This window comes from Heloderma suspectum, chromosome 2 (assembly GCF_057233095.1).
Source record: "Heloderma suspectum isolate Gila_16-S chromosome 2, 16-S_ref, whole genome shotgun sequence".
Classification (NCBI taxonomy): Eukaryota; Metazoa; Chordata; class Lepidosauria; order Squamata; family Helodermatidae; genus Heloderma; species Heloderma suspectum.
In genome coordinates, this window is record NC_139459.1 from 136,705,853 (window position 1) to 137,282,568 (window position 576,716).

Genomic DNA, 576,716 nt, shown 5'->3' on the forward strand with positions numbered 1-576,716 from the left:
GTGAGGAAAGGAGGTGGTCTCTCACAATCCACTTCCTGCCCTGGCACATATATCACTATGTATCACACAAAAGAAATGCAAGATGTCTGATGAGGCTTTACAAGTAGCTGAGGAAAGAAGGGAAGGAAAAAGCAAGGGAGAAAGGGGAAGATATACCCAACTGAATGCAGAGTTCCAGAGAATCGCAAGGAGAGACAAGAAGGCCTTCTTAAATGAACAATGCAAAGAAATCAAAGAAAACAATAGAATGGGAAAGACTAGAGATCTCTTCAAGAAAATCGTAGATATCAAGGGAACGTTTTGTGCAAAGATGGGCATGATAAAGGACAAAGAAGGCAGGGACCTAACAGAAGCAGATGAGATTAAGAAGAGGTGGAAAGAACACACAGAAGAACTATACAGGAAAGATCTTAATGTCCCTGATAGCCATGATAGTGCGGTCACTGAACTTGAGCCGGACATCCTAGAAAGTGAAGTCAAGTGGGCCTTAGGAAGCATTACTAACAACAAAGCTAGCAGAGATGACAGTATTCCAGCTGAGCTATTTAAGATCCTAAAAGATGATGCTGTTAAAGTGCTGCACTCAATATGCCAACAAATTTGGAACACTCAACAATGGCCACAAGACTGGAAAAGGTCAGTTTACATTCCAATTCCAAAGAAGGGCAACGCCAAAGAGTGTTCAAACTACCGTACAATTGCGCTCATTTCACATGCCAGCAAGGTTATGCTCAAAATCCTACAAGCTAGGCTTCAGCAGTATGTGAACCGAGAACTACCGGAAGTACAAGCGGGGTTTCGAAGAGGCAGAGAAACTAGAGATCAAATCGCCAACCTTCGCTGGATCATGGAGAAAGCAAGAGAATTCCAGAAAAACGTCTATTTCTGCTTCATTGCCTACGATAAAGCGTTTGATTGTGTGGATCACAACAAACTATGGCAAATTCTGAAAGAGATGGGAGTACCAGACCACCTTACCTGTCTCCTGAGAAACCTGTATGAGGGTCAAGAAGCAACAGTAAGAACCAGACATGGAACAACCGATTGGTTCAAAATTGGGAAAGGAGTATGACAAGGCTGTATATTGTCGCCCTGCTTATTTAACTTATATGCAGAGCACATCATGAGAAATGCTGGGTTGGATGAATCACAGGTCAGAATTAAGATTGCTGGGAGAATTATCAACAACCTCAGATACGCAGACGATACCACCCAAATGGCAGAAAGCAAAGAGGATCTAAAGAGCCTTTTGTTGAGGGTGAAAGCGGAGAGTGCAAAAGCTGGTTTGAAACTTAACTAGGGATGTACGAAAGGTACTTACCTTTCCGCGGATTATGCTGATGCTGGGGGGGAGGTGTTCCATCCCTCCCCCCGGAATCCTGGCCGGGGGGGGAGGCCCTCCATTCCTCCCCCCCAGAATCCTGGCTGGCCGGCTCCGCTCTGCAGAGATTCTGCGGAGCTGCCGGCCGGCTCCGCCAGCAGCCGGACATCCAGCCACTGGCTAGCAGGGACGCAAATGGCAGCGGCTGTAGCCGCCGCCGTTTGCATCCCTGCAGTCAGCTGTGATAGGCTATGTAAATGTTTACGTAGCCTATCATGGCTGATTAAAAAAAACAACAACAACACGCGTATGCAAATGGGCAAATGCCCATGGGCGCTGCCATTTGCATTCCTTATTTTGGCACGTCTTAGTCTACGTAAACATTTACGTAGACTAAGACGGCGAAAATAAGGGGAACACAAATAGTGCATTCCCCTTATTTTCACCGTCTTAGTCTACGTAAATGTTTACGTAGACTAAGACGTGCCAAAATAAGGAATGCAAATGGCGGCGCCCATTGGCGCCGCCTTTTGAGTACGCGCTTTTTGGGGTTATTTTTTTTATCAGCCGTGATAGGCTACGTAAACATTTACGTAGCCTGTCACGGTGTTTTTTTAAAATCTAGCCATGATAGGCTACGTACATCTTTACGTAGCCTATCACTTTTTTTGTTTTTGTTTTTGTTTTACCTGGAAATGGTGGCGGCGGCAGCCAGTCGGAAGACCGGCCACCGCAGCCGCTGCCGCCGAACCGCCGCCGGAGCCGCCGCCAGGATGATCCGCCTAAGGTAAGTCCCATCCCGGGGGGGCAGGGGGCCGTTCCGCCACTGATTTCGGGGGGCCGAATGCGCTGGCATTCGGCCTCCCCGAGATCCATGGTGGAACTTTCATACATCCCTAAACTTAACATTAAAAAAACTAAAATCATGGCATCTGGCCCCATCACTTCCTGGCATATAGAAGGGGAAGAAATGGAAGCAGTGACAGATTTTATTTTCTCGGGCTCCAAGATCACCGCAGACGGTGACTGTAGCCATGAAATTAAAAGACGCTTGCTCCTTGGGAGGAAAGCTATGGCAAACCTAGACAGCATAGTAAGAAGCAGAGACATCACCTTGCCGACAAAGGTTCGTATAATCAAAGCTATGGTTTTCCCAGTAGCAACGTATGGCTGTGAGAGCTGGACTATAAGGAAAGCTGAGCGCCGAAGAATCGATGCTTTCGAACTGTGGTGCTGGAGAAGACTCTTATGAGTCCCCTGGACTGCAAGGAGGTCAAATCAGTCCATCCTAAAGGAAATCAACCCTGACTGCTCATTGGAAGGACAGATACTGAAGCTGAAGCTCAAATATTTTGGTCACCTATCACCGATGCAATGAATATGGACTTGAGCACACTCCAGGAGAGAGCGCAGGACAGGAAGGCCTGGCGTGCTATGGTCCATGGGGTCACGAAGAGTCGGACACGACTGAACAACAACAACAATCACACAAATAAAATAAATCCTTTTTTATGCATCCCCCATCTTCTAGAAATCTAGGGCAGTGTTTCCCAAACTTTTGAGGTGTTCTGATTCTGTTTAGAGTAAACATGCTGTAGTATTCTCTGCTGGAGGGCAACATTCATTCATACATTCATTTATTTATTTTCTTAATCGCCCATCTGGCCGGTCACCCGGCCACTCTGGGCGATGTACAACAATACAACAATCAGAAACAATAAAATTAAGCATTAAAACATCATTTTCTAAAAATATGCTAGCCCACCCCAAATGCCTGTCTGAACAACCATGTTTTCAATGCATGGCGGTAGCTCATTAAAGAGGGGGCATGGCGGAGTTCTCTAGGGAGGGAGTTCCACAGAGTGGGGGCCACCACAGAGAAGGCCCTCTCCCTTGTCCTCACCAGCCTAGCTGTCTTGGCTGATGGGACAGAGAGAAGGCCATCCGAGGCTGGTCTTGTTGAGCAGCCTGTCTGGTATTGCTGGCACTCCTTGAGATAGGCTGGGCCGGAACTGTATAGGGTTTTAAAAGTCAAAGCCAGCACCTTGAATTTGGCCTGGAAAACAACTGGTAGCCAGTTAGGGATGGCGGAGAATTTCTCTCTGAATCTTCGGGGGGCCGAGCACCAACGCATTCGGCCCCCCGAAATTGGCGGTGAAATTCTCCGCCCCCCGCCCCCCCCTGGGATGGGACTTACCTTTGGCGAATGTCCCTCCCGGCGGCGGGTCCCGGCGGCGGTTCGTCGGCCTTTCGTTGGGGGCGGGTGCAGCAGCCGGTCTTCCGACCGGATGCCGCCACCGCCATTACAAAGTGTAAAAAAAACCCCCAAACCCCGTGATAGGCTATGTAACGATTAACGTAGCCTATCACGGCTAGATTTCCAAAGTGAGCTGTGATAGGCTACGTAAATCGTTACGTAGCCTATCACGGGTGACTTTGGGGGGGGGGAAAAGCGCATACGCAAATGGCGGCGCTCTATGGGCGCTGCCATTTGCGTTCCTTATTTGGTCCAGGTAGTCTACGTAACGATTTACGTAGCCTATCACGGCTGACTTTGGAAATCTAGCCGGGATAGGCTACGTTAATCGTTACGTAGCCTATCACGGGTTGTTTTTTTGTTGTTGTTTTTTTACGCTTTGTTTCGCGGCCGGGGAGACGGGGCGCTTCTCCCCGGCCTGAACTTTGGCCGGGCGAGGCGGGAAGCCTCCCCCCCCGGCCTGAATTTTGGCCGGGCGAGGCGGGACGCCTCCCCCCCCTCGCCTGAACTTCAGGGGGAGAAGCGAAGCGCCTCCCCCGCACCACGAAGCACCCCTGCGAAAAGGTAAGTGACCTTCGTACATTCCTATAGCCAGTACAACTCCTTCAGCATCGGAGTGATGTGATCACGCCTGTGGCTGCCTTTAATCAGGCAAGCTGCTGCATCCTGCACCAGTTGCAGCTTCCGAACCATCTTCAAGGGTATCCCTACATAGACCGCATTACAGTAGTCTAGATGAGAGGAGATCAGGGCATGTACTACTGATGGGAGCAGATGGTCGGGGCACACGTAGGGGCACAGACACCGTATCAGATGGAGTTGGTACAGCGCTGCCTGGCTCACAGCTGACACCTGAGCCTCATGGACTTTCTGAATAGAAGAGCCTCCTGTATCCATAGAGGCTCTCTACCTGATTCAGAATACTGGAAAATCAACTTTCTAAATTGTGTAAAGAGCCTCCATGGATACAGGAAAATGGCCCTCCATGAGTTCAGGGTGATGAATTGAGATGGGGTTGAACTTACCTTGAAGGATCAGGTTTGTAGTCTGGGGGTACTCCTCAAACCATCTTTGTCACTGGAAGTTCAGGTGGACTTGATTACTAGGAGTGCCTTTTACCAGCTTCGGTTGGTACGCCAGCTTTGGCCTAGGGGTGTATGGATTACTTACCCCATTCCGCTAGGGCCATCCACTGGGGGAGGGAGGCGATCTGTCCCTCCCCCCCGGAATCCTCCCCAGCCAGCTCCACCCCACGGGGATCCCGCAGAGCCGCCAGCCGGGGCCGCCTGCAGCCAGACTTCTGTCCGCTGCTGGGCTGTGGCCGCCATTTGCGTCCCTGCAGTAGCCATGATAGGCTATGTATATATTTACATAGCCTATCACGGCAAAAGGCAGGAACACAAATTGCAGCCGCTACACCATTTGCGTCCCTGCCTTTTGCCATGATAGGCTACGTAAATATATACGTAGCCTATCACGGCTACCGCAGGGATGCAAATGGCGGCCACTACGCCATTTGCATCCCTGCATTAGCCGTGATCGGCTACGTATATATTTACGTAGCCTATCATGGCAAAAGGCAGGGACGCAAATAGCGTCCCTGCGTTAGCCATGATAGGCTACGTAAATACTTATGCAGCCTATCACGGCTAAAGTACAGAGGAAATGGCGGCCGCAGTCCGGGGCAGCCATTTGCAGGGCAGCGGACGGCTGACAAAGGTAGGCTCTGTCCCGGAGGGATTCCACAGGGTGGCGAAGGGGGGGAGTAGTCCGTTCCGCCACGGACTCCAGGGGGATGGATTCTAAAGAATCCGGCCTCACTGGAGTCCGTGGTGGAATTCTCTAACATCCCTACATTGGCCTTACCTGGATAGGGATAGTCTGGCCACAGTGATCCATGCATTGATAACTCAAGACTGGATTACTGAAATGCACTCTGTGTGGGAGTTTCCCTTGAAACTGGCAGCTAGTGCAGAATTTGGCAGTTAGGTTGCCGAATGGGGCAACTTAATGTGAGCATGTTATGCCTTAAAAAACTGACTGGCTGCCAATATCTTACTGAACCAGGTTCAAGGTGATGTAATTGACATATAAGGCTCTAAACAACTTGGGACTAGACTCCCTGAGGGAGCACCTTCTCCCATATCAACCTGCCCCCATTCACCGAGATTGAGAGATCAGGGAAGGTTTACCATGTATGTCCTCTTTTTAGGAGAACTGTCCTCTATTTGAAGGGTTGCCACAGGACAACCCTTTATTTTAAGGTCTGCTCTGTCCAATCTTGGTTTAAACATAAAGAACATAAGGGGGAAATTCTGTAATTTTTATGTTTTTATTGCATTTTAATGTATTGTTTTAATCAATTTTAATTGATTCTGTAAGCCACCTTGAGTGCCATTTTTTGGTAGAAACGTGGGGTACTAATAAAATTAATTAATTAATTAATTAATTAATTAATTAATAAACAAACTGTTGCCCATCAACAGTTAGTACCTGGATAGCAGACTGAACAGGCAGGCATGCAGGTCATCTGGTCACAGTCTTCCACACTGTGATGAGATGTACTGTATTTTATAATAATTATTTCTTAATTTGGGTCTTGTCACCATCCTTCAACCTCCTGCTTTGCAATCAACACACTCCAGGATACCAGGTTCAGGCTCACTACTTTATTAGTTAAGGACCAGCTTCCTTACAAATGCAAATTCTAGGAAACTCTCAGACTGCAATGAAAACAGCTAATCCACGCAATTATGAATATCAATAGAGGAGCCAGAAGTGGAAGTTAGAGAAGTTGCCAGCAGTCTGAACAAGAACTTCTTGGCCAGACTAGCTTTGCAGGGATGCCCCTCCCTTAGTGTGGCTCCCTCCTACATAGGCTTTCATGCGTAGCCAGCCTGGTGGAGCGTCTGAGCTCCGCCTCTAACTTTTCCTGCTTCGCTCTGCGACGGACCCTAGCATCCCTCAAGTCACACCCCTCACTCTCCTCCTCTGAGACTGGGGTTCACATGGAGGAGGAAAGGGGGGCCCATTCAGGCTGAGCTATCTGTGAGTCAAGGTCTTGGAAAGAAGGCCTTGCCATATCTGAGCTTACTAGGGAGGGAGCCTCCCCCTGTTCTGACTGTTCACATTCTGAATCTGAGCTGCTATCTCCACACACTCAGGTTCATTCCTGACAGACCTATACATATACCTTAGCATGTGCAAATTGCGTTTTGTTCTCTTTTTGGTGATGTGTTTACTCTTTTTTGGCGATTCATAAGTGGCTACCCTAAATGAGGGCCTCCTGGTTTTCCTGGCACCTGCATAGGTACATCTGACAGCAACCAGGGGAGAGCCTTTTCTCTCGTGGTGCCCCGCCTTTGGAATTCTCTCCCCACTTCAGTATGACAGGCATCACTGTTGATGGTGATTTGGCACCTGTTGAAAATGCATCAGTTTACCCAGGCATTTGCTGATTTTAATATCTTTGTTGTTGTTGTTCAGTTGTTCAGTCGTGTCTGACTCTTCGTGACCCCATGGACCATAGCACACCAGGCTTTCCTGTCCTGCGCTCTCTCCCGGAGTGTGATCAAGTTCATATCCATTGCATCGGTGATGCTATCTAGCCATCTCATCCTCTGCCGTCCCCTTCTCCTTTTGCCTTCAATCTTTCCCAGCATCAGTGTCTTTTCCAGAGAGTTTTCTCTTCGCATTAGGTGGCCAAAATATTTGAGCTTCAGCTTCAGTATCTGTCCTTCCAATGAGCACTCAGGGTTGATTTCCTTTAGGATTGACTGGTTTGACCTCCTTGCAGTCCAGGGGACTCGTAAGAGTCTTCTCCAGCACCACAGTTCGAAAGCATCAATTCTTCGGTGCTCAGCCTTCCTTATAGTCCAGCTCTCACAGCCATACATTACTACTGGGAAAACCATCTAGCTTAGTATAATTTTAATTTGTTTTTATCATTGTATTTTATTTTAGTTGTTGTTTTAATTAATTTTGCTTACCACTCTGTGATTTGACCATGAAGGGCAGGATATAAATATTTAAAATAATAAATATATAAATAAATGGGATAGCCTTCTTTGGGTTATGGTGATGCTTTTGGCATTTCCTGCCCTGACCCTGTCAGCTATATAGCACAGGTGGCATCAGGGAATCCTGATGCATCCTTTCTCCCTACCTGAGAATGATGTCACTCCCCACATAGAGGCAGAAAGAGAGGGAATCCATCAGGGTTGGCCCTACCATTAAGCATAGTGCGGCAGTCGCCTCAGGTGGCAGATGCTAGGAGGCAACAGCAAGCTATTGGAGGAGAGACTTGTATACCATGTGGCTCTGCTCCCCCCCCACTTCTAGTTAGCCTACTGCCTTCAGGTGCAGTAGAAGACACTGTCCCATCATCAGTGTCAAAGACAGATTCATCTGCCTGTCCAGTTGGCTTTTTGTACATGGAATTGGAGGGAAGGAATCTTGTTCTTCACCTCAGGCAGCAAAATAGCTCGGGCCAGCCCTGGAATCAATGCCGAATGTGGCCACTCCACTCTGAGGGTCATAGAATAGTTAGTAGATGGGTTCAACATCTTGGTATCTTTTTTAAAGGGACCTACCCTCCCTTGCAACACACTAGTGTAGCCCAAACACACAGTTTGGAAATCACTGGCCTGAGGTTTAGGGAACTTTACAGCCTAACAGCTCTAAAGCTGGGATCTTTCATACAATGTCTGGTTTTTGTCTCTCTAGAAAGCATTTCCATGGCAATGCAATGATTATATTAAACTAAGAGGCCCTGAGGCCTGATTCACCAAAGGCACATCCAATCCAATCTCTACCTTCTTAGTAGGTTGACTTCATTAACAGGCCCACCTATCTCTGAAGTTCTCTCACTCTGTGATCACTTTAATCACAGATCACCCTGAACTTGAAGTTGTTTCTCTTGGCATTTCACTCATCGTACTGTTCTCTCTTTTTTTTTTTTCCAGAGTACCTAAATATATTAGCACTGTACAGAGCTGACAAAATGAATTCTGACAAAAGATAATTGCATGAACCCTTTGTAGTCAAGTACTTAAAATGTCTCGACATTGTCAGTTTTTATTTGAGTCAAATCTGAGAGTCGAAGCAGTTCTATCATAGCAGGACAAGTAGGGAAGGACATGGCAAAACCAGGGCTTTTCTCTAAATTGTGAAGATGGCTCATAGACTCATTGATATTTATTACAGAAAAAAGGCAGGTGACTCAAAACTCAGAGCACTTTCTGGAGATGTACCAGCATAAAGTCTGAAACGTATTAATGGAACATTATAGAAAATGTCACTGTACACTTAGAGCAGGGGCGTTGAATATTTTTCAGCCTGAGGGCCAAACCCAATTTCATAGAAGCTTGCCGGGGTGCATTCCAGTCGTGTGTGGGGCTGAAGGCAAAAGGGGCAGGCCCCCAAATACCAGAAATACCAAAAATGCTAGCATGGTTTATCCTAAAGCTCTTACTGCCAGGAATTAAGCCTTAGCAGAGGCATTTCAGTCCTTTAGAATGGGGAAAAAACTGCATGAAAGACTTTTCAGGGGAAAGGGGGTGGGGGTGGCCATCTAGGGAACCCCAGAGGGATGACCCCTGCATGGCTGGATTTGGCCCATGGGCCTGATGTTCAACATACCTGGCCTAGGGGCTGTCCTCATGAGGGATTTGCTGCGAATTGGGAGCATTTCAAGGTCATTTACAGCAGATGACATCATGGCCAATCTGTAGCCCCCCCAGAGACTTCCAGTGGAAAAGCCAGATTTTCTGAGACTACTTTTACTCTGTTTTATTTCTTTAATTTGTGTTCTCCATGGTTCTGGTGCTGTGTGCCCCTATCCTCCGCATTTACTTCAGCATGATAGCCCTGCCTAGGGGTGCGTCTTTCAGCTGGCTGTGACCTCACTAAGCCTTTCCAGTCTTCAGAAACACCCTGCACTCCCATTTCACCAGTAATTAGCCTCTGTGATTATGCACTTCTCTGATGTTTGCATTGCTTCACCACTGTTGTGTTAAATCACATCTCCAATATGTGTAAAGTTGCATCTTTGCTGTTATGTAAGTCACTTCTCTGATTTGGCGAGGTCTCCAGAGCCTGTGATTGCAAGCAGGGAGAAAGTGCCCAGAGAAGGAGAAAGGCAGGGTGTGTGTGTAGAAGCAATAACTCTGCAACAGTTTGCTGGAATGGGGTGAAATGGGGGGGTGGTCTCAGCAGGAGACTTCAGATGCTGCACTCAAGTAGCAGGTATTTTGGCTTCTTCAGGGGAATCTGCCACACATGGGGGAAAATAAGTTGCTCTCCATTCATAATAATTCAGTAGCAGGTGGGAGCCTAGAAATGGGCTGGGAAACAAACCTCTCTCATTGGTTGAGCAGCCCCTGACAGTTTGATGATGGTCAGTTCTAGTCCCCCTCACTCCACCCAAGAGTGTTCCTTTCAAGCGCTGTGTTACCCCTGAAAACTGGATTTTAATGATACAGTACACTTGGCTTATCTTGCTTTGTATGTCCCTGATGGACCAAAGCCAATTCCATGAAAATCCAGATAATAGTCCAGCGCACTTCTCATTCCATTATCGTGAAGATCCCCTCGCCCCACCCCCACCAAAACTTCTTAATTTGCTATCATGGTTGGTGGTATTCATAAGAACACACGGTATACCAGGTCTGACTATTTGACCATCTAGCCTCAAACTGTCTCTTGTTGTGACTGGTAGTAGTAGCTCTCCAGTCTCAAGCAGAGAAGAGTCTTCCTGCTACCTAATCCTTTTAAAAGTACTGATGCCAGGGACTGAACCCAAGACATTCTGCAAACAAAACATGTACTCTGCCACTTAGCTATAGACCATCCCCATCATAATCTACAGTCTCCTGGGATTAGAAAATAATGACCCATGGTAATCTAGGTAACCTTGTTGTATATCAGCCTGGTCCTTGCTTACATAGTCCAAGAGCTAACAAAACCAACTGAAAAGGAATTGTTCTTGGCCAAGTTTTACCTGTTGTTACTATTTGTTGTCGCAATCTGTTAGAATAGTATGTAGCATGCCTGGAACTTAGCTAAAGAGAGAATTTTAGACTTCATTCATATATTGCCAGAATAGTGTGGGAGATGCTTCTCTGTGGCCTGACCAAACACTGCTCCAAGACAACAACATTTGTAAGAAGGAACCGCACAGCTATGGTTCCTTCCCGTACTTTCATGCCTGCACCTTGTTGACTGCTCAAATGCTTAGTTTTATTCATCTGCATGTGGGGAAGAAGCTCAGAAATAAAACAAGAGTTAGAGCTGTAGCAACTAACCAGTTAGAATAAAGAGGTGCCCCCAATTAATTAGTAGGTTTTTTAAAGAAAAGATAGCATTTTTAATATGTTTACAAAAACACCATCTTAAAAGAGGCATTCTCTTCTCTCTCCTCTCAGACAGGAGAAATGCCTCTTCTAAGATGATGGCTGCTATAACACGTATGTGCATCATCTAAAAACAAAGAAAGTATGCTTCTTGCTTCAGAAATATTGTTTTTACGCATATGCAAATTTATGCAAATTTATTCAATTGATCAATCTGCTAAAACTAGTATGATTAATTGATTAACATTTCTTTTAATGGGTTGCAACCCATTAGGATGATGAATTATAGTTGCAGAACACAAAGACTAAATTGACCAGGCTACTCAGAGCAATTGTGGTGGTTGTTTCTTTCCCTACTATTTACGCAAATGGGTGTGAATTTATATATTCTTTGTTCTCTCAGTTCAGAAGTATAGATTTAAGCAGTGCTATTCCTTAGTGACATCTTCTGTCAGATTTAGTCACTTTATTAACCTTATTCTCCCAATCCCACCTCCATTTAACTGTTAACATAATGCACTCCAAATGTAATTTAGCAACCGCACACAACTTAAAATGTAGAATATAATTTGCTTCCCTCCCTCTTAGGGACCTCTATGTATAAAGCAAATGAACCTGGGCTTGCAGTTACATAAAGTTAGTTTTACTAGAAAGTGTGTGTGTGTGTGGGGGGAGAAATCAGGATAAGTAGTCAGTTAAGCAAATCCCCCCACCCGCCCTGCCATCAAAAATTACAAACCCTAATGGGCTCAGTCAAAGATACTCCATTTCCAGTTGAAAGAGCTAGAAATTTGTCAACCAGACATAATTAGAACTTGATGAAGTGCCATGTTAGAACAGCATAGCGCATATAAAGATGTGGCCTCGATATAAAACCTTCCTCGCCCTTTTAATGCCGAATCCCCTCTGCAGCGTTGAATGTATATAGATAGCAGCTGGGACTCAAGCAAGAGGAAAGAACAGTATGACAGAAACATGCCCAATGGTAATTCCAGGCCTAACCCAAAAAGAAGGAAAATCTATGGAAAGGCATTCAGGCTGAAACACTAAGAAATCATTAGTGAGCCAGGTCCATTGACAATGACAAAAGAGATTTAGGGATGGGGCAGAATTATTGGCATTTGCTTAAATTTGCCAATTTCAGCTACATTGGGGACAGAGGATGTGTGCTGGAAAACGTGCAGGGGAAAATACAATTCAAAGGATGCACTCAGGCGCAGGCTGACAGGTAACGAAAGCCTGGCCAAATACAGATTGCCCTACAATTTATTTCTGCCTTCCAGGGACCTACTGCATTGGACTCATCAGCCTATACGTGGCAGGTGGCCAAAGATTAGCTTGGAAAGTCCAGCAGGCTCTTGGCTGCAGACCTAGGGGAGATGCCCATGTCCAAAGCAAGGCTTGTGAAACTGCCCTCTGATGTTAGTGGAGTTGCTGTAGTTTGTTATTCCTCCCCATTAGGCTGCATTTAGTCCTGCTGCTGAGACATTAGAGCGGGGTAAAAATTACCCGTAATGACAACTTCTTATTGATCCTCCAACACCAGCAAACAATGCTGGATTATTATTGTTGTTGAGAATCCTACCTACTTGTGCCAGTTATTTTTCTATCAAATAAAGCTAGAACTCACCTGCTGCATTTGTTATTATTCCTGTTTAGAGGCTTATTATTATTATACTCAAAACAGCTCTCACTTAAGGAGCTATATGACTATATAAAGCTGCCTTATACTGTTAGTCCATCTTGCCCCATGTTGTTTGTTCCATCTGGCAACAACCCTCCAGGTCTCAGGCCAGGGTTCGTCCTGGCGTACTTGAGATTCTTTGAATTGACATAACAGAGACTGAGCCTGAGACCTTCTGCATGTGGTCCACCACAGAGCTGTGCCCCCTCCTTCCAAAAATCTTTGGATGTGAACCCAAGCCACAAGGTCATAAACTGAAGGCAATTACCAGAGGGCAAGCTACATTGGTCAGTCACAGCAAAATCAACAAAGGTGCCAGAAAACTCTTTGGTTTTTGAAGGAAATTGGTGCATCCAAACCACTGCACCATAGCTACTGGGAACTGCTATGAGCAATTGTTTGGGTAGGAACAAACTCCCCTAGTCCCGGGAAAGGTTTTCTCTGAGGTTTGATTGGCCTGGGAGGCAAAGCATCAATCTATACCCACCCAGTCAATCAGCACAGGCCAATTAGCTGTGTGATAATATACTATGTGACAATATACTCCTGAATATATTTTGCCTGGTGCATACTCATTGCAGTTGGTAAGAGGTTCATGAGTGTACAACATTCCCAAATATAATAACATGAATTTTAAGCATGCTGGTATACCGTGAACACCATTGTACTCCTCGCCACCCCTCTTTACGAGTGTGTGCCCACATAGGTAAAGCATGAGACATAAAGTAGCCTTCAGTTGTACACAATGCTGCTGATAATTCCATCTGTTAGAATATAAAAATTGCCTTACTGGATCAAACCATCTAGCAGCCAGGCAGATGCCTCTGGGAACTCAAAAGAAGGACATGAAGGAACTGGCTATCCCATCATTTATTTCTGGCACTTCATACTCAGGAGATACATTGCTTCTGAAGAATCTGAACATGTAGGTCCCATTCAACTATCATGGCTAGCAGTTGTTGCTTGACCCATTCTCCATGAATTAATTTGGTTTTTAGCCTTCTGTGCTCATGATCATCACCTTGTGGTAATGAATTACATTATTAGGTGTTTTGTGTGTATACTTCCTTTTGTGTGTCCTAAACCTACAACCGGTCAGTTTTATAAGATGACTCTTAGGTTCTGCTATTATGAGTGGGAAGAGGAAAAAAAAAACACCTCTGTCCATAACACCATATGCCTCTGTTATCCTCTACCCCATCCCCAATCATCTCCCTGCCCCCCACTTAAAAATGTAGCCTCTCGTTTTAGGAGATAAGGTCCAGCTCTTTGATCACTGGCTATCCTGATCCTCCTGTACATGTTTGCTCAGAAGTAAATCCCACTTGATACAATGAGTCTGATTTCCAAATAAGTGTGCAAACGATTGCAGCCTTAATTACCATTTTTGGTGTCCTTTTAAAAGATAGTTTGGCCAGATGCAAGCTAAGGGCAGACAAATGGATGGAGAGAAAGGGAGCACCACAGAGAACAAATGTGAAAAAGATCCAGAAACTTTCCAAGGGCCATGCAAAGAATCTGTGGCAAAGTTTGACAACCACTTTGGACCAGTTGTACTTCTACAGTATATCATGATGAAAGCCCAAAAGGTTTTCATGGACATGTAGCCAAAAGGCTACATGGACGTTTTTAAAGCAGTTTGAGATCTAGGAAGAAGGGTGCATTAGGAGCCACACACACACACACACACACACACACAGGCTCATTATGAGGTCTCTGCTACTTCTCATTACTGTTCCACAATTGGGAAGGGGATCATCTATTCATATGTTCCCACTAATTGTCTTATTTCTACAATGGTCTGTACTTTAACAAAATCTGAAACATTTAATGAGCAATATAATCTCTTTTTTACAAAATATGTCACTTTTGTTCCTCTTTAATCAGCAAAATGACTGCTTGCCCTTTCTCCCCCACCCCCAACCAATGATTGTAATTCATTCCCTTTGTTTCATTTCTAGAAGGCAGAGAAGTAGGACTGGGTATCTAAAAATGCACCAGCATTGTTCATCCATTTTCCCCCTAGCTCTTGAGCTCATCCAGAAATTAAGCAGGTTATTGTAATCTACAAAACAAGAAAAGAAAAACTCCTTGAGCCTTTCTTGCTGTTGAAAAGATTTGTAACATTGATGGAAGTGTTCTTTCTTTCCCACCAATGAAGAATAGGTCCTCCTTTCTGAATTTATCTGGGGTATTTTTTCTTATTTTTTTCTTTTGTTAATTTTCTTAAAACATTTTTTGGAGTATGTTATTATTTAGAAATGAAAATTGGTGATGATATATGGAATGATTGTCCTAATTACAGGCACAGTTCTAGGAGGATTCCCCAGCTCATAATGACCTCGTAGCTTTGCTTGGTATGAACCAAGGTAGTGGCTATGTCCACTGGATAAATTATTTGCCTAAATCAGGAGTGCACAACCTTTTTGACCCTGAGAACCAATGTGTTGCTGGCTTGGGGGTCAGGGGCCACACACATGTACACACACGCACAGATTGCGCGTTCCTTGCTGCAGCTACTAAGATCACAAGGGGAGGGAATTCATCAGGGGAAGAGGTCAGGGCTGTAATTAAGGCTGAGCTATGGGTTGTGCACCCCTGTCCTAAATTATGGAGAATATAGGAGAATCCAGATTAGGAATATGTTTCCAATTGCCAGGCCATAGGCACCATGGAACAACAGGCTGCAGGAACTAGGAGATGGAAGTCCAAAGCCAATCTTGCATTTAGGGATGTCAGAGAATTCCGCCACGGATCTCGGTGAGGCCGAATGCCAGTGCATTTGGCCCCCCAAAATCCATGGCGGAATGACCTGCCACCCCCCCGCCCCCCCATGGATCCCCCCCGGGACACAACTTACCTGGGGCGGATGTTCCAGACGGCAGCAGCTCTGGCGGCGGCTTCAGTGGTGGCTTCGGCGGCAGCAGCAGCTGGTCTTCTGACCGGCTGCAGCCGCCGCCATTTGCAGTCTGGTCGTTTGTGTGTTTGTTTGTTTTTACATAGACGTAATAGGCTACGTAAAGACTTATGTAGCCTATCATGTCTGGGTTAAAAAAAAAAACGCGTATGCAAATGGTGGCGGTAACGGCCACCGCTATTTGCGTTCCTTACTTTTTGCCGTCTTAGTCTACGTAAATATTTACGTAGACTATTATGGCAAAAATAAAGGGGAACGCAAATAGCGTAGCAGGCGCTATTTGCGTTCCCTTTTATTTTCGCCATAATAGTCTACGTAAATATTTACATAGACTAAGACGGCGAAAAATAAGGAACGCGAATGGCAGCGGCCGTAGCCGCCACCATTTGCGTACTTTTTTTTTTACCCAGACGTGATAGGCTACATAAGTCTTTACGTAGCCTATCATGTTTGAATACAGGGACGCAAACGGTGGCGGCTACAGCAGCCGCCATTTGCGTCCCTGCTACCCAGTGGCCGGATGCGGAGCGGAGCGGAGCTGGCCAGGCAGGACTCCGGGGGGAGGGATGGAGGGCCTCCCCCCCACCACGAAGCAGATTCACGAAAAGGTAAGTGACATTCGTACATCCCTACTTGCATTAGAAATCAGATATTAGAACTCAGGAGTCAGACACAATAGATACTGTTTGGTCAGGAAAAAAACGGGCCTGACCTGAAACCTTTATAGTCCTTCCAAGTCAGGGAGCGCCAGTGGCTAGCCTGGGTGGGCAAGACCAGTCCAGAGCCTTGGAACATTGCACTACCCAGGAAGAACCCTGACCTACAGCCCTGATGGCTCACCACATGAAGCAGTAGTGCAGTAGTCCCTGGCTCTGAGCCATAGCAGCTCCTAACAGATCCCAAAGCCTTAGTCAAATAACCACATGATCTATATTATTCCCATGGTCTTTCTATGAGAGTTTTTCTACAAGAGACTGTTAATCAATGATTAATCCACTGTATCTACTTTCGGTTTCATCGCAGAATCGAGATCCAAGCACTACACGACAAGCGTTTCTTTTCCTGCTTTTCTGCTACATAACCTCTAGGTGGCACTGTGGTGTAGCAGAATAGTGCAAATACACAAAAGGAAATTATGTTTTTTTTCACTTTCATAATTAAATGCCGAATTTTCTCTGCTCCAAAAAAACTCGCCGAAAGTGCTGGTTAGACACAGAAGTGAAACTGGAGGGTCACGACGTCATCTAAAGAACCCGTAAACAACGGGTTATAAGGGTGAATAAGGAATGATGAGTGCATGATAAATGCCTCATGTAGAAAAGCCTTGAGTCCCTGACCCACTCACTTTGAGCACTCTGTTCAGAGTGTCATCTTCTAAAGAAACTAGAACTATGGCTTTTCATAATAGTCTCAGGGGGGTGTTGCTGTGCTTAGCTTTTCACCAAAAAAAGAAGCAAGGCTCACCTTTTCCTCATGGGCATTTGGTGGCTGAAAAAGGAAAGGTGGCACAATCAGAAAGGTGGCACATGACGGGCACACATTCTGTAACCCAACCCCACTTGTAGGTTCTCATGTCATCCAAACCCAGTGAGGGTGAGTTGTTGGCATGGATAACAAACCACCCAGAACCCATGGGCTGTTTTAGGGTTATGGGTGGTTTGTTAACCATGCCAACAACCCAACCTCTCCAGGTTTGGACAACACAAGAACCTACGAGCAGGGGTTGGGTTACAGAATGGGCGCCTGGCACATGCCACACAACCCTTGGTGGCTCAAATTGATCGTGTGAACCTATCTTTTTACCCACTGTTCTTCATCTACTATTTCTTCTGCTGTTATTTTCTCTGATGAAGAACTCAGAAAAAGTGTGGCATAATTAATTACTTAAAATCACATCTTGTTTCCAGGGTCTATGAGGTCCAAAAGAGATGTGACACAGAAAATGCATGACTGAAATTCCTGATTATTATTTGTTTAACTTAAAAATAGTCACAGAGAGGGGGCTGAGTTGGATTGGAGCAGCAATGTTCAGGAAGGGGTGCTTAACCATTTCCTCCACTGCCATTTTCCAGATGAAAATCACTCCCAAATTTGCTATTAGCCCCACTGGGGGAAAAGACAGTCACAAAACACATATCTGCTCTGTTTTGGTCCCCCCCCCCCCAATAGTAGCTTCAAAGGAAGGGGCAATTTATTTGTTTATTTATTTTACAGAAAAACAGTTCAGCAGGAAAGAGTTCAAGACACCCCCTCCCCAGCACTGCTGCCACAATCCAATATGTGCCCGCCTTTACTTTTACTTTTGTTTTTAAGTAGGGAGAATCACAGATCTTCTGCAACATGTCTGTTTTGCTGCAAAAAAACCCCATCCTTAGGTCTTGTTTTCACACAATGTTGCAATATTAGTACACAGAAGTAGGATTTTCAGTCCAACAGTGATCATAAAACAGTGATATATTGTCTTGACATAATACAAGCCTGATAATACCTAACACCATCAGCCCAATAATTCAAAATCTATAGCTTTCATTGTTAGCTTGTTTCGTTGTCTAACTAATTACATTATTTTATTAATGTTTAATAATAAGAACACATATTATTTATCTAGTACCTTAGAGCATTCAGAGCTTTCCCCATATACTACCTTAGTAAGCTTCTTTCATTCAATTTACCCTAGACTTTCCTCCAACAATTTAAACTTAGTTCATTCCCATTTCATGCTTGTAAAGAAAAACTGGAGCAGGGACTAGTGTAAAGTAATTACTCTCATTTCAATCATAATTTAAATTATAATATAAAACCAGAGGAAGGGATCTGGGCTGATGTAGGACAGGGCTGTAAGCTGCAATCATTTTAGTTAGTAGATTAATCAAGTAAAGCTTTGTTAATTAATCAGCATGGGCCCCTTTTAATCAGTTGGGTGGCCAGTTAAGAGCTCAGTTGTGACTTGTTGTGAGGCTATTTTGGTTTTGGTGTGTTACTGACAGAGGAAATGAAACAATGATTTTGCTTATTAAATTTTCAGTTATCTTGCTTTTCCTTCAAAAGGTATTATATTGAGGTTAAATCACATAATTGTTTAATCAATAATTTGGTTAAGTGGCAGATGTTTAATCAAGTAAAACCTTTTAATTTGTTGATAGCCATAGTTGGTGGTATGATTTCCAGTTTTGGAAAGTTGGATCATCTCTTGATCTCTGGAGAAAACACCAACCTTCTCATTGTCCTCCCACGCAGGCAGTCCTAGTAACATTAATTAGGGTGCAAACCTATGCATGTTTAGGATTGCACCCTTAAGGTTTCAATCCTATACATACTTATCTGGGATTAAATCCCATTGAATTCAATGGAAGTTACTTCTGAATATATAGGACTGCACTGGCCAAATAAGTTTTGCATTCAGGAATCTTGGTTCTTATAACCCATGTCCTCCCTGGTCAGAAACACGATGGAAGATGCAGACTGCAACAGAAGTAATTATGGTATAATTTTAAGAATGGAATTTTTTCTAAAGTTCTATATTTTGGTAGCTAGACAATTGTCTATTATGGGTTTTAGAGTCTGAAGAAATCCAGCATGTTTGCACGGATCTCTTAAAATGGTTTAAAACTGTTAATTACTTAAATAGTGCCTTAAATATTCGATCGGGGGGGTGGAAAACTTTTTTCTGTAGAGGTCCACATTCCCTCAGCAATAATCTGTTGGGGGGATGCAGAACATAAGAAGAGCTGTATTGGATCAGAAGCCCTATCTAGTCCAGCTTTCTGTTCCCACAGTGGCCAACCAGATGCCTATGGGAAGCCCATAGACAGGACATGAGCGCAATAGCACCCTCCCACTCGTGTTCCCCAGTAACTAGTATTCAGAGGCATACTGCCTCTGATACTGGAGGTAATATACTCATCATCACTAGTAACCCATTAATAGCCTTATCCTCAATGAATGTGAGTACAGAGAAATGACTATCTCTCTAAACATTTGAGAACTTGCCATCATCCTATGAAACAGACTGGTGGCAGTTTCTCCACAAGCAAAAAGACATAATGCATAATTAATATATGGAATTTATTGCCATGAGATGCCATCATGCCCAGTAACTTGGGTGGATTTGAACCATTATTTAACAAACTCATGGAGGATAGGTCTACCAAAGACTAGCAATCATGATAACAAAAAATGGAATCTCCGTAGTCAGAGAAAGTACACTTCTGAACACTGGACATGAACACAGGAAATGCTACCTCCATCATGTCTGGTCTTTGAGCTTCACAGGTGCATTTCACTCATCCTTGTTGAGGACAGCACACTGAAGGGTTAAATAGATTTTTGGTTCGTTTCAGCACACACTGTCGACTGTTTAGTGATAGACAGAACTGCAGTGTTGTCCCTTGAGTTTAATATTTGATCTATTAATGATTTATGGGTAAAGGATTGTTGAGGTGAAATCATAAACAAAATGCTTATGTTGTTGGGAATGATGATGATGTTTTAAATAGAATATTGTTCATGGTTTCCTACCAAGTGGTGGGAAACTGTTTCCTTGTTAGTTCAAAACACAGCCACAAAGTTTTTGACTGGAATTGGTCAGTGGGAACTGACCAGAATAGCAGAGGCTGTGTTGTATGGGGCTGCAGTGGAATGTCATTGGCTTCTAGTCTATTTGAGAGCAAAATTAAAAGTCCCGGTGCTTACCTTTAAAGCCTTATGTGGCTTAGAACCCAGATAATGGAAGGAATACCTGCTACCACTCTCCAAATATTGAGGTCAACTCTGATGGCTCGTGTTCATGAAACGGATTTGTAAGAATGGGTTTTTAATATGTTGGTTTTGTTGTATTTGCATTTTATCTGGTTTTTGAAAAGCACTCTGGAAGCAATACTGAAGGACAATATAGGTTTGTAAGGCTTTTGTAACGTCTGTTTATTTACAAATACACAAGTAGGAGCAAGTGGAAAGCAAGCAGACACATAGACAGGTAGTGCTAGAATCAGTTCAGTAACGCAATAGGGCATCCTTGCAGAATCAGCAAGGCTGATTCCTGCCTGCCAAACCAATCCTACATGCATTTTTTTCTTCATTGGCTAGAATCAGTAATTGCTCTTTAACTTCTCCTCAAAAGAGTACAAGCCTGTTTCAGCTACACCCACACAGGTGGGTGGAAAATCATAGCTAGTTGGTGTAAACTGCCCATTCCTTTTCACTGCCAAGCCAAAGGTAAAGAAAGAATTTGAACAGCAGGAGAAAATGACCCCCTATGCTTTGAAAAATGGTTTTGATGCTGTCTTCCATTGTTATAAAAACACAATGGGTTGCATTCAGTGGGCTGTATTCAGGTGCCTTCTGCTTGTATAACGGATCTTTCCCTTTCCTTCCACCCCCTGCAGCATCCTGTACCCCCATTAAATAAAACCTCTCCAGAGGTTCGCAGGACCTTCCTGAACAGCAGGGGTTGTATTGTATGAGGTTTCTGCAGAAGGGGGAATCACCCCAAATTGGGTGGAGTCTGCTAGTGCAAGGTTCCTCTGTCCAATTTTGAGTGATTCCCTTTCCCACTGTAGCACCTGCTGTTCAGGAGGCCACCTGACCCTCAAGAGGATTTTCTGGGGTTACAGGAAGCTGCAGGAGGGAGGGAAGGAAGAAGAAAGAGCAGCTGCCCAAGCTGCCTTCCGCTCCCACAACCACTGGATGAATTCATTCAAAATTCATTGTCAACTGTTTTGTTTTGAAACCGTTCCACAATTTATTTAAGATAAGCATGTCTAATTGTAGCTGCCAGGCATTTTTCCTTGGCATCTTGCTATAGGAAACTTCAGTCAAATCTGACTTTGTACCTAATACTGTGGTCTTCATCACTTAACACAGGAGTCCCCATTGGATTTAAGACAGTGAAGCATTAACGAAATGAAATATATATTTAAATACATACAGTAACATGTGATTTGTTGGGGGCATTTCTCGAACTGACAAGTTACACAAGTCATGGCTGCGAAGCCCACAGGGAACTCTCCAAACTCAAGCAGCCAGCAGTTTCTAATCACTCCTATCATTAGCATTTTAGTGAAGAGATTTTTTTTTTTAGACAAATCTTGACTGTGAAGAAAGATGGCATTTGTTAACGCAAGCAATCCTGCACATTTAAGAATGAAGATGTAGAAGATGGAGGTGGTTTGACAGCACTTTCTGTGCTCTCCATGCACACATATAGTTTTTCTGTCCTGGGGAGAGGTGTTTTTTTTTGTTTTTTTGCAGGGGCAGGGGAGGTTCTACAACGTGGTCTGCAGCGTGATTCAGTTTGAACCAGTGAAAAGCCATCCATGGTTGGTTCATATTGGCAAATATTTATGATATCAGCAACTCACATCTGCCCAATCCCCACAGCAGTTTTGTGAATTCTTTTTCTGCAAGATGAAAGGAAGTCATATAGATATGTAACACTTTAAAAAACAAGGTGGACAGCCCACCTGATCCACGACAATTGGGGCAAGGCTGAGGGCTGATACAGCTACTTGGCATGGGAAGCTAGTTGCCAATCCAGCATTCAACTTGCTGTTGTGTACGTCTGTTACACAAGTTGTAAACCTGGATTCCCACCGCACTGTGGATGCTCTTGGAAGGCTACAACAGTCTTCCCCCTAATCCTTCATTTCTTTTCATCATACTAGGTGATGCAGTACATTGAATCAGCATCACACAGTTGTTTTGCAACCTTCTGAGGATAATGCATTAGGGAGGCATGGGTGAGTGGCAGCCCACGTAACATCTAATTAGGCAAGATACTATTTCTCAGCCTGCAGGTGTAACATGGGTTTAATAATACTAGCCTACCGCACAGGGTTATTGTAAGGGCTCCTGAGAGAATGTATATGAAGTATTTGGAATAATTAGAAAAAGGATATAGAAATACTAAATATTATTATTATCGCACCAAGGAGGGATTATTTAGGGACTTTAAACAGCAGTTGAGGTAGTGGCACAAGAATGGGCACGGCATCCAAAATCCATCTCTTGACATGAGCATTCCCATCAATTTAAGATCATGAATGCAAAACAGTGGGGGAGGATGCACACAGAATTATGATGGTGATGCTAATAATATTATCAGAGCCACACAGAAAAGCAGTCTTTGGAGCCCAGGAGCAACCCACTGCAAAAGGGGATACAGAGATATAAAGATAATAATATTAATATTAATAATAATAATAATATCCCCAGAGACACACATAAAAACATCCAAAATGCTGGGAGGGATGGCCAGCAGTTTCTGAGCATCCAAAAATATATCTCTTTATATAAGCATCCTCCTCTCCAAACTCCCCAAAAGCAACAGCAAGAAGGACACACAGTATGAAAAAAAAAATCCATCTTATAAATGCCTACTCTGAAGCCGGGACTGGATTACTCAGAAGTAAGCATGTCCGCAAGTTCTGACTGCATCAAAAATTCACCCACCTCACAAGCAACCACAAGCAGATTTTTTTAAAAAAAGAAAAGAAAGGCCACCATTGCCAACTCAGGTTTAAAAAGAGGGGTGGCACATGTTCTAGACTACAACTCCCACCAACTAGCACAAAAGGGCTTGTGGGGGGGGGAAGGCCATCAAATAGCACAAAGTGGCTTGGGGGGAAAATAAAATGATCCCCCCAAGCAGCAGAAATGGCTTCAAAATATCTTTAACCCAGCAATAAACAGCAAGGCCCCCAGCCCCGAATAAAAGCAAGTAAAGAACACACACACACACACACACACACACACGCAAATAAGGCTGCATATATACACATTCCTGGGAGTACACCCTGTTGTATTCAGTGGGGCGTGCTTCTGAGTAGACATGCATAGGATTGCACTGTAAATGTAAGTTGCATATGGCTATGCAGCTGCATCAAGTGCTGAAATGCACTGAATTGCACTGCTTCCCCCCCATCCCTGCCTGGAGGGACCGCCACTGCCTCTAGCGGGTGCTCTTGGAAGTCTCATTAGTCGCTCATCCACCATGGCATTTGCTTTGGGTGAGTCTCATGAGACTCCTGGTGTGTGCCCCTGCTGACATCATGCTGACGTCATCTGTCCCCACCACCCCTCAGACTTCCTTGCTCCCTCTGAGCTTAGCTGCAATTCTCACAGTAGTGCAGAGGAAATGAATTTTCCCAGCAACACTATTTTGTTCCCTGTTGTAATGCAAAGTATTTTGGGATGTCGTGGTCTTGAACAGGCAATTAAGACCCATTAGCTTTACAAGCCCCTTCATGGATCACTGCCTTGTGGTGAAGGGGCTTGCGTAACTCAGTGAAGCCATAAGCTATGCCATGCAAGGCCACCCAAGACAGACAGGTCATGGTGGAGAGTTCTGACAAAATGTGGTCCACTGCAGAAGGAAATGGCAACCCACTCCAGTATTCTTGCCAAGAAAACCCAATGGAACGTATCACAAGGCTAAAAGATATGACGCCGGAAGATGAGCCCCTCAGGTCGGAAGGTGTCCAATAAACTACTGGGGAAGAGCAGAGGGAATTTCCAAGTAGCACCAGAAGGAGTGAAGCAGCTGGGCCAAAGCCGAAAGGACACTCAGCTGTGGATGTGTCTGGTGGTGAAAAGAAAGTCCGATGCTGTAAAGACCAATATTGTTTAGGAACCTGGAATGTAAGATCAATACATCAAGGTAAGCTGGAGATGGTCAAACATGAGATGGCAAGATTGAACATCAACATCTTGGGAATCAGCGAACTAAAATGGACAAGCATGGCCAAATTTAATTCAGGTGACCATTATATCTACTACTGTGGGCAAGAATCCCTTAGAAGAAATGGAGTAGCACTCATAGTCAACAAAAGGGTGGGAAAAGCAGTACTGGGGTACAATCTCAAAAACAATACAATGATCTCAGTACGAATCCAAGGCAAACCATTCAACATCACAGTAATTCAAGTCTATGACCCAACCACTGAGGCCGAAGAAGCTGAGGTTGATCGGTTCTATGAAGACCTACAGCACCTTCTAGAACTAACACCAAAAAAAGATGTCCTTTTCATAATAGGGGATTGGAATGCCAAAGTAGGAAGTCAAGAAATAACTGGGATAACAAGCAAGCATGGCCTTGGTGTACAAAATGAAGCAGGACAAAGGCTAATAGAGTTTTGCCAAGAGAACACGCTGATCATAGCAAACACTCTTTTCCAACAGCACAAGAGGTGACTCTACACATGGACATCACCAGATGGTCAATATCGAAATCAGATTGATTATGTCCTTTGCAGCCAAAGATGGAGAAGCTCTATACAGTCAGTAAAAACAAGACCTGGAGCTGACTGTGGCTCAGATCCTGAGCTGCTTATTGCAAAATTTCGGCTTAAATTGAAGAACATAGGGAAAACCACTACACCATTCAGGTATGACCTAAATTATAACCCTTATGAATATACAGTGGAAGTGAGGAATAGATTTAAGGGATTAGACCTGATAGACAGAGTGCCTGAGGAACTATGGACGGAGGTCCGTAACATTGTTCAAGAGGCAGCAACGAAATCCATCCCAAAGAAAAAGAAATGCAAGAAAGCCAAGTGGCTGTCTGATGAGGCTTTACAAGTAGCTGAGGAAAGAAGGGAAGCGAAAAGGAAGGGAGAAGGGGGAAGATATATCCAAGTGAATGCAGAGTTCCAGAGAATAGCAAGGAGAGACAAGAAGGCCTTCTTAAATGAACAATGCAAAGAAATCGAGGAAAACAATAGAATGGGAAAGACTAGGGATCTTTTCAAGAAAATCGGAGATATCAAGGGAATGTTTTGTGCAAAGATGGGCATGACAAAGGACAAAGAAGGCAGGGACCTAACAGAAGCAGATGAGATTAAGAAGAGGTGGAAAGAACACACAGAAGAACTATACAGGAAAGATCTTAATGTCCCTGATAGCCATGATAGTGTGGTCACTGAACTTAAGCCGGACATCCTCGAGTGAAGTCAATAGGGATGTCAGAGAATTCCGCCACGGATCTCAGGGAGGCCGAATGCCAGTGCATTCGGCCCCCCGAAATCTGTGGCGGAACGGCCTGCTACCCCCCCGCCCCCCCGCGGATCCCCCCTGGGACGAGACTTACCTGGGGCAGATCTTCCGGGTGGCGGCGGCTCCGGCGGCGGCTCCGGCGGCAGCTCCAGCAGCGGCGGATGGTCTTCCGACCGGCTGCCGCCGCTGCTACTTCCAGGCTTCTGGAAAAAAAAAAAAAGACGTGATAGGCTACGTAAAGATTTACGTAGCCTATTATGGCTAGGTTTAAAAAAAAGAAAGAAAAAAAAGACGTGATAGGCTACGTAAATCTTTACATAGCCTATCATGGTTGGGGGTGGGTTTAAAAAAAAAACACGTGTATGCAAAAATTTACATAGGCTAAAACGGTGAATCAAAAAGGGACGCAAATAGCGCCCGCTACGCTATTTGTGTTCCCCTTGATTTTCGCCGTCATAGTCTACGTAAATATTTACGTAAATTAAGATGGTAAAAAGAAGGAACGCAAATGGCAGCGGCCGTAGCCACCGCCATTTGCGTACGTGGTTGTTGTTGTTATTTTTACCCAGAGCCTTCCACGGCCAGAAATCACAGCCGGCCATTCGAGGATTCCGGGGGGAGAAACGGAGCACCTCCCCCCCCAGCCAGGATTCCGGGCGGAGGGACGGAACACCTCCCCCCCCCACCATCAGCATAATCCACGAAAGGTAAGTCACTTTCGTACATCCCTAGAAGTCAAGTGGGCCTTAGGAAGCATTACTAACAACAAAGCTAGAGGAGATGACAGTATTCCAGCTGAGCTATTTAAAATCCTAAAACATGATGCTGTTAAAGTGCTGCACTCAATATGCCAACAAATGTGGACACTCAACAGTGGCCACAAGACTGGAAAAGGTCAGTTTACATTCCAATTCCAAAGAAGGGCAACACCAAAGAGTGTTCAAACTACCGCACAATTGCGCTCATTTCACATGCCAGCAAGGTGATGCTCAAAATCCTACAAGCTCGGCTTCAGCAGTATGTGAACCAAGAACTACCGGAAGTACAAGTGGGGTTTCGAAGAGGCAGAGGAACTAGAGATCAAATCGCCAACATTCGCTGCATCATGGAGAAAGCAAGAGAATTCCAGAAAAACGTCTATTTCTGCTTCATTGACTACGTTAAAGCCTTTGATTGTGTGGATCACAACAAACTGTGGCAAATTCTGAAAGAGATGGGAGTACCAGACCACCTTACCTGTCTCCTGAGAAACCTGTACGAGGGTCAAGTAGCAACAGTAAGAACCGGACATGGAACAACCGATTGGTTCAAAATTGGGAAAGGGGTATGACAAGGCTGCATATTGTCGCCCTGCTTATTTAATTTCTATGCAGAGTACATCATGAGAAACGCCGGTTTGGATGAATCACAGGTCGGAATTAAGAGTGCTGGGAGAATTATCAACAACGTCAGATACGCAGACGATACCACCCTAATGGCAGAAAGCGAAGACGATCTAAACAGCCTCTTGTTGAGGGTGAAAGCGGAGAGTGCAAAAGCTGGTTTGAAACTCAACATTAAAAAAACGAAGATCATGGCATCTGGCCCCATCACTTCCTGGCATATAGTAGGGGAAGAAATGGAAGCAGTGACAGATTTTATTTTCTTGGGCTCCAAGATCACTGCAGATGGTGACTGTAGCCATAAAATTAAAAGATGCTTGCTCCTTGGGAGGAAAGCTATGGCAAACCAAGACAGCATAGTAAGAAGCAGAGACATCACCTTGCCGACAAAAGTTCTTATAATCAAAGCTATGGTTTTCCCAGTAGTTACGTATGGCTGTGAGAGCTGGACTATAAGGAAGGCTGAGCACCGAAGAATCGATGCTTTCGAACTGTGGTGCTGGAGAAGACTCTTACGAGTCCCCTGGACTGCAAGGAGGTCAAATCAGTCAATCCTAAAGGAAATCAACCCTGAGTGCTCATTGGAAGGACAGATACTGAAGCTGAAGCTCAAATTTTTTGGCCAACTAATGCGAAGAGAAAACTCACTGGAAAAGACCCTGATGCTGGGAAAAACTGAAGGCAAAAGGAGAAGGGGATGGCAGAGGATGAGATGGCTAGATAGCATCACCGATGCAATGAATATGAACTTGAGCACACTCCGGGAGAGAGTGGAGGACAGGAAGGCCTGGACTGCTATGGTCCATGGGGTCACGAAGAGTCGGACACGACTGAATGACTGAACAACAACAGCTTTACAAGAGATCTGCTCCTGGTAGAGATTCAGTATGCTAGAACTGGCTTCTTGAGATGGATCAACACAGCACCATGAATGTTTGTACTCTCCTTAGTAGTGTGGCTGTGGAGGCTCTTATGAAGAGTACCTGCACTTCCAAATTTACCACTACACTACTGCTTTGTGCCCACCATTTGAACTGCTGGTTTTGCTCATGAATCCCTTCAAATCTAATGTGAAAAAAACCTACACATGTGTGGAACAATCACCATATTAGCACTGTACATATTTGTAAGTATTATCATGTGTCCAATACCAATAGATATCTGGCTTGGCCTTAGAAACATCATTCTTTCCTAGGCTTTCATTATTTCCTATTAATCAACATCAGAACTTTGAGATGGTTCTGACTTAATGCTTTGATTTCCCTTGGCATGAAAGACTTGATTTATTTTTTATCAGTATAGTTTTCATAAGGACTTCTGTAATGTGAATATTTGAAATTTGTGCCACCTGTTCCTAATGTGGGCCAGAACTCGAGAGTCAAGAAGCTGGAAGGTGACTCAAAAATATTTGGCCCAGTTCCTAATAGTCTCAAATAGGAGTTCCATACAGCCACATAGATTGGCTGATTCAGATTGGGAGATCCTTGCAGCCAGGAAGGAAGGTGGCAGCAGCCAGTAAGATAGGTTGGGCCTGTCCTATGCCACAGAGACCCAGGGCTCCAAAGCAAAATTCCAGGGCCCAGGCCATAGTGGGGCCCACCTTCTCCTGCTGATTAAGGAGGAAAGGGATGGGAAAGCATCCTAAATGTCCCTGGAAAGCCCACAAGCAGGAGCTTCCAAGAATTTTCAGCTAAAGCAAAACTTGAGGCGAATTGCTCAGTGGGAGCAATCTATGGGGGAGTTAAACAAACTTTTGAAAGTTTGCAAAGTTTCTTAGTATGTGTTCAGAGGTGGAAGAGTTTGGACATCTATAAGTTAGCTTTTTAATGATGTATTCATTTTATTTTTAAAATGTATAAATTGTCCTTCATCCAGGAATGATCCCAGGGTGATGAACATAATGTTATCAAACAAAAGCAAATACCATATAATGCAAGGGTGGGGAATCTCTCTCAGTCTGAGGGCCAAATTCAATTTCAGAGAAGTTCTCAGGGACTGCATTCAGTAGTGGGCAGGGCCAAAGGCAAAAGGGCCAAAAATGCAAAACAAAACAAAAAAACAGTATATTGTAGCTTTAAGCTCTTACTGCCAGTCACTAAACCTTAGGAGAGGCTTTTAAACATTTTTAGAATGGGGAAAAAACTGCACAAAAGCTGGGAAACCAGAAAACAATTAGTGATTGGGAGAAAGGGGGCAGGGCCAGGGGAAGAGGTAGCCCCTTTTGGGGAATGCCAGAGGGCCAAATTGGGACCCCAGAAGGGCTGGATTTGGCCCCTGGGGCTGAGGTTCCTCACCCCTGATATAATAGCAACAATAACATTACAAAATAAGAGGCATAAAAACTAATCAACAGGCAAACCGGCAATGAATCCATTAAAAAGTTTTTTTTAAATGCCTGGGTGAAAAGAAACATTTTGATTTGGCACTGAAAAGCAAGTAAGTGAGTTTTGTTTCACACATATGGCTCTTCCCTGCTTTTGTCATTTTCAAACATGAGACTCAAAGCAATACTTCCTTCATCAATAGGTTTGTATAATGCCTGCATTGTGCAGAATGTTCATTTGCATTACAAATGTTTCTCTTCCATGTTCTCTACTGCACTAACAAGGTTCATAGAAATGGCATGGGAAAATATCAAAGGCAATTTTATTCTTGCTTATGAAAATATTCTTTCTCTCTTCATTGCATTTAGTCAATGTTTCTGATGAAAAACAAACAAAAAACAAAAATCCCAACCACCACTAGACTCTTACTGTGCAAGCAAGAAAGGAAACAGTTCTTCCATGCTCATACAAGGGCTTCCAGTCCTATAACAGGAAATTCTTTTGAAGCATGAGAGTGTAAACATGGGGAATACACGCACCAGTAGCTGCCAGTCTGACTGTGCCTGAGCTGGCTGGACATGTTTGCAAGAGAATATATTTTTACTGATTTTTTTTTTAAGGCAAAAGGGGGGAAGACCTTTTCTCCTCTGCCAGTCTGTTCATACCCAGCATTTCATTCACCCTTGAACAGAAGGGAGAAAGATTTTGGAAGAGAAAGTAAAAATGGGAATATTTTGCACAGAGTGGTCCAAAACAAAGCAAGCACACCTACAGAATACAGTTCAGAATATCTACGCTGATTCCCCCCCCCCCCCCAATAAGGAGAGAGAGAAAAAACAGCAAAACTTCCAAGGGGTTATTTATTTACCAGGAATGCAAGGCGGCCTGATGAGAGCGAGTGATGCTGAGTGTCACTTGCATTGTTGCCCACTGATAGGCTACCACTGACAGGGTAAGCCTGACAACATGACATGCACTGTGCTAGCCAGCTCTGGGGGTCAGCATGAGCTTAGGGATGGGTGGCCAACCAGGAAATCAGAGCTGAGAGATAGAGTTTGGGGATTCTGATCCCTCTGGGGTAGTGAGTAAAAAGCTCTGCTGACTGCCACACACCTCCTCGTGGCTGATCCATGGAGAGAGCGTCTGTAGGTTTCAGTTCCAGAGGTATGGGATGGCTGCCCCTCTGGGACCAAAGAACATTGCTGTGAAAGCAAAGAGACCTGGGGGAGAGAAAAGAGGGACACCTCTTGCCAGGACAAGGAGAGACTCCAGGGGATGAGAGCAGCAAAACAAATTATTGACTGAACTAGCACCTTTTATCCATTCCATAAAGGAGCCGCTTTGTGACAGAAACTAAGGGGTTGCTCTCAAGGTACCTAGAAACTGGGGCTCTGTACTAAAAGAATTTAAAATTCTGTTCCAAGGCAATTTCAAGAATGCATTCTGCATATCAGTTATGCAATTGCAGCAAATATGTATAATTTATTTTATTTTGCCTAATTTGTTCTGGATTTGCTAGTCATGGGAAGGGAAAAGGATCCATGCAGACAAATTAAACCACAATCCCAGCCACTGAAATTCTTATTCTAGCATTGCCTACTAGGGATGGTGGAGAATTCTGCCATGGACTCCAATGAGGACTCCCCCAGAGTCTGTGGCGGAATCGACCACTCCCCTCCGCCACTCCGCAAAATTCTCCCCGGACGGACCCCACCTGCCGCCGGCTGGTCCAGTCCATCCGCTGCCCTGGTCTGCGGCCGCAAATGGCATCTGGCATAGCGGATGCCATTTGCGTCCCTGCTTTAGCCGTGATAGGCTACGTAAATATTTAAGTAGCCTATCACGGCAAAGAGCAGGGACACAAATGGCGTCCGCTACGCCATTTGGGTTGCTACTCTTTTCATGACAGGCTACGTAAACATTTACATAGCCTGTCCCGGCTAAAGCAGGGATGCAAATGGCATCCGCTACGCCAGACACCATTTGTGGCCACAGACTGGCAGCGGACGGAAGTCCGGCTGCGGATGGGCCCGGCCGGAGGCTCTGCAGACTCGCTGCAGAGCAGAGCCGGCTAGGGAGGATTCTGGGGGGAGCAACTGATCGCCTCCCCCCCCTTGCGGACGCCCCGGACCAGAACAGTGAGTGGGGTTCATACACCCCTATTGCCTACACACTTTCAGGCATATGTTCACAGCCATAAGGGCTAGCAACTTGGGCTTCCATCCCCTTCAAATGGAAATACTGCCCCAGTATCACATCCTTTATTTGTGCATCCAAGAACCACAGCATACAGAGAGCCTTGGTAGCCAATACAGTAGGGAGGTTAGAGTGTTAGACTAGGACTGGGAAGACCCGAGTTCAATCCTACTCAGTCATGAAGTTCACAGGGTGGTCTTGGGTCAGTCACTGTCTCTCAGCCTAATTTACCTACCAGGTTTGTTATGAGGATAAAATGGGGGGGGGGGTGCTTGAAGAAAAGATGGGATCTAAAGGAATTAAATAGTCCTCTCCTCTTTTTCCAACTTTTTTTTCCAGCTGTAGATGTTTATAGTGAGTTGGATCAGACTGAGTCACACTTACAATGAGTCATGGCTAACTCAATCCCTGATTTAAGCCATCTACCACTAACTGCCCTGTGGGAAGGATCCTGATGACTTGCTATGCTTTGATATTGTTTATTGAGATTTTATTAATGTATTTTGATGTTACTCCGAAACCACTTGGGAAGTGTTTGCATCCTAAATATAATATACATATAAAGTGATGCACGTTGAAGCAAAAAAATCCCAAATCAATTATAACTTGATGGGGCCTGAGCTAGCGGTGACCAACCAAGAAAGGGATCTTGGGGTTGTGGTGGACAGCTCAATAAAAATGTCAGGCCAGTGTGCGGCCATTGTAAAAAAAGGCAAACTCCATTTTAGGCATAATTAGAAAGAATTGAGAATAACACTGCCAGTATCATACTACCCTTATACAAATCTATGGTGCGACCACACTTGGAATATTGTGTACAGTTCTGGTCACCACACCTAAAAAAGGATATTGTATTGCTGAAAAAAGTGCAGAAAAAGGCAACTAAAATGATCAAGGGGCTGGAGCATCTCCCCTACGAGGAAGGTTACAACAGCTGGGATTGTTTAGCTTAGAAAAAAGGAGGTTAAGGGGAGACATGATAGAGGTCTACAAAATTATGCATGGTGTGGAGAATGTGGATAGGGAGACATTTTTTCCCCTCTCTCATAATACTAGAACTTGGGGTGATCCCATGAAGCTAACTGGTGGCCAATTAAGGACAGATAAAAGAAGTACCTCTTCACACAGCACATAGTTAAACCATGGAATTCTCTTCCACAAGATGTAGTGATGATCACCACTTTGGATGGCATTAAAAGAGGACTGGACAAATTCATGGAGAAGAAGGCTATCAATGGCTACTAGTCTCGAAGGCCATGTGCCACCTCCAGTATCAGAGGCAGTATGCCTATGTACACCAGTTGCTGGGGTACATGAGTGGGAGGGTGCTGTTGTGCTCGTGTCCTGCTTGTGGTTTCCTGGTCGACAGCTGGTTGGCCACTGTGTGAACAGAATACTGGACTGAATGGACCCTTGGTCTGATCCAGCATGGCTCTTCTTATGTTCTTATGGTAAATATAAAAATAGAACTGAAATAATATTCATGAATATTTAAAATCTGCAGCATTTTCCAGTATTATCACACAAACTTTAAATGTGAAGTTTTGAATTTCTATTTGCATTCTGAATCTGAATTTTTACCTCAGAATTGGACATCTGAGTGCTTTAAAAATGTCAGTATCCCGTGATTGTTTTTGCAAGTAAAAGCAAGGAACTCTAAGGGTGCTTTTACATTAAGCAAAAAACCCGCAAACCCCCACATCCTTTCTGGAGCTTCCTGCTTTTGGTTTCTTTGCGGAATTCAGAAGGGCTTCTTTACACCGCAGCCACGTGGTTTGAACTGAGGGAGTCCCTCCCTCTCTCCCTGGCATGCGTGCAAAGTGTGTGTGTGGGGGGGGGAGTCTTGTTTTTGTAGCTCAACTTCGGCTGTACTGTTTTCTCGCAGCCCCCAGGAAATCTCTGACTTCTTCTGAGTAGAGAAAATACCACGGTATAAGTCTGAAAATCTGGGCACACATACTTGGGAGTAAGCCCCACTTAACTTAATAGGGTGCTCTGAAACAAGAGAGGACATTGCTGCGGAGCTTGGTGGGGTGGGGGATCAAATGTATCTCCCTTGGTTGCAGGGAGGCATTTTACCCTCTTCTCCCTCCAACTGAGAAATGCAGAGGCAGGAACACAATCCGCAAGCAATTCTTGCCCTTGCGCCTGTCAAATCTGCTTGAGTCTCCTTCCCTGCAACCCTGCTCCCATCCTCAATGCCTTCATCATTCTGACTGCACCCCCAGCAACCGAAAACAAACGCCCACAGCAGGCGGACAGCGGTTCCTTCCGCTATGAGAGAATTTCACATGGAGGTCACGGTGCTCCTGTTCGTGGGCTAGGAAAAATACCACATTTTTTGCGTTTGGGGAAAAGACGGGATAGGCTGGGGAAAATGGTGGGAGACACCCTGTGACAGAGCCATCTCAACAGCAGGATAAAAGCTCCGTGTGATGAACCCCTAAGTGTAGCTGAGGGAAACCACATACAAACTGTCTGATGTTACCACAGTGTACATGGAGCCACTTGGTAAGATCATTGCGGCATCCTGCTAAGTGCAGGGGAGAATTTTTATCATTCCCTTGTTTCTCATTGGGTACAGAATCATGGTAAAATTCTCACTACTACTGGACAGGACATTACAGATGCTCAGCTTAGCAAATATTTACGTTCATGCCATAAGTAACCCCTTTGCTTGTTAAAACAATTTGCTTTGTACTCCGCTCCTTTCCTGAGGAGACTGAGGGGGAATACAGATAACTATTTACTATCTGCTTTCCCCTTCAGAAAAGGGCTGGAGTACTAACTCACACTTTAACAACCAAATTCTAACTTTAACAAGCAAAGGTGAGGTTATGTAAAGTAGAGCTGCTAAAACTGAAAAAAAACCTGAGGTAACTTTGAAGGTTCCTCCAGCTCAGGTAAAACATATGATGGAATGACCTCCTCAGAGAGGCTTGCCTCATGCCTACGTCGTAGCCTTTGGGGTGCCATGTGAATACTTTTTTTTACTCTCCCAGGCTTTTTGGCCCTTCAGGGCAATATCCAGTGGGACTATTCTGCCTCCATTGCTTCCATTGTGCTCGCAGGAAATGAGCCCAGAAATGAGCGGAAACACTTATTTCTAGATAGGGACAGGTCAGAGGAGGTCCCGTCTGTGAGCTCTGCTAACCTGCCCCATTACAGAAATGAGAGTTTCTGCTCATTTGGGGTTATTTTTGGAAGCACAAAAGCCCCATTTCACAAGTAGTCACTCCAGTGAGCGCACAGGCACAGTGGGATAGTGCCCAGTGTTTTTTTTAAAACCGTGTTAGTGCTTTTTAGGTCTTGCACTGCTGCTGGTTTTACTTTGCTTGTTTGTTTGTTTTTAAGGTTTTTAGTTTTCATTATACTTTATTACTTTTTAAATATTGTATGGTTTTAAGTTTTATTTTCTGAACTGCACAGAGAGCTTCAGCTATTGGGCACATTAGAAATGTAATAAACAAACAAACAAACAAAGGAATTTTGTCAAGTTCACTAAAATGTCTCAGAGGAATTTCTTTCCCATCCTTACATTGCCACAGAAATTCACCTACAGCAAAATTCAAGATGAATATAGAATATACTGCTCGCACGCAAATTCACCTACAGCAAAATTCAAGATGAATATAGAATATACTGCTCACACGTTCTCTCTCTTCACTCACACACTCACACACATGCACACACACACAGTCTGAGGAACTCTGAGTGAACCATAAAAGAGAATCGATGATAAGACTAGTGAAATTCCTCAGAGGGATTTTCATGCATCTGTGATGGAATAAGAAAAACAGGAGAGGGGAAAAACTTTTCAGTATTTGCTTCGCTCCACCACCATGCTTTTTCCACCATAGGCCAAACTTCTGTGCTCCTCTACAGCTGCCCTATGCAGACTCTGACAGGAGAAAGGCTGTGAGCTGACAGTGCTTAAGAGAGAGAAAGTGGGGGTAGGGGAACGAGCGCAGATAGCTCCAATCCCCCTCTTGAAGCTGATAATTAATAAATGAAATGCCCTGGGACTCCACTAAAGCTTCTTTAGATGACATATCTGTCGTGAGCTCGGCAAAGCATTAAATGGCCATTTTCTGACAGAATGACTTCACTGCCTTGGTGCTTCCTTGACTTTGTGGAGAATATTTTCCCCCTTTTCTTTTTCATTTTTTTTATTGCCTCTCTTTCTCTCTCTCTCCCTCTCTCTTTGGCTTATTCTTTCTCTCTCTCTTGCTTTCTCTTTCGCTCTCTCTCTCCCTGGTTGACGGCTCTAGTTCATTTCTGCCTGTTTAATTGGGCCCCGGATGAATTTACTCGACAGGGCCATTCATCATGTGGCAGCCGCTGGCGGACGAGCCCAGGGGGAGTGAGGCTGACAGCTCCGGCAGCCTCGGATACTGCCTGACTCTGGGAAGTTCACATATTTGGGCATTAGTGCAGCTATTAGTTTAACAAGCTTCGTTTATCCTTGTCACTACCACTTCAGCTTCCCATGTAATCATTTGAAATGTAGATTACTGCTAGACAAATGGGACAGAGCAAGAGTATGCAGGAGGGGAAAAAGTGACATGGATTGCTTGTTACAAGCTGTTTTTTTTAAAAACCCACTCCTCTTAATTCCATTCCAACGTGAGCTCTTTGATTAACTTAATATTCACATTATTTCTATGGTAAGTGGTTTGCCACCTGTGTATGGCCCCAGTTTCAAAATTGGGTTGTCTTGAACGAAAATGATACTTTACGCATCCAGTCCATTGTCCAAAGGAGACAGTAGGAGACAGTAGACAGCATACCCAGAGATTGTTCTAATCTCTTGCTTTTAGTAAACATAGCTTGCATTTTCAAGAGGAAGACGCCAGTGGTATCACTTTATACAAGCCAACAAATCTGATGGGATATTTTGAGGGCACCAGGTTGGGGAAGTCTGGTCTAACCACGACACCACATTGGTCTTTTCTGCACCTTGATGGGACACCTTGAGGGCACCAGGTTGGGACATCTAATGGGATATTTTTCCATCATGTGCATAAGGAGTGAGGTGCATCTTTGCCAAATTCAGAACCATGTTCTTGTTCTCCTCCTGTTGTGCACAGGAGGAACACTTATTTTTTTCTTTTGCACTTCTATCAATGACTAACTAGCATTTTATATTACCAAGTGGCACCAGCTATAATCTTCCTCCAGAGTGCAATCAGAGGTCCTGTGATAAAGATATGTATGCTGTTTGTATGACTTTTTGGACTTCTCTTGAACAGTGTTGGTAACATCACTGATTATAAGGCACAACCCTATCCATACAGTTTTGGAAGAGTTTATAACAGATGATATAAGTATTATAAAGTAATATGGATAGTTTACCTATCTGACAATCATGAGGCTCAGCCAGGTGATCAGCTAACCCACAGGAGTCTCATGTGATTTGGTTAGCTGACCTACAGAAGCATCATGGTAGGTAGGCTTTAGCTTCAGTCAGGGTGGCAGGTTAGATAAATGATATAAAAAGGGGAACATTTTGCTTGAAATCGGATTAGCAGACAGGAGAATTCTCAGACATGAATTTATTTATCTAATAAATTTATATTCTGTTTTTACTCTGGAGTCATCAAAGCGGTTCAAAACATTATTAAAATGCAATGGCTACAAAAAAACCAAATGCTCAAAGCAAATAAAGGACCTATGTATAAGATTTTTTGCATTTCTTGTGCACAAATATATAAGAATTCAGTGCTAATAGTGCTAATTGTAGGCTACACAATAGTTTGTAGCATGAGCATTATGCAGCAATATGTAGGAGAATGTGTGGGATCACTGGGGAGAAGGTGGGTTTTCCTTGCTTTGCTGCTATTGTTTCCACAACCAGGTTTTGTTTTGTTGTGGGGATGGCGGGGCCCTATGGCAAAGGAGAGTTCTGGCTAAGATGTAGAGCTTAAAGTGCTGCAGAAGGCTAGAGGTGCTCTCCATACACATGAGAATTCTGAACAAAATGATAAATTCGAGACTCTGATATGAGTATTCCAAATTGATAATCAGGCAATATTGGGCTTGGGCCAACCAATCCTAGCCGCTCAATCAGATGGCCTCTTTCAGATGAGGAAGGAGATGCCAGTGAGGTAACTCCATAATTGGACTCCTGTTCTAAGGCCCTTTTGCATAGCTGCCTAAGAAGGAGGTGAGACGTTTAGAGAAGGAATCCCCTTGGCAAGCTTCACAATAAATATATAGCAGAACTCCACAAAGGGACTGGCAACAGTCCCCCATGTAGATTGTGGCTGTTTGGTATGTTATATCAGGATTCTGTTCTCTGAAATCCTTTATTTAGAAGTACCCTGAGATTATGGTTGGACATTCTCTACTGCTGACAGTCTGTGTGTGGTGGTAGGGCATGAAAGACACATAAAGATGCATTCTTTGTGGCTGCTCCTTTCCTGGAGTCAAAATCCCTTCTCCTGGAGGTACCCAGAAGTTTGAGCGTCTTTTGGAAGCTTTCTAAGGCTGCTACTATCTTGAACATAGTCACTGGAAGAAAGCTTCATTGTGGTACATTTAGTTCCAAATAAATGTGCTCAGGATACTTTTTTCCCAGTTGCTTTTCAGTGGCTGAAATTAAGGTTATAAGCAAGTTGGGTTTTTAATATTTGTTATGTTTTATTGATTTTATTTGTTTGAAAGGGCTCTTTTTATATTTTGGCCAATCCAAGCTCCCCAAGTAGGAAAAAATAAATTGTGGCAGGTGGCATTGTTTGCTTCCGATAGGTTCATGTTTTTTCCAGACTGCAATTTTGCGAGAGCAAGAAGCGTGTTTTCATAAACAGGAAATGATAATGAAAAATATCACCCTCTGTCTATCAGCCCCTCTCTCTGTCAAACCAGATAATATAACACAAAAAGAAAACAATTTAATAATTTCCAGAATTATCTTTTAAAAATAATCATGTATAACTTTTCAAGTAATATCTAATAACTAAGAAGATAAGAAGAGCCATGCTGGATCAGACCAAGGGTCCATCTAGTCCAGCATTCTGTTCACACAGTGGCCAACCAGCTGTTGACCAGGAACCCACAAGCAGGGCATGAGTGCAACAGAACCTTCCTGCCCATGTTCCCCAGCAACTGGTGTATATAGGCTCACTGCCTCTAGTACTGGAGGTAGAACATAGTAATCAAGACTAGTAGCCATTGATAGCCTTTTCCTCCAGGAATTTGTTCAACTCTATTGCAATATACTGAGATGGTGAAACCTTTCACAGGCCTAGGTGTCAGGTTTACCACTATAAATCATTCAAAAAGACAGGTACCTATATTGTACCAGGATCCCACCCCCACCTCTGCAGCTATTAGAAGCTTGGGGCAGGGGGGGATCTCAATCAGGGAAGGATTTTAAAAACCTCACCAAGTGCTGCAGGCCAAGTCCATTTCCACTCACCTCCAGCTGCTTTTAAGGGGTGGGAGAAGTTGGGAGCGCCACTCATCCATCTCCTGCATCATGGCTGCCTTTACACTAAAGAAAAGTCCTGCAGTCCTCCTGTTGTGGAGTCTTCCCATGTTTACAGCAGGCTCCCAGACAGTGACCACAATTGCTGAGAGGGGAAGTTTTTAATTTTCAAGGTTCCATAGAGATCAATGAAACATCTAGTGGCTGTTTTAATAGCATAACAATCCAACTTAAATAGACAGTTCAGTATTTCTGGATCTTTTTGAGACAGAATAACCAGGAAATACCTCTGGATGTGCCCTGGAGATTGACGATGTCATGAAAAGATCCCGCAAACTTCCATGAGTGAGCAATCTCAATAGCAGGTTAAAAGCTCCATGTGAAGAAGCCCCATGTCTCAGCCGGCCCAGCCCAAGACATTTTGTTATGTGAGACGGAGGGCAAGATGGCTCCCCTGCCTCTGTTCCATCTACAGAAGCTGAATAAACTGGCAGTTGAATCTTACCTCAGCCCTGGTGAGGGTACAGGATCCTCCATCGTACCTGAGAGCAGCAGGCTAGCTTGGGGGAGGAGGGGGGACAGGCACATACAATGTTGTGGCAAACTCTACATTGCACACACAACTCTGTCCTCTGCCACCACTCCATCTCCCCAGAACCTGCCGCCTGAAGCAATCACCTCATTCTGCTCATTGGTATGGTTAACCCTACTTCTTACTGATGATGTGGCACTCACTGAGGTGATAAACCTGAGTCTGGGCTGTGCCACTTCAGACTGCAGGTTACTCTGATATACTCTTCTGGAGGGTGGGGAGAGGGGAGATTCCACCACATAGAAAACTAGTATGTCAGGGAGAAGTTTTCTAAGCTAACATTCTATGTAGAAATATTTTTGTGTGTGTACAGGGTAGAAGCATTCAGTCACATGAGCACCCATCTGCAGTCTGAAATGCTACAGCCAGCCAAGTTTTCCACCTCTGTGAGATCACAATGAGTGGCTGAGCATGATGTCATAGACAGACCTAGCAGAAGAGAGGAGCTTAGGGACAAGGAGTCCAGTGGTGGACTTGCTGGAGCAAGGGAGGATAGCAGGAAGTGGGCTAAGAAACTAGGACTGTGGAAAAGGTAGGTGAAGAAGTCCATTATGTTTTTTAGTGAGGAACTGGAGGGGGAATTTTTTTTCCTCTGTCTTTTCCTGCATTGGTTATTTTGTGCATGTGTTAGGCTGCAGACATGTTTGTGAATGTGCACAAAATTTCAGAGAGGGGTGGGCATGGAGGCGGCTGCTGTTGCAGCAGTGGACAGATTGCTTTTCAGCCCACCTGTGGCAGTGGGCTGATAGAAGTGGGGGCATGCAACTTGTTCGAGCCTGCTTGTCCCTAGCATTGGCAGCAGGCCGGCAGCAGTCTGGATGCTTGCCCCAGCATGCTACCTGCTCTGATTCATCCAGCTATCTGCCAGGCTCTCTCCCTGCTTACTGGTAATCCCAACGTGCACACACTGACATGGTCCCAGCAGCAATTCAGAAGGCAGAAGAACCTATTGCAAGTTCAAGGATTGCTGTCCGTCCCACCATACATCATTGGCTGTCCTTCCCTCATCAATGGGAAGGGGGAAATTTCATCCCCACCTTAACTGTGGACCCTTCATATTCTTCTATACAAGTTAATTGTGACCTTTTATTTACATGGGAAAGAAAATTAATATGGTCTGTCATATTGTGTGGGCAGTCTGTCCCTTTGTGACCAATATTTGTATGAGTATAGAAAATATAAACCCAGATATTCAGAACCAGATTCTTGCTGGTGCATGAAGTTGACTTCCAATGGACCTACATTTATTTACACTACTCAGCAACCTTGTGCTGTATCTTTCATGGTTTATTCTAGTCACTCACTGAAATGTCAGTCACGGTGCCCAACTTTTGCGGCTGTTGGGGTGAATCGGTGAGTCACAGCCTTTTATCTTTGTGACCACTGGTCATGTCGGGTCTGTGTTTTGCAGGCACATAACTTTGCAAACCTTACTTCATTTCCCTAGTGAAATGCACTCTGTCATAAGCTGAGATGGATATTATTTCTTCTTCTTAGGAGAGGCACCACATCATGATATTAAAACTAAAACCTTTGTTTTCTTGCCTTGTTTCTTTTCTGTATTTGTGAAGCTTCCTGTGGAATAGAGGTCATACCTTTTCAGGGACTGTTCATATTGGTCTATATCTTTTATGAAAGCAGAACTGTTTGAACAAGCTTCAGTAAGGCTTGCATTTTCTTTCGAAAGTGTGTGTGTGTATGTGTGTGTAAGAGGTAAAGGGGGACTGTAGAGGCAGTAAAGTGTACCAACAAGTGTGTATGTGTGTGTGTGTGTGTGTGTGCGCGCGCGCGTGTGTGTGTGTGTAAATTTGCAATATATATATAGGCACAGAATTTTGTTTTTCAAGAACATATACAGCCCTGCTTATTATCCAGTTTTAGTTTTCACCCTGCATATGAGAAAGAAACCAAATAATAATGCCTACTCCCTTGTTATCTATCTGTCTATCTATTTATCATCTATCTATCTATCAATCTATCTATCTACACACACACACACACACATTAGTGGCAAAACCTACGGTGGGTCGTGACTTATGGTTGAACTGAACACACAAAAGCTGGGAAACCATTTGTTCAACCATAACAGCAGCCCTCTTTCAAACCACAATGCACCTTGGGCAAAGAGACAGCACATGTATGGCAAGTGACAAAGGGCAGGAGCTCGGACCTGTGAGATATTATGCATGCCAAGTCAGAGTTGCCCCCTCATGCCTGAGTGAAAACTGCTGAGGGAAAGCCAGCAGTACAGGGGTTAACAGTTTGGCACCCATAACCTCCACCCCATATCCCACTTCCCTTTGTTCCACCACCCCCTACTCTGTGTGACTGTCAGCATTGAAGGGGATAACAGCTTGAGTGCTGGTTGGCAGAGAGGAAGACGGGATGTCATACCGGACAGAGAAAAGAAAGCCGGCGCCCAGTACAACAAAAAGTTAACAGTTTGGGCCCCATTGGGCTGCAGCAGCACAGCAAGGGCAAACAGCCCCCTCCCTGCAAAATACCCCCACCCCATTTCTACCTGCCTACAGGAGTGCGGGAGTTAATGTCAGGCAGCTCCAGACACTAGCTACAAATGGTATGGGCTCATTGTTTATGTTAATAGGCTATCTGTGGCTGAGGATACATTTGTAGTGGCTTATAATTAGCTGGGGATGCATTTTCAGCTACAATGTACCAACCAGTTGTTGAAGCCTCTTAGCTACTACAATGAGTATTGCCCCAGCAATACTATATGCTGCTAGCAGCTTCTGCTAATGGCAGAAGATTGGGAGAGTTGGGAAAAACAGGGGGAGGGACAAGAAGTATAAGCTATAGCGGCTGTTAATCCCTGCAGTAGTGGTACAGCCCAATGGGGGGAGGGGCAAACTGTTAACCCATTCACTGCTGGTCGCTGGCTTTCTCTCTATATGCCAACTCCCTCTTTGCTAGCCAGTACTCATGCTGATAACCCCTTCACTGCTACAGGACTATAGGCAGCTTGATCTTCAGCTACAGAGAAGGCTAGAGAAGCAGACACTCAGAGATGCTTAATCAGCATGAAATGAGGCAGCGACTCTGACTTGGCCGGCATAATATCTCACAGATCCGAGCACTCAAGCTGCTGACTCACTGATATCACAGGTTTTGTTAGGAAAGTTTTTAAGACACGTCATCAGTGCCCCCCTCCTGCTTCTCTCCTGCCTCCCCACAAGTATTGCAGCACAGATTTAAGAGCACAAAGGGGTGTGGAGACTCTGGTGATTATCAACACTAGAGTTGAAAGAGAAGATTTCCCCACATTTAGAGCATTTCTATATTTTACATGTCATCCTAGAGTGTACAGTGGCTATGAAAACTGGCAGGCCAAAAGACTGGGGGCAGGGAAGCAGGGCACAAATGGTGGTCAGAAGAAGTCTGTGGTGGGCAGGAGTGGACTGTGGCAGCTGAGTGTGAGGAGTTCACAGCTTCCCAGCTCTTCCTAGTGTCTGGCTACCAATATGCCAGAAGTGGCAAGAGGACACATCTGCTGTGGTTCACCCTGGAATACCAGGCACCAGCCGCAATTCAGAAGGCCAGAGAAGTTATGAAGTCTGGGAGCAGAGAAGTTGGGTACAAGTGGTGGTCAAAGAAGAATGTCTGTCGTGGGCAACCAAAGACTTTCAGAAGCCTTGTCTGTGACTAGTATGCTTTCCAGTATCATCAAATTATCATACTGATTAAAACCTGCCTGGTCACTCTTCCCATCACCTCTTCATGCAAAGCACCATGTAACAGCAGTCTGTTATTTCTTAGCCAGAAATAGAAGGTATGCATCTTTTAAATGTATCAGTAGTTGCTTGCGCATAGATAGGTGGGTGTCATTACACACTAGCCAGCACCCATCTGCTTGCTTGCACCAGGTAACGTAGTGACCACATCTGGCTGTTTGCCCAAGATGAAACATTACTGCCAGGGTGGTAAACAGTGTGCCTCCAATGGACAGCTTGTTGCTGTTAAAGTTGTTTATGGGGGCACATTCTTTCTGGCCTTGAACACTGAAGATACACAGCAACACAACTAAATTTGGGGACACATTAGCTAGCAGCAATGTAGAGAGGACCCCCCCACTACATTGTGTGTATCTATCCCCAAATGATGCTGATTGATACAAGTGGCTGAATGCCATTGTGGGTACTATGGGAGAATAGGTGAACAGGCACAGTTGTTTTTGTAGGGTTGGCTGGTGGACATTTGGGCAAGAAGAACATGTCTTCACCCATGCAGTGTTGCAGTGGATGAGTGGTTCCATATCACAGCCTTGACTTTTCAAAGCATCCACCAGGGCCAGGAAAAGCTGGAAAGCCTCCTGCTGCTCAGGCAGAGTAAACAGTTGTTGGCCTAAGCAGTTGTCCACCAGCTGCCTGAAGGTGGTTGATGACAATATTGATGATGCATTGTTTGCAAAAGCAATGGTCATCACCTCAAGGCTTTGCAGTAGAAGTGAAGGATAAGGAAAAGTTGTACCAGGTAGGGACACATCCACATTGCCTAAAGCATGGCATTATTGTAGCAGTCAACCACCCTTCCGCAGAGGTGGGGCACAGCCCCTTTAAGTCCCTCTCCCTGCCTTAAACCTTGATTAATTGATCTGGACCAAGCTGCTCTACCATGGGGCTCTGGCCTCCTGCCAGAGCTCAGCGTGAACATTCCAAAGCCTCTAACCGACTTCCCTCAATACAAACAAATAGGGTTGGGGGGGAGCTCATATCTCCCCCAATCCTTGACCGATCTTGCTGGATTTTGACCTCACTGCTAGTTGGCCCATTCTCTCCCAGACTGGAAAATTTGGCAGCTTTCCATCCACATTTCACATCATGGGGATTGGTCATGCCTTTTCACTCTTTTTTCTTGAATTTTCACACTATTTTTTTTTCTACCATAGCCTATGCACAAGAAGAACTCCCCATGGACCTATATCTCAAAGGGCAATGCTAACTTCCATCCATGAGGCCCTATATGGGGGAAAAATGCTAATCCTTTTTCCCTATAACATCCCATAATGAGCTTTGTTATCTACCAAATGTAGCTAATCTGCTAGCACGTCACCATAGCTATCTACATGCAAAAAGTGGGGCAGATCAGACAAGGGGGAGCTTAGCTATGCCCCCTAAACTGACTTTTTGCCCCATGGGAAAAACATGCAAAATGGTGTTCCCAACCATATGTGTGTATGTGTAATATAAATAAAATAAGGGAGTAATAGTAATAAGGGAATAAGCATTGTTACTTGATTTCTTTCTCGTATGCAGGCTGAAAACTAAATTTGTCTTGGGTGAGTAGGCAGGCAGTTGGGTGACTTGGGCAAGCAGACAGGTAGATGGGGAGCTTTGGCTGATGGGTGGACTTTGGCTGGTGAGCGGGTGGAGACTTTGGCAGGCTGGGGACATGGCGGTGGCAGGGGCCCAATGGCAGCACTATGCCAAGGGCCCACTGGAATCTGGTGTTGGCTCTGCGCCGGCCCTGCCAACATGTATAGTAACTACAAAGGTCTCTTTCTTTGCAGTTGAGAACTTTACTTTTTCAGAGTTCTTGATCATGCAGAAAAAGGCCTATGTGCATACATCTGTACACATGTGTGTGCTCTATGCAGACATTAAGTAGAATGTGTGGAGGTCAGAACCAGAAGCTATCCAGCTTCTCCCCTCCATGCATTTAACATAATATGGGAACAGGGTTAGAGTAAATGAATACAACATACAGCAGAAAGAGAAGAGCCTTCAGACATGTATATTGGGGGGGGGGGAGAGCCCAAGCACTGATCATTAGTGTGAAAAGGGGCGTTACGTTACACATACACAGAAGTGCCCCTGTTATAATCTGTGAGATATTGAAAGGTGTACACATTTGCATGAAGAGCGGACCTATTCTTGTGCATTTTGGCCTGAACCTTGACTACAAAGGGCTTAGATTAGATTCAGCATGCACTGAAAATGTGAGTTGGTGAGAAGGGAGTCCATCTTTTTTCACTCCTTAACCACCCTGGTTGTAAGAATGACAAGATGGTTGAAGCATACCAAGGTGTAACTAATTTTTGTTGAATAATCTTAACTTAGCGTCTCACCCTTTTTTCAGTGCTGTCCTACCATCCTTTACTGTCTTTTGAAATCACCTGCTCACAGCTAAGTGTTCTTGATCCCTTGGATTGCATGAGCTTGTGCTGTGTGGCCACTAGAGGCCACCATGGGATGTATCACACTACAAACATAGGGGTCTTTGTCCTTTGCTCTCTTGCTGAGATCGGGGGGGGGGGGAGGGGACAGACGGTGTGTGTGGGCAGGGAGCAGCCTGGAAAATCACAAGGAAAAAGAGTCGTGCCAAGAGCTGCAAAGGCAGGAAGACTCAGTACTGGATACTCTTGGTGTAAGCAACTATCTCCTGCCTTTACTTTCAGTATAAAAGCTGTGGCTCCCCACACCTTTAAAATTGTATCATAATCATCATCATCATCCCACTTTTAGATCTAAATACATCCACAGCAGCTTACAAAATAAGATCCAACAATACAATAAAGTTACATTTTTAAAAAACCCAGCCAAATAACAAACAATATAATAGCAGCAGCGAGAATAAACCAGGTTGTCAGAACACAATTAGTTTGAAGCAGCAGATCATTTAATGCTAAGAGCTTGTTGGAATAAAGCAAAAAAGAGAGGGGGCATTTCAAATTTTGGCACCACCACTGAAGAAGCCATGTTTTTGTAACCACCTGCCTAATCTCCAACATTAAAAGGCCAGAGAGTAGGACTTCAGAAGATAATCTTAAAACTCAGACAGGCTTGTACTGGAGAAGATGGATCTTGAGATAACCTGGTCTGAGATCATTTAGTACAAGGTCAACACTCCGCACTTTAAATGGACCTGGAAACAAATAAGTAACCAATGTAGAAGATACAAGATTATATGCACCAATTGTCAGGCCCCAACTAAGGGCCGATCTACACTTACGGGTTTTTTTGCTTCCAATGAGGTTTCACCACCCATCTTTTACACTACGCAGTACCCACCTCGAATTGGAACTGGAATTTCCCACTTCCGTCCTCCCGCTTTCAATACCCTGATATCCCAGTATTTCCCCTTAATGTGCTCTGATTTTCCGCCTTCGCTACTGTATCTGGTCGTACTCCCCTCCCCTGCCTGTCCATATACGGCAGTGTTTGTATTTCCCTCCTGTCCAATCACAGCTCTTGACGGCCCCATGTCATCTTCCAGCTACTGATCACATAGCTTCCTCACACTCAATGTTTCCTCAGCAACAAGCAAAGGGGATGTGCACGCGCTTGTCTGATCTCGGAAGCTCAGCAAGGTCGGTCCTGGTCAGTGCTTGGATGGGCGACCACCTGGGAATCAGGTTTCCTGCACTGAGCAGGGGGTTGTTCTATCCCTTCAAATGAGACTAAGTTTTACCCCCTCCTACCCCCCGCTCCAGATTTTTTTTAAAAATTAAGACGTTATCTTCGAACAATCGTGGCTTCTCCGCAACATTTTTTTTCCTAATTCAGGCATGATCTTCAAAGATTCGAAGATGTGAAGCCATTTGCGTCCCTTTGCCTTACCATGATAGGCTACGTAAAGATTTACGTAGCCTATCACGGTAAAGACCAGGGACGCAAATGGTGTCTGCTACGCCATTTGCTTCCCTTTACCTTACCATGATAGGCTATGTAGCCTATCACGATAAGGCAAAGGGACGCAAATGGCGTAGTGGACGCCATTTGCGTCCCTGCTCTTTACCATGATAGGCTACGTAAAGATTTACGTAGCCTATCATGGTAAGGCAAAGGGGCGCAAATGGCGTCCGCTACGCCGTACACCATTTGCGTCCGAAGACCGCCACGGATGGACCTGGCTGGACCTGGACCCGGCGGTGTCAGGTAAGATCCGGCCAGGTCGGACTACGCAGGGTGGCGGGGTGGGGAGGTCCGTTCCACCACAGACTCCAGGGAGGCAGATTCCAAGAATCCCCCCCCCCCGGAGTCCGTGGTGGAATTCTCCGCCATCCCTAGGTTTGTCAGAGTAGATCTCCAAACACATGACATAGGTTAAACTACCAGAGGAAGGTGATAGCCATGTGTCCTGGGGAGGCCTCTCCAGCCTTGGCAGAAGGCTTGGTTAATCAGGCTGGCCTGTCAAAAATTCAGCATAAGGAAACATCCAAGCCGGATACTGATAGACTGCTTCTTGTTCCAGCCTCACTCCTCCACAATACTTCCAACAAATGGGGAGGGCTTTCCTAAGCTTCCCAATGATAAGAGGGCTTAAAAGGCATTAAGGGAACAGTTTGAGGGTTCCCTTTTCACATTTGAGAGTTTCAGCTACCAACTGGCTCTTCACTATAACCCTATAGTTGTGGGGAAGCTTGACTTCAGTGGTGTCCATTAAGAACAAAGCCTTCAATGGCAGTGTCTGCAAGATCTCTTTTGCTGCAGCGTCTTTGCCCAATTTATTAAATGCAGCTTTAAGCTGGGGCACTAGCATCAAACACTGTGGCAAGACTTTTGGCTCTAGGCCCCAGCTCCCAGGCCAAGATGCCAATGGCCCAGTTTTCTGGAAGGAAACAATCGCTTAGAATAGAGAACAAAGAAAGAGAAATATAAATCCAAAAGCCTTCTTATTATTTTCATCCCCTTGAACAGGATTACAAGGCTAGGGGCTCCAAGAACCAAAGCCACCAAGCCAAACTTTTTCTCCTTCTTGAGCAGACCAAGAATATCAAGAAACCCCACTCCAAATGACTCCAGGGAGATGTTCCCCAACAGTCCCATGGTTGGGAATAATCTACTCCACTTTGCAGACATATAGTTTGTAATGATGGAGGACACCTGGGTGAGAGGTACCATTTCTCAGGTTATGCCTGAAATTTTCCAGGTCGCTGAGAGAGAAGTTAATTGCCTCCCTGAGGCCAGGGCTCAGGACAAGAATCAAAAAATGCTGGCAGCCATCCATCATCTGTTGGAAATCTGCATAACCGAATCTGATTCCCTGTCTCAGAGGCCATCTGGGGTATTTTCTGTATTGTTCACAACACCCAAGAAGAATGGAGAGACATGAGCGATACTGGACCTCAAATGACAGAACAGATTTTTCTGAAAGAGAAAAATTCCACATGGAGACTGCCAAATCCATCATGACAGTGATTGGGACTCCGGTGTACTTCCTGTAGCTGAAGCCTACCTGACTGGTGACACTGCTTTTGGACATCTTTGATGCAAGGAAGGCCCTCCTAGCAATGGACTGGGAATATGAAATTCTACAAACAGGTTCCAAAATGTCGCAGGGCACATTCTTAACATCCAGGAACACTTCCCCTCAGAGTCAAGAGGCTGGTTATATTTCCAAAGAAGAAGGAACTTTCTAACTCCCAAAGATATTGGTTGAAAAGCCATCAATAGATAAAACGGATACTGCAAAACATAATATAACTATATGTACAGAAATGAAAAACTTGCTAATATTTGTCAAAACGAAAGTTAGGATTTGGGAATCCCCACGACTTGAACTTTCTATTAATCCCAATAGGAGGCAGGAGATTAGTAGGAAAAATGCCCTCTTGCCATGTCCTGGAATGAAAATTCACAGTGAAGTAAAATTTCTCTGGCATTCCTTCTTAGTGATGTTTAAGGAAAGTTGGCTTCTAAGGGAGGTGTTCAAGGGAGCCCTAATTGCACTGAAAGTCCCAATAATTCCTTCTTAGATGTCTGATCATTTCCAAAATATATATCTCCTTTCTTTCTGCTTCAAGGCGTTCTTTTGCTGCCCCCCGCCATCTCTTAACATTCAAATTCTAATTACCAGACTGGACTTTACAAGTAGAACATAAATAACATTACATAGATAATTAAGATGTATCGTTAATTGGAGCTGGTTTCAATGTGCTAATTACATAATTCAGCTGTCTGTTAAATAGCTTTTCCAGTGTGAAAATTACCCATTTATGGGTTATGCTTCTGGGTGTATCACACTGCCCTTTACTCAATAAAATGAGTCAACATTTCAGGTATAAGTTCACCTTGTTGAGTTAACTTGTTGTCACTTTGTTGAGCAAAAGACTTTGGAAGTGATTTCCACAATCAAAATCTGCCACTTATAGCTCCAAAATAGGAAAGGTAATCTGCACCATAGAGTTGCCAGTTTTTTTCCTGGGAGAACTCCTGTACCTTTAAAATCCAGTGATTCCCACTCCCCCCCCCCCCGCCCACAGCCCATAACTTCCTTGCCCATGGAAAAAGACTCAAATATTGAATCCTTTCCCATTGTTCAATCATTAAAGGCACAGCAGCCCTACCAGAAATAAAGATGGTAACTGACTGTATTGCACTAACTTCTGTTAGCAGCTTTTTGCCACATAAAATGAAAAAAATAGTCCCAGCTGATCACAGAGTAAAGTCACAAATGTAATGGTCATTGCAAATATAGAAAATTCTCTAAATTCAGGGGTCCCCAACACAGCCCCTACAGGCACCTGTGCACCCGTAGGGACCTTCAACAGTGCCCACAAACCTCTCCACTCCTTCCCCCCTTCAAAAATCTATTTTAAATTCTAAAACCTTGAAAAACATTAAGACACCAGGTTCTCCTTCCTGTTCCTGAACCTGCTTCTGATCAACTGTCTGGTGGGCAGGAAGAGAAGGAAAGAGTTGCTTCCTGGCCCCTCCCAATCTCCTGCCCACACTTACTTTTCCCCTTTGCATGTCTCTCTCCCACTCTCACTCACTCAGTTTCTAGCCTTGCTATTCCTGTCCTCCCCACCTCTTTACCTTGCTGTTTCTCCCCAGCCTAGCCTCTAGCCTTGCTCCTTCTCTTGCTATTTCTCCCTCCCTGTTACTCTTTCTCTCCCTCTCACCCCACTCTCTCACTCTTTCTTCCTCCTCCCAACCCCTAATTTTCCTCTTTTTCTCACCCTTCCCAGCCACTTCTCTCATTCTACACACACGCACACGCATGCACGCACACGTGCACACACACACACACACAGAACCTTCTCAGATGAGGGCTCTGATGGCAGAGGAGGAGATAGAAGCACCAGGTGAGTAACTGAGTCTGAGGTTGAAGTAAGGAAAACCTTTTCTTTCCTTTGGGGCTGGGGAATGGTGTGTGGACAGGATGAGCAGAGCAATCCTATGTAGGCCTACTCAGAAGTAATTCCCATTGAATTCCATGTAAGCATGCATAGGATTGGAACTTCAGTGGGTATTTTGTTGAGCTTCTGGGGGTTCATATATGTGGAATGGCCTTAGAGTTCAAACCCTTCCTCTGCTGGTACTCAGTTTCTTGGGTGAATTACTTGTCTTTTGGCTAGCCAGGCCCCAATGGCAGTCATTATGTGACTAGCCACATCCTCCACAGCAGTTACTTAAATTCCCAAATTTGCCCATGGGTCCAAAAAGGTTGGGGACCCCTACTGTAATGTAACATTCTTCCTTCTCAGAAGAATATATATGTATGGTGGGGCAACATTACATTGAAGCAGCAGCTAACGCTTAGCATTTCCATAGTGCACTTTGACTGTTCAAAGTGCTTCAAATGCTCTGCTCCCTTTCTCCTTCCCCCTGCTTGCAGGCTCCCCGCTGCTACCATATTATGAATAGAGAGCAACTAATTTTCCTCGTGTGTTCAGATTTCCCTGAAGACACTAGAATCCCTAGTCCTCCAGTGCAGCATCTGAGAACTCCCCCCACCCCAATTTCACCACATCCCAGCAATCTGCTGTGGAGTTATTGCCCCCCCCCCATTTCCCCCCATGTGTGCACTTTTGCCTACTGCTTCCAACCTCCCCGCTTTCTCCCTTTCTCCTTCCCCCCTGCTTGCAATGAGAAGGAAAGATCGTAACTGGGATAAAGCAGAGAAGAGACTTTACATAACAACAGAGAAACTACAGGACATCAAAGAAGCACAACATCACACTAGCGATTTAAGAGAGCAACAGAGAAGCAAAAGAGCTCTTTAGGGCTAGTTACTAAAGTTAGCCTTTAACCCTTTCACTGCAGGGGAGTGAGATGTATTTTTTACTTCTGAGTAAACATGCACATAAGGTGGGCCAGGGGAGAGATGTTAAGGATTGAAAGCAGGCTACCTAAAGTGATTGAGTGTCCCCACTACTGCGGTAGTGTGAGGGGTCGCTGCTGCACTCCTGGGGATTCTCTCAATGGGAATGGGAAAAACGACTTCCATTGGGGAGACAGGAGGGAATGGGCAAAGTCCCCCAGGAAAGAACTACTACACCTGATGGTTTCAGCACCTCAAGTAAAATGAAATCAATATGTCTGCACATTTAGTCCTGTTGCTATTGAGCTATTGCGCTTTTAGAGGGAAAATATTTTTTTTAAAATTGGGTGGGGAGGGTCGGACATAGGTGGAGGAGGGGCGCTAACACACATGCTGGCCAGAGAAAGTAGAAGGAGTGGAACAAGGTGAGAGTGGGAGGGAGGGGACAGGCTTTCTAAATGATGACATGGATGAGACTCCACCAGTAGCCACCCAAACAATTCACAGTAAACTGCTGTGTGACCTGCTAGGAGCCCCAGGCTAGCTTTGGGATAATCCGGGTTTTCAAGCCCCATGTGTCCCCAAATGGAGCAGGTTCGACTCCAGTAAAAAGCACAGCAAAGTGGAGAGCAAACGAAACCTGTCGCCGTGGAGATTCCCCCCTCCCCCAGGAGAGCCTCCAGCTATCCTTTCCTGGTTAGTCACCACCAGTTCAGAACCTAATCAGTATAAGTTAGCGGGGGGGGGGGGTATTGCTCCAATGTCCATCACTTTACAGGGTATTTAAATTGAACCTCATTTGTTATTTTGTTGCACATTCACCCAGATTAGAGAGAACCTTTTGAAGCTCTTCACGGTCCCCTTTGATTTTCACTACCTTGTATATGTTGAGATCATCTGATCTGGCTGCATCCTTGAACATGCTCCTTTTTGTAGGGTGGTCTCTTTGCAACATATCATTGCAGGTCCCACTTGAGACCATCTGAAACTCAGCCATTTCATTGCTCACCCCCTAACTCTGTTATTTAACATCAACTTGAGTACCTCTTACTTAAAAAGTGATTAATAAATTCTGCAAAGAATAATTAAATATAATATATTAAGGTTCTTTTTCTGGAATTTAATCTTGGATAAATCTAAAAATAGCCCTTCAAACCTTGACAAAAATGTGCCCCTCACTTCTGAAATCTGAAATATTGCTCCCGCATATTGTGCTTCCAGTGTCATTCAAAGGTGGCCTGTCAGTTATTAATTTAATTCTAAACTCTAATTGAACCTTAATGAATGAGGTTGGGTCTTTTCCTGCTTAGAAAGACTGACTTGAATTCAAAATATGACCTGGGATTTTGCACAGGCCTTATGCCTATATTACTGAGTGTGAAATGTTTCAAAAATCTTTTAAGCATTGCTGGGAAAATCTGAAGGCATTTTTGTTGGATAAGGGAGGTCTATGAATGTTAGAATTAATTAACTAAAATGACCAAGGAAGTCTCTTGCAAGTTTAGTTGAAACAATCTATACCAGGGAATAATAGTTCAGGTCATGGTTTGAACTCAGGTTATTAAGGGTTAGGGCTGCATTGTTCTCCATAGTTTTGTTTTGTTTTTCATTTCATAGCAAAGCTACATTTTTCACAAGTACATGAAATATTTCCTAGAAGATAAGGATACAAAAAAGAAAAAAGCTTTGTTACATTTTGGGAAATCAGACGAGCCCTTTGAGAGCAACAGGACCAATCTTGCAGCTGGATCTTCTATATCTTGTTTAGCTGCAATGTACTAACAGTGACTTAGACCACAGCAACCAAAACTGAATCCAGTACCTGGCGAATGGGAAGAGCTGCCTGGCTGTGCTCCACTTTGCCAAGCCAAGCCCCTATTCTTTTCAGTATTACATGTATTGATGTATTAATATTATGTAGTTTTTATCCCGCTGTTCCTATCCAAATAGGCACATCAAACAACTAACTGAGCAGTCATGTGCATGTGCATCTGCATGTCTACTCAGAAGTAAGCCCCATTTAGTTCAATTGGATTTTTTCCTTAGGTAAATGTGTATAGGATCTCAGCCTAAAAAAAATTTTAATTGAAAAAAATGGGTGCTTAATTCCATCTCTTGTCACGCTTCTGGCATCATACAGAACCCAGAGCAGTCTTATGCAGGTGGGAGTCCTTTCAATGGGTCCCTTTAAGTTCTAAGGGATTATATAAATGGGCCATAAATGCAATAGTTGTTGTTGTTCAGTCGTTCAGTCGTGTCCGACTCTTCGTGACCCCATGGACCATAGCACGCCAGGCCTTCCTGTCCTGCGCTCTCTCCCGGAGCGTGCTCAAGTTCATATTCATTGCATCCGTGATGCTATCTAGCCATCTCATCCTCTGCCGTCCCCTTCTCCTTTTGCCTTCAGTCTTTCCCAGCATCAGGGTCTTTTCCAGGGAGTTTTCTCTTCGCATTAGGTGGCCAAAATATTGGAGCTTCAGCTTCATTATCTGTCCTTCCAATGAGCACTCAGGGTTGATTTCCTTTAGGATGGACTGATTTGACCTCCTTGCAGTCCAGGGCACTCGTAAGAGTCTTCTCCAGCACCACAGTTCGAAAGCATCAATTCTTCGGTGCTCAGCCTTCCTTATAGTCCAGCTCTCACAGCCATACATTACTACTGGGAAAACCATAGCTTTGATTAGACGGACCTTTGTCGGCAAGGTGATGTCTCTGCTTCTTACTACGCTGTCTAGGTTTGCCATAGCTTTCCTCCCAAGGAGCAAGCGTCTTTTAATTTCATGGCTACAGTCACCGTCTGTGGTGATCTTGGAGCCCAAGAAAGTAAAATCTGTCACTGCTTCCATTTCTTCCCCTTCTATATGCCAGGAAGTGATAGGGCCAGATGCCATGATCTTAGTTTTTTTAATGTTGAGTTTCAAACCAGCTTTTGCACTCTCCTCTTTCACCCTCAACAAGAGGCTCTTGAGATCCTCTTCGCTTTCTGCCATTAGGGTGGTATCGTCTGCATATCGGAGGTTGTTGATAATTCTCCCGGCAATCTTAATTCCGATCTCTGATTCATCCAACCCGGCATTTCTCATGATGTACTCTGCATATAAGTTAAATAAGCAGGGTGACAATATGCATCCTTGTCGTACTCCTTTCCCAATTTTGAACCAAGCGGTTGTTCCATCTCTGGTTCTTACTGTTGCTTCTTGACCCTCGTACAGGTTTCTCAGGAGACAGGTAAGGTGGTCTGGTACTCCCATCACTTTAAGAATTTGCCACAGTTTGTTGTGATCCACACAATCAAAGGCTTTAGCGTAGTCAATGAAGCAGAAATAGACGTTTTTCTGGAATTCTCTTGCTTTCTCCATGATGCAGCGAATGTTGGCGATTTGATCTCTAGTTCCTCTGCCTCTTCTAAACCCAGCGTGTACTTCCGGTAGTTCTCGGTTCGCATACTGCTGAAGCCTAGCTTGTAGGATTTTGAGCATCACCTTGCTGGCATGTGAAATGAGCGCAATTGTGCGGTAGTTTGAACACTCTTTGGCGCTGCCCTTCTTTGGAATTGGAATGTAAACTGACCTTTTCCAGTCTTGTGGCCACTGTTGAGTGTTCCAGATTTGTTGGCATATTGAATGCAGCACTTTAACAGCATCATCTTTTAGGATTTTAAATAGCTCGGCTGGAATACTGTCATCTCCGCTAGCTTTGTTGTTACTAATGCTTCCTAAGGCCCACTTGACTTCACTCTCTAGGATGTCCGGCTCAAGTTCAGTGACCGCACTCTCATGGCTATCAGGGACATTCAAATCTTTCCTGTATAGTTCTTCTGTGTATTCTTGCCACCTCTTCTTAATCTCATCTGCTTCTGTTAGGTCCCTGCCTTCTTTGTCCTTTATCATGCCCGTCTTTGCACAAAACGTTCCCTTGAGATCTCCAATTTTCTTGAAGAGATCTCTAGTCTTTCCCATTCTGTTGTTTTCCTCGATTTCTTTGCATTGTTCATTTAAGAAGGCCTTCTTGTCTCTCCTTGCTATTCTCTGGAACTCTGCATTCAGTTGGGTATATCTTCCCCTTTCTCCCTTGCTTTTCGCTTCCCTTCTTTCGTGAGCTACTTGTAAAGCCTCATCAGACAGCCACTTGGCTTTCTTGCATTTCTTTTTCTTTGGGACGGATTTCGTTGCTGCCTCCTGAACAATGTTACGGACCTCCGTCCATAGTTCCTCAGGCACTCTTTCTATCAGGTCTAATCCCTGAAATCTATTCCTCACTTCCACTGTATATTCATCAGGGATATGATTTAGGTCATACCTGAACGGTTTAGTGGTTTTCCCGACGTTCTTCAATTTAAGCCGAAATTTTGCAAGAAGCAGCTCATGATCTGAGCCACAGTCAGCTCCAGGTCTTGTTTTTACTGACTGTATGGAGCTTCTCCATCTTTGGCTGCAAAGGACATAATCAATCTGATTTCGATATTGACCATCTGGTGACATCCATGTGTAGAGTCGCCTCTTGTGCTGTTGGAAAAGAGTGTTTGCTATGATCAGCATGTTCTCTTGGCAAAACTCTATTAGCTTTTGTCCTGCTTCATTTTGTACACCAAGGCCATGCCTGCCTGTTATCCCGGTGATTTCTTGACTTCCTACTTTAGCATTCCAATCCCCTATGATGAAGAGGACATCTTTTTTTGGTGTTAGTTCTAGAAGGTGTTGTAGGTCTTCATAGAACCGATCAACCTCAGCTTCTTTGGCCTCAGTGGTTGGGGCATAGACTTGAATTACTGTGATGTTGAATGGTTTGCCTTGGATTCATACTGAGATCATTCTATCATTTTTAAGATTGTACCCCAGTACTGCTTTTCCCACCCTTTTGTTGACTATGAGTGCTACTCCATTTCTTCGAAGGGATTCTTGCCCACAATAGTAGATATGATGGTCACCTGAATTAAATTCGCCCATGCCTGTCCATTTTAGTTCGCTGATTCCCAAGATGTCGATGTTCAATCTTGCCATCTCATGTTTGACCACCTCCAGCTTACCTTGATTCATTGATCTGACATTCCAGGTTCCTAAACAATATTGTTCTTTACAGCATCGGATTTTCTTTTCACCGCCAGACACATCCACAGCTGAGTGTCCTTTCGGGTTTGGCCCAGCCGCTTCACTCTTTCTGGCGCTACTTGGAAATACCCTCTGCTCTTCCCCAGTAGCATATTGGACACCTTCCGACCTGAGGGGCTCATCTTCCGGCGTCATATCTTTTAGCCTTGTGATACGTTCCATGGGGTTTTCTTGGCAAGAATACTGGAGTGGGTTGCCATTTCCTTCTCCAGTGGACCACATTTTGTCAGAACTCTCTGCCATGACCTGTCCGTCTTGGGTGGCCCTGCACGGCATAGCTTATGGCTTCACTGGGTTACGCAAGCCCCTTCGCCACAACAAGGCAGTGATCCATGAAGGGGAAAATGTAGTTCCAAATGCAATAGTAGTTCCATTTTTTTATGTTGTATGGAAAGTCACTATGAGATCTTTGGTTATAAATGGGTTATACATTTTTAAATAAATGAATGAAGGCCAAACCTGCAGATTTACATCTATCCAGAAACTCAGGTTCATCAAGGGCAGGGTGCAGTCTTAGTTCCTGCCACAGTGTTATCCCTGGATTTACTTTCTTTCTACAATTGCCATGGAAAAAAGGGAAGTTCTTCTGTGAGTCTGAAATGTCCTTCTCTTCACCATGCCCATATTAATTAAATTTATTATTTATATTCCTCCAATGTAAAAACATTCCATTGTTTCTGAGAATGGCAGACATTTTGCTTTTTAAAAATATTTTAATTATATTTTAATTAAACCAGTTGTGAAATATTAAAACAGAAGACAAAATAGGTAATAGTGAGTTCATTTCTACATAGGTGATTCATAGTTACATTTGGCCAAGTCACTAAGGGCGCAATCCTATGGCTGCTAGTCAGTGGCTAGACGGCCATAGGATAGGTCAGTTCCCAGGAACCGACCTTGGAGCCTGCACTCTGAGGTCGGTTCCCGGAGTACCAACCCCCACCCTGCACTGGATAGGCGGTCGCCCCTAGGGGCTGGAGTCGACCGCAGATCCACATAGGATTGTTCCCTCCAATAGTAAAATAGTTCATGTAGACAGGCTTCTAAATATGACCCTCCATATCTTTCTATGTGACACAGGTGGTCATGTCTCACTATCTATATTTCAGTGATGATGCTGAAACAAAACCAGGTGGGGACAAATGAGTCTGTTTCCTGTTGTCTTCTTTGTGCCCTTAACTTATTACTGAGTTTTTCAGCTAAGATAATATTCCACATATACCTTTGTTTAATTGACGGGGGTACATTTGTTTTCCAGTTCTGTGGGATAACTTGGCAAGCTGCCTCTATTATAAACAGAATTACTTCTTTATATGGTAGGTTTTTGTTTTTCCCAGCAAAGAGGGAAAATAGGGCAGGTTTGGGGTCCATTTTCACATTTGCTTTGCCAATTAATTACTTACATTCATGAAAAACTTTTGACCATAATTGTTGGCTCTCTCTGCATTCCCACTACATATGATAGTGCATTCCAGTACTATCGCACTTTTGCCAGCACTTAAGATTGGTGGAGTTATATATTTGAGACAATGTTAACAGCATCAAGTAATATCATAGTCCTACTTTTATGGAATTTTCTCTTATCTTTGCCGACACTGACTTCATAGTTTTTTATGCCAAATCTACCCCGTGCTCTTTTCCCCCTATTGCCTTAAGGGCATCAGTATTCCCCATTGTTTCTGCTATTAGTAGCTTTTTTTTTTTTTTTAGTGGTGATTCCCTTATCATTCAAGCTAACAATTAATTGCTCAAAGCTGGTCAAAGGTCTAGTAGCTTAGGATCTCAGTGTGGATTAGAACTGAAGTAGAAAACTTGGTGAATTTGGAGCCAGTTGTATGGTATATTTCCCTGATGTTCAGTGATTTGTGGGCCTGTCTTTGGATTAACTCTGGAATGTAGGTCTTTTAGTCTGTATAGGTTATTATTTTTCCATAATTTGTAGTCCTGGAATGTATCGGTCGAAGAACAGAAGGTGTGTCAGAAATGGAGTTAGAGATGAGATGGGAGGTGTGTGTGGGGGGGTAATCTTGTTTCCTACTTTTTCCAGATCATTAATGTCAATTGAAGAAATTGATTTTGTATTTCCTGTATAATTTGTGGGATGGCAGACATTTTACTAGGCTAGCACACCTATAAAATCATATAATAATTCCATAAACCAGCACAAGCCATAAAACAATGGGCAGTCTTACAGGAATGTCTGTCTTGATTAAATTGTTATAATTTGCCTATGGAAGGTGTGCAATGTGGGCCTTTGTTAGATCGCTTTGGAAGAGACTCCACAGTCCCCTCACTACAAAGAAAGCCTTGCTCCACTCATCCGCAGATATCAACTGTAGGAAGATGAAAAAAAAAAAAAAAAGCTTGACCTCCACATCTTAACATTTTGGTTAATAGGAAAATAGCCTCTGCAGTTCTGAGATGCCTGAAATGTGCATAGGATACCATACCAAGGGGACAGAGACTTCCTGTGGGATCCAAATGTATCTAAGGATTGCCTCCTACCACATGAGCTGGCTCACTACGTTCATAATTTGAGGCCCTCCTCCAGATCCCCCCACCATCTGAAATTATGTGGGGGGCAGGGTAGTTTAGCACCTCACTTATAGAATGCCCTCCCCAGGGAGGTTTGCATCACCTGTGATGTAATTCCAGCACCAGGCAAAGATGTTTTAAATTCACTCAGGCATTCCAGCATGCATTGTGACTTGGTTTTAACACTGGTTTTATCAGGTCTTAGGAATTTTTAGTGCTGCCTTTGTTTTAAGCCTACTTAAGTTGTGATTTTTATAAATTGTTTTAGCATTTTTATTGTATACTGCCTTGACAGTTTTGAAGTGTAGCCTAAACGTTTATTAAATAAACAAACAAACTGGGTTGAAGAGCACACCGCCATAAGTACATGGAAATTGTCATGCTGTCTGTGGTGTACCCACCCTTTCGCCACTTGTCATTATTATCTCATCACCACTCCTCATGAAAATCTCCACAGCATCCATTACAAATTCTAACTCTAGAATTCTTAATACTTTTATATTCCCTTAACCTCTTCCTTTAGGGAAAACCAGAGAGCGAATGCATGAGGAAGGGATACAACCATAATAACCTCGAAATCCACTACAGAGGTGTTTTTCTCCTACTGCTGAAAAAAACCTCCTTTCTTTTACAAACCTTTAAAACTGTCTCTGCCACCATTCTCCTCTTAGCTAGGAGAGAACCTTCAGTTTCTCTCTGTGTGTGTGTGTGTGGCTCTAGCTTATTACATTCTTATTATCATCAAATCTTTTCCCTGCCATTAACGAGACCAAGAATGACATGGTTTGTATTAAGATAAAAATTAAACCTTATTTTAAAAGGATGAGATGTTTCAAGTTAGTTAATATAACATGTGGGAAAGAGTGGTTGCTTCACATTTTATTAAATCTTTCCCTACTCTACCCCATCTAATAATAGACTTAAAAATAATAATTAATCCTCCCTCCACCTCCCAGGGAATCTATCCACCCCCAAAGCTAGAGCCCGGAGTCCTTCTTAACCCTCAGGCTGCCAAACTTATTTATTTATTTATTTATTAAATTTATTAATCGCCCATCTGACTGGTCACCCAGCCACTCTGGGCGATGTACAACCCACCATAAAACAATTTAAAACAATAAAATTTTACCATAAATTTTTTTTAAAAAAAATACCCTAACCCACCCCAAATGCCTGCCTGAACAACCACGTTTTTAATGCACGACGGAAGCTCATTAAAGAGGGGGCATGACGGAGTTCCCTAGGGAGGGAGTTCCACAGAGTGGGGGCCACCACAGAAAAGGCCCTCTCCCTCGTCCCCACCAGTCTAGCTGTCCTGGCTGATGGGACAGAGAGAAGGCCATCTGAGGCTGATCTTGTTAAGCGGCCTGTCTGGTGTTGCTGGAGGCGCTCCTTAAGATAGGCTGGGCCGGAACCATATAGGGTTTTAAAGGTCAAAACCAACACCTTGAATTTGGCCCGGAAAACAACTGGTAACCAGTGCAACTCCTTCAGCACTGGAGTGATGTGATCTCGCCGGCGGCTGCCTTTAATCAGGCGAGCCGCCGCGTTCTGTACCAGCTGCAGCTTCCGAACCATCTTCAAGGGTAACCCCACGTAGAGCGCATTACAGTAGTCTAAACGAGAGGAGACCAGGGCATGTACTACCGATGGGAGCAGATGGTCGGGAAGGAAGGGGCGCAGCCGCCGTATCAGATGGAGTTGATACAGCGCTGTCCGGCTCACAGCTGACACCTGAGCCTCCATGGACAGCTGGGAGTCCAAAATGACCCCCAGGCTGCAGACCTGGTCTTTCAAGGGTAGCCGTACCCCATTCAACACCAGGTCAACATCCCCCAGCCTCCTCTTGTCTCCCACCAAAAGTACCTCGGTCTTGTCAGGGTTGAGCTTCAGCTCATTCTTCCCCATCCAGCCACTCACCGTCTCCAGACATTTGGACAGGGATTCTATGGCCAACCTTGGTGAAGATTTGAATGAGAGGTAGAGCTGCGTGTCATCCGCATATTGATGACACTGCACCCCAAACCTCCTGATGATGGTCCCCAACGGCTTCACATAGATGTTAAATAGCATCGGGGAGAGGATGGAACCCTGTGGCACCCCACAAGTAAGTGGCCACGGGTCCGAAACCTCCTCTCCCAGTGCTACCCTCTGGTACCTGCCGGAGAGGAAGGACCAGAACCACCGCAATACAGTGTCGCCAATGCCCAACCCCTCCAGGCGGTCCAGGAGGATACCGTGGTCAACGTAATCCTATCTTCTTACTCAAGACAAAACCCAGCTCCTGTTATTCTCCTTCTCTCCCAACAGTAAAACCTGACAGCCAATCAGGAGACAGTATTTACATTCTTACACATTCCAATTCCCCCCTCTCCACTACTTACCAAAGCCTTAAAGATACAAGACATGTTATAATACATCAACCGTGCAAACAGACATTATAATAGACAATTAAACCATAAAACAGTATACCGTTTCATCACACTGTCTGACTATTAAATTGAAGGGCAGAAAGACAAAGCAGCACCCCTAACCTTTAAACCAGGAGTGCAGAACCTCTGGACCTTCAGAGATCCCCCCCATGGTTCCCCAGAAGGCCATGCCCCTTCCCCCAATCACTGATCATTTGGTGTTTTCCTGGCTTTTGTGTAGTTTTGTCCCTATTGTAAAAGCTTGAAATGCTTCTCTTAAGGCTTAGTTACTGCCTGGTAGTTATAGCTTTAAGCTAAAATATGCTGGTATTTGGGGGGGCTTGGCCCCACCCCTTTTACCTTCATCCCCACTCACCACAGGAATTTGGCCCGCAAGAACTGCGCCAAAATAGCATTTGGCCCTCAGGCTGAAAGAGGTTCTGCACACCTATTTTAAACTGTCTTTCCCTGGAGAGCCTTGGAGTTATGTTTTTGTGAAGACTTTCTATTGGCAATCTGCAGAGCTGCTATTCCTAACCATTCCTTGGAGGACTGAACAGTTGCTTTTAGATATAGGTTTTGTGCCTCATCTTGTCTAATATTCATCCTCAAGGATTTCAGTGGTGGTTATGTACCAAGGTAAAACACAATTCCTGAAATGCTTATGATGTCTTAGCTTTCTACTCTCGTTTGGGGGCATTGTAACTTATTCATGAAATTGTCTCCCCATTTCCACACTCCTGGTGTCTCCATGTACGCTCGCCAGTCCATTGCTTGGCTGAGAAACTCCCATAGTGGATAAGTCACTGCATCAAAAGCCATAACTTTCCAGTTTCACTTTGCTACCTTTCCCCCAGGCTCTGTGGCTTGTCTACAGGTTATTCTTGATGTATTCTAAGTAATGACACACCGTTCGGAAACCAACGAATCGTGAATCAAAGCTGCTGGTTACTTTCATAAAAGAGACATTAGAAACCCAAAACATAAAGATCATTTTATCTTTATTAACAGTTTAATGCATATGAGAAAGCTATTTGACATTTTTTATACCTCAAACTCTTTTCTTCATGCATTGCTGAGCAGACTGCACCAGAGTTCATCCACTTAAATCCATTTAATAACTCAGTAGATTCTCTGTCAGGCTACAAGTTGATGCCAGTATATGGCTGTACTTAACTAGCTCAAGCACCCCATCCAAACCTTGCATTACATTCAAACATTACTGCTAATAATGAAACCGTAATTGGGGTTGCCATTAGATCAAGGCAAAAGTTTCCAAACCCATATTTATTAACATTTCTGTTGTTTCAACATGCAAACACTAGCAAAATTCTCATCACCATGATAGATAGGTGGGAGTGATAGTAGAGGAGGAACAAGCTATATATTGATGGAGCCTATTGGGAGGAGGGGCAAGTGTCTGTGCGCATAGTCTTTCTTAGATGGGGCTGTGCTGAGTTTTGTCCCTCTCATCTCAATCATAACGCAAATAGCAGCTCATTTAATTTGGCCCATAGAACAATGTGAACCACTGCAGACCAAGCTCACACCTTTTTGCACAGACTCGTGGGTTCACCTGCCTACTGGTGTCTGGGACCTTGGTCTTGGTTACTCCCTAGAAGATGTCACTAGATTGTAACAAAGAGACAGAACCCAGGAACTAGCAAAAAGGCCCATCATTATGATAAGCGGAAGGTAGGGATGGGAAAACGTCCTGTTTATTGCAGAGAATCCTGTGCTCTACAAAGACATACACACACCGAGGTCCCTCTCAGCAGAGGCTGGTCCAGCCAGTGTCCAGGCTGGTGGAGTTTGGCATACCTCAAAAAGTAAGGCAGCACCTTACTTTCCCCCTTAAAAGTGAATTGCAGCTATTTGCTTATATGAGAGAAAGTTAAAGGAGTATTCTGAGCCAAGCCTTTGGGCTGGGGCTAAACCAGCTTCCTTCTCTTTATGACTCCAGTTTTTGGGAGGAGCAGATCAGAAACCTATGGAAAGTTTCCCACCCGCAAACCATAGTAGCTAGGGGCACTCACTTTGTGATTTGGGCTCACCACATAAAGGTTTTTTCCTGCTTCAAATCACAATGAAGGAGGTGGGTGGAAAACTTGCCACAGGGATGTGAATATCATGTTTCGCTCAGACCTTGGTCTTCCAAAATAGCTTAAACTTTCAGCAGATTCAACCAAACAGATAGTTCTACCCCGCAGACAGTTTAAAAAAAAACAACACCCAACAGGTACACAAAAGTGGGGAGAAATTTTAGTGTGAACCCAGCAGGGTAGGTGGTGAGCTGGAAGCTGTCTGAGATTACTCCTGCATGTTTTCCAACTGTCCCAGTCATGTAAATCAGAGGTGGGCAACTTGTGGCCCTCCAGATGCTTTGGCCTACAACTCCCATCAGGACTAGCCAGCATGGTCAATACTGAGGGATGATGGGAGTTGTAGACCAAAACATCTGGAGGGCCACAAGTTACCCACACTGAATTGTAAATGGTGACTGGCTCACCACCTGTTAGTTCAACTAACTTTTTTCAACTAACTAAAAGTTAGTTGAACTAACTTTTCCCCATGCAGTGTACATAGTCACATGGATACATAAACTGGCCTACTAGTTACTGCCTATACTGTCTGCTGCTGCTAGGTCAGTACTCCAGCAGGCACACAGCAAAATCACTGTTCGAGCCAATGAGAATCTCTACACCAGGTTAAAATCCTGCATTTAAAACGGGACTTTCTGCTTCCGTTTTAAATGCAGGGTCACAACAACTCCCTTTTTCACATGCTTCCTTTTTCCCCTCCCCTTTCCCCCTCCTCCTCCATATCTTTTATTGATATTGCTCCTCTTCTTGCCACTTTTCCTCTTTTCACAGAGGGAACTCAATGGGGTAATTTGATAGCTCATTATCTGCGTTTTTATCTATTTAAAAATGGAAGAAAGGGCATTTAATGCAGGAGTCGCCCTGGAGGATCACAGCGTCATCTAAAGAGCCTGCAAACTTCCATGAGAGAGCCATCTCAACTGCAGGATAAAAGCTCCATGTGAAGAAAGCCAATGTCTCTCCATCAAAGGAGTATGTATCAAGTAAACATAGACAGCAGATCAGCAACATTGGACTCTTCAAACTGTCGCAGAACCTCATCACGGTTAAAATATCTATTTAAAAGATTTTTTTTTAAATTAAATACTTAAGTCCCATAAGGAAAGTAGTCATAATACTCATCCTGAATTGCCTTTTTCTAAAGATCAAAAAGATTTGTGTATGTCTTGTTTATTTATTTATTATTGTATGCTCCTCTCCATTTATTACATTTATTCTTTTATACTCATCTCCATGGCTCACATCAGATAACAAAATAAACATTTCAAGAATGAATGGCAACATATCGATACACAATTATTACAGACATAAGAATTGTAATAATCAAATAGAAAAGTTATTTTCTTCTGACAGCTAAATATTGCTGAATGACAACAACAGTGACATCACAAGGAAGAATATTTTTAGCACCTCCCTCTGTTGCTGGTAACACAAGTGGTCTTCTGTGACATCAGCTGCCATGATACATGGAAGTCTTGGTTTGGTCCCTCTCTCCTTCCTGATGTCCTTGTGTGGCAGCAGCACAGATGGCTATGACTATGAAGTATGATGGTAGATGTACTGCTATAGATGTACTGATCCACAATACACTGTTGGCACAATATTGTCACCATTTGAACACATTCAGTGGGTCCTGAGCTGGGAACTGAGAGCTGTTAGGCAGGGATCAGGCCTGTGCACCTCCTCCACCTGCCTCTGGCCACAGGAGAGAACTGCAGGGAGATCAGCTGGAACAGCAAGAAAGGCCAGAGCCCTGATCGAAAAATGCTCCCAAGTCTGGGGGTGTGCGATTGTACAAGAGATTCTAGGATGTAGTTTGAGAGACAAGGTTAAGTGTGCCACCCTCTCTCTACACGTCCCAGAGTTCAATTCCTTCTGGCATTTCCTAAGCACAGGCAAAATGCACCAACACACTCTGGCAGCTCAGCTAACTGCAGCACGAGGGAAGGGCAAGCATCATAACAGGACAATGATAGTGATGGGATTTACAGGCCCCAGGATAGATGTGAGTAAATGAGTTAGTGCATAGAAGTGATGCAAGATACCAGGAAGAAGGAACAGTGTCTTAACGGTACTTGGCAGTGCACTCACTGATCATTCATACCAGCTGAATTAAGGTGTTGCAGTGTATCCCTGCCCCATAAGAGGAGTGCTCTTGAACAGGCTTGAACAGGCAAGAAGCTTGAACAGGCGAATTCCCGCTTCTCTTTTCTCCCTCTGCCCCGCCCCCCCTGCCCAGCAGACACCTTAACATTCTATATGTCATGATAAGAACTCACAGGTTCTTATCAGGCAGTTGTGGATGGCTGCGTTAAAATTTCTCTTTTTGAAAACATTTACAGACATATATACTTCTACATATTTAGGGAGTCCCCCAAATATATAGCAACCACTACCTTAATCTTGGGTGGCCTCATTAGCTTCCAAGATGATAGGCACCTGAGACCACCTGAGTTTGCTTTAGGGGGAATGATACATACATGCCATACTGTCACATGTGGCTATAGGTACAAACCAGGAAGCCAGAAACACAAGGAGCTTAAACAAAGGGAACTAAATGAAGCTAAGGGACACCAATAATCTGACATTTCCTTCAAACTGACAAAGGAGTGCGAGTGCATCTGTGTGCATGTGGGTTACAAGTTTGACCTGGGCCTAGAAAATTGCTGTTTGAGCGCTTCCTTGCTCCACCACCAATTTGGAGCTGGTTCAAACTCATTATCTAAGCACAATGCCATGCTTGCTGGATTGGCCATTCATAAGATCGAGCCCATAATGGTCTGTAAGAAGAATTCCTGCATCCGTTTGCTCCAGATCTTTCAGCAGCTCTCTCGCATGAGGCATTCTCATGCTTAAAAGCACAGCAACTGATAATGTTGTTGTTACTTTAGCTTCCTGCTAGGGTATTCCCTGGTTTTCCTTGGCGCTAGACAGATTTCAGGCTGAAGGAGCACAGCAAGGAACCAGATTTTCAGATTTACAAGACAAGCTTCTTCTTTTCCTGAATGAATATCCACTGTTTCATAAATGTACATGGGAGATCCTCATTGTAATGTCTTGTTTTCAAATGCCTCTCTGGGACTTTGTTTATTCAAATAACATCCTTACAAATTATTAGCACAAAAAAAAAAACACCACTTTGCATTTTCTTGGATGTGTTATCCTATTAGGCAAAGTATCGTTCTGTATGTTTATAACTTACACAATTACTGTTCTTGATTAACAGCTAAAACTGATGAGTTGGCCTTTCACGAAGCCGTAAGCAAAGTCAGCCAAGCAGAAAATATAAGGAAAGGGAAAACAATTAAAAGTTATTTTAGTTGTTATGTCGGAGTTGATTGTTGTATTTACATATTCCTCCCCCCATAAAACGTGAAAATCTTTGTTGCGTATAACGTGCTGTTTTATAAATGGCATTATTTTGCAGTAATATTAGAAACCTCAGATTTATTACATTCATTTTGGATTAGCAAACATCATGCGTGTGATGTATTAAAGCATGTATTAAATTCATGAAATACATAAATTTAGTACAGTATAGTATGACTGTCTCTAGTCTTCACAACTGTAGAACTAACAGCGCAAATAAGGAGCAGCAGCTAGTGTTAGCTGGATAGAATAAGCATGCATGTGGAACTACTCCAGCAAGAACAAAATTTATGAAATGTGTTACACGGTTTTGCAGACCTGCAACTGGAATATTTAAAACATACCACAGGGATGATTAATCACATCAACAAAAGGACAGCGAGAGTTTTGCAAATGCTATTACACAGTACTGGCTCTCTAAAAACACTTAATTCTGCAGAAGGTTATAAATTGGTGCTCAAGTTTAATGGAATTTAAAGATCCAACCAACTTCTTCTCATTTAAATTTTTATTGATTATGTTGCAAAGGTGATATAACACACTGAAAATCATCTCAGCATCAGCATGTGCTTCCTGCTAAATAAACATGTGGCAAGAAAGGTAGTTGCTCCTATCAACAGGGTGTTAATTGGCGAGTGAAATGGTCTTGGGATTCAATCAGAAGACCAGAATATTGTCCTTTGCTGTCTTGGCTGTGTCCTCTGGCAGGGCTCACAGCATAATGTGTGTGCCTCAGTTTCTATCAGCAAGAATTATTTTTCTCCACACACTGATATGTTGCTGGGATCAACTCTTCAGCATTCAAGCAACCATGGTCCTGAAGTGAGCAATCTAGATCTTCTTGGTATAGAACAGAATTGGGCAATTTCAGGCTTACAGGCACTTTGTTTTTTATTAGAACTCTGAGTCACACCACCCAGAGCCTGGTGCAAAAAACATATACTTGGAACCAAAGGGTTCTGAGTCCAGGAATTTCTGAGTACCAGAATTTAACAGAACAGTCCTTCCACACACAAAACCACTCCAGGTTACCCCAAGCTTTCTTAATTTCTGAAGTATAATTTAGAGTGGTGGTGGTGAACCTTTTTATCGCTACTATTGCTAAACAATTCAGAGTCAGGAATTCTTGCCAAACTACTGAAAATCACTCATCGATCTACTAGATCCAGATCCCCTTCTGCCTATCCCTGGTATAGAGCAGGGCTTTTTAAAGAGTACTGATGGACATCAAATGTGGAGTTGGAAAGCTGAGAGATGTGCAGTTGGAAAAATGGGGAAAATTAGACATGTTATGCATATGTGTTTATTAAAAACTTAAACTACAGGCAAAGTCAGGGATGGCATGTAACACAGATTATATAAGGGTAGAATGCACTCCGTTTCCATACCTGAAGCAAATTGCCCAAACCATATTAAAACAAGTTCTTCTTTTTGGCCGAACCCCTTCTTCACCTTCACCTTTGAGCAAGTAACACTTCATCACATCCTTGTCAATACGCTAAAAGTACTCCTGTTCTTGTGCCTTAGACCTGTCTTATACCCTATGTTCTTTCTTCTGCAACCAATGCAAACAGCTGGTCTGGGGTCTCAGTCAGCCAATGGTGGCATATTATAATGGATATACAGATACAGGTTTTCTGTTTCCACAGACAGTCAGGCCCTGCTTTTACTTTTGAGCACAACGCTTGAGCTTATGAGCCTCTTGATGTTGGTGCTATAGGGTTTGGGGTGAGAACACAGGCGAAGACCGTAGCGATTTTCTTGTTATTTGGTGACCATGCAAAGAATATGACTTCATCCCGCAAAGCCATGGTGCGCACACTCTCAATACACCTTTTCCTCGTGTATATCCCTCCCGCTACAAAAAGCATAACTGATGGGCTGACACGCCCACACCTCCATTATAATTGTGGTGACTAGGACTTGTGATAAAATGGTCAGTGTCCCTGTAAAATATGTTGAAGTTTCTGTTTACATTTACTGTTTTGGTATACTAGGGGTTAATGAGAACTGGGCTCTTCACAAAAATGGCTGCTTAAAAACTACATAGTTATTGTCTGTAATAAGGAATAACACTGTCTGGAATAAGTTCCAGGGCACAAACTTACTTACAAATGTATATCTGACTGTTCTTCAGAAGGCTTTCTGCCTCCTGGCCTACCTAATTCAGTACGTAAAGCCTTCCACTCTGTTGGGCCTAGTAACAGAGGCCTTGTCTCAGGCTCAGCCAGTCTGGGAATCTCTCTGAGCTTGACCTGCAGTTGCTATAAACTGAGAGATTAGAAGGTTGGAGACGGAAGGATGAAGAACGTGCAGGCCCTACACAAAATGCTGGAAGGAGAATAGGGGGCCCGCCCTGTGATATTTTTTCCAAGCTGCCTGCTGACAGAGAGAACTAACTGTCCAGCCACGGCTAGGTTCTGCTGAAGGGTTGAGCAAGGAGAAGTTACTCAAGAGCTGAGGAGAATGGTGGCCGCTGGAGACAGTTTTTGGAGTTCCTTGCTGGATAAGACAAGCACAAGTCGGGGTCTTTGTCTGTCTCTGTACTAGGATGCTTTTAGACAGGGTTGAAAGTGGGGGGAGTGGTTATCCTGCTTTCATGTAACCCATATGTATGCCTCTTACCCCTGAACCCATAGACACCCAAACAAGAATACCATATAGTATCAGGAATCGACCTGTTTCCTTTGTGAGTCAACAGCAGCCAGTATTGCAAGTCTGCAGACCCTATTGAACGCAGTGTAAAATGGACCAGTTTACATCACCCAGTGCCGGCACCAGGTTTTTGAGTGTCCATGTGCAAGATAACCTCAATGGCCCACCTCCCTCAGTCTATCTTCTCGCTGCTATTATGACCAGTTTCTATTGCTCCTCATTCTCTTTCTCATCTGCTACCACTTGCTTGCTTGACATGCGGAGAGCCAATGTGCAAGTAGGCCGTGGTATCTACTGCTTCTCACCACCACCACCACTGTTGCCTGGGTCAGAGTGAGAGTCAGGTGAACAAGCAGGTTGCAATGATGAAGAGAAGTGACTCAAGGGGACTCTTGTCAGTGACCCCCCCCTTTGGTGTGGGCATTTGGCAGGTGTCTACCCTTGACACCAGCCCTGATGCTACCAGCTGAGTTGTGCTTAACAGACGGTCTTGATGAAAACTGGAGAAGGTGGGAGCAGAAGGTTCAGCTGTACTTAACAGTCACCAAAACAACCACTCAGCCTGAAAATTTTGGAATTGCCCTTATGCTTTCTTTCACTGCATTGGGGACAGGGCATTGGAATGGAAATGTGCAACATCCTGAGCATACAAAAGCCCTGCAGGAGCTTCAGATCTTTCAAGGACAGCATGGCCAATTGCACATCATCAAAAAAGAGGACGCACATCACTAAGAAAAAAGAGGGCAAGAGGACATAGATCTCCATAATATTTACATATGCTAATGTATATGTATACACATACATTTTGAAATAATTGCTGTAGTTAAAATAGAAATACGCTCAGCTGTCCAGGTGCCAATTGTTGATGGACAATGTCAAGGCCCTTGCTTCTCCCTGCTGTTTTTTGTCCTTTTTTTTTTTTTTAACTTTAAGTCCGACTTGGAGTGGACAGGCCATCAAACAGAAGATGCCTTCCAATAGAGGATGGTCCTCGTTAAAGTGGGATACATGATCACCCTATCAAGAATTATTGTCCACCTAGAAAAAAAATGTTTTTCTAATTTTGGCAGCACAAATTTGGTGAGGCAACAGGAATTGATTCATACATGAATTGTCACTGTTCAGTAGATAAGAAGTACTAACTCTTATGGAGAAACCACCACTGATACAAAATGGAAGCAAGGAGCAAAGCACACTTTGTGTTTGGTGGCCTTTATTTCTTTTTAGTGTGGTGTGTCTGACAGGGCATTTGTGCAGTTGGAAAAATGCTTTAAAAAGCCCCTGGTATGGAGGATAAATTATTTATGCAAATACACAAACTATCAGTCTCATGTTGAACCTGTCATGTTTTGGAATAAGGACAATGTGGATCAAAGAGGTGGGTTCAGTTTCAACTCTAATGATGCCTGATAGCTGGCACTTGGAATTTTAAAAGTTGTAGAGCAACTTTGAACCCAGCATTCCCAAGATCCTGGCAGCTAAAGGCCAAATTACGCAAGACATTTAAGATCTGATCACAGATTTCCTGATATTTTCATTGTTATCTTAAAATGGCAAATCGCAGCAGCAGTGTGGAAGGGGTTTAATCCTCCCCCACCCACACCACTTTCCTGATCTAAATTGCTCTTCCAATGCTGCTATTATCTGTGTAGTGGGGAAAATATGGGTAAATGTGAACACTAAAAGACTTGTAGCCTAGTCCTACTTGCAATTAAGCTCCATTTACTTCAGTGTTATTGACTCCCAAGTGTGTGGAGGACAGCAGCCTCAGTCCAATAAAATGCTTTTATATTTAACTCCAAAGGAGGGCCGATCTACATTGCGCCTGCTATTGCAACAAACCATTGTGGTTTTAATATTGTGGTTTTAATGTTCTGTATATTTTAAATTGTTTTATTGTATGCTGTTTGGTTTTAATTTTTGTGAACCGCCCAGAGAGCTTCGGCTATTGGGCGGTATAGAAATGAAATAAATAAATAAATAAATAAATAAATAAATAAAAACAAATTCGGTGTCCTGTCGGGTTAAACGCTCTCACATTAAAATGTGATTATCCACACTCAGCCATTTTCCTCGTTGTGGTGCTTCATCGAATGCGCGAGCTCAGTTCACACTCTAGTGCGGTGCTGTTTTCCTGCTCTTAAAGACGGCAGCTCTCACTGGAGGATCAGAAACTCTTCCTGTTTCTGCTGATTCTACGCCCACCGCGTGGCAGTGGCGCAGGAGAGGCTTGTCGTTTTCCACATGTTTTCCTGGCCTTGGGGAAAACGACCAGCTTGTCCCTTGCTGCCGCCGCTGTAGCAGGTGGGGATGGAGGGAAGAAGGAGGCACCTATCCTCTTCTCCCCCACCACCTGCTGGAGGCCAGGGCGAGTGGCTGGGGGATGTCTGCCAATGCTCTTTTCCCCCGCCAGACCTTGACAGCCAGTGCAAGGAAGAGGGGCAGTGGCGGCGGCACCCAGTGCTCGCTTGGGGCGGGGGCTGCTGGCATCTTCGAAGATTCAAAGCTTCACGTCGGCCCAGTCGGTAGTTGGATGGGCGACCGCCTGGGAATCAGGCTTCCTGCATTGAGCAGGGGGTTGTTCTATCCCTTCAAATGAGATTAAGTTTTACCCCCTTCTATCCCCCACTACAGCTTTTTTAAAAAAAATTCTTCATTATCTTCGAAGAATCGTGGCTTCTCCACGATTTTTTTTTTTCTAATTCAGGCAAGATCTTTGAAGATTTGAAAATTCGAAGATCTGAAGCTCCTTCCCACCCCAAGCTCAGATGAGTTTTTTGCTGAAAATCCCCCCCCCACACACACACACCATGTTAATTGCCCTCAGAGGTGCTTTTTGCACTTGGGATGGAAGTAGCAGCTGGGAGGGATTTTCAGTGGGGGGGAAGGGGTTAAATCTCATCCCCATGTCCCATGTTCCTCATCTGGATCAGGGTCCCAAATGGCTGTTTTTCTGGGGTGGGGGGAAGTGGCCAGTTCTAAGCCTGCTTTCAAAATGCATGCTTAACATATCGTTTGTTTGACCTTAAGATTTCAAACAAATTTCAAATGAAATCTCTCTCTCTCTCTCTCTCTCTCTCTCTCTCTCTCAAAGTCTCCACTTTAACAAGTAGTTAAAGATGAGAACATGGGATAGGAACAAGAGTTTTCGCAAATGTTGACTGTTTCAAGTCTTCCTAAAGTCAAGTCATGTGTTGAAGTGCATTCCCCACTAGACCTGGAACCTTGTCAGATGAGGTAATTTGTTAGGGATCTGTCTAGCATGTTTGTTCTTAAGAATCCATGCTGGTTAGTACCAACCATCCCATTTTCTTAGAGCTTTTCTAGATGAGGCTGTTAACCTGCTGTGAGCATTTCTTTGTTGTTGTTGTTCAGTCGTTCAGTCGTGTCCGACTCTTCGTGACCCCATGGACCATAGCACGCCAGGCCTTCCTGTCCTGTGCTCTCTCCCGGAGCGTGCTCAAGTTCATATTCATTGCATCCGTGATGCTATCTAGCCATCTCATCCTCTGCCGTCCCCTTCTCCTTTTGCCTTCAGTCTTTCCCAGCATCAGGGTCTTTTCCAGAGAGTTTTCTCTTCGCATTAGGTGGCCAAAATATTTCAGCTTCAGCTTCAGTATCTGTCCTTCCAATGAGCACTCAGGGTTGATTTCCTTTAGGATGGACTGATTTGACCTAAAATCTCTCATCTTTACCGGGGTTTCTGCTTCCGGATTCCTTGCGAGATTGAGACTGACTCCTTTTCACGTGGTTTCATCTGGGGTTTTTCTTTCTAGGCAAGTTCTGTATGTTTCATTATATAGCCACTAGTTGGTGCTGCAATATACTGCAATTCCAGAAATTCACCAGAAATTTATCATGCTTTGAAGTCTCTTACTGCATTTTCCCCACGGAGAATTGAGATGCTATAATGGCCAGAAAGGACGGGAGGGGCCCTGGAGGTTGACAAGATGGTGTAAAGGACCCACAAAAAACCGTGAGTGACCAGTCACAAGCGCACAATAAAAGCCTCTTTTAGAAATGCTCTGTATCTTCTGGTTTTGTTGCAGAATTAAAATTGGATCTCTACACAACAAGCTTTTCCTTTCCTGCCTTTCCGTACTTTCTACTGCATAACCTCTAGGCATTACTGTGGTATAGCGGAATAAAGCAATTACACTAGTGGGGACTTGCACTTTGTTTCGGGATGAAAAAGAATAGTGCATTTTTCCCACTCCAAAAACCACTAAAGTGCTATTAAAAAACAGAAGTGAAACTGGAGGGTCACACATCATCTAAAGCACACGTGAGAATGACAAGCACACAATAAAAGCCTTGTGGAGCAAAGCTTGAAGAGATGCTTAAGGAACAGATACTTCATAAACTGTTCTAAAAATTTAAGTGACAATTTAAACCAAGTTGATGGCTCATTAACTCTCTCATCTTATGTATCTCCTGTCTCATCTCTTTGGTACCTAACTGGTTTCCATTCATATTTTTCTATAATCAGTAGTGGCTTCAGAATTTGACACCCTAAATCTTAAATGAATGACTTGGAAGTAAATCCCATTGTTTCTAACAGTGCTTACTTCTGAACAAATGTTTTTAGATTCTTTGCATCCTTTGGCTAGGTTCTTATTAGCAACGTAACTTTGAACATTATTATTTATTGTGCGTTGGATTAGAAATCATCAGGAATTACATCTTAGAAATTATGGCTTCAGCTGAATTTCCGCACCTGCCCGAAAGCAACACTGAGTGACCTCAGACTACTGCTGAAAAGGGATTTTTCCATTTCTGCCATGCTTAATCAAATTTGGGTTGGATTGAAAAGCTAAATTTCCACTGGGCATTCAATATGTTTAGGACTATCAAAAGGCTTTGCAGTGTCAGATCGAGTATGTTTCATGGTAATATTTTGTTTTAAATTCCAGTAGTTTGCCTCCTAGCCTCCTTTGACAGTTCACAGTATCGTGGACTTTGCATAGGTAATTGTATTGCCATTTTTTTATTGTGTACATGCGTGAATAATAGAACAAATTTAACAGTGCCTGCTGTCTCCCATGACCCTCTTGGAAATGAAATGTGCCATCTCAAGGGTTTTATCCCAGAATACATTTTTTTTCTTTTTGTATTAACAAATGCAGACTCGCTTGAAGAAACACAGTATTTAAACTTGAATTCTAGTCATGATTTAACGTGGCTTGTTCTCTCTCTCTCCTCCTCTCTCTCTCTTTCTTTCTCTCTCTCTCTCTACATACATATATAGAGAGATGGATGGATGGATGTAGATCACATATCTTTTGTATGGAGGGAAATTAAGGAATGTTTACATCATGTAGAAGTGATATGTCTCAACATGCCAAGGTTCAACTGTATACTTATAGTGAATAGGCTTGTCAGGACTCTGGTCCTTGCCTGAAGTCTCCAGTCTCGCCCTGAGTCTCTGGGCAGGAGGGGAGGGGCTGGAATCTCTGGGTGAGAGCTCTCTGCTGGCTGTTGGGGTCCCCCCCCCGAACAGGAGGAGGAGGACATGATGGAAGGGAATGGAGGGCGGGTGAGAAGTGGTGGCGGCAGCTCCTCTCCATCCTCCTCCTGTGTGGTCCCCTCAGACAGCATCCACAGTGTGTACCCTCCTCTCACTAGCCCAATCTTGGCGGCGGGGAGGGCAACCTGGGATTGTTCGGTTGGCCAGGCAGGTATTGTGAGGTGGCAGAGTGGGAAGGAGAGAGAGAAAGAGGAAAGAAAAGACCGGGAAAGGAGTGAAAATAGGGAAGAGGGAGAAAAAGGCAAGAGTGGGGGGAAGAAAAGTGGCCGGGTAGCCGGCCAGATGGGCGGCTAATAAATCTAATAATCTAATAAATAAAAATGATATAATAAACTGGGGAAGACATGACAAGAGAGAGAAAATGGCCAGGAGGAGGCCCAGGAACGTGACCCTGCAAAGATCGTTTTGAAAGACTGCTGAGCACCAGCACTTGTTTTTTCAGGGACATAGCCTAGCATGTTGTGGTTGTTATTGTTGCTGTAGTTGTTGTGGTTGTGAGAGAATACACTTGACATTATTTGCTTGTGTGTGCCAAGTGCTTTTAAATGATAGGATATATACAGCAATCTTATGTAGGTGTACTTAGAAGTAAGGCTCATTGAATTCAATGGGACTTACTCCCATGTAAGCATGTGTATGTGTGTGAGAAGTGCCCCCCCCCCCTTGCTTTCAGTGTTGGAGAAGCCAACTCTGCTAGAAATTGTGTTATCTGTGTTATTACTATGGATACATTTGCGGGGGGGGGGTTGAACTTTTTGCAAATTTGGGCCTGGAATCCATTTTGTTTTGCTATGTAATGCATCTGAGTCACATGGTGAACATGTGGTTTTAAAAATCCTTTCTTCCTTTTGGTGGTGCAAGTTAACACATATTCCTGGCTAAATTCCTCCTGTTTAATGTTTGCTGGGCCACACTTTAACCCCCCCCCACACACACACACAACCCTGTGATTATGTAATCCAAACTCTCTCACTTACAGTTATTGACTCTTAACTGCCTGCTGCCTCAGTTTACCTATGTGTGAAATGGGTTTCCTGGTCTCCCATCTCCCTTTAATTTAAATCTTGGAGAAGTGGGCTCGTCTTCAAATGCCTTTCTCTGTATTGTGACATATTCTGGATAAATTGGGGTGTTTTTTAATCCACTTAAAAAATAATGCCTACTCTCTGTTGGTTCTGTGAACTTAGGATGCTGCTATTATGTAACCCAACTCACTCACTCTCTTGCAGTCATTGACTTTAATTGCCTGCTGCCTCAGTTTGCCTGTGTGTGAAATGGGTTTCTTCCTCCACCCCCAGCCCTCATTGCTTTCAATAATTGGGCTCTGCCACAAATTGCTTTCTCTATGTTGTAATTCTGGAGAAATGTGGGAGGATGGTGGTGGTGGGTTGAACTGTGTAACAAAAGGCTTGTGTATAGCAAAATAAGTGCCCTTGGATCCACTTCTGGTGACCCCCTGTGATATCACCAGGGCCTGCCCCTTGTGACATCACCAGGGGCTGTCCCTAAGTCTCAGGTTTGGGCCCTGAAATATCAGGGCCTGCAACGTTCCAGACCTGGCAACCCTAGTAGTGAAATATTATATACTAAAAAAGCTGGTGTGTGCAACTGCAGATTTTGCTTGTAGCAAAAACTCTTGCATGGCACAGGGCTCAACTGGCTTCAGTTATAAGAGAGAGATGCAGCTAATTTGATTGAGAAAGAAGATTTTTGTTTTTTCATGAGAATTGCCTTGCTGGATCAGATCAGAGTGAAAGGTCTATTCAGCAGTTCAAAGTTCAGCAGTCTGTTTTGAACAGCAGCTACCCGGATCCTTCTGGGAGCTCACAAACAGAGCATTAAGGAGATTGCCATCCCCTGTCATTTGACTAGAATATCTGCATATCTGCCTCTGTACATGGAGGTTCCATTTTGCTAATAACTGTCAATAGATATCAGTAACAACAACACTTAATGTTTGTATAACATTTCCAAGTGTTCAAAGTGCTTGCTTCACATGCGTTACATAGTTGCGTCCAAGCGTTTAAAGTGCTTCACATGCATTATCTAGTTGCAATCCTTATGACCTCATAATGTTGTTGTTGTTGTTGTTGTTGTTGTTTTCCCCCATATTGCAGATGGGGGGGCGGGACTAAGCTGAATGACTTGGCTAAGGCCACCTAGTGAGTTCATGGCAGAGGTGAGATTTGAACCAGGGACTTCCTGATTCTCAGCCCAGTCTCTTAACTGCTACACTAACCTAGTTCTCTTTGAATTTGTTCAGTCCTTTTAAAAGGCCATCTATAAGTCAACAGACATACAAGAATACACTGTTGTTCCATGTGCTAATTAACCAGGAATAATACCTAGTTCCCTACCAACTAATGAGTAGAATCTCAACTATAGCTGCAACGACAACATCATATTGCATGCCAAGGGTAGGGAAAGCCACCTTCTTATGTTCTAGCAGTAGTAGAGATTGCATATACAGAGGTAGACTTTTGAGCTACCTAGTTGTAAATACAAAGGTTGCCTCTTGGACTTGGTATTATAGCTACAAAGGTGTATGACTTAACCAGTTGTATCCAGCGTAGGCCTCCTTCTGGTTTCTGGTCCAAAAGAGGTTGGGGGAGCAATCTTCTTTGATTACCTCCTCCCCCGCTGTCCACCATCTCCCCCAAAATCTGCTCTGGGGGGTTGGGGGACTATCCAGAACAGTGGGGGATGCAGAGGGAGGGGGAATTGGCAAAGATTGCCTCTCCCTACTTCTGCTGGTAGGAGCGTTCTGAGTGGAGCTCCACTCTGGGGCTGCTGTTCCTGGCACAATAAAGCTGGATCCAGCAGCAGTGCGCCTGATGAAAAAGCACTTAGTTCGTTCTGCTCTCAGTTTTCTTTGAAAGTGGATGGATATCACAGGCATTTATATTATAGATCAAGGGTGATTTCCACATCCCATTGAGGTCAATCTTACCATTGATTTTAATAATCTGTGTTGTCCTGTTCTCTTTGGACCAAGCCTGGACATGATATTTAGTTACCAGTGTCCTAGAAAGTGTGTTGATCCCCCCCCCCACCCCCGGCTCTTTTGCCTTAGCTTTTCTTTCAGACCTGATCAATATTCAAGAGATTGTGTGCCTCTAATGTTCCCAGACAGGGACGCTAAACTTATTACACTTTTCACCTTTTATAGTCATCTAATCAGAATTATTTTTAGTCAATGATTTGAAAACCCTCATCCCAGAAGTGGGCAAGTCACTGAGCCAAGCAATCCCCTGCCTTCTGGTTTTATTTATCAACCTTTGTCATTAGGGCATGCCGGGCACGTAGAGACAAGAAAGAAGAGAGACTTCCAGGGATTGCGGGGTGTGTGTGTGTAGGGAAATGATTTTGCATAATGGAAATAAAGTATTAATCTGTCATATGGTAAATAGGGATGTGCAGGCTTGGTGAGGCTTCAAAATAGCCACTTAAACATGGGAGATTTGGGAAGACCTAAGTTAATCAGAATGCAGAAATCTATGAAGAAAAGAAATGTATGTGAAGATAGGGTTCCATCATCACTTCACCAGGGACAATTCAGTGTTGAGTCCAGCGTTCTTAAGCCTATTGATTCCAGTGGGCTTTAGCTTGTTTAACCTTTGTTAGTGTCATCTTGGGTACTCCTTCCAAACTATAATTCAGGCTAGGTGCGCATGGAGAGTGTTAGCTTTTCATTATTTACTTGGTGGCCACTTACACTGTATTATATGCATTTTCCTTTTAAAAAAAAAAATCTGGTCCTTCTGCTGGATACTCAGTATGGCAGGTATTGGATATAGAAAAAAAAGATAAATAATTCCTTTATATTGTTGTAATCTTGGGGGGCTGGCAAATCTACTGGGCAGGTTTAGCCCAGGCATACCCTTAGTCAGGGAAAATAGAGGTTACATGTTGCCATGTGAACTAAATAGTCAGGCAGTTGGTTCTTGATACAGGACCATGGGGGAAGTACTTGGAATAGGGGGAAAGATTAGAAAAGGAGGCAGATCTTTCCCTTCCCCCGCCCTCTGCTGACAATGTAGTAATCTAGGATATATGCAGACTGCAGTTTGAAGCAGGCTGAGAAAGACAGAGAAAGCTGAGCTTTGGACTGTATAAGCGACCTGTCTTTTAGGGTGCTGGCTCTTTGCTAGAGCAGGGGCAGGGGCAGGGAGCAGAGGGCCACATTGCCTAGGGGCAAAATGGTTGGGTGTTACATACCCGCAGTGGGTGGGGCGAAAACATCTACACTCACTGCATTCTCACACATAGACATCTCATTTATACACATACAGGACATTACACATGCAGCAAACTGCCCATGGAGGGAGAGAGCTATCTCTTACCCGCTATGCAACTCACGTAACTTCTGTGCTGTGCAATGTGAAAAAACTCCCTTTCTCACCACATTGCATGATGGAACGGCAGTGTGCTGCCCATGGATGGAGAGATTGCTATCTCACCGTCCTTCCATTCTTGGGGCTTGAAACTTTTTCTATATCGTAAGTATGTAGTGCATTTACTGGTGTCTATGGCTGTGTTGTCTAATGGAGATGTTCCTTGTGCTGGTTGATTAAATATTGGCTCCTCATCATTAGACACAGCTTTGGGTTCAGGGCCTTTGTGGAAGTCTAAATCCGCTAGTTCCAGGTCACCCGTGTCTTACTGTCTTCTTGTAGGGATGGACCTTGTGGTTGCGTCTGAGCAACTGTCCATTCTCTGTCTATATCATCTATGACCTCCTAGGCTGTTGTGTAGTCTCCGTTATTAAAGAGTTTATAGGAAGGACCTCTCAGAGCGAGATATTATTTGGGCAAGATTGCCCACACTGATGCCACTGAAAAACACACATGGGGAGGAAGGAGGGAAGGAGGAAGCGGCGGTGATGCATCCTCCCGTCTCAGGCAGCATGACATTTTGTGCCAGCACTGGTGGGCACCAAAGAATTTCACTCCTATCTGCAGCAGAAAAGTGGCTGGTGGGGCTCCTTGCAGGAGCTGCCTATCCAGTGCCTTGCTCTAAGCAGCCGCAAACAGCAAAAAACAAAACAAACTTGCAAGGAGTAGCAGCAGAGTCCTCGGGGGGGGGGGAGGTTGCATCCCCAGCAGTGGATGGGGTGCACAATTCACTGCCACCTGAGGCAAGGGTTTCCACCCGAGGGATGCTACGTGAGGCAACCCTGTCTCAGGGGAGGGATGGCTCTGGTGGCTGTATGTTAGTCCTTAGCTTGCCTATCTATCTAAACATACACACAATCACGTGCCTGACCCAAATGTTGGCTGTAGTATTATGTGAGCTGTAGTCCAACATGTCTGGAGGTCACCAGGTTGGGGAAGGCTGATGTAAGCAATCAATGGCATAACAATGAGTAAGAAAAACCATACAACTGGGTAAAAGTTAATAGGAGCAGCATCTGTTGATACAAGAACAACAGCTAAAAATACAATGCTTGACATTTGAAAGAGAGTTTTCATTTATCAAAATCGTGTGTGTGTGTGTGTGTGTGTGCGTGTGTAATTCTCACATTTTGATTACAAGATTGGAGTTTTGAGACCTCCAAAGTGTTACTTAAATTTTGAACTTTCAACGTTTGATAGATTGTGAATGTGTGCAAAATTTAATACATGTAAAGCTCACACCTGTGCCTTCGTTACTTTGTAAAAAAACAACAAGCTTGTGTTTATCTGCTTGATTTTTCTTCAGTAACTAAAATGTATTGCTTATATCTTAAGAGTGGACCATTAGTCTTGGACTTCTAAACTAACAAATTATTTTTTCCACCCAATTTACCCAGGACTTGAAGGCATGGAACGCCTTTGGAGGCAAATGAGAAGAGTGCTTCCTTTGTACACAACCCAACCCCTTGTACCACTTGCCCATTCTAAGTCACATTATGTCTCATTAATTGGACATTCTAGAATCATGTGCTTGCATAAGCTATATGTAAATGAGCAGGGCCTTAATGTGTCCGTTAATGAAATAGATACACTAGGAAATTAAAGGAGGGTTTGTTTAACTTAGTTTAATTTAAAGGCCACTTAACACACTGAGCATTAATGATGCAGTGTGCTGTAAATGTATCTTTTCTGTTTTTCAACATTGCTGAAGGAGAGGCTGCATTGCACATAGAGAATTTGCACATATAGACTGTAGATATCATTGACATGGTAACACTAACAAACACTGATGTTGAGTTACTCTAAATTACAATGCTACGTCTTTGGAAGGCACTGCCATATACCCTGTGACATCCCCTTTTTTCTTTTATCATAAGTGATATCCCCCTTTTTCTTGAATTTTTCTCACACACCACACCATTTTGAGGCATCATTCGCACAGTAAGAGCCTGGCTACCTTATAGCATACCTAGCTTGTTTTGGGATCTACTTTTTAAATGTTTTGAAAAATCATTTCAAATTTCTAGAGTTGATATCTGCTCAATCACCTAATAAATAAGGAAATATTAAGCTAGCAATTTTGTTTTTCCAGCCCTAATCAACATAAACAAAATGTTGAACAGATCACTTGGCTGTTTTGAGTGTGCTCTCTATTTTTCTTAGTTGTTACATTTAGTCTAGACCCTGGGCTGGATAGTATCGGTTGCACTCCATCATTGATTTTGGAGTCTTAAAAAATCCATAAACAGTTTTTTTTCACCCATATGTATTTCTAGTCCACTATGTCCAGGTGGATAAAAATTGCTTGGAAGCAAACATTCAGAATTTTAAACTGCTCAACCAAAAAGGTGAGTAGGTGAGATTACAGGAAATGTTTGGGCAAGAAAGGTTTATAAAATTGCACAAATTCAGAATGCTTTTTGCGGTGATCTTAGATGAGTGTACAGCAGATTTGACAAAATAATTTCAGAATTTAATACTTGCAATTTTCAAGTAATACTGCAGTTAGATAGAACCACATATTTAGGCCCATATTTCTCTTCTTCTTCATCATCATCATCGTATTATTATTATTACAACAACGATGACAACATTTATATCCTGTCTTTTTTCCTCTTGCCAGGAACCCAAGGCAGATTACACGGTCCTCTCCATTTTATCCTCACAACAATCCTGTGGGCACATTTGGCAATATAAGAAACTGTCCTGGGCACAACCACAAAATGGCTGTCATGAAAGGTGTGGCTAGTCACAAAGGACAGGTAACCTGCCCAAAAGACTGAGGTGCAGCTCAGAAACATTCATGGGAAATGAAGATGGCAGCAGCTGGGGGCCCTCACTTTGCTCTGAAGCAATCCCAGCTACTCCTAAGAAAACTGTTACTTTATTTTTAAAAAATTGGGAGGGGTGGGGTGCCTTGGTGGGTGGCAAAGGAGGTGTCCAGGGATGCACTAGTACCCGCAGACATCATGTTGCCTACCCCTGTTACAGACATCTTCTCAACTGCCTCTCCTCTTGTGGCATTCCATGTTCGGTGTGTATTTTTGGATTGGAGCCATTCTTGTACCCAACTTTTTATGAGCAGGATTGTAGAATCAGTTAAAGATATAGGTATTATGGTCATTAAATGGTCTCTAGTCTGCTGTTTTTATAGCAGCTAAGTGCATAGTCATGTGGTTTCTTCTGCTAATGTGCCTTTGGCAAGAATGTATTTCCTAGAAGATACTGGCGTCTCCTTAAAATGAATAATTGGTGTTCAGTACACAGTCTGATCAATATGCGTTATTGTTTATATACTCTACTGCATTATCGCTGAATAAGCAACAGGGTAGAATCATTGTTAGTATCAAAGGAATATATAAACTGAAAGACCATATGTAAATAATTGAACCTAATCACCATCCAAATTACAAAATGGAAAAGACTGGCTACAAATTTGACTGTTTTATTTTTAATTTGTATAGATTTCCACAATGCAGTACACAGCTCAAAACTCTGTATTCAGTAGACCAATATGCCAAAACTGTGTTGACCAGCCTCTAAAAAATGACAATGTGTAGAGTTGAAATGAATTTGATCCCTCAAATTATCTTCTGCTTCTGCTCCTTCTCTGAATATGTGAATATTCACCAAATATTTGATACCTGTATTTGACATCCAAAGAGATTTAATTTTAAAAATTGATATTTGACAGTTTAATAGCCCCATTTTTTATAGTTGACATGTACGGGTATTTTCATATCTGAGAATATTTGATAGATGGCATGCAACAGTGCTTAGTATTTGGCAATACTAAAAAAAACCTAGTGGAAATTTTATTTGATATTTGTCAAAATCAAAACAATCAAGAGACCCTCAACCAGTTATCAGGCAGAAGTTGGAGTAGTGATGTAATTAATCACTGAACACCATGATGCAGTTAAAATGATTTAAAAAAAATTAACATAGGAAAAGCTAATCTTAAAAGTCATTCAGAAGTCTTCCTTGCTGGGCAATGTGGGGGAAGGGTGCCCTCTGTAGGTATCCAATAACAAACAAGGCTTGGATCCTAGGTTGCTTCTCCATTCACATTAGGGAGGAAGCTACCACCCTCCTCCATCTACTGCTCCCTGCATGACATCCTATGCTATTCCTAACAGTCCCCTATTCCCCAAGCAGATTTTCAGGTACCATAACAGAGAATAGAGTGGCAGGAAAGTCCTGCTTTCAGAATGTGAACACAGAAGAAAAGTTAAAGTCCAAGCCATTTCTTTTATTGATGGCTGGTTTAATCCTTCTTTGTTGTTTTGCCTATTCTGTTTTCTGTTTTAATTGGTTGCCTTTGTTACTTGTTGTAGTTCTATTGCTATTTATTGTTATATGGCATTTAAATGTATTTTTCATTATTGTTTTATATTATATTGACTTATTATTTTGTTAGCCACCTTGAATGCCTTGAGCTGAAAGGTGGGATATAAATCTGACAATAAATAAATCTGTAACAAAGCATTGTTAAGGCAACCATCTTTCAACATCAAGTGAAAGATGAACATTTATTTAAAATATTTATATCCTGCTTTTTTGTCTTACAATAGGCTTCTAGGGCAGATGACAATAAGCAAACCTTAATACATAAATACGTAGGGTTTTTTTTTAAGGCAGTGGTGACTAATGGGCCCTATACTTGTTACCTTGAGTTTCAGGGAGAGTCACCCTCGCTTGTGCCACTCTACCCATTCCAGCAACAGAAGTTAACCAAACATATTTGGAAGGAAGTTTTCAAAGCCTCTGTCTTAATTTGGGCAGCCTCTGCTTAGGATCTTATGAGAAGATACTTATTTTTATCATACACTAGCTGATATACCTGGCGTTGCCCGGGATGTAATTTTGTTATAGGCACTATTTGTTAGAAACCCATTAAGGTAGGTTTATGCTTCTCGGAAAGGCTCCATAAGAAAGGTGAAAAGGAAAATTGAGGAGATTTTTTGTTTATTTATTTTTTTTTAATTCTTATAAAGAGCACACAACACAATTTTCGCTTATTGTTACAAACTAATTCTGGAAGGTATAACTGTACGTGGGAAGAACATGGAGATTCCCGAGCAGCATGATGGGCGACATGATGCGACAGTGCCAACAACTATGGACCTAAAGTTAAATATTAGGAAAGTAGAAGTTCATTGTAAGGCTTGTTTATAAACAACATTTGTTGTTTTTCCAGTTGGAGCAATGATATACAACTGATTCAGGGAACCCACTCTAGAACACGCAACATATAACTGCCCATGGGAGAAACATGGAGAATAAAGCCCTAAGTCTCCACTCCACTGTGTCACCCCAGCCCCTCAGACAGGTGAGCACACACCGCACCACATTTCACTAGGGATGTAAGAAAGTCACTTACCTTTTCGAAGGGTGACATTCGTGGGGGGGGGAGGCGCTCCGTCCCTACCCCTGAAATTCTGGCCGGGGGGGGAGGCGCTCCGTCCCTCCCCCCCAAAATTCTGGCCAGCCAGCTCCGCTCCACAGGAATTCTGCGGAGCCACCAGCCGGCTCCGCCAGCGGCCGGGCATCCAGCCGCTGGCTAGCAGGGACGCAAATGGCCACCGCCGTTTGCGCCCCTGCAGTCAGCCGTGATAGGCTACGTAAATGTTTACGTAGCCTATGACGGCTGATTTAAACAAAAAAACGCACTTATGCAAATGGTGGCGCCCATGGGCGCCGCCATTTGCGTTCCTTATTTTGGCACGTCTTAGTCTACGTAAACATTTACGTAGATTAAGACGGCGAAAATAAGGGGAACGCAAATAACGTAGCGTCTACGCTATTTGCGTTCCCCTTATTTTCACCGTCTTAGTCTACGTAAATGTTTACGAAGACTAAGATGTGCCAAAATAAGGAATGCAAATGGCGGCGCCCATGGGCGCCGCCATTTGCATACGCGCATTTTTTTGTGTTTTTTTTAATCAGCCATGATAGGCTACGTAAACATTTACGTAGCCTATCGCGGTGTATTTTAAAAATCTAGCCATGATAGGTTATGTAAATCTTTACATAGTCTATCACGTTTTTGTTTTTTAAATTGGAAATGGCGGCGGTGGCAGCCAGTCGGAAGACTGGCCGCCGCTGCCGCCAAACTGCCGCCGGACCGCCGCCGCAGCCGCTGCCGCCAGGAAGATCCGCCCAAGGTAAGTCCCGTCCCGGGGGGGGCAGGGGGGGCAGACCGTTCTGCCACCAATTTCAGGGGGCCGAATGCGCTGGCATTCGGCCTCCCCGAGATCCGTGGCGGAATTCTCTGACATCCCTACATTTCACATTAGTCTTAATCACACACTACTAACAGATACATCTGGCATTGAAAGGGGTAAAGATATTTAACACTAACTTGCTTCCTTGCTGGATATTGCAGGAACAGGGGAGAGAAACTAAATGTTCTCCACAGGCAGAAAAGAAACCACGAGTGAAGGGGAGGGAACAAACGGCAGCCAGCCAATCCAAGGTGAAGGAAGTCAGAGTGAATGCGAGAGAGACCAATAGAATGAAAGATGGCCAATAGGGTGACTCATAGTTCATAGAAATCAGAAACCTGGCCTGTACCATGACTTAGAGGGTGTACTTGTTAGTAAGGGAAAGTATAAACAAAGTAATAATGTAACCCGGTGTCTCCTGTCATACACTCTGGCAAGTGAGAATGTGAAGTAAAAGGGGCAGCAACTGTAGGGCCCAAATGGCAGGCTCAGCGGGCCTCCACAGTGTGATTACACTCAGGGCAGCTCCCCCTTATGCCCTGCGTCAAACCACCTTTAGACAAAGGGTTGGATTGAAACTTTTCATTCCATTCATGGATAGAGTTTCTGTTCACAGAAGGACCCACTGGATCCCAAAGTCTCCAAAGCATAGCTAATAAAAAATATTAAAAACAATATTATAATTACATAAAAACACAGCTAGTAAAATCTAATTACCAGATTAACCAGACCGGCAGCACATTAACCAGACCAGCAGAAACAGACAACTGAAGCAATCATAGTAATCCAAACGCCCTTAGGAAGAGGGCTATATTGGGTTGACATCTAAAAACCAGTAAGGAAAGAGCAAGGTGAATTTCCTCAGGAAGGGTGTTTCAGAACTTTAGTGCCAGCACAGAAAAGGCCCTGTCCCACATCACAAAACACTCCAATGAAGATCACTGCTGTAACATAGAGCCAAACTATACAGAATATTATTCATGTGGTTTGATCTGGTGTGCATGATTTTTTTAAAACTTAAATTGCCAGCCTGGAGGGAAAACTGGGACCATGATATGGGGGGGGTGCCTAATCCAACCTGTTGACGCTGCCACAGGTCCGATTGGAATGAGGCCCCCTGCACCTACTTTTTGCAATGGGAGGAAAGCTCCTATTGGGGCCAATGGGACCTTCCCCCCCTTGTGAATAGTATGAATAGTATCCCAATCATGACCATGGTAGGGGATAAAAGGTTAAAGCACCCTTCCCTCCACGCCATGGTCCCAGTTTGTTTCCCCACCCACATGCCAGAAATTTTGGTTTAAAAAATCATGATACCAGGCCAAACTACATGACTAACATCATATCTAGTTTGGCCTATGGTGTGCTTGTTATATGAGAACCAGTTTATCTTAGATTATGAGGACCTTTGTACTGGAGCCATTTTCTTGCATCATTATTATTGGTTCTATTTATTTATTTATTAGATTTATATACCGCCCAACTGACAAATGCCCCCAGAGGCTGTTTACAACCATAGAACCAACCAACAACAACAAAAACAAAGGAACAAAAATATTAAACATTAAAAACATTTGAAAATTTAAAAACATTGAGGAGCCAGCAGTAAAATTAATCATCAAGCAACAGATTAAAGATTAACCGTCTGCTTAAAGAGGAAGGTCTTTACCTGGCATGTATACATTGAAGATGCCAGGTAGTTCTCCCCAAGAAGGACATTCCACAGGTGGGGGGCCACTACAGAGAAGGCTCTTTCCCTGATAGCCACCCATTGCACCATTTTGGATGGTGACACCCAGAGAAGAGGTTCTGAAGGTGATCTTAGCAGTCAGGCAGGAACATATGTGAGAAGGCACTTCTTCAGGTAGACTGGTCCTACACCATTTAGGGCTTTAAAGGTCTCCACCATCGCTTTGAATCGGGCCCAGAAACTGACTGGCAACCAATGCAGTTGACACAGCACTGGAATAATATGTTCAAAATGGCCAGTCCCAGTAAGCTGCCTTGCTGCTCTGTTCTGTATTAACTGTTTCCAGACGGTCTTCAGAGGTAGCCCCTTGTGTAATGCATTGCAATAATCCATGCAGGAGCAGTGCATGAATAAAGACAGTTTGCTACCTGTAACTGTAGTTCTTAACGGGGTCATCTGTGCATTCACACATATGGGCTCTGCACCTGTGCAGGGCCTTGATTTGAGAAACTTTTATATCTGAGGAATTTTGGCAGGAACCCTTTCCCCACCATCCCAGTGCGCATGTCCCTAGTAGGGATGGCGGAGAATTCCGCCACCGACTCCAGTGAGGCCGGATTCTTAAGAAATGGATTCTCCATTCCCCTGGAGTCCATGGCAGAATGGCGCAATCCCCCCCGCCACCCCGCGAAGCCTGCGCGGACCGGATCCTACGTGCTTCCAGTGGGTCCCTGCTTTAGCTGTGATAGGCTACGTAAGTATTTACGTAGCCTATCACGGCCCAAGCAGGGACGCAAATGGCATCCCCTATGCAGGACGCCATTTGCATCCGCAGCAGCCCAGCAGCGGACGGAGGATGGAGTGGCTGGCTCCACTCCCTCGCTGCAGAGTGGAGCCAGCTGGGCAGGATTCGGGGGGGGAGGAACGGATCGCCTCCCCCCCTAGCGGACCTCCGGCGGACCCAGGTAAGTGGGGTTTCGTACACCCCTAGTCCCTAGTGGGTTCCCACTTATTCCCCCCGTTCCTCAAGACCGCTGTTGTAGCCTCAGAACTGAGAAGAAATATCTTCGGTACCCAACATCGAACTCAAGTATGACACTGAAGAGGGGATTGTGGGTGAGTTGTGTGAATGCACAGATGACCACTAGAAGAACTACAGTTATAGGTAAGCAACCTGTCTTTCTTCTTCGTGGTCTCTGTGCATCACACGTATGGGTGAGTAGCAAGGTAACTTACAAGGTGGTGGGTCGGTGTCCTATTAGAATACAAGGCTTCTCCACATGGGGCTTTTATCCTGCAACTGAAATTGGTACTTCACAGAAGTTTGCAGGTTTACATGATGACGTCAACCTCTGGTGCCCCTCTCATGCTTTCCAAGCATTTTCATGGCTTAATTTGAAACGGAAATAATGTAGTAACAAAATGCCGGTTTCAGTCTGTTTCCATTTGTCCATGAAAAGAGGAAGTCCTGCAATAAGAGGAGCTATACCACAGCGCCATCTAGTGGCTGTATAAATGAAACATAGAACTTGCAGATAAAGGGGAAAAGTGGGGGGAGGGAAGCACATATAAAGGGCTGATCTTAATCCTGCAAAGAATCCGGAAGCAGAAGCCCCAGTAAAATTGTGAAATAAAAAGCCTTTGTGTGGAGAAGTCCACAGATGAAAGGATGGCACGACCCAAAACAGAGTCAGCTCTAGCCCAAACATCCAGTCTGTAGTGTATAACAGATAGTGTAGACCAGGTTGCAGCACAGTTCAGGGATCGCAACCCCTCTGTCGAATGCGACTGACATTGCTGCTGTTCAAGTAGAGTGAGCTTGGACTGGGCAGACAATTTGAGTCCAGCCAGCTCATATGATGGTCTTTACGACCCAGGACACAAGACATGGAGTCAAAAGCAGCTGACTCTTATGCTTGCCACCATAACAGTTAAACAGGCAAGGTGAGAGTCAGAATTGTCCAGTCCTTGACTTATAGAAGGCCAAAGCGCAGCACATATCAAGCATGTGTGAGGTTGACTCCAGAGGTGTAGACGGGAAAGTAAAGAACACAGGCAGAATAATATCCTGGCTTAAATGAAAATCCAACATGACTTTGGCAAGAAGGTGGGGTCAGGTCTGTGGACCACCTTGTCTCAGTGAAAGGTGAGGTAAGACTGGTCTACTCTGAGCGCACAGAGTTCACTGGCTTGGCGTGTGGATGTAATAGCCACGAAAAATGCCACTTTCCAAGAAAGGAGGTGTAGGTCTGTAGTCGCTAGGGGTGCACGAAAGCCACTTACCTGGTCTCGCAGCTTGCTTCGCGGTGGGGGGGAGGCGCTTCGCTGCTCCCCCCGAAGTTCAGGCCGGGGGGGGAGGCTTCCCTCCTCGCCCGGCCGAAATTCAGGCCGGGGGGGAGGCTTCCTGCCTCGCCTGGCCGAAATTCAGGCCAGGGAGGAGGCGCCTCGCCTCGCCCGGCCGCGAAATAAAAAGTTAAAACAAAAACAAAAACGCCCCCGTGATAGGCTACGTGACGGTTAACATAGCCTATCACGGCTAGATCTGCAAAGTCAGCCGTGATAGGCTACGTTAATTGTCACGTAGCCTATCACGGGTGACTTTAAAAAAAAAAAAAAGCGCGTACACAAATGGCGGCCCCCATAGGGAGCCGCCATTCGCGTTCCTTATTTGGTCACTGTAGTCTACGTAAAGATTTGCGTAGACTACGGCGAAAATAAGGGCAACGCAAATAGCTATTTGCGTTGCCCTTATTTTCGCCGTAGTCTACGTAAATCTTTACGTAGACTACAGCGACCAAATAAGGAACGCGAATGGCGGCTCCCTATGGGGGCCGCCATTAGCCGTACACGCTTTTTTTTTTTTTTTTTAAGTCACCCGTGATAGGCTACGTGACGATTAACGTAGCCTATCACGGCTGACTTTGCAAATCTAGCCGTGATAGGCTACGTTAATCGTCACGTAGCCTATCACAGGGGCGTTTGTTTTTTTTTTACTTTTATTGGAATGGCGGCGGCGACAGCCGGTCGAAAGACCGGCTGCTGCCTCTGCCCCTGTCGAAGACCTGCCGAACCGCCGCCGGGACCCGTCACCGGGAGGGACATTCGGGAAAGGTAAGTCCCATCCCGGCGGGGGGGCGGAGAATTTCTCCCCGAAACTACTTCGGGGGGCCGAATATGTTGGCACTTGGCCCCCCGAAGTTTCGGGGAGAAATTCTCCCCCATCCCTAGAGTGGTTCAAAGGGCTTGGATGAAAATGCTTTAACCATTACAGAGAGGATCCAGCTCCGTACCATACAGCCAACTGGTGGTACCAGATTCCTGATCCCTTTCAAGAATCTCTTCACTGTCGGATGCGAAAAAACTGAAAACCCTTCAACAGGAGGGTGAAATGTGGAGACAGCAGGCAGATAAACTCTTAGAGATGACAGTTTGAGTACTTTCTCAAAGAGGGATAGGAGAAATTGGAGAATTTGGTGCATGGAGCACCTCAACGGGTGGAAACCGTGATCCTGAGCAAAGTCGTCTGTCCTGATCTTTGCCAGGACCTTTGTGATCAATGGGAACGGAAGGAAGGGGTAATACAACACTCCCATCCATGTGAATGAAAGCATCTCCCAATGAACCCGTCTGATGTCCTGCCTGGCTGCAAAAGGTTTGGCAAACAGCATTATGCTGCTGCGTGACAAAAAAATCTACTTCTGGTGTGCTCCATCACTGAAAAAATGTCCTCAAGACCGATCTGTCCATCTCCCATTCATGGGAGGTTGACTTGGTCCGACTGACTTGGTCGTCCAAAACATTGTCCACTGTACAACATGGATTGCAACCAGTCCAATCAGACGAGGTGAACATCACAGAAAGAGCTTGAGCATTAGGGCGAGGAGTGGAAGCGATCTCGTACCCCCTTCCTTGTTCAGGTACGTGACAACTGTCGTGTTGTCCGAGGTGACCTGGACCACCCTGCCCACCAGATCCAGCTCAAATGCCTGAAGAGCCTTTTTCACCACCCTGAGCAGTAAGAAGTTGATATGTTGTGTTGCCTCCGTGGCCAACCATTGTCCGTGGACTCACGAGGCCCGAACAATGAGCTCCCCATCCCGAGAGCACAGTCCGTAGTCTCCACTCAAGATGGCGAGGGTTGAATAGGGGTGTACGAACCCCGCTCACCGGTCCGGTTTGGGGCGTCTGCAGGGGGGAAAGGTGATCTGTCCCTCCACCCGGAATCCTCCCTGGCCAGCTCCGCTCCGTGGCGAGTCCGCAGAGCCACCAGCCAGGCCCTTCTGCAGCCGGACTTCTGCCCTCTGCCGGTCTGCGGACGCAGATGGCATCCGGCGTAGCAGATGCCATTTGCATCCCTGCTCTTTTCGTGACAGGCTACATAAAAATGTATGTAGCCTACCATGGCAAACAGCAGGGACGCAAATGGCGTCCACTACGCCATTTGCGTCCCTGCTCTTGCTGTGATAGGCTATGTAAATATTTACGTAGCCTATCACGGCAAAAGCAGAGATGCAAATGGTGTCCACTACACCAAACGCCATTTGTGTCCACAGTCTGGCAGCGGATGGCTGCGGACTGAAGAGGACGGACCCGGCCGGTGGCAGGTAGGGTCCGTCCCGACAGAACTTCGTGGGGTGGCGGGGGTGAGTAGTCCGGGGGGGGGCAGATTCTAAAGAATCCGGCCTCATTGGAGTCTGTGGCGGATTTCTCCACCATCCCTAGGGTTGAAGGAAAGGACGCACTTGATCCCGAGTAAAGTCATCTGATTTCTTTGAAGTCTTCTTCTTAGATCCTGAAGAGGCCAATTTGCCTGTTCAGAAGCTTTAGCCTTCTTGGTTAGCTTCTTAAAGACCAAACTGGAGTGGAAGGATCTTGTGTATTTGGAGGAGTGCCACACTGAGGGGAGGACATCCCTGACACTGGATCAGGCTCCTGCATGGCAAGCAAGTCTCCTGGCGGGGAGGTTGGCTTCTCTGCCATGCCCTTTGGTTCCTCCGCCACTTCCAATCCTCGCTTCCACTGAGCAGTTTTTAGCCAGAGCAGTTTTGTCTCGCCTGCTTTGAAAAAGCTTGGCGATGGAGACAAGCCTCAACAACATGGCCTTCTCTGATGCAAAAGAAGACAAAGAGAGTGTCTGTCAGTCGGTGATAACTTGCCTCCACAACGGACACACTTCCTAAACAGCGGCCTAAGGGCCATGCGCCTGTGAGGACAATTGCAAGATCATGAAAAACAAATATAAATCAAAACAATGCAGAAGAATAAAGATACAAAACTTTGATAGAAAGAAGGAAGAAAGAATAAAACCTCCGCATTTGAACTGAATGCAGGAGGAGTTCTCTCACAAGGCTGCCACAATGGCGATCGAAACAGAACTGAGGCAATAAGTGGGAACCTGCTAGGGACATGCACACTAGGATGGTGGGGGAGGGGTTCCCGCCAAAATTACTCCGCTGTAGAAGTTTCCTGAATCAATTCAATAGAATCCGGCCTCATTGGGGTCCGTGGAGGATTTCTCCAACATCCCTACTTGGGCCTCAAGTGACGGAGCTGGATCTACAAGCATCCCCAGACTACAGACTTGCTCCTTCTGAGGGAGTGCAACCCCATTTAGAACAGGTTGAATGCCACTTAACTGGACAGATGAACCACCTACAAACAGAACCTTCATCGTGTCTGGATTGAGTCTCAGTTTATTGGCTCCCATCCAGCCCATTACCAAGTCCAGTCACCAGTTCAGGATAGTCACTCCTTCGCCTGCATTTGATGAAAAGGAGAGGTAGAGTTGGGTAACATCACATTGATGACACTTCCCTCCAGACAATGTCTCCCAGCGGTTTCATGTAGATGTCAAAAAGCATGGGGGACAAATTAGAGCCCTGAGGGATGCCACAAAGGCGTCTCCACAAGGCAGAACTATAGCCGCCCAGCACTGTGTTCTGGAACTGGCCATCCATATAGGAGCAGTACCATTGTAATAGTGCCTCCAACTCACAATTCAGACAGCCTTCCCAGAAGGATACCATGGTCGATGGTATTGAATGCCACTGAGAGAACCATCAGAGACACACTCCCCCTGTCTTTCTTCCAGCAACGGTCATCCCACAGGGTGACCAAGACAGTCTCCACCCCAAAACCAGGCCTAAAACCTGGGTCCAGATAATCCTAGGCAGCTAGGTGCACCTTCTGCTCTACTGTTTCATCTCACTGAGAAGAATGGAATTCTTTCCAGAACATGGCTGAAATTTGTTCAGGCCCTTTTAGCCAGCCTGACAATGGCTAGCACAGTCTAAAGCATCTGAATTTCACATTTTGTGGCAGAGTTCCATATTCAGAAGTGAAATTCAAATGTCTAATTTCACATTTGGAATGGCAACATTTGAAATTGTGATGAAGTTTGAATACTCGTTTCAGCTCGATTAGAGCTGAATTGGCCCTTGCATGGTTTTAGAAGCAAGATATGCAAAGGCCTGGAATTTAAATTTCTTCCTGTGTCTTCAGCAGCTGATTGGCAGAAAAGACTACAAGAAATGCAACATCTAGCCTGAAGGCAGCTCTTTAAGGAATGCCCCCCCTGCTGCACAGCTGTTAAGGGCTGCCAGAAATCTCTTAGATTCAGCGCAGCCCTCACCAGTAAACCAGACTAGAAGAGAAATGTATGTGATAAAGGCAGCCTGGACTAAGTCCTGATCCAAAACTTACAGTTACAGTTGCATGAAGCTGCTTTCCATGCAGCCTATCAAGATTTAGCCACACTAGTTCAACCTCCCCCCAAAAAGGGGAAAGAGACATCACCTACGTTCCCTGTACAGGGATGGGCCAAACCTTCCCCTCTGGTCATTAGATTTTCACATGCTGCTAGCGTTGTTGTTTTTTTTTTGCTACTTCTCTCTGCTCGTCTTTGTTTCCAGGGGGTAGCCATTTTAGTTAGAGTCGCATGGCTTATTATGGCATACGTTTCCGTGGACTTCAGCCCACTTCGTCAGATGCATCAAGCATCTGATGAACTCTAAAAGCTTACGTCATTCATAATACATTTGCTAGTCTTTAGGGTGCCACAAGACTTTGTTGTTCTTGTCTTAGTTGTGGTAATATAATTAACACAGAGAGCATGATATACATTGGCACCACCCCTAGCAGTAATGCTTAGCACCATTTGCCATGTGAATGGGCCCAAGTGCTATGGGCTGAGGGCAAGGAAACTTACTATGCAATGGGCCCAATTCACAAGGTGAGTGCTGCAAAACATGATGGCTGAAGTGTAAAGAACATGCAAAACATGATGGCTGAAATGTAAAGAACATGCAAAACATGATGGCTGAAGTGTAAAGAACATGGCACAGGAATGCTTGTCCTGATGGTGACAGTAATGTGTAGCCTGACTCACCATCTCCTCAGTGTACCTTTGTTCTAAAGAGCCACAAAGACAAATAAGTAACTATCAGACAGGTCATACGTATGACCTTTTTTTTCCTCTCTAGATCTGCAGTGCTTGTAGTTTGCAAATGTGCTTATTATTTTAAAGATGTATTGGGTCCAGAAAAAAAGGTATTGTTTTTACTTGCCTCTTCTTTTTCATGGTTTTATGTTGCTTTCAATTATAGAAGCCTACTGGAGTACAAACATTCTTTTCTTCATTGCAGTTTTGCATTCATGCAAAGTTTGAATGACAGTGCCCAGGCATATTAGCCAATACCAATTTGTATGGAAACTTCCATTAAAGGCATATTTGCATGTCTGAAGGGCATCCAACAATGAATGGAGCGGCATGGGACTTAACACCTAACGGGAGGAAAATGGCCTCCACACCTCAGGCAGAAACGTTATTGGGTATTTTAATCTGATGTGATACCTCCAACTGCTCTAAAAGGCAATTCAAATAGAGTGTGGGGGAGGTTTTTTTTTATTAGGAGAGGAAACAGACTGAACACAGCAGAACCGATAGACATCTCCACTCATACATTTTGCCTGACAGAAATATATCTGAAGTATAAAAATTATAGTCTGAAATGGGAATCTCAATTACCTGCAGAGCTTCAGTACAGTGCAGCTCTTCATATCAGGACTTGAAAATTAACTCTCAGTGTCTCAGTTTATTAGGGTGTGATAAATCTCATTTTAGGGCCTGACCAGTTCAAGCATGAGAAAGAAGATGGAATGTCACCAGTTTGCTCTGTGTTTGTTCATTGCCTAAAGTGGGGCCACATGAGCGTAGTTATACCTAAGATATAATTGGGGGCTATTCTGTGTAAATGTGCCTGTGAATTCTTGGCTTTGGTAAATAATACATAATTTATCTGATGGATTTCACAGTTCTTTTACCTCAATAGTGGCCCATGAAGAAGTATTTTTCTTGTTTTCAAAATGCCTTAGAAAGGTGGAGTATGATTCCAAGTAATTAATGGAAGGTCTTGATATTTCACATCAAGGGGCACCATTTCAATCACCTTCCATTACCTGTTACAGCCAAGTCTCCACAATATGGAGTAATGGTAGAGTGTATACAGAGAGTATTTTCGAATGCATCATTCACTCAAATGAATGGACTCTGGCTGGTATGAAGGTTGATAAGCTGTGGGATGCAATATTTATAATTTTCTCTTGGTTCACCCTGTGGTTCATATTGTGAACTCATTATCAGGATCAGCAGGTATCAACAGATCAGAGGGTTTGTTGTGAAAGCATTCTGGTGATTTGGGCACAACATGAGTGTATTTGGATATCCAGCTGACAATCACCTGTTCTCTTAATATATAACTAACAAGAGTGCCCATAAATGTGTCAGGTTGAGTGTCTTGCGACTTCTTCCTGATGCATTTGCTCCCCTCTTGATGTGTCTCAGTCTTGGAATCGCCTTCTTTAACTGTGATGTCTATGTTATGATTACTCTACTTCTCTTAATGCCATTGATTGATCTGTTCTGATCTCATATAGATTCTGTGTTGGTAGGGATATGATGGCCTATCTAGCTTCCATTGGCTTCTCTGACATCACAGCAGGACTGGGCAATTTGGGGTCAGAATGTGAATGTAGTAAATTAAAACCGGACAGCGCAATCTTATACATATCTACTCAGAAGTAAGTCCCATTGTGTTAAATGCTGCTTCCCTCCAAGTAAGTGGGTAGAGGATTGCAGCCTTAATCTATGGCAGTGCTCCATGGTCTTTCAAATGATACATTGCTGGGGCAGATTGGTCAGGCAGTATTGGAGCTTTTCTCTGGAAATGGGCAGTCACCATCTGCGGTTTATGTTTTTTGCTGATCATGACCACATGCTTGTTGTGGAGGTTTATACAGTCAGAATTTGGCTTTCCATGAGCATTGTACAGCTCGTGCTAAAAACTGCCTGTTTTCAACAAATACGTAAGTCCAGAAATCATATATGCTAGGTTATGAGGCGAAGAGAAGAGGGACTGGGGGCAGGGAGGAATACCCCAACGCCTGGCAGCTGGAGCAATATGCTTTGAAAAGGGGCAGAGAGATGGAGGGCAGCAGGAAGCAGCCATTTTAACAGTAGGGGGAAATGTGGTGGGAGGCAGGAGGGTCATTATAGGGGAAGAGATCGCAATAGCATGTTGGTTGCTCTTCACAGAGCCTGAGTGGCCTTGGTGACGATCCCCCTGGGTCCATAGCAGGCCTTCTCTATAGTGGCACCCACCTTCTGGGAAAAAAAACCCTCACGTAGTTCAGGAGGCAGAAAATGTACCATCTTTTAAACACCTCCTGAAAACACACCCTTTCACACAGGCTTTCCCTGGACTGTTACTGCTGCTGGGCTTTACTTCGGCTTTACACAATACTTTTAAACCTTTAAACATTTTATATTATGGCTTGTTAAGTTGTATTTTAGGGTTTTTAGTTGAGTAAGGTAAGAGCCTCAACTATTGGGCAGTATAAAAATGTAATAAATAAATAAATAAAATAAGTAATGTTGTTCAATGTCAAGTCAGTGAACGGGAAAACAACAGTCATGCAGGACTTGAACCTGGGTGAGCATACTGTTAGATAAAAAGTTCTTGCTTTCGGTTTAGAAGAAAAGGATGCCAGGCAGGCAGCAGTGGATCCAACACTATTTTATTGAACGTTTTGCAAAACGGGTGCAGAGCAGTCTGGACCCCGAGACACGTGTGCAAAAGCCTTTTATACCTTATCACTTCTATTGTTCTTGCCAGTAACCAATGAAACAGTCAGTATCAGCTTACCAAGTCAATAGCCAATAAACAGTCAGTATCAGCTTACCAAGCCGTTAGTCATGAGCGCGTCATTATGGTTCTCCTTTTGGCTTCGCCCACATTTTTCCCGCCACTCGGGCTCCTACGTAACTGAGGCGCCAACGGTTATGGAGTCTCTTTTTCTTAACAATTCCCTCCTTTAAGTCCTTACTCACGTCTTAAAGCGTTTAAAACGGAGCCTCTTTATTGGTACAATAAAGCAAGAGCATCTGTTTTGACAGAGCGGTTTCTATCAATCGCTGGGATAAGCCTCTAACACAGGGGATAATGCAACAACCAAATAATACCAGAACTCCTACTACCACTACAAGCGAGATAAGGATTGAGGCTGCTAGGTGTTTCCATTTTCCAAACCACTTTTCTAACCAGGCGGCCACGGGGTTGTTAATCCCCGAATTCTCGGCTAATTCTTCAGACAAGGCGTTGAGGCCCTGCAAAGCCCTTGTTACCGTGCCATCTGGGGCAGTGTTGTTAGGGATGAAGGTGCAACACCGTCCACCTAGCATGACACAAACCCCCCCTTTTTCTGCTAACATCATATCAAGAACATGCCGATTTTCCCAAGCCATTTGGCTGGTGGCATCTAGCTGCTCAGCCAATCCTTTTACAGCATCTCGAGTATAGTTTATAAATCTCTGTTGATTATAATAAACATAATTGATCCAATCTACATTTTTGTTAATGGTCACCCACCAAAACAGGGTAGATTCAAATCCTGTAGCAATTTGATTTCTTCCTTTGAACTCGTCTGGCACTCCCCTTGGTACTCCTATGGAGTCAATGTATATTTGATCATCAAAAGGGGTTACTGATCGTTTCTGCCGGGGTTGGCTAGTCTTCTCTGCTGGATGATATGCAATTGAAAAGGGGACTGCCAACTGAACTAACCCACAAGCTCCGGACCAATTGGAGGGCAATACCTCATACAACTCTAGACCACCACAATACCACCAGAGATCAGCCCGTGGGACTGAAAGGGAATTATTCCTAAAGCGGGTGGAATTAACACATCTTATTTTACTCGTCAGGTTCCCTATACGCCCCTCTGTGTCTGCAAGGTTTCGGTGTATGCATCCGGTATGGTTTCTTCTTTGCAAGAAGACTGTGGAAGGTCTGACGCGATCCTTTAATTTGAGTGGGGGGTATAATTTATTGAGGGTTTGGCATTCCTCCTCTCCCCATGCATCAGGGTGTTGGAACAAATGGATCATGCAGGTGAGGAGGGAAGGAGTGTCCCACCCCAGAGGAAAAGGCAGCACTTTTGCTACTGATCTTCCTGTGGCACAAACAAAACAGTCAGACTTATTTAAGGACTTGGCTGTATACTTTATCCACTCTAACCACACATTATCAGTTTCCTCTGTTATTGGGATTCCTAACCTGGTTCTCCAGGGACGCCTCTCTTTCTCGGGGATCTGTACCAGAAGTGGTTTGAGGGGTGTAGGTGTGACATTTCGGGGTTTTATCTTAAAGCTGTCAAGCCCAAGTCCTTGAGGTATCACCATCCATGTTAATATTTCTTTGACTAACATTACCAACACCACCCACAATACTTGCTTCATATTACAAGTTTTTTGTAATTCAAACCCGAGCTTTTCCCAGATGTTGTGACTTGTATATTACAGGTGATTGTGGCTCCTGGATGGCTTCTTCGCCTGTGTCCCTGGCAGCTTCCGGAGGGGTGCCAGGGAGCAAAGGACCGTTGCCCATGTCCTTCAGTTCTTTCCAGGTGACAGAAGGAAGCAAGGGTCGCCTAAATGGCTTTATCCGGCTGCAATGTGTCCATTTGCTAGAACCCACAAGCTTTACACACGAGTGGCTGATTGGTCCCACCAAATAAGGCCCCTCCCACCCTTCCTTTAAAGCTTCTTTATTCCACTTTTTCAGCAACACCTCGTCTCCCGTCTGGAAGAGATGGATAGGTGCATCTAACGGCAATCTCTGGAACGGAACGGAATAAGCTCGTAGCTGTGAAAGAACAGACGGTAGAGAAGTCAACTGATCCCTTAGCATCTGATCACCCATCTCCCACTTGACTTCCTCCCTCCTTCCGCAGTGTACCCGAGGCGGGAACCCAAACATCAGTTCGAAGGGGGACAATTTTATGTCCTTTCTTGGCATCCTTTGAAGCTTCGTTAAAGCTATTGGCAGAGCCTCAACCCAAGTGAGCTTCACCCCTCGTTGGAGTTTGGTTAAAGTCTCCTTGAGGCTCCGATTGATTCTTTCAACTTGTCCACTTGCCTGGGGCCTCCAGGGGCAATGTAAATGCCACTCTACTCCCAGAGCCTGTGCCAGTCCCCGTGTAATAACTGAGGTGAAGTGTGAGCCCTGATCGGACTCTATAACTTCGGGCAGGGAGAACCGGGGCACCACCTCCTGTAACAATTTAGCAACAACAGTTTTAGCTTGGCAGTTCCTACATGGAAACGCCTCTACCCACCCTGTCATTTGACACACTATTACAAGCAAATACCTGTAACCCCTACATGGTGGCATTTCAGCAAAATCAATCTGCACCCTCTGGAAAGGATAGTAGGCCCATGGTCGCCCTCCTTTTGGAGGAGGGGGTGCCCTGGGAGGGTTGGTTTTCTGGCAGACTTCACAGGTTGCGGCCAGTCAGTGGGCGCATACAGTTATGCCAGGGGAGACAAACAGCCTCTTGCAATAGTCAATCATGGCTGATGCCCCAGGGTGGCCAAGAGAATGGTGAACTTGTTCTAGAACAACCCTCTGCAGGGTCTGTGGAAGAAGCAGTCTTCCATCTGTCATCTGGATCCATCCGTCATCGCAGGGACTTATTCCGTGTTCTTGTGCCATCTGTAACTCAGCAGGGGAGTATGTGGGGCGCTCTTTTCTTTTGGGTAGAATGAGGAATGTTCCTTGGATTCCCTCTCTGGCTGCTCTTTTTGCGGCCTCATCTGCCTTCTGGTTTCCCTGTCTCCATTTTTCCTCTTTTTCTTTCCCATGGGCTCGGACGTGGACAACAGCCACTTGTGAGGGTAGCTGGAGGGCATCCAGAAGATCCACTATTAGGCCTCCATTAGCCACTGGAGATCCGTTTGCTGTAAGGAATCCACTCTCTTTCCACAGTTGCCCATGAGCATGCACAACGGCTACATGGTATTTTTGCTATTGGTATAGATATTTACTCGCTTTCCCTTGCTGGCTTGCAGGGCTCTTGTCAGGGCTACCAGTTCAGCGGATTGGGCGGAGAAATGAGGAGGCAACCTTTCCTCATGCACATTCTCGTCTAGAGTAACGACGGCTGCTCCTGTGTAGCGCCTTCCATCCAGCATATAGCTAGACCCATCTACAAACAGGTCTCTGGCTCCCTCTATTGGTTCATCCTCAAGGTCCGGTCGGCCTTTGGTGTCTAGGTCTAATACTTCAAGGCAGTCATGATCTGGGAGTCCCGATCCGTTTGTGCCCAGTAATGTTGGCAGTAGTGTGGCGATATTAAAGCTAGAGCAAGCCTTAAAAGTGAGGTTTTCATTTGTTAGTAAACCTATTTCATATCGGGAATGCCGGGCCGGGTTGAGAAATTTGCTTCCTCCTCCTGATCCCAAAATTTGTGGCACCCCATGCGGCACCCAAACTTCAATGGGTCCTCCCATCGTCATTTTCTCGGCCTCGGTACAGATCAGAGCTGTTGCCGCCACTGCTCTCAGGCAACTTGGCCATCCTCGTGCTACGACATCTAGGACCTTGGAATAATATCCCATTGGTCTCCAAGAGGGCCCTTTTCGCTGGCAAAGCACTCCCGAAGCTATGCCCTTATTTTCATGCACATAAAGTCTAAATGGCCAGCTGGGATTTGGTATGGCCAGTGCAGGTGGTGACACAAGAGCAGCTTTAAGACTGAGGAAAGACTTATTCATTTCCTTAGTCCATTTCCATTTATCCAGTCTATCTTTCTGCAGCGCCTCATACAGCGGCCGCGCTGTCTCCCCATAGTTTGCTATCCATAGTCGGCAGAATCCGGTCAGCCCCAGGTAGGCCCTCAATTCGCGGGGGGACTTAGGGACAGGAGTGTCACGGATGACTTCGACTCTTTCTTGCCCTAGGCTCCGAGTCCCTTTAGTTAAGTGGTAGCCTAGGAATTTTACAGTTGGTTGGGCCAACTGTACTTTTTCTTTTGACACTTTATAAACCCCCCTCCGCTAGATGGTTGAGGAGGGAAACCGTCCCACTCAGGCACGCATTCTTGGCCTTGGCTGAAATCAAGAGGTCGTCACAGTACTGGAGGAGATGCACCTCTGGGTGCTGCTGGACCCAGGGTTCGAGATCCTTTTGGAGCTGCTGGCCAAAGACTACCGGTGAGAGATTCAGCCCCTGAGGGATTACTGTCCATGTTAACTGAACTTTTGACTCCCCCTCTGGGCTCTCCCATTCAAAGGCGAACAAAGGCCTTGAATCAGGGTGGAGGGGGATGCTGAAAAAGGCGTCTTTTAGGTCTATGACAGTGAACCAGGCGTGCTCTTCCGGAATTCCTACAAGGAGGGTGTGTGGGTTGGGGACCACAGGATGGGGGGCCTCAATTTGCTGATTAATGAGCCGGAGGTCTTGCACTAAGCGAAAGCCCTTGCCCCCCCCTTTTGACACAGCCAGGATGGGCGTGTTATAAGGGACATTATCTCAATGAGCCGGCCTTCTTCTCGGAGCTTTGTTATTACTAGTTGTAGGCCCTCCTTTCCTTGACGGGAAAGGGGATACTGTTTCACATGAACAGGCCTTGCTCCCACCTTGAGGGGAATTTTGTATGGTGCTGCCAACTTGGCACGAGAGGCCCCTCCAATCCCGGCCCAAGCTAGAGGGTTGACTCTGTTTTCTATTAGGCTCCAGTCCTCGGTGGCCTCTGGGGTGGATTCTTCTGCAACCTTCAAAAGGGCCATTTGGTAGTTACTACTCTGCTGTTTAGGGAGCCGTATCTCCATCCTTCCGTCAGGAGTAAAAGCAATCTCAATTTGGAGTTTAATCAATAAGTCCCTTCCTAGCAATGCCACCGGACAGGAGGCGGTACAGACAAATGCATGTTCTATGTGTGTTTTCCCAACCTTGGTGAACAGGGTATGAGAGAGGGGCACTTGGGTTGCCCTTCCCTCGACCCCCATTATGGTGGTGAACCCCCCACCTCCCCTTGGGGGCTCACTGAGGGGGAGGACAGACAGGGCGGCCCCTGTGTCCACAAGGGCTTTGTAGGAGCGGCCCCCAACCTTTATTTTGACCATGGGGTCCCGTCTTGCCTCAGAGACAGCTAAGAGGGGGCCGGGCCCCGGTCTGTCCTAATCTCTTTCTTGTTCATACAGAACTCTCTCTGCTCCTCCCGTATTTTCCCCTCTCTCTTTCTGCTTCAAAGCCTCACAATCACGCTTCCAGTGCCCCATTTTCTTACAGAAGGCACATTGATCTTTCCCCAGGGGAGATCCCTTCCTTCCCCCTTTCCTCCCCTTTCTAGCTCCCTCTTTGTCGGGTCTAAGAACCGCAGCAAGGAGTTTGGCCTGCCTCTTGTCTTTTTCTTTTCCTTCTTCCTCTTCTCGCCTCTCATAAACCTTTTGAGCTACCTCAACTAAAACTCCTAGGTCACCTGCCAACCCTCCTTCAACTTTTTGCAACTTCTTTCTGATGTCCTGGCAGCTATTTCCCACGAACTGAGTCATGAGGATCCTTAAATTATTTGGATCATTCAAGTCAATGTCAGTATATTTAGCGAAGGCTTCCCTCAGCCTTTGGAGGAACACGGCAGGAGGTTCGTTTTTGTCTTGCTTTAGAGTCAGGACTTTTTGCAAATTGGGGGCCCTTCTCGCGGCTTGCTTCATACCTGCTAAAATGAGCTGAAAATAGTCAGCATGTAAGCATCTATGTGCCGCTGTGGCCACCCCCCAATTGGGTCGCCCTGTGGGCAGAACCTCCGCCATCTCCTCCTCAGTTGCCTGGGGATTTTTCTCCCTATACTTGGCTCGTGCCCCCACAAGGATGGTTGGCTTTTGGCTGAGGAAACAGGTGTTCAATAGCATTTGTGTATCGTCCCATGTGGGGTTGTGAGTAAGCCTCACATTCTCCATCAGAGACAGGAGTGGCCCGGGATCCTCTTCAAAGGAGGGGTTAAATTGTTTCCAATTATACAAATCAGATGTCGTGAATGGGACATAAACAAACATCGTCCCTTGAGGATATTGGGTGGTAGGGTCGGGGACTTCTCTGATGGGGAAGGTGAACTTCACCGGTGGTTGGGGGTCCTTTCGCAGGTTATAGTTAGGTCCCCCTTTTGCTTCTCTTTGTAGGACCTCCAATCTTTCCTCTAGGGAATGTAGACGATCTTGGAGAGTGTCCCGGCATTCAACTAGAGGGGTGGGGTCCTCTGGTACTATTTCGTGAGAGGGGTCCTTCTCGGGGGCATCTAACCGCTGGGCGGGCCCCTCAGGAGAAGGTGGTGGTTGCAACGGGCGTGGTCTCCCTGCGACAGCTGTCCTGTAGGGAGGAGGAAGCAATAGGTCCTCCGGTGCCGTGGCCACGACCCTAGGTGGTCCTTCTTTTGGTGTCTTCCTTTTGACCACCATGGGAAGGGCAAGGGACATGCATTCAACAACCCATGGAGCGGGCCTGCCACCAAGGGGCACACAAGTTGCCCACGAATCAATATAAGGGAACTGGTCCCAACTTCCCCTCTGTGCTACTGTTGTTCGCACATCAGATACCAAGGTTGGGTCAAAAGACCCCTCGGGTGACCATTTGGGTTCTAATATTGGCCATTCCCGGGTGCAAAAAAAGACAAGACGATCCTTTGTCATCTTAGTTCCATAATCCTGCGTAAAACGTGACCAATTGCGCAAACAACACTCCAAGGGCGTATGGGACTTCTTTGCAGACTTAGATTGGGGCCCGCCCATGATGGTGGGAATTTCAATCAGCAATTCTTGCGCTTCGCCCTCCTCTGACCCAGCCCATCTCCGGGGTAGAGAAATGCAGATTGGGGCTCCCCACTCGCTTCGCCCATAGGCGTCTCACACAATCACAAACACACCACCGTCCCACGTTTATCCCCTAATGTAAGCTGTTTCACTTACCCCAAAAGCCTCTTCTGTCCTGCCCGCAGCTGCATCCAGCTGCCTATTAATCCACTGCCGGTGCCTAAAAGGAGTGATCACGTCTCCCTCTTCCTCTGGCGTTGGTCCCCAAGCGCCTCCACCGCCGCCGTCATGAGGAGAAGGCAGTGTAAAACAACCGCCTGTGGCCACTTCTCCTCCGCGGCCCCTCGGCTCAGCGCGAAGGGGACGCGCCCCGAAGTAGGATCCGAGTCACGGCACCAAATTGTTAGATAAAAAGTTCTTGCTTTCGGTTTAGAAGAAAAGGATGCCAGGCAGGCAGCAGTGGATCCAACACTATTTTATTGAACGTTTTGCAAAACGGGTGCAGAGCAGTCTGGACCCCGAGACACGTGTGCAAAAACCTTTTATACCATATCACTTCTATTGTTCTTGCCAGTAACCAATGAAACAGTCAGTATCAGCTTACCAAGCCGTTAGTCATGAGCGCGTCATTATGGTTCTCCTTTTGGCTTCGCCCACATTTTTCCCGCCACTCGGGCTCCTACGTAACTGAGGCGCCAACGGTTATGGAGTCTCTTTTTTTCTAACAATACTGACCTGAGTTGTATCACAGAGACCTGGTTGGATGACACAGGGAGGAAGGGATGAATCTCACCCAGTTTTGCTCACCTGGGTTCTCTGTGCAGCAGCCAGCAAGATCTGGGGAGAGGGCAAGCAGTGGAGTTGCAGTGGTCTGTCATGATTCTGCCCCCCTGACCAGGTGCCCCATCCCACAGTCTTCCAGTTTTGAGTATGTGTATCTAAAGGTGGGTGTTTGAGACAGAATAGGGATTCTACTGATGTACTGTCCACTCTGCTGCCCAGCATTCTCCATTCCCGAGCTAGCCTGGGTGGTCTCTGAGATGGTGCTGGAGTCTACCCAGCTTGTTGTACTGGGGGACTTCAACATACATGCTGAGGACTCAGGACTTCATGGCTTCTATGGCAGCTAATGGTGTCTAGCCTCACTCATTCAGCAGGGCACACTCTGGATCTGGTTTTCTGTTCTGGATGGGATGATAGTGATCCGGGTGTGGAGGAACTTTCAATAGTTCTGTTGTCATGGACAGATCACTGCATGGTGGCCGTTAGATTTACCAGGTCTTGGAGCCTCTGCAGGGGTGGGGGACCAATCCAAATGGTCCATGCCAGGAAAGCAATGGATCCAACTGGTTTCTTGACAGCTCTTGGGGATTTTTCTGTCACCTCGGTAGGCAATTCTGTCAAAGTCTTGGCTAACATCTGGAATGGGGAAATGGCCTGGGCAGTTGACTCCACAGCAGCTATTGAATAGCTCCTGACCATGCTCTCCCACTCAGAAGAGCCATATAAGTTCATTGCTTTTCAAGGGAGTTGGTGGTGGTGAAGTGGAATGCTGGCCAGAGCAATGTTTGTGGAAAATTCAGAATGAGTCTATCCAAACATGGGCTAGAACCCATTTGAAGGCCTACTCCATGGTGGTGAGCAAATTATATGTCTGTACCACCATTGCGTTTGGACAAAGTCATCCAACAGAGCTTTGTTTGGGTGGTCAAAGGCCTATTATATTTTGGCCCATGAGAAGAAAATTATAGCTTATTCAATAAGCCCTTTTGTGACCAATTTGCATGATACTTTGTAGATAAAATCACTTGTATCTGTGCCAGTTTGGATGTCACTGTTAGTGTAGGTCCAGTTGATGTAACTTAGGCCCCTGCTTGTCCAGTTATACTTATAATAGATAATATTCAAGTTATACAGCCCAAGGATGTGGACAGGATCCTTGGAGAGCTGAGCCCTAATACAAGTGTGCCTGACCCTTCCTGGTTTATAAAAGCAGCTGGGGGAGACTGGCCAAGTGGATAGTGGTAGTGGTGGAATACCTCATTATAACAAGTTGTGATTTATGATGCCTAAGAGAGACTGTGGTGAGACTTTTCTTTTTTAAAAAACCTTCCCTGAACCCCACTGCATTGGATAATTTCCCGCCAGTCTCCAGTATGCCATGTTTGGACAAAGTGTTTCAGCATGTGGTAGCATCTCATATCCAGGTATTTCTGGATGAAGTGGATAATCAAGATCCATTTCAGTCTGGCTTCAGGCCTGGTTATGGGACAGACACTGCTTTGGTCGCCTTAGTTGTTGATCTACACTGGGAACTGGACAGGGAAAGTGTGTCCATTTTGCTTTCACTGGACTCACTGCCATCAACCATGGTATTGTTTTTGGACCGCCTGGCTTGAATGGCATTTCGAGGCACCATTTTACGGGTGATTTCAGAAGGTAAAACTCCTTGTGGGGGGAACTACTCCTGTTCAATGCCATGGCCATTGGCCCATGGTGTCCCTCAAGGCTCTATCTTGTTCCCCATACTATTTAACGTATATATGAAATCAGTGGGAGGGATCATCCAGAGTTTGGTGTTTCAGTGCTACCAGTATTTTGATTACTTTCACTTCTCTCTCTCCTTTCCATCTCAATCCAAGGAAGCTGTCCTGAATCTGATGTCAGTAATGGACTCGATGAGGGTAAACAAACTGAAGCTGAATCCAGACAAGACAGAGGTGTTCCTGGTCAGTTGAAAGACAGATCAAGGAATAAGGGATTCAACCTGAATTGGATAGGGTTACGCTCCTTTTGAAGACTGAGACTTGTAGTTTGGGTATACTCCTGGATTCAGCCCTGAACCTGGATGCCCAGGTTTCGGTGGTGGCCAGGAGTGCTTTTGCACAGCTAGGACTGGTGCACCAAATGCACCCATTCTTGGAAATGTCAGACACATGGTGTTGCATGCCTTCGTTACACCTCATTTTGGACGACTGTGGTATACTATTTGGGGCTGCATTGAAAAGAGTTTGGAAACTTCAGCTGGCCCAGAATGCTGCAGCCAGACTACTCCCTGGGGTCGGTCACAGGGAGCATGCGCCTCCCATGCTATGACAGTGTCACTGGCTAATGGTCTATCTAGGGGCACAAATCAAAGTGCTGGTTATGACCTATAAAGTCCTGTACGACTTGGAACCAGGCTATTTGAAAGACTGCATTCTCCCATTTGAGTCTGCCTGGATTTTACAATCCTTGGGGGAGGTCTTGTTCTCTGTCCTGCCATAATCAGAGGTTTGTTTGGTGGGAGCACAAGAGAGGGCCTTGTTGGTGACTGGTCCCAAGGTCTGGTGGAATCCTCTGCCAAGGGAAGCCAGGCCAGGCTCCATCTTTGTTGTCCTTCTGGCAGCCAGACATTCTTATTCAGACAAGCTTTTGGCCTTTAAGTTGACTGTCAGTTTGTTGAAATACGATTTAACTAGTGGGTACTGTTTATTTCTTAATTTTATTGATGTGTTTGTTCCATTTACACTTTGATTATAATTTTGTATTTTATTTTTAGCTGCATTGAGCATCATTTGTGGTGAAAAGTTGGGGTATACATGTAATTAATAAATAAAGCCACATTTTATGTAAATGTTTAAATGGATATTTTCATCAAATGTTTTTTGGTCACAGTCCACCTGAAACTGCTCTGCTGAAAGCACTGTGCAAATGAAACAGCATTACACAAAGAAAAAATGTTGCTCTTGCATAGCTCCCTCATGCCAATGAGGGTATGGAGGAGCCATACCCAGTTAGGGATGGCAGAGAATTCCGCCACGGATCACGGTGAGGCCAAATGCCAGTGCATTCGGCCCCCCGAACTCTGTGAGATTCCATGGGGAGGGATGGAACGCCTCCCCCCCCACCATCAACATAATCCACGAACAGGTAAGTGACTTTCGTACATCCCTATACCCAGTGGATTGTACCCTTTCATGACTAAAGTTGGTGGATGGATAAATTGGAATGAGGCTACTATAAGGTGCACCCTTTGAGTCATAAATACATGTAAAGGGTACCCTTCTGGTACGTTACCTGCACAGTTAATTTATAAGAGAAGCACAGGCTGCTAGGTTTTCCTTTGCTTTGAGAGAGAGGGACAGAACTGCTAGCTTTCGGGGGAAAAGGCCAATAATGTATAACAGTACTCCCCCTCCCTTACTTCTAGGCAGTCAACTTTGAATAATCAGTTTATTCATAATTCAATAAGAATAAATAATTAATTCTTCATTAACTAAAGCTTTTGTATAATAACAGATGTTTTATGTTAAAGTTAATATTATTAATTACAGATTTGGCTAGTGGAACTTCTTGAAAAAAATCGTCCAAGCTGACTTGGACACAGTCTAGGAGGCTGGATATGATACTCTCTCCTTTGGGGCTCATAGGGTACAACTGCTTCCTTTCTTTAGACTTATGTTACCCCTTGATTAAAGCTTGAGAGGAGCTGTGAGGATGTGTCCAGGAACAGATTGCGCGGGAAGGAGGAGTGCTCCAACTGGGCCAGCACTTTATCAACAGCAGCAGTGCCCAGACCACTGTGGAAACAGCTCTTCAAAATGAGCTTTTAAAAAATCCACCACCTTTATGCATAACCAAAGTTCTGATTGTACTGAGACAGATGAAGAACTTGGGCCGATCTACATTTTGATCGCTAGCGCAAAGAAGTCGGTAGAAATTCAATCGCATTAAAACGTGATTATTCACACTCACTGTGTTTCGGTACTTCCTTGAAACTGTAACCTTGATTCATACTGTTCAATTGGCAAGTCTTCAATGTGGTAGAAGTGGGCGGATTGCGGAAGAGGAGCAGTCTCTTTTTACTGGTTCTCCCAATTCCCAGCCCTCTCCCCCTCCTTCCTTGTTCTACGGACCTCAGCATTAACTGTTTCAGCACCTGGCCCCATTGATTTTTTTTCCTGCCAGCTAGGGATGGCGGAGAATTCTGCCATGGACTCCAATGAGGCTGGATTCTTCAGAATCCGGCCCCCCCGAGTCCGTGGCAGAACGGACCACTCCCCTCCGCCACCCCACGAAATTCTCCCCAGAGGGACCCTACCTGCCGCCAGCTGGTCCGGTCCGTCCGCTGCCGCAAATGGCATCCGGCGTAGCAGACGCCATTTCCGTCCCTGCTTAAGTTGTGATAGGCTATGTAAATATTTACGTATATTCTCTTTTTGTGATAGGCTACGTAAATATTTATGTAGCCTATCACAGCTAAAGCAGAGATGCAAATGGCGTCCGTGATGCCGGACGCCATTTGCGGCCGCAGACCAGCAATGGATGGAACTCTGGCTGTGGATGGGCCCGGACAGCGGCTCCGCGGACTCGCCACGGAGCAGAGCAGACCAGGGAGGATTCCGGGAGGAGGGAGGACCACCTCCCCCCCCACTGCGGATGCCCTGGACCGGACCGGTGAGTGGGGTTCATACACCCCTACTGCCAGCTTAACTCTCCGAAACTTCAGTCCTTTGGAGGGACTGCTCCTTCTGTGTGCCGTATTTTTTTTGCATGATATGAAGATCAGAATCTGTTCGAGGCTGGCTGTATTTTTAGCTGTCAGTCTTCCCTATTTTCTCCGTGTGTGTGTGTGTGTGTGCGCGCGCGCGCCTCTGCCTGTATACGTGAGACCCAGTGAATCCTCTCTGGAATGAAATTGGACAATATTGCTTCTGCTCTGGGTTACCTAGGGATGTACGAAAGGTACTTACCTTTCCGTGAATTATGCTGATGCTGGGGGGGAGGCGTTCCGTCCCTCCCCCCGGAATCCTGGCTGGGGGGGGGCGCTCCATTCCTCCCCCCCGGAATCCTGGCCGGCCAGCTCTGCTTCGCAGGGATTCTGCGGAGCCGCCGGCCAGCTCCGCCAGCAGCCGGACATCCAGCCGCTGGCTAACAGGGACGCAAATGGCAGCGGCCGTAGCCGCCGCCGTTTCCGTCCCTGCAGTCAGCCGTGATAGGCTATGTAAATGTTTATGTAGCCTATCATGGCTGATTTAAAAAAAAACACACACGCGCGTACGCAAATGGTGGCGCCCATGGGCGCCGCCATTTGCGTTCCTTATTTTGGCACGTCTTAGTCTACGTAAACATTTACGTAGACTAAGACGGCGAAAATAACGGGAACGCGAATAGCGTAGATGCTACGCTATTTGCGTTCTCCTTATTTTCGCCGTCTTAGTCTACGTAAATGATTACGTAGACTAAGACGTGCCAAAATAAGGAACGCAAATGGCGGCGCCCATGGGCGCCGCCATTTGCATATATACGTTTTTGTTTGTTTTTAATCAGCCGTGATAGGCTACGTAAACATTTACGTAGCCTATCATGGTGTTTTTTTAAAATCTAGCCGTGATAGGCTACGTAAATCTTTACGTAGCCTATCACTTTTTTTGTTTTTTGTGTTTTTTTACCTGGAAATGGCGGCGGCGGCAGCCAGTCGGAAGACCGACCACTGCTGCCGAACCGCCGCCGGAGCCGCCGCCGCCAGGAAGATCCACCTAAGGTAAGTCCCATCCTGGGAGGGGCCGGGGGGCCGTCCCATCACCGATTTCGGGGGGCCAAATGCGCTGGCATTCGGCCTCCCCAAGATCCATGGCGGAACTTTCGTACATCCCTAGGGTTACCCTGGCAGAGGTGGCCAAGAAGGTGCAGTTCCTGGAATTTCATATCCTTTCATGGGCATTCCGGAAAGGTTGATTGCTGGGCGGTTGCCTGCAGAGAGGAAAACCACCCATTGACATCATTCTTGCTTTCAGTCTAATACACACTTACTCGAGAGTAACTCTCATTGAAATCAATAGGACTTATTTTTGAGTAGACATGCACAGGCTGTAAATTCGCTGTAAATTCCACAAGGTTTCTCCGAGATCCCACTGAACACAGCAATGCTTAGTTCTGAGTAAACACATTGGCTGTAAGCACATTGAGTAAACACATTGGGAAGAAAGTAAAACAAGGATCCATGCAATCAAAACGGGATCCTCATTATTTCATATGATTTTTAAAGGAGAGACCCCCCCCGCAAACCACCATGTGTGCAGCCGCAGCCCCAAAGCAGGGATTCCCAGTGATCCTCATGATTTTAACAAGACACATACCCCCAAACACCATCCTATCACAGAGCACACCTGCCTCCGTGGACTGAAGTTGAAAAATATGGCTCTTCCACCAGCCTAAAATCCTACATTTAAAATGGGGTTTTCTGCTTGTTTTAAATGCAGTATCATAACTGACTGCCTTTACACATGCTCCCTTCCCCCTACTTCCCCCCTTCTCCCAGTAGCGTAACTTCTGCTGTACTGTTTTCTCGCAGCCCCAATCCTGGGCACTTACTAGGGAGTAAGCCACATAGAACTCAATGGGACGTACTTCTGAGTAGACATAAGATCACCCTGTAACTCTGCATCCCTCCAGTAAGCCCAGTTGAACCTAATAGGGCGCTCTGAAACAATAGAGGACGTCGCTTCTGCGCTTGGTGGGGTGAAGGATCAGATGTGTCTCCCTTCATTGCAAGGAGGCATTTTACCCTCTTCTCCCTCTGACTGAGAAATGCAGAGGCAGGAGACGCTCGGGTTTCTGGGGGGAGGTCTTTGAAGCTTCGAAGAATGCCCTGTTTTTGTTCCCCGCTCATGAGATGACGCTGAAATTGTCCACAGACATTTCTATTGATGTTAGTCCGTGAACAGTGATGACTGTCTGCCTGGATGTGTGAGTATGTCTGTCCTAGGGGTGGACGAAAGTCACTTACCTGCCCTCGAAGCTTGTTCGCGGTGGGGGGGAGATGCTTCGCTGCTCCCCCCGCAAAGTTCAGGCCGGGGGGGGAGGCTTCCCGCCTCGCCCGGCCGAAACTCAGGCCTGGGGGGAGGCTTCCCGCCTCGCCCGGCCGAAATTCAGGCCGGGGAGGAGGCGCCTCGCCTCGCCCGGCCGCGAACTCAAAAGTTGTGGTTTTTTTTTAAACGCCCCCATGATAGGCTACGTGACGATTAACGTAGCCTATCACGGCTAGATCTGCAAAGTCAGCTATGATAGGCTACGTTAATCGTCACGTAGCCTATCACGGGTGACTTAAAAAAAAAAAAAGGGCATACGCAAATGGCGGCCCCTATAGGGAGCCACCATTCGTGTTCCTTATTTGGTCGCTGTAGTCTACGTAAAGATTTACGTAGACTACAGCGAAAATAAGGGCAACGCAAATAGCGTTGCCCTTATTTTCGCCGTAGTCTACGTAAATCTTTACGTAGACTACAGCGACCAAATAAGGAACGGGAATGGCGGCTCCCTATGGGGGCCACCATTATCCGTACGCGCTTTTTTTTTTTTTTTTAAGTCACCTGTGATAGGCTACGTGACGATTAACGTAGCCTATCACGGCTGACTTTGCAGATCTAGCCGTGATAGGCTACGTTAATCGTCACGTAGCCTATCACGGGGGCGTTTTCTTTTTTCTTTTATTGGAATGGCGGGGGCGGCAGCCGGTCGAAAGACCGGCTGCCGCTCCCGCCCCGGACAAACACCCGCCGAACCGCCGGCTGGACCCACCGCCGGGAGGGACATTCGGCAAAGGTAAGTCCCGTCCCGGGGGGGGTGCGGGGGGCGGGGGGGCGGAGGATTTCTCCCCGAAACTTGTTCGGGGGGCCGAACACGTTGGCGCTCGGCCCCCCGAAGTTTCGGGGAGAAATTATCCGCCATCCCTAGTCTGTCCTGCTGCGAGCATGTGAGGGGATTGCTAGTGTGGGCAGGCTATGCTTCTTCAAAGATTCGAAGTTAACCCCTTAATTTAAAAAATAAATAAATAAGCCAAAGCCTGGGATAGAAGGAGGTAAAAGTTAGTGTAATTTGAAGGGAGAGAACAACCCCCTGCTCAGTGCAGGAAGCCTGATTCCCAGACAGTCTCCCATCTAAGTTCTGACCAGGGCTGACCCTGCCGAGCTTCCCAGATCAGACAAGAGCAGGCACCTCCAGCCCTTTGCTTGTTACTGAGAAAACTTCCAGTGCTGAGGAAGCTATGTGATCAGTAGCAGGAAGACCAGATGGGGGCATCTAGAGCAGTGATTGGACAGGAGGGAAATACAAACACAGCCGTATATGGACAAGTGTGGGAGGGGACTACGACCTAATAAGGTAATGAACACAGAAGAGCAGAGCACATTAAGGGGAAATACCGGGATATCAGGGTATTGAAAGCGAGAGCAGAGAAGTGGGAAATTCCAGTCCCAATTCGAGGCAGGTCCTGTGTAGCATGAAAGACGAGCGGTGAAACCTTATTGGAAGCGGAAAAAAACTTACGTGTAGATTGGCCCTCCATCAATAGAAAGCAAGTTTGCTCCGTCATCTAATTCAGCAGCACAAATACAGCTGAATACATGGGGATTCAAACCCAGAATTTTAAGACCTAAGCAGTCAAAGCCCTCTGCTTGGGTGGACGAATCTCTCTCATTTCTCGCTTTCTCTCGCATTTGAATTGTTTAAAATCTCAAGCGCTTTCCTTCCTGTTTATCAAGAAATCTGCAAATTTTGGGAGGTTCTTGTCAAAGGATGAACCAAATACATTTCTCACCCATCCCTAAGGCTAAGTCTAGCAATGGCTGCTAGTCAGTGGGGGCTAGTGGCTCTGATGTCAGTGGGCTGGTGAATCTGCCCCACTGACATCGCCACACAGGCCAAGGAGCTTCACCCCTTGGATAACTCTCGTTAGAGTTTTGACTGGTTCTGACTGAATCCTGGAGCAGATTCACTGCCCCCCTGACATCGGAGCCACCATCCTCCACTGGACTTAGGTGTCTGGAGACAAATAAAGACTTTTTTTAAACCCTTCATTTGCAGCCTGAACACGGAAGAGCAGAGCACATGAATGGGGAATACCAAGATATCAGGGTATTGAAAGCGGTAGCTGGGAGGTGGGAAATTGTGGCTCCAATACGAAGCGGGTACGGCGTAATGTGAAACACGGGGGACGAAACCTGATTGGAAGCGTAAAAAACCCTAAGTGTAGATCGGCCCCCTATCAGTCACAGCTACATAAATTTGGCTGCAGGTCCAGAAGCTCTGAGGCAGATGTCTTTCCTAGATCTGCTATTGCTCACTCTCCTAAGTAGCAACTGCTCTTCCCTGAGAGGTATAGGCAGGAGAATGCAGCCACCAAATAAAAGGGTGAACTGCTACTATTGAAAGTATGTGGTGACTGTGTGAAGCTGGCATTTGGAATATACACGCTGGCTGTGCCTGGCACTGCAGGCCTTACAAGGGCTTCAGATCCAATGGTTGAGCTAGGATCAAGAGAAGAGTAGTTCTGTCTACTGCACCAACCCTGTTCACTCTTGTCTAAAATCAAAGCAACATTAGATTATTTGAACTTAAAAAATTACTTTTATTTTTGGAACCAATAAAATTATGGTAAATATTTACAAATAATTATCTCACATAAAGGTTACATAAAATCAAAATGTTCACAAGTAACAGTCACTCTCATGAAAAGACACACAGATATTGAAACTACGCCAATCTTATTGCATGTTTCTTCAACTAATCTAAAATAAAATGTTTGCAGTCAACCATTTAACTTAGAATAAAAATCACAAAGTCCAGTATTGACAAGATAATTCAGAACCAAAGCAAAAAAGAAACCAACTCCTTCCCCCAAATGCCCCTCCCCCTTTGACCCACATCCTAAACACCCACCCAGCTCCAAAAACAAAACAAAACCCCAAAACAAAAAATAAAACAAAACAAAATGTTCGACATCTTTGGCAAATTGGCACTGCTGTCATTACATTCAAATATTATTACACACAAAAGCAACACACAGCACTAAGAAAAAAACACCAAGATTTCAAGTCAGTTCTTTTCCTACTAGAAAAAAAAGAATACAAAACATACACATTTTAAGAAGCAATTTTATCTGTGTGGAGACAGATTCATCTCCTACGTTCAAAGGCAATTCAATTGTATTTTTATGTATGTGTTTTTTGTTACTTATTTATTTTGTCTTTTTTTGTTGGTTTTGAAAAGTAAGCTTCTAAACAGCCATCAGAGACTTTGGTGAATACAATCGACATTTATTTCTTTGATGCTGGATATCAAAGGAGTCTGTCTTTGAGAAAAATTAGCATTCACTCAGAAAGGAATTCTGTTTGCAATATAACATGTTTCTGTAGTTTCAAAGGCCACTATAAAGTGACAAACCAGGACAGTGTTTTTTTCCAATATAAAGCTGAGCAAAACAAAAACAAAGATCTAACTAAAGTTTGTTCATGCATTATATTTTTGCAGAATGCATTCCAGAGGAAAATTAGATGTATTCCATATTAGTTACCATCTGTTTACATTGGCCAGGATCCAAAGCAGAGTGCAACTAGTTCCACCCCCAAGTGGACTCTGGGCTCATGTTTCTTAAACAGCAGCCTCCAATGCAACTTTTGAAACTGAGGGAATTTTCGAAAGCAATTTATGATATGACATACATGTCTGCTGTTCAGTGGAAAGGTTCCACATGGCAGGTGCACCTAAAGTAGTTCTTTGGATCCTGCCATCCTGGGCATTACAGTTAGACCTGCATTACTTTTACTTGTCACAGGTGAATTCCTTCTATGGACTGCTTAGAAATAGGCCTACAACAATCTAGATCAGCCTTCCCCCAACCTGGTGCCTTCCAGATATGTTAGACTACAACTCCCAGCATGACTGGCTAGGGGATGCTGGGAGTTGTAGTCCAACACATCTGGAAGGCACCAGGTTGGGGGAGGCTGATCTAAATACCTCCTGATACAAAAAACAAGGAGTAAAAATTTGTGCATGCAAGCCCCAAGTACCCATTGATTGATTTTGCCTTACAAGGAAGGCAGAGTGGAATTACAAAGATTGGCAGTGTAGCTGCATGCTTGACAAACTGACTTGGAAACCACTGACCATAATAGACTTTGGACCACTTCCTGCAGAAATGTGCACACGTGCATGCACGCACACACTGGCCATAAAAATACTCTGTAATTTATATCAGCATTCTCCAGCTTGGTGTCCTCCAGATGTTCTGGGCTACAACATTCTTGTCCATTGGCCATGTTGGCTGGGGCTGCTGGGTGCTGAAGTCCAAAACATCTAGAAGGCACCAGGTTGGGAACGGCTTGTCTATATTGTCTTGGCTGTTCTGCTGAACACAGTGTACACAGTAGTATTCATAAAGGAATAGTGGGTAAAGAAAGCAGCATGATCTGACAACCAAGCTAACTGAGACTTCAAAGATATTTCTGGTGCTGTGTGTCACATGGTATATTTTATCTGGTTTTGTCATATTAAGCCATATTAATGCCAGCTGTAAAATGATATTAAGTGATCCTATTAAAACTTCGTATGTTTTTTGATTTTCAGTTAACATTGAGGTGTCTTCTTGTATATATAGCAATTAAAATTGGGTACTGATTACTCAGAATGTTTAGCTTGCCACTTCCACAATAAAATAGTTGCCTTAGTTGCAGTTTGACCTGCAAATGAGTATGCCCATTTATAGCTTCCTTTCTGTTCCACTTTAAAGGGAATGGAAAAAAGTATGAATCAAAAATCTACTATGCAAAAATCAGACTGTTCTTGGTGTAACGTATGTCAAGTGGGTCCACAGATACTTATGTTCAAGCCAATCCTTAATCAGAGCAGCTGTACCTTTTAATAGAGTAGGGCGTATTTTAAATGCTCTTTGCCGGTTTTGAGTGGGCTAAAGCAAGAGAAACCCCTGATGTACAGTTTCTCCCTATGGTTTGGACACTGATGAAGTGATACTGGTTATTTTGCTATTAAACTAGGAACCAAACTAATTTCCTTTGCCTAGAACCAAGTTACTTACTTTTTTCTCAAAACATAAAGTTTAACATTTGAAACCAATTTAATATTGGCTATAATATCTTCATAGAACACGCAAGATGGAATTGAGAATTCAAATTCTAAATACATAGCTTGAAAACTGTCAATATTTTTAATAAAGGAGTCCTAGCCAGGGTAAAGGATCCTAGAGAAAATGTAAAAATATGACTATAGAATAGGAAATATACATTTTTATCTCAGAGTAATAATGGGTTAGATCCAGAATTAGTCATATTTAGAGTAGACCCATTGGACAATATCCAATGGGACTGGTGCACTCCTGCTGATTGTGTTGCACCAGTAGGACTCACCGCTTGCACAATGGAGAGTTAGTGCTTCATAATGGAACCTTGAAACCCTGGTGCACGCTCAGCCCATTGAAATTAATGGGGCTCAAGTCAGGCATGACTAACTTAATCTCCCTTGATTTCAGTGAGTCTACTCTAAGAATGACTAAGTCTGGATCCAACCTATTATATTTAAACTAGCTCAACTGGAAAAAGTTTTGAGGTCAGGAAAGGAGATTAAAAAAAAAAACCTCAAAAGAACTGGAGATGCTTCAGATAAGCATCCACTCTTTTTAGGGCTTATCAAAATAGAGTCACACCTCCAAATCTTTTGAGAGTGTCCAATCAGTTTTCAACAGACGTAAATTATTGCTACCACCACTAAACCATGTACTTCCCAGTTAAAGCTGGAGGGACATGCCCAGAGTAAGTGGTTTTAGAATGGGAGCTATTTGCCACTAACTTTCCTTCCATTAGCAATAGGACTCCTTTAATAATGTTCTTGCTAAACTCAGGACATTATTCTCCCGTATCTGGTGAGCATGGAAGAGCACTCTGTGGCTAATTGCCTGTAAAGCATCCCTAGAAGGGTCTTGGAGAAGAAAATTGTCCTCTCCATCACATTGTTAAGTGAGGGGATGCAGGACTTCTATTAAAACCCCCAATAGGCACAATTTCTAGATCTTTAGCTGATCTGTATTGACCTCACTAATGTGAGTGTAGAATCTTGAGATAAAACCACATAGGGTGCTTCCAGAGGAGGCTTTTATTATGCAATTGCCCCACCTCATTCATGGAATTTTACCGGTATGTGTGTGTGTGTGTCCAGATCTCAATGTCTTCCACTTGTAATCCTCCCATATTTTCCCACAAAAAATAATTAAGGAAGGGAAGACAGAATAGCTGCACAATGTCTTTTGATTAGTAGTGCCAACAGAGTCTTGTGGCAGCTAAAAGGCAGACAAATATATTATGGCATAAGCATAATAAATGGCATAAGCATGGATTCTAGTCTATCAAAATTTATGCCATAATACTTTTATGTGCACTTACCCAGAGGTAAGTCAATCACACATACATGCATAGTTGTGCTAACTCTGCTCACAAGAGGATAAAGCTGGTTGCTGCCAAATGAAGTGCCGAGCAGCAGGAGGAGGGGCAGAGCACACTGTGAGGAGCAGCTGGGTTTTTCGTCACTCTGGCCAGGCAGCTCTCTGGCCCTTTCCGACAAAACAAGCATAAGCCACTCTTCCGGGTTTGGATGTTACGACAAGCCACTCTGAAAACAAGCCACTCTGAACAACCCAACAACATGGGCTCTCAGGGTGGCTTGTGCTGCACGGTTAACAAACTACACTGAGAAAACCGCACCAGATTCAGACATCAAGAGAAGCCACCCTGAAACTTACAAGGATGATAATCCACCATGGGTTGTCATGTCGTGTGAACCGGTTCTCTGAGTAGGATCACTAGAGTCAATCTGGGTCCTCAGGGGCTGCATAAGTAAGGCTCTTCCTGACCCACCAAGACTTGTTTAAAAAAGGTAAAGGTGTCCCCAACCAGTCGTGTCCGACTCTAGGGTGCGGTGCTCATCCCCGTTTCTAAGCCAAAGAGCCAGCGCTGTCCGAAGACCCTTCCGTGGTCATGTGGCCAGCATGACTGAACACCGAGGTGCACGGAACGCTGTTACCTTTCCCGCCGAGGCGGTACCTATTTATCTACTTGCAATTTCTTGCTTTCGAACTGCTAGGTTGGCAGAAGCTGGGACTGAAGACGGGAGCTCACTCCGTCACGCAGCACTTGGGTCTCGAACTGCTGTCCTGCCGACCTTCCAGTCTGCAGTTCAGCATCTTAACCACTAAGCCACCGCTGCCCCAAGACTTGTTTAGACATTACTATTTCGGTGTGCAAAATGCTGAAAATCTCTTAGTTGGGGCACCTTGTGGAAGTAGTAATGTTTAAATGTTCCTTATCCCTTGTGTTTCTCAGTCACATGCAAAGTATGCATGCCAACATCACAGATGCAATGAATAAGGAACATTTTTAACATTGCCAGACAGAATAGGTAAGGACTTTTTGGCAGCCTGCACATGGGAACAGCAATGTCTTCAGTTGGCCCTCAGAAACTACAAAACAGTGGCAAGGGAGGAAAAGGTTCTTGGCCTGCTCTGTAGAGGAGAGGCTGCCTGTGTGGGCTATGAACACTTTAACAGTTGTGGCATTAAACAGCTGTTCATGGACACAGTGTGGGTGCCTGGTACAGGAATACTTCTTTCACTGCTAATCTATGGCTTGAAATTTACCAGTTTGGGCTAGAAATTGATTAGCCTTTTTCTTTCCATATGTTGAGAAAGTAATGGAGGGAGTTTTAGTGTGAAGTATGCAGAGCTGGGTCACTCCAACCCTACTAAGATTTCTGCTATAAATCCTCCTATAAATATTACAGTGTTGTAGACTTTTCATTCTGACCAAATGCTCATGACATGCACCTGCTGATAAAGCATGCATAATCAATTTTACCTACACAGAAGATTGGCACAAGGGGGACTGCTTAGGCACTTCTAATGAGACCAAAGGTTTGGGGGTGAAGCAGGAGTTTAATGGAATCTGGTCCTTTCTCTGGCCCAATGGCACCCAGAATCATTCCCTATCTTATATTGGCCATAACCCACCAGGAATTTATTTTGAGCAAGTTTCATTTATTTAAAGAGGTTTACATAGAAGGTCCCAGAAAATTGTGCCCAGAAAAGCAATTTCTTTCAGCATCAAGCAACATGCTTGCTATAAAGATAAACTAAACTTCGTATGACTCCTCACTGGTCATACAGTTTGAATTGGCCAGTTCAACCAAATCTCCACTTGATATCCATATAAAACTTTATGCTAGAAAATAACAGCAGTGGCTAAAGTTCTTCATGTCCTACAATTCCAGGTATGTAGTCTTTCTTTCTAATTTAAAGAAGAGCATGAGCTAGTAGAACTTTTAAAGCTTTAAAGCCCATTTGAGTTTTGGTCCTTCTTCGCCAGTCAAAATACAGTGTGTTTTTCACAAATATAGGATTACTGTGGTGCTGGTAAGTATGGAGAAACATGCATTTCTTTATTTGTTTTGCTACCAGAAGCAACTGGGAAACTAACATTATTATATGCCACATCCCATTTTTTGTGACATGCTGTTAGAACTGAAGAAAAATACTTTCCCATTTGGTTACAGATGAGGCTCTTACGTTTATTTTCTTGTCCTTTGTTTCACACAAACACACTGAAAATTGGGTAAAATTGTGTTTCTCCTCAGCTACAAAACTGAATGGTCACACAAAGGTTTGTAGATCAGTTCTCTTTCCAGCCAGGAATGTCTATGTAACATGCCAGGACCAAAGACATATCCCCATGTAAGCTTTTGAAATTGGAAATGTTACTAGTGTTTTGTAAGTTAGACTTTCATTAATTCCATATAGTGATGGAATGCTGTACATTAAGCCCTCTTTAACTTTGTTACTGTAAAGAGACTTGTGCCCCTTTTACATATTGTGATTCTTAAATAGTGATCTAGCAGGTTGCAGTCTATTATGGAAACAAGGAATCAGGTAGTGAATGATTTATATAGGCTGAACATTTTACATTAGATGGAAAATGCAGGAGGTATATCTATTGCTGACATACCTACCTCTGGATGATATACCAGAGTGCCTTTTAGGGGCATTCCTCAAGAGCTCTTCCATCTCATGGTTCTGCAACATTTCTATGAACCCTCAAAAGCTAAAAGTTAATCTACTGATTATCATTGCTTCGTATATTAGGTTTGTTTTACCTATTCCTATGATTTAAAGGATCAGCCTGTTATGATCAGCCAAAGGAAGGTTTTCTTCAATAGCTTCTATGAAAAGAAATATGCAAAAAAGGTCTTGAATTGTATTTTACAGGCTAAGGGCCAAGCCAGATATTCAGTGGAGCCCTGCAGATCTGCCAAATGTCTAAAGAGTTGTGGTGGGAGAACCTGATTTGGGGAGGGAAAGAAGCAGGTGGGGAGGGGTGCTTATCCCTTCACCCATTATTCTCTGCTAAATTCCCCACCACCACCACCACCACCTTTCTCCCATATTGGCTAGCATACATCTGGGAACTTTGTCTATGGAAAAGTGGTAGTGGGAGGGCAGTTCAGGGAAGAAGTGGTGGATGGAGGAAGGGTTAAGCATACCCCCCCCATGAAGTTCTCCCTTACTATGCTCACTCTTCCCCTGAAGCTTTTCAGATATTCAGCGGACCCAGGTTCCCAAGTCAAACTTCTAATTTCACCCTAACAGTTTTAAGCAGGGCTCAACAACTGCCGCTTGTCCTCAAAAATATGTATTGTGTTTATGCCTAAGCAGCAGTACAAAATCCTGCAATGCTGAGCACCTCTTAAATGTGAAAAACAAAAATATTAAAATATTTGTACAAGAATATTTTTATATATAGGATACTCAATTTGGGCAGGCATGTGAAACCTTTACTAACAGCACTCAGTTTTTATTCCATTGGCTTTTATGAGAAAAGGGCACTCTTCTGTCATTTTCATTTTGTTTAGACAGACCGTCATTAGTCATACGATATTTTTTTTTAAAAAAATGATGGATAAAATGGACAGTTCTTTGAGTTAAGAGAATTTTATGACATCAGTAGTGATTGATGCCCATCTTTTCCTATCATTTGTAAACTTCATTCTGTACGTATGGGGTGCATAGAACATTTAACAAAATGTCACAGGACTATTAATACTCTTTTGGGGTATGAGATTGAGAATCTTCACAATTAATGGAGCAAGCTTATTCCTAGTGAAATTATACTGCTCCAGTGGCTCATGTTATTTTAGAGGTGCCTGGAAAAATGTCTTCCTTTAGCTCTGTAAGTATCTGAAATTGCATGACTTCCATCACAACCTGATTTTAGAAACCAGAATTCTATAAGCCCTTTCACACTTTATACTTGTGAAGAAACTTCATGCGATTAAAGGAGCAGCAGGTCCACGTTGCTGGCTCTGACTGTGTGATTGCACGGCTCTCTGCTCCCCCACTCCTCAAATGTTGATGTATTGACCATGGATGTCTGCATAGGGAAGGCATACATGTGTAGACTTCCATGGGAGTGCAGGGTTCCTCCCTACAGATGTCCACAGTCAATGCACAGATGGAAGGGTTGGAGAGCCACATGACCTTGGGCCTCTGTCCCTTTAAATTGTGTGAAGAGGTCTTTTGTGTGGTTTTATGGTATTCCCAAAATCCACCTTGGAAGATACACAACTACTTCAATTTCTACATGTAATCGTCTAGTGTACATAAGGCTTAGTTTATTTGGAATTCCTTCTTTGATATTTAGCTGAACTTAAACCAGAGAGCATGTACCAGAACTAATTGTATTACAAATAAGCATAAATTAATATTCAGCAGTTACATTGGCACTAACTGTCCGTGTCTGTCATTTGCTCACAAGTTCAATACCAACATATGGAGCACAAATGATGGTTAGATTAGGATTATGTATCTAGAAAGAACATCAGCCCCAGAAATAGCCACAATGAATGTTAACCTGGTTCAGAGTTGTTTTAAAGCTTACTGAATTCTTGGAGTCAGTGCACCAGTATCAAAACACATTTTCCAATGCGCTTTAAGCTCATCATTTGATCCTTGTTGCAGTTTTTATGCTAAACCACCCTATAGTAACACAAAGAAGCAAGTTATTTACATTGGTGCTTTGCCATTTTGAGCAGACAATTTTTTCCCCCTTAATGCCCCCTCCCTAAGATAAACCCCAACTTATACGGTCCCTGTTGGAATCACATATCCTGTTACAATGCACATTAAAGAGAGACATCCACTGGACGACTGCTCAACATTTAGAACTGTTCCTGTTCCCCTGAGATGTCTAGGAGAACCAGAGACAGCTAGTCAGTCCAGAAGCAAGACAGTATGTAACGCACAGCTACTGCACCTTGCAAACCACAGGGAATGTTAACAAAACCAATTCTTTGCTCTGTTTTTATGGGAGATTCATTTAAGGTCACTAGCATTTCATTAATTAAAAATAGTAAGTAATAAGCAGTTCACCTAGCTGAATAAACAACATTCCAATCATTGCATGGGTTTGTATGGACTATTTTCTTTTATCCTTCCTTGTAGTCTGACTTTTGCAGTTGCATTCTAGGTGATTCCAGTGGTGTCATCCAGCATGATATGTTAAATAAGTGCTTCTTGGTTCCTTGTGTCAGTGACGATCGTAAGCAGCAGCAGCTGCTGGGGGCGCTGCTCCACGAGCTGCAGCACTGTAATAGTAAGGAGACCCTAGAAGAGAAGAGATGCCACTGTGTAAAAGCTTCAGAAGTGTTATTCAGCATCAAGCAAATGAAGGAGTTAAAGAAATAGCCATAGAACTGTTGATCTGACACCCCCCACAGCGTCTTGTCCACCCCCTGCAATTACACTTTATTTAGGCAACCTAACAGATTAGTACATGTTATTCAGATTAGAATGTGCCATGAGGTGCAGTGTGCCAGAAACACTATCCTTACAGGATAGATAATATCATTACTGTACCAAACCCAGTTAATAAGTTGCATATCAATAATCCCCCCTTTCCTAGAGTCTAGACCAGCTGGCATACCAACCCAGAAAGTATGGACTGATTTAAATCAAGACAATTTAAATTACCCAAGAGAAAACACTAATTTAGACCACTGATTTAAATCAACTTTTCCATAAATCAACTAAATACTTTATACTACCTAGGAGGATACACTTTAACTATATAAAATATATCGCAATACTTGTGCTATTTTTTTAAAAAATAGGTTCCTTATTTAATAGACAAGTTATTGTTTCTCATGATTTGTGTCAAACTCTTTTCAAGATAGTAGGTAAAAGTTCCTTTTTTAAAAATTCAAAACATGAATTATTTCTCTGTATACAAATGGAAAGACACTGAGCAAGACCAATTATTGTAGATAATGTGCCCAGAACATTTCAGAAGAAAAGGCAAGTTGTTTCTCAGCAAAGCATTTCATGGGAAGTTAGTGTTCATTCTGTGTGGCTGGTATGTAGTCATAAACATTCATAATTGGATAGCCGAGCAATGCATAGTACTAGGGTAGTTAGAGAACATCAACTAGGAGAGTGGTATCACCCAAGTAGACACAGAGAGAAACAAGATGGCCTCTCCTGGAGCCAGCAGACAGATCCCCAAAGAGTTGCTATTCCTCCAGCCCTACTGTCAAGTTCATAATAGCACAGTATCGGTTGGATCCAGACTTAGTCATACTTAAAGTAGACCCACTGAAATCAGTGGGACTTACATTAGCCATGACTAAAAGAAATCTAAAAGGCCACATGACCTTTTCAGGCCTTCCCTTCCCACTGCAGCCCCTCATACCACCCGGGAAATGGTTCCTGGGAGTTTGAGGGAGCCCGAAAAGGGGCATCTGATGCAGCACAAGAAACTGTACTGGAAAGGGAAATACCCATGCATGTATAGGTGCATGAGGCTCTTTGGATGATAGCCTATTTTTTATTTAAAATCTTTATATCCTGCCCTTCTTTGTAAAACTCTGGTGACTTCTATTAATTAAATTCATGATGCTTCAAACCTCTAGAAGCTTCCACATGCATATTTCTAGCTGCAAGAGGAAATGCATGCAGAAATGGGAACTGTATTCTAATACCTAGTTTTGAGTAAAGAGGCCTTCTAAATTCAAAGGAAATTATTGTCCTCTGGAGCCTTGTTCTGAAGCTAGGCAGACCTGGCAATGTATTCAGTTTTTAAACAGTTTGCAAAGTAAACTGTTCTGTAGAATTTTACCTTTGCTTGAGACCCACGATGAAAAATAATTACCTTAATAAAATAATATAAATACTTAGCATTTATAGAACTTCAGAGTGTTCAGTAATCCTTACAACAACCATATAAGGTAGGTTAGTATTATTATCTCCATATGGCAGAAGTGAGTGGAGGGCTAAAGCTGCAAAGGAATAGCTTGTCTAAAATTATCTAGTGAATTCATGGCAGAGGTTAGACTTATTGTGGGTCCATAGTTCAGTGCACTTAACCCCTTTCACCCCATTGGCCCTACACACCTATACTCATGGCCTTCACACAAACACCACCTGATCTCGGTGGGAGTTTTCAACTCACTATTAGTGCACATGTTAGTAGTCTCGGGTGTGGCTAAGGATCAACAAAAAGTGGAGAGCAGGAGCACAACTTGTCAAACATGTATGTACATAAATACAAGCTCTGAATCTTCTTATTCTCTGCTAAATCATGCAATGGATTTTGAATGTGATGTTGGAATATCAGAAATGCAAATGCTTTTTTAGTTCAGTTTGTGTCAGAACCTTAAACTTTTGCCCAAAGTCAGTTAGTTTTACCAACATTTATAAAGTGCACTTGTCCCCAGATGCTGTTTTTCTTGTTTCTTTTGGACGTATGCAGAGACTGAAAAAAAGTCATGAAATTTTATTAACCTGAACTTATAAGACTGAGGGGTGGGGGACAGCTCTTACAGGGAACTAATTTTTATGCTTCTTCAGTGATGCAGTGAACAGCAAGAAGGAGAAAAGCAGCCGCAACATCTTTGAAACAATAAAACAAGCTTGCAGATATTATACCCACTTGCCTAGAAGTTGATGGCAAGCAGGAACTATCTCCAGGTGACCAGAAAAGATGCTTTTGTAAATTGGAAGAGAGTTATGCTGCTGATGTTTTCCTTTCAGGCCTGCCACTATGCCACAAATTACCAATTTAGGTATGCATAAGTAGGTGGGTTGGTAAAAAAAAAAAACATTTGTATGTTAGTAGCTTTCATGGTCTTCTTTGTAAGACTGCAATAAAGCTAATAAATAGGGACACTAGTACACTTAAAATTAAGCATTTGATACATATTTACCATATGAATGCATTAATGGTACTGTTCTATTTCATTTCAATCTTTCAAGGGAAAAGAACACTGTCGTATTTAAGAATGTTTTATTACCAATAGTGTAATATTAATACAGTGAAGATATATCAACAGTTTTTCTTACTGGTTGCTCCCCAGCTTCAGAATTGAGTATCTTATGGATGCAACTGGGTTTGCAGGGCTGAGTCCTCTGGCTAGACAGACAGGTGTAACAAACATCAACTAACCCTCAAGTTCATAGTCATTGAAAGGTCTAATCAAGTCAGGATCCATGCTAATGGGAAAATTGACAATATCTGAACTCAAGGTGAATAAACAACGAGTATCAAACTAGCATATAGAAAAGCTAGCGAGACCGGTTCCTAGCAATGTGCAAACTGGATTAGACCATTCAGGGATACAGGCAGACTGCGTTTCAGGATGAGGGCAACCATCCAAGATATAAGTCAAACAAGTTTCAGGAAACAGCAAACAAATTCCAAGATCCAGGCACATGTTCATAAGATCAAGGTAACAGAGAATCAAACAGAATCAACCGGGGGAGCAAAAACAGCTCAAACACAATAAGAATTCCGCTTTTTGGAGGGTACTTTTGCTGTAGAAGTATTTGATACAGAACCGGCTCAGACAGCCATGCTGCAAACTTGCCAATGAGCAACAGGCAGCTGAGTAGCAAACTGGCCATCATGCAACTGGTGAGGTCGATGCAGCAGAGTTATCAGGGCAGAATATTAGAGCAAAGGGACTCATTCCTGTCACTAATGTTCACGATTTTTCCATTTAGGAAAACAGTGACTGAGACATTTTGACTAGAGCCCTTCTCTCTTATGTTCTAGCTTTTCACATGCAGTGACCTTTTGCCATGGGAGAGAATATGCCAGCCCCTATGAGCATTTTTAAATGGCACAATTCTGGGAAGACTTTGTATGACATCGTTTTTCTGAGCTATGAATTGTCTCTCAGAAGTAGACAATCAGCATGAGAGCTAAATCAGACATAGTTTATTAAATCCCTCTCAGTACAAATGAAAGATGCCATAGATCATAAGATCATTATACTGTTGGTTTAAAAATTACTTAAACTCTCTCAAAAGCCTGTTTCCCATAAAACTGTATACATCTTCTCCATACAGGAAAAGCAGTGAAATTGCTAACAAGCAAAATCTTCCATGTCACAGAGGCCTCTACTGACAGCTTTAAAGGAGGAGAAACAGGGAGAAATCAATACTGTAGTGACAGACATCATGGAGAAGCCACAAAGTTCAAGACATGTGTAAGGGACCAATATTTCAAACAGATGAGTGTGTTGAAGGAGACTAGAAGCACCATTGCATGGCACTGATGAAAAAGTCTTTCAATATATTATTTAAGGGGAGGCAATTGGCAGATATTTCAAAATAGGCAAGACCTTTCATCAGATGCCTTGCTTGCCACAGTGGGGTCAAGAGTAAATAAGTAACATATTTCTAAGTATTCCTTGAGAATTTCTGTATTAATCTAATATATGGTCATTGGGAATATTCTGAGGTTTCCCTGAATGAACTGCAACCTCAGAAACCAATGCAGCAACACAACACTTTCTCCAGAAGGAGAGCTGTGTTAATTTGCTGCGGCAAAAACAATAACGTTCCTGTGGTACCTTAAAGATGAACAAAGCTATTGTGGCATACATTTTGTGAGCTAGAAACTGACTTCATAAGATGTGTGAAGTGGTTCAGATACCTGCCAAAGTAGTCTTTTATCCACAAAAATGTACACAACATGACTTTTTAATTTTAAGGTTCCACCAGACTATATCTTGCAGTGGTTGTATTTGCTGAAGCTTATATTGCTAACCTTGCCTTAATCTTGAGTTAAAACATTTCATGACAATTGGCTGTGTCTTCTGAGCACATACATACATAGGCTTCGATCCAGCATCTTCGTTCTGCCAGCAGAAGGATACTCTTTGCATAATGGAACTTCCACAACCTCTTCTCCCCCCTGCAGCCCCTCACACACCCTCCAAATCTACTCTGGAGGTTTGGGGGTCCTCCAGAGGAGATCTAAAGAGTGTGTGAGAAGCTGCAGTAGGAAGGAAAGGACGTGGAAGTCCTGCTCCACAGGCAGTATCCTTGGGCTGTTGGAACAACAGTGCAGAATCCAACCCATCGTGAACTAGTCACATGGTCATTGTAAGAAAAAAGAAATATAAAATTAATGTGTATAATTGTTGCAGCAGCCAGAATTCGCTGAACATTAACATTTAGGTTGCCAGACCAGAATTGCTGAAACATTTCTTACAACTTGTGGAGGGGCCACTGTGTGCATGGAAGCACTGCTTCATAATTGAAAACACACACAGAATTCCACTATGCATGAAAAAAGAGGAAATTCACTAAACTATCTTCTATACATGTAACTCAGTACAGTTCCTAAATGGCACAGAAAACATACCAGTGTTCTATGCAGATGGAACGCCTTGTGAATGTGGCTGTGTGCACTACACCAATGGGCTGTCTCTAGTCTTGGGGCTCATGAACTCTCCTCACTGATCAAGTGATGATTTACATTTGATGACTTACATGTATGTTTGAATGAGCCACCGTAGATTAACCACCACAAATAGAACTTTCATATCCAGTTTCAACTCACAGTATTTTCCAATGAGACAGTTCACATGTTCAGCAGGGAATCACCAACGGATGAAAGATCAAGTGCACATGAGCAAACCAGCTCTCAGAAGTGGATTGCTATTTGCTTCTTTGGTTGGATGTGAATGTCTATCCATCTTTTGCCTATGTCCCTCAGCTTCCACACCCAAAAGTATTTGTATGAATTTGTATGAATTACAAATACAAATGAATTTTGAGACATATGTTGCTCTGGATCAGGGCCAGAAAGTTTTCAGCAATATTAGAAAAAAGTAAAATGATCAAAGACCTAGCTATACTGACAGTATTAAAAACTTGATTTTTAAAAAAATCAAAGCTCGGTTAACTGCTATTTTTCCTTATTCTCCAAACTTGACCTTCTATTCCATTTCTTATAATGTGATTTTTTTAACATAATCTGACTGCTGTAATATAATTTTTCTCTGTAGTTCCCTGGCAGCATTTTATATATCTCTTGGGCAATACTTTTTTTTTCCAATTCACACTTCTGTGGTGAAATCAAAAAGGCCTATATTTAAAGTGAAAAATGAAAACATCACATTGCAAAACATTCATTCTTTTCCCCTGTCATTACACTCTCCTCTAGAATAAACTTGTCCATTCTTCTGTCATTTTTTCCTTTCTAATTCATATTATCATCAATTTATTTCTTGACACAGTCATTTCTGGCTCATACTTGTTCTCTAATCCTTTCATAGAAACCCACAGAAGTACTGATTCTAATCCTAATTGACTGGTTCCAAACCCTTTCACCTCATATGAAGCCATGCCAATACTGTCAATCTTGTGACCCTGTCCTCTGTAGCAACATATATATATATATATATATATATATATATATATATATATATATAAAAAATCAGGTGTATCCATAAGGGAACCCTGTCAGGCTCACTTACATTTCACAATGTGCACAAATCACATCAGTTCAGAAGAGAGAACAGTGCATCAAACAAGATCCGCCATGATCAACATCAAATCGAAAGTAATGAGTGAAAATGGTAAAGAAGTTATTACAACAAACCAGCATGAAATTGAATCATTTTTCTTCATTAGACCGTGTTGCTATTATCCACTTTTAGCATGTTTGTATTAAGTAGACTTTAAACACGCAAGCTCGCTAGGCTTCAGTGACTGAAACCTCCTGGGGTGTGTGTGTGTGTGTGTGTGTGTGCGCGCGCGCGTCTCTGTGTGTTCATACAAACCAAGGCAGCCATTATGATATCAATGCTTGTACTCCAGACACACTTTCTCAAAGATTTCTACATTTACAGCTGTGTCAAGGATTCCTCATTTATAAAAGCTAGACATTAGAAACCTGCAGAACTATAAACTGCATCTGATAAAGTGGGCAGTGTCCACAAAATTTTATGCCAGAATAAATGTGTTTAGTCTTTAAGGTGCCACAAAACTCTTTGTTATATAAACTGGAGGTACGTGAAGAACTAATAATTGTTATTTATTATTTCTGAAGTACCAGGTGTGTCTGGTGCTGTACAAATGTAGACATGGAATCAAGCCCTTGCTTGAAAGGGTCTTACAATCTGGACTACACAGAGAGGAAGCAAAGCACAGGAAGAAATAGGTTAAAATGCATGTATAATTTCAGCAAAAGCACATGTATAATTTAAGGCTAAATTCAAATTTCTGTGTTTGAACCAGTAGACCTGACTGTTTCAAGCAAAGTTAGTAGCAGAAGTCCCTTAGGTTTCAGTGAGCCTCTCCTTATTGGAATCTAAAATATATGAGCCTGTGAGTTATGACACATGGCAGGTGCCAGTCAGGTCATTTAAGAAGCCACAGGAAGGCGCTCATATACCACTTTGATTAGTTACAGTCAGGTTCTGAATAGTACAAAGAGAACTATTATGCTGAGATTACTGACATCAGTAACATTATTTATGTCACCTTTACAGGTTCCTATAATTGATGTGCTTATCAGATGAAATTCCAAATAGTGAAGTGAGCAAATGCATATCAAAAGTCTGATTAGATCACTTTAGTTTGATCCATCCTTCTGGTTATCATAGCCCTCAAGCATGGCATTCAGAAGAAGTTGGGGAGTAAACAATGCTGTTGGAATCTATCAGACCAGTTAGAAAAGGTGCTGGAACACAGAAAGATATACAAAAATATCTCTGGGCTATGAAATAAATTTTCGGGGTGGAGGATGGCTTTGATCAACTGTTTCACTAATTAGTGGCAAGGCTACAATGATCAGAAAAGAAGATCCATAATATAAAGGCTGGAAGTTGGTATAGCATTTGCCCTAAAACAAAATATTTGTTATTAGGGAAATCTTTTTAATGAAATGTCCCACAATTAAAAGATAATCAATATAATGTAATTAATCTTCAATTTATATATAATTGACTGGACTTGTTTTCTTTATACTAGTCGTATTATATATACATCCAACACTGATTATATCTTCTTCATTTTACAACCTTTTTATTGTAGAAAAACAGTAACGAATAGAAATGAAAATGAAAACTTTTTGTGCTTGTTGCTGAGACTGGAGAATAGAAATTAAGGTTCCTTTAGAAATGAGATGATATTGATCTGCCCCATCTGTACACCAATGGTCCTCCAACAAGGTCACAGTAGCAGATATAAATTACTTCTTCTGTCTTCTCAACCATGTAAAATAGGTTGGGCTTAAGGTTGTCATGTTCTAGTTCTCCAAATCTGGGCAACCTAATCTCTATATGATGCAACCTATTTGCTAGTTATGCAAAACATGTGGTAGGTTGGGAAAGGGTTAAGTAACCCTCGCCCCTGATTTCCTACTCCAAACCACCAGTTTTGAAGTTGCTTTATAGGATTGCTGGGTTTTCTTAAGTTTTGGATGTATTTGAACCCTCAACGACTAAATAAAAATTAAAGCAATAATATATTGTAAAAAGTCTAAGGCTGCAATCCTATGCACACTTTCCTGAGAGTAAACCCCTTTCAACACAGTGGGCCTTAATTCTGAATAAACATATATCGGATTGTGTTGTTAGTCTAATAAATTAATCCTCAAAAGGCTGCAGTATCCTTGATAATCTGATATTTGGTATTGAGTATGGTGTTTCCTTTTTTCTGTCGATCTTAACACTTTTAGTGGCATTTTAATCTCTGATTCTGATACCACTGTAAAAAAAGAATTGAGGGCGTAATCCTATAGAGATAGATGGAAGTTGGAGGTGACTACCTAACCTATGCAGGGTGGAAGTAGCACAGAGGAAAGGATTCCCTCCATGCTGCAGCCGCCCTGCACTTTGCCTTAGATGCATGATTTCACATGTCTAAATGCAGCTTCAGGGAGGGGGTGTGAACAGCTGGAGACCACATAGGAAGCTGTCTAAAAACAGCTTCTATGGTCTCCTCCCATCCCTGCCCCCAGGAATGACCCATTTTCACCCCGCCATGCTCCGTGTTATGTGCACGGAGGCAGCAGCAGTGTGGTTCTCTCTGCCCTGGCTACAAGGAGGAAGGGGTGGAGAGCACCGTTTCCCGGCTACGAGCTCGTAGCGCTATCTACGAGCTCATAGCTGGGAAAATGAAAAATCTTATCTCCCCCAGAAGCTGCCTAGGGGGCATAGGATTGTTCTCTAAGTTACTTTGTGCCTGCAAACCAGCCCCTAGAATATTTTAGAACATAAACTATTTCTCTTCCTTGAATGCTGTACTTTAGGGTTGAGGGTTAGAGCATCAAGGGGGGATAAAATCTGGGATGAAGAGGGAAGCAGAAACAGTGGGTCTGCGGATTAGGATCATGAGGTTAGAATCTAACCCTAGGATATAGGGTTAGAAGAAGGGAGGTGGGTTTACCTTGGGCATCTGAAAGAGGCCTAATTTGGAGATCCACAGGAGGGGTCTCTCCCTGCCTTTCTTGCAAATGATAAAACATGGATCCAGGAAGCCTAGTTTCTTCTAACTTTAACTGAAAACACTTATGAAAAGATGGCTTCATAATTGCAGGACCTTTCCTTCAAAATTGACACAGTGGCATAACCTGCTTTAGGATACTTGGCAGGGATGAAACAATGGTTGACCACTGATAAGCACCATAAACTTTTGCCCACAGGAAGGCAAGTTGGGGGTATGTGTGAAACAAAGGTCAGACATAAACTTTCAGACTACAGTTTAATCTCTTGCATTCCTAGCTCTGTGACAAAAATAAACCCATTTATCACTACAGAGATAGCAAAAGTTAAGAGGGAGACACTGCTCGGTTTAAGGAGTGATTGGTAAAGTCACATGATGCTTTGTTGCTGGGGCAAAAGTTCAATGTGTATGTGACTGCATACAGGTGAATGGAGTATAAGGCTTCTACATGTAATTAAGTGCTGGGAGAGCATCTGAGAGGGGGCAATTGAATTAAATTGACCTTTGGTGTGAGTAGGGATGTCAGAGAATTCCGTGATGGATCTTGGTGAGGCTGAATGCCAGTGCATTCGGCCCCCTGAAATCCATCGTGGAACAGCCTGCCACCCCCCCGCCCCCCACGGATCCCCCCCGGGACAAGACTTACCTGGGGCGGATGTTCCGGATGGCGGCGACTCCAGCGGTGGCTTCGGCGGCAGCAGCTGGTCTTCCGAATGGCTGCCGCCACCGCCGCCATTTGCAGTCTGTGTCTTCCCCCCCCCCCCATAGACGAGATAGGCTACGTAAAGACTTACATAGCCTATTAGGTCTGGGTTTTAAAAAAAAACAAAACGCGTACGCAAATGGCGGCGGCTATGGCCACCGCCATTTGCGTTCCTTATTTTTCGTGTCTTAGTCTATGTCAATATTTACATAGACTAAGACGAAAAGAAAGGTGAACACAAATAGCGCCCACTACGCTATTTGCGTTCCCCTTTCTGTTCTTCGTCTTAGTCTACGTAAATATTGACGTAGACTAAGACAGCGAAAAATAAGGAATGCAAATGGCGGCGGCCATAGCCGCCACCATTTGTGTATGCGTTTTGTTGTTGTTGTTACCCAGAGCCCTCCGTGGCCTGAAATCCGGCTGCGGACGGCCCTGGCATGGGCCTGGCCGGCGGCTCCACAGAGCCGCTGCGGAGCACAGCCGGCCGTCGAGGATTCCCGGGGGGAGGACCGGATCGCCTCCCCCCCCATCGAGGATTCCGGGGGGAGCGACGGAACGCCTCCCCCCCCATGAACAGAATCCGCAAAAAGGTAAGTCATTTTCGTACATCCCTAGGTGCGACCTAAGGTGTGTTATTGTGCGGACTATTTTTTGCCTGGAAAGCCAAACCAACCAGTGTCAGAAAGTGACCAGATTGGGTATAGTAGTGAATTAGGGATGTCAGAGAATTCCGCCACAGATCTCGGTGAGGCCGAATGCCAGTGCATTTGGTCCCCCGAACTCCGTGGCGGAACGGCCTGCCCCCCCGCGCCCCTGCGGATCCCCCCCGGGACGAGACTTACCTGGGGCGGATGTTCCAGACGGCAGCAGCTCCAGCGGCGGCTTCGGCGGCGGCGGTGCCTGGTCTTCCGACTGGCTGCCGCTGCTGCCACCATTTGCAGTCTGTTCCCCCCGCCCCCCAGTCGTGATAGGCTACGTAAAGACTTACGTAGACTATCACGTCTGGGTTAAAAAAAAAAATAACATGTACGCAAATGGCAGCGGCTACGGCCGCCGCCATTTCCGTTCCTTATTTTTGGCCATCTTAGTCTACGTAAATATTTACGTTGAGTAAGACGGTGAAAATAAAGGGGAACGCAAATAGCATCTGCTATGCTATTTGCGTTCCCCTTTCTTGTCTTCATCTTAGACTACGTAAATATTTACGTAGACTAAGACGACCAAAAATAAGGAACGCAAATGTCCGTGGAGTGGAGCCAGCCGGAGAGAATTTCGGGGGGAGGGACAGAGCACCTCCCCCCCACCGCGAATGTCACCTTTCGAAAAGGTAAGTGACTTTCGTACATCCCTAGAAAAAACAGACAGGCTGGAAGACTGGATGACAATGGATTACACTGCAGAGTCGTCCTACGGTACTTTCTCTCCACCTCACCCCCAAACAATACAACATGGGGCTACTTGAAGGACTGATGTAACCCGTGCACTCTCTACCACAGTGCCACCTCCCTACAATACAATGTGGGTAAAATATGGATTCAGTATCCACTATGCTCTGTGGTGTAATGGTTAGAGCAGCCTTTCCCAACCTGGTGCCCTCCAGATGTGAGGGACCACAACTCCTATCAGTCCCAGCCAGGCCAAACTGGCTGGGACTGATAGAAGTTGCAATCCAACACATCTGGAAGGCACGAGATTGTGGTAGCCTGGGTTACAATGCTGGACTAAGATTGGGGAGATCCAGGCTCAAATCCACATTCAGCCATGATGTCCACTGAGTGACTTTAAACCAGTCAGTACAGCTCAGCCTAACCTACTTATTTATTACTAGTGTACATCCCGTGTCACCATAGGGGCTAGTAATCTGAGTCTGAGAATGATTGGATAAACATATATGTGCCCATTTCTCTTGTGACTGGAAGAACTTCACACTTTTAAAATAAATGTACTACAATAAACCAGAAAAGGTGAAAACCAAAAAAAGATGTTCCTTTTAAAAGATTGTTTACTATTTATTGATGTTTGAGGTCAAAAACAAGTGATATGAGATTCTTCTCTCTCTTCTCCCTCTGGTGTCCTTGCAACTCTTTCTCCTCAGCTTCTCTTCCTCCTCCTCTATCATCAGCTGACTTTTCTTCAGCCCCTTTGCTAACATTCTGTGCCTGTCCTTTCATTGGCCCAGCACTGCCTACCTTTTGTTTTGGAGTAGATGTGCTACTGCCCAATCACAGCTACACTAAAATCCTAATATCTCAACTCTTTTCTATGGGCAGCAATTAACTTCTGAACAGGTATTAGGAAAATGCCTTTTCAAAAAGTTGTTAGCGTGTACATGTATCCACTAGAGCTTTTCTAGTTTCACCCCCTCCCATAGGATACATGTATGTAAATGAATACACATGACAGAAATGTCCCCATAACTGTCTATCCAAATACTATTTGTTGCTGAATGTATTTGAGTTAGGGATGTCAGAGAATTCCGCGACGGATCTTGGTGAGGCCGAATGCCAGTGCATTCGGCCCCCCGAAATGCATTGCGGAATGGCCTGCCATCCCCCTGCCCCCTCCAGATCCCCCCCAGGACAAGACTTACGTGCGGCGGATGTTCCGGACGGCAGCAGCTCCAGCGGTGGCTTTGGTGGTGGCAGCGGCGGCAGCTGGTCTTCCAAACGGCTGCCGCCACCGCCGCCATTTGCAGTCTGTGTCTTCCCCCCCCCATAGAGGTGATAGGCTACGTAAAGACTTACATAGCCAATCACGTCTGGGTTTTAAAAAAAAAAACGCGTATGCAAATGGCGGCGGCTATGCCTGCCGCTGTTTGCGTTCCTTATTTTTCGCCGTCTTAGTCTACGTCAATATTTACGTAGACTAGGACGAAGAAAAGAAAGGGGAACACAAATAGCGCCCACTACGCTATTTGCGTTCCCCTTAGGGATGGGGGAGAATTTCTCCCCGAAACTTCGGGGGGCCGAGTGCCAACGTGTTCGGCCCCCCGAAGTAGTTTCGGGGAGAAATTCTCCGCACCCCCCCTCCCCCCGCACCCCCCCGGGACAGGACTTACCTTTCCTGAATGTCCCTCCCGGCGGCGGGTCCCGGCGGCGGTTCATCAGGTCTTCGACAGGGGCAGAGGCAGCAGCCGGTCTTTTGACCGGCTGCAGCCGCCGCCATTCCAATAAAAGTAAAAAAAAAAAAACGCCCCCGTGATAGGCTACGTGACGATTAACGTAGCCTGTCACGGCTAGATTTGCAAAGTCAGCCGTGATAGGCTACGTAAATCGTCACGTAGCCTATCACGGGTGACTTTAAAAAAAAAAATGCGCGTACGGCTAATGGCGGCCCCCATAGGGAGCCGCCATTCACGTTCCTTATTTGGTCGCTGTAGTCTACGTAAAGATATACATAGACTACAGCGACCAAATAAGGAACGCGAATGGCGGCTCCCTATGGGGGCCGCCATTTGCGTACGCGCTTTTTTTTTTTTTTTAAGTCACCCATGATAGGCTACGTGACAATTAACGTAGCCTATCACGGCTGACTTTGCAGATCTAGCCGTGATAGGCTACGTTAATCGTCACATAGCCTATCACGGGGGCGTTTTTTTGTTTTTTGTTTTACTTTTTATTTCGCGGCCGGGCGAGGCGCCTCCTCCCCGGCCTGAATTTCGGCCGGGCGAGGCGGGAAGCCTCCCCCCCCCGGCCTGAACTTCGGGGGGGGCAGCGAAGCGCCTCCCCCCCACCACGAAGCAAGCTGCGAGACCAGGTAAGTGGCTTTCGTGCTCCCCTAGTTCCCCTTTATTTTCTTTGTCTTAGTCTATGTAAATATTGACGTAGACTAAGACAGCGAAAAATAAGGAATGCAAATGGCGACGGCTGTAGCCGCCGCCATTTGCGTACGCATTTTGTTGTTGTTACCCAGAGCCCTCCGCGGCCGGAAATCTGGCTGCAGACGGCCCTGGCCTGGGCCTGGCTGGGTGCTCTGCAGAGCCGCCGTGGAGCACAGCCGGCCGTCGAGGATTCCGGGGGGGAGGACCGGATCGCCTCCCCCCTGTCAAGGATTCCAGGGGGAGGGACAGAACGCCTCCTCCCCCACCATGAACTGAATCCGCGAAAAGGTAAGTGACTTTTGTACATCCCTAATTTGAGTTGCAGCTATTCTTTGGGTACAACCAGATTCATTTTGGGATTAGCCACACATTAATATGATTCATTTAAAAATATAAAATTCGTTTTGGTGGTCTCTATGCATCACACATATGGGCTCTACTCCTGCGCGGAGCCTTGATCTGGGAAGCTTCTATAGCTGAGAAGATTTTTGTTGGGAACTCCTCCCCCACCATCCAGTGCACAAGTCCCTAGCAGGTTCCTGCTTATTCCCTCAGTTCTCTTTCGACCCCCATTGTGTGCACCTCATAGGGAAAGTTCTCTTGTTGCATTTGTTTGACAAAAAGGCTGAGTTTTTTCTTCTTTCTTTTCCTCCTTACTATAAAGGATTTCTGTCCCCTTATAATTTTATTTTGCGACTCTCGCAATCGCTCTCAGAAGCGTATGGCCCTCAGGGCTAGGGATGTACGAAAGTGACTTACCTTTCGCGGATTATGTTGATGGGGGGGGGAAGCGTTCTGTCCCTCCCCCCGGAATCCTGGCCGGGGGGGGAGGTGCTCCATTCCTCCCCCCCAGAATCCTCGAACGGCCGACTGTGCTCCGCAGCAGCTCCACAGAGCAGCCGGCCAGGCCCGGCCAGGCCAGAGCCGTCCGCAGCCGGATTTCCGGCCGCGGAGGGCTCTGGGTAAAAACAAAATCAACGTGTACACAAATGACAGCAGCTATGGCCGCCGCCATTTGCATTCCTCCTTTTTACTGTCTTAATCTACGTAAATATTTACGTAGACTATGATGGCGAAAATCAAGGGGAACGCAAATAGCGTAGCAGGCGCCATTTCCGTCCCCTTTTGATTCCCCGTTTTAGCCTACGTAAATATTTACGTAGGCTAAAACGGTGAATGAAAAAGGGACGCAAATAGCGCCTGCTACGCTATTTACGTTCCTCTTGATTTTCGCCATCATAATCTACGTAAATATTTACGTAGATTAAGATGGCCAAAAAGAAGGAATGCAAATGGTGGCGGCCGTCGCCGCCGCCATTTGCATACGCATTTTTTTTTAACCCACCCCCAACCATGATAGGCTACATAAAGATTTACGTAGCCTATCACGTCTTTTTTTCTTTTTTTTTAAACCTAGCCATGATAGGCTACATAAATCTTTACGTAGCCTATCACGTCTCCCCCCCCCCCCCACAAGCCTGGAAATGGCGGCAGCGGCAGCCGGTCGGAAGACCGGCCGCCGCCGCCAGCGGAGCCGCCGGCGGAGCCGCTGTGGAAGATCCGCCCCAGGTAAGTCTCGTCCCGGGGGGGATCCGCGGGGGGGGCGGGGGGTGGCAGGCCGTTCCGCCACGGAGTTCGGGGGGCCGAATGCACTGGCATTCGGCCTCACCGAGATCCATGGCGGAATTCTCTGACATCCCTACTCAGGGCACCTTTCCAAAAGTACAAGTACTGTGGGGCAAAACTGCCATCCACAGACGGGCACTCTCTGTGCCTGTTCTGCCTTGGTAAAGGGCACCTCACTGAGGCTTGTCCTCACTGTAAAGCCTTCTCGAAGGAAGCAAGCAAGAAGACCCAGGTCAGATTGGCTGAAAACCGCACTTTGAAAAAGGGTGCTGGAATCAGTAGAGGTGCCAAAAGATATGGCAAACCTGCCAATTTCTCCCTGACACAATCCTCCTGCTGCACAGGAGCTTGCTCCAGTGTTGGGCTCATCATCCCCTCGGGTATCCACCGAATACCCGAGGTCCCCCTCCCATGCCTCCCATGGTAGACCACTGGCACTTACACTGGCAAAAAGACTACCAAAAAAGTCAAAAGTCTCTAAGTAGGCGGGTCTAACTCCTTCCCACTCTAAAAAGAAGAAGAAAAAGACTTCTAAATAGTCGTGTGATTCTGCTCGGGATTAAGCATCAGGACCTTCGGGCCTATCCGACTCTGCACAAGTGTCTAAATATGATGAAGAAAATATACAGCAGGCAGAGAAGAGTCTTCAGACATGTGTAATGGATGGGGAGCCATCGAAGTGATTCTTAGTAGATTTTATCTGTAAAACTTCTGGAGGGTGTGGCACACAGCACAGCTACAACCTTCCTTCACAATGTTCTAGTTTTATTATTTGCAGGGAGTTTTACATGGGGGACCATTTTTAAAATGGGACATAACTCACAGTCCAAAGTCTTACAGTCAACTCTACCACCTCAGGTTTCTCCCACATCATTGTGCTGCTTGTGTCTGCTGTCAGTCATCAAGTGCTAAATAATCAAGTGATGTACATGCACAAGAGAAACAGCCCTAAAATATGCCCTTCAATCCTTTGGTAACCTCATGGCTTGATACTGCAATCCGTTCTATGTGGGGCTATGAATTTCACATACATACTTGAAACTGGCATTGAGTACAGAAACCAAAACTATAAAAGAAAACAGCTTCTGTTTTTGGCTGTGAGCAACAACAGACCCTTAGCTATAGCATAGTAAAGGGCAATTTGAATTTTGTACTGTAAAAAGCGGTGTGACACAGAATGCTATAGCCCATCAATTACTCCCAAAGGATTTGTTTAAGGGCAAGAAATGTGATGGGTAGAGCTTAGGTGGCTCAATTACTTAGGGACTCAATTACTTAAAACAAAGAAACTGAATTTTAAAAAATGACAAAAATTCAAAATTATTTCTCTGCTAGAGGTCGCACATAACAACCTTGCCATCCATAAATCTGGAAGTCTCTAAGGCACAATATCTCTCTGCTAGAGAGGTGACAATTAATTGGTATTTTACTTACCTCATCCACATAGATTATGCAGGAGAATTCTAATCACCATGTGCTACACATATGTAAGGTCAGGGTGGGCCAGACTTTGACAGTGGTGTAAAATGGATGTTGCTTATCCTCCTTATTAAAGGGAGGGAGGGAGTATACTACTCAGGGATTTGGTATAGCAGAAATCAGGGGTCTGCAAAGAGATTTTCCAGAACCAATGGGATTCTGCCTTAAAATTGTATGTCTCTAGAACATGCCATGCATACTCCGGGACCTAGATTTGTAAGAAAAAGCAAAATAAAAGAGGAGAGGGGCAGAACCTAGAAAAAAAAGGCTATCAGCTTAGAAATACAGAAGCCAAGCTGCTTTCTTTAATTGTAGTATCATCATGGATGCTGAAGAATAGGTGGTAAGAATATATTGAGAGTCTGATATGAAGAAATATATCTTTGTTCTAAGCAAAAATGTTTGTGCATGGTCTATTGTCCCCACTTTCTTTACCCCTCCCATGTGCAGATAGTTCTGCAATTAAAAAAAAAATGAAAACAAGATAGTAAACACTGCGGGCATAACATGCAGCAAAAGCGAGACACAGCCAATAGTTGTTAAGGGAGGTGAAAGTGGTTTGAGAAAGGCTTCAGCTTCCCCGTAGGCACATTTCTTTTGTTCCCCTGACAACTATGGTCAAGCAGCTTTGCATTGTTTTGTATTCTATCGTGTATCAGAAGTGAAAGCAAGATGAGTACACAAGCCATGAATAGCGGTCACTCTCAAACTGCCTTCATCTCTCTGAATAACCAGTGGCTGGGTTTACACATCATACTAAACCATACTTTAGTGTTCTCAGGACAAGCCATAGCAACCTTTGAGCTCATGTGCTCCCCCTTCCTCCTCCAGTGCAGCCACAAGGAGTCTGGATGCTTTCAGGTTCATTTTAAATTAACCACAGTTTGTTGTGATGTCTGAATGCAGAAAAAATGTGGTTAATCTTAACTACAGTTTGTTCATAACCATGAGTTATGAAGCTGGCCTGTTTCAACAAACCATAGTTAAGATTAACCACAATTTCACATTCAGACATAACCCTAAGATGCAGTTAATCTCAGGGATGGCGGAGAATTTCTCCATGAATCTTCGGGAGGCCGCGTGCCGACACATTCAGCCCCCCGAAATTGGTGGGGAAATTCTCCGCCGCCCCCCCGCCCCCCCCGGGATGGGACTTACCTTCAGTGAATGTCCCTCTTGGCGGCGGGTCCCAGCGGCAGTTTGGTGGGGGCGGGGGCGGCGGCTGGTCTCCCGACCGGCTGCCGCCACCGCCATTACAAAATAAAAAAGTAAAGTTAAAAAAACACACACACCCGTGATAGGCTACGTGACGATTTACGTAGCCTATCACGGCTAGATTTCCAAAGTCAGCCGTGATAGGCTACGTAAATCGTCACGTAGCCTATCACGGCTGACTTTGAAAATCTAGCCGTGATGGGCTACGTAAATCGTCACGTAGCCTATCACGGGGGTGCGTGTGTGTGTTTTTTCTGTACTTTTTTTTTTTGCGCCCGGGGAGACGGGGCTCTGCTCCCCGGCCTGAATTTCGCTGGCGAGGGATGGGGCGCCTCCCTCCCCGGCCTGAATTTCGGCCAGGCGAGGCGGGGTGCCTCCTCCCCTCGCCTGAACTTCGGGGGGAGAAGCGAAGCGCCTCCCCCCACCGCGAAGCAAGCTGCGGGACGAGGTAAGTCCCTTTCGTCCATCCCTAGTTAATCTAAAACAAAAGCAGAAGCTTCTGATCTCTTGTCTATACTGGAGGAGGGGGAGGGAGCCCACGATCCCAAGGCTTGCTGTCACTCGTTCTCATAATACTAAACCATGGCTTAGCATTATGTGCAAAACAGCCATGGTCTGTTCTGTCCCCATCCCTTACAGCATTATAATAAACAAACACTTCAATTTTAAACAGAGTTACTTGGAAGTAAATTCAGTTGAAATCAGGAAGACTTCTGATTAAAGTTTAAACATGTTGAGGAATACGCTGTAAGTTATTTAAAGTTCCAGTCTACATACCCTGATGTATAATAGTTTGAACTTGGCAATCTTACATATTGTTGCTTACTATAAATATACAAGGTTGTTCAGCTATACAAAAGTGATTCCAGAAAGTGACCCCGGCTGCTTCTAATGGCAAATAAAGCATAGTATCACATGCTTTGTACTGTAATTGCACTAATGCCTTTAGACGCATTACTTACTTGCTCTTATTTATTTATTTAATCATTTCTGAGTCACCTTTCAGCCCAGAAAATTTTAGAATATCACAAACAACAAAGTTAAAAGCAGGAGAAGAACAACCTTAAAAACACAGAGTGGAGCTAATACATTTAAAGTCACTCTAAAGCCAAGCAGAACAAAAATATTTTAACAGCCCACTTAGAAGTAAACAAAGAAGGTGACAGTCTGACCTCCTTAGGGAGAGAATTCTGCAATTGTGGTGCCACCACAGAGAAGGCCCTGTCCCATGTTCCCACCAACTTCTGGTGGTGGGACATACAGAAGGACCTCCGAAGCAGATCTTAAACTCCTCATAGAGGAGGAGGTGGTCTTTCAGATATCCTGTCCCCAAACCAGTCAGGACTTTATAGGTAAGGACCACCACCTTGAATTTTCCCAGAAACAAATTGGCAGCCAGTGCAGTTGATGAAAGACCACTGTAATATTGTCAACAAAGCATGTGCCAGAAAGCAATCTGGCCACCACACTTTGCTCTAGTTGCAGTTTCCAGACACTCTTCAAGGGCAGTCCCATGTAGAGCACGTAGCAGTAATTTAAATGAGAGGTGATTAAAGCATGATCACTGTAGCCAGATCTGCCTTTCTCCAGGAAGTAGCGCGAATGGCACACCAGTCAAAGGTGGGCAAAGAAGTTCCTGGTCACAGCAGCCACATGTCCTTCCAGGACCAATTCTGGGTGCAAAGGTAACCCCAAACTGTGAACCTGATCCTTCAGAGGGAGTTACAATCCGTCCTGAACAGGCTAACCCCTGAATCCTGGATTAGCTTGTCTACTGACCAACAGGACTGAGCCTCAATATGTTAACCCACATCCAATCCATCAATGCATCCAGATTAACAGTTCAGGAATTCCACTGCTGCCTTGGCAGCGGCTGACAGAGAGAGAGAGCTGGGTATCATCAGTATACTGATGAGATACAACCCCAAAACTTAAGGTGACCTCTCCCATGTAGATGTAGAAAAACATACTGGATATAATTGAGCCCAAGGAATTCAATAGGCCAGTGGTCACAGGGCCAAGCAATATCACCACCTTCTGGGAGTGCTCAGCCTCAGTCAGATAAGGTCAGAACCACTGCAACACAGTGCTCCCAAGTCCCATATTAACCAAACACTTCAAAAGGATACCACGGTTGATGGTACTGAATGGTATCGAATGAGAAGGACGCACACACACTCCCATCTAGTTCCTGGCATACGTCATCTACCAACGTGAACAAGGCCATTTCTGTCCCACAGCACAGCCTGAACCTGGATTGGGCGTGTAAATCGCACCATTCTAAGTCACTTTAAAGAACATACTTCCAGGTTGGGGGTGGGGGGTGGAGTGAATGTCATCTGACTGGCAGGGGCTGCTCAACCAATAAGAGATGCTTCCCCCCATCCAAGCTCTCCCCTAACCTTTCTCCTTTGATAAATTCTCCTTCTGTGTCTTGATAATCTCAGTAACTTGGAGTGTACATTTTGGGAACAAGCCTCATGGAGTACAATGGGAGTTACTTCCAAGTAGACACTAATGGGTTTGTTGTGGGAAAGAGAGCAGGAAACAGAGGGATGGGAAACCAGCCCCCATTGTAACCCGATGCCACGCAGGATCTCTATAACGAAGGTGTGAAGGAGTTACTTCCTAAGGCAATAAACCAAACAACGGAGAATCGGAGACTTGAGATTCCGCTTTAAAGCATTTAGGGAATTTCTCCTTTAAACTGTGCCATTTCAATTGAGGGGGATCTATGTACATTCTGATGTGGGCTTTCAGGGGACATGCCTCATTGAGCACAATGGGAGTTACTTCTGAGTAGACACTAACTGGTTTGTGCAGAGATGGGAAACACACAGGAAACACCCCGAGGTCATTGACCGAGGTCATGGTGAAAGGCACACCCCTGGGCAGGGCTAGCATACCCAAAATAAATGCGGGGCTTGGGGCACACACAGCAACTATACCAGGGAGAACCCGACTTAAGGAAAAGAATCGGACTTTAAGCAGTCTCAGGAAATCCGATTTTTCCCTGATAAGCTCCGGTGTGGCTGCTGGATGGCCACAACGTCATGTATCCCTAATGACCTCAACATGCAGCTGGCTCAGAGTAAATCGCTGGTGGAGACCCCCCCCTGGAGTTGACTCACCACTACTTATTTTAGGATGTTGTTCAGACATGGAGCTAAAAGGCAGAAAAGGCTCAAATCTGGCTCACTTCGATGCTTTTTTTTTTTTTTACTTGGTGTTGATGTTAATTTTTATGAGACAGTTTGAACTAAGTTACCCATTCTTTTGGCTAAAGATGACAGCATTTTTGTTTGCATAGCCAGTGTATGGATGAACATCACCCTACTCAGCTTTCCCATTTATAAGCCAGTTTGGCAGTCCCACGGTTGCTCTCCTGCTTTTTGGACAGTGCTGCCGCTCCAATTGTAAGGGGGCGAGGGGAACTTACCTAGCAATCCAGGATTAGGAAATCTCCAAGAATCGTTGTATGTTGAATACTGTGGGTGGCTGTATGGACTTCCAGAAAACTCACTCCCTGAATTAAAGAGAAAGAGAAGCACAAGATATTTTAAGTTTTAATAATCATGATGAAAGTACAAAATATTATTTTCTATGAAATGGAAAGACATATGCTTATTTTTATGTTGTGGTAACCTCAAGGAAGAACCATATAGCTCAAAATGTGCAAGTCTTTTTAAAGTAAAAGTGCCTTTCGATGCCACCTTTGTATGTAATTCCTGTTTTTTATACGTGTACAACAGTCTCATTCCTGGATTCTTAGAGTACCAATCTAGGAAAGACATGGTATTCCCCCTTTTTTGGGTTTTTAAAAAAGGAAACTGACAGAAGATACTAGCCATGTTTAGACAACATACATGTGTGGAATGAATCTGTGGAGTGGGAGGAATCATACCCACTGGACCCTCCCATGACCATAATGCTTTCAACATAACTTCTAAACAGTGTTTAAGCTCTGTCTGCATTATCTGTATCCTGCATTTTCAGGACTTGCATGTATACTTGATGAAATATAGTGTGCTGTAAGGGACTAGTTCACACAGTAATTTTTCATGGATTTTTCTCCATACAAATCATCCTCATGTGCACAATTACAAAGAAAAGTATTGTGTGTGACACAGAAGAATATGGATGTGATTTGCAGCAATTTCTGCAGTTGTGATGGCACCAAAAATGACTGTGTGAACTCACTTTTGGTCTGTACTGACAGAAATAACCAACACTGGGAGAGTAAAACTATGTGAAAGCACAAAAACATGGCATGTTAAAATTATTAGTTCTCTACATGACAGATAATATGGGATCTGAACATGACAGGGAGAAGGTGCAAGAAAAGCCATTCCTCTTCTTTCCATCTATGGATATCACCAACCTACTGCCCTTTGTGTGTGGGGCGGGGTGTATATGTGTGTGTGTGTGTGTGTGTGTGTATATATATATATATATATATATATGTGTGTGTGTGTGTATGTATGTGTGTGTGTGTATGTGTGTGTGTGTATATATATATACATATATATATATATATATATATATATATCAGAAAAAGAGAGAAAGCTGAGATTTATGTATTAGTGTTCACTGTGACTCTTATGTGGTCCTTACTGGGGTTTCTTAATTCCTTGTAACCAATCTGGATAGTGAGCCCTGGAAAAGTCTAATGCCTTATGCCTGTGGTGTTAAAAACTATTAGAACACATACATAGAGATGCTGTCTTTAACTATAACTGTGGCTTTATTTGGATTCACCAGGACAGTGGTATTAGGAAAGAGACTCAAAGCAGTCCCTCTGTGGATTTACAGCTATCTGACTGTAGACATCTTCTTCCTACAATGACGACATGGCATATATACCTTAACCATGCCCACCCCCGACAGATGCAGCCTACCAGGAGGGCTGGTATCACCCAGGCCAGTACAATTAGGACAAAAGGAAGGGAGCTAACCTAATAAAAAGACAAGCTTTTAGATGAGCCCAGGGAAACCTGAAGGGTTTATCCTGGAAGGCTGTAGTAAGAGAGGTTTTTAACATAATCTCTGGGAACTGTACTTAGACTAGGGAGAAGAAGAAATCAACATGACAATGAGGAAATAAAGCACTTATCAATACTTAATACTAAAGTGGTTAAAGTATCTGCTTTTGGTGTGCATGTAATTTTAATTATGGAATATTACCCAACACCACTCAAACCTGATCATTTTTTTTTTTACTATTTCTCAATTATAAATTTGGCTAATACTGAATCAGCATTGCTTCCCCACCCCTGAAAACAATAAGAGCTAATGTATATGTTCATTAGCTAAGATGGTACAGTCCTCTCACAGGATCTCAGTTTAATATGGGGAATTGCTTGGTTGGAAGCATTCCCATATGTCCCTTTCTGAAATGGAAGAATTTGACATAGAGCATGATGTTCATGTGGGGGAACTTCAAAACAAGCAACTCCCCATCCCCACATGAACATTGAGGTGGTACAGTCCCATAAGAGAAGCATACCACTTCATCAGGAGAATGTGAGTCCTGTTGCACATGTTATGTTGGTTTCTACTGAACATGAAGATTATGTAGGCTACCACACAGGCAAGGCTGGTTGTAGCTATCCCAGCAAAATAGCTCTGGCGGGTGGGGGGTGGGGGTACACCAGGAGCTGGTATAGTTAAATCAGATGGAACTCCTTAAGACCGGCTTCAAACAAAGGAAGGAACCACACTTTATGGAAAACAGACCTCTAAATCAGCTCTTACTTTCTTTTAAATAATAAGGCACTTTTAAACAGGAACATCTAAATAAATCTGTAATATGCCCCTGAATAAACCAAATTTAAACTTTACTTCACTCTTAGGAATGTTTCAGTTAGCAAAACTGCACATCTAACTCCCTGTCCTTGCAGCTGAGACTGCTTGTTCAACCCAAACTCCATCTCCTTTCCCATGAGCTTTTATCATGCCTCCAATTCCCTCCTCATCTGAGATCACTAGTGACTCCCTCAGACCCCTTAACACAGTCTCTGTCCCATTGGCAGTTGTCTTTGGTAGTAAAGCCTATGGGACAGCAAGATGTTTATTCAGTGTATGGAGGAGTGACATGCTTATCTCCTTATGTAGAATGTTTAGGGAACACTGCCTCCTCATGGTGTTTATTATATAAGAGTTGACTGAGCATAAAGATACATTTTATTGAGTTTCTCCCTTGGCCACACAGTGACCCAGATATCTACATTGCTAGGATTTTATTATTAACATTATATATTTTAATTGGATTTTGTCCAACAACAACAACAACTTTTAGCACTAACAGTGCCCTGTATTATGGGTGTGCTTCAGATTTGGCCAAATCCCGCATCCTGAACCAAATCAGGTTGATTCAGACAGATTTGGGAGATGTCCGAATTGAAGTGGGGCTCCTCTAAAGTGGACCAAATCTAAACCCTCCTGAAGCGTCATTAGCAATTCAGCTTCCCTGGGACACAGAGACACAGACAGTGTGTCTGCAAAAATTGATACATTTCTCCCCCAGCTCTCCATGTAATTAAAACGCCAGGGTAGGGAGAAGGAGAAGAAGGAATGTAGCTTTGTGACTGGTGCGTCTAATCACAGTGAATGGTTTTACCAGGGCCCTCCAATCCCAGTGCTTTCGGGCAGTAATATATAGCAAGACTATTTCAGTGTTCCCTGATCTTTGCTAGTTCTCTCTCCAAGGAGCAGGTAGATTAAAAGGTTTAATAAAGTCTGCAGGACCTAAGAGGGTATACCGTAGGGTGCTTATTTGGAAAATATTGGCTGTTCATGTCCTTCTGCCTCTACTACTGTATGCTCCACACACCCGACCTGTCTAACTTTCTGTGATTTTGGTGCCAATTAAGCAGAAAACAAACATGCTTTATAACTGTTTTTCACTCATCATAATTCCCTAGCCCTTCTGAAAGTTTGCAGACTTCTTACTAAAGGACATCTCTACAATGTATGTCATTTTTCATACAATTTGCCACACACACACCCCTGCACGCGTGTGCGCACACGCACACACACACACACAAAGCAGAGGGTGGGGGAAGGAGAAACAATTCACTTCTGCCACCCAAAATTTGAAGACTCCCCTTCCACAAAAACTGCTACACCAATTTTGCTGGTTTCTTGGCTAAAGTGTACATGTATGTGTACATCAGTTTCATAACGATTGCCCACAAATAACACAGAGAAATCTTTTTTTAAAAGCCCAAACTGTAAAGGCTGCTGTTCCACAAAACGCCCTGCACCTATTCTTCGGAAACCTGGCAGGCATGATCCTTGCAGAAGGGGCAACTATGTTCAAAAATTTCATCCAATTCTGTTGAAGACAAAATAAATTATAGTCATTTGTTGATTTCCAATGATAATCAATGGGAGAATCAGATTTGGTTGGCCTCCAAATCAGTCTGAGGTGAATCAGGCTGTTTTTCGAATCACTGAATTGGGATTTGAACTGACTCTTGTGGTCAGTGCATACCCCTAAGTATATATAACATACACTATTAAGATCTATTAGTTCATATATTAGATATGGCCAATTTCTATATTCTTGGAGGCCACTCTGTTCTCCAGGCAGTGGTTGGAGGTCCAGACATATATTTTGCCACACAAACTGCCCATCCCTCATGAGTGGTCAGGCTGCCTAATAAACCTGACTGCATCTAACAGTAAGGCCATCTCAGTTAAAGAGCACACGTGTTCTGACATCATCAGAGAATTGCACACAAAATCCAAAAAGACAGTTGTGAGACTAAGACGTTACAAGCAGGGCTGGCGTCAAACGTAGGCATGGTTGGGGACCTGCTGAGGGCCCACTGATAAGACACCCCCTCTGCTGGAGTTGCTCCTCCTCTTTACCTTGTTCACCTGGTTCTCATTGTGCAACAGACAACAGTGGTGGAGAGAACAGGAGCAGTAGATGCCGCGGCCTATTTGCTAGGGATGGCGGATAATTTCTCCCCGAAACTTCGGGGGGCCGAGCACCAACGTGTTCGGCCCCCCGAACAAGTTTCGGGGAGAAATCCTCCGCCCCCCCGCCCCCCCCCGGGACGGGACTTACCTTCACCGAATGTCCCTCCCGGTGGCTGGTCCGGCCGGCGGTTCGGCGGGTGTTCGAGCAAGGTGGGAGCGGCAGCCGGTCTTTCGACCGGCTGCCGCCGCCGCCATTGATATGAAAGAAAAAAAAAACGCCCCCTGATAGGCTACGCGATGATTAACGTAGCCTATCACGGCTAGATTTGCAAAGTCAGCCGTGATAGGCTACGTCAATCGTCACGTAGCCTATCACGGGTGACTTAAAAAAAAAAAAAAAGTGTGTACGGATAATGGCGGCCCCCATAGGGAGCCGCCATTCCCCTTCCGTATTTGGTTGCTGTAGTCTACGTAAAGATTTACGTAGACTACGGAGAAAATAAGGGCAATGCTATTTGCGTTGCCCTTATTTTCGCCGTAGTCTACGTAAACATTTACGTAGACCACAGCGACTAAATAAGGAACGCGAATGGCGGCTCCCTATGGGGGCCGCCATTAGCGTACGCGCTTTTTTTTTTTTTTTAAGTCACCCGTGATAGGCTACGTGACGATTGACGTAGCCTATCACGGCTGACTTTGCAGATCTAACCGTGATAGGCTACGTGAATCATCGCGTAGCCTATCAGGGGGCGTTTTTGTTTTTGTTTTTAACTTTCGCGTTCACGGCCGGGTGAGGCGAGGCGCCTCCTCCCCGGCCTGAATTTCGGCCGGGCGAGGCGGGAAGCCTCCCCCCCAGCCTGAATTTCGGCCGGGGCAAGGCGGGAAGCCTCCCCCCCCGGCCTGAACTTCACGGGGGGACCAGCGAAGCGCCTCCCCCCCACCGCGAACGTCCTTCGAGGACAGGTAAGTGACTTTCGTCCACCCCTACTATTTGCTCACTGGCCCTTTGCCTGTGGAGCAAGCAAGTGGTAGCGATGATGAGAAAGAGGACGAAGTGCAAGGGCATCTGGTGACAATGGCAGTGAGAAGGTCGACTCACTGAAGGAGGGGGCTCATTGAGGGTGTCTTGCCTAAGGGCCCTCCGAAACCTGGAGTCAGCACTGGTTACAGGGACTGTAAAGCTCCTGCTGACCCATGGCTTCCTCACACATATCCCTGGCAATGTCTACCAAAAGAAACATATGATGTGATGTTATTGCCCTCTACATTCCCTGACTCCATTCTGATTCATCGGCTGCTGCTTGCAGGAAGCAGGGAAAAGCTGAATAAAGAGACATCACAGCACATGTTCCTTTTGCTAAATTTTAGATGGGTGACACATGGGATAACATCTAGTGAGGCAGAAAGTTAAAAGTATTTTTCTTTCCCTTTTGTGTGAAACTGTAGGCTAATTTTTAATACACCTTGAGTAAAATCTGTAAGGACTGCGAGGGCCATATAATATTGCTTCAAGAGCAGGATGCAACACCAAAGGCCACTGCCAGTAGGCTATACCTGCCACTGTAATCAGAACATAGAAAGTTATTAACTGAGAAATACATAACGCAACACACACACACAAAGAGGAAAGGTGTATACTTTTGTTCAGCAGCAACAGTTATGACACAAGGTGGTAGAATATGGTGTGCTATGCTAATGGCATATAGCATTTTCCCTTGCTATAGCTACTCAGGTATTTGCTTCTATCCTAAGCAAGGTTTAAAGAACGACAGTCTACAAATACAATAACTGTTATTTTAAAATGTTACCTCAACATCTTTAATATGCATAATCATTAGATATACACACATACAAAGCCTATATAACACAAGTAGGACTGATGCAGCACACAAAGAGAATTAGCTGTGGCAATATATGGGCCAATTTGCTAATTATTGACTCCTCAGTGAGCCTGGAACAGGAAAGAAGAGGACAGGAACATTATTCTAGCTCTCCAGTAAAATTAGGACACGGTGACAAGGAATGGACGATCAGAGTGAAAGCGTGTCTTATAGTGCAATCCTATACATATCTACTCAAAGTAAGCCCCATTGAGTTTGAAGGATTGCAGCCTACATTTCCCTAAATGGTAACAAATAAAGTTATCTAATAATATTAATACCTAAAGTGCAATGCTTTTCCTCATGGACCTGCATGTTCCTTGCCCCAGCTCTGCACATAGCAAGGAACTTCTTGGAGGAGTTATTCCATCACCATATGGTTTGGAAAAAATCCTCAGAGTTCACTGGGGTCATGAGCTCTCATTTTCCTGGCTCAGGTGAATCTCCCCACATTCTTGCAGCTGGCTAAGCAGGTATAGCCAACACTGCCATTTCCCTGCCTGTGTGTTGTTAAGCAGGAAGAGACTGCACTTTTCCTAACATTAATCAACACTCCTGCACAAGTATCAATGCAGCTGACATTTCATTCCCTGATTTTCTTCCCAATACCACCTCCACCTCTACTCCTTTCCTTGCTGTTCCCCCCCCAACTCTCAACCCACTCCCCTCCCCCCTCTCTCTCTCTCTCTCTCTCTCTCACACACACACACACACACATCTCCAGGCCTCTCCGGGGGACGCTCTGCTGCCTGACAGGCTGAGGCTTCCAATTCTCTGTTTTTTATGCCTCAGTGGTCAGGGTGTCAGGCTCCTACAGTACAGACCAGCCAAGAGCTAGAGGAGTCACTGAATACCATCAGTTCGGTGACAGTATCGCTCGCTTCATCCCACATACTCTGCATATCCATCAGCCATGCAAAAGGAGGGGGGAGAAGCAAGCAAGAAACAGAGGGGGTTGAAAGGGAGTAAGAGAAAAGCCACCCGCCCTGCTATTAGCATCACAGGCCTTGGACAGACAAATGGAGCAAGAGTACAGTGAAACTAAACGAGATGAATGAACGCTGCATGAGTGCCTCGTGATTTCCACCAGATACTCCTGCACCCATCAGATATACTTCTTGACAGCGCTGTTTAATGATCAGTCCAGTCAAAAGCAATACTATGCATCACCTGCCCAGGGGAGTTGTGTGTACTTGTCTGGGGGGGGGGGAGGGGGGAGGCAAACGATTAGGAAGATGAAATATTTTGTAAAATGATAGTTCAATACATTGTTTTTTTATGATTACACAGCAAAACCCTTCATTAAGACTGCTCCTCTTTAAAGATGATCACATCATGCAACTACGTTTCAGAAATATGCTGTCTTCAGCCAACAAGACACTAAGAAATGGGACAATGATTTCAATTGTTCATGTCTCATGACCCTAGAAAATACTTTAATATGTTTTCCATAGAAAGGTCAAGATTTATTATTACTGTTATTCAGGACTATTGACCCAGCAGACAGCATGCCGGACTTAGTATGGAGCTTCTCCCTGCACAGAGAAAGGGACTCAGCTGGGATTTGCAAGAGCTGGCTCCTGCAATCCCAGGCTGAGTCAGGTTCCTCCTGCCTGTGCCACTCGTGTCCCAATCAGGGTGCGAGCACCGCGGCAAGAGGTGCGAGGAATCCCCAGCTTATCTCTGATCGGAGGTAACAGAGGGATTCCCCTTTGTGCCGCTTACCTGCAGAGGGTGGGGTTTGGGGAAGGGAGGGGCCCACAGAGGGTGCTCAACCCTCCACAGGCCAGATTGGGCCCAGTGTGGGCCAGATTAGGCCCATGGGCCGGAGGTTGCCCTCCCCTGAGGTAGGGTTAGGAAAGACTCCTGCCTGAAACCCTGGAGGGCTGCTGCCAGTCAGTGCTGACAATACTGGGCTAGATGGACCCAGGGTCTGACTCACTGTAAAGCAGCTTCCTATGTTCCTATCTCTTTCTCTGGCCAAATTCAAAAACTGCAACTGTTGCTTTTTTCAGCCCTCGTTGCTGTACCGTTTTAGCCCTAAACCTAAGGAAGAAGGAATTGACCTGCACTCTAGCTTCTAAAAATTTAAATTGATAATCGGTTCTCAACAACCAAGTGCTTTTAGATGTCCAGCAATATACGAAGACTCGTTATTTATTCACACAGCAAAATGAAACAGATTAGCTATGACAATAATGAGGCTACTCTTTGCATTACACATATAGGTTATCAAGATCCTTAGTAGTAAATTGTACATATAGATAAATGCTGCTAATAGTAACATAATATTATCCTCATTGACTGCAGAGACCAATTTGGTATGGCAACTCCCATTTCTTACACAAGGATGCCAAAACAATCCACACAGCAATTCTTGGAAATCAGTTCTCTACATATTATAAGGGACTGGGAGAAAATATAGGATGAGGCACCAATTAAAAGTGTAACTTAACTGTATTTTGGATCAACTGCAGTTTCCCAACACTCTTCACTGGCAGCCCCATGTAGATCACATTACAGAATCCAATCTTGATTTTATCATGATATTATCATGGCAGCCAAATTCTTGCTATCACCTGGTACAGTAACTCGAAATGGAAAAAGGTACTCCTGACCACAGATGCCTCCTAAGCACCAAGTAATAGAGATGGGTCTAGGAGAACTCCAAACTGTGACCTTGATCATTCAGGGATCTGAATTCCTCATCCATTTCAGGTGTTCAGTCACCTATCCACAGATCGACTAGATGGTTCACAACCACATATCATTCTGGACTGAGCTTCAGTATACTAGCCCTGATTTATTTATTTATTTACAATATTGCTATGCCACCCCAAAACCAAAGACTACAGACAGTTGTTCAGGGATCTTACTGCTTCACCAAGGTTTGAGAAGGGTACCACCACAGAGAAGGACCAATATCTGGCTTTCCTCATCCAGTGTTTCTGAACACACTTGCATAGAGTTCATTCCATATAGCAAATTGGAAACTAGCTGAGAATTCCCAGGAACTACAGGATCTTTCAGCCACTTTCAGACTTTTAAAAAAGAGATATTACCATGGCCTCTTTTAATGTACCAGGGACTACTCCTTCCATTAAGTAGGCATTTACTAGAACCCAGGTAAAATTGGCCAGTCTCTCCTGGCAACTGGAAAGTAGCCAGGAAGGGTAAAGTTCTAGAGCAGAAATGGCTGTAAGGACCTTATGTACACTGCTGAAACTCATCTAACCAACTGTAATCACAGGAGGTTTTGAACACCTCTAATATTGATACACTCAAAATGGAGTCCAAGTTAGAATAGATGCAAGCAAGTTCCAGTCCATGTTTGGTTGGACTCATATTCAGCTTTTTTCCACCTGTGCTCTAGTCATGCCCTTGGAGTTTTATTGCCCACAGCTCACAGTTGTACCGAGGTGCAATTGGAGCTCCAATTTGTGAGAAAGGATGACGAGGAGCAATCATGTCAATAATCTTGGTCCTCTCCTTATTCCACAGATCAACCATGATGATGATAAGACAGCCAGTGATATCCATTGAAAACTCCCTGAGGACATTTTGGAAACCAGATGGATTCATTATGTTATAAGAGAAGACAATTGCAACAGGTCCCCCATTATTTCAGGATCTATAAGCAGCTGAGATACAGAACCTAACCAGGAAATGGTTTGACCAGATGCTGGACTAGATGGTCCCTTGGTCTGATCCAGCATGGCTCTTCTTATGTTTTTATGACCATGGCAAAAGAATCATCTGAATCTCCTCCATTTCCAGCCTTATCTATGCAGAAGAGAAAATCAAGCATATGGTCCCTGATGTGTATGGGACTAAATATACATTGAGATAGGCTATAGAAGCCATACAGGTCCCATCAGAGCAACCTCAAAATAAATGCTGTAATCCCCCAGAACCAAGAACTTGGGAGATTTCAGCACTGGATCAGGTCCCACTTTTGTCAGTTCAGCCAGGGAGCCTGTTAGGCTAAAGACCACAGTAAATATCACCGATACATGCACTCAGCATAGGCAGCCCAAGGATAGGTAGCCTAGTGAGGAAGCATCTCAATAAATCACAGTGATTCCTCTCCCCATCCCTCCTCCCTATCTGTTGCAGTACTGAGAACTCAGGCAGGCACATTTGGGACAGGACAGAAGCCCTTTTATTTCCTTAGTTTTAACTTTATCTCACTTTTTAATGTTTCATTAATTTGTTTTCTTGATTTCCAGCTTATTCCCCCTTCCCCCACACAATTTACTGCAGTTTACTCCTCCATCCCCCATCCTCCCTCTCATCCATTCACTTACTTTGATCAATGACTGTAACAGGAGCAGCACCACTGACAGTTCCCTTGATATGGCTGCTCTATGATGCAGGAGGGCGACAGAGCCTTCTCCTCCACCATAGGGACAGGGGAGAGTGCATACCAGAGCATCTCTCCTAGGAGAAACGGCACCATGACCTGGTTCGCACACCATGGTGAGCCACGGTGGATTTTTATCATGGGTGGTTGCAGGGTGGCTTAGCGTCACATCTGAACCCAGAGTGATTTTTCCGCCATGAGTCATTTTTTGCAAACAATCCACCCGGAGAACCCATGGCTTGTAGTAGGGCTGCTTAGGGTGGTTTGTTCTCAGGGTGTCTTGCTGTGAATCCAAACCCAACAGGGCAATTTTATCATAGGCTGTCGAGAATGGCTGGAGAGCTGCCTGGCAAGAGCAGCAAAAACCCATGCTGCTGCTCACAATCTTGCTAGTGCCAGTGCCATTCTCCCTCATCCCTTCTCAGCACCCACTGCCCCAGGATGGATTTTTTCCCATAGAAATCTTGAAGAAAGGGCACCAGAGAGTGTTGTGAATGCGTTTGCATTTATTTCTTTTTCAGTCTTGCACAAATGCACAGGAGTGAATGTCCACTGCTGGGAATTTTGCATAACTTTCCCCTCCACTTTATTGTTCTGCCATGGAATTTGCATATTTTTAGCAATCTGCCTCACTTCTCTGCCTTGAAATTTGCATATCTTTACCCATTCAGTCCCTGCTCTGCCTTGAAATTTGCATACGTTTAGCACTCCCACATACTGCTCTGTCACCCTCATGTATGTCTTACCAATGGAGACCAGCAGAGGGAAGGGACAAGAATGGGGGGAGGGGAGCCGAAAGCGGCTGGTTGCTGCAGGAGAGAATAAGTTTTTGGGGTGGGTGTTATTACTTCAGTAGAACGTGAAGCAGCCTTTTAAAAAAGAGGTGTTCGCTAGGAAGGGAAACGCCGAAATGGAGGATGAAATTGATAAGGGCATTGACAAGATGGGGATATCAATATGCTTGGCTAAATAGTGGACAGGCGGTCTTGCGCTCTTGTGCACTTCCATAGGACCCCGAAATTTTTTTTTGAAAAAATGTAAATGTGGTCCCACATTCATAAGGGCTCAGAAAATTATTTCCTTTTTGAGATCTGATGCAAGGGGGTGGGGGAGTTTCGCTCCAGAAGCACTGAAGGGGATGATGAAATTGACAAGGAAATTGACAAGAGGGGGGATATGGCTATGCTGCACTCAGTGCAGTCCTGCACAGTTGCACAAGAACCCTAAATAAATAAAATGTTTCCAAACACGTTCCCTGCTCATAAGGCCTCAGAAACATAAATCCCTTAGGTGATCCGATGCAGGATGCGAGGGGGGGGGTTCCCCTCATGAGCTGGCAACCCAGCGGACTAATTGCAGAAAGCACGCTGACACAGGGAACAAGGAAACTAGGATTTTTACCACAGAGGCCCCTGGGATATGTGCCAGCAGTGACCTGGAGGACTGAGAGGGATTGAAGGAGAAACAAGTCACAGCAAAGCCACCCACCATAGCTTCTTCTCAGGGTGGCTTAGTGTGACCTGCAAACTCACTCCATGTCTCTTACAGTGACAGAGTTTCCAGTCGCAAGGAGAGGAACACAGGAGGAAAGAGTGGTGGCTGTGGTAGAACACTGTGATTATTGATGGGGGGGAGTAGTAATGGGAGGGAGCAGGAGCAAAAAGGGAGTGGAAAGAGAAGAGACATGCAGAGGTTTAAGAAACACCACAGCTATGCTGCAGGGGAAGCCCACTGCAAACATATTTTTCTGTGGTGCTTATGGTGGCGGCAGAGGAACACATCCCCCCCCACACACACACATGCAAGAATGGCCATCAAGGGGTTCATGAAGCCTGCGGGACATCTGTTGTCCACCCCAGATCTAGCATCAGGCCCCGGATGTTAGCTGTTTTACTAGATACTGACTTGGCATTTAATAAGATTGTAATCAAGGAAGACACAGAGCTAGCAGAGTTAGGGATGGACTCTGTTATCCTGTTGCACTCATTGCTCTTATTTAAAATATGTTAAAAGAGTGGATTTCCCCCCCGATTTTTAGTCTATACCGGTGGAAATTCTAGCAATCTGCCTCCACATCCCTTTTACAAAAATAAATAATTAAATTACATTAGAAAGATAACAATACAGAACAGTAGTAGTAGTGGTGGTGATGATGATGATGATGATGATATCAAAACAGGAGAAAAAATTGCCTCTATTTGTCGTAAGAGAAGATTCCTGGTATTTCAAGAAAGGAGGAATTATGATAGTGGTTATATTAACTACATAAGCAGTCATACAAAATAATTAACATATACTCACAACCCTTGAGCAACGTTAGTAAGATTGAGAGCGTTACATTGCATCTAAAACAAAATTTTACAGATACAAAATCTGTATTTATTCTTTTCAAAATCAGAAATGTATTTTACAATTTGGCAGCGTTGCTTTCCAGGAGCCATTAAAAAAAACACAAATCTCAACCTTTGTTAATTAAGACATCTTAAATATTAACTTGACAAAGTATCTATAACTAAGTTCCACAAATGAACAGACTTTTTTTTTTTTTGGTATTCAGTCTTTAATGTTTCCTTTTTTTGAGGAACATGGCTCATAAATTTCTTCCAGTAACAATCATTAGCTAGGGTGTTAAGATATGCTTGACTGCATGGAGAACAGGACTAAATACTACATTCAGCAAACAAAGTGTACTGAAGCAGTTTGCATTTTACATGTTCCCATTATGAAATCGCAGTTAAAACACACAGCTTTGAAATCTATTACTAAAAAAGTACTGTTTGCAAGAGGACTCAAATACAAAGAAGGGAAATTCACTGAATAAACTAAAAGGCCACATAGTTCTTCTGCTTAAGAATCTTTCACTGCAACTGATAATCTGAACAAGATTTTTAATATGACCATTTGTACCACAGGAAACTCTAGGTCAGATACACGTTTATGAGCAACTGTAGTGCAAGTTTTAAAAAGGAAGAAGAAATAGCCATTCAATACTACAAGAATGCAAAGTCATGACGCTCCAACATTTGAATGATGCAAGTTGTAACCTAAGTCTAAAATTGAGGATGGACGTGGGGTTAGACTGCATATTCTTTATATGCAGCACTCTCCTACTACTATCTTTCTCTCCAAACAATCCTCCACACGTACACATTCTAATTCCAGCCTTTAACAGACTTATAGTAGCTACAAAATTACCACAATTGTGTCAGATTTGTTGCTAAAGTCTAATTGTTTACATAATTTATGTCCTGATTTCCCTATTATCAGACGCCTCAAAGCTGTTTACAATTAAAGCAATGAACTATCTATAATGTTATATCTTCCAACATGAATCCCATCAATAAAACAACTATACAAATATCTGTGTAAGTGCATGCATGTTCTTGATAACTGGGACATCAAGTGGCACTTTACGTATGTCAATGAATATAGACTACTTGCAGTGCAAGCTACTTAGAAGTAAGCAACGGGGCTTACTCCCAAGGGTATTGCAGCTTAACATCAAATGGTAAATGTAAGGCCATTTGCTGGGTCCAGGAGCTTGTAAATTTCTCACTGAGGAAGGAGATGTCCCAATCTCCGTCAAGAAGCAGTAGTATGAATGACCACTCCTGAAGAAGCCTTCCTTGGACCCAGAAGAGTTGGACATATATAAGCCAGTGGCTAATGTCCCTTTCTTGGGTGCCAGTCACTTTCATGGATAAAGTGATTGCCAGCGACTTTTGGGGTAAAACTGATTTTCTAGATCCACTTCAGACTCTGTTTAAGCCTGGTTTTGGTACTGAAATATCCTTGGTGAATCTGTGGGATGACCTTTACTACAAGAAAAAAGGGGTGGCGGGGGTGGGGGGAAATGTGCCTCTATTGATTCTCCTGGAACTCTGCAGCTTTCAGTACCATCAACCAAAGTATCCTTCTGGAGAGGTTGTCCAATTCGGGTGTGGCCGGCGCTGATCTTCATTCATTCTACTCATACTTGGATGGCTGTCTCCAGAAGGTGGTGCTGGGGGATTTCTTCTCATCTCCATGGACAGCCAGTGTGGCTGTTCACATGTAACAACAACCCATCAGTTTAAGAACCAGCGGGCTGTTGTGTAAGAGTAGGTGCGCTGCCTGCACAGCCCTGCCTCTTCCACTTTATCGTGCAACCCACAATCAGCTCCTTCATAAGTTGTGCAATATGACATATGAGCCTGGACTGCTGGGTTGTTCAGGGGCTAAACAACACAGTGGTTAACCCAACAACAAACCATGATTTAACCGCTGGGTTGTTTTGCTCCAGGTTCACACATCACACTGCACAACCTACGAAGAAGCCAATCGGTGTGCGGTAAAGCGAAAGAGGCGGGTGCACTGCAGGCAGTGTACCCACTTGTGCATGACAACCCAATGGCTTTTAAACTGATGGGTTGTCATTATGTGCAAACCAGGTCAGTGTGGTGTAGTTCTAGTCCCCACTTGGCCATGAAGCTCACTGGGTGACTTTGGGCCAGTCACTGATGCTTTGCCTAACCTACCTCACAGGGTTGTTGTTAGGATAAAATGGAGAGGAAGAGAACCATGGAAGCTACCTTGGGTTCCTTGGAAGAAAGCTCAGATATAAATGTAACAAATCAATAATAAATATAAATTATTTATTTATTTATATTTATTTATTACATTTATATCCTGCCATTTTCCCTCTTTTTAAGAAACCCAAGGCGGCGTACATAATCCTCCTCCTCTCCATTTTATCCTCACAACAACAACCCTGTGAGGTAGGTTGGGCTGAGAATCTGTGACTGGCCCAAAGTCACCCAGTGAGCTTCCATGGCCGAGTGGGGACTAGAACCCCGATCTCCCGACTCCCAGTCCAACACTCTAGCCACTACACCACCCTGGCTCTAAATGTATAATAAATAAATAAATAAATTACACACTAAATGCATGATAAATAAATAAATTCATGCTTTGTGGGCCCACAGGGTTCAGTCTTATCCCCCATGCTATTTAATATTACATGAACCACAGAATGGGGTAATCTGGGAATTGGAAATGCAGAAGCATCACTATGTACGGATGACACGCAGCTCTACCTCTCGTTCAAATCTTCACCAAGGTTAGCCATAGAATCCCTGCCCAAATGTCTGGAGACGGTGAGTGGCTGGATGGGGAGGAATAAGCTGAAGCTGAACCCTGACAAGACCGAGGTACTTTTGGTGGGAGACAAAAGAGGAGGTTGGGGGATGTTGACTTGGTGTTGAATGTGGTACAGCTACCCTTGAAAGACCAGATCCGCAGCTTGGGGGTCATCTTAGACTCCCAGCTGTCCATGGAGGCTCAGGTGTCAGCTGTGAGCCGGACAGCGCTGTACCAACTCCCATGTGATACGGCAGCTGCGCCCCTACCTTCCTGACCATCTGCTCCCATCGGTAGTACATGCCTTGGTCTACTCTCTTTTAGACTACTGTAATGCACTCTACTCTAAACGAAAGTAGACCAAATGCGCTCTACCCCTTCATGGATCACTGCTTTGTTGTGGTGAAGGGGCTTGCATAACTCAGTGAAGCCATAAGCTATGCCGTGCAGGGCCACCCAAGACGGACAGGTCATGGCAGAGAGTTCTGACAAAATGTGGTCCACTGGAGAAGGAAATGGCAACCCACTCCAGTATTCTTGCCAAGAAAACCCCATGGAACATATCACAAGGCTAGAAGAGATGACGCCAGAAGATGAGCCCCTCAGGTTGGAAGGTGACCAATATACTACTGGGGAAGAGCAGAGGGAATTTCCAAGTAGCGCCAGAAAGAGTGAAGCGGCTGGGCCAAAGCCGAAAGGACACTCAGCTGTGGATGTGTCTGGTGGTGAAAAGAAAATCCGATGCTGTAAAGAACAATATTGTTTAGGAACCTGGAATGTCAGATCAATGAATCAAGGTAAGCTGGAGGTGGTCAAACATGAGATGGCAAGATTGAACATCGACATCTTGGGAATCAGCGAACTAAAATGGACAAGCATGGGCGAATTTAATACAGGTGACCATCATATCTACTACTGTGGGCAAGAATCCCTTAGAAGAAATGGAGTAGCACTCATAGTCAATAAAAGGGTGGGAAAAGCGGTACTGGGGTACAATCTTAAAAACAATAGAATGATCTCAGTACGAATCCAAGGCAAACCATTCAACATCACAGGAATTCAAGTCTATGGCCCAACCACTGAGGCCGAAGAAGCTGAGGTTGATCGGTTTTATGAAGACCTACAACACCTTCTAGAACTAACACCAAAAAAAGATGTCCTCTTCATCATAGGGGATTGGAATGCTAAAGTAGGAAGTCAAGTAATCACCGGGATAACAGGCAAGCATGGCCTTGGTGTACAAAATGAAGCAGGAAAAAGGCTAATAGAGTTTTGCCAAGAGAACACGCTGATCATAGCAAACACTCTTTTCCAACAGCACAAGAGACGACTCTACACATGGACATCACCAGATGGTCAATATCAAAATCAGATTGATTATGTCCTTTGCAGCCAAAGATGGAGAAGCTCTATACAGTCAGTAAAAACAAGACTAGGGATGTACGAAAGTGACTTACCTTTCCGCGGATTATGTTGATGGTGGGGGGGAGGCGTTCCGTCCCTCCCCCGGAATCCTGGCCGGGGGGGGAGGCCCTCCATTCCTCCCCCCAGGAATCCTGGCCGGCCGGCTGTGCTCCGCAGCGATTCTGCGGAGCCACTGGCCAGCTCCGCCAGCAGCTGGACATCCGGCCGCTGGCTAGCAGGGACGCAAATGGCGGCGGCCGTAGCCACTGCCGTTTGCGTCCCTGCAGTCAGCCGTGATAGGCTACGTAAATGTTTACGTAGCCTATCACGGCTGATTTTTTAAAAAAACAAAAAACGCGCATACGCAAATGGCGGCGGCCATGGCCACCGCCACTTGCGTTCTTTATTTTGGCATGTGTTAGTCTACGTAAACATTTATGTAGACTAAGACAGCGAAAATAAGGGGAACACAAATAGCGTAGCGTCTACGCTATTTGCGTTCCCCTTATTTTCGCCGTCTTAGTCTACGTAAATGCTTACGTAGACTAAGACGTGCCAAAATAAGGAATGAAAATGGCGGCGGCCATGGCCGCCACCATTTGCGTACGTGCGTTTTGTTGTTGTTTTTTTTAAAGTCAGCCGTGATAGGCTACGTAAACATTTACGTAGCCTATCACAGTGTTTTTTTAAAATCTAGCTGTGATAGGCTACGTAAATCTTTACGTAGCCTATCACATTTTTTTGTTTTTGTTTTTTTTTTAACTGGAAATGGTGGCAGCGGCAGCCGGTCAGAAGACCGGCCGCCATGGCCACCACCGCCGAACTGCTGCCGCCGCCAGGAAGATCCACCCAAGGTAAGTCCCATCCCGGGGGGGGGGGGCATTCCACCACCGATTTCAGGGGGCCGAATGCGCTGGCATTCGGCCTCCCCGAGATCCATGGTGGAACTTTCGTACATCCCTAAACAAGACCTGGAGCTGCCTGTGGCTCAGATCATGAGCGGCTTCTTGCAAAATTTTGGCTTAAATTGAAGAATGTAGGGAAAACCACTAAACCATTCAGGTATGACCTAAATCATATCCCTGATGAATATACAGTGGAGGTGAGGAATAGATTTCAGGGATTAGACCTGATAGACAGAGTGCCTGAGGAACTATGGACGGAGGTCCGTAACATTGTTCAGGAGGCAGAAACTCAATCCATCCCAAAGAAAAAGAAATGTAAGAAAGCAAAGTGGCTGTCTGATGAGGCTTTACAAGTAGCTGAGGAAAGAAGGGAAGCAAAAAGCAAGGGAGAAAGGGGAAGATATACCCAACTGAATGCAGAGTTCCAGAGAATAGCAAGGAGAGACAAGGAGGCCTTCTTAAATGAACAATGCAAAGAAATCGAGGAAAACAACAGAATGGGAAAGACTAGAGATCTCTTCAAGAAAATTGAAGATCTCAAGGGAACGTTTTGTGCAAAGACGGGCATGATAAAGGACAAAGAAGGCAGGGACCTAACAGAAGCAGATGAGATTAAGAAGAGGTGGAAAGAATAGAACATACAGAAGAACTATACAGGAAAGATCTTAATGTCCCTGATAGCCATGATACTGCAGTCACTGAACTTGAGCCGGACATCCTAGAGACTGAAGTCAAGTGGGCCTTAGGAAGCATTACTAACAACAAAGCTAGCGGAGATGACAGTATTCCAGCTGAGCTATTTAAAATCCTAAAAGATGATGCTGTTAAAGTGCTGCACTCAATATGCCAACAAATTTGGAACACTCAGCAGTGGCCACAAGACTGGAAAAGGTCAGTTTACATTCCAATTCCAAAGAAGGGCAACGCCAAAGAGTGTTCAAACTACCGTACAATTGCGCTCATTTCACATGCCAGCAAGGTGATGCTCAAAATCCTACAAGCTAGGCTGCAGCAATATGCGAACCGAGAACTATCAGAAGTACAAGCTGGGTTTCGAAGAGGCAGAGGAACTAGAGATCAAATCGCCAACGTTCGCTGGATCATGGAGAAAGCAAGAGAATTCCAGAAAAACGTCTATTTCTGCTTCATTGACTATGCTAAAGCCTTTGATTGTGTGGATCACAACAAACTGTGGCAAATTCTGAAAGAGATGGGGGTACCAGACCACCTTACCTGTCTCCTGAGAAACCTGTACAAGGGTCAAGAAGCAACAGTAAGAACCAGACATGGAACAACCGATTGGTTCAAAATTGGGAAAGATGTACAAGAAGGCTGCATATTGTCGCCCTGCTTATTTAATTTATATGCAGAGTACATCATGAGAAATGCCAGGTTGGATGAATCAGAGGTCGGACAGATTTTATTTTCTTGGGCTCCAAGATCACCGCAGATGGTGACTGTAGCCATGAAATTAAAAGACGCTTGCTCCTTGGGAGGAAAGCTATGGCAAACCTAGACAGCATAGTAAGAAGCAGAGACATCACCTTGCTGACAAAGGTCCGTCTAATCAAAGCTATGGTTTTCCCAGTAGTAACGTATGGCTGTGAGAGCTGGACTATAAGGAAGGCTGGGCGCCGAAGAATCTGTGAATTTGAACTGTGGTGCTGGAGAAGACTCTTACGAGTCCCCTGGACTGCAAGGAGATCAAATCAGTCCATCCTAAAGGAAATCAGCCCTGACTGCTCATTAGAAGGACAGATACTGAAGCTGAAGCTCAAATATTTTGGCCACCTAATGAGAAGAGAAAACTCCCTGGAAAAGACCCTGATGCTGGGAAAGACTGAAGGCAAAAGGAGAAGGGGATGGCAGAGGATGAGATGGCGAGATAGCATCACTGATGCAATGAATATGGACTTGAGCACGCTGCAGGAGAGAGCGCAGGACAGGAAGGCCTGGTGTGCTATGGTCCATGGGGTCACGAAGAGTCGGACACGACTGAACGGCTGAACAACAATGCACTCTACGTGGGGTTATCCTTGAAGACGGTTCGGAAGCTGCAGCTGGTACAGAACGCAGCAGCTCACCTGATTAAAGGCAGCCACCAGCAAGATCACATCACTCCAGTGCTGAAGGAGCTGCACTGGCTACCAGTTGTTTTCTGGGCCAAATTCAAGGTGTTGGTTTTGACCTTTAAAACCCTATATGGTTCCAGCCCAGCCTATCTTAAAGAGCACCTCCAGAAACACCAGACAGGCAGCTTAACAAGATCAGCCTTGGATGGCCTTCTCTCTGTCACATCAGCCAGGACAGCTAGACTGGTGAGGATGAAGGAGACAGCCTTCTCTGTGGTGGCCCCACTCTGTGGAACTCCCTCCCTAGGGAACTCCACCATGCCCCCCTGTTTAATGAGCTTCTGCCATGCATTAAAAACGTGGTTGTTCAGGCAGGCATTGGGGGGGGGGTAGGGTTTTTTTTTTAAATATGATGTTTTTAATGTAGAATTTTATTGTTTTAAACTGTTTCTATTATTGTACATCGCCCAGAGTGGCTGGGTGACCAGCCAGATGGGCGATTAATGCATTTTATAAATAAATAATAAATAAATAAATGTAGATGACACCCAGCTCTACTTCTCTTTTTCATCAAACCCAGGTCAGGCAGTAGAAATGCTAAGTCAATGCCTGGCCTCAGTAATGGACTGGATGATCTACACAATCTAGCCCCTGCATCACATAATATTACCCAAAACTGTAATCTCACCATTCTGGAATTAAATTTAGGCCCTATTATTTTGGGTTGGAGCAAGACTCCACCCTTAGGCTTTAGTCCACAGTTTCTTTCTGTTTCTGCCTAGTGTATTCCAGCAATAAAGTATCACTTTTCTTCTTCTACAACTAAAATGAGTAGGAGTTTTATTTATATATTAAAAAGAATTCCTATGCAAAACACACCAAAATTTAAGTGAATATTAAAGCAGATAAATAGTACCTTAAAGGTCAATTCTAGCCAAGAGATTCTGCGACTCAGGAGAATATCTTCCCCCACGTAATGTCCTATCCCACATATTGTTAATAAAGATAACTGATTTGCCAAGTAGTCTTGCCACTTCATAAGGCCTCCAACCATTACCACACATTAGAATGTGTGGCACAAAAAAATCATAACACGTTTTCATTAATACAGACAACCAGGAAACCTTACCACTTACTGAAGTGCTTATCTGTATTAGGATGCAGACTGATAGTATTGAGACCAGGGTTTCACCCACAAAGCTGAACATTTGTGAAGGTTTATACAGAAAGAGATGCCCCCTAATATCCAAATCACATTTTTTTATATAAATAATCTCTAGAACTTCAAATTATGCTTGAAATGAAGACAGGGCAGCTGAAGTATGGAGTTAGATGTTCCTGGCACCCTCTCCTGGCAGGAATTGAGCCACAGCATTCTGCACCATACAGTTTTCTGGATAATCTCCAAAGGAATGTTCATATAAAATGTTTTATAATAATCAGTCATGAAGGTTACTAAAGCATGAATGATGGTGGCAAAACCGCAGGAAGGAGAGGTGCTCCTTCCTGACAATGCTCCAGAAAGAAGAGATGGCAAAGCAGATGTAAATAATAAAAAGCACTGCTATCCACTGCTGCTAACTGGGTCTAGGAATACTCCCATGCTGTCTTTCAATGAGCGAGTGATCCCATCTATCCATTAGCAAGTCCAGCACTGTCACACGAACAGCACAATCCTATACATTTTTACTCAGAATTCCTGCTACGTTCGGTGGGACTTACTTTTAGATGCGCATAGGATTGCAGTCTTTAGTTTCATTAATTCCTTTTCATCCAGTCCATCATGACCCCCAGATACCAATTTAGGACCTCAGTCATTGCATGTACATCAGATGCACATGAAAAATAGAGTTGGATGTCAGTCAGTAAGGTTCTCCAAATCTTCTTAGAATCTCTTACAGCACGTTAATGCAGATATTATGTTATATGGGCCGAGGAAATTCTTCATGGAACACCAGCAAATAATTCCCATGAAGTAGAACAACTGGAGCCATACCTTTTAGTGTCAGCTGGAGAGGAAGGAGCAAATCCACCAGATTTCAGAGTCAATCCAGTAAAGTGTTGTTGTTGAAGATGCTGGATTCCACTGAGAAGTCCAGAAGGACCAACAGGTAATTTCTAGACACCATGACCACTAAAGTAACTTCTGCCCCAAACTCAACCTAATATCGGAAATGTGTTTATACTGCAGTATATGTGTTACTCTTACCTTCCATTATGATATATCTAAATGAAAAACGCTGCCAATCCAACTGATTTCACTAACATATCTTTGCTCCCTAATACCTCTCTGTAGTCACTGTCTGCAGCTCTTGGAGACTAGGTGCCAGTTACTTGCGTGGATAAAAGCAACTTTCTCCTCCATCCCCCCACCTTCCTTATTCTTTGAAGGTTTTTGTTTTGTTCTGATTTGATTTCACTTTTGAAGGTAAACTTTTTAGTATGGCAATAACCCAACACAATAGATGACAGAAAAAGCATCCCCTCCCTTCTCAGTATATTTCTGTCCATTTCCTCCTCAAAAACCTAATCCAGGTTGTAACTGAGGATATGAACAGAGAAATTATTCTCATTTTGGTAAAGATGGTGGGTTAGAATACATTTACCAGTTTCCCAATTAACATCTATACTCAGAATATATAGATTGTGCTTAGTAACAACACCGGCCCCACCCCCTGTCCAAAAAAGCCTAACATTCTTTTCCTTCCGCATTTATTCCCCAAATCTTTCCTCTAATGCCGGAGTGGACACCTTGTGGCCCTCCAGATGTTTTGGCCTATAACTCCCAGCACCCTCACCATTGGCTATGCTCCCTAAAGCTACTGGGTTGCTGTATGCCAAAACATCTGGAGGGTCACAAGTTGCCCACCCCTGCTCTCATGAGACAAGCATGCAAAAGAAATAGTATATTATAAAGCCAGGATGCAGCAGTGTCAGTTCAGGTGGGTACACATGGGTTAGACTTGATCGCCTAACATCTGCAAATCAATTCAGACTGAGTTGGTTTTGACCTGAGCAGGGAGAGGTTAAAAGAATTGTAAAAACAGAAGCAAGACTTTTAAGTGTTTTTCTTTTGTTTTCAATAAAGTAATATTTTTTATTTTAAATTGCCAATGTTTGGCAGAAGAGAGAGCCTACTGATTCCATTTTAAGACGATGGCCGGCCTGGCAGCTGCTATACAATGACAATTTGTGATAACCATGCGTTCAATCATACCTAATAACACGGAAAGGAAGATCACCAATAATACTACTAAACTTCTATGTAGTGCTTGACAATGCCCTTCTTATACGTTATCTTGCTGAAATCTTTACATAAAAACTGCAAAATAGGTTGGCACTGTTATTCCCACATTATGGATGGGAGGGCTGAGGCTCAGGGGCTTGGCTAAGGCTGCATTCCTATACACCAGCCTTCCCCAAAGCCACCCAGCAAGCTTCATGATCCTAGTGGGGATTTAAACTCAGATCTCCCAAGTCCCAATCCAACACTCTAATCACTACACCACACTATGCATAGGATTTCACTCTAAGGCACCTAGTAAGTTCACAGTGAAGGCAAGATTTGAATCCTCCCTGCCTTTGCCACCTCTTCCCCTTTCTAGGCTCCCTGTGTCTCTTCCATGTTCCCCAGTTCTAGTTCCATTCTTCCCTTCCTCTGATCCCTCCACCAAAACTGCCTGTTCCTTCTTTCCTTCCAGCCTTCCCCTCTACTTTCCATCCTAATCTTCTTCCCTGCCCCTTTCCTCTTCCTCCTCTAGGGTTGGTGGAGAATTTCTCCCCGAAACTTTGGGGGGCCGAGCGCCAACATGTTCAGCCCCCCAAACAAGTTTCGGGGAGAAATTCTCCGCACACCCCCGCACACCCCCGGGACAGGACTTACCTTTGGTGAATGTCCCTCCCGGCGGCGGGTCCGGCCGGCGGTTCGGCGGGTGTTCGTCCGGGGCGGGAGCGGCTTTCGACCGGCTGCCGCCCCCGCCATTCCAATAAAAGAAAAAAAAAACGCCCCCGTGATAGGCTATGTGACGATTAACGTAGCCTATCACGGCTAGATTTGCAAAGTCAGCCGTGATAGGCGACGTAAATCGTCACGTAGCCTATCACGGGTGACTTAAAAAAAAAAAAGCGTGTACAGATAATGGCGGCCCCCATAGGGAGCCGCCATTCCCGTTCCTTATTTGGTCACTGTAGTCTACGTAAAGATTTACGTAGACTACGGAGAAAATAAGGGCAACGCTATTTGCATTGCCCTTATTTTCGCCGTAGTCTACGTAAATCTTTACGTAGACTACAGCAACCAAATAAGGAACGCGAATGGCGGCTCCCTATGGGGGCCGCCATTTGCGTACGCGCTTTTTTTTTTTTAAAGTCACCCGTGATAGGCTACGTGATGATTAACGTAGCCTATCACGGCTGACTTTGCAGATCTAGCCGTGATAGGCTACGTTAATTGTCACGTAGCCTATCACAGGGGCGTTTTTTTTTTAAAAATTAACTTTTTAGTTCGCGGCCGGGCAAGGTGAGGCGAGGCGCCTCCTCCCCGGCCTGAATTTTGGCCGGGCAAGGCGGGAAGCCTCCCCCCCGGCCTGAATTTCGGCCGGGCGAGGCAGGAAGCCTCCCCCCCCGGCCTGAACTTCGCGGGGGGAGCAGCGAAGCGCCTCCCCCCCACCGCAAAAAGCTTCGAGGACAGGTAAGTGACTTTCGTCCATCCCTATCCTCCTCAGCCCCACTCTCCAGCCATCCCTCAACCCACAACCCACCCAGCATTTTGAGCCCTTCCCCCAATGGAATGATGCACCACATTATTTTATTTTGAATTTAATTTATGGAGGTAATGATGATTGATGAATGGGGTAATTAACTGAAGGAGAATTCATTACATTTTGGAGCAAGAACTAGGTGGGGATTGGTAAATTAATTGGTGGTGACACTGTAAATTGCCCATGGCTTGCTTGTGGATTAGCACTCTTGTCAAATTTTTGAAACTCCATTTTGGTGCAAATGTTGCCATTTTTAGTGTGTGTGTGAGTAAGTGAGAGAGAGAGAGAGAGAGAGAGAGAGAGAGAGAGAACTGCCAGCCACTCTCTCTTTTTTGCATTTTTTCACACGATTGCGAATTAATTTTAACTAAAGGGAACCTACTGATTTGTGATGAACTGGGGCAGCGTGCAAATTAATGGAAGGATTTATTTTATTTGTGGGGATTTGGATGAGAAATTAATTGGCTAGCTTTGCCTTCTGTGAAATTTAAGTAATCTTAGTAATTATTTCTAAATTTGCACATATAGAGTTAAATTAGCAAATTTTATGCATATTTGTATCCTTATGGGCCTAGACCCCAAATCTTTTAAGTGCCTAGCAACAGCCTTGGGCAGACATGTTAGTTATCCTTTCATCTAGAAAACTAATGCATTTCCAACCTTATTGTTCTTTGTCACAACATACTTTTTGTTGAACTCAGTGGTATTTAATTTTAATATAGCAGTTTGAAAGCAAAAATCCTTTACACTTATACCAATTCCAGATGTAAAGTCCTCTTCTCTCCCTGAAAATACTTACTTGAGATATTTCATAAATATGTCCAAGGCAACATTAAAATTTTATTGTAGGCAGCACAGGTCGAGAACAGTACAGCAGCTTCACAGCAAGGTTTGTCTGCCTTAACCCACAATTCATTAGTCACTGGTATGTAATTGTTGTTTCTTACAGTTATGTAGCAAAAGGGTAGAATTATAAAAATTGCAAGTTTCTAAGTTATCTGAATTTTGGAGGGTGTGCAGGGGTACTTCCACACTGGAAGTGGAAGAATCAGTGCTTGTCAAAATTCTTCAATTGCCACCTCAAAGTTCAGTTCACCTTGTTCTAGTAGTTCCAGAATATGAGCATGTTTGTTTGTTTTGTTTTTCTGAAAAAAGTCTGACTTTTTTCAGAAATCAGAAGTGCAATCTCCACAAGTGTAGATGCCCTAGCACTATTTCCAGCGTGGGGTTTTGATGTGGATGGTGACATATCAAGCATGGATTTTTTACCCATCAGTATACTGGGGGTTTTATCCATCATTATAATGTTGGGGCACTCTTTCATTTAAGTGGTATTTCACATGGTATTTCATGAATATTTTAATATTTAAAAAATATGGCCAGAAAAGCCTTTTAGCACTAATTGAAAGACTGACTGATTAAAAACCCTAAACAGGGTGATAAGATGACATCCATAACAAAGTTTTGATGAATGTGTGCTTAGCTTCAAATGGCTGCTCAATTGAATTGGACTTTTCCCATCCACAGCAGCTATGTCACATTGTGTGGGTAGAATATAGTGGGATGTACACATAGAAAAAGTGCAGTCTCCCAATAGTGTGGAAAGTCAATTACAGTTCTTACAATTACGTAGCTTACAACAGAAGAGCAAAGATTGGGTAGCACTCAGAGCTACCTGTTCGGAAGCTACCCAGGTTTGTACAGTTGGTAAAATATAAAATAATCTACCCGCTGCTTATTATGTCATTCAGCAATTACCAAGGAAATTGATGAACACTATACAATCAGAGATTATTATTTTGAAGGCACATTGTCCATATGGAAGCTACTAATCGTACTTAGTATTTATATAGTGCTTTGTGTTTTATAGTGTTTTATTGTTTATAACTACTGTAAATTGCTTTAGGATTATTTTTTTAATGGCAAATGGTACATAAACATTTTAAATAAAATAATACTCAAACACCTTTATATACATTATCCCGGGGCCAAACTAGACATGACAGTAATGGTGTAAATGCATGCATGTGTGTGTTTTTGAAAATAGCAGCCCCAAGGAAGCCTGAAGAGCCTCCCCTCCCCACTCACAAATGGTCTAAAGGTTGGTCAGGGTTTCCCCACAGCTGCTATTTAGATAATAAAAGGATCATAGAATAGTGGGGTTGGAAGGGGCCTACAAGACCATCGAGTCCAACCCCCTGCTCAATGCAGGAATCTAACTCAAAGCATCCCTGACAGATGGCTGTCCAGCCTCATCTTGAATGCCTCCAGTGTGGGAGAGCCCACCACCTCCCTAGGTAAGTGGTTCCATTGTCGTATTGCTCTAACCATCAGGAAGTTTTTCCTGAGGTTCAGCCCGAAATTGGCTTCCTGCAACTTGAGCCCATTATTCCGTGTCCTGCACTCTGGGATGATCGAGAAGAAAGCCTGGCCTTCTTCTCTGCGACAACCTTTCAAATACTTGAAGAGCGCTATCATATCTCCCCTCAGTCTTCTCTTCTCAAGGCTAAACATGCCCAGTTCTTTCAGTCTCTCCTCCTCATAGGGCTTTGTTTCCAGTCCCCTGATCATCTTTGTTGCCCTCCTCTGAACCCTCTCCAGTTTGTCTGCATCCTTCTTAAAGTGTGATGCCCAGAACTGGACACAGTGCTCCAGATGAGGCCGCCTAACCAGTGCTGAGTAGAAGGGAACTAGTACTTCCTGAGATTTGGAAGCTATGCTTCTATTAATGCAGCCCAAAATAGCATTTGCCTTTTTTGCAGCCCCATCACATTGTTGGCTCATATTCATATTTGCGTTCCTTATTTTGGCACGTCTTAGTCTATGTAAACATTTAGACGCTACGCTATTTGCGTTCCCCTTATTTTCGCCGTCTTAGTCTACGTAAATGTTTAGATAGACTAAGACGTGCCAAAATAAGGAATGCAAATGGCGGCACCAATGGGCGCCGCCATTTGCATACACGCGGGGGGGTTGTTTTGTTTTTAATCAGCTGTGATAGGCTGATTTATTAATCAGCCGCCGCCATTTGCGTCCCTGCTAGCCAGCGGCTGGATGTCCAGCTGCTGGCAGAGCCGCCCAGCAGCTCTGCAGAATCGCTGCGGAGCACAGCCGGCCGGCCAGGATTCCGGGGGGGGGAGGAACGGTGCGCCTCCCCCCCCGGCGAGGATTCCGGGGGGAGAGATGGAACGCCTCCCCCCCAACCATCAACATAATCCCCGTAAGGTAAGTGATTTTCGTACATCCCTAGAATTCAGTTTCTGGAGTGGAAGTTCTTGCTCTCCCTCTCATGGTCTGGACAAAAATAATCTCTTGGAAGCTGCTATTTACATTTCAAGGGGAGCTTCCATTGACACCAAAGGAAATTCTCCTTGAAATGGAAATAGAAGCCTCGGGAGTAGGGAGACAGGGAAGGAGAGAAAGAATTAACCCCCATCCGCCATGATCTGAAGGCTGCTCAGGGTTCCCCATCACGGCTTCTATATACATAACAAAAAACATGCACATTAACTGCACTCACACCATTAGCGTAGCATCTAGCTTGCCCTTAGTCATCCTTGTAACAGCCCTGTAAGGCCAGTCCATATTCCCATAATGAAGATGGGGGTGGGGAGCTGAGGGCAAGAGCCTAAAGCCACCCAGCAAATTCATTACTAAGATGAGATATCAAGGACCAGGGGTTTTCCAGGTCATGCTTCAGCTGCTTTATAACAGTGCTGAGGGGATGTGGCTTTCAGACATGTTTGAGACTCAGATCTTCTCCCTTCAGAAATTAAGCACTATATTGGTTAGCAGTTTGCAATGATGCCTGATGACCACTGCATCTATCCTGTTTCATGCAATCTATCCTGTTTCATGCACATTCAAGTGGAAAGCAGAGGGATACAGCTGTTGCCAATCTCCAGCTGTTTTGCTTTTGTTGTTTTTGTTGTTGTTTGGTGGAGATCAGGTTTCTTTACTTCTCAGGAAGAAGTAAAGCCAAGAAAAATACTATGGCCTATAATGATTAGGGTTAGTAAACTGATTGAGGGTTCTTCCAGACACAGCTTTTATTGTAGTATTTTGCACTGCCTTATTCATGGAATTTAATGGGAGGTCCAGATGACACCATCTTCCATTTGTAGCCCTCTAGTTTTTTCCTACCATTTCTTCTGTCTTTTTTCTTACCAGAAAACATCCATTAAGGAAGAAAAGATAGAATAGCTACACGATGCCCTTTGATTCTTAGTGCTAGGAGCTCTCTGTTTCGAAGCACCCCAAGTAAAGTCCCCCCCTACAAATGTCATATTTCAAAATAAGGACTGTGTAGAATTATGATGTGCCTTGAATATTTTTCCCTTAATTCCTAGGACCAGACTAGCAAGGGGAAATTTCCTATGATAAATTTATGATTAGGACTTTATGAAATTCTGTCAATGATGATGAAGAATCTAAGGCTGGGCTCCATGGTAACAATCTCTATTTCCAAGATTCTTCTTAATGAATGTACAAGATTAAATATTAAATGCATTTGTGCTGCTTTGTTTCACCAGTGTTTTCAATTTATTTTTTGGTTGCAGAAAAGAGTGGGTTAGTTGGAAGAAAGATGAATGCAAGGAAATTTGTACAATGAGCAACTAGACTTTTTAGTGGTCATGTTTATGAGGAGAAAGGCCAAAGTTGAGAGACTGGGGTTGACCAGGTTAGTGCTAGGGCTACACAGAATTATTTCTTTGATAAACTCAAGCCAAAACAAAATAAGGGGCTAGATGAGACAAGGTCTATAAGAGTCAAGGATCCTCTGCAACCAAGGCCAGAAAAGTGTTCTGGATTTGAAGCCAGGGTATCCAAGCAATGAAGGGCAGAAAGTGGTCCAAAGGCTTGAGCAGGAGGAACATAAGAGGCGGGAACATAAACCAAGATCAGTTGCAGCAGCACTATGAAGATCTATGAAATGTCATGTTCATATTGTCCATTAACGAGGCAGAAGATAGAGCTTAAGGGGGAGCAATTATAAAAAAGTGGATTACTATAACCTTTTTTGGTATGCTAAACGCTAAATATCTTGTGTCCAGCCCTTTCCCCTGTTATGCTAATAGGCTCAGACCTCAAATGTTTTTGCATCAGAATATTTAGAGTGGCAAAAAGATCTAGAATGTTTATCATTTTCAAATGGAATTTGTGGCTTCAAAGAATCATAGAATAGTAGGTTTGGAAGGGGCCTATAAGACCATCAAGTTCAACCCCCAATGGACTATGGAATATTTAGGTCTACTCTGCATACATCTTGAGTCTATATATGACAGCACTGAAGAAAGCATTGTCTAATGTACCTTGTTTCATGGTGGGGGTATCTTGGATTAAATACTGGTGATTTAACACTACACCTTGAGACCACCATGTCTTAAGATCATATAATACTAGCTAAAGGCCTAAGAGTTGGGGAAGCAAACTTAAAAAAAAAAAAAGATTAGTATTTCAGATGATATTCTACATAGGAAGGTCAATGCTAATGATTACACTGATGTATAATAGTAGTAAGGGCATTTACTCACCAAAGCCCAATTCTAGGTGTCTTTTGGAAGGTGATGTAAAACCATCTTATTTAAATTGGGTTGTGATGGTCAGGGATTGCATAGGTTAGGGCAAGGTGAGGTTTAATGTAATTGGGAGTTTTATGATTAAGATAAAATCCATGTAACCCTGCCCACTCCAGCCCCTTGGGATAAAATGCGCTATAAATCAAGTTAGACAGACTTATTCTGTTTTCTTACTCTGCTTTGATAGCAACAGGACAATGTTCCAGGTAACTCATTTATTTGTAAAATTTACAAGTTTGTTGAGGCATAGTCTAAGTGTTTAATAATGGACCACATCTTAAATTTGAATGTATTACAATAAATTCATCTGCAAATTAGGAACTGAGAATTTTTCTCCCTCTGATCTTCCTCTTCCAGGAAGACCACCTTGTTTGTTTACTCTGCCTAGAATGCTATAGCCACTACATTTACACTACATGAATACAGTTGCCACAAAAGAGGGGCCCAATTATGTGTGATATAATAATAAATTATTGTAAACACAGGGTTTCATCTGTCAGCACTAAACACCTATGAATGGGAAGTCTTTTTGCAGTGCACACTGTGGCTTTGCTTGAAAATCAGTATTTGAATATAAAAATTCTTTGATACACTACCTTGCTCCCACAGGCAATGTTTCAAACAAATTGTTTGGGGAGCACCAAGAGACCTATGTTCCCTGCTACAGGCCTTTGATGGGCCATGGAAAGTTTGGGTTATTGGGTCTGCTAGAAAAAGCTGGCCTCCTGGCCCTTTCTCCCCCTTCCCCTCCAGCATAGCTTCCTCACTGCTACCAGTTGACGTGACTGATTTATTTGACTGAAGCTGGCCAAACTGTCACTCAAAAAGTGCCCCCTTGGTGCCTCCTCTGGCTAGAACTACTTGAGGGTGGGATTGCATAAACCGCTCCTGTCAGGGATTTCAAATGGAAACAAGCCACTGAATGTGAATCTGACAGCTCAAGTACTGAATTAGGGCTATTTGCATGCTAATTTTCACCGTGCTTAACTCACTGGCAGACCTAGAGCGAGGAGCAGTCGCCGCATGTTTGGAACAATGCTTGACTGATCTAGCTGCGTTAACGAGCAAATTATGGTAATTTTGTTATTACAAATGCATAGAAATTTCCAAAGAGTGGAGCAATACAATATGTTTTTCTCTCCTCCTCCCCATTTCTAAATACGGAGGCTTTTGTTTATACACACTTTGCCTTGCTTACTTATGTTTAGATATGCATAATGTTTCACTTTAAAAGGGAAGGGGGAGAAATGAGGGTATAGAGCAAAGAAAAGTAGACTAGCTCTTCTGTACACATTGCCAAGTCATGGCATGGTGTATATCAGCACAGGTCTACTGGAGTCGAAATAGAACTACGCTAGTTTATACCAGCTGAGAATCCACCTCATTAAAAATAATACCGCTTGAGAAAGATGGAATCGCATCGTCCTGCCTATTCCTACAAAAGAAAGTTTAAAAACCAATAAAATGTGGGGACATTATGACTAAATGCAGTATGATCAAGATTCTACAAAGATATGTTAATTATGTCCCTGGATTGCCAAAATAAGGAAATATCAAGAAAACTAAATGTTTTCTCACAGTAATATAGATTATTGTTTCCTACAACAAGGTAGCCAGATTGTATGGACTACCTAAGAAGAAATGCTGACCTATTCATATAATAATTAGTAAAGGAAGTTGTCAGGAGAGTAATTCTGATTTAAGAAGCTTACAACTGCATGTTAGTCATGTCACCCACAACTTTTCCTCATTGATTGATTGATTTAAAATATTTATATCCTGCCTCTGAACTATAGTTTCTGAGGTGGCTCACAGCATTAAATAGAAGCAATGCCAACTATAAAGCACAAACACACTCAAATAATTTAAAGTTAAAACATCAATAGCAAACCCAGTTTTTTTTTTAAAAAACCAGCCAAATCAAAAACAGTGTAATCCTGTACCAGGGAGTACACCCCGCTGGGCCCAATGGGACTTACATCTTTCTTTCTTTTTTTAATCTATTTAAAAATATTAAATAGATTAAAAAATCTATTTTTTGTTTTTACAAATAAAATAAACACTACCAACAATATAATCAAAACCTTCAGTTTCCAACATTACAGTATTCTAAAAAAAGAAAAGAAAGGGAGGATAGCAAAAGGAGGGGGGGGGAGAAAAAAGAAAAAACAGAATTATATTAAACTTCAATAAAAACAAACCAAATATTCAAACAGTCTTATAGCACAGAAATAGAAGCAAACAATCCATTTCCATTAGCCATAAATTACTATTCAGTTAACACGTATTAATAAACATTAAAAGTTTAACCAGCAAGGAACAGCAACAACAATAATCCCATAGTGATATTAATAGTAATAATACTAATAAAAAAGGGGGGGGGAGACCAATGGGACTTAATTCTGAGTAGACATGTATAGAATTACACCGAAGAGTCATTCAATGCATCATATGCATGGGGAAACAATAGCATCTTCAGCTGACGTCTGAATGCCATCAAAGAGGGTCCCAGACAAATAGACAGTGGGAGGGTGTTCCACTGACAAAACACAACAATTGAAAAAACCTTGCCCCTAGCCACCACCACCTCACCTCAAAAGATGGGGTACTCTGTGATGAGCCTAAGATGAAGAACTGTCCAGTCGGGTAGGTTTATATGGGAGCAGGTCTTATCTTAGAGGTAAGTTACACGTGATATTACATGGGTATTTGCATTTTGATGCCAACAGGGGATTTCCTCCCAAACTGGTTTCAGAAGAGGGATTCTCCTCAGGACCACAGCAACTTAGCAGAGCAAAGGTTTAAATTAGGGCTGTGCACTGCTTCGGCCTGAATCCCGGGTCACTTTGAGCACCTTCCGAGGTGAAGTAGAGGGGGCACGAAGTGACCCGGAGAGGATCGTGGGCTCTCTGAAGCTCCTCAATGCACTTTGTAGCTTCAGCACCCCTGGCCCAGCCATGCCAGCGCCTCCAGTTCCTTACCTGAGAGCCACCCATCGCCACCTCCGTCGCCACTGCTGCCTCCAGCGCCACACCACCGCCATCGCTACCACCAGACGTTGCCATTTTAAAATGGCAACTCCCTCCAATAAGAGCTGGCGTGCGTCCAGACCGCTGGAGCTGGCAGCAGCGATGACAATGGTGGCAGAGGCCACAGAGGCAGAGGTGGTGATGGAGAAGGAGGCAGCGGCAGCAACAGAAGAGGAGGAGGAGGAAAGCAGCAGAGAAGGTGGCAGGAAGGTAAGGAGCTGGGGTTCGTGCAGGGTCTCCAGGGGGTCTCGAAGTGGGATTCAGCTATCCGAATCCTGCTTCAGGTTCGGGGCTGAGTTGGGTTGGGGGGCCCCCAAATCAGCCCGAGCCAAATCGGGCCCACCTCCAAAGCCACAAATCAGCTTCCAAGTCAGTTCGGGGGTCCCTGCACAGCCCTAGTTTAAATGGACTCTCCAGGCATTCTCTGATCCTGTTAATTATCACCCTGTCCCCTCCACAGCTGATCCAATTTGCATTTTTTTAAAAAGACGTGCATGTTAAATGCAAGAATGCAAAGATGCATTTAACATCACCTATAGTTAGGCCCTCACTTACGAAGCATGCCGTACACATTTGGAAAAAAGTTCCAAAATATGTTTGTGACTAAAAGGACATTTTTTAGAATTATTATGTAAAAGCAGCAGTACAGTTTCCAAGTGCTTGTGGTACTTAATTACTTTTCCTCGAGGCTGTGGACTGCAGTTTCACAAAGCTTCATCTGTGTCAGCCACCTCTGGTCTTGAACTGGGAATCATGTGGGCCAGGCACCAGTTCACTAGATGCTGTCAAGCACCACTGACCTGAACTACCAGACGATTATATCGCCTGCTGCTTCCCGCTCATCCCAGCCTGCCACATGCCTTAACCACAGGCAGTCAACCACAACACCCCCCTCTCCAGACTCAAACATCGCCCTTGCCTGCTTCAGATCCCCTGCAGCCTTTTCAGCCACCAGGAGGACCATTTCCTACAGAGACTCAGGTACTGAGCCCCTGACATCATATTATCATTTTCTGTAATCTTAATAAATGAGGGTGTGCATCCCACATGAAAACTGCAACACAGGGTACAAATATTTTCTCCACAATAAGTGCACAGAAAGCCATTGCGTACTCCTGATCAGTGTCCTTTCTACTCACAGCAAAACAACAGAAAACCCTCACTCGCACTGCCAGTTGTTTAGAGAGTGGTAGAGCTCAGGCCAAAAGCTTATTGCTGTCTATGTAGTACCCCCACTATGTAGACAGTTGCATGAGCAAATGGATTGAACTTGCCTATTTGTGCAAACATATTCAGATTTCAGGATAGAGCAGATCAATATCCACTATCTCCATTAGGGCTTGAATTCAGGGCCCAATTCCATGGCACAGCAGCTGGGGGGGGGGGTGATCAGTGACAGCGCATGATGGGGGTAGCAGCAGAAAATAGCTTCAGTGTCATCACCTGGCACCTGCTGATGCTGCACAACATGTTTTAAAAACCAAATAGCCAGGCTTGCGCACTGCACAGCAAAGCGCCTGCCCTGGCTCCAGCTGCCATCTTCATTTCCCCAGAATGCATCTATGCCCCGAGTCCCCTTGGAGACCAACCCTATGCCCACCTAAATGTTTAAAAAGAAAAGAAACAAGGAATTGCTTCCCTCTGCCACCTGGTTAGTTGCATGGGAGATGAAAAACGGAGTGACCAGACTGGTGGGGGAGGGGGAGGGAGAAGGTAAGGTGGCATCAGTGCAGCAGCCAGGGCAGGGGGTCCCTGGAGGGAACCTTGCCCAGTGTCCCCTCAATCCTGACAGTGCTGCTGCCAGTATCCAGAGGTGCATTCCCAGAAATGGCTGTATTTTCCCCATTTAAAGTGCAAATGAATTAATAAGTGCCTCAAGCATTCTAGCTACAACTCTATGACATGGTGAGCAACCTGCCAATCCCTCCTGTATCACATAAGAATGTAAGAAGAACCATCCTGGACCAGACAAAAGGCCTACCTAGTGCAGTATTCTGGCCCCACAATGTGTATGGGAAGCCCCCAAGCAGCACATGAGCACAATAGCACCCTCTTGCTCATGTTCCTTAGCAACTGGTATTCACAGGCATACGGCCTCTGGCACTGGAGGTAATATATATATCACATGCTGCTGCTTGTTCCACAGACAGTAGACTAAAGGCAAAACCCACACCAAGGCACTGCTTATGCATTTTCATGATCGCTAGTGCTACATCAAACTTTGGACTAGACTTCTGACACATTGGCTGGCCACCATTAATTTAGGGGTACTCAGAGTGCTTAGTATTTGTAAACATCAGACCAGATGTCAAAGATCCAAAGGCTCAGAGCTAATGCCATATCTCTGGCTTTTAATCCATCATCCCTCACCATTCACTATGCTGGCTAGGGCTGATGGGAGTTGTAGGCTAAAACTTCTGGATGACCACAAGTTGCCCACCCCTACTTTAAATGGGCCCACAGAGGTTCATGTCAGGTGCTGAGTACCTTTATCTGTCAGGATAAATTCACACATTCCATTCAAGTGACAGCAAGTAATAAGCTAATAAGCACGGTCCCAATTGTTGGGTAATCCTCATGATGCAAAAGAGATGATGACCCCTGAAAACTTAGTATAGCTGTTTATTTGTGTCCAGCACTCTTTCCATGGAACTCAGGACAGCAGACATAGGGTTATCCTATTTTATACTTACAACAACCTTGAGATGTAGGTCATGCTAAGAGATTGTCCAAGGCTACCCAATAAGCAGAGATTTGACGTCCACATTTTATCCACTCCACCACACTGTTTCACATGCTCACATTTTGAAACAACTATGGTTATATGAATCTCATAGTGCACATCCTAACCCTTGGCATAGCAAAAAGAACCCTACCTCAGTCCTAAAACTGTCCCATAAAAGCCAGCTGAATTATTCAAGGTACAATGAAATAACCAGAGCACCTTTAGGATTGCCTTCTCCAAGGCAGTTTATCCCCCAGCTACTAGATAATGGGGGTTGGGGACAGGGAGGAATGATGGTCATGCCCTGGTTATCAGCTTCCAGTGGGATTTGGCTGGCCAGTGTAAGAGACAAAATGCTAAATTTAGATGGACCTTGGTCTGATCCAGCAAGGCAATCCTTATGTTCCTTATATGTACACTCCAAAAGCTACTAGCACGCCACTTTATGGCAATACATATGCCTTGACCATGAATTTTCTGTTCTTATTCTTAATAGAAAATCTATCTGGAGCAAATGAGAAAGAGAGGAATACAGCTTGCACAGTTAGTGTTCAGAGCCTGTAAAATGTTGCCTTGCCGCAGCACAATGTAAGCTCCCACCACAAGTGTTGAAAAACCATTTGTCACACTATCAGTTTATGAAGCAGAGCTGGGACAGAGAACAGTTGGAATGAAAAAAGCAAGCGTCTCCTTCCACTCATCTCTGTGTAATTCTAAATTCAATAAACTCACACCAGTGTAAAAGTTATGCAAGTCAGGAGGAAAATAAAACACTGGCTCTGAACCAACCACTGCCTCTCCAACCACTAGGAGTCTGCCCTAGCTCCTGCAGCTGAAAAGCATAAGCTGAGTTTACTTCCTAGGCCTCTTGGAAGGTTTAAAACTATTTAATGCTAGCTCTAATTTCAAACTTTTGATATTATGTTTGTGCTCAAGTATGCAAAAAGAGAGCAATCGAGCTTAGTTTCTTTTCTGGAAGTAGCTTGAGAGTTGAGAATATGACCTGGTTTGCATGTAAAGACAAGTATGGGTTGAGTATGGGTTGTTGAATCCTGGGTTGTTGTTACATGTGAACCTGGAACTATGGGTTAACTATAGGTTGTTAACCGTGAAAAACCCATGAAGAGAACCCATGGTTTGTGGTTGGGGTATGAATTCTGGGGGTTTTTTAACTCTGGGTTGTTACATGTGAACCCAGAACCATTGGTTGTTCATGGGTCTTTTCACGAGGCTACAGAGGCAGCAGACAAGAGTGGTAAAAAGACAAGAACAGCCAGTCTACACACCAGTACTACAGTGCCGCAAAGGCATTTGGGATACAGGGACGGAGCAGGCGAGGGAGGAAGGAATCGAACAACTGAGGAATTGAAAAAAGCGATATGTGCTTTGCGCAATCGTCTGGCAGACAAATCATGCATAAACTCTGGGTAAGGCAACAACCCATAGACCTGGTTCACACAACATGACAAGCCAGAGTATGGTCTGAGTATGGGTTGAGTGTGGGTTGCCATTGAACCAAGAGTTGTTGTTGAACCATGGGTTGTTGTGTTGTGTGAACTAACCATGCTAACAAACCATGTTTGTTAACCACAAACAACCCTCAGTTCACAACACAACAACAAACCATGGGTTCTCTTCGTGGGTTGTTTGTGGTTAACAAACTATGGTTTGTTAGTGCAGCTGGGTTCACACAACATAGTAACCCACAATTCAACAACAATCCATGGTTCAACAACAACCCACACTCAACCTGTACTCTGGCTTGTCATGTTGTGTGAACCCTGCCTTTCCCTGGGTTGTTTACCTGTGAACCAGGTCTATATATCTTTGCAGGTTTAACCAGGTTGTAGGCTTAAATTGCCTCTCTCGCTCTATTTATGTGAACACTCTGATCATTGTTAACGCAGAAGAGAAGCATTTGTAATTTGAATGAGCTTTCTAGCTAACATACATTTTCTATTCGCATTAGAAACCCTTTGAAGCAAGAACTGGGTGTTTCCCAGCACTACGAATCAGAAGGCATTGTGCAGCTATTCCATCTTTTCCTCCTTAACAGATTTTCTTTGGTAGGAAAAAAGACAGAAGCAGCAATGGGAAAACACAGGAGGTTTACAACTGAATGACGTATGGTCTCCATGTAAGATTCCATGAATTAGACAGGGTGATTTCATAATAAATGCCTTGTCTGGAAGCACCCACTGTTTTAAGCCTCATGTGAAAATTCTTGGAGTTTCTCAACAGAACAAATCTAACCATGAAAGCAATTCTTTTCCTTGATTGCTATTATCAAGCACAAAATTTTTCTTCCTTAAAACCCTGCAACTGTACACGTGTTACTATGTGGCCTTTTGAATGCTTTGTGCTTGCGACCCAGAAACTCAAACAAAAGGGTATTAGAATGTATCTACTGTATTTTTAAGTGAACCCTAGGTTTGAATTTGATCATTTTCAGATCCCTTTAGTCGGGTAATTGCACACATAGACTTCTTATAAAGGAAATTCATTTGTTCAGGGTCACTGCATGGTTTTTCATTAAAAACAAATTACCAATGTTCAGAAAGGACATCTGGGTTTCCAGAGTCCCATTAATGACTATATTTTCAGCATCACTATCCCGGACGGTCTATCCTTTCCTGTCACCCTCTGTTTAGAGCCCCGAGAGGACAATGAGAATGACAGTCGAGTGAAAGGCAAAGCATGAGGGATGAGGCCAAAACCTCAACCCCCAGGGAAGGGAAGAAGGTGCAAGTGAAATAAAAAAAAAAAAAAATCCAGAGGGTAACAGGGGCCATTGTCTGAGCTTTTCCAATACAAGAACCAGAACAAATATTTAAATGAACAAGCATGATTATTTAAGCATAAGCTTATTCCAATTCAATTACAAGACAGTACAAGCCCTCTGGGCAAGGCAAGATAGATGCCTAGAAAGTTTCCAAACTAAAGTAACAACTAGTCAAAACATTTTACTTTTGCACATGTCATTCCTTCATCAAAAGTAACATCTAGAAAGCAACCTGCATGGTGTGATCCTACGAGACACAGAATGCATACGTAGTACTTTGACAGAAATGGCAATGGATAGTGTTTGTGTCCAGTGTGAGAGAGTGTGAACTGAGCGTTTGCATGTATACACAGAGCACCCACTATGGGGACTGTGCTTAAATAATACATATTAAAACAACAGGGAGCTCTACTAAAGCTGTTCAGTCGCTGCTGACTGAAGGGCAGTAACATTAAAGAACATGGAAAATGCTGTGAGCAATATCCGGCTTTGCTGTTGCTGTCATCATGAAGTATCACATTTCTTTGGAAACCAACAGTAAAATATACAGTTCACTCTTCATACTGGACACATTCATGTAAATTTATTAATTTCTGACTCTTGATGGGTCAGAAAACTGTAGGAAGCTCAGTCACACTCTATATTTTAAGTACATTCTTTGAAATCATCTTAGATGTATACCTAACTTATGTAATGTGGGAAAGGGCCCTAACTCTCTACTTAGCCCTAGGTATAATAAAATACTCAAGTCTGAATTGAACTGTGCTAATTTATTATTTGTACACACTTTATCCATATATCATGTCCTGTCTCTTGCTTCTCAGTGAGATTAGAATCCAAGAGGACACATTCTCCTGCTCTAGACCTATTGGCTCCCATTTCCCCAACAAAAAATCCAAGGTACAAGTGCTTCAAAATTCTAGGAATCTACTATATCTTCCCCACTATTCACATAAATGGTACCTTAAAATTATGTTTGATGCAATAATTTAAAAAATATTAAAGGAAAATGTGAAATATTTTTCCAATTTTATCAAGAAATCAAAACATTTTATTAAGCAATCAAAACTGGGAACATGTCTCCCCTGTGTTGTTCTCAGTTTCCTTTTCAGGGGCACCAGAACTTTTGTTATATTGTTAGACAGGTCTAAAATGTTGCTAGAATATGGATGGTAGTGTGACCCTATTGATTCTCCCACACTTCTCAGATGTACTCTGTACCACTGACCATGATATCCTTCCAGGTTGCCTTGTTGGGATGGAGCTGGGAAGTCAATGCACCTCAGTGGTTCTGATTGTTCCTGGTCAGTCAATGCACTGGGAGAGGGAGACAGTTGTTCTGTACCATGGCCGTTTGTTGTGTGGGGTGCCACAAGGTTCCATCTACATGAAACGTCTGGGTAAGATCACCCAGAGGTTGGGGTTTGGGTGTATCACTATGGAGAAAACATCCAGCTCTTCCTCTCTTTTTAGTTGCTAATGTCCTACTTACACATTCAGGCTGGATTACTGCAATGGTCTCTATATGAGACTGCTTTTAAAGACAGTTTGGAAAGTGCAACTGCTTCAAAATGTAGCTGCAAGAATGTTGACTGGAGCCTGGTGATGGGACCATATACCTCCAATTTATACCAGCTACCAGCTGGTTGCCTATTTGTTTCCAGGCCCGATTTAAAGTGCTGGTATTAACTTTTAAAGTCCTTACATGGCCTGGGATCAGGATACTTCAAGAACCACCTTCTCCCAAATTATTATTAATGGTTTATTGAGTAATTGATTCATATTTATTTACTGTACTTTTAAACCGCCCAATAACCCAGGCTCTCTGGTCAGTGTACAATGCATTAAAAACATAAAATACAAACATGAAAACAAAAAATAAAACAGCAGAGAATAAAACCAAGACAAAACCAGCAGCAAATAATAAAATCTTATCAGCGCATAAAACCAAAGTAGCCAGCCTAAAACTAACTGCAACGGTCTTGCTCTTTGTCCTGTCACAACTGGAGGTTCAACTTGGAGGTGTATGGGACAGGGCTTTTTTGGTGGTAGCTGCAAAACTTTGGAAACTCAATCATGAGATCCCCTTTCTGTTTGTTCAGACAGGCATTCAATCCATAGTGATCTGCTGTCTTAAAATTAGTTTAATCTAATTATATTGCCTCATTATTGTATTATTGATTCAGTTGGAATTCTGATATTGTGTTTTTAATCTGATTTACCGCTTTGTATTTTTTAAGTGTTTGTTAATCACTTTGGGCAGATCTTTGTGGAAAAGTGGGTTATGAATGTAAGAAATAACAACAGTGATTTTGACGGTGTTGTTTTCACCAGGAATGTTAAAGCAGAGTAGCTGCCTTAAAACATTTTAGAAATTCCAGTCTGTCTTTATATCTTGAAGCACAGTATCAAATCTGTGGTCTGCAGCACAGATAAGAAGCTGAACAGTAATGGTGCTCTATAAACTACATTGTTTAGAAAAACTCTGCAGCTAATATGTATGTATTAATACTGTTTCAATTAATCAGTAATGAGAACTGAACTTTAAATAATTATACAATTATGCAACATATATTGCATCTTTTCTTGCTGTGCTTCTCCTCCAGTGTCCCACTGCTATCTCCCCTCTCCCACCATTCGCTGTGCTGCAAACAGAGAATTCTACTTGCTCTCGCCAGTGGGAGGTGCATGAAAACTATCTGCTATAATTACTGCGAGCATATCAAAATAACTGGAAAAAGTAGCTTAATCCTATTTCAGTCATATACATTTACTAAAAGGACAAACTATGAGCATGAATCTGTCAAAGTTAAACACAGTGAAGTTCCATCCATTTATGTATGTATTTAGAGTCTGTCCTTTCTCCAAGGAGCTTAGAGCAGCATACATGGAGTTCCCCCAGTCTGAATTATATTTTCACAACAATTCTGTGAGGTAGATTCAGCTGAGAGAGTGACTGGTCCAAGGTCACAAAGTGAGTGTCATGGCTGAATTGGAATTTGAACTTTGCTCTCCTCAGTCCTAGTCTAACATGCTAACCCATACAAAGAATTATTTAATTCTTCCATTGAAATCAAGGGTACAAACAGTGTAATCTTATGCATGACTACTCAAAAATTAAATCCCACTGAATATAATGGAGCTCACTCCCACGAAAATGGGTATAGGATTACAGCCTTAAACATAACTAACTGTGGCTGAATCCTACCAAATATATACTTTCATTTCACATAAAAAACCTGTTATCATGTTTCTCAGAAGCTGTAAACAGCAGATGAAAGCATTTATGTAGAAGAAAAATGGTAAAAATAGAATCCAGACCCTATATCTATTGGCAGCACAGAGTTAACTCTTCTTAAGCCCCTGGTTCAGTAGTTAGTAAGATTAGTAATGTAGGCTGCAATTTTACACATACTTACCTATGAGTAAGCACCATTAAACTCAATGGGGCTTACTTCTGAGTAGACATGCAAAGGATTGCACCTAGTTGTTTTCAGGCTGTTTAATAGTTATTTCTTGATTTTTTTACTTTCTGATTTTATCTTACTATACTGTATTTATTTTATTTTATGTATGTATATCTATTTTACTTACAACATTTATAAACTGCTCTACATCGGAAAAAATTCCTGAACAGTGAACAGTAATAAAACATATCAAAATACAAAAGAATACAAACACCTGAGGACTATTGGCATATTCTGCAATACCTATGTCTATTTACAAGATTGACCATAGGTGTGGACAAGGCTTAAACTTGTTTTTTAAAACCAAGCCAACTTAAAATAATGGTATCATTAATGTGCTTGCTCTCCAATTTCAATATGCTAATCCTACAGGAAATACACTGACAACACAGTTGATACTCTATTAGTAGGTACTATGAAAAATTATTCTGGTGTAATAGGACATAAGCTCTATTCAGACATCATATCTAACAACATATAAACAGTTGGTACTATTGGATTAGATCCAGATTTTGCAACTGGGCTGGTGGAAGCAGATTTTACCACTCCCTTCTCCCCACAACAGCCCCCTCCAGCCTCCTGAAAATGCTACACAGAGGGTTGGAATGGGGTGAGCTGTGGTGCAGGGGGAGGGCAGATCCCTGAAAATCTGGCAGGGACACCTTCCATGAGCAGAGCCTTTCTGTCCATGAAAGACAGATCCTGGATCCAACCCAGTATATTTTCTTTATTTATTGTGAGAGTTTTACGTCTGAAAATCAGCATATAAATTTTCAAACAAACAACGTATCTACAAAAGTCTGTACACATGTAGGCTCTATTCAGGACTCAGGAGTAACGACGAACATGTAGGTGGGGCAAGCAGGCGTAGACGTTAAACGGTAAACCTGCCTTTCAGATGTACATTCTACATGGAAATGTTGTCTGAACAGGCCTGTCGCTTTGCCTATTGGATATTTTGTCACTGACTGATCATTCAACTTTTCTCCAGTTCTCCCACCAACAAAATGGATGATGTTAGCATGATAAATATATGCACCTTTTGCACAAAATGTACAAAAGGAATACATGAACCTATGTTTATAGGGTGAGCTACTTTTCAGAACTGCAGCTTGATTCCCAAACAATAGCACTAGTGAATGGGGTCTAATTCAGTGGAGCAGTTTATATCTGTCCTCAAGGAACACTTTCCTAGTCAGTTTCTGTTAAGCAACCCCTATTCATGTGTCATGGAGTAGACCACTTGTATTTTGCAGGATATTTTGGAAAGCATTCTAAGGTGTGCTGTCATTATCTGGGTGGGGTACTCTAAGCCAGTGTGTCAGAGTATTTCTACATGAGGCTTTTATTGCACACTCATGATTGGTCACTCACAGAAGTTTGTGGGTCCTTTACATGACATCATCAACTTCCAAGGCGTCTCCCATGCTTTCTGATTTTTATTTCATTTTTTAAAAGATTGGAGATAACCCGATAAGGAACATTAATCTGATATCAGCTGTGTGTAATTACGGAGCTGCGCTATAACCACAGCACCATCTAGTGGCTGTAAAATGAAACATATAGAACTTGCCAAGAAAGGAATTCCCCAATTCAAAGCATATGTCTGCCCATGTAAAGGAATTGATCTTAATCCTGCAAAGAATCCAGAAACAGAAGCCCCAGTAAGGATTTTAGCCTCATGTGGTGAAGCTTTTAGAATGTCCCCAATCCCTTGCCTTTTTTCTTTTCTTTTTTGGAGTGAGTTGCAAGGTAATGTCAGCAACAATGGAAAAACTTTCCACTATTACAAGTCTTCTAGGAACCCATGATAAGCTTTCAAGGACCACTAGATTTCCTCAGAACATAGTCTGAAAACCGATGGTTTAGAGCGCAGCATTCCTATCCTTGTTATCTCTTCTGCTACACATTCTATGTTTTAAAGACAACTTATCCCATCTATGTATTCTGATGGAACTACTAGCATAACTGATGTGCAGAGGCAAATCTATTGCTTTGTTCTTTATGGTTCATTGAATTAATCTCTTTGACCATTCTTGCCTTCTGTGTTCACAGTAAAAGGCAAAAAGCATACAAAATGTGGAACATTTCTGTGGGACATATTCAGTGATTCCATAAAAAATGCATCCTCAAACCTTGTTAACCTGTAATAGAACTCATGCTTTTACATATCCATCCATGAAATGGTTTGACAGTTTGTGTCAAAAAAAAAAAAAAAAAGGAATTGCGGAGAATAGAATACCAGGCCTGAAAGTGATCTGAAGATTAACTAAAGCTACTCCCTGGCTTTAAGGAAGAATCATCCATAAATTAACCCACATCTATACCACACATTAATCCATGCACCAACACCATACAGCTCAACCCACATCTTCTAAGATATAATGTACTGCAAGAACAGAAAGGAGTAAACCAATGATAGACAATGGCTTGTTGGATCTGTATGCAATCGATGCAAACATTCTTCCCTGTATGAAGATAACAAAGGGCCAGTTCACACTTGGAGGCAACAGTAAGGAGTTTGCTTTCCTGAAGCTTCATACCACAATGCTTCAATAACGTGTGGATGAAGGAACTATGTAGGTGGAGCCAAAGACATGGTTCTTTTCCATCCACATGTCACACACACACACCGTACACACACAACCAATGTTCACACAGGAATGAATCACATAGTTGATTTTCCCTGCCCATTTGGTTCCTTCATGAACATGTTATGGGAGGAGCTATGAAATCACCTTTTATGCTACTGCCATTAAGTGTGAATCAGCCTTAGACCCAGTTTCTATGTTACCTCTAAAACATAGCTGCTACTGCAGAACTGTTTTCCTGAGGATGCCTCCCACAGTCACAAAGATAGTACATAAAAGTACTAACCACGTTGCTACTTTCCATGCCAGCAGCAGAGGCTCCGGTGGAAGTGCAGAGCTAGAACGGGAAGCATCCACATGATCTAGGCAACTCATGTTAGATGCACTATTTCAAATTACTTACAAGAATTGTCAATGCTGAATCAGCTAGAGGATCCTTCTGTCTCCAAAAGTGGCCTGCTAGAAGCCCTAGGAAGCTCACAGGCAGAGGAAGACAGAGACAGACATTCCCTGTTGTTTGCCATCCAAACAACATCAGAAATATTTCCAATAGCCCTGCTTGCCTTTCTGGAATCAGGGAAATTCATTTATTTGTTATACTTGCATCTCACTTTTCCTTTAGAAAGCACAGGGCTCCCAGTGATACAGCCAACCATGAGAGCGAACCATGGGGAGCCTTTTCGTGGGAGCAGCTAAACTACACAGAAGTAACATATATTCTCTGCCTACATCCTGAGTGTGAAGCAAAACAAAAAGGAAGCTGTCATCTGTCCAGAGGCTTAGCACAAATCCCAACAAGTAATTGAGCAGACAAAAAAACCCTGTTCCTGATTGTCTATAATAGGTCCACTCTATCATCCAGTTAGGAAATCTAATATGGAGTACCTTAAATGAGAGAAATCCCCACAAATACATATACATTTAGAGGCACATATGTAATGATACAAGCCCGAGTATAATTTGAAGTAGGTACTCTAAATCCAGTCTTGGTACTATGAGCTGCCTAGCCACTGATGTATAGTTTTATAGTTCATGTACTAATTCAGATTCATGTAGTATGTATAGCATACTAAACTCTCTGCTTATTGGATCACACTACACATTTCATATTCTTTCCTGATTATATGCCTTAGAGGGACAATTTAGACAATTTAGACATTCTGATCCTGAACGGAGGCAGCAGGAATGGCAATGGTACATTACTCATGGCAATGGTACATTCAGGAGAGCAATGTTTGAGAAATCCTGATAGAATGCACAGTTCTTAGCCTGTGTAATGGCTGCATGCCAGCACCACTGCTGCCAGAAGAATGCAGTGCTGGCATACAGCTACAACACACAGCAGGGACTGTGCATACAATAACACTCTTGCAGCATTGTCATGAGTAAAAGCTTTCCTATGGCCTCCACAGCAATGAGAAAACATCTGAAATGGCACCATTGGCCCATGAAGATGCCATGATGCCCATCAGCTCTTGATAATGTACACCAGATCAATGTCATGGCTACTTGTTTTAGCTTATGTGTTATATTTTGGACATGGGGGGGGGGGTTTCTATCAAAAGTTTTCAATACTAATCTAGCTTCTCATCACCTGGCTATGGCACACATCTGGTTCCAAGCCAGCTGCCTCCCAATTCTGACCTGCTTGATACAAATCCTGCTTTCAAGTTACCTAGCACATGCATTATGACTCCTCTCCTCTGGTGAATAGTAAACAAGCTGAAAAGCTGTAGTGTATGTATCAACAGCTGCCCACTGCAGCACGTTTCAGAATAAGACCAGGCTGTAGTGTACTACAGTGTCAAAAAACATGAACCAAAAACTTCCTTACTCATTTCTTACCTTGTATTTCTTCCTCCTATGTTAGTTAATTATAGCCATAATTCATGGCTAATTATTAAAGGATTTATCATAACCACTTTTTTTGCATATGCTCTGAAAATTATTACCAGAGATCAGTATGTCTAGAAGTGAGTCTCTGAGAACTGGTGAAATGAATTCTCCTTGTATAAATGTCAGGACAGAATAATTCAGTCATATCAGAGTACAAACACTGATGTGTGTGCGTAATAAAGCTGATCTGTTGGCTGTTTCAGAGCCAAATCATAAAAGACTGCATGCATTCATAAGAGGCCTCTGAAACTGGCCCTCCAAATGATAAGCCACAAGAGAGGATCAAGAAATTATTTGGGATGCTAGTTAGCAAAACCTAGTTTAAAAGAGCAGGAGGGCTTAACAAGAACTGCAGATAACCTTCACCTTTCTAGACCAGAAGGTTGTTGTTAATGGAAGAATTGAAGGAAACATGGAACATAATCTATGTGGATGCATGTTGTTAAAAAAGGAGTCTGTTATGTACAGAAATCAGAACAATAGAGTCTGAATCACTAAACTGAATCACTAAACTGAATCACTATAGTTCATCTTAAGTTTTTTGAAATAGTACACTATTTTTGTCCTCTGAATACTCTATCCAAATTTTCCAAGGACAATGGGCTGCAGACCTGTAATTCATTGACAAATCTGATCACTCCATTCAGGGTTTTAAATAAGGATGGGTGGTTCTCTCAATGCAAAAAATAATTGGTTACAGTTCAGAGAAATCCTATATACTAATCACAAACTCATATCTGAGTGTGGATCCTTATGTTGCCAATATGGCATCATCCACACACAAGAGGGAGGTATCAAGGCTCAGGGAAACCCCAAGCTGCAGAAGCACAAAAACTCTTAAAAAAACAAACAAACACCTATCTGGAAGAATCCAAAAACAGCCCAAATGAGAAATTAGTATGCTCAGTGGACATGGAATGCTGACTATTAGGTGGGGGGCCGGGACCGTCAGATGGTAAACTGTTGAGAAGGGGGAATGGAATGCAGTGTCTTGGAAAAGGGCATGGCTGACTGTCTGGAACTCTAAACAGGAACATTCCACATTGCAACATTTTTCTGCAGGTCCAACTTGTACATGACTAACTCCAAATGCCTCTTTTGGTTTTAACACCTTAACAGCACTCCACCATGCTGGATGGTGGAGTTGGATGGCCAACTATTTTTAAAACCCAGGAAAGTTTCAAAGGCACTTTACAATGTCACAGAGGAGTGGAATGTTATTAAAAGTAGAAACGACCAGTCACTGAACAACAACTAGGACAAGGGTGGGAAAATCCCAGCTTGCAGGCCAGATTTGGCTCACAATGCCTCCCCACCTGGCTTGTGGAAGCCCCTTCCCCTCTTCAAAGACCTGCCCCCTCTCCAAAGCTCCCACCCTTCTCAGCAAGGCTTCATGCTCCTGGAGCACCTTGTAGAAGTGGCTCCCAAGGAAGCCAGCATGGACACCTTGGAGTTCAATTCTTGAATTAGCAGTTCCCTCTTTGCTACTGCAGAAATAAGAGGGAGCTGCTCTGGCTGTGTGTGTGTGTGTGTGTGTGTGTTGTGTGTGTGTGTGTGTGTGTGTATGGGATGTGTAGGTGTATGGGTATGCATGTGCATGTGCGTGCGTGCGAATGGGTGTTTAGGGTGTGTGTGAAAGGTGTATCTGTGTGTGTATGCATGGTGTGTATCTGCACGTGTGTCTGCGCGTGTGTATGCGTGTGTGCGCGAGAATGGCTGTTTAGGTGTGTATGTATGCATGTGTGTGAAAGGTGTATCTGTGTGCATATGAATGGAGGGTGTGAATGGGTGTTTAGGGGTGTGTGTGTGTGTATGAATAGGGGTGGTGCCTCTAAACGAGGGACCAGCATCTAATATCTAATATCATCAGTTGATATCTGCCCAATTCCATCTGCATGAATTATTAAGGTCTGGTAATAGAAGGTGCTGAATGTCTTTAAAAAAAAAGGATGCTAAAAACTTTTTCAACTCTACCCAACTTCAGAAACATTTGAAAGCCCTGCACCTGGCAGAGGGCACTTCCAATGACAATACCCAGCCTGACAACGCTGTGAGAAAAACAGACTGGAAAATGGTTGACTTCTTTTAAAGAAGATATAATAAAGACCAAAGGTGAACATCAGGGAACATTAGGTGATTCACTGGGGACATTAATGGCTAAGATCTCATGTGTGAAAAGCCTTGGATGAGATCATTTGCAGACACCCATATTAAGCAGCGTAATTTCAAAGTGTGAGATTCCACAGACGCAACTGTGAGAAATGCTTATAGCTAAGTTAATTAAAATGATTCACATGACAAAAGTGCAGGAAGCGAGGTAACTCTGAGAGTAACCTTATGTATTTTATCATGTGTATCCAACAGTCATGCAGCAAGGATAGACCCTTCCTTTCCTACATGTTTTGACTGAATCAGTTCTCATACTCTCCAATTCACAATTCCAGTTCAGCCAATGTGCCCAGATTTAAGTCTCCCACTAACTTCAAACAGAGCTAAATCAGCTTGAACTCAAGTAGCTTAGCTGAGTTATAGATCAGCATCACAGGCAAAATGACAGAGTTGGAGAGAAAAGTGGTTGTTTAATTTGCCTTTTTTACATTTCTTCTTTCTTTCAGCACCATAACTAACTCTGCTTGCTGGCATGGAAAAGGAGCACAAAGGAACTACTTGGCTTTGCTGTTAAAAGACTGCTGCTTCTTTTCTTTTTTTTTATGAAAACTCACCAGGCACCATCCCTGTCAGCGTTGGAGCAGAGTAGCTGCCCTGTCCAGCAGGGGGGACGTGCGGAGGGTATCCAGGGAGGGTTGTGCTTGCCAAATCACGACCTGAAGAATCAAGCCAACAAATCACCATGTGAGCATTCACAACAACTAGACATGTTTTTACATTTCCCTTAACACTCAGAACACAGGCCATGCATTTGTCATAACTGTACTGCGAATACCAAAGTGGGATGTTTTCCCCCCAGCTTTAGCTTTGGCAGGAATAAGGAAGATTTCCCTTTCTTTATAAGCTGCCGCAAAGTAAAAGACAGAGAGCAATGGCAAACAGCGCTGCAAACAGGTCAGCCGCAAGCCAGCTTTGAACTCCACTTGTTCCATACTTACTCTCAAGTTTCTTTGCAACTCTAATTTGACAAGCTGATTGAGCTTAAAAGCAAAGGATTATTTTTAAAAAATGTGATGTGGGGATTCTTTTAAAATTATTTCAGTGTATTGATACAAAGAGAAAAAGAAATAGAAAACAAATCTTCTTAAACAGAAATAGAAGGGCTGAATGCAGGATGACCTGAATATGGGATACAACTGCGAGCTTTCCCAATAACTCATTCCAGAAGAACTGGTATGTGTGGTGGGTGGGTTTGACAGGCACCATCACTGACCTATTGAATAAAAGGCTATCATGTTGTATAAAACAAATCTGCTTCAATCTGTTCTTCTGAGGATCTGAGCTGATACGTTAACTTTTCTGACAGGGCTATGTGCTACACTCTTTGACATATTCAACATGCTACTAATGCAATATGACACTTTTTTTGTGAAGCAGGTCCTTTTGTGGACCATCAACTAATAATAATAGAGCCAATTTGGGGTCAGGAGACAAAGTTTATGAACTTCCCAAAGAGCTTCAGCTACTGGGCAGTATAGAAGTAAAATAAATATATACATATGCACATACATACGTACATACATACATTGTCCAAAACATTTAGTACAATTTCACATTCCTGCCAGATATGATAAAATGAACCCTTTTCTTGGCACCCCCTCCAGCATTCTAGTTTGGTTAAACGATTAACACAATGCATTCTCAGTGGGGTGTGGTACTAACAGTACAAGGTTTTCAATATGTTTTCCCTGTTTGGGGACAGGGAGAGGATTTCAGTGACAGAAACTAAACAATCTGAAGAGCTCTCTAGTAAGAAGGTCTATTTAAATATGCACAAGAACTGTAGGAGAGAGTCTGAGAATTCATTACATAGATATATCTGTACAAATTCTGTAAGTATTCATTTTCAAGAAAGGACATACAGATGAGAACTGTCTCTAAACATCCACTGGTTGTGGACATCCATTGCCTGTTTGTGAATGGATAAATTCATTTGAAAAATATGCATATATTAGGTTGTTGTGCAAGAAAGTAGATAAGTAAAAATGAAAAAGGTGATAGGGAGCTCACAAGTTGCTTTCATGTCATTCATATTCAATAAGAACTTCCTTTATAATGTGACTAGGCTGTTAATACATACTAGGTAAGTTATGTCCCACTGAACATGCCTTGGAAAAGTGACCTCGTGCTGGGCCAATCTGGGTATTGTTTTGGGAATATAATGTGAAATATTGCTTCTGTTTCCCAGGGCTTCTCCACACCGGGCTTTTTATCCCTCACCGTTACTGGGACTTCTGCTTCTGGATTTTTTGCAGGATTACGAGCAGCTCCTTTACACAGGCAGACACATGGTTTGAATCTAGGAAAGTCCTTCCTCCGTATGTTCTATGTTTCTATATGTTTCATTTTACAGCCACTAGATGGCGCTGTGGTAATAACCCTTTACCATCATTAGCCAATAGAACAGATTGACATCCCTTGTTGCTTTATCCCAATCTTTTTGAAAGCGGGATAAAGGGGGGAAAGGGCAGGAGACATCCTGGAGGTTCACGATATCATGCAGAGGACTCACAAACCTCCGTGAGTGGCCAATCATGAGCGTGCAATAAATCGCTCATGTAAAAATGCTCCCAGAAATGTGTACAGTGGTTAATGATGATTACAGATGTTTATTGATCAAATAATTTTGAACTGTGAGAGTCAAGGAGATTACAAAGATTCCCACTTCTTTTTACATGAGTGACCTGCTCCTCCACCCCACCCCAGGAAGTAGATTTTGTGCTATGGTTTGTATGCTTTTAAAACAAATGTTGATTTAATAGGGAAGCACAACCCCCCCCCCCAATCACAAATTTTACAATTTCAAAAGTTTTCAATATTATCATGTTTACCCTTCATCCACTAGGGATCCCAGAGTGGTGCACACCACAGTTAAAAATAAACAAATCCAATATAAAACCATACAATTACAAATTAAAAGGCAAAAAAGCAACAACAATTTTTCAACCAGCAAACAACCCCCCACACACACAAATCAACTAATTTTTTTAAATTACATTAAATTAAAATATTAAAATGTTAATGTTCTAAAATGTTGAAATGCCAGGGCAAAAAAGGAACATCTTAATTTGGCACCGAAAAGGAATCAAAGTCAGTATCAATTGTAACCCCTTTATCATCCTCAAGTCGGGGTGCCACCACAGAGAAGGCCCTCTCCTTTGTAAATGCATAGTGTATTTCTCCCACTGATGGTACTTGGAGAAGGGTCTCCTCTGAAGATCTTAATCCCAGGGTGGAATAGTATGGGAGGAGGCATCCTTCAGGTATTTGGGCCTCAAGCTGTTTAGGGTTTTAAAAGTGATACCAGCACCTTGAATTGGACTCAGTAGCTAATACAGACCCAATGTAAGAATTAAGAAGTGGTGTAATATGACTTCATCATGATATACCAATTAAGAATAATGGCTGATTAATTTTGCACATGTTGAAGCTTCCGAACTGTTTTTAAGGGCAGCCCCACATATAACGCATTACAATAACCCAACCTGCATGTTACCAGAGCATGAATCACTGTGGCAAAGCTATCCCTATCCAGGAAAGGCCACAGCTGCTGAACCAGCCAATGCTGGTAAAAAGGTCCTCCAAGCCACTGTCAGGGTGGACACTGAGCCCATAGAATCCCAGAGTAGTTCTGATTCTGAGGAAGAGCAGTCGCTCCTGGGAGAGGAGCGCGCTCCTTTTTCCCAGGGCCAACAGCTGATGGAGATTCCTCCCACCAGCATTCCTAGCTTAGATAGCAGTCCAGGGAGTGACAGAGCGTGGGAAGTAGACTTGATGGACACATGACGCCGACGCAGAGAGCGGCGCCAAATGGAGGGCGCAGAAAGGAAGCATAGTGCCCAGTTGGCGCGCAAACAACGGCTGCGCCCAGAGGATCCAAGGGAAAAGGGGAGGGACTCTCCCTAGTCCTTAAGTTCAGGGGTCTGCCAGTAATTCCCTTTCAAACGGGGACCAACTGTTCCAACTTAGGGCATAGGTATTCTGCTGCTCATATCTAGTTGCTACCGGTAGAGTTGTTAAGTTGTAAAAGAGGAATAAAGCTTTGAAAAGAATCCCTTTGTCTGTGTCTGGACTTGGCTACTGGATTAGACTGAGAGAGGCCTCCAAGGAGCCCTTGACAGCCACCATGGCCACTTGTGACTCTAGTAACAATACTGGATCAGGAAGCACCCCAAGCTGCACACCTGCTCCTTTAGGGGGAGCACAATCTCACCCAGAACAAGTTGAACACCAACTTCCAAGACCTCAGAACCACCAACCCACAGGGCCCCCTTGTCTTGAATCTTGTCTGGATTCAGTTCCAGTTTATTGGCCCTCATCCATCCCATTACCAAGTCCAGACAGCAGTTCAGCACCTCCACGGTCTAACCTGATTCAGAAGACACACAGAAACAAAACTGGGTGTCATCAGCATATTGATGACACCTCACTCCAAATCCCTGGATGACCTCATTCAGTGGCTTCTTATAGATGTTAAAGAACATGGGGGGGATGGCACCTTGAAGAGCCTACAACCCAGATGACATGGGGTAGAGCAGAAGACCCCCAATACTACCTTGTGAAACTGACATGTAGGTAAGAGTGGAACTACCACATCACCATGGCCCCCATCCCCAACCTGCAGAACCAGTCCAGCAAGGTACCATGGCTGAAGGTATCAAACAATAGGGTCACACTTTCCCTGTCTCTGTCCATCAGGGCAACCAAAGCTGTTTCTGTGCCAAGCCCCAATGGCCCAACCTAAACCCAGATTGAAATGGGTCTAGATAATCCATTTCATCCAAAAGAGGCTGGAGCTGAACCACCACCACCACCCCTTTGGGTTTTGTTGTTTATTCGATCAGTCTCTTCCGACTCTTCATGACTTCATGGACCAGCCCACGCCAGAGCTTCCTGTCATCTTCTAAGTCCAGTGAGGCTTTCTTAAGAAGTGGCCTCACAACTGTCTGCTTCAAGGCAGTCAGGAACTTTCCCTCTCTCAGTGAGGCATTAATAACCTCCTGGACCCATATTATTAACCCATCATGTATATAAACAGTGTTTAATTTCTAGAAAAAGAGATGCCAGTGTTCAAGCAATACCCAGAGATCTGGCAGCTCTTCCCCCTAACCCATGATGTGTGGGGACTCTCTATAGTTACTCAGTGGTGAAGGAAATGTACTCTGCCCTGGCTCAAAAGTGCTTATATTTATTCTTACTTCATATGTACCAAGGATAACTATGGCAATGAAAACAGATTGCTGAGGCTGAGCCCTGAAACAAATTAAGCTCTGCTTATCAACTCCCTTTGATCTAAAATATGTAATTAGCAAAAGCTGACACTTCTATTATTTTGATTTGACTACTGATTTGCTAGTTTTCTATGTATGCAAGGAAATGATGATTTCACACCATATCTGGGTTTTGGCAGAAGTGCTCCCCAGTCCCTGTGTGACTCTCATCAAACAGGAAAGCAAGAGATGGAATGGCACCTTGGCACAGAATCAGAATTCTTAATGCTGTGTAGAATCAGTGAAATGTAAGATGAAAAGATTATGGCTGAAACGTAACTATGATGGAGATATCCACCAAATAGAAAAAGATATTCAACACATTCAGGAAATGACAACTGAGAAGCATACTAAAATATGAGTACAATCAAAGTAAGGAAAATAAGTAACATTACAATTTGAAGGAAGAAAATACTGGGTTGGATCCAGACTAAATTTGTTGTACTTGAGTTCCATTGAAATAAATATGAAAAGTTCATTTTTTAAATTAATTGACAGATTTCAATGGGAAATGTGCTTAGCAGTCTTGAGCCAACCCACTGCAACCTGTTAACATCTGTGGAAAATTGATTTTTCAGAGGCATTTGGCTGAGTCCTCTGGCAAAAGCTCAAATGAAGGTCTAATATAATACTTTGGCATTAATACCAATAGTAGAAACCCAAAACGCACAAGTTGACCATTATAGCTCCATCTTCTAGATACATGAAGCCATATTAGTTAATGTAAGGACCAATCTACATATTTAGCAAGAGCATATGGTACAGACCTTCCGGAACTGTACCACTTCAGAAGGCAGGAGAGGCACTGCATGTTTGAGTGCTCCTGCATCAAAACAAAACTCCCTGGCCAAAGGAGGCTAGGGTGTCACTGGGCCGGTTTGCATGATCGCCATGGGTTAAACAAGCTGCAGTGGTTTGTTTAAGCCACGGCATGTGCCAGGTGCCATTTGCCTAATCACCAGCCCAGGCGTGGCTTGTCGTGTCAGCTGAACCCATGCAGGATGGCTTTTTGGATGGGGAAGCAACCCTCACATAACCCAACAATAGCTCACAGGTTATTTGAGGGTTGTTTCCCCCTCCAACAAGCCATACCAGCTGGGAGGGTGTTTATGCAAATGGCACCTGGCATCATGACTTGTTTAACCTACAGTGATCATATCAGCAAGATAAGCTCTAGTCTAAACTTCTTGACAAGGTGATTTTTTTTTCAATGTGCAATGAGTTTTGGGGGGAGGGTTGAAAATTCAGATATTATATCCCAACCACCCCACTTTCTGAAGTGATGCAGCCACAACAGTGCTGTAGCACATGCTTTTCCCCTGAATATTTAGATTGGCTCTTTAGACAATACAGCTTTAGACAACTGCTTGGCTCTTATTTAATAAAATGCTTAGGAAATCATTGCAGTTTATAAACGCTTTTATTGGGGGGAAAGGTCAAGTACTAAAGGTTTTTGTTTAAGCTAATACAGCAAGGAATAGCAAGAACCTGATCATAATGAAATCAGGAAAAAAAATAAGCCGCAGATGCAAAGAGATTTTATATGGAGTAGACTTCTAATGAACCGATGAACTGATATTTGCTTTGCAATGTTTATGCTACTACACTCACTGGCGCTAGGATTCCCAGTGTATTACAACAATAATGACAATAAATTATTCCATACAGGCATACCTATAGTTTCAGAGGCAATCAGCAAGGGTAGGCTTTAAATCAGCCAACCAATCAGCAATGACCTTCCTCCCTGGCATGTGCTGTTAGTAACTACCTGCCATGTTGCTGATGATGGCTTGACTGAATGCCTTTTTTGAAGGTCTACATAGGTGAGAATGATCCTACACACTTTCCCCCTCACTTCTAAAACTGAACACTTCACAGGTATTAAATATTAGCAACTGAATAACTATAACACATTTTTATAGTAATTTGTTTTCTTTCTTTTTTAATACCAGTTGTCCAGAAAACAAAGGGGGTGGCGGAAAACATATTTTGAGACATGCAAGAAACAGAAAGTAAAATCAAGTTATCAAGCACGCATGACATATATGCTCCAGCAACTGCAGTCACTTCTCAATACTTTCCAGACATAATTCAAGGTTCTAGTTTTGATGTATAAAACCCTTAACAGCATCAGCCCACACATACCTCAGAAACAGGCCAGATGCAAAAGAGGACAAGGCACCTACACTTTTAATAGTTATGCAGAAGAGGGAATCTCAGTAGGTATAATTTGTCATGCAAGCTCTTCTGCATAAAAATATCCCTCTTCCTCACAATTATTATAGACACAAGAGCCCTGTCCTCTTCTGCATATGGCCACCCTGACCCTACTCATAGATCACCTTCTCTCTTATGCTCCGTTGCAATGTTTATGACTCCCAAGATAAGAATTCCTCTTGATCATTCTAGCCAGGAACTGGAACTAAGTACAAGCTGTAGAAGTGCATAAAGATGCATTAGCTAGACCATAATTGGAGTAGAAGGCTCTTCTTCTAGAGGACTGTCAAAGTATGAGCAGGACTGCCTTCTGGAAGTACTGTAAGACTTTCTTAGCCAGGCAGCTTGTAATGTCCAGGTGTGGGTTAATTTAAGGTTGACAGATACAGACATACATACAGATAAGTGGGATCTGCAACAAAACCCACCCTCTGAGAGGAGTGTGGCTATTCTGGGGACCAGACAGAGGAGCTTTGTAGTGCATCTGTCAATGGGGCTGTAGGTTTCACGAGTGGGGAAGAGGGCAGCAGGGGAGGGGGGACCTACACCGCCCCAGCCTTCTCCTGCTGTGCTATATAGTGCTAATTGAAGCTTGGGAAGAGAAAGGACAAAAATGAACTAATTTGTTAAAAATAATCTTAATGACTTTTCCATGAAAAAGTGCTAGCAGAACCTGGGCTGGTTTCAGAAGGTTTAATCACATTTGTTTTCGATCAGCCACATTTCTATCTCTGCCTAAGCTTTACTGTTTGGCACTGTTAATCATAACAAACAGTTATGGTTCTTTCACCAACTTGTCAAACTTCTACTAAAAATTATCTGGTGACAGGGTTTTTTTCCTTACGATGTCAGCAGGATTTATGTACTTAATGAAAAGAACAGGTAGACATATGTTTCGTATATATGCCTATATAAGTACACCACCACTTCTTACCCATCCCACACACACTCATTTTTAAACAACTGTAAACTGTATCTTTAATCTTTACACACTTTATGGTCCCCAGTCATTCATATGCATATATATATATATATATATATGCCTTGTGCCTCACGTATTTCAAAAACTAATACATCCCCTCAGATGTCTCAAATTGAGTGTTCTCTTGGTATCTACAAATATAGCACCGTTCTGATCAACTTTTCAACAGCAGATTTAAAAGATCCAGAATACTAGAGGTAAAATACTGGAAAGTGCTAATAGGTAGAGAAGAAGCCAGCCTCAGCACAGGAAGTATAAATAGTAATATAATAGGAATAGGGGGTAACCTTTATTTAGGAAAACAGAAAATGGAAAAATAGGGATAGCTTTATCTCCTTGTTTGATTGTCCATAAACAACTTCACAACACAAACACCACTGAGGTGGTTAGCTTTTATTTGTGCCCTCCCTTCACTGTGACCAGCCAAGATAGTAAACCAGACTACATGACCAATGGAACTGCATGATCCGGCTCTTGCTTAAAGGCACTGAGTCAGACTGCAAGATTCTGCTGATCATGTAGATCTGTTCACTGTAATATACACCATCAGGTGATGACCACACATTCAATGCTGCATCTGCCAGATTTGATAATATTCTTTCCCCTATATATGAATACAGTTTTGAATTAAAGTATTTAGATTTACATTTATAATTAAATATGTAATTAATTATAGTTATTTAATTAATACACTGTTTTCTGGTGACTTTATTGTAACCTGCTTTGAGCAATATGGAGAGGTGAGGTAGAAATGTTATAAATAACTAAAATGAATCCATCTCATTTTCTCAAATTGCCTGCACTCAGCAGGAATAGCCGTTAGTAAGCAAATTATGGAATTAGGAGATTTATTTTAACGCAAAGGCATAATTATGAACTTAGATAATTATGCATCCATGTTTGAAACTTTTGGCCTTAGGGTGCAATGAAGTTTTGTTGCATCCACTACGAGGCTGGCTGTCCTTAAGAGACTATTCAGCTGCAGTTTATAAACCCTGATCTCTCTCTCTCTCTCTCTCTCTCTCTTCACTATATCATAGTAAGGGGTAAACTTAACACCTGGAACCCTTTTCAAATTAGATACCTTTGTTAGCTATCCAAGTTTGAAACTATAGAGTTTGGATATTAGCTTGCAAGAACACATAGGCCTTAACTACTTATTTAATGAACAGAGAATGAAGAAACAGATAGTGTTCTCCTTTTACTGCCCCTATAGCCAAAGGGATTGTCCAGATGAGACCCAGAGAAGGTTGAAATGTGGAAAGGATAGTGACCAGTGCTGAAGTCATACATGTATGTGAACTTTATCTGGCAATTGCAATCATGTTGTGGGGAGGGCTGAGTGCCAGCAGACATCCCCCCCCCCCCGCCCAAGATTCTTCATATGACATCAGGGGGGCTAATAGTGTGGATTTCTCCCAGCAAATTTTTTTCTGTCTCCCTGCATTCTAATCCTGGTCAAAGAGCAGGTGGGGACATTGCTTTTGATGTGGTTTACATTTAAACTGTAAAACCTCATAAACTAAAATTGCATAAGAGCAATTTATTCCACAGTGAAAGGCCTGTTATTAACGCGAACCCCAACAGTGGTCCCTATGTTAAACGTTTTAAACATTTCAGCATGAGCAACAGACAACCCTTGCATTACTGCACCATTCCGGCAATTTAAAGCTTAACAATATTTCACTGGTGCAAGTGACGGTCACTCATTAATGGAAGGGTAAAGTTCTTAGAAAGCTGGATGATAGGCAATCAAGATACACTGAGAAAGAGACTATAGGAAACAGCATAATGCCGCTGCCCCGGTCTCCTCCCCTCCCTGCCCCGCCCACAAGAACACCCCCTTTTCCCCTCTCTCCACAATCCATTTTCTGGGGGGCATAGGACTGCTCCCTTAATAACCCAATTGTATTATTGTTCTTTACAAAACTTTCTCTCATTGATGGGTAATGCCTGCACATATTTAAAAAAGCAATCACATAAAAAGCTGTAGACTAATGCCAGGTTACCTGAAGAATCGTCTCCTCCCATATATACCTGCCTGGATCCTAAGACTGCCAGCAGTCCTTCTCCAGGAGTCCCCACCAAAGGAAGAGAAGCGGGTGGCTACTAAGAAGAGGGCCTTTTCTGTTGTGGCACCCCGGTTGTGGAATGAGCTTCTCAAAGAGGCTTGCCTGGCACCTACGTTGTGCACTTTTCAGCAACAAGTAAAGACATTTGTATTTTCCCAGGCATTTTAGTCTTTCAGTTTCAGTTGTTTTAAATCTATTATTTATTTATTTATTTATTTATTTCATTTCTATACCGCCCAATAGCCGAAGCTCTCTGGGCGGTTCACAAAAATTAAATCCAAGCAACACACAATAAAACAATTTAAAATATACAGAACATTAAAACCACAATATAACAATACAACCACAATAAAACCTAGCAGCAGTGCAGGAGTTTAAAATACAGATTTAAAACAGCAAAGATAAAAATTTAGAAAGCTAAAATGCTAAAATGCCTGGGAAAATAAAAAGGTCTTCACCTGGCGCCGAAAGGAATACAATGTAGGCGCCAGGCGAACCTCACTAGGGAGCTCATTCCAGAGCCGGGGTGCCACAGCAGAAAAAGCCCTCCTCCTAGTAGCCACCCGCCTCACTTCCTTTGGCAGGGGCTCACGGAGAAGGGCCGCTGATGATGATCTTAAGGTCTGGGCAGGCACATATGGGAGGAGGCGATCCTTCAGGTAACCTGGCCCCAAGCCGTTAAGAGCTTTGAATGTTAACACCAGCACTTTGAATCGGGCCCGGAAATGGACTGGCAGCCAGTGCAGCTGGAAAAGTACTGGCGTAATATGAGCTCGCAGGCCAGTCCCTGTTAACAATCTTGCTGCCCTATTTTGGACCAGCTGCAGTTTCCGGACCGTTTTCAAAGGCAGCCCCACGTATAACGCATTGCAGTAATCCAGACGAGAAGTTATCAGAGCATGGATAACTGTAGCAAGGCTATCTCTGTCCAGATAAGGGCGTAGTTGGTATACCAGCCTAAGCTGATAAAAAGTGCTCCGTGCCACTGAGTTCACCTGTGCCTCAAGTGACAGTTCTGGATCCAAGAGCACCCCCAAACTACGAACGTGATCCTTTAGGGGGAGTGCAACCCCCTCCAGAACAGGTTGAATATCACCTAGCCGGGCAGACGAACCACCCACTAACAATACCTCCGTCTTGCCTGGATTGAAGTAAATCTATTACTGTATGTTAAATCTTTGCACTGCTGCTAGATTTTATTTTGGTTTTTATTTTTATTTTATACTGTAGTTCAAAATTGTAAAAATTGTATATTGTATTTTATTGTGCATTTAATTGTTGTGAACCACTTTTGCTTTGGCTATTGCGTGGTATAGAAATATAATAAATAAATAAATAAATTGTAAATCATAAATGTGCAAATCCACTTTAAGAATGCAGTTGAACCCTGATACATTGGCTGCTATGCTAGTGTATTTTTATTGCAAGCTGTCTAGACAGGAACTGTGTAACTTCAACGGGTTGTATCCAATGGTGAGATTCTACTTGCACAAGGCCTGTGCAAACCCCATCTTATCCTTCAACCTGCGGAAACCCCATTTTATCCTTGCACAAGTTCAAATCCAGTATTTTGATTCCATTTGCACAAACAATTGTGTGAGCTTGTAACTAATTCATGTTTGTAGATTAATGACCAGTTTGTAATTAAACCCTTCACTTTTATTACCATAGGGCACCAACGATTTTTTTCACTTTATCTACCTGATTGCCAATAACAGTATGAAAGAAAGGAATCCACAAAAGATGTAATTAATTACTGCAAAAGATACATTAGAAAATGAAGGGGGTGCAGGTGGTGGAGGGCTGCAAAACCACTTACTTACCCATGCTTCAATTTCTTATTCTGCTCTTCCACAAAACAAGGACTTTTTGCTCCAGTCCTAAACTATACTAGACACATTATACTCAAATACATCCCCCCACCCCGTATAGACAGTCAAAGCAGGAACAATGCCATATCACCTCTTGTACTTTTTTCACTAGTGTTATGTTGGATACAACCCTGTGTTCGGAACAATCCTCATCATACTGCCAGTGCTAAATAAATACAGTGGAGGAGGAGGAGCAGTCAGAGCACTGAATTAGTTACAAACTGGTCCTTAATCTACAATCATAAATTAGTTGCAAGCTAAACTTATTCTGTAATCATTGAGAACATAGGATCCAATCAGAAGTCAAATCCACTGAGCATGGCTTAGTCCTGAGATGTTCCACTAGATTGGGTGGGAGGGATAAAAATCAATTGCTAAATTATTACCTATTAGCAGCCCCTAATTGGCTGAGAACTGGGAGTTGAACCAACAGTTGGCTAACAATGTTGGCCCTTATTTTTTCATTAAAACTTAAAACAGAAAGGGGGAGGGCTGCAGCATAGGATTCAGGGGAAATTCATTGACTCCATCTCCATAAGCTCCAGGAGCTCAGTAACAAAGGAATGTAAAACAGATCACAGGAGCCTGTGGAGTTTGTAATATCATAGTTTAAAAATGCCAACCGACAGTTCTTAGAGTTGCCCAATCTCACTGGGGAGGAAAATATGACCTTATGTCAACTCAAACAGGGCTGACTGTATGTCACTGTCAGTGACTGAGGGAACATATACAGCTCACTCTTGTCTATTGGTAACAAGAATATTGTCTACTGTTAGCACTGAGCCCTCCAGAAAATTGATTAGCTGACAAATGGCAGTTTATATTTTGCTGATAATCAACTGCTTTTGACCTTCTGTGGAAAGACAAGGATGTTTTTACTGTTCTTCTACTGTCTTTCATATTAAAGTTAATAAAGGGATTTTTCTTTTCTAGGCACTTGTGTTGGTTTTTGTTTCGTTTTTTAAAAATCGATTGACATATCCTACGCAAGCCACACATGTATGTACATGAGGGCTACAGAAGCTGCTCAGGTGAGTACCACTCTGTACTCCTGGTTGCTGTGTGCTTGCCACATTCTTATGCAACTCCCATTCTTTCCAGCGGAGCTTGGACAAACTTTGGTGGATTATATCCCCTTTCAATCTTACAGAATGACAGAGTTGGAAGGGGCCATTTAGGCCATTGAGTCAGGGTGGATCGATTTAAATCAAGGCGATTTAAATTAATAATTTAAATCAGCAAGGAAAAGTTCAATTTAAATCACTGATTTAATCAAATTTCCCATTGAAACGTTTTCATATATTTCCTGAACAATGGTGAAGTTCTGACCATTAAGCCATGTTAATTTACAACTAAATAGAGTTGTATTTTCATTTCACATGCCAGCAAGGTGATGCTCAAAATCCTACAAGCTAGGCTTCAGCAGTATGCGAACGGAGAACTACCGGAAGTACAAGCTGGGTTTAGAAGAGGCAGAGGAACTAGAGATCAAATCGCCAACATTCGCTGCATCATGGAGAAAGCAAGAGAATTCCAGAAAAACGTCTATTTCTGCTTCATTGACTACGCTAAAGCCTTTGATTGTGTGGATCACAACAAACTGTGGCAAATTCTGAAAGTGATGGGAGTACCAGACCACCTTACCCGTCTCCTGAGAAACCTGTACGAGGGTCAAGAAGCAACAGTAAGAACCAGACATGGAACAACCGATTGGTTCAAAATTGGGAAAGGAGTACGACAAGGCTGCATATTGTCACCCTGCTTATTTAACTTATATGCAGAGTACATCATGAGAAATGCCGGGTTGGATGAATCAGAGGTCGGAATTAAGATTGCTGGGAGAATTATCAACAACCTCCGATATGCAGACGATACCACCCTAATGGCAGAAAGCGAAGAGGATCTCAAGAGCCTCTTGTTGAGGGTGAAAGAGGAGAGTGCAAAAGCTGGTTTGAAACTCAACATTAAAAAAACTAAGATCATGTCATCTGGCCCTATCACTTCCTGGCATATAGAAGGGGAAGAAATGGAAGCAGTGACAGATTTTACTTTCTTGGGCTCCAAGATCACCACAGACGGTGACTGTAGCCATGAAATTAAAAGACGCTTGCTCCTTGGGAGGAAAGCTATGGCAAACCTAGACAGCATAGTAAGAAGCAGAGACATCACCTTGCCGACAAAGGTCCGTCTAATCAAAGCTATGGTTTTCCCAGTAGTAATGTATGGCTGTGAGAGCTGGACTATAAGGAAGGCTGAGCACCGAAGAATTGATGCTTTCGAACTGTGGTGCTGGAGAAGACTCTTACGAGTGCCCTGGACTGCAAGGAGGTCAAATCAGTCCATCCTAAAGGAAATCAACCCTGAGTGCTCATTGGAAGGACAGATAATGAAGCTGAAGCTCCAATATTTTGGCCACCTAATGCGAAGAGAAAACTCCCTGGAAAAGACCCTGATGCTGGGAAAGACTGAAGGCAAAAGGAGAAGGGGACGGCAGAGGATGAGATGGCTTGATAGCATCATGGATGCAATGAATATGAACTTGAGCACGCTCCGGGAGAGAGCGCAGGACAGGAAGGCCTGGCGTGCTATGGTCCATGGGGTCACGAAGGGTTGGACACGACTGAACGACTGAACAACAACAAGAGTTGTATTTATACTGTTTCATTCTTGCAAGCAGACTTTGCATATCTTCTCTATTTTATACACACACACACACACACACGTTTACATATAAGGCCTTTGATTTCTAGTTTTATTCTTGGATGTGATGTTATAATTACCAATAACATATATCCAAGTGAGTTTTAAATAACAGCATGCATAGTAGCATATAAACAACATAATCCTAGGCATATCTATTCAAAAGTAAGCCCCTTGAATTCAGTGGGTCTTCCCAGGTTAGTGTGTACAGGACTGCATCTTAAATGTTGCTAATATGTATTCAAGGTAAATGTATTACTCTTTAATGGTTATGATCAGTAAACAGAGAAAGAGTACCGAACAGTTGATGTTATAATGGCTCTGGAATAAGAATATTGGTTAGATAGTGAGGAGAAGAGAAAAAATCAGGAACTATCACAGTTGAATGAGAAAATATGCAGTGCATAGAGAATTATATATTCCTTGAAAAAAATATATAACTCAAACTATCTCACATGAAAACTTTTCACATCTACTGTTGCCCCCAGAATGTTTATATAACTCACAGACCTTTACTAAAATCTCAAGAATGCCCCCTTTTTATCACGGTTCTTCAGAGCGAATGTATATAAAACAAGTCTGAAAACCTGATGCGTCTTAAAGTCTCAGATGGCAGAAGACAAATAAAGAACACCCATAATGGTTACATATTCAAATCCCAACACATAATTAACAACGGCTGACATTATTTTAAGTATTTGAGTTTATTAGGACCAAGGAGTTTGGTCAACCAAGACACTGATTCTAGGATTGCTACTAGGTTCGCAGATGGATAGCTCTAGGAAATAGTGGTGAAATATGCACAGAAACTAGCTTCTTTCGGGCACAATCCTATGCATGTTTAGACAGAAAAACATCCTGCAAGTCCAAGCATTCCCCAGCCAGCCATGCTGGCTGGGGAATGCTGGGTGTTGTAGGACTTTTTTCTTTCTAAACATGTGTAGGATTGCACCCTTAGTGTATATATCTTCTAGCCCCTAACAGTAAAACAATATATCAGTTATTGCCAGGATCAGCTCCACATAAGAAGACAAATGGCAGTACAGAAGATATACAATGTTTTTACCAACTATGGCTGAGAATGGTACTTAATACATTAGGGGTCAACTGAAGGTCACTGGGCCAAATCTGCCCCTCTGAGATATACTGACTGGGCTTGCAGTTACCAGCATACGATCAAAAGGGTTTTGGAGAAACAATTGTCTGTGATAACTGGACTTGCTGGCAGCCTACTTCAGAGGTAGGGTTTGAGTTACTGGCCCACCATGCCTTGCACAACTCTCAGTGGCCCTCCAGCAAAATGCCGATCAAGTCTGAACATTCATATAGGCTTGATGAAATCATTATTTAATATTTATTTATTCATATTACTCCTAGACCAGGGGTCCTCAAACCCCGGGCCACGGACCGGGACCAGTCCGTCGCCTGTTAGGAACCAGGCCATACAGCAGGAGGTGAGCATAGGGGTGTGCAAAACCCCCTTACCTTGGGTCCGCGGGGGCGGGGAGGCAATCCATCCTTCCCCCCCGGAATCCTCGCCGGCCCCGGCCAGCTCCGCTCCGCAGCGAGTCCGCAGAGCTGCCGGCCAGCTCTGGCCACTGGCGGACTTCCGGCTGCTGGGACACAAATGGCATCCGCATAGCGGACGCCATTTGCATCCCTGTTCTTCAAGTAATAGGCTACATAAATCTTTACCTAGCCTATTACTGCAAAGTAATAAATGTAATGCGCTTGAATCATCCCAAAACCATCCCCCCTGGTCCGTGGAAAAATTGTCTGCCACGAAACCGGTCCCTGGTGCCAAAAAGGTTGGGGACCACTGTCCTAGACCATCTTTCTAGACCAATCAAGGTGGTTTACAAAAGGACCAAAACATAAAACCCATAATCAGATAAAACATAGTCAAACCATAAAACAACATTGAAAACCATAACAACAATTTTAAAAGCCAAGTTAAAAAGATGCATCTTGACCCTCTTCCTGAACACTGAGATGGGGGACCCATCGCAGCTTCAAAGGGAGCATGTTCCAGACTTTGGGAACAACTCAGGAGAAAGCCCTTTCCCTAGTGCCCAGCAAGTGGGGCTCTATAAGTGAGGGTGTCTTCACATGGCTCTCTCTCCTGTTAATCTTAATAAATGAACAGGTTCATATCAAGATAGGTGGTCCGTCAAATAGCCAGGCCCTCTGTTATTTAGAGCTTCAAAGGTTAACACCAACACCTTGAATTGAGTCTGGAAAACAATTGGCGACCAGTGCAGTTCTTTCAGTATTGGGATGATATGATCATGATATCATGAACCGATAAGTAGCCTACCTAATGCATTTTGCACCAACTGAAGATTCCAGATGCTCTTCAAGGGTAGCCCCACGAGGTGCACATTGCAATAGTCTTAACTGTGACCTAACTAAGGCAAGGATAATTGTTGCCAGGTTAATATAACTGTTGCCAGGTTAATATAAAACATGCAAAGTAGCTGCAGAACTGTAGGTAATCACAGGTAGCTAGTGAAGCTCTTGATGCTTCACTTCATTCTAGACTACCTGAACAAGATTTTGTCACTACAAATCTTCCATTGAAAGAGTCTTAAATAGTCTTAAAAGAGTCTTAACAAGGAGTATTTTTTTTTAAGGATGGTTACAATAGTACAGAAATTCTGTGGGTTGCACCAAATATAGAGGAGGAAATGCTGGAACTCTTTTCTATATATAGCAAAAATTAGAAACTCAATAATATTTAAAAATATTAATTAACACTACATTTACATTTTGATCATCTGTGGTATAATTCAATCAGTTGATTGTTCATACAAATCAGACTCACAGGAACAAGATGGAAAACAGCTAAGATTGTACAACAAAGGTTTGTGCTATGACTGTCATTTGATCCGAATCTTTAAAGAAAAACTCTTTACCAATACGGAAGGAGGAAAATGTCAAACTACATTCAGACTGGTTATTTTCTGATACCTGGCCTACAATAATATTAGTTATTTACCATGCCAAAATACTGCAAACTGATTACGCAATAATCTGAAAGCCACTATGAATTTTTTTAAAAATTACAAGTCTCTAACAAAGTAGATTTGACATTTGAAAAGAGTGACCATAATGCCAAATGTAATTTAAGGGTGCAATCCTATGCATGTTTAGACAGAAAAAAGTCCTACAACTCCCAGCATTCCCCAGCCAGCCACTCAATTAAAAACACAACAATAACAGAACTCAAAATTATATCCTGTCTCTCTGCCAAAAATGGCACTCAAGGCAGCAATATAATAAAATACAGATTAAAAACAAATTCTTAATTAAAACATAACATAAAAGCAAATTAAAAACACAACAATAAAATAAATAGCACCCAACCAATTAAAAGCCCCTTCAGCAACAGACCAACTTACATCCCAAAGGTTTACCTGAATAAAACTGTCTTTGCCTGCATGCAGCACTATACCTCAGCAGGGAGTTCCAGAGCCTGGGAGCAGCCACCAAGAAGGCCCTCATGTGCATCCCCACCAAATGTGCCTCCGATGGTAGCATGACTGAGAGAAAGGCCTCCCCTGAAGATCTTAACACCCAGGCAGGCTCATATGGGAGAAGGCAATCTTTCAGGTAGCCTGGTCCCGAGTTGTATAGGGCTTTGTCATAATCAGCAGTTTAAATTGTTCCTGGAGCAAGACCAGTAGCCAGTGCTGTAATAACAAAGGAGTCATGTGCTCCCTGTAACCAGCTCCAGTCAACAGTATGGCCCAGTTGAAGTTTCTAAACACTTTAGGACACATAGGATTGCACTGTAAGTAGGGGTGGATGAAAGTCACTTACCTGTCCTCGAAGGACGTTCGCGGTGGGGGGGAGGCGCTTCGCTGGTGAAAAAAAAAAAAAAAAGCGCGTATGCTAATGGCGGCCCCCATAGGGAGCAGCCATTCGCGTTCCTTATTTAGTCGCTGTAGTCTACGTAAATGTTTACGTAGACTACGGCGAAAATAAGGGCAACGCAAATAGCGTTGCCCTTATTTTCGCCGTAGTCTATGTAAATCTTTATGTAGACTACAGCGACCAAATAAGGAAGGGGAATGGCGGCTCCCTATGGGGGCCGCCATTATCCGTACACACTTTTTTTTTTTTTTAAGTCACCCGTGATAGGCTACGTGACGATTCACGTAGCCTATCACGGCTGACTTTGCAAATCTAGCCGTGATAGGCTACGTGAATCGTCACGTAGCCTATCAGGGGGCGTTTTTTTTTTCTTTGATTGCAATGGCGGCAGCGGCAGCCGGTCGAAAGACCGGCTGCCGCTCCTGCCTCGCTCGAACACCCGCTGAACCGCCGGCCGGACCAGCCACCGGGAGGGACATTCGATGAAGGTAAGTCCCGTCCCGGGGGGGTTGCGGGGGGCGGGGGGGTTCGGAGGATTTCTCCCCGAAACTTGTTCGGGGGGCCGAACACGTTGGCGCTTGGCCCCCCGAAGTTTCGGGGAGAAATTCTCCGCCAACCCTAACTGTAAGGATGCTAACAGCTGTGTACGACATTTAGCTCCTTCTGTGATAAGCATGTGAACTATGTAATATAATTGTTGTTTGCTATGCCTTAACCATGCTTGTTAGCTGATGCACAACACAAGGAGCTGAAAAATGATGTGGAACTGTCCTGGTTCTTGTCTTCCTTGGTTTTCCAGGGGAGGTCTGCACCAGCGATTTACTCCGAGCTGGCTGTGTTTGGAGGTTGTTAGGGATACATGACATTGTGGCCATCCAGCAGCCACCCCGGAGCTTATCACAGAAAAGCCGGATTTCCTGAGACTGCTTAAAGTCAGATTTTTTTCCTTAAGTCAGGTTCTCCGCGGTATAGTTATTGTGTGCCCCAACCCCTGCATTTACCTTGGGTATGCTAGCCCTGCCCAGGTGTGTGTCCTTCACTGTCACCCCAGTCAAGGGGTGTTTCCTGTCCCTGTGTTTCCCATCCCTGTGTTTCCCAGCACAAACCAATTAGTGTTTACTCAGAAGTAATGCCCATTGTGGTCAATGAGGCTTGTCCCCTGATTGTGCACACAAGCATTTACAGAGAACCCCCTCAATTGAAATAGCACATTTTAAAGCACTAATTCGCTACATGCTGTAAAGCGCTTTCCCGAAGCTGCGATTCTCCATTGTTATCGCCTTCAGAAGTAACTGATTCACACATTCGTTCCTGTGTAGCATTGGGTTAGAAAGGGGGCTGGTTCCCCATCCCTGTCTTTCCCAGCACAAACATGTGTGTGTGAACTCAGAAGTAACTCCCATTGTGGTCAATGGGGCTTGTCCTCTGAATGCACACTCCTGAAGTTACTGAGATTCCCATGAATCAAAATAATGCATTTAGATAGCCTCAATGTCAAAGCTTCAAAGCTTCGATTGATCTCAGCAGGGCAGTGAGAACACTGTATTCCTATAATGATTGTTTATTTAAGGAAGGAAGTAATGTGGGGGGAGCGGGGAGAAGGAGAGTGATTTTTGTCAAGACACAGGAGGAAACCTCAGGATTTTATCGAAGAAGAAAGGGGGGGAGAGTCTGGGTGGGGGGGAAGCCTCTCTTATTTATTGAGCAGCCCCTGCCAGTCAGATGATGTTCACTCCAACCCCCACCCCCACCACACCTGGAAGTATGTTCTGTGAAGTGACTTATACTGGTGTGGTGCACTAGCTTGTGGAGGCCTGCGCAGACACAAACACACCAAAGCCGATCCCTTGAAAAAATCTGGGTAATCCTCCATTTGCTTGTCCTTCCGTTGTCATGGAAAACCCCTCCAGGAGTTGGAAACTTGGATTATAGGTCCATATCTTACCATTATCAGAAAAACCACTGTGGTGTTTGTTTGTGAAACCCTAGAAAAGTAGGAACATGATCTAAGCAAAGTAACGCACTTACCTTGATTTCAATGGGACAACTTTAAGCATGTGCTTAAAGCTCTCACATTGAAATTAATAGGACAGTGAAATGCTTAACTTTGGTTGGATTGTGCCCTTTGTCTCACCATTGAAATAACAATTTCTTGAAAAACAGCCCATAATGCACTACCAGAAGAACATAAATGCAGGAATTTGCATTCTAATAAGTGCCTGCAACACTCTGGATATAATGATTTAAATCCAAAAATCCAAAAACTGCACCAAGCAAAGAAAAGAAATCCAGAAGACCAATGATATATGTGTACACCCTTACGCCTCTGAAAGAATTAAAAAAAGGAAATATATTTATATAATGGTCTGTCCTTCCTGAAAATACTGAAAAGTTCTGAGGGTTCATTTGCAGCCTGAGATAAACATCAGGAAATTATGTGCTCTATTTAAACTATGTTTTATATATTTCCTCTCAAATAACCTGAATGACCACTGTCACAAAACATGGTTACTATACTAGATGGACCACTGACCTGACCTGCCCAGGCTGTCCCTATGGGTTACAATCCTGCACACAGAGGGTACTTGACTTTGATGGGATTTAGGCTACAATCCTAGGCAGTCATTCCTGGGAATACACACAATTGATCTTAGTGGTATTTACTTCTGAGTGGACATGCATAGTTAAAATGTTGCACAGGTTTTCTAAAAAAATTTCAGGAGAAAAAATCAGTATTATTTAAATATACCAAAGCACACGGAGACATAAAAGCTAGGACAATGGGAGGTTTTCTGTGCTTTGCTTATATACAACTTCCTTCTCACTAAAAAGTGCCTTTCTGGGTGTATCTTTGTATACTAATGGGTGAAAATGTGAATCCAATTAACTTCAAATTTAGCTCATAATGAACTTATCTCATTTTGCTACCAGCTCAGCTCTCATCCATGGCAGTAATTAACCACTGGGGGTTGTCACTCCCAGACACATGACACAGAAAGAGTCCCCCCACGCTGAAGTGCTTCAAACCCTTGCAGAATTCATTACACTGACAGTGTGAAAACCCTTCACTTTTAATACCATAGGGCACCAACAATTTTTTTCACTTTATCTACCTGATTGCCAATAACAGTATGAAAGAAGGGAATCCACAAGAGATGTAATTAATTACTGCAAAAGATACATTAGAAAATGAAGGGGGGTGCAGGTGGTAGTTAGGAGGGCTGCAAAACCAGTTACTTACCCATGCTTCAATTTCTTATTCTGCTCTTCCACAAAACAAGGACTTTTTGCTCCAGTCCTAAACTATACTAGACGCATTATACTCAAATACATCTCCCCCCAGTATAGACAGTTAATTGTTAATGTGAGAATTCATTCTCTTCTTCGCAGAGACGGGTGAAATTACAAAAGAGGAGTCATGGTGAGCAGATACAACAGTGAATTGGGTTAATATACTAACCTCTCCTCCCTAGAGAACACAGTTCAGATTTAGAATAGGTCACACATAAAAATGATTTTGATTGTCACAGATTAATCCCTAGTGGGTGTTTGTGCAACTCACAACCATCACAAGGTTGTCAGCTTCTGAAAGAACCTGGTTTGATGAACCTTCGTGCTCCTACTATGTATTCAGAACCAATAAAACTTACAGCTTTACAGCAGAGACATGAACTACGGTAGTAATGCAGTGTTCAAGAGGCCTCACTTAGATGCCACTTCACAATCTATTTTGCGTCTTTCCTTTCCCATCCCACAAAAATAGATGCAGGGGTTGAGCTGGGGTTCAGGCTTGAGAAGCAGAATGGTGCCCCGTGCAGGAATACCAACTGCCATTGCTATGTCTTGATCTTCAAGGGGGATCGTGCACTGTGTAGTGTTTTATGTACTTCCTAGTCCCCTTGAAAACAAGTGCAGGGGCCAAGCTGGGTTCAAACTTAAAACTTAGAATTGTGTCCTGAACATGTGTACTAACTTTCATTCCTATTATCTCAGGATTCAACTGAGTTATGGCATTACAAACAAATAAACTTGTGGATGCAATGACAAACTAGAGAGTTAAATGAAAGGCCCCACTGAAATACCTAAATTTGGACATGTCTGCTTGAGACAAGAAGCTTTTTTTCCCCTGAGGCAAAAGATCCCTGCATTGTTTGGCCCTCACCAGTCCTGCGGACACCATTGTCAGCCATGTAGATAAATGGTGGATTTATACTAGTCAAAGCCCTTAGTGCATGCAGTTGGTTAGGGGGAGGGGAGCTAACTGAATGCATCCAACCCCATAATTAAATGCTTGCGCAGAGATGCCTCAGGTTCATATTCAGTTATGGATCGATAAACGCCACAGAATTAATCCCACAGTTGTGGAGTACATAAAAATATTGGAGGTTCTCTATAAAATACTTACATGCACACAGACACCATGCAGTACAACATCTGGAACATGTATGTCTTTTCTTCAGCCAGTTGTTCCCTTTATTCAGCACCATATGTCATGCAGAATAGGAACCTAGGCTAACAGAAAGCTAACAGTACAATCCCATATAATCTACTCAGAATTAAATCCCATTGTTTCCAATGGAACTTACTTCGAGGTAAGTGTATACACCTAAGGCTGCAATCCTACACTGATACACCTTGGAGTATGACCCACTGAAATTAATGGTGCTTGCTTCTGAAGGGGTGTGAATTATGAGCTGGAAATCGTACACTCACTAACTGACCTTCGCAAGCCACTGTCTCTCAGCCTCAGCCACTTTCCCTGCAAAATGGGACAATAATAAGGTTTCTTGAAGGAATATAAAGTGCAGGATATAGTAGTAGTAGTAGTAGAAGAAGAAGTAACAAAAACAACAACAACAACAATAATTAACAACAACAGGTACCAGTTTGGCTACATAAGGATCCACACTCAGACAATGAGTTCACTATTGGTATATATGATGACAGGAACAACTAGATTAAAGGGTATGTGGGACTGTACTAAACAACATTCCAGGATGCGCCTATCTGTCAAGCAAGCTACACTATGCCTTTTTGTCAACCAAAATACAGATACAAATACAACTTATTTCACTCTCATCCATCCTCATCCCACCTTGCCTCTGAAATTGGGCTTCTAGTTGTGACTAGACTAATAATGTTTTAAAGGTTCTTCCAGTTGGAAACATAGCCACTGCTCACCCTTTTAATAATACGGATAACAATCAGTCAGTGAGTTGCAAAACATTTGAAAAGAAGCTTGGTATACTGTATTCCATGCCTGCAAAACTTGCAATGCACCATTGAGACATATGAACATATGAAGCTCCCAAATCAAAGCAGCCCATTTGTCCATCTAGCCCAATATTGTCAGCCGTTCTCCATAGTCTCAGAGGAAGTCTTTCCAAGCCCTGCCACCTGGGATGCTTTAAGTGGAGATGTTGTGAACTGAACTTGTGGCCCTACATATGCAAACCATCAGCACTACTTCTGACTTGCATCCCCTCCCCAGTCACAGCCAAGACCACTGACTATTAATTGTGCGCTATGGTGTGATCAACAATCCCCGTGTTCCAGTCAAACCGCAAAAACTCAGATGTTTACTGAACACCTGTGCACTGCCGTACATGGCCTGTGATAATCATTTGGCTTGTGGGGAAACACGAGTTGCACATACTTGAATTAATGCTACCTCTGCTTCTTTGTTTATACTATGTTCCTGACTCCTGCTGTTCCCTTGTGAGCATTAGAGAGTTGAGACACTTTTTAAAACATTGGACACAATCCAGCCAAACATAATCCCTTTTAATTCTCATTGATGTAAATAGAAGAGAGAATAAACCCACGTTTATGCTCTTTCCAACTGAAATCATTAGAATCTAAGCACTTTTAACTTTGGCTGGATTGCGCGTATTCTCTCTTTCTGTTAAATACTCCTTCTTTATATTTTCCTAAGATCATCAATTTAGCCTTGGAAAATTCTCAGCCCCATGTATCTCCTTCTGGCTGTTATAAATTTATCTGATATTAATCCAGTATAGTGTACAATCTCATTTTCTTCTTCCTATAAAAAGATGACATATTGTTCCGTTGCTTATGCTTCTCTTTTTATTATAGTTCCTTAAAATATATGTTATAGGATCCATTATTTCTATTTTCGTGGGGGGGAGGGGAACAGCGCCATAATCCAGCAAGTGATTACTTTCTGGCAGAAACAGGGTTCTATCATGTGCATATCAACCAGGTTGCACATGAAAGAAGCTACTGCAAGGACAGAAGGTTTTCCCTCAAAGCAGCAATTGGGACTGCATGAACAGTATTCAATCCACAGCAAAAAGCTGAATATCTGCCAGGGTGCTTATAGGTTCACTCCAATCCAGACATTCCTTCTCCCCCATGACAACATTTGCACTATGAGAGCTAACAGCGCTGGCCATATGTTTGGTGAGGAAGGGCTCTATCAGGGTAGGCATTGTGACCTCTATCATGGTCAAGATGCGACTGCATCTTCAAATTCTTCACCGTTATTGTGCCATTTTAAGGCAGAAATGGTGATATTTGTTTTTCCAGAGAAAATATCAAACTTTGATTCAATGTTTCCTAGAGAAACAGAAACCCACAAATGTGGAAATGTAACACCCACATTTGCATTACTCAATAGCAATATTTTTGTTGTGGTTCTTTTAAATATTCACTACAACCCATCACTGTTTGACTGAATATACTTAACAAATGGATCACATACCCCAATTTCTAAGTTCCATGAAATAGTGTATAACATTTTTGAGTAATGTAATATATGTATATGGCTGCACTTAATGGCTGGGAGCTGATTTTGAAAGTAATGTTTATTATGCAATCAGATCAATGCCCCAATAGAGAAACATGTCTGAAATTATTAGGTTTCTATCATAGCAACCTTACTACTAATCAAACATATATCTAAAGAGATTTTGAGAACTTTGGTTATCTTATTTTATAAAATGGGAAAATAGTCCCCTAATTTTCAAATCTGGAATGGGATATTGGACAATAATAATGGCTGGAAAAGGTACAAAACGCTGGGAGCAGACAAGGTCCAGCAAAAGAATCCAAAAGGGCCTAAGTTCCAGGAAAGCAGCCAGCCAAGAGGAGTACAAGATCCAGGACAAGGGTGTCAAGGAGATCCAGCAACAAAGGCAGCAAGGGCCAACACAGAATTCTGCTAGGAGCCAGGCTAACAGAGAAAACTACATGGATCAATCATTGCTTCTTTCATACTTCCTTCCATTATAGTATTAGTATGTATAAGTATTAGTATAGTATTAGTATAGTATGAGTCCCAGTATTGGGGAAAAGGTGGGATATAAATATAAATATAATAATTATAATTATTATAATAATAATATAATATTGCACTTCAGAATATGACCAGTGAACCATGCCACCATCATGTTCCACAGCCTCAAGCACACTCAAGCACAGAGAAGGGCACAGTTGGGAGGAGGCACCTACTGAAGAGTTGACATATACCCCACTCCAAATCCTTCCAGGCCAGACAATGTTGCTTTACCAGACTCCTTGGATTCAGAAGACTAATTCCCAGGGCAGCCCCTGTCACGTCCACACTAGCAACCAACAGCTGCACAAGGTAGCAGCCCTTTTAGGGCACAGAAGCTCCTCAGGGGGCAGGGCCAACAATAGTACTAATCTGGCTAGCCTTCATAAGACCTCAGAAGGCCGATGCACCTTGCTGCAGCAACAACTTTCCTTCTATGGGTGAGAACATCAGCCAGGTTTTTCACAGTGCTCCGTCCAAGGTCTTGACTGCTTCTGTCTTTTCTAAGCCAGACCCTGCTGTACTTGCCTTTACCTGACCTTACTGGATGTGACTCTGCCTTACCTACTTTGACTTAATACTACTGAAAGCGACTCTACCTCGCCTGCTCTCAGATTAAGAAAAACTGGCTATTTGCAAGACAGCTCATTGGAAGGCTTGGGCTGCCCTTTAGGGCGATCTGGGCTGCCAGTTCCTGAGTCCATGTCTGACAGGAGGGCCTCTTCTGCACTGGAATACCTCATCTCATCAATGCCAGACTGGATTTCAGGGCTTCCGTCAAGGAGGGTAACTAATCTCGCTGGGCCAGTGATGTGGTAGCACCTTCATCTGAGTTGCTAATTGGGGCCACGACACACCATCTTAAGGCCAAACCACAGGTTTTTTGTGTTTTTTTCTAAAAATGCAACAGTGAAGACTGAACTCTGCAGCAACAGATACACATGGGGGGGATTTTTAAGCCTTCCCCCCTCCTGCATTTTTGGTACTAAAAATCTCTCCCAACAGGGAAAGTATAATGGTTGCCCATATTTCCCCCCTGAAGGGACAAAAGCAATTTAAGCATTGATTTCAGTGGAGAAACTGCCAGAGATAAAAGGGGTTAAGAAGCTTCTCCCCCCACATGAGTGTTCCACTGCAAATTACAGCCTCTGCAGTTCATTGTGGGTGAGGTGGGGGATCTGGAAAAAACAGCATGGGATGGAGCATTACATTTAGTTTGGCCCTCAGACTCAGGATGGTTCATTATATCCCACATGCACAAGGGGATATGTTCCCTGTAATAAGCCCAAATGAAACACACAGCTAGAAACTCTGCCGAAGTGGATGAGTAGAAGGGACAATTTTGGCAGGTGAAGGAGCCTGCCATGCAGAAACAAGTCTAGGGGTCTTATTAATTCATAACTAACATTCTTTAAGAAGAAAGCACAGGTGGAACAGCTAGATGTATTCCAAACAACCTGTTAAAAATCTGCTTGATAATGCTCTTAGTAAAATATTTGTCTCTACAAACAAAACTACAGGGGATCACTTCCACTTGGAATCAGTTTCTATTGCAAAACTGATTTTGGTTCCAAGAGTAGCATTCCCCCCACCCCCCAACCAAGTTAAGAGCAAATCATTATTGCAAATATTCCTGTTTCCAAATCAAAAGCAAAGCAAGGGTGAGAACGATTGTAGGAGATCAAATCAAATAAAAAATGCCAAAATGAACTTGTCAAATTGTCCATGATTTTTTTCCTTTACACATTGCCCAGCAAATATGTACGGGCATCAGATCTAGTGTACCATGCTTACAATGATCAGCTACTTCCACTGCACCTAATTAGGAGAGAGATAAAACAGTGGTAACACACAGATCAGCTGTAATGATTTTGTTAGCTCGATTATTCTTCTGACAATTAGGTCCGGCTGCCATGGCCTCACAGGAATGTCAAAGTCCTCTTTCTACAAAGCAGGTAATGTCACAGGTGTGACCGTGAAATCAATAATGAGGCATAGCTCTTTGCAGAGGGCATCCAGGTCAGACAGAACAGCCCTTAAATTAAACATTGATAAGCAGAACACAATTATCCATCATGTTTAAGTGCCTGCGTGAAATTAGCAGCCAGGGAATGGGAGCAGTGGGGGAAAGATTAGCAGAGGATGTGTTGAAATGCACAGTGCCCACTGTTTGTCTCTGAGAGTAGGATTGGTATCTGCTGTCTAAAGCCGTAAAATTCAAATTATGAATACTGCTGAAATCATGGCCCAGATGTTGCTTTGTTTATTCCTTTTCTTGCTATAAAACAGCAACACCAAGGTGCAGAGACCGATATTTTACAGCTACCAGTCACGCTTCCCATACACAAAAATATAAGGCAGCATGGGTCAAACATTTGTCACTGAAAGCAAGATGACAGAGAGTAAAACTGAGTCTCCAAACCAATTTACATTGGTGCTTAGTTGGTTCAATGCCCAATGTGGGAATATAGTCAAACCGTTTAGCTTAAATGCGTGTTTTTGTTTAACTTAAATTATTTTACTGGAATCTAAGATAAGTGGAAGAAAAATGGTTGAAACTGAAATGTATCCATACTACTGTTTCACTAAATTGGCTTTTCATTACCATTTAAGCAAGCTCTAAAGATTTGGGTCTTAAAGTTTTTATAGTGGGATCCCACAACTTCATCCCATAAAGCAGTAAGAAGTAAAAGAGTAGAAACTGCTATTGCGACTAAATATTACATAGAAGTAGTAGAAAGGAAGGAATCATTAATTTAGTCAGTGAACTATTATAATAGCCATAAAGGTCTATTTAACAAACAGAAAGCAAACAGAGATTTTCATTATTTTATCAACAGTATGTCCATTCCTTTATACCCCTCCCACATCCTTCATGCTCAATATAGTCTCTGCCTATCCCACCCCCACTCCAGTTATAATAAAATGAAGATATGATTTGGTATTCATACCAATTTAAGTCAGGATTGGTAGAACCAATTTCTGCTTCAGAGCAGTTTTTGAGACCCCTGAGTAAATTCACTTCAATCTGCCCAGATTCCAGAGTAGACTGCACAATGGATTTCACAATCCAGCCTATCTCTGATATGGGCTGAAAGTCAGTGTGGTGTAGTGCTTAGAATGTTGGGTTGGGACTGGAAAGACGTGGGTTCAAGCCCCTGCTTGGCCATGAAGCTCACCGGGTGACTTTGGGCCAGTCACTTACTCTCATCCCAACCTACCTCACAGGATTGTTGTGAGGATAAAATGGAGAGGAGGAGGACCATATACGCCCCCGTGGATTCCTTGGAAGAAAGGTAGGATATAAATGTAACAAATTACATTAAATTTAAAATGTGGTATTCTGAATAGCCTCCAAACATGCAGGAATAGCATCAGCAGTGTGATGACATCAATGAACCCACTATCTGTTGGAGGGCTCTGTGCTTGTGTGATAAAGCCTAGCCCCTCTGTGCTCCTGGCCAAACATGATCCCAAATCCAAAGTGAATTTAGAATGCCCTGGAATTCAAGTAGTCAGCATCTAACAATTCATCCCAAGAATCCAATTTCTTTTGTGTTCATCATCAGATATAAAATTGCATCTGTTCACTGTCTTCTTCTGTGTGTGTGTGTGTGTGTGTGTGTGTGTAGTAAATAGCTTATTCTCGGCAACGTAATCCAAAAGAGGAAAGCCAAATAGGCCAGGGTTGGCCACATAAGTGGTGGATCCCATCCCCAAGAAAACTTTATTTGGTCCCACTAGACCTAGCAAAAATGTGAAGTCTTTGGCACACACTCTTGGCAACTAAGCATAGGTAGTTGTAATTGAAATAAACACATATTGTTCTCCTGTTTACCCTGTCTCTATTTTTCCTTCCCTGTCTTGAATTATGCACTGTAAGTCCCTCAGGGCAGGGACTTGCCTTCTCTGTAAAACGCCGCACACAGTGATGGAGCTTTATAAAGGAATGAAGGAGTGAATAATTAATAAATAAGGAAAAGGAACGGTGAGTCTGCACGTGTTCTATTGCCATTCTGCTTTTTAAAAGGATCTTTTCAGAAACACATTCATTCCTCATCTCCCCTCATTAATGAGTCAATGACTTCTGAGCCCCCACCCACAGAAAGTAGTGACCCTGCCCACAGAATGCAAGAGTTGGCCATCCATGAAACAAGTCACTGACAAAGAAAGTGCATGAACATGAATAAGGAAGGTTAGCAGCCATAACTAAGTTTACTTCAGCACCTGCACAGTGTTTTGCACTATTGCTGCTAAAGTGCCATACTACGCTTGGAAAGTGGAACACAGCTGTCCAGTTCTCCAAGCTGCCAAAGAAAATCTTCTGACTCACTTCTAAAGAATCCAGGTGCGTTGGTTTCACTAGAGCTAAGAGTTGTTGTAGTTAACGTAATCTCATGAATGGCTGATGCTGACTTGGGCTGGATTCTAGTACCAATAATGGTACAAAGGAACTAACTGTTTCCTTCCAGAGGAACATAGGGAACTGCCTTGTACTCGAGTCAGGCCGCTGGTCCATTTAGCTCAGCATTGTCTACACTGACTGGCAATGGCTCTTCAGAGTTTCAGACAGAAATCTTTCCCAGCCCTATCTGGTGATGCTGGGGAGTGAACCCGGGACCTTTTACATGGCTCTTCAGATCTCTTCATGGCTCTTCATGGCTCTTCATGGCTCTTCAATGGCTCTTCAGAGTTTCAGACAGAAATCTTTCCCAGCCCTATCTGGTGATGCTGGGGAGTGAACCCGGGACCTTTTACATGCCAAGCATGTGCTCTGCCACTGAGCTCACACACCGAGAAACTTAAGCCTGATACATGAAGCCATTTTGTCATAGGATCAAACACTTAGAAGTGAGTTAAAGATGTACAAAACCAACAATAATATTTTCTTCCTCCATAACAGATTAGAAACAAGGCACTGTAGGACCAAGACAGTTTTATTTAAACTGTCCTCAACCATCTTTCCATTGCCCCATCTACATGGGGGATTTACTCTAGTACTATTGCGCCTCACTGACAATCATGGCGCATGATGTTACCTCCTCCCCACAGCAACTGTGTGTTTTCTGGCCATAACAGCTGCGTTTTTGCAAAGTCACTTTGGGAAGGATTTTCTCACTGTGACGGCTTCAGTGCCGTTTGGGTATCTGTGTGACCTCAACTAGCAGTGTTGCCTTTGGCACCGGCTGGGGGAAGCAGCGCTGATAGGAAGAAGGGAAAGTTGTGTCATATCCAGAGGCATGGACCTGCACATGCTTTGTTTTTCCCCAAATGAGCCTTAAAATCAACACATTGTTCTGGGATGGGTTTTGTTCCTTTGAAACCTCCACTTCTGTCCTGAAAACAGCCTGCTAAAGGTGTCTACTCAGAAGTAATTCCCATTGACTTCCACTGCACTTACTCAGCAAGAGCCAAGAGGGGGGTTGGGAAGCCCACTGTTTTGAATCTCCACTTTTCCGGAGCAGCGGAGGAGTGCAGCTTCTCATATGTTAATGGTTAACATGCTTTCTTTTTCCCCAAATGAGCCTGTGCTTGTGGATGACTTCTTTTCTTTTGAAATCTCCACTTCTGCCCTGAAAACAGCCCACTAAACATGTCTACTCAGAAGTAATTCCCATTGACTTTCACTGCACTTACTCAGCACGGAGCTGAGTTTTTTTTAAAAGAAGCTTGTTGATGCCATGAGACTCCGCCCACATATGCCCAAACTAATGCCATTTCTTCTCTGCCACACAAAAGCGGTGTCCCCCCCCCTTTTTTGGGTATACGCCACTTTAAATGGCTGTGTGTGCCACGGGAGGAGCAAATCTGATTTTATGAAAACCTGTTTTCTTAATTGAATCCCATTGGAAAGCATCTCCATGTAGATGGGCCCCGGATTAATATGTTCAATGCCATTTACAATTTAAGAAGAAAGCTCATGGATGATATGATATTGCAGAGAAGGTAAAGGAGTTCTCTGTCTCCTCTCTAGAAAACCTTTGGTGTCAATTACATCGAACTACAATTTTGCGCAATTTCAGAAGGGAATTCTTTCCTGTACATTGGTGTTTTGCTTGGCAATCTGTGTTAGGTTTGAACTGATATCAGGAGTTACCATCACAGGCAAAAAACAACTCAACAACAATATGTCTATTTACTTGAGAGACCCATTTGCCTACTCCTGTCATGGAGACATGTTGAAAACTGAAACAAAAGGAAGCCTTCAAAAATGAATAACTGGTCTCACCATGAATGGTGAGCTTAAGCACCACAAAATTATCTTCTTTGTACAAGGTAGGTTATGTTCATCTTTGAGTTTTGCAATCAAGAATGAAATGAAAATTTAATCTAACGAATAACCTCCAAACAGATATAAAATATTAATAACAGGAGCAAACTCATGGGGAAGGGGCATTTTCTGCTTTCATGCAACGTGTACCGTTTATTTCATATCTACTTCCATTTCAGTATTGAACTGCCCTGATGCACCTCACCACCACTGCCAAATTAAAGATGGTTTTTTTCACCCCATTATTTTTGAAATGTACTGCAGCCAGCATGCTATATGCAGTGAATGGAAGAACTAGGAGAATTAAAACCACGCAATGAAACAGCTTTTTGACGGATAAAGCTATGGAAATTTTAGGCTCCATTTACTTCTCAATCTAATTTTGCCCTCTGATGCACATTATGCCCGAAATGGGATCTCATGTGGTTTGATCAGTGCTCTTAACGCGTGCCGGAGCAACACATTCTCTCTATTGTTGTTTCTTTTCAGTGGCACAGCAATACTTTTAATAAGAGCAGCTCAGCAGGCACTTAAAGGACATCTCCCTAGTATCTCTCTGCCAGTATTAGCAACTGTGAGGATTATAAAGACAACCTTCCATTTGGAATATCAACTTTCAAGTTTTCTATGATACCGATCCAATTAATATGATTGCAGTTACAGGGATATTCTGGGCCGATTAATTAAACTAAAAAAAATATTGACCAACTCAAATCTCACCTTCTATACAAATTATTCAGAATGGACATCCAAGGTATTTGTATCTAATTATGAATATTCCATATTTCTAACATTTTTGGAGCCAACTCACCGCTTAAATGCAAGATGAGAGAGACAGAAGCCTGATAATCACTTTTGCTAGATTTCTCTATAGTCCAGTAAAAATAAGGCTGAACTTTAAAAAGGAATAGGGTTTTTTTGAGAAACTAATTAGACTATCATAAGAAATAACATATTAAAAGTTGCGATGTCCAGCTCAATGCAAAATGGGATTTTCATCACCAGTTGTTGTTGCAAATGGCTGAAAAGTAAGTCACTTGTCACTGTAATCTCTGCTTCTATAGCATAAGTGGGTCATGTCCTGCTCCCCTGCCCTCCCCCCCATTTCTTTTGTAAAGAACTTTTGAAACATTTAAATAGGATCTTTGGTTTCTCTTCTATCAGTACAATCATGAACAAAACCTAATACTTCTACCCTAAAGCTAATCTTGTAAATTTCTGTTGCCATATCAACATTAATTAACACTTGTTGATGCTAACAGCCACTGTCATAATTTTCTGGCATAGCATGTCCATCCCAATGCTTTGTTTTGACAGAAGACACCATCAAGCATGTTGCTTCTATGCCAATAATAGCCAATATGGATAGAAATGAGTAAGGAACTGTAAGTGTGTGAATCTTGGTCAATCTCAGCCTCACTGAGACTATCAGTTTTTAAGGTCAAGTTTGTTCCTGCACAAGCCTGTGATTTTACAGATATAGATACAGATATCTGTACAGACAATTGTACATACATTTTGTGCACATTTTTCCTAATGTACAAATATTTTGTGTGCATTTTTTAAACATACACATTTTTCCCCGGGTACTTTACATTGCTGAAATGCAGTTTTGTGCATACTTATTTCAAATATATGCATTTTGTGCACACTTTCCCCTAATATGCTCATTTTTTGTGTGTACATTTTACCTGAGATGAGCTGCATCAGAAAGCTTGCAAAAATGTGAGTTTCTGTACTGAACTCTGCCTCGGCTCCCTGAAAGGCTCTGGAGGTGTGAATATGGTAAATCTGTTTTAAAAATTGAATAAAGCAAATTTCTCACCCAACCCTGCAATTGGGGTGGGGGATCAACCTGTCCCTTCTGACCCAATTGTGTGAGATGAGAGGCAACTGTAACCCTGATTGCAACTTTCATGCATCTGACAAAGCGAGCTGCAATCTACAAAAGCATATATCACAATACATTTGTTGGGTTGCTTCCACACAAGGTGTTTATTGCAGACCCGCCACACTTTTGTTTGCTCACTTTTTACAGGACATTTGCATGACATCATCACCAAATTGTTGTCCTTCTGTGTTTTCCCTGTCATTTTTCCATCTTTTCTCAGACTGCAGAAAATTTGACGTTGTTGTTGTTGTTGTTGTTGCAAAGAACAGACCAGTAGTGCAATCTCCATAGACATAGACCACCTTAGGGTGACACTTCCATCTTTTTTAAGAGGCATGTGTGGCATGTGTGCACTGATTTATTGGGCAGGTAAACCTATCACTACACATCCATACCTTGATACATCTTCACTCTTACATTTCTGAAGGGCACCATTTTAACTATATTTTTTAAATAATATTTCAATTTCTGCTTCTTCACCTACATATTTTTAGATTATTAAAGTAATCACACACTAGTGCTTAAATTAAGAAGTGTTATAGTGCAATTTTTTAACATTATATTAACATTCTGCCTCTCTGGTTAGTGCCATTTTATCACAGTATTTATTTGGCAGGAGGTGGAGTTAACATGATGATCTTTTTCTTTTTACTTTTAAAAGATTTTTGAAGTAATTGTACAATAATGTTGCAATTTAAAAACTGTTTTAATGCAATTTTGAAAAATGATTTTAAAAACTGATTGAAAAAAAGTAAAGAAAAATGGTGTGCTTCAGTGAATTGTCCCTTCCATGTCCACATAGCTATATGTCATGCCCATTAGTGTGAACTGGGCATACTGGAATGTACACGCATTGAGGGTGCAGCCCTATTGTTTATACCCTGGATACTGGTAAGCCTCCAAACTTGGTGGCTTACTAGTATCCAATGCAGAGCTTGGATACTTATGAGTATCCAATGCAGAGTATCCAATGCAGAACTCGGAGGCTTACGAGTATCCAGCGCAGAGCACAAGGTGTGACAGCTGGGAATAGTTTGTACCCCAACTTCCCCAATCCCTTCCCCTCCCTACCCACCAGCATGCCTCCTTTCCTACCTCTTCGAGCTTGTGTTGATGAGCTCATAGAGGCAGCTGGAGCAGTTCTCTCCAGGCCAGCTGGGAGGGGGCAGAGAGCGCGGACTCCTGGGTCCAAAGTTGGAGCACCGTCTCTGGCCTCAGATCCAGGAATCCGAAACATCCTATGCCGCCGCGCACCCCCCCCCCCGATGCTGTCTAGAGGCCATAGGATTGCTCTCTAAAAGCGCTTTACCTCCTGAAGTGTGGAAAGTCAATTGTAATTCTACATGCAGCTTACAGTGGAAGAGCAACAGTTGGGTAACAGTACCAGCGCACCAGTCTGGAAGCTCCCTCAGTCTTTAATGTGCTGCAGCCTGCTCATTTTGTTCCATATATAGAACTCAGTGATAGAGAAGTCACTGAGAACAAAGCAACCTGTTATCTCAGTAGGATGACAATGGTTTCTATTTCTTGGTCATGCTAGAGTAAGAAGTGGCTCTGAGAGAGTGGGGAGGGAGGGACAGCAAAAGAGATATTTCTTCTGTTCTTACCTAAGGACTTGATCCAGAGCTTCAGTATGCTAGACACACTAAAAACATTACATACATTATTCTGGCTATTAGATCATTTGATAAAGCGCATTATTGTTATTTTTAACTTTGCTTTGAGTACTCCTTACACAAAGTACTAGTTACTTTACCTTCACTGGGGACAACATTTTTGGACAGGGAGGAAGGGGACTGTGAAGGAATAAATCTTCAAAATTATAAATTAGCATAAGGAACTCACCAAAGAAATATTCTATAATACAGACACAGAGTCAGAATTATGAACCAGGAAGGTATATTATAAGTCAATGATTAAAATAACAACAAAAGCCTTGGGAATGAAAACTTCAATTGGTTTATGTCACAGAGGAGTTAATCCCATGTTAAATTTCCTATTTCACAAAAATCAATATTTATGATCTGCATCTCTGGAATTAATTTGGAATGGAGAGACCTCAGAATTCAGGATAATTTTAAATGCAATGAACAGGGGTTTTAATATTAGGGTTTGGAAAGATTATACTTAGCCCTAAGCTTTAACATCTGATTTGAATATGTGATGGTACTGCCTCGAGAATTATTGCTAGGCCACCACACATGAGTCCATTCCCTCTGATAATCACCAAATGCCTGTTTGCTATTTGGTCAGCAAAAATTAGAAGGTGACACAATGAAAAAAAAATGGTTATTACTAATTTTAGTTTTTTCCAACATAGTTGGAAAATGAGTGCAGAAGAAGAAAGAGTGGGAGCACAATGTCACACTTCAAAGCTTGTCTTAGATTTTAATCCATGATTTAAGGCACAATCCTAAGTAAGTTTAGACAGAAAAAAGTCCTACAGCTCCCAGCCAATCATGCTCATTGTGGAATGCTGGGAGTTGTAGGACTTTTTCTGTCTAAACTTGCTTAGGATTGCACCCTTAATTGGTTATCCTTTTATCTGGTAAGTTTGGGCTCTATTGATTTACAGTGACCAAACAAGTTATAGATTTTATCACGAAGTGGGTGATAAACTTTAGTCATTTCCTATAGAGAAGCTAAACAGTTAAAGAAGGCCTCTTCTGCAACTTAAATCACTCTATTCTAATGACACTATTTCTTTCCAAAAATACCAAAATTCAGTGGCTGCCTCTATCCTTTCTGCCTGACACAAACAGTTGCCACATGCCAGGAAAGCCTATTTTTCACCTGGTTTGCTGTTCTGCGTATTGTTACTTGACCATCTTCTGACATACGTATGTTAGAGTTTCTTCTAACATACATAAGGATTTGAAATCAAACTTATGGATAATACTTAGCACTGGCATACTGCTTCACAGTGGTCAAAGCAGTTCATATCAGTTATCTTATCAATCCTTATAATGACCCTGAAAGGTAGGCCAATACTATTCTCTCTAATATATTTATATTTGTCTTTTCATTAGTTTTTGTAAACTGCCCTGGGAACACTGAATTGCAGTGTAGAAATATTTTAAATCAATCAGTCAATATTTTCAATTGTGAGTGGGATGCAGTGAGATAAGTTATATTGTCTATATTGCACAACGTCTTTCAGCCAAAGGGCCAAATTCCATTTTGGAGAAGTTCTTGGGCCAAAGGTGAAAGGGGTGAGGCCAAAATACCAAAAAATACCAGCCTATTTTAGTTTAAGGCTTGCTGCCAGTACTAAATCATAGGAGAGCCATTTTAACCTCTTAGAATGGGGAAAAAACTACACAAAAGCCAGGAAACCACCACTAAATGATTGGTGGTTGGGGGGATGGGGATGGGGCCAGGAGAAGAGGGCACAGCCATAAGAAGAACCCTGGAGAGCTAGATTGGGACCCCAGGCCTAGGGTTCTGTGCCCCTGCCTAAGGCAACCGAGCTCATAGCTGAGTCTCCATTGGAACCAGGGACTAGCTAGTACACAGCTCAGTCTCTTACAGAGCAGTCCTTCAGGGGCCAGCAAGGAATAGCCAGTAGTGCAAAAGCCACCATATCCAAGCGCTGCTGGGCTCATACCAGCCAGGACAAAGATGTTGGAGTGGGGTGGGGGACAGATATTTTCCTTTTCACTACGCCAGCTGTAGGGCTCGTTTAGTTTTATTCCTATTTTGGGGGCGTGCTAGGGGAACAAGGGGGCTTTGGATCCAAGGCCTCCTTTGATCTGCCCAGAGTGAATCCCTTTGCTTCTCCCTAATGCCATCAGAGCTCTGACAGTGAAGGGACAATAGCAGCAAAGGTTTCTGCTGCAGCAGCGAGGAGGCTTCTGGCAACAGACCTCCTCCTTCAACTGTGGACCTCCCTCCTAGGGACCCTAGGATTGTGCCAGTAGCCTCTTTACTTCACAACCTCTCTGAATATTTTTAAGTTGTCTTGAGTAATTGTTCATCTCCCGACCCAATTATTTCATTGAGTTTTTCACAGTACACAAAACAATGTATTATATATCACCTTTCTTATCAAACTCATTGCAGTTCACAACTAAAATAATAAGCAATATCATTACAATAAAAACACAACATGCATTTTTTAATGTTTGAAAAAAGATCAGTGAAGGTAGCGGACAAGCAAAAAAGGAGACAAGAAGAAAACTTTGCAAGCAAAGGTTGCAATTCTATACAGCCACAGCGCAAGCAAAGGAAAACCGTGTATCTCTCGATTCACTTATACTTTTGATTCACTTATAATTTGGTAGAATTATAAGTAAACCAGTAATTTGGTTTAAGTATAGATAATCAAATACAAAGACTGTTCTTCAAGCCCTGTAAACAAATATGGTGTAAACTGTGTAGTAGGTCTCACTGCAGATTATGAGCTGTAAAATTTCTATTCTGTAGCATCTGTCTTTCCTACATTATACCAAACATGGGTCGCGTGTGTGTGCGTGTGCATGCGTGCATGTGTGAAACTGGTTTACAGCCTAATGCAACTCTCAGTGTTGAAGGGGTCACTTTCCCACCCCCACCCCTGCCTGAATCTGTAATTTGGGGATTACTGACAGCTCACCCAACCTGCAACATAGTAAGGGATGGAATGCACTCAGTTCAATCCATGGAATATTTCTGTTACAAATTCCACACATTTCAGAGAAGCTTGAACTGTATTCCCATCTAGGATTGCCAGTCAGTCTGGCTCCAGGATACTTTGGCTCTGTTCTAGGTTCCAGTACTTTCAGAATCAAACATAACAGCAGTGGGGAGGAGCAGAGCCTTCTCTGTGGTAGGACATTCTCTGCCTAAAGAGGCCTGCCTGACCAGTTTGCTGAGTTCATTCAAGGAAAACTTGACAATGTTTCTGTTTAGGAAGGTATTTGATTGATTTGGCTGTTCCTTCTTTATGTAATGGGCCTAGTTTGGTAGTTGTTTTGGTGTTTACAGTTTAAATGTTCCCCCCCCCCAATCATTTTATATTTGTTTTAATCTGTTGCTAGCTGATTTAAAGTTACTTTCCATCATTAGAGCATCGCAAAATGTTCACATCGGAATGACCTACTAATTAGTGCTGTACTTATGTCTGTGACATGAACTGTACAGTCCTTATAGCACTGCTTGAGTTGAAGAAATTCCACATGGGCATTGCAATTTGAAATCCCAGTATCAGGGGCATCGTTAAAAAAGGTCCACCTGGGCACAGGCCCCGGATCTTTTGAGCTGTCCTAATTGCCTTTTTTTTTTTTTTACATTTTCCCATTGACTTGCATTGGAAAACAAAAACAGCCATGCCTGTTTAAGTTTGTATGATAAATACATGAAATCTGGAGGCTTGGTAGCCCCCATGGAACTGATTGAATCTGCCAAATATCAGGCAGTTGGGTCCAGTGGCTTTTGTGCTAGCCACAGGTAAAATTTGCTATTTTCAAGAAAATCTGTCAAAGCAAAGAGCTATAATTTTTATTCTTCCACATACATGCATGGAATTGGGGGACCTGGCAGCCACTATGGAGGTGACTGAGCCTGACAAAGTTCAGACAGTTAGGTCCAGTGGCTTTTGTGCCAGACACAGGTAAAATTTGCTATTTTCAAGAAAATCTGTCAAAGTAAAGAGCTATACATTTTTTGTGCTTCCACATAAATTCATGGAATTTGGGGACCTAGCAAGTCCTATGGAGCTGACAGAACCTACAAAATTTCAGACAGTTAGGTCCAGTGGCTTTTGCACTAGCCATGCATAAATTTTCTTTTTCTCAAAGTCTAAAACAAAAAGTAAAAACTGTCAAGTCACCCAGGGGATCAGAGATCCTAATCAGAAGGTGTTTAAAGTGACCATTAGGAGGTCATTATCCCTAATCTCCCCCTTCATGGATCACTGCCTTGTTGTGGCGAAGGGGCTTGCGTAACTCAATGAAGCCATAAGCTATGCCGTGCAGGGCCACCCAAGACGGACAGGTCATGGCAGAGAGTTCTGACAAAATGTGGTCCACTGGAGAAGGAAATGGCAACCCACTCCAGTATTCTTGCCAAGAAAACCCCATGGAACGTATCACAAGGCTAAAAGATATGACACCGGAAGATGAGCCCCTCAGGTCGGAAGGTGTCCAATATGCTACTGGGGAAGAGCAGAGGGTATTTCCAAGTAGCGCCAGAAAGAGTGAAGTGGCTGGGCCAAACCCGAAAGGACACTCAGCTGTGGATGTGTCTGGCGGTGAAAAGAAAATCCGATGCTGTAAAGAACAATATTGTTTAGGAACCTGGAATGTCAGATCAATGAATCAAGGTAAGCTGGAGGTGGTCAAACATGAGATGGCAAGACTGAACATCGACATCTTGGGAATCAGTGAACTAAAATGGACAGGCATGGGCGAATTTAATTCAGGTGACTATCATATCTACTATTGTGGGCAAGAATCCCTTAGAAGAAATGGAGTAGCACTCATAGTCAACAAAAGGGTGGGAAAAGCAGTACTGGGGTACAACCTTAAAAATGATAGAATGATCTCAGTACGAATCCAAGGCAAACCATTCAACATCACAGTAATTCAAGTCTATGCCCCAACCACTGAGGCCGAAGAAGCTGAGGTTGATCGGTTCTATGAAGACCTACAACACCTTCTAGAACTAACACCAAAAAAAGATGTCCTCTTCATCATAGGGGATTGGAATGCTAAAGTAGGAAGTCAAGAAATCACCGGGATAACAGGCAGGCATGGCCTTGGTGTACAAAATGAAGCAGGACAAAAGCTAATAGAGTTTTGCCAAGAGAACATGCTGATCATAGCAAACACTCTTTTCCAACAGCACAAGAGGCGACTCTACACATGGACATCACCAGATGGTCAATATCGAAATCAGATTGATTATGTCCTTTGCAGCCAAAGATGGAGAAGCTCCATACAGTCAGTAAAAACAAGACCTGGAGCTGACTGTGGCTCAGATCATGAGCTGCTTCTTGCAAAATTTCGGCTTAAATTGAAGAACGTCGGGAAAACCACTAAACCGTTCAGGTATGACCTAAATCATATCCCTGATGAATATACAGTGGAGGTGAGGAATAGATTTCAGGGATTAGACCGGATAGACAGAGTGCCTGAGGAACTATGGACGGAGGTCCGTAACATTGTTCAGGAGGCAGCAACGAAATCCATCCCAAAGAAAAAGAAATGCAAGAAAGCAAAGTGGCTGTCTGATGAGGCTTTACAAGTAGCTCACGAAAGAAGGGAAGCGAAAAGCAAAGGAGAAAGGGGAAGATATACCCAACTGAATGCAGAGTTCCAGAGAATAGCAAGGAGAGACAAGAAGGCCTTCTTAAATGAACAATACAAAGAAATCGAGGAAAACAACAGAATGGGAAAGACTAGAGATCTCTTCAAGAAAATTGGAGATCTCAAGGGAACGTTTTGTGCAAAGACGGGCATGATCAAGGACAAAGAAGGCAGGGACCTAACAGAAGCAGATGAGATTAAGAAGAAGTGGCAAGAATACACAGAAGAACTCTACAGGAAAGATCTGAATGTCCCTGATAGCCATGAGAGTGCGGTCACTGAACTTGAGCCGGACATCCTAGAGAGTGAAGTCAAGTGGGCCTTAGGAAGCATTAGTAACAACATAGCTAGCGGAGATGACAGTATTCCAGCCGAGCTATTTAAAATCCTAAAAGATGATGCTGTTAAAGTGCTGCATTCAATATGCCAACAAATCTGGAACACTCAACAGTGGCCACAAGACTGGAAAAGGTCAGTTTACATTCCAATTCCAAAGAAGGGCAGCGCCAAAGAGTGTTCAAACTACCGCACAATTGCGCTCATTTCACATGCCAGCAAGGTGATGCTCAAAATCCTACAAGCTAGGCTTCAGCAGTATGTGAACCGAGAACTACCGGAAGTACAAGCTGGGTTTAGAAGAGGCAGAGGAACTAGAGATCAAATCGCAAACATTCGCTGCATCATGGAGAAAGCAAGAGTATTCCAGAAAAACGTCTATTTCTGCTTCATTGACTACGCTAAAGCCTTTGATTGTGTGGATCACAACAAACTGTGGAAAAATTCTTAAAGTGATGGGAGTACCAGACCACCTTACCTGTCTCCTGAGAAACCTGTACGAGGGTCAAGAAGCAACAGTAAGAACCGGACATGGAACAACCGACTGGTTCAAAATTGGGAAAGGAGTACGACAAGGCTGCATATTGTCACCCTGCTTATTTAACTTATATGCAGAGTACATCATGAGAAATGCTGGGTTGGATGAATCAGAGGTCGGAATTAAGATTGCTGGGAGAATTATTAACAACCTCCGATATGCAGACGATACCACCCTAATGCAGAAAGCGAAGAGGATCTCAAGAGCCTCTTGTTGAGGGTGTAAGAGGAGAGTGCAAAAGCTGGTTTGAAACTCAACATTAAAAAAACGAAGATCATGGCATCTGGCCCCATCACTTCCTGGCATATAGAAGGGGAAGAAATGGAAGCAGTGACAGATTTTACTTTCTTGGGCTCCAAGATCACCGCAGACGGTGACTGTAGCCATGAAATTAAAAGACGCTTGCTCCTTGGGAGGAAAGCTATGGCCAACCTAGACAGCATAGTAAGAAGCAGAGACATCACCTTGCCGACAAAGGTCCGTCTAATCAAAGCTATGGTTTTCCCAGTAGTAATGTATGGCTGTGAGAGCTGGACTATAAGGAAGGCTGAGCGCCGAAGAATTGATGCTTTTGAACTGTGGTGCTGGAGAAGACTCTTACGAGTGCCCTGGACTGCAAGGAGGTCAAATCAGTCCATCCTAAAGGAAATCAACCCTGAGTGCTCATTGGAAGGACAGATAATGAAGCTGAAGCTCCAATATTTTGGCCACCTAATGCGAAGAGAAAACTCCCTGGAAAAGACCCTGATGCTGGGGAAGACTGAAGGCAAAAGGAGAAGGGGACAGCAGAGGATGAGATGGCTAGATAGCATCACGGATGCAATGAATATGAACTTGAGCACGCTCCGGGAGAGAGCGCAGGACAGGAAGGCCTGGCGTGCTATGGTCCATGGGGTCACGAAGAGTCGGACACGACTGAACGACTGAACAACAACATCCCTAATCTCTGGTGTAGGGGTTTCTTGAGGTGCGAAACACCTCTCTCCCCCTATGTTTCTTTTCTCCTCTTACATGCCCACTGTTGGGAGCTTGCCTGCAATGAAATTTTGAAGAGGGAGACAGAAGGGAAGAAAGAGCTCCATGTGAAATACTGGTATTTCACACAGCATCTGATTTTACTGCCCCAAACTGGAACCTTTGGATTCTGCAGAAGTTTAGTAGCTTCAGTATAGCGAAGGATCCAATCAGTCTTCACAAACTTCTTTCTCCCCCTCCACTTTAATTTATCCTAAATAGCTGTAGGACTCAAATAATTCCAAAGGGAGAGTTAGGACTATGTGGCATCATGATCGAGAAACTGCTGGGGCTTTTAAATAGGTTCTACAGTTTTACAAAAACTAGAAAAAGCCCTCAGCCACCTCAACTCATAAAGTTCATTTAAGTACGTGCACTTCTTACAAACCCTCCACAGCCTCCTAAATTTCTCTGAAGTACCACCTCTCTGAAAGGAGCCTCTTGGCTTAGGGAATTCTCTCTACCCCCCACCCCCGCACACATTTCCAATCACCATTCTTCTTTTCTTCTTCCTTTCCCTATCCTGTTCTTTCTTTCTTTTCTTTATTCCACCCACAGCATATCTTGGGGAATTCTTAAAGAGAATTCTCTTTGGTGGGCAAGAGAAGTTCTGAACTGTATTTGACTTTATACAAACAGACAAGAGGGTTGGTTTTTCTCCTTCTCACTCAAGCCTTTGAGAAAAGTGGGTTCACATGGATGCAGAGAAACAAAACTGGGGCCATTTTGTTGTCCAACAATAGGAAGGGCTGTAGCTCTGCGGTAGAGCACCTGCTTGGCATGCAGAAGGGCCCAGGTTCGATCCCCGGCAGCTCCAGGTAGGGCTACAAAAGAATCCTGCCTGAAACCCTGGAGAGCCGGTGCTGCCAGTCAGTGTCGACAATACTGGGCTAAATGGACCTAGGGTCTGACTCAGTATAAGGCAGCTTCCTTTCATGTTCCTATGAACGGAAAGCTTTAATAAAAATAGGAGTTTTTGGTTTGTTTTTTAAGTGGAGGGGAGATAAATATTGCTAATTTATGCAATCCTGTGTATGCCTACTCAGAAGCCCCATTATGTTTAATGAGGCTTATCCTCAGGAAAGTGTGCATAGGATTCCAGCACAAGTTACTTTTGCAGGGAAGTTTGCACCTTGATGTTCTGCATATTTACTTAGAAATAAGTCCTGAGTTGTGAGCATGGTACTGCAGCCTTAATACAGTGCCTACCCAATTCTCTGTAATGAATTGACTACCCTTTCAACTCAGTCCTATGCATGTTTTGTCATTTGTGGATTTGGGGGGGGGGGTTGCATGAACTCTAGCTTCAGTGGTGAGGGAAAGGCACTTAGTGCAAGTTCAGAGTTTCTCCATCACTTAGCCCTAGTTTTGAAAAGAGACTCATTGGTTGAATCCTGGTGAAGTCTTGGCACAAATGAAGTTATGGGGAGGAAGATACAGTGAGACCTTGTGCATAACAAGGAGGAGGCAGAGAGGAGTTGCATAAGACAAGACATCTGTTTTTATGAAGAGTTGCTGGAGGATGGTAGGATGAGGAGGGATGGTTGCATGGAGGGGAATAGAATTGGTAGGGGGAGAATGTAAGTGCTCAGTGGTGAAAGAAAAACATTCTGCACATGCTCAGAGACACTCTCTATTTAAGAAATAAGAAGAACTGTGTTGCATCACACCAAGGTCTATCTAGTCCAGCATTCTGTTCACACAGTGGCCAACCAGATGCCCATTGGAAACCCACAAGCAGGACATGAGTGCAAGAGCACCTTCCCACCCATGTTCCCCTGCTGCTAACATTGGTGAAATGTAAATAAATTCTAGTCATTCTAAATTAGAATGCATATATCCTTCAGAAACTTTGCACGTTTCTTGCCTGGGGGACACCTCTAATGACCTGTGCATTTTCTTACAAATTTACCCAAAAGCTATTGGGGAAGGGGTGAATCGAAGGGAACCACTCCCTCCTCCAAACTGGAGAACTCCCCTTCCATGTGAACTGCTGCACCTATCCTTCTGAAACTTTGCTGTTTCTTACTTAGGGACAACTGTAAGCTGTCTGTAATTTTCAGAACAATGGTCCACAACAAACATAGGGAGGTAAGTATGTCTTCTTTTGGAGACCTCAAAATGTCAAGGCCACCCTTGCACAAAAACCCATGTGGCTATCATTCTGAAATTTGGCAGACATGATCTCCTCTGATGGGGCAATGAATCCTGAAATTTTTATCCAATTCTTCCAAGGAATAAAAAAACATTATTGGCAGTTCCCTTTAAAAGAAAAAATAAACCCTGAACCTATTTTTCTGACATTGGGCAGGTGTAATCCCCTTCTAGGGGGTTACTGTGCCTGAAATTATCCAGTTCTGACCAAGAGAAAAAAGTTACAGTTTATTTTCTAATTTCCCATGATAGTCAACAGGAAGCATAAAGACTCGTTTTTGCAAACCTTGACTCAGGTTTGGTGCTGAGCTGAAGTGGTCCGACTACAAATTGGCCAGAGCAGAAGTGGGATGTTTTCCAAAATGCTGAATAGGGGTCTGAGTTGAAGTGGGGTGGGGGGGTCAGTGCACACTTCTTATGTATGTAATCTATACACACACGCAAGCACACTGCATGCATGCACCACACACACACACACACACACACACACATTAGACGCGCACTTAGACTCGTATGTGTGTGTGTGTGTGTGCGCGCACGTACAAATTTGTGTTATGAGCCTTTGCTGTGCCCCGGATCTTTTAAGACCCTAGCAACGCCCCTGCCCAGTGTAATCACCCATTTCATGTGATCCCTGCCCTGCCTCTCACCACTACTCTCTACCTTTCCTCTTGAGCATCTGGTAGAAATTTTGGCTGTTGGAGACTCCCATGCTTTTAAATTACAGCCTGAACGCTACCCTCTGATGAGTATAATAGTGACAGTCAAGCAAAGAGCTGTGAAAAGGGAGAATCTATAAAAGTTTAATGAAGATAGGGGTGAAGGGAGGGGTGGTTGGCCAGAGCAGTTTGTTCTGCTGGAGAGTGGGTGACGTCAGGATTTATAACTGTATTAAACGCCATGACAGTGAGCCATGATAAATCAGTTCCCCCTTCTTCCCAAATCACAGACAATAAAAGCTTTGGCAGTGAAAGTCATTCATCATCATAAAGACTGGAGACGTTCTAGTCATCAATTTCACTCACATCCCTAATACTCTGGAGAGGAGTGCAGGAGTCGGGGGGTGGGGGCTGGGGAAGGAAAAATAACATGGAGAAAGACTGAACAGGAATAATTATAAAGGTCAAAAGAAAGAATCCCTCCAGGAAGCAAGTTTGTATTTTGGCAGACAGAAAGACTACAGCCCTGACACTTGAAGAGTGTTATTCCTGTAAACCCATGCTGTATCCCTTGGCCGAGCATTCACAGACCAAGTAAGACAGACAGGTAAAGAGATGGGGGAACACAAAATGCCTTCTTCCATAGGAACCCCCTTGACCACGGGGATCTTTTGCAAAGGTGCTGCTCTGTGTTCATCTCTTAAGATCCAACCTGCTTACCCCACCCATTCAAAACAGCACACATTGCTTGCTCTACAGGGGCTGGTATAGCCCTCTCCTTCCAGGCTGCTGGACATGTACCATGGTGGCCAGGCCATTCACTCCAAGAGAAGATCCTTCCATATTTCCTCTAAGGTCATCCAACAGCTCACAGGAACATAAGAAGCTGCCTTATATGGAATCAGACCATAGGTCCATCTAGCTCAGTGCTGACTACACTGACTGGCAGTGGCTCTCCAGGGTCTCAAGCTCTATCTGGAGACGCCAGTGGTTGAACCTAAGACCTTCTGCATGCGGATCATGTGCTGTACCACGTAACTATGGCTTGCTGTTCCTTGGTCCCTGCACCTTACTCTTCGCTTGCTTCCCTGGAACTAGTCCAGGCAGGGACCTGGGAATGAAGGGGTCCTGGGGAAGTGTGGAAGGGCCTCCGTTTGGAGTAAATGACCTGGTCATGGTGATAAGTGCCCAGTAGTACAGGTGTAGTCCAAGGGGAGAAGGGTGAGCTATACTGGGCTCATATGGGAGGCTCCATATGCTGATCTATCAGTGCAAGGTGTATAGGATTGTGCCCTTAAGGAGGTTCACACATTGACGGTGCAGGATGATGCCCCTCTGCCTTGGCAGCACAGTCAGAAATACCCTTTGTAGAGATACCACCTTGCTCCAGCTTTAGTGAGCCCTAGGAAAATGGTGGCAATCCATCTGTTCTGCCAGGAGTCTGGAGATGTTATGAGTTAAAGCTACTGCTACTGCTTTTGATTTTAAACTGTTTTTTTTTTTAAGGTTTTATTGTGTGTTTTTATACATTACTTTGTCCATTACTGTGGGCATTTCAAAATGGGGAAAGTGTTTTAGAAATATCCTCCCAGCTGGACATGCGCCTAAAACCCCTAGGCTTCTAGACAGGAGCCTTCCCACATGACCCAGCTCTTTCCTGCTTTTACCTGCACATGGGATTGTAGTTCACTTTCCACATCACAGCAAGTATAGTGCTTTTCTTTTGGTGCTTACATCCTGCTATGAGTGCCAGTGTGATGGAGTGGTTAGAGTGTTTGACTGGGAATCAGGAGACCTGGGTTCTAGTCCCCACTCAGCCATGAAGCTCACTGGGTGACTTTGGGCCAGTCAATGGGCCAGTTCACATGTCTCGACGGCAAATCATAATTAACAACTCAAGAGTTAACCCAACAAGAAATCATAGGTTAACTCTGGATTGTTTAATCATAAACAACCCAGAGTGTCCAGGTTCAGTCATCATGCTAACAACCTACGAATGGGGCATTTGTAGATTGTTTATTCAAACCAGAAACAGCTCACACAGTCCATACATCCCTGCAAATCATGGGCTGAACTATTTGATGTGTGAACTAGGTCAGTGATACTCAGCCTAACCTACCTCATAGGGTTGTTGTGAAGATAAAATGGAAAGGGGAAGGATCATGTATGCTACTTTGGGCTCCTTGAAGGAAAAAAGGTGGGATATACATGTAACAAATAAAAATAAATGTCCTGTCCACACTGCTCCAAAGCTCAGAGCAACTGTGGGGATGATCCCCAATCCATTCTCAGAATCAAGATTGGGAGAAAGTCTAGGTGTTGTTTGGCCTCTGCATTTCTAAAGCAACTCAGAGATACAGGGCCAAACTGACAAGCTGCCAACACACTTTCCATCTCCAGAACAGGAAAGTAGGGCAGCTGCTTTTCTGAGACTTATTTGGCAGCTGCGTTTCTGAGGCACCTGGAACACCTCAAAGGAGCAAGGCCAAACCAACAGGCCCCTGCCAACCTAACCAGGGGTCAGCAAATTTTGGCTGGCTTTGGTGGACAAACCAATAATTTGTTCTTGCCAGGGTCCTGGCCCTTCTCCAGGAAATGAGGTCTTGTTTCTGACTGTAGCTCCAAAACTCACTATGGGAGGTCAGGAACAATCTCCTACTTCCCTCTCTAGTTCCAAGCTCGGAGATGAGGAGGAGGTGGGGGACCATTTCTAGCCCGTTTCAAGCTGGAGAGAGGAATGGAGATAATCTCGAAAACTGCACTGCACTGCAAAGGACCTCAGAAGCCCAGCACAATTGTGGAGATGCTTCCTCCTTACTCATGTGAGCTCCAGTCAGAAGAGGAAGGCTGAGGCTTAAAGCATACAGCAGAACAAGCCCCAGCTACACTCTCAAGCTCCAAAGGCTGGCCAGTGTCATTTTGGCTCTGTACCTCCCAGGTGCTCCAAGCAAGTGTGCTGCCACCCTCTGGTAACCATGACAATCTCCAGCCTTTCTTCCAGGCTTGGAGCTCTGAAAGGGCGGAGATCATCCCTGCGGTTTCTGTGGGCTTCCAGAGGCCTCACAAGTGCAACACAATTACAGGGACAATCCCTGCTTCCATCATTGGGAGGACGATTGGAGTTCATCACCAAAAGATGGTGGCACAGCCACCATGGTAAGCAAAATTGTGAAACTGTGTAATTCTATACATTAAGAGCAAATTCATTCTCCAAGTGTGGATCCTTATGTATTTGTTTATTTTATTATTTCTTTATGTATTAGATTTGTATACTGCCCAACCCGCAAATGCCCTTGGGGGCTTTACAATCACAAAACAAAATAATAACAGCAGCAGCTCAATATAACCACACACAAAAAGCAATAAAAGCATCAGAATAATACAATACTGAACATTAAAAAAACATTTTTAAATATTAAAAACATTCAGGAACCAGCAGTACAATTAATAATCGGAGCAATGGATTAAGGCCTGCTTGCTTAAAGAGGAAGGGGTTAAACTGGTGTCTAAATGTACACTACAAGGACGCCAGATGCATCTTCCTGGAAAGGGCATTCACCACTACAGAGAAGGCTCTTTCCCTAGTAGCCACCCACTGCACTATTTTGAGTGATGGTATCCAGAGAAGAGCCTCTGAAGATGATCTTATCAATGTTCCATAGCAGGAACATATGGGAGAAGGCGCTCCTTCAGGCATGTAGCCAAAACAGCACCATCCACACATATAAGGAAGGTATCAGTAGGCTTGGGGGGACCCCAAGGATTGCAGAAGTACCACACACACACAAAAAAAAACACTTTAGGGAAAACAACCTAAGGGAGGGGAAAAAAAACCTGCTCAATGAGGATCAAGCATACTCAGTGGGCATGGAAAGCTGAGTGTCTGCTGGGGAGGAAACTGGAAAACCAGGTGAGAGGAGGAATGGAACTGAGTATCCTGGAAAAGGGCACAGCTGGCTGGGATCCTGAACAGGAGCACTCCACACTACAAAATATTGTTGCACATCCCACTTGTAACAACAATACCATACATTGCTTATGAGACAAAAACTGTGTGTGTGTGTGTGTGTGTCTGTGTGTGTGTATTGGGGGGAGGGGGACAAAGACAAAACAAGGGGAAGATTTAATATAGAAAGCTGTCCTCTTTGAAGGTGCTAGTTAAGCCACTGTGGATCCTGTATTGTTGCACCCTGAGACTTAGCCATTAGGTCACTTTGCTCACAGTTCCCTGCCATGATTCCTGACCATATGCAAGATTCACAAAATCTATGTACAAATAATAAGGCAAAGAACCTCCTACTGCATTGATCATATGATTGCCTGGCCTCTGAAATATTCATTTTTTTCTACTTTCTAAGCAGACTACAGTAAAGGCGTTTACTTATGCATGAAACTGTCAGTCCTCGGGAAGCTACAAATAGCAGAGAGCATCAGACCATCATGACCCCCCTCAGAAAAAAATGATTATTGGGAGCACATTAGCCTTATTTTCTGATCTCTCATCATACATATTTAAAGTTAAGTCCCTTCCTTAAAGCTCCATGATAAATAAAAGATCTTCAAAACCTCCAGCATGGGGATCTTGATAAACAATTCTGCTCTCTAAGAAACTGTAACTCCCTCTTCCAAAGGGAGCTCTACTATGTGTGGAAGAGGTTTGTTTATCCTAACCTGTAGAAAAGCCTTCTTCAATCTGCTGCCAGATGGGATTGGACTACAACCCCCATCATCCCTAGGCCACACTGGCTGGGAATGACACTGGTTGTAGTCCAATATATCCGGAGGACACCAGTTTGTGGAAGGCTGCTATAGAATAAACTCCCTTAGACCTCACCAACTTTTGATCCAGGTGGTAAGGAGTGTAGCTCAGTGGTAGACACTGGGCAAGACAGATGAAGAGTCTGATATGTATAAGGAATTCTACTGATGGTCCAAACTCAGCACACTTTTAAAAACCTGACTCAAAGTAAAGTTTGTTACCCTGTATGTTAGTGTACTCCTGTCTAATGTGCTCTGTAGGCTGTGCTCTTACAGACTACAGACGTGGTTCAGCAGTTCCTATGTGGTCACTCATTCTGCAAAGATACTCATAATCTTTATTATTGTAAAGATTATGTGTATCTTTGCAGACATGACTTGCTCGAGGTAGGCAGCCCAATCCACAGTTCGGGGTACTGGGAAGACCCAGGACAGCAGAATACAGTGAGAATGGTCCTGGAGGGCAAAGGCTGCAGAGCTTTCAGACCCCCCCCCACACACACACACACACACAGAGGGAGAATACCAGCATAGGTGGGGTTTCTAGAAGGGTGGTCAGGCACAAGGTTTGCGGGACCATGGACAGATCCTGGAGCATGAGCAACTTACTCCAGTAGAGTCTTGGCTCTAACTGAGGCCTTATATCCACCCAGGCCTTACTACTCTCGCCAGGCCCCACTCCTTGCTGAGGAGTAGAATTCCTTAAAGGGTCACCCCTCAGATATGGAGGCAAGTACTCCATTGCTTCTCCATCACCTCCTGCCTGGTGTACTTCCTCTGCCATCTTTGGGGAGCAAGAGGTGCCTGGCGTGGTGGAGCTCAGGAGAAGCTGCCTCTGGAAGTCCGGGTTCCAGGAGCTTGGACTCAGTCTCGGGAACTGGGTCTCACCCTGATACAGGTGGCAAGGATTTGCCTGGCTCTCCCTTCCATATCTGAGTCATGGCAGCTGCTCGAGGCCAGGTCTACCCTGCTGGATTGTCCTATGTCCACACACTAATCCCGTTTTGTTTTGCTAAAACAATACGGGTAAGACTGTTGCTAAGGAGAGTGAAAACTGTGCTAACTGAATTCTACATTGCTCCTCTCTGTCAAAGAGGGAGAGAGGGAGCTGGATTTCTAACCCCTGCAATAACTACCCATTGCTATGGATCTCCAGTAACAAAGCACACTAAAATGTCTATGACTTCTGGACCCTAGGGCAAATATTGTTAGCAACAATGTGTCATTTTTCATTTCTTTGACTGCAAGTTCATGTCTTTTGTGAGTGTCAATAAACTTAACCTCTTGGGAGTGCTCAAATTACAGGGGGGGGGGGCATCCCCTAAGTCACTGTTTTAGAAGGCTACAGGTAGGCCGTGATTTGGCCTCGCACTTCTATTCAAAGGCCATCCCAAGCATCCGCTTGGGTTGCTTGGTGGTTCGGCCTGCCTTGCTGATAGTCATACTTATACGCTCAATGAATCCTGGACCATGCAGTGATCACAAAGATATATTGCCGATACTCAGCAATATACTCTGTGGATGCTAATCAGCTGGGCTGTAGGGGAAAGACCACTGTTCCAGTGCTGCTGTTAGCAGCGCTGGGACAGCAATCCCAATCGGAGTCATGGGTGGTGGTGGGGGGTGGATGAGGTTGTGGCACTAAGCCAAATCCCTCCGCGCACATGTGTGTTCATGCGTATGTGCAGCCCGGACTCACCACCCAGCATGACGTGCAGCCCTCAGGGCCAAAAAGGTCTCCACATTGACAAGAGCATTCTTGACAGCAGTGCCCCAACCCTGTACATCACAAGGCTCAGAAGTCAGCTGCAGCCCCCGGGGAATTTTAAATGGAAAACCTGTGGCCACACAAGGCCCATCAATGGTGGGGATGAGATAGTGTCTTTGTTATGTTGTGTTGCTCCCTTTCTCCCAGGATCCAGTGGTGTGCAGTGGAGCTGGCACCAGGTTCTTCCAGCCAGACTGCACAGCTGCTTGGAACTCCCTCCCTGAGATACGCTGGGGGAGTGAAAGCCATATGCACTGTTGCTGCTGTTAGAGAAGTAAGAACAGCAGTCAAATGGTGCTTGAGAATGCTGGAGGCTATGCTAAACCTAAAGACAGTTTGTTCAGGATTGTCGCCATGTGCCTCTGTATTACAGAGATACAGGCACCTTCTTGCATTGTGGCCGAGGAGAGGGAGTGTGACAATGATGATCAAAATATTTGCAAGTTTATTGTCACTGTAATACATCTTACCTGACATTCCCCTCTGAGCCAAACATTCTTGCTACCGCCATAATAAAATTGTTATTTTCTTTTTTTATGTAGTGGCATGCAAACTTTCTGCAGCTCTAAGATGGCATGCCAACATAGCTTTTCTTTTTATTCTATAGTGTGTTTATTATTGCATCTTCTGTCTCTATCCAACTAGATTTCTTCATTTAAAAATCATTAAAAGGTAGAATGTCAGCGTGCTAGTTTATGATACAATCCTTCCAATGGACGTGTTGAACTTTAATTATAAGATAGGTCACTATTTAGTGGCTCAATTTTGAACCAGCTCCAGTATGTTACTTAGGACTTAGTCAGAGGTGCCCTTTCATTTAGTGTGCCCCAGAAAGTAATTAGTTCTGTTGTCAATAAATTGCCTTTCTTAACAGATTAAAGTCACAGCAGAACATAGTTATTATTTGGGCAATTGAATTTGCCCATTATTACTTTCCAGTGTAGGAATTAAAAAAAAACAAAAAACTCTCCCATTGCTGTCATCACTGGGATTTTTTATTGTTCTCTTGATCTATAGGCTCACTATTAAATATTGTTCTTATGATTCAGCGTCTGTATGCCTATTTTTTTTCTGTGTATAGACCTTTTTATCCAGAAATTCTATTTCAAGGAAACTTTGGAAACTTTAACCTTTTGTGCTTTGCTACTCTTTTATATCAGAAACTATCACTCAGTGATAATTTCTTTATTAGCTAGATATTTTCTTTCTACATTACCTTTATTTCCAGCCCAGGGAATCTAAGACAGATTTATCTTGTGCCACAGAAGGAAGGTTGTCAAAAGCTCGGTGACCTGCAATCCTCTGCTCCTCCCATATTGCTCCATCCTATGGCCTACCTGCCCCCATGAGTACACCTGGCCCTTCTGGTGCAGAAGCTGAGCCATTAAGCTCATACCACAAACTTCAAAAGGTTGCCAGTGCAATGCATCAGAGTCAGGTGCTTTACCCTTGACAGACGTCATCAATGGCAGTGAACCAAATGTCCAAGACACTTTGCCTGACTGATAACCTCACCACAACTCTATATTTTTACCCATTCTTCTACCTTCTTTGAAATGTGGAAAAAATAAGCATAAGAGGTTGTCATTGTTTTTAAAAAGTGCCCAGATAATTAGGAGCGCGGAAGTGCCTGGTGAGTTGTCTCCTAGTTCACCACCAGAGTCCTCACAGCCAGAGCAATTGTTAACCACATCCTGCATGTTATGGCCCCGCTGGAGGAGCCACCCCTATCAGGAAACATGGGGGAGCCTGGGCCCTCAGGGGAGAGGACCATGGGTTCGTCCCCACAGGAAGAGGGGAGTTTGCCTTCTGAGATGGAGGCTGAGCAACCACCCAGTCCCCAAGAGCATAATCACTTCAAGAGGCAGACCGGTGGGACTCCTTTAAGAAGTACTCAACTCCAAAGGGAGACTCCCTCAGGAGGAGGGGACTCCTTGGGAGCAAAGCCTGTAATGAATTGTAGCTGAGCCCTCAGTGGTGCTCCGGAGGCTCTGGTAATATAAGTCTGAAATCAGTCTAGCCATTGCTGGAAGCAACATTGTTTCTTCAGCTCCAGTATCTTGTTACCTGTTATGCCTTCCCCTGATGCCACGGTCTCAGAGGAAAAACCTGATTTAGCACCTAGTCAAGGTATGGAATGTCAGGGTGCTGGGAATTCATCTCTTCCTGGTTTCACAGAAGAGTGCAGTCAGGGAAAGGTAGTTACTCCTTCTCAACTATAGCAAAAACTAGCCTGGGAAAAAACACCCAAGTAGCCACTTATCAAAGAACATTCATTGATAAGCAGCCAAAAGTCAGATTTGGCCAAGAAAAAGGCAGGCTCAAGGCTGTCTCCTAGGCAACATCAACAGCTGAAAAGGAAAGAGGAATGACACCCAGTTAGACGGAGTTCTCAACTCCAGGCTAAGCTTTCCTGGAGGGCTAGATTGACAAGTGAGGAATTCTAGTAGCCCAGATAAAAAATAGAATAAAAAATATTTTTTTTAAAAAAAGTAATTCTAGTAGCCCCGCCCCCACATAAAAGCAGGAACAAAGGCAAAGGGTACAACATCACAGTACCGGACGTTCCTTTGCTTGGAGTACTCCTGAACCCTGACCTAATGCATGCTTTAATCCCATGCCTTTGGACCCTGTCTTGGAATATACCACTGGACTTTTAAGACCCTGTTTCTGGTTCCTGTTTGGATAATCTGAATTTATTTGAACTTGGACTCACTAAGAACTCTGATTTGTGGACTCTTGTGGGGTGCCTTTGTCCTGCTGTCATAAAGGAGTTATTTAACAAGTGTTTCATTACTGGTGTTTTGAGGGAGCCGGTTCTGACATTACCCTAACCTTGACTTGTGTTTGGACCTCTATGCTACTATTTGCCTGCTAAACTGGCTTTCCAACTGTATTCATCCCTGTATTTGCATAGCAAAGCTGGACTTAGTTGTAGCAGGGCACTGCAAGCGTGACAGGTGCAATCAAACATGACATTCTGACATGGTACAATCCATATGGAGTACTAGGCACACACTCCTTAAGGAAGGTGATACTCCATTAGTAGGCGGATGACAGCACAATCCTATACATATTCATTCAGAAGTAGGTCCCATTGAGTTCAATGGGACTTATTCCCAGATAACTTGCAGTCAGCTCTACCTTACAAAAAGCTATGTAGAGTAGAGCTGAACAACTGTGTCAGTGACATTGATCATATCAGAAATACATCAAGGCATGCAGTCACTTTCCTGTCCTTATCTGCACATTCCTTTCTGCTTCCTGGAAGATCGCTTGTTTGTGGCAATCCTCCATCCATTGCACCTGGGGTATGGAGAATAGTCATATGTAAGTGGCTTTGCTTGGGGGAAAAGGGCAGTAATAATGGCATCTTTGCCATGAGCTAGGGTTACACAGCTGCCTTGGGCAGTGGATTTGGGGCATGCTATTATGGGCAGCTAATGTCTGTGTGATTATCAGTATCTGGCCTGCTTGACATGTCTGATGCAATTTTAAAGCTACAAAATTCCATTTGGGAGAGAGGATGGCATGGCAGCCTGCAGGGTCAATCATCCTGTTGTCAATGTGAATGCCACACATATTTTCCCATATATCTAGGCTTATCTAGTCAGGATTACTGGGCTGCCTAGAGGTCAGATAGTCATGCGGCTGTGAGTGTGGGGACGTGGGAGACCTCTTTCCCCTCCTTGCTGAGAAACTGATCTACAGTAAGTGCAAAATGGGCATTGCTACCTGAAAGAGGTGCACTCACCTACTTCCTATGCCTATTACCCTGGTGGCATGGAGGCTTGGTTTGCTTACCAAGGTGGGTGGTTTTACCTTTAAAAAATAAGGTAGGGGCAATGTGTTAGAGTAATCTTTTGCTTTCATTTTACCTTGCCTACATAGCAACAGCATGGGTTTCCCGCAGCTGAGCCAAAACTGAGCAGCTGAAAAACACTCCATGTGAGGGCTTCTATCTTGCGTCTTAGACATGCCTTAAACAAAGGACTATGGTAATGTATCTGCAAGCTCTCAAATCTAGTATAATCCTTCACATCTTGAAGTCAAACTACCTAGAAGTTATTGTTTTGTTTTGTTTTATGTTATCTAGAGTAGCTTTCAGCAATATTCTGGTGGTGTTCTAAATAGAGGTTAGTCTAGAATAAATGCTTCAAGGTGTCTCCCACATGGTTTATCAATCCCAGAAACTGGTGACAACCACAGTATTAGCCCTTGTTCCCAGATTCTGGACAGGAATCAGTGGTAGCCTTTGGTAGGGACAAACGTGTCACAATAAGGCAAGTCCAGATTATTGTACAGTTGCACTCTAGAATGCTCAATAGTAAATAACAAGTCTTCCATGCCTTGCAATAGTTTTGCCTCTCTTCGGTTGAGATGGAGAACTGGCAGGAAAGGCAGGCAAAAGTGCAGTTTTTACTCTATGCCATGAAGATCGTGGTAGATCTATGCTAGATCTTCATGGCTTGTAACCCACCAAGCTGAATGCAGCTATGTATGTATTGTGGACCTGCACATGCTTGACAATCCCCATGTTTTTGGAATCCTAGAGCCAAGAGCAAAATGAGGTTTATCAAGCCATGGGTGGGCTGCCACACATGGCGGGTGGGCTGCGTTCAGAGTGAACTGTTGTGCTCCTGCCCAGGTGTTTGTGCCGCTTTTGGTATCCATGCTGCAATTTTACCACCCAGGGTGTGAACTGACTTCCAAGAGCAGTTCTCATTGGGCTATAAGGCAGCAAAAAAAAAACCCCCCACACACACACTGGGCACCCTATACCTTTTCTAATGGAGAGACAAGAACACTTAAGACACTTGTTTTTTGAGACTGACTAGTGTTTGAAGAGAGTTGATGTGCCTCTCTCCCAAGTCCTTAACATGACAGGCCCTATTCAGAGTGACACATAGATTACTGAAAAATTCATCTGCACTTTTATCTATTAAGTACAGAGAGCAAGAGCTGTAAATCTGGCATTGTGCTGCTCCTGGAGAAGGCATCTGCTAATACCCAAGTGTACAGATCAACACTGTACAGTATTATAGTAAGATTATGATATTTTGGCATCATTCAAATGCCCTGAACGGGCTGTTTATCAAAGGAGCAATTTTGTGGTCCTACACACTTTGCAAATCATAGCAATCAGCAATAATCTGCCCAATTTTTCTTTACAATCTTAGCATTAATAAAAGGTTTCAGCACCTTGATTTTTCAGAGTGGAAAATCAAGACTTAATATTCATAGTGATTTGCTGTCATTGTCAGAGGCTATGGCAACTATACCCAAATCCAGTCCTGGAGTGTGTGGGTTCTCCCTGAGCCCACAGGTAGGGCCAAGATTGTAGCTGTAGAAAGTGATAGAGGAAGAGCTGGAGAGTAGCAGGCAGACGGTACTGCTCTGTTGACTAGGCAAAGCCAGAAGACCAGACTCCTAATAGTCAACCTAGAGCAGAGGTGGGCAACTTGTGGCCCCCTGGATGTTTTGGCCTAGAACTCCCACATCCCTCACCATTAGCTATGCTTGCTAGGGCTGATGGATGCTGTAGGCCAAAACATCTACAGGGTTACAAGTTGCCCACCCGTGATCTAGAGACTTCATACTGCCTCTTAATTGCAAGGGCTGATTTTCCGTACCCCTCTTCCTTTTTGTGCTTGAACATGGCTTTGAGGCCAAATATAAAGCAGAATTTTATAGAGACAATCAAGCTATAGTTGCCATCTTTAAATTGCCTGTTAAGGCATTGTTTTATCACCTGCATATATTTTAAAATCTATGTAATTGCCAAGCATCTAAGGGCCAAACCAGATGGAATATATTGCATGGTCACAATTTGTTTAATTTTATATTTTTAAATAGCAACTGGAGGGGAGGGTAAAGATTGGGACTGCGGTGTGTGTGTGATGGGGCGGGTAATTCTGTCTTCCCATGCTGAGCTCCCAATGACTCAGGAGGGAAGCTTCCATTGGCACTAATGGCAGCTTGCATTTTAGGGGGAATAACAGCTGGGGAAGTGGGGAGATTTTCACTGGGACCTCAGTGTGAGGGAAAAGGTGAGGAAAAAGCACATACTCTGCACCCTGTGGGCCTTGACACTGATACTACCACCTTTTACATTTTTTAAAAAAATTAACTAGACAAATCAATTGCATCCATGCAATTAACGTCACATCTAGTTTGGCCCCTAACCAAACTGTAAGAGGACAGTGGTTTGTTATATCATATTATATTAGGTTTCTCCATAATAAATATGGTATATTTTCTACATTGTTCCTTTTCTTTCAGATAACTGATTTTGTTTGTTTGTGTTTATGATTTTATCACCATCTGTTTTATCATAAAAAAGTAAATATAAACCAGACATCTTATCCCACTCTTACCATCACTGTCTCCTACCATCAATGATCTTTAGAAAACAAAGTAAGTGCCAGCCCAAAAGCTTGATTGGGGCCCATCATCCCGGAAGTGCACACAAAGGTGCTCTGTTGCCTACCCAAGAGCCAACACTGGCAGCTTCTCATAAGCCATCTCTGCCAAAACAGTCAGACTAGGGATGGCGGAGAATTTCTCCCCGAAACTTCAGGGGACCGAGCGCCAACGTGTTCGGCCCCCCGAACAAGTTTCGGGGAGAAATTCTCCACACACACCCGCCCCCCGCACCCCCCCCGGGACGGGACTTACCTTTGCCGAATGTCCCTCCCTGTGACGGGTCTGGCCGGCGGTTCGGCGGGTGTTCGTCCAGGGCGGGAGCGGCAGCCGGTCTTTCGACCGGCTGCCACCGCCGCCATTGCAATAAAAGAAAAAAAAAAAAAAACGCCCCCATGATAGGCTACGTGACGATTAACGTAGCCTATCATGGCTAGATCTGCAAAGTCAGCCGTGATAGGCTACGTAAATCGTCACGTAGCCTATCACGGGTGACTTAAAAAAAAAAAGCGCGTACGGATAATGGTGGCCCCCATAGGGAGCCGCCATTCCCGTTCCTTATTTGGTCGCTGTAGTCTACGTAAAGATTTACATAGACTACGGCGAAAATAAGGGCAACACTATTTGCGTTGCCCTTATTTTCGCCGTAGTCTACGTAAAGATTTACGTAGACTACAGCGACCAAATAAGGAACGCGAATGGCGGCTCCCTATGGGGGCCGCCATTTGCGTACGCTTTTTTTTTTTTAAGTCACCCATGATAGGCTACGTGACGATTAACGTAGCCTATCACTGCTGACTTTGCAGATCTAGCCGTGATAGGCTACGTTAATCGTCACGTAGCCTATCACGGGGGCGTTTTTTTTTAAAAAAAAAAACTTTTGAGTTCGCGGCCAGGTGAGGCGAGGCGCCTCCTCCCCGGCCTGAATTTCGGCCGGGCGAGGCGGGAAGCCTCCCCCCCCCCCGGCCTGAACTTTGCGGGGGGAGCAGTGAAGCGCCTCCCCCCCACCGCGAACAAGCTTCGAGGACAGGTAAGTGACTTTCGTCCACCCCTAAGTCAGACAGAAGGAGAGGACCAAGTCTGGACCAGTCACGAAGCTTCTCACCTGTAAGCCAACATGGTTGCCTAGTGCTTGACAGAATCCCCTCACTCTCTATATTTACACAAAAATCCATGGTTTTCTCTCCTTATTAAGAACTCTCCCAGGATGATCTTCTGAAAGGCTGGTGATGTTTTGCTTGAAGGATGACTCATCCTATTTCACTGGGAAGGTTACAAGTTTCTTATTTCAATGCAAATTGGGGGGAAACTATGTTGGTCCCATTTTAAAATATATTGTTTTTATCTAATTTCAATGCAAATTAATCAGTTGTTTCTTTTTTTCTTTTTTGTATAAAAACTTGTATTGGTCTGTGACCGTAATAAAGAAGTCAGTTCAAAAATCCATGGTTCTGTGTGCTAGCAAAGGACAGAACTATATATTATGCATGGTTTTTCAAAATGTAGTCACTGAGGCTGCAGCTTAAAAGGGAGATCAGTGTGAGGGGAGAGGGGCTTCTTAACCCTCTCCCTTTGGGCTTTTTTCCTACCCAAATGTTCCACGAAGATATATCTTTTCCCCAGCAGAGGTAAAAGCAGCTTGAGCTGTGGGTGTGATTTTCAGCAAGAAAATAGATCAGGGAGAGAGAATACCACTGACAGGTATCGCTTCCTTCTCATCCACGTGGGAACAAATGATACCGCCAAGCAGAGCTACAAGGAAATCATGTCAGACTTTGAAGCTTTGGGAAGGAAACTCAAGAACTTTGGGGCCCAGATAGTTTTCTCATCCATCCTTCCAGTAGTTAGAAGAGGGACAGAAAGGGAAAGAAAAATACTCTGGGTGAATGTCTGGCTACGAAGGTGGTGCTGGCGTTAGAGATTTGGATTCTGGGACCACGGGCTATACTTCCTGGAAGATGGACTGTTAATCATAGAATCACAGAATAGTAGGGTTGGAAGGGGCCTACAAGGCCATCGAGTCCAACCCCCTGCTCAATGCAGGAATCCAAGTCAGAGCATCAATGTTGGCAAGGGATGGGTTGCACCTCACAAAGACTGGGAAGAATGTGTTTGGCCACAGCATGAAGAACTTCATCAGGAGGGCTTTAAGCTGAATCCTACGGGGAAGGGAGATGTAATGTTGGGGGTAACAATGGACGTAGGCGCATGCACTACAACAGAGAGAACAGCTCTGATAGCGTCCAATAATAGTCTTCAGACACATGTAGGAAGAAAGCCAGACTATGAAGCACATGGGCTTTGATGTCTATATACTAATGCCCAGAGTATGGGAAACAAACAGAACGAACTTGAACTCTTTAATACAGGAGGGAAATCATGACCTGATAGGTGTAACTGAGACTTGGTGGGATGACTCCCATGACTGGAATACAGCGATTGAAGGATATAACTTGTTCAAAAAGAACAGGAGGAACAGAAAGGGAGGTGGAGTTGCACTATATGTTAAAAATACATATCTCTCCACAGAAATGCAGGAGGATGAGCTTGGTAGCCCCATCGAGAGCATCTGGATCAAAATAAATGGAGCAAAGAATAAAAGGAACATGGTGGTTGGAGTCTACTACCAGCCACCCAGTTAAGGAGAAGACAATGATGAAACTTTTGAAAAGCAAATTGCCAGTGTTTCAAGGAAGCATGATGTAGTAGTAATGGGGGACTTCAATTTCACCGATATTTGTTGGGAGACAAATTCTGCAAAACATGGCCCCTCCAAGAGATTCCTGACTTGTGTTGCTGATAATTTCCTCCTACAGTAAGTAGAGGAAGGAACTAGAGGATCGGCTATCCTTGACTTGATCCTAACCAACAGAGATGTCTTAGTGGATAAAGTAGCAGTTACGGGAACTCTGGGGGAAAGTGACCATGTTATACTTGAGTTCTTGGTTCTAAAGGAAGCAAAAGCCGAGCGTAGCCAAATGCGTACCCTGGATTTTAGGAAAGCCAATTTTAATAAACTCAGAACAATGATAAGTAACATCCCATGGCAAGTGACTCTAATGAGAAAAGGAGTCCAAGATGGGTGGGAGTTTTTAAAAAAGGAAAGGCACCATTCTAACAATTCCAAAAAGAAAAAAAGGCGGAAGACAACAGAAGAAGCCAATGTGGCTTCACAAAAAGCTTAGAGATGACCTGAAAATAAAAAAGGACACATATAGGAAATGGAAGGAAGGCCAAGAGATAAAGGAAGAGTAAAAGGAGGTAGCACAAAATTGCAGGGATGGCATCAGGAAGGCTAAAGCTGAAGTTAGCGAGGGATGCTAAAAGCAACAACAAGGTTTTCTTCAGATATGTGCATAGTAAAAGACAGAGGAAAGAAATGGTGGTTCAGCTATTAAATAAGAATGGCAAAATGATAACAGAAGACAAGGAAAAGGCAGAAGTGCTCAATTCCTACTTTGGCTCAGTCTTCTCCCAAAAGAGGGTCTATGAGCCCCCTGGCAAAGGCGAAGTACAGGCTGAAGGGGCAGGATTGCAGCTTGAGATCGATAGGCATATGGTCAAGGAACACCTAATTACTTTGAATGAGTTCAAATCTCCAGGGCCAGATGAACTACATCCTAGAGTAGTAAAGGAACTGGCAGAAGAACTCTCAGAACCACTGTCTATTATCTTTGAGAAATCATGGAGGACAGGTGAAGTGCCAGATGATTGGAGTGGGGGCAATGTTGTCCCTATCTTCAAAAAGGGTAAAAAGGAGGAACCTGGGAACTACAGACCAGCCAATCTGACATCAATCCCTGGGAAAATTCTGGAGCAGATGATAAAGCAAACAGTCTGTAAGTACCTTGAAAACAATGCAGTGGTTACTCAAAGCCAACATGGATTTGTCAAGAACAAATTCTGCCAGACAAATCTGATCTCATTTTTTGATCAAGTAACCTCCCTTGTGGACTATGGGAATGCTGTGGACATCATATACCTCGACTTCAGCAAAGCTTTCAACAAAGTGCCCCATGATATCCTGATTAGCAAACTAGCTCAAAGTGGGCTAGAGGAAACAACTATCAGGTGGATCCAGAGTTGGCTACAGAATCGGACTCAAAGAGTGCTTATCAATGGGATCTTCTCAAACTGGGGAGAGGTAATGAGCAGGGTACCACAGGGCTCAGTCCTGGGCCCAGTGCTCTTCAACATTTTTATTAATGACTTGGATGAGCAGGTGCAGGGAATGCTGATCAAATTTGCAGATGACACAAAATTGGGCGGGATAGCTAATACCCTGGAAGACAGAAACAGAATTCAAAGTGATCTTGATAAGCTGGAGTGCTGGGCAGAAAACAACAGAATGACATTTAATAGGGACAAATGCCAAGTTCTGCACTTAGGAAAAAGAAACCAAATGCACAGTTACAAGATGGGGGATACGTGGCTCAACAACACTACAAGCGAGAAGGATCTTCGAATTGTTGTAGATCACAAGCTGAATATGAGCCAACATAGGGGACACCATTTGCATTCCCGTTTTAGCTGTCATAGGCTACGTAAATATTTACATAGGCTATCACGGATAAAACGGGAACGCAAATGGCGTAGGGGACGCCATTTGCGTCCCTGCTTTAGCCGTGATAGGCTACGTAAATATTTACGTAGCCTATCACAGGCTACCATAGGGACGCAAATGGCGTCCCCTACTCAGGACGCCATTTGTATGTGCAGCAGCCCAGCAGTGGCTGGAGGCCCTGCTGCGGGTTGGCCTGGCCGGCGGCTCTGCGGTCTGGCCGCAGAGCGGAGCCGGCCAGGCAGGATTCCAGGGGGGAGGAACAGATCGCCCCCCCCGTTGAGGATTCCAGGGGGAGGAATGGATCACCTCCCCCCACCTGCGGAACCCGGCAGAGCCAGGTAAGCGGGATTTCGTACACCCCTAATGCAGACAAACTGGAGAGGGTTCAGAGGAGAGGAGGGCAACAAAGATGATCAGGGGACTGGAAACAAAGCCCTATGAGGAGAGACTGAAGGAACTGGGCAAATTTAGCCTTGAGAAGAGAAGACTGAGGGGAGAGATGATAGCGCTCTTCAAGTACTTGAAAGGTTGTCACAGACAGAAAGGCCAGGATCTCTTCTCGATCATCCCAGAGTGCAGGGCATGGAATAATAGGCTCAAGTTACAGGAAACCAGATTCCAGCGGAACATCAGGAAAAAATTCCTGACTGTTAGAGCAACACAACAATGGAACCAATTACCTAGGGAGGTGGTGGGCTCTCCCACACTGGAGGAATTCAAGATGAGGCTGGACAGCCATCTGTCAGGGATGCTTTGACTTAGATTCCTGCATTGAGCAGGGGGCTGGACTCGATGGTCTTATAGGCCCCTTCCAACCCTACTATTCTGTGAGTCTATGATTCTATGAATTCCTTCTCCCCTGCACCAATCTCCCACTTCAAAGTGCCGCCTCAGTGACTGCATGATAAAAACAAAAAACACTCCAAAAAAGAATCACAGCTAGTTACACTCACAAACTATAGACCAAATATAGTCTCTGTACTTCAATCACTATGCCAAGTTAAGAGTTTTATCTTATACAAATATGAAGTGAACCCCCACTGTTCCTTCTCAGATACCATACCTCCCCCATCTCCATACTGGGTCTGGGTTGTTGCTTTTTGTTTTGTCTTTCTTTTCCTATCCTTGGCTCATTTAACCCAATATACTTTGAAGGCTATGGTAGCTGGAATGAGTGTTGTGTTTTTATTGTTATTCTAGAATTGGTGGGAGCAGATGGAAATAAGAGAATTTAAGTGTGTGTACAGAAATCATAAACTTAAAATTAAAAATAGCATAAACATGGTTATTTCTCATTCTTTTCTTTTTCCATTCTTTCCTTCACTTTCACATCTCATTTTCAATTTGATGCAAAATGAATTTAGCTATTTTGGATCATCATCCAAAAATGGGTCATAAAAGGTAGGTCAAATAAGGTGGTCTAGCTAAAAGATAAATAGCCCTTTCTTACCTCCTCTGGCATCAATCCCAGAGGGGTTGAAAGGAGCAGAGCACTATCTGTTAGTTAAACTTTTTTTTCTTCTCCTTTCATCATGACTAGAATGAAGAAGAGGTAAAGTGGAAAAAGCAGTTATGATGATACGGAATGAACCTGTTTGTGAAAGCCATGAAGGAAAAAAAAGCATTTACCAGAGGCAAGTGGTATAAATTGTTTTACTACCACACGTGATCCTCTTCTGTGAAAATTGTACATTCTGCTTTGATATTTTCCATCATACTGCCAGTCCCATATAAATTAGAAGTGTGCAGCAACCACAAGATTTGACTCAAACCCCCATTTGGTGCTTTGGGAAATGACACAATTCTTCTTGAACAGATTCAGGGCCCACCTGCTTCAATTCAGGTATTGAACCCAAGTTGAGATTTGGAAATCCAAAGCTTTGTGCCTCCCGCTGACTATCATGGAAAATTAAAAGCAGCTATAACATGTTTTCTATTCTGTCAGAATAGGATGCCATTAGGAGAGGATTATTCTTGCCAAATTTCTGAGAAATAGGTGCAGTAGTTTTTGTTCTATACACCATTATATTTTGACTTTTAAAAGTGAACTCCTGATAACTTTTTTATTTCTTGGCAGAATCGGATGAAATTTGCAGGGACAGTTCCCCCTTCTGAAGGAATCAAGTCTGCCAAGTTTCTGATGAATAATTACAGGGATTTTTGTGCAAGAGAAGCCTTTACATTTTGAGGGTATCCCAAAAAAGGGTGTGCTTATCCCCCCCAAAGTTCTTTGTGGACCACTCTTCTGAAAATGACAGACTGCATAAAGGTGGCCCTAAGTAAGAAAACTCCAAAGTTTCAGAATGATGGATGCAGCAGTTTATGTGGAAGTCCTCAAAGTGTGTGTGTGTGTGTGTGTGCGCGCGCGCGCGTGTGTGTGCAGGGGGTGGGGTTTTCTTCCCCAAAAATGGCACAAATCATAGAACTGTCTCCAGGCAAGAAACCTGCAATGTTTCAGAAGGATAGATGCAGGAGCGAAAGAGTTATGAAGATTGAAAACCAATTCAAGGCTTTTTTCATAGTGAAGCTTTTTTAATAGCAAAGGTATAGTGAAGCAAGGATGGACCTTTTCATAGTGACCTTTCATCTCATCTTTGCCTTCCCCCTAAGCACAATAATTGGAGGTCCCCTGGTAAAACACGCCCTAGGATTAGAAGGTGGGCCTGCCAACACTCCACTCCATTCTAGGTTGTTCACCAAATTGTCTCTCTACTGCTCCAGTGCCTGCTGAGGGCCCAGTTACTCCTTGCTCAGCTTTCGATGTCTATACTTGCCTTCCATCCCTTCTGATTCAATAGCAGTGATAGAACTTGGACTGGTAGGAAGAGAATGGGTGGAGACAAGAGGAGAAGACAGCGCAAGCTGAACTGTGCCAAGCTAATATGTCGGGGCATGGAAGAAGTAAAAGTCAGGCTGGAAATGTAGAAGCAGGAGCCATACGGGGCAAGAAAAGTAGTTGCTGGGGAGAGTGGTGAAAATGGAGGAACTGGGGCCAGGGGTGGGAAATCAATGGAAAGAAGCATTGATTTCTTTCCTTTTCCTTTTCTCTTTCTTCCTTTTTTTTCCCCCCTTTCCATTGCTTTCTCCTGCTTATTTTCTTCTTTATTTACCTTCAGTTTTCCCCCCTCCTCCATTTACTCTTTCCTACTTAGTACGGAGGACTATTCAGTCGACTGAACCCCTACCTGAAGGCTAAAATGGTACAGTCCAGACACAGATTAACCACCTCAGTAAACACCAGGACCATGTGATTACTTAATGCTGTAGTCATCAAATGCACACAACATGAACATTCCAAGTATACTATAGTATATTTTCCATGGAAGCTTATAAAACGGAAAGAGAAAGGGCATGGCCTGGTCATATTATGTAAGTTGTCTTGAACAGCTGGGAACAGTGGGTAGACATGTTTTCATAAATCAAATGGCACTTTATCTACTCAAGTTAAATATATGAAACTTGGGGACCTCTCTGCTGACATGGAGGGGACCCCACCTGCCAAATTTCAGACAGTTTGGCCCAGTACTCTTTGTGCTAGGTGCAGCTGAACTTTTGAGTTTTTCCACAAAAACTCTCAAAGCAAAGAGCTATACCTCTCAGTGCCACACCGCCACTGCCCCTGCCTGCCCGGCTGTCTATGGCCATATTTCCATGACAACTGAAGGAGACGCTAATGGAAGAGTACTGGATTTTAATTTAAAAGGAATCAGCTTTGCTGCAATGTGGTCCATGTAGGGCTCCATGAGCAGGTTCTCTGCACCAGTAAAAATCACTTCACAGAACATTCTACCTGGTGGGGGTGGGTGTTAGAATGAATGTCGCGTGACTGGCAGGGGCTGCTGAACCAATAAGAGAGGCTCCCCCCCTCCCCCTTTCCCCTGAAAGTCCAGATGCACCTGCATTTCAGGAGCAAGCCTCATTGACTACAATGGGAGTTACTTCTGAGTAGACAGACATATGCTTCTGCTAGGAAAGAGAGCAGTAAACACAAAGGGGACTGGGTAAAACAAGGATCAAAAAACCCAAAAAGGGATCCTCCTGATTTCATATTATTTTTAAAGGGGAGACCCACAAAACCACCATGCAGGCACAAAGCACATCTGCCTCCACAGACAGAAGCAGAATAATCATGGATCCTCCACTCATGGGTACAGCCATGGTGGAAAAATTAGGGATGTCAGAGAATTTCTCCACGAATCTCGGGGAGGCCGAATGCCAGCGCATTCGGCCCCCCGAAATTGGTGGCGAAACGGTCTGCCCCCCCGCGCCCCCCGGGACGGGACTTACCTTGTGCGAATGTCCCTGGCGGCGGCGGCGGCGGCGGCTCCGGCGGCGGTGGATGGTCTTCTGACTGGCTGCTGCCACCGCCATTTCCAAGTTAAAAAAAAAAAAAAAACCGTGATAGGCTACGTAAAGATTTAAGTAGCCTATCACGGCTAGATTTTTAAAAAACACCGTGATAGGCTACGTAAATGTTTACGTAGCCTATCACGGCTGAGTGAAAAAAAAAACAACAACTGCGCATACGCAAATGGCGGCGTCCATGGGCGCCGCCATTTGCATACGCGTGGCTGTTGTTGTGGTTTTTCACTCAGCCGTGATAGGCTACGTAAACATTTACATAGCCTATCACGGCTGACTGCAGGGACGCAAATGGCGGCGGCTACGGCCGCCGCCATTTGCATCCCGGCCGGCCAGGATTTGCGGCGGGAGGGACAGGGTGCCTCCCCCCCGGCCAGAATTTCGGGGGGGAGGGACGGGGTGCCTCCTCCCACCGCGAATCAAGTTTCGGGTTCAGGTAAGGGACTTTCACATATCCCGAAAAAAATGGATTTGAGGCAGGGATCCTTAGGGATCCTCCTGATTTTTACAAGAAAGATACCCCCAAGCACCGTCATATCACAGAGCACATCTATGCCCATGGACTGAGTGACAAAAAACATAGATTAGGGGGCTTCATAGCACCATCATGTTATAAAGCCACGGATAAGATGCCCAATTTAATATGGACCCTCTGAATTTTTACACTGGGTCCCCCCTGCCCACCCACCCCCCATTAAAGCACAGAACCCATCTTTGTCCAAGTATGCACACTAAAAATTGCAGATCTGCTGCTTCCCAACAGATCCCAGACCTTCTGTTTCACCTCAAATGGTGTGAAAAATCATATGAAATCAAGAGGATCCTTGCCTCGGATCCCTGTTTTTGCGCCATACCTGTGCCCACAAGTGGTGGATCCATGATTTTTCTGCTTCAGTCTGTGGAGGCAAATGTGCTCTGTGATTGGATGGTGGCTTGGGAAGCCTCCCCTTTAAAAACCATATGAAATCATGAGGATCCCTTTTTGATTTCATGGATCCTTGCTTTACTTTCTTCCAACACAAAGACAGAAACCAGCCCCCGTTTTAACCCTCAGGATCTCTATAATGAAGGAGCGCTGTGCCTTGTCAATTGAGGGGGTAAATTGCTGGTGGAAACACCCCCAAGGACTGCTAGCAGTCTCCTGCTCATGAGGAGACAGCTAGTAAGCAGCGGGCATGTGTGCCTCACCTCCTCCTCCTGCCTGGGCAATTCACTGCGCTTTTTGCTTCTAAGTCTATGCGCACATAGACTTCCAATCGCCGTGTTTTTTAAGAACATGGCAATCATGGCAGAAGCGGAGGAACCAGCGAGCAGAGCAGGGGCTGGGGGGGGCACTTTCTCACTTCTCATATCCCTAAGTAACACCACCAGAATGATCTCTTATAGAATCAAAGAATAGTAGGGTTGGAAGGGGCCTACAAGGCAATCAAGTCCAACCTCCTGTCTCTGAAACGCAGCCGTTTTTCTCCAGTTATTCAATCTTCCCCCTTCCTCCACCACTGTCTCTGATTGGAGATTGCTGGGTTATGTTCAGCCCTGTTTTGACAACTAGAGTTTCCATTTGCCAAAGCTCCCCCCAACCCTCCTCAACCCTTTGCTGAACTTTCTGAAGTTGATACTTCTGGCATCAGGCTCTCTGGGTTGCTCAGAACTAGGGATGCTGGAGAAATTCCAGACGGACTAAAATGAGCTCGGATTTCTAAGAATCTGACCTGCGGAATCTACTGTGGAGCGCCCCACTCAGGCCATGCAGAGTCCGTGGACTTTCGGATGATTTTTTTACTTTCCCGAAATTTACGCATATAAATCCATAGAAAAATACATAAGTTTCTGCTGAGGAAACGTTGAATGGAATGGGGGAAAATACACTAAATGTTATGTACTAGGGTAAATTATGTAAATATTTACGTAAATACATAAATATTTACACAATTATATCTGTATTTTTCCACATTATGAAAAAAATATTCGCATCCATTTGTGGGTGGATGATGGAACACAAGGCGCCTGACAATCCGCGGAACATAGACAGAGCGGATTTTACACAGTCCATCCATCCCTACTCAGAACGCATCACCAAGTTGGACGAAGCGCTTCTTACAGAAGCTGCTTCGCTCTGGGGTGCTTTGTTGCTATTCTGCTCCACCTCATACCACATGGAGGCACCTCCAAAACAGCCCGCTTTAACTCATTATTCGGGCTTCGGACTGAAGCGGTGCACAGTCCTAAATACTATGGTTTATGTCATAATGATATCAAAGAAACAACAGGGTCATTCTCCCCTGTTCTTGGTGAATGTTATCCACCAGTGCAATTGAAGGAGTTTACATCCAAAACTAAGCCTGAAGCCACATTCAGAAGTACTGCCAGAAATCAATAATTCAAGGGGCTGTCTTCACGAGCAATTTAGTGTGAAGTTAGAGCAATCTGAATTCCTTCATGACAGATGACCTCATCACCAATCTGCTGCCAACCAGCCACTTCCCTCTTGAAAAGCCACATTTTCTTAAACTCCTTTTACTCCAACTTTTTTACTAAAAGCAGCTCCCTGGAGGTATTACCACACTGTGCCATGTCCCTCTCCCCCCTCCATTAAATCTTGGGCATGCCTCTGTGACCTGGCAGTGATGTGGTCAAGGGGATGGGACACCCCCCATTCCCTCTTGTTTTCCCAATGTAAGTAGTTTTTCCCATTGAAAAAATCTCCAGGAGCACAGCAGCGACCCCTCACATTACTGCAGTAGTGGGGACACTCATTCACTTTAGCTAGCCTGCTTTTATTCTTTAACATATCCCCCTTCTGTGTACGTTTACTCAGAAGTAAGAAGTAAATCTTGCTCCCCTGCAGTAAAAGGGTTAAAGGCTAACTTTAGTAACTCGCCCTAAAGCACTCTTTCATTTCTTCGATGCTCTCTTAAATCAATATTGTGATGCTGTGCTTCTTTGATGTTTCATAATTTCTCTGATGTAAAGTCATTTTTCTGTTGTTATGTAAAGTCCCTTCTCTACTTTATTGTAGTAACGATCTTTTGGGTTTATGGGAGATTCTCATCGTGAGCAAGGAGAAGGTGAAAGGGGGGTTGGAAGCATTAACTCTGGGGCAGAGTGCTGGAATGGGGCAAAATTGGGGGGTCTGAGCTGCTCTCAAAGGGATTCTTTAGATGCTGCTCTTGAGAATTGGGGAATTTGGCTTCTCAAGGCAAAAGTGCACACACGGGGGAAAATGGGGTGGGAGCAATAACTTTGCCACAGATTGCTGGAATGGGGCAAAATTGGGGTGGGTGGGAATTCCCATGGGGTGCCTTCAGATGCTGCACTCAAGAACTGGGGATTTTAGCTTCTTCAGGGAAATATGCTCACATGGGAAAAAATTAGTTGCCCTCCATTCATAATAATGTAGTAGCAGGGTGGAGCCTGGACAGGGGCAGGAAACAAGCCTCTCTCATTGGTTGAGCAGCCCCTGCCAGGTTGATAACATTCAGTTCCACTCCCCCCACCCCACCCGGAAGTATGTTCCTTTCAAGCACCATGTGACCCCTGAAAACTGAATGTTAAAGGTATGCTATGCTCAGCTTATCTTGCTTCACATGTCCCTGATGGACCAAAGCTGATTCCATGAAAACCCAGGTAATATTCCAACATGCTTCTCATTCTGTTGTCGTGAAGATCCCCCCCTCTCCAAGTGTGAGTATCTCTTCAGCATCTTCTACAAAAAAGACTAATGCCAGCATTTCATTTGGCTTCTTTTCAGTTTCCCTGTTTTCCTTCCCTGTTCCTTTTACACCTTTCTTATTTACCAGCCCTGCTGCTTTTCTGGGTGGCTTCCTCCTTCTGACATATGTAAATAATTGTAATTGGTAGTTTTATATATATTTAGCTATTTGGTCTGCAACTTTATTTTTGGCCTGCCTTACTGTGTTGCCTGCACTTATCCTTTTTTTTTTATTTTCTTCACCTGGACTTGACTTCTACTTCACTAGTTACAAGGATACATATGAACTGTTTACATTTACCTCCTGTGTATCCTATTAATATACAAAATAAATTACAGTTATTCTGGTAAATAATATTTGTATTACTCATGTATGCTTCCATACAGAGAGCAGTACATCTTTCCCCGATAATATATTGTACTGTAGGTGTCTGGGCACCAGGGGTAGACGCATTCACCTAAGAGTCCTTAGAGAATTAAGATGTGAAATTATTGATCTTTTTAACTAAAATGTAAATGTATAATTTATCACTAAAACCAGTCTCCTTACCAGAGAACTGGAAAATAGCTTATACAACACCAATTTCTAAAAAAGAATCTATGAGGGAGATCCAGGAAATTAAAAATCACCACCACCAGTTATATCACTTTGGGGCCGGGTACAGTGAACAGGCTATACTTCAGTTTGAACTGAAGTTGTAAATGAAATATGGTAGGTAACTGGGTCCTCCTTATAAAGCCCATAGAAGGTAATCAAACATGACTGACATTCACCCATTCCTCCCCCTTCCAGGCTTGATATGACATTTTCAAGGGGACTCTGCTCCCAGCTTTATGCTTGTTCTTCTGTATGTGTATTGTGCTATGCACAAAGCCTGTCATAATGAGTTTAAATGCTTTCTCTTAAGGCCAGGGCTGTGGGCAGTCATAGCCCAGTTGAGACCTCGTCTGTGTTCACAGTTCTGCCGCCGATGGCTCCCAAGGTCAGTTGCTGGCACAGGATGTGCAGCAGGCAAAGAGTACTGTTCTGTTGACCAAGCAAGGACCTGGTCAATCTAGAGACGTCATATAGCCTGTGAATTACAGGGACCAATGTTGCACAAGGCAGCACATCCCTGATCCCTTCTGTGCCGTGAGAAGAGGCCTATGCGCACACAGTCTGAGTTATGTTCACTAAGCTGGGTCCCAGCACAATGCCATGTCAGGTTCTTTGTTCAAGCCCTAGAATTCCTGGCTCTCCCAAAGTAAGCAGCATCTGCATTGCTGCAGCCAAAGGTGGGTCATGATATTTTGATCCTCTCCTAAATCCTATAACTGATTATGGCTATGTCATTCTGTTTTTTAAAGGTACGCACCCTAGGGATGCTCAAAGATTTCATTTGATCCCCAGTTCAAAGCAATCCAATCTATTCTATACCTCCGAGGCTAATGTGCAGATCAGAATGCAGTTCTCCTTTGGATTTTTCACTCTCCTGAATGTTGCAATGCAACTCTCGGCTCATAAAATGTACTAAAATGTGTGTTTGAGGATAAAATACTTTTAGAAATGAAAACTTTGAAAGAAAACATCTTTAGAGATCTTTAGAAATGCATATTTTGTGAGAAAATATATTTTAAAATTACAGGAAATACGAATTTTCATGCAAATTTCTTTTAATCACAGATGAATATAGAAACAGAAAGGGATGGACTTATGAATGAACACATAAAAAACTGACAGGGCATGGAAATTGACTGAGTCATACCTCCCTAGTATGCATGCACACATAACGTTTAATTTCTTATTAATGAAAATGTAACATGGGAAACACAAACTTGTTTCCCTGCCTCTGGATCCATTTCTAGAGATTTGCCCTGTTAAGTATCTTGTCTAGAAAACAGTTTTCTCATTTTATGGCTGGGAACCCAAGAGGCTCACATGCTCGTTCAACCATTTCCATGCATCCATCAGTTATCCCCAAATTTTCCTTCCCTGATACACCTCCATGTATGACGCTGGAGGCTGCCACTTCTCTAACTTTCTGGAGCAGCTTGGGAAAGCTACACTGTAATATGCAGCAGAATCTGACAATACTTTGCCACTTTGGAGTGTATAGACAGGCAATCATATGTTTGAGTGCTTCCTCAGAGGAAAAAAGATTCCCTGCACAACCTACCCCCCACAGCCAGATCAAGCAAAAGAGTTCTACCCCAGAACCATTTTTCATGGGGCAGCTTTCAACTCAACCCTGAAGTGGTGCAAGGCAGGAAAACCTGCTGAACATATCATTGTGTAGATTGGCTCAACCACTCATGTAACCAGGGTACTGAGCTTAGCGCAGCTAGTTGCAGGAAAGGGTGCTCAGGAAAGGGAGATGTTTTACATCTGCAAAGGCTCCTGAAAAAAGAAGTGGCCTGGTTCATCAGTCTGAACACCCACTGTAAAAACCCAAACCCTCAAAGCTGTTCTGAAGGCTTTCCTTCATGCTGGTTAGAACTCTGTGATGTAGAGTCTACATCTGATCCCACTGAAATGAAATATGATTGTATTGCTCCTTTTTGCTAGATCACTTGGCACTCTCATCCACTCATTTCTGGGTACTGTTAATACAAAGTGACTCTCCAACCAGGTTCAGTCAGAGTTGCCTGTGGATTTGTCAGTCTGCCCTCTGTGCCTTATTGGAGAGGCGAGCAAAGGTGTCAATTTCAGTGCCACTTTGTCCTCTCAAAGTGATAGCGACCAAGCTGAAGTCAGCACAGCAGAGCAGAGAAAATGCATCTGCAGGTAATTAGTAACAATCAGGGGCTGCTCAGGAAATGCTGACTACAGCAGTAATGAGCTGGGCACATGTCATTGGCTTGCAAATGGAGAGCACGCTTATGAACCGTGGCAGCAGGCAGTAAGAGCAAGGATTTTTTTTAACTTAATATTTAATGTGGCATAAAAACGATGGAGAGAAATCAACTAGTTCTCTAATCAGATGTTCAGCTAGTGGTCCATAACCACAAGCAGTGGATGAAGCAGTATAGAAAAGTGTCATCAAAATTTCCTTTTACCATAATTTAGGTCTATTTTTATGGACATGCTGATGTGAATGCCAATGTCTAAACAGTACTTTTTCATTCAAATGATATTACTACAGATCAGATCTGCAAATCTGCTAGGAAATGCAAACCCCAGACAGACACCACAGCTGCACTGAGGATCTTTTACATTATTATTTCTCAATGCTGCTTTCCTACTCTAGCCAAGGGCTTCAAAATAAGAACAATGAAACACTGTGGCCATAATTCTCTTATCTGCATGGTTCTCAGCCTATTTTGCATTGATTAAACTATTTTATGAGTTGGCTTAAGAACTCAGGACTCACAATACAAACTAGACGTAGGTCAGTTTGTGAATGGAAGCCAAGCTCTGTCCCTAGACATTCTCATAAAAACTGCTGAAGCTTGAACTGCAGATCTCAGCCCTATCAAAAGAACCAGATTAGTTTTCTTGGCCACAATAAAACCCATTTCTCAAACTCTCTTCATCCCAGAATATGGGGGCTTTTAAGCATTTTGCACATTAATATCCTGCTGGGTGTTGAATCGTGGAACACTAAGGAATTCGGTGGTTTTATTTTCATGAAACAGAACTATTTCCTCTATTCAGTCAATGACTTCTGGTGCCATTTACAGTTCATTTGTAATTTTTAAAAAATGCACAATACAACTTTTGGGTCTCCCACACAAAATGAGGATGTTCTAACGTATATGTTTATGACATTGAAAGATACAGTATTCTAGTCAAAGTTCATATAGCTCCAAAATTTAGCTAGAGATAGCAAATTTCAGATTTTAAGCAGGTTCAGTTATGCATCTAGAGCAGGGTGGGCTGACCAATCTTGTGTGGTCAATGTGCAGTTTCTTGCCTTCTTTTTTTCGTACTAGAATCCCCATGGTCCACCAATGAGCTTTAAACTTACAAATAAGAGTCCATATTTATGTTCTTCTAGCACTTAAGGCATAGCTAAATCTGTGTTGGGTGACCCTGAGGATGTACTCTTGCTTAAAAACATAAAAAGTGCCTTCCAGAATCAGACTAGTCTAGCAAGAATCCAAACAACCAGCAGCTGTTAGGTGGTCCACTGGAAATTGCCCAAAGGTCTACCTTCTGCCCACCCTGATCTAGAGTCTCAGATGTTTTTCCATAACACTCCAGGTATGTGAGCATGAAACACCAAATTGGTTCTAGACATTATTTTGCAAAGTGTTCAGCAGAAGAGGCTCCAGCAGCTAAAATAGTACAAAGCCTATTTCTTCCTTTTTTCTTTCTTTTTTTTCTGAAACCAGGGAGCATTCAGAAACTGAGAGCTGGTATGTTATGGTGTGGTGGTTGTAAAGAGTGTTTGCTATGAGCTGGGAAGTCCCCAGTTCTAATGTCACCTCTGCCATGAATTCATTAGGACACAGGCTGCAAAACCTTTTCAGACCCAGGCACCCCTAGTTTGTCATGTATGGTGGTAAATGCTGAAATTCCCTTTTCTATACAATTATTAAAAGTGAAAGAACTGTGTTCTCCTTTGCATCTGGCTGCCCTCTCTCTCCCTCTCTCTCTTCATCTTCCATGCTTTTTTGCCTTTACATTTTCCTTCTTTAATTAAAAAAACCCTAAACAAAACAGAAAATGGTGATGGTACTATTGGTGTGACCCACCTTAGGATCACAAGTAGTGTGACCCACCTGTTGGTCCTAACGCAGCAGCTGAAGACCATAAGCAACTAGGTGACCATAAGCAAGTCACTAGTGAGACCAGGATTGCACACTTTGTTCTTAATCCTGCAGTCCTGTGCTCACTTTCCGGAGAGTAACATCTGAGTAAACATGCACAGGATTAAGCTACATGTATATAAAATAAATATAAGCAAGTTAGCCATTTCAGTACATTATAATAATTGTATATGGCGCTTATTCACTTATTAGTTTCCAAGTTAAACATTTTCCCTTCTACTGAAGGCTTTATGCCACTAACAAAGTAATGTAGATGGGCAATTTTCTTTCTTCCGTTCTTTATTGTTATGGTAGGGGAGGAGGAGATGGTTCATTTTCAAATGACCAGACCTTTTTTTTGTCACCCAGACAATTCAAATCAATGGATTTTTTTTTTTATGTGCATGTGCTTAGATAAATCATATGCAAATGAGCACTGACAGATTTTTATTCCCCTCTGGGAGAGGTGGCAACCTTAATTTATTTGCCCTTTTGAAGGCTTCTTTTTATTTCTACTGTATTTTTTAAGGGAGAGTACTTACAACTGAGAGTGACCCACAAATTTACGTAGTAACACAGTATGTTGAAAACTGATTTACATTCATTTTAATAATGATGCCAACATAATTATGTTTTTACCTGATATTAACTATAGAAGACATACCTTCACTAAGCTGTGGCACACTGAGACAAAACACTTTTCCAGAGTTATTTACTATAATTATGGCCTCAATCTTTAATTTCCTGTAACAATGAACTTGGCTGATCAAGTGCCTTTCAGTTTTGGAACAAAGTGAGACCACCCAAAAATAAGGGAAAGCTTTCTACATACTCAAGGGCTCACCAGATATACAGAAGTAACTTAGAAGTTTGTAAATTAAAAGAAAATATTTTTAATCAAACCTCTCCCCACCAAAATTAACCTGTGAGCTTCCAAAACCTACATACAGCATAGAGATGAGAAAATACTAGATAGTAACTCATCTCATTATCTGGAAAAGGAACTTCTGGGCTCACACTGAGTGCCAAAAACAGAAAATCCTGTCTTTCCTACTACATTTTATTTGGGGTGGGGTGGGGTGGGGCGGGGATGACGTGCTGCAGCCTAATCACAGCGGTGCTAAAATCCTGTATTTGTTTCTTATTTCTATCCCAGGGGATTTAAAAAGGGGGGTTATAAAGGAACTGGAGGTCAGACAGACTGTGTCAGTCCAGCAATCACATCTGTTGGGGAGAGCAGTTGAGCCATGGAATGTTGGCTGTGTCCTCTGAAGGAAGGAAGGAAGGAAGGAAGGAAGGAAGGAAGGGGGGAATGGCGCACGAGAGAGGGAATTGGGCTGTTTGAGCTCCTAACAGCTTACAGAAGCTTGGAAGTGAACATTCAAGAGGATGTGCACCATAAGGTTAAAAAAAAAAAAAACTCCTCTCCAAGCTATATACCTACCCCCAGATATATATTGATAAAGCCCTTAGATTCAGGGCTCACAGTCAGCCTTGATTCTAAGCCTTCTGGTACTATTCAGCACAGCAGCTGAAGGTTTCAGGAGGGTGGGGGAAAAAAAGTGTTTCCTCTCCAAACCCCAAACAGCACTACAAGGCTCCTTGTTCCAGCCAGCTTGGAGTATAATGCAACAAGTCCCCACTTGTAATGTTTATATTAATCAACTAAGGGCACAATCCTATGCATGCTTAGACAGAAAAAAGTCCTACAATTCCCAGCATTCCCCAGCCAGCTCTTGTGCAAGAGCCCCCATTCATTTCAATGAGGCTTGTATAGGATACCTTCCCTCTGGATTGTGCCCTGGAACTTTAATTTATTAGCTGACAGAAACCAGTTTTAATTGGTATGGGCAAATTTTAACCATTGTGGCTGAGAGAGGCAAACTTAGTTTTAGGGTTGAAACCATTTTGGTTCTACTGGGTTACTGGAATTGAGAATGAAAAATACACCCTTTCCTTCTAAAAATGTATGGTAGTTTTGTTTGTTACACTGTAAGGTATTTCACACTTCCTTCAGTATCTCTGAGCTGTATGGACATTGATGTTTTGATTATATGTAGTATTAATTAATTATTAGTTAATTGATGGATAATCAACTAAATATTCTTTAATCATTGGGAAGACTTACTCCCATGACTGGCTGGGAGAAGCTGGGAGTTATAGGATTTTTTTCTGCCTAAACTTGCATAGAACTGTGCCCTAAACCACTTAAAGCTAACTCAATAGCGGAAAGCAGTCTAATGTTGCTTTATACAGTGACTAGCAGTAATTAGTACAATAGCTTAGTAGGGGTATGTGCAAACTACCTCTACAGTTAAAATAGGCACAGTGGTAAAATCTATTACATGTGCACATGCCTTGCACTATATATTAAGTATATTCTTTCTTTCCAAGTCACCAGTTAGGATAAGAATCAAGAACATAAGCATGGATCAGGAGGTAGGCCATAAGTGATTACCCTATCCAGAAATGTTCCTAGATTTTGTCAATTTAGAATGCAAATTCCTTAGAGATACCGATTAACTTTTGATTGTGTTACTCTGTAAAGCACCACTGAGGGTGTTATATACATGTATGGGAGCTCTACAACCTAAGATTTGGTTGGTTATTTCAAATCAACATATGAACTTCCTTCCTCTACAGTTCCCAGTCAAGTAGATTTCTCCTTTCATTCTATCCTCTGTTCCATTTTTCCGTTCCCTCTTAATCAGTGACCAGGTTTGCATGATCACTGCAGTGGCACGTGCTGGTGGCCATTTTGAATATTCAGCCCCCAGTGGGGGGTTGCCATGGTTTGTCACATCATCTGAACCTGGGAGGCAGGGGATGTTTGAGGGTTAAACAACCCTCAAATAACCCATAGTCTGTTGTGTGGGCCACAACTCACCGTGGCTTAAACAAACCACGGTGGGCTGCAGTGATTGTGTGAACTGGCTGTCTACTGCCTTTGCCCATCCTCTCATTCACTTGTAGCATTCCATCTTCCAAGCCTTTACTCCCTCTTTTGCTGCCTGCCCAGCCCCTCCCAGATCAAAACAGCTCAACCAATAAAGCCAGAAGTCCTTCTGATGGCCCAGCTTCCCTCTGACTGGCAGGCAGCCCAGTCAATTACTGCCAGAAGCACCACATACCATCCAGCTGCTTCATGAAAGACAGGCAGCTGAGTCGAACACTGCCAGGTCTGCTCCACCATCATCACCAACACCACAAAATATCTTAGAGCTTTATAATATTGATGATGATGTCAATAGGTCACTCACACCTAGAAATTTTGACTGTGCTAGGATGTGCTTTGCATAAGAAGATTAATTGCTGTAGTACTAATCTATCAGTAGGTAACTTGTGCCCTTCCAGATGTTTGGGTCTACAATTCCCATCAGCCCTAGACAGCATAGTCAGTGGTAAATGATAATGGGTATTGTAGGCCAAAATATCTGAACAGCCACAAGTTGCCCACCCCCAGCCTGAACATACTGGCCTAAATCCAAAGAACCAAAAGTGCAACAGAAGAAAGCCCCACTAAAACCAAAAGAGGCAGTAAAGCTACTTCTATGCAGTTGCCCCAGTCTGCATGCGGAAACTAGCTGATGCATGAGGGAGGAACCCCACACCAGCAAACCCACTTCCTCCACATCTGGAAGAGTTGCAGAAGTACAGTCTTTCTCATAGGAGATTGGCACCATATGGAGCTCCTGAGTAAAACACCTTACAGCACAGATCACCAGTTATGTGGCTCTCTGTTGCTGGATCATAGTGATAATTATATGGAAGTGGTTTCAACTGAACTTGCTTCCCAGTAAATCTTTTTCGGATTGGATTATAAATTAGGTTCAGTAGAAGTAGTCTGATGTTATCTAATTGTTCTGTACTTTCGTTTGCACCCAGTTATGAAGGAACTAAACATATATATCAGAGCATAATATTGTAACCTTTAGCAGTTCCTGAACAGAACGTTAATAATCAAAATACACAAACAAACAATCTCAAAGCAAAACAAAAACCAAATACAAACAGCATTAAAGTAGAATGAGTCAAAAAAGCAAAAACGGATGGGAGGGGGAGAGAAAAGCAGTGATGTGGAGAACAGTGTTGTTAATGTTGCGCTTTATACAGCATAAAGGTTTGTGATTACTTAGAGCGATTGTATGCCACTTCTCAACGGATTAATTTTTAATTAGCATTTCAACTAATTAAGGTGCCACTTACATTATGTCCACTTGTCCGTAATCCATAAAGTAATCACCAGTCCCCGCTTCCACATGGCGTTCAAATACAGATCGCTTTGACCTCGAAAGGATTTTAGGATGTAAATATCTCTTTAAAAATAAATGCTTTCTGATCATGATAAATGCGGACTTGGTGCCATAAGTAAGGGGGAAAAAGGAACTCCATGCCCATCCACAGAGCTGTTCCTAGCTCATTATCTTCCTGGGTCAAGCAACCCTTGGCTCTTCCCCTCCCACTTCACCCCTGTGGTCCTCATTCCTCAAACAGTGAAATAAACCAGCATAAAGCATGGCTAATTAAATCCTCCTTATCTTTTTTATTGGTGCTGGACATGGAACATAAAGGCCAGTCAAATCTTCACTGCTCATGTTGTGTATATTTAGGTGGGATGTAGGAAGAAAAACACAGAGGCAAATTCTATCCTGCTGTGATCTCATATAACTCCACAGATGTCGTGAAGTGAATGAACTGAATTAATATTTTAATTAATTTCTTTATAAAGTAATAGGTTGGTCACTTTTCGACATAAAGTATTCAGATAATAAAATAAAAGCTGTAATATAAAATAAAAATCAATAATATAAAATAAAACTATACATATGTTATTGAACTAGGAGCTAGAAATGCAACAGTAGCAAAGAATAAACACCCATCAACGCAACCATGGAAGGCTCTTCGAAACAGGAAAGTCCTCAACTAATAGCAAAAGCTATATAAGAAAGTAATCTGGAAGATCTTCCTGGGTGGGACATTTGATATTGTGGGCACAATGGAGAACATCCTCCTCTGTACCCAAGGCAAGTGGGCAGGTTTCATTTCAACTTAGGCCAGACTCAACTGGAGCCAATGAAAAGAAGTAGTGTGGTTTAAGATCTACCTGCAAAGAAGTGGGATAGCGCCCTACCCCACCTCAGTTCAAGCATGGAAATAGGAGAATACAGAACCATCTATATTCAGCCAATATGAGAGGACAATCTTTTCAGTCACTCTAAGAGAACAAGAGGACAAGGAAGTTATACAGGTAGGCATGCTTGCTACCTAAAGAGCTTGAAAATAAGAAACATATTGTGTGTTCATACATTAAAAAATGGCATATTATGTGTGTCAGAACATTAGCAATACTTCATTAGAATATACAGTCCTCGTAATATATTTAATTAAAGTTGCTTTTTACAGTTATGGTACATCTCACAAACAAAAGAGGAGTTGCTCATTGAAATAATTAACAGTTGGCAATATAGGATACAGGCTGTTTCGGACAATTTTTTTAAATGCATAACCTCCTACACTCGTATCCCAACACCAACATATTATGTTTTCACAAGCACCTATCATTTTACACAGTGGGTAGAATCCAACTGAAGTCCTACTTAGAGTAGACCCAATAAAATGAATGGGACTTAAGTTAGACACGACTAACTTAATCCCATTCATTTCAATGGGTCTGCTCTAAGTAGGACTTTAGTTGGTTTCTACACAGTATGTCCATTTTAAACATGTAGCCTCATTACATTATCTAGTATTTCTTACCTGTCACAATAGGATATGATTGTGGCCCTGGAACACTGGCTCCTATATCTGCTGAAGTAGGGCTCGTTAAATTGGCCTTCATGTCATCTAATCCACCAGCTAGTGATGCCATGGCTGAGTACTCTGTTGACTGAAGGCAGAGAAAAATGAGACAACTTAGTACAAACTTCTGGGTATTAACAAGCAATGCCCGATGCATGATAAAACCATTCTATATAGGTAGATTCCTATTGTTGTTGTTGTTGTTGTTATTACTATTTTTCATGATAAGACTAATTTTTGTTTGACACATGTAATGTGTCACGGGGAGGTTTCAGCCTGTGATGGGATTATATGTCATCATGAGTTCTACAAGCTTCAAATATCTAGCTTGCTGAAATTGTGTTGACCAAATGTTTAGGGCAGGAGTGGGGAACATATGGCCGTCCTAATGTTGGTGGACTGCAGCTCTAGCCGGCATAGGCACTAGTTAGAGGAGTTGCAGTCCAACAACATCTGGAGGGCCACATATTCCTCATCCCTGGTTCAGGGTTTCAGAACATAGGTTGGGGTCGTTTGATCATCAGCACATGTCAATGTGGATCACAAGGTGATTTCAAAAAAGTCATCTCTCTGTGAGAGGCTTCGGCTCTGGCAGATCAACCTTGCTTAAGAATAACATGCTTTAATTGTACTGTTGTTCATCAGTGCTTTGGGGGCAAAATAAGACTTCCATTACTGTTCGTTTTTAAATGCAATGCATGCCCTGTTCAGCAACCCGTTACAGGGTTGCCACATGAGGAGTTCCAAACTAAGGAACACACTGTGAAACCATAAGAAAATTACATATTATGTATATCAGGACATTAACAGCACTGTCTTAGAATATACCACCCTTGTAATGTATTACATTTTTTTAAATTGCAATTATGGTGCATCTTACCATATGGTACATACGATTCATGATAAGGAACCATACTTTGAAATAAGGAACAGGTGGGAAGCAAACTCTTATATAGCAAATTGATACCAGAATCACTGCGAGGAGTGTCAGCATGACTAACAATTATCAGGAATTAGGCAAAAGCTGCCCTGTTTACCTCAGCTTTTGGTCAATGGTTTGTGTTGTATTAATTAGTAGGTTATAATTATTAATATTGTTGTCTTTGGTAATGGTTATTGTTGTTTGTTATGATTTGTGAATTGTTGGTAATGCTTTGCTTTGCCTGCTGCCTTAAGATACATTTTTTATTTGCAGCTCTTGGGTATGTATTTTTGGTTTAATGGTGCGTGTTTTTTCTTGTGAGCTGTGCCTGTCTTGAATACCAGTATGTGGCAGAAAGGCAGCATTAAAATGCTTAAATAAATAAATAAAATGGTAAAATAGTTTAGATGAAAAGACTTGCAGCCTTATACTATGCATGTTAGCGTGAAATTAGTCCCCTAAATTCAATGGGACATGCACATCCATTCTTATGCATGTTTACTTGGAAATCTCACTGATTTCAGCGCTGCATACTTCTAAGTAGGTTTGGACTAGGATTACACCTTTAGCATAAGTGTGCATAAGACTTCGACCTACAGCTCTTTACAGATGATAGTTTTTCAGACACTGGTGAAGAATAATGTAAAACAATCCCTGACCTTGATTCATTTTCATATTCATGGTCTCTTTAAAAATAAAATGTTTATTGGTTTTGCATGCTTTTATAGTGTTTCAATCTGTATCATGTAAAAAACAGAACTGCCTATTTCAGCAATGCAATCAATGCTGCTTCTGCAATAGACATTTCAATCTGATTACCCTCATGATCACCTTTTAGATAAGCCCATACTAAATAACAAACCTTGCTCTACCTCATGCTCTGAGCAGTTTTGGAACTGTTTTTGAGGGATTTTTAAGGATGTGCTTCCATTCATCTGCCAAAGCATATAGCCTTTTAAAGAAATATATTAGAGGATTACTCACTCCCCTACAACACTCCACATTTTGAAAGTATGTCCTTATTTTGCATTATCACAGTTCAGAAGCAGTGCCGAGTGTAGTTCAAGCCACCCTGCACACCATGACACCAATGCACACCCAACAGGCTTCTGTGCTATGGCAGATGCCTCCGAGGCATCCTCTTGTGGTGTGGCATGGGTGGGGTGGGGTGGTGGCACTGGCAAGATGGGAGTAAGCCTGAGAGTGGCACTAACCAGGCAAAAGTCAGTACTGCTCTCAGGCTTCCCTCCAAGGCTGCTGGCAGCTCTCCACACCAAAAAAGATGTCCCAGAGACATCTGCGTTATCCCTAAAGCTTCTTGGCCGTGTCTCCATGACAACAGAAGGAGAAGCAAATGGAGGCATACCGGATTTTTTAAAGGGAATCAGCTTTGCTACATACTTAAGGAACTGATCTCTCCAGTATCTCCTGTCACAAACTTTGGAGTTAACGAAAAGAGCCATTTTAAGTGTACTATGTGCACCAAGTTGAAAAATAAGGTACACAATGTGACATTCCTTCAGTTGCTTCTTTGCTGAGGAATTGCCTGACTCTTATAGCTTGCTAAATCCCAAGCAGCAGAGGTTAAAATAACAGAATAAAAAAACCCTTAAATTTATCTTGAAAATAATTTCCAGTACATTTATAAGTTGTGGGATACTGGGATTGTCTGTTTTTTAAGGTGATATAAAAAGAGTAGCCAAAATACACGATCAGGGTTATTAGAAGTGCAAGGTTATTTCAAGTTTTTGGCCACAATCCAATTCAGAGTTAAGTATGCTTAAACCCACTGAAATTAATAGGCTTAAATTCATACTTATTTCTCTATTGTCTTGTGCCCTTGGGTTTTTCAAAACATTTTCCAGATCAATAGTAAGATTAATCCTACTCATCACAACTCCTGACCCCTTACCCTCTTAACACCCTTCCTTATCAATGGGCCATTCTTATCAAAGGGTGGCGGAGGGGGAGAGAACGAGACAGCTGAATTATCAGTTCCCATATACATTAAGGAAGTTCATCCAGATTTCCTGAAATCATTCTACAGCTGTGTTTCCATGGCAACAGAAGGAGAAGCTAATGGAGGAGTACCAGATTTTTTTAAAGGAATCATTTTTGCTGCAAGCAGAGCTCCATGAGCAGATTCACCAGACCAGTAAAAATCGCTTCACAGAACGTACTTCCTAGTGGGGGTGGGGGTTGGAGTGAATGTCATCTGACTGGTAGGGGCTGCTCAAGCAATAAGAGAGGCTTCCCCCTCTCTCCCACCCCTTTTTCCTGAAAGTCCAGATGCACCTGCATTTCAGGAGCAAGCCTCATTGAGCACAATGGGTGTTACTTCCAAGTAGACACACATACTGTATGCTTATGCTGGGAAAGTGGGGGGGTGTCACAGGGATGGGAAAACAGCCCCCTTTCTAACTGCAGGATCTCTACAATGAAGGTGTGAAGTAATAACTTCCTAAGGCAATAAACCAAGCCATGGAGAATTGCAGGTTTGGTAAAGCACTTTACAGGCTTCAGGGAATCTGTGCTTTAAACTCACAGCTAAAAAAAAAGCTTTCAATTCAGGGGGATCTCTGTAAATTCTGATGTGGGCATTCAGAGGGAAAGCCTCATTCAGCACAATGGGAGTTACTTCTGAGGAGACACTAATGGGTTTGTTGAGGAAAAGGGAGAAATAAAAACAAAGATGGGAAACCAGCTACCATTGTAACACAATGCTGTGCAGGATCTCTATAACAAAGGGTCAAAGTAGTTACTTCCTAAGGCAATAAACCAAACAACAGAGAATTCGAGCCTCGAGATAATGCTTTACAGCACTTAGGGAATTGGGCTTTAAGCTGTGCCATTTCAATTGAGGGGGATCTCTGTAAGTTCTGATGTGGGCATTCAGGGGAGAAGCCTCATTGACCACAATGGGGGTTACTTCTCAATAGACACTAATTGGTTTGTGCAGGGATGGGAAACACACAGGAAACACCCCTTGACCAGAGTTACAGTGAAAGGCACAGCCCTCGGCAGGTCTAGCATACCCGAGGTAAATGAGGTGGTTGGGGCACACAGCAACTATACCGCGGAGAACCTGACTTAAGGAAAAGAATCAGACTTTAAGCAATCTCAGGAAATCTGGTTTTTCCCTGATAAGCTCTGGGGTGGCTGCTGGATGGCCACAACATCATGTATCCCTAACGACCTCAACACACAGGCTGCTCGGAGTAAATCGCTCATGGAGACACCCCCTTGGACTTCCTCATGTCTAATGTTAGGAGGGCTCTTCCAGCCAGTGGACACAAGGGGGAGCAGTGATATCATGGCCAGGGGTCCAGCCCTGAAGCAGCTTGCTTGGCAAGGATATCCCCCCACACCACCCTGCAATGAACAAGTTGGCCATCTCTGCTCAAGACCATTACCTTATGGCCGTGCAACTGTATCTTTGTGGCAGAACAATACTCACATTAGGAACTGTATTTATCAGTTGCCTTACCACTGAAGGAAATATAGTTCCTGATTAAAATAATACAAAAATCACAACTGAAATCACAAAAGACTTTTTGAAATTAAATACAAATAAGAAGCAGCAGCAAGAACAGTCATTACTACTCACATTGCTTTTATTTTCAAGGTACATCAATAAGCATACTCTCATGCACAAAACAGAAATTTATTAAATTCTAAAATGCTTTTCTGCAAAGCACCAAAAGTGACATACAATTTAAAACAATAACAACTTACAAAAATATTAAAATACTATAAAAACACTAAAAATAAAAATAATTTTTAGTTTTAAAAGTAAATTCAAAATTAAATTTTAACGTTTAAATGTAAACTTTGTTTTGCTTATTCCTTACTTGGAAACCTTACAGCCCTATCCTAAACACAATCAGTGGAAATAATCTATTACTACAAATGTTTCAGACCGAATATGGCAAAGATGTAGTGGGGTTAGATCTCTGCATCTAACCCCATTTAATTCTGCCACTGTCTGTGAAATTCTTTCATCCTTTTCTGCACAGCATACGTTCCTCAGCGTACCTACACTACAAACTTATATTGGTTTATTCATTTATATAAAGAAGAATATAGTTTGTAAACAGTATATGGTTGTATACTGCATTAGCTATCATAACTTTCCCTGACGAATCCTGAGAATTGTAGTTTGAGAAGGACCGCTGCTCAGTGGTATGAAGCTCACTTTTGCATGAAGGAGGTCCCATGTTCAATTCCTGGCATCCCCAGGTACGGCTGGAAAAACTCCTGCCTGAAATACTTGGGGCAGGGACCTGCCTTCCTATACTCTGTAAAACACCATGCACACTGATGACACTGTAGTAGTAGTAATAGTGTACCAATGATGATAACATCGACGACAACACTATCTTAAGCCAGGCCTACACAACTCATGACCCAATAAGCAAAATGCAGCCCACCGGTCATGTATAATGAGCTGGGAAATGCTCGCCAACCTTCTTGTTTTTGTAGCCTCAAGCAGACAGTAAAAACCTTTGGCTTTTCAAGCTGCTGATGTACAGTGGACTTCATTTGGCTTGCAGATTCAAATTATTCATGCCTGCCCACAGTCTACATCTTCCCTGAGGTCCAAACTAGACATTGGTAAATGGAGATTTGCTCCTCATGCAAATAGTAGCTTCAGAGGAGGGGTTTTTCTCAGAACAGTAGCAGTGAAGGAAAAAGTTGAATTCTTTTTCCCCGCCTGCTGTGATCCTGATCATTTTTAGCACAAGCGCACACACACGCGCGCACACACACACAGAGACACACACAGATGCTTTTTGCATTAAAAAAACCACACATGCAAGCTAAATGCAAAGATACATTTGACATCACATTGGTTTGGCCCTCGGATGTTCTAAATATAGGTACAATCAAGGCATGGGAAGGGTAGTAGGATCACAATGGCAGGCCCCATCCTCCCACAACCACCATGTGTTGACCTTTAACTCTGAGCCTATGTGCATACACCTGAGTACCTCCTGTACATGTGATCTGGAGCCTGTTGCCACAATTCTGGTCCCTTCCCCTTCCATGCATCAGCAGTACCTAGATTTAACAACTGCATGGAGCTATCATCTTTATCTCTGCTTACAATTATTATATACCCCTTCAATCTTTCCCACAGCTCCTTATCATTTTGCACAACAGACTTTTAAGTTCCTAAATACATTCCATTGCTCTCTACCACTCTACCCTAATAATGGACCCAGATGCTTTATGATTGCTCTGACCTAGGATGTTTTAGCACAGCAGGTGATTCCCATTCCAGCCAAAATGTTGCCAGAGCTCACTAAGTTACTTATGCCTTATCACATTGAGAATTGCCATGGGGCCCTAAGGGCCACGATTCCACCCGATCTCCCAGGGGCCAAGATTCCACCCAACACAGGCTCATCTTGCCATATCTGCCCAAAACAGCCATACAGGAGTAAGAAGAAAGACCTGATTTATTTATTTCTTAAACCATAAGTTGGTAAACTTTGTGGCTAGTCAGAAAATGGAAAGGGGCTTTGTTGCAACTCAATACAAGTGATTGTATACATATATATTTGCCATCTCGAGCCCACTTTCAGTAAAATCCCTGTAAGAACCATAAAACATGATCTGGCTGTACATTGAGGCTTATGTGTACTCTGTGGTATTTAAAAAAAACTGTGCCAGGTTAACCATATTCTGCACCAAAAAAGCTGAAATCTGCAATCTTTATCAATTTTAATTTTGCTTGCTTTGCATGATATATTCTATTGCTGTTAAACATGTTTAAAGGCACGGGGCCATATAGGAAATGAGCCTCCACCCGCAGTACTAGAAATGCTAATCAGCAACTCCTCAGATTCCTGATATTTCCCTAGGCATGGCTCACACATTTACCATATCTTTGCAGTCATAAGGTCTAGAAACTTGATCATTTATCAAATGAAAACTTAAATTCCTAGGATGCTGAATGCTATGGTCAAGACCACCTTTGTGGCTTTTTTGTGCTGCTGTACGTTCACACTACACACAGACAGTCTGGCATATATTTCCACCTGAACTCCTTCCCTTATTCCTCTTCTTGCTATGTATTCTATTTGTCCCCTGTATTACATTCTCCCACTTTCGCTTCTACAACCTTCTAACACATTCTCAGACCCTATTTTGTCAGCAAAGCCATTCATGAGTTGCAACAAGATTGCCTTTTCTGCATATTCAATTGCCACTTCAATGTATCCTGTTCCATCCTCAACAATATTTTATTGACCTCTTTCTTAAGATTATGCACCCTCTTGTGGATGGTGACATGTCTAGGTTCCATACAGTGCCTAGTATGTTATGCTTTTATATCTTTAAAAACCTGAAAACCTATTTGTCCATAAACCAAAGCAGGACAGTAAAAATGAAAGTGGGTACAGTGACATGGAAAAATGAATGTCTGTAATGCTTGCAGTGATGGCTTTATCATACCACCTTCAAGTGTCTGAAAAATTACTGGCTTATACACAGTCTTTATTTCAGGCACAAACTGTAAAAGTGGGGGACAATGTCCAAAAAAAGGCAGACCTAACAAACAGCTTTTAAAAAATGTAATTCTTGACGACAGTACTCTTTGGCTCAACCATGATATCAACTGTACAGTATTGTCCAAGTTATGATTTCTCAGGAAGAAGAAAATGCACAGCAATAATACTTCCTACTTCATCATTCAGTCACATTCAGCAAAGCTTGAACTGAAATATTTCTACATTTCTTATGTCTGCAGATCTGTTTGACCTCACTTCTTCCTCAGCTCCCCTCCATTCATACCTTCGTTGTATCTAGCTACTGTTAAATCCATCTTCCAACAGACTTTGTCCATGGGTGGTTTTTTTTCCAGAGAACTGAAGACAGAAGTAATCACTGCCTTTGACATGCTCCCACGTGCCTTCTTTCCCACTACTGGCTCTAGTCAAACAGTTATGCAAGGTTTTATTGCATTTCAAAAACCTACAGAGCTTGTTTGAGTGATGATAATGGGACAAAAGCAATGAGTATGTGCATTTTTGCTAAGAATGGCCTTCGGGTCTCATTAAAACTGTTGCCTTTCTCAAGTCAATATGCCCAATCCAGGGAAAAGTAGTTGTGCTTAAATCCCATTGAAATCAAGGGGACATACATTAACCATGAGTAATTTGTCCCATTCACTTCAATGGGACTTATTAAGCGTAACTAACTTCCTCTGGATGGGACCAATGTCTTTAAACTGGGCTGCCATACTATGTTCTCATCTTTATTTGGAAGAAAAGCAGCAGGTTACTCATACATTATAGAACTTAATTGCCACTAATTATAAACATTCATACCCTGGCTCATTAATAGTGCAATCCTAAGCATTCTTACTGAGAAGGAAGTCCCATTAAGTTCTTATGGCCTGGTAGATTTAACAAGTGAGTTTCATATTGCAGCCTGTGGACTAGTGTCTCAGTGCTTCCTCTCATGTTAATTATTAACACAAATGTGTGTGTGTGTTTTCATTCCTAAAGATAGTTCAACATATATGCAAAGGTAAACTAAGTAAGGAGAAGGGGACGGCAGAGGATGAGATGGCTAGATAGCATCACTGATGCAATGAATATGAACTTCAGCACACACCGGGAGAGAGCGGAGGACAGGAAGGCCTGGCGTGCTGTGGTCCATGGGGTCACAAAGAGTCGGACACGACTGAATGACTGAACAACAACAAACTAAGTAGAGTCTACAGCATAACACAGTAAGAACAAAAGAGCTGTTTAAACAGAGCTCTGCCAGTGCATAGCAACTTTGGCCAACCTGCCCATGGGAAAGGCCAAGTCAGCCAAATGGCAAAACATTATCATTTTTTCTCTCATTCTTCTGATATTTGCCCTTTGCAACTCCCCCAAAATTGCCCAAAAGGCATCACCCAACAAGAATAACATAAATTATGCATTGTTTTCTGTGTTGATACTTAGTCAGTTATGAACAAATGTGATGAACAAATGATACATCACTGACGTAGACCCTGCACTGCGCTCAGGGTGGTGTACACAGGGTTTTCCTAATAACTCTGTGAGAAAGGAAAGGTAGTAACTAACCCAAGGTCACCAAGTGAGCTTCAAGACAGTGGGGGAATTACAACCCAGGTCTCCCACATCTAATACTATATCCATTACACCACATTGATTCGCAACTTCTAGGCAAGAGAAAGTTTTGGCTTTCACCAGTATCGTAGAGTGGCAATTCTTCCTCTGAGTTACAACTCCATTTATTGAGTCTTTATTGAATATTATGCTCTTAGGGATGTACCTAGGCAGCTGGCTCTTTTAGGACTTTCGGATGCACATTTGATGGGATACCTTGTGACTCCATTTCCTCTCTCTACCCAATTCTTTGTCTTTCACATCCTCTGTCTGTCATCCTCTATTATCTTTGCTAATTCATACCCTTCTTTGGTTGTCTCTCCCCAAATCTCCTCCAATGATTAGATTTTGGTTGTAAGCATTTTAGGGCAAGGACCTGTCTTTTTCTTATTTTTATTTCTCTATAAAATACCATGTCTATTGATAGTCATATATAAATAATATCTAAAACACTCAGTTGACCACGAAGCTAATGAAACTAACCTCCTGTCTGCTGGAGACACCGTAGCATTGCCTGCCATTATGCCTTTGGTGACAGCTCAGCAAAAACATTCCCAAATGCTTCCTCTTAAGTGGTGATAAGACCAGAGTAACAGGAGATCTACATGTGCAGCCGAATCATGTTCCATAATTTTCCTTGGACTGTGGACATTAACAGTACAATCTGTTACATGTCTACTCAGATGTAACTCTCATTGAGTTCAGGGGGCCTTACCCCCGACTAAGTGGGTAAAGGACTGCAGTTTTGGACTGCAAAAGGGATGCATATTTTTATGTTACTCGGTGAAAAAAAATCCCTACAGCTATAAAACAACCCTGTCAGGGGAAAGGATTATTGGCTGGCATTCTCCCTGATATAAATTAAGGTTTTTTTCCTTAATGGAGTATTCAACACCTGCAGACTAAATGGTAGAGGAAAAATCTTTATCACCTGCTCCTGTTTCATGTGTAGATCAGCTCTAATAAGTTCAAAGCACATGATTATGTTCATATATGTTTTCAGATCAGTTATTCTATGTGTGCTGTGCCCATATCAGTCTAAATGCCTAGAGAAATTTAGTTTATACAGCATTTAATAGATTTAAAAATATCTTTTCCAAGTTATATCGTTACAAATATTGCATCAAGGTTTCATATTGTAGGATAATGTTGCCTCCAATTACTCGGTGATATAATTGGTTAGAAAAACCAGCAGGATGCATTCCTGGAAAAGGTAATTCCATTTTTGACCCTGGAATTACTTCTTTTTGGCTTTATCCCTGAACAACTGTCACATGCAGTTGCTCTTTTAAGCGTTCAGTTCCTATTTACACGTGACTTCATGATTGTACTTTAAGACTGTTGACATATGTACACAATGAATGGTAGAATAAGTTGTGGCCTTAGTAAAGCTAGAAAAACTGACAAGCTCCTAATGTAAGTTAATCAATTTACATTGACTTCAGATAGATCAACTGACAATAGGTCTTTGCAGCAGCATCGAAAGTTATTTATAAAGTTCCAGGAAATAATTGCCTGTAATGCCTAGAAAGTATGGATTGGTTGTTTTATCATTTGAAACCTGACCCAAACCAGGACTATTAAATTTGGAAAGAAAATTATTAAATCACTCTCTGCAGCAACCAGTCATGTTGTTGCGGGGGGGGGGGGGGCGTGTTGAGGTATGAATTAAACATTTTCTAAGGATCTCTAAAATTTAATTCTTTAGCTTTCAGTGCTACTACAATAAGAATAGTGATGAGAACAGTCAGGTCACATGATCTCTAAATCCATAGCATCTATGGAAAAGCACACAAAATCCTGTATGTGTTAGCTATAGCATAAATCCATGACATCTGCATCAGTTAACATATATAGGGCTCAGCTTTTGGCCTGTCATTGTAAATACTTTGTGGTGGCATGCCAAAAGCTGGTTCCTTATATATATATGACCAATCAGCCTTGAACTAGGAGCCAGCACGCGCAGGAATTTCCCATAGCATCAATGGGAATCACACATGTGTTGTGTGATTGTGTAGATAGACCTCCCTTGACCAAAGAGATTGTCTCACAAATGTGCAGTAAAACTATTCTGTTAACACCTTCATGTGTTTCCGTGCCACAACATTAGCTGATAATCACAGTAGATGATATTCAGTGACCCACATCTTACCAAAAAGTGTGTGTGGGGGAGGGGGGATATGTTCCAAAGGTAATGCAGATTCCAGAATGTTACAGCAACTGCTGCAAACTAAAAAAAATGTAAAATAAGTATGCAAAACCACCTAGAGCTCAACTGATTCCACAGCAGACATCTGCTTCCAAGAAGTTATTGTACCTTCCATGTTATGGGACTGCATGTTGAAACATAAAGTAGTATAACTTAATAATTTCAGAGTTCACAGAGGTGAAGATTAGCAACTGTGCTGCTCAGTATTTGGGTGATATCTTGATTTCTGAAAGCACACTCCCTAGTAAATATAAAGTGACAACTCTTATAGTCATGAGCTCTTGCTCCATATTGCCCAGAGTAGCTTGCTGATGTAGTTGCTCAGTGTTTATCAAGGAACAAGCAGTTTCAGCTATCACAAAACTGGCTCCAGGCTGTTTACTAAGGCTGCATTGGAACTAAACCTTGGATTATAAATATGTAAGAATAAGAGATATGCATCTGCATTGGACAAAGCCCGAATACCAAAATGAAGCCAGCCACTGCAGAGGTATTTGGGCCTTCTCTGAAGTGATGAATGTCTTCCCTGAAGCAATCCAAAGGAAAGTGGACTAGTCTCAAAGCTTTACACTCTCTTTGGAGCTTCATATGGTATGAAGGCAGCTGCCAAAGCCCAAATGTGTGCTTTTGGAGCAGTCCTTATTCGCAATGGCAGCACACACAGGAACTGCTCTGAAGGTGTGTATGGGGGCACCGGTCCAAATGGGAAAATAAAGGCTGCATCCCCAAAAATGGTTGGGGCAGAAGCCCACTCCTAGCCAAGACTGTGTTGCCCAAGGATCCTAGGCAGAGGTTGGGCTTTCTCCCCCACCAACCAGTTTTGGAGGTGCGGCTTTTCTTTTCCCCCTTTGACAGCTGCCCCCATATGTGCCTGCAGAGAAGTTCTTGCTTGTGCTGATAGTGTGAACAGGGACTCCTCTGAAGGTGTGTGATGGCCTTTGACAGCTGCTCCCATACACACCTTTGCACTGACAGTAGCAGCTGTCACATAGTCATTCAGTGGGGAGACATCTGAAGCTTCAGAAAACTGGAGTAAGGCTCTGGCTTGGGTCCGAATTGAAGTGTGCCTTTCCCAAAGCAGTCCAAAGCAAAGTGGACCCATATCTGAAGCACCAAAGCAGGTTCTGAAACGATTGTTTCCCTTGTACACAGCGCTAATAAGAATTACCTTGCTGGATCCGACCAAGGTCCAGCTAGGCCATCAACCTGTTTCCAAAACTGACCAACCAGATGCCTCTGGGAAGCTCACAAGCAAGCATGGAAGTGATGGTCATCCCTGCTTGTTGACATCGTCATCTGACATTTAGAATTATACTGCTTCTGCATATGGGAGTTCTATTAGCTATCAAAATGAATAGCCATTGCCATTAGGACCCAACTTCCATTAATTTGCCTAATCCTCTTTTTAAAGCCATGTAAAGGGCCCCCTCACATTCACCAAGCCGTATGGAAGCCACTTCTTCAAAGTGATATCCTACATGCCTGAAACCACATGAATGGGAGAAATAAATGGGATTTACTCCCAAATATGCATAGGACTGCACCTTCGCTTAGTAATTATTATTGTGCTCACCTAATTAATACACATCCCAAATGGTGGAATGTGTATGAAAATGACATTGCTTGCCACGTCCTTTCCTAGCTGGGTTTGCCCTGCTGTTCTTTCCCTCTCATGGCTATCTCTTTCTTCATCATATGAGCCATCAACTCTATCCACTTTCTTATCTGTACCTTTCCCTAGCCCCAGCTGCCTTCTTCCTCTCTATCGTTCTTGCCTGAAGAAATCCATACAGAGTTGTAGCAATTCAAACTGTTTACTTAACCAACCAACAGCCCCTTCCTAGATGTAGGGAGGCTGGGATGAAACACGGATAGCAGAGTCTGCTTGCTACGTCAACCCTCCCAGCACATATGTACCCAAGCATGGCAGTCTTTGTCTCTTTTCTTACACGTGTTGGTGTATGCAAATAGCAGGAGTAAAAGCAAGGCCTTTGTGACATCAGCAGCCATTGCACCAATCTCTATTCTTTTCTCTCTCTCTCTCTCTCTGATCTCTCTGCCCTTTCCTTAAGAGTGTTGGTTGCTAGGCATGCAAGTAAGTCCATGTTAAGGATAAGGATTGGTATAACAGCTCCTCATGTCACAAAGGCAGGAGAAACCAGTTCCATTTCTTGATGCAGTTCCTGGAGGAAGGAGGATTTTAAGAGTTCTGTCCTACGTCCTTCAAACATTATTCTGTTCTCCTCCCTCTCAGATTTTTAGGCAGTACCCTTATGAAAGAATCACATCCCCACCTACCCTAGTTGACAAAAGCCCTCTCCCTATGCTATAGTTCTAGTTAGAGGCCGAGTCTTCACCACAAATTTTGGTCATCCCACATATCCTGTTACTGGTGCATGTTTCAAAATGATTTGAAACAAAATTAAAAAAAACTAATTCATTATAAATCCTTCATGTATTTTTCCTTTCTTAAATTAAGCCGCAATCCAGTGAAATGGTATGTTCTACAGGGAGAACTATGCCCATAGCTGGATAAACATTTTTCTGCAAGCATTGTTGACGAGGCAAGCCACATCTCCAACTGAAAAGTGACTTGCCTCTTGAACAATGTGAATTGCTGCTATGGAATTGAAAAAAAAAAACACAAAACCTTCAGCTGCTTGCACTCACATATAGTTTGGTTGTATAGTAGCCATTGTGGCCTCCTGATCTTAAAGCATCTTACTTTTATATTTTAAAATGTCCTTAATTTTCCTTATTATTTATCATTCAGAATGGGGGCTTTCTGTTCAGCCAGTCAAATTATCCCATTGTTTAAATCTTGGACTATATTTCTGCAAATTGTTTTTAGGGGGAATAGCACAATAGCCTGTCTGCATGCATATAATAGATTGGGGGGTTGGGTAGCTTTATTACAGATGACAAAAACCTGCTTGCTGGGGGAGCGGGTCTGCCACTATTGCGCTTTTCAAATAAACTATGCAATGAAATCCAATGCAAGAAAGGGTGATTGAATAGGTTAAAAAAAATAAACCAAACATTAAAAGAACAGTGGGCACAGTTACATGGAGATGTGGAAGTGGAGAGGAAGCTGGCATTCAACGATATAAAAAATAATACAGCTAGGAACGCTTCAGTGTTGGTACAGGCATAAGGGGAGAGGGTTGCATGTATCACTAACTGTTATGGCATCACCAACAATATTCAATAGGGGTTTGACACTTATGCAACTGTGTTCCAAACCACCATATGAGTAGCAATGATTGCTCTTTCTGGGGTGGGAGAACTGCATTTTCGCAAATACAAAATATAATGGGTTGAGTGCTGGGAAAATGCAATATTCCTGCAACAGAAGTGCAACCTCATGAGAATACATGCAGACTGTGTACATACATTACATTATAAACTCACTGTGCAGAATTAGCATTAGTTGGCCTATAGGAGACCCGTATAACTATCAAGCCAAAGGGAGCCCACAGCCCTGTAGGGTGATCCTCCATTGGCTCAATAAGCTTCCTGTTTTTGCTGCCTGCCTGAAACTTCAAAAACAGGGAGATTGCCAAGCACCTGGCAGGCTACAATACACGGCCAGTGGAATGCATTCAGCACAGTGGGTTGAAAGCTGTGCAAAGCTGACCTAGGGCCTTATTCATGCCACTATCCTAATTGCCTTAATATAAGAAATATCCAGGAATGTCACCTTTTCCACCTGTGATATGATACCAAGAGCTTTGGTGTAACTATGAGCAGGATTAGACTGATGCGCAGTCTACACGGGTACAGCCAGAGTACCCCCTTTGTAATCGGGGAACCTGACCTGCCTCATACATGAAAAGGTATGAGTCAGGTGTTTGGTATCCTAAGAAATTACCTGAAAAATGACTGCCTGGGGTTGCACCAAGTATTGTCTCATCAGCATGGAGCACCACTGCCACAGCATGAAGGAGAAAAAAAACAGAAATGTAAGGAGAACAGTCTTTCTCTAAGAGTGCAGCGAGCTTAAATAATATATATTGAATATCATATTACGTAGGCACTCTCTTTTTTCTGTAACTTCTGTACCCCAACCTACTTAACAGCAGGAAAAGTATTGCACGGTGATCTGAAGTAGACAATGCAGTAATGACGTACATGCCTAGCTATCTAAAAGTGACCACGTTTTGAGACAGGAATCTCACTCTAAGTACAGTAGGTTGCATAACTTGCTAATCATGAAGCTGAATATTGTCCATCAGCTATGCTTTGCGGTTTGCCAGGAGCTTGGTAACCAAGGCAGGCAGCAAAAACAGATTTATCAAGCCCCCGATGGGCCATCGTACTTGATGGGCTGCTTTCAGCTTGGTAGGCCACAATTTGTACAGGCCTGATGTACAAGTTTCACAGGAAAAGTGGAACACTCCAGATATACATAAAAGAGGCGGTGGTAACCTGTGAATATATTTGTGAGGCTTTGAGGGAAGAGACATAACTCAGTAGTAAAGCATATGCTTTGCATGCAAAGGTCCCATGACTGATAGCTGCTATCTCTAGGTATCTCTAGGTAAAAGTAACAGGGCTGGAAAAGACCTCGCCAGCAGGCTGAGACTTTTGAGAGCTGCTGCCAGTCACAGGCACCACATCAGCTGTACGAGGTGCACCAGTGATCTGACTGAAGATTAATACCCTAACCCCGGCGCCAGCTTGTCTGGCAAAAGGGGGGGGACATTGCGGGCGGGTGGGGTGAGAAGAGGTGGCTGCTGCCTATTGGGTGCCCTCCCCATGGCACCACCAAGCAGGGGAGGAGTTGGCAGAGCCCTCTTAAGCTCTGCGCCCCCTCCAAACCAGCTCTCTCGCTCTCGCGGCTCCCTCCCGCCCTCCCTTAAGCATTGTGGGTTTATGCCGGTTGCCCTTTTGGGAGCCATGTAGGAATTTTTGGCTCACAGTTAAAATTGGCCTTTTACTGTGTGTCTTTTTGCCTACTTCACACTGTTATTGGGGCTAGGGTGTGTCCAGTAGGTGAATACAGTCTAATCTCTCATAGGTCACATTTTTGTGGCGGCTAGGACAGGCAAAAGCAGAAAGGGATTAGGGATGGTGTGCATGCAGAGGCACTTTATGGTGACAGGTGACGCCTGAGGCCCCCCGAACGGGTTGTGCGGCTCGGCGGGGGGATAAGGGTTGCCTGGAAGACCAACCCTACTCACTCACCCAGGTGTTGTGCGGCACCGGGTTGGGGGTGACCCCGGAAGGTCTACCTCCCCCAGAAGGGGCAGTCCGGAGGGGCGGCGAGATCGACGCCACCCCTCAGGCTGGGTGTGCTTTCGCCCGAGAAGTGCCAGCTAGTCGCTGGCACAGTCAGATGCCCGTCCTAGGTTCCCCTTTGCAGCTATTTCAATAAATGTGGCCCAATTTTCAACCCAAGCCTCGTCGTCTGACTCTTCTTTGACCCATCTCCGCTCGCAAAAAGCAGCTTCATATGTGCATAAGAATTTATCCTGGCGTAGAAGCTTATAAATCAAGCCTGCACAGCCTGTGATTTGCAAAGCCAAACACAGCCCACTAGCCATGCACTGTGGCTTCCCGGGTGCTTGACACCTCTCCTATTTTTGCAGTCCCAGGAAACAAAAACAGGAGGTGAATCAGCCTCTTGCAGGAACATCATACTCAGCTGGTGGGCTGCATTTAGTTTGGTGGGTCAAAATGTATGTAGGACTGTTTAGATCCACAGTGGGTATCAAGAATCTGCTCCACTGCAGGAGTTTAGCCACCCCCTCTTAAACAAGTTTACTCTGGATTGTGACAGGGAAATGTGAACAGGTGTTTTTTTTTTTAAGTTCTCTGCTTTACCACAGAGAAGATGTTCAAGACGGTCACTTCCACCAGCTCCTAGGCTGTTATTCCATGGTAGGGATACATTTGGAGTATGTATTCTAAGAAGAGTTGTACTATTCCCCACTTCTTTAATACAAGGCTTTCCCAACCTCCAACCAGCTTCCATATATATATATATATATATATACACACACATATACACACACACACACACACACACACACACACTAAGACTAGTCCACACCAGTAGCAAAACTCTATACTCAGTATAATCTAGTGTAATACTGTGGGGATTATAATAATGAATTTGCAGAATTCCTCCAGTTTAAAACATATAATATTGGCAGCACATGGAGAGAAAAGCACAGAGAGATAAGCATCAAACATACAACAATCTAAAAACAAACAGAACAGTAAAGATATTTCTAACTTCTATGCTCTGAAACAGCATGAATGGAAGCTATCCAGCTCTAAAACCTAGGAGTATTCTGGACTGTAGGCGTTGAGTGCATATGTGTAGTGGACATTCCGGAAGACCATTGCGATCACAAGAAGAGCTACAGTAGTTTCCCCCATGCTCAAATCTCCATGCCTCTGGCCCTCTTCACACGAGGCTTTTATCATGCACTCACAGTCAGTCACTCGTGTAAGTTTGCAGGTCCTTTTCATGACATTGGCAACCTCCGGTGCCTCTCTCATAGTTTGTAAACTTTATTCTGCCTTTTTAAAAATCGATGAATGTGTAGTAATAAATATAAACTGCCATCAAAGCGGTGGTGTATTTCCAGAATCATGCAATATCGCAGAGCCATCTACTGGCTGTATAATTGAAACATATGGAACTTGCCCACAAAGGCAATGCACACACACACCCCCGGGAAGCACATGTATTGTGCCGAGCATAATCCCGCAAAGAAGAAGAAGCCTCAGTAAGGGTGAGGGATTTTTGCTTCATGTAGAGATGCTCTCAGTCTTTCCTTTCATTCATCCTCTGTGCCTGAACTTTCTCCTGAGCCCAGCCCTAAGGGGAGAGTTTAGAGAGGACGTTCCAGGCAAGATTGCCAGGTATAAGGCATAAACTAATCAGACATACCAGTGTAGAATGTTGTCAGGATTGATTCTGAGCGTATGGAGATAGTTAACAGTTCAGACTCAGAAGGGGAACAGCCAGAACCGGGGGAGGCATCTTCCCGAGCGAGTTCAGATATGGATAGGCATGCTTCTCAGCATACTAACACAGAGATGGCTGGGCCTGAAGCCCCCCCCCTTCCCCCCTCCATGAGAACCCAGGAGAAGGAAGAGGAGGAAAGTGTGGGATGTGACCTGAGGGATGCTAGACTGCAGCACAGAGCGAAGAGGGAAAAGTTAGAGGCAGAGCTCAGACGTTGGACCCTGTTGGCTATGCTTGAGGGTCAATGTAGGGAAGCATCACTGGAAGGGTGGGGCATCCCTCCCTAAGTTATTCTAGACAGCAAGTTCTTGTTTCAAACTGCTGGCAACGTCGTAGCTCCCATTTGGATTCCCTGTTGCCATTCGTAAATGTATGAAGTAGCTGTGTTCCTTTGTAGCCTGAGAGTCTTTGAGGATTTGCATCTGTAATGAACCTGTTGATAGTGAATTAAAGGCATGAGACTGAAGCCTCTCTTCTTGTGTGTGTGCATGAGGAAGGAGGGGGCCAAGAGAATGTGACAGCTGTAGCCAAATCACAGGTGTAGCTGATGGTTAATTAGTGACGTGAGCATGAGTTGGCAAGAATCTATGAGATACAATACAAAAGGCCCAAGGGAATTGATAACAAGGAACCTCTCCGTGGGCAAGGTTTATGACACATGACATGGATGACCGGCTCTAGGGCACGTCAGTTACTGCAGTGGGGATCCTGGTAACTGCAGGGATGTAAGTTTCCTGAACCTGCCTTTCCTTCCCATGTTCTTCTGCTGTTAATATCTTGCCTCTCCCTCTAAATAAAAGCTGGGGAAGGAATCAACCTGGTGTGTTTATTGCCTCATTCAAATCCTAAAGAACCTCTGCCACTGGCAGAACGTTACGTACACTCTTGAATCAGTCAGTCCAAAGGACATCATGTCCCCTCCAACAGGTGATGTTTCCCTCTTCATCCCGCACCCCCACTCCAGCCCAGCTCCTATCTAAAATATCGGAAGAATAATGACACTGGCCCATCATACATGGCTGTTGTAAGGGTTACTGAGATAATATATGTGATGCACTTTGAGCACTTAGAAATAAACATTATATAAATATAAAGCATTTATTGATATTAAGAGTGCTGGAAAGCTCACTTAGGATATGGGCTGGATTAAAAGACACAAACCCAAATGTCTCTTATCACTATTTTCTCCCCTTCCTAAACACACACAGAGGCATATAATTGGTACTTCCCCCTGTTCCCTCCAACATCTGCTAGTCCCACCTAATGATATTGCAACCATGTGGTCAGGGCAGTGAGTAAGGCCCTGCTAAGGTTTCCACTCCTATCAGAGGCCACTGGTGGCCACACGGGGCAGAATTTTCCCTGTGGTGGTTCCCACCCGCGTGGACAGTCACCCTCCCTTACAGAGGTCTGATGGGCTTCTTCACTTCAGGCCACTAGAAAGTCTGTTCTTCCTCACAAATCTCTTGAGTTGGATTCAGATTCTGCTGCTGCTGCCCTATTATAGTGGCTGTTTTCGTTTGCTGTTTAGGTTTGTAATGGTCATTGCTGATTTTTGTAGTGGTCTTTAGTTGCTTTTTTAAACTATATTGTGTCTGTTTTGTGAGCCATATGTCAGGATAGGCAGATTATGCATTTAAAAATGAATATTAGTCAATGAACTAATAAATGTCTTTTGGGGAGGCTGCAACAAATGATTAATCAATTCAATTAAAGATGTTTTGATCAATTACAAAGGTGTGTCTGACTAATGGAGCAGTAGATTTTTTTAAAAGGTTAATTCTTCGTAATATAAATACTTAGAAACCCATGAGTAGTAGGTGCTTTAAGAAAAATTCCCCCTTTTATCTCACACAAGAGTGAATGACTCTTCTGAAACAAGATAATCTTATAAGAAATCTTATTAATTGCATGGATTTTAATTATTTATTTATAAATGTATTCATTGCATAGATTTAATATTAATAAAACAATAGTTTTGATGAAAAATGGACACTTCCTTTGTTTTAAGATGATGCATGCATGTATCACAACAGGCACTATCAAGTGACCATGATACTTATTTTGGATTTCATGCTAGGGATACTATAATTTGGGCTTCTTCAAACGGAGTTTTTATCCTGCTATTGAGATTGGTTACTCACAGACGTTTGCGGGTCCTTTAGATGATGTCTTCAACCTCCAGGATGTCTCCCGCACAGAGGGAGCAATCCTATCAGGATCAACAGTCACCTCCAAGCCTGGGGATGACCACCTATCCAGTGCAGGCTGGGAGGAGTGATGAGGAGCGGATGTCCTCCATGCTCCCGCCACCCTGCTTTTGCAGCTAGACAGCCAATTTCGGCTATCTAGCCACGGGACCTCGGAGCACAGGAAGGGGCGGCCAGACGACACATAGGAAGTGTTACACTGGCACTTCCGACCTCCCCACCCTGACCCACCCCCGGGAACACCTTGTTTCCCCCACTCCGCGCTGCTCTTCCAAGCGCAGAGAACAGGGCCAATCTGCACTGCATATGAGGTGGCGCGGGAGGGGGTAGAGGTCAGTTCCCACAAACCAACCAATCCTATGGTTGTCTAGCCGCTGACTAGCAGCCATAGGATTGCACCCTAAATGACCTTTATTCCATTTTTTAAAAGATCGGAGATAATGAGCTGCCAAATTACCATGCTCGAGTTCTGCTTGAGTTCCCTCCATGAGAAGAGGAAATCCAGCAATAAGGGGCTAGACTACAGTGCCATCTTGTGGCTGTATAATGAAATATATGCAAGACTCAGATAAGGGGGGAAAGGAGGTGCATGAGAGACCATCGTGATCCTGCATTTAAAACGGAAAGAGAAACCGCTGTTTTAAATGTGGGATTTTACATTGATGTAGAGATGCTCTTTGTTTGCTTTTAATTTTAAAATCATTGGGAATGTGGCCACTGCTCCCCTCCCTGATGTAGGATAAAAGAGAAGCTCATTTTCCCCCTAACCTGGGGGGGGGGGGCCTTCAAAAGAGCCCAGAAGAAGGAGTAAGAGAGTCCCACTTCTGCACCAAAGTGCTCTTAAAATTACCACACTAAAGAAATTTTAGTATACTGCCTAAGGTTGCAAATCCTATGCACGGTTAGACAGAAAAAAATCCTACAGTTCCTAGCATGCCCCAGCCAGCATGGCTGGCCAGAGGGATGCTGAGGGGTTTAAGACTTTTTTCTGTCTAAACATGCATAGCATTGCCCCCTAAGTATGGGTAAATCTGGGCTTATTTAGGATTCTTTTATATTTGGTCCAAATAATTTAATTTTCAGGGGCAGTGGTTGGGAAATAAGGCCACAGTCTTTCACAGAGTTAGGCCTTCTTAAGCTTACTGAAACCAGTAGGTTTAAGCACTCCTAACACTGTACTAGATTGTGCCCCACATTCATATACTGCCTCTACACTACATTCTAAGCTTGAATGAGTTTGTTAGTTTGCCCCATGCCTCTATTCGACTTAATTGAGTAAATGAATATACAAGTCATATGCAGTCCATATAGAGGGAATGGAAAATTGGAAAATTTTGCCTCCATTTATTTTTTTTAAACAAAATTTATGATCTCTGAAATAAGAGATATAATCCAATGTTTTTAACCAGGAAAATGACATCTGCATGGTCTTATCTCTGACAAGTTTGAAATTAAATGTTTAAATTAACTGTGAAAAATATCTAAAGAGTCAGTATTTTGATTTTTGAACAATTTGAGAAACCTTTACTCAAATTATTGTTTAAATTAAACATTCAGTGTTAAATGTCTGATTGGGGCTTAATTTTAATAGAGAAAAATTGAAAACAGCTCTATTTTAGCAAGGGGGGGTACTCTTATCTTCATTATGTCCCTCAGCCTCCAATAATAAAAAAGATGCGCCCCACTACAGCTGGAGCAGGGGCTGAAACACACAGGCACAGGCTTTCTTCACATATCCCTATCCAGATGAAAATCTGTATGCTCAAAGCGGTACTGTGTGCACACTTTATCACCCATTACAGCTTCTGGGGATAACCATACATAGCTTCAATAAGAAAATCAGCAATAGCATAAGAATGTAAGAAGAGTCATGCTGATTCAGACTAAAGTCTATCTAGTCTAGCACTCTCTGACAAATTGTGATTGCTAATTATCTGACAGGGTTAGGAGGCACAGGCCTGGCTACTCTCCATGTACAGAAGTGGACTGGAGTCTTTCCCCTCCACCCCTGCAAACTAAGTAAAGACCTATACACTTTAGGACAATAAGGCATGGTTCAAAATCTTTTACAATGATCATCTGCACAAGTTCTGTTGAGATGAATAGGGATTACGCAAGTGAAGATCCTGGAAGATTGTGTCCCAGAGTGTTTAGCACAAAGCTTATTCCTCTAATGAGGCACAAAACTTGTGTTAGATGTGGAAAAGAATGAAAAAGATGTAGAAGAAAGATGGCATCTTACTGTTTATTAGAACATTTTTCCAGTAACTTATGTCTATACAAAAGAGATGTTGATTTTGGCCTTGAAGACATGGGTCAAATAATATTGTCAACAACATACAATATAAGCTTTCATTTAAAACACTCTTTTGACCCCGGAGGCTGAGGAGAGTTGAGAGGTTAGATTCCCTACCAATGCACTCTCCATTGCTTATAAATTCACTTCACTTTTTCCCCCAAGCAAGTAAAAATATATGCTAGATTAGTGGCACTTCACCATTACTACAGTTTTCCAACAGTAACTGACCCAGTCAAACAGATGGGGAATATTAAGTAGGCTACCTGCCGTGTCGAACTGGTTGCCCATCTGACCTTGTGCCATCACCACAGAGGTAAATTATACCAACTTCTCTACTTTTTTGTACATAGAATTAAAGACTCTTATATCCAGGTCCTACGTCTTTGAGGAAATTGCTGCCCACAGAGAATATATTCTTACGCCGGTAGCCAGAGTGCTGATGTCCTCAGTTCCAAATTTTTCCCCTCTCCATTTTTTTGAATAAGAGCAAAATAATTTGTCTTACACATTCATTATCAGAATTAAAGATTTTCTTTATCTTACCTATTTCTTTTCTTTCAATAATTTGTAGGCTTCTTAAGAGGACACATAGCATGAAGAACAGAAATACAATTTGTGATCCACACAGCAAGACATATTTACTGGTTATAACTTATTGACCTGGTTTGCATGATCAAAACAGCCCACTGTGGCTGTTCTGACTACGTGAACCTTATTTAAGCCATAGCAGGCTGCAGCACATGCTGGTGCGTGCCAGGTGGGATTGGAATATTCAGCGCCTGGCTGCGGCTTGTACTACTGTGAAAACCTGGGGGAGGGGTGTTGTGCGAGGGTTACATAATCCTCACATAACCCATGGCCAGTTGTTGGTTATGCCATGGTTGTTTACCTCTGCACAACCTCTGCTGCCTGGTTTCACATGACATGAAAAGCCGCTGCTGAGTGTTAAATATTCTAAATGGCTGCCCGCACACACTGGCACATGCACAGCCCATCATGGCTGGTGGGCTGTGGTGTGTGCCGGTGTGTGCGGGTGGCCATTTTGAATACTTAATACCCGGCTGTAGCTTTTCCTGTCATGCAAACCCAGGTGGCAGAGGTTTAATAAGCCATGGTGGGCTGTTCGATCATGTGAAACAGCCCACTGAGTTCTTTGTTCAGTCATCTGAGTGGTTACCAATACTTTTTGTCTACTGAAGGTGTTCTTTTAATATTGTACCAAAAAGGAAGATAGTATTTCAGCTCAGGAAAGTATCATACAAACAATTTATGTCATAGTTCTTATTTTCTGTTGTTTGTCTTATATATAATGGGTTGAGTCCAGATTTAGTTGAGTGCAATGGGGCTGGCAGTCCCTCTAGCCCCCCGCCTCCAATGGTACACAGATGGACAGGGGAACCCTGTTGAATGGAGTAGGCTTGTGGTGCGGGTGGCTGAGGGGAAAAAGCGAATCCCACAAATCAGGCAGAGGCACCTTCCACATCAGGCAGAAGGACCTTTCTACCTTGGAGTATGCCCCTTTGAACTTAATGGGGCTTATTTTTGAGTAGACATTCATAGGATTGCACTGTAACTGTATTTTCCCTCAAGTGCTTTCCAAAAGTATTTTCCCGCAAAGCATGCATTTTAAAACACACTTTTTAAAAGCCAAGAACTACATTGGAACATTCAGGAAAGTATGAAAGCAGTGGATAACTAAATTTGAATCTGCACATTAGTCAGGGAGATGCAGGTCAGGTCAGGTAATAACAGAATTTACAAAATTAATTTTTTTATTTTTAAATACAAATTTTAAAATGCCTCAAACATCCCTACCTAACATGACTAGATCCAAAACACTTCAAAAATGTGATTCAAGTTGGTATTTGTTTGATATTCTGTACCTCCTGTGCCCAGCCTTTCATGGCTGCATGCCCTGCTAGGAAATCACTTGGTAAGTATATTTAGTAGGACACTTTTCAACTTTTTTAATGCATACATAAAATCAAAATATTTAGTGAACCAAGAAATTAACATCTTCATAAATTCTCGATCTATACGCCATCATGCCTGCATGGTATTAGAATTATTTGGATCTTCATTACATAAGCAAGAACGGGCAATATCATGTTGCCCAAACACAGTGGGAAAATATAAGGATTATATTAGCAACCAGGTTTTCCACAAAAACTCTGCTGTCAGGACACAAAGACAGGGCGGTGAGGGGGGGATTTGTAACATTTGACATGGTTCGCAGATTTTAATCCAAAGCAGCTCTAATTAATCTCCGCAGCTTTGCAGAAACCCTGTGCCATGTACAGCTGTATGGGCATTGCTGCTCTTCTGTCTTAAATTTTATAGGAATTGAAATTTCATTACCAGAGCCTCCTCCTTGACTCCCCCAGATCTGAACTGGCAAGAATCTGATGGACCATTTATCAAAAATGAGTCCTCCCCTCACCCCTGTCCTCATCTATCTATCTTTTACATTACATTTTCAATTCCACCTTGCACTATCAATGACACTAATTTTTCTTTGGGGTAAATCCTATTTACACAGCCAATTATGGCAGTATTCCAAATACCCTTTGTTTTACATAACATTTGTCAATTGACTTTTTAAAAGAGCAGGAGCTCCACATCAAAGTTGAAATAATCTCTTGTTGTCATTGTTTTCCTTTGCTCAAAATATTTCTAAATCTCCACTTAATAATTTTTTTTAAATTAACAACTGTATTTCATTTTTACCAAATCCAATTAGAATCATGGCACTCCCCGGAGATCTTCCTTAAAAGAGTGGGAATTATTTAGTGCACCCTGCCATGAGCACATTTACTCTGATACTTCAGAATAACTGACCTGTTTTTGACCTAAACCTTATTATTTACATGCTGAAAGCTATATATGCTGCATTTCCTACTAAAATCTGCAAATACATTAGTCACTCAGAGTCTTTTGTAAAGGGACCCCCAAATCCAATCTAAATGCCTAGAATTTACCTGTTGTTTTTCTTTTATACATATAAATAGCTGCATTTCCATTCTCTCTTTGTTTCTCATTTTCATTTTCTCCTAATATCTGCATGTAAATGTCTGAAAATAGCATCTGTAATTGAGGATTATGAAGTATAGCCAGCTCCTGACAGGCTGCTAAGGAAGATGGATTATCCTCATTTTTCTGTAAATTTTGTCAATTTTGGAATTCATAAGCTATCAACACTGATCAAAATGTGACCGCACAGCTGTGTCAAAAAAGAAAGGAGCAATGACGACGTAGCTCCCTTGTTCACTGAGAAGATTGGTTCTCTAGTCCATCCCCCAGTCCCCCCACCCTCTTTCCCCCAGCCCACTCCTTGAGAGTGGGGGGGGGGAGAGAGAGAATGAAAACACTGCATACAGGGCCATCACTAGTTACTGGCATTTTCAACCACAGCCCCCTCCAGTCCACCTCCCAAAAATATTTAGATAAACAAATTGAACGTACACAAATTCTCTAGTGCACTGATTCAAATCACAAAGTATAATTTATTGCATGTTCTCCCTTCTTTATTTATCCCTAAGTAGTGAACACGATTTCCATTCAGGAGGTTTGTTATGTTCCACTCCTACCAGACAATCACAGCACACTTGAGGCAATTGTTTAGCCTCTTCCTCTCAATTTTCCCATTACTGGGAGTAAGTACTGTTGGGACTCTTTAATAGCCTGACTGCAGCCCATATCAATAACAGATGAGGTTTAATCGTCCAACACAAAAATTATTTAGGCTTGGTAAGGACATTCAATGTCATTTGCATAATGGCATTTCTATCCTGCGCACCTAACCCATCGTGCATAAACAAGACCCTGGGACCATAAATAATAATAAATCATGACGTCCACGCTCCTCTTGCCGTAATAGGAGCCACTCTTTGTAGAAATTATTTCGGCAGAAAATGGGCACTGTAATTTTAAAGACATGTGACAAGCCACAGATCTGTAAATCACCCTCTCTCTCTCTCTCTCTCTCTCTCTCTCTCTCTCTCTCTCTCAGACTCTCTCTTATACACACACACACAAACCCCCAAAGGTTTCTAAAGTGAACATAAGAACACATTAAATAATAGAAAATTACGGACACTTGTGGCTGAAACAGTAGCTATTTTCTTAACATTTGTTTCATTTTTTCTATGGTATGCCAGATAATTTATCTCAGACTCGGCTATCACCTAAAGTAGAATGAACTACCATACGACGCATATATCACTCCCCATAGTGAAGTGGTATGCCCCATGTAAATGTTCTGGAGTGGAAAAACAGGAGGAGGGAGAAAGCAGGACTAGGTCTCTGGAGCTACCAAGATGAGGTGGGAACCCTGTGGATTTTCAGGAAAAACTTGGTTTTGACCTTCAAAATCCCCCATTGGGAAGAATCTTCAGCTGTACATGCACACTTGAAAGATGTAATGGCAATTGAGAGCACAGTACATGTACAAGACTAGGGAAGATGGAGCATTGGGAAAATGGCACAAGCAAGTGAAGAAAAGGATTGGCTGAAGGCTCCTTCACACGGGTATTTTTTGGTGTGATTGTCATTCTTCATGCACGGTATTTCCCGCGTGCAATACATGATGTCATTGTCCTGCAGTAGCTATTCCACACCTTCCCCTGTTTCCCCTTATATTTCTATATGCGGAAAATGTGGCATTATTCGCAGCCATGCAACAGATCCGCCTGTGTATCGCTGACATCGCGCTATGACACGCTCTGTGTAAGCAGGTGTTGGGCAATGTGGTGTTGATGTCACCTAGTGACAAGGATTGGGTGGGAATGTCACCCCTTCGCCATTCCACTCCTGGGAACAACACTGGGAACTTCGGAAGTGCAGTATACCAGCGTTTCACTAGTACAGCATGCAGAGACTGCTGCTGCTCCGAATACCCGCAACCCCTTTCCACTCAATCCCCTCTCCCAATACATACTCAAATGAGAAAAGTCTTACTGCTTACTTTTACAAGGGCAATACTGACTTGTGCGCAAGGGGGGGACGACTTTGTAAGTGCAACATACCAGCGTTTCATTCGTACAGCATGGCAGAGATTGACCTGTGCACATGGGGGCGGGGGGGGGAGGCTTCTGAAGTTGCGAACGTAGTGGGGATTGTATATAGAAGTTGCTGAGGTAGGGATCAAGGGCAGCAGAAGTGAAAAGGGGAGCCAAGGACGTTGAAATGGAAACATTCATGCCAAGAGGGGGGAGGGGCTACCACAGAGGGGGTGGGCAGAGGGCGTACAACACTGCTGTCATCTGATATCATCCCACCAGGCTCTTCCCACCAGTGTAAATTGCGGGTAGCATTATGCAGTAGAAGAAAACCCGGCTGTTAACTAACTGCTTTAAATCCTGCAAAGAATCCAGAAGCAGAAGCCCCAGTAAGCTGCAGGATAAAATGCCTGCTGTGATGAAGCCCTGAGTCGCAACCTATCGGCACAGGCTGCTGGTGGGGCAAAAGAGTAGAGTGATCAAAAAGTGAGTGCTTTCCTTCCCAGCCTTAACACACAGCAGATGAGAAAAGGGGGTCCACTCAGCCAACCTCAGGAAACACAGCCAGCAACAGTTAGGATATTAATGGACAACGTTACCTAAACAGGTGGCGATTTTTAAAAAGTTGAAACAAGCAATATAATGAGAAAAACTGAAGTGCACATGCCCATATTTCTGAACATGCAGAAAGGGATAAGTAAAGTTGACAATGTTAGATACATGTGTAGAAGCAATACACTGTGAGCAGAAAGCAAATAGCCAGTGTTGTTCTGCAAATGCTTGCACAAAAGAACACACAGTAGTCTTGCACAAGCAGAAGAACATTTTTGGATTTAGTTTCATTTTTCCCATGCAACACAGGTCCAAAACAGCCCTTCTATGAGCAGAAGACATCTTCCGCAGCAGAAGGGTGCCTAAGGCACAGAAATTTGAGCTAAGCTTTGGGCAAACATTAGTGGGTTTTCCTATTTTTACTGGCTGTGTCATACATTGAAAATCTCCGGAGGTCAAACTGTGAATATTAACAATGCAATTCTAGATCTTATTATTCTTAAAATATTTAAAAGACTAACAAAAAAACCATAAACCCAGATCTGCCAGCTGGTGGGGGTTAGGATGAAGTGGAGGTGTTCCTCCACCAGCGGAGAGGAGCTTCACCAGCAGGGGCCACCTCTGCCCCAAGGCCCGAGTTAAACCCTCAGAAATCTCTGTCGGCATAAATTTACCACTGGCAGTGTTCCATGGGCAGTTCAGAGGCAGTATTGGATCCACTGGATCCAAAGCCCCTCCATTTCCCTGAGAGATGTGAGGATCAGGCCCTTCAATTAAGCTAGCATGGGGTTGGCATAGTTAATTCCCCCACACAATTGGTTTTGGGTGGGTGGGGATTTAAAAAAAACAAAGATTTACCAGGGAATAAGGCAAGGGAAAGCCGCCACACCCACTCCCAAGCCCCCAGCTCCCACCACTTCCCTTCTCCACCCATCCCACTTAGGACTGCCCTCCAATGCACCAAATTACACACTGATGTTATTTGCAAAAATACTGATAGTTCAGTATTGGAAGCGGTTGGAACTACTTCCTATGAAACTTTGATTATTGAAAGAAGGACTGTTAACCAATTAAAGAAATTTCACTTGATTAATTATCTGTCTTTTAATTGGTTAAATTTAAACAAATATCCATAAAACGAGATTGTTCAATATAGGTGCCTTATTAAGATACCAAAGGACAGGAAAGATAGATTTTGCTTTGTAAAGGTAACAATTATTATTCCTTGATATATTCTCCCACATTGTTCTGTTACAGTACTACACTATAGCCACAATGGATTTAAAAAATAACTCACAACTCCATTGATTAAAATTTGCCCTAATATGGCTTCCAGTAAGCATGTTTACTCAGAAGTAGGTTTACTCAGAATCCAATGATAACAGTTTCCAAATGGGTAGCTGTGTTATTCAGCTGCAGCAAAAAAAAAACACCCAGCAGTGCCACTAGGGCAGGACTATAGGGCAGAAGTTCAGGGACCCACTCAGCAGAATGAGCAGGAGGGCCCCCAAACACAGCAGGGCTGGCTTACCAATGGGTCTACTTATAGTAGAGTACATCTGGATCCAGCCCATTCCCATCTAAAAGAGGCCCTCTGTAAGACCATTAAATCCAGAGCCTAAAATTATGTAACTGCACCACTGAAAACAACAAAGGGTCTTGTGGCACCTAGAAGACTAACACGTTTATTACAGCATACGCTTTCATGGACTAGAGTGCACTCCTTGGTTGCATCAGAACTTCTCCCTACTTAATGTGCTTGGGACCGCAGCTTCCATTGATTAATCTACCAATGTAATGCTTGCACTCCTAACTGAAAGTTTTAGAAACATCAAAGAAATTAAAATAGTCATATAAAATTCAAAGAGAAGGAACATGGCATGAATGGAGGAAATCAGTGAGATTTGGATTTTGGCAAAACATTGACAACTTCAGAAGTGATAAATGTTTGAATGGATCTAACTCTGAGTACTCAACATAGCACTGAATTATTTGAATGGCACACTCATAACAGGAGCAGCTAAATAACCCACAAGTAGGAGTGGCTAAACAACCCACAAACCTTCTCTCTGTGGTTTGGTTAGAGTTATGTGTGAACTAAGGACTCTTGTTTGCTCTTGGATTATTTATCTGGCTTGTCAGGGGAGAGACAAACTAGAGTTTCTAGTTCGCACATAACACTAACTAAACCACGGACAGAAACCACAGACGGAAGGTATGTAGGTTGTTTAGCCATTTCCATTTGCAGCAGCATGCTGCCTCATTCACAATAACTCACAATCTTTTAAAAAATTGTGAGTTGTCGTGACATATAAACTGACCACTGTCTCTCAGCCTAACCTACCTCACAAGGTTGTTGTGATGATAAAATGGCAGAGTGGATAATCATGTATACCATCTTGAGCATTTTGGAGGAAAGGTGGGATATCAATGTAATTGCCCCATTCACTTGCAGGGGGGAAAGTAGCCCTGTGGTTGCCTCAGCCTAGCCTTGCCAGTGCAGTGGAGCTCATAGATGCCACACTGGGGACCCCAAGACTATGGTGTTGGCACAAACTGCGCTGCAATAGTGGAACACCAGATATGCCATTGCCATGACAGATATGCTAACAGAACTGCCCACATATACCAGCAGAACACTCTGCTTGTGCAGCCAGTGGGCAGGCTAATACAGGATAGAGTCACTGGTGCTATGTAGGAAGCACATGGGAGGAGAATATTTACACTACATCCTGTGCTCCTCCAGACCACAGCCAAGATCACGTCAATAGTGGAAGTTTACACCAGTCACCAGCCCAAGACCTGGCTCAAGAAAGGGGAAAATTAAAGAATAGCCTCCACCACCATCCATCCTCCATTGACGACTGCTCTGCCCACATCATCATGACAGAGCATAGGATAGGATGTAGTTTAAGTCAGCACTAAACACAGCACATCACTACCACTATATAAACCCCACACACGGAGACCACAACTCAGATGATATGCCACACAGCAAGGGGGACATATCTCTGACCCAATATCATGCACACTTCAAGTTCTTCAGGGGAAAAACCACGTTGGCCAAACACTAGTGAGTAGGGATGTACGAAACGACTTACCTGTTTCGTTTTGTGACATCCGTGGGGGGGGGAGGCGCTCCATCCCTCCCCCCGAAATCCTTGCCAGCCAGCTCCTCTCCATGGCAACTCCACGGAGCCACCAGCCAGGGCCACCTGCAGCAACATCCAGCTGCTGCTGGGCTGCGCAGGGACGCAAACGGTGGCTGCCGTAGCCGCTGCCATTTGAGTCCCTTTTTTTCGCCGTGAGAGGCTACGTAAATATTTACGTAGCCTCTCACAGCAAAAAAAAGGAACACAAATGGCAGCGGCTATGGCGGCCGCCATTTGCGTTCCCTTTTTTGCTGTGAGAGGCTACGTAAATATTTACGTAGCCTATCACGGCCTCCTCAGGGATGCAAATGGTGTTCCTGCGTTAGCCGTGATAGGCTACGTATTTATGTAGTCTATCATGGGAAAAATCATGAAGTGAATGGCGGCCGCATGTGCGGCCGCCATTCACAAAGCAGCACGAATGGCACCAGGTCGGTGCTCTGTTTCGCGCGCCTTTCGTGGGGTGGTGGGGCGTAGGGGCTTCATTCCATCATGGATTTCGGAGGGCCGAATGCACTGGCATTCGGCCTCACTGAGATCCGTGGCAGAATTCTCCGCCATCCCTACTAGTGAGCACTTTTGCTTCGCAGGACAATTTGTTCAATCCCAAGCCAGCAACAAAAACAGACTGTTTATCAAGCAAGCTTGAGGCTATGTTCAGATTCACAAGTTGTAGTGACCAGTTATATCAAAAGACAGAATGCTCGAGTAGCACAACTGGATCAGCAGAAGCAATAATAAATCCTAGTAATACACTGTAGCTGATCCATGAAATGATCAGTTGCACACTAACCTTATGCATACACATGCTTACTAATACCATAATTACATTCATCACACATTGGCCTGGTTTGCTTGTTTATGCCACAGCGTGTGCTGGGCACCGTTTGCCTAATTTCCCATCTGAGTGCAGCTTGTCACATTGTCTGAATGCGGGTGTCATGGCTTGTTGTAGAGGGAAACAACCCTCAGATAGTCCATGGCCTTTTGCAAGCACCAGCACAATCTATGGTTTTTTTAGGCCACAGTGATCATGAGAACCAGGCCATTGTATATAGTAAGAATTTCCTTTGTCAAAAATCAGTGGTTTATTTAATGAATGATATGCTGCAGTATTCAACCAGTTATTCAAAACTGGTCAAAATCTTGAGTATATCCTACCAAAACTGGCATTTATTATATCAGTTTCTGTGTTTCAAATCCTTCTGAAGTCCATAAAATGACACAGTCAGAGGAACCCATACTTTGCCAAATCTATTACTAACACTCTAGAGCAGAGTATAGGAGATGAACTCCCTATAATTCTGAACAGACATGTTACTAATAAGGGTGTACAGAATATGTAAAATCCATTCCATCTATGTTTGGCAGATTGTCAGGCACCTTTCATTCCATCATCCACCCAGCAATGGAATTGGGGCAGTTTCCAAATTTGCGCAAATTCACACATGCAAAAGTGTGCAAATTCCCCCCAAATGCACATTTTCAGGCTTTAGCCTATGGAAGAAATGTACATTTTTGGCCAAATTTTTAAAATTTTGTGTATTTTTCTATGTCGAAAGTTGGGAAAATTAGAAAACCAGTCCATACATCCATGGAATCTGCCCAACAGGGGGAAAGCCAGTGCACCGCGGAATCCACGGGTCAGATTCATGAAAATCCAAACTCATTTGGTTCAGTTGGAGATTTCTTTGATATCCCTAGTTATTAGACCCTCATAATTAATTAAGGGTTAAGAAAAGGTACACATGATTTCATATTCCAGACTACAGTCATCCACATGCTCTAGAACAGGTGTGGGCAGATGCTTGATTAGAATCTACTGGTAGATCTCTGGATGATTTGCAAGGGTTTCTGACTCCCAATTGTTTAACAATAGCAGCAATATAAAGCCTTCTCCTCCCTAAAGTAGGCTACTGAAACTATGGGGGGAAGCAGAAGTGGATTTTTTGCAAGAAAAGCATATGAGCTGAGTTCAGATATTGAAAACAAATTCCTGGGCTGAACATGTGCTCTGAGATGGATTATTTCGTAATTCGAAGTGTATGCCTATTGCCTACCCCCCTGAGCCACTATTTTGCACCTGGTTCCAGTTTGCAGACCTTGGGTTTCTAGCAAAAGACAAAGTAGATCCTGCAAGCTTGAGTTCTGTCCACCTCTGCTCTAGAAGTTTCAGATCTGGGACACACGTTCAATCAATATTTTTACCCAATTGTTCATCAAGCTTAGAAATCACATTGTGAAGTTGTAGGAATTCTTTTTAAAAATAATTCAACCCTATCTCAAGATACCATGCTTTAAAGGCTATATAGGAAATATTGCTTTAAAATATGTTCCTTTGGAGTGTAAATTGCCTCATAAATGTAGGAAATGCCTACAAAATGAGCTGGAGAATATTAGCAATTTACAGACCTAAACGTGGGAGAATTCTATTCTGGTCTATTCTAAAACAAAAGGAAGGGAAATTGCAGAGCTCTGCTTTGAACCAATATAGCAGGATTCTCCCATTAGCTGAGAATAAGTGCAATATTTCCTGCCATTTCCAAAACTCAATTGCAATGCAGCACAAAGACTTTCTGTTTAAATGAGTAGGCTCTGGGTTATCACAGCTTCCCATTATACAAGTCAACAAGCATGTTTATTTGCTTATAGGTTTCTCTTTCAGTCTCCTGTAGGGTTAATGTAGACAGCAGGACATAGGTCAATGTTGTATAAAGTGAAGTTTCCATACAATGCAACATTGTGTTGACTGCATTATAATGCCCAGTTGCAGACAGTTCTATATCTATTTTCTGAGAGCAAGTGGTGAACATCACATACACACTGTAAACTGCATGATCTCCCCGGTTCTATTATTTTTCAAAGGCGCAAAGACTATATGAGCAATTATACTGTACTCATCTCACTCATATATTATGCCTTGACACAATATTGAAAATCTGATAGATGGCCAGTAAATCACTGCTCTGCCCCAGTTCATGTGTGGAGTCCATTGTTTGCTTCACTACTATCTATGAAGTTGGGGACTTAGAGAGTTGCCATTTGCTGTCTGTCAAAGATATGAATGCTAGGAATGGAGCAGCCCTTTTCACAGCTAACAGCTTTCTGGTTTTCTTTTGACTGGCTGGGAGTGGGCTATTTTAATGCTGGTGCATGGTTCTCAACAGGAGATTGATCTAGAAAAAACACATCAGAATTTGTTTAATAAGCTACTTAAAGTCACAAGGAATTCCCTATCCTTTCTCACTGATTTCTGCAAAAGTTTTTTGTTTCATAACATTTACATGGACAATCTACTTGAGCAGATTGCTAATTTAGTTACGGAAAAGCTATACTCCCCATTCACCAGGTGCATGAACCCAGCACCACAACTAAACTCAATTACTCCATCTTTCTAGCTGGCCCCTTGCAACAGCCTTCCCCAACTGATGCCCCACAGATGTTTTGGACTTCACCTCCCATTGGCCCCAGCCAGCTTGGCCAAAGTTCAGGAATGCTGGGTGTTGTAGTCCAAAACATCTGGAGGGCACCAGGTTGGGGAAGGTTGCTTCACAACATGTCCAGAGCCTCTAAATATACTTGGCTTCCATTTGGTTTGGATCTGGGCCATTTTGGTTGTGAGTTGTGTCAGCCCAGTTAGGAGTTTCCAAGGGAAGCTCAAACAATGAAGATGTCAGAGGTGAAGGAGGTATGTGTACAGCTAAAAGCTCATATGCATGAGAGATTGTTCTCTGTGTGTGTGTGTGTGTGTGTGTGTGTAAGTGAAGACACCTACAAGTGTAAAAGAATGTAAGCTGCACATCCATGTACATTTGTGTAAGTTTGTGCATGTATGTGGGAATGAGTGAGATTTAAGCACACTTGTGTAAAGCTGAATGTACACTTCTGAGGTGGTACATGTGGGCTCTTGATGCAGCAAACTGGCAAATTCAAAATCATTGGTATTATACCCAGACAAAAGAAAGGTTCCCCACCCTTTTTTATAGGTTTGTCCTGTACCTGTTTCTGCTGTATAAAAGCATACAAAAATAAACACATATGAGCAGCAAAAAAAGAAGCATCAGTTCAGAAACTCAGCTACTATAAATTGATGAAGATCAGCCACACAGACCAATCTAGGAAGGTTCAAGGTTATGGCTATGGCATGTGTATCTCTGGAACCACTGGCACGACCAATGCTGTGGTTCCTTTCCTTTTGAATAGCTCCCTGCCATCCAAACGGAAACTTGGTACACACGTAGTCCAGGACAACTGTATTACTAGAAATATTAGGAGAGGAAGCATGATGTTTGCCTCATAAGAAAGCCACAATACAGATGGAATGGACTGCTGAGCTTTGGATGTTCTTTCTGTGTGGGGCTGTCTCCTTCACATTTCTTGACAATACTTGGATCAGGAGAAGAGGGTGATTTCCATTAGCAGCAGAATGCAGGCTGTATTTACTAGCTTCAGTTATTGATACGATATTGATATAATGTGCCTGAAACATCCCCGTGAACAATATTTGCTGAAAAAATCAGTGAGTAAGAACAAATAAAACTGGGTCAAATGAAAAACTGAAGCATATCCCCACCCAGACAAGACGGAGGTACTGTTAGTGGGTGGTTCGTCTGCCTGGCTAGGTGATATTCAACCTGTTCTGGAGGAGGTTGCACTCCCCCTAAAGGATCAGGTTTGTAGTCTGGAGGTGCTCTTGGACCCAGAACTGTCACTTGAGGCACAGGTGAACTCAGTGGCATGAAGCACTTTTTATCAGCTTAGGCTGGTATACCAACTACACCCTTATCTGGACAGAGATAGCCTAGCTACAGTTATCCATGCTCTGATAACCTCTCGTCTGGATTACTGCAATGCGTTATACGTGAGGCTGCCTTTGAAAATGGTCCGGAAACTTCAGCTGGTCCAAAATAGGGCAGCAAGGTTGTTAACAGGCCAACAAGCTCACATTACGCCAGTACTTTCCCAGCTGCACTGGCTGCCAGTCCATTTCCGGGCCCGATTCAAAGTGCTGGTATTAACATTCAAAGCCCTTAACGGCTTGGGGCCAGGTTATCTGAAGGATCACCTCCTCCCATAGGTGCCTGCCCAGACTTTAAGATCATCCTCAGCGGTCCTTTTCTGTGAGCCCCTGCCAAAGGAAGTGAGGCAGGTGGCTACTATGAAGAGGGCCTTTTCTGCTGTGGCACCCCAGCTGTGGAATGAGCTCCCTAGCGAGACTCACCTGGCACCTATGTTGTATTCCTTCTGGCACCCGGTGAAGACCTTTTTATTCTCCCAGGCATTTTAGCATTTTAGGTTTCAAGTCTTTTAGCTTTGGTGTTTAAAATCTGTATTTTAAATATTTGCATTAACGCTAGGTTTTATTCTTGTTGTATTGTTATATTGTGTTTTTAATGCTCTTATATTTTATTTTGTTTTACCCAGCAATTTTTGGTTTTAATTTTTGTGAATTGTCCAGAGAGCTTCAGCTATTGGGTGGTATAGAAATAAATAAATAAATAAATAAATGTTTGATCCAAGGTATCTGACTACACTGCACATGAAATTTCATGTTCTGTAATGTGATACTAGCATCACTGTTGCTAGAATACACCTCATGCTAAGCACTCAAGTGTTAGAGCAGTATGTCTTAGGATCATGCTGTTAAAGATATGGCACACACACTGCTGTTTCTGAGAGTGCTCAAGAATACCTAAATGGTTTCACAAGTCACAGAAACCTTTTTAAAAGCAAAACCTGTTAGCTGCATACCTGGGTCCAGCAGCTATTGTTTTTGCAACATTTCTCAGCAACCATAATCCTATTGTCATGCAATGCACCAGGCTGCATCAATCATGCTGTGTTATGTTGTGTCACATAACATAAAACAATATGACTGGCGCCACCCAACATGACATGCTGCAACATGGTGCAATATGCAGGAAATTTTTATACAGTTTTCCATGAAAACTATGCACACACAAAACCAGCTTGTCAGAAATGGGGAGGAGGAGGGGGAATCTGTTGAAGCTTGAAGCTTCCATATTTAAAAGGAATAATTCACAGACAATTTCTACTATTGTAATCCTTTTGTAGTAAACTTGACCAATGCAATTTAATTGGTCTGGAAATCACATTCTTAATGGGCCCATTAAAAGAAACATTGTTCCTGTTCCTGCTGCTAGATGAACGGTACCTCCTGCTGTGTACTTCGTTGTAAATTTGTTGTTTGATTATTAATTTGAGATTTTGGAGTTGACATAAAGGAAGCACACAAGGGTGCTGCTGTTGCTTTTAAGGACTAATGTTGCTTTAACACTGTCATTGCTTTCCGGACCCTGTAAAGCTGGGGCTGCCTTAGAACTTTCTACCAATTACAGAACTAAGGACATGAAAGCAAATGCTTGCAATACAAAATATTTTTAATGCTAGGTTTAGAAAGGTCCTGAGGTCCATCCTGCCTTAAAATAGAATCCTCCGGCCTTCTACAGGTTATTCCATATAGTTCCAGATAACTGAGCAGGAATAAAAGATGCAGAGTACGAGAGGTATACAATTGACAAAATGGACAAGGTACTGGATACTGCATAAAAACAAGAGAAACAATTCTCAAGTGCCTGAAGGTTTGTGTTTGTGTTTAGAAGCCCCTGAAGAAGGAGATGTATTTCCAAAACACATCACGCAGAATAAATGTTTCAGGCGCTTTGAGAATTATTTCTGTCTTATTTTTGCGGAGCATACTAGAGGTTCCATTGGAACAGATAGCTCTATAATACTTGAGTTAGTAAGCCAAGTCACCTGCTACATGGAAATTGGGATAGTGGGAGAGGGGTAAAGCCATTAGACACTGTAACCCCCAGGGAAGGGTCACAGTTCAATGGTAGAGCAAAAGGTTTCAGGTTCAATCCCTGGCGTTTTGAGAAAAAGCTGAGAAAGACTCTAATCAGAAATCCTGGAGAGCCCCTGCCAGTCAGTTTAGACAATACAGAACTACATGAACTAATGATCTGACTTGTAGGGGTTCATCTCACGGAGCTTTTATCCTGCTATTGAGGTGGTTCTCTCACAGAAGTTTGTGGGCTCTTTAGATGATGGCGTTACCCTCCAGGGTGTCTCCCACAATTTCCCCCAGCCTATCCCATGTGTTCCCCAAACGCAATAAATGTGGTATTTTTTCCAGCCCACAGAACAGGAGCAGTGTGACCTCCCTGTGAAATTCTCCAATAGTGGAAGAAACCACTCTGCCTGCTGTGGGTGTTTGTTTTCACTTTCTGCGGGGGCACGCGGCCAGGATGGAAAAGGTATTGAGGATGGGAGTGGGGCATGCAGGAGCAGATTTGACAGGTGCGAGGGCAAGCATCGCCTGTTGATTGCAACTCCTGCCTCTGCTCAAGTCTTGCTGAGGAAGGACTTTCCTCGATACAGAGGTGTCTGCCATGTAAATGCTTGAGCACATTTCTCAGTTGGAGGGAAAAGAGGGTAAAACGCCTCCCTGCAACCAAGGGAGACACATCTGATCCCCCACCCCACCAATCTCAGAAGTAACGTCCTCTGTTGATTCAGAGCACCCATTAAGTTCAATGAGTCTTACTCTCAAGTAAGTGTGCCGAGGGTTGCAGACTTACAGGGCGCTTATGTCTACTCAGAAGTAAGTCCCATTGAGTTCAATAGGGTTTACTCCCATGTAAGTGTGCCAAGGGTTGCAGACTTATGGCACAATCTTACATTTTATGTCTACTCAGAATTAAGTCACAGGTTTCTTGGGGGCTGCAAAAAAAGGGTATAGCAGAAGTTAAGCTACAGAAACAAAAAACCCCACCCCAGCTCCTTTGCACACATGCCAGGGAGGGAGGAAGGCACTCCCTCAGTTCAAACCACGTGTCTGCTGTGTAAAGGAACCCTTCCTAATCCCTCAAAGAAACCGAAAGCAGGAAGTTCAGGAAAGGATGTGGATTCTTGCGGGGGGGGGGGGGTGCTTAATGTAGAAACACCCATATAAGGCAGCTCCCCATGTTCTATCAAAAAATATCTTCCCAACTGAGAGCAAGGATGGTATAATGGATAGAGTGTTGTCCTAGAACAGGGAAGACCCAGCTTCAAATCCCATATCATTCAGGAAGCTCACTGGGTAACTTTGAATTCATCACTAACTGGCCTTGCAGGGCTGTTTTGAGGCTAACATTGCAGGAGAGGAGAACCATGTACACTGCCTTGAACTCCTTGGAGGAAGGGTTGGATATTATAAATGTAATAAATAATATGAAAATGATCCATTGAACCCTGAGCATGAAATAAAACACAGGCACTAAAAGGTTTTATGTCAGAAAATGTCTATTGCTGACAGAATGGAACATTTTTCTACACATACATTTATTCTGCGCTAACATATATCATGTAGAAGTGGACAGGACTGCCAAATATATACATCCACTTTTATGGTTCTCAAAGTTCAAATTCAAAAACAGTGATTGCCATGTAGGGTCAGAGGTAGAGCTGGGTTGGGTCAAGAATGAGACAGGTCGCTGGTGGAGCCATGGACGTTGAAACTGGATGGGCCAAGGGCAGAGAAACTGGCCAGAGTAGGGGGAAGGTCAATACCAAAAAAAGTATTTCTCAACTCTCTTTGACAAGTATTTGTCAAAGATCTGACATTTACTGGGTTTTCAAAGTGATATGGGTTTCCTGCCAGAACACAGTGTTATTGGCTGGACCAGTAAAATAATGACTGGTTGATAACCCTACTCATTTCTGATCTCTTCTCTGTCATCCCAGGAAGATGCAAAATTCTCTCCAGGAATTCATATGGCATCGGCAGGACCATCCTCAGCGGATAAACCTCTCCAGTGTTGATGTTAATTTAAAATATACATAAAATTAAATCAATGGCATCACTAGAATGTCTTGGGTGCTTTGGCATGGGGTACATATGCTTGTCTGTAAATGTCTTAGCAGACATGAAGTATTGTATACCATTCTGAATACACACACAAGACGCCAACCAAATTCCACTGCAGACAGACAATGCCCAGCAAGTGCTATCTGAAGTACACATGGGCATTCTACTAGATAATTATGTTAGCGGTGTGTAACTAGACAGGTTATAATAAGAACAGCAGAAATAGAATGGTGTGGGTGCATCTACTGTAGCTTTTTGTAACAGTGCTCAAATTAAAAAGGATATTACAAATTCTCAATTAAATCCTCAATTAGAAGAGGATTCATTCCTTAAAGAGGGGGGCGGGGGGAGAGAGAGAGGGAGAGAAAAAGAGAGAGAGAGAGAGAGAGGACACCCATAGCACAGTTTAACCTCCTCTGACCTTTGAACTCTGAGGGGGGTCATACACATGTCACTGTTCCCAGCTGTCTTTCTGACATTCTGCCCATTGCAGGGCCTTAGCCCTTTCCATTTTGTAGAGGTATTGATCTGTTGGCAGCAATGGGCTGGATAATTAGCCAGGAATTAGGGTTTCTATTACAGCCAGGAGGTTGCCCCAGCTGATTTATCACCTGAATAATTTACTGTGATTGAAAGGAAATTAAAATGAACTCCATTCGACAACTGTGCACTTTTATGGGCTTTAGTGAAGACTCAAAATCCAAATTAATAGTCTGGTGCTGTTTAATAGTCTACTGAGAGTAAATACGGGAAGGTTTTTCTCTGCTGCTGCTGTGTTTTCTTGTGCTGGATTTAGAGGTTGTTTCTCCTCCCATCACACACAAACACACACACACACACACACACATGATATAACTACTGGCAGACTCAAAGATATTTTTCTTGCAAGTGATGCACATGTAATAATGACTAAACTGTTCTTAAAACTTAAAAAAATCCCTCTAGGATTACATTTGCCCTTCCTCTATTGTCGGTTTTCAGTTTTGAAGCAAATTTATTAACTGTTTGAAAACAAAAAGGGACCCGACCTACATTATCACTTTATTCACAGGAATGTCTACATGCCAGTTCAGTGAGTAGAACTGTTACATGGGAAGAACGCCTATTATCTGTTCCCCTGTCAAGCACATGGTATGCTCACAAATCTGATAAAAATTAGTTTCTGACTCATAAGACACTGTGGACTGGTTTGCATGATCACTGCAGCCCACCATGGCTTATTTAAACCACAGGAGGTTGAGGTGCATGCTGGTAGCCATTTTGAATATTCACCTCCCAGTGGGAGGTTGCTGTGGTCTGCTATGTCATCCATACCCAGATAGCAGGAGTTGTTTGTGGGTTAAACAACCGTCAAATAACCCTACAACAGACCATGGCTTATTTTAGGGATGTTTAACCTTCAAACAACCACTGCCACCCAGGTTAGGATGACACAACAAACCACAGCAACGCCCTGCTGGGAGTTGAATATGTGGCTGGCACATGCCACAACCCACCATGGCTTAAATAAGCCACAGTAGGCTGCAGTGACTGTGCAAACCCAGTCAATGATTTCTCCTTCCCACGTTAGAGGTTTCATTATAACAGTTGCTTACAATTCACTCCCACAAATGAAAATCATAAATGTGGGAAATGTCCCTAAATATGTAAGTGTTGTTCTTTATAATATGTTCAAATGTCACTATTAAAATTCTGAATTTGAAATTTGAATTTTTGAATGAGAAATTTTACTTCAAAATTAATTCAAAACTCATGACTTGTTGACATCTCTTTATTGTTTTGTCTTGTCTCAAATATGCAGTCCCACAAGCTGTAAACTAACAAATGCTATCAAATAACAAATACCATTGGAATGTCATTTATTAAGTAAGCCAATGTGGTGTAAGAGTTAGTGTTATATTTTCAGTTTTGAGGCAAAGTTATTAATCATTTGAAAATAAAAAGGATATATCCTACATTATCATGGGCTGGAGATCCTGGGCTGGGAAAACACTGGTTCCAATCGAGGATGGATAAAGTTCAATGATTTCATATGTGTGTGTATGTGTGTGTGCACACGCGCGCGTAAATGATTTTAAAAATTTAAATCAGATTTTTAAAAATTTAAATCAGATTTAACATTTAAATTTTTTAGAATCAGATTAATTTTTTAAAAATCAGATTTAAATCAGATTATTTAAGAGAAACTAATATTTAAAATTGAAAAACAATGTTTCTCTTAAATAATAACTAGGTTAATGTTAAATAATCTGGATGTAAACATTTTAGTACTCAATTAATCTCTAAACTGAATCAATCCTGCTGCCAAATATATTGGGTGAGTTCGCATGTCACACTAAGCCACTCTGAAGATAAGAACATAAGAAGAGCCATGCTGGATCAGACCAAGAGTCCATCTAGTCCAGCATTCTGTTCACACAGTGGCCAACCAGCTGTTGACCAGGGACCCAAAAGGAAGACATGAGTACAACAGCACCCTCCCACCCATGTTCCCCACCAGCTAGTGTACACAGGTTCACTGTCTCTGGTGCTGGATAAGCCACTGTGGGTTGTTTGTTTGTTTGTTCGATAACCTGCGTTGCGCCTGACATTATAGGGTACACTGAGGCTTGCCATGGGTTGTTTCCCCCTTAATCCTCCTCCCCACTCCCGGGCCGTATTCCAGGTGCCTTTGCAGCAGAAATGCTCATTTCCTCATTCCCTACATCAGCACCCCTTCTGCAATGGGTCTGCTAGGGTTGCCGGCTCATGAGGTAAACTCCCCCCACTTCCTGGCATCAGATCGCCAAATGCATCTGATTCTGAGCCCTTATGAATGCAGTAATGCGTTCACAAACATTTTTATTTCATTTTACTTTATTTTTATTCGGGGTCTTGCGCAAGACCACCTATCTGTTATTTAGCCCAGCATACCTCAATCCCCCTTGTCAATGTCTGTTAATTTCATCCTCAACTTTGGCACTTGCCTTGCTAGCAAACACCTTTTTTAAAAAAAGGCTGCTTCATGTACTACTGAAGTAATTACACCCACCTGAAAAGCTCTGTCTCCTGCAGCTGCCACCCACTTTTGACTAGGGATATACGAAAGTCACTTACCTTTTCGCAGGGGTGATTCGCGGTGGGGGGGAGGCACTCCGCACCTCCCCCCAAAATTCTAACCCGACCGGCTCCGCTCCGCGGCAACTCCACAGAGCCGCCAGCCAGGTGCATTCACAGGCATCTGGAGCCTGTGGACGCAAATGGCGGCAGCTACGGCAGCCACCATTTGCGTTCGTGTTTTTGGCCGTGATAGGCTACGTAAATATTTACGTAGCCTATCACGGCAAAAAAACAGGAACGCGAATGGCAGCAGCTACAGCGGCCGCCATTTGCGTTCCCTTTTTTTGCCGTGATAGGCTACATACATACTTACGTAGCCTATCACGGCCTCCACAGGGACGCAAATGGCGTCCCTGCGTTAGCCGTGATAGGCTACATAAGTATTTGCGTAGCCTGCCACAGCCTAAATGGGGAAGCAAATGGCGGCCGCAGACGTGGCCGCCATTCGCAAAGCAGCGCAAACGGCACCAGGTAAGTGCTCCATTTCGCACGCCTTTCGCGGGGTAGTGGGGCTTCGTTCCGCCATGGATTTCGGGGGGCCGAATGCACTGGCATTCGGCTTCACCGAGATCCGTGGTGGAATTCTCTGACATCCCTACTTTTGCCTCCTCGCCCCCCTTTGTGCTTGTCACTTCCCTCCACTGGCCTCCATTGGTAGCTGTCGGATATACATATGGGTTACAGAGCAGTGACCAGGATCAAGGACAGGCACATTTCAAGGCAGAGCACTGATGCGGATTGGTAAAGATATGCAAATATCAAGGCACAGCCAGGAGTGAGGGAGATCGGTAAATATACACATATTTCAAGGCACAGCAGTGAGTGGGATTGGTAAATAAGTGCAAATTTCATGGCAGAGCAGTAAAGCAGAAGGGGGAAGTATGAAAATTTCATAGTAGTGGACTGTCAAATGTGTGCACTTATGCAAGACCAACAACATTAATAATAAAAAAAGGGGTTGAGAATGCATTTGGGACACTCTCCAGTGTCCTTTCTTCTTGGTTTTTAGGAGCAAGGGGCAGAGGGCACTGACAAGGTATGAGGGAGGATAGGGGCACCACCAATGACAGCACAAGGAGTGGCAGGGGTTTTCGCCGCTCTTGCTGGGCAAGGGGTTTTCGCCACTCTAGCCATTTTTATTTCATTTTACTTTATTTTTATTCGGGGTCTTGCGCAAGACCACCTATCTGTTATTTAGCCCAGCATACCTCAATCCCCCTTGTCAATGTCTGTTAATTTCATCCTCAACTTTGGCACTTGCCTTGCTAGCAAACACCTTTTTTAAAAAAAGGCTGCTTCATGTACTACTGAAGTAATTACACCCACCTGAAAAGCTCTGTCTCCTGCAGCTGCCACCCACTTTTGACTAGGGATATACGAAAGTCACTTACCTTTTCGCAGGGGTGATTCGCGGTGGGGGGGAGGCACTCCGCACCTCCCCCCAAAATTCTAACCCGACCGGCTCCGCTCCGCGGCAACTCCACAGAGCCGCCAGCCAGGTGCATTCACAGGCATCTGGAGCCTGTGGACGCAAATGGCGGCAGCTACGGCAGCCACCATTTGCGTTCGTGTTTTTGGCCGTGATAGGCTACGTAAATATTTACGTAGCCTATCACGGCAAAAAAACAGGAACGCGAATGGCAGCAGCTACAGCGGCCGCCATTTGCGTTCCCTTTTTTTGCCGTGATAGGCTACATACATACTTACGTAGCCTATCACGGCCTCCACAGGGACGCAAATGGCGTCCCTGCGTTAGCCGTGATAGGCTACATAAGTATTTGCGTAGCCTGCCACAGCCTAAATGGGGAAGCAAATGGCGGCCGCAGACGTGGCCGCCATTCGCAAAGCAGCGCAAACGGCACCAGGTAAGTGCTCCATTTCGCACGCCTTTCGCGGGGTAGTGGGGCTTCGTTCCGCCATGGATTTCGGGGGGCCGAATGCACTGGCATTCGGCTTCACCGAGATCCGTGGTGGAATTCTCTGACATCCCTACTTTTGCCTCCTCGCCCCCCTTTGTGCTTGTCACTTCCCTCCACTGGCCTCCATTGGTAGCTGTCGGATATACATATGGGTTACAGAGCAGTGACCAGGATCAAGGACAGGCACATTTCAAGGCAGAGCACTGATGCGGATTGGTAAAGATATGCAAATATCAAGGCACAGCCAGGAGTGAGGGAGATCGGTAAATATACACATATTTCAAGGCACAGCAGTGAGTGGGATTGGTAAATAAGTGCAAATTTCATGGCAGAGCAGTAAAGCAGAAGGGGGAAGTATGAAAATTTCATAGTAGTGGACTGTCAAATGTGTGCACTTATGCAAGACCAACAACATTAATAATAAAAAAAGGGGTTGAGAATGCATTTGGGACACTCTCCAGTGTCCTTTCTTCTTGGTTTTTAGGAGCAAGGGGCAGAGGGCACTGACAAGGTATGAGGGAGGATAGGGGCACCACCAATGACAGCACAAGGAGTGGCAGGGGTTTTCGCCGCTCTTGCTGGGCAAGGGGTTTTCGCCACTCTAGCCATTCCTGACAACCCACAATGAAGTTGCCAGGTTTGGACATCAGAACAAGCCACCCTGGATTACCAAGGATGGCTTGTGCACGGAAAACATGATGAAAAAACTGCTCTGGGTTTGTACATCACCACAAGCTACCTTGAAACAACCCATAGTGACAACCCACCATGGCTTATCATATCACTTGAATAAGGTCACTGAGTTAAGGGAGACTTTTCTATGTAAATGAAATATAAAACCACCCTTTTGAACCCACAGTTTTTTGCTCCAGCACCCATTTCACATTAGTGAAACAAGGCTCAGTGACAGGTAACTTTGCCAAGAAACTGAGTACAACAAGGAGATGACCCCCATATGCAAAATTACATATGCCCCTAGAAAGTCCAACGAATACTCATTTCACACAAGGCAAACGGGTGATGCTCAGAGAAACACACACACACAGGCAAGGCACACACCCACACCACAGAGTCATACCCAAAAGGAAACAAAACACAGACAAAAAACACACAAACCACATATAATAACTTACTCAGGCAAAAGACACACACACACACAGAACCCTGGCAAAACGCACACACCACACAGACACACACCACACAGACACAGACACAAACCACACCACACCACACAGACACACGCCACACCACACCACCCAGGCAAAACACACACCACATAAACCCAGACAAAACACACATACATATGCGCATGCACACACAAAAGCAAGAGAAGGACATACCACATATATGCCAAAATAAACAAAAAGCTAACACACACTCACAGACCACCACCACAAAAAGACACAAAGAAACACACATACACACACACAGCACAGGCAAAACACTTCCCCTCACTTCACACCATCCCCTCTACCACCCAGGACAGAAACCTTTCTCTATTTTCTGGGTAGATGGGCACACTCCCAAATGAAGAACTGGGCTGCAGTCACTCACCATTTTTATTTTCTAAGAGTACCGCTGGGGCCATTGTGGGGCCCCAGGGGTATTCTGGGAAATATAGATGGTCCTGGAGGCCAGTGATTTGCTTTGCAGCATGCCTGCCTCCCAGTTTAATTTTGTTTTTTAAGAAAAACAAACTTTTTTAAAAATCAGGAAGGGCAGGGAGCTGGTGGCACCAAGGTCTGCGGGTACATTGACACCAGAGGCACCACGTTGGAGACCCCTGTTCTAACTTTTTAACATGGTTTTATTTCTGCTTTCTATGTTTTTATGGTATTATTGTGTTATTTTCATTTGATGTGCACTACCTTGGTGACTTTTGGGGAAAGGTGATATAATATTAGCTGTTGTTGTCGTCGTCGTTATTTTCCCCCGTCACAGAGAAAAACTGTTTCAGTTCATGGCTTACCCTTGCTGGATTAATCCACTTATTCATAACTGGATTCGATGTCATTGCTCCACTAATATAGACAACAAATGTCTGAAAGATGTTTATAAATATTTTCTAAACCAATCATAATAACATTGGCGAAGGAATTAAAAGAGAGTGAAACTAATCCTCATCAGATTATATAGAAAATGAATTGAGTTACGTTCCAGTTGAGCTGGAATGCAATTCTTTCCAACTGGAGTATAGGATTGCTCTGTAAGGTACATAATCTACAGAACCACACATTTCTTGCATGAAAAATATATACCTTTTTGTTAAACAGATTTTGTTTGACATATATGTGCTGCATTGTCCCTTGTATCTATGCCAGGTTACTGACAATCATATTGTGTGCCTTCAAAATACCTTTTGGTCTTATAAAAACCAGTTCTGGTTAAAAACTTATAATCTGGAATACCTACCAAATAATGCTGAAACTGCAACACGAACATGTTAACCCTATTCAGCTATTTTTTAAAAAAAAATCACTTATCTTAACCTGCAAGTGGCTTGCAATGCATAGGCCTCCCCCCTCCATACATTACATACAGCCACCAGGTGTCTTCCATACAAAGCAAACATCTGCAGGGATGGGGCCTACATGCAGGTAGCTGCACAAACACAGGCATCCATGCAAACGATATTCAAGGTCTCATGGGTGCCTACGTGCACACAACTGTACGTGCAAAGGCCCCTGCCCTGCAGACATTTGCGCTGTGCATGTGGATGCTTGGGGGGGGGGGAGCTATGTAGCGCACCTGTGCTCCCCACTGGCATGTTAAGATAAGTGATTTTTTTAAAAAAAATGCCTGAATAGACCTCCTGTTTCCACTAAATTCAGCTGCAATACACTAAGGCTGTTTTGGTTTTTCGATCTTGTACTGTAAGCAACTTCGAGCTCTTTTTTCAGATACGGTAAGATGTCTATAAATCAAGAGTAGGCAACCTTTTTCAGCCATGGGCAATTTGAAAAAGGGTCCTGGCCAAAATAGCTGCCATGGGAGTCACAGGGAAGGTCAAATAAGCTGCCCAAAACACTGAGTAAAAGGCAGAGGTGTGATCTGAGTCTCAACACACTAAACAACTCCTTTGAACCCACAGTTTTCAACACCAACAGAAAACTATTTCACAGAAATCCTAGCAACCAGTAGGAAAATGTGTTAATTAAAACATGGGAGGGGTAGGACATCTTGACAGGCACCATGAAAGGTGTCCAGGGGTGCATTGATGTCCATGGGCACCACATTGCCTAGCCCTGCCATATATTGATTAAATAAATTGATTAAATGAATAAATAAATCCTATTCCCACTTACCTAACAGTAAGCCCTATTGACCTCAATGGAATTTACTTCTGAGTACACTGTTAACAGTACAATCTTGAGCATGTCTACTTAGAAGTAAGCACTACAGAGTTCAGTGGGGCTTACTTCCAGATACGTGTGCATAGGATTGCAGCCTGAAGTTGACAGGCTGTGATCAGGATTTCTGCTGCTTTTTTCCAAATTATCTCTGGCATCAATGGCAAAATAAACCCTACCTAATACATAAAAGAATGCCACTCCTTATAACTATTTCACACACTAATGAAAACCAGATATCCTATAAATTGAATAATCTATAAGCATACTATAGTGTGAATGTTTTCTGATTCTATGCAAACGCATTAGATTCATACCCAGTTCACATGGGAACCACTAAACTAAGCAGAAACTTTTTCTTTGCTGCAATGATGATCAGAATTGAGTGAGTTTCAGTCTAGAAATGTAAGTCAATGTATAACTTCCCATTCCTAGAGCAGCAGTCAAAACACCTGCTTCATCCTGCAACTTTCATCCAGTATTTTAGCACATAATAGGGGGGGCGGGAGGTGAAGACAAAGACTACTAGAATGGGCATGATCCAATCAAAATTAAGTCCCAAAGATTGCAAAGGAAAAGGTAAGAAGAAACCTTAATCTCTTCCACTGAAACCAGTGGGATTTAAAAGTGCATAACTTGCCTAGATCATAGTCTCTTTTCACATCCAAGAGTAATGCCTCACTTTTTTGAAAGACTATGTTTAACATATTTAAAAATAGGAGTCATCCTATCTATATAGCCGGCCGCCTCCAAACTCGGAGGCGACCGCCTATCCAAAGCAAGGCAGGAGAACCGGGGGGGGGGGGGGATCATTCCCTCCATGCCTCTCCTGCCCTGCTTTTTCTGCTAGACAGCCGTTTTCAGCTGTCTAGTCACGGGGGGGGCCAAGTGGGAGAGGAGGCTTCTGTACGACACATAGGATGTGTCATACAGGCAGATCTGCTTTCCCCGCCCCAGAGCGCCCCCAGCCCCACCCCTTTTCAGCCGCTCTGCACTCCTCTTCCAAGTATGGAGGATGGGGCTTCTCCACGCTGCCTCTGAGGCAGCGCGGACTTGGGTGGAGGTCGGTTTTCCGGGAACCGACCTTGAAGTGCGGGCTCCGAGGTCGGTTCCTGGAAAACAGCATATCCTATTCCTATGGCCATCTAGCCACTGTCTAGCAGCCATAGGATTGCTCCCTAAGGGCTTCTTCACACATCCATGTACATCACTTGACCTCCTGTAATGTAATTTTTCTACATATGATCGGCCACCACTGAATGTGTGAGCTGATTTGCTCTCTTTCAAAACATTGGCCCCAATCCAGAGAAAAGTAGTTCACTTGTCCCATTGAAATCAATGTGACTGAAGTTAGTTGCAATGTACTTTAATTTTAATGGGGCCTACACATGACTAACTTTATCTGAATTAGGACCATTGTGTTTTGAAGTGATATGAAAGTTAGATGTAGTGTTTGATCTGCAATATAACCAATGTACACATGCAAGTCCTCACTTGATAATGCAGTTATCATGTGATGAACACAAATGGAAGAATTGTTTATTCTTAAAGGTGGGATATAATAATTAATTTTTAAAAGGTAACATGTGAAAGAGCCTTGTATGAGATATTACATCTCACCATCCTTGTTGAATTGGATGAAGCTGTGTAAACCATAAGGCTCACAAAGAAAAATACATAGTTAAAATCACAGAAATGGGGTCCTCTAGTCTATCTCCTTGCAAAAATAGAGGAGTCTAGAACATTTTTTTTAGGTGAAAATGAGGTCTAAACTTCTTTTCTGCCATTCCTTACTAAAGCTTCAGAGCCACAAACCACCACTAAAAAATTCGTGATATTGGATAGGAAGCACAATCATAGATGGAGTTCAGGCTTCATGCAAAACAATTGACTGGAGCTCAACAATTTAATTTCGAGTCTCAGATATTTTGTCATTCTTAATTTAACATTTCGTCCTATCTTTAAGCTAAATGCTTAACAACTTTCCAGATCCCTTACTTACTATTGGGTATGTAATTATTTCCACCTGAGAAGTGGACAATTTCAGGTTTTATTAATGGAATTTTCCCTTAAAAATAAAAAAAAAAAATCTGGTAACATTTGCATGTTTTCACTTGGTAGTGAGACATCTCTGAAGTGGAGTTTTATTCTCATCCTCTTCAGTTATGTTTCCTAGTTAACTGGATGCATGTGAGACAACAGAAATCAACATTTGGCTGCACAGGTTTTACTGGAATTTGTTATTTTTCTTCATTAACTCCTGCACTGCCAGTGATTCTATAGTATGAACAAAGTTGCCCCTGACATGCATTCCCTTGCTACTTGAATTTTTTTTGTCCTCCTTTTTCCTGGGTGTTCACTCTCCTTCCATGTTTGCTTCTTATCACTGACAATATCATCTCCAAGTTTCTGTATATCATCATGTACTGGTTTCAAAAGAGTGACTATCAACCGCTCAGTAAGAATGATCAATGAATGGAGAGCAAATACTGAATATTATGTATAAAATTTATAGTACTGCTATCAAATACAGTTTATCAAATACCGAAGAATATCAGATAAAAAATTCTGTGACAAATATCAAATGTCAAATATGAAATCGTAGAGGGCAAAGAATACGTAGATGGCAAAGAATACTTGATCGCCTGGAGGTGGATATGGGGACAAACTAAAGAAGAAAGTTCATTTCAGCTCTAAATATTACCTGCTCTGGTTTGATGGGTTCAGTTGTCGTGAAGATGTCAGAATAATGTTGTCTTTCAAAGACTCGATCCAATACTTCTAGCTGCTGCTGGGTAAAAAGATCTCCCCGCATTTGTTTCCGAAGGAAATCTCTACCCGGGAGGGAATGGCCATTTGGTACCGGAGACTCCTGAATACCTTTCCAAGAGGGAAAAATACAGAGACAGATACCTATTACAACGGCAATCAAAATGTATTTTTCACTTGATTTTTAAACAATTATTACAAATTGCATTAGCCAACCACAACTTAACAGCATATATTTTTAAATTTTACTGTGCCCTTTCCTTGCATACATGTAAGTTGCATGTCTATGTGTTTATATTCAAAGGACACATTAATCCCTGAAGAGTTATGGGAAACTGCCTTAAGGGATCATACAGCAGCTGAGTAATTGATGGCAGAAGATACTTAATTAAATGTCAAAAGTAACCCCTCACTCTAAATCATTAAAAGTACAATGGTGATTTCTGATCAAACTATACAGTAGTACCATGTTGTTAATATACCGTGTTAATATACTGTTGTGTTAAAAAAAAAAAAAAAAAACTCTTTAAATCCACTGTAAAGTTCTCACTGAATATTTGCTTCAATTTCCATTGGAATGCTAATAGACCAAGGGGACTAAAGCTTTTTTCACACAGAGCCCTTTTTTGCCGCTAGCCAGTGGGCTCCTTCACACTGAGTTTTTATCCTGTGATTGAGATTGCTCCTTCACAGAAGTTTGCAGGCCCTTTACATGATGGCGTGATCATTCAAGGCGTCTCCTGCACTAAATGCCCTTTGTTCCGTTTTTAAATAGATTGCAGATAATGAGCTATCAAATTACCCCATTGTGTTCCGCTTCAGTTTCCTCTGTGAAAAGAGGAAAAGCAGCAAGAAGAGGAGCGAGATCAATGAAAGATAATGGAAGACTCAGATATGGGGAGAAGGGGATTTTAGGCTGGTGTAGAGACAGCCAGTATCTGTAACAGGTTTTGTTGCCTGCAACCCATGGTTTTTGCACCCCACAATCCACACCAAGCCCTTTTTCTCAGTGGCCATAGTAGGATTTTGCATCCACACAAGGGGGGGTGGTCCATGGCAGAATGTGTCTGGGTGTCCTTTTCTTGTCTCTCCCTTTGCTCCTCCATTGTTCTGTACCCCTCCCATCGTACCTTTTCCCCATTCTGGACATGTGCTTGGTGAGTATAACTTGCCAGCCCATGCCACTTTAACAAAAAAAAAAAATAGCCAGAAGTGTGGTATTTTGGAATCCCTTACTTTAGAGATATGGAGCACACAGCTCTCCTGAATCTGCTAACTTCCTGCTCAGTTTCCAGACAAACATGGCTGTTAAATAGGCTGCCTACTGGCAGGCAGCTTAGAGAGCAAATGGAGCAGATTCACTGCTCCCTGTTTTGTAAAAAGAAAGCCTCAGCACCTCCCCCGCCCCAACCCCTGGCATCATAAAGTTGTTTCACACAATTCTTTTATTTATTTATAATCCTTGTCCAAGTCTGCTCTTCTGAAATACCACTAACTTATGCTTATATTTATTAAAAACAAAAAAAGAATGCCAAGTTAAGCTGGTGATCTCAGTACTGCATTCCAGGAGTAAAGCAGCAACAGAAACGAATAATAAAAGAGGCCGCTAATGCCATTTTGAAGTGTTCAACGGAGATTACACCAGTTTCCTTTTTAAAGGACTCAGCAGATTACACACACACACACACACACCACTCCCATCACCATCATCACAAAGCTGTCTCACACAATTTAAAACTTTGTAATTTTTATGTATAGTCCTTGCATGTCTGTTCTCCTGGAATGCCACTAACATACAGGTGCGGGTGGGGGGACACCAAAGCAAATTACAAAGTTAAGCAGGCAATTTCAGTACTGGTGCTAGACACATTGAGTTCTGGGAGTAAAGCAGTGGAAATGGCTGCTAATGCCGTTTTGAAGATCTGAAAGAAGCTGCAGGACGTGGATCTACAACAGGAAGTACACACAGCATGCAATCAGGAAAGGAGGGCATCTCCAAGAGATCATCCACTTTCCCCAGGGACAACTCTTCCCACCCTGTTCCCATTCCGCATTTTACAGTCCACATCATCAAAGAAAATGTGCAGCTGTTCTGGTCCTCGTTAAGCAAAAAGTTGGGAGAATTGCTGGGAAAACAGGTGGATTGCAAAAGGCTGACAACCTTCATCTAGATCACCCGTGAAATGTGAGTGAACGGGCCATCATCATTCCTCAGTAAATCCTCATCTGGAAAAGCCCTGAAGTCACATGTTCAAAGACAGAGGCTGGATAGGATTATTGCTCTTCTGTGCCTATGTGCTTGTGGAGCTGGGCCAGGCAATGCAGAAGAATTAGTTGAGGCAGAAACAATATAGCAGGGTGGATAAGTATCTTCTTTCTTTTTAAGAATCAGACAAAAATGATTTTTAAATATTTAAACCAGATTAAAAAATGTAAATACTAATTTTCTCTTAAACAATAACTAGGTTAAAATTAAATGGATACAAGCATGTTAACTGTACAGTTAATCTCTAAACTGAATCAGTGCCTCCACCAGATACAATGAGTTGGAGGAGGCTTTTCTGTGGAAATGAAGAACCAATCTGACCGGTTCTCAAATGTGAATATTTACACTCTACCTATCAATGATAGGTATTTCATTTTCATCTGATGAAAATAAACTGTTCTAGTCTGCCCAGCATCTATCTAACCTTGCTTTGACCTATTTTTGTTTTCTACTTTGTTTTTGTGAGAGTGAAGATGGGCCAAGGCAGAGTGAAGTAGAAAGAGCAACACTGGAAAGAAAAAGACAAAATTGTCCAGTATCCCCATCCTTTGGCTGCAATCCTATAATTGCTTGCCTGGGATTAAGCCCCATTGAATTCAGTGGATTTATTTCTAAGTAGACATGTATAGGACTGCACTGCTAACCTCAAACTGCCTGGTACTGGTCATAAGAAAGACCCTATATGCGACCCTATTTAAAATACATTTCCTCTATAGGTGAAAATGGAAAGCATGCAAAAATATATATCGTGAGACTAAGAGATGCAAAGCTTACATGTAAAAATGAAACAGTGCAAATACTATATTTATGTGTAAATTAACATGGTCACATTTGCGCCATTATTCAGGAAATACATAAAAAAGTTTTAATGGGGAACTTGATTTAAATCAGTGATTTAAATCATCTGTTTTTCTTGCTGGTTTAACTCTTGATTTAAAGCATTCATTTAAATCAATCCACCCTGACATTTAGGCATGATAATGATAAACAACAATCACTGTTGTTTTTACTCTTGTTAGTTACTACAATATTGTTTAATGCAAAAATGTAATTTGTTCCTGTATTTGCACTGAGGGAAGCCTGCACTTGTATAAGAATTATATTTGGCACAAAGAAGGTGGAAAAGTACAAACATATATAAAGCAAATGATCACTTTTCCTCACTTTCCCAAATTAGATCATTTCTAGCAGAACAAACGCTGGATTTAATCAACCATAGCTTATAAAATTAAAACTCTGGTAGGTAGCTGCATGTTGCCAAAAGGCCAAGAACCCCTTTCTGCAGAGCATGGAAATGCTTGTTTTAAAATTTCAGGTTAAACCAATATTATTTTGCAATTCGGCTTTAAAGTTATACATTTACATAATTCTGGTGAAACAGAAACAAAAACATTGCTCTGCTTCACTGAAATAAACTGTGCCTTCATTCATGGGGCACACCCATCAGTTATCTAAAGTCATACCGAATGCTGTTATTAACGTGAGTTAAGGTTACTGAGTAAAATATCTTTTTAACCTTTAAAATGATTCTGAAACAGCATCAGGGGCACAATATAGCCTGAAGGCACATGATGCAATTCTGTTGCTGAAGCTAATCATGTCTGGCCCAGTAAGTTGCTTGGATGTAAGACATCCTGGGAACCATGTGCGAGTCACTCTGAGTTCTTTAGAAGAGTGGGTTGCAAAGAACAATCAGTCAATCAATCAATCAATCAATCAGAAGTGGCCTAGAGTTAAAATTCTAGCATACACCAGCAAGTCTCCCAGACAATAAGAACATAAGAAGATCCTTTCTGGATCAGACCAAAGGCCTATCTAGTTTAGCATCCTCTTTCCCCACAGTAGCCAACTAGATGTCTTAGGGAAAGCCACAAGTAGTACATGAAAGCTTGGATCCAGAAAAATGTTAGTGGAAGTGAGTGGGTGGGTGGATCTCCCTGGAATCCTTCCCTAAGAAGCTTCACTGAAAAATCTTTCCCAAAGCTCAGGGGACCTTCCTGAAAGGGCTAGACTGAGCTGTGGCTTGGTAGCTTGGGGTAGAAGGGGGTAATCACCGAAAATTGGGCAGAAGCAACTTCTGTGAGTAGATCCACGGAATAGCAGTCACAACAGCCCCTCTCCTCCCATGCTGCAATCCAAAGGGGGGTGGAAATGGGGGGAGACACTGCTATATAGTAAACAAAGGCCAATAAAACGAGGACTAGACAAGGCTATGCTTAATATGACATGCTGTCCAATTTCAAACTTTCATTAACTGTGCCCATTTTTACCAAATTTATATTCTACACCAATAGTTATAAATACCCAGACAGACAATAGTTATAAATACCCAGACCATTTTTCAGGATCACTGGTGGCTTGTTTTAATCCCTGGCATGTATCAGGCACTATTTCCCTAATTACCTGCCTGGGTGCAGCCAGTTGTGTTGTCCAAACCCAAGCAGCATGGTTTGTTGGAGGGGGAAACGACCCTGAAATAACCCAACAATTTAAGCCGCAGTGATCATGGGAACCGGACCACAGACACATAGGCATAGATATAGAGATAGAGAGAGAGATAAATTTCAACCAGGTATAATAGTCATTCTAATTTATAGTTTTAGGCATTACTGTGAAATATTTTAAATGTTTATTATATTTCATTAGGAAGGTTTCAACATCCTATTTTTATAACAAATTTATATCTATTTCAGCTGTAAAGAAAAATGAATATTTGAATGAGTTTAGTGGCCTATTATAGCTGAAAGGCAATGCACAATGTACACACTTAGACCTGAAATAAAGTCAGTTTTGAATTTGAAACTGCACTGTGAACATTGAAAAAAATAATTCTCCATTTTGTATCCACAAAATAATTAAATTGCTATCATGAAAGCTTTTTTTTTTCACTTTTAATGCTAAAAATTGAAGTATCAGAACCTCAAAAATTGAATTTTGCAGCCAAAACTAGTTTCATAGCTAAAATCCAGATTTTGTACAATTTGTAGCAGTTTGTGGTAATTCAGAATTGAATTTGACAATCACAAATGCTGGGAATTTTCAAATTTTGAATTCCCATGGTAATTCATTTCAACACTCACATAAATGTGAGATAATTACCATTACCATCAGACATTGTTTGAGTACACCAGAACATCTCCGATAATTAAAAATACTGTTGGCAGACTTCTAACAGTTTAAATTATAAATATGCCCTGGGGAGTGGTAAAGGGATTCTTCATCCAGTCATTCCATCACTTAGGAAAATCGTGCATTCATGTCAATAAACAGTAAGCAGTAAGACTAAGATAAGCAGATTTATTTTGAAGTATATCCCACTGAACTAAACATGTTTTACTTCTGACTCTCTTAGTAAACATGGGTCGGGATGCAAAGAACCAGGAAACCAAAGGGTTTTTACAGCAGCCACCCACACTGCATGGCAAATTGCTTTTGAAACGAAGGGAAGTTGCAAAAACAATTTGTGATATGGCAGGAGGTCCGGTGCCCAATTGTGTCTTTGCCTTTGCAGAAAGAGGTTCTGCTTGCTCAGTTTTTACTGATCCCCCATCCCTCTGAAAAGCTGTTTCTGAGGCTTGGGGGTCCCTCTAGAATAGAGTGGGGTATGGCAGGGTGTCCCCAGTGAGGAACCCATGGGTGCCATGGTGCCCATGGTGACCTCCAACGGCACCCGCAAAGCTCTCCACTCTCTGCCCCCTTCAAAAAATTATCTTTAGTAACAATCTTGAAAAACATTAGGGTGCCAGGTTCTACTTCCTGTTCCTGAACCTGCTGCTGATCAGCTATTCAGCAAGCAGGAAGAGAAGGCAAGAGTTGCTTCCTGGAGCCCATCCAGTGGTCTTCTGTCCACATAGACCTTTCCCTTTTGCTCTCTCTCTCTCCACTCCCAGCCTTGCTATTTCTAGCCTTGCTATATCTCTCCACTTGACTCTTTTCCTCCCTATTTCTCTCCCTTCCCTGTCCCTCACCTTCTTTCTTTCCCTTCCCAGCCCCCAGTCTCACTTTTTCTCTCCCACTCACCCCTTTATCTTGCTGTTTCTCTTCCTTCCCAGTCTCTAGCCTTGCTATTCCCCCTTGCCCCATTTCTTTTTACCTCGCTGTTTCCCCCTCAGCCTCTAGCCTCACGCTTTCTCTCCCCTCTACCCATTTGCCTTGCTATTTTCCCCTCCCTCCCAGCCTCTAGCCTCGTTCTTTCTCTTCCCTCCACACCTCTTTTGACTAGCCATGCCTAGATGACAGCCATTATGTCACTAGTCACATCCTCCATGGGAGCTATTTTGTGGTGGTGCCCACAGCACTTTCTCAAATTCCCAAATGTGCCCACAGATCGAAAAAACGTCCCCCCCACACCCCGGGATATGGCATGGACGGCTGCAGTGAGTAGGAGACAATTGGCAAAAACTGAATGCAATGCCTTAAGTGAGCAGAAGCGCTATCTGCCAAGGCAAAGCCATCATTGGATGCAAAGCTTAATCAGCAAAATCACATAGTAAAGCAGGATTGCACCATTTCTGCATCACTTTAGGTTGCAGGTGGAGGCTGGCATGTTTGAAGATAAAGTCGCCCATCCAAACCCCCACCTGCAGCCTGAAATGGTACAATCCAGGAAAACTTTACCACTTGATCTTGCTGATTGTATAAAATAGCCCTCAAAGATATTGCTTATGTGATCCATCCTGCCATGCCTATCCACCAAAGGCGTTGCCAGCCTTAACGCCTTCCCCCACCCTGGCTCCACCTCCATCCTTGTATGATCCATTGCCTCATTCTGTAAATCTCTAAACAGTAAATAGCAATCAGTCTTCCTTTCCACTGCCCCTTCAGCAAAAGCTGGAAAAGAACATGGGAGATGGACTCGCCAGTCAGGACGAGAAAGCAGCAGCTGTTCCTACTTCTCTCTTGTTCACACATCCTGGGTACTACAGCAGAAAGGATTGGACTCACACGTTGCTTAGACTTCTCTGCTTGCTTGTTTGCTCACCTGTCATCTCCCTCTATGCAGTGCGGCACAGAGGATTGGTTTTAGAAGGAGCAGCCACCTCATCCCCTCACTCAGTCACCTGCCCTCTCCCTCTGAGTGGCAAGGTGGTGGGGCTGGGCCTAACCTTGTGCATAGAGCCTCTGCACATAGAAGCTGTACACCTGTAGGCCTTGTACACAGGATCCCATCTACAAACCTGGTTCACATACATATTCTGTGTATGGGAACTCTGTGCAAAAGGTCCAGTCAATGTGTTGAGGTCATTGGGGGGCCGGCAGTGGGCATTATCCTAATCTCCCTTCCACCTGCTGACTGCATCCATTCTGAAAGCATATTTACAGTGCTCCAAGGCAAAGGGGGGAATTGAAACCAAGTCTGTAGCCACTGGGATGCAATGGCTCTCAGTTGGCATTCTAGATATTAACAGAAGGTGATTATTTAAGAGGAAATCCTGTTATGAAAAATGGAAAAGTCAAAAGTCATGGGACGTAGTACTTCAAATACATTTTAAAGCTTTGATATTTGTCCCCCAGTCCAAATTGCTATTATTATCCAACAACCACCACCACCACCAAAGTGGAATAAGAAGAATGTATGGAATTCCTCTTGGATGTTATATTAGTGATATAAAACAGCTGTATGATTTTTATAGCATTAAACTAAAAAATGAAGAACCAATGGAATAACGTATTATCTATGTAGTCTCTGCTCAGAAAGAGAGCCATTTTTCAAGCCTCAGACCCACATTGTCCAAATTCATTACTGGATAAAACCGAATTATTCTACCTTATAAGAAGATGCAAGCTAATTAGGAAATGTGTTAAACTGTACATTTTAAAACACTGTGAAAGCAATTGAAATATTAGATGCAAAAACTGCAGTTCTTTTTCCTGCTGCACTCTGCCTGTAATTGAGACTAAAAAAAAAAAAAAGAAGACTTTGCTTAATTACCACTTGGAACGCTTTGTTTACAACCTAAAGTGTATTACAGTCCTGAACATCTTCTGCCTTTATCTGGCAGGCAAGCAGTATAACCACTTTGCCTGGAATAGCAAAACTGATTTCAGAATTATGAAATGCTGGGTGATTTCTTTGCATGTACTCCATTTCAGCTTCCTAAATGCCATTATTTATTTGTTGTTGTTGTTATTGTTATTGTTCTGAAGGATAATATCACTAAGAAAAAGCTTTATATTTTGTAGTGTATGCAGCAGATCATTGCACAAATATTTTCAAGAGAAATCACTATATTTCTCCAAGATGGTATGGGTTTTTGCTGTAGATCAAAGGGGGTGGGGGGGGGGGAGAAAGAAAGATAAATCATCAGAGATCCAAAAATACTTTTCATTTGGAGAAGATATCAGACCATTTTGATGGCACTGATAGAGTCTCAGCTCTGTCTCCATTACCCACTGAAGGCAGCCGGAGTCAGGAGCTGACAACACTAGATTATATTCCCTATAAGATGGTCACCAATATATATATATATGATCTTCAACCTCTATTGATTGACCAATTTCACAAGCAAAGACTGGTGAAATGAAGCTGAAATGAACATCATGCTTTAACTCATTGAACCTATCAGGCCTGAGTTAATCTCACTGTCCACTGTCTCTGATAGAATTCAATTGATCAATCATGTTTCGGTGATAGTACCATTTCACTGGCTTATTGCTTCTTCATTTCAAAGCTTGACCTGTTAGATATACTTGGACCACTGCTGGTCTTAGATACATAGAGATCAGTATCACTACCAAAGTCTATTGTCTTATGTCCAAGTTTATAAGAACTCTGAGAATTTTTGTCTTTCATCTCATACATGCCAGCGATACTCCAGCCATAATGACTAGGAAATAAAACTTCATAAAATATAACACTAGAATTAGTATTAAAGTGTGTATCTATCACTCCTGCATTTTCCTTTAATATTCTATAATATTCTGTTCACTGCAGTTACCTAGATAAATACAATGAGAATTTAATTTCTTACCATTTGTATACAGAAACATCTGAAAAGGCTATAGCACAGGCTTGGATTTTTCACAATAGATCTGATAGTTTTAAAAATGTTCATAAGTAAATTTTGAACATAGAATCTGCTGTAGGAGTACGTAAAGCTGGGCACTGGTGGTAATTTTTCAGAGACTTGAAGGTGGTATCATGGAGCTATTTTGATGGCAGAGTTTCAGCTCTGTCTCCTTCACCCACTGAAGGCATATACACATATATACACATACATTTTTTCTGTTCCATTATGGTATTTAATAAAACCGATTTTTCTAGTTTTAATAGTGCTTCAAAAACCTGCAAAACCTATTTGATCAGAGACCATGGAGGGGGTGGGAAAACAAATGTGTGTAACAATCATTGTTAAAAGGAAAGGGCATCTTATATTTTCTTTTTCATTCCCTATTGCAGTAACATCCCATTACCAAACTAGCCTCCCAAATTAACATGTGCTTTTAACACTCAGCCTGTTTGCACAGACAAATTAATCAACTAAAACTTTAGTTGATTAACCTACTGGTTAAATAGATCAGTGGTTACAGGCCAATTGAAAACTGCTGTTCACATATACATTACGTTAAAATACATGCTTTAATAACCTATTTTTTTAAAAAAAATTATTAGTATTTTCAAATATGAAAGTTGACTTCAAGAAAGACTGAAGCAAGAGAATGTTTGGCTGGCCTCCTTTTTGTGCCATCACCTTTAAGACTGATGCCACGAAATGTAGTGCCAGTGTAGCGGCTCATGGGATCAAGATGTTACAACTGTAGTTCCACAGTTTTCAGGGGGATGTAAACTGGCTAAAGTGCACAGAAATCTAGGAAATTATTTGCATGGGTTGCGCTGTCCATTTTCCCCTTCTGTTTCAAACTTTCCCTCTGTAGCAAATGTAATACATTTTTATTCAATTTTGAGATGAATCATGGCTACAAGAAAGAATTTGCTCCAAAGCTTATATACATGGGAGTATTTGGGGTCTTCAGTGAAAACTGAAAACTAAATTTCATTTCAAATGTTCCTTGCCCATTTTTTTCTGAGACAGGTTAATATACTGATATCCAAAAAACATAGAACCCACAAAATCTATCCAATATACAACAAAGCAAAATATGGTGGAATAGAAAGCCTCACTACAAAATATTTCACATTTTTAAAGTTAATGTCCCAGTTTAATGGAATTAATTTCCCAGTGATGTCCAACCCTGTTGGAATTCAGGAAGGAAAAGTCAAGCCTTACTTTTGGGGGCAATCTGCGGGTAGACTGTTTTAAAATTAATAGCTTATTTTAAAATATATATATATTAATTTTCTTTTATATAAATTTTCCCCAACAATCACCTCCCTTCTCACCCCTAATTAGAGATGTAGAGCCCCCGCCAGGGGGGGAGACAGGAAAAATGGGAGGGATCAGAAAAATTGGGGGTTGGGTTTTTTTTCCTGGGAATGTTTTGAAAATGTGGGGGGAAATGTTTTCTAAATTATTTTTTCTGGTCCCACCACCCCATTTCCCCCCCACAGGCCTTCACATCTCTGTCCCCAATAATCCCCTCGGTTCCCTCCCCTTAACCCCTGCACTGCCCCCCCATTCCTACAACGAAAGGGGGGGATTAGAAAGGAAGGCAGGAAGGAACAGATAACAAGGGGAAAGCACAAAGTACTCGTCTCCTTTCATGTGAAGCCGCCCTCTTGCTTATAGTTCTAGCTCAAATTATTCTGCATATAATTCCAAGAAACCATGCCAATCACTTGGAACTTGTATTCCTTCTGTAATTAATACAGAGCTTTAAACATTTATGTAAACTGATTTTATTTGTACTTTGGTGGCTGTCTTTATTGCTTTATTCACCACTGAGTTTTACAAGAATAGGTGATAGACAGAAAGATAACTGGATATATAGATTTAACCCTTGATTGTGGTTGTAATCCTAAACACACAGTTACCTTGGGAGCAAGTTCAGCTCAAGATTTTGAGGGGCCCTGGGAAGGCAGCCCTTGGTGCCCCGCCCTTACTGCTGACTGGAACTCGCTGCCACATGGCTCCCCTGGTAGTGACACTGCTGCAGCCCCCAGCCTCCCCTTCCCCGTCATGCTCGCATTGATTGAGTGAACAGGCTTACCCAGTGGTTGCAGGAGCGCAGTTATGGGCCAGGAATGGAGTGGCTGCCACCTCCAGGTGAGCCTGCTCACAAGTGAGTGTGCAAATAGGAAGATGGCTGCTGCAGCAGGACCACCACTAGGGCCCAAATGTTGGCAGGTGCAGGGGTGGGAGGTGTCAGGGAAACCATCAGCGGGGCATGTAGGCGCCAACAAATGCCCTCATATGACAGCTGCTGATGCCAGAGCTGCCTGGGAGTAAGCTCCATTGAGGAAAGTGAAACTTATTTCTTAGTAAACATGCAGAGCAGCCAAAACGGGGCATTCCAGGGCAGGGCAGGCAGAAATGCCAGTACGACACATCCTATGTGTCGTCCAGCAGCCTCCTCCCCCTCTCCGCCTTCCCGCAGCTAGACAGCCAAAATCGGCTGTCTAGCCACAAATGCAGGGCTGAAGAAGCACAGAGGAAACAATCCCCTCCGTGCTTCTCCTGCCCTGCACCTCCGAGTTCGGAGATGGCCGCCTATCCCCATAGGATTGCACCCTAAATCTGTGGTGTAGACAGACTCTAGGAGTTCATTCACATGTTCATTTTCTGCCACAAGGTAAATTTAGAAGGCATCTCACAACAGACATCCATATGGAAGTAAGGCCATGGTAATGGTCCAACAGAAGGCGATCCAGAAGACTGAAAAATCAGGTTTGCCAAACTTATGTCAGCTCACAATCCTAACACAATTTGGCCACTTCCTATGATTTAGTTCTACATGGAACTTACTGCAGCATAGTACTTGCAGTATGTCACAGAAGAGTACAGAAAGACATTGTGTGAATTGACCCTGAGTACTTTGTTTTATAGTTAATTTTTTTAAGCCAAGAAAGAAAATAAAACCCAAATATAGCCAATATAATATTTATGCATGACATGCACACATTTTTGAGGGATTCTCTTTGGGCGGCAGAAGGATTTTGTCTGGTTGGATCCTTCCCTTCCCTTCTGTACACCATGTTTGTTGCTACAAGCAGCAGGAGAGGAGGATATAGCTAAACATTTCGGCAGTATTGGTGGGTGAGTGTGGGTAGGGGGTCTCTGAAAGTCTTGCAGCCTAGATACATTTTGTCCCAAGCTACTTAACTGAGCTTTGTCACTGATATAATATATATACAGGGAGACTAATGAACAGGACAAGCTGGCTCTCCCACGATGACTAGCCCCTGCAGCCAGGTTTGAAAAAAAGAAACAGAATCATAATAATGAATCTTGGAAGGCAGTGTCTGAGAAGGCCGTGCTTCATCCAAGCCCCTCATGCTTTACCCCTGGTTCCATCAGCACAAGGTGGAATCACTCAGGCTTATTGACACTTCATCTGCCAAAGCACTCCTGCTGCATGTGGATCATCTGGTACACTGCCCGGTTTCTGGCGGCTGGACTCCACACTAAAACACCTCCCTTGAGCCTCTAGGAAAGCTGGCATCAGTTGTTACCATAACAAACTCAATTGTTCTCAGCAGTGCTCCGGCAAATAAAGTCATTAATTATGGCCCTCTCTCTTGGCCGCCGTTGGCTGGAGCGGCAATCAATGTGAAACCGCTCATTGCCTTCTCTCAGGGAGAGGAGGCAGATGCCATAAAAATAAACTACAGCCCGAGCAGAACCCTGCCAGTAAGGCAGCAGCAGGCTGTAACCAGTAACGGCCATCATGCTGGTTCTGTGTGCCTGGCTACATTTATTTGGCCTGCCTCAGCCATGGGGGAAGGTATCCCATTAAGCAATTATTTTTATCTTATAACGTCAATTTACTTATACTGATTGGCTTCCTGCCGCCAAATATCAATTAAATTGCAAATGCCTTTGAAAGCTGATTTTCTATCTCTGTTTCTTCCCCCGCCCCCAGCATACACACACACACACACACACACACACACACACTCCCCTTTTTACCTCGTAGTATTCCCCCTGTCCTTCCCTCCCTCTCCTTTTTTATAAACTATGTTCCAACATAATTTAATTTATTTCCCTTTCCATATCTCAAAGGAAAATCTATATCTCCTCCTGGAAGGCCATTTGCCCTATGTTATTGGGAGCTGAGGTATCACACTATCGGACCATTTGTTTCAGCTGACTATCGGCAGCCCATCAGCGCTCCTAAAGACCTCTGCCATCTCCCTGCAATTGTATCCAGGATTGCTCAGTTTATAATTATATGCATAACTATGTTACCATCAGGCTTCTGTGTTTTTCTTTCAACTTCATTAGCTTAAATTATATTTTTTCTTTTACCTCTCATACAAGCAACTTGGTTGATGCGATCTGCTTTATTAGTAAACTTGAAAAGAACAGGCTGTCACTTATTTTACCACTGTTCTTTCTTGAAAGATGTGGATCTAAAGAGGAGATGGGGATATCAAGAGAGGCAGTGGCTGCTGGCAGTGTGTTCTCGTGTGATAACTAAATGAAAATGCCTTTGGAAAATGAAAAAAGGCAGGTGGAGAAAAGTGAATTCACTGTGTGTAAACCATCGGTGGCCTTTGTGAGCTGTAAAGACTATGTTCATGCTGTCTGAGAGCAAAAGGCATTCAGATAGACACATACCAGGCATGTTTAGTTTGGATTTGTTCAGAGCACATTCTGGGCAAGACACATGTGTTTTTGCCTGTATGTTCATCTTAGGCATAGATGCTTAAATGCAAAGGGGGACAGGGACTCCTGTATCTTTAGGGCGCAATCCTAACTAGATAGGCGGCCACCTCCGAACTTGGAGGCGACCGCCTATCCAAAGGAAGGCAGGAGAAGCACGAGGTGGATTGTTCTCTCTGCGCCTCTCCTGCCCTGCTTTTTCTGCTAGACAGCTGACCGGGAGAGGAGGCTGCTGTACGACACATAGGATGTGTTGTACACGCAGTTCCGCTCTTCCCACCCCAGAGCGCCCCCAGCCCTGCTCCTTTTCAGCCCCTCAGCACTCCTGTTCTGAGCCCGGGGGGTGGGGCTTCTCCATGCTGCCTCCGAGGCAGCGTGGAAGTGAGGGGAGGCCAGTTTTCCAGGAAACAGCATATCCTATGGCCATCTAGCCGCTGTCTAGCGGTCATAGGATTGCTCCCTTAATAGTTTGATAGTTACGTAGTTATGTAGAAGAAGAGGGAATTTCAGCAAGGGCAGATTGCTTCTCCTTTGCATGGAAAACTGTACCTGCTGAAATTACCTCTTCCCTACAACTGTTGAAGGTACTAGCCCCCCTGACCTCCTTTGCATCTCTCATCTTACATATTATATACACATTTATCAGTTTTGTAGGTCTGGGTTTTGCAAGTTGTATTTTCAGCTGGTGACCAGAGCTACCGAAAGGTTGTTGAAGGCCTGGAGGGAAAAATTTAACTGGAAACTTCTTGCCTTAGACACAAAATAACTATGTAGAAAGATGAACTCTGGTAAAGGTGTCCCTCTTGGAGCCCTTTAAGATGTGAGGGATAGAACAGCCTTTGATCATCTAATCTAGTTTCCTGTAAATAAAGGTTATAGATTAGCCCATAATATATTAGGGTTAACCCTAGCATACTGGAATTAAGGCCTGTACACTGTATTTATATATTTCATTTCTATACCGCCCAATAGCCAAAGTTCTCTGGGCGGTTCACAAAAATTAAAACCACAGAGTGCAACATAAAACAATATAAAATATAACAGCTTAAAACCACAATATAACAATAAACCAGAATAAAACCTAGCAGCAATGCAGAGATTTAAAATACAGATTTAAAACACCAGAGCTAAAAGATTAAGAAACTAAAATGTTAAAATACTGGGAGAACAATGTAGGTGCCAGGCAAACCTCTCTAGGAAGCTCATTCCACAGCCAGGGGGCCACAACAGAAAAGGCCTAGTAGCCATCTGCCTCACTTCCTTTGGCAGGGGCTCCCAGAGGAGGACCCCTGAGGATGATCTTAGGGTCCAGGCAGGTACATACGGGAGGAGGTGATCCTTCAGATAACCTGGCCCCAAACTGTTTAGGGTTTTGAATGTTAATACCAGTTAATCAGGCCCGGAAATGGACTGGCAGCCAGTCCGGCTGGAAAAGTACTGGCGTAATGTGATCTCGTTGGCCAGTCCCTGTTAACAATCTTGCTGCCCTATTTTGGACTAGCTGAAGTTTCCAGACTGTTTTCAAAGGCAGCCCCACATATAACGCATTGCAGTAATCCAGACGAGAAGTTATCAGAGCATGGATAACTGTAGCTAGGCTATCTCTGTCCAGATAAGGGCATAGTTGGTATACCAGCCTAAGCTGATAAAAGGTGCTCCGTGCCACCAAGTCCACCTCTGCCTCAAGTGACAGTTCTGGGTCCTCCAAACTACAAACTGGGTCCTCCAAAAGAGCACCTCCAAACTACAAACCTGATCCTTTAGGGGGAGTGCAACCCCCCCAGAACAGGTTGAACATCACCTAGCCGGGCAGACGAACCACCCACTAACAGTACCTCTGTCTTGTCTGGATTGAGTTTCAGTTTATTGGCCCTCATCCAGTCCATTACCATGCCCAGGCACTGATTCAGAACTGTACCAATATTGTGCTAATGCAGTCATCAATAAACACACCTTCTAAACCTACAATTAGCGATCATGATACTTAAATGGCTGCATACCGAACTTAACACAAAACCCAAAAAGCAGCTGCTTAAACAGACAAGTAACCCCTTAACTGTGTCAGCAATTTATTACAATTTGCAAGAAAAACGAACAAAAGAAAGTTTGAAAATGTTCAGATTATAGGTACAGGTATATTCTATATCTTTTGCATATAGAATATGCTTTGCATCTCTAACACCACGTAACTATATTCTGTATAGAAGTTAGTTATAAAAACTGTGCACTCAAAAATGCCATCAAAGTTTACTTTGGGTTCCCATTTCCCCACCAGGTAGATGAGTGCCACAAGCTACTGATTCTGTGGAAGAGATTAATGTGGATTCAAAATGACAAGCCATAAGTGAGGTCAATGGGAGAATAGAAGCAGGTAAGGTGGGAGAGACATTTCAATCAGCATGGTTGGACAAGACATAAGGATGAATGCTGACAGCCAAGTGAGATTGAAAGTGCCACCCCCCACCCACCCCGTGCACACACGTACAAGGAACTGCATTTCCAAAGGGTAGACAAAGTAGATAGAGCTAAGAGCTGGTGAGGATAACTGATAATCCATTAATGACTATTACTTGTTCTGGGCCCTTCTCCAACCAACAGAATCCTGGAGGCAGCTGCCCTTCACCCCATTGGCAGCTGCTGTTAAATGCCAACATGAATAAAACTACCAGAAGTCCCAGTTGGAAGGAATGGACGCTATTATCTGCAGGTGCTTCACACCCTTCTCAGGCCTCCTAGAGAAACTCCATGGGATAGCACTGAGTGAAGCCAATGCTGCCTTGCCTAGCCAGGCTTCATTAATACACATCAGTTGAACTAGTTCATCCAGGGCAGTAACAAGATTGCTAGTAGATAGCCTCTCCTGCTAGAAGGAATCCAAGCAGACCCACAGTACAACAGGGGGCTGAGGATAATGAAGCAGCAGGGACCATGGCTGAAGCAGAAGTGGAGAGAAACCTATAATGAATTCTACCAAACTGGAGTTAGAGGACGTTTTAAAGCATATGTTGTGGAAGTGGTGGTGGTGAAGTGTTCTTACTTCTCTGTCATCATTGCATCTTTCACAGTGCCAGAGGAGTTTTTCTGGAAAGTCTTTTGTGCTCTGTGCTCAATAGGTAGCAGCGACAAGTTTGCAAAATGCTTTGTAAATTGAACAAGTGGGGCCTTAACAAAATGTTCCAGTGTGGAGTGCTCTTCATCAGCCAGCCATGCCTTCTTCCACAGTACTCCATGCCATTCCTTCTCCTACCCTGGTTTTCCACCCCCACCCCCCCGGGTGTCAGCATTCCCTGGTCACTAAGCAGACAGTGATCTGATGGAATAGTTCCTCCTGCATATTCCCCATGCACTCTCAGATCTTCAGAGGAGGCCATGCTGAGGGCTCCCTCATTTATGGAGGCAGGGGCAAAGGCAATGAGGTTGTAGGGAGACTGTGACTCCCCCAGATGTTGGACTACAAATCCCAAAATCCCTAAACATTAGCTGTGCTGGCTGGGGCTGATGGTGTCCCACATCATCTGAATAGTCACAGGTTCCCCACTTCTGCTGCAATGGAAGCCTTTCCCCAGGGAGGAGCTCTTGGATGAATTCCTGACAAGCTTTCACCAAGCCAACTAGGAAAAATCTTTTTAGGAAGGACTTTGGTTTAAAAGTCTTTGGGTTGTGAAGTGCCCTAAACTGTTTAGGGCACAATCCTATGCATATGGGGGGGGGGGGTATACAACTCCCAGGCTGGCTGAAGAATGGTGGGAGTTGTAGGACTTCTTTCTGTCTAAACAGAAAGACAGTTCTGTCTTTCTGTTTAGACAGAACAGTGTCTAAACAGTGTCTCCGACTACACTTGGAGAGCCAGTGTAGTGTAGTGGTGAGAGTGACGGACTGGGAGCCGGGAGATCTGGGTTCTAGTCCCCACTTGGCCATGGAAGCTCACTGGGTGACTTTGGGCCAGTCACAGACTCTCAGCCCAACCTACCTCACAGGGTTGTTGTTGTGAGGATACAACGGTGAGGAGGAGGATAATGTAAGCCGCCTTGAGTTCCTTGCGAGAGGGAGAAAGGCGGGGTATAAATGCAATAAATAATAAACATGCATAGGATTGTGCCTTAAAGTAGATAGTTTAGATACTTTACATCACAATCCTCTGCATGTCTACTCAGAAGTAAACCCCACTAAATTCAGTGGGCCTACTCCCCAGGTAAGTTGGTATAGGACTGCAGACTTACACCTGCTTTTTAGATATTACTGCTTTGGGGTATTGCTTCTAGGTATTTGTTTTTATTATGTTTTAATTTGTAGCTTTACCTAATTTGCATGAACCTTTCTGTTAACCTGCTGCAGGAACCCTTGGATGGGATGAGCACTGCAGGGTAAACATCTACGAAAACAGCGATCCAACGTATTTGCTGTCAACAGCACTTTGCTCAATGCTTCCCTTGTCTACTTTAGAGACTATGGCACAATCCTAGGCTTGCTGGCTGGGGAATGCTGGGAGTTGTAGGCCTTTTCTCTGTCTAAACATGCATAGGATTGTGCCCTAAGTATCTAGAAGGGAGAGTTCTAGGACTTCTTTGGGATGGAATAGTTTCATTAAGTCCAGAATTATCATGGGAGCCAGTATAGCATACTGTCTAAGGCTGTAATCCTATACACACTTATCTGGGACCAGGTCCCATTGCGGTAACTGGGTTTCTTTCTGAGTAGACATCTATAGGACTGCACTGTAAGAGTATTTTCATATATGATGCTTAAATTGGCATTGAGGCTTTCCTGTCTTAATACACAAGAAAACACAGAGGAAAGGCATTTGTAATGCAAATGAGCTTTCTGACTAATAGGTTGTTCATTTGCATTATAAACTTTATAAGCCTCAGAGGCTCGGATGTGAAAATCCCTTAAGAGTGTAAACTGGGAAGTCCCAATTCAAATCTCACCCATAGCCAGATTTACCAGTAGGCAGGTTATATTTTTAGGGACCTTGGAATTGATGAAGGGAAAAGAAGAGAGACCCTTGATAAAATTGTGCCTAGTTTTAATGAAAACAAAGACAGTTACAGGAGCTTGCTTTGTTTAATCGGTTCACCTGAAGAAGCATGATTTGTTGTTGTTCAGTCGTTAAGTTGTGTCCGACTCTTCTGACTCAAAACACACTAAGCTAAAAAAAAACCTCTGAGGTTTCCTGTCTTGTTTCTACATTGGTGCCCTCCCTCCTTTCCTTCCATAGTTTTAACAAGAAACAACATTAAGGGCACAATCCTAAGTAGATAGGCGACCACCCATCCAAAGCAAGGCATGAGAGGCATGGGGGGATCGTGCCCTCCGCACCTCTCCTGCCTTGCTCTTTTTCACTAGACAGCCATTTTCGGTTGTCTAGTGGCGGGGGGGCTGACTGGGAGAGGAAGCTGCAGTACAACACATAGGATGTGTCGTACACGCAGCTCCGCTCTCCCCGCCCTGGAACGCTGCCCAGCCCCGCCCCTTTTCAGTCACTCCGCACTCCTCTTCCAAGCGTGGAGGATGGGGCTTCTCCATGCTGCCTCGGAGGCAGCGCAGACAAGGGGGAAAGTCAGATTTCCAGGAACCAACCTCACGGGCTCCAAGGTCAGTTCCCAGAAAAGAGCATATCCTATGGCCATCTAGAGAGGGAGAGCATCTCAGGGTCTGTTGGGTGCTGCGGACCTCCCTCTCCATGGACGGGGACTAGTGCTGTGCCGAATCCTGCCTATTTTCAGGAATGTTTTCTCTCCCTGCAAAGGAGGCATTTTTTTTTCTGCCTCTTTTGCAGAGATGGGGAGAATTTCAGATAATTTTCTGCTTGGGAAGGGGGACAGGGTTTCCACATACCTTTTTTAAGTGTAGGCGATTCTTGAGGGGTCTTCTTTTTATTTTCTTTATTTAATAATTTAAAAAAACCTGCACTTACAGGAGCCCAGGACTCTTCTCCAGCTAGGTGTTCTTCCTGAACGCCTGTTGGAGAGAGTAAGGTCACATGGTCTCCTGGGAGTTCAGAAAAAACTGCCAGGCTGGAGAAGATTCCTGGGCTCTGCAAGTGCAGGGGGTGTTTTTCAAAAAAATAAAAAATAAGAAGACCTCAAGAATTGCCTATACTTAAAAAGGTGTGTGGAAACGCTGTCCCCATCCTCAAAGAGAAAATTATCCAAAATGCTCACCTCTCCCAGTTTTTGTCAAAGTTTCATTTTGTCCCCACCCCCTCATGAAAACCTGAAAAGAATAGAAATTTTCGGCACAGCACTAGCACCGGAGACTGACGGAAGTCCACCACCAAAGTCCTCCCCAGTGCCACAGCAGAAAGCTCTGGTACTTGCTGTACTACCCTTGGTGCTCCGTGGGCCATAGGGCTCAAAATGGGTCATTCCACAGGCACATCAGGGGAGACCTTGGATCTGCCAGATTCAAAGCTCCTTCATTCCCCCAACATGTCCCGAGAAAGGCCAAATAAGTACACCAATCCTGGAAAGCTGAAATGGTTGGCATGAGCTGACAGGGCTTATGAAATTGTGGTTTTTCCACCACAAAATCTTCCCCGTCACTACCACCTTAGTATTGTTCTGCCCAATAATCATGCCAAGCAAAATGGAAAGGGGCGAAGTCAGGGAGGAGTATACAATTTCATTGGTCTCAGCCAACAAAGGTTTACAGGACCGACCATTGTGTCATATTTCTAAGACCTTCTTTCTGAATGGAAAGACATGTGTCAGTATTTTCTAAGTCATTTTCACTCAGATCCTCAAAATGTCAGATGTGTAAACATTCAAAATTTGAATCTATGCATAATTTTGGTCTTCTCACACTGTGCCCCAGGGTGTAGGATCAGAGCATGGGAGGTTCTCATTTGTTTGAGCCTAGTGTTCTGAGCCAGCCACAGCATGTCAAGAGCAAGTTGTGGAACACAGCCCAGGCCCAGCTGTGTTGGCCAGTTCAGGGCCAACAAAGAATGCAAGAATACCTTCTCCCCACCCTTTTCCAGTCTATTTTAGTGAGCTTTGACCCCTGACACTTCTAGATTTTGGTTATTCATCTTGGCAGGTTTATTGAAGGGTAAAGCCCTTATCTTGCAAGCACATGTGAACTTTGAGCTGATCAGGTACCATTGCCATAGGGTGCATAATCCTATGATCACAGGTTCACAGGTTCACAACATTCACAGGTTGAACTACATAGAGCCGATAGAATTCACCTCTCTTGAGGTAGGTAATGACATTTTTATTGTTGTTGGATCTACAGAAGGGCCTGTGGGATTTCATCCTTAGTAGGTGGGGGAAGAGGCACTAAGCATAGGCTTGTCCCTCTCCTGTGGCAGCAATGTGTGGGAATGATCAAGTAGGGATGAGGTTTGGTGAACCTCCTGAGGTACCTTTATGGTGACTAGCAATTCCGAAGACTTTCCACTCAGGGCTATGGGACCCGTGGACAGGGTATGGATTGCCTCTGGGCTAACCTGTCTCACCTGCACAGAGTTATGGAGCCCTAGGAGGGGGTGATTCAGGAAGCCCCCCCCCCTTCACATGTAGAGGTGTGGCTTAAGGGAAGGGGTGGGGACAAAATCCCACCCCTCTGTCTGGTCAGAGTTAAGCTCTCCCAAATAACTCAGGCTAGCTGCCTGCAGAACCCTTATGTAGTCAGCTTCCTGAACAGACACCTCAGCTGATCCTGCCCTAGCTCAACCCAGTTACCTGCATCTTATCTCTTTATTTCCTACTCTGTTCGCAATATATATTACTAGGCATTCAGAGCCACTGAACCCATCAAAATACTTAGGATCACACTGCACATGTTAAAGGTGGATGCATCTTGCCTCAAGTGTAAATGAATACACATGGATGCGTTTCAGTTGCAGTTAGTCTGTAATAAATACAATGACAGCCATTGTTGGACTAAGCATTCTATTAAATATTTCTGAGATTAAAAAGTAACCTGTTAAGGCAGTTTTACTAACATACCCTGCTTCAGAGGCCAGGGTGTGATGGGCTATTACAGAGTAAGTGAGTACAATAGTTGGAGGTTTTCAGCAAATATACAGAGGGAGGGTTGGTCAACCATCAGTTGTTGATGTGAGAACTGGGATGTTTTTAAGAGATACAAGTACCTAGTTTAATATGCAAAATACTGGAGGCTATGGCATGAATCTCAGTACTCTCTCTGAAGATGAGGGAATGTGAGAATGAAATGTTTGTAAGTATGAGAGAGAGCAAGAAAGAGCTCTGGAAGGAGGCTTTTGGTGGTAATCATTTTTATGCTTAATATTAGTTGGTTATCAAACAAAATACATATTCTGCATAGACCAAGTGGGAGCTGAAAAATTTGTTACTAAAAATTCTCCTCCACAAATTCTGATGTCAAACATTCACTAGATATTCTCTCTCAAACTTCTCTTCTATATATATAAAAGTCAAAAATTGTGTGTGGGGTTGTGGGGTTGTGGCTGGCTGCAGGGCAGTCTGTAATGCAGGGAATAAGGGGGAGCTGCCCTGGGTGTAATCACACTGTATTCACACACCCGCTGAGCCTGCCATTTGGGCCCTACAGTTGCTGCCCCTTTTACTTCACATTCTCACTTGCTAGAGTGTATGACAGGAGTCACTGGGTTACATTATTACTTTGTTTATACTTTCCCTTACTAACAAGTACACCCTCTCAGTCATGGTACAGGCCAGGTTTCTGATTTCTATGAGCTATGAGTCACCCTATCGCCATTTTTCATTCTATTGGTCTCTCTCCCATTCACTCTGACTTCCTTCACCTTGGATTGGCTGGCTGCCGTTTGTTCCTTCCCCTTTACTCATGGTTTCTTTTCTGACTGTGCAGAGCATTTAGTTTCTCTCCCCTGTCCCTCCAATATCCTGCAAGGAAGCCTCTGTAGAACATTTTAATAGTGGTATGAGATTTAGTGTGGATTATATTGTAGTAGTGCTTACAGATTCAGTCTCTTGCATTTTTAGTAGTGTTTTTTTATTCAATCTGCTCATTATAATTGTTGTGCTTTTTTAATCAAGTCTGGTGGATTTAACTTTTCACCTTTCTTATGGGGCATTTCCAAGAAGCGTAAACCTACCTTAATGTGTTTCTAACAAATAGTGCCTATGACAAAATTACATCCCGGGCAACGTCAGGTATATCTGCTAGTATATGATATTTGTATTTAGCATTTTATTTCCCTATTTGATATTTTACTTTAATATTTAGTTTCAATATGTGATATGAGGCAATATTTGATAGCTGGCATGCCACAATATTAGGATTTTGACGGTATTTAATGAATGGAATGAATGGTATTTAGTAGCTGATAGAAACTGAAAACTGAAATGCAATGGTATTTAGTAGGTCAAGAAACAGATTACTTGAATGCTAGTTTTATTCAAAAATGAATCCCCAGCCCGTCAGAATGTATAATCCATAAGCAACATTTATTAACACATACACTATCAAGATAATAAAACCGGCAACATAGTTGCTATTATCTGATTATTAATTTTGAAAAACTGCTGCTCGACTGCATAGTTTGTTCATAAAAGAAAACACATAAATGTATGATGATTATGTACTTCCTAATACACTATTAGAACTATCACCTTAATTCAGGAACCCCACCATTGCTACATTGGCTAGGATCACACAGCCCAAATCACCTACCCATGTTCTCTTCAGGATCATCCATGGAAAATCTGATGAGCAGGCACACTAAACCCTGAATGGCAGCAGTTTAGAAGCTGCCTTAGCCAAATGTAATTAGTACTGGAATGGTTACAAAACAAAATCTATCTCAGGAAAATAAGACAGCAGAGATTTTATTGTAACAAGGCAGCACAGTTATCCTCAGATTTTATTACAAGAAGACAGAACAGTTACCCTCATGGCAAGCAAGAGAGGATGTAGGGCTCTGAGCATAAAGTAGCTGGCAGTCTGCCACTATAACAGATAGACCATTTGCCTCAAGGTCATAACTATCCTGATGATCTGTTGTAGTGCATGAGCAAAGAAAACGGTTGGAAAGAAGGAAAGACCTTGTTTCTGTCCAAAGCACTCACAGCCTACATCGAAGGTTCCCTATACTAGCAAGTAACAACCACTGTGCCCGCGTAATATCACAAATCACACTGCATCAAAATCACAGAAGCAAAATCAACAACAACAGTCCTTCCAGCTCAACCGAATCTGCACTACAACATAAACCACTTTAAATTGGTTTAGGTTTTGTCTTGTGGCTCTCCGTCAGCAGCTAGAGTGCTGGGCTAGGACTGAGGAGACACAAGTTCAAGTCCCCATGCAACCATAAAGTTCACTGGGAGACCCTGAGCCAGTCACTCTTTGTCTCTTTCAGCCTAACTACCTCACAGGTTGTTGTGATGGTAGAACCAGGGATGTGGGGGAGAACAATATACTAAGCTTGGACGGAGGATGAGATATAAATGTAATAAATAAACCATGCGCTGAAAAGACAGAAGGTGAAAGCAGAAAAGCATCTTAAAACTATGGTTTGCCCACTGTATATTTGGAGGCTCAAGCCATGGTTTGAGTTCTAAATTATGGTTTGTGCAAACCATTATTTGTAGTGATATCTGAATTGAACCAGAAATGATCAACATGGTATCAGGAGCAATAATGAAAAGTCAAAAGTGGCTTTTCCATATGCAATTGCTCAATGACTGAATCAATTTTTCTTTAGTAATCTGAACTGACAGTGTATTATTTATGTAGCCTAAGGATGCCAACCTAGCTGCTGCAACATAAGCCTCTGCTGCTCCTTAACAGCTGAAGCAGAAATATAGTTCTGGGTTGTAAGCAAAATTCCTGTCTCTCTCTGTCTATAACCAACCTAGCCTGAAATATAAACATATCTGAACTGGTTTACGTTTGTAGCAGTGTGTTGTTGCCAATTTACTCCTGCACTTTTCATAAAAAAAGAAAAATTTATCAAACTCTCTTTGGGGCAGGAAATAAAAAGTGCTTCTAACTCCTCAACCCCAACTATTCTCCCCACGCCCCTGTATACCATGGAGAATGGATGAAGCATTATGAGGAATTTGCCGAAGGATCACATGTAGGAAATAATGGTGCATGGCTTAATAATCATCTATTTTGGTTATCTAATCCTACAGAATTATAGGTGGTTTAATTTGTACAAGGGTTAATTTGATTTGTTCTCCATTGTGGGGGATGATAAATGTTTAGTTCCATTTCCATCTAAACATTTATTGAATAATTCATCTTGCTTCTTTTCAGATATAAGGACTAGAACTGTTTTCTGAACACTTCTGCCACATCTGCATCACTATTTATAGCTGCCATCTACGCCTGCCATCTTGCCCCAAAGTTAGGATTGTCCCAGCATTAGAAGAAGAAGTAATGCAGCTGGATCCTACATATGTACACTTAGAAGTATCGTTTTGCCAGTGGGACTTATTTCCAAAAATGTTTGAATGGGATTGCAGTGTTATTGGCTCTAAATGCCATAGACAAGTGACGATAGCTATTATTTTGGAACTGCTGGTTTAGGTTAATTGTCATTCACATCTTCTTTTAGCTATTGTTACAAATTGTTGTTGTTCAGTCGTTAAAACTACTCTGGTCCTAAAAGTATGGATTTTGTTGAACCAGTGCAACCACCACAAAGTGTTATGCTGCAGTGGTGAAGTGGCCATTCTATCCTACCCCCATTTTCCCCATGTAGCCAGATAAAAAATCCCCACCAGAGCTAATAACTTCAGTGGGATGATTTATAACAGGAAAATGGCACAGAGCAAAAGGTTAAACCCTCTGTTCCCCAACACTGCAGTCCTAACCCAATTCACCCTCCCACCCTGTGGTTTCTTTTTATTGAGCCAAAATAGACATGCAGGTCAACCACATATATGTTAAACACATGTTTGATCAATTCACATATAATTTTTTTTCAGCTTGTTTTTCTGCTTTTAATTTAGTCTGGTTTTTATTCTGCTTAATTGTTATATTGTATTTTATTATGGTTATTTGTTTTTATTTATGTTTGCATGAATAGTTTTATTGATGCTTTTATATACTGTCCTGGAATCCTCTGGATGGGGGCGGTTAAGAAATATTAAATAAATAAATAAGCAAGCGGTGGTGGGGAGTCTATTCTTCACACAAAGCAGAGTACCAGTGTAGGGGGGCGGTGGGGGGAACGCTTCTTACCTTCTTGTCCTTTGTATCTTTATGCTTATGCTCATTTCTGCTGTCAGAGCCAACTTGCAGAAAACTTCTTAAAAGCTAGCAAGGAGTGCAGCAAGGTAAGGCGGGGGGGGATTTCACTCCCCTCCCCCATGTATTCCATTTTGTGTAAACTCTCCTACCTATGCTCTATTATGTAAATGGGACAAATACATGTTTAACTTTCACACGGTTTAACTTTCACACGGTTGCCCTACACATCTAGTTTGCCCCTTAGAAAATGGAAATATCAGGAGATTTGGTTAGACAGCCTAAGATGAGGTGAGATATAGGGATAGATCCCATCCAGCAATCTTCTTTACACACACACACCCCACATCACAAACTTGTTTCAAAGCCAAGGAAGTTTTACAAGCAACTTGCAATGCAACATTTCAGTGGGCTGGACTGGGCTGAGCTGGGTCTTCAGTTTCCACTGACATTCCTCTGCATCCTAGAGCAATGAAAATCCTTGGGACACTAACACCCCTGTATGTATAAAGGTAAGATAATTCAAGCTAGAGGTGATGTGATATGTTTGTTTTTAAAACACATATAATTGAATCCAGTAGAATTCATCAGCCACAGAACCACCCTAGGGGCTTTTCACTCCACAGACATAGGCTGGTTTAATGGCCATTCTCCCTTTGCAAGGAATTCTGGGAGCTGCAGTTCTGTGTTGGGGTCTAAGGGTCTTTAACAGAGACTCCTAACCAAACTACAGTTCCCAGGATTTTTCATAGAAGGAAACCTTGATAGCCTGTTTAAAACGGTATGAAACCAAGGGCATGTTTCCACACTATCAGCTTCACTTTGTTTATATTTCCTCAATCGCATCTTCTCCTTTTCCAGTTTCCACAGTGCTTAAAGTCCTGGCTTATTATCACTGTAGCCTGGGGCTCTGTGCTGTTTCCATTAAGCTCTAATCGAATTATTTTCTTGATGGCTGGGTGGAGTCTGAGTGGAGCCTGGGTTGGGTCTGAATACTTCATCAGTGTTCCCGCCTCCTCGGCTGTGTTTCCAGGACAATGGAAGGAGACGCTAATGGAGGAGTACGGGATTTTAAAAAAGGAATCAGCTTTCCTGTGAAGAGAGGCTTCCCCCCTCTCTCCCCTGAAAGTCCAGATGCACCTGCATTTCAGGAGCAAGCCTCATTGAGCACAATGGGAGTTACTTCCGAGTAGACACACACATGCTTGTGCTGGGAAAGAGTGGTGGGGGGAGAATACATAGAGGGAACCTAGCCCCCATTTTAACCCAGAGGACCTCACTGACCACAATAGGAGTTACTTCTGACAAGACAGTAATGGGTTTGTTGTGGACGAGCCCCCATTTTAACGCACAGGATCTCTATACGGAAGCTGTGAATGACTTACGTCCTAAAGCCCCACGAAATGGAGCCTACCTGGCTGCGGCGGCTCCAGCTGCTGCCGGGCTGCTGTGGCCGCCATTTGCGTCCCTACACCAGCCCATGATAGGCTACGTATATATTTACATAGCCTATCACGGCTAAAGCAGGAACACAAATGGCGTAGGGGACGCCATTTGCATCCCTGCTTTAGTCGTGATAGGCTACGTAAATATATACGTAACCTATCACGGGCAAGCGTAGGGACGCAAATGGTGTCCCCTACGCAGGACGCCATTTGCAGCCGCAGCAGCCCAGCAGCGGCTGGAGGCCCCACTGTGGGTTGGCCTGGCCGGCGGCTCAACAGAGTGGAGCCGGCCAGGCAGGATTCCGGGAGGGAGGAACGGATCGCCTCCCCCCCCCCATTGAGGATTCCAGGGGGAGGAATGGATCATCTCTCCCCACCTGCAGACCCCAGCAGAGCCAGGTAAGCGGGGTTTCGTATGCCCCTAATTTTCAATGATGTTTTAAAAATTGGTCCCTTGGCATCCTGCTGCAAAACGGGGATGAAACTTCCAGAAAACAGGGAGGGAAAGGTATGATACCGAACCCAGTGCAATTGTGGAAACAGGTCAATAATGGAGCTGCAGTAAGCTGGAAAAGTCAGACTATAGGTGTTTCTACATTAAGCAAAAAACCTGCAAAAACCCACATCCTTTCCAGAGCTTCCTGCTTTCGGTTTCTTTGCGGGATTAGGAAGTGCTTCTTTACATGGCAGCCACATGGTTTGAACTGAGGGAGTGCCTCCCTCCCTCCCTGGCATGGGTGCAAAGGAGCGGGGGGAGTCTTGTTTTCATAGCTTAACTTCTGCTGTACTGTTTTCTCACGGCCCCCAGGAAACCTCTAAGTTACTTCTGAGTAGTCATAAAATGTAAGATTGTGCTATAAGTCTGCAACCCTCGGCACACTTACTTGGGAGTAAGCTCCACTGAATTTAATAGGGTGCTCTGAAACAAAAGAGGACATTGCTGATGAGCTTAGTGGGTCAGATCAGATGTGTCTCTCTTTGTTGCAGGGAGGCATTTTACCCTCTTCTCCCTCCAACTGAGAAATGCAGAGGCAGGAGATGCAATCGGCAGGCGATTCTTGCCCTCACTCCTGTCAAATCTCATCCTGACTGCACCCCCAACAACTGAAGACAAACGCCCACAGCAGGCAGACACAGCAGTTTCTCCCGCTATTGGAGAATTTCACAGGAAGTTCATGGCGCTCCTGTTCCATGGGCCGGAAAAAATACCACATTTTTTGCGTTTGGGGAAAACACAAGATCAGCTGGAGGAAATAGCTGGAGACACCCTGGAGGGTAACGGCATCATCTAAAGAGCCCACAAACTTCTGAGAGAGCCATCTCAACAGCAGGATAAAAGCTCCGTGTGATGAACCCCTACAAGCAGCCTCAGAAGAAGCAGTTTTTCAGCGATAAAATATGGGGCTGGTGCTGAATGTCCACGACGTCATGGAAACACAGAGACCTCACTACGTAGCCAGGTTGGAGTAAATCGCTGGTGGAAACACAGCCCAAGTTTGTAATATTGCTATGTCTTATGGGTAGAAATTACTGGCTACAACACAAATAGAGTATTAGGGGCGTACTATTAACTGCAAAGGGGCCGCGGTGGCTTAGTGGTTAAGACGCTGAACTGCAGACCAGAAGGTCGGCAGGACAGCAGTTCGAGACCCGAGTGCCGCGTGACGGAGTGAGCTCCCGTCTTCAGTCCCAGCTTTTGCCAACCTAGCAGTTTGAAAGCAAGAAATTGCAAGTAGATAAATAGGTACCGCTTCGGCAGGAAAGGTAACAGCATTCCATGCACCTCAGTGTTCAGTCATGCCGGCCACATGACCACGGAAGCGTCTTCGGACAGCACTGGCTCTTCGGCTTAGAAATGGAGATGAGCACCACACCCTAGAGTCGGACACGACTGGTTGGGGACACCTTTACCTTTTTATTAACTGCAAGGATCTTGAAGGTGATCTTGAAACACCAAAGGAAATCAGGGAGGCAGTGATAGTAAAGTATAGAATATAATGGATGACTTCCACCTACTCTTTGACTGATCAGAGAAATGTCAGTATAGACTAGAGCATGGACAAGAGGTGCCATGTCCTTATACAATTTGTGATTGCACCCTGGAATACTCATTTGTTGTTCAGTCGTGTCTGACCCTTCGTGACCCCATGGACCATAGCACGCCAGGCCTTCCTGTCCTCCGCTCTCTCCCGGAGTGTGCTCAAGTTCATATTCATTGCATCGGTGATGCTATCTAGCCATCTCATCCTCTGCCATCCCCTTCTCCTTTTGCCTTCAATCTTTCCCAGCATCAGGGTCTTTTCCAGTGACTTTTCTCTTTGCATTAGGTGGCCAAAATATTTGAGCTTCAGCATCCAGCTTCCAATGAGCAGTCAGGGTTGATTTCCTTCAGGATTGACTTATTTGACCTCCTTGCAGTCCAGAACCAAAAAGGCTCAGCTGTGCTCCAACTCTAGTGCAAGTAGCTAAAATAGTAGAACTTGGTGACTGTGTCCATAGACAGGCTTAAAATTGCCTTTTAAGTCATACTGCACTTCATAGTCCATGAAAGCTTATTTCATAATAAATTTGTTAGTCTTTGAGGTGCCATAAATCTCTTTGTTGTTTTTGCTACAGCAGACTAACACAGCTACCCCTTCAGAAAAATACATTTTTCAAATAAAAAATAGGGAATTAGTTAAAAGAAAACTCTTAGGAAGGCCAAATCCTTTCTGGCAGAATGAAGGCCTTTTAATAGCACCACACTAGTGGTTCAGATAGAACATATACCACATTTTTAAAAGCACAAACATGCCCCCAAATCCTTTGCCAAGAACTTGCCTGAGAAGGTGCTTCGTGGCATTATGAGAAGATGCAACCACACAACCTTGTCCTCCACCAGGCCCCTTGACCATTCTCAGTGCTTCGTTTCTAGAAAGGAGATGTCTGGGCTCAAGTCTGTCTAGAAACACCACTCTGATCTAGAAGCTTTTGCCCTAACCCATGATAAGCAGGAACCTGGACAGTCGACTGAACAGGGAGGCACACAGGTCAGCTGGCCAGAGTCTTCCACACTCTGGTAAGTCTTACTGTATTTTTATTTAAAATAATGATAATAATGATGATGTCTAAATTTGAATCTATACATATAAGTTAGCACATGCAAATTTTATGCGAATTGGTGCCCTCTTTTGTTTTCTTTTTGGGTGGTGCATTTCCTGTTTTGAGGCAATCATAAGGGGCCACCCTAGATGCACAGCATCTGCATCCCCAGCATTTCATAGCATTTAATAACATGGGGCCTCTCTCCAGGCATGGAGCCGGCAACCTTAGGCCAAAAAGATACCAAGGAAGTTCAGTAGCAAACTCAATTAACTACACAAAGAACTCTTGTCCAAGCAAGATTAAAGAAGCTGGCATAAAAACTCTGGAAAATTAAATGTAAATCAGTATGGCGGGGAAGAGGGAATTTTTAACAATAAATCACTAGAACAAGGAATAATAGCATATTTAAAATACAACAGGAGCAGGAAGCATTAGGAGGCATTAGGGCTGTTATTTGAGAGAGGTGTGTAAAAGAAGGTACATTCAAAGTATATTTGGAAACTGAAGAAACACAACATTCTTTTTCTTCCTTTTTTAATGGGATGATCTAGCCAGAGTTAAGCAATAGCTTCTGGATGGAGTGAACATTTTACATGTGGGTCCTACTTTGGAATCTACACTGTAGGAGGTACCAAGTTCAATCTCCAGCACCTGTGTTGGAGGGTGGACACTGAGCCCATAGAATCCCAAAGTAGTTCTGATGCTGAGGAAGAGCAGTCGCTCCTTCGGGAGAGGAGCGCGCTCCTTTTTTCCCAGGACCGAGATTTCCTCCCACCCACATTCCTAGTTTAGAAAGCAGTCCAGGGAGTGACTCAGCACAGATAGCAGACTGGGGGGGATGCGCGGCGCAGACGCAGAGTGCGGCGCCAAATGGTTCACGCTCAAAGAACGGTTGCGCCCAGAGGATCCAAGGGAAAAGGGGAGGGATTCTCCCTAGTCCTTATATTCAGGGGTCTGCCAGTAACTGCCTTTCAAACGGGGAACAACTGTTCCAACTTAGGGCATAGGGATACTGCTGCTCAGATCTAGTTGCTACCTGTAGAGTTATTAAGTTGTAAAAGAAGAATAAAGCTTTGAAAAGAATCCCTTTGTCTGTGTCTGGACTTGGCTACTGGATTAGACTGAGAGAGGCCTCCAAGGAGCCCTTGACACTGTGTCAGAGGACCTCAGATACTGGAGCTGGGAAAGACCTTTTCCTGAAGTCTTGGAGAGGTGCTACCAGTCAGCACAAAGTAGACTGCAGAATTTAGTGGTGACTAAAAAATGCACTCTGCACATACTCAGAAGATCAATTTTCTTTATTATCACTTCACATTTTCCAGAACTGAGGAACTCAGTCACGAAGTGGAGGGATGGGGAAAACTAGAAAAATCTGAATCAAAACCTCTAGTTGATTTGCAATTGCTTTTTTATACAGCCCAGTTTCAGACATTTTTTGCAGTTTTCTGTTATACTGCACACTCACAAACACCACTGAAGTCCAAGAAAACTTTTCTTCACACCAGAAACCTATTCCTTTCAGCCTATAATCCTCTACACACTTACTTGTCTTTTCTACTTACACGGTGAACCCAATTTCCTTCCGCCTTCGCTGATTCTGCAGACTGCAATTTTTTTTCTGCTGTGTGAGTGAGCTGTGTACAGTGCTGATTGATTGACAACTGCTGTCCCTCTTTCCCCTGTCTGAAACACTCGGGAGTGTCTACCAATCAGTAGAGACAATTCTGAGCAAGATAGACCAATGGTTAGGCATGGTACAAGGCAACTTACTGTCTTTCCCTAGCATGCATCTCTCAGCCTCGGAGAAGAAAAGCCTAGCAAAATAGTATCAGGTAATGGATAATGCCATAACAACAAAATGGTTGTTGGTGATACTTACAAAGCCTCAATTCAGTTGGGACTAGGATATTTGGAGGACCACTTCTTTCCGCATGAACCTGCCCACCCGCTGCGTTGATCATCAGAGACCTTGCTCCTGGCGGTGCCGCCAGTGGAGGTATAATTGGCTGGGAAATGGAAAAGGGTCCTCTTGCCTGTGATGCCCCAACTGTGGAACTTCCTCCCAAGAGAGGCCCAATTAGCCCCTTGGTGATGACTTTTATACAGGCAGTTTAGAAACAAACATTCTACCAGTTCTTTGACCTATATTAAATTCTTCCCTGCTACTTGTTATCTGGCTTTCTTTTTAATCATCTGTGTTCTAGTTTTTGTATGGTATGATTTTAATGTTGCAAATTGCCTTGACGGTCCTTTTCAGGGGTGAAAGGCAAGAAATAAATAACTCTCTCTATAAAATAAGAGTCATGTGCCTGATTTGCATAATTTACAAGTGCTTAACATTATATGCAAAATAATCTGCCCCAATTCAGGGGGCCAGGATATGGCACATGTAGAATGCAGGCCAAATTCCTGCTAATAGTATCCATAATATATGGACCAACCCTTAATATGAAGGGTTGGATATGAAGATGAATACTTTTATAGACTGGTTACTGATTAAATTACAAGGAACAGCCAAGTTTCACATGGAAAAGAGCTAAACATATATTCCAGAAGCATCTGTACAAGCACCAGTGCTTTAATATAAATTTGCAATTGTTATTGCAAAGTACTGAAATGATGCTCACTGGATAATCCAAGTCATACAGCAACAGCACTTTACTTTTTAATTCTGCAACGTTAAAAAAAATGCCTCCAGATGAGGCCTTCATTGTGCAATCGCATTGCATCAGTCACAGAATTTCACAGGTGGTCCTGACAATGTTTTTCTTCCATTTATAACCCTCCTGTGTTTTCCCACTGCTGCTTCTGTCTTTTTTCTAACCACAAAAAAATCCTTTAAGGAGGGAAAGTTGGAATTACTGCACAGTGCTTTTGGATTGGTAGAGCTAGAAGCCATCCGTCTGGAAGTATCCACGGCTACTGCCTTGCACCTAGGATTTCCATATTGCCTGGTTGGCCAGGCTTTACCTGTATTCTAGCCATGTCACTCAGTGCCCATTTGCACTATTAGCTATTCCAGATTTCCAGGTTTCATTTTTTTTAAGCAAGTCTCTAGCACAGAAGAGGTAGACCACTCAATAGCCCGTTTTGAACAATTTGTACAACATTTTGCAAATAAAATCAATCATATTCATACTGTCTTTGGTGCCATAGTTGACACAGGTCTGGTGGATCTAACATTTGCCCCTGCTTGTCTGGTTATAATGGATACTTTTCAATTTGTACAGCCCAAGGATGTGGACAGGATCCTTGGGAGGTGATGCCTACTGCTTGTGCACTCGACCCTTGCCATTCCTCACTTATAAAACCAGCCAGGGTTGGGGGGACTGCCTGAGTGGGTAAGGGTAGTAGTGAATGCCTCTTTACTGCAAGGTATGATTCTGTTTTGCCCAGCTCTCTCTTAACTCTCATGCTGTGCATAATTCCCTACCCTAAAGTACACTGTAGAAGGACAAATAACAGATTCTGTTCTAAAAGGGCTAGGGGAACGTTTGCATAAATTTTAATAACAGTGCAATCCTATATAGTTTTATTGAGAAATAAGGCCCACCGTGTTCATGGGGGTTGACTCCCAGAAAAAGTGTGCAAAGGACTGCAGCTTTAGACTTCTTACAATATATATTTATCTTAAATTTTATTTGTCCTTTAAGGGTTCAAATATAAAAGATGCCCCCCCCCCCGAACCCAACTTTCTGTTCCAACCACAAGGCAAATTGGAAAGTGGTGATTTGGAGCTCCTTCACACCAGTCTTTTATCCTGCACTTGAGATTGCTCCCTCACAGACGTTTGTGGGCTCTGTACATGACACCATGTCCCTCCTGCACTAAATGCCCTTTGTTCCGTTTTTAAATAGATCACAGATAATCAGCTATCAAATTACCCCGTTGTGTTCTGCTTCAATTTCTGTCAGAAGAGTTAAAGTGGGAAGAAGAGGAGCGAGATCATTGAAAGATAATGGACTCAGATACGGGGAGTAGGAGGGGGGAAGGGAGCGCATGTAAAGGCAGTCAGTTGTGATCCTGCTTTTAAAAAGGGAGCAGAAAGCCCCGTTTAAAATGCAGGATTTTAGGCTGGTGTAGAAATGCCCTTGGAGTGAGAAAGGGAGCAACTGAGGGGAGGTTAGTTAACCCTTTTCCAACCTATCACATGGTTTGCAAAATTAGCAAATTTACATATTATGCAAATGAGATTACTCTACTTGCATCCCTTCTCAAGAGTGTATCCTTTGGGTGTTTGTCTCTATGTCACATCAAGGAGCCGAGCTCAGTTCACATTAGAGCTAAGCTGGAATCACTCAAATAGTTCTGTTTTGTTTTTACATAGGATGAGCAATGTGTCAATTTGCTCCCCTGGGGCTTAGCTATTTTTTGCAAATTTCATTTCCTCTTGCCGATTTTGCATCTCAAAGGCTGGGAAATTACCTTTCACAAAACAGAATCCGAAACATTGAATGTTCACATCAATTGTCCACTGCTGGACAACTTTCAATACAAAAAACTGAAACACCTACAACTTTTGGTTCTGTTCCCTCCATTGAAATGAATGGGAAAGCCTGTACACACTGGAGCTCCTTATGCACATTGAATCCCACATGGGACTCTGGACTGGTATGCACGTTGGCATGTGTCTATGTGAGTATGTTTACTCACATTATAGGATACACACACACACCAGTATAATATTAACCTAATGAAGTGAAAACACCTGGGCAAATCATCATGATGAGAATTTACATACAGGGGAAAATGGCATTGCATGCCTTAATGTCTTGTAAAAGAATGTAACCAAATTATTGGACTTCATTACTATGCTATATGCTTAGTAACCTCACAGATTAACCACTTTAACACCCTATACCCTTAAAAACTGTTCTGGATTTTCAACCATTCCAGAATGTGGCTGTCCCATTATTAACAGGTGCAGTTCACAGAGGCCACATTACACTCAGTTCGCAGTATGTAAGACTTTTTAAGGTGGTGATTATTACCTTTAAAGCTGTTCACAGCCTGGGCACAGAGTACATCACGGGTTTCTGCTGTCCGATGAACTTTCTTAGTTAAGATCCATAAAGGAGGTCCTGCTGAACACTCCATAATTGCAAAAAGTTAGGTCTGTGGGTGCGCAGGACTTGCATCTCCATTGGGGTGTTATAACTATGCTTCCAAGGGAGGCCACCCTAGTTAATTACATCAGTTTTTACTTTCCTCAGTGAACTGCTATTTAAGGTTCTCGCTGTTTGTTTTTTTAAACTTTGTGGGGAATTTTCATGCTCATTTGCTGGTGATTCATGTCTGTTCTTGTTTTATCATTCTATACTTCTGTGAGTATGTACATATATTTCTGGATTCTGTATTTTTAAAAGAAAAGTGGTATCCAAGTTTTATAAATTTATAAACAACTGCCCATGACCAAAAGATGACACCGTTTCTCCTGTTTGATTGCTTCCCTGTCTTGCTTATAAAAGAAAAGGAAGTAAAAGAGCACAGCCAGGAATAATTCTACACCTGCCCTGCAGCAGCAGCAGGGTTTTTAATGGGTTCTAAATGCATAATTGGTCATGTCCTAAGCTTCCCTTTTAAATGAGAATGTCAGCAGGCCGACTCTGCGGCAAAATGTAATGTCCTGGGCTGCTTCACTCAAGCCTGGCAGCAGGTGTCACAATTCACCTCCTTATACTTGGCCCATTGAAAGCAGATTTCATCCAATTGACCTTCACCAAGAGGTCAACTGACCCATAATTACAAAACTGAAGTTGCTTAGCTGGAACTGTTTTACGGGCCTGCATCTGCAGATTTGCACCAGCCAGAGAAGAACACACTGACCTCTCTCTCCTTCACATAAGGCCCACTGGGGCTGCATAGCTGAGCAGATGACATATGATTAGATTTTATGTTTTTTTGCAAGTCAAACCACAGCTATGATCAAGATTTGGAAGATTCAGTTTTACTGTTTTTCCCATCGAACTATGTGCTATATAAATTCATTGTCCAAAATATTTTTAAAGCATTGCTTTAATTTTCAATCCAAATACATGGAATGAATAGAACTCGCACAAATTTATATTTTTCTTAATTTCCAGACCTTCATCCTTAATGTTATTGGTTTAAATTTTAGGGGTTTCTTTGCAGCAAATTAAAAATTAAGTCATTTTTAAAGAAATGGTCAAAAGAGGAATTGTATATAATTGAGTCTCAAAGAAACTTAAATAGGAAATTTTGCTTAGGTGTGGAAATAAACATGAAGATTACTCCCCCACCTCAAGCAGTGATTATAGTAGTCACTTCTGACCTAGGACAGAATTCTTAAAATTTTAATAGTTACACAGAAAAAAAATGTTATTAGAAAGTATTCCCCCCACCCCTCCATTGCAGTGGTAATATTATGGGGAAAGTTGCAGCTGCTGAAATTTTCCTTTTGCTACATAACAAGAGTACATGAGTCTTGTCATGTGTCTGAATCTGGCACTGCTAGTGAATTGGTCAAGCCATTCCTTAATGGAGCAGGCCTATTGTTCACACAGTTTGACTTCCTATGATTATTCTGGCCAAACTGTGGTATGCTTCCGTAGCTTTCCACAAACTCTCTTCGTAGCTTTCCACAAACTCTCTTCGCTGAGACTGCAGCAACCTTTTATCCCCAGGTGGAACCTACTGATTCTCATTCATGCCTTTGTAGTCTTAAGACTGGAATATGGTAATACATTCTTCTGGGATCATTCTTGAGGAATACTTGGACTCCATACCTAGCACAGAATGTTATGCTTTCTCACTGGGGTGAGTCATCAGAAGCTCATTATACTGTGTTCCAGGAACTGCATAAGAATGTAAGAATTAGCATTACCTTGCTGAATAAGACCAGGATTATTTCCACGCTAGATATTTGCCCTTGCGATCCACTCTTCACTCACGTTTTACTGGGAATCAACCATTTTATTGCTTTCCTGTTCAGCATTGCTAGTGGATTAGTGATTAATCACTTTTATTTAGTCAGCTTTTGTTAAGAGTGTAAGGCCACAGTCCTATGGGCTGTGCCCTCAATGATCAGAGACCATCCAGCTGTGAGCCCTGCAGGACCAGAACCCTGCTTCTCTGCAGGGATCTTTTCACCTGGCCAGGGAGGGCAGGGCCCCAGCCTGACTCCAGCTGTAAAGGCTGCCTACTGCTGGAAGTGCCAGGAACCACCTAGCTGTGAGCCTTGCAGGACCTGGACCCTGTTCCTCTGTCTGGCTTTCTGGTGGCCTGAGTATGTGCCTGGGAGGGAGGATATTGGGCCATTTGGGGGAACTGGGAGGTGGCAATCAGTGTAGTGACAGGTAGAGGGAGATATGGCATTGCAAGGAGGACTTGCCAGGTAAGGGGAACGTGGCCCAGGCAGTTAATCACCGTGCTGTGTTCCGGTCCTCCCTGCACCTACAGGTTTGGTGGTTGCCCTATCAGCCTGCCTTCCGGTCTCCGGATGCTGCTTTTAAATGCCAGATAGGTTCAGAATAAGGCCCCCCTTATCCATGACTTAATAGCGGATGAGGCAGACAATCTGGCATGTATAACCATGACCTGGGTGTGTGAGCAGGGAGGAGTCAGTCTCTCCGAGCTATGCCCACTGGGGTACTTGGTCCGGCATCAGGGAAGGCTTGAAGGCTGGGAAGGGGGCGTTGCTGTGGTCTATAGGAATTCCATCTCCCTCTGCAGGCTCCCTGTCCATGTGACTACTGGTCTGGAGTGTTTGTGCCTTGTGTTGGGTCAGCGGGACAGATTAGGGATTCTGTTGGTGCACCGCCCACACCTGCTCAACAGACTCCCTAGGTGAGCTGATGGAGGAGGTCTCAGGTGTGCTGCTGAGATCCCCCAGACTGTTGGTTCTGGGGGATGTCAACATTCACGCTGAGGGCACCTTGTCTGGGGCAGCTCAGGATTTCATGGCCTCCATGAGAGCCATGGGACTGTTCCAACATGTCATTGGCCTCACACATGTAGCGGGGCATACTCTAGACCTGATTTTCTCAACTAGACATGGAGATGGTGATCTGAAGGTGGGGGACTTTGTATCAGCCCCTTTGTCATGGTCAGATCACTGCCTGCTGAGGTTTAGACTTACAGCAGCTTTCCCCCCCTGCAGGGGTGGGGGACCTATTAAGATGGTCCGCCCCGTAGCTAATGGATGTGGATGGTTTCCAGAGGGCTCGGTGGGGGGGCTTTCTGGCTGATATGGTTGGCGCTCCTATCAAAGCCCTGGTCAATCTGTGGAATGCAGAAATGACTCGGGCAGCTGACACAATTGCTCCCGAGTGCCCTCTCCAGAGTAGAGCTGGTGCACCCCGGAGCTGAGAGTGATGAAACAAAATTTCATCTGCTTGAGTGCAGGTGAAGAAAAACTCCTGCAATCGAACCCTGATGTGTGTCTATGGCCAGGTATATTCAAAGGCAGTGAGAGCGGCAAGGAAAAAATATTTCACTGCCTTTATTCAATCATCCATATGCCGCCCAACGGAGCTTTTTAGGGTTGTCTGGGGCCTTTTACATTCTGGCCCTAAGAACACTATGGAACTATCTAACGCATTGGCTAGGCACTTCCAGAATAAAATCTCTTGCATCCACCAGGACTTAGACTTCAGTATTACTACAGGTGAATCTGGTGAGGTATCCAGAGCACAGCTTTGTCCAGTTTTCTTGGATGAGTTTCAGTTGGTACAGCTCGAGGACGTGGACAAGGTGCTTAGACAGGTTCGTGCAACCACTTCCATATTGGATCCTTGCCCTTCTTGGCTAATAAAAACTAGCAGGGAGGGAACAGCCAGCTGGGCTAGGGAGGTGATTAATGCCTCCTTGAGAGAGGGAGTGGTCCTGGGCTGCCTGAAAGAGGCAGCGATGAGACCACTCCTGAAGAAATCCTCCCTAGACCCGGAAAACCTTAATAATTATAGGCCGGTGGCAAATGGTCCATTCCTGGGCAAGGTCCTTGTGCAAGTGGTTGCCAATCAGCTCCAGGCACTCTTGGATGAGACCGATTATCTGGATCCATTTTAGCCGGGGTTCAGGCCAGGTGGCACAGAAACAGCCTTGGTCGCCCTGTATGATGACCTATGTCAGGAGAAGGACAAGGGGAGTGTGACCCTGTTGATTCTCCTTGATCTCTTAGCAGCTTTCAATACCATCAACCATGGTATCCTTCTGGGAGGGCTCTCCGAGGTGGGAGTGGGAGGCACTGCATTGCAGCGGTTTCACTCTTACTTGGAGGGTTGGCTCCAGAAGGTGGTGCTTGGGGAACACTGCTCAGCCCTGTGGATTCTCCAATATGGGGTTCCACAGGGGTCAGTTTTGTCCCCCATGCTGTTCATCATCTACATGAAACCATTGAGTGTGCTCATCCCGAGTTTCGGAGTGCGTTGTCATCAGTATGCTGATGACACACAGCTCTATTTCTCCTTTTCATCTTCTTCAGGTGAGGCTGTGGATGTGTTGAATCAGTGCCTGTCTGCAATAATGGACTGGATGAGGGCTAATAAACTGAAACTCAATCCAGACAAGACTGAGATGCTGTTGGTGGGTGCTTCTGCTGACTGGATGGAAGGTGTTCAATCGGTTCTGGATGGGATTGCACTCCCCCGAAGGAGCAGGTCCATAGCTTGGGGGCCCTCCTGGAACCATCTTTGTCACTTGAGGCTCAGGTGGCCTCAGGGGCACGGAGTGCCTTCTATCAACTTTGGTTGGTGTCCCAGGTATGCTCCTATCTGGACAGGGATAACCTGGTTTCAGTTGTCTATGCTCTGGTAATCTCCAAGTGAGATTACTGCAATGCGCTCTACGTGGGGCTGCCTTTGAAGATGGTTCAGAAGCTGCAGCTCGTGCAAAATACTGTGGCCAGATTGTTAACAAGGACCAGAAGGTTCAAACATATAAGACCAACTCTGGCCTGTTTCCACTGGCTGCCTATATGCTTCCGAGCTCAATTCAAGGTTCTAGTTTTAACCTAGGGACCGCAATACCTGACAGCACGCCTCTCCCGAAATTTATTTATTTATTTATTTATTGCATTTATACCCCGCCTTTTTTCCTCTTGCAAGGAACCCAAGGCGGCTTACATTATCCTCCTCCTCTCCATTTCATCCTCACAACAACAACCCTGTGAGGTGGGTTGGGCTGAGAGTCTGTGACTGGCCCAAAGTCACCCAGTGAGCTTCCATGGCTGAGTGGGGACTAGAACCTGGATCTCCCAGCTCCTAGTCCAACACTCTTGCCACTACACTACGTTCAGCATCTAAGGCCCTCCTCCGAGTGCCTCCTCCAAGGGAAGCTCGGAAGGCAGCAACGAGGGAGAGAGGCTTATCAATGGTGCCCCCCCAATCTGTGGAACAAGCTCCCTGATGAGGTCTGCCTGGCACCAACATTATTATCTTTTCAGTGCCAGGTTAAGACCTACCTCTTTTCCCAGGCATTTGGTAGCACATGATGAGTTTTAATCGGTCCTGGGTGTCTCTTTAATTATGTCTGATAGTTCAATGTTGTTTTTAATTATATGTTGTTTGCATATTGTTTGTGTGCTTTTATGTGCTTTTTTGTAAATTGTTTTTAAACTTTTTATATTGTATTCAATGTTTTAACTTTTGTAAACCACCCAGAGAGCCTCAGCTATGGGGAGGTATAGAAATGCAAATAACAATAATGATGATGATGATGATGATGATGAGGATGATGATCATAAGCCCCCAAACTCGGAGGCTAACTAGCATCTAGTGCAGGGCTGGAGGAGAAGCAGAAGCCATCTTCGCCTCCCTGTCCTCCCACCCTTCATTTTGTGCTAGATGGGCTTCTTTGCTTATCTAGCTGGGGCACCTCAGAGTGGGGGAAGGTGACTGGAGAAGCCTCAGGATATCTTGTATCCTGACCTCTCCGGTCTCCTCCCCACCCACCAAAACACCCCCTTTTCCCCTTCTCCAAGGTAAGCTTTCCGACCCCAGAGAGCAGCTGGTGTGTTCTTTCTGTACCAGCTGTAAGAGGGGAGTGGGGGTCAGAGCACCAATTCCCCCTCCCAGGTCAAAACACCATTTCCAACCTCAGACTGGGGAATCCAAAATATACTATGGCCCTCAGACAATGTCTAGAGGATTGCTTCCTAAAATAGGATTGCTCCCTAAAATACTGGTTTCTCGTTTAGTTCCAGTATAACTAAATAGAGGGGACGACGGCTAATGAAAGAAGGGGCAATTAATCACTAATCCCCCATCTGTGTTGAGCAATAAGATGGGCAGAACCAGCAAACAAGAAGCTTTCAATCAACAGTTAAGACATGTGCATGGATGGTCCTACCATTAGGCAGAATGAGGCAACTGCCTTAGGCAGCAGATGCTGGGGGGCAGTGATGGCAGTCTCCCAGCTGTCCCTCATGAACTCTCCAGCTGCCCCCCTCTCTTGTAAGAAAGGGCTGTGTATACTACACAATCTTTCCTGGGGCTCCTAAATTAGCCTGCTGCTTCAGGTGTAGTGGAGGACACTATTCCATTGCCAGTATTAAAGAGTCAACTGCCATTCCAATCAGCTTTTGTATGTGCACTGGGGAAAGGGTGCAGTTTTGTTGTTCATATTAGGCAGCAAAATGTCTAGGGTTGGTCCTGGACCTGTGAGTAGACATTACAGAAGGGTCTTTGCTGAGAGCAAGGGAACTGCTGGATAAAACTACTATCCTTCTGCAGAATCTCCATTTTAATTCTGCTTTCAGCTGACTGTAGAGAAGCCATGCCTCAACAGTACTAAGGGGCTCTAGTATGGAGGCAAAAGGGTCCAGCTAAACCAACATGCTCTCTCCATTAGTAGCACATGTCAAATGCCTCCAGGAAGCTCACAAGGAATGCATGATGTTCCCCATTGTTTGTCTCCACAATCTGGTAATCAGAAGCATACTGCCTCTGAACAGGAAGGTTCTGTTTAGCCATCAAGGCTAATACCTGTTGCTAGAAACATTCTTCATTAATTTAGGTTTACAGTGTTCCAAGAGCTGTGCTACCATAATGCTGTCCTGTGCTCATTATTTGTGTTCAGAGAGAAATAACAGGTTGTATCCAATGTTAGTCTAATTAAGTCCCATTCATTTCAGTGGGTCTACTCTAAGTCAAACTAACATTGAATACAACCCAATAGCTGCTTCTGTCACCATTGATTTTACTGAAACTGGAGTGGAATGCACAGTAAGGAAGCCAAGGAGAAGGTTACTATCTCCCCACTATATTTCAGAACATTTACAATTATTCCCCAGGAACACCTACCTATACCTTTGGCTAATTCACTTGTTCAACAGGCCAAATAGCTAATTTCCTAAACAATTGTGGGCCTTTAAACTATGTATGCACACAAAAGGTACCAAGGGGATTGACCCCTGTTAATAACATTGCTATGGTTGCGATTTGATATTAAAAGTAACCCCAACAAATGCTCTTAAAGTACACTGCTTTTAAAAAAATGTAACCTTGAATATATCCAAGAGCAGGCCACTGAGAATTTAGACATATGCTGCTGAAATGTGAAGACGGTAATGCTGCTGCTGAAATGGAGTATAAGTGTAGGGACGAGTCTCAAGATGTATAAAAGTTAGGATGAGGTGTTCTACCACAATGGCCTGGTTCACATGATCGCCAGGTGATTAACAAGCCACAGTGGCTTGTTAACCACACCACACATGCTGGTCACAAGCCAGTCCAATTTGCTTAATTACCTTCACCGGTATGGCTTACCATAAACCATGCCAATAAGGGTAATTAAGGAAACCCAGTCATGCACAACCCACGGTTGCTTGTTAACTGTGCTGGTGATCATGCGAACCAGGTCAATAACCTGGTTCGCACTATATGGTAAGCCACAGTGGGTTAATTCAGCATGAGCTGTTTTAGGTTTGTGGGTGGTTTGTTAACCATGCCAACAACCCACCCTCGCCGGGTTTGCACAACATGACAAGCTGCGGTGCACCTCTGCCACAGCTTGCATATGGAAAATAGCATCCAGCACAGATCATGGAGCCCATGGTGAATTAACCCATGGTTGTGTGTCATGACATGCGTACAGGCCCAATGTGTCCACTGTACCATCCAGGCTTTACTCCCCTTCCGCCTCAGTTGTTTACCCCACTTTCCGTTCTAGCTGGTAATTTCCTTGGGCGCGGGGACCTGTCTATTTTTGTCTATGCAACTGTGTAAGGTGCCATGCACCCTAATGGTGCAGTATAAATAAAATAATATAATTATAATATGTAGCAGAACCTTAACTGATTTTACAGGAATCATTTTGCATCCAAATAAAGTGGATCCCTATGAATGCTTACCATTCTCTTTTTAGAAGAACAGGGAAATAACAAAGAACAGTACTTTGGTCTGAAACCGGTAGAATGGAAAAGAACTTGTCATCATATGGAAGAGATCAGAACATATCCTAATTTTCTCCCCAGTTCAATGTTTTTAGCTTTAGGCTAATTTACATATTATAGAAATAAGCAAGTAAATGCCGAGTGCCTATATAGTTCAGCTAATTTGATGTATACACATGGTGTGTCTTGGATTGTTACTGTGGGAAATTAACATTCAGAATGTTTAAGAAAAAATTGTGTATCATGTTCTATTTTAAGATGCTCATTAATAAATGTTTCCAGTAAAGAAACCTGCACTCCCTCCCATTTGCCTATAAGGCATAAACTAAGATGTTTGTTCTTTCTGTTCCTCTTTTATTGGGGGAGCGGGTGGGTATAAGATGGAAGGCATTAACATTTAGTTGAGCGTCCTGTGTATGTTTCCGTGTGTGTGTGTATGCATGAGATTGCGGGGGGGGCGGTCTGCCAGGGGGAGTGGAGAGAGGGCTTCAATAGGTGGCCCTGAGAGGCCCAGCAGAAACCAACACTCCCAAAGATCAAAGTCACAGGCACAGAACAGAGAGCAGCAGTGCTGCCTGCCACCCGGTCACTCTTTCAATGCTGGCAGCTATTCATCAGCAGATCACGCCTGTCATCACTGTTTGCACACGCCACCATCCCCACCACTACCATTGCTTCCCAGAGGAGGAAGAGGGAGGGGGGAAAATTCATTATCCATTAATGAGCTCTTCACAGAACCTGATCCCCGTGGCAAACACGGTTCCATTCATAAAACCTCTCAGAGGCTAGCCAAAAGGGGACACAAAAGCAGCCATTTCACAGCCAGATAGCACACCATCTTGTACTGGTTTGCCCCCAACTATACACACGGCAGTTGTGAATGGAAGGGCACAAACAGAGAGGAAGGAAAGAAGAGAAAGACCAGGGTGATGGGGTTAAATCTGACATGCGCACAGAAAAGCTGGCTTCCCAAATCTATCTTAAGAATTAAAACCATTGCAACCCCATAGAGTTGCATTTATAGAATTAGCAGACATAAATAGGCAAAATAGGGTGCAACATATAAGGAGAGCAATTAGAACTATTAAGGACAAGAACCAAGTAGAAGTGGGGGTAGAACTGTAACCAGACATTTCTTATTACTTATTTAGGGCTTGGTGCTATTTGTTCCATAGAGTGTGACAAAATATGCAACATTACAATCAATGATGTCCAGTTAGCTTGTATAGTGTAGTCTTTAACAGTGCAATCCTATACATGTCTACTCAGAAGTAAGCCCAACTGATTTAAATGGGGTTGACTCCCAGAGAAGTGTGTAAGTCTGCAATCCCATACATACCTGGAAGTAAGCCCCACTGAACTCAATCAGACTTACTACTGAGCAAACATGTATCAGATTGCACTGTAAAATACTGAGTTGTGAGCCAGGAATTGCCTGATTCAAATTTCACCTATGATAAGAACTGAACCTAGGCAAGCTGACCTTTCTATAAATGAAGATAATGTTGGCCTACCTTAGAGGGATGTTGTAAGGATTACTGAAATACTATATATGAAGTGCTTTGAGCACTTTTGAAAACAGCAGCAGCAGCAACATACCATGGCTATTACTACAAATTAAAACTGATTTTTCAGGCAGGCAGCTGAGCACATATGCACATTCACATGTTAATATTTAAAACAATAAACCATTGGTTTCATCTGCAGAGAAATGCTCCAAAACATTCTCTAAGACATTCTTTGCCAACCTGGTACCCTCCAGATGTGTTGGACTACAGCTCCCATAATCCCACAGCCAGGATATCTGGCTGTGGGATTATGGGAATTGTAGTCCAACACATCTGGAGGGCACTGGGTTAGGGAAGGATGCTCTGAAGTAAGCTCCACTTCATGTAAGTTAGACATGCAGCCATAACCACATTATCTCTCACAAATATGGCAGCAACATGCAGAGTCTTTTCAGAGGGGAATCTTTCAAAGGACATCTAGCTATTAAAGTTGTGATTCTCAAACAGTGGAGGCCACTTGGGGGGCATGGGACACCTGAAGGGAAAGTGCAAGGTTCCAAGGACAGATAGCAACTTGAGGCAGATGGTTTTTTTCTCCCAACACCAGTCAAAACCTGAGTGGATTGAATGCCCCCTAGCAAAACATCCTGATTTATTGACATTGAGTTTGTTAGGGTATCTGCATTCCTAGTTTTCCTATCATCCCAACCTGATTTGTGAAGAAAGCAGCAGGACGAGTTGCTGCATTATTCTAACGATAGTTCCCTGTGCATTGTTTTAGGAGGGGAATCAGAGATGCCGATGCTGGATAATTGCTGGTGTTGGGTTAGAGGATGCCACATGGTAGAATAGATTCAGAAATTAGAGGTACACACTTCATGTTTTTGGATGAGATATTTTAAAAAGAGCCTATATCAACGCTATATCCATCACACCTTTTTTAAACATAAAAATGTTGCATATGGCATTTCCCAGGTCGAGGAATTCCATTCTGCCTGAGTGCTCTTCATTTGCTGTTTTATGTGGATAGGATACACATCCTAGCTGAGTTCTCAGAATATCTTTTAACCTGAGCTAGGGGACTGGCTCAATAATGCCTCAAATCCTCTGAAAAGCAGAACTCATTTTGAGTTGTAAAAAATAAAGGTTTAAAGACAACACGAGCAACAGCCTTTTAAAGTTATATGGACGGGCTCAGATTTAGACTTGTGAAAGCCAAGGCTACTTTACAAGCTGAAGTCTTCAGTAACTGTGCCATGTCATGTGTACAACCTTCATTCCGGAGTGCAATGACCCAAAATTATACGTAAACTGAATTTTCACAAATCTGGAATATTGAGAATTTAAGTGATACATTTCCTATTTTCTTTGGTTTGCGGGGCAATTCTGTCCATGGGATTCAATTGCCCTGGCTATGACAGCACGAGGCACACTTGCATCATTAAAATCCCCAGGGTTTATGTTCTGCTCCTTTAAATCTTCTGAAGCTTTTTGTATACAGAAGGCCAAGCAGAACTTTTTCCCCCTGGTAGTTCCTCCAAAACAGTATGGACCCTGAAGCAATGGTATAAGCCTTCCCCAACATGGTGCTCCTCAGATTTTTTTTTGCCACAGTGCCCATCATCCCCAGCCACCATGTCCAGTAGTTGGAGATGATGGGGTTGTAGACCAAAATATCTAGAGGGTTCCAGGCTGGGGAAGACTGGAAAACATGTATGCAGAACAGAAGCTTGCCAGCTGTTAAAGTCTTCTTGCAGGACGGATGCAGATTTCTGAACGCTATAAGTTTTAGGGGCTTTTTTAGAACCAGTATGATGTAATGTAGAGAAAGTTGGACTTAGACTAGGGAGACCCAGGTTCAAACCCCTGCTCAGAGAAGAAGAACGGAGAGATGGAGTCTCAAAGATGCAGAAGAAGGAAGATTTCATAGTTCAACACAGTCCTCAGGGGCACTTTGATGCAGAACACTGTGTCCTCTACCATGCTCTCATACACATTTGAGGCTTTTTCCTTTTCAAATCCCTACTCAGATATGATGCTCACTGGGTGACCTTGGGCCAAACATTATTTGTCAGTCTAACCTACCTTACAGGTATGTTGTGAGGATTAAATGGTGAAATACCCTTCATATAACTGCAGACGGTGACTGTAACCATGAAATTAAAAGACGCTTGCTCCTTGGGAGGAAAGCTATGGCCAACCTAGACAGCATAGTAAGAAGCAGAGACATCACCTTGCCGACAAAGGTCCGTCTAATCAAAGCTATGGTTTTCCCAGTAGTAATGTATGGCTGTGAGAGCTGGACTATAAGGAAGGCTGAGCGCCGAAGAATTGATGCTTTCGAACTGTGGTGCTGGAGAAGACTCTTACGAGTGCCCTGGACTGCAAGGAGGTCAAATCAGTCCATCCTAAAGGAAATCAACCCTGAGTGCTCATTGGAAGGACAGATAATGAAGCTGAAGCTCCAATATTTTGGCCACTTAATGCGAAGAGAAAACTCCCTGGAAAAGACCCTGATGCTTGGAAAGACTGAAGGCAAAAGGAGAAGGGGACGGCAGAGGATGAGATGGCTAGATAGCATCACGGATGCAATGAATATGAACTTGAGCACACTCCAGGAGACAGCGCAGGACAGGAAGGCCTGGCGTGCTATGGTCCATGGGGTCACGAAGAGTCGGACACGACTGAACGACTGAACAACAACAACAACACCCTTCATGTATGCTGCTCTAGATTCCTTGGGAAAACAGTAGGATACAAATGTAATCACTAATAATTTATATCCCAAGGAGCTCTGAGAGGCATACCTTTTTATCATCACAACAAGCCTATGAAGTAGGTTAGGCTGAGTGTATGTGACTTGCCCAAGTTCACCCAGGGAGTTTCGTGGAATTTGAACCCAAATCTCACCGTGGTCTAAGTCTAACAGTCTAACCACAACATCATCCAGGGTCCCTGAATAATAATTGGTCAGATCTCAAATATTTGTCTTTTTATCCCATATTTGATTTCTCAGGTCAGCCCCACAAACATAACACCCAGAAACATATACAAGGTGTGCAACATCTGGAGCAGTTACAAACCTTACAAAATGTGCCAGTTACAGCAGGATCATCTATAAGTCTGCACTGGTGTGAAAAGCACAGATCATAATAGCAAGCAACACGGGCACAGACTGTACGTACATAGCCACCAAAAGCAGGAATTGCAAATAAGACCAACCAAAGGCAACTCATGGGTCTCTTTGAAAATAGTCACAGGCTATTTATCCAATGGCCCTGATCCTAGGAAAGAGTATGGAAACAATAACATAAGACTATGTACAATTTAGTTAAAAGCTATTTATCCAGTGGCCCTGATTCTAGGAAAGGGTAGAGAAACAATAACATAAGACCATGTACTATTTGGCTCAAAGCCCAGATGGCATTGCTTCCCTGCAAGAAGACTTTAACAGCTGGCAAGCTTCTGTTCTGCATACATGTTTTCCAGTCTTCCCCAACCTGGAACCCTCTAGATATTTTGGTCTACAACCCCATCATCCCCAACTACTGGTCATGGTGGCTGGGGATGATGATAAACATGCAGCAACACACTACACGCAATTTTTGCCAATATCAGATCTAACACATCTCCAGTGGTACCCAAGGGTCCCAAAAGGAGGCATGCATGTGCACACACACACAACACAAATTACTCTGCAATGAGGGAGCAGAAAGACAAAAAAGAAATAAAAGCTAACATACACTATCAAATCTCTTTAAAAACAAGCTATTAAACACTCTTCAGATACTACATTTAACATGTTATCAATACATGAATAAAATTTAGGATAGGTAATTATATAAATTAGAATAAGGAATCATTATTCTAATGGAAGGATGAGTTGACGTGAGCCGGCTACCTGGGACCCAGCTTCTGCTGGGATCAAACTCAGGTCATGGGGAGAGTTTCAGTTGCAATACTGCCGCCTACCACTCTGCACCACACAAGGCTCTAAGGAATCATTAGGGGACATTAAAAGCAATAGGGTTTGGCATAAATCCCATCATATCAGGCAAAGCAATCCTAATCTCCAGATGCTCAGGCTGGTGGGAGTTAGGACAGTGTAGAGGCGCTCCTCCACCAGCAGAGAGGAGTTCCACCGGTGGTAGGAGGGTATCTGCCCCAGAGGCCCAGTTACACCCACAAAAAGTTCTGTAGGCATAAATCCCCCAGCGGTAAGTCCTTAAGGTGTTCTGGGGGTGGGGCAGAGTCAATTCTGGATCCGCTGGAGTACAGCAGCTTGAAGCTGGCATAGTTAATTTCCCAAGCTGATTCCAAAAGGGGTGGGTGGGAAAAGAAACATCTGTTGTGGACCACCCAGTGAAAAGGAAGGGTAAGTCAAGCCCCCCACTTCCCACCCTGGCCAGCATGAGCCAGCAGGGCTTTGGAAGTGGCAGAGCATCCACCACTCTGCTCCCACCCACACTTGGGATGGCACTGTAAATTACTAGAGTCTAGATAGCATATGAAAGCCCCGGTGGACACATGCACGCAAATGATGGAGCCACATAATACCCTGGTTGGAAGCCAATGAAAGGAAGGAGGAGGTGAGGTGCAGAAGGGGAGAAATTAAACCGGACAAACACCTGGGCAGGGGTGAAACAGCACCTCCAAAGAGATCAGAACACTGGGACTGGGATGCACTGATCACATCTTCTGTAACCAGTAGTGTGAAGGTGCAGCATATTACACAGGAGCACATTGTTTGGCTGTGGGGTGGCAACAAGGGAGAGGGCCTTTTCAGTGGTGGCTCACCATTTATGGAATAATCTCCCTGACCAGGCCCACCTGGCACCAACATTGTCATCTTGTCGGCACCAGGTTAAAGCTGCCCTCTCCTCTCAGGCATTTGGCAGCGAATAATGAATCTCTTGATTGTATTTGGCTGATTGTTTTTAAATTGTTTTAGATACATGTTGTTGTGTGTGTTATTTGTTTTATGTCATTATGTGAATGGTTTTTATATTTTATATAATGTATTTTAATGTTTTTTAATTTTTGTGACCTGCCCAGAGAGCTTTGGCTATGGGGTAGTATACAAATATAATAAATGAAATGAAATGTATACTCCCAGGGTGGCTAGCAAAGCAGTAACAAACAATAATTGTACAATGAAAAAGCAAAACATAATAACATAAAGTATACAAACACACACAATAAACTAGAGCAGAAATAAAACAGATACTTCTGTGAGCCCACCAGGGCAAGCCGTCCCATGAGACAAGATGCCTTGCTTCAGTGGCACAATGTGCAGGCAACCCTGCTACAGCTGCTACCCACTGCACTGCCCACCCTTGCTGCCGGCGACTCCTCTGGCCCACCCATTACCTTCCACTACCACTGGTCCCCTGCCTATCACTTGCCAAAGGGCAAGAGAGCTGGGTGAGGCTGTTCAGCACAGTTGTGGAGTGGCTATTGGCACGGCTGGCATTTTCTTCTGACTTGAAGCATGAAGAGAGGATATGCCATGGGTGCTCTGCAGCCAGTATTCCTGGCTGGGTACGATGGGTGAATGGGAGATGCCTGTGTGATGGATGGGGCTGTGGTGTATGTGAGTGGGTGTAGGTGTGAGTGTGGGTATGTGTTGGTCAGTGTGGTGATCCTGTGCGTGAGAGAAACTTGAGGGGAGCACCATTTTCTGCTCTGCCTTGGGTAGCAAAATGTCTTGGGCTGTCCCTGATACCTACAAATTTCCGTAAGTAAACCACTACCTTATTTTTGGGTGGTCCCATTTCTCCTCCAAACTGATAAGCACTCACCCATCCAAGTTCACAATGGGAGGGAATGATACTTTTAGTATTTATATAGCAGCATTTATGTAGCACTTTTTCTTAAAAGTTCAAAGTGCTTCACTAATCCTCGCCACTAGTCTTTCAACAAGTCAACGGCCTTGTCTGCAGGTAACACGAAGCCATGATGGTTGGGGAATTTCTGCTAACCACGGTGGCTTTGCATGTCATGTTGGGGGAGAACACCACATTCCCTTTGGTTAGTAAGCCACCCGCACTAACCACCCTCCTGCAAAAGGGTTAAGAGCCCCCAGGCTGGCTTACTGGGCTCTGGAGGACTTTCAGGCCACAACCACAGAGTCTGCTGGCTAGAACGGCCACCTCTGCAGGCAACACTAGCCACCATGGACTTTCTCTATGGCCATTTCAGACACCCAAGCAATGCTGGGAGGCTATTCACACTGCGGAAGTCAATGGGGTGCTTGGTAACCATGCCGGGAAGATCACGAGGTAACTACAGAGGGCGATGGTTAGCGGAACCATGTGGTGCCGCATGGTTTCCAGTCATGTGACAGGTGCACGTTATTGTTTTGCTAACTGCTTCCCCTCCATAGTTACCCTAACCACCCTCCCCCCATGTGCATCTGAACAGGCCCAATATTATCATCACTATATCTCAGATGGGAAACTGAGGGATAGCACCTTGTTTAAGACCACTTAGGGCGCAATCCTATGGGGATAGGCGGCTGCCTCTGAACCCCCTATCCAATGCAGGGCAGGAGAAGCACAGAGGGGATCGTTCCCTCCGCGCTTCTCCTGCCCTGCATTTGTGGCTAGACAGCCAATTTTGGCTGTCTAGCCGCAGGAAGGCAGAGCCGGGGAGGAGGCTGCCGGATGACACATAGGATGTGTCGTACCAGCATTTCTGCCTTCTCTGCCCCGGAACACCCCCCGGAATGCCCCGTTTTCACTGCTCCACACTCCTCTTCCAAGTGCAGAGCACGGGGCCATTCCGCACTGCCTGTGCGACAGCGTGGAAGGGCAAGGAGGACAGTTACTGGAAAACACATATCCTATGGCCATCTAGCCGCTGACTAGTGGCCATAGGATTGCTCCCCCTGTGAGTTATTGGCTCAGGTAAGGTTTGATCTGGGGACTTGCCTGCATGCAGTTAATTCTCTCAAGTCATAATGGAGCAAATGGTGGTGAATAACTCTAGGCTGTGACCCCACAACTTGCTTAACTTTTGGCAGATTTTTGCTAATTTCAGATTTTAATTTGGAAAATGAGAATGGTGACCTCAGAGCTTCACCATACCATAGCTACAATAAATTTATTTTTAAGCAGTCTAGAAATAAAGCAAAAAAAAAATTAATTTACACCCTAAGTATAGTAAGATTAATGGATGATAATGTAGAGGGGAGAAGCTTACCAGCAAATGAAGAGTACGTGTGCTCTCCCCATGCTGTGTTAAACTTTCCAGACACCCTAACAATATCACGAATATTCTTTATACTGATAAATTAGAAATACCATCTAGGCAGCTGTTATTAGTTTGGAAGATGGAGGGAGGTATTTAAATCCAGTTTGATTTCTTCTCGGGTAATGATTTGGTAGGTAGGCAGCAACCGCATGTATATTGCACATTTATAATATATTGAATTAGGCTTTATTGCCCTTGTTCTAATAGCATATTCCACCACAGGGGGAAAGGGGAGGGTCACTGGAGCTAGGGCAATTATTTGCGAAGATCAGCTTTTATGAGTACGTTAGTCACTTGGTCTGTCTCTGAATTGGCCATAATCAAACACAACATACACCGATCTGTTCGTTCTCTGACATTATTGGGTTATTATTTAGCAAAAGTAAAATGCAAAATACTGTCCACAAATTGTGCACTATCAAAGCTGCTTGATTACATTCACTTTCGCTCCCAAAAGAAATAATCAGTACATGGCACCTCTCTTAAAAGGTTGTGTAATTTCAGCATTAAACTGAAGCCACATGTGAACCCAGACTCAAAGAAGAGGATGCTCACTATGTCTCTGCAAGACTCATTGCTGTGGCTGTGCCTCCTTCTGATCAGTCTCTACTAAGAGACAGTAATTCTGCGGTGTCCCTGCATTGACTGTGATTCTGTCATTCAGTCACTCCTGATGCAGAAACACAATGGAATTACCCAGTCTCAGAGGAACCTCCACATGATTAGTCATTGCTAGGCTTTCTTCCTTCCAGTCAGGAGGCACATCCATACGAGGGCTTGTCTGGGGTGGATGTTTATTCTTTTACACACAAAAAGAGTTTTCAGTTGTAAGAGTGAAGTATACCTCCAATTTTGATTCAAGGAATAAGTGCTCCTTAGGTATCAGAAGTTTGGGAGATTTTTTTTCTTTTTCTTCTCTGTCCCTGACAGTGGTTTCTAGTCAAACTAATTTTGCAGGCTTTTGAAGTGGTTCATAATGCTCATTCCCAGCAAAATCTGTTTGACCAGAGTCTTCAGCTAGACACACAAAAAATGAATGGGTGTCCGATCTCTGAAGACCTACTATCTGTCTCTCAGGTGAGTAATACTCATCCAGATTAATGAGTGTTACATCCAGATTCATACTCACTATGGCCCAAAGAAATTTGGGGTCCATATACGGAGACATTTGATCCAGTCTCATTGCCCTTGAACACATTGTTTCTCAAAATTGTTTTTATTAATGCCCATTTCCAAACCTAGATCCTCTGATTTTGTTAAATTAAAGCTGAAATCCTAACTCCACTATCTGGGAGTAAGCCCTATTTAATTCAATGGGCCTTACTTCTGAGTAGACATTTACAGGACTGCACTATAAATGTGCAGCCTGTTTGATATAGTGCTAAATCTACTTATCAGATCCAGAAGACATGGGCCAGACCTCTCTATCTGAATATTTAAAGGGAGTATCTGTATAATAGGAGCTTTCACCCCTGCTCACCTCCCATATATGCTAGGATCTTGCCAAACACACACAAGTATTCTAATGTATTCATAAAATCAAGTAAGAATGGAGATGAGGGATATCTCTCTCATATAAATCCTTTTTTTAATTCAGCCATTTAAAAAAGAAATCTCAAAATATTTCTCCCACAAACCAGCGCAACCACTAAAACCTCTAAAGAAAAAGAATATTTAGATAACAGACTGACGGATGCATTTCCAAACCTACCAGCATTCCTGCCAGCAGGGGGAGTGGCAGCAGCACCTGATGGAAGCTGAAACTACACCATCCCATCCTAATCATTTAAGGAAGTTTTCTGCCCTTGTCTTCCAAGAGCAGTTGAGAAGGATCTGCCTTCATATCTATCTTATCTCTTGGACAGACATAAGATTACATTAATGTGCAGCAAGAGCTAAGAAACCCTTTCCCTCTCCTCTGTATCTTTTATTTTTTTGTTGCAAAATGAAATAATCCAAAATGAAAATCAAAATGGCTGCAATCAGATGAATGGTTTTGTCATTACTTTCAAGATACTGAATATCCTGTGCACTCTGTTCAAGCAGAAAAATAACAGATACCCAGACAGACACATTGTTATCGAGATAGGTGTGTTTACTGGGGCCTTGGCTTTCCATTCACTATATGTTAGGCTTCGCATTTATTTATAAACATCATTGTTGCAATTTATTATTTTATTCATCAAACACTGGTTTGTTTCAGACTTTTTGCTTTTTTTTAGGTTAGGGAAGGCCTTTGAGGCCTTGATTCAACAACCCCCTTTCCCAATCTTCTAAACAGGAGTGCTTATTATGCGTATGCATATGCACACACATACACACAGCATAGGTTCTACAAGCACACTGTACTTGTAGAATAGTTTTATACAGTTGTACACAGCTGCATGTAAAGCAAATGCACAACACAAATGCGCACAATGGCCCTGATCCACAGAACTACAGGAGCAACAGCAGGCTGCATATACCCTACTAAACGTGTTAGGGAAGGTGCATAAGCTGTCACAAAGAAATCCCTAGTGAGTAATCTATGGGTTCACAGGTGTTCTTTGGGGTTGGTGAATGTAGTATTCCCACACCTGCTCCCTACAACCAGCTTTTCCGCACCCGAGAGAGATCTGTGTACAGAAACCTGTTTCTGCATATAGAGACTGCATTCAATGCATTAGGCTGAAAGAGAACATGTATGTGTTCTATTTACTGTATGTAAAACAAAAAATCAGTAGGCAATCACCTAGAATTAACTAAAAAAAATTAGGATGCAGTCCTGTTGAGATAGTTGGCAGCCTCTGAAGTTGGAGGCTGCCAAGTATCCAATGCAGGGCAGCTGTAGCATAGAGGCAATCCTCACCTCCATGCTCTGGCCACCCTGCATTTTTTGCTATATGACCGATTTCGGCTGTCTGGTCACAGATCTGGGGAGGAGGAGGGAAGGAGGCCAAACAGTGCATAGGAGGCTGCGTAAAGCGGCTCCTGTAGCCTCCTCCCAAGACTGCTGCCAGGACCGCCCCCTTTTCCCTGTCTCCGCACTCTGATTCCAAGCACGGAGATGTAGTCGGCATGGAGACAACTGCCAGCTACAAGGGGGCGGGGGCCAGGAGTGCAGTTTCTGGGACCTGCGTTCAGAGCCCTGGCTCCAACCTCCGTTCCTCGAAACCAAAAAATCCTATCGCCCTCTATACAGTGTCTAGTGGCCATAGGATTGCTCCCTCCAGCATATTTCAGCTATTTCCAATTTGAATACCTTGAAAATGGGTCAGCTTTCAATGTTAAAAAAAACAACAACATGTCCCTCCTGTATTGTTGTTTTTAAAAGGAAGAAAATAGAGCTATGATTACTTTTAAAATTACCAGTTTTTGCATCCACAAACCTGCCCATGACTTCCCCTGAAATAAAGAAGACTCACTTAAAAACTATAAAATAAAACCACTTTGCATTTTCTACTTTCTGTTTTCCCAATATGTATACTACTGTGAGAAAAATCTTGAACTGGGAAATTACCAAAGATTAAACAGTTCAAAAAGGATACTGTGACAACAGCACAGAAGCATCTGCCTTAAAAGGGGGGGGGGGGAGAGATGAAGAATTCATCTCTATTTAGCAAGCTTCTACTGTCTAGTTGCTGCCCATATTCTGTTTCTTTTGTCAGTCTCCAGTAGTGTGTCCTTTAGCTATAAATGAAAACAACCGATCCCCCACTAAGACACATCTGCTCTGAGTCCATATTACAACGGGGGGGGGGGGGGAATGACACCTTCAACTACATAAACCAATAAAGACTGTCTGATATAGTTTGCTCCTGTTGCTACCAGGCATGCAACCCACTGAGTTAAAGACTGGTGACATCTGCTAGAGAATGTCAAGGGTGAGGTGAACATAAAAAGGTAATGAATCATAGTGTATCATCAATACAGCTATGAGCTCTAAGGAAAGAGCCCCTTTTGTACCACCAGTTAGCTTTACTCATATAGCACCTGCAAGAGTGACACTATTATTACTTATTCTCTCCCACCCCCTCCCATTTGAGCTGATCTATGGATATATCAACAGTGCAAGAAGAATAAAGGTTGATTGTTACACTTTTGAAAAGTTAGAAAATGTTAACTCTGCCCCCTTGTGCATATTACACATTATACTACTGTCTGTAATGAAATGACCACACACTTTTCACCAGAAGAATGCAAGGACCTAAGATAATTTTGATGTCCCTCTAAATGGAAAATTCATTTCAGGGTCCCTCTGTGGTGCAAATCAGTTGTCTTGTCTAGGCATAGCCATTTTTCCATTTGAGCATTTTAATTACATTTCTAGGTTCTACCTTTTTACAAAGATGTTTAGGAAAATCTAACAGGAGAAAAGGTTTCATAATTTTGGGATATACAGACTTAGTGGAATGCCCTTCTCTACAGACAAGAAATAATTTACTGGGTTCATTTTGTCTACTATTTGAGCAGTTTGCTAAGTAAAGACCCTTCCTGTGATCATTAATACCTAAGCAACTCCGTCTCTACAAAATATAAACATACACACACACACACACACTTTTAGTAGAGCCTAAAGTTTTTAAAATAATCTAAAACATGAATGTTCTGAACATTATGGAATACGAGATTATTTGCAGCAACGACAAAACTGCTCTTCCTGTTCTCTGGATTGTTTTTCTGTATACATCTCTGTACCATTTGAATGGGTAATTGTATACCAGTAATAAAATTAAGAGTTTGCTGTTCCTCTACAATGATCCATACATGGACTTCAAAAAGAAGAATTGGGGTGGTATCTATAACTCTTCCTGCTGATGGCATAGCTTCCATCTGCAGAACAGGGAGGGGGCAATTTCCCCTCTACCCTGTAGCCCCCTGATCCCTCTGGATGACTGGGGAACCCCCTGGAGCAGTTTTTGGTGGGACATATGAAGGAGAGATGGGGAAAGTCCTGTTGTAGAAGCAGAAGTCCACTTGTAAAATGTTGGATTTCTTCATTTGATTTCAGGTGCATAGCTACATAAACAGATAACTACTGGGGCAACGTACAATGCATTAATTAAGCATATGCAACCGTGTGGGCAAACCAACAAGCCACAGTATGTGTCAAATGGTGTAAGGCAGAAGTGGGCAGAAGGCAGATCAGCACTTAATGGTACATCTCTAAGTGATTTGCTGTACGTCAACAAAGATTTCTGACTCTCAATGGTTTAATAATAGCAAAACCAAAAAGCCCTCCCACCCCCTTAAATTAGGCTCCTAAAGACAAAAGGGGAAAATAGGAACAGATTTGTGTGTGAAAGGATATATGTTCAAGCTCCAATTCTGCCACTGAAAACAAATTCCTGCATTGAGCTTGTGCTCAGAGAGACCGTGTTCCTCTATTCTATGTCAGCCTTCCTGAGCCACTGTTTTGCACCTCGCTCCAGTTGGAGGATCTCATGAAACACAAAATAAATTCTAGTGAAAAACAAAAATAGATCCTACATCTTCTGGCCACTGCTATAAGGTGACCAGAAACAAAGGAGGATAAGGCTCCTGTCCTTTTACCAATTGTGTAGAAGAGGGAATTTTGGCAGGTGCATCTTGTCATGCAAAGATGTGAGAAAAAATACACCTGCTGAAAAACACCAGCTATTAAAAACACAGACGTTCTTCATTGCTTCTGGTCACTCTAGTTACTCCATTTCATTGAGATCAATAGCAGCTGTGGGAAATAGGTTATATATCTCTATTTTCTACCATGTAATCTCACCACAAGCTTCATGGGAACAGGTTGGCTATTACTTCTTCTTGGAGTTAATTCCTAGTGGAAAGGTTGACTACAGGCTTGTCCTTCCACAAATAGAAGGGCTCCATCTGTTCATAGAAGAGACTGAGATCCCAGGTGGAGTGGGCTCTCACCTGGAGGAAGGAGGGAGGCAATTTTTCCAGATCCCCCTTCCCTCTGAAACCCTCAGCACAACCTCCCACGATGTTCTGGTGAGTCCTCTGCGAGGGCTGCAAGAGGAATTGGCAATAATCACCTCCCCATCTTTCCTCTAGCAGGATGTCCCTTGAGCAGAGTTCCATTGAGAGGTAGTCTGAATCCAGCTAAGGATGTAGGGATTGTGTAAAATCTGTTCCATCTGTGTTTTGTGTTTTGTCAGGTGCCTTTCGTTCCATCATCTGCCCACTGACGGAATTGGATTTTCTTTAGCTTCTGAATTTACACAAATTCACATGTGCAAAAATGCGCAAATTCCCCAAAAATGTGCAAATTCCCCTAAAATGTGCATTTTCACGCTTTAGCCTATGGGGGAAATGCACATTTTTTACTTTTTTATTTTTGTGTATTTTTCTACAACAAACTTTGCACAAAATTCAGGAAAGTTAGAAAAACAGTCCACAAGTCCTCAGAATCTGCCCAACAGGGGGTAAGCTGGTCCACTGCAGAATCTGTGGGATGGATTCATAAAAATTTGAACTCATTTGGTTCCATTGCGGATTTCTCCGACTTCCCTAGATCCAGCTCAACATGTTTAAGATTTGAATGGGATGTAAAAGTGGATTGACATGATTGTCTTTCTTCAGTTCAAGTTACCTTTTTCATTCATCTAAAATGAACCTATTTCAAAAGGAAATAACTGCCTACTTTGAGAGTGGTTTTGTAATTTTTCTGGAAAGGCAGAGCCTCTTCCAGCGTAGCTTCACTTATCACAGTGTTATAGCAGTGGGAAAACGTACCTGCTTAATTTCTTTGTTGCCCTACATCAGAGCTCTTAAAAGAGGTGAAATACTGCCCTTTTTATGGAGCGAGCCAATGAGAAAAATGTGCATGCTTAGTCTTTATGTTGCCTTGGAATATGGAGAGAGCCATATGGAACTAAGTTACGGGAAAGGTACAATATACACTGGAATCATAGACCAACATGAATTTGACAAACCTCAAAACTGAGTTTTGTAAAATGTTATTTTGTGGTGGAAATAACAGCCCTGTGAATTCACGCTAACTTACAGTAGAAAGCAACCAGAGGGTTTTGCCCCTGTCCTTTATTTGATCACATTTAATGAGGATTGTTATGATTATGGTGTAGCTTGCATGACAAACTACACTTGCTGAAATTCCCTCTTCTATACAGCTATTAAAGGTGGAAGAACCTTGTCCTCTTTTGCCTTTGGCTACCCTAAAATGTTAATTGACTGACTGAGTAGTTTTATCTATTTTCTTTTTAGTTAGTATTTTGTCTATAACTTCTTTGTTAGAGCTGAAAACAAACAAACTGAACTGAACATTTAATTAGGCTAAGCGATTTCAAACGTGAATAATTTTTCTTAATTAGATATTATTATGTGCTGATGAGGACTGTTGTGTGGTGGCAGTGTGAGCTATGGGCCAAGAGATCCCAGGTTCAAATCTCCTCTCTGCAAGTTCACTAGATAGCCTTAGGCAGACAGCTACTCTCTCACACTCCATCGTCCACAGTATGAAGATAACAATACTGGCCAACCTTAGGGGATTGTTGCAAGGAGGAGTACTGTGATGAAGATATATGAAGTGCTTTGACCTAGTGCTATGCTGAAACCCCACTTGCCCTTTTGCAACCTCTTTGCTTTCCTCCGAAAGAAGCAGCCATTTTTCTGTCTCTTTCGTGGGGATTTTGAGAATTTTGAAGACTTTTCTCAGTGTGCAGGGCTTCAGTGCTTCCCTTATGGTAAGGAGGTTGCTAAGGGGTGGATGGGGTGGTCTTTCTTTTAAATTTTTTATCCCGTTCTGTTCTTGCAGTCTCTCCAGGCACTTGAGCTTTCTGAAAAGTCCCCTAGAGCAGGGGTCCCCAACCGCAGGCCGCAGACCGGTACCGGTCCGTGGCCTGTTAGGAATCAGGCCGCGTAGGGGTGTGTAAAACCCTCTTATCTTGGGTCCACGGGGGTCCGTAGGGGTGGAGAGGCGATCCGTCCCTCCCCCCCAGAATCCTCGCTGGCCCTGGCTGGCTCCGCTCTGCAGTGAGTCCGCAGAGCTGCCGGCCGGCTCTGGCCGCTGGCAGACTTCTGGCTGCTGGGATGCAAATTGTGTCCGCTATGCGGACGCCATTTGTGTCCCTGTTCTTTGCATTAATAGGCTACATAAAGATTTAAACCTTTAATAGGCTACGTAAAGATTTAAACCTTCACGTAGCCCTATTACTGCAGAGAACAGGGACACAAATGGCGTCCGCGTAGTGGACGCCATTTGCGCCCCAGCAGCCGGAAGTCCACCCGCGAAACACCCCCCCCCCCCCAGTCTGTGGAAAAATTGTCTTCCACGGGACCGGTCCCTGGTGCAAAAAAGGTTGGGGACCGTTGCCCTAGAGGACTTAAGCAGGACTTCCACCCTTGAGGTTTTCCAGTGCTCCTGCCTGAAAGCTGAGTGAGGAGTTGTTGTTGCTCAGCTTTCAGGCAGCAGCACTGGAAAGCACCAAGGGAGGAAGCCCCGGTTAAGTCCTCTAGGGGGCTTTCCAGGAAGCACAAGCAGCTGGAGAGGCTGCAAGAGTAGAGCTGGATAAAAACTGTAAAAGAAAGAACACCACTCCACACCCTCCAACCGCCGCCTTCCAATTAGGCAAGCACTGAAGCCCCGCACACTAAGGAATTTCTCTGAAATTCTCACCCCTTCCCACAATTTTCGGTTGCAATTTCTTTTCACCCCTCCCCCCAATGAATGGCCAAAATTAAATGGATCGAAAAATTTGGCACACTGCTTCTTTGAACATTCAAAACGTGCTGTACAAATGCTAAGAATTCACATTATATTGGCATGACTGTCTAATTCAGGCCAATTCCCTCACAGATAGTCAGAACAGATTATAACTAAATAACTTCCTCCACAATGTTTTGAGCTGTCCCAAGGACTAGTTCACACACATCACCAGATTGCGCAAGACTTGGTGATGACTCACAGCTGAACTGGTGACTTGCTTCCAGGGAATGTTCTTGGGGCATCAGTGAAATGAACATCCTGTCTGCGGTGTTAGGTCTCGGAGGGCTCATTCACATATGCACGCGACCACTTCTTACAGTCGTGAACGGTTGAACATGCAGTTGTGAACAGCCCTAAACCCAAAGCATTTCCACTGCAAAAAGTGGAACTGTACCAGATCAATGCTGAAACCACCTTGTTCGCTTTGCAAATAGGGTCCCTGTTCCTTTCAGTGAAGGGACCGCTCCATGGATGTCCATCAGTGCTTTCATTTATAGGGAATTACTGGATCACTAAAGCGACTGATTTTGACAGCTGAAACCCCCCTATTTTCAAACTTTTCATTTACTTGTTTTACTATAATCAGAGAATTCAGTTTAACCTCTTTGCACTTTCTTTTACATACTGAACCCAAATCTGATTTTTCTGCAGAATTGAATACAGTAAGGCTGTCACATCAGCACTGAAGGATTCTGTTTTGTTAACTGTCTTTTAACTGATCAGTTAACTGATTTAATTGAAATAATATTGCATATTAGCCTCATTATAGGTGCTTTATTAAATACTGAAGAAAGTGTATATAACTTCTAGTAAACAAAAGCTAACAGTCTGTATTTGAAGGAAAGGTAATCTTTAATATTCCCTTTCTAAACTCCCTATTATACAAACCGATAGAGATGAAAAATTTACAGATGTACCTTTGATTCACAGCGCCATTGATTAAAATTCATCCTTGCTCTTTAAAATTGGCCCACACAGATCAATCATCCAATGTTTCAGTTGATTCATCTACAAATTAAACCCATTAAAGACTGCAGCCCTAGCAGGCACTGATCCAGCCTTGCAAATGGTTTAGTTCAGGGTCTGATTCTGGCACATTCAGTTGTTCAGAGTGCAACGGGGCATATTCTGAAAAGTCTTTAAACAGGGCTTGAACCAGGACATGCTTGAGTGATGCCTATGCTAATAAATTTGTGTTGAACTATCCAAAAATCTGATTCAACAAAAGCAAGTCTGTTTGAACCAAAGGTTTACATTAAATCACGACTACTCACTACAATTCTTTCTGTACTCAGATCAGCAGTTTTAAGTTACTCAGAAAACTACCAAATAAAAAAGTGAAAATTCAAAATTGTTATGTGAATCCACCGTCAATGAAACTGATCATGCATTGCCCAGTTCTCATATTAACAGAATACTGCAACAGGTGTTCTACCATGTTGTCAGTTCATGCAGTAATTGGTGTCATTTGGAAAGTCCAAGGACTGCATCATTTTAGTTATGTGGATTATGTCAAAATCTCATCCTTTCTCCTCCCACCCTGTTCTTAATTAAAATTAGAATAGTCATGTCATTGGACAAATGAAAACAAATGTGAGTCTCAAAACTGATATGGTAAAGAGGCAAATTCAAAACCTTTATCCTTTTAAAACCACATTGTTTTGTTGTTTTAAACCTCGCTCATAATTTCTAGGTGGCTTATTGTGTAGAGATATTTTGAAACTTATCTGTACGATAGAGAGAAGGAGACAGAGATCCCTTAGAAAACATGTATTCAGGTCAACCTACAAAAAAATCTTGACTTGTCTGTAAATTGGAAACGGCTTTGCAATGAGAAGTTGGTATTAAACAGAGAGTGAAAATGCAATTCCATATAACTCTTTCTTGACTATAGTCGTGCAAAAGTAATATATTTATTTATTTGTTGGTTTATTTATTTACCTTCATCTCTTTTGCGTTTGTTGCTTTCAGCGCTGGGAGATGTAATTCCCAGAATTCCACTGATGGAGTAGGAGGAACCTGCTGAGTCTGTGCTTACTGAGGACACTTGGGTCACAGACCCCGTGGAGGCTGTAATTAAAAACAAATTAATCAGTATGCAAAGCCATGAAAGAGAAAACGTGTGTATAAATTCTGCCATGACTGCCATGTTGGTTTTTTGTATTTAAATACTGCTACCTACAAAATTTCTTCAGTGAAACTGTTAGGAGGGTAGAGGGAGAGTTTGCAGCTTGGATACATTATTTAAACATTTGAATTTCATTTTCTGGCATGTTCTCCAGCCCAGTCTTATATAAACAGCTTTATCTGCTGTGACAGAAAGATTGGTTTTGTACAAGAGCAAGCTAACTTAGCATCATGTACCTTTGCAAGCATTGCAAAAATATTCTGCCCTGTCCAACACTACCATACAGATCCTTTAAGCCATGGAACAGTAATGGAGAATTGTGTCCCGCTCCTGGGTCATTTAACAACCCATAGGATGTAGCACTTTTCCTAAAGCTTCACATACATTGTGTTCAAATAGCTTCACATACACTTTACCTTGCAAGGAATGCCATTGTTATTACCAACATGTTAAAATGGGAAGTGGCTCGCCTAAGTGTATCATATGAGGCCATGGCTGAGATGAGATGTGAACTAATGGCTTACAGTTCACGTTCTTCAATGGTATGCTATACCAGCTCACAAGATCTATCGACTCTTCCTCTACAGTGTACAGGATAGGCAATGGTTGAAAATTTTGTTCAGTTTGTTTTATGTTAAGAGCTTACCACATTTTTTGCTATCACTGCTCAGCAGCAAAATCAGCAGCAATTTTGGTGGCAGCAATGTTGGTGAAACCACTGGGTTGGGGGGGCAATGCAGCACCCTTAACCTCTGGAGGTTGTCCACCCCTGATATACAGGATGGAAAGAACTTTGGATTTTAAACATGTGGAAATGTGGAAGAAGGCAAAACTAGGAGATATGTCCATCCGTTGTTCAGGGATGCCAGGTGGCAGGGACATGTCCTCTGACTTCATCGGGTCCCTGTCCAAAGTTGGGGAGCTAGTTTTGCTGTGCACAGGCTTTCCCCAGTGAAGCTACCCCACTGAGACACTGGCTGAAGGGATCCAGCTTCTCTACGAATAGGCATTCCCAGCTGGGTTCCTGATCAAAGCGACGGATGGCTCCACCAGCCAGCCCCTCAGTTGGGGCAGCTTCATCTGCCCCACACCTTCCCCCATGGGGGAGAATGCTAGCAGCCAAAGCATTTAGTTCACCATTCACCTTTCCAACTGTTATCTCCTATCAGTAACTGGAGATAACAATGGGGATTCCCCTTAGTTCAGGGGTGGGCACCTTCCAGAGGGTTAATTCCCCCTCCCTGGCACCCACCAGGGAATCCAACCTTGCCCCCTGCCACTGCTAGTCTGTCAAATTTGCCACTGGCAACACAGCAAAAAGGGCCAGTTTTTCTCTAAAAATGTCAAACTAGCCCTTTTTTGCTGCCATGCTGCCAAATTTTGGCAGCAAATTATGGCTTGTTTTCTTAAAAAGACGGGGAAATCCCACCTCCTTTTTTTTTTGCTGATGTGGCTACACCAGTGAATTTGCTGCTGTGCCACTGAATTTTGGCAGCAAATTCAGCAGTATCAAGGCAGCAGTGGGGGCAGCAAAAAAGGCCAGAGGGGGCTGCATGCCTTAGTGTTCCACTTGCCCTACCAGTTAGAAGAAGAAGGTGTGAGGTTAATCCTCACTGTTAGCTCTGAGCAGTGATCAGAGATAACAGTGGGGATTCATCTCCCTCATAGCCTTCAAGGAGCAAGGCTTTGGGGAATGGGAGGGATCTTGCTCAAGGCCCTGCAGACCGGAGGTTCTTCATCCTTGGTATATGGGGTCATCCTCTGCAGTAGATTAAGCTAAGTAGTAATTATTTATCCAGGTCTACACAATGAGATTCCTGGGATTTGAAGCTAAATCTTCCCTGATACCCTAGACACTAGATCACATTGCTCTCCTAGGGTGGACCATAAGGAACTATTGCTAGACATTTGTTGCATGGCGAGGAAGAGGACAATGGTAAAAGGGTTTCTGCTGCTGCAGCAGCCCTTTCGAGCTGGAGTAAGGAGGAGATGACGCCTGGGGATGGTAGATCCTATGAGCTACTATCTCAACCCAGAATCTCACAGAATGAGGCTGTAGGGAAGCAAGGGTGATCCAATACATTGTGGTACCTGAGGTAGGCAATGCAAATAGTGCCCTGCCAAAAGCTAGAAGTATAATAAAATTATACTTCTAAAATTATAATAAAACTATTATTAAATTAATAATAATTTGCTGCCCTTCAATAGTACTTCTTGGTGTGCCTGATCTCGTCTGATCTCGGAAGCTAAGCAGGGTCAGCCCTGGTTAGTACTTGGATGGGAGACCGCCTGGGAATCAGGCTTCCTGCCTTGAGCAGGGGTTGGATTCGATAGTCTTGTAGGCCCCTTCCAACCCTAGGATTCTATGATTCTACCCCAAATCTGCCTCTTGTGGTGGGCACCTCAGTCTGCCCAATGGTATGGCCAGCTATGTTTAGTACTCAGAACTCTTTTCACTTCAATGAGGATTCTGGCTGAACCAGAAATGCTTTAATTGGACTTCATATGGAAACCAATTATGTTTTGTTATGCTTTGGGGGAGGGATTTTTTTTCATATCATTGGCATTCTTTGTTGGTTGTGTGGCTGGCGGTCATCCTGGTCTATTTTATTATTACATTTTTATTATTACATTTATATCCCACCTTTTTTCCTCTCACAAGGAACCCAAGGTGGCTCACATAGTCCTCCTCCTCTCCACATTATCCTGACAACAACCCTGTGAGATCGGTTAGGCTGATAGTCAGTAACTGGCCAAAGTCACCCAGTGAGCTTCATGGCCGAGTGGGGGCTAGAACCCAGAGTCTCAGTCCAGCACTCTGACCACTACACCACATTGGCTGGCTATGTACTTAGGAAGCTGCAATTTAGAGGCCATCAGTCACACCATCAATCAAAACACTTCTATAAATGTGCAACTCACAAATACAGAAATGTGCACTGGATGAAATCGAACATTGCATGAGTGAAAAGCAAGCTTGCTCAATGAATCTTTCCCTTTCCCTCCTCCACCCTAGAGCCCCCTGTACACCCCATAAAGCCTCTTTTGAGGGCTGGGGAAATCTTCCAAAAATTGTGGGCTATGTCATATAGGACTGCAGAGAATCACTGAAATCAAGAACCTTGCATGAGCAGAGCAAGATTCCTCTGCCCAATTTTGGACGATTCCTCCCTCGCACTGCAGCCCCATAGGACACAGCCCACATTGGTCAGTAGGTCCTCCCAACCCTCTGGAGGGGTTTATCAGCACAGAACGATCCACTGTATGAGCACTCCTGCAAGGGCTGGTTTAACCCATTTCAATTGGTCTGAAGTCTACTGTGTGGTGGAATAAAGTTACTTCTTAATATATTGGGTCTCTAAAATGTAGTTGTAGTTAAGGGGGTGGGGGGACTATTCCAGAGTAAGAAGGTTGAGGATTGCTTCTCCATAACCCAAGACCATAATTTAAATGGAAATATTTGAAATTAAACCAGGCGAGTCCCAATTGAAATCCATGGGATTAACCTGTTTTAAATTTAGGGAGCAATCCTATGGCCACTAGACACTGTCTAGAGGGTCATAGGATATGCTCATTTCCGGGAACCAACCTTGAAGCAAGGTCAGTTCCTGAGAAACTGACCTACCCCCATGTCCGCGCTGCCTCCAAGGCAGTGCGGAGAAGCCCCATCCCCCACACTCAGAAGAGGAGTGCAGAGTGACTGAAAAGGGGCGTTCTGGGGGGTGTTCTGGGGCCGGGACAGTGGAGCTGCGCGTACAACACATCCAATGTGTCATATGGCAGCTTCCTCTCCCAGTCGGCCCCCTGCCGCTAGACAGCCAAAAACGGCTGTCTAGTGAAAAATAGCAAGGCAGGAGAGGTGCTGAGGGAATGATCCCCTCCCCCGCCTCTCTTGCTTTGGATAGGCGAGTTCGGAGGCAGCCCCCTATCTTGATAGGATTGCACCCTTAAACACTTAATTTTGCTGGATTATGGATTAGGCTGTTAGTATTTAAAACATAGTTGGAGCTCAGAAAATATGGAGATTTTTAAAAATCCAGATAAAATTTAGTGAATTCAGATTTAGCAAACAAATGCAAACAAATAAAGAGATTTTTGTTTTTTAAATTCTGCAGTAAAGAGGAAAGAGGCGATGCAATTCAACCCAAGCCAGTCTGTGGAAACCTGCCTCACAACCCAGTTAAGCAGAAGTACTTTGTTTCCTCTCATTTGGTTCAGCTGGATTACATCAGTTTGAATATATTATACAGTCAGGGCCAGAAATATTGGAACAAGGATAACTGTTTTGGCAGTTGGCCTCTGTGCACCACTACATTGAAGTTGAAAGGAAACACACCCAGATGGGAGCGAAGTCAGGACTTTCAGCTGTAATTCAAGGGGGTTGACAAAAGTGGGGCACTACCCATTCCGGAAGGACAGCCAGTGGCATACACACACACCCATCGTTGGTGGCTCATAAATAATGGAACAAACCAACATCATTTCAGACTTGAGGATCGCCTTTAATACCTGGATTAGGGGTGCACGAAAGCCACTTACCTGGTCTCGCAGCTTTTCGCGGTGCTCTCCCCCCGAAGTTCAGGCCGGGGGGGGGGAGGCTTCCTGCCTCGCCTGGCCAAAATTCAGGCCGGGGGGGAGGCTTCCCGCCTCGCCCAGCCGAAATTCAGGCCGGGGAGGAGGCGCCTCGCCCGGCCGCGAACTCAAAAGTTTTTTTTAAAAAAATAAACGCCCCCGTGATAGGCTACGTGACGATTTACGTAGCCTATCACGGCTAGATCTGCAAAGTCAGCCGTGATAGGCTACGTAAATCGTCACGTAGCCTATCACGGGTGACTTAAAAAAAAAAGCGCGTACGCAAATGGCCCCCATAGGGAGCCGCCATTCGCGTTCCTTATTTGGTCGCTGTAGTCTATGTAAATCTTTACGTAGACTACGGCAAAAATAAGGGCAACGCAAATCTGCAATATGAAACGGCATCCTATCAATTTGGCAGCATTCAGCTGAATCTGAGCAGAAATTATAGCCCTATAAACTTCAGAATTCATCCTGCTGCTTTTATCAGCGGTCAGATCATCAATAAACACCAGTGACCTGGTTCCATTGGCAGCCATACATGCCCATGCCATCATACTGCCTCCACTATGTTTGACAGATGATGTGGTATGCTTTGGATCATGAGCTGTTCCTTCCCTTCTCCATACTTTTCTCTTCCCATCATTCTGGTACAAGTCCATCTTGGTTTCATCAGTCCAAAGAATCTTATTCCAGAACTGGGCAGGTTTTTTTAGGTGTTTGCTGGCAAAGGCTAATCTGGCCTGTCTGTTCCTGAGCGTTACCAGTGGTTTGCACCTTGTTGCGAAGCCTCTGTATTTACATTCATAAAGCCGTCTCTTGACTGTAGATGTTGACAATGACATGCCTACCTCCGCAAGAGCATTCTTGACCTGGCTAGATGTTGTGAAAGGGTTCCTCTTCACCATGAGCAGAATTCTGCGGTCATCCACTTTAGTTGTCTTCTGTGGTCTGCCAGGCCTTTTGCTGTTGCTGAGCTTGCCAGTTAATTCCTTCTTTTTCTGGATGTTCCAAACTGTTGTATTGGCCACTCCCACTGCTTCTGCTATCTCTCTGATGGGTTTATTTTGTTTCCTCAGCCTAATGATGACCTCCTTCATTCACATGGACACCTCGTTGGACCTCATGTTGGGAGTTCCAGTGAACAGCTACCAAATGCAAATGTAACACTCAGAACCACCTCCAGGCCTTTTATCTGCTTGCTTGGTCATGGGGTACCCAGGAAACAGGCCACACCTGGCCATGCAGCTGCTTGTCAGCCATTTGTTCCATTACTTATGAGCCACCAACGATGGGGGTGTGTGTATGCCACTGGCTGTACTTCCTGAATGGTTAGTGCCCCACTTTTGTCAAACTCTTTGAATTACAGCTGAAAGTCCTGACTTTGCTCCTATCTGGGTGTGTTTCCTTTCAACTTCAACGTGGTGGTGTACAGAGGCCAACTGCCAAAACAGTTATCCTTGTTCCAATATTTCTGGCCCTGACTGTATAAGTAGCCTGAGTTAACTGAGGTGATTTTAAGCAAGCTTATGCTCCTGTTTCAGAGACACATCAGAAAAAAAAGCCCCAGATATGAAGTCCATCACTCTTCAATTACTAGAGTTAGATTATATGCATCTGAAGTAGGCAAAAAAAAGCAGGGGGGGGGGAGCAGAAGAAAGTTTTCAAAGTTTTTCTACCTCTTCACTCAAAATTGCAAGTGCTCAAAGAATTATGGAAGGGTTGGTTGATAGAAGAAAAAAACACATTCAAAACTACTTACTGACTAATGATGCAGAAAATGTTATGAATAACTATCCCTTTCTTGATTTATTACTTTAATTATCTGACATTCTATAGACCCCCATTAGTGGGATGACTTTTTTTTTTGGTTTAGATTTCAATTTTCTGTCTCATGGTGAAAGCTATTTATCATAATAATCAGTAAAATTCAAAACCTTTTAGCAGTATTTATAAAATTCATTTACCATGTTCAGCCCTTGGAGAATGACAAAGAAGGTGCATTAGTACGTGTGCTGAAGTGTTCTATGCAGAATTATCTGCCCATAAGAGTGATTAAAAGTTCTTTAGAAATATATATATACGTATACATACATACATACATACATACATACATATATATATATGGTTTCCTTACCTATGCTGTGACTGGAGGCTGGAACTTGCTGGTTGGGTGGCTGCTGTACCTTTGTCCGTATAATCCTGCATAATAGACAAACGGCTACTTACTATTAGGTATACAACAATAGAGATCAAATTAGCTGTGCAGCATAACTAAGCATGATGGGTATCCAAGCAAATTGTTCCAATTCATTACTTTTGTATTTCCCAGACACAATTAGTGAATATCTGAAAATCAGGTGATGTTGAGAGTTACCTAAATGTGATGGTAGACCCTGCTGAAAAAATGAGAAATATATGTCTATTTTAAGCCATTTACAAAATTAATCTGGAATTGTCCACATTCTCATGTGAATGTCAGCATTCACAAAGGTTTGGACATTCACTGTAACATAAATCTTATTGTCCCATCAAGAGAAAGTAAAAGAACGGCAGCTGAGCAAATATACCAAAGTCAACTACAATATAAACAATAAATCAAGATTCAAAATGCAAGACTTCAGTTCCACACAAATGTGCCCACCCCCGATCCACAGGAAGTTAAGTTGTATGTAAAACCCATTGATGTTAATGGGACTTAAATTAGTTGCAGCTACCTATTATTATTAATAATAATACCTTGGAATGGCTAATTTCAATGGGATGGAAGCATAACTAACTTTATCAAGACTGAGGCAAAATATGGTGATTGGTGTTTTGACTCCAGATGTGATAGGCTAGCAGAGTCTGCACTAAGGTAGTCAAAACAGCTATGGTAGCGCTAAACCCCACAGCTGTCGAACAGGAAATGCCTCATTATCACTAAGTACTTGAGTGTGTTTCCTCTCTGCTCATTCCCACTGGTTGATAATAGCAAATATGTAGAAGTGCCCTAAACATTAACATCACTATAAATTAAGGTTTTATCATGTCACCTTATTTAATCTGATAGATAGATAGATAGATAGATAGATAGATAGATAGACAGACAGACAGACAGACAGACAGACTCATTCCTACTTTCAAAATATTTATTTACACCACCACAGCCAGGGAATAAAGTTTGGCCCACTTCCATATTTGAGGCAACAAAATGTACATTTTTTTCCCATAGGACAGCAGATTTTTATGGCATTAATTTATGTTGGGATGGGGAAGAAAAGTTCACAAAGAATAAATAAGATTGTTACAGTAGAAAATCCACAGTGGAGACATATTAAGAACAGTGAAAGCAGGAGGTCTACTCTACACCTTTTCCTAGTGGCATAAATGGGAATCTTGCCATTGATTGAAATAAGAACAAGATTGATGCACTCACTATAGAGTAGCCTTTACTCAAATAATACACCATTAATTGATATAATTCTCCACACAGTATATATGCCCGTTTTAATATAATATTTTAGCTGGCAGCGTATGGGCTGATTATTTCCTCTGTGGGTAGGTAACTGGCCACACTCCCAGCCTTTGCCTGGTTATCCAGTTTTGTTTTTTTCATGTTTGGTATGCTCACACAATAATAGCCACTGTCATTTTTAAATACTTTCCCTTTAACATTCCAGAATAGCAGCTGAAAAAAACGACAGTTTCAAGTTACTGTATCTGCCTCTCGCTTTGCACATTTCACCAATCCGTAAAGTGGATAATGATTGTGATGTGTTTGGTTGTAGTGGTTGTGCTGTGTTCGTACTTTTACAAAAATTAAATGCAAGTCCTATTTTACTAATACCGTTTCCCAAACTTTTGATAGCTGAGGCGCATTTTAAAAAAAATTAAAATTGGAGGCACACTTCGTTTTTATACTCCAAGAGGCTTACTTTGTAAGAATAAAAATTACACACTATTAGAAGACCCCAATCCCTGCATGCCTGATGCACAAGTCATGATTTGGACACACTTCTAGGCTGTAAGTAGGCAAGCCCAGAGCAGAGACTCACGCAGAGGTGAGTAATTCTCCTGTGTCTTTGCATCATGGATTATTAAGGGCGCAATCCTATGGATGTTTAGACAGAAAAAAGTCCTACAACTCCCAGCATTCCCCAGCCAGCCATGCTAGCTAGGGAATGCTGGGAGTTGTAGAACTATTTTCTGTCTAAACGTGCATAGGATTGCGCCCTAAGTTGACCTGGCCACACCTGATGCAGAGATACAGAGAATTACTCACCTTCAAAAGAAGCTGACTGAAAGAATGCAAAGTAAGAGCAGCAAGGTAAGAGCAGAATGGCAGTGGGCAACTTTTTCTCTGGGTGGTAACTTATGGGATCCTTTAATTATTACTACCCAAGGTGGTACAAGATGGCTAGTAGCTGCAGGTATGATGGTGATAGACAGAGGACGGAGTGAAAAGACCGAGAATGAGGTAAATCAAAACGTAGCAGGAGCCCATTGCTGATAATTTCAGTCTAGAGAAGATGAGGTAGTACTTCTATAGCCTCTCCTTCTGAAGTCTGCTCCTCTGACTGCATAGTGGCTTCTCTTACAGCAGGTTTGTGCACCAGCTGGCTAGAAAGAAGCTCAGAAGGCTCCATCCATACTGCTGCAAATCAGCAGGTTTGTTTCACATCAGCTACATCCCAGCATGCAACTGACCCATATAATTTGCACCAATGGGATGGTTATGCATGAATACATGGCCATGGGAACCACACAGGTGACTGTTGGTGTTGGCCTCTGCATGGAGCTTGGAGCAGTGCTGGTGCCAAGTCTTCCACACAGCACATAATTTAAGCTAGGGACTGCCAGGCCTGTGCCCCGAAGCCTTTCCCCCGACTTCAGTGCTAGAGCTCAGCATTGGGAGGTATGAGAAAGAAGCACATTTGAGTGCAGAGTGCATTTATCCTTGAACTCCATTTTTTTTCAGATTTTAAAGGTATACTGTGCATTAGTATTTCCCTCCTGCTTCCTGTTTGGACAGTAGAAGATGCTGACCAAGCTGAATATAATGCTTCTAGGGATCATATGACAGAAGAAGTCACTCTGAATATTAGTAGGTCTAAGGGGGGCAGGGATGCCTTCACATGGGATATAGCGTTCTTCACTCCCAAAATACTTTAGCCCCTATGGATATGGCTACTCTAGGAGTTCTCTGTATTCTAAGAGCTGGGTGGCTTCCTTCTGGACCCACTTAATACTTCACATAGTAGCCTTTGCTGTGGATATACTGGTGATTGCGGTGGAGATCATGTACAGTGTGAAGTGGGGAATGCGCATCTATGAATGCTGAGGGACATTCAGTCCAGTGACTGGGGAGCCACCATTGGCTCCCTGGTGTGCATCCCACTCTACGTTTACAGACAAGCATCCTCACTTCACATTTTTAAGTGTTCAGTACATAAAACACTAACATGACTGCCACCTAAAGTATGAATTATCCTGAATGACTAGATTTCATTAGGTTTTTGCATAACATTCAAACCACCTTCCTTTCCCTTGCCCCCACAAACTCTGCAGACTTCTCAATCTATTCTCTGTTTTAGAATTTTTCATGTCTGAGCATTACTTTTCATACTATGAAGAAGTACATATTTGGTGAAAAGAGACATAGCCCCTAATTTTGGTATATTTACTCCTTCAAGGGGCACTAAATTTGCCCTTGCCTGGAAACTGTAAGCTGTGCAGTATATAATAATAGAAGCACACACTCATTCTATGTATCCGTATGTGTACACATTTGTCCATTTGCTTGCATCCCTCCGCTTGTACTTTATCATCTCAGAACTATAAAGTATTTCATTCACTAGGGGTGAATTCAAGTTTACTTGTCATCCTGCAAACATTTTTTTTTTACTTCTCAGCAGACAAAGAATGTAAGCAGAGGCCCAGCTGAGCCTGCACTCTGCTTTATCAATTATTGGAGTAGAACCAAGACCCTGCTGTGAATACCAGACCTAGAGGAATGAATTGAAAGGAAAGACGAAGCAGCTTTAACACCTCGATCCCAGACACATTACTGATACCTAATTCCATTAATTTTAGTGCATGTTAACTTCCACATAACAAATTTTTTAGAAAGGAGTATAAGCTGTATTTTGAAATCAAAGTTAATATGGCCTCAGAAGTTTCCATGTTTGTGCAGAAGTAAAGGAGAGGAAGCTAACTTGATCACAGCTTCTTTGTGTATCTTTAATATCAATGTTCACAGCTAACTTTTGTACACGTTCTCTAAATGTGAATAATAGGCAATATATCCGCTTAAGCCCCTCACATATACAGCATATGTATATATGCTAGCAACTGCAGCAGGGATTTATGTCATATATATTGTACTAATCTGTTTTGTGGCTTACTTATCCCTTGCTTTACTGCTAATCATTTTGAAGTATCAAGCAGTGACAATCAAAAAACAAAACCACTGGCTAAAGAAAGAAGAAGCTATGTGCAAAATTTGTATCAGTACCTACCAACTCCTTTAAGAACACTGGATGGTACTCAATTGGTGTCCCACCGCTGGAAGCCTCTTTGATCTAACAGAGAATTCCCTCAACGGAATGGGCGGGGGGGGGGGATATGATTTATTTATTTATTGCAACTCCTCCCTGCACCCACTCCCATGCTGTTCTGAAGGGCCTCCCAACTGTCTGGTGCAGATGGGGGGGGGGGCACCTGGGGGGATTGCTTAAAATTGCCTCCCCCCTCCCCCATTGCACTGCATTCACTGGATCCATTAATGGTGGGACACCAACTGAATACAGCCATTAGAATTGCCTTGTAAGTTAAGACTAAAGTTCCATCTAGCCCAACATTTTTCCAGCAATAGCCACCCAGATACTTCTGGGATCTCACAAGCCTTCTCCGGTTGCTTGTGCCCAGCATCTGCTATTCAAAGGTATGCAAATTAATTGTAGATATTTTTACCAAATATTTTGCAAAAGAGAATGCTGGAAAATGAAATGAGCAAACAACTGCATTTACTACCATTCATCCTCTATTACCCTTGCCTTTCCTGTAGGCCCAGAGAATAATCAGAGGTCACATGACACATTTCTAGTGCTGAAACTAAGCAATCTAGCCCTCTAAACTCCCTGGATGACAGATCATTAGGGAACCATAAGTACCTATATGTATGCATCCATATGTAATGAACCCATTTGGATATAAGTGTAATAAATAAATCCTCCCTAGCTTTTTTTGGTCGTTTCTTTACATTCTCCATCCAATCTCTCTCTCTCTCCCGCCCCCTCCCTCCCCCCTCTTTCTCTCTGTTGCTTCCTTTCACTACCTATCTTTAGATTGTAAGCTCCTTGGGGAGGGACTTGTATATTTAGTTATGTTATTCCATAAAGAAAAGGAGAAGAGGAATCTATTCTTCAAAGCCCCTACTATAAAATGAAGACAAGGTGAAGGTTAAGATATCAGCAGGTCTATTTTACACTCCAGAGAACTTTGTTATTATATAAAGTTTTCTCTGTTAATAACTTTGGTAAGAGCAGGGTAGCAGAAACATCAACTGAAAAGTTAAAAAAAGAAGTAAGGTTATGGCAGCGATCCTGTATGCACTTCCTTGGGCGTACGTCTCACTGAATTCAGCAGAACTTACTTCCATGTAAATATGCAATGAACTGGGGTCTGTACCTTGTAATGGTATAGCTAGTGGCATGAATACTGCTGATTGCAGAGGTGGGCCCATGGTTTCTGGAGAGCATAAAATATAAATATTGTTTTCAGGCAAAAACTAATTCGAGCAGCCCAAAACCCAGAAATATTTGGACTTCTTCCACCTCCTCCACATTGGCATCAATGGGACTAAATTGGCTTACGTCCATGTACTTTCTCTTAATTGGGTGCAGATCAAGCTGTTATTTTACTTTTCAGTTTTAGCCAAACATTTTTCATAAACGTGTGTGCAATATGCAAAAATAGTACAGCTTCATCTAGCTGGACATCTCAGAAACATTTAAATTGCCCACAGTCCCACAGTGTTCATAGCAGTAGGAGCATAAACCATATGAATGTACCAAAGCAGATTAAAATACCACAGATCTGGAAAGTGCAGATAGTTATGCTCTGTTGTCCCTTCTGGTTAATGCTTGTGATTTAGAAATCAACCTTTAATGTTCTGAATGGCACTATAATTAACAGTTGGCCCCAAAGCATAGTTAGTTGCACTTAATTCCCATTGAAATCAATGGGACTGAATTCGAACTGAATTGTCCTAATGATTTCAATGAGACATAAATTTAATATTTTTCTTCAAATTATTAATATGCACGAAGCTGTGTATTTACACTGCAAAATACATAGGGGAAAATATGCAGTTTCACTGAAAAATTTGCATATTTTCTATTTGTGCCCTGACCTTTTTATCTTTGTCTTTTTCATTCATGTGGGGAACTGGCTAAATACTTAGTGACAATTCTAAAGGTGTTTAAATGGACATAGCAAGTAATTCCTCAGCTCTTTACTACATGTCCATCAGTACAAATGGAAGTGCATTATTAGATATGTTGAGAAGATATAAATGAAGTTGCATGGGAACTATATTCAGAGTTGTGGTTTTTAATATAAAACATTATATTTGTGCGCCACTAGGGTCTTTGGTGGGTTTTCAAAATTTGAAATAGATTTCATCTTTTTAAAAAATCAAGGTATCATATACTTTGGTACAAAATACTGCAGGTGGAGTATGAAGGAATGTTTCATGACACATATACGAGAATCTGCAGAATCAGCTCAAGGTTTTTCTTGCCCTATGAAAAGAGGACAGGATATGCCCGAGACTTAAAGCAGTACCTGCTAAGCTTGACTCACCCTGAAAACTCAGAGCACACACAAAAATCCTCTGCAATGCCTCAGAGGATTCTCGAATGCACTATCAGTCTGCAGGGGAGCTGAACAGGACTAGGATCAGAATGTGAGTCCAGACTTGAATTGCGCTGCAACCCTTAACAGTAAACACTTTTCGCTAATGGAGTTTTGTGCCCCAGGAATTAACATAATTCACAAGTTACACAATATGCAAAACATCTACTTTAGAGCAACAAAGTAGAGAAATAGAACAACCATGGAGTAAATTAATTGTGGATCATAGCCAAACTATGTTTCAACTCTCTCATGAAATATATACTTTTGGGGCCAGGGGATGTAGTGAACTATAATTATGCACATTGGGACAGTGAATGCTTCTTGAGAAAAGCAGTCATTGACACCCCATGCATAAGCATGACTGTTCGTGCACTGGACAAGTACAAATTACAAAACCCCCATAATGCACAATCCGACTCTAAGGTAGCACGTCATATGCAAGGTTCCCAATGTATTTTGCAAAATTAATCATCCTGCTACATAAGATTTAATAACCACATTGCACAGGTCAATAAACTGGAGGACACAGTAGTTGCACTGCAGATTCTACCACATTTGTTGCTTGTATTTGCAGATTCATTGCTGGTTTGCCCAGGTTCATTTTCAGTAACTCAATAATAAAGATGAAAGGTAAATCTAGAAAAAGGTGACCACCTGGCCCTTGTCCTGGGACCTAGACTAAGCCTTCCTCATTTCCCAGTCCACATTCCAGAGTTCTAGGCTCACATTATTTTGCATTAGGTCCAAATTAATGTTATCAGTTTTGCTCTTAGTTCTCACATTTCAGAGTATCAGAGACAATGAGAATAGAAAAATGGAAATTCAGGACTGAGACTGTGCACCTTCTGTGGGGATAAAATTTTATGTCGCCCCCTATAAGAGGTTATTTCTACTTTGTTCAATACACCAAACACTGCATGAAAAACAAACCACAAACATTACATGTATGCATTTTATATATATGAACAACGTTGTGAATAACCAAAATAGTTCTGTGCCATTTTCAGATAATTATAGTAAACATCGCTTCAAAGCATCTCCTTTGTACTGTCCAGAAGATTCTTACCTGTTAATTGAGCTAACGCTGGGCACTGTATCATTATCACACACTCGCTCTGCTAAAAGTCTGTCCCTGATCTCCCAGGCAAACATGGTGGGATTTTGGCGTTTATATTCTGCAATTTTTTCTACTACTTTGGGTGTGGCAACCTTTGGTTTTGACCCCCCAATAACTCCAGGCTTAATGCTTCCAGTCTCATAGTACCTAGAATGAAATTTCAGGAAAGAAAAAAAAAAAATTACAATCAATTCACAGGAATGCATTTTCAATGGTCATGACCACTGTACATTCTAATATTACGAACCCCCCAGTAAATTACAAGACATTAAGACCAGACCTAATTAAGTTCCATAGATTTCAACTGGCAAGATTTTAGATTGTGCTTAATTCTCCCACTTAAATCAGTAAGACATAACAGTGTTGTTGTTTTTTAATTTCACGTACTTCATGCCCTATATATATATATATAATAGTGTGTGTGTGTGTGTGTGTGTGTGTGTTTGCCCTCATGGCAACAAGACAATAAAAATGATGTGAGTTTAAAGGGCAAGCTAGAACTGAAAATTAACTGAAAGTGTGTGTTATTAATTTGTGATAGCAGCAATAATAAAAAATAAATTGGCATCAACTCTTTTTTTTTTTTGCACTGGTCTCATTTACAGTAAATTGCTATCGAAGGCTTGCCATAGTTTTGCAACTAAGTGGTAAAATAATATCGTGAAAAAATAAGTGCAGTCAAAACAAATGTATCAATGTTAATTCTTCCTTGCATTCTTTTTTCATTCCTAATTGTGAACAGTTTTTTTTTTTCTAACTGCTCTTTTCAGGGCAGGGAGGAAGGCCCATTCTTTCCTTGTTTTTGAACAGCCTTTACCACTAAAGCCTTACTGGGTTATCAATAAGCTGTATTTAAGGATCATTCTCCTCTGTAAGCAATTGCAATTTAGTAAAACAAACTGCAAATGCGATCTACCAAGCACTTTCCCCACATAGGCGCCAATAAAATGAATGAGGTAATATTAGAAGAATATTTGGTAGTATGCACGCTTTGAGTCCAATGCTCAGCTATTTATAAACTAAAGCAGAGACCACCTGGGTCTCTGGACTCATATTGTTGAGAACTGGCATGACAATAACCAGTAGAGGCTCAACAGAGAAGCCCAACAAAGAAAATCCAGTTATTTGTATATCTTGCTATGTACCACAATTTTAGCCAACCAAAACCTCTCTAACTAATAATGTCATAAATCCATGCTGTTAATCATGTTTCTTTTCAGAAGGCTCACATACCCATATCACATTAAAATAAGATGAATTTATATTTTGTTTCCTATGTGAGCAAGACACAACTGTTTTTTGGACCGGGCATCAGATTGTACTTCAGTATCCATCATATTCATGAAATTACACAATTATATTTTAACCTGAAATCTTTCTCTGGGTACTTTGTTGTCAGAGCTTAATATTCTTGTTAATTGGAATGGCAAGACACTTAAATGAGATTCTAGATCCATTAAAATCAATGAGGATTTTGCTGTTGATTTCAATGGGATATAGCTTGCTTACATCCAGTGCTCATGCTATTCCCACTGGATTTTTGAAGAAATTGTCTGCTACTCAATTCTAGCTTGTTTGAGAAATACTAGTGATGAAACAAGACAAGTTTTGTTATGGTTTAACCTTTCCATTAGAGCCTTCTGTTCTACTGAACCTAACAAAACTGTAAAATTTTCCTGTACATACAGTGAGTATCATAAAATAGTTAATGTTTGTGTGACAAAACAATGCATAGCAAATATGCATTTAAGTGAACTGCATTCAGTGCCTTCACAGGCTGACTCTCCTGTTTTAATCAGCCCCACCTGATCTCAACTGAGTTAAAATAAATAAATTCCATTTAAACCCATTTATTCCCATCAAAGCCAACAGAACTAAATCAGATTCAGTCTAAGCTAATGCACCTTCACTGGGATAATTAACAAAGTCCTTACAAACTCATTTCTCATAGAGTTAATGATGAGGATTTGTTTTTTTGAAATGGAAAATGGTTGATTTCTGAATTTTCTTTCACACCCTTTGTCCCTCAACTGATGGCTGAATCATGGTTACTGTCTCTTCTGGCACTCTTTTGGTAGTATCCAATTTTAGTCCTACTTGGAGTAAACCCACTGAAATGAATGGGACTTAAGTTAGTCATACCTAACTTGTCCCATTAATATCAATGGGTCTACTCTACACAGGACTAACATTGGATACTGCCCAGTGTATGGCCCAGGAGCAAGCGATAATAATACTTAGCAGTAATATAGTGCTTTAGAGTTTTTAATGCACTTCACATGTCTTATCTTTAATCTTTACAACAATCCTGTAAAGTAGGTCAATATTATTATCACCCCCATACTGCAGATGGAGGCGGGGCTGAAACCGAGAAAGAATGGCTTGTCTTAAGCCACAAAGTGAAATCTTCACAGTGGTGAGAATTACACAAGGGACATACTGGTTAATAGTTCTGTGCCTAAGCCACAACCCTGTGCTACTGAATGCTGTAAAACTGGTGAAGCTAAGCAGGTTCGGAGTAGAACTGATTTGAGAGCATTATGTTTTGTCAGTAGGTCAAACTGCTACCTGTATTTAAAAAATGTGGATAAACAGAATTCTGCATCAGACGGGCTGCTGGGTCTCATACAGCCCACCAAAATAAGTGGATCAGATTCCAAGGGTCAAGGGTTACAGAATGATCCAATGAATAAAATAATTCTTATTTTCCTCTAATGCCACAGCAGTTAAATTTCCAGACTTGCATCACAATATGTAATGACTAATGATTTCCTTTGTACTATGAAAACCACCATAAGGCAAAGCGTACTCATTTATAACTTAACATACAGCCCGAGGAGACACAGCTCCCAGAATGCAATGTCCAGTCTTGAGCAGAACACTCTCAACCCAGGCCCATATTCAAAATGAGGGCAGCCCAATAACACTCAGTTTTGTTCTGGGATTCATAATGCATTTCCAATACAGATTCCATCAGAAGGAGTGTGATTGCTATATTCACAAGCATTCACAGCTGAGTCGGCTCAGCAACACACTATTAAATATAGAAACTATTTGTTGGTATTTATGACTTTCAATGATTCACAGTTGTTATTTTTTTTGACAAAATTTAACATAAAGGTTGTAAATTATGAAATACTGATTCCAAAATGTACTATCAAGTTTATTTTACATGTGAGTTCTCTTAATTTTTTTAGACACACACACAGAGAGAAAGAACGCACACTCCAATTACAGTGACATTTTACCAACTGTAATTATTATGAAAATAATGAGCTATGAAATTCCAATTTATTGTTGACAACTTAAATGACAAAGCTCTGGAACTCAGTTCTTAGCTCCATGGTAATGCAAATATATCTAGTGACAAATCTATTCAGAAACAGTAAAACTATTAGATGTTCTCTCTTGTAGGTAAATGGGTAGCCTGCTTATTAGTGTTATTCACTGATAGTAATAGAAACTGTTAGCTCATCTTCAAAGTGGCTACATGAGGAGGGAAAGAGAAGGTAGACTGTTAGAAAACTGACTGTTTCCATTAAGAATAAGCAGTTAGATTAAATTCCAGAGATCATTACAAAATACAAATGGCCTGTTGTGGCATCACAAATAAAATCTGAAGAATCTCTAATCGCATAATCCTAATAATATTGATGCCTCTGGCAGGCCTTAAGTTTGCTATCTTGCCTTTTTAATGATATAGCAACTGCATCACAACTTTTAAGGCTCCAGTCCTAAGGCTATTTACTCAAGAGTATTTCCATTAAAGTCAGCTGAATACCTCCAGAATAAGTGAATTTTAGAACTGTAGCTTGTTACCTTGTCTTTTATACATGACAGTATAAAATCAGGACTGATTCTATTTAATCTACTGAACTGGAATTATGTCAGATAGATGTCAGACAGAAAAGATCCAGGTTTACTTGTATCTCCTGACCTTCTCTACATCCTGCTATTGACTCTCAGGATTTCAGAACCACACACAGTATAGGGAGATAGAACAAATTCACAAGCACAGGGCACAATGAAGAATAATTAGATTCAGTGCAGATTTGTTCATGCTTTAATATCAATGGCACAGGTTTGCACCCGTAGTCAAGGAACTTTATGTAGAGAGATGGAAGGATGCCCTTATAAAAAGGAACTGTAATTTACCAAAATTACTTCCTATGAGATTTCAGCTCTAATTAGTGTGAAACTGCACAACTTTCAGAGGACACTTTCTATGTGCAATACTAGCTACAAATCTTTACAACTGCACCATGAATAGTTTTGTGTTCTTGTGTGAAACACAGGAGAGGTAGTAGTGGAGGTGAAATTTAAAATTTTTACTCAGAAATAAATCCCACTGTGTTCAATGGGGTTTAGTTCCATGGAAGTATGCGTGGGGTTGTAGTTGAAAATTAATCACAAATTCTTACAACATAAATGCAACCTAAACCTTCACCTTTTCTAAGCTACACAGTTCGAAAAAGAACTAATAGAAAACAGAATAACCTATGCAGATTTTTTCCAAAGATACTGGGGAATCCTGTGACACTCTAAAGACTAAAAAATTTATTGTGTCCTAAGTTTTCTGTGTAGGGAAAAAAGCATCATGAATATGATGGAAACCAGGATAGTAGATTAACAAGAGCATGTAACTGATAATTTAGCAAGAGCATGTAACTGATAATTGTGATCTATCTTTCAGCTTACATCAGTTTAATATATCTGGCCAATGTACTTAAATCAAAATAAAATTTGGAGCATCATATCACACTTGATGTTCAAAAACATGATACACCCATGATCATATTGTTCTTTGGTCTCAGTCAAGTTTTACTGTACACTCTGAAATAATAGAAACTATCATTATTATTATTATTATTAAGGTATTCTAGTGTTGTTGCTACATTAGCGCATCTCTCTTGTAAACAAATGGATACACTTGACATACAACATTTAAGGTTATTAATTACACTACCCCTTATTTTCTAGTTGCACATTAATTTCAGTGCATGAATAAAACTTCATTCAAATTGCTTGATTTTTACAATTGTCAGAAGAAACACAAAGGCCATAATCCAATGTAGAGTTTAGCATGCTTAAGTTCATTGATTTTGATGCACTTAATCATGGTTAAATATATTTATGTTGGGTGTGTCTGTACAATGATAATTTTAAATGCTAAAGAAGCATGTTCCTTGGGATGCAATCCTATTCTCACTTACCTGGAAGTAAGCCCCACTGAAATCAGTGGGACTTCTGAGCAGACATGTATAGGATTGGACTGTTAGAAATTAAAAGGGTTCTTTTAATTGAATAGTAATTTTCCATACTATTACAGATGATTCACAGAGTTGCTGTCTTATTTAGTAGGCAGCATATCAAACATGGAACGATAATCACAGACTCCTTAAATTTATTTTCAAGAATATATCTATAAAACATTTTCCTACTTTGATGATGCAAATGTTGGTTATATGTGTGGATTTTTCTGAAATGCTTGTCATCACTGGGCTGTCTCCTAAGAATTCTGCCTAGTCACCAGGTGAACTGTTTTATAGCAGTCTCTTAAAACAGATAAACAGCATCTGATATTTTCTCTTTCAGAATCAAACTGATTCACTGATATCCTTTTACCTGCCAAGAATTTTGCTGACACAGCCATGACTGACCCGTAGTTGCCTGGAAATGTCACAGGGTCTGACACCTTGATGGGCGAGTTCCACAATCCTTTGGCGGACTACGTCAGGGAGTGGTCGACCGTTCACAAAAACACCCCCTAACTGATTCACTCCTCCATGTCCTGAAACATATGGGAGGAAAACAAAAACAAAAACAAGCAGAGAGAAAAAAATACATTTTTGTGACTGTTTAGAAGATCCTTACAGAAGGCCTGTTTCAGCTATGGATTCCCCTATACCATTAAGCACTGAACAACCTCTTGACAAGAGTTTCAGCATTCTAAAATGCTGGCTATGGTTTATTTGCTGAGAAGAAGAGGAACAATGTTACTTACTGAAACCTAATTTGACATTGATAGCAATTTTACACTTGTGTAACTCTAATTATTTCAATTATTACCCAGGGTTATGTGGCATAAGAATCAGGCCTCTGCTTTATAGAACCATCTCTCAAAAGTTATTTTTAAGCCAGCCCTGAAATCATCTGGCAGTGCAAAATTATGAATGATGGCTATTTGATTTAAGAGGTGAATTTAAAGGCTGAAATCCTCAGCACACTGACTTTTAAGTACCATTAAAATAAAGTATATGTATTTCCATGTTAACATGTTAGGACCAGGGTGCCGATCTAAATTTGTGGGGAAAATAAGGCTGAATTTAACTTATTTGATCCAAGATGAGATTTGCCAAATAATTCACTTTTTTCTTTTAAAATCAGTTTAATTATGAATGTCTCCTAGGAATATATGTCTTTATATGTTCGATGGAATGTTAGATGGAATAACATCTGGTCTATAAAATTTACAACAGCCTCTGAAAATATTAAGATCCGACAAAGACTGGCTCAGCTAGACTTCGTATATTATTCTTTCTGTGTGTAGCTTTTCACTCCTCTCTTTTAGCAAGATGAAATATTTGACTTGTGTGGAATAGTTCCCAACTAGATGAAGAGAAGCTAACTGGGTAAAATCACTGAGTATGAAATATAATGCCATGTAACTGAGTGCGAAAATATAACTAACCCCCAAATTATTAATCATACAAACTACTTATAATAGAGAAGTGGCCATGTTGAAAACAAGTAATTGAAATAACCGGCACCATTGGCAACAAGTGAGCAAAGTAATATCTCTATTTACAGAGAGCCTGAACTGTACAGAATCTGCTGACAAGTTAAATTGTCTCTATATTAAACAGATCAGTTACCTATATGAACCATATTTATTTAAATCCAATAGTTTTACCCTTTATAAACGGCTGTAAAACTGCATATATCTTCTAAAACCATCAGAACATATGTTAAATCCACATAAGCTTAGGTCAGTTTAAGGAGCAGCCTCTTACTGACATTCCTGATCATTTAAAAACCTGAGTATTTGTATTTCTTTCAGCTGAATAGGTATGACTAAAAGTTGTTTCACCCTGGAAATGAAGTTTAACAAGTGTGTGTGAGTGTGTGTGTGTGTGATTATGTGTTTGTGTTTGTTTGAATAACTGATGCCTTCATTTTGAACTTTAAACTATTGTCTGGACTAGGAAGGAAGGACTGTTTAAATTAACAGGTACAGCCTAGAATGTTAAAAGAATACAGTTTTCAGCTTCTTCTTCTTTTTGCCTATCCTCAACTGTGGGCTTGGCATTAACAGAAATATTGTTTAACTATACTTGCTGCATAATTAAAAACCCTCCAACATTGCAAATTACTTTGCAAAGCCAACATTAGACAAAGGGACTGTATACTTTTTGGTGTTGGTGAGCTATACATTGGAATGTAATCTCTATTGATTTAAAATCCTAGTTAATGTTGCAGCAGGCTGGGAAGGGTTCTGATTTATCAGTACATTTGGACAGTCATATATCCCTACTCTAGCAGTTATGCAGTCTAGAGTTCCAGGTTCCTAGCTGAGACAGATAGACTGTTCAGTGAAAATGAATCAGAGCTGATCTCAACAAAATTGACCCTCTTGGACTACTTAAATAATGGCAAAGAAGGAAACACTGTCACACACACACCCCCAAGCCAACAAAATTACAGCCAGTAAATGATTACTATTAAAATATCCAAATGTAAGGGTGATTAGTATAAGAGGGAGGGAGGGAGAGAGAGAGAGAGAGAGAGAGAGAGGAATATATAACTTGTAAACAGTAGGGGGAATTCCTCACATCCTGGTATATAAGGGACTGCTAAGGCTAGGGAACACTTTAATTCTAACAATGAAGACAATCCCTCCTAGACACGTCACTCAAATATTTTAATAAAAGACAGTAATAACTGCAGTCCTACGCCAAGCTGAGTTGTTTAAATCCCACTGATGTCAATAGGAATTAATCTACCTAACCGTTCACAGGGTTGGCGCCTAAGTAAACACTCGATTAATATTCCATCTGTGTAAAGGTTTGCGAGGTGTGGGATGGATATCGCTTTTCCTGAATTACAGACCTCAAATTTATATAGTGCTTGATCCTGCGCGGGGGAGGGGGGGGGAGAGGGCGATAAGGAAATAAACTTAAGAGCGCAGCAATAAGCTCGTGGACAGTCAAATCAGTAATCAAGTTTGAGCAAGCTCATGTTTTAGGAAAGGTATACCACGCAGAGGACCACGACATTCTTTTCCCAGGAAGATGATTGCCCTACTTTCTTCCCCAAGCCGAAAGCACTTTGGCTTTGATCCAGCAGGAAAAGAAAGCAGGCAATCTGCGTTTCCACTCCGATGTGGAGAAAATGCCGAGAAAACGACCCTCACCTACCAAGGCCGGGGCGGCCTTCTGCTAATTCTGAGGGACCTGTACTCTCTTCCTCCTCCTCCTCCTCGGTAGGCTGGATCTGCTGTTGCTCTGAGACGCTGAAATATAACGTGCAAGCGACGCTAAAGAAGCTACGCACAAGTCCTTTCAGAGTCTCTTGCTGGCAATTAAAGGGGACTCCGGATTTACGCCGTTCGTCTTTCTGGCTGGAGGAATGGATGGGATGGAAAGGGAATAACTAGTTCAAATGAAAAGAAAATGATCCATCCGTGGGGATGCTCCAGTGTATGCCTTTCTATTATCAGAAATAAATTCTCCATTAGCAGATAGAAGCTCTCCGTGTTTTAATCTAAGGCGGGAAAGCATAACGAGTGGGGAGCAGTGCTTGAAAAATAATAGCTCAGGTTTTCTTCATTGTTTCAAGGACCAGCCACGCAGATTAACAGAGGGCGCAAGAGAACACGAGATCCAAGAAGGTCAGGACGTTCATTGCCCGGCGCGCATTAGCCCAGCTGCATCCGATATTGCTCGTTGTTCGATCCCAATATGTTGACAACTGCTCTGTCCCAGGGAGATTCCCACTGCAGAATTCGCTACTCGAAAAACTTCCACAAAGAAGCTGCGTGTGTGTCTGTGCCTGCCTGCCTGCGCATGTGTTCTAATAACGCTAGATCTGATACAATGTGCCAGCGTCAAGAGTTCTGTATGGAGGTTTCCCATTTCTTACAAACGTGCATGCGTGTAACCTATATGACAGATCTCTGGAATAATCCACACGTGGCTTAGATGTATGAATATACAGGGATATTGTCTATGCATCTCTGAGCTAAGTAGCTATTTGTTTATCATATTTTTATCCTATGGTTCCTCGAAGGAGCTCAGGGCCGCTTAGATAAAATCCCCAAACCAGTAGGAAAAGATTAGTAGGTACGCATTAAAAGGGCCAGTCGTTCTTATGCCTTAAATCTGCTCGGGTATGAAGTTTTAAAAGTCTGATGAATCACAAATTCGGGTGCCTTTACTGATGTGTGGGCAAGGAAATAGTAGAAGAGTATATGGTGTGTGTGGGGGGAGAGTACGCGCATTGGATGAAAACTCATTAGCAGTCTATTAAAAATAAATATCTGGTACAGTATATTTCAATGTGATTGTCACTTATTTTTTAAAAGTAAGGTCACGAAGACAGGAGGCCTATGTGGTGCCCTTTGAAATTCACCTCCATCCTCCTTGGCGACCGCACGTGATTTTATTCAGACATGTCCAAGCCTTGACTCTCTTCGGCCTTGTCTAGTCCGGTTTAAAGAGGCATCTTTTACAATGTTAGGCTCACAGTCACATGTAGCATCTTATCCTGAATTCATCCTCAAAGGGCTCCCTGACCTAAGGAACATCAGCTGACTCAGCATTTGAAAAAAGTTCAAGCCCTTTTTCAATATAATGCCGAATGATTTCTTCTTTCAGCTTTCAGTTTCCCATACACTCCACTCTTCCAAAAATACAGCTGTCCACTAGTTTAGGAAGAACAAAGCTTATATATTGCCGATGGGAAAGGGCAGGGATGGAAACATCGGTGCTACTGAGATTTTTACTTGGAAACTCAACCCTTCGTGCTTTGAACGAAGTTCAAATCACGGGGTGAGTGACCTGGAAAGAACCACCAGAAGCCAAAACGGCTTTTCTTCAGTCTCCAAAAATCTGACCTCTTTTTTCAATACGCCTTTAACAGGAACAAATGGCCAAAGAGTGTGTTAAACACGTAAAACTTTATGGAAGAGGTAGCCAAGAGGAAAGTTTTTCCTTACATATGATGGATGGTGATCCTGAAGAGATTGTCCAATTTAATCTCCTCCTTTACTAGAAAGGGAAAGATCTCTTTTCCATTCTGCCCAGGTCTGTCATGCTAAATGAAAAGCCAGGTCGATTCAAGCTAATTCCTCAAGTAACTCGAGTATGCAAAACATGCAGTTAAAAACCCAGACTATTAATTAGCTTCACCTATATAGAAAATGTACATGATGTACATTTCGGTAAGTAAAAAATGCAAAGTATTAGAATAGAAAAGATATACAGAGGGAGAGACAGAGAGAAAGACATTTTCTCACTCTATCCTTTCTGGTTTTCTTCCCACCTGCAAGGGTGCTGCTACACTGAGACAAGTGGATTAAGGTTTTCTCCCGCCTGTATATTTCGTCGCTTGACGGTTAAGGAGAAAAGGTGTGCTTGTTTTTCGTCGAGGCTGCTGTATAAAGACCTCCACATTCACTTTGTCCAGGAACTAACCGATTTGTCCGAAGGTGATTTCGGTGGCTTTTGCAGACGACTTTTGAGCCCTTTTCGTGTTTACAGAGCCCCCCCCCCCCCGCGCCCTTGTTTAAGAGACTGTGTTTATCTATTTCCAACTCAAAAGTGTTGGCTTGCTTCGGAGTGAATGTAAGAACAGATTCATATGAAACAGATGAATATAGTATAGATTTCTAGACTGTGCCTGATTTAGAAAGTAAGTTTCTGTTTGCCTGTTTTTTACTGGGCAGGGGAAAACTGGTTTGTTTATTTATTTATTTAGGAGGGGTCATTTTGTCTGTGGACTTAAACTGATGTTTCAGAGCCTCTTACAAAACAAAATATGTTTTCTGGTAGGGGATGTAGTGGCATTAGTGCACAGTTAAGATATTCGCCCCATTTCCACCCCCTCCTCTACCACTTTGGGAAGAAAGAGCAACAACTGGCTCTCTTTCAGGCACAGTTTTAAATAACATGATCGTGAAGGAACTGGAGTGTGTGTGTGTGTGTGTGTGTGGCGGGCTGAGGGAGGGAGGGGGGACTCAGGGTGGATGTCCTGCCCCTTTTTTTCGGTGTCTGTTTTTGTTGTTCTTAAATTCTTGAAGATATCGATTTATCATTATTTAGGTTAATGGAGGAAACCCCTAGTCCCCTGGTAGCTTCCCCACACATGGTCTCTCTTCAAATTAGCACAAAGACAACTCAAGGGGGGGGGGAACACTCCCTTTGATGTTCATTTTTTAAAGCCTCTTTCCTCTGTCGCAAGGCTCTGCATGTAGAGTCCAGTAGTCTAATATAGTAGTCTCAATTTTCACACACGCGCGCGCGCGCAGACACGTTTTTTAGGTAATTTGTCATCCTTTCCCCGCAAGTACATGAATTTTCTCTGTATGTGAATTATCTTATATTCTTCCTGGCAATTTTACAATCTGATTTCTCTGTGTTGTGCCTATTGTATGTCCAATGATGAAGTATGAAATTGTTTTATAGAGAAAAATGGATGAATAGATAGATAGATTAGATAGATCGCGTAGACTTTTATTTAGAAAAGAAAATCCGTCTTGGCTAAAAGGCTGCTGTGCATAAGGGAAATGCGATTAGTTCTACCCTATATTTCCTTGAAATCTCTGGATCTAATCCGGCGTTTAACTCACCGTGAGAGAAGATGTCATTTCACATAACATTGTGCTAATGGATAAATCTCCTCCAACCCTCTCAAGCACAACAAATCTCAAGCAAACATATTACACACGACCTGCTAACTTAAACAGCCAAGTTCCAACATTCAGGGCCCTTTTAAACATACTGTCTTACTCAGTCTTCATTGATTGTTTAACCAATTTGTCTTTTTAAAAACATTATTTTGAGAAGAAAATTACCTCTTATATTTAAAAACTGTGGAACACTTTTCTTTCTAAAACACATATTAAGGAAACATTAGGAACAGTATTCCACAGATTAAACTTTCCTCCCTCATTTTCTATAGAAAAAGGAAGAAGTTTCTGAAATACTTCAGAGATTCTTTAGAAAGGCATTAAAATAAGTTGGATGGTAATCAGTATTATCATTGTTGTTGTTATTGTTATTATTATATTATTTCTAAGGCTTCCACCTCCTGTAATCCATATTTGCAGACTAAATAGGAAGAATAAAAAGTCAAGCCACCCCAAACTTTGTGTGTGTGTGTGTGTGTGTGTGAGAGAGAGAGAGAGAGAGAGAGGCAGGCAGGCAGGCAGGCAGGCAGACACAAAGAATAACGGAGGACTGAAGAGAAGAACATGCAAGCCATATATAAAAGAGAAGAATGAATACAAAGTGTGGCGAAACCTCATACCGATTTTTAAAGTAGTATTAACTAGGTTGTTATGCAAAAAGCAAGTAGATTTTAAATAAATTAGAGCTACTTGAGAATAAATCCATTTAAGATAGGGGTGCCTCTAACGTTAGGAGTTTCTCTTTTGGTCTTGCCCTGAATTTCGTTAGGAGTTTCTCTTTTGGTCTTGCCCTGAATTTCGTTTCCTGCTGTAATAGTAAAGATTATTATTATTGTTATTATTATTACTACATAATTTAATATAAGCACAATCCAGTCGAAGTGAACCAGTTTTAAGGGGGAGTTAAGGACATGTTTCCAACCCTCCCATTGAAATCAATTAAACTTCGAAATGCTTAACTTTGGCGGGATCGTGTCCTAAACAATGTTGCACTACAAAAAGGGCAAGATTTTCATTGTTTACATACTCTTCCCCAAGGTGTGTGTGTGTGCTTAACTCCTCCAAAACCGCAAGGGAATCAACTGGACAGAGGAATGGCGGTGACCGAAGGAGGCTGTGAGCGGCATGTATCCATTACTCGCTCCATCCTCCTGACCTCCTACGGTTGCTGCACAGAGCAGGTCAAAGACCGCTATGCCTCCCTAGCAATGCCCGAAGGCATCTCAGCTGCTACAGCAGCCCTCCTTCCCTCCCTCTCTCCTTCCCTCTCGCACTTCCCAATTAAATAAACACTCTGCACGGCTTTGTGAGCGAGGCAACGGCAGGGTGGCCAGCTCGGTCCTTAAATGCGAGAGAAAAATTGAACCAGCCGCCTCTACTTACTATGCATTGCTGCAAACGGGTCGTGCTTACAGTGTATTTCCATCTGGGCTGGCGATCCGCGCAGCTCGAGGCAAGCCGAGGCGGTTTTGTTTTTTGTTTTCAGATCGGGTTAAGGTAAACTTCCTGGGATCACTTTTGTTTCTGTGGAAGGGGGGTGGTATATTTCTGAGTGGACGGGTAAAGTGTTGCTTGTAATAATTTCTTTTTAAAAACAAAAACAGAAAACACCACTGTATGACTTAAAAGGCAAGCTCTCACTCCAAGCCAACAACAGGAAAGATTAGAACAACAGAAATCCTCGGGGAAGTTAATCCTTTCGATGGAAGGAGCTTGGGGGGACTCGGCCACTCTGGATGCCGCCGTCGCTGCTGGTTCTCTTGAATCCCCCCTTTCCCCCTTCCAATCTCGGCGGTCTCCTGCTGCAAAAGGCTGGCTCCGATGAGTCTTTCGGTCTGGCGGCGGCGGCGCCTTTATTTTCCCCACCTCCAGGAGGAAAAGGCCACGAATCCCGTCCGGGGGCGGGGGGGGGGCGCCTCCAGACGGGGAGCTGAGCCAAGCGCCCCCTGAAGTAGTAGGTCGTCCAAAGTGGAGAACGACGGGCAGGGACGGCTCACCTGCGCATATTCCAAAGCTTTATCCACGGGGGCTACTTCTCAATCCGCATCTTCTTTCTTCCTCTGTCGGGGAAAGGCAGCCACAAGGCCGGCTCCGACGACGGCAAGGGCTACCTAGGGGCGAGGGAAGTGCCCCGGGCCAGTCTTTTGTCTGAGGCGAGGCGGTGCGCCGGCGGCGAGGTGCCCCCCCCTCCTCCTCCTCCGCAGCCCTGCTCGCACTCCAGGCTGGAGGTCTCAACTAGGCTGCGCCTGCGAGGGGGGCGTCGGGAACGGCCTCTCTCCCGGAGAAGGAACTGCAGGCTGCGGACAGGTGTCTCCCCCGCGGCGGGCGCCCCAAGTCCTGAGGAGAAACAGGGAGAGGCGTCGAGCGGCCGAGGGAAGGAGTCCGTTCCCCCCCTTCCGTCCCCTCGGCTGGTTCCAGGGCAGGCGCGAGCGCCGCGGTCGCTCTCAGAGCGGCGGCAGCAGAAGTTGGCGGGAAGTTGCGCTTGGAGAGCCGCCAAAGGAGGCGAGGAGAACGCGGCGGCGGCAGCAGCACGAGCCTGCCAGCGGCATCCCCGCCGCGCGAGAGAGAGCGCGGGCGGGCGGGAGAGGCGTGTTTTGCTTGCGGCGCGCGCCACGCTTCCCACCTCACGCGCCCTTCCGCGCGCGCTGAAAGTTTGCCCGGCTGCTCCGGCGACGGGCGCCGCGCTCCCCGGGCCGCGCGCGCGCGCGCCTGCCTGCCTGGGGCTGCAGAGGCAGCGCCCTCCCCGGGGGGAAGGCGGGCGGGCGGTCCTGCTTGCCTGCGCGCGCGCGCCTCCACCTGGCTGGCTCCCGGGCGAGGGAGGGCGCGGGCCGAGTCCCCCCACCCCACGCGCGCTCACGTGAGCGCGCGCGCACCCGGCGCTCAAGCTCCAGGCGCCGGCAGGCTCGCTCTCCGGCCCTTCGGAGCGCCGGCTGGCGGGTGGCTCGTCAGCGCGCCTCCTCCACGGCGGAGCAGCGCGCTCCCCAGGCCGCCTTTCAGGACCCCGCGCCGTGTGGACAGCGGCTGCGGGGGCTGCGGCCTCTGGAGCAGGAGGGGCGCGGGGTGCCGCGCTGCCGCCGCCGCCGCCGGCTCGGCCCGTCCCTCGGCTCCTCGGCCTCCAATCGGAAAAGTAAAGTTACGGCCCCGCGCGCATTGGCTGCGGGGCTCGGGGGGTTCCGGCGGGGGTGGAGGGGGCGGCACCTGATTAGCCGGCGGCGGAGCAATCAGCGAGGGCGGCGGGCGGAGCCCGCGGGTGGGGAGCGTTCATTGACAAACTAGAGGGGATGGCGGCGCGCGCGCGCGCGTCTGTGTGTGTGTGTGTGTGTGTGTGTGTGTGTTTCCGCGCGCGCACGCACCAAGCCGCTGCTGGTCTGTAAAAAACAAACAAACGGAGGGCTGATGTTGGGCGTGTGCGTGCGAGAATGCATGAGTGTGTAGTGTATCAGTTAATAAAACCAATCACGTCTTGACCCTACGCAACGCCATGCTTCAGTGAGGGCTTACTCCTGAGCAAGTACGGTTAGGGTTGCAACTATGGCGCCCGATCCTATCCATGTTTACCTAGAAGTGAGTCCCACTGAATATAGGGGATTTATTCCCGAGGATTGCAAGCCTCTAGGCTATTACGCGCGTGCACGCGGTCGCGCATACACACACACACGCACACACGCGCGCGCACACTTTTCTGTTTTTCTCCAGCAAAAGTGGGAGTAAACTGTAGCAATCATCGCAAGGGAGCACAGAGTGAGGCAATGTGCGTTGTGTTGCATTTCTGAGCCGGGAAAGGTTTGAACTTGGTGAGGCGAAAGTCTCCAACCACAACATGGAGAGGTGGGAGAGAAAGGGGCGCCGTGACTCTCATTTGCCCCTGACCTTCCTGTCCCGATGATGCATTTTGAACAATGAAAGCCTTTCCCGCCTCGGACAGCACACACACACTCACACACCCCGGCCCAACTTCGAAGGCTTCCGTTTCCTGCTACGTGTGAAAATGCGTGTATGAGTGTAAGGTCTGAGACACGCTTACATGTTCCTTACTTGCTGACTGCACCGTCAAGTGAGGACTTCCATGAGGGGAATGGGCTATCACAGATTCGTCACCGCAGACAGGACTTTCGTTTTTCCTGTCACCGTAAACACGATGCTTTTCAACGGAGCCTGGTTACTCATCCAGCTGTCAGTCATCACTGTGTGAGATTGATGGACATTGCATGTGTCAACCAGGCCTCACGTGTGCATGAGAATGTGTTCTCGTGGGGGGTATAACTGCCCGTGTTAGGATGTGTGTCTCTGCCTGCAATCCTATGCACAGTGTAGGACTTACTTCTAAGTCATGGTGGATAGGATTTGCGCTGTGCGTAACTGCTTGCGAGACAAAGATATAGGTATGAGTGTAATTGTGTAGATGTGTATAAGAGACGGGGGGGGACCCAAGGGAGTGTGCGCGCGCGTACTTATGGGGTTGGGTGGGTGGGGGGCGTTATGTGCCTCTGCAAGTTTTGTCTTGCACGTTTGTTCAGCTGGGAGATGGGGAGCTTGAGCCAAGCATCCAAAGGCCCCTGCCCGCCCCGGCCTTGTTTGCCTTCGGTTCCCATAGAGAGAGGGGCTTGTGAACGTCCTCCCGAGCAGCGGAGAATGGCGCGGGTAGTGTGGGGAGGAGCTGGGACACTGATGCTTTGGGGCAAGAACTTGTTTCCTTTCATCAGAGGTTAGGAAAGTTCCTTCTCTTTTCAGGGATGGCCTTGGGTTCGCCTAAAGACGCCGCCGCCGCCGCCGCCCATCATTCATTCCAAGTGTGTCTCGTTCCTTCTCTCCACCTGCCACGTCCGACCTCATCGATTTTGCCATTGAACTCCCATCAACTGCCTGGGGAAGCCCGTCTCGCAAGCGGCCTCGAGACTGCCCTAGCCACGGATGCGGGGGGGGGGGGGGTGCGCGCGCGCCCGCGTGGAGGGGAGACGATTTACACGCCCAAGGCCCAGCGAAGGGCCCCGGAGCAATTATGTGGAACCATCCTTAGTATCCCGATCCTGAACTTTTTCCACACCAGTCATAAAAGGGAGTTGATTCTCGCTTTTTATGCTCTGCATTTTAGTATAAAACTGATAGGACTGAATTTTTTGAAAGAGAGAGAGGGGGGCTTTATTTTAAAAATCCTATGACGGTTGTTTTCAAAACTCACTTTATTAAAAAATAAATAAATCCGGAAAGGCTGCTACCTTTATAGAGCGGGCCTCAAAATGAGAGAAGCGAGATAAGGATCGTTAAATAGAGGGAGAAGCCGCTTACTGGCTGCCTCCCCTTGGCTTCAGAAGCAGCCGATGACACGCAGCACAAAGCCTACTCCAATACGGTGTCCTTTCTGAAGATCATTGACCTTTCATTAAATGTGTAATTATTACCGGATATATTTTCATGCGCAGGGTAAAGTTAAGTAACTTATGGTCTCTGTCATTGCACTTTTACAAAGAAATATAAAACACCACAACTGGAAGTGTGCATCATCGGTAAATATTTTGAAAATTCTTGCATGCATGGAAATACACATAGGTGTACATGTGTGTTTGTCCAGTGGACAGTAATGCATAATTCTCTGTGTATATATATCTATATCTCTATCTATCTATCTATATAGGTAACTAAGGCAACGATCCTGAGCATGGTTACCTATGCTAGAGGTAAGTCTTACTGAAACCCAACGGGAATTACTTCTGCCTGAGCACCCTGATCAGCATGCAGGGCTGAAGCTCCAGTGAAATTAATGAGACTTACTTCCAAGTACATGTGTTTCAGAATGAGCTACAGAAATATGTAGACTTCACTTTTACATGTGATAAAAGCACAGGCTTTTGTGTCTGGATGTGTCTGAAGACAAATTTAGAGGCAAACATGTTTCACTGTGCTGTAATTAAAATGATTCCTGATCTAACAATATTTGCACCTTAAGTATTATCGTACATATGACGGTAATACACAGAGACAAACATTGTTCATATGACTCCGTGTGTCGTATGATGCACTCCCACCTGTTATAACCTTCATATATTTTACATGTCCATCTATATGTGAATATGGTTATGAGTCTTGTATAATTGCAGTGTGGTATTTTTTTTTCTGTGTTCACATATTATGCACACGTACAGGTGCAGAATGACAGAACTGTGCATATATGCATTCCCACACAAATGTTATATAGTTTTATATTTAGGTGTATTTGTGCCTAATTGATACCTCATAAATGTATACTTAGCAGTGTTACATAGTTAGTTGAATGCATCACTGCACTTATATGAACAGGGGCTTGGATGTGTACTTGCGGGCTCAGACACACAGTCCATTCTAAGTACCCATTCTGAATGCTGCAAATAATTAGTAAAGTATTATTCTTAAAGACTACAATGCAATCCACAACATGCTGAAGTCAAAAGCAAATCCTCCACTGATTCTCACAAAGATTCTAACAGAGAATGACCCTTGGTGCTTTCATCATCCTAGATTCGAAGCACTTTTTAAAACACATTCACCATCCTTCCAGGTGGGTATAGTTTCTTCACTAGCAGCTGTGCGGTGGCCGTTTGGGAAGGACTTGCTGCTCAGCAAAGAAGCGCTGGCTGACTTCCTAGGCCTGCTGTCTGAACACAGAGTTGGTTCCAAAGCATATGGTCACCGTTTGTCTTGGCAGTTTCCTAAATGTATATAGCCTGTGACAAACTGTAAACCACGCGCACATCGCAAAGCTAAGCTGCAAGCGAAAAGGGACACTTTTATGGGATCAAAAATCGCTTGAAGTACCGCGGGCACTCTATTTACAAGTTCCCCTCCCCCCGTGCATAGTTCTTCTTCTTCTTCTTCGGTTGCTATGTACTATATGGTATTCCTGGTTGAAATAGTTGTAACTCAGCACCGTTATGTGGGAGGGGGTCGTGAGGAAAACGCACGAAAAACATAGAAATGCCGTTTTGTCTCATGGAGATTGTACGAAAAGCCCCACAGCTTTGCTCCATTTCCTCAAGCAGATTTTAAAATGGGCTTAAATTTAGGGGAAGACCACAACAAAGAATATGAGGTTTTGACATAAGGGGACACTCCGAAGGAAGACAATATCGCGCGCGCACACATACGCACGCCCAGACGCATCGCACACCATGGCTAGCCGGGAAGACATCCACACACTCCTTCCTCCCAGTTAACAAGGGTGAGCGTCAGAGCCCGAGTGCCCCTCACTAAGAGCCTGTCTAGCTAGGGGAATGCCCGGGGCAGGGCAGCTTTGGGTGTAGGTATCGTGTCCCGGTGTTACACGGCCGGCTTGTGCGAGGCTGTTGGGAAACCACTCCTCCGGGGCTTTGGAGAGAGCGGGCCACGTTTCCAGCCGTTGAGGCAGGCGCCTCGTTCCAGAATGGCTGTTTCAGGATTAGTCGCCCCATGGGGTTTGCAGAGGGGGGGGGAATCGAGCCTTCGGGGGTGCGGGGGGTGCTTCAAGCTGCGATCCTAAGCGCCCCCTGATCTGGAAGTAAATTCCTCGGAAATGATGGCGCTGACTAGCTCTAGGGAAATGTTGCAGTGTCCGCAACCCTGCGGAAGGAGGAGGGCTTGGTAAAAAGCCGAAGTCGATGTATCTAAAAAGCTGGTCTTCTTCTGGCAAGACTTCACAAGTGTGCTTGCTTGGCCCGTGCTGCCAGCAGAAATTAACCCCAAATGAACCCATCTCTTCTCCCCCCACCCCCTCTCTTTCTGATGGCCGTCCCTCTCTCCTCAAGCATCCCCAAGAATGGTCAAGTGAGCGAGAGCCAATCTACAAAGTATGCGGCATTATTTGGTAGGCAAGTAGGCCGGGGGCTCCCAAGCACGTTTTCTCAGACGTTAAGTCCCATCGGGTACCTACAGTGAGTTTAGGATTGCAGCTTGAGACGGTAGACGTCTGCAAATGAGGGGGGTGCGTTTTTGAACGCTTTCCCCCACTACCCCCCCCCACGCGCGCGCGCACACCATCGCGTTAATAACAACTCCCTGCATGTCCCAAACAAGCACGTCGGAGAGAACGGGTTACCATAGCCGCCCGGATGGAGGGAGGTTTTTATCTGAGGGTTCAAGAACATGGCGCACCTCGCTGGCAGTTCGAAGCGCTACAGTCGAGAATCCTCTCACATCCTTCAGAGTAACTTGTAGGACGCCCCAAGTTCCATACCTATGACGGCGGTGTCCCGCTTTAGCATTATTGACACGTAGGGAGGCAGAGCAGCTTAAATACTGGTCATTCTGGTTAAGCGGGTTGCGCTCCCGCCCCAGTAACCTGCCTCCCATCATGTATGCTGCGAAAGGTCTATGGCTATGTGTTGGGGAACGGGAGGGGGGGGGATGTTTGTGTGTGCGAGTTTCATGGATGGCTTCATAGCCTTTAAAGCAAATCTTGCTTATTTGTTTTGGATTGATGTCCATGGAAGAGAGAAATTGCCCAGTCGCGGGTAAGGACCAGAGTTGTGCATAGGCGAAGTTGGAAATGGTGAAGCTGGTGTTCTTGCCTTCATAGGCCACCGTTATGTTTGCAGAGTGCATCTCTCTCTCTCCAGAGCAATACCCCTTCTAGCTGTAGGCAGATTCCTGGGTGGGTGTTGTCGCTGAGTAAGGATGGTGTGTAGGAGCGCCATGTCTGTTTTTAGTGATGCTGGCAGAATTGGCGGGGGGGGGGGAGTAAAATTCATAGTACAGGTCCACTTTTCATCACATACACTCCCCACCCAAAGAAACAGTGCATTTTATTAACTTTTGTGGTGGCTGTAGGTAAAGCTAAGGAATGATCACACTTAGTATAAAACACAGAGAAGGCCATTGCCCCCCTACCTAAATAGCCCCCCAATATTGTTTATCCATAATTTTTTCCCACATGTAGCTTCCCCCAATTATTATTTGATCTTATTTTTATTCATAGGGTATATCCATCCGTACCACTTAGGGAGGCACACACACCTCACCTTGAATTTCAGGGTAGCAGCAGCACATATGGTTTATTCCTCGGAAGCCCTTACATTTCTGGTCAACTAACTCAATGCCTTTATTATGGTTGTGAATAATTAAATGGGCCTATGTCATAGATGAACCTGCCAAAGCCACAAACCATGGACATGAACAACAACAACAAAAGGGGGCGGGGGCTGATAATACTGCTTTATAGTTATTTTGATGTGTTTAAAAAATGACCCAAGAAAATGAACCACTGGTGTTTGCAATTTCCAGCACAGCCCTATGTATGCATGTCTATTCGGAAGTAAGCCCCAATATGTTCAAGGGGGGTTACTTCTGAGTAGAGATGCATAGGATTGTGCATGAACTCTTGACAGGCCACAGCAAGTTTACAGGCAGAAGCAAAGGGATTTTAGGGAGAGGGGCATGGTCAAAAGGCCTGCTGTTATATAAACTGCAAAAATGTGTTTTAAGAAAGCTGGTGTGGTTACTTTTATTATTTATATTAATACATACCAACATATTTGGTCTTTCTGAAGTGAGGGGTGGGACATGAGGTTCCTCTATCATCCTTAAATTCTACTCCTGGCTGTGAATCTGCCCCTGGCTGTGAAGCTGCCTTCCCTCCCTCCCTCCCATTTCTCTCTCTCTCTCTCTCTCTCTCACACACACACACACACACACACACACACGGCGCGCGAGCGCATATACACACAGAATAAAATTTGAAAGGACACCTCTAGTTGGATCTAAAACTCAGAGGCGCATGCTTTTAGATAACAACAACCGAGAGTGAAGGGCATCTCTACAAAGCAAAAGAAACCTTTCCGAGTGTGATATTTCAGCTCCATGGTAACCCCAAACCTCATTTATCAAGGACCTTCGAGATGAGAGACCCACTACAGGAGCAAAAGCTTGCAGGCCTCTTTCCTTTGCAACATCCCTTCTCTGACCGCCCTGTCTACACAAGTTATTGAAACAGTGTTTTTAAGTTCAAGTGTGCTTTTTAGGTGAGCGTGGCTTCCAGATCGGTTTGTGAATTTTCAGCACATTCGTTTGTGAGGAACGAGATGCGGGGAAGAAGGAAACAAAACAGCACAAAGGTTTCTCTGGGTGCTAAAAAAAAAAAAATCTCTCTTCCTTCCTTCCCCTCTCCCTTTCCTGGCTCAGCAGCCTTTGAAGATGGTATCCTTTTGTATCGAGCTGGGACATTTTCTTCCGGTCGCTGATGGACATCTCTCTCCATGCAAACTAACCACACCCATTTGCTCTCACCAGCGTCCTTGCAAAACATTTCATTTTCTCCCCCCCCCCCAGTCTTGTAGGAACACACAAATCACTGTACATATATCAGTGGGGTGAGTTCTATAATTTGCCTCTTCTCCACACACACCCCACCTCCCACCAATAGAACAACGTTGGCATTGTTTGTTCAGAGTGGAAGACACTTCTGAATATATTTTTAAGAGTGTTGGCTATTTCTATTTAAAGGCTAAATCCCTCTTCTGTGGACCATTTAATTTCGCTCCTAGTTTTAGAGAAATGGCCTGTGTCATGTGTAACAAATGCCAATGCATCCATAGGTGTTTGGAAGCGTCCATTTCCTGTTATCATAGAAGCTGCCTTGACCTCTTCTTCTTCTTCTCCTTCTTCTTCTTCTTCTTCTTCTTCTTCTTCTTCTTCTTCTTCTTCTTCTTCTTCTTCAAAAAAGGAACCTTTCCTTCAGTAAGGAAAGGGAATGGATATGTTCTAGAATCATTTTTGAATAGACAGACTTCTACTGCATTAGGCTGCCATCTGCAAAGCTCTTGAATAAGAGCCCCTTGGATTAAACCCCATTTAAGCTGATTTAGTGATACTCAGTGCAGTCCTTTCTGAAGGCCTGGAGGGACTCCAAGGCCTGTTTTCACATACTGCACAGCAACAACCCTGGGTTTGCCACAGAGTCAACAGAATCAACAGGGAGCCACAGAGGGTGACCACATGTGAAAGAGTCCACACAAGCGACACTTTATTTTTTATATAATTATTACATTTTCCCCCACCTCTCTTCCATATCCCATCTTTCTTCCTTCATGGAAATCAAGGTGGCTATGTGAGATTCCCAGATGGTTTCCCCTCCAAGCACTGACCAGACATAGACCTGCTTAGCTTCAGCAAGGTGGCTGCTTCCAATGCTTTCAGAACATGCCCTGAGTCTACTTGCTGACATTCGCTCTTCTACACAGCTATCACTGGTGCAGGACTCTTGTCCTCCTTTGCATTTGGCACCCTGTAGCCTGTGTGATACCGGTGTTTCAACAAACATCTGTTTGTTGCATTCACATTTACACTTTTTTAGGTGTATACTTTAAAACATACACATACACACACACACACATATGTAGGTGTAGGTCAGCCTTCCCCAACCTGTTGCCCTACAGATGTTTTGGACTTCAACTCCCATCAGCTCCAGCCAACATGGCCAATGATCAGGACTGCTAGGAGTTGTGGTCTAAAACATATAGAGCAGGGGTGGGCAGAATGGAGAGCTCCAGATGTTTGGGACTTCAGCTCCTGGAATTTCTGACAATTGGCCATGCTGGCTAAGGCTTCTGGGAGTTGAAAGTTCAAAACATCTGGAGATCTACCTTCTGCCCAGCCCTGATTTAGAGGGCACCAGGTTGAGGAAGGCTGCTGGGGGCAAAGTGTGAAGAGGCCCATTTCTTAGCACTGAAATCCACGTTAAAATTATCTCATCAACAAACACCTATGGGTGACCAGGTGTGAAAGAGGATACGAGGGTGCTCTTGCATTTTTAACAGTTGCATAGAAGAGGTAATTTCAGCAGGTGTATCTAGCATGGCCAACTACACTTGCTGAAATTCCCTCTTCTACACAGCTGTTAAAGGTGGGGGAGCCTTGTCCTCTTTTGCATCTGGACACCCTCCAAACACCCCTGTGCTCCAACCTCCCAGAACGGCAAGCTTTTCATCCAGAATAAATTCAAGGCCTCTAATGTCAATGGACTTGACCGTGACCCTGCTTCAGGCCAAGTGCTTTCGCTTAATTGGTTTGTGGATCAAGCCTTATAGCTTTGCCTGTTCCCTTTTCCTAGGAGTTTTCTGCAGCTGCAATCCTCTAGGCTTTTCCTCCCAAAATGTCCACTTCAAAACAAACTCCAGCCATGCTTTAAGGCCTACATTTTCTCTCAAAAGATGCCTGGACCTGCTTGTGATAGTGGACATGTCACTGGTGCAGCCTTATGGAACTAACAGCAGGGGGAGTTCCCATCTGGCAAACCTTTCCCTTTCCCTGGTTGGACCATCCTCACAACGAACTTTTGGACCGGTGCCTCTCATCAACCAGACCAGACCAGCTGTTGTCCTTCCTGCAAGCTGATGGTGTTGGTGTTTACCTATTACCATTTGTACTTGGACGTGGATGTGTGTGGGAGAAGAAAGAAGGGAGAGACAAGAGAGAAAGACATTGTCCTGCATTTCTGCCTGGCCTATTGATTTGAGGAATGTAGCATGAGCATCCCAATATAAATAGGTTTACTCAGAAACTAAATCCCACTGATTTCAACTGAACTTCCTAAAGCTGCAATCCTATACACCCTTACCTAGGAGTCAGCCCTGTTGAACACAGCGTGATTTACTATGCACTGTAACTTGGGTATATCCAGTGTTAGTTTCTCTTAGAGTAGACTCACTGAAGTGAATGGGACTTAAGTTAGACTAACATCGGATACAACCCAGTGCGTTTAGCATGATGCACACAATTCCAGATCACATTCCCTTCCCTCCCCTTTTATGTACCTTTAGCCTCTGCATTCGAACAGGTTGGCTTTAAACCTGTTCAACGGTGATGACTCCCAACTGGGAGTCGCAATTCTTTGTAAGGGAGGGGAAAGAATGTGTTCCAAGCACCCTCACCAAATGACAAGTCAAAGGGTTCCAAAGAGTGGTTTAGACTGCCATTTAGACTCAGGTAGTGATGTCTAAAAAGAGGACATACTGGCCTTGGGGTTGACTGTAAATCACACCCTCTGGTTTGACCTGAGGAGCCCCAGGAGCTGGAAGAGGAGCAGGAATAAGTTGTGGTGTGCAGAGTGAAATGATGCCTCTTCAGAGGCATTCTCTCCTTTAACTTCAGAGGCATTCTCTCCTTTAATGCCTCTGCCTCTTCAGAGGCATTCTCTCCTTTAACTTTCAAACCTGGCCCTAAATGTTCTGAGGCAAGGCAAGGCCCTGATGCGCTTGGCTCAAATACGTAGTACCCCGACTTTATACATGTTTACTCGGGGTTGGAAGAAAATCAGTTCTGAGAGTCTATAGTAGGACTGCAGCCCTAGACAGTGAACTGGAGCATACAGTTAGATGGTTCACACACAGCTCCTGCTGAAGTGCTGAGTACGCAGTGTGACTCTGCCCGTATTTTTATTTATGTATTTATGTATTATTACATTTCTATCCCGCCTTTTTTCCTCTTGCAAGGAACCCATAGGCGGCTTACACGGTCCTCGCCCTCGCCATTTTATCCTCCAAACAACCCTGTGGGGTAGGTTAGGCTGAGAGTCAGTGATTGGCCCAGTGGCGCCCAGTGAGCTTGGCGGAGAAAGGGCTAGATCTCCGGATCTCCCCAGTCCAACTGACAGCGCCTATCACGACGTGTCACCATTCCAGCGCTCTAACCACGACATCCACACTGGCTGTCCATCTTCATACCTTTGAATTCAGAACCATGTGTGAGCAGGCACCCAAGTATGGGTGGTGCAGACTGCTAATGGGACAGAAGGGGTCTCTCTAGGTCTCAGGCCTGCAATCCTTGGAAGTGAACTCTGCTGACTTTCTATACTTTCCTGGACTTCCTTCTGAGTAAACACAGCGCGGAAGATGAGGCTGTGACACTGGAGTGGCATTGCTTCATTTCCCCCCCACCCCCGCTCCCGCCAATCCCCCCGACCCGCTTGTCACAGCTAGATCGGATTTGGCGAATATGCTGAAGTTTGTCTAAAGCGGCTGTCTACTTCACTTTCACTCAGATAGCGTGTGCACCCTCGACTAAATAGAAAGCAGAGATGTTAGGGGCGTGAGAGCGGGGCAGGTTCCTCCCTCTCCCCCCGCCCCGAAAAATAATGCTCAACTTGTGATGTGCTGCTGTAATAAAATGCAGGGCCTGTTTTTCATACACGCGATAGTGCTGTAATTAACTACACTATTTTACCTCTAAGGATCAGGTTACCGCTGATTAAAGTTTATGTAGCCCAGATCCACAATCCTGTTAAAATGAGTGGAACTTACTGCTTCAGTCCAATGTCACTTAAACACAACAGCCTGCTTACCGCATCTTTCCTTCTCTAGCGATTTCTGTGTTTGATTTTGTGGCATATAAATCCTCTGTCCCTTCCATCGTCTTAGGAATGCTGCTAGAGGAGGGAAACGCATCAGTGTTTGAGGGGTTCGGTGAATAATAATCATAATAAATATTATGATGCTGATTATGATTATTTAAAAAGAAACAGAAATTTTCTCACACAACCGGTCCTCAACACATTGACTTGGAAGTTAGTCCCATCAAAAGCAATGGAATCTTAATTCTAAAAGTAACGATCACCATTAATTAATTAACAGTGCAGTCCTATACATGTCTACTCAGAACTAAGTCCCATTGAGTTCAATGATGCTTACTCCTAGGTAAGTGTGTAAAGGATTGCAGCCTAACCGAGCAATCCTATATGTGTCTACTCGGATTAAGTAAATCAGATCAAGTTCAGTGGGACGTAGTAGGTATAAGTGGATATAAAATTGCAGCCTAAGCCATTTAAAAAATCCCAGTGATTTCAATCGGAGAGATGTGTGCTCAGATCCAAGACATTTTTATTCGGAAGTAGCCCCATTGATTTCAGCCTATTCCAAACCCCCAGTTAAGTATGTATACGATTGCAGCCTTAAACGCATGGTTATTGTTCCTATGAAATAAATGGGATTTAAAGGTACATCACGATGGCTGGATTTGACTGAATTTATTTAATATCCAGGATTAATACCGGTCTGTGCGCTGTGTATTTTGCCCCCCACCCCATCCCCACACAACATTGTTGTAGATTCTGCACAGCCCTTTCGCACCTTGCCCCACGATTCCTGCTCGTTTTGACGTGTTAGAACATAAACATAGGCAGACACACACCAGACTTGTGGGGCGGGGGGAATCAGAGGATATGAGCTTTCCCCATCAAAAGTCATTATTATTATTATTATTATTATTATTATTATTACTGTTATTACTTTGTCCTGATCCAGAACAATATCATAAATGACAGCTAGGGCTGCAATCCCAGGCACACTGAACTGGGAGCAAGCTTCATTGAACACAGTGGGATTTACTTCAGAGTAAACATGCACAGGGTTGGTCTGTATATACTAAAATAACAATAATACAGAAATTAAATAAAAACAATCACAATTAAAAAGCCAGCAACATCATTAACTACACAAATGCCTTAAAAAAAAAAATAGGGTGACCGGGAGCTACAGGCCAGTCGCTAAGGTGCTCGGCGAATCTCCCGAGAGAGGGAATTCTTGGCGACAGGAGCCACCACCTAAAAAGACCTGCTCCTCTTGCTCACCGGCCTAGAGTAGCGTCCTGTAAAATTATCTAGGCATAGCAGACAGCTAAGGTGATCCCTGAATTCCGGACTTCGAAAGTTACACGTTACTGATATCTCACTTCCCGGAAACACAGTCCTCATTCCACTGACGTCCGTGCAAAACTTTTTAATGTATGGATTGGGATTGTCATCCATCCTCTGCAGCCATTAGTAACGGGAAAGGGCGACTTTTGCAAATTTTTAAGTTGTTTAATCTTCTGTGGCTCCCAATACGTCCACACACACACACAGTCTTCCCCCCCCCCCCGCCCTAACTTTAAATTGAAAACATGACCTTAAATAATGTGGATGACGTTTCTCAACTGAGAATGACGGCAAGATCCTGTGCGATTCTGATTTCCTTTTCCCCAGGTCATCTGGCACAATCCACCAGGCCGGTCTCTTGCGCAATCCACATAGAGATGAATGGGAGCTGCGCCAGAACACTGCTCCTATTCATTTCAATAGGGCTGCCGTAGGAGAACTTCCCTGTTGGATTGTGGCTTTCGCAGTCAATGATTTCTACTCCTTATACGTCTTTCTTTCTTTCTTTCTTTCATAAACTAATGCAGACTGGACAACGGACTGAGAGTGGGGAAATCCGGTTGCAGTCCCGTTGTGTTTGTACAGAAAGCAAGACTAATTGGATTATATGCAGATCATCTCTCTGAAGTTAAAACAGGGTGCACGTGCCTCCTCAAGATTTACTTTCTAAACAACTAAGCAAACCGAGAGAGACAGACACAGAAAGAGAGAGTCATTCCTCTCCGACTCATCTATCTACATTTTCAAACAAACGAACAATCTTGGCGCAAACATTGCTTTGCCTTCGATTTTTGCCTTGTGGGGTGTTCCACTTTTTGGTCCATCTTTTGTTGGATTGCCCTGTGAGCAAATCATCGCGCAGCCCGACCCTATGGATGTTTGCTCGGAAGTAAAGGAAGTGCGCACGGGATTGCAGCCTAGGGCCTACTCCACAGGCCACTTGCAAGAACCCCGATGCTTCTACGTTCCATGCTAAACGAAGTGCGAGGGGGTTATCAGTTACGTTTGATCTTCTTAAACGTTGTAAGTGCACAGGTTACAAGAGCGTAAGAGAGACATTTTCAGCCAGGCTCCTTTAAGCTTAGAGAACTTCGGCCCTAAGGTGCAAGGGTGCTTGGAGAAGCTTAGGAGGGGGAGGGGCTTCCGCGCAGTGCGGCACGGTCGATTTGTATTTAGCACCACGATCCTAAGCACACTTCCCAGGAAGAAAGTCCCATGTAAATCCTCAGTTGCAAATAAATACGTTTAGGGTCGGAGTGGCAATCTTCTTTCACACGTTCTCCGCGTGACTCGCAATCCAATTAAACCTAAATACCAGGATTGTGAAGCTATTGGTTACTCCCCTCGCAGTCATGCATTTAAATCTTAGCTAGTGTAAGTGGGTTGTGGATCGGATTGTCACTCACATTTCTTGAATGCTGGGGGACGGATGAGTGCCATTATTTCAGGCAAGAGTTCCATCGGACAGGGCACCGGGAAAAATCGCCCCCCCCCCCCACACACACACACTTCAAACCACATTGATTATTCTTCAAAAGCACTTTTATCTCAGGCCAACTCCCTGATTCTATTGACTGACGCTCCTCCCCCACCCTGACTAAACTGTTGCTCCTCCGTGCAAGGAATACGTGGCTTATGTGACTCCATAAAGACTTATGCACTATGACAGCTATAATAATAATTCTTTATATCACAAGCTATGCGCTGCTATTGTTACCAGCAGCAGCAGCAGCAGCAGCATATGTTCTATGTAAGTCGAAGCCACAAATCCCTTTACAAGAAAAATATGAAGGGTGGCAGCTCGTCCTCTGTTGACAACGTCGCTGCCTTAATGAACGGCGCCGCGCTGTAGCTGTGGTTAAAGTGTGTGTGTGTGTGAGAGAGAGAGAGAGAGAGAGAATGGGAATGAATAAAGGTATCTAAACAATCATAACAAATATTTAAATAAGCTGCCTTTTCTCTTCCCAGTTGTGAAAGGGGCCTTCGGACCTTGCTGAAATTTGCCGAGCTCGTCCACTGACATCCGAACCCGCACCCTCCACTGCAGGCCGAATTCCCGTGCCTGATTTCCACAGCGCCCCAGATCCCTCTTCACCCCCCCACCCCCCCAATCCCAGCAAGCTCAACGTTGTGGCTGATTCCTTCGATGGCCCTCAAGGCCCGCCAGAGCCCTCCTCCCCCCGCCCCAACCCACCCCCGTTTCTCCTTTTACCAGACACCGACTGTAGCCTGCAAAGCAAGGAGGAGCCATGAGGTACCCACCCAAGGTGGCCAAAGCCGAGAGTGGAAGCGTGGGTCCCACGTGCGTTTGACAGTGAGATCAGAGCAGAAAGTAAACAATTCTACAGATTATTTCACGGGTCACAGAGGGGGAAAGCGCCTCCCTTAACAGACTGTCTAGATTCAGTGGCACGAGAGAGGCACTGGGACCCTGGCCTGTCCGTCAACACTGCGTCATTCTCAGTGAAGGAGACGGCGAGGGCGCGTTTCGACGCCAAGTAGAGTGCGCCGCCCTCCTAGTCCCGCCGTTCCAAGGCAGGCAGCTGGCCACGGTTTTAGGCTAGCAGCTTCGGCCCTGGTCCACGATGAACGCTTATGGGCTTATCTCAGGGCCTTTGCCTCTTTTCCCCGCCCCCACCTGACTCACGATTATACTGAAGGTTATACTGTCTGAAATCGGCCTTTTGAATCAGGAATAAAAGCTGTCCATTTTCTAGTTATTAGTAGCGCCAGCAATATTTACTGGGGAGAATGGATGGGTGCGTGGAAGCCAGGATCACTGGCTGTTAATACCCCAGGACTAAAGCTGCCTATGCACAATGGGCCTTACTTCCACCACGCCTCTAGTGCGATCCCAGCCATGTTTACTCGGGAGTAAGTCCCTCTGAGTTCAGCCTTCACCACACTGCCTGACCCTAGTAGAGTTTACTGTTTCTGAGTAAAGATGCTTAGAGCCCACTGGTGTGTTTTTGGATTGCAACCCTTTCTTGCAACGACTTTTCATTGAGATCAAGAAGTCTTGCATCCAAGTAATACGTCTGGGATATATAAAAGGTTTATTTTATCCTATGCATGAGCCTTGAGATCGAAGAGGCCAAAATACTTCACCTGAATGCCATTATCTTTTGGAAGCTGCCATTTTATGCACTCCATACCAAGGAACTGGACTCCTTGAACTCTGTGGGCCTTACTTCTGAGTAGGCCATCTGGAGGGCACCGACATGGAAAAGGCTGTGGGAAACTGGGCTGCATGTTAGCAAACATGCAAAATCGAGATATAAGGTGGGCTCCACACACCCACCCAAGCTAAAAGGAAAGGAGGCATTGCACTTTCAGAACCCAAAACGTTCGTGTAGGCATAAGCACGGAGGAAGGGGGATTGTTTTACCCCTTCTAGTTGTGGGGAGCCAGGGGGAGAATATGGTTGTGGGTCGAAAAGAAATAACAGGGGGTAGATCACACAAAATGGGGCTCACATAAACGGCTCCCCTTGCCGTCTCCACCCACCGTCCCAATTTAGTTTGTAAGCCCTCCCGAGCAGAAGAGTGATGGCGAGTGTGTTTCGGGATGTCCTGCCACCTAATAAGGCCGTCCACTTTTAAAAGTATTTCTTCAGCCTGAAGACTTCTGCTGTGGCCCGATCGCCACTCCCGCGGGCCTCCTTTCCATGACCTTTGCTCTCCCTCATCCTCCCCGGCCCGCCCTCTTTCGGCCTCTGCGCCGCCGCGTGCTGCGCCTGGCGTTTCACCAAGCAAACAAGCTCATCTTCCCAAAGCAAGGCAGGCTCCTAGGCACACTCGGCTTAAAGACCTTCCTGAAATCGTGGGTCCCGCTATAGCTCGGGCCGGCTGATCCTGAAATCAGAGAGGCCCAATCGCCTCCGCAACGGGCGCGCTGGACGAGTGTGCGTGTGTCGGCGCCCGGGAGTGGGGTGTCCGCTTGATGCCGGCGCGGCTGTTCCGAAGCCTTGCCCTCCACCGGAGCGGCGTGGCTGCTTCACCTGAATGAGAGGCGGCTTGGGGGCCCCAACAGAGTGTCTGAATCGCGATTTCGGGGGGGGGGGAGGAATCCAGACCAGCAGCCCCAGCCAGCGAGAGGAGCCGCGGTTTGTTGCCTTAGAGGAAAGTCTGGCGGGGACGCAAAGATGGGCTGTTACGGTGGCAGGCGGCACGGGAAGCAGCGCCCCCCCCCCCCGGCGCAGCAGGCGCGGTGGAGGTAGCATCACCGAGGAGGAACAGGGCCAAGAATATTCCCCTCCAAGGACGGGGGGGTTCGCCTCCCTTTCCCTTAATCTCCCCGGTGGGGCCGGGATATCTTTATCGCGGGCTTGTGTTGGACGCACAGGCCTTGAGGCGCAGGAACCACTTGGCTACAAGAGCCACCAGCCTCCCTGCCACCTGCTGAGAACCGGCGCGCTGCAGGACTCGGAAAACAAGTAATCGATCGAGGCTAACTGTGCTGGAAGGTGGCTCTTGTTGTGGCTGCAACTCCCACCTCCCGGCCAGCCCAGTCCAACCCGTCACAGACGCAAGAAGATCAGGCCAGGAAACAGACTAGCCATTTGTGGCAATGGGGGGGCGGCGGCGGGGGGGGGGGAGATGTCTCCGCTGCTCAGCATGCAAGTCACCTTGGATTGCCGGCTGAAGGAGCGGGACACACTCACACACACACAAATCCAGCTCTTCCCCTCCTTTCCTTGTGGGCCTTCCCAGCCCCACCCCCGGCCCGGCCCGGCCCGGCCCGGCCCGGCCCAGCCCAGCCCAGCCCAGCCCGCAGCTAAGAGCGATGAAATGCTTTATCGATGGAACGCTTAGTCAGACGATTTAACTAATAAAAGGGCTCATCGATCGCCTTGAATCGCATTATTTATAGACAGCTTGTCAGGACGCTCTCCAGACACGCGATCACCCCCAGAATTAAGCTTCGGGGGCTTCCCCACTGGAGGGAGGGAGGAGGAGAACCTTTAAGAAGCGGGACATCCCGGACAAGCAAAAGGCACCACCGTCTGGTCCTAAACACAGGAACCTCAAACGCAGTCTCGGCTCACCCCATACCTCAGACTCTGAAATCCCTTCGTAAAACGTGGACGCTTCCATCTTCTCGCCCCCCCCCCCCTTCAAGAGACCAATATGAGAGGCTGGATTTAATATGCAAGCGCTGTCGTTATAAAGTGGTAGCAGCCGACGCCATCACTGAGTAGTCAGAGAACAGGGAGAGCAGAAAGAGACGGGCGGGTTTCTCTGCCTGTTTGCTTGTCTCACAGGCTGCAGGCACCCTGGAACGGGTAGTATTATCCGTGCCGCCGCCACCACGACCCTACCCAGATAATCCGAGTCGACCCTGGAATTTCCAGCTGCCGAATCCGCACCACCCAGTTAAACAGAAGTGCGGCGGTTTCCGTTGGCTGAATTCATTGAAAAGCCTAGTATTTCTGGTCGCCTGGGCTGTAGCTTGGGCTGGGAAGCGGCTTCAAGCTGTATTCAGCAGCCCGCTCCGTATCTTTTTTAAAATATCTCGACCCGAAACGCATTTACTCTAAAGAAGTCCCAGCGAGTGCAGTGGCGCTTGTTTTTAAGGTTTAAATATGGTTAAGATGGCAGCGGAATTACTGTCTTTTCCTGGGAAATGATTGATCCCCATAAACCTCTTTGAAGATGAATATACAGAAAGAAAGAGAGTTCGCATATCCATAGACAGATACATAATTTGCACATTATATCATTAAATGGTAATTATCGACACTAAAAATAAAACTTTCAATATTCCTATTTCTAACAGGACATGTTATGATAAAACGAGTGAAATCCATCAACAGTTTACTCAAGAGTAATGTCAATGGGACTTCGGTGTTACTACTCCAGAGTAATGTGATTTATATATGGACAGGTTTTTATATAAAGCCATACACACCCTTTGCTCTCCTCTGTCCGTGTGTGTGTGTGTTCGGACACACGCACCCACATACATACACACCTACATGCATACCACATGCAATCTACTTATGAAACCTTAAGATATATATTTTAATTGTTTTCAACTGCATCATTCAAAACCAAAAATTTCAGTCCTACCTGATCTGCCAGTCCTAGGAGTCGTGTAGTTTTTCTCTAATTCCATTCTGATTTTTCAGGACTTGGTGAAATGGACTGAGAGGGGTAAAAAAAAAAAAAAAAAAAAGTTTCCACTTTTTCCTCTCTTTTTTTGTTTTTTGTTTTGTTTTGTTTTTTTGTTGAGGGACTGCTTGCAGGTTGGAATAATTCAACTCTTCCGCTCCCCGTCGAGCCTTTGCAGCTGATCACTGAGCTGAAACTAAACGTTTTAGGTGGGAAGAAAGCCTCCGAAGGAACCGTGAAATGATTAAGGAACTAAAGAGCTTCTCGCCATGTGAGATCATGTCCTGTTCTCTAAAAACATCACAAGATGTCCCCAGACGCAGCCAAAACTCAAGAAACTCTGACATCTGTTGTAGCAGGAATCAAAGTTTGTTTGCAGCCTTAAACTGTTACTGGAGCTGTTTGCAGCACAATCTTGTGAAGGAAGGCAGTAGCAGAAAAGATGGGTTTGGTTTAAGTGAAACGAGCAGGATTTGGAGAAACTAAAGTAGACGATCAACTTTTCATTAAAGCCCACATTCATTAGCACTGAATAGGGCAATAAATACCAAAAAAGAGATAGATGTGGATTGAAGGAAACATTGTGTGTGTAGACATATAGTCAGTGTGTATATATTACTCCACTGATTTATTAATGATCTCTGTTCTAGTTACTTCAGATATAGGATACCACCCGCAAGAGGAGGTTTGTTTGATTATGGAAAAACTCCTATGTTACTAAGCAGGATTATAAAATATACAACCGCCTTAGTTGTTGCCAGTGTTTGACTGCAGGCAAGGTTGCTTCTCAAAAGAGCCTTTGCCTAGCCGAAGTATTTTAATTGAAACAGATCTAGTAGGGCCCCCCGCCCCAAGCCAAACGATCTAATGTTTATTTTTATTTTTAAACTGGCGGGAGGAATGTCTTCGCCATTAAAGCCGGGGAGGGGGTGGGAGGCGGTGGGGGGAGAGATGGAGATCAAAAAGAAGAAATCTTTGCAAATGTAACTATATATTTCTTCTTTGGAAGTCCAAATATAAATTTCTCCGGAAGGAAAGTTCTTTGCTTTCCTGTTTATAAAATGGAGGGGTGGCGTATGGGAACCAATACATGGTTTTAAAGATTTTAATGTTCCATTGGTCCCTACGCTCGTGTGAAGTGAAACAATTTCTTCTTTTTAAAACACTTTTATTATGTTTGTACAATATGTAAGGATGACAATCTTATTCTCTTAGTATCCCCCCTAACTATTAATAAAATAACCGCTACCTAACAGCGTACAAAAATGGAGGGACTCATTGGAAATAACTTCCAGATCTATCCGTACAGAGGATGTGGGGTAAAGCGATACGTTCTTCATTGATCGCGTGTTGGAGTCAAGAGGGAAAATGTATTATCCAACGTATTAACGCCCGGTTTTCTAGCGGTTTGTGATGTCCCCGCCTTTTTCCACAGAATGTGCTTGACTTTTACGCAGGCTGTAAGAACGCGCGTGCGCGAGTGCGCGCACACACACGCACACACGCAGAGGCCTTCTGTTATAATAAAGGGTGGCATTTTTAAAGAGAAAATTAAATATCAGCTACGAAACTATGGGGCGGGGTAAAGGGGTGGTGGTGAAGAATGGCTTTGCACTTTAATTTCCTTCACTGTAATAGTCAGCCTGATTAATTTTGAAATATTCATGCCTGTCTAAAATAAATCTACTTGTTCCACTAGATAGCTAAGCCACCCATTCTTTGCTATCTGCCATTACACCCGAACTTGGAATCAAAATAGTTTCTTAATCTAAGACAGCCTTCTCTCTCTCTCTCTCCCTCCATACACACACACACACACACACACACACACCACTCTCTCTTCCCTTGAGTGCAGAATAGGTGGATGCTTCAGTGAATACAGTTTTAGGAAAGCGAAGACCGAGCGCATGAACAATATTGGTGGTGGGAAAGACCCCATATCGATGGAATGGCAAACACTACTTTTATGCAAAATAGTTCCCTTAACCGTGCAGAAGGAGGCAAAAGGCATTTCTCTTTTCTCCGCGCCCCCCCCCCCCATTGGGAACAAAACTGTTACCTGTCTCCGTTACAGATTGAAAGGCAGAAAGTGAATCTTGAGCCTCTATGTTAAGTTTTAATTTAACCAAACAGGCTGCCTCTCCAGTCACCTTAAGCCAGCTCAGGAAAGGTAAGTAGAGTTCGACAAAAGGGACATAGAAGGAAATAGCCTGAGAGTCTAGAGATAATGTCTCTTCTGCTAAAAATATTAAGGGATTCCCACATTCTCCCGGATTTAGTCATGTGTACACACACACACACACACACACACACGGTAAATTGTTTGGATCGTGCTCTCAAATATTTGCCTATGAAAAATGTGCAGTGTGTGTCTCCCTGTGTGAGCAGCCAAGTTAAGCCCTTATCCAGCCCAATGCTATGCGTGGGTCCTGGGAAGTTACTTCCACTGAGGTCAGCCTGACTTCCTTCCTAGTAAGGCTGCAATCCTATACACACTTACCTGAGTATAGGTCCCACTGAACTCAATAGGACTTACTTCTGAGTAGGCATGGATAGGATTCCAGTGGAAGTATGTTGCATACGACTGTGCAGCCGAATACATGCCTGTTTACTTGAAAGTAAGTGCCACTGAATTCAATAGGCTTACTCCCAGGCATGTGTGCATAGGATTGCAGCCTTAGGTCCAATGATTTAAATAGGATAGATGTAAGCTTAACTCTCCTTTTGACATTTATGGGACTTTAGTAAGCTTAAAGTTTTACTTTTCTAAAGGCTTTGGCAGACAGCAAATTGTATTTTTAAGGAAAGGCAAGTAACTAAAGGATATTGACCTCGAACTTAAACATGAGGATCCCAATAAATTATCCCAATGATGATTCTGGGTGTTTTCAATAACCATGGCTTTTACCTAAAGCTGGAAAATCGCCAACCAGGGGTTGCACTCCCTCCCAAGGACCCTGCTTGGAAGGAAACTCCATTTACATCAAGATGCAAATCCATCCTAACTCGAGAAAAACACCTCTTTCCTATTAATACCGTTTATGAATGTTCATATTCAAAACACGATTTTAATTCAAGTATAGGATCTACATCTTTTAAAAATCTAAATCAAAATATGTATTTTTTACAGAGAGGGCAAGGCATAGGTAAAAAGTGTGTAGGTAAATCTATTAAAATCAATGGAGGAGGAGAAGGATCCTCTAAAAACTCTTAGAATGACCACGATTACTTGAGGTAGAATTCTTGCACTGTAGTCATATGCGTATTTACTTTACAGTAAGCCCCTTTGAGCGCAATCGATCCTACCCCCGAGTATCGTCCACGGGATCGGATCATTATAACGCGAAACAGAGGGGAGCTATTTCAAAATATTGGGGTCCTCATTCTAAGCACATTTGTTTTCAGGGGTATTATTAAGATCTTGTTAATGTTTATTTCTTGCGATGCCTTTTAAGAGCTACCTCACTGGAACGCTGAGAATAACCCTATCCTATTTCCCCCTGAAGAGCATGCAGAATTCGAAGTCTGCGAAGCAATTTGCAGTCACAGGACGCAATCTTCGGCGTTGTTCTTTTGCTCAAGCCCCACTGAGATCTAGCGTCCTGAGAGGCGCTACTCCACTTTTGCAGGAGACCTTTGTGTGGGTGTTTTTTAAAAATATTTATTTATTTTTGGCTCAGTTTCCGGAGAATTACGCCAATAGCGTCCCAACTGAAGTAAATATCAAATATTTCGAGAAGCCACTATTTGCGTTTTTTAACGCCCCAATTGGCCCTCTGTGTGTTTTGTCTCTGCTCTCAGCTGTCTTACTTCTCCTTTTCCTAACGTCTCAGTGCCTTATTTGTTTATATATAAATAACACGCGCGCGTACACACACACACAAACAGAGAGAGAGAGAGAGAGAGAGGTTGGCTACGCTGAAATACAACTAGCTCTTTTGACGTGTAAAAGAATGTAGTTCTCTCTAAAGCACCCCTACTCTAAGGGCTACAAGAAGACGGATGGTTTCGAAAGCAGAGCAAATACATCCACATTTTACACTTTACCAAGTAGGAATGGGTGCCTGGCTTCCTTGATCCTAGTTCGCAAGACAAAGGGGGAAGCTAGTTTTGTTTTAATAGCTAATTTTGTGAGGATTTTGCACCCCTGTTTAACCACCCTGGAACTGCAGAAGGAGCCATGTACTTAAGAAGGAATCATGAAAGCAGCACAGCCTTTTGGGGCACAGGGAGAAAGTCTCAGACCCAAACAATTCCTTTTGAAGCATCTAGCCTCCTGGGTCATCAAGAGCGGGGCTGGACATCATTGTATCTCTGGCACTACAGAGTCTGTGTATGCGCATATGGGCATATTCACCTGAGTAAAAGAGAATTATTTCCCATTCCGATCTTGACTCACGTATGTGCAGTTTCGAAGTAAATCCCACGGAGTTCATTGGGACTTGCTTCTGAGCAAACATGGGTGGGTTCAGGCTGCTTTCATGTGAGTTTCATTCAAAAGTCTGTGACTGGTTACTTCCAAGTAAATCTGTTTAAGATATGGAAGGAGGGAGGGATGTTTATATAATGGCACATGTGTACACTTGGGAACGTCCAAAACACCAACTTTTCTGTCTGTCAAGGAACACATCTGCAATCCATTTATGCAGGTGGAAGGTGGAATAAACTGCAGTGAACCAAACGGTACTAAATATTGAATAATTTGTTTACGATGGGGTGCAATTCCCTCTGAGTACTTGCAAGTCTATGGGTGCATCTCTCTCTCTCCAGGCTGAATCTACATCCTATAGATTTCAATGGCAAATCTCTTGCCAATGATGCCCAAATGAAGTGTATTTCCAATTGCCAGTTGTGTGCCTGCATTTGTTCAGTTTTGTCTGTTGAAGGCTTATGTTTACTACATTCTCAGGTCCAAAGTATCCTCCTCAGCTGGATCAAGAATAAAGCAGATACCATCTGGATTCCTTTTTTAGGGGGGAGCCCAGATTCACAAGAGGTGACTGTAGACAGAGTACTTCTTTTGTATGATTGCCAGTGGTTTGGGCCGATCCTAAACTTCTTCTTGTTCAACATTCAGCTCTAGGACTTCTAGCCTGGGAAAGGTGTGCAGCCCAATCTTATGCAGGCTTGTTGGTAAGGAAGCCACTCTGTGTTAGCTGGATTTACTCCCAAGTAAGCATGCATGGAATTGCAGCCAGAGGGAATTAAGGGATTAATCCCTTACTAGGTCTTGGGGAGGGAAATTGGGATCTGACCTGAGCTCAGCATAACAGGGAGCAGATTTCAAGCTGAATCAAGGCACTGGGAATCTAATCTTAAGGATGCCCTTTCTGGACCCACTGCTGGAGTGACCCGGACTTTTACTTAGGTGTGGCTAATTTGTGGGTGTTATTATTTATTTCTCATAGTCCCCCTTTCCTCTGTGGACTCAGGGCAATAGAACATGGGGTCTCCCCCATTTTATTTTTACCTTGGCCCTGTGATGAGAGATGGTGACTATCCCAAAGCCACCTAGGGGCCATTTATAACTAACTGGCAGGGATCTGAACCTCGACCTCCCTAGTTCAAGTCCAGGAAGAGGCCTGCCTCTTCTCTGCCACGATCCCTACAAGTCAGCTCCCCGATTTATTAAAAAAGGAGGAAAGTAGATCTCCCAATGTTGTTGAGGAGAATATTAAACATGCAAGTTAAACATGCAAGTTAAGTATGCAAGTTGAATGTTAAACATGCAAGAGACACTTGAGGAGCAATGTTAAACATGCAATATGCTTTGTCAGGAAGGATTATTATGAGACCATAAAAATAGTAATAGAACCAAGCAAATCATTACTGACAGCGCATCACACACTCTGTTTAAAGCCCCATTAAACAAAGTGGGCTTTACTTTTGAGTAAACATGTGCGGGATCACCCTGCATCACACATGTTGTATATACCGCGGGCCCCATTGCAGCTGTTCGGATGTGGGGAATTCCAGGCCCGTTCGGAGCTACACGGTAACAGGTATGCTTATGCTGGCCCATGTGCATCACCCAGCCTCAAAACTCGGGGCCATCCTACCCGTGCAATGAGCGTTAATGTCCACCTTTCCGGGCCTAGGGCCTAGTTTCCTCCTCCCCAGTGGCTTTTCTGAAGACACACACACAGAACAATCTTCGCCCTGGTTTTAGCAGTGGAACGAAGACTGAAAATAGAATACCGGCTCTGAATGGCCTTTGGCACCACAGACTTTGTTAAGTGCTTTGTTTGCGAGGAGTCCCCCCCCCCCCCGCCCTAAGCTAACACCCCGCCTGAGTAAAAATCGGTTGCCACCCTGAAACTCGTACGCGCTGTCGCGGCAGTTGTGCCCGTAAAGGCTCTGGCCCGGCGACGTCACGGCCATAACAAAGACTTCTGCACGTTCAGGGCCCGGCCGGCCGGCGGCCTACGGAGGCCACGCAGGGAAGCCCACCGCCTCTCACCGGTGGCGTGGAGCGGCCCACGCGTGTCCATGCAACGGGCCAAATCCAAGGCCCGTGGCGCTCCGTTGACGCACGCTGCAAACAGGTAAGGGCGATGCGCTGTCCCGGGAGCGAGGGGGGCGTTGATCTCCGGAGACTGGCAACGACAAAAGGAAATCAAAGGGAAGACAGGCAAGTGGAGGGGGAAACTCCCAGACAGCGCGCCCTGGAAGAAACCCTGTCCATTTAGGGGGGCCACTGTCAGCCCACCAGAGTCACCTTTCACCAACAGTCTTTTTGTTTTTGTTTTCACGGGGGAGACACTCGAGCAGCAAACAACAGCCGACTCACAACTCAAAAAGCCTTCGAGTCCCGCCGGCTTTAAAAAGAAAAGAGAACGGGCTGCATCCAATATTCGCCCTACTTAGAGTAGACCCATCGGAAGGAATGGGCTTTAAGTCAGGCTAACATTGGATACAACCCATTGCATCATTATCTTCGAGCACAGGAAGCTGCCCTTGAGTGGGTCGGGGGACTGGCCCGCTGAGCTCAGTATTGTCACAGGTAGCGACTGTCCGTCAGAGGCCTTTCCCTCCCGGTAGCTGCTCCCTGGGATCCTTTCAGGAGAGATGTCAGGGATGGAACGTGGGACTTCGAACATTCAAAGCACGTGCTCGGCCACCGAGGAGTAGCGCCCCGAAACTATGTCACGCGCGTCGGGGCTTCAGCGAATAACGTGGACGCCCCCGCCCCGAGGATCTCTCAGCCGCTGCGCCTGGTCCAGCCAGCCAAGGCGAATGACGTTAAACACACTCAGTTGTGGGTTGGGGCAAATGGAAAGTGGAAACTCGCCTCCCAATAAATATGCGAGAGCGAAGGCGTGAACAACAACCCCCTACTTGGCAGCTGAGACAAAATGCTTGGGTTTAACTGCTTGAAGTCCTCAAAACGGTACTACACCGACTGTTTTCCTTGTTATTTGGTTGGTGTTATGGGTTTGGTTCATTATACTTCGCCTTGGGCACCTTTTAAGCTGAAAGGCAATTAATGAATTTGATGAATAAATCAGATAAATAGATACGTTGTGGTAGTTCACCAAACCGGGGCTGTCCTTAATTTTGCTATGTTATGATGTTTTACATTGTTCTGAAGTTCCATTTGTGAGTCGCCTTGGGAGGCCCTTCCCGGGACGAAGAGCGACTCAGAAATAATTTTATCCAGTTATAAATGTATGAATTCCCGCCAGACCTTCCAGAGGACTGAGACCAGATCAAGGCGGGGCCAGCGGGCTCGCTGCTCCAGATTAAGGGCTCTCCAAAGGCAAACTTCAAAACCCAAGACGGAAGGGGGCGGGAGGAAGGGGAGGCTCGGGGAGGCATAGCGTTCCTGGGAGGGAAGTGGGACGAGCACCTCTGTCCGCTCCCTTCCTCTGAAGGGCTTCAACATCTGGACGAAGCTGTCCCTGTTAACTGCATGCAAGGGACTGGAGTTAACTGCAGGGAGGAAAGAGAAAGAGAAAGGAGGAGAGGGGGAGGAGGCGAACGCCGATTCACGCCCCAGAAGCCAAGCCAAGGATAAACTGCGACTTTGTGGCTTTAATTAAAGCGACTCTGCGGGGGAGGGGGAGCCCCCCCCATTCGCGCCCTCTTGTAGGGGCCGAACATTTCCGTTCAGCTCAAACCCTTCTGTATGGGTAGTGACGGCGTGGGATGGGCAGCATTTTTATGCATGGATTTCCGAAAGCAGACCAGGGGAGGGGGAGATTCATTTGCCAATAGCACTCCCCCCCACCCCCCTGGCTTGCATTTCCGTTTGCCTTGAGTGGGAAAGACTCACTTTAAACTCACTTAATTTGCAAGAAAACATGGCACGGCAACCAAGCGGGGCTCCAACCCACTCCCAAATACACTTCCAAGGGAGTAAACACGACGGAACTTTGTGGGACTTACTTCTGGGTAAATAGGACGGCGCCGCGCATTTGGGACTAGTAGGGGGCCTTTGAGGCTCCACTTGATAGTTGTACGGAATCCGGGACACGCGCGCGCGCCAAGGAATCCGGCTCTAAAGGGCTCCAGGGTGGTGGAGTAGCTGGAGTGTTGGACTGGGACTCGGGGGGTCACGATTCCAGTCCCCACTCGGCCGTGAAGCTCGGTGGGTGGCTTTGGGCCAGTCACTGACTCTCAGCCTAACCTACCTCACAGGGCTGTTGTGAGGATAAAATGGAGAGGAGGAGGATCATGTAAGCCGCCTTGGGTTCCTTGCAAGAGGAAAAAAAAAAAGGCAAGAATAAAGAATCCTGGCTTTCCCACGTCCCCCTAGTAGGAACTAGCCCGTGGATATGGGGGGAGCGTGCCCTCTAATGCACTTAGAGGTGCCAAAAAGCAGGGGGTGAGTCACTTGCTGCGGACGCCCCTGTCCTCTGGAAAAGTTAGCCGTGTGGACGCCCGCGATTGTCATTACTTGCGGGAAGAAACTCTCCCCGCCTGCTTAGAGACGGCTCGTTTTCACTGAATTTTGTTAAATTAACTTGATTGATTCGTATTATGGTATCTTTCTTACCCTTTTAATCTCATCTGGCCTGACCTTTTTTCTCCTTCTGGCATCGCCCAAGATTTATCTTTGGTATTTATAACATTTATTTATAACATCCAACACATTCTGTGTCCCCCAGCCCGGAACTCTCCAGATACGTCGGGCTACACCTCCCATCATCCCCCAGTGGCTGTGGGGAGGGTGGGAGTTGTAGTCCAACACATGTGAACAGCACCGGGATGGAGAAGGCTCAGTAAATCCCGGACAAGTCCGTGAATCCGGTGTAAAGAGAGACACTGGGTTGCATCCCATGTTAGTCTAACTTAAGTCCCATTCAGTTCGATGGGTCTTCTCTAAATAGGAGTAGCACTGGCTACAACCCGGTGCCTTCGATGGGCTTCTCTTGCGGAATTCCCCACTACAAGATGCGGCAATGGCCCTTCACTTCCACAGCTTTTTCAAAGCATAGACCGATTCACGGAGGAGCGCTTATCAGAGGCTCTTAGCCCTGAAGCCCGACGGAATCTTCCCGCGCAGAGACGCAGCAGACCTCTGCATACCGAAGGCGGGGGCAGAACCACAGGAACGAAGCCACCTCCGTGCCCTGCTCGTGAACTGGAAGCAGGAAGCTGGGCGAGATGGGCCTCAGACTGATCCAGCGGGGCAGTTGCAATGCTTGATTTGCCACGCCTTTGAGGTGCCACGAGACGTCTTCATTGTTCTCGCTCCGCGGTGCGCGGGCCTTGGCATTCCAAGGCAGGTTCCGGGGCTGACCGCGGGGCTTTCCTGCTTCCTCGTCCCCCGCGGCCTGGCAGCGGAGCGGGGCGCCCGGCAGGAGGGCAGCCCGCAGCCCGCAGCGGATCGGGCCTGGCGATCACCCGGCCCCCACACACCCGCACAGCGCAGGGAGGTCCGGCGCCGGGCGACCGGCCGGCCGGCCGGCCTTGGGGCAGCTCTGCGGGTGCGCAAGCGGCGACTGTGCGGCGAGCCCGCGCGCCTGGCTTCCCGCGAGGAGGGCCGGCTGGGCTTTGCAGCCTCAGAAACCCGGGCGCTGGGAAGCAACTTCCGGCGGCCTCCGCGCCTCCTCCCAGGGTCTATCCGAGGTCAAGGTCACTGTCCCCAGAAGGAGAGAGGGCGCTTCACGCCGGGCAGGGCAGTGGCGAGCTGTCCCGGGGCCGTCCGCCAGGCCTGTTTGGCCGGGCACAAAAGGGCCGCCCGAGGCCAGGTGGAAGGCCGAGGGTCCGCCGCCGTCCCCCCCCCCCCCGGAGAAGGCAGCAGCGAGGAAGACCAGGCGGGGAGAGGATCCCTCTGGCCGCGCCCCTTGGAGCGGGTCCGCTGAGCGGCGTTCTGACCTTGGGATGACACGGCCGCAAGCGTCTCTGCCCCACTGATGTCAACGGGCAAGCGAAGCGCGGGGTTCATCGCACCACCGAAATGCGTGGGGCTCCGCCACGTTCAACGCTGGCTGGATCGTGCCCTTCGCATTTATGACAGGACCCCCGTGAAGTGTTCAAAGCATTTCCCATACCCTGGCCTTCCCTAAAACGTAGGTTCCCCCCACCCCATATTGAGATCTGTCTACATCTGTCTCTGTTAATTGGTCAACTAAGCCGGGGCTGAAAGATTTCATCCACGCCGAGTTTCACAGAACGACGAAAATAATTATAACAGCTTCGATGGGCGTTGATTACTTAGAAAATAAATGCCCATATGTGGTGTGGGTGTGTGTTTAAGTAGAGTTTTAAATATTGGACTATGCTGTTGAAAACCAAAACCTATTCAAATTCATTCTGGTTTGATGGCACTGAATTCTCCAGGAATCTTCCGAAACACGTGGACGGAGAGCTTCTTTTTAATCCATTTACAATCCAACTCTAAGCACATTGACAGGAGGTGCGTCCGTTAGTTTAAATGGGTCTCACATGGTAAGGTGTTTAGGATCTGGTTGTAAAAATATATCCGAAGTTATTCTAGTCGAGTCCTGTGGGGCGTTTTCCTTTAAACACACGCAACAGCACTCAATCACAAACATATTTGCTGGGAATTTTACCTCCCGTTTACTTGTCTCACTTTCTGGTAACCACACGAATTTAAACCATGTTTACTTGGAAGTAAGTCAGGGTTTATTACTACAGGTTTACTTACAACTAAGTGCCGTAGGCTGTCAGCCGTGCAATCCGATCCTATGCATCTTTAGCCTCATTTTGGTGAATGGAGCTTACTTCCAGGTAAGTTTGGACAGGGTTGCAGCCCAGGAGGCTTATTTGGAAATAAGTCTTATTCAATAAAATACCACTGAGTAAACATGCTGGAAATACCTTCGAGACAGGGGTGTCGGCTGGTGATCCACGCCATCTATAAACTGGTGTACTAAAACGGGATTAAGACGTTTTAAATCCAATCCAACACACTTTTGCTTGGAAGCATTTTCCTCCACTTATGGCTGCAATCCGCTGAGTTCTTACTCCAGAACAAGCAACATTGTACTCAGCGGGCATTCTGCATAGGATCGGGCTACCTCTGTATTTAGGTGGACATAACCCAAGAGCCGGTATGGTGGAGAATTAAAACCAGGAAGACGTGGGTTCAAAGCCCCATTCAGCCACGAAGCTCGCCAGGGAGACTCTCAGCCTAACCTACCGCACAGGCTTGTTGTGAAGAGAAAAAGAATGTAATCATAATCACCACAGAAGGAAAGTTTCTTCACAATAAATAGGATGGACTTGCGAGAAAACATGTTGAGGATCGGTCTATAACAGCGCAATCCTATACATGTCTACTCAGAAGTAAGATCAATTGAGTTCAATGGGATTTACTCTCAGGTAAGTGTGTACAGGATTGCAGCCTTAATTGCTCTGAATCCCAGAACGACCGAAACCATGTTTACTCAGAAGGAAGTCCTACTGGATTCAGTTAGTCTTTATACCCTGCTTAACTGCTTTGAAAATCGAATCCTTCAAATAAACCATTGGTTAAACGCATTATCTGTGCAAAACTCCATTTATGTCAGGGGAGTTTAAGTCCGGAGGATAGGATTAAGGAGTTACGGTTAGTCCACGGTTTACAGTCTTACTCAACTCATTTAGAAATTAGATTGATCCCCTCCCATCAGAATGGGGGACTTGTAAATCGCTTCGTACCAAGTTTAAACAGAATGAACGGATGGTTCAGCGGGGAATTTAAATTCCAGATTCGCCTTGCCTACTTGAGTGCCATCCAGATCTACCCCGGAAGTCTCCCGAGGTCAATGGGGCGTGACCATTACTCCTGCGATCCTAACCACGCGCTCCTCGCCCACGCGCGAAGATGACCGTCACTGACATCTCCAAAAGGCAGGCGGCGATCCTACGCACCCTTATTTGAGAAGGAGACCTTCTTGAAATGGGTGCGACTTGCCTATGACTTCCTGCCGCCCGAGTCTAATCAGGTTTACTCAGAACTCCCCTTCATTTCAGTAGGACTTACTCCCAGGGACGTCTAACTAGGAATGTAGCCACAGGCACGTGTGGGGATTTAGGTGAAGAGGTCTTCTACCTCAGCCTTTGACGCTCTTCCCTGCGAGAAATTACGCTGCCAAGCGTCCCATGATTTTAAAACAAGTTAATTTCGTTTCTCGCGAATCTTCCCCCTTCTGGCGTCACAACGATTTGCAAAAAAAAGGAGAGGCTGAAGATTGCTGGTGTGACCGTTTTTATAGAGCTGAAGCCAGGTTTCTTTAATTCACCGCAGGGGTGAAAAAAGAGGTGCAGCCCTGTGCAGATGCCAGCCGGAGTGATGTCCACTCTGCGAACTCAACCTTGTTTACTCGAAGAAAATCCCATAGATTTTTAATGGGCTTTACTTTTAAGGAATGCAGCCTTCAAAGATCCCTAATTTCACCTGCACACAATCCCCAACCTATTTGAAGTCTGAGTAGCAGGATTTCAACAGCCTGGTCCTATGGGTATTTACTCAGAAGACAGTTGCACAGGATTCAGAGGGGCTTACTCTCGAGTAAAAACGCTTAGGATCAGGCCGCGCGGCTTTCTGATCCAACTGCGTTTAGCGTGCGACATTACAGTTAACATTCTTCGGAAGTAAATGCCTTTGGAATCAACAGCAACAAGGAGTTTTGTGGCACCTTAAAGACCAACATATGGCATAAACTTTCGTGGACTAGCGTCCACTTCATCACTCCTAGGTAAACTTCCAAGTTTAGGATGGGCATGCAAGGCTGCGATCCGCTGCTCAGTGAAACCTTCTGAATCCCGTTAGAAACAATAAGGTCCCAGCAAGGACGCAACGGGCACACTCTGCCTGAATGTCCTGCGCAAGTCCCTAAGGTGTGCCTGGCAGCTGTCACGCATTACTAGCGGTCGGATTTGCCCGGTACTGAGGAAAGCTGGGCCGAACCGGCTTAACTGTGCATAGAAGCGCTGTCTAAACCAGCTTTAATCCAAGTACTTAAATTCAAGTGGTGGATTGAAGCTTTGGGGCATAACTACGAACTTTGTGCAAGATGGTGGTGGAAGGAGCCAAATTCAGAGGATACTGATATATAATTATATAATGTTCAAAGAGCTTCGCCCACGCTCTCAATAATCCTGACAACTTTGCAAGACGCGTGTGTGATGTAAGGGCACTGAGAGAATACTGCCATTCGTAAGGCTCCAACCCTAGGCACACTTACGCGAGAGTAAGCCCCGCTGAAATCAACTGGACTTACTCCCGAGTAAATGTGCATTAGATCGGGCCCGACGATTAACCTGAAATCGAGTTTTCCCCGGGAATTTCCGTCTCACCGCCCACATTCGTGTAGCTCAAGCCTGAGACTGTTTACACGGAAGTAAGTCCCTCTGAGTTCAGTGGGTTTACTTCCAAGTAAGCGTGCACAGGATTCCAGCCTTAGGTACCACGCCGGCTCTGGCTTCTGTTAAAAGAAACAACAGGTTTTAAAACTCTATACTTTCATATGCCATAAACAGGCTCGGAGTAAACGTTCAGATCCGGATCCAACTTGATGAAGTTTAAACTTGCGACTGTGGGTTGGGGAGAAAGACCCCCCCCCCCCCGCAGCCCGGGACGCTCCCATCAAACTCCTGCGGCGGATATTTGGCGCGAACGCTCTTGGCGGGCTGAGCTGCGCGCCGCCGTGTTAGCGCTTCGGCGCCCAATGAATTCCGCCGGAAAGACTAAATCAGTGGAAAAGGGGAGGAGGAGAAGCAACCATAGAGCCTCAAAGGCCTGGCTGCAGGAGGGTAGAGCAGCGGAAGGCCCAAAGGGAACTTTCCCTAGTACTACCTCCTCTGCTACTACTGCGCGGAAGGATTCGGGGGCTGACGGCACGAGCCCAGCGTAGTACGGCAACAAAAGCAGGAGAAGCGACAGAAAGAACTGGCAGGAGAGGGAAAGTCCAATTTATATAACTGAAATATTTAACGTCGACACGCTCGGGGTTATTTATTTTAAAATGGAAATACCCCAACTCTTTTGTGTTGTACCAAAGGCGGCTTACAAAACTGATCTGGAGCAGGCAGGATCTTTCTGCGTTTTTAGGAACTGCAGTTGGCTCCTGCCCAGTAGTTTGCTATGACCTGGCCACGGATTATCTGGCATCTGTTCTGTCCTGTTCCTCCTGCTCCGTAGTAAAGCCACGTAAGTTCTGTTTCTTTAGGATCCATATGAAAACTGCAAGAACTGCTGGCTGGGGAATGCTGGGAGTTGTAGGACTTTTTCTGTCTAAATATGCATACGATTGTGCCCTTCTTTACTTACAGCTCACTTATATTTGGGCATGGAGTTTGAAGCTCTGACATAGAACTTCAGAAAAGTATGCAGTTCTTTGTAAAGCACCAAAAAGGCATATTAGAGACAAACACTTTATTCTAAACACATAACCTGCAAATGTGCCATGGATTGAGTGGACCTTATCTTTATTTAATGAGCACAACCAAGTCAGCATTAAACACATTAGGGGAGCAATCCTGTGGCCACTAGACACTGTCTAGAGGCCCATAGGATATGCTCATTTCTGGGAACTGACTGCCCCCTCGTCCACGCTGTCTTGGAGGCAGCGTGGAGAAGCCCCATCCTCCACACTCAGAAGAGGAGCGTGGAGCGACTGAAAAGGGGCGTTCCAGGGCAGGGAGAGCAGAGCTGCGTATAGACACATCCAATGTGCTATACCATACAGCAGGTTCCTCTCCCAGTCTCCCCGCCCCGCTAGTTAGCCAAAAACGGCTGTCTAGCGAAAAATAGCAAGGCAGGAGAGGCATGGAGGGAACGATCCCCCCCATGCCTCTCCTGCCTTGCTTTGGAGGCGGCCGCCTATCTTAATAGGATTGCGCTCTAAGTCCCATCAATTTCAATGGCAGAGTTAAGCTTGTGCTTAAGTGTTAACTCTTCCATTGAGATCAATGGTTACAATCCTGTGGAAAAGTAGACATTGCTTTTAGTGGAATTTAAATTGCCTCGCTGTGTGCAGGTTTGCAGCCCTCACTTACAAAATCACACCAGGAAAGGTGTGTGATCCTGCAGTTCATGCATAGTGGCGTAAATCCTGTTGACTTTAATAGGATTTAAACATGGACACAATCCAGTCAAAGTTAAGCATTTTAAAGCCCATTGATTTTAGCAGGGGAACTTTGCAACACCATCCTCAGCAAGTATCCTGGGAAATAAGTCCCATTTAGTTCTACCAGAATTGCTTCCTAATCATTGTGTTTAGAACTACAGTCTTAAGAATGTGATTAACTCTCCCACAGTAATCAATGCAACGGAATTTAGAAGTGCTTAATTGTGGCTGGATGATGCCTTTGTCCTTAGGGTCAAGGCCTGACTGATTTATTGTGATGTGAGTTTTCCTGGGTAGTCAAACAGCTAAACTTCTTTTATTGACTTCTGTTTTATGGACTTCAGCAGAGGTGTCACTCGCATTCTCAATAAATCTACTTGGAACTAAGTCCCATTGATCTGAACAAAACATGGCTGTGTTTCCACGACAACGGAAGGAGAAGCTAATGGAGGAATACAGGATTTTGAAAAGGGGAACTTTTTAAAATCAAGGCCTTTTTAAAATCAAGGCTTTGCTTTGATCAGGGTTCCATGAGCATACCTGCTTCACATAACATTCTTCCTTGTGGGGGTGGGGGTTGGAGTGAACATCCTCTGACTGGCAGGAGTTGCTCAACCAATAAGAGAGGCTTCCCCCCTCTTCCCCCACCCTTTCTCCTTTCCCCTGAAAGTCCAGATGCACCTGCATTTCAAGAGCAAGCCTCATTGAGCACAATGGAAGTTACTTCCGAGTAGACACACATATGCTTGTGCTGGGAAAGCAGGGGGAACACAAAGATGGAAACCAGCCCCCATTTTAACCCACAGGACCTCATTGACCACAATGGGAGTTACTTCTGAGGAGACACTAATGGGTTTGTTGTGGGAAAGAGAGCAGTAAACACAAAGACAGAAACCAGCCCTCATTTTAACATACAGGATATCTATAACCAAGCTCTGAAGAACATACTTCCTAAGTCAATGAATCTGAGCCCCCAGCTCATGCTTAATCTCACTTGGGGAGCAACCCTATCGGGATAGGCGGCTGCCTATCCAATGCAGGACAGGAGAAGCACAGAGGGGATCTTCCCCTTTGCGCTTCAGCCACCCTGCATTTATGACTAGATAGCTGATTTTGGCTGTCTAGCAGCGGCAGCCAGACAAAATGTAGGATCTGTTGTACCGGCATTTCTGACTTCCCTGCCCTGACGCCCCCAGGAATGCCCCGTTTTTGCTGCTTCGCGCTCCTCTTCTGAGCGCGGAGCATGGGGCTGTTCTGTGCTGCCTTCGAGGCAGCGCGAGAGGGCATAGAGGTCGGTTCTCGGGGAACTGACCTATCCCATGGCTGTCTAGCCGCTAACTAGAGGCCATAGGATTGTGCCCTTAAGGAAGTGGGCTTTAACATGTGCCATTTCAATTGAGAGGGAATCTCTGTAAGTTCTGATGTGGGCATTCAAAGGCAAGCCTCATTCAGCACAATGGGAGTTACTTCTGAAGAGATGCTAATGGGTTTGTTGTGGGAAAGAGATGGAAACCAGTCCCCATTTTAATGCACAGGATCCCTATAAAGGAGCTGTGATATAGTTGCTTCCTAAGGCAATGAATCAGAGCCTCGAGATCGCTCTTACAAAATTGGGCTTTAACATGTGCCATGTCAATTGAGGGGCTTCTCGGTTATTTCTGTGGTCATTGAGAGGGCAAGCCTCATTCAGCACAAGGGAGGAAACACCCCTTGACCCCATGGGTGAAAGGCACACCCCTGGGCAGGGCTAGCATACCCGAGCTAAATGTGGGGGTTGGGGCACACGCAACTATACCGTGGAGAACCAGACTAAAGGAAAGGAATCGGACTTTAAGCAGTCTCCGGAAATCCAGTTTTTCCCTGATAAGCTCTGGGGTGGCTGTCAGATGGCCACAACGTCATGTATCCCTAATGACCTCAGCACGCAGCCAGCTCAGAGTACATCGCTGGTGGAAACACCCCCCATGTTTCTACTGAAAGAGCATGTCTACACTACAAATATAAATCCGCTTCAGGCCTGGTGAACTGACAGTTCCCATCTCAGGATATCTGGGAATTATGAGAAAGGCTACAGAATCCAACAGAAAAGTTTCAGCATTCTCAAAATGCTACTGGTGTCAGGACTCTTTCACTGAAGCAATGGATAGTCAACCCCTTTGGGACAGCCCAATCCTCTACGTGTTTACTTGGGGGAAAGTCCCACTGAGCTCAGTAGGATTTATTCCCAAGTAAGTGTCTGTAAAAATGCAGCCTAAAGGTGCAATCCTACACATGTTTAGACAGAAAAAAGTCCTGCAGCTCCCAGCATACTCCAACCAGCAGTCCTGGGTGGGGCATGCTGGGAGTTGTAGGACTTCTTCTGTCTAAACATGTGTAGGATTGCACCTTAGAGATTTAGAATTAGCAGTGTACTGAATCAATTATGCATACTTGGAAACTAATCAGAACAGACCTCCAAGTGGGACAGATACTAGGAATGTGGCATCTGATCACAGCAGGGTTATGGATCAGGTTGGGAAGGAGCCGCTTCTTGGAGAAATATTTACATAGAATACATACAGAGGCCAGGCAACATCCTCTAAAACCATTTCTGCTCTGCCTTAAAAAATTGATCCAGACTTTCAAAATCTTGCTTTAATCAGAAGCAGGCTATTCCATCCCCCTTAACCCTTATTTCCAACAGGTTGGATCCAGCCACCTTGAGTGCCATTTTCTTGGTAGAAAGGCAAAGTACAAAGCAAATAAATCTTAGAGTAGATCCATTTAAATCAATGGGATGTGTTAGTCATGACTTTGTTAAATCCCATCCCTCTCAGTGGGTCTACTCAAGGATGATTATGCCTGGATCCAACCTTGTGTTTTCAAAGTGTGGCCCGGAGTAATTCAGGCACTAAACAAAGCATATGAAGTTGCTTTGTTTTTCTGTAAATATGACGACGTGGGGGCAGTGCGGGCGGAGAGAGCAAGGAGAGAAAATTGTGCTGCTTGAGAAACCTGATGATGTTTACAGATTCAAGGACACTTTCCTTTTGGTCTTACTAATGGCAGATTGTTTGGATGGTTCTTAAACTAGGCCTGACCTTTTGTCTTTTGACCTCCCATGCATGAAATTAGGTAGCAAAAGAAAATGTGGAAGAAAGGATAAAAAGACACTTGGAAAACACAAATACTCAACAGTGCTCATTGTATCAACTCACAGCCAAATGACTGGCAACATCCAGAATTATTTGTTTTGTTTTGTTTTTCAAACATTCGAGTCCCCAACTACATGCTTGCTTTCATGCATAGGAAATCTGTATTCATTAAGAGGGATTATTCTCCCTAAAGGAACAAGCAGCGATATTGCACCACCGGTGCATCAGTAGTTTAACACTATTTTCGAAGCATTTGACTTCACTAATTTTCTTGGGCAACATACCAGTGCCCATTCTATGGGACTGTTAAGCTAGTTAGACTCTTGGCTAGGTGACTGATGCGTGGATAAAGCACAGTTGCAGAATTGTTGGATCTGTCTCAAATCTGAGCGTGGAGGTTTTTTCTTTTTCTTTTAAAAAAGATAGTTGTGCTGGTCCATGAGAAAACGAACAAACCCAAAGTCAGGCAATACCTCTACTAGGAACAACCATATGCCACAAAAAGAGTGTGCCAGGCTTTCGAGTTCTCCAGAACCCTTCATGAGGCTAGATGGTACAAAAAGCAGGCGTTATAGGGGCAAAGATCAGGCCAGATTCTGGAGTTATATTATATATGAAGTTAATTCCAGTGTTGGTGACAGATAGCCCAGTGTGGTATACATGTGTCTGGGACCCAGAAGACTGGGACAGTTGGCAGACATCGCATCCAACCAAATCCAGGAAATACGAGAACCAAGCCATTTGAAAAAGACATTAATGGATGGTACCTCTACATAATATCTGGAGTCCCCCTTGGTCAAATCTCAATCATAGGAACCCACTACCTGCTGTCTGAAGCAGTATGGCTCAAATACAAGTTTTTCTGTCTCAGTGAGAATGAGATCAAAGCCAACAAACACAAGCCCTTTTCAAATATGATCTGGTGTCGAAATAAAGGCGTACATGCAGGGGCTGGTTTCATCCCTGGTCTATGTATGTTTGTTTCAAAATCTGAAATGATATTTATCTGTGTTTTCATTTCAGACAATGAAATTAGTGCATGTAGCTTGCCCCCACCCTCAAACACACACACTGTCATGAGTTCATTTATACGGATGCACATTACTCTTACAATGGCTTTCTTCCATTATCTATCCCAGGTTAGCAAATAGTGCAAGAGATGTTGGAAGGCACTTTTACGCGGCAGTCCTTAACATCTGTTTTGGGCAAATTGGTGGAAAGCATTATTAAGATAAAATTATCAAGCATACAGGAAGGACATGCTTTGCTGAAGAAGAATTAACCTGGCTTTTGCAAAGATAAGTCCAGTCTCACTAACCGTTTAGTGTTCTTCGAGAGTTTCAAGAATCACATGGAAAGGGGTGATTGTCAGGGTGGAAACTGAGCCAATAGAGCCCCAGAGCAGTTCTGATTCTGAGGAGGAACAGCAATCTGTGGGAGAGGAGCTCGCTCATCTCTCACAAGCACAGCAGCTGGCAGAGATTCCTCCTGCCAGCATTCCTGGGATAGATGGTGACCCTGGCAGCGAGAGAGCGCTGGAAGGGGGCTTGCTGGACGCTCGGCGCCGTTGCAGGGAGTGACGACAGATGGAGGGCGCGGAAAGGAGGCGTAGCGCTTGTTTGGCGCGCAAACAACGGTCGCGTCCCAAGGACCCAAGGGAAAGAGGGAGGATCTCTCCCTAGCCCCTAAGTTCAGGGTCTTCCCGTGATTCTCCTTCAAATGGGGACCAACTGCCTTACCTGGAGCTTAGGCTACTCAGCTATCTTTCCCCAGTGCTATTCCTTGCTTTGGCGCTAGCAAAATCCTTGCTTTATTACTTTATTCTCACAGCGCTGTGGTGCGGATGTAAAATATCCTGTTTAGAAAAGATGCCAAGAGTATTCCATCTCAAAGATGGCTGACTTCTTTGGGATCAGTTTTTTGTGGCGGGGGGGGGACTTGTAGCCCTCCAGATAGTTTGGCCTACAGCTCCCATCATCCCTCACCACTGTCTATCATGGCTAGGGCTGGTGGGAGTTGTAGGCCAAAAATTTGGAGAGCCACAAGTTGCCCACTGCTGGTATAAAAGCTATCTGAGAATGCTGACATAATAACCATATTGACTTTTAGCTAATGCCATGTTCCTCTTGGTTTCAAAAGTCCAGTTAAGGGACACTAATTTGGAGATAGTCAATTCTGGCACACTTTCTCTTTGGATACCATGTGTAGTAAAGTTAAGCAGTTATTCCTATTAAGGGGATGATGAATTCAACAATTCACTTTCCCCTTTGCAGTTACCCATAAAGATTGGGGGAAAGCACAAATAAACAGAACTCATCAGGGCTGCTTGTTCACCTGTCTGCCAATACTAAATATAAAGGGGATGAATTTTCATAACTGCTATCTTCAGGCTATTAAGGGAGATGAAAGGGAAGGTTTTAGCACACCTGCCTATGGTTTGAATGTTCATTTCCTTTGCTCTTCCCTTTTGTTGATGACTGCATTTTGGGATTACACAGAAATATGATCCAAACAGATAAAACAATATGTAAAAAATAGCATATTTCCTAGCTTTATATCATATGTGCTTCACCTGTTGCTAATCACTAACAATGTACACAGAGAACAGGAGCTGCTACAGGTACTGCTTCTCTAACTACTTTCAGACAATTGGGCCATTCTAATCATAAATGATGCCATAAATTCAGGCACACCATCAATGATACTTCTTGATGGGGTTTTTTCTTTTTCTTTTTTGCTGGTGAGACCTGGGATATGCCTAAACAATGAGCCCCTTTTTCAATTTCCGAGATCAATGTGGCAACAAGAGCAAGCAGTAACGAAAAATTTCAGCTCAAGCACATTCAGTACTTGAACTTTTGTTCTGTCTGCTATTATCACTCAGAAAAGGTAAAAATAGATTTCTTTGCTTCATGGGCAAAAAATAGATTGAAAGATATGAAGCTAAATCTCTGAACAGCCTGCCTCAGACAATGACAGGCAAGGTGGAAAATACTGATGAAGAAAACAGAGTTTTGATTAAGGAGACATTTTGCTACAGATCAAAGTGAAAATGCACTTAGGAAAATGGAATAAACACAAAATCTGAGTTTTTTGCTATACCATTTGTATGTGTTTTTGTGTAGCATTTATATTTACTGTAGGAAGCTCTTTACTGATTTGTTAGCCAATTAATCACCTGCCTTATAACTGATTAACCAATCATTAACCAATTTAAATGCATGTAAGATAATTTATACAACAGAGACCTATTTCTAATTGAGATGGTAAATGGCTATCTGGGCACTATTACTTCAGACTGAAGGTGAGACCGATGCACAGCACTGAGTGCTCCTCTGAACAACAACAAAAAATCCATATAGAAAACTGCTTTGTTGGGGAAAAAGGCTCTAGCCTAGCCTTCCCCCTGACAACCTACTTTTCTATTGCAGGGAAGTTTTTTTTTTTACAATCTGACATAACAAGCATTTAATCATAGGCGCCCCCTCTGCAGCATGAATTGGCACATAATATGTGAGCATGGTTGTTTCTTTCCTTAGCTACCATTGATAATGTTCATTGACAAACATAACCTTCATTAACATCTCTGCTGGTTTTCTGTGCATTTCCAAGGGTAGTTTAAGATGCTGGTGGTGACCTTTGCAGCTCTTTACTTGGGTTCTTACAGTACTGCTATATCCATATGAGCCTGTTTGGCCTTTCAGCTCTTCAGAATCTCTTCTCCAGGTGCCGCTGCCTTTGGAGATTGCACTGGTGGTGAACATCAAGAGGGCCTTTTCGGTAGTGGTTCCTCTAATGTGGAACACTCTCCCCAGAGATGTTAGACTGTGTGTAGTTTTAGGCATGTTAGTTGCCTGTGCGTTTAATGAAGAGCAAGGTTGATTTTGGTACTGCTTTTGAGATTTTATTGTTCTCGTTATTGTTTTATGTTTGGTGTATTACTGATTTTACTGAATTTGGTAATTCTGCTGTACTGAATTATATCTTTATGTTAAAGGGTGGGATATGAATGTTTTGAATTTTAAAAAGTAAAATATCTGATCTCATTAAAAATCCAATTAAGCCAGCGGCCATCAGAACAATTTATGTTTGTTATATTTATATCCTGTCTTTCCTCCAAGGAGCCCATGGCAGCATACATGATCCTCCTCCTCTCCATTTTATTCTCATAACAACCTTGTGAGGTAGGCTAGGCTGAGAGTTCGTGACTGGCCCAAAGTCACCCAATCAGTTTCATGGCAGAGTGGGAACTAGAACCTGGGTCCCCCAAATCCTAGTCCAACACTCTAACCACTACACCATGCTTGTGGTAGCAAACTTCAAAATTTAATTGGCATTGAGTGAAGAAGTATTTCCTTTTGTGTGTCTTAAATGTAATGCCAACCAATGATGACTGTACAAGATGGAATCCAGATATTGTAAACAACATCTTCATTGACTGGAACTCCAGACTATGGAGATACTATGATTTTCAGAGGTTATTGTCTTTAAAATTAAAATAGGTATTGTTTTATTTTTCTTTGCCCATTCAGCTTATGAGCCTTTATAGCACATGTCATGGCCATGTCTTCAAACATTTATCTGCAATAACAAAAACTATAAAATTGATAACTTAAAATTAAAGCTTGAGATTTTCATAATTTGGGGAGGGGTGGGGTGGGGTGGGGTGGGGTGGGGTGTGATGGGGAACCAACTTGCAAACCACACATGGTCCCAGTATCATACAGTGAGCATCTTTATTCCAATAAAGGAAAAAAAATGCGGAAATCACCAATGGCTCCTTTAAAAAAAAATCAACACCAAGAGGTATGTAGTGGGGCTTCTTATCAAATGCTTAGTAGTTCTGCAGACACATGCCTCCAGGCAGAATGAAGCTGTTTAATGTTAGCATAGGAACTGAAGTATTACTTAGAGAGAGAAAAAGAAACGTGCATTTATAAAAAGAAAAGATTTTTAAATGTTCACCCCAAACTACTAAGGTTTGGGCCTTTCGCTTTAAAATGTTCTAGTATAATGTCAGAAGGGGCTTTGTGCTGCACAGCTGAATACTCAGGCAAGCTATGACTGACACATTCAAACGCATTAAATAATTTTTGTATTGTCACGAAGCCAAGTGATTAACCACAGTGTTGCTAGAATGCAAATTAGACCCTGGCAAAGAAGATGGCATGGTTGATGGTAGGTCACTAAACAATGGTTTCATGTGGAATTAGAATAATTCTTTTTTTGTTTTATTTTCATGAAGTGATTGATCATGTGTAATTTAGAGATCCTCTTCTTCAGAAAGCATTTTAAAGGGGTTTTTTTTGCTACGTTTCATCTTTTGTGTGTGTTTTCAGATCATTTTATTTATATTTATTTGCTATACATTTCTGCAGATGTGTTTATCTGTGTGTACATACTAATCTGCATGCTTGTTCATTGCCAAATGATTAAAAAACTTACAATAAAAATAATAATTGTGAATTCCAGTTAACCAAAGACTTTAAGAACAATTTGGTAAAGCGCTATTTAACAGAAATCAATTTCATTAATTCCAAATCCTCTTTAGCCCCATTATACAGTAGTATGAAAATTACTAACTGTGAAATACAAAAAAGGTTATTCTGTAATTGAGAACTTTTTTGTTTTTAGTTAAATTTTGAAATCAATAAAATTCAAATTAAAAGAGCAGTTTTCTAACTCTCACCCCATTGGCTCAATATACAGGCATAATTACTGTGAAACAGCCATGTTAGTTCTACATTTTCCAGTCAGAAGAAGTGAAATTTTGTTCATGCTGACTTCTAAATAAGCTATCATGATTCTTGTTTTATACAGAGCATTCTGCAGTCAAGCAACCCTGTAAAACTATATAGTGATAGGATATAGCCATGCCAGAGAAAAATGGAATGGAAAAGGGATATATCCCTTGCCAAAACTGGGAAGGAGTGATTTAGAATTAAGGAAGTTCCATGCACAATGACAATATAACTCTGAATGTTAGTTCCTGGAGTCAAAAAAATAAACTTGCATTGTCATCATGCTCTGCTCTCGTGAACTTCAAGAAGCCTTTGGCTGGCTAGTGTACACATGTGTGTTTATTTGTGTGTCTATCTGGTTTGCTTAACGTTAGTTTATATGATTGGGAAATTCATCTCTTCACTGGGATATGTGAAACTGCCCTGATTCTATCCTTTGGTAGGAGGAATGTATTCTCTCTTCAGTAATCATCCAAAACACCACCAGTGTGATGTAGTGGCAGATGGTGGAGGCTGGTGGCTCCGATGTCAGTGGGGAGGTGAATCTGCTCTGGGTTTCATTCAGAACCCATCAGAACTCTAAGGGAGCTATCCAAGGTGACTGGTTCTGACTGAAACCCGGAGTGGATTCAGCACCCCACTGACATTGGAACCACCAGCCTCCACTGGTGGTGGATATCATGCCGGACCCTGATGTAGGCCGAAATGACTCTTCAGACAAAGAGCCTGACAGAGCATATAGATACTGTGAAGACCCCCTGACTTTAGCAAGATCCCAGGCAACTTTGACATCAGAGGAGAAAATTAAGTGGGCCCTGTGGAGTGTGAGCACCCCTCAGATGGTGCCCCTGAAGGCTATTCCTCATCCATGGTATCAGAGGAGGAGGCTGAGCATCCACCCAGCCCTCAAGTATGCTGGTTCCAAAAGGTGGAGGCCCAGGTTGCCATGTGGCAGTGAAGTGTGCACCTCAAGATCGGTAGCGGCTGGGTTCCTCAGGAGTAAAAGCCTACTCAAGAGTAAAGGCTTCCTCATGAGTAAGGTCTTTCTCATGAGTAATGCTCTGTTCAAAGTGCTGATGAACTGCAGCTGAGCCTTGAGTGGGGCTCTGGAAGCTCTGTCTATATACTGTTACTGTCTTAAATTGTACTGTTATAAATTGCCCAGAGTGTCCGGGTGATGGCCAGATGGGTGATTAAGGAATTTAATAAATAAAAATAAATAAGCAAAGGCAACCGTGGGGACCTTCAACAGCACCTATGAAGCTCTCTACTCCCTGCCCCCTTCAATTTTTAAAAAAATAATTAGCCCACTTTTGACTAGCCAGGCCCCCATGGCAGCCATTATGTGGCTAGCCACATCCTCTGTTGGAGCCATTTTGTGGTGGTGCCCACAGCAGGTTATCAAACTCCCAGCTCTACTCATGGGTCCAAAAATGTTGGGGGCTCCTGATATCAACTTTCAGTTGGAACTTGCTAGCTTCTTGAACAATGTCTTTCTACCAGTTCCAGTGCCTTAAATCCTTGCTTCTTGACTGATCCTCTGTGTTGCTGACCCTTGGAGCCCTGATAGATGCTGCGCTTTGGACTGCATTTGTGCTGGAATGTTTACCTCAGTTTTGATCTTGGCTATGCCTCAGACTCTGCTCTTGAACTTCACCTTTCTTTGTAATCCTGTACTCTTGACCTTTGCCTGTCTACTGACTTCTCCTGCTTTGAACTGCCCTCTTGCTGGACTGATAAAACTGTGCTTGATCTTTCACCTGTCTGCTGTCTTGCTATTGGATTTGCCCTATAGGTGGCTCTAGGCTGAGCCTGACCCAGCCATAGCAGGACAGAAAGAGTGGTAGACGAGGACTGCGGAGATGTTTCGGATTTGGTTTCAGAACAATGACAAGGAGTCAGGTGTGAACTTAAGCAGCATCCTGTAGGCTGTTCGTAGTGTACAGAGACCTGTATAGCCCTGTATATTGTGCAGTTTACTCTGCCAAGCTAGAAGTAGATTTCTTCTTTGTGTACAGCTATGTGAAGATCAGTGCTTCTTGCTGCGCTAAACAAGAACATATAAGGCCATCTTGTACCTGATAAGAATGTTCTTTCTCTGTTGCGAAAAGCTCTCTTTCCTGCCAAAAAGCTAAGGCCCCCCTTTTTCCTCCTTGGTGAAGGGAGGGCGGTGGCGCGCATGTGTCTTGTGACAGTCTTTAACTCAGTGAGAAAAAGCCCTATAAAATTTTGGGCAGACTGGCCTGCTATGTGTTCTGACCTGAGAGGGGGAAGGCATGCCACCTCAATAAAACAGCCTTGAGACAACATCTGTTCTTTCAAGGGAACCAGAGCAGGTTCGAGCAGAGGGTTGTGTGTCAGTCATTCTTTGCTTTTCTTATCTGCATCCATTTTCCATCAATGAATTGTATTATTCTTTCACACATATTGGTACCTTTGAATCTGTTTAGTGTGGTTTCTGGCTGGATCAGGTCCCAGGTTTAAGATAGGAGACCTGGGTTCAAATCCCCACTCAGTCATGAAGCTCACTGGGTAACTTTGGGACAGTCTCTCTCTCAGCCTAGCCTACACACAATGCGAGGTGGAAAACCAGGGAGTTAACCCTGGAGGAAGGGCAGGATAGAAATATCCAAACGTAATGTAAATATACCTATATGTGTATAGTGACAATTCCAGATTACTTTTATTAATGTCTGAAAGCAGGTACATAATATTTCTTCACTTTCTGGATATACATCAACAAATGCTGATAATCAATACTCACTGTTACAGCTCTGAGGCCGGGACTAGACATTTTGGCAACAGTATGGCTGCTGAAAACTGCAGCCCTGCATCTCCTTCTCTTCCCCCTTTATTATCTAGTTATTTTTTTTAAAGTGATGTTTTTATACTGCTATTTTCCCAGCAAACAGGACCCTGCACCTCCACCCCTGCGAAGTAGGAGAGGCTGCAAGACACCCTTGGTTGCGTATTTAGGGGTATTCATTGCCACAATCCACGGGATTATTAAGTCTGAACCTGAACAATGTCTAGTCCCATCCTCTGAGTTCTAACAGCGGATGTTGATCGTCAGCATTCACTGATTCAGCCTTATGGAGCAGGACAGGCCTCTTTTACAGAGCTTCCTTTAATCTCTTTGAAACCATGGTCTAAGCAGGCTGAGAAAGACCAGTCCCGGGCTATGCAAAATAACTTTTTATTATAACATAACTATTTATTTATTTATTATAACATAATAACTATAACTAATAATTATTATAACATAATAATAAATAACATAGAGAGAGCTCTACCTCTCGTTCAAATCTTCACCAAGGTTGGCCGTAGAATCCCTGTCCAAATGTCTGGAGACGGTGAGTGGCTGGATGGGGAGGAATAAGCTGAAGCTGAACCCTGACAAGACCGAGGTACTTTTGGTGGGAGACAAGAGGAGGCTGGGGGATGTTGACCTGGTGTTGAATGGGGTACAGCTACCCTTGAAAGACCAGGTCCGCAGCCTGGGGGTCATTTTGGACTCCCAGCTGTCCATGGAGGCTCAGGTGTCAGCTGTGAGCCGGACAGCGCTGTATCAACTCCACCTGATACGGCGGCTGCGCCCCTTCCTTCCCGACCATCTGCTCCCATCGGTAGTACATGCCCTGGTCTCCTCTCGTTTAGACTACTGTAATGCGCTCTACGTGGGGTTACCCTTGAAGACGGTTCGGAAGCTGCAGCTGGTACAGAACGCGGCGGCTCGCCTGTTTAAAGGCAGCCGCCGGCGAGATCACATCACTCCAGTGCTGAAGGAGTTGCACTGGTTACCAGTTGTTTTCCGGGCCAAATTCAAGGTGTTGGTTTTGACCTTTAAAACCCAATATGGTTCCAGCCCAGCCTATCTTAAGGAGCGCCTCCAGCAGCACCAGACAGGCCGCTTAACAAGATCAGCCTCGGATGGCCTTCTCTCTGTCCCATCAGCCAGGACAGCTAGACTGGTGGGGATGAGGGAGAGGGCCTTTTCTGTGGTGGCCCCCACTCTGTGGAACTCCCTCCCTAGGGAACTTCGCCATGCCCCCTCTTTAATGAGCTTCCGTCGTGCATTAAAAACGTGGTTGTTCAGGCAGGCATTTGGGGTGGATTAGGGTATTTTAGAAAATGTTTTTATTGTAGAATTTTATTGTTTTAAACTGTTTATTGTACACTGTACATCGCCCAGAGTGGCTGGGTGACCAGCCAGATGGGCGATTAATAAATTTAATAATAAATAAATAAAAACTAAATCAATGCCAGAGCCAAAGTGAATATATTTATTTAAGAACACAGCAGAGGGAATTTCAGAAATGGTCAGTTGCTTTTAAAATAAAATGAAACAGAATTAACTAGTTGAGTCTTCTCTTATCAGAAAAACCTAAACTAGAACTCACATGACAAAACAGCTTGTAGGTGGTGGTGGTTTCCAGGAGGCAGAAAAGCAAATGGCCCTCAGTCAGCAGCCACAAAGACAAAGCAAGATTTCACAATCAAAGGCATTTTATTGGAGGGCAAGAACTTCCAGAGAGTGGCTGGAACTTCAGACTGACCAATCAGTAGCCTGAGATGACTGATTTTGTGTCCTCTAGGTGACTCCTGTATGGACCTTGTAAAGCAGGGGTTCAGAACCTCAGGCCCAGGGGCCTGGCCCCACCCCTTTCCCATGGCTGGATCATTTGGTGTTTTCCCAGCTGTTGTGCATTTCAACTATTCTAAAAGGTTGGAATGCCTCTCCTAAGGCTTAGTTACTGGCGGTTAGAGCTTCAAGCTAAATGACGCTGGCATTTTTGGTATTTTTTGTTTGGGGCCTGCCCCTTTTGCCTTTGGCCCCACCCACCACTGGAATGCGTCCCCCGAGAGCTTCTCCAAAATGGAATCTGGCCCTTAGTGAAAGCTGTTCTGACCTCTCCCTTAAAGAGATGAGTTATTGGGGGGAGTGAAGAGGAAGAGTCACTTGTAGCAGTGCAGATTTCGGTACCTACAGATGCCCGTCATGTCTGGGCAAGTCCTTTGGTCAGTGACATGTTGTAGAAGGGAGGGTGGGAGGGCTGGATTTGTTACAATTCCACTTCCTTGGTGGCTGCTTGTGGGTGTAGGGAGACTCGCACCATGATGATATCATGCTGTTTTATAAGACAACACGTTATTGGGGGAGAGAAGGAAGAGATGCAGGGCTGCAGTTTTAAGGGGCAGCCATGTATCTTCCATGGCATCCAGTTCCAGCCTGGGTTTTTGGACATCCACAAGACCTGTTTGGGATGATTAACATCCACATGTGAATGTTGCCATTCCCCAAATTTCAGCTTGGATCCCAATTTTTCTCCCATGAACAGAGCAGAGTTCGTGCTCAGACAGGGTTTTCCAGCCTCTCCCCTTCCCTCTGCAGACCCCTGAAAAATCTGTTGCTGGGAGATCCTTGGAAATGGAGGGAGAGTTGGTGGAATTTCCACCTCCCTTACATGAATGGAGGGGCAACTTTGGCTCTAAGTGTTATTCACTGTAACATCCATCATCATATTTTGAAAGAAGAAAAATCTTAATTTCCTGTGACTGGCCACACAAAGTGTAGCTTTTAATCTAACCTTCAAAACGTTAATTTAAAAGACATGAGTCTTTTAAACCACACTGAGAGCTTTTCTGTTTGCATCTCTTCCTAGATAAATATTGGAACTGATTTTAAAATAGGGCCTTATATGTATATCAGATACCATTTGAAGTAATGCTTGCATTTGTCTAATCTTTCCAGTGTCGAGCTGACAACCCATTTCCAATATCATGCATAATTAATTTGTTTTCCATATAGTAATATGATTAACAACTTCACATTTTACACGGGGTACTGAGTCATGTTCAAATAAAACAAGTTCTAATGAGAAAAATTGGATGTGGCAGCGAACCAGTGTTCCACTAAGCAATCCAGATTCATATGTGTTTGCCTATCTTTTCTGCATGTATTTTTGTTAGGGTTCCACTGTAAACAAGATAATTTCTTTCGTGTTGGGTTAGCCAGAGTAAATATATTTAATGAACAACACTTTCATTGTAAATATTACAATAAATTGAAAAGGTCTTCCTGAACAGCTAGGTACCCATATGCTGTTTTGAGACATAAGTACATTAGGCTAAATATGAAGACTGATTAATAAATGAGTGTGGCTTATTTTAGCCATCTGTATTTTAGAATCATGAGCGGCCTGTGGCCAAAACTTTGGTTAATTATTTCAACTGAATAGATCAACCAGCCCTCCTAATCTCTGTAGCACGTGGGCATGTATACCTCACCTCTCTGCCTATCTCTCTCCTGGTCTCCTTTCAGCTTTCTGCCTTTGGCCTTCCTTTCCACCCTGCTTCTCTTAGAGCTCTGCATCTGCCACGTTTGCTTTCAAAGGCCCCTGCTTCCTTTACTCCTCCGTTCCTGGGATCTTCTGCCTGCCCTGGTCTTGTCTAGGATTAGAGCAGCTCAGCCGACCACTGCCAGCGGTTCATTTGACTGCCCAGCCCCTGGAACCCGCAGGTGGGGTGCACCAATAACTGTCAGAGGCCCTTCTGACTGGCCAGCATTTGTGTCACAAGTGGGCAACTGAGCCAATCACTTCCAGAGGCTTCATCCCCACACTGAGAGCACAAAGTGCCCTGGTGCTTAGTGTTCGAGATAAGACGACTGCTTTCAGAACAAAAAAAAAACCCAGCAGAAATTATGCATATTGATTAACAATAACAACACTGCAGCAAGGACAGAAGCTAAATAGATGTTAAGAAAAGACAGTGAGCGACTCTGAGCTGGAGGCAGCGCCAGAAGAATCGGGACCAGGGAAACTCCAAGACAGATGTTACAAGTTTCTTCCACAAGTGCAGAACTTGGCTGAAGTTTACATCAGCCTTCCTCAACCTGGTGTCCTCCAGATGTGTTGGACTGCAGTTCCCTGCCAGCATTCACAGAAGCTCAACAACGTGTCTCAGGAAAGGAGTTGCAGGAAGTCACTGCAGGCGGGGCTGGTGTCAGGAGTTTGCATTGCTGGGCACCAGCTAAGGCCCACATGCCATGCAGGCCCATTGCTGATTTCTGGAGCCTCCCAGTCCTGTTGTGCCTCTTCTTTGCTGTTGACCTGTTCACACACCCTCTCTGGGGACTCATGATTAAGGCGATGGAGCAGCGGCATCCTCTCACCTTGTGCCCTCAGTCTGGGCAGTTGTGCAGGTCGGGCCCAGACGGAGAGGGCAAAGGGGTGTGCAGCGGTGGCAGTTATGAGAAGGAGGGGGATCCACTCAGAATATCTTCCCCAAGGCCCCCCCCCCCCGCCCTGAACTGACACTGACTGCAGGCTATATCTGGCACTCCACATTTTACAAAAAATTCCTACCCCCATGCTACAATACTCCTAAACCCAGAGAAATCCCACTCCTTATTGCAACATGTAAATAAGCATGGAGTCAAGCAGCCCCCCCCCCCCAGTAAGCCACCATTCTCTTTCAAATTGGGTCAGATTCCCAGCTGGCTTAGATGGCAGGAGCAATGCTTAAGTTATTGGAGCTACGCCAGGGTATACCAGCTGAAGATCTTGTACAGTATCTTTGTTTAAAATCAAAATACTTTAAAAAGCAAATAGTAATAAGATAAGGAAAATCTGGTTTAATGTTCCTGCAGTTGGAGAGAGGAATAAGTTTGCATTAAACATTATCATGAATGGAGGTTCTTTCGGCAGTGGCCGTGTGACGGTGCAGCTGTTGCCCTTTGAGGTGCCAAAACTTAATGAAGTAGGATAAACCTTGCCGAGGAGACAAACACATAAATGAGATTTATCCCAAGAAGGATTAACTTCTGTACTTACACATTTCCAAGGACAAATAGCGAGTGAAGCTTTCCACATGTCATCAGACGGCGAGCCTGTGGGAGGGTGATTGGAGTTTCACACATGCCGAGAATTTCACAAATCCTCTGAAACATGTTAGAATCAATGTTTCTTGCTGATCCAAGTATAAATCTCCAGAGCCTCCAAGTGCAAGCATGTTAACAAAATCCTCTGCTAAGGGTTCACATCAAGCGAGGAGGAACAGGGTAGCAAAGCTGTGGCAATTTGCAACACGGGAGTAGGGTTGAAATGGCAACATCTCCTACGCCAGCCTTTTCTGACCTGGTGCCCTCCAGATGTTTTTTGCTGTCAACTCCCATCAGCCCCAGCTAGCATGGTTAGGAATGGCTGGAGTTGTAGTCCAAAACATCTGGCAGGAATCAGGTTGGGGAAGGCACAGTCGCTTAACACGGCTCAACCTGTTATGGTAGCCACCAGAATCCTCATGGTGAAACTTCCACCGCTCTGTGAGCAACCATTCTTCCTCAGCCCTGCTCTGCTTTGGAATCCAGGCTCTCCTGAGATGGCTCCAGCTTTCCAGCAGCTCTGTAACAGGAAACAAGGGATTGATAGAAACAAAGGATTGATAGAAACAAGGGATTGATAGAAACAAGGGGTGCTTCCTGATGAGACTTTATTGTGTGTGGACTTTTACAGGGACTTCAGGCATTGTAGTTTTCCATTTGTGACCCTTCTGTGTTTTCCCACTGCTGCTTCTGTTTCTCACCACAAAAAATCTGCTAGAGAGGAAAAGATGGAATAGCTGCACAATGCCTTTTCACTGGTAGCACTAGGACCTCGCAGTCTGGAAGCACCCAAGAAGAGTGCTAGCAGACTGACCAACAGCTTCAGCTCCTGGCAATATGTTGCATTTTATTTTATCTAGCGCCTTTCCATACTGCCCTTCATCAGATCAGATTCGGGGGCTTTTTTTTGCCTTGCTGTGCTTTGAAAAGCAATGAGAGGGCAAAGCCAATCTTGCATCATTTGGCTTTGCCCTTTTGTGATTTTTCTGCTGTGCTGTGCAGCTCCCCTTCAAATCACAGCCCTTGCTTTGCCTTGACACTTCCTGAATTCTTATCCCTTTTGTGCCCCATCTTGTCTGCGTACTTATTCCTTACCTGTTTGCCCCTCGCCCTTATTTAGTGATGCACCTGGCTTGTGAACAATACCACCCCCATCCATAACGCTTGCATTATGTGGCATTATGACACTGTGGGCATCTCCACCCCTGCTTGTGGTCGACGTTGACATGGAGCATGGGCGAGGAGTGTGACAAGGCCACATGAAGCAGTAAGAGCTGTACCCAAATCTATCAATCCACAAATGAGAATTATATGTTCTCAATTCTAATTTCTCCTGCTTATCAAAAATTATCTTCTTGCCCTAGACTGAAATATTCATTTCAGATAATTTCCAGGTTGATTTCTTACCTTCCCATAGCTTAACATTAATTTATTTGTTAAGTTAATGGCCACAATACAGCCATAGTTGTCCACCAGACAAACCCTATATGCTTCACAGGTTTTCTCAGCCACAAACTCTTCACAGGTTTTCCCAACCACATGGGAGCCATTTTCTATGAGTAGCTTGCTGCACATAGTTGGGATAATATTTCAAGGGCACTGCTATGAATGTTATTAATGTATGACAGAAAACAGAAAAAAGCCCTTCTTAAAGTAAATGTTCACATTCCTATCAATGTAGCTGTTTCATTCAGCTGACAAATGTAGGAAATACAAAACCTAGCTCAAGTGTCACTAAAAGGACTTTTGTCCTTTGTTTCTAAAGCAACCAAAGACTACTTGGATATTTAAAGCTTTTCTACACAAGGCATTTATTGTGTGCTTGTCATTCACTACTCACGGTTGATTACAGGTTCTTTAGATGATGTTGTGACCCTCCAGTTTCGCTTCTGTGTCTAAAGAGCACTTTTGGTGAGTTTTTTTAAAGCAGGGAAAATGTATTTGTAAAAGCAAAAGAGAACACTTTTTAATTTGTGAATTTGCTCTATTCTGCTATACCATGGAGCCACCTAGAGGTTATGTAGCAGAGAAGCAGGAAAGGACATGCCCTTCGCATAGTGCTTGGATTGCAATTTTGCAATGAAACTGAAAGTAGATACAGTACATTAACAGCCTTGCGTAGAAAAGCCCTTAGATGGACACATTTTCATAACCTTTCCCCCACACCCCACCCTCAATGTAATTTTATTTTTAGAAATAGTAACCCTCCCCTGAGGTTAGGCCATTCTTTTGTGGTAATTAACACAGAATAACACACTTGTAAACTGTGAGCAGATTTGATTTGGAACATGCTGATAAATTTGGCACCAGAAAATGGGTCACTGATTATATTTCCAATTTGCATCTGGCTTTCATTCACTTTTTGCTAGTGTGCCAAAAACACAGGTGCTAAAACAGAGTGCTGTAGCCTTGGATTTGTGTGGTCTATCTTGCATTCATCCTCACACCATGCCTTAAAGTTAGCTTTTGCTGTTTTGATAGAGCTATTACTCTAAATTCTTTCTTTAAGATTTGTCTTTCTCTAAAAAAGGGAGAAGAAAAAAGAAAGAAATCGCCCCAACAGATTTGCACGTATGAATGGACTGAAACAAAGAATACAATCTTAACCTCAGTGAATGGTTTTCAGATTGACATCTGTACATTAAGAATATGTAAAAATACCAATTTCATGCTCTGACAGCTTATTCTGCATTGGTGGTGGTGGGATAATGCCATGGGAATGCCAAATCTCAAAGCATTACATAATGTCAGCCATTCACATGTTCTTCTGATGAGCTATCACTAAGTGTTCCTTAAGGGACATTCTTCTGAAAAAAGAGAATGAGGGAGGCAAAGAACTAACAAAACTATTCAGGGCAGACTCAAGAACGAGTATTAATGTATATTAACAACAATATTGAACCTGAAGTTTTCTTAAGATTTGTCAGGGTGGAAACTGAGCCGATAGAACCCCAGAGCAGTTCTGATTTTGAGGAGGATCAGCAATCTGTGGGAGAGGAGCCAGCTCATCCCTCACAGGCACAGCAGCTGGCAGAGATTCCTCCTGCCGGCATTCCTGAGATAGATAGTGACCCTGGCAGTGAGAGAGTGCAGGAGGGGGGCTTGCTAGACGCTCGATGCAGATGCAGGGAACGACGAGTGATGGAGGACACGGAAAGGAGGCGTAGCGCCCGTCTGGCATGCAAGCAACAGCCGCGTCCCATGGACTCATGGGAAAGAGGGAGGATCTCTCCCTAGCCCATAAGTTCAGGGTCTTCAAGTGATTCTCCTTCAAACGGGGACCAGCTGCTAGGGCGCTCCTGACAAGATTAATCCCCCCCCCCACCCAGATTGCCAGACTTCTCAAACAAGAGACTATCTGAAGGCAGGAGTAGTGTTCCCTGGGCCAACATGTAAAAACTTAAGATCACCCAGGCAACAAGCAGTTTCACCACTCTTCTGTTTTGTTTCACCCGTCAGGAATGCCCCTGTTGTCTTCTGAGCCCTCCAATAGCCAGAATCAACAGTTAGACAAAAGGGCTGCTTTCCAAAGCTTTATTTCCATTCAACCTAATGAGGCTTACAGATGCTAATTGCCTGAGACTCAGAGGAAATACGAAGGAACAGCCTACCAGGGGTTTCTAAGGGTTAGGATGTCAGTTGGTCTCTGTTTGGAGAAAAGTGGAGCAACTCTCTGAACTTAAGGAGTAGAAGGGGAAATTCTCCCCCTTTCCCATGGGGCCTCGGGGCGCAGCTGCTGATGTCAAGCCAAACAGGCTGAGCACCTCAGCTCAGCTCCCACAACCTCTCGCTTGTGCCTGCGCCTGCACCTGGTGTCTAAAAGCTCAGGTTGTCCCTCCCTTTCCATGCCAGGGTCAGTATCGCTCCCAGGAATGTGAGCGGGGGGGGGCTCCCCCTCCAGCTGCGCCTCTGAAACCTGAGAGGGTTCCTCTCCCACAGACTCTATCTCCTCCTCAAAATCAGAGTGACTTTGGGACTCTCTGGGCTCAGATCCAACCCTGACAACCACTTCCCTGCATGATTGATCCTTCCATCCCCCTCTATAAACATCCTCACCCTGCCAGCAAGTTCTGTCTGGGTGCTGTCTGAGCACCAGGGATCCTGATCCTGTGGGGAAGTGCTGAGCCCCTCCACGTTGTGACAAAATTTGAATGTGCTTCTTCAAAAATGGCAAATATACCCTGTCACATTGTAGCGATGCCATTTAACTGATTTCTACCTTGCTTTGCTTGGTTTTAAATTAAGTGGTGCCCCTTTACACTATTTTTCTGCAATCGTTTTCACTCTGGCACCTTTTAAGACCAATGATGGTGCTACCTCCTTAACAAAATGTAATTGTATTTCAATATTTAGTAAACATACAGCAGGAACCAGGACCGTAGCCAGGCCTGAGTATATGCCATAACTCCATAGAAGCACAGACCTCCCCTTCCACCCCACCTTCCAACTGCAAAATGTGATAGTGGACATAGAATTCAGATTCCCAGGAAACTCACCTTTAGTTTAAAATCCTGTTTCTAGCTCTTACCTTGTGGAGCTACACTTAAAATGTATGGACAATTCCTGCTGAAATCTCAGAAGCCAGAGGAGTTGCTGAATACATTTTCTAATGGTGGGGTTAAGTGCCCTATATAGTTTTCTAGTAGAAACATTTTAACACAAAATAGAAGCAATCCTAGGTTATGCAACATACAAGAATTAGCACAAATTTTGTCTGATTTATAGTGACTATATTCTTTTGTTAGCCCAGGGATCAGGATGGTTTATAGATGTTTCCTCAGTGGGAGCTAATTGTTAGGAAATAGTTGGAGAACTTTCTTGGGTGCTTGGAAGGGGGGAGCTATGAATCTGACACACTCAGTCCCCCTAGATAGGGATGTGTGGTTGAAGGACCAGGTGTGTGAGTGAACAAACAAAAGAAGCACTTTTGGGAAAAGAAACAGAGGCAGAGAGAGCAAGCATCAAGATTTAGCTGAAGACTGGAAGTACAGGCCAGCCCAAGGCAAAGAAAAGATGGCGCCCCTCCCATTCCATGAGCAAAAGCTCACTGAACCGGCAGTTGAACCTTTCTTCAACGCTGGCAATGAGACAACATCCACCACCACACCTGAATGCTCTCCACCAATGGGGAGATGGTGTCTTTTTGTGCTTGACACTATTAAATATGAGGCAATACAAGCAGGCAATCACACTGAACAGTCTTGCTAGTGCTTAATTTTGACTGATGAGACTTATATTTAATCTTCCTGGGCATTCCTTCCTGAGCAGCAAGTCATTAGCTACTAGTGAAATTCCTGCCATTACAAACGTTGAGGGCAGGCCTCCATATTACAAGGATTCTTGGTTGGTGTATGTGTGCGCGCACACTTTCAAGCAATGCGTCTCTGAATCGCATGCATGCACCCACATGGAAGCTGAGCCCTTTTGGAGTTTCTTTCAGTTGGAGGCCAGGCCAACCAGTGCCAGGGAGGTCAGGCAGTTTGCCTGCACCATAACACTGTAGCCAAGTGCAGGACTTTCTCAGAGGAACAAGTGGAAGCCGTTCATTTCTACAGGACAAAGGCTGCTTCCAGACTAGAGCCCTTTACTGCTGCTGAGGCATTGCTTTTCTGCGGTTAAGAAGCACTTAATATAGTGCTATATTATCTCACCTTTTCTTTTTAGTAAGTGTGCAACACAGAGATTAATCCCACTTCAGGAAGGGGAGAAACGTGCAACACAGCCGTAATGATGCAAAGATCTGTTTTCCCTGCATGTTCGTGGCCTACAATGCCATTGCAATTTGCATGAATCATTTTCTTGTTCTGTATGCCCATGTTTCTCAGCAGGAAGAGTAACAGAAAGTAGTGTGTGAAACCTTCTTTAGGCATGGCAGGAAGAGGAACACTTTGCTTTTTTTTTTTTTTAACTGTTCTCCCTTTCTTGGTTCCTGGTATTGATGTCGCCCTCCCCTCCTCCTCTAACTTTTTCACCCAGTGGAATAGAGTGGGTGTAATTAATAAGCTACAAAGCACCGTAGAGGGCGAACCGCAAAGCTCAGTTGCAGCCTGTCCTGCACGGGAAAGCACTCAGAGGAGGCACAGCCAAGAGGGATGGGCATGTAATTAATAGGGATGTACGAAAGTTCCGCCACGGATCTCGGGGAGGCTGAATGCCAGCGCATTTGGCCCCCCGAAATCGGTGGCGGAACGGCCCACCCCCCCACCACCCCCCCGGGACGGGACTTACCCGGGGCGGATCTTCCTGGCGGCTCCGGCAGCGGCTCCAGTGGCGGTTCGGCGGCTGCGGTGGCCGGTCTTCCGACCGGCTGCCGCTGCCACCATTTCCAGGTTAAAAAAAAAACAAAACGTGATAGGCTACGTAAAGATTTGCGTAGCCTATCACAGCTAGATTTTAAAAAAACACCGTGATAGGCTACGTAAATCTTTACGTAGCCTATCACGGCTGACTTAAAAAAACAAAACAAAAAAACGCGCGTATGCAAATGGCGGCGGCCATGGCCGCCGCCATTTGCGTTCCATATTTTGGCACGTCTTAGCCTACGTAAACATTGACGTAGACTAAGACGGTGAAAATAAGGGGAATGCAAATAGCGTAGACGCTACGCTATTTGCGTTCCCCTTATTTTCGCTGTCTTAGTCTACGTAAATGTTTACGTAGGCTAAGACGTGTCAAAATAAGGAACGCAAATGGTGGCGCCCATGGGCACCGCCATTTGCGTACGTGCGTTGTTTTTTTGGGTTTTTTAATCAGCTGTGATAGGCTACGTAAACATTTATGTAGCCTATCACGGCTGACTGCAGGGACGCAAACGGCGGCGGCTATGGCCACCGCCGTTTGCGTCCCTGCTAGCCAGCGGCCGGATGTCCAGCTGCTGGTGGAGCCGGCCGGTGGCTCCGCAGAATCGCTGCGGAGCACAGCTGGCTGGCCAGGATTCCGGGGGGGGGGAGGAATGGAGTGCCTCCCCCCCCATGAGGATTCCGGGGGGAGGGACGGAACGGAACGCCTCCCCTCGCACCATCAGCATAATCCCCGAAAGGTAAGTGATTTTCGTACATCCCTAGTAATTAACTGTTCAAGCAAACACAGCAGCTACACTCTGATTTGGAGAATGGTTCTGGGGAAAGTATAGATTCCAGGCCTCCAACAGGGCACCCTCTGATGGACTCTGGGGCTTTAGTCAGGAACCTCATGGCCTGGGATGAACCCTGGTGAGCTACACGGATCTGTGAATGTTGAAGTCTCAGAGCCCTCTTAATAACAGGAATAGCCACATCAACCCCTGTGATGGTAAGCAATACCTTCTAGATTGGCCAGGCCTGGTATAAAAACCGGGGGCTCCACATACTTTCCTTAGCAGGTAAACCTTTTGACAACTTCACCTGGCAACTAAGCTCAGTGACTTTTCTGGCTTCAAGCATGGCTGCCCAGCCCTGTCCTGCATCATCTTATACAAGTTGATTCCAACCCTCACACACCCTTGGTTATGTCTTTTAACAATACCTCCAAGTGCATCTGACCTCGCCTTTCCGCAACTTGCTCTCACACTCCACTGCGTACATTTCCAGAGAGACAGCCATGTTAGTCTGTTGCTGCAAAAACAAGAATGAGTCTTGTGGCACTGTCTTTCTGGTGCCCAAAGACTCTTGCTTTCACTCAGAAAAGCTGCAGTTCCACACATCTTCATCTGGACTTCCTCCAACGGGGTTCCCCTGTGGACGCAGAGTGAGGAGGAAAACCGGCTCTGGAAGAAAAGCTAGCTTTGTGGCAGCAAGGAACACACTGCTGCTCTAGAAGGATAGTGACAGCGGAATCCCATGCAGGTCTACACAGAGGTAAGTCCCACTGACTTCCACAGGGCTTACTCTCATGTAGGTTGTGCATCAGATTACAGCCTAAGGCTATTGGAGTGCACTATAAAAGTCTCAGATGTGAACTTTTTTAGGTTAGGGGTGGGGAACCGCAGGCTTGGGGGCCAAATCAAGCCCTCCAGGGGACCCCAGATGGCCACACCCCCTTTTCCAACCCACCCATCATTTGGTGGTTTCCTGGCTTTTGTGCAATTTTTTCCGCTCATTCTAAAAGGTTGACGTGCCTCTCCTAAAGCTAAAAGTGCTGGTATTTTTCCCCTGCCCCCTTTGCCTTCGGTCCCGCCCATCATTGGAATGCAACCCATGCATTGTAATGCAGCTCCAAAAGGATCTCTCCACACTGGGAGAATGGGCATCTAAATGGCCAATGCAGTTCAATGTAAGCAAGTGTAAAGTGATGCACGCTGGGGCAAAAAAAAATTCACAACTTCAAGTATAGCCTGATGGGATCTGAGCTAGCAGTGACCAACCAAAAAAGAGATCTTGGGATTGTGGCAGACAGATCAATGAAGGTGTCAACCCAGTGTGTGGCCGCTGTAAAAAAGGCAAACTCCATGTTAGGCATGATTAGGCATGAAAAGGTTTTGAGAATAAAACTGCCAGTATCATGCTGCCCTTATACAAATTTATGGTGTGACCACACTTGGAATACTGTGTACAGTTCTGGTCACCAAACCTAAAAAAAGATATTGTAGAGCTAGAAGAAAAGGGCAGCTAAAATGATCAAGGGGCTGGAGCATCTCCCTCATGAGAGAAGGTTACAACAGCTGGGATTGTTTAGCTTGGAATAAAGGAGGGTAGGGAGATAGAGGTCTACAAAATTATACATGGTGTGGAGAATGTGGATAGGGAGAGATTTTTCTCCCTCTCTCAAAATACTAGAACCTGGGGTCACCCTATAAAGCTGATTGGTGGGAGATTCAGGACAGATAAAAGGAAGTACTTCTTCACACAACGCATAATTAAACTATGGAATTTGCTACCACAGGATGTAATGATGGCCACCAATTTGGATGCCTTTAAGAGAGGGTTGGACACATTCCTGGAGGAAAAGGCTATCAATGGCTACTAGTCTTGATGGCTATGTGCTACCTCCAGTACCAGAGGCAGTGAGCCTATGTAGACCAGTTGCTGGGGAATATGGGTGGGAGGGTGCTGTTGTGCTCATGCCCTGCTTGTGGGTTCCTGGTCGACAGCTGGTTGGCCACTAAACAGAATGCTGGACTAGATGGACCCTTGGTCTGATCCAACATGGCTCTTCATAAATTCTTATACCCCCCCACCCCCAGAGCTTCTCTGAAATGGAGTTTGGTCCTCAGGCTGAAAGGGGTTCCCCACCAATACCCTAGATCCAATTTCACTTCAGCTGTAAGCTCACTAGGTGGCTTAGGTAAGCCAACATTCCCTCAGCAGCATCCATCTGCATTATGGAGATAACTAGTGTAAATCCTGTGTCACCACAGGGGCTAATAGTCTGAGAATGACTGGATAAAAATATGTTTCCCATTTCCCTTGTGTCACCCAGGCTCCTGCCCCCTATACATCGTCCATATACTAAAAAGGTGAATTTTCTCCATTATGAATATGTGAAAACATATTCAAGAAGTGAGAAGGAACAATTTGATGGACTTTCAAGAAGAGCGACAAAATTTCTGACACGCACTCATGAATAACCATGAGCTACCTACTTATGGTGGCCAGATGGACAATTGATGAGTGGCACTATAAGACATAGAACAAGACCCCAAAAGTCATCTGTTCTCTTAGAAGCATTTTATTGAGTGTGGTGGGAGGGGCAGAGAGATTCTGTTTCATCACAGGTATCTTTTGCAAAGCCAAGTTTTCTAATTATGATATCTGAAGACTAGTTATTTAAAAAAATTGAAATCCCTCCACATACAACAAGGCATTAAGACTTGATTAAGCCTGTCCAGATATTAAGGTCACTGTTGGAGGTCTTGCTCTTGCTGTCATCTTGGGATATTCAGTGAATGAGCTGCAGAAACAGGGCCTGCTCTGTAGTAATGTCATTACTCTGGCAAGGCCTTCTAAGTGAAATCTCTCAGGCTCCCTCTTTGTTGCTCTTTCATTAGAAATTGAAGACACCCTTATGTCAGCAGGCTTTTAATATGTAACATCTAGTTTTATTGTCAGTTTTAATGTGTAATATGTTAGCCTTGCTGCTGTTTGGCTTCCGTTCATTCATGACTACCCAGGGTTAAACAAACCCTGGGCAGCCATGACATGTGAGCTGGACCAATAAGGTCTTTGTTACTGCTTTAAGATGTTTTTGTTAGGTGTACTTTTATAGTTACATTGTATGCCACTCTGGGTACAAAGAATGGTATATAACAATATATCCTTCCTCTTTCTTTTTCTGTAGAAAGCATGGCATTGATGATGTCCCTGTTTTCTAGAGATCAAAGCATAGGTCCACAACTGTGTAACTCAGCACTAACATTAATGGATCAACATTATTTATTATTTCTATATTACATTATTTCTTCATTAATTTTGAAGTAGTTCAGAGTCAGTACCTCTTTACAGACCAATAGGTTCCTCGGAGGAGCCTACAGATGACAAACATCACAGAGTAGTCCAGAATTTATCTGTTTTCAGCTGAATGCCATACAGTATTGTTAGTTTTCTGCAGGGCAGCCAGGTACTCTGTGAAGGGACATGGCTTACAAAGAAATACTTCAATAAATCAGAAGCACGTAACCATCCAAGTTCAGTATCAATGCAGAAGCCCCTCCCTTCTCCCAAAGAAGCTTGGCATGAAGATCCAGCATTGGGGAAAGGGGAGTCTTTCTGTGGTGAGCCATCTGTTGCCACACAGGGAAACAGTTTTCTAAAATAAATTTACCAACACTGCAATTATTAAAAGGTACCACCATTTATCTACTTACACTAAATGTTGTTGGGGTGAGGGGAGGCTTTATTTTGCATAACTCTTACTACAAGAGGTTCTTCCATGGCTTTTCACTCCTTTATGAATGTATTTGAGCCTATATTAGGCTAGTGAAGCTTTCATGCACAGTGTGCCTCCCCAACGTTTAAAAACATAAACATTAACACAAGCCCAAACATCCCCAGAATTTATACAGAATGACAGAAGTCATGCACTGACCATTTAATTTCACAGGAAAATCCATGATGAGATTTTGGAAGCCTTTTGCTTCTGGGCTGGAGTCATTGGTATAATCCAGAAGTTAGGGATGCTTAGGGCCCATTGAAATTAATGGGAGTTGTGCACACCTAACTTCCTTTGAACAACCAAAATCAGTTATGGCGATCAGCTGCCAGTTCGCTTTCACAAAATACTGCTCATGCAAGCAGTCTCCCAACATGGGCAGTGTGACACTGGAACTGTGAATTTACACAAGGCTGCAGCTCTTCTTCTGTGTACTGGGGAAATTACAGCAGATTCCTAAAACTGATAGTCAGATTCTTCTAAAATGGGACTGATTATTCTATATCTTCTACATAAGTCTCTTCTATTGGCTCTAAAATCATGCACTGATGTCAGAATACATCATGAGATGGACTATACATTATCTTAAGGAGCTGAAGTAGCAGAGAATTCTATGGAACTGTCGGCAGGAAGGAACACATCCTGAAAATAAGGCACTTATAAAATAAAAAATAAAAAGGAGCTTTTGTAGCAGAGGTGACCCGGAATCCAAATCTAGCCCTTTGGGGTTCCCCAGATGGTTCCACCCCTATACCCCAACCATTTGGAGGTTTCCCAACTTCTGTGCAGTTTTGTCTCCGTTCTGAAAAGTTGAAATGTTCTCCTATGGCTTAGTTAGTGGCAGTAGGAGCTTTACACGAAAATATGTTTGTGTTTTTGGCTTTCCCCAACATTCTGCCCTCCATGTGCATTGGATGACACATCCCATGATTCCTGACTGGGGTTATGGAAGTCATCACCCAAAACATCTGAAGGGCACCTGGGCCATGTTTGCTCAATGGAAGGGTGACACAAACGAAGGAATACTGGATTTTTCATGGAATCGGCATGGCTCTGCTCAGGGCACCGCACCATTATAAGTCGCTGACAGAAACATACTTTTAGGTGGGGTGGGGGGATTGGAAGTGAATGTTATTAGACTGGCAGGGGCTGCTCAATCAATAAGAGAGGCTCCCTTTCTCCTGCCCCCCTGATTCGGCAATAATGCAAAGGATTGAAGCTAGCTTTAATTATTCCCAAAAAGCCTTGAACCAAACAGCAGAGATGTGCAACTTTGGAAACAGCACTTCATGGCCATTAAGGGAGTTACTATGCTTTTCATCAGATGAATACATGATGTACCCTGGGTGTACTTTGTGCTTTTGGCTTAACGGCAATCTTGGGAACAAACTTCACTGACCGCAATGGGAGTTACTTCTCAGTAGACTTCCTGGACCTATGCCCGATTCTGCACATTTTTTCCCCTTTCCCTCTAAATACCAGGCTTCTGCATTAGCAGGCAGCCCTGAATAAATGTGCTATCGCGTGACAGCGCAACCACGTGATGGTGCAATTTCAAGAACAAGCCTCATTGACTATAACAGGAGTTAGCATGAACCCCTGAACTAATGTGCTATTGCGCTATAGCCCAAATGCATGTTAATGCTACTGAGTGATAGAGTGATAGCGAGATACTGACATGGGGAGTATGTGTATTGATGGAAGAAATGCGCAATAATGTTATAATGAGATACCAGGCCAGGGGCAGAGATGCTGCTGGAGAACTGGGGCTTTTTTCAGTGTCAAGTGATAGTGATGCCTTCTAAATGCGCAGCTGAGGATTCTGCAGTAACTACCTCTAGAACTATGATCTGGCCAGGAACTTATATATGTACACCTCACCCAATGGTTCTTTTAGTAGTGTAAGCCATAGCCCCGATAGAGAAACAACCTTAAATGTCCAACATCAATATTGTTGGTGGCTGGTGAATAGGGAGTGCTTACTTCTAGTTCACAACATAGTGCTAAAGCACTGGTTCGGCTTAATCCTTTACTTTTTAAAGAAAGAACTCTGGCGGCCAGCGGGGAAATGGAAGAAATGTCAGGGAAACACAGGCAGGGAAAACACTGGGGAAACACCCCTTGACCGGGGTCACGGTGAAAGGCACACCTCTGGGCAGGGCTAACACACTGGAGTAAATGCAAAGGGTTGGTGTACACCACAACAGAAGTACAGACAAGTCAAATTGACAAGAATCAGACTATAAGCAGTCTGAGAAAATCTGGTTTTTCTGTGATAAGTTCTGGGGTGGCTGCTGAATGGCCATGATGTCATGGCCTCACGACCTCAACACTCAGCCAGTTCAGAGTAAATCACTCATGGAAACAGGCCCCTGGTTGGTGAAGGCTGATCTAGGAAGATGATAAACTTCACCTTGACATAACTCAGAATATCTATATAGGGGAAAGGAAATACATTTCAACAGGTGGTACAGGAAGCACTAGTTCTGTTGTCTTTGATATTTTCAAACCAAAAATCCAGCTGCACTATGAGACCCACTTTCAAGTTTGACCTGTATATGTCTATCCTTCTAGTCCCTCCTTCTCTATATTTTCCTTTTAAGAAAACATACACACAGACTAAATGGGGGGGGGGGAAATGGTTCCCACCAGGTAAAGACCAATAATGAAAGGCAGATATGAGTAAATGAAACGACAATGGAACCAATTACCTAGGGAGGTAGTGGGCTCTCCCACACTGGAGGCATTCAAGATGAGGCTGGACAGTTATCTGTCAGGGACGCTCTGACTTGGATTCCTGCACTGAGCAGGGGATTGGATTCGATGGTCTTGTAGGCCCCTTCCAACCCTACTATTCTATGATTCTAAGTAAGCCAAAACTGTGTCTGTTGAACTTCCCTCTGGGGATGGTGTAAAAGCTGGAATGGAACGGAACAGGCTGGAACAGCCCCTTTATATTAAAAAAGTATGCCAAAAATAGTGGCATGTGTTAGAAACACTTGTGAACAATATTTTAGGGCTAAAACCCTTGCAATATTGTATTATTATTAATCCCATAATGCCCAGAACACATCCAGAACAGAATGGAATGGCCCAGAACGGGCACTTCCAAATGAGCGAAATCAATCAAACTTGCCAGTCACACATAACTCCATGGCAGGGATGCAATAAGTCACAAACGTCCACAGAAACCATGTTCCAATATCCATTCTGGGCAATAGTCCATATTGAAGAAAAATGGCCCGGAACAGCAACTTCGAAGTGAGCCAAATCAATCAAACTCACCAGTCATACACTACTATATGGGACAGATATAATAAGCTCAAAAATTTCCACAGAAACCATGTTTCAGTAGCCATTCCGGGCCATAGTCCATATTCTGGAAAACAGGCCAGAATGGCAACTTCAGAGTGAGCCAAATCAACCAAACTCACCATTCACACCGGACTAGATGGAATTGATATAACAAGCTCTAAAACCTTCATGGAAACCATGTATGAATAGCCCTTCTGGGCAATAGTCCATAACGAGTGAGCCAAATCAACCAAACTTGCCAGTCACATGTTATTAGTCAGGACAGATATAATAAGCTCCAAAACTTCCATGGAAACCATGTTTCAAAAGCTGTTCCAGGCAACAGTCCATATTGAAGAAAAATGGCCCAGAATGGCAACTTCTGGGAGAGCCAAATCAACCAAACTCACCAGTCACACAGGACTAGTTGGACTGATATAATAAACTCTAAAACCTCCATGAAAACCATGTTTCAATAGCCGTCCCGGGCCATAGTCTGTATTCTGGAAAACAGGCCAGTATAGCAACTTCCAAGCAAGCCAATTCAACCAAACTCACCATTCACACAGGACTAGACGGGCTTGATATAAAAAGCTCAAAAACATCCACAGAAACCCCGTTCAATCTTCATTCCGGGCCGTAGTCTGTATTGTGCAAAACAGACTGGAATGGCAACTTCCGAGTGAGCCAAATCAACCAGACTCACCAGTCACACATGACTCCATGGCAGGGATGCAATAAGCCACAAAACGTCCACAGAAACCATGTTCCAATATCCGTTCTGCGCAATAGTCTGTATTGAAGAAAAATGGCCTGGAACGGCAACTTCCAAGTGAGCCAAATCAACCAAACTCGCCAGTCACATACTACTAGATGGGTCAGATATAGTAAGCTCGAAAACTTCCACAGAAACCACATTTCAATAGCCGTTCCAGGTCATAGTCCGCATTGTGCAAAACAGTGCGGAACAGCAACTTCCAAGTGAGCAAAATGAGCCATGAACGGCTGTGGGGAAATAGCCCAGAATGCCAACTTCTGATTGAGTGAAATTAATCAAATATACCACTGTTCATTTTGCTAGATGAAACTGATGCAGTTTATCATGAAACGTCTACAGAATCCAGAAGGAAGATCTACAAAGACTATTTTGAACAGAAGCCCATAGGTGTGGTATGGTTTAGTGCTTAAAATGTCAGACTAGGATGGGGGAGTCCCACTCGCTCCTGAAGCTTACAATGACCTTTGGTCTTTCACATCTCTGAGCCTAATGGACCACACAGGGTTGTTTCAAGGGCAAAACTGGGGGAGACCATTATATTTCACCGTGAGCTTCTTGAAGGTAGGTGGGATATAAATGTAGCAATTAAATAAATATGTTGCCAGAAGCATGAGGTAAAGACTGGGTTCAGACATCATGATAACCCATGATGGGTTAAAGCAACCACAATGGTGTATTTAATCCATTGTGGGTTACCATGCCGTCTGTCAAGAATTGCTTAACCCACAATGGCTTATTTCGCTGAAATAACTTGCTCTGCTAACCCACAGTCTGCATTAGGCATTATTTAATCCATTGTGGGTTATCATGTTGCCTGGTAGTTACCATAGTTTAGTTTGGTCACCTACAGAGTTGTCCGGCAAGAGTGTTTGAGAGCCCTGCTGCTCTGCTCCTTGCAGGCATCCTCTATTTGTTGCACCTGGGATTTTCCCTCCTCTGGGGTAATTGCTCAGGGTTTTGATGGTGACTAGGAGAGGCTGCGTGTCAAGCTTGGTCCCGATCCTTCACACTGCCAAGGGATTATTTGTGGCACCCCCTTTTTGGTGTACACCGGGATTTTGCTCCTTGTAGCCCCTGCTGCGATGGAATGAATGGGTATTGAGTTTCTGGGGTATCTCTTACAAGCAAATGAACAAGACACATAATATTATAATCCTACTTGGGAAAAGAAGCAACCTAGCCTAGGCTATTATGCAGTCATAATCAAATTAAATATGTCTACTATTAAACCAACCAACGTTATATTTGTCTAATTTATCACTGAAAACAATTGCAGCAGGTCACCTTAATCTCTCCCTGTGTGTGTAAGTTGGATAGTGGGAAGTTAAATTGTTTGGGAATGGGAACTGTGGCCCAGAACGGGTATTGAAATGTGGTTTCCATGGACATTATGGACCTTATTACAACAGTCCCATCTAATACTGTGTGACTGGTGAGTTTGGCTCACTCAGATGCCATTCTGGCCTATTTTGCGCAATACAGACTATGCCCTGGAACAGCTGCTGAAATGTGGCTTCTGTAGAAGTTTTGGAGCATATTACATCAGTCCCATCTAGTCCAGTGTGACTGGTTTGGTTGATTTGTCTCACTTGGAAGTTGCTGTTCTGGCCTGTTTTCTAGAATGTGGAGTATGGTCTGGAACGGATATTGAAACATGGTTTCCTTGGAGGTTTTGGTGCTTATTACAACTGTCCCATCTGGTCTGGTGTGACTGGCAAGTTTGGTTGACTTGGTTCACTCGGAAGTTGCTGTTTGGGTCCATTTTTTTCCAATACCGGCTACTGCCCCAAACTGGTATCCGAATATGGTTTCTGCGGATGTTTTGTGGTTTATTGCATCCCTGCCATGGAGTTATGTGTGACTGGTGAGTTTGGTTGATTTCACTCATTCGGGCCATTCCGTTCTGGATGTGTTCTGCTCATTCTGGGTTTAATAATAATACAATATTGCAAGGGTTTTAGCCCTAAAATATTGTTCTCAAGTGTTTCTAACACATGCCACTATTTCTGGCAAGCTTTTTTAATATGAAGGGGCCATTCAGGCTTTTACACGTCCTCTCCTTCTGTGGCAAAACTGTTGGGGTGGGAAGAAAGCCGATCTCCACGTTTGGACTTCAATTCCCAGCATTCTTGACCACTGGCCATGCTGGCAGGGGCTTCTGGGAGCCGAAGTCCAAAGTATCTGGAGATCCACTTTCTACCCACCTGTGTTTAAAGCACAGAATCCTGCAACCTAGGTTTTAAAAGATGCTGAAGCCGGTGCCTCTCCAACCCCCACGTGCCCTTGCTCATCAGGCTACCAGTGCCTGGCTTTTCCCTGTTTAGCACCACGTGGGTAGGGGCCATCCCGGCACAGCCCTTCTATTTTTCCCGTGGGGGGGGAGGGGAGGATAGAGCCGAGCCCAACGCTCCTTGGCTTGCTTTCGTAGAGGAGACCAACGGTGCCGACGCCGCCACGTGCGCGCTTTGAGTCTTCCGCCTTCCCTCGTGACCTCAAACAATGAGCGATCACAGGCACGTCTGCGCGCTTGCGCTCTCGCCATCGCGGTCTGTCGCAGCGCAGGCGCAATAGTGGTTAGTCGAGTCTCACCCCCCCCCGTCCCGCCCCTTTTCCCCTTCTCTCAGCGGGCGGAAGTGCAGCCCGACGTGAAGGGTGGGAGGAGGGGGGTCGTTGGCGGCGCTTGTTCCGGTCGCGAGGGGCTTCCTGGTCGCGGCAGGCAGCGCTAGTGAGTAACGTGGGCGAACGAGCGCACGAAATAGGTCGCCTTGTGCCCCTTATCCCCCAGCCCGCCTAGGCCAGCTGTAGAGTACCGGCTCGTCTCCCTCCCACCCCGGCTCTCATCGCACTGCCCTTCTCCTCTCGGACGGCTGTTCAGGCAGGATTTCATTCTCTTTTCTAGTTGCCACAGAAGAAAGCTGAAAAGCCAGAAAGGCAAAACAAAACACCAAAGTTTGGGCGCCTTTGATTTTTTGTGTGTGCTTTATATAGGATGGTTCTCTTTGGGGTGGGTAGGAGCACTTTGTCCATGCTCGAAGGCACTGTGCCCCTACACCGTTTTCTTTCTCTGTTTAAACGTGTTTCTTGTAAGAGGGCTAAAGTATTGATTAGAGGGACTATATAATTAAGTGTGTGTATGTATGTATGTATGTGTTGTTTGTTTATTTAAACCACTTATACTCTGCTTTTGAGCTTGAAAAGCTGCCAGAGCTGCTTACAGATCAACAGTAATAATAATAGTAGTAGTCGGTAGTAGTAAAAGACAGTAGTAGTAAAAGACAGTAGTAGTAGTAGTAAAAGACATTATCCTCTCTCAGGCTTACATCTAAACAGACATCACACCAATGGAAAAGGGGATGGGGAAAGGAAAATAGGAAAACTCAGGCACCACTTTTTAAGGTTACGAGGTTCTTGCAATGATCAGCTTTAATGCAGCTGGACATTGTTGGTCTTATCACAACCAGCTGGAATGGAAACAGTTCTAAGCTTCCCAGTCCCTCCACAGAGCTGATAGAGTAGCTCTGTTTCCTATCTCTGCCTCTGTTATTGCCTGATGGATTGGCTCCTGGATGACAATGGTGGAGTGCCAAAACCTCATAATTTTAGAGCTTTGTTCTGCTCAGAGGGAAATTTTTTTTTTTTTTACACATGCTTAGGGACAGTACTTGAGTGCCAGGATTTTTGAGTACAAAAAGTGACAAACCTATTCTTCTAATGTTAAGGTATGGAAAAACTACCCCTCAACAGCACAGACGTTGGCAAACAATCTTGTCAGTCCTGAGTAGTGCCAGGAGGGCCCTTAATAGCCTATATGAAAAGTTAAATACAGTCCAGGAGTTCTGTGACATCTTAAATACTAAATACACATTTATTGTTGCATACATTTTCTATAAGCAAAATCTTGCTTCATGAGATGCATGAACGGTGCAAATGTTGAATATGTTTCATATAGTGCCTTGTGTAAGTATTCACCCCCCTTTGATTTTTCCATATTTTGTTGTGTTATAACCTGGAATTAAAATGGATTTAATTGGCATTTTAACCATTTGATTTACATGACATACTTAATACTTTGAAGGTGCAACATATTTTTATTGTGGCACAAAAATTAAACAAAAACAAACTGGCATTTGCTGGTTGCATAATATTCACCCCCCTGAGTCAATACTTGGTAGAAGCACCCTTGCCAGCAATTAAAGCTGTGAGTCTTTTGGAGTAAGTCTCTACCAGCTTTGCGCATCTGGATCCTGCCATTTTTGCCCATTCTTGAAAAATTGCTCAAACTCTGTAAGGTTCAATGGGGACTGTTGATGAACAGCAGTCTCCAAGTCTTGCCTCAGATTCTCAATCGGCTTTGCCGGGGCCATTCTAAGACATTCAGGTTCCTGTTTTTAAACCACTCCACTGTAGCGTTGGCTGTGTGTTTAGGGTCATTGCCCTACTGGAAGGTGAACCTCTGCCCCAGGCCCAGGTCCCTTGCAGACTGAAACAGGTTTTCCTCTAGAATTGTCCTGTATTTGGCTCCATCCATCCTACCCTCAATCCTGACCACTTTCCCAGTCCCTGGTGATGAAAAGTATCCCCACAACATGATGCTGCCACCACCAAGCTTCACCATGGGGATGGTGTTCTCAGGACAATGAACACTTTGTGTTGTGCCACACATAGCGTTTTGCAGTACGGCCAAAAAGTTCAGTTTTGGTCTCAGCAGACCAGAGAACCTTTTTCCGCATGTTTGCCGTGTCTCGCACGTGCCTTCTGGCAAAATCCAAATGGGATTTGATATGGTTTTTTTTTTCTGGCAATGCCTTTCTTCTTGCCACTCTTCCATAAAGCCCAGCTTTGTGGAACATTCAGGTGATAGTTGTCCCATGGACGGTTTCTCCCATCTCAGCTGTGGATCCCTCCAGCTCTTTCAGAGTTACCATTGGCCTCTTGGTTGCTTCTCTGACTAATGCCCACCTTACCCCATCACTGAGTTTTGGTGGGTGGCCTTCTCTATGCAGAGTCACGGTTGTGCCATGTTCTTTCCATTTTGTAGTAATTGATTTACCGGTGCTCTGGGGGATGTTCATAGTTCACAGTATTTTTTTATAACCCAACCCTGATTTGTGCTTCTCCAGAACTTTATCCCGGACTTGTTTTGCTAGCTCCTTGGTCTTCATGATGCTTTTTGTTTAGATATGCTCTCCAACAAACTCTGGGGCATTCCAAGAACCTCCAGAAACCTTGGAGATCATGTGACACTTGAATTGCACACAGGTGGACTCCATTCAACTAATTATGTGACTTCTGTAGGCAGTTGGTTGCACCAGAGCTTATTTAGGGGTGTCACAGCAAAGGGGATGAATACTTCTGCAATCCAGACTTTTCAGTTTTTTATTTGTAAATCATTTTATACAATGTATAGGTCCCCCCCCCCCCCACTTCAGCATTATGGACTATTTTATGTAGATCAATGACAAGAACTCCTAATTAACCCATTTTAATTCCAGGTTGTAACACAACAAAATGTGGAAAAGTCAAAGAGGGGTGAATACTCATGCGCTGTATACCTAACACACATTATAATACTTAGCATTTGTATAGCACATATCAAGTGTTCAGAGTGCTTCATGCATAGTACCTTAGTAATCCTTATGACAGCTCTGCAAAGTAGGCCAGTATTATCCCCATATTGTAGGTAGGATGAGGGGCCTCTGAGGATGAGAGACAGTAGTTTGCTTAAGTCTACCAGAGATGAGAGTTGAGCTGTGGACTTCCTACCTCATGTTGGTATGTAATATAATATAATATAATATAATATCCAGAATCTTTCACAATCCAATTTACATGTCTCATAAAGGAGGGTGCTGCTTATGAAAACTAGTGTAATAATACATGTGTTAGTCATTCAATTGTGGTTGTTTTTGGTACAACAGAATAACTTGGACTCTTCTGGAATTTGTCCTTATTATGGGATACAGCTTTTTCTCATCTGTCAGGTAGGCAGTGATGTGGGATTTCTGGAAAATTTTGAACTAGAAGATTTTCCAGAAAAATTTCCAATGCAAATTAGGGTCATTTGCATAGGAAGTTTTTCAGTTTGTATTGGAAAACGTTCTGATGCTCTAGAGATATATAATTTAGCATGTTTATTTTACTTGCATTTAGAAAACATGCTAAGGGAACATCTTGTGGCCCCTAAGTGTTGTCTGAGGGGCCATAGAATATTGGGGATTCCCCCCTCCGAGATCCTGGACAGCGCTTTGATGTCAGATGAGTTGGAGATCTGATCCCCCTCCCTTGCAGCCGGTGTGGAAAGAACTGCACTGGCTGCCCTCCAAGGTTGGAGAATTGAGCTCAGAGAGGGGGAAGAGGGCGGGGAGGGGAGGAGACCGGAGAGGCCAGGGTATGAGCTGTCCTGAGCCTCTGCAGCCTCCTTCCATCCCTCTCTGAAGCTGTCTAGCAAAATATGCAGAGTGGGAAGACAGGGAGGTGAAGATCACCTCTGCTGCTCCTCCTGCCTTGCATTGGATGATTAGAAGCTTCTGGGTTCAGGGGCTTCCAATCAGCATGTAGTCGATAGGATTGCACCCTAATTAATCTTAGCAACCCAAAGAAATGTGCATGATATGCTGACACTACTCATCTATTTCAACAGATTACAACTCTTTTCTACTGAGGTTGTTGGGTGCACCTTCAGTTTCACTGCCACTATTTATTGGTTCCATTTCACTCTGAGACATAGGTGTCTTTCAGTGACATATATGTATTCTGACACATACTTGCTAAAGATAATCACCTGAAAAACATTAATTACAACTTTGAAACTGTCAAGCTTGCCTAATAGTTGTATTTGCAATTGGCATCCATTCATTTTTACTAATGAACTTACGAAACGGAAACTTTTCCATGGAAAAAAACAGCACAAGAAAAATGTTTTGTCTAAAATTTTCTGCCCCACATCACTGCAGGTAGGGTTGTTGCTTTTTATTCTTACAAATTATTAGGGATGTCAGAGAATTCCGGCATGGATCTCGGTGAGGCTGAATGCCAGTGCATTTGGCCCCGCGAAATCTGTGGCGGAACAAAGCCCCCCCACCCCGTGAAAGGCGCGCAAAACGGGACACCTACCTGCTGCCGTTCACGCTGCTTTGCGAATGGTGGCCGTGGCTGCCATTCACTTCTTCATTATAGCCGTGATAGGCTATGTAAATACTTACATAGCCTATCACGGCTACGCAGGGATGCCATTTGTGTCCCTGCGGAAGCCGTGATAGGCTGCGTAAGTATTTATGTAGCCTTTCACGGCAAAAAAAAAGGGAATGCAAATGGTGGCAGCTGCAGCGGCAGCCATTTGTGTTCTCTTTTTTTTTTCCGTGATAGCCCATGTAAATATTTACGTAGCCTATTACAGCAAAAGAGAGGGGCGCAAATGGCGTAGCAGCCGCCATTTGCGCCCATCTCTTTTGCCGTTATAGGCTACGTAAATATTTTTATTTACGTAAATATTTATGTAATCTACGTATCTATGTAATATCTACGTAAATATTTACGTAGCCTATGACGGCCAAAAAAAGGGAACGCAAATGGCAGCTGCCGTAGCCGCCACCATTTGCATTCGCTGTTTTTTTTTTTTTTTTGGGCCGTGGTATGCTACGTAAATATTTACGTAGCCTATCACGGCAAAATACAGGGACGCAAATGACGGCGGCTACAACAGCCGCCATTTGCGTCCCTGTGCAGGCTGCCCAGCGGCCGGATGTCCGGCAGTTCCGCGGAATCGCTGCGGAGTGGAGCCGGCCGGAGAGAATTTCGGGGGGAGGGACGGAGCGCCTCCCCCCCACCGCGAATGTCACCCTTCGAAAAGGTAAGTGACTTTCATGCATCCCTACAAATTATGATCGGTCCAGTTGTTTACCATGTCACTGGGGACACTAGGGGGAAACAGGAGGAGCATAAAAAGGATTTATTGTAATCAGAACAATAACCATGGGTATGTGGTCATTCATTTAAATGGCTGTAATTATTACACACACAGTTGGAAAACTGCACTCGTAGTTGGTATAGTTCCTAAAAATGGCTTGGAATAATAAACCATGCTTTGGCAAACAAAATTGGCTGTAACACTTCTCACTTCGGAGGCTGTGTGTGTAAGGGGGAAGTACATCTGCTATTGCCCACAACTATCCCTTTTCATTAAATATTTTTGAAACTGAAGCTTATACTATACATAGTGTTGACTTTATAAAGATGGACAAACACTGTATATAATACATTTTCTGCTTATGGATAAGGATCCCAAAATGTCAACAATCCATAACATAACATTTAAAAATGGGCATCAACCCTACCTTCAATCCCATTCTGTTCCTCTTAGGAAAGAGAAAGTTTAGGAGTGTGAATTTGAGTGATTTTGCTGCCCTTGGGGATGGGCGATCTCCATTTTGGGGGGATAGATTAACTTTTGTGCCTTTCTTTTCAGCAAATAAGGAATATAGGTATCCTGGAAAGTCCTATTAGTTTCAGCAGTGTTTAGGTTTTCTGTGCTGATAGAGAAGTCTACTTAACTCTATTTAACTTAGAAGGTTGCATACACTGGACCAGCGTGTTAGAATTTTACTCTAAGGAAGCATGTGTTCAAATCCCTGCCAAGCCAGTGGGTAGCTATGGGCAGGCTGCTCCAGCTGAGTTTTAGCTTACTTACAGTTCTGGTAGCACTTGACAGTATTCTGAATGAGATAAAGTGCTTTTCTCTGAAGCTATTTCTCTGAAATGTAAGCTATAAGCTATGTCTCTGAAATGATGATAAATGCCACCAGAACATGTTTGTCTAGTAAAAGATATTAACCTATTTCCTTTTCCAGAGGTAGGCAACCTGGTGTCCGCCAGATGTTTTGGACTATAACTCCCATCAGCCCCAGCCAGCATGGCCAGTGATCAGGGGTTATGGGGATTGTAGTTCCAAACACCTGGAAGACATTGGATTGCTTACTCCTATCCTTGTTTCTAAGAAGGTTATAAACGCCAAAGAGTTTTCAGCAGGTTGGCACCTAATGCCCTTCCCTACCACTTCCCTTGTCCTTAAGGTTACAGATGCTGAAATCTACTTTCTGCAGACAGTTGTAATAGTTTTAATAGCAGCACTGTAGCTCAGTGGTAGGGCACATGCTTTGCATACAAAAGATCCCACGTTCACTCCCCAGCATTGTCAGTTAGGGCTGGGAGAGATTCCTGTCTGAAATCCTGGAAAGCCACTGACATTCCATGTAGACAAAACTGAGCTAAACGGACCAATGTCCTGACTTGGTATAAGCCAGCTTCCTATATGCTGTATAATGAGTGATTTGTGAGTTGCAGCCAGCAGATTGCTTCCCATCTGAATTGTGAGATGATTTCCTCTAGACAGTCAGACTTGTTCACATTTTTTTCAGAGTATAAGTCTGCTACTCTGTCCTTTAAAATGTTTCTGCAAATCTTTAAATAGTATATATTCTACCACAGACAAATCCTTGTCTCCATCTAACATTGGTACACAAATGTTGGTGTGCTACATCCATATAGCATGGCAATATGGCTTGGCTTGATAGCCTTGACTCGATAACCATCCCTTCTTCATCTGCTTTGTGTGAAGGGGTGGTTATTAACTCAAGGCATTTCTTGTGAGAAATACCCCCACAGGCTAAGGCTCATATGAATGAGCCCAAAGTGTGGAAAATTAAGTCCCTCCCAGTATGCATTGTGTTCTTTTGAACTGCAAGCCTTCTGCTGTTATAGTACCAGGACCTGTTAGCTTTACTTAAGATATGGAAGTCAGCCTCTGCCTACTAGTGATGTTGCAGGTTATGAGTTTTGTGTGTAATAAAATGTGGAAAGTGCTTTCTATTTGAGAGGCATGACTGATGTTTGAAAAATGTATTTCAGATAATTTTTCATGAAGTGCCTCAGCCCCCTAGGTATTCTACGAAAAGTGAAAACATAGAACAGGCCCTGTCTGCAGGCCTACAGTCTAAAAGGCTATCATAAGGCTAAAGTTACAGCATTATCGTTTAATATTTCACAATTTTCCTGAGCTTTGTGTTAACACCGTATCATCTGTATTGTAAAAATTCCATTTTCTAAGCAAATTCTTCTGCTGTTCCCACTGAGTGCAAACATGGTGATAAAGTAAGCACTATTGTTGCTTAATACCCAGGGATCACTACTAACTGCATGTCATCTGGCTCTGTTGATTTGATTCTTTTGAATTTATCATGCTTTAGAAACAAGTGAACAAAATCAACTCTGTATTGGTTGTGGACACATATGAATGGGAGCATAACTTGCTTTCCAAGTCTTGAGATATCCATTGCTTTCTTCCCTAGACTGGCTTTCTGTAATCCTTTTTCTCCTTTGCCTTGGAGGAAGAGACAGCATTCAGACAGACGTGGTTTGCCTCTTGTCTGTGACAAGTAGCATTTACTACCTCATGTGCATATGGCTAGCAAAATGTAAAGATACCCCATCCGCATGAGTGCATGCCTAATGAGTCTGTCCTGACGCTTTAAAACTAGGACTGACAGTGACAACTATCCCCTGGTAGCTGTTCGCTAGAAACACTGTGTAGATCTGTGTGATCTGTGCACCCTTCTCTCGTTTTTAAACTTGTGGCTAGTGTGTACTTAAGATGGGGAACCTTTATCTAACTCTATCTCTCCCCAGTTCTGTGTTTCCATCAGAATCTAAGAAAGATCTAAATCAGTGTCTATGTCAGTAATGGACTGGATGAGGGTGAACGAATTGAAGCTTAATCTAGTTAAGACAGAGGCACTTCTGGTCAGTTGAAAGGCAGATCAGGGATCCAGCTTGTGTTGGATGTAGTTACACTCCCCTTGAAGACTCAGGTTGATAGCTTGGGTGTATTCCTGGATTCAACCTGAACCTGGATGCCCACGTTTCAGTGGTGGCCAGGAGTGCATTTGCATAGCTAAAGCTAGTGTGCCAACTATGCCTATAACACATTCCATGTGGAGCTGTGTTTGAAAAACATTAAGAAACTTTGGCTGGTTCAGAATGCTGCAGCCAGACTGTTGACAGAGACCAGTTTATAGGGAGCATGTGACTCCCTTGGTACAACAGCTTCACTGGCTATAGGGCTGTAGGGCAAAATTCCAAGTACTGGTTCTGACCTATAGATAGGGATGTGAGAACACATCCTAGTTTGTGTTCTCCAGGTACCCCCGAGCTTTCCCCCTGCTCTCTGGCCCTCTGGGCTGCAGTTGAGCGCCCCCTCTGTGCTTGATGAGCAGCCCGCAACTTACCCGGGCCTGTTCGTCTCTGTGCCAATCACCATTAAAAAAAAACGCAATCGGCAGCACTTGCCCATAGAGCTATACACAAAATAGCTCTGTGAACTACAGTCTATGGGCGATTCACAGCGCTTTTTGCATATAAGTCTGTGTGGGCACATAGACTTATATGCAAAAAGCGCTGTGAATTGCCCATAGACTCTAGTTCACTGAGCTATTTTGCATATAGCTCTGTGGGCAAGTGCTGCCGATGGTAATTTTTTTTTTTTAAACATGGCTATCGGCACAGAGATGAACAGGCCGGGGTAAGTTACAGGTTGCTCATTGAGCATGGAGGGGGTGCTCGACTGCAGCCCGGAGGGCCAGTGAGCAGGAGGGAGTTCGGTGGGCACAGTTTGGCGGGCGCCAGTGGTCTGTCAAATTGGTGGACCAAAACGGGCGCCCGCAAAATCCCTACCTATAAAGCCCTATACAACTTGGGACCAGGCTATTTGAAAGACCGCATTCTCCCCTATGAGCTGGCCTGGGTTTTAAGATCCTCAGGAGAGGCCCTTCTCTCTGTCCTGCCACTATTGGAGGCATGTTTGATGGGGATGTGAGAGAGGGCCTTTTCAGTGGTTGCTCCAAGGCTCTGGAATTCTGCTGGCAGCCAAAGGCATTCTTATTCAGACAGGCTTTTGGCTTTTTAGCTGACTTGTGGGCACCATTTCATTTTTTTATTAATGTGTTTTAATTGATTTGTTTTTGTTTTAATTATAATTCTCTATTTTATTAGCTCCTTGAGTACTATTTTTAGTGGAAAGGTGGAATATAAATTTAATAAAATCTTACCCAAACGTTCTTGTGAGATAAGACTCAGTGCTACATCCAACATCAAGTGAGCAGACTTCCAGTCATACAGTGGACTTCCTTTTCCTCTCCTCCCCGTTACCCCCTGCGTGCCTCCCAGATCTGCTCCCCAGCCCTCCAAAGTTTATTTGGGGTGCAATGGAGGGCTGCAGAGGCACAAGGGAATCTGTTCTGCTAGCGGTATATTCTGCTGGCTGCCACACACCACTGGACACAATCCTTTACCTTTTTCTCTGACAAGTGCAGAGGCCATGGGGTGGGGGGAGACCGAGTTGTCTCTCACTTGTGACATCAGGTTTTTTAATGTTTCTGCGTTTCTTCTTCTGCATGTGTCACTTGAGGGAGAGGCGGGATCTTATTTTATTTGCATTTAGCCTTGGGTAAGATGATAAACAGTGGGACTAGCACTGGTTGCCTCTTACTTTCTGCCAACTGGAGTGCAAGTGAGAACCTGTGAAAGGCTGCTGGGAGTCTTTGGCCTGTGAGTGTGGATTTGTGGGCCCTGCTGAGTAACATAAGTACTCCTGTGCAGCCCTTGAATGAAATCCATGCACCACAAGTGATTTCCAGGCTGTTTTCTTTTTAAGGCAGCTTCAGCTTTTGCAGCCAATGCAAACAGCTAATTGGTGTTTATTTCACACCTTTCCCTATTGCTCAGATTCAGGGCAAAAAAAGGTAAGTGAAAAGAGATCAGATTTTCTACCAAAGGCAAAGACCACACTTAGGGAGCACAACCAGTCCGCTGATTCTAACAGTTACATCCTGTGCCACCTGGAAGCACACTCTTTGGGAGGAGGGTATTTCCTCTGACCTTGTTGCAGGGCTCATTAAGATAGTTGCAGTGGTGGCAGGGACACCAAGAGGGCTGGGGAGAAGCTTTAGCATCATGTTCTCCCAGCATCTCTCCTAGATGCCCCACCACCAAGGGATGAGTTAATTGCTATAACCTTTTGTAACTTGCCTTGGAGATAATTTGTTTGAAAGTTGGGGTATAAATCTTTAAAATAAATATTTTATGAACATACTGGGTTTTGATTGACACAAGAAGGTTATAAACAACAGCTGTTTGCAAATATAACAGGAAGCTTCTAGTGCAAATGTCTTGTCTTAATGATTGACAACAGGATGTGAGGGTTTGGGGGAAACATTTATGCCAGAAAAAATTGCCTTCCCTAAGTTTATGGATGTTTAAATGTTCAAATGTTTTAAATGTTTAAAAGTTCGTATTGATTTTACATGCTGTCTGAATATCTGAAAAGTTTTCCCAATAGCCAAAAGTAGTTAAACTGATGTGTTTGATTAGAGGAAATTAAACAATGCACTTAAAATGGTTTAAATATTATATTCAAACAATTTCAAAGCTTGGCATTTTAAAAAATCTGAATACTTGTAGTAAATATTTTAAGGTATGACAGCTCCTTTACATACATTTCCCTTATTATAAAGTGAAGGCACTTTAACAGGCTACTTCTGGCATGCCTGAAGAGCTGTGTGTATAGATATATCTACTTCTGAGGGATAGTCAGATAAAAAAAGTCAATTACAGCGTTAATTTTTAGATTTGAGTATCATTTTATATATGCCAGTTGCTCAATTTTACATGTATTGTGTTCATTCTTTATGGGCACAATCCTATGGCAATTGATGTCAGCCTCTGAACTCGGAGGCTGATGCCTAGGTATGCAATTTCCTGCGTCTAGCTGGGGACGTCGGAGCGGGAGTGGGAAGGCTGCATGGCACATAGGCAGCCTCGTAAAGAGGCTTCTGTGGTCCCCTCTCCTCCCCTGGGACTTCCCCCTTTTCACCCTCTCCACACTCTGTTTGGGAGTACGGAGAAACTGCTGGGGTGGAGAAAACTGCTGGCTACAACAGGGACAGGGGCATGGTTTCTGGGAACTGAGCTCCGAGCCCAGGCTCCGAGCTCAGTTCCCAGAAACTGAAAAATCCTATGGCCCTCTAGGCAGTGTCTAGTGGCCATAGGATTGTTCTCTTAGTTACTAATTAATGTTATGAAACACTGTGTTTCTAAAAGTAGAAAACTTTCTGTGGATAAATATAGTAGTAGGAAAATTTCCATTTCTCATCATTGAAATTCAGGCGGCACAGAACTGAGCTTGTCCAAAGGATTTTTTTTTCTTTATTCTCATGCTGTAGAATGTGCTGCAAATCAGGGTCTCTGAGTCACTAATTGGTCTCCTGAGGGATACTTCTAGTTGCCCGTGGTGACCAGGTGACATTTTAATGATAGCCTTGATCCTATGGTGTTCCAATCAACAATTGGTGCACAATAATTTGGTGTTTTTGAATGTCTCATAATATTTTGTTTTGGGGGGTACATGAAAGAGGAATATTGTCTCTTAATGTCTTTCATATTTGAAGAATCTGAAGAGAAAATCTAATTTCTATTATCTACTTATGAATAAATAAGTAGAAAGTGTCCGAAATGGAGATTTAACTAGGAGTAAGTCTCATTGAACACAATGGGACATGCTTTTGAGTAAACATGCATAGGATTGTGTTGTTAAAATGGATGAACTGATGCTTTGTGCAGTTTAAGATTGCTGCGTGTGTTCTAATGCCATTTTACATATGGGATTATCTAGCATCATCCATTATTGTTTTGGGTTTTTTCTAGATACAGAACATTTCCCATGATGTTTGGTGGATACGATGATATAGAAGCATTTGAAGATGATCTATACTGCGAAGATTCTTCCAGTGAAACAAGTATTGATAGTGAGGTAGAATTTCATCTTTACAGTCAGGTCCATTATGCACAAGACCTTGAGGATGTCAATGGGCAAGAAGAAACTGAAAAAGTTGGATCTGTGAAGAATCAGAGCTCAATGAGTAAACAGGACCAGAGAAATAATTCTATTATAATTTCAGATAGTGATATTATTCACATTTCTGATAGTCCAGATGTCATCATCTTATCTGATACCCCTGATGAAGATAGCATTTACAAAAGCAAACTCCAGAAGCTAACGATACCACAGTCTCCAACTCCAGGAAGAACATACAACCTTGCTGAGCCCAACTTACCAAAATCTAGTAGAGATTCTTCATGGATTACCCTGAATTCAAAGGGACGGGCTACTGAAACTTCAAGAAAAGAGAAAAGGGCTACTGAAAAGTCAATTTCTTTTCACCGTGATGGTGTTCGCATGATCCACAAGATCTTAGTAATAGGGGACAGCTCTAGTGATGAGGATGCAGATGATGTGGCAAGTGTAGCCTCTGAAAGTGATAATGTGGAGAGCTGGATGCTGTTGGGAGGTGCCAGAGATGACAAAGATGATAATATCCTCTTAAACCTTGAGGGTTGTGGAACTTCAGCCAGTGAAGGTTAGTATATTTTTGTGGATGGTGACTTCAAATAGAACATGGAACTGTGAGGAAGATTTGGCTGTTGTAATGGAAACAAAAAGATAAGGGGCAAATAAGGCTAAGAATGTTTTTTTTTTTTTAATCAAAATGAGAAGTGGAACTATTGTTATACAATAACTGCGGTTTATGTGGTACCTGTCAGGAATGAGTCCAAGCCCCTTAAGATGTCTGAAAGCTCCAATTCTGAATCAGAGTTGGAACAGCTAGATCAGAGCCCAGGGGAGGGACCTTTCCTAGAGAGCCAAGACTCTGGGAGGGATTCCTCCAAAAGCCTTGACAAACAGATGGCCTAGGCTGAGATCCTGATCCCTCCTTCCACTGTGAGAACTCAAGTTTCTGAGGAGGAGGAGGAGGAAGAAGAGGGGCATGACTTGAGAGACGCTAGGGTTCATTGCAAAGCAAAACTGGAAAAGTTAGGGGCAGGGCTCAGATGCTCTGCCAAGATAGCCACTCTTGGAAGTCAGCGTAGGAGGGAGCCACCCTAAGAGAGGGGCATCACTGTGAAGCAAGTTTGGCTATGAGGTTCACATCCAAACTGCTGGCAACTTCACTACCCTCTGGTTCGTCTCCTTTGATTAGAGATCACAAGTTAGTTGTTTAGGGCCTAAGGCAGTCAGAGCTTCCTTGAATCTGGATTTGTAGAAAGGCAAGTCTCTAGCAAAATAAAGTCGTATTAGCCTGAAGCTTTGTCTCCTTGTAGTGTTGATTGTGAAGGGGAAGGACAATCCATTTCTAATAGTACCTTTATAAAAACATACAATATTACGTGTTGCTGAATAATGGAGGACAATTCATATAGTGATCCTATGCATGTTTATGAGGCCCGCTGTATTTCTTTACTTCAGGAAGGTATGTAATTCAATTGCAGCCAGTATGTATCTGCAATAAAACAGGACGGTGAGAGAGAATGGGAATTGACAATTAAATGAGACGATAACTTTGTTTTACCATAACGACAAACTCGTTAGGGGGACAAGCCTAGGTGAGTCTCGGGTCTCTCAGGCTTCCCCTCCCCTTCTCTTGTGTGGCCATGAGGAGGGGACTGGAAATGTTCACTTCTGTTTTTGCCTAACCACAGTTTAGCATTATGTCTGAACCCGGACAGACTGTGGTTAACTCCACTTTACTGAAACAAGGCTGCTTCTAATCTTGGTTCATGAATCTGGTTTGTTCCAATATTTAAGATTAACCACAGTTTGGGTTTGAAGGAAATTGAAGCAAAAGCTTCCAATCACCTTGTCACCATGCTGGAAGAGGAGAGGTAAGGAAGGCAGCGCCCAAACCCAAGGCTTGCTAGGCTTGTTCTTGTAACGATAAGCCATAGTTTATCATTATGTCTGAACACAGACCAGTGAGCATAGTAGGAGAAGGAAATAGCAACCCCATTAAAGGGAGTTGAGCCATGGCACAGTTATAATATACGATGTGAAGAAAAATCAGAGTATACAGTTAAACATAAATGGGTCCTAGACGGCCATCACTTGGAACAGTCTAACAGATTTAACTGTCTGGGAATCTGTTTTGCTTGCAGTGGCCTGTGGAATGGCCACTGGCAGGCTACCAGACTCAAAGCCCAATGCTCAATGCAGTCAGTCCTAAAATTTGCTAGAGTGAAGGGTGGGAGTCTTGTGAAGCCAGCTTTAAGAGCTTTTGCCACCAAAGTTATCCCTCAGATGATATACAGGGCAGAAATTTGGGGCATTCTGGAGCCAGTTCTGCTTGAATCAGTACAGAATAGATTTCTTCACCCGCTACTGGGCCTTTTGCCAGGGGCATATTTGCAGGAAGTGCCTATACATTTGCAGCAGCCAACAGGTAGAGGACACCATACATTATATGTGATATTGTAAATTGTATGATGGACCCAGGCAAAAATATTTGCAGAATCTTGTAGCTAAGATCTCTACATTCAGTGATATGGATAAGATTAAATGTCTGCTGTCCAGCCCAGAGAGGTTTATAATGTCTAATACGGCTAAATTTGCAGTGAAGGCTGCCAAGTTTAAACAAACTTATCTGGCCTACCTCAAGTCTTATGATTTGTAGGTTTTATTCTCGGTACATGATAGGCTCTATTTTATGTGTGTTTTATTCTCAGAAGTATATATGCTTGGCTATGACCTGTATTTGGTTGCCTTACTACTAATAAAGTGAAAGTTACAATATATATCAACTTGTGGTGTACAAAGGCCTTTTCACATACTACTTGATGGCAAACGTGAGGTTGACCTGGCATGTTCACATGGAAAGAAAACGCATTTAATCCTGGCTGCCTGGCATAAGTTCCCGTAAGATTTTCAAAAAAGGGCATTTATTGCCTGAAAATATTGCAGTTTCATAAATACATGTGAAAATGTATTTACTGCTGGGTATCCATGTTTGTAAACAGTGTATGAAGCTGTCCTAATTCTTCTATCAAGTTTACATGCTACATCATTAGCATGTAAACTTGGGTAGTTTTAAACTAAGTTTCCAAGGCAAGGCAGAAGATATGAGGTAGGTACAGAAACAAAATTTCAGCCTAAACACCTAATAGAGAAGTATTCATCCACTGCACATGTTTAGCACTGTATGCCAAGTGGAGTCTTGCAGTGATCTTTTTGTTGCCATGGTATGTTGTCTCAATGGTTGAAAAAATATTTTATGTCCTCCTTTGCTTGTGTGTTATTACACTTTCATTAATGTTCTTGTCAGTCACCAAGAATAAACATTGCTTCCGGAGGTGTAGTTGTAGCACATTAAGGCAGCAATTAGGGTTTCATAGGTTGCAGGATCTCACAACCTATGAGATCCTACAACCCAACATTATTCTAAATCCCTGGTTTGGCTTCAAAAAAATGCCTAGGAATATAACATGAGAATGGAATGTTGCATGCTATATGCTATGTGTTTAGCAAATACAATGTTGCATAATTATTGGGTTGTATCCTAACTTCTGTTGTATGAGGACAACTTTCCCACCTTCACTCTGTAGCCCCCTCCGCCCCCTGAAAACTTAAGATAATGCCTATCCACATAATAAAGAAAGCTTTGACCTAACAGGAAGTAGAACCCAAATCTTTCTTCACTGAGAATTTTATGCCTTCATCATGTACACTGTAGCCCTGACAAGACAGCACACATGAATGATGGAAAGGAATTGCTGTTTCTGATCACTTACGTGTCCTATCGTGTAATATGCAAACTTTTATTTAGAGTGGCCCCTTCTTTCTTCGTCTCTCTTGCCATAGATTTTCTGGATTGTGCATCCTTGGGAATTATGACAGCTCTAGCATTATATTATCTACATTACAAATATATTAAACTGTGTTACTTTGTTGTATTAATGCTGCTTTTGTGAACTTGTAATGCAGTAGGGCTAAGTTCAGCCTTGACTGTAGGTGTGAAGGTATGTGTGGCTTTGAAATTATTAACCCTTTTAGAAATTGTTAAATGACAGTAGCTAAAGCCTAGTTTAGTACTATATTTTATCCACTTACACAAATGTATCTGCCACTGTCAGATACATTTTCTCTTGGAGCAGGTGTCCTTGACTTCAGTGGGTTGTATGACAAGCTCACTGGGGTTATTAATAGTAATAACAAAGGCCCTCTGAGATTGGGTACATATGCATGGTCTGTATGTTTTTGAGATTTTCTGAATTGTTTAAAAGTGAAACATTAATGAAGGCTTTGGGTTACTTTTTATTGTGTAAATAAAAAAGCAGTGTTTTCGTGTTGCAGGACTGAAAATTTTCCATTTCTAAAATTGTGTTTCATAAAATTAATTAGTAGTTAATGAACAACTACTATATTGGTTAATTGAGCAGTTTCAAAGTTGTATCTTTGTCTGTCTATCCGTCTCTCTCGCTCTCTCTTTCAGACACGCATACAGTCTGTTAACCTGTAAATGGCGTGCATGTGTGGTGTTTGCTTGGATCTTTAGCGGAACATAAAAGTCCCTTGCCAGGCAGTTTCCAAAGTATGTTAATGCTGTTCAGAATCTTTTTAAAGCCTTCCTTTATCACAATGTATCATTACGATAGGCTTCCTTCCTAAAGTGTGTCATTCATATGACACCTCCAGCACACATTTTAAAAGCCTGTAATGTGTAACTCCATTCATGACATGAAGAAGAGGTATCAAGGGAAAACAAGTCCATGTACCTGTTGACACTGAGTTAACTAAGTGTAACATCACATTTCAACCATCACCCCTCCTTCCCTAGTCACAACTTTGCTAACTCCTCCAGACCTCTTGATTTTTCACCTACTTTCTTAATAATCCCTGAAATGAAGTGTTAACATGTTTTAGTAGAGTGTTATTTTAAATAATTTTACCTGTATCTTTGCAATGAAGGATTCTTAAATGGAATGATGGTTTCCTTTTCTGCTTTAGTTCTTAATCTATCCAGTGATGAAGCTTAAATAATGACTGGAGTTAAAATTTAGTTACCGTTGTTTGCATAAGAGTAGAAGCAAAAGATATAATAAATACTGAAAGTGCATAATTGTTTCAGTCAAATGGTGTTTGGCCATTTTTCTCCTCATGTTCAGTGTTGAGAGTTTGTGTACTGAAACTTAAAAACAAGTATTGGAGTTTAATTGCTTTAGCAAGTTGTTCTTTCAAAATATGAGCTTTATTGTAAATTGCTAACATAAACATTTCTTAATTTTCAAAAATTAAATTTGAAGAGAGCAGGATTCAAAGTTAAACACCTGACCCCTTTCTAAAGTACTTGAAGATTGTCTTAGAAGGACAACGTACTGGCACCAACTGTTAGTATGTGTGGCTCATAACATGATAATAAATAGGGAAGTAAAGCACACAATACTGTGAATATGTTTGAGTGTCCTGTTGCGTCAGTCACCTGGGAAAATGGCTTTGTTAAGGGAAAAGATTAAGGCCCACCTACATATTTTCTGGAATTTTTCCCCTGCATCTTATCTATCACATTTTTAATAAACTGAGTATATTTTAAAATACTGTTGTATTTAAAATGAAATTAATTATACTGCATCTTAAGCCCTATGCAAACGTTTACCTGTAACACGAGTAGGGCTAAATTAGTATGCAAGCCCTGCTCTCAAATGTCCCCATTGATTTTAGTGGGATTAATCATACACATGCAAATTGAGCCCGAAGGTTTTTAATGCAGCTGGGCACATGGGGATGTCTGGAGGCGGGGCTTATGTGTTCATCTACATCCTATCTCCAGTTCAGTCCTACTTGTGTTATAGGCAAACATCTGTATAGGGCTCAATTTGCCTCCAATTTGCTTACAATCTTCCTGTCCCTCTTAGATTTCACTCTTGGTAGATATGGCCATGGCCAGGATCCAGAGAACAAGGCAACTAATTACATGCGCGCGCGCGCGCACACACACACACACACACACACACACACAGAGCTTTTCACTTGACTTGTTTTTCTTGAACAGAAGTCCCACTCCCACCCCCCCAGCACATAGTAAGCCTCTTTTGAAAGTGGGGAGGCTTTCAAAAGCTGTTTGTGATTTGGCATGCCCTTGGCTGCCCTTCAAAGAAAGAAAGTAAAAAACAAAACCTTGTCTATGCCTAAAGTAGCTCTTTGCATCTTGGCAGTTGTTCACAATCCACCACAGCACTAAGTGTGATTAATGCCATTGACATCAATGGGATTAAACATACATAACTCTGTACTGAATTATGATGACCATTTTGTTTGAAATTTATCAAATGTTGCATTTCTTTGAGAATTCGAATGGGTCTCATAAATGCCTGTATAAATTCTTTCTTTTGTTGTTTTCTGCAACAAAACTGGATGGCATTAAACATATAAATTTGAAACTTGTTCTGCGTAACTTGCTTTTGGAATTAATATGAAAGTTTTTGTTTTGTTTATTTTCCTCTTCGTCAAAAAGATTATTAGTAGCTTTTGCATTTTGGATTAATATTGCCTGAAACATGACCTTTCTAGTCATTCCTTAGATACGTTTTTAAGGGAGCAATCCTATCAGGATAGGTGGCTGCCTCCAGACTCAGAGGCGACCACCTATCCAGTGCACAGAGGGAGGAGTGCGGAGGGGATCCTTTCCTCTGGGCTCCAGCTGCCCTGCATTCGTGGCTAGATGGCTGCGATTGGTCAGAGTGTAGGGTGGGGAGGCCGGACGATGCATAGGAAGTGCTGTATCAGCACTTCTGCACTCCTTGCCCCTGCCTGCCCCTGGGAATGCCCCCTTTTGCTCTCCTCCACTGCTCATACGAGCCCGGAGCCTGGGGATGATCCATGCCACCTACGAGGCAGTGGGGGTGGGGAGGCAGTTCTCTGGGAACCAACCATCTAGCTGCTGTCTACCGGTCATAAGATTGCGCCCTAAGTGACTTTATTTAATTTTGGCAAAGTAGCTAGGATACTGTAGGCTCTCCCCCCGCCAAACATCTGCAGTTCTGCAAGTATCTTCAATTTTAATAAGGGTGTCATTCCTTCAAAATCATTCATTCATCTCAATTGCATTTCTTAATTTTACACCAGTTTGTATTAATTCGATTGCTAGTTTAATAAATATGTATCCCATAGTAGTCACTTCTACTTCTCACATGTTACCTAGGAATGTTTCTGTTTAACACTTTTTTAGTTACTACTTCTACTTTAGTAAATTCATTCTGTTGATAGTTTGCAATTTCCTTCTCCATATTTATTATTTTTAAAGTAAGGTTTTACATGTTTGAGCTATACATGTGTTTGGTTTCTTATGACTTGTTCTTGGCTTTAAAAGGTTGGTTGGTCTGTATAGAAAAAAATGGCTATATTCAGACATCATGATAAACCATGGTTTATCACAATGGAAGTTAGCCTTGGGCTCATACGGTCCCCTCTCCTCCTGCTGTTTGGCTGCAAGGAAGAGACTAGAAACTGCAGTTTTACTAACTGCAGTTTAGCATTGCACTGAAACTCTAAACTGTGGTTCATCTTAACTATGGTTTGCTTGAACCAAGTGAGTTTCATAAACCATGGTTTGAAGTTGACTTGTTTCAAGCAAACCAGAGTTAAGATGAACCACAGTAATTTTTTTATTTTATTTATTTAAAGCATTTTTAGTTGCTCTTTAGGGTTACACCCTCCCAAAGTGACATACAGTCAAGAGGAAAGGCAAGAACCAAAAATAAAAATGGCCACATTAGCAAATGTGCAGGATTAATGGAGAAGGTGCTTTCAAATAAGTAAGCTAATTCCACTCTCAGATTAAAGGCAGCATTGAAGAGAAAGATCTTAAAACCTCACCCGAATGCCTGCACAGAAGAGGGAAGGCACATGTCAATAGAAAGGGAGTTCCACAGCTTTGGGACCACTGCTGAGACACTCCTATTTCTTCTGTGTGCCAACCTGGCTGATTGTAATAGCAGGCACTCGAGAAGGATCCCTGAAGCAGATCTTAATATATGGGCAGGATTGCAACCAGGTCCTTCAGATAACCTGGTTGCAAGCTGTTTTGAGCTTTAAAGGGTAAGACTTGGACTTTGAGTTGGGCCCAGAAGTTTATTGGCAGCCCGTACAACTGGCACATTGTATTTTTAGACATCCTGCCCCCCACTAGAAACCGGGTGGCCGCACTTTGTACCATCTGCAGTTTCAGGACCATCTTCAAAGACAGCTTTATGTAAAACGTGTTGCAGTAGTCCCATTTGAAAGTAATCAAGTGCAAGGTTAACTGAGGCCAGGTCTCAGTGCTCTAGAAAGGGCTACAGCTGGTGTATAGGCTGGAGCTTGTAAAAGGCACTCTCGTCCACAATTGTTACCAGCAGCACATCCAGCGACAAGCACCCCCAAGGTGCGTGCCTGGTCCTTCAAGGCAAGTTCAATGCTATCCAGGATGATTGAACACCACTATACACTAATAAACACTAATTAGCTGTTCCCATTTGTTGCAAGAGCTGCAGCAGCATCAAAAAAAGAACTGCCTGGAAACTGCTTGTGGTGCATGGAGTTTATTCAAGGGCTGCCCACGATTACTTATGTTATTCAGCAGGGTCCACAAATCCACTCACCAGCCAAGGACTCCTAGCAGCCTTTGACAGGTTCTCACTTGCACTCCAGTTGGCAGAACGTAAGAAGCAACCAGAGTCGGTTCCACTGTTTTATTGTCTTGTCCAAAGCTAAATGCAAATAAAATAAGACCCCACCTCTCCCTCAAATCTTTTGACACATGCAGAAGAAGAAACATAGGTTGGAGAATGTAAAAAACCCAGACATCACAAGTGAGAGAGAATTCATTCCCCCCGCCCCATACCCTCTGCGCTTGTCAGAGGGAAAGGGAAAGGGTTGTGTCCAGTGGTGCCTGTTCACCAGCAGAACATATACCACTAGCAGAACAGATTCCCCTGCCCCTCTGCAGCCCCTTATGCACCCCAAATCGACTCTGGAGGAAAACGTAGGAAAGAGAGATAGAGTTGTGTGTCATCTGCATCCTGGTGACATTAAAGCCCAGTATTCCAGATGACCTCTCCCAGCAGCTCCACGTTAAAGAACATAGGGCTAAAATAGAGCCCTGCGGCAACCCACAGGCCAGAGGCCATGGGGTGGAACAGAAATCACCCAGCACTACTTTCTGGTTTTGAATATCAAGGAAACACTATGCTACCATGCCTCCTAAGCCCAGGTGAGAGAGACAGTACAGAATGATACCATGTTTGGTTCTATTCTGAGAGGTCCAGAAGATTCAAAAGGGTTACACTCCCACAACCCATTCTTTAGCAGATGTCATTTGGTAAGGTGACCAAGGCAATTTTCATCCCTAAACCAGGTTAGAGTAATTGGTTTCCTTTGAAACTCCCTGGACTTGACATGCCCCACCCTCCCCCAGACCTCACTCAAGAATGGAAGGCATGAGACTAGATGGTAGTTGTCTGAGATCTAAGTTGAAAGGTTCCAAAGTTGGCTTCATTTATTACTGCTTTCATAGGGAGAGCAGGGACCACACCCTCCCTCCAAGAGGAATTGACTACTCCTGAAATTCAAGACTTCAACCCCACCCTGGATGCTTTTAAATAACCACGATGGGCAAGGATTTAAACAACTGGTAGTGGGTCTTGAACTTCCAAGTAGCTTGTCCACATCCTCTGGTTGAACAAGCTGAAGAATATCCATTATAACTTTGCAGTGCGCTAGCTACATTCATCTTTGACCCTGTTAATACCACGGTCCCTAACTCAATGTGAATACAAGTGATTTTACCCACAAAATGCATTGCATATCTGTCACAGTGAGCCATTGTGGACTCCAGCACCTGATCTATGTGGATGTATGTGGAGCAGGTTTTTCACCACCTGAAACCGCTCCACTGACCATCATTGTATAGATGCAATGGTGATAAAGAAGTAAGCCACCACAGAATTAGCCCAAAGATGGGCTCTTACACCAGCATGTGTTCAGTCATGCTCACAACAAGTTTTTAATCATCTGTGCTCTGATTGTTGGCCCAATCACTTAATTGTCCTGAGCTCCTTAGACTACCAAGGGAATGATATGACTGTGCGACTTGGTTGAGGATACTTGGCAATGATCATATCTAAACCCAAGGATGACCCAAAGGGCGGGCCTGTGAGAATGCTCCTGACCCCAGGAAGTGGTTGCTAAGGTGCAAATTCAATGTTACTCACAGGGCGGGGCTAACTTAACTGGCCCTCCAAGCAACTCACTTGATCTCACTGCTTCCAAAGTGGCAGACAAGGCTGGGGAGCTGAAAATATGTTAACTGTCTCCCAGCCAGTCTACTCTTTGTTGAGTTTGGACCAAACAATTAGCTTCTGAATTCTTTGTGGCTGCACGAGAGCAGGAGGGGTGTGTGCTTGATCCCAAGGCTTATTTCCATAGTGATAAATGGTTTATTGTGATGTCCAATCACAGCCAATGACAATATTATATTGCTCTGTAAATATGTTGTTAGAGGAAGTTACAAATCTCGGGTAAATAAAAATGGGATGGAGAATCTTGTCCAGCGGTGCACATTTGCACCATTGTTTTTATCAAGTGTCATCTTTTGACATATTTCTCACATATGGCTGCAGTACTAATCTCCATGCTTTGCACTTTCGGTAAACACAGCACTAGGGGCTGTCTACCATGAGACTGAATGCCACTACAATTTTTCCTGTTTTACTTTACAAGTAATAGTATGATTCCTGTAATGTTATCATTTCTTGACCGTATGTAGGGATGAACTCCTAAAATGTTTCCAGAACCCATATCCACCAGAAATCAAGATTCTTCTGAAGACAGCTTTTATTTAATATAATGGATGACTTTTTAAAAGGCATATAGATCTGGGTATTAATGTATCATTGCTAATAATGGATATTTTAAAGTAATACAGTCTGGATGTCGCTGTGTTTTGTAAACAGCATTGAATTGCAATGCATTTTGGAGCAGTTGCTCAGCAGACTGAAAACCTCATTAGAAGCTTTGGAACCTTCATAGCAGCTTTGGTTAGCATTTTAATAATAATTTTGGAAGTTGATGCCATGTTTAGATACTTTGTCAAGTTTACATGTCCTTCCCATGGTGCAGCCACTTCTGGCTGTCCTGGCAGTATTTGACCTGGTATTTCTGACATCCACCTGCTAATTTGGAAAACTGCTCATTTTGATTCCTGTCCAGTGTCAGTATTGTTCCAGAAGTGATAAGTGACTAAACCAAAAAGTGTAATGTTTGCAGAATAATGCTTTACTGTACTGAAACCTTTTCTTTGAGATTTTTATCACTGCCATTTTTAAAACTTTTCTTTTAAAAAACAGAGAAACCACAATGGTCAGAATGCATGAGACTATTTCTTTGGATTTCAATGTGCACAAGTGCTTCTTTTCCAGTTCATCATCAGAACTGGGTGTTTGAATGATAGATGAAAAATAATGAATTTGTGTGGGTAATGACTAGTTATGTAAGCAGTTGTGCGTTAGAGATTTTCATGCTGGCCACTAGTTTAGAAAATTGAGGCGTATTTTCATGGAATTTACATTAAATAAATATATGCTATGTTTTGAACCAGTTTGCTTTTTACCTAATGGCGGTGCCATCTGCTCATACCACCATTTATGGAACCTTTTAATGTTGCATTAATGAGAAATCACACTCTTCTAAAAGATAAATTGTTTTTTTAAAAGCGGGTAATCATTTTTAATAAACATCTCTTGCTAAATTGAACTTGCTGAACTACGTATATGGTATTCATTCCATATATAGTGAACTTCTAGGCAGGCACACTCAATGTTACGAAGACAAAATTTAGATTCTGTAAAGATTCATCTTATTAATGTTAACATAAGAACTTTTTTGAGTGTAACAATTAACCACTTAAAATTGCAGATGTTGGGAGCAGCGCAGAAATGGTAGTTCCGTAAGATCTAATATTTGGACATTAGTGCTTATAAAATGTACAGTCTTCCATTGAGCAGCTGTCCTTTAAACAAACCCTTCTTACCAGTAAAAACAAAAGCAGAAAACTGAAGTTTTAACATGCTGGGGAAAGAGCTTTCCAGTAAAAAGCTATCTATTTCCCTTCCTTATTTTTTTGTTTTGCCTGTGACAGTCTTCCCTTGATCTCTGAAAAATGCAGACACATGTAGTGTAGAACTGCTATTTCCTTAAATAGCAGTTTAAAATAACATTTAAATATGTTTTCCTACTACATCATCAGCATGACGATCTCCTATGTAGTCAAACACACACAAATCCTTAATAAGGATTTGTGTGTGTTTGACTACATAGGAGATCGTCATGCTGATGATGTAGTAGGAAAACATATTTAAATGTTATTTTTCTGTATCTTCTGAAAATAGTCTTTAATTGGAAAGGTTGCTTTAAAGATTCCTATCTGATCAGTAAAAAGTATTCTTTGCTTGAATAGAAATTAGGTTAAATTTATATGTATTGTGTTTACACAGAAAGCTCTGTTTAAAATTTACATCAGCCCATTTTCTTTCTTTCTTTTCTTTCTTTCTTTCTTTCTTTCTTTCTTTCTTTTCTATACCACCCAATAGCCGAAGCTCTCTGAAAACAAACTATTAAAAAAAATGATTACAGGAGTGGCTGCTAAAGCATGATTCTTCAAATAGAATTCTACCTGGTATATATGACACCTTTGCTATCACATAACTTTAAGAAAAGCTACAGTATTAGAAAAAGTAGCTAATCATTTTTGCTAGTGCTGTGTCAAAGTTCCACACTTACAGTTTATTGATTCTTCATTTGATGTTTATTAGGCTAGGGAGAATCTGATCTCTGCCACAAAACATTTTGATCCTTTCCAAAGCATTATTGTCAACATGCAAGGTAAAAAGAAATCTTATTGTCTGAAACCTAAACTCTGTTTATTTTTATTTTTTTTAAATGGGAAACACTAATTTGAAGAAGAGCTTTAAGCCGGATTGTGCCTTGTGAGATAATTGTATACTTGTCTGTACAACTTGAAGAAAACCTCTACTTTGCAGGATCACAGTGTATAAGGGCCACTCTTGAAGACAATGATATTCTACTTATGTATGAAAGCATATGGATCAATATTTAAGTAGGCAACCATTTTACTATGCATACTTGAGATACATTAGTACCTCGATAAGTGTACAATGAAACTGCATGTAAACAGCCTACCATTTAAAAGTTCTATTTTGTTTTTGTCACATTTTTCTAATGATAATCATTTGTATTTTAGGGTACATGGACTACCAGATGTCTCTTATTTTCAAGCATTACCTTTTATTGTAGGAATTGACAAATCTTTAAAATGGAATGCTCTTATTTCATATCACTTACGCTTCATAATGAAATCTTGACTTGCCAGTGCTGATATACATGTAAAGGGGGTAAGTAAATTAAGTTAGAATTTCCAGAGGGGTAAATTAAGTTAGTCATTCCACACCAAATTAAATTCAGAATTTAGGTTGGTGTCGTGTAGGTCCATACACTGCAATGCCATTGAATTGGTAAGTTTGAAATTATGTAATATGTTCTGCTTTTCGTGGAGAAGAATGAACCAAGTTTAAAGCTGGTGTTGTTGTTTTTAACTTCTCTAATTTGTGCTTTTGTTTATGGGAATGTTAACAGTATTTAAACATAGGATGAGCTTTTTGTGCATGCATTATTATCACAGTATGCACCCTGGAGCTGTAATAAGCAATGGGAATCCACCTACCCTTTGCTAGGAACAGCACATGCATATGGATATTTGATTAAAGGAAAAAAGTTAATCTTCTTTACGGTGTAATGTGGATACACTTGAATCTCTTGATTATTTTAAAAAATTAATAAAACTAATAAAGTTCATGTGGAAATCTCTGGTGATCTAGACTAAGTATACCTGCAGCCGTAGCAGTCCCTTTTATCTGTACAGATTTCTCTGCCTATTGTGGACCTTGGCTTTAACTAATTTAAATTTCCCATGGCTTTGGGTTGCAGACTAGGTTTTCTGCAAGAGTGCCCATGCTTACATGGTCATATATTCTGGGTGACTTTTTCACTTTTTTTTTTTTTTTGTCGTTTTGTTGATTGTTGAGAGCGGAATTTTTTCCACTTTTCTCATCAGTTTGATCTTTCTTCCTTATCCCCATCTATTTAAATTCCTTATAGGTTAGGAAGAAGCTTTGTGTTGTCATTTGAGATAAGAGGACTGGTGGGAAAACTATTTTTGTCTGTTTTTTCATGAAATGTTATAAGAATTAAAAGGTCTACAGATGTTCTCAACTATTCCTTTGGAAAACAAGTAGATAGTAACAGTGCAACAGACCTACTTTAGCAGTTGGCAAAAGACAATATGAGATAAGATAAAATTATATTTGTAGAAAGTCAGGGTGTTATAATTTGATGTTTTGTTTGTTGGCATCCCAGACAAATGGTGGCAAAAGGAAACTGAGATATCTGACTATGAAAAGTATAAAAATAATTCAGAACATTTTCCAAATGAAAAGAATATGTTAAAAGGTGGAATAGTGATCTCTTGAAGAACATACTAAAAATGAAGTATTAGCATATACATGTCGGTGAAATATAAAATGGAAAAAAGTAGTTAAAACCTTGGTTGGCCTACTGCTGTATTATTAGATTTACATTTGAAAAGTCCTGATGCACTTGTGATCTACTGTATTGTGGCTGCCTCCACCATAATAAATTTATGACAATATTCCCATCAGTAATAGGTTAGAAAAAATTGAGCGTGTATATATTTCAGTAGTTATTGGTGGGTAACAGCTGCTGTAAAAGTTTATGAAATAGAGACAACTAAAAGTAAATGCCACCTGCTTAACCTTGGCTATCAAATACCAACCCAAATAAAAAGGTCTTGCAGTATGCACGCTGTAATTTTCCTGTTTAATGAGTACTGCTGGTCAAGAAGAGTTCTCTGCAAGGCTAACATTTAATGTCTTGTTGCATATTACAAATATACTCTTAAAGAGTTAAATGTCTATTTTTGAAACATATTTTTAGAAGAAACATTCTTGCACCACAAGTCTAAATACACTTGGAAATAAATTCTATCATAATATCCAGGACTTAATTTCAAATGAATTAATTCCTGGTCAGGGTGCTGATACTATGATTTCTTTTCTACACAAGTATCTTATAAAATAGCTTTAAAGCACACTTTATTTCAGATAAATGCAGCAGGGTTTAGTTGTCTGGTATAAATAATCAACTTTTCCATCCCCCAATTTCTGCTGACAAAGTTATAAAGCCATAGAAGAGTACTTGACAATTTCTCTTACAGTCTTCTATTTGTTAGTTGCAACCTTTACTTGCCAATTAATCTTTGTTTGGTCCTGCCACTTTACCATTTAAACCCGTTTAAAAAAATCAAACCATTAAGAATAGATAAGATTATGCAGTCCAAACACTGTTTTTATTCTCAAAGCCACATGACTATGGAGTTTGGGCTTTAACCTAAATATACCTGAGTTTTACTTGGCTATTCCAGCTACTTCATACTGTATGAACTACTTCAACTACTTCATACTACTTCATACATACTTTTACACTGTATAAAAAATTGGTGATTTGGTATCCGTGAATTTTTTATACAGGACACTCACATAGAAATGCACATGGTATAATTATAGTATCGAAAATTAGGCAGATGAGAGAAGCAGTTCTGATAAGTGTGTGGTGAGAAAAGCTTATCTCTAGATAACTTTACTCAGTGAGTTAAAAATAATTGTTGATCCTGGCTCATATTCTCATGTGCAATTCCAAACAGTTAAAATTCTGGAAAATGATAGCATGGTGAAATATACCACACACCTTATAACATCATCTTTATTATGCTCCTCTCAACTATTTTTATGCCAATGCTAATGTAAAACTATGACAACACAATGGCTTGGATGGAAAATGGCTTCACTGCATGATGCGTACATCTGCTCCCCCAGATGTGTAGATGTGTCCTGTGGGAGACACCTTTCCTACATCCAGCCGCAGGAATACAGGCACAGTGCTCATGGACTGTAGATATCCTTTTGGACCAGCGACTGAAGTACTGGTCACCATTTGTGCATTGGGGTATTAAGTGCAAGCACCCCATCTTTCTTCCTCTCATCTGTGTGTGCAGTAGTGGGCACAACCTGTCACAATGCATAATTGTTCCATGTAAAAAGTAGCTTGTCAATAATCAGCAAGTCTTTTGCTGTAGTGCACATTCTTTAATGTACAAAAGTAGACATTTGCCTTATCTTTGATCAAAGGTATTTATAATCAGATGTGAATACATTTTCTTGTATGTACTGTGGGCCCATTAGACTTCTGAAGTAAAATCAGTTTCTTGACAGATAAATTATGCTTCTAGATAGTATACGCAATAACATAATGAAAAAAACGTGCTGTGTAATGTAGCCCTGGTGGTCATTATTTTATTTATCCAATGTCCAGTGTTAGTTTGACATGTATTTATAATTCTGTCTTAACAGAAGAAAAAAAGTTAAAAGGATTAGATAGGGTCTGCACACCCTTCCGGGGGACAATGATAGGAAATGAAGAACAACATTCAAGGCAGTTCACTGAAGCAGAGAGAAAAATCAGTTTACATTTGTAGTATGCAAGTTCTTAAAATATTCTCATGTAAAGCGGATTGCTGCCAATTTGTATAATGTTATGAGTTAAATTCTTTATGATGCAGAGCCCTTAGACACATCTCTTTCAGACTTCTGAACTGACAGAAGTTTGTGAGGTGGGGAATGGGGAACACATTACCCAGCTATGAAATATAGCCTGTAAGGACTACTATTTTTGTCACAATTGTTATATAAACCAATCTTATTTTCAGAACTAATCCATCCTATTGAAATGGTGAATGTACTGAGATATAATATTGTACGTTTCTAATTATAAAATAGGATTTTGAAGTCAAATATGTTTTCATAGCATACTTTGGATATTAAACATCTTCATTATCTTTTTAGAGGTAAAATTCTTAAAGTCCCTTTCTCCACCATTTTTTTGTGTATAGGATTCTGTTTCTATTGCACTCTAAAAAAAAAAAAAGGTTGCTGACTTTGTGATGTGATCAAATGTAACCTTAATCCTAAAATTAATCTGAAATAGCATCAGCAGGTCTGAAAATGGATTGTCATGCCAAGTTAAAACATTACATATATTGCCCCTTTAAAATATGTCCCTCGTTGTAGATATTTAATTTGGTTTGCCTGTTAAGTAGATCTTATTGTGACTTTCAAGAGGGTTTTTTTTTTGCTGCTGTAGAAGAGACTTGTTATCTCAAAGAAGTCTATCAAGTAAATTTTTATATTAAATATTTTATTGTACTGTTGCCACCAGTTCTTGAGTGTGTTTTAAATCTAGTGTTAGCTCACTACAACAACTAGAACAAAGTTTCTGTGTAGCCATTCTTTATTCTATCTTTCTCCAAAAAGACTGTCAAATGTATGGGACTAGCCCACTCTTTTTGAGTTGTTGAGCAGGGGGTGGTGGTGGGAGGAAATGATCTCAGAAGACTCAAAGGAATTCTTTAAACTTCTAGCAGGGCCAAGGGGTCAATGTCAGATTTAGTCATGCTGTTATTTTAGCCCAGTCGTCCAGAGAGATGGCTGAAAAGTGAGTCTTTTATTTCTTTTTTGTGTGATTATTAACAGGATTAAATGTAAGCCATTGTGTACTTAGTACCAATTAGTTTCTCATCTGAGAGGTTCATTATGATTTTTTCCAGTATTCATCTTGTAATATTTTTTAATGTCTGATTATGTTTGGGTGAATGGAAACAATTCTAGAGTTCTATCTTTACTGCAGTGTTTGATTCATCTTTTACTTTTAAGTTAGTAACAAAATGGCTTATGAAAAGTTTTGCCTTCAATTTTCATCTTTTGCCCTGTTCTAAGAAATGCAGAAGAAAAAATTAATTTCACCCCCCCCCCCCAACTTACCCTAATAGAAATACAAAAAGTTTTGTATCACTCTGGGACATCATTTGCTCAGTCTTTTGAAAAAATGGATTTAGTTTTACAGTTTAGAATCTACTGTTAAAAGTAAAATGTGCTGATTTCTTCAGTTCTAAAAACCTTATAATTGATATATTCCACAACTGATAGATGCATTGAAAGTGTTTGAAGATCAAATAATTGAATATAGCAGTGCACTATTTTAGTATGCAGCCAGTGTTGTGTTTTTCAGAAAATAGGGGTAAAAGAGTGTGTGTGCATGCATATGTGCACACACAAACATTTAGGTTCTACTCTGTATTGAATGTGTTTGAGAGATTATATGTGGTTGAACCACTCTTCACATACTGGTTACAAGTAATATATTTTCAAATCAAATTCTATATTGCAACCTTGAAGCCACATTTTTAGTTTCCTAGTTGAACCCTGAGGTGGAATAAATGGCTTTAAGGTTGCATCTATTTTAAACTGTTCCAATAGCCAAGGCATTATTTTTAAAAGTGTGCTTCACAGAAATGACTAGGCATAGTAAATTAAGACAGTGTTTTAACTTTTTTTAAATTACACTTGAATTTACTTTGTGTTCTAAATGTGGGGCATGCCAAATAATACAACAGATTTAAACCTGTCTTTGGGGATTGAAATTATTTACTAATTGCAATTATTTTTATACAGACCTTTTGGTTGGCTTATTTCATATTAAAATTACTAGGATGAACGATGTTCCTCCTGTCCTTGTTTGTTACTTACAATTTAGAGGTTAGCAAGCTTTGTTGTAAAGTTTGACTAAGTGCAATTGTAAGTCACTCAGCCCATTGAAATCAGTAGGACATTTCCCAGTAAATAATGTTTACAGTCAAGGTGGTTTTATATACTCAGACATATTTTCAGAATGAATAGTAAATGGATTGTATGTAATGTTTTAACAAATGCTTCTGTGTGTAAAATGGGAGGGAAGGTGTCTTTGAAAAACCATCCTTAGAATTGTAGTCCTCAATTTTTAACTAGCAATTTTAACTAACCTTCAGTAACAGAATGTGAACCTCTGTAGAATAACCTTTTCAGTCCTTACCTCCTCCCCTTCCTCCCAAAGGCAAGAGAGATGTGTCACAGGTGATATTGGCAAGTTCTCTTGGAAAGCAAACCAAATAGAATTATTACAAATATGCTTTCATTTCTTTTTAGAAAAATGTTTTGTGTAGACTGCAGCAATATGTAATAAACTTTCTTACTTGTGTTTGACAGATTGAGAGAGAAAAAAGCAGGAACTATTTTGTATATCCAAAATGTACCAGTTGTTAAATTGTTTTCTATCACTACATGCTTTAATGGAACTAGAGCCTCTTCAAAATAGTGTCCCTAAACTTCTAATGTGGCTGCTTCTTAAATAATTTCATATCTTAAAAGTGCCTGCTCAAAATTTTACCTGTAATTAAGATGCAGTTATAGTATGCTCATAAGCTAGTTTTCTAATGATTTAGAAAAACAGCCAAAGTATTATTTGTATTTTCTCTGTCTATCAGCGTTTGATTATAGAGGCATGGGTGTACAGAATAAATCTTAAAATAATCAAATCAGTGTCTGAAATCAGTATTTACCTCCCAGTCTTAAATATTTGAATGGGTGTATCTATCTGCCAATGTTTGCATAGAGACACGGCCTATGACATGGTACTGACACAGCAGTCAGCATATCCTATTTGAAGAATCTGTTTGGTATTGCACCATATATTACACATACTTCTCTTGAATATGGCTGTAGCAAGATATACCTCCTTTACAAAACAGTGAGTTTAGAAGAGCAACTATATCTTAGGAAGCCAATTCTAGTTTTTAGAACATCTTGGTTATACAGAGAAAGGTGAGGTTCTTCAAAATGTATGAGAATAGTAATGTACTCTGGGAAGATTCTGACATGTTGGTGTCAGATAATTTGATGACATAATGACTATGATGTCTGCATGATAACCTGTTATGCCAGTGACCTAAGTTTAGAAGCAAACCCCCTTTAAAAATCAGCAGATATTCCTCTTTCATTTGGACAGCACATTATTTTCATTATAGAGGATAAGGACAACATAATATTATAGAGTATGAGCAAACATCTTTGTAGGAAAGCCTATGGAGAAAATAATATCAGTGGGCATTTTGGTACCCAGAGCAAGAACTATGGGGTAGGTTAGAAAGTCACTGGTTTTACACAAGTAAAATCCTTGAGTTCTGCAGAACTTTCAATCAAGCAGGGAAAGAAGGAAGAAAAGTAATCTTTTGGAGTTAGTTCATGATGTTTCTTGATTGTTATATATGCAGAACATTGGTCCAAAGGTGACGTGGAATGGGACAGACTTCATCTTACTGGTGTGGCCTCTTCTATATTTAAGTATCTGCCTCCATTTATTCCCCTCATCTTGGGACTGAAATTCTTCAGAGGAGACACCAACTGAGGGAACCTCTTGAATGGACTCAGTTGCATTTGTATGTATGTTAAGTAGCGAGGCAAGAGATTTGCTACATTGGCACTGTGTGTACTCCTGTAATCTACCAAATTTGAGTATTGGTGGTACAGAACACAAAGTGCCTTAAAAACTGTTTCATGAGGGCTGACTAAAGGAAGTGTTAATATTGTAAAATGTAGCCATTTTATGAATCTGAATTAATATGAATGATACATCATATATACAGATATCCTTTGTAACAGTTTCTTTGGCATACTTGAGTATAATGATTTGGAAGGTGTGTAATTTGTAGAAATATGAATTCTTTCTATCCGATGGGGAGAGAATTTCTAAGAACTCAGTATTTGTGGTTTCGTGGTATTCTACCTGAGGTAAGGCATTCTTAATGAACATTATAGTAAGCCAGTGGCGGCACTACAGTAAATTTTATGAAAAAGTGAGAATTGCTTTGAAATTGTAGAACAGACCTCATTTTTTAACCAAGAGTTTTAGACCAGCTTGTAACTAGATCATGATGGTGTGTTTGAACTTAGTTCATCTACCTTGTTTCCTTAACGGTATAATCGTATGTATATCTATTTAGAAGTAAGCACCATTGAGTTTAATGGGATTTACTCCCAGGTAAGTATGCACAGGATTGCAACCCTATTGTATTAAAATAGAAGAATCACTGTCAAAACAATTTTGTAAGATTTTGTATGTGCGATATGAATTCGTTTCTATTTGGCTCCCTCCATACATATACAATGATGTGGAGGGCTGAACTGCATGTTATGCTGGAAAGTCTGTGATTGGTCTCCTGACTGCCCCCCCAAATGCTGCCACAGAAGCCTGCTCATTTGAATGGGAAACTGCATCGATATTTTTCCCTTCCCCCATATGCAGATTTTCTGATTCAAATCTATTTGCTGTGTGTGTGTGTGCGCGTGCGCACGCGCGCATGGGTGAATGGGGGGCAAATGCAGGCATGAAACAAGTGGTGGTATTTCCACCCTCCCCATGAAGCAAGTAGCAGCATAAGGGGGGCAATTTAAATTAGTAAAACAACGCAGGGGAATGGTTAAATATCTGCAGCTGCTACTTGGCTTCTGTTGTCAAATTTGCCCTCTGTGTGGCATTTAGTGGGGATAACAGAAAGCTGTGTGATCAGAGATCTAATTGTAGTTTGTCCCTAAGCAAATAAGTTACTTGAAGATTAAACCCAGGATCCAAAATCTAATGAAAATAGTTCCGGGAGCTCAAGTGGACAGCTCCTCGTTAAGTCATGTAACAAACTCTTGAAATTGAGGGGAATTTCAAAAGCAATTTGTGGTATCCCATAAGGGGTCACCTGTTCAAAGAAACAGCTGTTCAAAGAGTCAAAATTTTCACTAGGTGCTTGCTGGAAGCCATGAGGCTCTTTGGATACCTGAATAAGTACTTAGAACTTTCCAGAAGCAAGGGCTTATAGTTAGTAAAAACAGCACACACGGAAAAGTAAATGTTCGTGGTGCTGGGTGGGTAGAAGCATAATTATTCATAATTTGCCTCAATAATATACAATACATCACCTGTTCTATCACATTTATAATGCTTCATCTCAAGATTTGCTCAAGCAATGTCTTTCCCCATTGTGATCTTTTACATAGAAAAGCTGGGTTGAATTCTATGTGCTTGATAGAAGATCATGTATTCAGTTTAAGGATTCAGTTTAACTGATTGTAACTGTAGATTTCATTTATATTAAATCCAGATCTCATTTTAACCCAGTCTATTCTTAAAGAAAGGAAGACATCTACTGTAATTGAAATAAAAATTTAAAAATCCAATTTAAATTTTAAAATGTTTTTAAAAACATTTTTTTTTGTGTAGTACAGGCTATTATTGGAAGAGCATTGAAGTTTTTGCAGTGAATTCGTAGGATATGGAAAATGTCAGTTTTGAACATTTATTTGAAGCAAGATACTGTTGTGAGTGTGGGACGTAGCAGTTTGTCTGCTACCCTTTGCAAGCCCCTATCCTTATGTAGGGGTTATTTCAAATTACTGGTCTAAGATATTTTGGCACATGAGAAAGAAAATCCAAATCCTTCACTCTCTGGTAAAATTACAGTAATACAAGTAAATACTTAACAGTTCACTGCCTTTTAATGTTGTCCAAAATCTGTCTCCCAACACCATTGCCTCATGGCAAGGGTGGCCATGTGTGTTGTGGACTCCACACATTTGAAAAACGAATAACCAAGACACAGTATTTAGCATACAGTGAGCATATTTATGAATAATGACAATTGAACTTCAGTGGAGATGGTTTGCTTCTAGATACATTTTGTAGGGCCAAGCTTTGCAATACAACAATACAGAGTTTAATGGCAACACTATTCTACAGCTTTAACACTTACTGCATTGCTTGTAAGTCGAGTGAGTTAGATTCATGATATCCTATTTACATACAGTGATAGAGTGGCCCGTGTAACTGGGATAAGAGGAGAAGACATATTATGCACTGGCAACTTGTTAAATATCAGGAAGCAGAGAGTAGAAACAGACTATGGGGAGCTCCTCATTTGCTGCCCTTTATGTTGGAACACTTACATGGTGCTACGCCATCTGTACTGCTTCTTATCTTTCTTCAGACCCCACCTTTGCTGTGAAACCTTTGGTATAATGCTTTATTTATGCTTACTTTAAAACACTTTTATTCCACCTTTCTGTCTTGCGAAACATTCAAGTCAGCTTGCAAAAGTGAAATAAATACAAGTGGAGACTTGCAACAAAAGGTTGCAGCTTATCCTCAGCCCACAGTAGGAGTGCTCCTGTTGAGAGCTCCAGCCAGCCTGGAAGAGGAACAAGATGTAGTGATGGCCACCAATTTGGGTGTCTTTAAAAGGGGATTGGACAAATTCATGGAAATAGCTTTATCTACTAGTCCTGATAGCTATATGCTACCTCCAGTATCAGAGGCAGAATACGTCTGTACAGCAGTTGCTGGAGAACACTGTTGCACTCATGTCCTGATTGTGGGTTTCCTATGGGCAGCTGGTTGGTCACCGTGTGAACAGAAAGCCAGACTAGATGGACTCCTGATCTGATCTAGCATTGCTATTCTCATGTTGTTCTGTTCTAACCTTTATACTTCCATTCAGGATAATTTTTTTAACCTCATGGCATATATATCCTGGCCCTAATACCTCCTGCAGTGAATTATAGGTCTTGGATGTCAGTGTTAGCATTGGTTGAGCCATTTTGTGGATTTAAAACATTTTCTGTTAACTTACAAACAAATATACCCTGCGTACGTAGGTATTTCTCTGAGTATGTAGAGACAGTCATCTTGTTTTGGGGTGGTTCCATTTTGCTTTCAATCAATTGGCATGGAACCACCCATGTTCAAAATGAAGAAAGAAGTGGGACCTGTAACAAAATGTTGCAGTATGCTCATCTCGTAAGAGGAGTGCTCTTGTTCAGGGTACCAGCCCTCCACACTCTCTTCTAGGACAGTATAAGCTCTAAAGGGCTCAAGCAGGCCAATTCACTCTTCTTCCCCACTTGTTGCTCTTGTATTCTGCTGAATATGCTCAGTATTCACTGGGCTGCTGTTTTGGGGTGTATTCCTCAGTGGCCCTTTTTTTGGCTCTAATCTTATTGGCACTCAATCCCCCATTAGAGGGAATTATGATAACATCAACACTAAAATCAAGTCCAACAAAACAATAGACAGCAAAATCTGAAATATAAATGGCTTAGTCCTCATATTCATCTCCAGTTACACTTTTCTCTTTTTTCTCTCCTACCACCCCCCCAACAAAATTTAGATTGGAAGCTTCTCAGAGCAGGGGCTTGTAACTCTGAAGTGCAATATACATTGCTAATGTATAAGTAAGAGCACCAAAGGCTTCTCCAAACAGAATGAATGGGCAACAAAATGGCAGATGAGATTCAGTGTAAGTAAGTGCACACTGGTGAATACTGTGATGGAAAATCCCAACTTTGTGAATGCAGTGACTTGGTATGAACAGGCTGTAGTCATCCAGGAAACAGGTGATGGGCATTTTGCTAGCGATAATGACATTGTACTATCGGAAACTGGGTTCCGAAATATGCAGAAGAGGAGAATCCAACGAAAGCTATGTTCACACAAGCACAGTTGTGCGATCAGTTGCATATTACACTTGCACATTTGGATGCATGTTATGCTTGCACAAGTGTAACGCACAACTGCTTGCTCAGTGTAAAGATTTGGTGGAGCTCTGCTAGCACTGTTTGAGTTTGCGGAATGACACTGTTGAATACTGCTAATTGGGATTGTAGTGGAATGCTTGTTGATAATCTCAGTTCAGTGCATTGTGGAAGTAAATGGCAAATTTAATGTTAGGAAATAATTAGGAAAGGTGTTGAAAACTAAGTCATAATCTATTATATAAATCAGTCTTCCCAAATGCAGGTCCAGCCAGGTTTTTGGCCTACAACTCTCAAAATTGCAGCACATTGACCTGGGGTTGATGGGCATTGCAGTCCAACATCATCTGGAGAGACCCACACCAATATAAATCTTCCATGTAGCCATATTTAAGAAAACTGGGTTGATTGCCCATCTTGAAAATGATACCCTTGGCCTGGAAAAAGCTCAGAAAAAAGCATCTATTTGAAGCACCTTCCCAACAAGGAATGGCCAAAGCATTTGGGTAGTTTAATTAGCTGCCTCGAGTGCCTTTTTTGATGGACAGGTGGGATATACATTTATTAATTTATTAAAAATAAGACAGCTAACAGTGCAATCCTAACCCCATTGGACAACTGTCCAGTGGGTCTAAGGATGGGGTGGCTGTGCTTCTCCACTAGTGGAGGGGGGCATATTTGTCCCAGTAGGCCGTGCTATGTCTGCAGAAAGCTCTGTGGACATAGATCTACTGCTGGTGGTAGGCCCCAAACATGTCATAGGTGGCGTTGGATCCCCTCTTTTCCCCTAAGAGGCTCCCAGATGTGGCCCCAGCTAATTTCCCCCATTGGTTAAAGCTGCCCCTACCTCCCGCCCTGGTCAGCAAAAATGTTCATGGTGAAATTACGGCCAGCATTCCTTGCTGCTCCAAAGACCCTCAAGGATATATAAGTAAAGTCATGTAAAGTTAGGAGTATGACATGTTATAGGAGTTGCATATAATCCCCTGTAAGGCTGTATCTAAACAGGGCAAACTGGTCCATTTCTAAATGGTAAGGAGTAACAATGTATTGTTCTTATTCACCTGTCAATATGGAATGGATTGAACAAGCCCAGACCTTCCCTGACTTGGACTATACTGGAAGCCAGGAAATCATAATTCACTTGATTTCTATGTTAAGGTGTGAGTGATATTTCTTATATAGCCAAAACAGCACCACTTTGTGCATTTTTTGTCACTTGATCCTGGCTGGGAGCATACTAAAACTATGTCTGCATTCTGAATTCATTTCTTTGCCCCTTCCCTAAGTTTGGAACTCTCAGGTTTACTTCAGCTGGAACTGCTCAGAATTCACACATGCTCATTTCAGGGAGCATAAGACAGAACCTTGGCGGCAGGGGCATTGCTAGGGTCTTAAAAGATCCGGGGCACAGGCCTATAACACAAATTTGCATATATACACACACACACACACACACACACACACACGAGTCTTAAGTGCACGTCTAATGTGTGTGTGTGTGTGTGTGTGTGTGTATGCAGTGTGCTTGCGTGTGTGTATAGATTACATACATACATACATAAGAAGTGTGCACTCACCCCCCCCCACTTCAACTCAGACCCTGAGTCAGCATTTTGGAAAACATCCCACTTCTGCTCGGGCCAATTTGCAGTTGGACCACTTCAGCTCAGCACCAAACCTGAGTCAAGGTTTAGAAAAATGAGTCTTTATGCTTCCTGTTGACTACCATGGGAAATCAGAAAAAAACTAACTTTTTTCTCTTGGTCAGAACTGGATGATAATTTCAGGCATAGTAGCCCCCTAGAAGAGGATTATACTTGCCCAATGTCAGAAAAATAGGTGCAGGGTTTATATTTTAATTTTCTTTTAAAGGGAACTGCCAATAATATTTTAATTCCTTGGAAGAATTGGATAAACATTTCAGGATTCATTGCCCCATTAGAGGAGATCATGTCTGTGAAATTTCAGAATGATAGCCACATGGGCTTTTGTTCAAGGGTGGCCTTGACATTTTGAGGTCTCCAAAAGAGGACATACTTATCTCCCTATGTTCCTTGTGGACCATTGTTCTGAAAGTTACAGACAGCCTACAGTTGTCCCTAAGTAAGAAACCAGTAAAGTTTCAGAAGGATAGGTGCAGCAGTTCATGTGGAAGGGGAGTTCTCCAGTTTTGGGGAGGGAGGGATTTGGTTTCCCTTCCATTCACCCCTTCCCCAATAGTTTTTGGGTAAATTTGTATGAAAATGCACAGGTCATTAGAGGTGTCCCCCAGGCAAGAAACCTGCAAAGTTTCTGAAGGATATACATGCATTCTAATTTCGAATTATTAGAATTTATTTACATTTCACCAGTGTTGGCAGCAGGGGAACATGGGTGGGAAGGTGCTGTTGCACTCATGTCCTGCTTGTGTGTTTCCAATGGGCATATGGTTGGTCACTGTGTGAACAGAATGCTGGACTAGATGGAGCTTGGTCTGATGCAGCATGGCTCTTCTTGTGTTCTTAAATAGAGAGTGCCTCTGAGCATGTGCAGAATGTTCTTCTTTCACCACTGAGCACTTGCATTCTCCCCCCACCAATTCTCTTCCCCTCCATGCAACCATCCCTTCTCATCCTACCATCCTCCAGCAACTTTTCATAAAAACAGATGTCTTGTTTTATGCAACTCCTCTGTATGCACATCTTTCTCCCCATAACTTCATTTGTGCCAAGACTTCACCAGGATTCAGCTAATGAGTCTGTTTTCAAAACTAGGGCTAAGTGATGGAGAAACTCTGAACGTGCACTAAGTGCCTTTCCCTCACCACTGAAGCTAGAGTTCATGCAAAAAAAACCCCAAACCCACAAATAACAAAACATGCATAGGACTGAGTTGAAATAGTCAATTCATTAGACAGAATTGGGCAGGCACTGTGTTAAGCTTGTAGTACCATGCTCACAACTCAGGACTTATTTCTGAGTAAACACGCAGAACATCAAGGTGCAAACCTCCCTGCAAAAGTAACCTGTGCTGGAATCCTATGCACACTTTCCTGAGGGTGAGCCTCATTAAACATAATGGGGCTTCTCAGTAGGCATACATAGGATTGCGTAAATTAGCAATATTTATCTCCCCTCCACTTAAAAAACAAACCAAACGCTCCCATTTTTATTAATGCTTTCTGTTCAGAGGAACACAGGAAGCTGCCTTATACTGAGTCAGACCCTGGGTCCATCTAGCGCAGTATTGTTGGCACTGACTGGCAGCAGTGGCTCTCCAGGGTTCCAGGCAGGATTCTTTCATAGCCCTCCCTGGAGATGCTGGGGATCAAACCTGGGACCTTCTGCATGCCAAGCAGGTGCTCCGCCACGGAGCTACAGCCCTTCCTATTGCTGGGTAATGGCAACTGACAAAACGGCCCCAGTTTTGTTTCTCTGCATCCATGTGAACCCACTTTTCTCAAAGGCTTGAGTGAGGAGGAGAAAAACCAGCCCTCTTGTCTGTTTGTATAAAGTCAAATACCGTTCAGCACTTCTCTTGCCCACTGAAGAGAATATGCCCCAAGATATGCTCTGGGTGGAATAAAGAAAGAGAGAGAGAAAGAAAGAAAGAACAGGATAGGGAAGGGAAGAAGAAAAGAAGAATGGTGATTGGAAATGTGTGCAGGGTTGGGGGGTAGAGAGAATTCCCTAAGCCAAGAGGCTCCTTTCAGAGAGGTAGTACTCCAGAGGAATTTAGGAGGCTGTGGAGGGTTTGTAAGGATTGCACGTACTTAATGAACTTTATGAGTTGAGGTGGCTGAGGGCTTTTTCTAGCTTTTTTAAAACTGTAGAACCTATTTAAAAGCCCCAGCAGTTTCTCGATCATGACGCCACATAGCCCTAACTCTCCCTTTGGGACTGAGTCCCACAGCTATTCAGGAGAAATTAAAGTGGAGGGGGAGAGAGAAGTTTGTAAAGACTGATTGGATCCTTTGCTGTGCTGAACTACTAAACTTCTGCAGAATCCAAAGGTTCAGGGCAGTAAAATCTGACGCTGTGCGAAATACCAGTATTTCACATGGAGCTCTTTCTTCCCTTCTCCCTCTTCAAAATTTCATTGCAGGCAAGCTCACAACAGTGGGCGTGTAAGAGGAGAAAAGAAAAGTAGGGGGAGATAAGTTTTTTGCACCTCAGAAAAACCCTACACCAGAGATTAGGGATAGTGACCTCCTAGTGGTCACCTTAAACACCTTCTGATTAGGATCTCTAGTCCCCTGGGTGACTTGGCAGTTTTTACTTTTTGGTTTAGACTTTGAGAAAAGGAAACTTTACACATGGCTAGCACAAAAGCCACTGGACCAAACTGTCTGAAATTTGATAGGTTCAGTCATCTCTATATGGGCTTCCAGGTCCCCAAATTCCATGCACATATGTGGAAGCACACAAAAAATATAGCTCTTTGCTTTGACACATCTTGAAAATAGCAATCTTTACCTGTGACTAGCACAAAAGTCACTGGACCTAACTGCCTAAAATTTGGCAGGTTCCACCAGCTTCATGGGGGCTGCCAACTGTCCAAATTCCATACACTTATGTGGAAGAACAAAGAAATTATAGCTCTTTGCTTTGACACATTTTCTTGAAAATAGCAAATTTTACCTGTGACTAGCACAAAAACCACTGGACCAAACTTCCTGACATTTGGCAGGTTCAATAAGCTCCATGCAGGCTATCAAGCCTCCAAATTTCATATATTTATCCTACAAACTAAAAAAGATATGGCCGTTTTTGTTTTCCAATGCAAGTCAAGGGGAAAATGTAAAAAAAAAAAAAAAAGGCAATTAGGACAGCTCAAAAGATCCGGGGCACAGCTAAAAAGATCCGGGGCCCATGCCCAGGTGGGCCTCTTGTTAATAATGCCCCTGCTTGGCAGCCATTTGTGCATTAAGGGAGCAATCCCATGGCTGGTAGACAGTGACTAGACGGCCATAGGATATGTTGTTTTCCAGGAACCGACCTCCCCCCGCTTCCGTGCTGCCTCCGAGGCAGTGCGGAACAGCCCCATTCTCCATGCTCGCAAGAGGAGTGCGGAGCAGCCGGAAAGGGGCGTGGCTGGGGGGGGCGCTCCAGGGTGGGGAGAGCATCACTGCCTGTATGACACATCCTATGTGTCGTACAGCAGCCTCCTTCCCCACTCTGTCCTCCCGTGGCTAGACAGCCGCAATCGGCTGTCTAGCCGAAAAAGCAGGGCAGGATATGGCCGCCTATCTAGATAGGATTGCTCCTTAAGTGATCTTTTGCATTTTTATGAATGATAGGGAACAAAATTGATATAACATTTGGGTTTGTTTGGGCACTTAGGAAGGGTTCGCACATCACACTAAGCCACCCTGCAAATAAGTCAGCATGGCTTGGTTGTTTGCTTGCTAACCCGACAGACGATTGGGCTTGCTGTGGCTTCTTTCCCCCCTCAGTCCTCCTGCCAGTTCCAACATGTATACCAGGCACCTTTGTGGCAGAACTCGTTTCCTTAGACCCTAACACAGTTTTTGCCACCCTGGCTGGCTGGCTCTGTAACCTGACAACCCATGATGAAGTTGCCCTGGTGAGTTCAGACAACACAATAAACAACCATGGGTATCAACAACCCTGAAACAAGCCATGGGCTCTCAGGGCGGTGTGTTTGTGGAAAATCAGCCAGTGTGCAGAAACTGCACCGGATGCGCACAACATGACAACCCACCATAGGTGATCAGCCATGGTGGGTTGGCCTGTTGTTCGAACCAGGTCTCTTGAGTGCAGCTTCATTTAAGCTCTGAGTGAAATATGTGTGCCATTACATTATATCCTTAATCTAGAAAAAATCATGGAAGGGGTTTCTAAGGATTAGAATTTAAGACAGACTTCCCCAACCTGGTGCCCTCCAAATATTTTGGTTTTCAGCTCCCATCAGCCTCAGTCAGCATGGCCAATGGTCAGGAATGCTGGGAGTTGTAGTCCAAAACATTTGGAAGGCACCAGGATGGGGAGGGCTGCTTTCGGAACATAAAGCAGGCTTTCTCTTCCTAAAGTTATTTTATGTATACCTTGCCCATAAAATTATCATATTTTAAGACTTTTAAAAATAAGCTCAGTAAATTTGTAATTCTTGTCTGAATAGGTTAGAACTACATTAAATGATTGCTAGAGCATCAGAAACACAGGACTCTGTAGAACAAAACCCAAACTGTCAAGAATGCACATTTACTGTCAAGAATGCGCAATGGTGACTCTGCTCACATGTTGGGAAACTGAGCATAAATGTCTATCAGTAAAATACACTTTAGATCAAGTATTTTAATAAGGAAAGAAAGAAATAACTATACTGAGAATCATACAGAGAAGATTAAAAAAAACATTTTTCCCCATGGCTTCATTATTTCCAGACATGTTACACCACTAGTCTTTCTAGAAAAGTGTTCTTATTACAGTTTTTAGAAATCATTTTGGGGGGAGTAAAAGCTGGATAACCATCAACACTTTCTCTTAAATTCTAAAAGAAAATATCCCATAATCCAAAGCTGTTCAATTTTTCCAATATTTTGGGGAAAAATGAATGGTCCTTGGGGGAAAAAATGGGGCGGGAATTTTTTTTCCCGGGCCTTCACATATCTAGGGGTTTCTAAACATTCCTTTTATTTCATTTTTATTGATCATGCTTGTATCCCGACCTTCCTCCAAGGAGTTCAGTATGACATGCGTGGGTTTCCCCATTTTGGGTTTTGTATTGGGTTTTTAGTATGTGCCACCTTGAGAGGGTTGTGCCCTTAAAGGTGGCTAAATAAATAAAGTACATTTTATTCTTACAGCAGTCCTATAAGATAGTTGACTAAAACATAGTGACTTGCCCAAAACTGCACGGTGGCTTTGTGGTTGGAGGGGCACTTCAATCCAGGTTCCTTCAGTCCAGGTCTATGATACTATACTGCAGGTGTAGGCAACTTTTTTGGGACCATGGGCCAATTGGTAATTTGAGAAACTGTATTGGACACCACCATGAAATGGCTGCCATGAGAAGTGTGGCTAAAGAACAAGTAACCTGCCCCAAAGACTGAGTACAAGGCAGCAGTGGGGTCTGTGCCCCAACACATTCAACAATTCCTTTGAATCCCCAGTTTTCAGCACCAACAGAAGTTATTTCCTCCCAGATTGTCTTGCATCAATTAAAAGAGAGAGAGGCAGGCCCTGCCACCAGGCTGATGAACTAGAATTTGAAGACACACAAGGGAAGGGGAGCGGAGGGAAAAAGAGGTAGAGGGATATCAGTTGTTCAAGGCCAGAACAAGATGGTGAACTATAAGTGGGCATTTTGAGCCAGGCTGATCTTCCTTTGCTGGTGTTCTTGCTTGGATGAAGCTCTTGTTTTTTAGGTCAGCGGATCAGGCCAGAGCATTCTTTCCCCCTCCTTCTGCAGTCCCAGCAGGGCAGCTGTCAATTGGAGCCGAGTGTTCTTTCCATCAGGGAGGGGAAAGCAAACTCCCCGCAGTTGCTCTTTCTCCAGCCAACGGATGAGCCAGGTTGGTCTCCCCCTTGGCATGATGTCATTCCCAGGAAGCAGGGAGTGCAGCTTCCAAGTGGCCTGGCTGCTGGCAGAAGCCAGAATGGGCTTCCCTTCTGCTCTCCAGTCCCAATGTAAAAAGGCAAGACTTACCCTGGCTGTACCAGGCAGAGTCCAGTAGAATTGGAAGTGCAGAAAAAGAGCACCCAAGGCCAGAGTCAGGCTACATTTTTACAGCAAGACCCTTTTCTGGAATCACTAGGAGATCAGGAGTTAAGTGGTACAAGAATGGGCACCAAACTGAGTGTCTGCCAGCGAAACTAATGAAGGATGCATGGAAGATTAGGGAGGATTGTGGGCATCTTGAGAGACTCACTGAATTCAGGAGCTCTCAGGCAATTACAGTTTTCGATTACAAAGACTAGAAGAGTAGTGTGGTCCTTGAAGGACAATGTTCAGATGCGCAAAAGCAAGACTATTGTATTTTCCTGTCTAGCAAAAGAGGGGAATCAAGGCTTTAGGTGGAATTTAAAGTACTTTTTCTAAAGGACACTTGAAATCTCAGGGCTCTCCATAGCCAGTCAATAGGTGATACAGTGTTGCTTTGATCAGATTAAGAATGGAGGAAGATGGCACATCAATGATATTGAGAAGTCCCACGCCAGTGTACAGAGTGAAAACACCTCCCTTGTCCAATTCAGATTTTCAGTGGGAGTTTGCAAGCGGATTTTGCTCTAATGTGCTAGATTCATGCCAGCCAACCTTTCCAGATGAAACAAACATTTGAGCCAAGGTGCTCATGAGGGAACACACACAATGGCAGTGGGATAGTGCTTTTTGGCAGGGAAGGGATCCAGGTGTAGCAAGCGGAGAGGAAAGAGAAGAGGGCGTGGTGATGGGACTGCTGCTCAGTCTGTTTTACATTGCAGCCTGTGATTGGAAAGGCTTGACCAATACTAGACCTCAGGGACTTGACAAGTGCATTCATATTAATGACTGGTTACGTCTTGCATCTTTCCAAGACAGGCGACATAGATTAAAATTTCCAAACATTTCATAGCACAACATCTGACGATTTAATATCAAAATAATTGTTAAAAGTTTTTTATCCACATTTTATGTTCTAGATTTTAACTATTGCCATCTAATTCATTCCCAGACACACATCTCAGTCTTCACACAACAGCTTTCTAATAAGGAATTGCCATGGAATTTTAAATTATAACCATTGGTTGGGTGCATTCAAAAATCTCCTGCATTCCATGCTGACTCCTATAGTGTGCATTCCACCATAGAAACAGGGTTGATGAAGATGTATTAAGGGAAAATGACAGAGTCTGCAGATATTTACTGTAGCTTCTTGATTTCTCTGTTTTCAAATGTTGTTCTGAATTCTTACTGCTGCTCTGTAGCATGGTGCTTTTTATGTCTAAAAAGTGAAAGTACTATCAAGTAAATATCTAAAATGTAAAATCTAAAATTATAAAAACCCAAACAAATAGGCAAATATAGTTGACTTCTGGAAATTACTTTGATAAGAATAGTTTCATCATATCCAAGGAATTAGTATTTCATATCTTGAAGTTTAAATAAAAACCAATTCATAAGAGAGGTTTCATATGTACAAGTATGTTGTTTAAACCTCTCCCATAAATCACTGGGCTTATATATCTGGAGAAATGTACAATCATGCTCCATTATAAATTGCACGAGTCTTATATGTTTCTCTTTTTAGTTTCAAATCTAAATTTTAATAATAAAAATTAATTGCAGTAGAAAAGGGACCACAGAAACAATTCTTGGGAAAGTTAAGCCAGACTTCTGAAAAAGGGCAGCAAGATTTATTTTTTACTAGAGGTGAGGGTAGGGTGGCTAAAGAACTGTGAATCCTTCCAGTTTATGCATTTATTTTGAAGATTATACCCCACCTTTCAGTTGAATGATTCTCAAGGCAGCTTACAAGAAGTTGTAATAATACCACACACACACACACGCCCAAACACACAACCCAATAGCCCTTAAATCTTCCTAGGGTTAAGGTGGTGCAGCCTCCCAGTAGCTCTTAATCTCCTGGCTGATGGCTGAGGCTGGTGTGCGCTTCCCTTGAGCTCTCCAGGCTCTTTCTGGTGGAGAGCTGGGGAGCAAGCCTTACACTTTCTCCTTGTCCAGGCAATGGATGGGGCTAGGCTGGGCTTCCTGTGAGGCAGGGAGTGCAGCCACACAATTACCCTTTGGGTCTGGAGCCCCATGGCAAGTGACCATTCGAGTCCAGTGTTCCTTCTGGCAGGGGAGGGGGAAAGCAAATTATGACATTTGGAACCAACTGAAGGTCTACTCCGTAAGTAATATGCTATGTTACGTTAGGCAGAATCCAATTGGGCCCTTCCGCCCCACCGATTGCATTGCACAAGTGGACCCAACTGCTTGTGCAACTGTGTTTTAGTGCTTCCGGGGCAACCTGAAACGAGCAGAAATGCCCGGTTCTGGAAGGAGGCAGGTTGGTGGAGCGCCACTGACCTGCCTCCTTCCAGAACCGGGCATTTCTGCTCATTTTGGGGCTTCCCTTAGGCAAGAGAAATTTAGCACTTCTTAAGCAGTGGGTCCCATTTGCACAGTGCGATCAGTGGGACCCACCACTTGTGGAAGGGAATTGGCAGGACAGAAAAGAGTCGGCGGGGGTGTAAGTGTCCCATTGGATTCTGGCCGTTACTTAAAGCACTGGCAGGGCCTGAATTTCACTTAGTTTTACAACACAAACACTTGACACTAAAGCAGTAAATATTCCCAGAATTACCACGAAGATTGGTTTAGAGTGTGTTCTATATGGAAACTTGAATTTCTGATGGAATTTCATTTTTAAACATTTACAAAAAGATATGTCTGCTTCTGAATTCATATTTATCACCAATTCTATTCTGAAGGCCTAGGCATAATAACAGTAGATTAAAAATGGTTAGTGTAAAAATTAGAGAAAGCTCTCCCAGCTTTACCCTTGTGTTTGAAAGCCAGTCCAAATAGCAGGGCTTTAAATACTTCCCGAATATAGTCTTTGGTGAGTTTACAAGGGGAAGAAATTGCACAGCTGTGTGTTCATAGCATAAATACACTGTGGCAATGGGCATTTATGTAGTTAATTTATGTAGTTATGGGTTAGTTCATTTCTCTGTGGATCTTTTTACAGCCTCTTGAATGAGATTTTGATGTTTACATAATAATTCCTGGAACATCTAACTTTGTGAAAGTTACCTGTTTGTGTTGCGGGCAACACTGAATTTGGGCATTTGATCAGTCTGTCATCTTTGGCATCACTTTTAGGGAGAAATACTGGATTTCATTTGCTACGAGTACACAGTTGCCATTAGTGCCCTTAGTTTTGAGGTACTAATGGATCTGGATGGCCAAAGGCGGGATGTTCCTTCAGTTTGACAAGTAAGGAAATAATGATATGGAATATATCACATTCTGAATACGTGTCCAAATTCGTGAGCTTCACTGTCTGATGAAAGTGTGCATAGCAATACCATCCTCTTCAGACCTCTCATGTGGGGAGCTGTTAGCTAAAAATGAGTGCTTAAAACTTATGTGCTAATTTACAGTTGTACTCTTAAATGTACAAGATGCAAATGCAAGATACTTTACAGGATGCAAATGCAAGATACTTTACAGGATGCAAATGCAAGATACTTTACATGAGTAAAAAATCCACTTTCTCTTACAAAGGCTTTCAGGATTAGCATAAGTAAAGGCAAGGAAAATACATTTAATAGGAGAGAATGAATATGCAGCATTTACATCTTTGAGAATATTCTCTCCTGTTCAAAATATTTTTGAATATGATGTTAAAATTTGCACTTGAGCAGTTTTCTAGGAAGAATTGCAATTCCATGATATTAGTGGTTTGTTGCTTCTTACAAAAGCAGAATGTGTCACTCCACAAATACATTTATCAGATACTGATGATGGCTTTTGCCTTTTTGTAAAATAGGCTGTCTGGTCAATACAGCACAGTTCTTTACAACTGAACTGCTGTTGTATTTTCAGAATGTGTACTTGCAGTTTGGGCCGAGTGCAAACTTCATGATGAAATGCGCAACCATATTTACTCTGGAATAGCCAGCCCTAGTTTGTTTTATATAATTAAGATACATTTTTGTAAAAAATACTGTTTGCATACTACTTTTGTAGTGTTTGATGAATATACACAGCAAACACAAAATTAGAATTTCATAAACTCATGAACTGATGTTTATACTTTGTGCAAATAGAGAGGAAGATAGTATGTGAAGAGTTGTTCATTCATCAAGATTTGTTTCTGAAACTAGCAGGAAGATGATTTATACCCTGATCCCAAACACGTTTACTGGAGAGCAAGCCTCATTGATGTTAGTGAGACTTCCAAATAAGAGAGGAATCATACTTCGAATCACAGCATCAGTCTATTTTTGCTAACCGCTCAGTGGCCATTCAGCAAGTACCTGTCATTTTTGCTGGAAGCTGCATATTTCATGTTTACTGTGAAATGCAGCTATAGTCTAGATCTAGCAGCTTCTTAAGTTAGAGAAAAACTTAAGAGTTGCCTCCACCATTTGGATGTCGATCCTTAGTGAATGCCTCTGTGCTTTTGGCTAAACTGAGGCTAAAGTACTTTTTGATATATTCTCTTTGAAAATGAGTAATTTTTACCTGTAGCATGCACTACAAATTGTGTCAGTTGCTCATATTTTACTGAAGAAATGCTTTCTTTACAATTAGCAGTTCCTGAGCACTTGATTTTATTTTGTAGTTCGACATAATGGTATTTAAGCTTGAATACAATATAGGTGGATACATTAGCAAGCATACAGACAAAATAAGCAAATGAAAAGTTGTTTCTATGTGTGTATAGTGAGTATCTGTAAACTTTCTCAGATTCATATTAAGTTTTTGTCCTTAGAATGTCAAATTAGTGTATTTTGATAGGTATGAACATAGAAATCTCTGATAAGGAAAGCAGGCTACTGTGAAGAAATTGCAGGTAATTACATGGCATTACAGTAGGATAGGAATGCAAATTCATTCATCTACAGTGCAGTCCTATGCGTGCCTTTTCAGTCCCATTAAGTTCAGTGAGAGTTAATCCCAAATAAGTGTGTATGGGATTGAAACGTGGGAAAAGTAAGTCATTATTCCCATTGCTTTCAATGGGAATTACTGTTTTTTAATTTAGTTGTGACCAATTTAAGTTGGCTCCAGACCCTTTATTTATGAGATTTGTAACCTGCCCTTCCAAGGAGCTCAGGTAGCATCTAGTTGCCATTTTATCCCCATATTATTATATTTAATTAATGATTATCACTGACTGACATCCACTGTGTCTAGTTTCACTTTATTTCTGTTGTGCAAATTCCTCATGCAAAGTTGCAAAGAAATCTTTACTATATTGGGTTCTTAATGCCCGGAGAATCTCCCAGTGTACCAATATTACACATTGAATAGGCAATAGAAGCAAGATGGATTAACATTTACAGTCCAGTCCTAACCAACTTTACTTAGAAATAAGTTTATTAATTGCAGTGGGACTTGCTTCAGGTTAGTATGCATGGTTTGTAGCTCTAGGCTCCATTAAGTAAGGAAAATAAAAGGTGCTTATAAAAATGAATGTTTTTTTTTCAAACAAACCTTTCTAAAATGCCAACTAGAAATTCCATCATTCACAACACAGAAATTTAATCAGTCATATTTTTGCCATAATTAACTAAAATTTTCTAATCGGTTTCAGCTGTCACATTCTGATTCCTGTTTAATGTTGATTCCTGTTTAAAACATCAACTCATTTGATGTTTTAAGATTGTACCTTCTGCAGTGACTATGTAAGATCAAATGAAGTGCAACCAATGCATTGGAAATCTATCTGTAAATCGACTTTTAAATAGAGAATAAATTTTAAACTACTAAAAGCTAAAGAAAGCATGATTTGTTCTAGAATTCTTATAGTTTTCTTGAGACATTGTACAGAAGCAGAGCTTGGTGGGTTAATCCCCATGATGGTAAGAGCAACTGTTATTCTTTATTTTTATACTGCTCCATAGATTTCTACTATTTGTCTTAATATTCTCTTCACAATTCTTCACACCATATAATCCTCAGCACTATTTTTCCTAAAGTGCTTTTATAAATCCAGGATATGATCAGGTTTATGAAATAGTATTTCCTAATAGATCATGGCTTTTAGTTGGGATTGAATTATGAAAAATGTTCTTCATTTGCTTTACACAGTGTGCAAACACCCCTTTGTTACAAAATAGTAATTCAGGGAAATGGGTTCAAAATAGTTCTCAAAACTGCTATGCTGTACTGCTATATGAAGGTGACTACTACTTAGTCACCTTCCTATTGCTTCTTATATTTATTTTAGCTTGCCCTTGTTAACTTGCCAGTACTTTGACAAATTATTTAGGACTTGTAATACAGGATAGCTTGTCTTTTAACCTAGACATGTTAGGAAAGATGGGATGTAAAGAAAGGCCTAAACTATGTAATGGTTTATAGTGGGATGGAATATATATCTTGTAGTAATTACGAGGGTCCAAATATGAGACGTAGTGATAAATGAGGTGGTATAGTCCATTAATTGTATTTGAAAACAACTCTCCCTTAAATGTCAGCACTGGAATATTTGTAGCTAACTAAAAGGTTTGGCAGCCTTCTAAAACTAGGGAAACTGACAGTTGTCCAGATGAGGACCGTGCTGCCACTCATTTTAATAAGATGACTGAAATAAGCTTAGGTATACATAATTTATAAATGTCATGTATATAGGTCAGTATGGATCTATATAGAAAAGATGAAAACAGTCATCAGTATGGATATGAGGACATGATTTCATTATCGTAATGCTAAGTGTCTGCAACTCTCATCTGATATATGGTTAAACTCTTAATTAGATGTAATTATTTGAACATTCTGGCTGGTATTGTTCATCTTTTACCAATGGCATGGAAAGGCACATGTAGCTGTAGCCTGCAATCGTACACACACATAGTTAGGAGTAAATCCCACTGAACTTTGTGGGGCTGAGTAAACACATTTAGGATTGCTCTGTTAGTGACTTGGGCACAATCAAGGCTTTGACAGTCAAATATTCTAATTAAGATGCTTTGAGTGTCCTGAGACTTTTTATGGTGAAAAATAACCGTTTTTTCACGGTTTATCTTAAATATCAAGGTATGGTATTTTGGCTGAAACAGATAAGAATAACCAGTGTAGATATTCACTGGCCTCATCATAGGAGAGTAGCTGGTTTTTTCCCCTTTCTATCAACTCTAATAGTGTTTTCATAAAATATTATGGATTTTTAAGTATGTTTAACAAGCCCTTCCCTTTTTTGTCTTAGCTCTGCTTCTAACTGCAGATGCAGTGACTGCACAATAACTTCTGTGGTGTGACAGGTAAATTTTACAATTTACCTGCTGTAATAGTGTATTCTGTAATGCCATTCAATCATCATTGTATTTTGCTTTTCTGATTTGGTGAGTGCAGCAGATTTTCAATTTAAATATAACTTCATCTGTTTGATTAAAAATCTAACAGGACATTATCTGTGGCAAATAAAGTTAAAAGGAAGAGATTATTTTACCTGCTTTTTTTAAAAAAAAAATCCATTTGCATTGGCTCTGAACGGATGATTAATAGCTCTCTCTAATTTCGAGGTTTACTAGTCTAGCTCACCTGTCTTTTTGCATGAATAGTTGAAATTGATGGCTGTCGGGTATAAGCATTTACCTGTTGATGTTTAGTGGATGGATTTCTTTAAGGATAATGCAGAATCCCATCATTGGGCATTCATTTATTTGCTGTTCATCAAGATGATTGACAGCTTTGCCAGTAACATGGGTGGAGGAATTCCCCCCTGCTTTGTGGTGTGTGTGTGTGTGTGTGTGTGTGTGTAAGATATTTACCTTTTTGGTGACAAATATTTTGCAGAAATTTGATTCCAGGCCTCTATTTTAGTTGCTTCATGCTTTAAAGATATTTTGAATAAACCATAGATTTAGACTGCTTGGTAGAGCTCTCTCTCTCTCTCTCTCTCTTTCTCTTTTATCAAGTGCTAATTTGGTGAGTCAAGCTAAACATTCAAGGGAGCATCTGAATGCCTGAAATATGCTAATCCTTTAACCAAAGTGCCTATAAAATTTTAAGATGTTATGGCACAGAGTTTGGAAATGATCTCTTGTTTCCTGCATATTATTTAGAACCTGGTCTAACAGTAAGAAATCAAAAACTCCTTATGGGATCATGTTCCTTTTAAAAGGAACTTCTTAAAGCAAAGCTCCTCACAATGTTGATTGTATATGTTTGGTAAGAAAGCATTTAATAATCAACTTTAAATTGTAATTTTTGGTGTAGGATTGATGGCCCAACTGAGAGGAAGCTATAGTCTGATGAAATTGATTCTTGTCTTGTTGTGAAAGTAGAAATATTAGGCCATAACCCAAATACATGTGGAATTAGTTCAATGAGACCCAGGTGACCTTTATATTTGCTTTTTTTGAAGAGCAGCTCTCCCATTTATTCATTTATTTTTTCTGATATGTATATCCTAGTTTTCTTCGTTAAAATGTTACTTAGCACATTGCAATTTGCTCTTGAATCAGAGTGGAATTTCAGAAGTGATTTATTAAGATATGACAGTGGGGGTCAATTCTTCAAAGAAAAAAGTTAAAATTTCTATTGGGCTAGCACAAGCCTGGTATGTGTTTAAGCAGCTCTTTCAGTCTTAGTACTGTTATCTGCCACTAGTATAAAAATTCCTATGGATTTTAAACTAGAGAAGCATGTACTCCCCCTCCTATGGCAGGAGAATAAATGAATAAGTAGGGGGCCAGGGCTTCTGCTCTCTCTGTGCTGTTGTAGAGTAGGCTTGCACCAGTCATGACCCACCAGGCTGAATGCAGCCCACCAGCCATGTATGGCAGCCTGCCAGAGACTTAGTAAACCTCCTGTTTTTACTTCTTGCGTAGGGAGGGTGTCAGCACTTGGTAGGCACAATGCATAGCTTGTGGGATTTGTTCAGTTTGGTAGATCCAGGTTGTGCAGGCATGCTCTTGAGCGGCCTTCCCCAACGTGGTGTTCCTCAGATGTTTTACACTGTAACTCCCATCACCCATGGCTATTGGTTATGCTAGCTGGGGCTGATAGGAGTTGTAGTCATGAGCATCTGGAAGGCCCCACGTTGGGGGAGACACCTGTAGAATTGCTAAGGATGTGAAGTATCCTGGCATTACTCGCTGTTACTTTAAAAACAGAGTTCTGCTGTTTGGAGAAATAATTGAAATGTCATGCATTCAATAATCTAGTCTAGAATACTTTGAACAGAAAATTATTATGGCGTCAGTTTTGTATCCCATCTCCATTCCGCCCAGATTTGCGTTGCCTTTCTTCTCAATCCTCTACAATGCAACTAGAAAACCTTTAAATATATTAATAATTTTGTCATATTAGGAAATATTTTATTGAAAAGCATTGTTAGACAAATCCTTGCCGGAATGTTCATTCGTTTGTATACAATTAAAGGGCTAACTCCCACATTGATATTCTTTATTAATCACATTACTTTTGACTGGTTGATTTGTACCTTTATTATCTTTTAAAAGTTGTCCATTTATGTTGTATTCTTTTTAATAGAAAAATTGATAGAAATATTTCAAGTTGAATCTTTTGCGTAGTCTGTAAGGAAATATAGTCTGTGGTCTCATAAGCAGTTGGAATGTATCTCTTTTGTGGACCATTCACTAGAAGAAATAGTTTATATTCTGCTTTTCCACTTCTGGATGGAGTAGATACAGCCCATGCAATTTTAAACCAAACATTAAAAAATGTTGGATTGTATCCAAAGGTTCACTAGCTTTGATGGAAAGAGTTTTCCCCTTCCAGAAGACGGGAACCTTTGGATCAAACCCAATATAAGTAATAGACAACAATAAAAACAAGAATCAAACTGCAGAGCAACAGATAAAACAACCTTTTAGGGTCTATAGCAACCAAAAAAAATTTATTTAAGCAGCAGACAGATCAAATGCTTGCTGGAATAACAGGTTCCCTGCAGTGGAGTCCTATACATGTCTACTCAGAAGTAAGTCCCATGGAGTTTACTTCTAGGTAAGTGGGTATCTCCCTTGCATGACAACCGTACCTCAGAAGATGGCAGGATGTGTAGAAGGGCACGATTTTAGCAACCAGGCAGATTTGTAGTGGGGTAGGGCAAGGAAGAGCAGCCCTTTAGGTATTGTGGAATGGGAGAGGTATAATATTGATGGCTTTCAGATCTATTACTAATAGCAAATGAGCAATGGAAGTTTGCAATTGTAGTTTCTGTTCTTGATTTCAATGAGTGGTGATTTTGTCTACAAACTATTCCTCCCCACACCCCTATTTTGCCCTGTCCTGTATTGTTCTGAACAGTTAACCCCTTGAAGCCCCACAATACATATTTGCAGTTATTTTTCCCTTTATGCACTAACAGCTCCTCTTCCTGTCTGCGCCCATCAACATCCTGAACCACTTCCCTATTCTCCCTCTGTTTCAATTATCTCTTTTCCTCTTACTTGTTTCATATCTCTGGATTTTGTCTCATTTTTTCTGTGTGTTGTTGGGCACCAGCAAGAGATGAAAAGCAATAAAAGCTTATATAAAATCCAGTCAAAGTTAGGAGAATTGTATAGAAATGGCAAGAGGTACATCTCTAAATATACAATATTGTTTTGGTATTTCAAATCTCTATTCCACAAAGTACTAACACAACTATTGAGAGAGAAAAATTCAGGATTCCTGGCACAGGAATGCTTTAGTGCTTGGAAATACTGGTCCGTTCCTTGTAAAATGTAGTGGAAAGCGCAGCTTGAGACAGGCCTTTAGGCACATAAGCTGTCCTCTCCCACCCAGCTAATGTTTGGCAGTTATGTTTCTCAAAAAGAGGATCTTATAAAGGAGAGCTGTAGTCATGCTTAGCTATCTGCAGAACTGATAAATTATCCCATCCTGTGATAAAAGTAAACATGTTTCACGGCTCGTTTATATTTAAGATATGATCCTTCCTCATTTATTTTAATTTAAAATATAAGTTTTATATATATTCTGAAAATACTTGTAACATCTAGATTCTGCTAATATTCATACTTTGTGAAACAATCATTATAAAGAACTTTAAAATACAGAATATGTAAACAAACATTTATGGATTATTTTCTTTAGAGTGGCCATTTTCTCAATGTGCATGAGAAAAAAGGTTATTGTATTACTCAACTTAGAAAGTGTTCAAAAAATCTCTTGAGGCTAATCCATGCTGCATGGAAAACAAGGGAGGGCACTTCAGAGGATTTGTTGAAGTTGTGCTATTGTCAGTCTTCAGGGTTTTAGAATGCTCTTTCAGTGGGTCAAGATGACCTCATCTTTCCATGGCTTCTAATCCACAGGCTCCATTTTCATAAGGTCTTAGGAAAGTTTATTTAGGGAAATTTTTCTTGGAATAATCAGCCATAATTTGCATGTACTTTAAAAAAAATTAACCAGTAGTTTTGCTATATGGTTACTTGTAGAAGATGTTTTCATGTGGGGATTATAAAATATAAGCATCAGTTGCATCTTCTGAAATGTTTTGAGTGTTTTTCTTAGTATTGCTAGAATAATCTTCACAATAACAGTCTTGTGACCTGGGGAATTCTATGCTGACACCAAGAAGCCCATCAATGATCCTGATGGGGTTGCATGGCAAAATCTTAGTAATAGTATGAGTGCAGAGAATCTGTCAGAAAGAATTCTTCTCAGGCATTATTGTCCTGAAATTCTAACTAGAGACTCCCAAGCATGTAGATTAGATGGAAGAGGCGGAAGGACAATAGTAAAGGTGCCTGATGGTATTGTCAAGTTGGAGCCAGTTATCTTCTCTTGCAGTGATTTGCTTCCCCCTCTCCCATTGCAGTTGCTTTTGAACAGATGTAGATGTTTTCATTTACAGCATGAGGTGGCTACAAAATCTTTGACTCTAATTGTTCCCCATTAGTGATGTTGTGGGAGGAAACATAAATCAGACTTCCTTCACAGTAGATATAATTATCCTATATTGTATGTAAACATAACCCAATTTTTTCCTATGGTTGCCACACACAACAGTTACCCAGACTAGTTCTGCAGTACCAGGGAATGTCTTTTTCCTATTGGCATTGAGAAATTATTTACCCTAGTCCATGGCTGATGAACATTATATAGAAGGAATCAAAAGGTCTTCCTCCATTAAAGTGCTCCAAGGCAAAAGAAGCTTGATGGTTCAAGTTGACTTGGCTAGTCTGCCAGTAACAGTAACCTCCTCGACTCTCCCTGGAAGAGCTCGGCTAGAAGTTATTTACTTCCTAAGAAGATCCTAATGCGTTCAGTAGTACTTTGACAATGTGGTATGAGAAAGATCTGAGAATGTTTTGCTTGAGAGGTCACTGTGTTTCATATAAGCTAATTAGGAAACACTGTCAGAAAGACCTTCAGATGTTTGAATTAAGAGGTGCTTTTTTAGAGTAGTTAGGATTTTATGTATTTGATTCTGCTTGTAATGGATGCACAGATCTGACATCCTCAGTAATCATGTGTCATATCATCATGGGTCATTAACTCTTATTACTTTATGCAATCACTTTAGGCAATTACTTAACAGTGGAGCCGATCTGGAAGGTGAAAAGTCTATTGCAGGTTGGTTTATCACTTATCAAGCAACAAAACAGTACATAAGCACAGATTATGTGGGCCCCTCACAATGAATTTCCATGCTGGGAAATAATATCAGATTTTCCTCCTATTGTAAATGAAAGACAGGTCTAGAAACATAGACTTTGCTAATTAGCCAGTCATTATTTGTGGTTACCACCTATCCCCTCCCCTCTGTTCCCCAAGATATTCTGGAATGCTCATTTGCACTGGACAGTGGAAAAGGTAAGAATCAGTAGTAGGGATGTCAGAGAAATCTGCAATGGAATCAAATGAGTTTGGATTTCAATGAATCTAACCTGTGGATTCTGCAGCAGACTGCCTTTTCCTGAGTCGCATGGATTCCGTGGACTTGTGGGCCGGTTATTTTATTTTCCAGAATTCTATGTAGATTTAATCGTAGAAAAATAAGTAAGATAAAAAAAAACATGGGCCGAAAATGCGGATTTCCCCCTTAGGCTAAAGCATGAAAATGCACATGGGGGAGGGGGTTGCACAAGTGCAAATTTGCGCAAATTTGCGAAATTGGAAAAAATGTGATTCCAGCAGTGAGCAGACAATGGAACGAAAGGCATTTGACAATCCATGAAATTCAGATGGAATGGATTTTACAAAATCTGTACATCCCTAATCTGCAGGAGACCCTTGCATAGAAGAGACTTACTTTCCCCAAACTGCGGCACAAATGAGAATTCTGGGAAGAAGCTTTGTGTGCTCCCAGGTGTTGTTGGGGCAGTTGTTGTCACTGGAATGTGGATCTTTTGATGCCTGAAGAGAGGTATTAACTTCTCATAACTTGCCAACAAAGGAAATCTTGAGTCTGATCGCGGGACTAAAAAGCAGATAAACAGGAGCAAACTCTTTTGTTCACATGGAAAGACTGAATACTTATCAAGCTGTCTGTCTAATAAATGAGGTCTAGTAATTGATTATATTAACTATCTGGAAATAATTGACTTTAAAGATTTAATATTGTATGATCTCAGTTAATCAGTTGGAACCAGGTTGGTTTGCTCCATCTTTGTAGAGAAGAAACCTAGAAGGCCATACGCTCAGATATTGGCAGGAATGTTTTACAGCATTTATTACTTTCTCGGTTAGTGAGTGGGTGGAGCAGGCAGGAAAAAGTAAACTCCCTCTTCCATAGAAGCCAGGGCCAAACTATCAAAACATTGTCCCACTGGAAGAGGGGGAACCCCATCAGTCTTTGGCTCTGCCTTCCAAGAAGAGCAGGGTTAAGCCTAGGCTCCCGTTGCTTCAGTGGAGCCTTAGTGTTTTTTTTCTTCAGTCATGCCTTGGGATCTGATTCTCAGTTGTTTCTCCCTCACTGTAATTTCTGAGATAGGGACATGGGCTTGGAGCAGTCTCCGCAGTCATAAATGGGATAGCGAGGAGACCACTCCGAACACTTCTCTTTTTTGGGGGGGGGGCTGTTGCCACCGCCACCCCAAACCCTCCTAACTAGATTGGAGCGCTGGCAGGTCTGATTGCTGTTAGAGAAAAGAAGGCTTCCTTCAGAAATGGGAAGTCTTGCCCAAATGAGGAGAACAAAAAGCAACACAAACTTGCACAACGGATTTGCAAGCAGGCAATAAGAGATTGCAAAAAAAAATATCTTGGGTGCATATTGCAAATAATATAATGGTCAGTAATACAGATTTCTTAAAAATACATCAGAAGCAGGAAACCACCTATAGAGGCAGTTGGAGTATTGGATGACAGCAAAGTTTAAGGAGGTTGCAGAAAAGCTGAATGAATTATTTTCATTAGTCTTCACTGCAGAGGATTTAGGGCAGATACCTGTGCCTAAATTGAGGTTTTTAAGAAGGGAGTCTGAGGAACTGAGACAAATAGTGGTGACAAGAGATGATGTTCTAGATCTTATTGACAAATTGAAAGCTAACAAATAACTCAATCCAAATGGTATCCACTCAAGAGTTTTGAAAGGACACAAATGTACAATTACTGATTTTCGAACAAAAATGTATAATGTTTTATTACATATAGAACTCACCCTTGATGGAAGAGCAGTCTCTCCCCTGGAGCAGTGCCTCCCAAGCTGCAGTTCCAGCCCTTATAAAGTCTCCAGGTAGTAGGGTGGGACAGAGCAGATGGAATAGCTCACCCTAGAGGGAACAGCATTCTCTCTTCTGAAGCAGTGTAATATTTTATATGTAATAAAAATATGACACTGCTTCAGGAGAGAAATTGCTGTTCCATCAAAGATGAGTGTTTTCATCTGCTTTGCTCCACCGTCCTTCCTGGAAAACCTTATAAGTAGCTGGGGGTTACTTCATCTCTCCTTTGGCAATTTGGCAATTGGTTTTTGGTTTTGGACATGAGGAAGGGTACGTTGGTGCTCTAGGGTTGTTTTTTTTTAAAGTTCTAAATAGTAATTGACTGGGTTTGGATGACACAATAACCCACGATGGGTTAAATAAGCCACCATGGCTTCTTTAATCCATTGCTGGTTATCAAGTCGTCTGTCACGAATTTTTAAATCCACCATAGCTTCTTTGGCCAAAATGAGCCACTTCGATAACCCACAGTCTGCAATAAGGATTATTTAACACACTGTGGGTTATAGTGTCGTCTGGCACTCACCATGGCTTATTCCAATTGCCTACAGAGTTGGCTGGCAAGAGTAGCCAAAATGGCTGAGGCCACTCTGCTCCAGCCTGCAGAGCCCTTTTTCCGAGATCTGACAAGCAGCCGAGGAACAACCACTGCCAAATAAGCATAGGCTTCCCTGATACTGCACTACAGTTACAAAGTGACAGCCTCATGCTGTCACACTAACCCGCTACAGCAAAGTTACATAATGACAGGCTTCCTTGATCACTATTTTGAAACTGTGCAACTTGGGACATAGGAGAAAATAGGGGAATGGGGAAAGAACTGCTCACTTTTCCATGAAGAAGCACAGTTCTGCAATTATCCACTACAGCTTCTGGAGGCTCCCCATGAGGGCACCCCAGCTGTGCAATTTCACCCCATTCCAGCAAACTGTCAGGGAGTTATAACTCCCACCCCCTTTTCTTTCTCTGGTCACTTTTCCAGAAAGAAGCAAAATGGCTGGGGGTGGGGGTGGGAGGGTATGCGCAATTCTGCTTTTGTGCAAATTTGCTTTTGCGCAATTTCTCCTTAGTGCTAATGTGCTATAACAAACAGAAGCCACTCTGCTGGCAGTGTGTGTGTGTGTGTGTGTGGATGAAATGAGCAACTCCACTGAATTACTAAAGCGCTACAGCACTTCAGCGATTTTGACAAAATAAAGGCTTCTTGCCAGCAATGGGTGAGGTGGGGACTTTTGTACGATTTTGCTTTAGTGCTAAAGCACTATAGCAAACAGAAGCAGCTCTGTGACAAATGTCTGGGCAGGAGGGTGAGATGCTATTGTTGTCAATTTAGGACAACAAAGGCATCAATGCCAGCAACGGCTATGGGGGAAATTCGCAATTGAAGGTTTTGTCCTGATCCTGAAGGTTTTGTCCCCAAGGGTTTATTTGTGCTACCCCCCTTTTGGTGCACCTGGGATTTTCCCTCCTCTGCAGTAATTGTGCAGGGGTTTGATGGTTCATTGTGTGCCTCCCGACTAGGAGAGTCTGCATGTGAAGTTTGGCCCCAATCCTGCAAACTTCCAAGGTTTTATGGCTGCCACCTCTTTTTGGTGCACACAGGATTTCCTCTCCTTTGTGAGTAATCATGCAGGGTTTTGATGGTGTGTCTGGTGCCTCCTGGCTAGGGGAGGCTTTATATGAAGTTTGGTCCCAGTCCTGCAAACTTCCAGCACTTTAGATCCGCCACCCCCCCTTGTTGGGGTGATGTTGGAAGCACTGAATTAAGCCCCTGTACTTCACCCCACACCACTGTCCTCTTATTGGGATATTGTGGAAGGTTAAAACAGCCTGCTGCAATGTTGTCTATGGATGAAACAGTGGCACTGCTCAGGTGGGAGGACTGCAGCAGGACAGGAGGAGAGGGGATGACTCAGATTAGGCACAGGTACTCACAGTAGCTTATTAGCCTGGTCATGTGGCTATCTCAAAAATAAGCTACTGTGAGTAGTTTATTAAGCCACCACGGCTTAAAGTGACATCCAAATGCAGCCATTGTGATACTGTTGCTTTAAACTTGTATTTTATTGTATTGTTTGAATGTTGTATTTTATATTTTTTTGTAAACGTTGTGTTTATATACTTTTGTGAGCCTTTTGGAACAAAAAGCGGCATAGAAATAAACAGTAATGTAACATGTCCCTAAGATCAGTCTCTTTACCAGAGGACTGGAGAACGGCCAGTGTAACACCAGTTTTTAAAAATGGGTCCAGGGGGGATCTGGGAAATTACATGCTAATAGCTTGTAATCAGCCCGTCTGTTCCAAGTAAATTGGTGGAAAGTGCTCTTAAAGATAAAATTAACATGCATAAATCCTGCTGAAAAAGAATCAGCATGGCTTCTGAAAAGGTAGGTTCTGTCTCCCTAACTCTTTAAGAGTTCTTTTAGAGTGTCAGGAACATTTGGACATGGGTGATCCAGTAGACATTTTGGAAGTTTACTAGAGCTTCCAAAAAGCTTTTAACAAAGTCCCTCACCAAAAGACTCCTGAGCAAACTTACCAGTCATGGGATAAGAGGAAAAGCCCTCTTATGGATTGAAAACTGGTTAAAGAACAGAAAGCAGAGATTAGGAATAAACGGTCAATTTTTGCAAACAGGAAAAAATAAAAATAGAAAACACATATGTTATAGTAAACAAAAGAAAGTGTATTATTCAGACAAAAATCTCATACCATCAGAATATTAAGTACTAGCAGTGTATTTGAATAGTAAATTAAACATTATAACATTGAAAACATTGAATGCCACAGTATAAAAAGGAATTGTCATTCTCTAATGCTGTAGATCATCTTATATGTGCTACATTTTGAGTGAGTAAAACCCTGTTTTTTTTTTTGGGGGGGGAACCTTCACTTATTCAAAGGAGGTAATATTTCATAGTAGTTTTCTTGAGCATTTCCCCAAATTTCCAATTTTTCAATTGGGAAAAAAAACCTCAGGAAAAAGTCCTCTCCTCCTCTCCCCTTCCCTCCATTTTTCAGTTTCCCCCCCACCAGCCTTCACAACTTGTAACCAAGTGTCACGGTCCATTTTGGTGCATGCAGAGCCATGCTGTGTGATGCATCTGGTTCAAGCAAGATGTGAGGTGAACCAATCTGGAACAGAAGTCAAGGAACAAAGAGCCAGTCTCTAAAAACTATGAGCTGGTCTACAGGCAGATAGTGAGGTATCAGGTAGGCCAGGAGCTGGGAGAGCTTCTGGGAGAGCAGGACTAAGTCCAAAGTAGAACTGATGTCTGGTATCCTCAGTTAGGGCCTGATGACTACTAGAGCTTTGCCCCTTAAATGAAGGTGCAAGATATTTAAAGCAGCAGCTTTAACAAAAATCAGTGCACTATGGTGCCATTGAGTGATCTCGGGTTGTGGTTATGATTTCTTGATTAAATTGAGGACCTTTAGGAGAATCAACAAGCTTTGAAGATGGTGAATATACAGGATTTAGACATTTCACCTGCAAGATCTAGAGTCAGTCCCAGGTTCAGAGCCAGGTTCTTTGATGTTCTTTATGACAGTTTCAGAGGCTGACAGGTCATCCTGGAAGATTATTCTGTTTCAAGATCATTTTCTGAGGAATGATCATTCTAGGATGTTTTAGGTTACAACCCTGCCATGTAACGCACTCTCCTAGTCAACCATTGTTATAGACCCCATCCCAGTGTTGTCCGCATACTATAGAACAATAGGCATGAAAGGACAGTGAGCAGAAAACCCACTGAGCAAGTGACCTAGACAGTAAATGCCAGGCTTCTACACAACACACATGCTGACAAGAAATAGGATGTTGTCAAGTACAGGTTCTAGCTCTGAAGCACCCCTTTGCACACACCCATTCAATTGGGTTGCTTATGTTGCGAGATGGATCCACTATAGTTAACATCCAGACATGCACAGTAGATTGGAGCAATCTACCCCACTTCTGTGTGTGTGTCCAGATTTGAACATTAAATATAGTGAGGCTGCGATGGCAGTTTTAAAGACCAAAAAGGGTTGACTGTTGAAACTTGGGCAGCTAAAAATAATGCTGAATGTCTGAAGTTTTACAATTTTAAAAGTTTTCTAAATTAAAAAAAAAAAAAACATTCTGAGAGGTGTGTGTGTATTTAAAACCTATTTTTTAAAAAAACAAACCATTTTTTAAAAGTATAAACAAAATGCTTTCTTTGTTTCAATCTGGCCAAAGTTATTTCCTAACAATTTTTTTCTTGAATAAGGTTAATCATCAGATATAAATGCAGAACTCCTCTTGGCTTTTGTAGCTTTGCAAGCAGAAGCCCTGACTGCCTGGCAGTCAATAGTATAGTTTTCTCATTGCACAGATTTACATTAGTTTCCATATTATTTGTATGGGACAGAGAGAAAGTTCACTCACCCATTTCAAAGAGGCCCTTTATACAAGTCTAGTATTCTTTTTATTTCTCATGGGTTGCTTGTTGCTGTATAACAGAGTTTTATGGTATTAAAAAAAAATAGCGTGCTCCCCTTCTGGGAAAGAAAAAGCAATGTTTCACATTGGAGAAACTTCTAACATTTCAAAACTGTTTTGTATTTTAAAGGTGAATTCAATCTTCACTATTTGACTTAGGATGTAGTTATATTTAATACTTTCTGTGCCTTAAAAGCTACTTAATGAGATAATAGTTTGATATTTTTCCAGTGACATTCGAAGTCAGATTACTCTAGGTATTCACCTGTATTTGGTATTCAAAATATCCAAAATATAATTTCTGTTCCTCTCTCTCCCTTGCTCTCTCCTTGGTGTTCTCATAACACTATGCCACGTGAGTAAATCCTTAAAATGGAAAAAGTAATCCAATTCTAAGGCTGACAGTATTAACAAAGCAACTGATTCTAAGGATGAACAGAATAGCCTTGAGAAATGGATTTTCATAAACTTTTATCCAAAGTAACTGGGTTTTTATATGCAGTATAAATGGTGTTGTGGAAAATATAAAGTTCATTAATACATGGTGTATTTTTATCCCCTTTATTGTAATTTGGAGATTATACACCATAATAGGATTTACTACATTATACTGTTTAATCTTTAGGGTGTTGAAAACACATCAGAGGTAGTTGGCAGTAACTCCTGGAATCATATTAGAACAGAAGGCTATAGTATTATTAGAATATAAGTAGCTCAGTCATTTTTATCTAACATTAAAATTTAAACAATACACATTCTGTGTTTAATGTATTTATTTATATCATGGTCTTCTACCATCAAAGTGGTTTACAGCATTTTAAATTTTAACTTCTTACCCCCACCCTCCAGTTCTCAGTACTTCAGCCCCCAGTAGGAACCACATTTCTCCTGTAGCTCACCCCTCCTTTTATTGGGATTACAATAAATTTTGGGTGTATTGTATAGGTACTGCACATAATTGGTAAAGTTTACATATGTGCAATATGCTCAAAATCTGATTTTTAAAATTCCATATAGCAGTTTATTGTAGATGGTAAAGATTACACATGACTGTTTGGCTGGGTTTGCATGTCACTTTAAGCCATGGTTGTCTATAAGCTACTCACAGACCACCATGGTTTATCGTGGCGTCTGTGAGCAGTTTCCCCCAGCTGTAGTGGCTTAAGCCAAAGTAAGCCACCCTCATAAGCCATGGTCTGCAGTGAGGTTTATCTAAACCGTCATGGCTTATCATATCACCTGGCACTCCAAAATGGCTTAAAGAGTGGTTTAAAGATTGCCTACAGAGTCGAGTGGGAAGAGTGGTCAAAACTGCTGCCGTCGTTCTGCTCCAACCAGCAGATCTCTGTTTCCGAGATCTGCCTAGCAACAGATTACGCTAAGGGAAGGTGAAGGGGGGGGAGTGAAGGGAATGAAAAGGTAGCAAGTGGTTGGTTTCTGATCACTTTTCTGTGAAAAAGGTAAGTTGAGCAGTTATCCGGTACAGCATTTGGAGGCTCCCCATGAGGAGACCCCCACATATAAAATTTCACTCCATTCCAGCAAACTGTCAAGGAGTTAGAGTCAGCACCCCCTTTTTTCTTTTCTGGTCATATTTCTGTGAAAAAGGAAAGTCATGCAGTTATCCAGTACCACATTTGGAGGCCTTGAGGTTCAGAGCATGCTGGTTGGGTGGGGCGGCGGGGGAGCAGAAAAGTGGCTAACAATAGGCAAACATGCCGATAATGGCAGGGATCCAGCAGAGACAGGAGACAGAAGAATACACGCCTAGCATATTCTTCTGGGAAGCTGGGATACCAACCTGGCTGAGTGGGACAACTGTAGTGGGAGGAGGGGCAAAGGCGGGGAGAATAAGCTATGCACAGTAGCGTATTTGGCCGATTGTGTGCGGGATACAGTAGTTTATAAGCTACTGTGAGTAGCTTATAAACCATCATGGCTTAAAGTGATGTGCGAACCCAGCCTCTAAGTTTATATCCCTTTCTGCCTGCGCTGTGAGGTAAGAATGTTTTCTAGATGCTTCAGTAACCTTCGTAACCAAAACTAGTTTTTAAACAAGAAATAGATGAAAGTGGTTTCCATCTATATTTTTGGATCTCAAATCCTTGATCCCATTTAAATGATCCACACTTTCAACCAGTAAGGTGTAGCTCTAAAACTCAATATGGTACAATCACCGTATAATTGTCTGTGCAATACACATGAGCTCTTATGTGCTCTTCTGCACTTAATTACCTGTGCTGGTGTTTTAGATGGACAGTGAAGTTACTTTCTTCTAAGAAGAAACAAGCCCAGTTTGTGATTATGTTTTCTTTAGATTACTTCTTGCTTCAAGTGCCTGTTGCATAAAAACCCATGACAGAACAGTTGAGAGCACCCTGTGAGCTTCTGTATTCTCTCCTCTTTCTCCCATATGAATTTCCTCTTGCCATTTCAGTGTTATCTATGGTTTCTTTATGGGTTTGGGGGGTCTTCTTTTGGGTAGTTTTCTTTTTTCCAAAGACCCCTTAATCTTCACTTCATTTTTTTCTCCCATCCCCATCCCCCATGACAAGCAAAGTCACTTAAAAAAAAATCATGATTGTGGTAATAAAAATAAAAAATTGGACCCATGATTTTTCCCTTGTATGCATAGCTGAAGGCTACAAGGCTGAATATTGCAAACACTACCAGAGACTTAGTAAAATACTGCATGAACTTCAAGTGTGGGGTCTTCAAGAAGTTTTGTGGAAGAAGGCTGTTCAAGCCACCAGTGAGCTTAGCCCAGCCATCTTGCCTGTCTTGCACACCACAGGACAGGGTTTCTTCATCTTCATGGCCTCTGTTTCTGGCACTTCCTTCTATCAGGCTTCACTGAAAGTGTGTGTGTGTGGGGGTGCTTTATAACTTTCAGATCTCTCATTCCATCTCTAAATTGTAGTGACTCAGGTTTCCCCCAGGGACGATTCTCTCAATGGCCATAACCAAGCCCTTGACTACCAAGCTTTCATCCTCTGCTTCTGGTTCCAGAACTTTGACTTTTCTTCTAGCTTCTATGGCTTCTTCAGATCTATCTGGTCAAGGACTGGTTAGTGGCACTTAGCCCTCCTTTACTGGACCCCAAACTTGTTGTTGTTCCCCATTTCCTTCCATAACCTTGCAGCCAAATGGGTGCCATACCTCCTAAAAATCCGAGCAAGAAGCAAAAGCTCCTCCACCTGACTGCTGCTAACTATTGTTCAGAGATCTGAAGACACTCTGAATTTACATAGAATACCATTGCCTAATTATTTGGACCATGATTCTGGCATTGCCTGATAATGATTTTAGTATACGTCCTTTGGCTTGAACAGTTCTCCAGATGCCTGTGTGCCTGCTGTCATCAGTTCCATCAATTTCAGTTCTCCTTTGAACTTCTCTCCAAGCCTCATCCAGAGGCTCTCAATATGTCCATCCACAGTAGCAATCTTCCATATGCTAATTCTGATTCACCCCCATATAACTGGTACATGTAAGGGTGCCATATACATCATTGCAATTGGAATCAAGAATTGTGCAGTTATTTGTGGTTCAAAAGAACTGTAAGGTCATTTCCCCATCCTGGTTCCACCTGCAGTAGAAAATAGGAAGATCAATATCCTTTTATATGCAGGTAATCGGTTATAATGGGTTAGAACCAGGCTTTGTCATACTTAGAGCAGGCCCATTTAAATCATGGGCCTTAACTTAGTCATGACTAAGGGCACAATCCTATGCATGTTTAGACAGAGAAAAGTCCTACAACTCCCAGCATTTCCCAGCCAGCATGTTGTAGGGCTTTTCTCTGTCTAAACATGCATAGGATTGTGCCCTAAGCCCCACTGATTTCATTGAGTCTGTCTAAGTGTGACTAAGTCTAGATCCAACCCATTATATTTGACCAGAGGCAGTCTTAAAAAGCAGATGGCCCTGCTGGATATTTTTTGTCAGAAGGAACAGCTTAGTATTCATTTTATTAAAACTAGTGGCTGTATATGGTTTCACTGATCCCCTATATTTAATCAGTCAATTTCTAATGACCCCATTCAGCAAGTTAAATCATATAGTTATTTAGGAGTGAGGTTTTTTGCAGCCAGTTTCTCTTGGAAGTCCCAGCATGACTTTCATATTAAAGTAAGACATTATAGGAGCAGTCTTGAAGTTCTCTTATGCCAAGTGGGTAACTGGTTGCCCTTCCCCTTAAAATCCTTTTGACTAAGGTTGTTCCTTTTATGTTATATAATGCAGATCTTTGGGGCTTTAGCCGATCATTAGTTCGCTAGAGCAGATCCAAAATTCTTTTCTAAGGAAAGTGTTGTTTGTTTGTGATATTTATATACTGCTAAATATCAAATCCCCAAGGGGTTTACATATAAATATTCAAATCACATTTAAAATACAATATTAAAAACAATTCCAAATTACAATAAGAGTAATACAAGGAGCAGTAAGATAGAGCTGCATGGTTAATTTAATTATAAGCCAGGGAAAGCCTGGGTGAACAAGTGTGTTTTCAGGAGGCATTTGAAAGATGCCATATTTTCTGCTTCCCGAACTGCATAGGGGAGAGTTTTTCAAAGAGTGGGTGCCGCTACTGAGAAGGCATCGTCAAGGTATTGTGTGGTGACATTCCATTAATTTCGGAATGACCAGCAAGGGCTCCTCTGCTGATCTTAAAGGTCGGCTGAGTGTATATAAAGGAAGGCGGTCTGCTAGGTATCCTGGTCCCAAATTAATTAGGGTTTTGTATGACAATGACATAATCTTGAACATGGCTCAGTAGTTAATAAGGAGCCAATGCAGTTCTTTTAACATCGATTTTATGTGAGCATAGCTGGGTGTCCCAGTGAGCACACTAACTGCTGCATTCTGCACTAGCTGCAGCTTCTGAACCAGGCAAAAGGACAGCCCCACATAGAGTGTATTACTATAGTCTAATCGTAACCAGTGCATGGATCATTGTGGCTAGGCTATCCCCGCCCAGGAATGGGCGTAGTTGGTGTACCAACTAAAGTTGGTAATGGGAGCTCTGGGCCACTGAGGTCACCTGGGCCTCCAGTGACAAAGATGGATCCAGGAGCACCCCCAAACTACATACTTGCTCCTTCAGAGGGTGCAACCCCATCCAGAACAGGCAGCCAGCCCAGTTCCCAGACTTGGGAAATGCCAACCCATGGGGTCTCTGTGTTATCAGGATTCACTTTATTAGCCTTCATCCAAGCCATAACAACATCTAGGCACTGGTTCAGAATGTGCATGACCTCTCCCAATTCAGATGTCACAGAGAAACAGAGCTGGGCATCATCACCATTCTGGTGGCACCTTGCCCCAAATCTCCTGATGACTGCTCCCAATGGCTTCATATCAATATTAAATACCATTGGGAACAAGATGGTGCCCTGTGGCACCCCACAATTCAGCTGCTGTGGGTTTGAGGCTCAGTCACCCTATTTCGAACCAATGTAGAACAGCGTCTCCAACTCATGGAAGCGCTCCAGGAGGATACCGTGATCAACTGAGAGGTTAATAAGAAGTAACAGGGTCACACTGCTCTGTCCCTCTTCTGAGGAAGATCATCCATCAGGGCGACCAAGGCTGATTCCATCCCAAAACCAGGCCTGAATCCAGACTGGAATGGAACCAGATGATCTGTTTCATTCAAGCGCGCCTGCAGCTGAGGCGCCACCACCACTCTCTCGAGCACCTTACTCAGGAATGGGGTGTTTGAGACTGGACGATAGTTAGCATAGATCTCTGGATCCAGGGAGGGTTTTTTTCTGTAGCGTTTGCACCACTGCCTCCTTCAAGGCAGTAGGGACCACACCATCGCGCAATGATGTGTTCATCACTCCCTTGATCCATCCAGTCAGTCCCCCACACCTAGCTTGAATAAGCCATGAAGGACAAGGGGTGAGAGAGCATGTGGTGGGTTGTACAGATGCAAGTGTCTTGCCCACGTCCTCAGGCTCCAAAAACTAAAATTGAAACCACAAAACAGGATAAGACAATGCACTGGACACCTCAACAGACACTGCATCAATAGCGGTGTTCAAGTCAGCATGAAGGTGAGCGTTTTTATCCTTGGAAGTGCCTTGCAAACCCATCACAGCAGGCCTCCGAAGGTTCCAGTATTGGATTCACTGGGTTTGATGAAAGCAATTCCTGAACCACTCAGAAAAGCTCAGCTGGATGGCTACTCAAGGATGCAATAGAGATGGCAAAGTAAGCCTTCTTTGCTGCCTTCATCGCCACACAATAAATGTGATTATACACTCTTACGTGTGCGTGATCATCTTCAAGATTAGTCTTGCGCCAGTTACACTCCAGCTGTCTTCTGACCTGTTTCAATGTACAGAGCTTCCCAGTAAACCAGGGAGCCCTCCGAGCTCTGCAATTCTGAAGAGGGCGCTCAGGAGTGATTGTGTCAGTGGCCTGTCACACCTCGCCATTCCATAGTGTGACAAGGGCCTCGACAGAATTGCTGGCTCTGGCTACTGAAAAGTCCCCCAAAGCGTTCAGGAATCACTCAGATTCCATAAGGTTCTGGGGGCAGAACATATTAATGGGTCCCCAAGCCTTGCAGAGGGGGGGCACCATGAGACCAAATTTCACCAGGAAGTGGTCTGACGGGGTGATTTCCACCCCCCAATGTTGGCTTCACCTGTTGGCAGCCTAGCCATTCATGTCCTTGCAGAAGTGGATTGGCCTTCTTTGACCTAAAATAGAAGTCGAGCTTCTAAATTTTCATAATAGAATGTTAATGTTGCTATCTTCATGTTTGGTCTGTAAAGTTTATGCCTCTCCCATAAATTCTCAAAGGAGAGTAACTGCATTTCAGACACTTGCTAGAGGTATTGATTGTCAACTGACTAGGATCCAGTCGATGTCCAAATCTCAGTTAAGGCATTTTGTGTTTAGAAAAGACTTTCTGACTAATATGTTCATCATTCTTCTAGATTTTCTAGATTGTATCCATGTATCTAGATATTTAGAAAGCCAGTTATTTAGATGTTATTATCTTAGAATCATGAACAAATTACTTTACAGAATTCAGATTTAATGTTATGCCCTCTCCTTTTTTTAGAAGGCTGTTATAAGAAATTACAATTGGAACAAATTACTGTTCTTGTGTGTTTTGTAAAACTCTCACTGAGGGTATTGTCTAGCATGTTACCCAATGTCCACATGAAAAACATTCGTCTGAGTCTAGGCTTGGGAAGAACTTTGTTACATCTAGTGAATCTGTATGTTTTCTGTTTGATGATGAAAATATGTCACCTTGCATGTCTCTATATTTGTGCTGATGAACAGGTAATTGAGAGCTAAATTTGTTTAGCTTTGAATGTTCTTTCTGTATTTGTTATGGCTTATAGCCAAACAATAACATTACTACTACTACAAAGGCAACCCACAATAAAAAAAGTCTTAAGGGGTTGCCTGAAAGTTAACCAGGAAGAGTCCAGTGTATATACTGGGGGAGCAGCTTTCACAAATGAGGCCCTAACCCTTGTGCCTACCAGTCTGATCATTGCTAATTATGGGCAAATGAGCAGGGCTCCTCTAGCAGTTCTTAAAGCTTGGGCACATTTGTATGGATGCAGGTGGTTCTTCAAGTAAGTTGGACCCAAACCATTTAGGGCTTTAAATACTAAAACCAGCACTTCAAGCTTAGAAGTGAATAGGCAGCCAGTACAGTTGGTGCAGAATAGATGTAATATGTTCCAAATGCCTTTCCCCCATTAGTATCTGGGCTGCCACATTCTACACTAGCTGAAGCATCCATTCTGTAAAGGGGGCCCCACATATAGTGCATTGCAGGCTCATCTGTGCTTCTACAGGTAGCTCTGAACCCAGAAGAACCCCCGAACTGCAAACTTGGTCTTTCAGAGGGAGAGTGACCCTGTCTAGAACTACTTGAACACCTCTATCCAAGTTCTCCAGCTTTCCCACTCATCATTCTTCTATTGTGTTAGGACTAAGTTTAAGCCCTGTTTGCTCTCGTCCATCCCAAAACAGCATCTGTACATGTGCTCAAGAGTTCCACAACCTCCCTGGCATCATATGGTGGAAATGTGAGGTAGAACTGTTTGTTATCACCATATTGATATCACTTTAGCCCAAACCTCTGAATGACTTCCCCCAGTGGGTTTCTGTTTATGTTAGGGCTTGGAGACGGGAATAGAAACTTTTGGTATCCCGTAGACTAAGGGACATGGGGTAGAACAGAAGTTCCTTTGCACTAGTGGAGTATGCCCTGCCCAGAAGGACTCAAACCAGCTTAATACCAAGCCACTCAAGCCAACTCTGGCTAGACAACCCAGAAGGACACCATGATCAATGACATCAAAGGCCTCTGAGGGAACTAACAGGATTGCACTTGCCTTTGTCTACTCTACAGTGTAAATCATCTATCAAGGCGACCAATACTGTTTTTGTTCCATGATCACGCCAAAAGCCAAATGGGAACAGAACCAAATAAACATTGTTATCCAACACTTCCCTCTCCAGGCCTTTGTGCAAGAATGAAGTATTTGATAGGGCACAGCAATTATCCAGGACCATAGGTTCCAGATCTGCTTTTTTCAATAGAGGTCTCACTTCTGTCTTCAGGACAGCTGGCACTATGTCTTCCCTCAAGGAAGCAGTGACTGCTTCTGAGGTCCACACAGTCAGCCCAGACCTGGCAAATGGTATTAGCTAAACAGGGCAAGGATCCAAAGAGCAGGTAGTACACCCTAAGCCTCCAAGCAGCTTGTTCACATCCTCAGATTGCACAAGCTGAAAAGTATCCAACACAATAAGCTGGCTTTCTGGCTATCTCAAAACTATGGCATCCAAGTCTGAATGACTGTGAGCAATTTTATCTGCAAAATGCAGTGTAACTTCATCACAATGGACCTTCATAGGCTCCATTGAGTAATTATATGGGCCCATATGGAGAAGGTTTTTCACGTCACAAGAAATGTCCGCTGGCCATCAGTCTTCAGATGCTATGGTGGTAGAGAAGGAAGATTTCTTCCCTTTCATCACTGCTACAGAACACACCCTATAGCGTGTGCTATCATACTTGACAGATATCTTCTGCTACCTGTGTTCTAGCTGTTGACCCGCCCGTTTCATTGCCTGCAGCTTCCTGGAAAACCAGGGAACTGACATGGCTCTACAACTAGGTTGATAACATTTGGGTGTGATCATATTGATGGCCTTAGTATCCTCTCTGTCCCAGGCAGAGACAAAGGCCTCAGCAAGACTACTGGCTTAGTCTACAGGAAACTCAAAAAGATCTCAGGAAACCCTCTGGATCAATCAACCTCTGAGAGTGGACCCTAACAGTAGGTCCTCTACCCTGGCAGGTAGTCACAAGATCAATCTGAATCAGCTAATGATCTGTTCATGACAACTGAGTCATTACAGGCCCCCTTATCCACAGATTATTATCCCCAAAACCAGTACAGAAAATAAGGTCTCACGTGTGACTTCCTACATATGTTGGACCAGATATAATCTGAGGCAGATCCATGGATGCCATGAAATCCAAGCCGCTTCTGACAAGATACCCTCAGCATGTATATTGAAATCCCTCATAACCAAAAGTCTGGGAGTCCTCAGTACCACTTCTGTCAGTTAGGGCAGGGAGAGTGTTAGGCAGCAGTGTGGATGGTAAACTAACAGAATCCTGTCTCGCGTTCCCAGCAAACACTCAAATACCGTCAACCTCTGGGTTCCAGGATACATGATCAGGGAACTGTTATCCCTATAGATTAGTGACCTTGTACTTACAAATTGGTTTTGCCTCTGCACTAGCCTTTATGCAGAGGCAGAGCAACTAGAGATCCTCGCTTGTCAGTCTAACTGTACTAGGAAACTTAGCCTGGAGATGTGCACTTTGTCAAGAGCACCTCTTCAATTGAGATTGTTCCCTAGAAGATGACCTTGGCCATGCCCCTTCTTTGGCTGACTCTGCCTTCTACTTATCAGGGAATGTCCATCTGCCTGGGGCCTCAAGCGTTTTCCCAGAGCTAGGTCTGGCAGTCCTTGAGAAGGCGTAGGTTGCTTCTGCTGCTTGCAGTCTATTGTAGAGATGAATTCCCAGCTCCCTTCCTTCCATATCTTGACTAGACCTTAAATCATCATCTTCCAACTTCTTATCAGACGCTTCTTCTGAGACTGCTGCATCAGGACCAGGCATGATATCACATCACCCCCATCATCCAGTCTGGTTTCAGTTACAAAAGCCAGTTTGCCATGATGTCCTCGAATAAGATGAATTTTTCATCTTATTGCATTCCTGCATTGAGCAGGGGGTTGGACTCAGTGGTCTTATAGGCCCCTTCCAACCCTACTGTTCTATGATTCTAAGATCAGATATAATTATTAACATCTTTCCCTTAACCAACCTGGCATTCACCAGCAGCACCTTCAGTCCTGAGGAGACCAGAGCTGAGAAACCATGATTGTGAAGATTGAAAGGCAGAGCATAAGGAGAAATGGCATAGAGATGTCAATTTTGCTTTACCCTAGAATCTAGGGCCTAGATGGAATCTTCTACCTCCTAACACCGAAACAGACTCTGCTGTCAGTGAGCATTATGGTGGCCCCATCTCCCTTTCAATTCATATAACATCCAACTTACAGTACAGACAGCTCTGCAATATTTTCCAGCAAAAATATGTAATTGAGGGGAGTAAAAACATAAAACCAAAATCAACAAACAATTACTGATCACTAATCATCAGTGAATCTGTTCATCATAAAACCCTAGAATCACATAGCCACTATACTATTAAACAGCCAATCCATATAAAAGGCAAGGGAGGGAAAGGGGGGAAGCAGTTCCAAAGTGACAATACCACAGCTGCCCTCAGTATGTAGCCTGGCCAAATAGGATCAGACTTCCTCCTCACTATTCTCATGACCTGAGTGAACCGTATATCTCTGCAGCCACTCTGGGTGCTACCTGATCAGTTCTCAGTGGTCTTCACCCATGGCTGGCTAGCTGGCTATTTTGTGTTAGCAGCAGCAATAGAGAGCTTAGGGTAATCTCAAGTTCTCTTTCCCTGGCTCTCTGATATTGCTGCTGCTGTATCTTCAGCCCAGTGTCATATCATGAATGTACCTTCAATTTTTCTTGGTCTTGTCACTACCAGCGCAAGATTCTGCTGTCTTTGCCTTGTAGCCCCATTCCAAGAATTGGAGCCCACAGCACCAAGTGTGGGAAAGATGCCTCCTCCTTTCTTGAGATGGAGCGCAGTCCATTGAAACATGGAGAGGGAGGGTGGACCAGACCTTTTTTCTGCATGTGGACCTATCTAGCCATGAGGTGGCCTCCTCCTCCTCCAGTTTTGTAATACCTGAAGACCCTTTGAAGCTTCAAGAAGAAGAATTGTTCATACCAACTGTATCATTGTGAGCAGTGTAACAAGTGAACAAACCAATACAAGCAGTTGGTGATTTTTCAGTTCACAGAGGGAATAGACAATTGTTTCTGCATTTGTCAAAGTCAAAATACTGTACTTTTAATTCTACTTTTGCTAGTTTTAATGGATAGCTTATAAAAATAAGCATGTGCTTGAGAAATCATGGAGGGCGAGTGAAGTGCCAGATGACTGGAGGAGGGCTAATGTTGTCCCTATCTTCAAAAAGGGCAAAAAGGAGGAACCTGGGAACTACAGACGAGTCAGTCTGACATCGATCCCTGGGAAAACTCTGGAGCAGATTATAAAGCAATCAATCTGGAAGCACCTTGAAAACAAAGCAGTGATTACTCGAAGCCAACATGGATTTGTCAAGAACAAATCCTGCCAGACTAATTGGATCTCACTTTTTGATCAGGTAACTCCCCATGTGAAATAAGCGCAATTGTGCGGTAGTTTGAACACTCTTTGGCATTGCCCTTTTTTGGAATTGGAATGTAAACTGACCTTTTCCAGCAAGGTGATGCTCAAAATCCTAAAAGCTAGGCTTCAGCAGTATGCGAACCGAGAACTACCGGAAGTACAAGCTGGGTTCCGAAGAGGCAGAGGAACTAGAGATCAAATCGCCAACATTCGCTGGATCATGGAGAAAGCAAGAGAATTCCAAAAAAGCGTCTATTTCTGCTTCATTGACTACGCTAAAGCCTTTAATTGTGTGGATCACAACAGACTGTGGCAAATTCTGAAAGTGATGGGAGTACCAGACCACCTTACCTGTCTCCTGAGAAACCTGTATGAGGGTCAAGAAGCAACAGTAAGAACGAGACATGGAACAACCGATTGGTTCAAAACTGGGAAAGGAGTACGACAAGGCTGCATATTGTCACCCTGCTTATTTAACTTATATGCAGAGTACATCATGAGAAACGCCGGGTTGGATGAATCACAGGTCGGAATTAAGATTGCCGGGAGAATTATCAACAGCCTCTGATATGCAGACGATACCACCCTAAAGGCAGAAAGCGAAGAGGATCTCAAGAGCCTCTTGTTGAGGGTGAAAGAGGAGAGTGCAAAAGCTGGTTTGAAACTCAACATTAAAAAAACGAAGATCATGGCATCTGGCCCCATCAGTTCCTGTCATATAGAAGGGGAAGAAATGGAAGCAGTGACAGATTTTATTTTCTTGGGCTCCAAGATCACCGCAGACAGTGACTGTAGCCATGAAATTAAAAGACGCTTGCTCCTTGGGAGGAAAGCTCTGGCAAACCTAGACAGCATAGTAAGAAGCAGAGACATCACCTTGCCAACAAAGGTCCGTCTAATCAAAGCTATGGTTTTCCCAGTAGTAATGTATGGCTGTGAGAGCTGGATTATAAGGAAGGCTGAGCAACGAAGAATTGATGCTTTTGAACTGTGCTGCTGGAGAAGACTCTTACGAGTGCCCTGGACTGCAAGGAGGTCAAATCAGTCCATCCTAAAGGAAATCAACCCTGAGTGCTCATTGGAAGGACAGATACTGAAGCTGAAGCTCCAATATTTTGGCCACCTAATGCGAAGAGAAAACTCCCTGGAAAAGACCCTGATGCTGGATAAGACTGAAGACAAAAGGAGAAGGGGACGGCAGAGAATGAGATGGCTAGATAGCATCATGGATGCAATGAATATGAACTTGAGCACGCTCCGGGAGAGAGCGGAGGACAGGAAGGCCTGACGTGCTATGGTCCATGGGGTCACGAAGAGTTGGACATGACTGAACGACTGAACAACAAACCCCCCATGTGGACTGTGAGAATGCTGTGGACATAATATACCTCAACTTCAGCAAAGCTTTTGACAGAGTGCCCCATGATATCCTGATTAGCAAACTAGCTAGAAGTGGACTAGATGAAACAACTATCAGGTGGATCCACAGTTGGCTACAGAATTGGACTGAAAGAGTGCTTATCAGTGGGATCTTCTCAAACTGGGGAGAGGTAACGAGTGGGGTACCACAGGGCTCAGTCCTGGTCCCTGTGCTCTTCAGCGTTTTTCTTAATGACTTGGATGAGGAGGTACAGGGAATGCTGATCAAATCTGCAGATGATACAAAATTGGGCAGGATAGCTAATACCTTGGAAGACAGAAACAAAATTCAAAGTGATCTTGATAGACTGGAGTGCTGGGCAGAAAACAGTGGAATGAAATTTAATAGGGATAAATGTCAAGTTCTGCACCTAGGAAAAAGAAACCAAATGCAGAGTTGTAAGATGGGGGATACTTGACTCAGCAATACTACAAGCGAGAAGGATCTTGGAATTGTTGTCGATCACAAGCTGAACATGAGCCAACAATGTGATATGGCTGCAAAAAAGGCCAATGCTATTTTGGGCTGCATTAATAGAAGTATAGCTTCCAAATCATGTGAAGTACTAGTTCCCCTCTATTCAGCCATGGTTAGGCCTCATCTGGAGTACTGTGTCCAGTTCTGGGCACCACGTTTTAAGAAGGATGCAGACAAACTGGAGAGGGTTCAGATGAGGGCAGTGAAGATGATCAGGAGCCTGGAGACAAAGCCCTATGAGGAGAGACTGAAAGAACTGGACATGTTTAGCCTTGAGAAGAGAAGACTGAGGGGAGATATGATAGCACTCTTCAAGTACTTGAAAGGTTGTCATAGAGAGGAAGGCCAGGATCTCTTCTTGATCATCCCAGAGTGCAGGACATGGAATAATGGGCTGAAGTTACAGGAAGCCAGATTCTGTCTGAACATCAGGAAACCTTCCTGACTGTTAGAGCAACACAACAATGGAACCACTTACCTAGGGAGGTGGTGGGCTCTCCCACACTGGAGGCATTCAAGACCAGGCTGGACAGCCATCTGTCAGGGATGCTTTGACTTGGATTCCTGCTTTGAGCGGGGGGTTGGACCCGATGGTGTTATAGGCCCCTTCCAACCCTACTATTCTACGATTCTATGAGTTAGAACAGTTAGATGGGAAATGTGGCATGCAACGTTGTCCTGCAATGTTCAAAACTGATCTTTTTGTTTTCTGTGCACTGCGTGGTCAGCTCACCTGCTTACACACATGACAGTTTGGAGCATTTCCTATAAATATACTTCTATTTTGGAAGATGGTTCATATTTCATATACTATGGCTGTTTTCACACTTAAGTCAGTTGCGTGTTTCCCACATCTTAAGTTTAATGTAAAACCTATTTTAGCTAAGATGTATCTTTAAAAAAAAAGTTTTGTGTTCCACATAAAAAGTATTTTGCAAAAGATATATTCCAGGCTAAAAGGCACAATTAGCTTCACTTGTGAACAACCCAAAAACATGGGATTGAATAATTGAATTACTTCTGTCTGTGCAAAGTGGATGCTGCTGCTCACCAACCAACTCATCTGTGATTGCCCATGCCCTTCCATGAACTGAAAAATCACAGATTGCTTAGATATTGGTTGCTTATTACACTGTTCACATGAGTAGAATGTTGGCATGAATGCTTATTTGCAGAGGTGCACACCATTTTGTATCATCAGAACCAACTCTGTGTCAGGGAACTTTGGTGTTGAGAAAATGAAAGGGCTGCTGAGTTTCCTGCTTACGGTGGGTGGAAGGCATACTTAAACCCTTATTTAAGTCTGCAGTAGTGTCTTAGAAAGGAAGCAGCTTTTTTCCTCAGACATCTGGGATAACCATGATCAGAAACAGGATACCAAAATAGACAGCCAGCTGTTAACTAGTATAACAATAACCTGGGTTCCTACCAGAAATGAGTAGTCTCACAATGACTTGCAAGATGCTACGTCTTGCTGTTTCCCAGAGCTTTTCACTGCTTAAAATGTGCAACAAGCTGAGTCTAAGCTCCCAACATCAGGGAGGAAAATGCTATGTTGAGAAAGACATCCAGAAATAAAACAGACGTTTGGACACTACTACTTTGACAAAGATATCCATTCGTCGATAGATGCCGCCCATAAATCTGCCTAAAACGTCTATTCTCTTCTGATCTCCACTATAGATATTCTTTATTATTATTTTTTTTACTTCATACGAAGTGTGAAGTTTTAATACTGGGATTATTCCTTGGTTTAAGTCCTTTCATTGCACAAAATAAGCTTTGGATGCTTATTTAGATGTTCAGTGAAACAGTGTGGAGAACAGTAATTGTGATGTACTAAAGAATTAATCCATTTAGTCATGGGAAGCCTTACTTGGTCTTTTCTTTCTTAGCAGCTGAATTGTAGTATACGTTAGTCTGCACGTTACTTTAAAATGTCAAATGTTGGAACTTTGTTTTAATATTGTTCCAAGCCAGACCTGATTTATATGCCAAGTAGCTGAGTTTTGCAAAGCCAGTTGCATACATGCGCCTTTTTTTTTTTTTTTTACACCTGCTAGCTTTTGTATACTGATGCTTTAATGTAATTCTGTAGAGAAATACTGTCACATCACAATTATTTATTTTAAGACCTTTTGTTATGATATGGTCATTTTAAGCCTTTTGGGGGAACTGGTCTATATATATATATGCTTTTCAGTGTAAGACCCTTATTAAAGCTGTTTTTTTTAATGGCTTTCCACCATGTTAGTTCACTTGATACACTATTTATTTCTTTTAATTTCCCTCTGATACACTGTATGGTTTCTACTTTTGTAAATGTCGAAAAACTTTCCAGTTTCTGGTTATGTCACAGGTACTTGGATTATATAGATGGTAAGGAGAGCTTACTATCTATATAATAGTATAGATACTATTATATAGTATATATAATATACTATATAATATATAGTATTATATATTATAATACTATATAATAGTAAAAGTGGAAGAATATTATTCACAAGTATTACTTTTCAAAAGTTTAGCTTTGCAGATCTTCATGTGTACTACATTGGGCTACATCTAAGATCCAAATGTGAATACTTCTAAGAGTGGTTGTGGCAACATCCCAGCAGAATGAGTGCTTAGCAACAAGGGTTTAGACATTTTGGCTGGCCTTGGTACTCAGCCATTATATTTTTGGATGCTACTGACTCTGCATTCTCCCTTAGTCACCTTGCTAGCGTAGAAGATTGTACTGTGGGATGGGGTGTAACCTTGTCTTGACCTCATGCTGCACTTTAGAGGAATTTGGAGTTTGTCCAAATTGCACCACAAAGTCAAAAATGCTGCCTCACCTCTCACCTGAGTTCTGGGCTTGGGGGAGGATGGGATCTTGTTGACTTCATGCTGTGCTTTGGGGATTCTGAGTATCTCTAAAGTATAGCATGAAGTCTGAGATGAAGGAAGGTATGATCGTTAGAGGGAGAGGGTGGTTGCTGTGTGGACTGAATTTGTACCTTTGACTGTTATAAATTGAAAAAATATTCTAAAATTCAATGGGATACCTGAAAAAAGCGGAAAGATGTTTAGTTTAAGTGGTTGTTGTTGTTCAGTTGTTCTGTCGTCCTAATTCCTTTAGGATTGACTGATTTGACCTTCTTGCAGTCCAGGGGACTCATAAGAGTCTTCTCCAGCAGCACAGTTCAAAAGCATCAATTCTTCAGCGCTCAGCCTTCCTTATAGTCCAGCTCTCACAGCCATATGTTACTACTGGGAAAACCATAGTTTTGATTAGACGGACCTTTGTTGGCAAGGTGATGTCTCTGCTTCTTACTATGCTGTCTAGGTTTGCCATAGCTTTCCTCCCAAGGAGCAAGCGTCTTTTAATTTCGTGGCTACAGTCACCGTCTGCAGTGATCTTGGAGCCCAAGAAAGTAAAATCTGTCACTGCTTCCATTTCTTCCCCTTCTATATGCCAGGAAGTGATGGGGCCAGATGCCATGATCTTCGTTTTTTTAATGTTGAGTTTCAAACCAGCTTTTGCACTCTCCTCTTTCACCCTCAACAAGAGGCTCTTTAGATCCTCTTCACTTTCTGCCATTCGGGTGGTATCGTCTGCGTATCTGAGGCTGTTGATAATTCTCCCAGCAATCTTAATTCCGACCTGTGATTCATCCAACCCGGTGTTTCTCATGATGTACTCTGCATATAAGTTAAATAAGCAGGGCGACAATATGCAGCCTTGTCATACTCCTTTCCCAATTTTGAACCAATCAGTTGTTCCATGTCTGGTTCTTACTGTTGCTTCTTGACCCTCATACAGGTTTCTCAGGAGACAGGTAAGGTGGTCTGGTACTCCCATCTCTTTCATAATTTGCCACAGTTTGTTGTGATCCACACAATCAAAGGCTTTAGCGTAGTCAATGAAGCAGAAAGAGACGTTTTTCTGGAATTCTCTTGCTTTCTCCATGATCCAGCGAATGTTGGCGATTTGATCTCTAGTTCTTCTGCCTCTTCGAAACCCCGCTTGTACTCGGTAGTTCTCGGTTCGCATACTGCTGAAGCCTAGCTTGTAGGATTTTGAGCATAACCTTGCTGGCATGTGAAATGAGCGCAATTGTACGGTAGTTTGAACACTCTTTGGCGTTGCCCTTCTTTGGAATTGGAATGTAAACTGACCTTTTCCAGTCTTGTGGCTACTGTTGAGTGTTCCAAATTTGTTGGCATATTGAATGCAGCACTTTAACAGTATCATCTTTTAGGATTTTAAATAGCTCAGCTGGAATACTGTCATCTCCACTCGCTTTGTTGTTAGTAATGCTTCCTAAGGGCCACTTAACTTTACTCTCGAGGATGTCCGGCTCAAGTTCAGTGACCGCACTATCATGGCTATCAGGGACATTCAGATCTTTCCTGTATAGTTCTTCTGTGTATTCTTTCCACCTCTTCTTAATCTCATCTGCTTCTGTGCGGTCCCTGCCTTCTTTGTCCTTTATCATGCCCATCTTTGCACAAAACGTTCCCTTGATAGCTCCGATTTTCTTGAAGAGATCTCTAGTCTTTCCCATTCTGTTATTTTCTTCGATTTCTTTTTATTGTTCATTTAAAAAGGCCTTCTTCTCCCTCCTTGCTATTCTCTGGAACTCTGCATTCAGTTGGGTATATCTTCCCCTTTCTCCCTTGCTTTTCGCTTCCCTTCTTTCCTCAGCTACTTGTAAAGCCTCATCAGACAGCCACTTTGCTTTCTTGCATTTATTTTTCTTTGGGATGGATTTAGTTGCTGCCTCCTGAACAATGTTACGGACCTCCGTCCATAGTTCCTCAGGCACTCTATCAGGTCTAATCTCTTAAATCTATTCCTCACCTCCACTGTATAGTCATAAGGGATGTGATTTAGGTCATACCTGAATGGTTTAGTGGTTTTCCCTACGTTCTTCAGTTTAAGCCGAAATTTTGCAACAAGAAGCTCATGATCTGAGCCACAGTCAGCTCCAGGTCTTGTTTTTACTGACTGTATAGAGCTTCTCCATCTTTGGCTGCAAAGTACATAATCAATCTGATTTCGATATTGACCATCTGGTAATGTCCACCTGTAGGGTCGCCTCTTGTGCTGTTGGAAAAGAGTGTTTGCTATGATCAGCGTGTTCTCTTGGCAAAACTCTATTAGCCTTTGTCCTGCTTCATTTTATACACCAAGGCCATGCTTGCCTGTTATCCCAGTTATTTCTTGACTTCCTACTTTAGCATTCCAATCCCCTATAATGAAGAGGCCATCTTTTTGGGGTGTTAGTTCTAGAAGGTGTTGTAGGTCTTCATAGAACCGATCAACCTCAGCTTCTTCGGCATCAGTGGTTGGGGCATAGACTTGAATTACTGTGAGGTTGAATGGTTTGCCTTGGATTTGTACTGAAATCATTGTCGTTTTTGAGATTGTACCCCAGTACTGCTTTTCCCACCCTTTTGTTGACCATGAGCACTACTCCATTTCTTCTATGGGATTCTTGCCCACAGTAGTAGATATGATGGTCACCTGAATTAAATTCGCCCATGCTTGTCCGTTTTAGTTCGCTGATTCCCAAGATGTCAATGTTCAATCTTGCCATCTCATGTTTGACCACCTCCAGCTTACCTTGATTCATTGATCTGACATTCCAGGTTCTTAAACAATATTGTTCTTTACAGCATCGGACTTTCTTTTCACCACCAGACACATCCACAGCTGAGTGTCCTTTCGGCTTTGGCCCAGCCGCTTCGCTCTTTCTGGCGCTACTTGGAGATACCCTCTGCTCTTCCCCAGTAATATATTAGACACCTTCCGACCTGAGGGGCTCATCTTCCGGCGTCATCTCTTTTAGCCTTGTGATACGTTCCATGGGGTTTTCTTGGCAAGAATACTGGAGTGGGTTGCTATTTCCTTCTCCAGTGGATCACATTTTGTCAGAACTCTCTGCCATGACCTGTCCGTCTTGGGTGTCCCTGCACGGCATAGCTTATGGCTTCAGTGAGTTACGCAAGCCCCTTTGCCACAACAAGGCAGTGATCCATGAAGGGGAGTTTAAGTGGTACCTATATAGAATTGTACGGAATAGTCAAACAGAGAAAATAATACTAACTAGAAGCTGACTTCACTAACTGTTAATTTAAAACTCTTCTCAATTGTGCCACTGCATTTCATGTAAAAACATATATTGTGCAATAGATAAAACTTCAGGAACTATAATTTCTAAAGATGTTCCTTCAGCCTCCCATAGAGATGTGAAGGCCTGGAAAAAAACTGGAAAAATTTGGATAGAAATTTGGATTTTTTCCCATTTTTTTCTGAGGCCTGGTTTTGTTTTTTTCCAAAAAATTGCAGAAATTGAACAGCTTTGAATTATGAAATATTTTCTTTTAAGATTTAAGACAAAGTGTTTATGGTTACCCAGCTTTTACTCCCCCCGAAATGATTTCTAAAAACTATGTAATTGGAACACTTTTCTAGAAAGACAAGAGATGTGAAATGTCTGGAAATAATGAAGCCATGGGGGGAAATGTGATGGATCTGAGATTACTGCACATAGTAGTTTAAAGATAATTTACAGTAAGGACCTGGTTGAAGCTTTCCCAAATGTTACCATAGCTTTGCGTCTTTATCTAACTCTGCCAAGTTCTAGTTCTGAAGGCAAAAAAGTATTCTCCAAATTAGCCTTTATTAAAAATAAGCTCTGCAATGCTACAGTCAAGACTGTAATCATTATCTCTGCTATCCATAGAATGGGATCATCTGAGAGAAATAGCTTTTGATAATTTTATCTCTGAATTAGTTGACAAGGAAAGTAGAAAAGAGATTGGACGACTTTTAAAATATTCTGAATGCAGGTTGTCATTTTGTGTAAATATTTTCTTTAACTTCAGTCATAAAATCTTAACATTCTGATGTCAAATATAGCTGTTTTTTTTAAAGTCTTACATGCATACTTATTTTTTTCCAGCCAAGGGAAAAAAATGACACTGACACAAGGTACTGTGAGAAGGAGGTGGCGGTGGTCAGGGTGCTTAAATGAACATTCTGCCCCCTTAAACATTTTAAGGCCTTTCAGTGTCTTAAAAAGGCCCTGCCTGATAGAGCATCTTTTTCACTGAGGACTGGAATGGGACTACTCCATATGGGGAATTTGCTCTATGTGCGCACTATATGGACAACATCATTTCTATATGTTTTAGTCTAGTCTCTGGCAGGAAAATTATGTTCAGCAGGGGCATCAGACAGCCCAAAGCTGCTACCACTTTCACCCTACCCCAAGGTTTTGGGGTAGATGGAAGGGCCTTGAGACAGGTGGAGGGGTCACATTGGGTGTTTTCTTAGAATGCTCACAAAGGCTTTCATCCTGATTTTGAAGCAGAAGCAGGAGTGCAGAACCTGCTTCAGCCCGAGGGCCAAATTCCATTTTGGAGAAACTCTTGGGGGCTCCATTCCACTCGTGGGCAGGGCTGAAGGCAAAAGGGGGAGGGCCAAAGGCAAAAAGGGACATAGCTAAAAATGCCAGCCTATTTAAATTAAATATATTACTTCCTGTGACTAAGCCTTAGGAGAGGCATTTCAACCTTTTAGAATGGGGAAAAAAACTGCACAAAAGCAGGGAAACCTCCAAATGATTGGTAGTCAGGGGAATTGAGATGGGGCAAGGGAGGGGTGTGTGGCCATCTGGCAAACCCCAGAGGGCCAAATTGGAACCTCAGCTGGGCTGGATTTGTCCCTTAGCCCGAAGGTTCTCCACCCCTGCTTTATCCATTTGTTCTAACACCCTTTCAGGTCATCTAAGACAGTGGCCACCACCTCATTTTGTGATAGTGAATTCTATAAGCTAATTATGCATTTTGTGAAAAACTAATTTATTTTGTCTGTCCGGAATGTATTGCCTAACAATTTAATTAGGTGAGCCTGAGTTCTAGTATTATGGGGGAGGGAGAAAAATCTCTTCATCCAATTTTTCCAAGCCATGCATAATTTTATAAACCTCTAGTTTGTATCGCCTTAGTCTTTGTTCCTCAACGAAAAGCAACAAATGCTTTATTAGTTTTTCCTTGCCTTTTCCAAGCCCTTGATCATTCTGGTGGCCCTTTTTCAGTATTCCAGTATCCTTTTTGAGATGGGTTAACCAAAACTTTGAATATATTAAACAGCATCCCTGCTACTCATACAAGAGGTATGCATTTGATATGCACATAAATTCCAACAGGTTTCGTGCATGCTCTCCATACAATATGTAATATTTACTCGTTTGAGACCAAGGGATGATGATATGGGTGGCTAGAGATGTAAATTTTTGGGGTATTCTGGGGCCATGGAAAAAAAACAGGGGGGTTCCGTTCTTTTTCAGAAAAAAACAGACATTTTGGGAAAAAATGAGAAATTAGCAATACTTATTTTTTTTGCACTCTTTACAGAACTAAAGTCACTTTGTTGCTTTAAGACAGACTTCCCCAACCTGGTGCTCTCCAGAAATGTTGGACTTCAGCTCCCATCAGTCTCAGGCAGCATGGCCAATGGTCAGGAATGCTGGGCACTGTAGTCCAAAACATCCGGAGGGCATCAGGTTGGGGAGGACTGCTTTAGGAACATAAAGCAGGCTTTGTGTTCCTAATTTTTTTTTATAAAAAACTTGGTTTGCTTTTAAAGTTATCATTTAAAAAAATTGAAAAGTAAACTCAAGTAGTAAATGTGTAATTATTGTCTGAATAAACTATATTTTACATTTAATGTACCAAACATGATAATTTAATGAGCAAACCAAGGTATGTATATTTTAGTTCCTATTTAATGTCTGACCAGAGAGAATATCAGGAAGTAGTCCCTGAAACATCTGAATCATCCTAGAAGCCAGACGAAGCAGGAAGAACTGGAGGCAAAGGAAGACTGGTGTA

The 576,716-nt window shown here is 43.2% G+C and overlaps 2 protein-coding genes across 5 annotated transcripts in view; one reads left to right on the forward strand and one right to left on the reverse strand.

Annotated features, from left to right (window-relative positions):
- Positions 1-122,333: 122,333 nt before the first annotated feature.
- PAX5 (paired box 5) lies at positions 122,334-440,659 on the reverse strand. Of its 2 annotated transcripts, none has more exons than XM_084834904.1 (10): positions 440,579-440,659; positions 412,594-412,759; positions 406,918-407,115; positions 399,088-399,152; positions 392,192-392,320; positions 328,686-328,861; positions 277,245-277,374; positions 195,290-195,391; positions 145,506-145,592; positions 122,334-124,085 (listed from the first exon to the last, which is right to left on the reverse strand). In XM_084834904.1, exons 1-10 carry the CDS (start codon positions 440,622-440,624, stop codon positions 124,009-124,011), a joined length of 1,176 nt encoding a protein of 391 aa, XP_084691030.1. In that variant the 5' UTR covers positions 440,625-440,659; the 3' UTR covers positions 122,334-124,008. The 2 variants fall into 2 exon arrangements, with proteins under 2 accessions (XP_084691030.1, XP_084691031.1); XM_084834905.1 differs by lacking the exon at positions 440,579-440,659 and adding an exon at positions 420,260-421,506.
- A 49,709-nt stretch (positions 440,660-490,368) lies between these two features.
- Positions 490,369-576,716, forward strand: part of ZCCHC7 (zinc finger CCHC-type containing 7) — a 177,794-nt gene continuing 91,446 nt past the window's right edge. The window contains exons 1-2 of one of the 3 annotated variants that reach the window (XM_084834908.1): positions 490,369-490,543; positions 502,570-503,282. In XM_084834908.1, the coding sequence (XP_084691034.1) occupies positions 502,586-503,282 (697 nt within the window). In that variant the 5' untranslated portion in view covers positions 490,369-490,543; positions 502,570-502,585. Of the gene's footprint in view, positions 490,694-495,592; positions 495,668-502,569; positions 503,283-576,716 lie in introns of those variants that run through there. The other 2 variants (XM_084834906.1, XM_084834907.1) reach the window with 2 other exon arrangements.

Excerpts from the sequence above, each read along its gene's own strand:
- PAX5 (XM_084834904.1), bottom strand. The coding sequence starts at position 440,624 with ATGGAATTAGAGAAAAACTACACGACTCCTAGGACTGGCAGATCAG. Across the intron at positions 328,862-392,191 it reads CAAACGCAAAAGAGATGAAG|GTATTCAGGAGTCTCCGGTA; the intron begins GTAAATAAATAA and ends CCTCTTGGAAAG. Across the intron at positions 124,086-145,505 it reads TCCTAATCCTGGATTGCTAG|GGTCTCCTTACTATTACAGT; the intron begins GTAAGTTCCCCT and ends CTTCTCTTCTAG.